The sequence below is a fragment of the Alligator mississippiensis genome, chromosome 2 (assembly GCF_030867095.1).
Source record: "Alligator mississippiensis isolate rAllMis1 chromosome 2, rAllMis1, whole genome shotgun sequence".
NCBI classification, from domain to species: Eukaryota; Metazoa; Chordata; order Crocodylia; family Alligatoridae; genus Alligator; species Alligator mississippiensis.
Genome location: NC_081825.1, coordinates 5,030,080 through 5,600,568, shown reverse-complemented (window position 1 = coordinate 5,600,568; position 570,489 = coordinate 5,030,080). Strand labels below are relative to the sequence as shown.

Here is a 570,489-nt window from a genome sequence, read left to right as displayed (position 1 = left end):
ACCACCCAGTTGCAGCAGAAACAAATCACGGGGAGAGAGAAGAGCAGAGAAAGCAAACGCAGAGGCTTAAATGTATTAGCCGAATCCCAGACAAGAAAGAGAACAGAGTTACAGGAGGCTGGGGAGCAAAGCCAGCGCGTTCAGAGAGCTGACATGGGCACCATCAGCATAACCAGAGGCTAGGCCAGAGATCGAGCACCATGAATAGCCTGCAGAGGATCATTCTCCATGGAGATCTGCAGTGCAGGTGTAGCACTGGGACCGCGTGCAACAGAAGGGAGTATAAATACAGCACCGCTTGCTCCAGTCTCCCGGTAGGAGCCACATGGAGATGTACCAGAGGAAAGCTGGAAGTGCATAAGATTGACAGCTACCTTCATCTTGCCCTTTCTCTCTCATTGCTAACCCTTGAAAAAGATCCGCCAGGCCAGCGACACAATCAGGGGAAGGAAGCAAAAGTAGAAGTCAGAGGAATACATAGAATCAGTGTAAAGGAGGAAATTGGCCCCTTAGCAAGGAATACCTGGAGTTGATGATTCAAGTGAATTTAGAAGTTGACTGTGAAACCCCAAGGGATATGAGAAACTCTCTACTGCAAGCACAGGACACCTGACATAGCAAACACCGCTGGATCATCTTAATATTAGGCAGAAGCCAGAACTAAAGACAAGGATCTTTCATTCTGGAAAGCTGACCCCCCAACCTGGCAACTCAGGCTCATCTATCAGCTTCCATCCTGCCGTTCACCTCTCGACATACAAGTTGGATCGAACAAGCTCTCAGACCAGGCTGTGCATGCATAACTTTGACTTTCCTTATGGTGTCCTCCACCCTGAGATCTCTAGGGCTTCACTCTTCATGGAAACAGCATCTCTGAGGCAACCTCTTAGAGAGGAGATGCTCACTGAATCCCATCTTGGTGTGACTAGATCTATCTTGTTTCTGTTCGCATGCAAACCAAAGATCATTCAGACTGGAAGATTATAGTTACTTTTTGTGCATGGACAAAACTAGGAGAAAACCTGCTTGCTAGGAGGGTGGTGAAGCACTGGAACAGGTTACCCAGAGAAGTTGTGGAGTCTCCATCCTTGGCGGTTTTCAAAACCCCGCTAGACGAGCCTTGGCTGGGATGATGTAGTTGGGGCTGGCCCTGCTTGGAGCAGGGGTTTGGACTAGACATGACCTCCTGAGCTCCCTCCAACCCTCATTGAGTACGATTCTAAAACATAACCGAAAGGTTTAACAATCCAGAATTGCGATATTTAATCTTCATCTACTCCAGAATCGCCTATCTGGAATCTAGTAGCAGAAGCCTTAGATGAAGGTTGCAAGGATCACTGCAGTGGACAATTCACTTTCTAAAAGGAAGTTATCTGCGTCTCCAGCACTAGGATTATTTCCTGAAGCAAAGATACTGTAGAGTGGAGTAAAAATTGGGATTTCCATCCCTGGGAAATTCCAGAGCTTCAAAGTGGAACAAAAAGGTGACATTCGTCTATTTTTCACGGAACAAAAATCCTCCTCCTAAAAGCAATTCAGTAATGTATAAGTGTGGCTATACTTTTGATCAACACAACATATTTCAATTTCCCTCAAATCACAGGGTCCTGTTCGCTAAGCTGAGATGAGCCCAAATGCTTTGTTTCAAGTCAGTTAAATATTGACTGCATTTTTCAATGAGGTCACATTGTTTTATGAGGATTGTCATTCAGGAGCCCCAGGCTCCCATTCTCCCCTATGGGTCAGGTGGTGTGCTTGGACTACATTACCCGTTATGCATCTAGTCTGATTCCCATGATGCAACAAGCAATTTGGCCAGAGGGAGCTCTGCATTGCATTACCAGAAGATGTGGTCCTCCTCTACGTGGTCCTGGCCCACGGGGAAAAAAATGCAGGCATTTATGTGCTGCTAGACTAGAGAGATGGCATGTAATGTTTTCTTGTACTTACTCAAATGAAAGATTTCAGGTCAGTTCATAAAATGGACTATTTCGATTTGAGTTAAACTTCTACTATTCAAATTTGAAGTGACAGAAACACTCTGGAGCTAGTCAGGAATTTTCCCTCGGAAAAAAAAAGAAACCATTCTGTTGGAAATTGATATTTCTACAGAACGATCAAGATTTTCCCCAGGAAAATATGATTTTTTTTTCTCCTGAAGATTATCTATTTTCCATAGCTATTTGAGACAGCTGAATGAAAACTGGCTTTTCTGCCCTGTGGGAAATCTCGGTGTTTCATCTCGATTTGGGATGAAAAATAGAAAAAGATTTTCACAAAACAAAACATCTCAAAAATCTGATTCAGTTTTGTCAAAACAAAACACTGAGCACATTTATACAAGCCTCAATGCTCAGTAGACTAACGGCATGAAAACCGCACTATTGCGCTAACACGCAGTCGAATTAGTCTACTGCACGTTGGTGCTGCTTAAAAGGCGCACGCCAGCACTACTGCACAGTAGCGGTGGTTCCTGCGCATTTAGTTAGTACCTGTTATTACAGGACCTACATTTAATGCGCAGTAACCACCGCGCATTCATGCACATGTAGACATGCCCACTGGAAACATCGGGGAGATGCACTCCAGCCATGAAACCTGGCCCTCGAGGGACAACGGAGGTATGGGGTACATATACCATAGCTCCCAACATGCACTGCAGCATTGTAGGCAAACACAGCATTAAGTCAAACTGACTTAAAACTGAGCAAGTCCAGGTCAACACACCATCCGGTTTGATTCAGATCAAACTGGCCCAAAGCAGAATATTTTATTTTAATTTGCCCGATAATAAATAATTTGCCTTAATTTACCTGATATTTTAGTTAATTGGCCTGATTAAATTTTATTTTAGTTAATTGGCCTGATATTTTATTTAGTTGGCCCTCTTAGGAAGCTGGATCTGTATCTTGCCAACCCCTGATCTAGTCCAACCTCCCGCTCAAGGCAGGACCATTCCCATCCAAAGCATCCCATCTTGTTTCACCCGTTCTGAAAACTATATAGACAACCCTCTCACACAACTACAAGGCACAATGACTCCAAACGCTAAGAGCAGCCTCACCTGTCATGGGAAAAGCAGGGGCACATTTTATTAAATTAAGGTATAATGTTATTAAGGTATGTAATTAAATATTATTAAGATATAGTTGATAGCATAGAATCATCAAATCACAGAGAAGTGGGGCTGGAAGGAACCTCCAAAGGTCATCTAGTCCAGCCCCTGCCTCAGGCAGAGTCATCCCTACCTTAATTTAATTAAACTAACATATTTAAACATCTTTTTTTCCCCTGGATGCCAAGGAGCTGGACAGGTAATCCAGAAACCCTTCTCATCAAATGAAATGTTCTGAAATCCCATGCATTTTAGACATTTGATGAAAAAGCAGAAGTATGACTATACTCGACTTTTATTAATATGAACGTAATATGAATTGCTGTCACCGATTACAACTAACATTTACTTTGTTATGGGTTCGCATCTGAATCCAGCTGATCCCAACTACAAGATCACAATCAGAAGGTGATAGATGCATTTGCTTTCTGCAGCAGCTAACAATGACAGCCTTTAAATTTCCTTGGGAGATTGAATTGATAGTGCCGAAAGCTGACGGTGGTGCTTGTATTTCTCCGAGAGGAGAGTTAATAAATGTTTATGCTCCTCGGATTAATGTCTCTGAAAGCTTCTCTCCAGAACCTTGGAAACGGTCCTGAAAAGGTCCTGGGGGCTGGTCAGGAAAGCACCTGATGCTTAGGCCTGGAAGTCTGTTGAGTCGATTAGTCTGAGACCCCCGCAGCAAGTACAAGTGCTTGGGCATGGAGAGGAAGGGCATTAACCTGTTTTTTTCCAGCCCTGTCATGCACTGGATCCAGATCTGCCTTGTAAGGCACCTCCGTTGATTTGATCCAAATAGACACAGCTAGGCACCTAGGATCTCACAGGGCGCTTGTACACGTTATGCGTTGCTTAGATGCACATCACAAAACGCCTCCAAAAATAAAAAAAAAAAAATCAAAAAAAAAAAAAATCGCCGTTTCGCTAGATTACTCGCATGTGAAAATATACCTTGATGCCTTTTTAGCCTGGTAGATTTTGATTTATCGTGGTAAATTAGACCACCTCCGATATGTTTTATTTTTAGCGGGGCCAATAGAGTCAGAGGAAAGAGTTAGTTGTCACCAGAAGCAATCCAACCTGAGAGCTAAGCAAGGAGCCGCCTAAAACTCACCAAGAAATACGCCGCACCAGGCTCTGTCCGGACTCCCATCACTCCTTGAGCACACGGTAGGCACTTCCATTAACCATGAGCTCAAAGCCCAGTGGTGAGGGCGCTCCCTTGAGAAATGGGACATGTGGGAGTGAATCCCCTTAGGCTGGAAAGAGCCTAAAAACAGATTTCCCACTTCTTGGGCATGTGCTGTAGCCACTACGCTGTTATGCCACAGAGGAGCCGTACCGCTGTCACCTTCCTGGACAAAAGTGGCTGTGGAGGCCTCAAGCTATACTGAACTGGATGCTTTCAGGGCTAGTCAAGCAGGGCTGCGTGGACTGAGGACGCAGGCAGACTTCGGGTTCCTCCCAGCTCCGAGCTGGATCGAGCACAGCTTGGGGAGGATCAGGCACTAGGCTGCCCAGACCCAATTGCTTCTGAGCATGCTCAGAAACATACACATCAATGCCTAGGGGGTCTTGGCGGGCCAAAACAGAGGTGCTAAATGAAGGGTTTTGCAGGAGTGGGTTTGATCTGGATCATTTGTCATGCTCTAAGCATCTTAATGCCACCTAAGTTCTATTCAGGATCTGGACCTTAGTCCCTCTGTGCCTTAGTTTTCCATCTGTGAAATGGGGATAACAGCATTCCCGCTCCCTCCCAGGGGATTAGGAGGATAAATCTTTTAAAGACAATGAAACCAAACTAAGGATTTACCCAAAGCCGCTTGAAAGATCCTCCTTCACCATCGTGGACAGTGATGCTGGCTCTAGACTTTTGGGACCATGCTCACCAGTCCTCTCAGGCTGCTTTGTGCCACCCTTCTCATCATCCAGTGCTGACAGGTTGGGCGAGGCGAGTGTATGGCTCCTGGGTCCTTCTAAAAAACTTGGACATCATTTTTAAAGGAGCAACATTTTTTTTCCCCCGCTGAAAAATCCATATCCAGATTGACAGAAACCACACGTAGATTTGTGCAGAACGCATCAAATCGGCTCACCCAGGAAGGGGAAAAAAGCCTCGACTGTGTCCAAAAGGCTCTCTTTCAACACTACCCAATGAAATGCTCTGAATGTCTGGTTGGAAATTGTGCTTTGCTTGGAAATTTACACCAATTATTATTATTATTATTATTATTAAAAAAAGGTTCAAACTGAAAATAAAAATGACTGTTTCCACGTGACATTTTTCCTTTTAAAAATGTTGCATGTCAGCCAACAACCCACCCCAAATCAGTTATTCACATAGCTCCCGTTACCACAGGGCACCGTCCTCTCCAGCCCTGGAAGTAGAATAGACTCTTACAAGCACAGTCTTTACAAGAAAATATGATTTCTTCAAAAAAGAGAAAAAAAGGAAAAGATAAACCTTTCAACTCGCTCCCTGGAGACTAGCTTCTCCTCCCTACTCATTAACAAAAACATGCCCCCATGCTGCCCACAAGAATTTCTTTAGTGGCTGGCAATTGTGTGCTGAAGTCTCTGCTGATAGCGGGCCTGCTAATTTTTTTTCTGCCTCTGCCCATTGGATGCAAAAAGTACATGCTAAAAATATTGAGAATAGAAGTGGTTATTAAGGAGAGAATAGAAATGCCATTTCTGTCCCCAGCCGGCTTCCTTAAGCACTTGCTAGTTTAGTGCTTTGCCTTTATTACTGATGTTGAGTTCCTTATCTGGGGGGGAAGGGGCAGAACAGAAACAGATTAATGATGAGGCTTGTTTCGAGTCGCTGGTTGGTCACATAAGCCAAAGTGGCACATTGGGCTTGGCAAGCTGGACTTCCAGTAGCTCCCAGACCGGGGTTTCCACTGGGCAGGCTCCACCGCGTAGCCGAAGTACCTGGGTTTGAGGGCTAGTGCTTTCCACTCTCTTCTGAACAGCATTGCACTAACCCCACCAACAAAATACACCGATTGCAAGGTCTGAAGGGACTGCTCTGATCCGTGTAAGGGGCAATGGGCAGGTGTATCCCACCCCAATACAGAGCAGTGTCTAGTGACATCGTGCAAAACGGGGAGTGTGGAATTCCCCCCGGTGACGGATGCACCACGCCACGGAGCGAATGAGAGCAGACCTTTCATGTAGTCACGTCTGATGCTTAAATCTGCTGACATCTCATGGGCCATTCTGGGCACCGGGTTTCGAGCTGGATCCTTGCACTTCAATGGGAGCTGGAGATGCATGGGGCAGGGGGCGGCATCTGGTTTTCCCCGTTCTCCTGTGTCGCTGTTCCCTGGAAGCAGAATTTGCTTTTGTGATGCTGACAATAGGTACATGCCAGCGAATGCTGAGCTGGTCACATGCCAGTTGCCATGGAAACTCATAGGATGTATATTCAAGGAGTCTTCCTGAAGGGAAAGAGAGAAGTCGGTTGTGGAGTCAGGGAGGTTAATTGGTGTAGAGATGAAGCCGGGCTCGCTTGGCGAGCGACCCATGGGGCTGCGCGTCGGCTCCGAAGGCTTTACCAGAGGTGGACTCATTAGCTAGCGCTCTGCCTAGGACTACCATGCAGCCACCCACTGCCCTTGCATCCCAGCCCCTTCCATGTGAAACCATTAGCAGAGTCCCTCGTGGACATCCTGGAGCGTCGTAGACCTTAGGGCTGGAAGGGATCTCACAAGATCATCAGGTCTGCCCCTCCTGACTCAATTCTGGCTGGGGATGGGACGAGACAGGCAGGGGAGAAAGGAGGGCACGTACCTGGTCCAGCTCCACCCCAGTTTGGCCATTCACTAGATGTTACGGTGGTCCCAAACCACAAGCCACTTAAGCTTTGAGCTCTTCTTCAGGGTCTCTAGGCACACTCAAGACTCAAGTGCAGAGCCTCTTTCCAGCACCCAGGCCAGAGAGCCGGGGTTTGCGGTCCAAGATACTGGCCCCCACAAGCCCCTTGATGCCCTCAGAGTTTCAGCACACCTCCCGGCACTCCAGCCCCATGGCCGTTCTGGATCACGGTTCAGCTCCTTGGGGGAGCACATGCAAGGCAGCATATACCCCACATCACAGAGTGATAGAAACAGAGATGTGAGGCTGGAAGGGACCTCCAGAGGTCTTGTCCAACCCCCTGCCTGAGGCAGGATCAGTCCTATGCAAACCATCCTATGTAATCCATAATCTAAACTCTGTTTAAGAGTACGGTCAACCCTGACTGACCCTGCCACAGGTAAAGCGGGGGAACCACGGCAGCTAACGTCCTGCTTCTATGACACGTTGTTAATATACCCTCAAGAGATCCAGGGTAGGGTGCCACATCCCCTGCTACAGAGAAAGGCAACCCCCCCCAATCCAGACCAATCTGACCATGGGGTAAAATTCATGGAGCAATCATGGGGCAGTGTTGTCTGAGGTCGAAGAACACCTTTGCTCCTAACTTAAACAGCCTGAGAAATGCACAGAGCTACTGAAGATGGATAATCCCTACATGCCCTTCCATGCTGAAGGTTTTTCTGCACTCCTTAGGTTGGCACTGAACCCTCTGGGATGGTCCAGGGTCTTCCTGGAAAGCTCATCGCTTGCTTCAAACCACTGAACCGTTCCAGCTCCACTTGCCTTTTCTGATCTTCACTGGTGTCATAACAAAGCAGGACACATCTGCTGCAAAACCCGTCCATCCCTTCCCTCCTGCCCAAGACTTCCCAGGTCCTGCCCTAGGCTTCTGTTTATGGATCTCCCTCCTGACAGCTTGGCTTTTTCACCCTATTTTCCACTGCTCCCACCCCTTCTCCACCCATGAGAAGCTGTGTCAGCGAAGATGACTACAGATTCACACAGAGATGCTCATGATACCGCAGTTTTCACAGCAACAGTTGCCTAATGATGTTACGTCAACCAGAATTCATTAGTTAGACATAGGTTCCCCGAACCATTGCAAGGAGAGGGGGAGGCTTGGATGTCGCACTGGCAGTGAGGACCTAAGCTTGCAGCTGGCACGGGGACCTGCCTGGTAGCCGGTGAAAGGACCTGAGCACATAGCTGATGTGCTCACAGGGTTGTGAGCCACAGAGAAAAAAGGCAGTTGCATCTGTACCAGCTGAACCCTGTACATCATCACGGCATTCAGCTCCAGGTTCAATGAAGGAGGGGAACCCAGCCGACAGTGGAAGAAGCCTGCACATGGCTTGTTTTATGCGAGAAGGCCATTGCACATTGGCAACCATATGGATCTCGGCAGAGAAGAAATCTGTGTCCAGTGGCAAGGAGATCTAAGACGACTGGGGTTATTCTTCCACTGCAGGTTTCATCCACTTTTGCAGCCGTTGAGAAGTATACCTTCCATATCTGCCTGCTCCAACATTGAGCTCTTTATGTCATGTTGGACTGCTGTCTATCCGATACCTCACCTTTGACCTTACCACCATGTGCGACTCTTCCAGGAGTACAAAACTCCCAGCAGTGTTGCTCTTAGGGTCATCAGTACATGCAAGCCGCTCTACCCTGTCAAGGTGGCAGTCCACAGAGAGGAATCCCACCCTTTGGGAGAGGAATTCAAGGACCACCACGGCCCAACCATCATACAGAAGGAACAACATTCCTTTGCAAGCTCCAGGAGAAAGAAGGCATATTTGGAAAGTGAATCTCCTTGGCCATCTAATCTCAGGACCCCAAGGCTTTGTTCTATAAGTGGGCTTGTGACCCATCAATAGAAGATGGAGATAATGCCTTGAGAAATTCATAGCATCATAGAAAATGAGGGTTGGGAGGAACCTCAGGAGGTCACATCTGGTCCAACCTCCTGCTTAAAGCAGGACCGGTCCCAACTACATCATCCCAGCCAAGGCTTTGGCAAGCTAGGCCTTAAAAACCTTGAAGCGTGGAGACTCCACCACCTCTCTGGAATGGGTTACCTAGTGCTTCACTATCCTCCTAGTGAGGAAGTTTTTCCTAATATCTGTTGCACTGGATTTATGACACAGATGCCTGGTTCCGGGCAGACCCAAAACCCTCACATGGACCACAACCTCCTCATTCAATAATAGGCAAATGTTATTGCTACACAGCAATAGCAGATAAGAATAATGCAAACAATTCTATATCTACCAGCCCTAGAGCTGTCAGAGTCAAGGTACATCTGGCCAGTACACAAGCTTCACTCTGAGATTTTCTCTTGTATGTCAGATGTCAGCAGCCTGGAGGTTGGAGGCCAAGGGCCCCGCCTCCCCTCCACAGTGGGGTGGGCGAGACAGGCTGGTGGTATGCCCTCCGTTCACGGTGGCCTCGGGTTCCCCTCTCAGGGACCCTTTGTAGCTCCAAAATCCCTTTCTTTTGTATTCTCTTCCCCTCTGATGACTCCTCAACTCTGGTCATTGCTGATTGGTCTCTCCGTGGTCATCATACTGTCCATGTTCTGTACAGTTAGCATATTCCTTTGTTTCACCAACCTATCACATGCACACATCCTAATTGGGGCTTTCCCGGTCTTTCTTCTAATTTGGTCTGTTCCATAAAACAAGAAATCTCAAGGGCTCTGCACTTCAGCACTGTGAGCTGGAGCCACCTTATCTCATGTTATGGAACAGAGTGGTACGTGTCTTTAATTTCCCAGGCTGTGTGTCTGCTGTTTTCAGACACAGTGAGCCTTGAGGAAAAACTGTCAGAAGCAGGCTTTTAGAAATCAATTAACCCTTGCTGTTGCCCTGGACCATTATTCTAATGCATATCTACTTTACCTATAAGCCAGTTCCCAAAGGCAAACCTCTAAATACCATTTTCTAGCCATCGATATCCAATCTAAACCTCCTTGCTGCAGCTTGACACCATTGCTCCTTGTTCTGTCATCTGTTACCACTGAGAACTTGAAGAACAAGGATTCTTCAAGCTGTCCCCTTCCTAGCCAGCATCACTTTGGTCTTGCTTAGGCTTGGCTTAAGCCACCTGCTCTTCCTCCCAGAACTGATTTCCAAATGACACGTTGAAGTTTCAGGAGGGGAGTTGTTGCCTAGGCTGAGGAGGAGATACATGGTGGAGGGTTAACAGCTTTCTTGTGGTGACCAAGCCCGATGGTCATAACTCAGTATTGGAGACAGTAGGAAAGGTAGGTAGCCCTTTGGAGAAGAGGAGCAGTAGTGTTGCTGCCATGCTGTGCTGTCTGCCCTGGATCTTGCAGCCTCTGCCATTATTGTTCTCTCTAGTTTGGGGCCTTTCCTGTCTTTGCAAATGGACATTTCTCCTTTGCCTGGTGGGAATGAACTGATTTAAATAACAGCCAAACTGTATTTTTTATGAAATGCAAGGGTGTCATTTAATCTAAAGACCTGGAGTCATAATATAGTCGAGGTGAGAGCAGTTTGGCCGAATTGTTCACAGCTTAATCCTCTGGGTTCGCAAGATCCAGGAAGTTAGGTCCTCACCTTTGTAAGGTAAAACTTATTATTATAAAATGCCCAATTCTTGTGCAGCACAAGGGTCACTTCTAGCTTCAGGCCCCCACAAGAGCCAGCAATGCAGTTGTTGATGAATTACATGAATCGGACAAGTTTTGACCTGATGTGTCTGGGATCAGTTTACCCTCAGGACCCCCCCCCCCCCCCCTTTCCTATGTGGTTTCTGAAGGATGGAGCACACCAGGAACTGGACAGACCCTTTATTGCCCCTAACCCTGTCTTGTTAGGGCTTCAGCAGACCTTTGCCCCAGTAAGACCTCAGCTTGAAGCAGGGCTTCCTTCCCCCTTGGCCCTCTTCTCCATAGTTTAAAGAGGTCTCAACTTCTAGCCAGATTCCCCCCCTTCCCTCTGCCTTCTCAGAAGGTAACCAAGCCTGGTTAGGCTGCCATAAATACATCAAGCACAGAGGCTTAAGGCCCTTATGGATCACACCTGGAAGATAAGTCAAGTGACTCGTCTTCCAGGAAGACAGGAAGGTGTAACAATGAGGAGACAAGAAATTGGAAGAGATACCAAAGTAATGAAATAGGGCTTACTTGCCTGGGGGTTTGTGTGATAACTGGTAGTCGGTTCTCTCATGTGATCGCTATAATCTGCTTGGTTTCTATAGTTATTCAATGTATAATGCAGGTATAATATAATACATGTGGCTGCTCCATGACATTTTGGATGTATAAAACTCTGTGCACTTCCCCTCTCCCAGCCAGTCTAATCAGCCAGCTGACAATGATTAATGTCTCTTTTGTTACACTCACTGCATTGTTTCTTTAAGCTCAATTAGCACTGCATGCAGTAAACTAGGGACGAAGCTGAACCGGCCAGACTGGGGCCTGGCCAGCCCAGCCACTCGCAATAGTCATTGCTTCTGCTCCCAGCTCATGGCAACCACTAATCTCTGCAGACCCCTGCAGACTGTTGGAGGGCATGGGGGTGTCCTTTTGCTCCTGTTTCCAGCCATCAAAGCAGAGCTGGTTCTAGATGAGATGAGTCCTCAGTAACATCTGGAGCATCAGCTGTTCTCTGCAGTGGCACCAGCTCTTGGGAATGTTCTTCTTGCCTCTTCCATTTCATTTCCCATGCCTTGGGTCAGTGACACTCACATCCCAGCCCTGCAGCGATTCCCCAAGTGGGGAAGCTTTGGACCCTTTCTGCCCATGGACGTTACTTCTCCATAGTCAGAAAAGTGCATGCTAATGGATGTGGGACCGTGTAGGAGCCCATGTAGCCAAGTGCACATGCAGAGCAGCTGTGCATTGATGATTCTTGCAGTACATGCACGTTGGCCTACTGCAAAGGACTGATGACTTCCATGAAAGCCAAGGCTGACAGCCAGGTCACCTTGATCTGTTCACAGCTCTGCCCTTAGCTTATACACTAAAAGTGCTCGTCTTTTGGGTCTGCATCTTATATCCGTGTCACGCTTGGAGAGCCAAGGATGAGAAGTGCTGCATCAGCAATAGTGCCCAACAGACCTTCAGTGTTGTAGTGATAGAAGTTATCATTTCGAGACCCTCCCTTACTTAGAAGATTACAGAAATTGGGAGATGGTCTCTCAGTAGGCTCATCAGTTTTAGAGAGACCAAGGGTTGCAGAGGTTGCCTGCTGCTCCTCCTCAAGCCAAGTCTTGGTTGTTAGTTCGTCTCTTCATTGTATATCTTTCATCCTTTTGCATGCTGAGGAAAGCCTCCAAATTGCAATGGATCTCTTCGGAGACCAAGCTTTGGGCCTCTCTCTCAACATCAGAAGACTAAAGTGCTTCATCAGCCTGCCCTGGGCCATGAATGTGACCCCCTCCCCAAATTACCAATCAGGGGAAAGACCCTGGAGGTAGCCGAGCACTTCCCCTTCCTCAGTAGCTATCTTTCTCAAATAGCAACCAAGGATAAGGAGATCCAGCACAGGATCCGGTTGCCAAGTGCCTCCTTTGGGCAATTGCTTTGGCATGCGATGAATAAAGACAATTTCTGGAAAGACAGTCTATAATGCAGTCATCATCCCCACTTTCCTCTACGGACGTGAAACATGGGTGACCTACTGTTGTCATCTCAAGATCCTGGAAAGGCACCACCAATGTCGTCTCCAGAAAATCCTCCATATCAAATCAAATGGTCACCACACAAACACCAGCATCCTTGCTGAAGTCAGTGTTACCAGCATGGAGTTGGTGATCCTCAAGCACCAAGCTTTGCTGGACCAGACATTGTGTGTGGATGCCTGGCTCTCAATTCCCAAAACATGTGCTCTACTCCCAGCTTAGTAACGACCCAAGATGATGGCCAGAGGAAGTGCTACAAGGACACGCTGAAGGCAGTCCTCAAGACAACGGATGCCAACATCAAGTGTTGGAAGGAGCTGGCTGCTGACTGACTCCAGTGGTGCCACAACCTCAACCAAGCAGCAGCCCATTTTGAGATAAAGCCTCTTGCCCTCAAAGCAGAGAAGAGGAGGGAAAGGGAGAGGAATCCCAACCTTCAACCTATGGAAAGACCTGAAACTGCTGTGGATGGCTCTGTAGCAAAATAATTGGACTCTTAAGTCATTTCAAGACCCATCAATGAGGCATGGGAGAGATCATTCTCACATCAAGGGATTGCCACTGTTGACAACATTCATGTCCATCTTCATTGAACCTGGTCCTCGCTACAAGTGTCTCCTGTCCACTCACTTTTAATATAATATTCCTCTTGCTGCCTGCAGTACCTTGCATCAAGATGTCCCAATGACCTGTAAGCATGAACAAGCTAAGAAAGGAATTGTGACTGCGGATAGTGATTGGAGATAAAGCATCAGAATAACCAGGAGAGACACGAATGACCCAGTAAGAACCGCACTCCCAAGACTGCCTAAGTTTTTCCTCCCACCCAAGTTTCCAGAACAAGAACAGGCTTGAACCATAGATGTGTCTGCTTGACTGTTCAGGCTGGGCAGATCTGAATAGATGTAGCCGGTTCCTTGTTCACCAGAGAGGCCCTTGGAGGATGAGTGTCACCCTTGAGGAGTCCTTTGGAAGAGTTTCCCCATCATTGCTGGTCTCTTTACGAAAGGGGTGTAATCACCAAGAGGAAAAACCAGGAGGTGAGCAGCTTCCATGCAGGGCACGCACACTACATTGCATTATACTGGAACCTGGGGTGTCACAGCAAAGGCTTGACTGTTAAGACGAACGTGGAAGAAAGTGCTTCCTGGGGATCTCAGCAAACCAGCCCAGAAGGGCATGATCCTGGAAGCCTGCAGAACAGCATTCAAGTCCCTTCTCTGCCGCTGCTCCTCTGTGTGGCCATAGTCACTTCCCTTCTCTGCTCCCAGCTGCATAGCGGCGATAATGATCTTGCTCTCCTTTGTGCAGTACTTTGGGCTCCACAGATGAGAAGGGCTCTGCAAGAGCTGAGCATTGCATAGATCCATGCCCAAGTACTCCAGAGTTAGCCAATGCACAGCCCAGCTCAGGAAGGGCAGGCCTGTTTCCCTGAGGACATGACGGTCCGCATGAGATGTGGTGCCACACTGCCACAGCAGTTTGTGGGTGCTCAGTGGAAGTTTTCCACCCATGCCTCCATGCACCCTAACCTGTCTGGGATAATCATTATACCCAGGGTCTAGCACTTAAACGTTGCATCCCTGTGACAGGGTCCTCCCCAGAGGTGCTCACAAAGCCCCTGGAGCCCCCTTAGCCCTTGTCATCTCCCCTTCAACTCATCCGCTGTGCCTTGCTGTAATTATACTTTTGGAAGAGGGAGGCTGCCCCCAGGGCTCCCCAAGCCAGATCTCATGCTCATGAGTACAGGTGTCCCTACTCATCACCTTAAGGGCTAATTACTTGGCCTCCTCCTCTCCCCTTTTAGCCATGCTCAAGTCTCACAGACGCTACCATGGCTTGCTATCCCATGGGCCCTGGCCCTACTCCCAAGCCAGTTGAGACCTCCCCTCCACCACCCCTACTGTCTCGATCCCTACACCACCGGTCTTGCTTACCCCCAGCTCGGCATCAGTCAGGAGCCTTGCTGCTCAGGAGCTCTTCCCTCCACAGCTGTCAGGGCTAGACTGCCTGCTCAGCCCCAGCCCGGGGCTTTTATCCCGCTAGCCCAGCCCCTCTAGGGCATGTGGCTCCTAGCTGCCCCCTTGCCACATCTTCAGGCTGCTTCTCATGCAGGCTGCCTGCTCTTAGCCCAGCCAAGCCTCCTGCTGGAGTCCCCATACCGCAAAGCCAGTTGCCACGTTGTGTTTCAGATCCAATGCCGACTGTTACCAAGTGAGTCACGAGGCACTTGCTTTCTGTCTTTCCCTCTGGAGGTGTTACAGGAGCTCATTATTTCCCTTCCTCTAGTACAAACGAGGTGGGGACCATGCAGCCACCTGGCTGTGAATGAAGGATCAGGCCCCCGACTGGAAACGGGACCCCTCAAGGTCGTTTTGAAGCCTGCTGCCCTTGACAGATGCATGCCCTATGCCTTTTTTTATTTCTTTTTTTTAGCTCTTATGCTAGGGGATAGCTGAATCTGCATGGCAATGAGAACCGGGCTGGTGCTGTGATTAAAGGAGGGAGCCAGAAGAGCAAGGATCTGCCACAGATTTACTGTGTGAGCTGGGAAGGAGCCAAGGCTTCATCCTACAGCTCTTTTGTTCCCAGTGAAACCCTGCTCTCCCTTGCCTGAGGGCTGGCGGGGGCTTCCTTCCCATCATCTCAGACCCCGGGTGCAAGGAAAAGCGGGGGCTGCCTTTTGAATGGTAGCCAGGTGTTTAGAGCACCTGCCTAGGAAGGTGAGAGGCCCTGGGTGCTTCCTCAGCCGGGGGGGTTCAAACCCAGATCATCCACTTTGACTGTGACCCCCTCAGCACAGTCAGGGTACAGGCAACCTCATCCTGCCATTGAAAAAGAGCCAGCGGGGAACATAGAAAGCAAGATGTATAGGGCCAGAAGGAAAGCAACACAAGGGACCCTGGCTCTGCAGCTGAGGGCACTGTTTGGGATTGGGGAGCCCTTGGTTTTGGTCCCTACCCCCAGAACTGGGGGTAAAATGCAAGGTAAGCCTGAGCCCTGAGACTGCTCCCTCCCAGCTAAATGTCTAACCGCTAGGCTGCAGCATCAGGCTCTCTCCTCCTGTCTCCTGAGGCTTTGCCCAGGGGTCTGGCTTCTCCAAAAGGAGTTTCCCAGCCTGTTGCACTGTCAGGGACCAGGGCATGGGTGGTCAAGGTAGGTCACCTGGGAGGTGAGACCAGGGTCCAGGCTGAGAGCTGCGTCAGGGCTGGAGAACCAAGAACCTGAATCAGGGTTGAGCGTGGAGCAATGAGGGACCGGGACCACAGCACGATGGCCTCTGCCCCACTGCTGCCTGCTCATGGGCTCATGAAGGTAGAGCCTCTTCCTACAGCTCGGGAGTCAGCTCAGCCAAGCACCATGGAGGAACAGGAGCCCAGACCCATCTGGCTCACTCTAGACACCTCCCTGCTCAGCCCCTGCACACACTGGATCACTGTGCAAAGGCAGCTAGCTCCACCAAGGGATCTACAAGGACCCTGTCCATGTGGGTCACCTCCTGGGGCAAGACCCCCAAGCTCTACCTATGACCAGACCTATGCAGAGGCGCCTACAAGAGGGATCTGGCCCTAAGTGATTTGCCCAAGGTCACACAGGGAGTCAGCGGCAGAGACAAGAAGTGAAGCCAGTTCTCTGGAGTCTCGTGAGCCTCAATGCATGAGTGTGGTGGGGGATGTGTGGGTACCCTGACGATGGAGTTTGGATAGATAGATAGATAGATAGATAGATAGATAGATAGATAGATAGATAGATAGATAGATAGATAGATAGATAGATAGATAGATAGATAGATGTGCGAATACACCTCAGCTGATTCTCCCTCAAGCCATTGCCAAAAATCTTACACACCAAGGAAATGAGCAACCCCCTTGGTCCCATCCATGTGGCCACTGATCATTGGTAACCAGTTTGCAGTTATGCCCCTTTATAAATTTGTGCATCCACACCTTGAATAATGTGTCCAGTCCGTCCCCACACCTCAAAAAGGATATAGGAAAAGTAGAGAAGGTGCAGAGAAGGGCAACAAGGATGATCAGTAGTATGGAGGGTCTTCCATATGAGGAAAGACTAAAGAGGTTAGGCCTATTATTTCAGTTCAGAAAAGAGTCACTTGAGGGGGGACATGATAAGGGTTTTCAAAATGCTAAATGGTGAAGAGAAAGTCAACAGGGATTTACTATTTACGGTCTCTCACAATACAAGAACCAGGGGTTACAACAGGAAACTAGTAGGTAGTCTGTTAAAACTAACAAAAAGAAGTTCTTTTTTTCCCACAGCATGGAAATAAAGTTGCCGCCAGATGTGGCACCAGATGTGGAAGCCGACAGCTTAGCCAGATTCAAAAAGGACTTGGACGTGTGCTTGGAGGAAAGGGGCCGCTACTGAGCAGGGTGTGAGGGGCACGGCTTCTGCATCAGAATATCCTGGACCTTAAATGCTGGAGGCTGCAAGTGAGAGAGGCACAGTGGGGAAAACCTTGCTCAGACCCGGTTCACCCTCCCTTTCTGCATCTACCCTCTGCCCCTGTGTGACACAGGACAGGGGCAAAATGGACCTATGGTCTGACCCGGTACATGGCAGTTCTTCTGTTCTTATGTAAAAATCCCAGTCTCCGAGCGGCTGCCCCCCGCAGCCACCCCGGCGGGTTGCTGGCGCTGCCGGCTGAACAGCTGGGCAGGTCTGCGGTAGCCAGGAACGAGCCGGACGGGTGAGCGCATTCTCCAGCATGACTTACCTTGGCAGGAGGCAGGGTGATTTTTGCAAGCTGATTCCAGAAAGCAGGTGGCTGGGAGCGCCGGCTATGGGCACTGCTACCGGGTGAGGATCGCAGCCACCACAGGTCCCAATCCTGAACCTCTCCTGCAGGCAAACACCCGCTTGACTCACAGCACCTTGTATCCCATGACCAGAGTTAAACATGAATCTGTTATCCCCCTTCCCACCACTGACTCAGCTGCTCTGGACACCAACCAGACCCAGAGCCCCACTTCCTCAGCCCGCACTGCTTGTCCAGCTGCGGATGGAAAATCCTTCTGGTTTCTGGGCACCTGGATTTAGGGTAGTCCCGGGAGAGGTCAAACACATGTGCATGGGGCAGACCTGTAGTGTGAATCCTAGCTGGCTTTGCACACTCAGTGTGGACTCTGGGACCTCTTGAGAGGGCACCGGGGCCTGGACACAGCAGTGATGGATGCATTAGCAAGTGCATGGAGCTGTACAGAAGGTTTTTCAGGCTGTCTGTGATTTAGGGGCCTTGAAAGGGAGCAAGCAGCATCCTTTTAAAAATATGTCTATTCGTTGTCCAAAGAGTCATCTCTCTTTTTAAGCTTTATGCCCTTTGGATTTACTAAAGAAGCCTGCAGCATCCTAAGACAGCTTTGGGCACACACACCCATGGGCAAAATCTCTGGCTCAGCAATTTCCCCAGGGTGGGAGAGGAGAGGTGGGGCTGAATCCATGCCTGAGTGTGGCTTTCCTCCCTTTCTGCTCAGGACACCGGGTTTTGCTAGTACAAGGATATCCCAGGCTACAGCAAGCCAAGCCACCATGCTGGGAACCCAGGCATCGTGCCACCAAGCCACACCGGAGCCTGGCTGTGATCAATAGGAAACTTCATGTCCACATTTCCCTCTAATGACCTCATCCGCATTGTTTCTAGTCTTCGTGAGAGCAGAACAGATCCCTGGTCCACCTGTGACAGATTTCGTGCCCTGCTGGGAGCACAGGTCATTGAATTCATCCTTGCCAAGCCCGTGGAGAGGGGAAGGGGTCAGGAGTCCTCAACTGAAGCAGATAGAAACACCCTGCACTGGGAGTTTTGCTCATTCAGTCCCTGAGCTATTGACTCCGTTAAAGGTATCAAATTAATAAAGCAATGGACACAAGGAGGGCTGTGCAGGCTGGAAACAGGGGTGTCTGCACCTTCTGTCATAGCATCCTAGAAAATGAGGGCTGGAAGGGACCTCAGGAGGTCACATCTAGTCCAAGCAGGACCAGCCCCAACTCCATCATCCCAGCCAAGGCTTCGTTGGGTCTTAAACACCTCCAAGAATGGAGACGCCACAGCGTCTCTCTGTCCTGAAGGATCCCAGCAGAATGAGGCAGCAAATCACTTAACTCATCACCTCCAGGGTGTGATGGAGCAGCTGTATAACAGCACAGTGCAGCACAAAGCCGCAGTTTGGGAGAGGGAGTGGGTGATACGAATGGCCAAACCTAGCCGTGAACCCAGCAGGGAGGATTAAAGAGCCCAAACGGTGACCTCGGGTCTGAGGGTCACCGAACAGAAGTGGCCGGAGGGGGCTGGACCTGCCCGATGCCCTCTGGAGAGGGGGTGCAGAGCGGGCCCGGACGGCGGCTGAACCATCGCTGGAACTTGGTGTTGCTTCGTAATCTTCTCGCGCCTCTTCGCCAGCGGTCTCAGTGCATTTTACAACCATGCTGATTAGCAGCCTACCTGCAATGTGGGGAGGCCGAGTCAGACACAGTCGGAAGTGACTTGCCCGAGGTAACGCAGTGAGTCACCGGGAGAGCCAAGAATAGTCCCCGAGATGCTGCCTTACCTCCCGTTGACCTTGCGGTAGCTTCCCCCCGCTGAGAGCGCGGAGACACGGCGGGCCCGGCACTGTGCATGATCCAGCCCAAACCCGCAGACATGCTCCTCACAGCGAGGGCTGCAGACATCACACACAAGTCTGGATTTCGCCACTCACAAAACCCACCTGACCACCGGCTTTGCCTCGACACGGTCAAGGCCCTTCAGCTCTCCGTGCCTCAGTTGCTCCATCTGTAAAATCAAAAAGCATCTTGCCGCCCATCTTGCTGGGGTCTTCTGATCCCAGCGGTCTTTCCTGCCCAAGTGCAGGGGGGCTGGACCCGATGATCTGTCAGGTCCCTTCCAGCCCCTAACAATTATGAAACTATGAAAATGGGAATAATGATAGTCCTCCCCCCTTCACAGCATCAGCATGCTGAGACTGACTGAAGACGGCTACTAGGCAAGATCTAGGTGCATCTTTCGTGCTCCCTATGTCATGTTAAGATCTGATCTTGTTCAAAATCCCACCAGAGCTTTTAAAATCAGTTCAAGGGGGTCCAAGGCCCACAGCCCCTGGGGCGAAATGCCCCTTCCCATCCTACGTTGAGGAGTTGGATCTGCAGGGTGAAGGTTTGCAGTCCAACACCCCAGCCCAGCTCTGGCATCACCCCTCCCAGCTCCAACCGAGTGAATTAAGGGCTCAAGTTTCAGGGTTCGTGTTTCCTGCTCCTGGCACGGCTCCATAAATTCTGCTTCCTCTTTAGTGAAGCATGGGATGGGAAGAGTCCACCTGGGTCATCAAGTTTATCCCCCTAGATTGGCATGCCCAGGTGAGCCTGGCAAGCAGAGCATGCCCCGCACTGCACAAAGGGATGAAAAACTCCAGTGCTCCCAGTTAGTCTGACTTACGGGGAACTCTGCCTCAGTCCTGGGGACAAAATCAGAGCCCCCCCCATCTCCCATCTCCCATCTCAAGCAGGGACTAACCTCTGCTGCTTCAGTGGAGCACCAAAAATAAAGATACAGGAGTGAAGTCATACATCAGAAGGGAAATATGTCTTCCTGTCCCAGCAGGTGACCGGCCCTGAAGCCAAGGATCAGTGCGCTAACTGCAGTCTCATGCCACAAGTCTTCTAAGCAATGCTAATTATTCAGGGGTAGGGGATGAACCTGCTCCAGGAAGGACCATCATTGCTCCCACCCCAATCGTCCCTACCTGCACACACGGCGCATCCAGTTCTCTACAGCCATGTCCTCGAAAAGGCATCAGGCTCACACAAGGATCCCAAGCGATGACAAGCAATCATCCTGCTGGTCAAAACCACTCTGACCTGCCCCTCTCCTTGGGGGCTGGGTCTCACCCTGAGACCCATTTCTCTGAACCAGTCCAAGAGCTCCCTGCCGCAGACACCTCCCTCATGCACTAGCAGCCACGCAGGGTGATCCCCTTCCTTCCATCCCCCCCCTTGGGGACACCACCTAAAATTCATCTCCAGGATTACGTTGACCCTGTTACATGCCCCCTCCCATGACTTTATCATACTCCATCTTGACACAAATATAAGCTCTTAGGCAAGTGACAAAATATCTAGCCAACTGGCACACTTAGCAGATTGGTGCATGGCATCAAGTTGGGTGGAGATGCAGACGCCCCAGAGGAAAGAGGATACAGAGTGCCCTGGATAGACTGGGAAAATGATGCACCATCAAATCAGATGAGATTCAACAAGTGCAAAGGCCTGTACTTAGGATGAAATAATTGCACGCACACATGCGGACTGGCTGGGCTGCCGGACTGCAGAGAAGGACGCAGGTGACGTCTGCAAGCTGAATATGAGCCACATGTGTGCTCTTGGTGCCAACAGCCGATTGTATCAACAGGAGTGCAATCCCCATCCTTAGAAGTTTTCAAGGACTCTCCATCACTGGAGCTGTTCAAGAAGAGGTGGGGAGATGATCTAGGCATGGCTGGGCCTGTGTTCTCCTATGGCTATTTCTATGGGCTTTGATGGTCACCCCTCTGCCCCCACTTTCTGCTACACATCAGGGTGTTTGCAAGCCTTTTTCCGAAGCATTGGGTGTTGGCTGCTGCCAAGGCTGGGGGCTTTGACAGCTCCTGTTGGGACCAAAGCCAGAGATTCCTAGCTAAAGGGTCAAACTGATGCCATATTTGGGGTCAAATTTTCCCCTGTGGTCAGACTGATATGGACTGGGGGGGAGGGGGGGGTTGCCTTCCTCTCTAGCAGGGGCATGGGATCTCTTGGGCAAATATTGACACGTCACAGAAGCAGGACGTAGGCTGCCCTGGTCCCTCCGCTTTCCCTGTGGCAGGTTCAGGTGGTGTCTTGCATCGCGTCAGGGTTGGCCATAGTCTTACATAGTATTTAGACGATGGATTATATAGGATGATTTGGACAGGGTTGATCCTGCCTCATGCAGCGGGGTTGGACTAGATGTGCCCCCCCTTGACATCCCTTCCAACCTGCACTTTCTACGACTTGCCGCTCCCTCCCAGCCTCGGTGGCATATCTAGCCCCAAACTGAGACGGAGCATGTCCAGCCCCATCCCAGCCAAGCATGTTGTTTTCCAAATGTTGGCATGCAGAAATCCCAGCAAACTCCAAGGGGTTTGGTTCCAACTGGGAATGAGATCCCCGTTTCTTTCGGGGTGGGGGTTTGCTTTGAGCTGGCAGGTGAAGCCAGAACTGCCCCTTCTCCCCTCTCTGGCCCCCAAAGCCCCCCTGGGGCAACCAGACAGGGCAGGGAGGAAAGGGGGGTGGGAGGGATGCTTTCAGGATCCCGGTGAGTCACTGCGGAGCCGGGCTATTTTTAAATGCTCCTCCTCGGAGCCTAGAGGCTGCCGGCGCCTGTGGATCCCTGACCTGAATAGGCACCAGGAGGGCTGGGGGGTGCCAGGCAGCGAGGGGAAGGGCTGGACCCGGGAGAAAAGCAGCGAGTGCAACCCCTGGCTGGCTCGGAGGAGAAAGCGGGGCAGGGAGCCGGGGCATGCAGCTCTGCAGCGGGTGCAAGAGGGGCTCCGGGTGGCGGCTCGGTGGGAGCCCATTGCCGGGCAGGCGGTGGGGGGAGCCCCGGGGGGCTGGGATGGGGCAGATCATGGGGAGGCCCGCGTGCGCGCACACGGGCGGGTCGCGGCGCGGCTCGGCTCGGCTCGGCTCGGCGGGATCCAGCTCGTGTCTCCTGAGCCGCGCGAGTATTTAAAGTCCCCCCCCCTCCCCGCGTGTGTGTGTGCATATGTGTGTGTGTGCGTGCATATACAGACACATACCCCCCGCATTCACATGCACACGCCTATGGATGTGCATGCACTTGCATAGGTGTGTGCGGGTGCAGGACCCTAGAGAAGCGGGGCTGGGACCTCCAGGGGTCACGTCTAGTCCAGCCCCGGCCCGGGGCAGGATCAGCCCGTCCGAACCAGCCCGGACAAACCCAGTGCTGACCTGGTAAGATATACCGCTCGTGGGGCGATAGTGCGCGTGCACACGCACACTCGCAATCGTCCCCCGTGCACCCTCTGCTCCTGTGACACGGGAGACCGGGCAGGACGGGCCCGGGTCTGACCCAGCACGTGGTAGGGCTCGTGTTCTGCTGTGTCCTGTATGCCAATGGGTTACACAACGATACCCCCCACCCCCAAATATGTACTACAGACAGACCCCCGTCTCCGTCTCTCCAAGCATCTCTCTCTGTATCTATGTATCCACCTCACCTTCTGTCCCTGCGTCTACCTATCTACCTGTATACTTATCCTCCATCCATCCATCCATCCATCCATCCATCCATCCATCCTTCTGTCCCTGCGTCTACCTATCTACCTGTATACTTATCATCCATCCATCCATCCATCCATCCTTCTGTCCCTGCGTCTACCTATCTACCTGTATACCTATCCTCCATCCATCCATCCATCCATCCATCCATCCATCCATCCTTCTGTCCCTGCGTCTACCTATCTACCTGTATACTTATCATCCATCCATCCATCCTTCTGTCCCTGCGTCTACCTATCTACCTGTATACTTATCATCCATCCATCCATCCATCCATCCATCCTTCTGTCCCTGCGTCTACCTATCTACCTGTATACTTATCATCCATCCATCCATCCATCCATCCTTCTGTCCCTGCGTCTACCTATCTACCTGTATACTTATCATCCATCCATCCATCCATCCATCCATCCATCCTTCTGTCCCTGCGTCTACCTATCTACCTGTATACTTATCATCCATCCATCCATCCATCCATCCATCCTTCTGTCCCTGCGTCTACCTATCTACCTGTATACCTATCCTCCATCCATCCATCCATCCATCCATCCATCCTTCTGTCCCTGCGTCTACCTATCTACCTGTATACCTATCCTCCATCCCTTTATCCATCCATCCTTCTGTCTCTGTGCCTATCTACATGTTTCTTTATCCCTATCCCTCTCTCTCTCTCTCTCTATCCATCCATCTACCCTTCTGTCCCTCTATCTATCTATCTATCTATCTATCTATCTATCTATCTATCTATCTATCTATCTATCTATCTATCTATCTATCTAAATGAAATACCACTAATATAGATAGATGGATAGGATATCTATCTCTCTACCTACCTACCCATCCACCCTTCTGCGTGTCTACCTACCTCCCTACCTGCCCCCCCCTGCCCATCCATGCCCATGGCCGTGCCCCAATGCCCATGGCCGTGGTCCGCAGCGCGGGCCGGCGGAGCGGAGCGGAGCGGAGCGGGAGCAGGAACAGGAGCAGGAGCAGGAGCGCGGCTGCCGGCCGGAGGCCGCTGACGCGAGAGGGGCGGGGCGGAGCGGACGCGTCACAATGAGAGATTTCCTTATTGGGGCTCCCCGCCCCACATCCTGAGTCCATGTTTGGGCATTTACGTCAGCGCCCGCCCCCTCGGGGACTCCAGAAATGGAGCGGCGCGGCGGGCGGAAGAGCCGCGCGGCGGCGGCGGCTATAAAGGCGGCGGCGCGGAGCAGGGGCTGCCTTCGCCCGCGGAGCTTGCACCGTGCCGGTGCCTGTCCCCGTCCCCGAGCTGCCGCCGGCCCGGCCCGGCCCGGGACATGTTGAGCCTGATGGATTTCTCCTGCCGCGACCCGCTCTTCGCCAAGCCCAAGGCGGGCGCTGCGGCGGGCAGCGAGCCCCCGGCGCCCGGCCAGGCGGACGCCTACCTGCCAGGTAAAGGAGCCCGGCCCGGATCCCTGCGGCGGGAGGGGTGCCAGGGGTCTCCGCCTCCCCTGGGCCAGTGCTGCACCCCAGGGGGCTCGGGCTCGGGCTCGGAGCCACCCGGGGTGCAGCCTCCCCCGGGAGCAGCTCTGCCAGGGTCCCCCTGCTTTGCCTGGGGCAGGTTTGGGCGGGCGCGCGCAGAGTTTGCGCCGGGATGGTCCTGCCCCCGGTCCCACTTCGCCGGGATGCCTGCCCCCATCCATGCCGACCACGTTTCCCCCTTCTCCCCTGCTCTCCAGGTGACTTCTCGGGCTCAGCCATGAGCGGCGACGCTGCCGATTACCTCTGCCTGGCCGGCCAGCCCTCCCCGTCCCTGAGCTACACCGGCAGCTTCTTCATCAAGACGGTGCCCGAGCATCCCCACGACCAGGAGTCCCTCTTCAACCTGATGTCGGGCATCCTGGGCCTCTCGCCGTTCCCCGTCTCCGAAGGCCACCAAAGACACCTGGACTCCCTCTACGCCGGCCCCGAGGCCGTTCCCAACCAGCTGGACCTTTACGGCAACTGCCAGCCCGAGCTGAACATCTCGGTGCAGCCGCCCTTCCCGGAGCAGGGCTACGCCGCCTTCGAGGCAGCCCACCAGGTGCAAAGGTCTCCCAGTTTGGGGGGCTCCTCCCAATGTCTCTTTGAGGCCAAGCTCATGGAGAACAAGCCGGATATCAAGATGCCCCCCAGCTCCCCTCCTCTGGACAAGTTCAAGGCCTGCTCGCAGTGGGAGCCCATGGCGCAGCACCAGGCCTACTTACCCGCCGGGTACCAGCCCTCGGAGGCCTTCCACCCCGGCGACGGCGGGCAGGCCATGTTCCCCCCGCTGGGGTCCAAGATCGAGAACGTGCTGGCGGTGAGCTGCCAGTCCGAGCTCAACAGCCTGTCGGAAGAGCCCTACGGCAGCAATTTGGGGTTTGGGTGTGAGCCGGGCTTCCCGCCTCTCGGCGCCGCCGGGCAGATCCCCCCGGACTTCGGCGACACGAAGCTGCACAACTTTCCTCCCCAGCTGATGCAGGAGTTCGAGTCCTCCTTGGCACAGGCAGAGGTCATCCCAGGCCTGATGAACCCCGGCGAGCTGCTGCATCCTTCCCCGTCCGTCCCTCCCACGGACTTTTTGCCCCACGCGTCCGCCTCGTCAGTCGCCGCGCTGCTCGCTGCCCACCCCGCCCTGCCGCCGCCGCCGGAGCCAAAGAAGAAGACGCGGCGGAGCAAATGCTCTTCCAAGTGCTTCTGCCCCAAGCCCCACGAGAAGGCCTTCGCCTGCCCGGTGGAGAACTGCGTGCGGAGCTTCGCCCGCTCCGACGAGCTCAACCGGCACCTCCGCATCCACACGGGCCACAAGCCCTTCCAGTGCCGCATCTGCCTGAGGAACTTCAGCCGCAGCGACCACCTCACCACCCACATCCGCACGCACACGGGCGAGAAGCCGTTCTCCTGCGACGTCTGCGGCCGCCGCTTCGCCCGCAGCGACGAGAAGAAGAGGCACAGCAAGGTCCACCTGAAGCAGAAAGCCCGGACCGAGGAGAAACTCAAGGGCTTGGGCTTCTACTCCGTGGGCCTGTCGTTTGGGACCCTCTGAAGCCCGGCACCGTATACCAGGTGACATTTTTTTTCTGGGCGCGAGCCCTCTTTGGCGCCTCGAGGAAACGCTCGGGTTGCAGAGTCCGCCCCTGCGGCAGTGGAAAATGCGTGGCCTGCCGGGTCCGTGGGTGCTACCAAGGAGAAGAGAAGAGGCTGTACATAAATGCACGTGTTGGCATGGGGTTGATTGCTCCCACGTGGGCGCTCCCCGCTGCACCGACACAGGCGGCCGAGATCTCATCGGGGCAGGAAAAAGCCGAGGGGAGAGAAACACGGCACGGAGGGGCCGGACGGTTCCTGCGGGCTGCACGGCTGGCGGGCGCAGAGCGCTGTACATACAGGATCCCACCCACTTTATAAACCCTTCCTGGAGGGGCTCCGGCTGCATTTTTGGCATCGGCCGGAGCCTGTTCCCTTTGCCAGGCACTTTAAAAAGGACTTCCAAGCAGATCCATTTTAAGACACCGTCTCTCGGGCCTTGTCCTGGAGCTGCCCTGGGAAGAAGAGCCGGGGACTATTTTACAAGCAAAATGGCTGGGCTCAGCACGATGAGCTGACATGTTAATAATTGAAGGCAACTGCCGTTGTGAGCTGGCAGAGGCTTTGCACAGCCCTGGATCTTGGGGAGGGGCGACTGTACGGTTACTATTATTTTTCTCTTTGTAAAAAAACGAAAAAGAAAAGAAAAAGGGAAAAGCCCAGAATCTCTGAGGAATCTTTCAAAGTGGGTTTATTTTTCCAATTAAAGGTTTGTTCTATTCTAGAAATCTCTGCTGTGGTTTCTTTCCCCCCCACCCCCTCCCTTCAGAGCCCATATAATGGAGCAGTGCCCGTAAGATTGATATAGCACTTCTGAACGCCGGCTCCCACACGCCTTCACAGCCGGGGCTAAATATTCTATGGAGAAGGTTGCTGACTCACAGAGGGACAGATTCTGATCACCTTAAGCCTCACGCATGAAGCTGCCCGACTTGAATGCAAAGGGCTCGGCGTAAGTCTATCAGAATTTGCCCCCCTGGGAAGTTAAGGGACTTGACAAAGGTCGCACGCCCCCATCAGTGGCAGGCAGGGGACTGACTCCTTGTCCTGCCACCATTCGTGCTGGCTCAGAAGCAAAGGCCTGACCGCTAGCCCAGCTGGCTGGTTTTCAAGGAGGTGGACGACGGTCCCATTTGAATCGTGATGAGGGGTCTGGGACGTGGAGGTTGTGATCCTGGTCAGACAGTGCAAAGCACGGGCACGGAAGGATTGCTCGGCCATTGCTCGCAGTGTTGCACGAGCAAAGGAGCATGCTCAGTTCCCTCCTACAGTCTGATCCTAAGAAGTCAAGTGTGGGGGGCTTTGCAAGGCCCTGGGCCCCTGCAAATCCTGCAGAGCTCTAGCATCTGCTGAAAGCAGCAGACATCTAGGGCTCCCCCCTCCTTCTCTCCCATGGCCAATGCTCAGAGAGGTGCTGGCACTATTAGCATTAGCAGGGCATCGTTGCTCTTGCCAGAGAGGAGGAACCAGAGCAAATGCACTGGAAAGGGGTGGGGAAGTAGCAGGGGATGCCCTGAGTCAATGCCCAGCCAGAGAAAAGGGGGCCACAGGCCTCCACAGACTCAAATTCCCCAGCTGGATAGAGGAGCTGGACTGAGCCCCCCCAAGCCCCACCACGGGTCCTCAGTGCACGAGCACCTCGGGGCCCTGGCGCTATGCATGCAGGTAGCACCTCGCCTGGGGAGGAGATGCAGAATGGGCTGGGCCCTGGTAGTGCCCCGATAGTTCCCAGTCCAGCTGTCTCATGGCTGCCAGGGGGCTTATAAAATAAGCCATGCCCTGCGAGGTAGGACAGAGCTCACACCCTCCCTCCATGTACAGAGGCAAACTGAGGCACCAAGAGGTTAAGTGACTCCCCCAGGGAGCCTGTGCTGGAGCAGGGCACAGCTAGAAAGGGTCCTTAGTCCCAAGCTGAGGTCCTGGCTCTGGAGCCGTGCTGCATCTCACTCCGTGTGGCCTCCACCTCGGGACTTGGTCCCAGTGACCAAATGGGCCTTGAGCCATGGCTGATGTCCAGCTTATGTTTCCCCGGGCCAGCCTGTTACTCCTTGGCCTGTCTCCCGTGGGCTCAGAGAACAAAGAGTCTGGTCCCTGCTCAGCTACAGAATCCCTGCATAGCCTTGGTCACATCACTTGGGGGCTGTCATGGAGGGAGGTGCATGCACAGCATGCTAGCTCCTCCACACTGATTCCCAGCCAGGACCCTCTCAGGGAGGGCAAGAGACAGGAAACATCCCCCTCTTCCATCACCTTCGCCCTTCCAGCTGTGGCCGGTCCATGTGCGCACCTGCAGGGAATACCCAGGGCACCACCAGTGCCCACCTGCACCTACTTCCCCATGGCCTATTCAAGCAGACAAACCTATTGCCCCCTGTGCTGAGCTCTGACAGGGTTACAGGAAAGCAGGGCTGGAAGGGACCCCAGGAGGTCACACCTAGTCCAGCCCTGACTAAACCAGCCCAGCCACGTGTCTGTTCACCCTGCTCTTGAAATCATCCAGGGATGAAGATTGCACAGCTTCCCTAGGTGACTTTTCCAAAGCTTGGTCACCCTCCAAGTCAGAAAGTTCCTCCTGATCTCAAACCTCAGTTTCCCTTCTGCCCAAAGGCTTGCAAAGAACAATTTTTCCAAGTATTTAGTTGGTGTAATAGAAGATATCACGTCTCCCCAAGGAGCCTGGTTTGCCACAGGGAGGACCGGTGCCTAGCCTCACACAGGCCAGAGCCTTGTACCTGAATCAGGGATGCGTTGCTAGGGGGATATTCACATCTCTATTCAGTACTACCGAGAATGGTAGGCACGTTGCTATAATTGCTGGGCCTCCTTTATCCGATCCTATCCTCCTTTATCCTCAACAGAGCACCCTGCAACCCAGGGGTGGAGAGAAGTCAGAGAGCCCACGAATGGCTCCACTCTCCTAGAAGGAGGATGCACCTGCATGCATTTCACTTCCACTTGTATTTCCACTTGGACAGCATAATAGGCCTCAGACGGGAGGTGTTGAAAAGACAGGGCTACTGCTGTTCCAACTGAGGGCTGTGTCAGGAGGAATTAGCATAAGCAAATGGTTTAAACCGATCATGGGATAGTAAAAAAACCCCAGAAAATCCAGTTTAGGTAGAGCCCAGCAACTTGGCCAACTCAATTAGTGAAGTACAGGTGGGATCTGAAAAAAAACCCTATTGAGCAGATCACTGTCAGGAGGAAACCACTGAGGCTTTGGTCTCCAAAGAGCCAAGACGTGGTCTTCAGTGAAGTGCTGGCTTTGCATTTTGCTAATAATCTGAATGCCGGAGCCCGGCACTGTGGAGTTTGGTGGGGTCGCGACGTGGGTTCAATACACGTTGGCCAGGGGTTAGCAAATCCCCTGTCAAAGCCTTGCCCAGAGGGTCCCTTGGCTGAGGACAGGCATTTTCTGAGGTCAAGTAACTTTTCTCCAGGTAAAAGAAACACCAGAGTTTGCAGAGAGAGAAGGGCCGATGCAACCAGATGTGGAGGAGTCCCAAGGATGGGTGCATAACCCTCGCCGCCAGGATGCGGCTTCTCAGCTTGTGTTTCAGTATTGCTCCCGGGGTCAGAGACTGGCGCTGCTTCTCAGACTCAACGGGGAAGAAACAACTTCCATCGTCCGGGAGGTAGCATATGAACACTGGGAAAGAGGCATTTTTGCCGAAACGCAGCTCGAAATTGCTGAGAACAGGGCACCCAAAAGGACACTGCAACACCTTCCCCTGCATGTGGGCTTTCTGCCAGCCCCCCTCACTGAAAATCCTCATCCCCAACAGAGCAGCCTGCGACCCCGGGGTGGGAAGAAGTCAGAGACCCCCCAAATGGCTCCACTATTGCCCATGTCTTGCAGCAGGCTCCCGTGAAGGACAGCAGCCCATCTGTGCCGGTCAGGCCATGTGCTCCATCGGTGCAGAACAGGACACGTGCGTGTGAGTGTGCATGCGCACACACAAGGAAGCAGGTTGTCCGTCGGGGGTGTGTGCAGAGCAATGGCGTTGCGGGCAGCGAGGTGTTTCTGAAAGGGTCACTGGGAGTCTGCACCTGTGGGAGCTGCCCTGGGTAATTCATTGCAAAGGGGAGGGAGCCCTTGATGCCCCGGCCCGGTCTTCCTGCCTCTCCCTCCACTGAGCCCCTTGGAGGATCTCCTTGCCAAACCCAGGCTCCCAAAAGTGCATCACCCCCAAACCTGCCAAGGGGCAAGCAGGGGGACCATGACAGCCCACAGTCCTGCTGCTGTAAAGGTTGCTAATATACACTCAAGAGACCCCAGGCAGAGGCCATGCCCCCCTTACAAAGGAAGACAAAAGCCCCTTCCAGTCCACACCAATCTGACTGTGGGGTAAAAGTCCTTCCTGACCCCAAATCTGGCAATTACTCTGACCCAAGAACCTCCGGGTTTAACTCCCAGCAAGAGCTTTGGCCCAGCCCAGTCAAAGTCCCCAGCCCGGGCTGCAGCCAACACCCGATACCGCTGAGAAAGGCTTAAAAAACCCCAAACCTTGATACACGTAGCAGTAATGGGGGTGGGAATTTCCACCCATCCTTCATGCATCGGACCAGTGCTCCAGCCACGCTCCCCGGGCCAAGTCAAAGCAGCCCAGCATCCAGCTGGGTCTGAGCCAGGCAGCACGGGCACTTCTCCTGTTGTCCCGGGACTGTGCAGACGTACAAGTCCATTGCCCCACTGTACGTCTCTGTGAAGCCCCTGGAATAAAATGTGCTAACACTTTTCCCCAGGACAATGCCACGTATGTCTGCACGTGGCTCATTCAAGTTCATTGTAGCGACAAGCCAGTCGGCTGTGGGCTCCCACTGGCTGCTTACTGGAGAGGAGAAGCGCCGCGCCTTGGAAGGACTATGCATGCACGTGGCTGAGCTACTCGTGGTTTTTATCTGGGTTATGACCCAGGACAAGCAGGCCTGCCTCAGATGAGACATCTGTTTGCAACCCTGGAGAGTGTCTTCAGTATTGGACTCGTTCTGATGGATAAAGAAGAGTTCATCCCTGATCTCAAACAGCAGTGGTTGCCTTGGCCTGGTTTGCTTCCTCCTGCTTTGTGGGGACGGAGCATGACACCAGCCAGTCATCTGGATATTTGGACTTATCAAGGGGCTAGTTTTGCAAAGCTTAAATGACTTCTGGCATAACTGACTGGAAACACAGACTGAGCATAGGAAGCATCTACAAAACCTGTGAGTTGTTCAAGAACATCCTGCTGGTAGCCCCACAGCCCCAGTTTCACAGACCTGAGAAAAGTTTTGCTGGGTCAGACACTGGACTCCTTTGGTTTCTTCAGCTCCTTCCACCCATCCTGGGTAAAAGGAGGGGCTGAATTGGTGAGAAAAGATAAAATATATATACATATACAGAATGAAAAAGTTGCAGAGGCAGATGGTGATGCATACAAGTTACAATGAATATATGCAAGCAATTGATAAGGGAAGCCAAAGGACTTGATGAAATACCAACAGCCGATAGAGCTGAAAAAGTATTAGGAACACGAAGATCCCTTAGAGCGAGCTTGTGAACAGGTTATTCCCACTAGTGAGCAGTAGTGTAATGACAGCGGTGTGACTGGTGCCCCAATGAGTGGAGGGTAAAAAGCAGGAGTTGCACTACCCACTGAACCAACGTCAGACTGGTGATTGCATATGGGATGGTGGGTGGAAGTAAAGGTCATGGGTCAAGAAGCAGATAAAGCACAAGGTTAAAAAACATCTCTTTATCAGCGCTAGCTCAGAAAGTCTGTACAAAACCCTAAACCCACTGATTTTAAAGTACTTTTTCCCATCTAGCTGCGGCTAATTACACAATTTCACCTAGTCTAAAATATAACAGTCGAGCTATAACAATATTCTAAGTTATAACATCTAGGCTAAGTACAGACAGTCAAAAAGCCCGAGGCTGAATCAATTCAGTCTTTGCAGGTTAGTTTAAGATGCAGATTAAAGTGAAACAGAAGTGAACAGACATTTTACCTTCGACTCAGGAAATGCAGCCACAGGCCTGCAGAGGCTCAGGCCAGAAGCCGGGGGGCGGGGACGCTAGAGCATGCTCTCTGGCTGCATATTCACTTCCTCTTCCTGCTGCCCCTGAGGCCTCTGGGATTTGCAGTCCAGAATCACAACAACAGGACTCTGCAGGGTTTCTCATCACTTTCCCTTCCTGCTTCCAGGTGGGATTTGTAGTCCACAGTCACAGGCGGCGGTAAGTTTGAACAGGGGGAAGGGGTGTTTAACGCCCCCTCCCTGGCCCCAGACCCTATCCAGGGTTTGCCTGGGCGGGGGCAGTCACGGATTGACATAGATTCACCGAAGTTTAGGGCTGGAAGGGATCTCGTGAGATCAGCGGGTCCAGCACCCTGCTCTGGGCAGGAAAGACTGCGGGAGTCAAATCACCCCAGCAAGGTGTGTGTCCAGTTTGCTTTCGAAGATCCCCAGGGTCGGTGCCCGCACCACCCCCTTCGCTCGGGGTCTATTCCGGAGTCTGGTCACACAAACCGTGAAGAAGTTTTTCCTTGTATCCAGTCTGAAACCTTCTTCTAGGAGTTTATGACTGTTGCTCCTGGTTTTCCCCTGAGGCGCTTGGGTGAATAGTTGTTCACCTCGCCCCAAATGCTCACCCCAATATATTTGTAAGCTGCCACCAAATCCCCTTGAAGTCTTCTCTTTTCTAGGCCAAACAGTGTCATATCCGTCAGCCTTTCCTCGCATGGCTTGCTCTTCAGGCCTCTAATCATACGAGCGGCTCTTCTCTGGACTCTCTCCAGCTTCTCCGCATCCTTCCTGAAGTGCGGCGCCCAGAGCTGGATGCAGCGCTCCAGTTGTGGTCTCACCAATGCCGAGTAGAGCGAGAGACTGACTTCCTTACTTTTGCTTGAGATGCATCAGTCGATGCACACCAGCATATTGTTTGCTCTGCTACAGTGGCATCACACTGGTGGCTCATATTCATTTTATGGACAATTATGACCCCCGCTTCCCTTTTGGATGTGGTGCTAGCTAGCGTAGCACCACCGAGCCTGGAAGTTTGTTGAGGGCTTTTCCTCCCCAGGTGGAGCGCTTGACACTTCTCAAGTGTATTGAACAGCATGCGGTTCTGGTCCTCCTATCTAACGAATCTGCGCAGGTCCGCCTGGATCGTTAGCATCCCCGATGCATGGCCGCACTTCCCCATAGTGTCATCGGTGACCTTTGCCAGTGTGACACTCACCTTTCTCCAACTCAGTCAGCTCGGTACCACGTGACATTGTAATTACAAAATTTGCATTAACCCAAATCAACCAGACCTGTCTTAGATGGACAAAAAATCAGTTCACAGTTTTGATTCAGAGTTTTTAAGGGGGAGACTTCAGTGAAGTGGGGGAGGTTGTTTCTAGCAGGACTCACTAGGGACTTGCTTTTGATCCAACACTATTTAATCTTCTTATAAATAAGCTACAAAACCCTTGTTGCTAAGGCTTGCAGATGACACAGAGATGGGCAAGTTTTGGATATGGAAGGATGTGAATCAGTTGGCTAAACGGCACAGCGAAAGGGGAGGTCGCACTTAGGAAACGATGAATACAGGTTACGCAAATACAAAAGGAGTTTGGAAAGCAGCAACTCAGAGAAGAGCCTTAAGATTGGACCCGGACACGTGCTCTCCGTGTGGTGCAGTGGCCGAAGGGGCTCGTGCGATCCTTGGAGGTTTAGGAAAGAAGGGGGAGATGGCTGTAGAAGTTGGGAAATGATCTTGCTTCCCTTTACAGCACTGGCGAACCTGCTGCTAGGAGACCGGGTCCATTTCTGGTGACTGTACATCAAGACAGATGTAGAGACGGGAAGGAGAGATTTAAGGAGGATCACAGAAATGTGCTGGAGCGGAGATGAAGCCTGATGCTTGGCAGCTCAAGCAACTTGCTTGCTTCACTGTAAGGTCCCTTCCAGCCCCGAACAACTATAAAACTAGGAAATGAGGAGACACGTGCCCCCGTGCCTAGGTGCGTAGACATGGAGACTGAGCGAGGCTGTTGGGACTCTACGGACAAGGACGTAGCGAGAGCCAGGCACTGGGAGATGAAGGCAGAAGCTAAAACAATACCTAGAAGATGAAACAGGAGAAATGCAACCCTCCTCCCCGATTAAGTTGTGCTCTCCTGGGCATGAGGAAACACTGGACCGGCTGGCCAAGGATGCGGGGCTGCACTTGGCATCCTCAAAGGGGCATCAGCTCTTCTCCTAAAGCAGATGCCCTGATCCAGCGTCTGGGAGACCCTTGCCAGCTTGGATGTGGGAGCAGGGATGGTTGTGGGACCCCTTTTCTAGCCTTGCTTAGTGGATCCAGGCCATCCCTTTCCTGTATGGGCCCGGTGCTGGCTAGACCGCTGGCAAGAGCACATCCCAACACGGTGACAAGACCTCTCACTCCATCATTTGCTCTGGTCCCTATGCACTCTTAGTGCCCCTCTCGCCAGCCACATGCCCTGCTCACCTGCCTGCCACGGCTGTAGTGCCATAACAATCAAACGCAGCTGGTTGTGCAGCAAATACAGCTCCCCAAGGCCTCTGGCACTGAAATAGCTTTCCAGAGAAGTCTTGTGCTCAAGCAAAGCAATGGGGGGCGGCTTTCAGCCATGTCTGCAACCCAGTTAAAACAGCCCCAGGGTGCACCTCGCGGTGCCATAATGTGAAGGGACATGCCCAAGGCCATGCAGTCGGTGGCAGAGGAGGAGCCTCTGATGACTCTGCTCTTGCCTGTTTCCTCTCAGAGACAGCACGGCCTATCTCCGTCCCCTCCAAAGGCATCACGCCGCACCTTCGGCTCAAGGAAGAGGGTCATGCCCCCTGCTACAGAGGAAAGCATACCAATCTGACCACAGGATCAAATTCCTTCCTGACCCCAAATCTGGCATCGGTCTGACCCTGAGTGAAGGGCAAGACCCTGTTGCCAGGGCCCTCCAGGTGTAAGTCCCAGCAGGAGCATCAGCATAGCCCAGTCAATCCCCAGCCTTGGCTGTGGCCAACACCCAGTGCTTCTGGGAAGGTGAAGAAGCCCCCCTGATGCATGACGGAGGAAAAACTTCCCTCCTGGCCCCATGGGGCAGACAGCAAAGCCCAGAAGCCCGGGAAGTCCCCATAGCACAGCACAGGCATCGCTACTCCGAGAGCATCCCTGACTCAGGCTTATCCGAGCTGTTCTCAAACGCCTCCAGGGACCGAGCTCCCACTCCTTCCCTGGGCCTCCATCTACTCCACTGCCTCACTTTTCTGGCAGTGAAGACATTTTTCCTCCTAGCCAATTTATATCTACTGTGCTGCAACCTCAAGCCATCCCAGGCTCCCTGTCGTGCCTACCAACACCCCCGAAAGCCAAAGGCTCCTGCCCGGGCTGCTTTACAGACCAATTTGATGCCTCCTCTATGAGGCCCCCAAGGTGGCCGATCCAGAGGTCCTGCCTGCTCTTCACTGCCCCGTGGGACGGGCGCATCTACATGTGCATTAACGTGCTTTAGTTAATGCACATTAAATCTAGTACCTCCATTGTGAGGTACTAGGGAAATGCGCATTAGCTTGTCTTAATGCACATTAACTAAATAGCACTTTTTCAAGGGATACTTTAATGGTGCAAGTCTCTCTCCCTGCACCAGTCTTATGGTAAGGCAAGGTCATACATGGGCCCTCCAGGGCTGTGCAAGGCTTTGTGCAACACGTGCCAATCCCAGGAAGAAGCCCCTCCACACCCTACAATCTCATTACAGATAGGATCAGGCCCCCTGAGCAGCCTCCCAAAGGTCTCCAAGGGCTGGAGACAGGCTAAACCCACCAAGGCTTAATCAGAGCTAGAGCTTCCTCCTCCTCCTGTGGCTTGGAAAGCAGAAAGTCCCCCCACTCAGCTCACCCCCAGCACCCCAAGAGGAGAGGGGTCTGCTTAGCCAGCTGGCAGAGGGAAACTGGGGTGCACATTGTATGCAAAGAGGTACGGTGTCTTTTTTGCCACAGCAGTAATGGCGGTAGGCTTGGATACAGCCCAACCTCTCAGAGGGTTGAAATCTTTGCTCACAGCCCTTCAGTATGTGCTCCAGGCTGCAGCCAAAGCCTGGCAGCGGGGTGGGATGCCTCCCTTCCTTACCACCCTTTGCTACATGGCAGGCATAATCCCAGGGTTACTCAGACACTGCTGGGCCGTTTGGGCCCCCGATCCATGCAGACACATGTAAGACTCCTTTGCAGGAGATGAGACAGGTCACAACTTCCTGGCAGCAAACCTCTCCACCTGCCTTGCTCTCATTGGAGCGGGCAGAGATGGGGCACGGAGCCGAGACCCTTTGCAGATGACCTCAAAAAGAAGCAGACTTGTAGGACATGCTCACCCACCCTATGTTCTTATCTTCAAACACAGTCCTGCCTGAGCTGCCTCCGAGGGGAGGAAGCCTGGCCCCGTTACCCAAGTTCCCATTGACTTCACTGACCCAGAGCCCAGGTCCTCCCACGTATATGAACCCGGAGGGCTTCACCTGCAGGCATAAGCAGAGCCAGAGCGGAGCAGCACGTGCCCTCGCTCCAAACTCAGCCAGGTTATGAACAATGGCTTGGCGAGCAAAGGATGGGCACAAATAAACCATGCCGCACCACCTGCACCATTATCTCAGAGCAGCGTTTAACTGAAAAGACAGGAAAATCAACCTATGCAAAAAAAATAAAGAATTGCATGATACCTTTTCTAAAAGAAGAGGGACAGAGGGCTTCGCTGCTGCTGTATTGCACCTGCACGTCCCCTTGCTTCGCTCTGCTGTGTGTGCACAAAACACGGGGAAATGAGGACAGAGGGAGGGTCTGATTTCAGTCATAGGATCATAGAAAATGAGGGGTGCAAGGGACCTCAGGAGGTCAATCCCTGAATCCCCTTAGTCTGCAATCCCTGGGTACGTGGAGGACAGAGATAGCCTGTTGTCTGTCGCTGCAGGGGACTGGACCAGAAGCAATGGTTTTAAATGGTAGTAGGGGAATTTAGGTTGAAGATTAGGAAGAATTTATCACTCAGAGGGCAGTTCAGCACCAGAACAGGCTGCCTAGAGAGGTTGTGGTATCTCTATGCCTGGAAGTTTTTGGAGATCAGAGAAGTTGGGGAATCTCCATCCCTGAAACCGCTCAAGAGCAGGTTGGATGGACACTTGGCTGGGATGATGTAGTTGGGGCTGGTCCTGCTTGGAGCAGGGGTTGGACTAGATGTGACCTCCTGAGGGCCCTTCCAGTCCAACTTTCCCATGTGTCTGTGATAAATAAAAAGATAACTGAATCAAGGCCGCTAATTTGATTTTAAATGATGATATCCCTCCTCGGCACCCCATGGTTTGGAAAGCCACTTAATCTTAAACAAACTCCAATGATTTCTTTCATCGACTCACACCTATGTCTTTAAATACTGGCTCACTGGATTGCATTATACCTTCGAATTTCAGCTGACCCAGATACCCATATCTTTGCTTGCCAGTTCCCCATGGCAGGCATCCATTTACTGATGAAGAGGTTTTTCTTTCTCTTTCTGCTGTATTCAAGGGCTTCACCAACTATCCTGAGACCGAGGGGGAGGAAAAAGTTTCCCACTGACTGGCTGGGGGAGAGGGACTGAAAGGGAACCCCGGGCTGCAAACTCAGGTGCCTGAATTAATAAGGTACAAGAGCAAATGCCTTATTTTTTGAGTGCATTTTTTTTATGAACTCCAGGCAGCTCCAGGCGGTAAAACATGCTGGAGGAGCGTCTCTGCAGGTTGCATTGTACATAGGAAGGGCTGCACGAATCAGCCATCGAAGCCAGGCTCTGATTCTGCTTCATTGTATGGTTCACTTGATCCAGGTGTGGGCTGAGGATCAAGCCCTCATGGGGGAAAGGGCTTCTCCAGGGACCCCTGGGGCGGTCCGAACACTGGAGTCATCCCCTTGCCTCTGAATCCGTTTCTCTCTTGTCTGGAGCTGCGTGGGCTGACCCCATTCATTGCAAGCAGTTGCAATGGTTGGAAGTCAAGGAAGCAGCATTGCATTGCAGTGAGACGGGAGATTGCTGGGGGTGGGACTGGGCAATGGAGCAAGGCCAGGGCAGTGGGAGGGAGCAGTATGCCCTGACCCCCAGGATGTCCCTGAGCTGGGCTCGGGGTGCCTGCAGCTATGGCCCCAGTTTTGGGGCAGGAGAGGGAATTCTCCACCCTCTTCTACACTGCAGCCACCTCTGGGGTGGAACATCACAGCTGTTTACTAGTAGGGCAGCCCTGAGCAACTTCTGGCTGGGAAACTGAGAGGGAAGGTGGATCCTGCTGGGATCATTCAGGAGATCCCCTGCCCCGCTACAGATCTCCGTGCACACTTAGAGTGCAAAGACCTCCGCTGCACTTCCAGCTTGGACTCTGCGTCTGGGACGTCTGTCTCTGCCTGAATGAATCACGATCCGGGAGTCTGGGCCGGTGCCAGGCTGGATAAGTGGCTAATGAGTTTGAGCAGATGCCAGTGGTCTAAACCTGCTCTATGAAGTGTCCAAGTCGACAGGATACATCATCATTATTCCACGCTTAACCGATTTGTGTGCAAGGGTTAGAAGGCGATTAGGTCTTAAAGGGGCCAATCCCATCTCCTACATCCTCGTCTTTATACGGCCACTGCCCTGCTGCTCTGCGGACGAGGGTAGCGTCATGCTAGGTGCTTACCTGGCATACTGACAGCCTCAGCCCCTGCCCCAGACCACTTGGTACAACCAAGGACACGCTGCTACAATCCATTATAGTGAAATCAAGTGAGACAATATCAGGCTTAGATGCATAAACCATCTACCGCCGGGCAAACGGGGACTTCCCACACAGCTGCTGCTCCGGGGCAACTCCCTGCGTGCCCACGCTGATCCCGTCCCTCTTGCATTGGGAACTAAGCTACTGCAGCTTCACTTCCAAGCCCTACAGGGTTGGCATGTGGGCACTTAGCACAAAGCACCTGGCATGTGGCAAAGCCTTGTCTCCTGTTATCCCGTGTTAAGTGGCTCGGTTGTCTTGGCTGCCTTGCTTTGTATCCGGGGGACATGTCTTATGTCTCCAGGGACAAGGTCATACACTGCTTTGCCTCCTGGACCCCTGCCCAGCATGCACCACACTCACTGAATAAGCAGCTGTTTAACACTGCGTTTTGGTCTGGTCCTCCTTGCAATATTGGAGTGCTCCACACCGCCGCAAATTCATTTTCACCTCAGCCCCGTTCGGTCAGGGCACCTATAACCCCCCTCCCCTGGGGAACAGGGGTGTTAAAATCAAACCTTTCCACTGGTTTGGGAGATCCTGCATGAGATACCTAGGACCTGAAACTCCCGGGCTCTTGGCGTCCTGCTGCGCAATGTATATCCAAGGCCCAGCTCCCAGGGACTCTGAAGCTGACAGTGCTCAGCCCATCTGCAAATCATAGACCCATAGAAAATGAGGGTTGGGACCTCAGGAGGTCACATCCCATCCACCCCCCCTGCTCCAAGCAGGACCAGCCCCAACTCCATCATCCCAGCCAAGGCTTTGTCTAGCTGGGTCTTAAACACCTCCAAGGATGGAGAGTCCACCGCCTCTCTGGGGAGCTTGTTCCAGCGCTTCACCACCCTCCTCGTGAGCAAGTTTTCCCTAATATCTACCCTCAATTTCCCTTGCTGCAGCTTGAGCCCATTGCTCCTTCTGTCATCTGCCCCCACTGAGGACAGCCCAGCTCCATCCTCTTTGCACCCCCCTGCAGGGAGGTGACGGCTGCTATTCAATCCCCCTCGGTCTTCTCTTCTCCAAACTAAATCAGCCCATTTCCCTCAGCCTCTCCTCACCAGTCCTATCCCCCAACCCCCAGCCATTTTCATTACCCTCCATTGGACTCTCTTCAATATGTCCACATCCTTTCTGTAGTGGGGGCCCACAGCTGGACACAGGACTCCAGATGTGGCCTCCCCAGTGCTGAATAGAGGGGAAGAATCACTGCCCTCGATCTGCCAGCAATGCTCCTGCCAATGCAGTCCAGGATGCCTTAACATATCCCACCCTGGGGTCTTATGTTGAGCACCAAGGCCTATTAATTGTATAGATGCAGTGGGCTTAGGCTTGACAGAAAACCACAAGCCTCCCTGAGCGGTGAAAGGGAGGCCACTATATATGTCTAACAGCTAAAAGCTTGAGACAAAGGATGAGACGACAGGACCAGGAGTGCAGGTCACAGGGTAACAGCAAAGGTTGCAAGGGGACACGAAGAGCAGAGACCACCAGCCAGCACCCACCACCCCTCAAATATATCTAAGGAGCCTGCATGTACCACCCAAGGAAACTCTTCCTGGAGACACGAATGGGCAAGGGAACAGAGGCAGGTCCAGAGATGCCCCAGTTGCCCCAGCCAGCGCCTCCTTCCTGGTCTGGTCAATGGACACTCAAGTCGGGCACCTCGGAAATGAAGAGCAGGTGTTGGGCACCACCGCCCAGCTGCACATTGAAGCCCTGCAGTGGTGGGGGAACTGATTCCCCAGGGAGATAGTTGACTGATTTCTCCAGGACACCTCCTTCCTCCCCTTGCCTCATCCACGCACCCTCCAACATCTTCCAGCAACACATCTGGATCCTATGAATGCAGCCTCCTCTGCTCCATCTCCAGGGCACACCTGTCCTGGACACCACGGGAGGCAGGGCTCCTGCGGGGACATAGCGTGGCACAACAGACAGTAAGGTCATGCACGGGTATGAGATGGGCAAATTAAAGACACACAGGCAGACTCGAGGATGGTATTGGTACCCCAGGGAGCTGCGAGGTGGGACAGGGAAGGATCTTCTCTGTGATGAGTTGTGTGTACCCAGAGGGACTAGTTGCATAGTTAAGTGTTTGTGCTGTCTGTTTTATACCCGCGTGGCTTGGGAGTGGCTAAGAGGTGGGAGGCCCGGGACCGGGATGTGCACCCTGTTACACGCGGGCATCCTTAGCTCTGGCATGGCCTCACTTGGGAGAACTTGACTCTGTCGCCTTAACGAGCTGGGGGCTTCGCATGGCATCCAATTGACACCCACCTGGGCCACCCGTGTGCCTGGAAACTTTGTCCCTTGCAAAGAAACCTGCCCCTTGAGCTGACTAGCTGCATGAGTAGGTTGTTATCCTTCCCATGCCCCTGAAGGGGAAGGAGACTGGTGCACTTCACACAGAAGCAGTGGGGCTCAGGCTCCTTTCCAGGATTTGGGGGGCCGTGGGCACAGACTTTCAGCCCCATCACTCCTCAAGCCCAATCTCCTCTGCCCCAAACCCTCCTCGCTGCCCCTACCCCGGTTCTGCCTGCCCCGGGCTCACTGTTCTTGGCCTGCCTAGTCCCACTTTCCGCCCTCCCGCTCTTGCACCATTGCACAGAGAAGCCTCTGCAGAAAACTTGTGCTGCTTGGTTCATCGTCTTTAGCTTTGCACAGAGTTTTGGATCTGCAAACACCAGCTAACTGGAAGCCCCAGCACCCTGCAGTGTCTCCCATTACACAGATGGGTAAACTGAGGCATGGGATAAGTTAACTTATCCACAGCCACACAGGTACAGAGCAGCTGGGCAGGGGCTCAGAAGCATTTGGACCCTCGTGCCAGACCCCTGGTGTTTCTCAGGCCCTTGATCCTTGTGTTTGAAGGAAAGCCCCCTCCTGTAACAGCAATGGAGCATCGTCTCGTCCTGCTACGGGAGTCACAGAGGGGCAGCATATAGCTCCAGGGCCTGTCCTCACCTGCAGCCTCCTGCGGACAGGGACGGCCCTGGGGAAGGCACCGAAGTGTGTCCCACTCATGTGGTGTCTGGCCGCCCCGATACCAGTGCCGTGCTGGGAGACCTCAGCTACAGAGCATTACCTTTTGATTGGACTTGTGCTGAGGAGTGAGATTAATTGATCACCGAAACCAGTCACAACTCGAAAGGTTTATTAGGATACGCAATAGCAAACACTCACTGGTACTAAACACGACAAGGCTTACGCAGCCTCGGATCCAGGAGGAACGGGTCTGCCGGCCAGGCCTCTCTGCCTTCCTGGCGACTCTTGCCGAGTTGGTTTTTCTCTGCTGTGCTTCGGGAAAGGTCCGATTTGTTGCTTGCCCCAGGCCCAGGCTTTATAGATAGTTGATCTGACACGTTAATAATTGATTCCTGATTGATTTTATTTAAATTTTTGTGTTTCAATGGAACCAGATTTTCGTGGCCCTGGAAAAGGGGTCAAGGGATCAACTTAGCTACAGTGTTTTTTATATTATTATTATTATTTTTAGGTCTGACCTTAATCTGTTAATCATCTGGCAATCTTGACTTTAATCATGTTAATCAGCTGAAATGTAGATTTTTGAGTGAGCAAAGAACAGATTTCTTGTCTTTATGGCTTGCCTTTTGGCTCCCGGTCAGTTCTTTACAAGGCTATTTTGCTCTTTCCACCCTCGAGTCTGCCTGTGTGTCTATAATTGTTTGAACACGTTAGCACAAATATATGTATTCTAGCAAAATAACTATTAATCCATTTTACCTTGCAAGGTAACTATTAATACACGGTTACCTTAGTTATCATTAATGTTTTAGGATGCGATGGTAATACAGAGTATCTAGGATACGGGCTTGCTGTTCAGGCATATTTCTGCAGTTTTGACTTCGGTGCCCTGACAATATCCAAACCTGACATCCACACCGTCCCTGCGGTTTGATTAATTATGCTTTGGATGGTATATGATTCAAGTTATAGTGCTGTTTGTCGCCCACAGGCCTGTGCATGGCTACAGAGAAACGCAGGCACAGAGAAGCTGCTGTGCTGTGAATTCACCCCACGGTCTCCCTAAGCACGCACATTTCGGACGCATGTTTCCCATTCAGCTCCTCCGCCGCTCTCCATGCAGGCTTGCTCACCTGTTTTTAGGCTGGCCCATACCTAGATGGGGAGGTCGGAGGTCAGCCTCACCTTGCCAGGGCCATGGTGCTGGCCGGCCTCCTCCAGAGCTGCCTCACGATGCCCAGCGGTGAACGGAGGAGCTCAGGAGACACCAGCCCTCTCGACAGAGGCTCTTCCATCTTTGCTTCGATGCAAAGGCCAGACTCCTCAGCGGTTCCCAGGGTGCACGGGTTTGTTTCTCAGGGCTGGTGAACCACAGGGCACGATTATTGCTGAGCACATCATTTTCCCAAATGCCCCCTTGCATACACAGAGACATGACCTAGCCTGGACCTAGACAGGACCTAGTCCCTGGGTGCGTAGCCCTAGACAAGCTGAGGATAGCCTACAGCACCGTGCAGGCGCTAGGCCAGCCTCCCCGGTGCCCTTCAGTCCCAACCCGCACCCCATGCCGCTCCAATCTCTGCAACATCCTCGCACCCTCCTTCAACACCGTCCAGTGTCTCCTCTCCCCACTGCTTGAAGCAGGGTGCTTGTACCCGAAAGCATGCAAAGAGTAATTTTTCCAACTGTTCAGTTGGTCTCATAAAAGGGATCAGATTTACCCAAAGAGTCTACCCAAGCCCTGGTAAAATCCTGGAGGAAATGATCAAATAAACCATTACAGACAGGCTAGCAGAAGGCAGTGTTTTGAAGGATAGCCAACACAGCTTTGTTACGGGCAGGTCATGCCAAACCAACCTCATTCCCTCTATGATCGGGTAACTCGCCACCTGGATAGGGAAAGTGAGGTTGCTGTCATATCCCTGGACTTCAAAAAGGCCTTGGACCTGGTCTCCCATGAAGTTCTTATGAAAAAATTGGGAAAATATGGCTTTGGCTACTTTATGGTCCGGTGCTAGGTAGGACCCAGAAAGCTAATTAAACGCTGGTGTGCATCTACCAAGGCATCTCATGCAAGGCTAAGGATGCCATCCTCCCGCTCTACTCGGCCTCGGCGAGCCCGCAGCTGGAGCACTGCGTCCAGTTCTGGGCGCCGCGCTGCAGGAAGGATGCGGAGAAGCTCGAGAGCGTCCGAAGGAAGCACGACAGCATCCAGAACTGAAGAGCGGCACTGCTCCCGGGCTCGATGCCGCCCGCCTCGCGCCCGCACAAGTAAACAAACTTGGCTCTTTCCCTGGGACGTCTTTCATGCATGATGCATGAGGCCTTATTAATACCCCTCAGAAAGCACATCCATTATTGATGCCCAGCCTGAAAGCGCCGCACGGCCCTGCTTCCTCCCTCTCGCATCACAGCCTTCCCCATCCCTTCAGAGCTGCCCTCGCCACGCGGAGAACGCAGCCATCTTCGCTGGACCATGTTGGACGGGAAGACCATGTTGACGCAGCATGGCGTTGTGACAGTTGTGTTCATGCTTTTCATCCTGCTGGCATGTAGCTGAAGGCAGACTTTGCTTCCATGTCCCGAGAGAGGCAGGAAATGCTTCACCCGCAGCTGAAATGCAGCTGCTTCTGGGGTGCACACGGTCCTGGGGAGCAGCGCACGGTCCTGGGGCTGTGCTCTAGGAGAGGAAGAAAATGCACATGCCTCCAGAGTGGGATTCGCTGGAGAAATCCCCTCTTTTAGCACTAAGACCTGGTCAGGCCTTGATCTCTCTTAAAAGTTAGTAACATCACCAGAAGTTCTCAAACTTTTTGGGTTCAAGGCACCCCATGTTAGGCTCCAAACATGTCAGCTCTTCACTTTCCCTGCTTTGTTACCTGTGGAAAAATAATAGGGGGGCTCTGGTGCAAAGAGCTTGGCCAGCCCACAACAGATCAGAACAGCTTTGCCGCTATTTGAAATCCCTGGGTCTCTCGCATGAATCATGTGTCCGTGTCTGCACATATCTCCCCCATCACCCTTAAAAGGATCTCACAGGGCTCCAGGGTCTCCCCGGTTGAGAATCACTGTTCTAGGCCAAAAACCCTCCCACAGCCTCAGTGCCATTCACCTGCCCTCCTCAAATCTCCAGCTGTTATGCATCGCTTCCGACTTGCACTACCTACCCCAGAAGTGGCTGCATTTTGGCCAAAGGATGCACACCCGCAGAGCAGCGTTTGCACCGGGAAGTCAGCACGGATGCATTGCACCCTGCATTGCTGTGATACTTGCAGCCGGGCGCTGCGTCCGCAGCAGGGGAACGAGAACAGGCTGCTTCTCACCCCTGCACCTGCCTGCATGATGCATGAACAAAAACAGCCAGGAAGGGCTGAAGTCATACGCACTGCACGGTGTCTGCCTGGATGATGTGTGTGTGTGTATGCAGGTCCGTAGCAGGGGAACGAGAACAGGCTGCATCTCACCCCAGCACCTGCCTGCATGATGCATGAACAAAAACAACCAGGAAGGGCTGAAGTCATACGCACTGCACGGTGTCTGCCTGGATGATGTGTGTGTGTGTATGCAGCCCTTCCTGGCCGTTTTTGCTCATGCATCATGCAGGCAGGTGCTGGGGTGAGATGCAGCCTGTTCTCGTTCCCCTGCTACGGACCTGCATACACACACACATCATCCAGGCAGACACCATGCAGTGCGTATGACTTCGGGGAACAGCCTGCATTTCACACATGCCATTAAAAGCAAGTTACATCTTGGGGTGACAAATGAACAAGGCAATCTAGGCTGGGGGAGAGAAGGGCACCCTTCATCTGTATGTTGGGCCTGCTCCATGCTGCTGTTTCCATGCTGGTTTTAAAGGGAATGAGCTTTTCCCGGCATCCTTTTGCACTCATCCAGGTGGATCTGGAGAGAGAGGGGAAACCAAAAGTCCACTTATGTGCAGACCAGACCCAGCACAGTTCAGAAAGGCCCTGCAAATATGCCATTGCTTGGTTGGAGAGGTCATCTAGTATTTGGGGCCAGGAGAGGTTCCTAGGCTGAGGAGAGAAAGAAGAGGGGGGCTCTCCTGAGGACCCCCACCATGCCCGGATGCCATCCGCCCACCCCCCAGCTCCAAGACACCTGTGGGACAGATAATAAAGGTCCCAGGAAGAAGCTGGAGCTGCCCAGAGGTCCTGAGATACAGAAAATCTCGGAGGCACCGAAAGGCAGGATGCACCCAGCAGCGGTGGCTTTAGGGTTGTTGGGCAAGAGAGTCATTTGGGGCCCCTTAGAGATACTCAGGAAATTATTAACCCACCACAGTTGTATCCTGGATCTTTGTAATATTCTTTGGGGGAATTAGATAAGAGTTGAGTGTTAAAACGCAAATAGAGCCACTTCCTTGCAAAAAGTTGCCCCCCCCCCCCCCCAAAAATTGTTGCAAAATTTTGGAGCCCCCTAAAGTGCGGGGCCCCGGTTTGCTCTTCCCTAAGGCCACTACTGCAAGCAGCACAGGGCAGGGAGACGAAAAGACACTGCTGTGGCGTGGAAAAGGGCAAGAGTCTCATGACATATGAAATGCCGAGGCCGGTTACGTGCCAGGGTTTGGATCCAGAATCTGCTCCTGCAGCTGCACGGGAATGTGTCCCCAGAGCCACGGCCTCAGGGTGCTGGGATGAGGGGGGACACCAGATCACACTTGCTATGGGGCATCTCCCGGGGGACTTTTCCTTTGCTCATGCCAGCCATGCTTTCCCTCCTTGCTGTCGCTGGGAAGCCCCAGTGAAAAATGTGCTAGACACTGTGCATATGCATTGCAAGGCACTGTCCCTGCCCCAAGATCTTCTAGACAAAGGCTGGGCGGGGAAACTGAGGCATGGAGAGGCATGCTAACTTGCCCAGAGTCCTCCAGCAACTAGCACCCATGGTTTCAGACTCCCAAGTCTGTGCCTGTCTATGAGACCCCACCGGACTTATGATCCCAGCTCTGATGCATTGATACAGCACATCCGTGTGTTGAAGGCAAAGGGAAGAGGATGGGGCCCGGCTCAGGAGAGCTCGTTATGCAGATCACGTCTGGCAGGGGGTGTTGGGAGAGCGTCAATTAGCGAGTGTTTGCACAGTCCGTTTGTAGATCAAAAGCGCTGGAAATAAATTAATGCCTGCAAAGTGCCTCGGCAATGGGGAGGGGGAGAGAAATGCCAGAGTCCGTCTCCCCACGGCAGCCATACGTGTGGGGGGAGGTTCTCTGCGAAGCTGTGTGTCCTAGCCCCCCACACTGCTAACATCAAGAGGGATTCTCCTTTCAGCTGGTGGCCAGCTAGTGGAGCTGAGCCCTTGCTGATGCAGTGCTGTGCATCATAGCAACAAGGGTAGCGTCCTCCCAACAGGAGACTCTCCATTCACCCTTAGCAGTGCGGGTGCTATGATACTACAAAGGCCTTCTGCTATCATAGAAGTGGGGCTGGAGGGGACCTCCAGAGGTCACGTCTAGTCCAACCCCTGCCTGAGGCAGGATCGGCCCTGTCCAAACCAGCCCAGACATATCTATTGTCTTAGCACAACTGCATCCTGCAGAGATGCATGGTTGGTTGCCTCCCTCCCCCCTTTCTGCTCGATTGCCAGCAGGGTTTGAAGCCTCCCTCAGAGGTGCTGGGTGCTGCTGGAGGTGGGTAGCTGTGCCAATGCTTAAACCAGAGGGTCCTGGCTAGAGGGTCATCATATTTGGGGTCAGATAGGAATTTTACCCCATGGTCAGACTGGTGTGGACTGGGGAGATTTTGCCTTCCTCTGTAGCAGGGTTGCAGCCTCTCCCTGGGGTCTCTTGAGCGTATATTGACCATTTGTCATAGAAGCAGGACGCTGGCTGTCGTGGTTCCCCAGCCACAGTTCGGGTGTGAGGTGTGTGTTGTGTCAGGGTTGATGGTCATCTTATGTAGAGCTCAGATTATAGGTTTGTGTGGGAAGGGATGGACAGGGCTGATCCTGCCTCAGGCAGGGGGTGGACTAGATGTGACTTCTGGAGGTCCGGTCCACCCCACTTCTCTGTAATGCTATGACAGGCACAGGCCACGCTTTAGCTTCTGCCTCCTGCCATCTCCAAGCAGCTGCTGACGTCTGGAGGTGGAGGCCTTGCATTATTGATCCCTTCATTATGGCATAAAACTCGCATCTCTGCTGGATGCAGGGGCAGGCACGCAGAATAATTACCCGGTGGCTACCCCAAGGGGCCCCAAAGCCTGCAAGTGGAGATGGGAGGGGAGCAGGGGACCCCAGGCAGGGGTGAGAAAGCAGCTGGGGCAGTGCCACCTCCCCTCCCAACCCTGGGGGGCCATGACCTTGGGAGGGCCCTGGAAATGATCGCTGGCAAGGGACACAGCTGGATGGTGGCAAGACACAGCTGGAGCGGGGGCACAGCTGGATGTGAGGGACACAGCTGAAGGGCTGGCACAGCTGGAAGTTGGGGGAAGCACAGGCAGATGTGGGGGGGGCAGCCGGGGTGTCACAGTTGGACATGGGGTCACAGGGAGATGAGGGCACAGCTGGATACAGGGAGCACAGCTGGATGTGAGGGGCATAGCTGGGATGGCACAGCTGGATGTGCGGGGCACAGGTGGTAGGCGGCATAGCTGGGGTGTCTCAGCTGGACGTGGAGGTCATGGGGACACACCTGGATGTGGGGACACAGCTGGAGGAGGGGGGCATAGCTGGGATGTCACAGCTAAATGTGAGGTCACTGGGAGATGGGGCATAGCTGGAGGAGGGGCATAGTGGGGGTGTCACAGCGGGATGTGGGCACGGGGAGATGGTGGCACACCTGGATGTGCGGGGCACAGGTAGTAGGCGGTATAGCTGGGGAGTCACAGCTGGATGTGGGGGTCATGGAAGATGGGGCACACCTGGATGTGGGGGGCAAAGCTGGGATGTCACAGCTGGATGTCGGGTGACAGGGAGATGGGGGCACAGCTGGATGTGGGGGTATTGGGGTCTAGGAGCACAGTTGGAGGGGTGTGGCTGGCGGAGCACAGCTGGATGTGGGGTGACAGGGAGATGGGGACACAGCTGAAGGAGGGGGGCCTAGCTGGGGTGTCACAGCTGGATGTAGGGGCACAGCTGGAGGAGGGGTGTGGCTGGCGGGGCACAGCTGGATGTGGGGTCACAGGGAGATGGGGGCACACGTGGATGGGGGGACACAGCTGAAGGAGGGGGGCCTAGCTGGGGTGTCACAGCTGGATGTAGGGGCACAGCTGGAGGAGGGGTGTGGCTGGCGGGGCACAGCTGGATGTGGGGTGACGGGGAGATGGGGGCACAGCTGAAGGAGGGGGGCCTAGCTGGGGTGTCACAGCTGGATGTAGGGGCACAGCTGGAGGAGGGGTGTGGCTGGCGGGGCACAGCTGGATGTGGGGTGACGGGGAGATGGGGGCACAGCTGAAGGAGGGGGGCCTAGCTGGGGTGGCTCAGTCATGGGGAGCTGGGGCACAGCTGGAGGAGGGGTGTGGCTGGCGGGGCACAGCTGGGTCGGGGGTGACGGGGAGCCGGGGCACAGCTGGCCGGGGCGGGGCGGGGCGGGGCGGGGCGGCTGCGGGCGCGGAGGAGGCGCTGCGGCTGCCGGCTCCCTCCTCCTCCTCCTCCTCCTCCTCCTCCTCCTGCTCCTGCTCGTCCCCTCCCCGCTCCGCTCCGCTCCGCGCCGCGCCGCTCCCGCCCCGCGCCGTGCCGTGCCGTGCCGCGCGGCCCCGCAGCTCGGGCCGGGCCGGGCCAGGTAAGCTGGATGCGCGGACGAGCCGCCGCTGCCGCGTCCTCCCTCCCTCCCTCCCTGCCTCCGTCCGTGTGTCCGTGTGTCCGTGCGTGCGCCTTGGCAGGGCCGGGAGATGCGCGGGCAGCGCCGGCCGGCCTGGGCTGGGGGACCCCCGGGAGCCCCCCACCCTCCGGGCCGCATCCGGCCCTGCGCCCCGGGCAGGGCAGAGGGGGTGCAGGCCCCGGCCCCGGCTCCATCCCGTCCCCGCCCCGCCCCGGCTCTCCCCAAGCCCGGCGCGAGGCCGGCGCGGCTGGCGGCTGCCCCAGCCCGGCAGCATCTCCCGGAGCCAGAAATCCTCCCAGCACAAAGGATGCCTTCTTTCCCGAGGGGTTTTTTGTGCGTGTCTGATTCCCACCCCGCATCGATCCGCCTTCCCAAGGGGCTCGCGCCCTCGCTGAGCCCCAGGGAGCCTGCTTTGTGCCACGCGGGGGGCTGCGAGGGGCTCAGACGCGACACGAAGGGGGGACCGGGGCCGGCTGGTTGTCGCAAGCGGCCGGCCTGGGGCCCCGACACCGTCCCGGGCACCGAGGGGCCCGCGAGGACGGGAGCGTGCCCACCGGCAAAGTGGGACGGCGCGGCGCGGACTTCTCCGGCAGTTGTTCTCAGGCAAGAGGGTCCCTGGCGGGGCAGGAGACGGCGGCTCCGACCAGCCACGGGGCGTTTCACTGCAAGGGTTTTATGGCGATTTAACGAGCTGAAATTCCCAAGGCATCTGTTGTTTAACTACGTGCCGCACCGATGGAGGCAGGGGCTTGCGGGGATGGCGCTGAAGCAAGGGGGACCTCGGGCGTTGATGGCAAGGGGTCAGATGCAGCGTGCAATGTGGTCTTTGTATCCAGCCTCGCGCCCCCGGGCTCCTAGGGTTGGGTGGGAAGTCCAGGATCATCTGGTCCAGCCCCGCGCGCGGATGCAGATGCCGTTGCAGCCCATCCCAGACGGACGCCCGCTCAGCTGCTTTGGAAGCGCCGCGACGCTCAGAAAGACGCGGCCCTTTCCCCCTGGCGCTTGCAATGGGTCGCCGTCGCTGTCCGGGCTCAGGGGGGCTTTCACAGCCCTCCGCCCCACAAAGGCCGCGCAGCTGGCACAGACACGGGAGGTGGCAGGGGCTGGATGGGAAGCCTGTTCTGGCTCGTGCAGCGAGTCGATTTGGTCTGGAGTTGCAGAGAGGGGAGAGCCAAAGCCGCTGGGGGCGTTTTCTCAGGGCGTCTTGGGTCGACCAGGCCTTTCCAAGCTCAGGCCAGAGGCATCGAAGGGCACTGAAGGCTGCCCAGCCTTGGCTATGCTCCCAAAGCCCTGGGGTCACCCTCACGGCCTTTGAGGCTCTGGAGCCAGGCTAGTGCGTGGACCGGAGCCTGGCGCGGGGCTACGATGATGCTCCCAGGGCTCCTGAGGAAACTGTGCAGCCGTAGGTTAGCCCTGAGGGTAGCTCTCGTGGCCACAGGCCCAGCCGGGCCTGAACAGGGCTTTGGGAGAGGGGAGATGCAGGTTATGCTCCACCAAGGAGGCATCGTGCAATCCTCGAGGGGCCCGATCCCAGCTCCTCGCATCCCTGTCCTGGGGGGGTCCCTTCCCCAGCCGCTGGGGCTGAGACTGTGCCTCACAGCTGCACAGAGAGGGTGGCCCATAGCGTGGCATGGCAGGCACTGGGTTAAGGCAGAGCTCCCAGGGGCCGGCGGGGAGGAGAGGCATCCGTGCAGGGACACCTGCATCAGGAGCTGGCTGCATGACCCATCCTCGGTGTCTTCCTTTCCCCTGGGATGAGGGCTGACGAAGGGATAGGTGCCTTGCTGGCTGCTGCTGGGACCTAGTCCTAGCTTGGCTCGTGCCCCTGTGCACCATGAACCTCTCCCGCTGCCAGGGCTCAGCTCCTGCGAATCCCCGAGGAGGGGTGGATCTGGAGGCTGAGCTCAGGCTGTCTCGTTGCTGGCAGGCGGGTGGGCTGCCCGGGCTGCATTGCTAATCCTGGAGCTGTCAGCTCGTGCGTGCTGCCTGGGCTGGAGTGGGCGTCTCCGGAGAGCGGCGCATCAGGCTTTCGGTGGCAAGTCGGGCGTGGGGTGAAGGCGCTGAGCCGGGGCCACGGGCTCTGCCTGGCTGGATCTGACCCAGGGTCCTGGCTGTCCCTCAACCCCCCATGGATATTCCTCGTGCCCCCTTTGGTTGTCTCCTTGCGAGCCCCAGGGAGTTGATCCCTCCTCGTCCTCCTGCAAGCTCTGCCAGAGCTTGGAGCAACCACCTACTCTCCCTCTGCATCTTCCCCCGCTCAGCAAACAGGGCAGCATCACTCCCCATCCCTGCCTGGATGATGGAGGGCAGGGACTGGGTCTGTCTGGTTGTCTGCAGCCTGGACAGGCCTCATTCCTCAGGATGAGCCATGCCACGAAGGGGTGGGAGGTACCACATCCCCTCCGGCTGCTCTGTGCATGCTAGGCTGGGTGGAAAATAAAGGCCTGTGTTGTGCAGTCTGGAGCGGAGCGCCAGGCTGAGGGCAGATGATGGAGGCGTCGGTGGTACCTGTGGCTGGGCTGAGGCAGCATGAGAGATGCTTGCCCTTCTCCTTGTTGCAGGGTTATGAGCTGGGTCTGCTCAGCGCCCCTTGCTTAGCAGCCCACATTATGGGCCTGCTGCTTGCCAGCTCAGCATTTTGCAATGGATGGCGCATGGGTCAAACGGCACCTTGTTTTCCCCCGAAAACTCAAATACGTTTCGTGGTGATGGGGCTTTGAGGCGTGCTTATTAACCAACTCCTTCCTTGTCACAGTGGTGGCCGGGTCTTGGCACCACCCTTATCTCTCCTGCTGTTACTGGTGGCTATGGGGTGTTCTTGGTGTTTTGGGTGTTGTGCTGTGGGCATGGGTGAGGCGTTGATGATGTTGGCAAATGATTGCCTAAGAACACAGCCCTGTGCTCCTGGGGCCTGCCATTTACCCCTCCTCGGAGCCATCCCAGCAGCAAAGGAGTCAGATCTGGCTGCACAATGCAGCAAATATTGCTGGGTTTTTTGCAAGTTAATTATGCAGCATGTCATTAAAGTGTGGAACTCATTGCTACAAGATGTGGTGCATGCCCATGGTTTAGCTAGATTCAAAAATGGACTGGACAGATTCTTGCAGGAAAGGGGCATCGGTAACTATTGATCCTGGGAGTGAGGGCTTCCTAGACCTTAAAGGCTGCAAAGTGGGAGAGGAAGAGGGGGAAAAAACCCTGGTCATCCCGAGTTCACTCTCCCTTGCGACCTCCGCTCTGTGCCGCTGCGTGATGCAGGAGACTCGGCACGGTGGGCCGACCCAGTAAATGGCAGTTCTCGTGTTTCCCCAACGAAGGATAGGGTTGTACATTTTTTATTCTCCAAGATATCTGGCCCATTGGACTCAAAGTCAAATAAAATCCCCTCCCCTGCTGGTTTTCAAGCGGAGAGCCCTTCATCGCTAGAGTTTCTGCCTGAACGTTCAAAGTTTTGGAGCGTTACAGGTCACCAAAACCCATGTCCAGGATAGCAGTGGGTGTGCCGGCTTCATCCCTGCCATGCCTGGCATGATTTACCTCTGGGACTTGGTGCTGCAGGGTGGCAGCAGGGGATGAATTGAGCTTTGCTGCATTTCCTCGCTGCCTGTATATCCCCTGCTCAAGGGGCTGGGATCATCTGTTCCAGGAAGAGAAAGCACAGGAGATGCACACAGATCTGTGCTGAGCAGCCATCGCTGCGAAATCCCTCAATTAAACAGGTCTGCGGAGCGGCCTGTGATCCAGCAACGATACACGAACAGCAAGCGAGGAGGGAGAGAAACTGGAAAGGATCCAGGGGAGAGGGACAAAGATGAGAGAGGGGCTGAAATGCAGCTGTGAGAGAGATCTGGGTGTGTTTTCGCGTGGAGAAAAGGAGATAAGAGGTGTGGGGGGGAGCAGGAGAGCAGCTTTGAAAGGCTGCTGCAAAGAAGAAAGCCAGAAGCAAGGGGGTTTTATGGGACCGGTTGTGGAGATGCGAGAGAAGCTTTCGGGAGCTAAATATCAGAACTAAAGGTGGGGCCCGTTTAATTTGGGTACAGCCCCAGCCACCAAAATCCCTTCCCCGGTGCGATGAGCAGACCTTTTCCCCAGCAGAGAGGTGGACCTCTTTCCTTCCTGCCCTCCCAGACTCCTGTGTGAGAGCTGTGATGTTCCACCCCAGATGCAGCTGCCTCGCGGAGGTGGGTGGAACGATCCTCGCTCCATTTGCAACGCGTTTCCGGCTCCGTCGACACAAAAGGCACTGGGGGGAACGCACGCTGGTGGTTAATTCCTCTTCTGAATAGGCTGGAGCTTGAAGGTGACTCCTCCCGATGGGCCCCGTGTCAGCAGTGAAAACGAAGTGCGATCAGATACTCCGGGTCGAGGTCTGATTGTGGCAGGGTTGTCAGGAGGGAATTGCATTGCACTGGGCCAACGGGGGGAAGTCAGGACGTGAGTGGGACCGGGGAGAAGGCAATCTGCAGCTCCAGTCACGTTTAAGCTCACGCACGGGGTTGCACTTCCAGGAAAAAGCATCAGACGGTTGAAACAAAACCGTTTGCAAAACAGGGTTGGTTCTGATTCGTCTCCTGACTCAGTCCCCGGAGGGAACGTCCCGGTTCGGTATTTCCTTATGAGTTTCTTGAGTCCAAATGACTCTTGATTTCAACATTTTGGGGAACAGAAAAGTGAAGGAAACGAGTTCCAGGGAAAAGGAAGGGTTTCAAATTGGACCTAACTGCATGCTTCGATAGACCCAAACCTTTCATTTTAGGTTTTCTGTTTGGGATTTTTTTCTGCTGGGTTTGGAGTTTTTCTCCCTTTTAGGGATGGGACAACTTGCAGACCCATGCGAATGAAAGTCTCTTCTCCTGCGCAGACCTGGGGCCTGATTTCATTTCACCGACTGCCGGCGTGTCAGTTGTAGCCGTGCTGGTCTAAAAGGTCCTTTGGGTTAATCTGGTATCTTTTATTAGACCAACTCAAACAGTAGGAACAATTCTTCTTTGCAAGCTTTTGGGTATAAATACCCCTCGTCGGGCTGAGGACGTACACACAGCTGCAGATGCTTCCTCAGCCTGGTGAAGGGTATTTATACCTGAAAGCTTGCAAAGAAGAATTGTTCCAACTATGTGAGTTGGTCTAATAAAAGATATCAGATCATTTACCCAACAATGACCGGACAATCAAGCCTGGAGCCCAGCCCTGCTTCCATGGGGTGCACTTGGGATACTGCTGCAATGGGGAATGGGTGCAAAATGAACCCTACAGCATGAAGGCCTTTGTTCAGGATTGAGACCCCAAGGAGATGTCCTGGGCCTGAAATGCCACCTGCATGTGTTACCTGTGAGCAGGGAAGGGTTGGCCCAGGGCTAGGGCTCTTGTGTGCAATGCTAGAGGCCCTGGGTTCAAGGGTAGGTCCAGCTGCAGCAGTGCATGTTGTTGGAGCTCAAATGGGAGTCACAGGCTGGGATTCAGAGTAGGGTTTGTGTCTTTGCCTTTTCCTCGTAGACCCCATGCAACCCCAAGGGGCGAAAGATGGTCAGAATCTGGCCCTGGTTGCACAGAGAGGGAAGCTGATGGCATGCTCGCACAGCTTCTGCATCCCTGCTTGTGCTCCCCGCCTGTCAACCTGGCCTCTCCTTCCCTGAGCTCCCCAGTCACTTGTGCGCTCGTTATTTTCTGCTCGTCAGGGCCATTTAACGCTTCCCCGGGACCTGCCGGGTTAGCACTGCCGGCTCCCATCAGCCTGCTGCTCCCGTGCCTCTCAGCCATTGCTGCCGATAACAAACCTGCCCACAGCCATTGACGTCCTAGTCTCGGGCTGGTCCCCACAGCCTGGGCTGGTGCAAGGAGGGTGGTGCATATGGGGGGATGCGTCTGAGTGCAGCTAAAAGGTCCCTAAGGAGAGCCTAGGTTCAAAACCACTGTGATGGACATAGGCAGGAGTTAAAACAGTCCCAAGAGGACAGGTGGTGCTTCTGGAGCTGAGATGAATGCAGGTTATGCATGGGGTACACATGTCCAGGGAGGTGAAGTGACCCCATCAGACCAGTAGCAGAGCGGGGAGCAGAACCCAGGAGCCCTGGCTTCCCTCCCCTGGACTCTGCCATTGATGCTGAGGACGATAAAAGAGATCATGAGGGTCCCCTGTTACCGCAGTCACTTAGTGCTTCATGCTCTTTAATGCTTGTAGTGTCACAGCCCCTGTATGGGCCAGGCATGGCTGTGGTCTCCCTGGCTTGGATGGGGCACCGAGACACACAGAGCAGGTCTACGCTGCAAGCTGGCTGCACCAGGCGGTGGTGAGCTCAAAGACACCATGCCTACCTTTGCACGCGGCCTCCTGCACTGGGAGGGGTGTAGCTGTGTTTACACGGTGCCGCCCGCCAGCTAATTAGCGCATCTGAGTGTCCGTGCTAGTTAGCCTGCCCATGTGCTAATTGCCCTGCCCGCTGCCCTCCTGCTGGCTAGGCACCCGCACGTGCAAAGCAGCCACGTGTGCTTGAGCCTGCAGCTGCCTGACACAGGAACTTGGTGTAATTCTGCCCCAGGGGCTTTAAAAGGTGCCATTTCTGGGGTGCTTCACACCAGGTATCTGAGAAGGGCACCCCTTAGCACGCCCCACTGCCTGCCTCCCTGAGATCATGTACGATGGGACTCAAAGGGGCATGCATTAGAGTTAGGCTAAGGGTATTCTAAGACAGGCCAGGCCCTGAGCCTCCCGTCGAGCTTTCCTGGGAGAGGATTGGACCCCAAGGAGGCTCTGCTGATGCTGCTGAGATTGTCCATCCTCTGCAAGCACTGTTTGGGTCGCTGCCTTTCCTGAAGAGCTTCTCCGTGGCCGACTCCAGCAAGGTTTGCCATTTGGGTCAGGTTGCACCGCTCGCACGGCCCCCTCAGCGTGCATTGGTATCCCACTCAGGTGCTGCTGGAGCCGAGTAAAACCTCAAGGGGAAGCATGTGCCGTGCCGGTCACCTGCCAGGTATTGCACGGTGTAAGGTGTTGGCCCACGGCCCTGTTGGAGTCAGCAAGGGGGCACAGCGCTGGGGCACAGGGCACCAAGGCCAAGTCCTTTTCACTCTTCCATGTGGTCGCACCATCTCAGACAGATTGGTGAGTGTGTGTGTCTGTGCATGCACACGTGTGTGTGTGTGTGTGTGTGTACCTCACTCCTAGCTGTGCCATACCACCTCAGGTTGCAGCATGTTGGTGAACGTGTGCGTGCATTTGTGCATGCGTGTACCTCTTCCTTTCCAAGATGTGTTCACACCACCTCAAGCACGTTGGCAAGTGCATGCGTGCATGTGTGTGTATGTACTTCTTCACTCCTAGGCATGTTCATCTGCCCTCAAGCTGAGGTGTGTTGTTGTGTGTTTCTGTGTGTGCACCTCCTCACACCTAGCTGTGTCCACTCTACCTCAAGCAGAGGCATGTTGGTGTGCATCTTTGTGTGTGCACCTTCTTGCTTCTAGCTGTGTTCACGTCCATTCCAGCTGAGGCATGTTGGTGAGTGTGTGCATGTATGCACACTTGTGCACGTGTGTACCTCTTCCTTCCGAGATGTGTTGACACCACCTCAAGCACGTTGGCAAGTGCATGCACATGTGTGCATATGTACTTTTTCACTCTTAGACCTGTTTGCATAACCTCCGGCTGAGACATATTGGTGTGTGTCTCTTTCTGTGTGTGCACCTCCTCACACCTAGGTGCATTCACACCACCTCAAGCGGAGGCATGTCGGTGTGGTTGCTTCTAGCTGTGTTCACATCACTTCCAGCTGAGGCATGTTGCTCAGCGTGTGTGTGTGTGTGTGTGTGTGTGTGTGTGTGTGTGCACCTCCTCACACCAAACTGTGTTCACACCACCTCAGGTTGAGACGTGCTGGTGCATATGTGTGTGTACACATGTATGTCTACATATGCATGTAGGGGGTTTCACTGTCCTTGCCTGTGCTGTATCATGAATGGAGCCCTCCAGCCTCTGCTTTCCTGGTCCTCAAGGACCTTTCAAGAGGTCGGCAGGTGGCTACAAGATACCCGGCTAGTCCATCCCAGTGCCCTGTTACTGCCCATGCATGTGTGCCAGCGGCCTCTTTGCCTGGCAGGTGGCTCTGGCAGGCAGGAAGAAACCGAGGAGCAGGTGCAGATCACAGGAGGCGACCCCCAAAGTGCGTCTCATAGAGGCACAGAGCAAAAGCCACAAACTCCCGTTTCACTTGTTGGTCGGGGCTTATGATGGACTGCAACGGAAACACTCTCCCAGGAGTTGCGGGGGCTTGTCTGCAGCTGGCGACAGCGCAGCACGATCCTTCCTGACCCCAGAGTCAGGCAGGCACACGGGCTCGCGTGGCCTGGCCCGGGCGCCGGAGAGGGTGCTCCAGCATGTAATTGCAGGAGACAGTTGCGCCGCAGGGTCTAGCGGGGCTGATCTAACGCATCCGCCCCGCCGTTTGTTTCCAAGGAAGTCATTAGGAGAGAAATCCCTCCGGTGCCCAGAGCAGGGAAAAACGGAGCTGCAAACAGCCCGTGTGTCCGGGGCGGGCACGTGATGGGCTCTGACTGGTTTCTACTGGGGGGATCTCCCTGGCGTTGGCTGGCAGGAGCGGAGGGGAGTCGGGCCACTTTCACACCTGATTACACTCCCTCCCCCGGGCTGGAAGGAAAGAGGCGTTTAGGCTGGTAAGGACCGTGTCTGCTGGCAGCACTCGCCTCGTTAGCCTTAGGAAATTGCGTGTCCCCCACACACACAACTGTTGCCAGTGACCTTCTTTCCTGACCCACTTCCAGCCCTGACAACCCCGCTCTGGGCTTCCCAAGCCCCTTCAGCCCATCCTTTCCAGCCATGCGCTCCTGCCCAGAGCATCTCTGCCAAAATACGTCTCAGCGCCCAGCCCCTGGGATAAGCTGTCATGCAGAGGGCCCCTGAGCCCAGCGCTTTTGGGGGAGGGCGGCATCCAAAACCTGTAGAGAGTCAAAATAAGGAAATAAAGACCCCTGGATGCCTGGTGGTTTCTTCTGGATGGCATGGGGACATTGGTGGGCTTCGGGGGGATGAGGGACCGTCCCGTCTCTCTCTGTTCCTGTATGGTCGTAGCATCGCCGCTGTGTTTCTATGCCGGGAAGCAGGCTGTGCCTATCGCAGGGGTCCTGTCTGCTCTGCTACCAGTCCACTCCACTGGAAACCAGTGCCCTGGGGAAGCCGCCTGGCTGCTGTTTGAGGGCGAGGGTGGTTTTGTAACACCTGGCATGTGCATCGGCCAGGCTGCATTTTCACGGGAAGAAGCAGGGGCTCAAAGTCCTTTTCCCTGGGTGCAATGATGCTGCAGATGGAGGCATCAGGAAGGGCGGGGAAGAGAGAAGGCAGGTTTTCAGGGGGTGAGGCAGGAGGGCAGAGGTAAGAGATGATGGGGCGGAGGGAGGAGTGGGGCAGGGGTGCCGGAGGGGGACTGCTGCCAACCTCACTGTCTCTTCCAGCACGTGGAGCCGCCCAATGCTGACCAGACCTCCCTCGGGCGGGAAGGAGGGTGTCGCCGGCTCGCCCCATCGTCCCGCCAGCCCCTGACCAGAGATGCGCCTGCAGAGCCAGCGCCCTGCCCCGCGGTGCCCGCTGCCCCCCAACGCCAGCCCCCCACCCCGCACCCCTTCCACCGCCCCCTGGCCTGCACCATGACAGGGGTCCTGCCGGTTTCCTGCGGAGGGGTGCGTGGCAGGCAAGGGGGCTTCAGCTGAGGAATGGCCTCGCTGGACCTGCCGTACCGCTGTCCGCGCTGCGGGGAACACAAGCGTTTCCGGAGCCTGTCCTCCCTGCGAGCCCACCTGGAGTACAACCACACCTATGAGACCCTCTACGTCCTGTCCAAAACCAACAGCATCTGCGATGCTGCCGTCTTCCCCCTGGCATCCGACACCACCCTGCTGACCCCGGCGGCGCGCCGGGACTACTTCGAGAGCACGTCCTTCCAGGGCAAGGAGCAGCGCTTCGCCTGCGACCTCATCCCGGCCGACGAGCTGGAGCCGGCCTCCTCACCGCGCTACGTGCACGAGATCGAGATCCCGCTGACCGAGATCTTCACCCGCAAGGCCATGAGCTCGGCCGGCACGCCCCCCGCCAGTGCCGCAGCCGCGGCCGCCGCGGTGGATGCCGTCTATGAGGAAGGCTTGACCCGCCTGAAGATCCGGGCTTTCGAGAAGCTGGAGGTGGACAAGCGGCTGGAGAAGCTGACGGAGGAGGTGGAGCAGAAGATCGCCTCCCAAGTGGGCCGGCTCCAGGTGGAGCTGGACCGGAAGAGCTCCGAGCTGGAGAAAGCCAAGCAGGAGAGCGTGAGGCTGAGCCGGGAGAAGCAGGAGCTGGAGGACCGGGCCACCGAGCTCTCCCGGCAGGTGGACGTCAGCGTGGAGATGCTGGCGTCTCTCAAGCAGGACTTGGTGCTGAAGGAGCAGGAGCTGACCCAGAAGCAACAGTGAGTCTCTCTGCGGGGAGGGCGGAGGGTGCATGCTCCCCGGCATGCTCCCCTCCTTGTCCCGTGCATGCATGGCCTTGCATCCGTGTCACTGTGCATGCGCGTCTGTGAACGTGCAGGTGCGAGTGTGTTTCCATAGATATGCGTGTGCCGCAGGATGCTGCCGGCGGGGAGAGTGGTAATTTAATCAGGGTCCAAAGGGGATTGGGCAAATTGACATAGGCCACGTATTAAACCGCCTAGTTTGGGCTGCAGTCTCCAAATGAGCACACTGAATACTGGAAGGTATCAGAGGAGAGCCACGGGTCAGTCTGGACAGGCCCTGAGTAAATCCCCTTCCCCTCGACCTCTGTGCCACCGACATGACAACGGGCTGGAGGGACCTGTGGTGTGACCCGGTGTGGCAGTGCCACGTGTACATGCATATGCATGTTGTGTAAGTGTGCAAGCTAGCCTCCAGAAACCCTGCTAAGGCCAGCATGCCATCATCATGGGCCAGCACCTTGGCTCAGTAGAAGTCGCCCTGTTGGCTGCACGCACAGTTTGTGGGAGCCCTTCTGCTGGCTTTAGTTGTTGGACGTTAGCTCCAATGCTGAAGCAGGAGATTGAATATCTCATGCAACTGTGGCTCTTTACTTGTCCATGCGAACGTCCAATCTTGCATGAGGACAGGGGTCCTGCTGAGGCCACTTTAATCTGAGCCGCAGACATTAGAGATGAGAACGGCCACCCCACCCACGTCTGATAGCCTAGTACTGGGCTGTTTCCCCCAGCAGCTTGTCCAGGGCTCTGCCCTTTCTCGTTTTAAAGTGCTCCAAATGAAGCAGTTTCCTCTCCTTCATTGCCATCCTCATCTCACCTGAAATCCCTTCCCCTCCTGGGAGTGAAGACCCTCCCACCGATCAGGGTATCTAAGTTTCCCACTCATCGCCTATCCAAACCGGAATGGTTTCATGATAAATTATCACTTGAGCTGGAAAAGGTAGAGGTCAGCCCAAGGGCTGCAAGGGGAGATGTTAGGGGCTGGTGTTGTACAGGGGAATATCACGTGAGAGGGAGGTTACTTATGGAGTGCATCAAGTATCAGCCCTTGGGACAACTGTGTTTAATATTTTGGTTAATGGTATCTGTGCGGCTCATTCCATGATATGATCTACTTCTCTGCTGGGGTGTCCGTGCCAGATAAAGGCATTTCTCAGGCTGGTAAGGTGGGTATCAGGAAGGTTGTATCAAAGGGCCTGACTATAGAGTACAGCTCTCTTGGTGTGTCTGGGGTGGTTGCTGGTTTTGTGGACACACGTGTGGCAGTCCATTGGTTTTCTGTATAGGGTGGTTTGTCGGGTGCCATCCCAGGTGTGCAACGTGGTAGTCAGAAAGTCGATGCTGGTGGAGGGGTATGCAAAGAGAGTTTGGCGGAAGGGCAGGAGTTGCTGAATCTGTGGCGGAAGTCAACAAGCAAGTCCAGGCGTTCGGTCCAAATGATGAAAAGATCATATATGCAGTGATACGTACTGGGATGATGTGGTTGGGGCTGGTCCTGCTGGTGTGGCAGCTGGACTTGGCTCCCCGGCAGCCCCTGCCGCCACTGTCTGGGGACAGGTGCGTGCCTCACTGCCACCATTGGACCCTGGCTCTGCTGCCCAGGCACCCCATACCCATCCACCCGGCATCTGCTGCTCCATAGAGACTGGCCCTGGACCCCCATGGGCAGAGCGCGCTCAGCCGGGTGGGTGGGATGGGGCCACGGGCAGGTGGGAAGCAATGTCTAGGAGCAGGATAGGCGGGCAGAGGCCAGGGCTGGGATCATGGGGCGGTGACTGTGCTCAGGGCAGAGCCGCAATCCACTCCCCCAGCTCTTCCCTGTGCTGGGCACCAGTTCCCTGCCCTGCACTTCCCTGGGGAACCAGCACCCCTTGCAGGGATGAGTGGGGAGCGGATAGCAGCTCTGGCCCAGGCCCCAGCCCCACGCTGTCACCACCCCACGGCCCCTTCCCATCCACCCGGCTGAGCATGCAGTGGGTGCCGGGTGGATGTGCCTGGGGATGGATAGGATACATTGGCATCTCACCACCATACCAAGGGGTGTAAACAGGCCAGCACCACTCACCCCTGACCCTCCGTCCCTCAAAAGCTCACTAAACCTCCCGAAGTGGCCCTGCAACCACTGTAATTGCCCACCCCTGCTATAACCTCTCCCAGATCTCAGCCCTCTTTGTCCTTGGCTCTAACTTCTCCCAGATCCCAGCTGGTGTAAATCAGCTTTACTTCCCGGGTGTCAGTGGCACAGCCCGGATTTCCATCCGCAAAGGAGCAACCCCTGACATCTCTCCGCGTTTTCTCTTTGGCCTCACTGCTGCTCGCGACGCCACCTGATTCAGGGTGATCTGCAGATTGAACAGATGCGACGTCTGCGCTGACTTCCACCTTGTTAATGAGGATGTTAAATAGGACCGGACATCAGCCCCGACCAAACCCGCCTGTCTCTCCCTCGCTTTGCTCCATTGCCACATAGCATTACCCTTTCTTTCTGGCCTCCCGGGCAGTTTTCAATCCACGCGACAGCGCTCCGATTTCCGCCGGCTTTCATTAGCTTCTGAGGAAGGATTTGCGAGTCGCGCGGCGCAGCGTTTTACCCCAGATCTGAATCTGTCGTGTTGGCCAGCTCCCTGTCATCCGCTGCATTTGTAGTGCCGTCGACCAGGTGATCAGGGCTGTCGGGCTGGATTTACACCTCAAACCTGTCAGCATTGCCTGCTCGCGCTGTGTCTGTATTACCCGGCTACTTGGGATTTTCTTTTCTCCTTGCTGTGGACTTGTCAGGGTCCATTGCTTTTCCCCGTCTTCCAGGCTGTTCCCCTTTGCTTGTGACTTCTCACCTGGACTTGCTGGTAGGGCAGCGGGTTGTACTGCTCCCCTCGGCCGTGGGGTTGGTGGACGTTCATGCTTTCTAGAGATTTCCTTCCCCTAATGTTCATCCTAATTGCTCCGGGTTTTCCATGGCATTGAGGAAAAGGGCCCAGCATCTCTGCCCATACCAAGTCATCCATCCCAGCACTCTCCCCGCTTACTGACAGCTCAGGTTTCCCCCAAGCGTCTCTGGATCCCGGCCACAGCTGCAAATGTTCTTCATGCTCCCTTTAATGCCTTGGGCTTGTCGTAACCTCTGCAGCTGTGGGTTTGGTTGTTTTTTTTTCCCTGGTATTCTTTTTTTCTACAAACTGAATAGACTCTTGTGTTTTCTCACCATGCTTTGCCCTTTTGCATTTGTACTCTGCCTGCATGTGTGGCAGAAATGCCACCGTCTGTGTCTCCCTCCAGAAATCTGTCCCAGTCGGCTTGGGACACTGGGGGCAAATTCCTGAGGGGGGAGGGATTTTCCTCCCTGCCTACGTGACAAAAGCCTGGTGCCGAGGGTGTGGTCCCTCTGGTCACCTGAGTGGGGGAGGGAAAAGCCCCTGTGCATCTGCCCAGGTAACCAGTGATGCTTTTTAAATTGGTTGGCTAGGAGGCCGCTTAGAAGAGACACATGGAGTCCGGAAGGTGGACAGGCGTAGTGAGGTGGGAGGTTAGTCGGGGGAGCTCCTGCGTTGAGCCTCCCACCTCCTTACGCCCGTCTGCCTTCCAGACTCCACGTGTCTCCCCAGGGGCGCCTAAGCCTTGGCAGACCCCCTTTCAAGCCCCACCACAGAGTCTGGGGGGTAATGTGTGCTGCCACCACCCCGAGAAGGGACTGTCTGGGTCCTGTGTCCTTGGGGAAACACAGGCCTAATAGTCCTATGGGTACTCAACCCAAAACAAGCACTTGGGGCACCTCCCCAAGTCAGGGGCCAAAAAGGATAGTCTCCCTTAGTCTGCAGACCTAAGGGGCCTCCTAGGCATAATTAAACCCACCCCTCAAGAAGTCTCCCGCACTAGGTACAAAGGAGAACTTTATTGGTTACAAAGGGTAGGGTTACAATAAGGTAAGAGGTAGAGCACTATCAAGGGATTACCATTGAGCAAAACAGACTGGCTGAGGTCGCCGTTTGATACACAAATGCATCACTGGGAGCTGCCTAGCCCTCTAGAAACACTTACAAGTATCATCCAGAAGATGGTAGAGATCTGGCTCAGAGATTTCCAGAGAGAGAGTGTTTCAGTTGGATCAGACTCTCTCCCTGTGTCCTGGTGTTTGGGCCATGCTGGTAAAATGGTTTCTCTCCTCCTTCTTCTTGGACCAGGCCCTTATACAGCCTTTCTGACCTCAGCAGCCCGGTCCAAGAGAAGCCAGCAGTGTTGGCAACTAGCCAACCAATTTTAAAAAGCATCACTGGTTACCTGGGCAGGTGAGATGGGGCCTTTCCCTCCCCCACTCAGGTGACCAGAGGGACCACCCCCCTCCCCTCGGCACCAGGCGTTTATCATGTAGGCAGGGAGGAAAATCCCCCCTCCCTCAGGAATTCAACCCCAGTGTCCCAAGCTGACCGGGACAGGTTTCTGGAGGGAGACACAGATGGTGGCATTTCTGCCACACGTGTACATGCAGATGTGTATGTGTGCATATGTTTGTGGACTGACTTGGGACTAACTTTAGTGCTAATGCGCTTTAATGCCTGCTTACTGCTCAGTAATGTACTGCGCAGTAAATTTAAGCCGGTGTAAATGCACGTATAGACACGCTATGTGGTGAGGAGCTTGTGAGGCAGATGGATGTTTCACAGTGATCTTTGCCCACCCAGAAGGCTTTGCTGGTTATGGAAACAAGCCCCAAGTTGAAGGCTGGATGTCTGTTTTTCTCTAAAATCTCCTTGTCAGCTCCAGGGATGGATGCAGATCGTCCTGTGCAGGTTGGACCCTGGGAAGGGCATCTGTAGGCAGTTTTAGCCACAGTGATGTTGAGAGGTGGTAGGGTCTTATTTGCTTCCACTGAGGCACTTCTATCCACTGGGGGCAGGAGTGTGTCCTCTCTTATACTGGTGTAAACCGGCTGTTAGCCCATTCTGCATCCTCCAAAGTGTCGGTGTTAGGCGGGGGCTGTGACCTGGCAATGTTTGCATCACAACTCTGGGCAAATCTGATGTCATCGGGTGCACGTTGTGACATGTGGGGGTGTGACATGATGTAGCCACTTAGGTCCCGGTGTAAGGAGGCTGGCATGGCATGGCATGGCAACAGTGATGGCGATTCATGTGTCAGCAGGGCGGTGGGTTTGCCCGTGTCTGAGGGCCCGATGCCGTTTGTGCTGCTGTAGGACAGGGATTCTCCACCTCATTGGACTCCAGGCCCCTCTTATAAAATGCCAGCTCTTCATTTCTCGACTACAGAAAAATACCCGAGCCTGTTGCGGAGAGCTCAGCCAGCACGCAGCAGGGCAGAGTGGCTTTGACGCTCTGGATTCCTACTTAAAATCCATGAGTTCATCTTGTGAATCACATGTAGGTGTTTGCACACCTATTGCACTACATCCAGCAGCACCCTTTAAAGGACGGCACAGTAACCCATAGGAGCATGGACTCCGTGGTTGAGAATCGCTGCTGTAGGGCATCAAGGTATCACGACCCCGGCACCTTGAGGGTGATGCCGGTCAAGCTCGGTGAAGTCAATGGCTGGATTTCATGGGACTTGCATGAGCTGTGTGTCAGGCCCATGGAAACAGGGCTCTGCTACATAGGGACAGCATTGCCACTTGAACACAAGCCAGGCTCCCAGCCCCCTGGGCTGGCAGCAGAGAGAAAGCGAGAGCGGCCACCCTGCCGAGTAGGAGGGTCCTTCCTGGCTGAGTCCCCAAGTCACCAGTCTCCCAAGCGATAATCCAGACATACCCAGCCTGGAGCCTTTCTGTGCCTGGGCTGCTCCAACCTGTCTCCCAGGCTGAGTGTGGAGGATTTGGATAGAAAACTGGCTGATTGTCAGGCTTAATGGGCAGTAATCAATGACTCAATGTCTAGTTGGCAGCTGGTATCAAGTGGAGTGCCCCAGGGGTCAGTTTGGGGGCCAGATTTGTTCAATATCTTCATCAATGACCTGGAAGACGGGATGCAGCGTGCCCTCAGCAAGTGTGCAGATGACACCAAGCTGTGGGGAGAAGCAGTAGATACTCTGGAGGGCAGGGGTGTGATTCAGAGCGACCTAGACAAATGGGAGGATTGGGCCAAAAGAAATCTCATGAGGTTCAACAAGGACAAGTACAAAGTCCTGCACTTAGGAGGGAGCAATCCCATGTACTAGGACAGGCTGGGGGTGACGGGCTGGGCAGAAAAGGACCTGGGGGTGACAGGGGACAATAAGATGGAGATGAGCCAGGAGTGTGCCTGTGTTGCCAAGAAGGCTACCAGCATTCAGGGCTGCATTGGTGGGAGCATTGCCAGTAGGTCAAGGGCAGTCATTCTTCCCCTCTGTTCAGCACTGGGGAGGCTACATCTGGAGTCCCGTGTCCAGCTGTGGGTCCTCACTACAGAAAGGATGTGGGCACATTGGAGACAGTCCAGTGGAGGGCAATGAAAATAGTTGTGGGACTGGGGGACAGGACTGGTGAGGAAAGGCTGAAGGAACGGAGCTGACTGAGTCTGCAGAAGAGAAGACCAAGGGGGATTGAATAGCAGCCTTCACCTCCCTGCAGGGGGGCTGCAAAGAGGATGGAGCTGGGCTGTTCTCAGTGGGGGCAGATGACAGGACAAGGAGCAATGGGCTCAGGCTGCAGCAAGGGAAGTTGAGGTTGGATATTAGGAAAAACTGTCTCACGGGGAGGGTGGTGAAGCACTGGAGCAGGCTCCCCAGAGAGGTGGTGCAGTCTCCATCCTTGGAGGTTTTGAAGACCCAGGCAGACAAAGCCTTGTCTGGGATGATGGAGTTGGGGCTGGTCCTGCTTGGAGCAGGGGGTTGCACTAGATGTGACCCCCTGAGCTCCCTTCCACCCTCCTGTCTGTGATTCTGCAATCCTCAGAGCATGCAGCGAGGGCTGCATGTGAACCCGGCTCATTTCAAAACAGCCTCTCGCCACCTTTAGTCCAAAGGGCCAGCTGCACAGAGCGGGACTCTCTCCCCTGGCTTCATAATCAATACACTCTGCAGCACCAGAGCCAGACGCTGTCTCAGGAGACCTGCGGCAGATCACAGTCCGGTGGAGGAGAGGAAGTGCCAGCGCTCCCTCCCCCAGCACAGCTGCTGCCAGGAAGGTGACCAAGAGGTTTAACCTCTGCACCCATCGCTGGAGCTGCTACCCTGGAAATGCAGCCAGCAGGGACTGGCCTAAGACTAGCACCGGTCTGAGTCCACCTACAGCGGTGAGGTCTTTTAGGCCCTGCTGATCCAGGCTGATCCTGAACTAGATGCCTAAATGGGAGAGGTGTCTGGGCTCGTCCCAGACTGCTGCGACAGCGTTCGGCACTACTAACCCTGAAGCCCTGCTTTGACGTAGGAAGGTGGGGCTGGATGCCCCAAGCTACTGAGTGCAGCCCCTGGCTCTCCATCACCTGGTCCTGTAATCCTTGCTTGATGCTTAGCGGCAGGCCTGGAGGTCGTTACAGCCACCTATTGCCGTTGCTCAATGGTGCATGTATAATTTAAAGGGCGATCTTGCGCTTTCCGAGCGGAAAGTTTTTCAAAGCCGCTGTCCTCTGCACAGTCCCGGCTGTTTTTCTCTTCCTAGACATGAAGTCCAGATTTTCTCGCAGGGGTGTCAGGGCTGACTCCCAAAGGGGCAGGATATCATCATCATTCATTGAAGCAACAAGCAGCCATGGTCCCTGGGCCTGGAGCATCCAGGGGTGCTGGAGGGGTGGGGGGCTTTCAGGGACTGATGTGCATAGGACTAACGAGCCATGGAGCAGCCTGCTTTCTAATAGGACACTGTTAAGTGAACCTCACTGCTCCTAGAGCACTGTCCTGAGTCAGGGAGAAGCAGCAGATCCTGTTTTCCACCTGCTCGGTGCCGGCAGGGGTCCTGTCCCGGGCAGGGTGAGGGAAAGCTGCCTTGTGTTGGCTTCTCCTCCCCCCCTGACAGATCTGGCCTGGCCCCAGAAGCCTCCTGGCTGTGTTTAAAGTGAGAAATCAGTGTGGTGATGGTGAGGGCTGGGCCTGGGCTGCAGCAAAGCGTGGTTGGTGATGTTTTCCCCTGCAGAACAGTGCCCCAAGGCGGGCAGTGCTGCCGGAGGGGTCAGACACGATGCCCTCCTTGCAAGAGGAGGAGCGTAGGCTGCTCCATGCCCAGGGCGGGATGTGCCCATTTGGACATCTGGACATGGCACTACTCTGGTTTTTTGTGCTGTCGAACCGCTGCTGTGTCCCACCCCAGACCCAGCTGCATTTCAGCAAAGTGATTTCTGCTTTCTGTAGAGCCTGGTTTGTCACTGCAGGCTCGAGTGAAGCCCCCTGCTCGCTGGCAAGGCCCCCTTCCCTTTGTGTTATGCTAGGCAGAGGCTGTGGGGTGGAATGAGTGTGTCCGGTCTCAGCCCAAGTCACAACTGGATCGGGTCCCCTTTCGGGAGGTTTCCTTAGGGGCACTGAGGATGACAGATCCCCTTACCCTGAATCAGCACCCCTCACACACAGCCCGTGGGGAAAGAGCACGATGAGGCGATGAAAGGTCTCACTTAGAGGTACGTCGATATATTGGATCAGCACCGATAAAATGGAAATTTTTATTATCGGCTATTGTTTTTTTGGGCTGATAATGTTCTCCAATAATTACCAGCATGCCTTCTGGCTGGGGCCCCTGGATGCCTGGGTTCCCTCTTGCCCATGGGGTTGGGGCCCCAGGTACACCCCTATCCCCTCACCAGCGGAGCAGCTGGCGCAGTGACCCGGGCACTGGCCTAGGAAGCCCTGGCACATCTTTGCGGGGAGTATTGCAACCCTCTCAGGACTCTTTGCCAGCCTGGTCTCTGCCTATCGGACTGCTGCTATGTTCCACCCCAGACCTGGCTGCATTTCAGCAAAGTGGAGTGAGGGGGGAGAGGCTCAAGGACTGGATGGGGCATCCTTTTGCCTCTCACCTCCTTGCCAGGGACCTCCCAAGCAGTTGGGTGGAGGAGGGAGGCTCGGGCGGTGGAGTGGAACAGGGTGACCTAGTAAAACCTGAATGCAGAAAAGGCCAGAGTTTGGGATTCACAGCCTGCAGGGCAGCACCAGCTCTCTGGGTACAGGTGGAGGAGGGATCCTGTGAAACTGGGCAGAAGTGATTGCAGCCAAGTTACCGAGCCAGGATCCCAGCCCTCAGCTTCATTGCAAACCCTGGGGTGACCTAGCAGCTATAATGCAGCTCTGGAAGCCAGCATTCGATTCTTCCACCTACCGGGGATGTCCTGGGCAGGTCATCTCCACCTCCCCCTCTCTAAAACAGAGGTGGCAACCACCACCTGCCTTCCTGGGGTGGGTCACTGGCTGCCAAGCTCACCGGGCTCTGGGGTGGAAGGCGCTAGCTGAGATATTAAGAGGTATTGCAATCATTGAATCATAGAAAATGAGGGATGAAGGGAGCTCAGGAGGTCACATCTAGTGCAACCCCCTGCTCCAAGCAGGACCAGCCCCAACTCCATCATGCCAACCAAGGCTTTGTCAAGCTGGGTCTTCAAAACCTCCAAGGATGGAGAGCTCACCACCTCCCTGGGGAGCCTCTTCCAGTGCTTTACTACCCTCCTAGTGAGGAAGCTTTTCCTAATATCTAACTTCAACTTCCCTTGTTGCAACTGGAGCCCATTGCTCCTTGTCCTGTCATCTGCCCCCATCCTCCATCCTCTTTGCAGCCCCCCTGCAGGGAGGTGAAGGCTGCTATTCAATCCCCCTCGGTCTTCTCTTCTGCAGACTCAATCAGCCCATTTCCCCCAGTCCTGGCTCAAGGTCAGGCTGTAGCAAAGCAGCAGGGCTTTGCATTAGATGCTGCACTGATGCACTGGTGTATAATGGCATTGTAGCTGCTGTAGAGTTAATGGGATGTAGCTCTTACTGGATGTTCAGCATCCAAAACCCCTAGCTGGGACTCCCCTCCCATTAGACCCCTCTCCCTTCTTGCTGCAATTGAAACAGGACCCTCTCCCCTAAGGCAAGGTGCTCCGGACCCCTTAGCCCTAGGTCATGACCCCCATGACCTCCCAGCGGAGAGCCTGTGTCCCAGTTGGCTCGGAAAATCTCAAGTGGAGATCCACGGTACCCCACATTACTGCCATGGCCAGCAGAGAAAGCCTGGCCCATGCCCATGCGCCCTATGAGCTGCCCAGGCCCTAGTGATGGATGGCCTTGAATGGAATTAGCCCCATTAAGGTGTCAGATTTAATAGATGAATTAGGCAGCAAAGAGGGATGTATTTCAGGAGAGACAGTGCCAGGTCTGCTCACCCCCGCTCAGCGCAGTCTCCTGAGCGCTTCGGCCGTGCGACTGTCTGGGGCCGAGTCCGCAGCCAGCCGGGGTTACTGGAGCGCAGAAGCTGCGTTCATTTAGGCTGAGACAGCCAGATCCCATCGATCAAGCGCTGAGCCAGGGAGAGCCCTGAGTTCCCCGCCTGCTTCGCATCCAGCAAACACAGGAGCTTAGAAAACACGGCTGGCAGAGCCCACGGGTCAGCTAGTCCAGCGCCCGCTCAAGGCAGGATCATCCCTATTAAATCCTATAGAGATCTGCTTCCTTATAGGATGCCCGTGCCTGTATCTGGACTCCTAGGACATTGGATTGGCCTTGTCTAGAGAAGCTCTGGAGGTGGGGACACTGGGAGGCAGCCAGTTTGGGGTCGGGATGGTGGGAGAGGTTGAGAATTTGGGGTGTGGGCTGTGAAGCCAGGCTACCGTGAGAGGGGGGATGATGACGAAGCAACCCCATGGACTGCTAGCATAAGTGGGTGATGATGCCTCAGGGACCACTCAAGGAGGCTGCTGCTGTGTTCACCTCTGCTTCTTCCCCCGCCAGGGAGGTCATCCAGATAGACCAGTTCCTGAAGGAGACGGCAGCCCGCGAGGCCAACGCCAAGGTGCGACTCCAGCAGTTCATCGAGGAGCTCCTGGACCGGGCCGACCGGGCGGAGAAGCAGCTCCAGATCATAAGCAGCAGCTGCAGTACCACCCCCAACGGCAGCCTGGGCAGGTGCAGCGCACCTGGCTCCAAGGGCCCCAGCCGACAGGTACGCCCCAAAGTTGTCCGTGGCTTGCCATGCCGGTGAGGAAAGCAGGGTCCGGCTGGGATACAAGGAGCGCGGTTGCTAGAGCAGGACCTCTCCCTTCCCGCTCCTGTGGGGTGTAAAGCCCGCATACATCAAAGCCAAGCAGCATTGCATGGATGAAAGGCCACCTATGAGCATGCCTGGCTGCTTGGGGTGGGTGGGAACTGTCAGATCAGTGGCGGACAGATATGAAGGCTCCCCTGGTGCTTTGAGCTGCTACCGCTCAGTCCAAAATTGCCAAATGGAGTAGCTACAATCAGGGTTGTAAAAGAAAAACCTTCTTTTGGCTCTTTGTTTAAGTTATTCCTTCACTGCCATGGACAGGGTTTCACTCTCTGGTCTTCTTTCCCTTCCTTCTTCCACAGCGGGACAGGCACCCCGGCTCGGGGGCAGCTGCGCACAGCTCCTACGTCGTTTCCAATCAGAGGTCCTCCTCCAGCACTGGGTAAGCTGTATGGGTACGCATTGGCCACAGCTGTCTCTCTAGTCCCCCTTCTCCCATGCAGAGGTGGGGGTGCTTCCTGGATGCTCGCAGGCTGGGACCATTCATTTTATGTGGGCATTTGAGTCCATGCACCTTGTGCATTGGGGTCTCTGGGCAATCCCAGAGCAGGGTGCGAATGACTCCAGCACAGGGCAGCATTGGCTCAGTGCATATTCCTGGTGGTGATTACAGAGCGGGAGAAGCCTGTGCTTTCTTTCCACTCCACTTCTCTCCATCATCAGTGGCTGTCTGCCATGCCCCACAGGGGCTGTCTTCCACGACACTCCTGAATTTCCATCTCCTTTGCGGGGGGAAGAGCTGTGCCTTGTGTGGGGCACGAAGAACACCCTGTATGGCTTCCGTCTTCTTGTTCTGGCTTCCACATTTGGTTGTGGGTCCTTACCTGCTCATCCCAAGGCCTCTAGCAGCATCGTGAGAGCCAGAGATCCCTGTAACCATCTCATCACCGTCTCTGTGCATTGCTGAGTTGTTGGCATGCTTTGAAGTCGAAGATCTGCAGGGACCCATCAAGAGGAGCGGTTTTTTCCCTGCCTTGTCTTGCCATGATGCAGCGAGAGATGCTGGGGCGCATGTCTAGGATGTCAGGAAACTTCACTTGCCAGGATGGGGATGTTTTGACACCTCCTTTCTTTTTATAGCATGTTTCCAAGCCGTCAAGGTGCTTCTGACCTAGATGGGAAGCTGGAGGTGCCTCTGAATGGTGCGGGTATCTCTATGGGGCTTAATTGGGTGACACACTAACACCTGGTCAGACCTGGGATCCCTTTGATACTAGTGCAACCCCCTGCTCCAAGCAGGACTAGCCCCAACTACATCATCCCAGCCAAAGCTTTGTCTAACTGGGTCTTCAAAACCTCCAAGGATGGAGACTTCACCACCTCTCTGGGTAACCTGTTCCAGTGCTTTCAGACCCTCCACGGGGTCATCTAGTCCAACCCCCTGCTCAAGGCAGGATTATCCCTATCCAAAGCATCCTATATAGTCGTGGTCTAACCTATTCCTAAAACTACACAGTCAACCCTGCTGCATAATCTGTTCCTAAACACAGACAGCAAGTTGAACAGCTACACGGCACATTGTCCAAAGACACCAAAAGCCCCTAACCTGTGCCAGGTAAAGCAGGGGGCAAGAGCTGCCACTGTCCTGGTGCTGCAAGGCTTGTTTAAATGCACTCAAGAGGTCCCAAAAAGAAAGCTGAATAGAGGGGCAAGACCCTGTAGCCAGGAGCAGGAGCATTTGCACAAACCAGTCACCATCCCCAGCCTTGTCTGCAGAAAAACATCCCTGATGTGTAGCAACAGGAGGGGAAAAACATCCTTCCTGGCTCTATGTGGCAGCCAGCCCTGCCTGGCTCAGATGAGCTGTCGCTAAATGACCTTTTTAGGCTATTGGCAAGGAAAGCAGAGACCTCTCTTCCTCCCTGAACTAAGTCATGGTAGGACCAAGGGACATTTTATCATTCTCCCAGCTGGACCGTTGCGTCTGGGGCGGGCAAGCGAGGGAGCCTGGCTGTAGGTCCAGGATGCTGTTTGTCTCATTGCCATGCGTTGTCCCCGTGTCCCCACCTCACTGCCACGTGTTGTCCCCATATCCCCACAGAGCCTCCAGCCGGGTGAAGGCCGTCTCCCAGAGCTCCGGCTGCTACGACAGCGACAGCGCCGAGCTGTACCCGACAGACGAGACCGCCGACGGGCACCACTACCAGGGCCGCGGTGTAGACGGCGGCTTCGAGCGGCCCGGGGTAGCCCGCAGCTCGGGGCTACGCAGACAGGCCATCCAGAACTGGCACCGGCGGCCCTACCGCAACAGCACCGAGGGCGAGGAGGGTGACATCTCCGACGTGGGCTCCCGCACGACCGAGTCGGAGGCGGAGGTGTGGGAGCAGGAACCCCGGCTCCCCACCGAGGCTCAGCAAGCCAATGCCTCGAGGCCCGTGAGCAGCTGCAGGCTGATGGGTGAGGCTGGATTTGGGGGGGCAAGAAGGGAACCCATTTCACCCCAAACAGCAGCTGCATTTGAGACCAATGAGCTCTCAGTCACCAGCAATGAGATGGGGAACTGGATCTGGGAAACTCAAACCACTCTGGTCTGAAGCCAATGCCCCAGTCTGGCAGACGCTGTGCATTTGGGTGAGATGTAATAGCAAGGTCCAGCATGATGCGTCTTGGGCTAATCAGTCTCAGCCACTTCTGCACTGGGGTTCCCAATTAACTGCATCGTGCAGGAAGGGAGACCTGGGTTTCACAGCGGGCAGCACCACTGGAGACTGCAGCTCAGCCTGTAGGTGAGACCGAAAATAGGTGAGCAAGCTGTTTGTCTGGAGGATTCGTGCAGAGCATTGACCGGCCTCATTAGGCCGGCTGTATGCTGGTCCCTTTGCAGAACTAGACAAAGGAGTAGCAAGGGAAGGGCTGTGAGAGTATCACGACTTGGGAAACCATGGCGTTGTCACCTCCAGGAGGAGATAAATAGCAGGGGAGGCGATGGCGAGTCTTCAGACTTCCCCGCGGGCTGATATAAGGGCATTTCTTCTCCCCGGCTCCCAACGCAAGAACAGCGGGACAGTAGGTGAGGCTGAAAGGCGCCAGGTTAAAATGGGTGGAAAGAACAGTTTTCACAGCAGCAATGGTCCAATGAAGAGCAATGAAAATGGTTGGCAGCTGCAGGACAGGACTGGTGAGGAGAGGCTGAAGGAAATGGGCTGATTGAGTCTGGAGAAGAGAAGACCGAGGGGGATTGAATAGCAGCCTTCACCACCCTGCAGGGGGGCTGCAAAGAGGATGGAGCTGGGCTGGTCTCAGTGGGGGCAGATGACAGAAGGAGCAATGGGCTCAAGCTGCAGCAAGGAAAGTTGAGGCTAGATATTAGGAAGAAAGTTTTCATGAGGAGGGTAACAAAACACTGGAACAGGCTTCCCAGAGAGGCAGTGGCATCTCCATCCTTGGAGGTGTTGAAGACTCGGGTAGACAAAGCCTTGGCTGGGATGATGTACTTGGGGCTGGTCCTGCTTTGAGTTGGGGGATGGACTAGATGTGACCTCCTGAGCTCCCTTCAACCCTCATTTTCTATGATTTAATGATTGCAATACCCTGGAGGTCTGGGATGATGCAGTTGGGGCTGGTCCTGCTTGGAGCAGGGGGTTGGACTAGATGTGACCTCCTGAGGGCCCTTCCAGCCCTCATTGTCTGTGATTTTATGTTGGAAGAGGGAGGGGGTTAGCCTGCACGCTTCAAGGGAGAGACAGACGCTACGCATCAGAAAGCAGGATGAGACCTCATGGGGAAGGACATCTCACCCCGTTGGGACTTCCATACTGCCTCCTATAGCACCACAGACGAGGGCCGGAGAGGACTCAGGGGGTCACATCCAGTCCAACCCCCTGCTCCAAGCAGGACTGGCCCCAACTCCATCATCCCAGCCAAGGCTTTGTCTACCCGGGTCTTCAACACCTCCAAGGATGTTGTGCCCAGGCCCAGAGACGGGAGCAGGAGTGACTGGACCTCTGGGTTGGTCCACAGTGGCTCCTAACCGCTTGTGGTGGTTGCCCTGCAGGGAAAGGACATTAATCCCAGCAGACCGGCACCATCTCAGCTGCAACTTTTGGGAGATCTAGTCATCGTCTTCCTCCCTTGTAGACCCGCCGGCTCCCGGAGAGCGCGGGCTGCCCTGGGCGGTAGTGACAAGTGTTTAAGTTGCTGCCTCCCTCCCTCCCCTCCGAAGTGGCTGCACATCAGTGACCCCTCGAGCACGGGGGGCTCTCGTTAGGAGTCGGAGCTTTGGCTTTCTTCTAACCTCGTTTTCCCATAGAGAGTGGGACTCGGTTGCCATGGCAATGGAGGCATATAAATCCCTGGGAAAACAAAAAAAGAGGGGAGGGAGGGAAGTGTCAGGGATGCTTTCTCTGGAGGAGAAGATCGGGGGAGTCACGGCAACAGCAGCACAAGCATGAGGCCAAATCCAGCATTGGGGGAAACAGGTGCTATTCCTGTGAATTTGCACCCGCTTACCCCAGAGGTCTGCATCGGACCCCTTGTTCTCGTGGCTCGGGGTCTGCAGTCTGTGGGGCGGGGGCGGGCTGCCCTGCTCCCTCCAGGCTGCAAGGTCTGCACTGAGCAGCCTCCCTTTGGGGGAGCAGGAGACCCCCGGGGCAAGGGGGGCACTCGGCCTCCCAGCCATGCACCGAACCAGCCGGAGCTGAGAGAGGAGGGGAGCGAGGTGGTGGGTATCCTTGGTGCCAGGAGTGCCGTGGAGCCATGTGTTATCTCCCACCACGGGGGGGACCTGGCAGATGCTCTGCTTTCTTCCCCCCGATGCTCCCGCTGAGCCGGGTGGGGTGAGGACCAGCTTGCCCAGCCCTGCTGGGTGCCTGGGCAAGTGGAGGTGGGCTCCCACGTGCCTTTTGGGGAGAGGCGGGGGGGTCTGGAGGATGGCATTCAGGACTCCTGGGCTCTGCATCAGAGGGGCAGGGGTGGGGGGCAGCATCCAGGACTCCTGGGTCCCCTTTCTGCAGGGGAGGAGACTAAGATTTCAGGATTTCCTTTCCTGGAGGGTTGGGGGTCTGTCCTGTTTTTTTGTGACCTCGGGTGAGTCACTTTGCTGCTCCGTGCCTCAGTTTCCCCCACTTTCACAGAGAGATAATGGTACCCCCCCGCCCCCCACCCCCACCAGAGACACCCCCACTCAGCAACCTTCCTGCCGCGTCCCCTGAATCCCCTCGCTCCAGCTCACTGTTTCTGCCTCACAGCCAGGTCCGAGGGGGGTGCCGGGAAGGCCGTCAGGCCCGAGAAGGGCAGCCCGTGCCGCTCCAATGAGGTGATCAGCCCCGAGATCCTCAAGATGCGGGCGGCGCTCTTCTGCATCTTCACGTACCTTGACACCAAAACCCTGCTGCGGGCCGCCGAGGTCTGCAAGGACTGGAAGTTCGTGGCGCGGCACCCGGCCGTGTGGACCCGCGTGCTGCTGGAGAACGCCAGGGTGTCCTCGAAGGTACAGGGCCCTGCAGCGCGGCACTATGCGGGGAGCCCCCAGGGAGCAGCGCCGGCCCAGAAACGGGGACTGCCCCAGCCAAGCCAGGGGAGACCCCAGCAGCGCGCCTGGGGCTACAGGGTTCAAGATGGACCCACCATAGCCTGGGGTCAAAGCCACGGCTGGGATGATCTGGGACGTGGGAACCAGGGGGTGTCGGTCAGCGCAGTTTTGTTGCTCCCCCCGCAGAGAAATACCCAGTTTGGGGGGGAGGGGTGTGTGTGTGTGTGTGTGCGCATACTCACATGCATAGATAGCTATGTTGATAAGTATGTTTTAATGTGTGCCCACATGCATGGTTGTGTGCATGAGCGTGTAAGTGTGCGTGTGTATTTATGTGTGGGTGTGCCCACATGCATAGTTGTGTTTATGAGTGTGTACATGTGTGTTCATGTGTGCGTGTGGTCCTCCAGGCCTGCTCACTCCAAGATCTTTGACGGCAGCAGCGTGCCCGAGCCTCTAGATCTATGTGTGTGCATATCTGTGTACACGTGTGTTTATCTACATGGGTGCCTGTGTGTATCACTGTGCGTATGCCTCTGTACATATGCACACTGTGTTTGCGAGCATCTGTTTGTGTACACCCTGAGCATCCTCATCTGTGCACATATGCATGTGTTTATGTATGCACGTGTCTGGGCGTGCGTATCTGTGCATGCACACTGATGTGTATCACTATGCATTTGTTGCTGTGCATATTCATCTACACTGGCATGTGTGTGTACGTGTGTCTCTGCACCTGTGCCTGTGTGTATTTCTGTGCATGTGTACATGCATGTGTGTGTATCTAGCCATGCCTTTGCATCTGTGTGTGGGTGGGTGGGTGGATGGGTGTGTGTCCTGCCCCTCTCCAAGCCGGGGTGAGAGCAGGCGCCGTGTCCCATGGTAGTATCCCACCTGCCCGCCTCTCCCCCTGACGAAGGTCTGCCCTCCCCTCCAGTTCCTGGGCATGCTGTCTCAGTGGTGCACCCAGACCCACTCCCTCACCCTCCAGAACCTCAAGCCGCGGCAGCGGGGCAAGAAGGAGAGCAAGGAGGAGTACATGAAAAGCACACGGTGAGCCCCGTCCCCACCCTCCCTCCCACCCCACCGCTGCCACCCTCCCTGTAATGCGGCAGAGCCACCCATCCCATACAGATCCCATCCCCACGACCCGGGGGCCAGCGCCTGTGGGTGCTGCTGGCTTCCCCGTGGGTGTGTGTTGTCAGGCAGAGACATGCGCCAGCGCTTGATTTTTCCCATTTAATGCTCCACCGAGAGCGTGCTAATTGGGTAGAGACCCAGCTCTTAACCCTTTGGCTCCTGCCACTGCAAACTCCCACTGCAACAGCTGGTCTCCATGCCCCCGTTACTGGGATCGGTACAGGTCCCATTTCCCTGGGAATCCCTTTCCAATTACAGAAGGCTTGGGGCTGCCTTGTCCCCCTGCCAGTTAAACCACCTGCCTCTGGCTTTGGACACATTCGGAAATGCAGTCTGGCCTCAGAAAATACTCAAGGAGCCCCGCTCCCATCAGTCCTCCAGCGCTGAGCAGTGCAGGTTGTGCAGCTGATGGCACTTAGGGGGTTTGCCATGCTAACGAGGCAGAGCCGACTGGGCACAGAGCCCCTTGCAAAGGGCCCGAGTGCGAGGGCAGGGAAGTGGCCCGGTGGTGGGATTTGGCAGGGCCGGGGGGAAGCCTAGGCTGAGAGCTGCGTTCAGCCCAGGGAGGGCATGGACAGGGCGTGAAATTATCTGTCTGCCGCTGGGATGAAGGTGCTACGATCTTGTCCTGGGAGCCTGAAGGGAGAAGGGGAGCAGGCACCATAACCTGGGGGGACCTGAAGAGAAGTGGCATGGAGTTAAGGCAGAGAGAAGAAGAAAGCTCGTCCTCCACCTTCACCCAAATTTCATCCGCAGGGGGTCAGGGACCCACTTGGAGCAAGCCAGGCCCCCTTCCACACAGCCCCCAGGCTTTGATCAAGGGTGGGATGGGTCCCTGGAGCACTTCCCCCTGTCCAGGTTGGGGTTCACACTACAGCCATTACCCCAATGGGCTAGCACCAGAGCCTGAACATACCCACCGGGATCCCAAAGAGTCCTAGGTTGGCAACGCTGGTGCCCACAAGACCCTTGCCCACAGCAGACAGGCTGCCAGTGAAAGGCTTCCTGGGCTCTGCCTCTTCCTGGGACTCCTGGTGCATGCTGCCCAGAGAGCAGGCCGTGCAAGGAGTGCTGCTGATGCATTTTATTTCCCCTCAGGGGCTGCCTTGAAGCCGGGCTGGAGTCCTTGCTGAAGGCCACGGGCAGCAACCTGCTAATCCTCCGCATCTCTCACTGCCCCAACATCCTGACGGACCGCTCCCTCTGGCTGGCCAGCTGCTACTGCCGGGCTCTCCAGGCCGTCACCTATCGGTACGTGCAAGATGGGGTCCTGCAAGACCCGGCGGTGATGCATGCATAGGTGAGAGGAGGGCTGCCGGCCTCCAAGACGCCTCTCAGAGCATCTTGCTCATGCACATGGAAAGGCACAGGTGCTTAGTGTGTTTGCCCTTCTGGTGCGGGGCTGAGGTAGCCAGGAGCTGGGGAGAGCTAAACCCCATAAATCTCACGAAACCACACCAGGGGGGCTGATGCATCCAGACTGGGACCCCACAGCCCTTTAAAAACACTGACCCAGAAACCCAGACCCTGACACATGACAGCAAAACTCCCTCTCCCGTGCCAGGCAGCTGGGTGAGGCTGCTGTGCCCTGGGGCAGCTGGCAGACAGCCCCTTTCCAGCCCTATTCCTCCAAGCTGGGCTGCCAGTTTGGGACTGGTTGGGGACCATATGCATCCGGTTGCTCTCAAGTGCTGGCTGCTTGCTGTTGCAACGGGGTGAGCCTCCGAAGAGGCTGTGCGGTGAGCTTTGCTGGATGCTTTCAGGAAGACCTGGTGCATCCTGGTATTACAGAGGTGTGGACAATGTACCCTGGGGTCTTTAGGCTGCTAAATACTATCTGGAGATGAACCAACAGCCCAGGACTCCCTTGGCTTTGCTTTATGTACAGAGTAGCTATGACATGGGCAGCCCCCCACTAGCCTGGAGATGGACCTGGCTGGGGGCAGGCCAGGCTCTGGGGGCTCTCCAGTCTCCAGCTGGTGGCTGGAAGTCATGATGTGAATGTGTTTTCACTGAGACCCAGTGCTCATGCCATGCTACAGCTGGAAAGGGTCCTTCAGTCGAACCTCCCTGGACAGGCTGGGATGTGGGATATAACTTCCAGCAGCCTGGGCAGATAGTAGAGCGACAAAGGGCACGGTCCCTTCTTTTAGGCACTTAGAAACATGCAGACAGGTACAGCCTGTGGCTCTGTTGATGGCATTTCTAATGGAGCTGCTGCCATTCAGCGTAGGGGATGATGCAGGTGGTAGTTGCACACCAGTGACTGGGACTTTAGGGCACGTGCTTCACATAGAGACCCTATGGTGCTGGGGATGGGCTCGGCACTGTGCGAAGGGTGCTGCATTGCCTTGTCCCCAGGATCTGCTGCACACAGAGCAGGGGCACGTGGATGCATTGTGTTTCATGAGTGCACACGCAAGTGTTGGGTAGATGCACACTTCCAGACGAGGAGGCTGACACAGCCGGCCTTGGTCTTGCCTGCTTCTGCCACTTCGTTATCAGAACGAAGCCAGGAAAAATAACCCGGTGGGAAGGGATGAGCCAGGGGCACAGCAACAGGGGAGCAAGCAGCACCTGTGTCTCTCATCAGTGTTGCATTAATTGATGATGGTGATTGCAGACAGGGTGTAGGGTGGGCTCTGGCAAAGCACACCGTGGGGGAGAAGGATGCTGAGGGAGCCATGGAGCTGGCGGGATACGGGCCTGGGGCAGTGATGAAGACCTGCCCTGTGTCTGAATTAAAACACCATGCTGTTGCCACCAGAAAGCCTCACAGCCGCACGAGACACAGAGGCCTTTCCCTTTCTCTCGCCGCCAGCGGCAGGCGTGACGGGTTAACAAAGGGGGCAGCTGCCCTGGCCTTCATCCTTGGCAGGGTCTCTGGGGCGACGCGGCTCTCCACGCTGAGCTATTTATGAGACCGGGCGATTGTCCCCGTGCCAGGGCGGCCGTGGTAAACTCCGTAATTACAGCCAGCCCCGCCAGCCGAGGTGACGGCCCCGGGGAGAGGGAGCGCGCGGGGGGAGCTGCATGCTGCTGGCTGGGTTCGTCGGTGGATGTTGGAGGCTGTCGTTCCTCAGTTCATCCTGAATGGAGAAGTCGGGAGCCCCAGCCCTTTGCAAAATCAGCGGGAGGCTGTCTGTGAAATGGGTGGCTGCATCTCCTTGCACTTGGCCAAAAGTGAGCAGAGATTGAGGTTTGGGCTCCTGTTGCCGAGGAGATCGTTCTGCTGCTTTTTTTCCCTGGGAAATGTTTAAACAGCAGCTGTCAAAAGGCAAACAAATGTAAGAGATGTTTAAGGAATCAGAACTCATGCTAGAGGAGATATCTTTTATTAGACCCACTAGATTTTTGCAAAAAAAATGCCTTTAATTGCAAGCTTTCAGGCACAAATACCCTGTTTCGGGCATAGGAGAAAAGATTGTAAAACTTCTCTTGGGTAGAAATGAAAGTTCATCATCATTATTATTATTATTAACAATAATCATAAAACTACCAATTACCATTATTATTGTTATTGTTAATATATATTGGTATTATTGTTATTATTATGGGATTCTTGTTGTTGTTATTATTATTATTATTAAGGGATTGTTGTGATTATTATGCTTATTATGGGATGATGATGATTATTGTTGTTGTTACTACTATTATTATGGGATTATTAAGGGAATTCTAAAAGCTGAAAGTATCGTGATCCCCTGTTATAAATCTGTGGTGCATTTGCACCTTGAATACTGTCCCCAGCTCAGTGCTCGGGCCAGTACTCTTCAACAGCTTCATTAATGATCTGGATTCGGGCATCAGAAGCAAACTGGCAATGTTCGCGGACGACACTGAACTACGGGGGAAGGCGGTCACGCTGGAAGACAGGTTGGGGATATAGGCTGACTTGGGCACGCTCGCAAGGTGGGCGGACCAAAACCTGATGGCATTTAATGCAGAGAAGTGCAGGGTGCTCCACCTGGGGAGGAGGAACCAGCATCATATTCTTACAGGCTCGGAGGTGCTACACTTGCTCGCACCACGACTGAAAGAGGCTTGGGGGTCTTCACTGACCACAGGATGAACACGAGCCCCCAATGCAATGCTGTAGCTGGCAAAGTGAACCAAATGCTGGCGTGCATCCACTGATGCATCTTGAGCAAAAGCAGGGACGTCATCCTCCCACTGTACTGGGCCTTAGTGAGACCGCAGCTGGAGTACTGTCTGGTATTGGGCCCCCAGTTCAGGAGGGATGTGGATAAGCTCGAGAGAGCCTGGAGGAGGCCAAGAGAGCAAGACATACAAGAAGAGGCTGAGGGACACGGGACTCTTTAGCCTGGAGAGCAGAAGGCTCAGGGGGGGACATGGTGGCTGCCTTTCAGTCCATAAGGGGGGCGCATCAGGATCTGGGAGAACTGGTGTTCACCAGGGCTCCCCAAGGGATAACAAGGTCTAACAAACTTGATATAAAGAAAAATGTCTTTACAGTCTGAGTGTTCGGGATCTGGACCAGACTCGCCCCAGAGGTGGTGCAAGCATCTACTCTGGACTCATTCGAAAAGTGTTTGGATGCCTATCTTGCTGGCATCATTTGACCCCAGCTGACTTCCTGCCCCTTGGGCATGGGGCTGGACCCGATGATCTCGTGAGGTCCCTTCCAGCCCTAATGTCTATGAAATCTATTTGCTGCACAGCTAAGGAGTCTACTGCACAGCAAACGTCTCGTGTAGATGTGCCCAGTAAATGGCAAGTCTTACGTCCTTAAATGTTCACGGCACATCTCGCCGTCGCCCTTGCCCTGCTGCCAGCGCTAGGCTGACGTGCACCACGCAGCTCCAGCTCTATCCTCAGCCACGGACCACCTCCACGCAGCGCTGTGGGCAGGCTAATGGGCACTGCCTGTTCCCTGTGCTAATTCACCCTCCCGTGCATGCAGCTCTGCTGCTTCCGGTTCGGGAGCTAGCGTGCACGGAGGCAGCGCAGCCTGTGCACCGAGGGGTGTGAATGGGTCGCTATAAAACCCGCAGCCTCACGCCTAGTCGGCAGCAGCCTATTTCCATTTCCACAAGCCTGTTTCTCCCCTGGCACGGTCCTTTCCAGGACTCTTCATTATTCCACGGTGCCTCTTCACCATATTGACTGAGTGCTTTCCAGGAGCGTATTCAAAGACGTGACTAACATCTGGCAAGCGCTGTTTGCTCTCTCTTCCTCTCCCCAAGGGCAGAAGCATGCTGCTGAGAGCCCTGGTTATTTGGGGTTTTGTCACTGTATATTTGCATTGGAAAAGCCAAGGTCGCAGATGCCCGCCTTGCCCCTGGAGCAGAGGGTGGCGAGGGTGGCTGCTGGAGGGGGTCAGTCGCAGTCTGGGTGTAACCTCTGTGGGGTTTTGTCTCCCACATGTGACCTTCATCCTGAGAGATGGGACCAGGGGAGTAGAAGTGTTTGCCGCAGCCTTCACCCTGGAGCTTTAGGTCCTTTTAAATACACTACCGAAGCCTTGAACTTGAAAGCCACTGTGGGAGCACAGGGTGGGCTTGGTGTGCTCATGCATAGCGCCTTGCCTTGATCCAGCCAAGAGGTGACAAAGGCATGAATAACGGAGGCTAGGGCATCATTTGCCTGGTTAAGTCGGAGGTTCCCGGGCGATGCTACGAAGCATCATTCACAGAAGTTGTTGTATCGGAGCTTAGCGAGACGTGCAAGAGCATCCGTGACTTGCAGACAGAGCTGTAATACCAAAGGTTTCATAGTTTCATAGATGTTAGGGTCTGGAAGGGACCTTACCAGCTTGGGTCCAGCCCCCCAAATTAACAACAGATGTCCAGCTTTTAAGATTTGCATGAAAATATCTCACTTTCTTTACAAAAGCAGCCCACAGGTTCTCATGGCCCTTAATATATTTAGTTCCCCAATCACCCAAGGAGGCAAGGAAGAGCCGTGATATAGAACAACATTAAGTGACTTGCCCAAGGTGATGCAGGGAGCCTCTGCAGAGCGGGACGAGCAACCAAACCACTCAACCGCCCATCTTCCTCTCCCTCTGGGTTTGTGCAGATTCCTTTGACGGGAAAAATCGTCCTTGTTGGGTGGTCTCTCAGATGGCAAAAGATCTGCTGGTGGAAGTGTGTGCTCCATGCAAGCTCTCAGGGTCTCTCATCTGTTAAGCGAGATGCTTGCAAAGGGGGGAGAGAGCAAATGCAGCTTCTTTTTCCACCGTCCAGTTCAGGTGGTGCCCTATTGCCCTCCTAGGACGCTGATTGTTTCTGTGCACTCCGGCAGCGCTTAGAGGTTGGTGCTCTTCGGTGCTCGACACCGCAATGACACACGGGTAGTATTAAACCACGGCGGACGCCGCATTTTACCGTCATGAGTGGAGGAAACTTTTTCAGCCAAAGCTTTTTTTCTGGTGAGACATGCCGACTCAGCAGCACCAGAACATTTTGCAAATTCATCTCTATTTGGGCCAACTGTGTGCAAAACCATTTCAGAAAAGCCAGCGTAGTTTGCACGAGCGGTTTGGGCTGTTTCAAAACCACCTGCCGTTCTATTAAATAAAAAATACCCCCAATTTTTTTCTTTTCAGATACTCCCTCTCCCCCAGAATTGCCAGCAAGCTGAAAACTGAGTTTTTCACCCAGCTGCGGTGATGTCTGACCCTTTTGGATAACGGGGAATACTACCACGGGGAGAAATCTTTCGATATCCCCTTCCAGCCCCACTGCTCCCGTTCTCCAAAAGAGCGAGACCTTGACTCCGAACTCGGGATCCCCAAAAAAGAAGGTGGGATCTGAGAGCACAACTTGTAGCTTAATATATCCGCCGTTTCACCCTTTCTTTCTTTTAATGGTTCAGCATCCCTGAATATTCATGTTCACCAGAGGCCATTGGCAGCTTGATAACCTGTCAACATGACTCACTTATTTTAATTAAGTGTGAGCCAGACTCGTAAGGGAATCTTGGCAGGCGGCTTCATTGGAGATGTATGAGTGCTCAAGATAACACAATTGACTTATTTTTAGGTTCACTTGAAGTTAAGAACTGGGTCGTTCAAAATTAGCAGCATGGGCTTAATCTTCAGAACCGCGCCATGCTCTGTGGGATGGGGTGGTCCTGGGGGACCAGTAGCACCAGTGGGGATGACTGGTTTGAGTTTGAGCGAGGCCGCTGGGGTAAGGAGCCATTTGTGTGCAGCACTGAGTCGATCGGTTCAGAGACGGGCGCCGTGGGTGCAATGCAGAGCAAGCTGGGCATGCATTAGCGTCCTGGTTGACAGACTCAAAGGGTTTGGGATTGCATGGTGGAGAGGGATGATTTCAGGGAAGGTTTTCCAAGTCCTGATGGCGTCCTCCAAGAGCTGGGTGCCCCTTTGCCCTGTGTGCCCTGGAAAATCTCCTCCCGACAAGTTTTCTCGCTCTCAGGAGTGGTTGGGACTGAAATACATTGTCAGGGCCTAGAGGAGAAGGTCACGTAGCAGCTGTCTAAGCCGTCACTATTTCCTGGCTGGATGTGGGATCACTGTCTCCGAAGCACTCAAGCTAGAAGTGAATTAATTTTCCTCCCTCTCTGTTGGTGTCACCTATGTGTGGGCTTAAGGCGTATATGACTTTGGCCATCCTGGAGTGTGTGCATGTGGGGGTGGAGGTTTCTCCTTCTCTCATTAGTGTATGCGTTTGTTCCTTCCAACAGCACGGAGGAGAAAATAGGGGTTTTTTTGGCTGGAGGACATGGAGTATTAATGCTCTGGTACCCTCCATGCTTAGATGCTATGGAAATGCCCCTACAAGCTTTGGGGACATGCATTGCAGCTGGTGAATCATAACACGAGGCTCTGTGTATCCTTCCAGGAGTTCGACAGACCCTGTGGGTCACGAAGTCATCTGGGCGTTGGGAGCCGGCTGCAGGGACATCATCTCCTTACAGGTGGCACCACTACACCCTTGGTAAGAGCAGTGCTGGGTTGCATGGGCATGTCTGCATCACCTCCCTGGGTCTCTTAGGGAGGAAACTCCTGCATAAACCTCAGCCACGGGCTTGTGCTCACGTGAGCCAAGCCCAGAAACGTGGCGGTGAAGCTCTCTGCGTAGGACCAGGCGCGGACTCAGACGCGTCCGGCTAGGAGAGCAAGACAGAGGCAGTGCAGACATCGGTGCCCGCTGAAGGGCCGATCTAGAGATGCATTTGAAGCCCCAACTGGACCCAAACACCCTGGACTCTGTAGAAATTGGGCTCCTGATCTGAACCAAATAGCTGGTTCCTGCCTGTCTAATGGTCTAAAACAGGGGTGCTCTGTTTTAGGGTTCAGGTTAGGGTTAGGGTACTCAAACTCCACCTCACCGGTCAGATCCATCCAGCCCCCAATGCAGTGCCATATTTAGGCTTAAGCTACAGCGTACGGCCTCTAAATAAGAAAAAAACCTGGACGTTTTTGTTCTAATATGTCAAAAAGATACATATCCAGAAAGAGAAATCCAGTCTCGTCTCTAGTAGCAGAGACTCAAAAAGCTTTAGGGATGCGTCAAGGAGAATGCTGCAAAGGATGCTGATCCCTCAGGGATGAAAGGGGAGTTTGATTGTGCCGCTAAGCAAACCTGCACATCAAACGGCTGTCAGATCCCTTCCCCGCTTATATAACAGCAGCCCCGGCACCCGGGTGTGCTTTTGTTTGCAAGGATGCTCAGTTTTGCTGTTTAAGACACGACTGTAATTTCTCTCACTTCCCAGGCGTGTGCTCTTTGGGCGTGAAGCTTTGGGAGGTTCCCCACTCCTCGGTGTCTGGGGGGGAAAAAAAGTCCCAAGGTGCTAATAAATGCATGACTTAGATAACAGCACACGTGGGATGAGCCCAAAAATCAGGTCAGGGTACTCAGCTCCCACACAGCCGAGGCTCCTCTCTTCCGGTGACCCTGGTTGACTTTCAGCAATACCCTGTCGCATCCAACTGTGCCTTATTAGTGGCTGAAGTGCGACACCCCCAGGGCAACGTTTTGGAGGGGGGATGGACTTGTAGTGTCGCATGCTTAATACACTGGTCCTTTTTTCAGGAAACATGTCCAGATGTGGGGGGTGTTGTGGCTTGCATGCGTGTGTGCGCACACGACTGCATGCACCTGTGTTGGAAAAATGGACGTGGGGGTGTGCAAAACTTGTTGTGCTCCTTCCTAGTCCTTGGAGACATACAAATGCTACAAGCCTGGATGCTCCCAGCTGTTAACAGCAGTTTTTCTTCAGCACAGGTGGTTGTAACCTCTGTTTTTAGAGCTCTCGTCCCCAGGCTGTCGTGACCCGACAGCGACTGGAATAATTTATCCCCTTGCTGTTTCCTTGTTCTTCTTCTCCAGCCAGCAGCCAACCCGTTTCAGCAACCGCTGCCTTCAGATGATCGGGCGATGCTGGCCGCACCTGCGCGCGCTGGGCGTGGGGGGCGCCGGCTGCGGCGTTCAGGGCCTGGCATCTTTAGGTAAATGCGGGTGGACTTTCTCATCGGAGCGCTCCCGTCGGGCAGCCGGGTCAGCTTTGTGGGGTGTTTTGGATTCTCTCCCAAGCAGGCGAAATCTCCAGGTAGCTCAGGGGCTCTCCCACATCTTTGTCGTGCAGATCCCAATGGGGAGGTCATTATGCATTATTGACCCCTGGTCCTCCCTGTCGGCCAGGGTGTAGACCCCCCTCCTTCCGTTTCCTATTGCACGGCTTTGTTTTCCGTCATTCGTCTCCACCTCCTAAACAAAGCTCACTGCACCTCCCGAGGCTGGTAAAGCCTTGCCTAGCACTACTTGTGGGTCCTGGGGGCCTGGCTGACTTGACCCTGTGTGTGTTTTTCGTCTCGCAAGCCCGGAACTGCATGCGGCTGCAGGTGCTGGAGCTCGACCACGTGACGGAAATTAACCAGGAGGTGGCGGCCGAGGTGTGTCGGGAGGGCCTGAAAGGCCTGGAGATGCTGGTGCTGACCTCCACGCCGGTCACCCCCAAAGCCCTGCTGCACTTCAACAGTGAGTAGCAGTTACAGGGAGCCGTGGAGATGACCGAAAGGCTCCTTGCACCTCACCTGCAGAACTGTGCTCCCGCATACTACAGCTAGAGAGGAAGATGCCTTGACATCCCAGTGCATCCCATTGGGATGCATTGACATCCCAGTGCATCCCATTGGGCGTCTCCACCCATCCCAATGCATCCCATTGAGATGTGCTGAGATCCCAATGCATCCCATTGGGATGCGTTGAAATCCCAGTGCATCCCACTGGGATGTGTTGACATCCCGATGCATCCCACTGAGATGCGCTGACATCCCGGTGCATCCCACTGGGATGCGCTGACATCCCGGTGCATCCCACTGGGATGCGCTGACATCCCGGTGCATCCCACTGGGATGCGCTGACATCCCGGTGCATCCCATCGGGATGCGCTGACATCCCGGTGCATCCCATCGGGATGCGCTGACATCCCGACGCATCCCATTGGGATGCGCTGACATCCCGACGCATCCCAATGATATCCCGGCCTTGGGCTCTTCTAGCTAATGACTGGATCCAGCCTCCAGTTACACCTTTAGGAGTCCAGAGTTCTTCTTTTGATGTCAATGGAGTTATCCCCGATTCATGTTGATGTAACTGAAGTCAGGATCTAGTTCCTTCCCTAGGCCATTTGCTTTAGGCATTGAGGCCCAGAGATAGTCCCTGGCTGTGTTAAGCAAATAGGATTTCTAAGTTTCCAGCCTCTGCCAGCTCAGTAGACTGGGGGTACATTGGAGGTGGCGTGAAATTGTGCATGGGCTCTCCAGAAACCTTTGCTCACGGTCTGCTAGGGGAAGGAACAGGAGCGCTGGAAACAGGATGGGACAGCGGGAGACAATTCTTCAGGCCCAGTGCTCCAGGTGAATGCCCAGAGGGAGGACAGGTAGGTCACACTGAGGCAGGAGGGGTTGAAAGGCACCTGGATTAGCTCAGAGCCCACATGCCACTGATTTTGAATAGGGTTTGTGCCCTTTTGATCACCCAGCCCCAAATCCAGCAGCTACCCCCGTGCCCGGTGGCTGTTCCTAGGCTGTTTCTCTGTCGCCCAAGGTGTCTGCCGGAACCTGAAGTCCATCGTGGTGCAGGTGGGCATCATGGATTACTTCAAGGAGCCAAACAGCCCTGAAGCCAGGAAGATGTTTGAGGAGATGGTGAACAAGCTCCAGGTAAAGGGAGGCAGGTGCAGGTCCCTTGGGTCCTTGGGTGAGTCACAGCCTGGGGACGTTGGGTCCCCGGAGGAAATCTCTCCCAGCCGCATCCAGGGGCAGCTTTAATTCATGAATGTCCTAAAACACCTGGAGAGCCTCCCTATTGAAGGGATACAATATTTGTCCTAGTCCTTATTGCAGAATATTTGTCCTATTTCCCGTTGCAGAATATTTGCCGAATATTTGTCCTGTCTCTTATTGCAGAAAATTTTCAGCCTATTTATCCTATTCCTTATTGCTTAGCTTCAGTTATGCAGGATTGCCAACACTCACATGCCTCGTGAGAGCTGGTGTCTCACTTAAAGCCCCAGCTCCGGGAATCCAGGGAGCCCATGAATCTCAATTGGGGTTTTTCTGTTTGTTTTCCTTAAAGTGCATTTTTAGCCCTCGTGGCTGTGGAAAAGAAAGAATTAGGACCTGAGTATGCCCCGATGGCTCAGAAATCACAAGTCCAAAAAAACAACCCCTGGTTTTGTTTTTTGGAGGGTATTTTTACTTAATCTTACAATTTTTCACTCAATCTCATTTGTTCTTTTGAGGCCCGGCGACTGCTTTTTCACACTTTGCAGAATTGGTTGGGCTCTACATAAGCTATTTCCACACAGGAAAGAGGTCTAGTCCATTCACTAAAAACATCAGCTCTGCACCTACCAGAAGACAAAACCAAAATGATGGGGATTACTAAGAAGGGACTTGTGAACAAAACTGAAAGTAGTGTGATGCCACTTTATAAACCCAGGGTGCATCCCTGCTTTGAATGCTGTGCAAGTGAGAGAGGAATGGTGTTAAAACCCAGTCCACTCTCCCCTTCAGCATTCGCCCTCTGCCACTATGTGACATAGGATATTAGGCAAGACGCACCTACGATCTGACCCAGGACGCGGCAGCTCTTCTGTTCTGGTTCTGCTTGGGACAGCCCTCTCAAACACTTCAGCAAGTTCAGTCCATTGGACAAAGGCCCAGCGTTTGCTTTGATTTGCATTTGTAAAGGCCTGGGACAGGGACTGCTTTATAAAACCCAACCCGAGCAGAAATATTATCCAGGTTTTTCCATTAACTTGAACGCAGGGAAGCAACGGTTTGGTTGTGCATCTGAACCAAATAAAATCAAACTGGAAATAAAACAGGAAATAAAACTGATTTACTTAATGTAATTGGCCAAGCGACAGGAATTGCAGCAAGGAAGCAAACGGTGCAAATGCTGCTCCGTGCTCAGCTCCTGCACAAGGACAAGAAGTGAGAAGTTAAGGCAGCTTGTGTTGGCACTGGATTTGTGACCCAGACACCTTGTCCTGGGCAGACCCAAACCCTCAGACCCACCGCGACCTGTCCATCAATAATAGGCACATTTTATTGATACACAGTGATAACAGGTAAGAATAATGGTCGGTCTGAGGGTTTGGGTCTGCCCGGAACAAGCTGTCTGGGTTACAGATCCAGCACCAACACTTTCAGTCCACGTTGAGCACCTCATATTCTTGGCCAGCACCCCAAAGCCACCCTAAATCATGCTCTGCTTCTAGGCCCAGCTCACTAGTCATACCCCCAGCTGAACAGGGGCAGAGCCAGCATGGAGCTCATTGCACAGTGAAATTTTCAGGGAGCCTTTTCTGCCCCCTTCGTGCCATCTGAGACACAGCAGAGTGATCAGCTTTTGCTTTTGCTTGAGCTGCCCCCAAGATGGAAATGCTAGCGAGAAGGGCAGACCGGGGGTCCTTTCTCTGTAACCCCCACTGCTCCAGCTACTCTTTGGGAAGATGATTCAGATGCAGCCCATAGCCCGAGAGTCCCTCATCTCTAAAGCCGCCGGCATTCGATTGCATTTTCCCTCGGATGACTTTTATGGAAGTGAAAGGTTTTTTTCTAGGACCATTGGGGACTTTCTTAACTCCGCTGTGTAAATCAATGCATTCCCAGCACTGGAAAATTGTTCTCTAGGGGGGTTTCTCTTTGCCCATGCCCTCTCCTTAGGGACTCTGCTTTCATCCTGTCCCTAAAAACCCCGCAAAAAAGCAACCTCTAGGGTTTAAGCAACCCCAGAGGTTGCTTTCGAGCATAGAGAGCAATACTAGCAAACAAAGGAGCGAGTCGAACATCACACAGGGGAGGTCAGCGGAGATGCAGTCGCGTGGTTATCCCTGAAAGGAGATCCTGGCTCCTCTGCTGTCATTGATACCCAAGGCCTTGGGCGGAATTGCAACAGGAAGGGCAGGTGTAAGCTGAGATGCCCTCAAGATGCCGAGGGGAAATAGAGGCTAAATGCACGTTCTTCCCATTGAGAGCAAATTTCCTTCTGAAATAGCATGAGGAGGGGACTCGGAAATGGGTGGCGGTTCATGGAGGGTGGAGTGGGGCTCAGCGGGACGGGGTCCGTCTAAGGAGTTGGGGGATTGGGTTTCTCTTCCCGGCCAGGAGACTTGATGGATGACCTCCCATTTGACATGGGAATAGCAGCCCTCTGCTTCCTCCTCTGCAGAGCTGTGCAAGCTACAGGGGCAGAGCCGCGCTCAGCAGATCCCCCGCCCGGTTGTTTGCTCCCCGTCTGCCGTGCACTGAACCCCCGTTCTCTTCCAGGCCCTGAGGAAAAGGCCCGGCTTCTCCAAGATCTTGCACGTCAAGGTGGAAGGAGGCTGCTAGCCTTGCAGGGGGAGACAACGTGCCTCCTCCTCCGACGCCGCGAGACCAAACCGTCCGTCCGCCGTTCGTCCCCAAACCCGGCGCCGTGGAGAAGCCAACCAGCGCACAAGACTTTCATGGGCCTTCGTGACTGGCAGCGTCGCGCTCCCTCGCTGGGGGTGGACGGAGAGTGTTGCGCGGGCGGGAAGGTGCTACAAAACGGGTTTCCTGGACAGGGCTACTCCCGACTTGGCTGAGGGAGCAAGGCTCGAAACCCCGCGGCAGCTTGCTGCCAAGGATCTTCCTTCTGGGGATGTTTCTTTCTTTGAACTCCATTTCTTTGTTTTCATGGGAGCCGGGAAGCTCCGGGACCCGGCCTGCGGGCTCTTGGCTGCGACTGTCCATCCAGGCGAGCGTCTCTCTCCTCTCCCGCGAAATGGAAATGGCTAATTTGAGGCCGGGCCTTGAGCTGGTGATTCTCGGTTGCACGCGTGGCTGCGCAAACGGAGGCTGGGTGGATTCCTGGGGACCATCCCGTCGTGGTTTTTAAGGCCGAAGGCGTCTCTGGCGACTCCCGCCCGCTTGCAGGAAGCAAGGCCTGGCATTGCTGTTTGTTTTACCCGTCTTCATTTTCATTTCAAGGAGGAAAACCAAACGTGGGGCATGTGCCCCCCCGGAAACCAGACCATCAGGCACCGCTGCAACCGCAGAGCACAGAGACCGTCCCTTTTCGTGGGCGGCGAGGAGCTGACGGAGCGGATGCTGGCTCCGCACAGAGATGCCTGCCCGGCCTCATGCCCTCTTCACCCAGCGAGGAGGCCAAATCCCCTTCCTGCCAAGGCAATAAACCATCTCTTCAAACACCCCACCCCAGGGCCTTTGCCTTGCAGCGACTCAGCTTGCACAAACATCCTGGGCCCGTCCTCAGGGAAGGGCGCTCCTCTTTCATCTGGTAGCTCCCTCCGGGCCAAACTGCCCAGCAGGGACAGAGAGGTGGACTGTGCATTAGAGGGGAGCCAACGTCACACCTCCTAATCCATCACATGTCCCTTCCTGACTAGCTTTAAGCAAGAACCACGTGGCCAAAACCTTGCTCTGTGATGCACCCATCCACCCTGAACAGAGATCGCCGTCCCCGGTTTGTCCTTTCTTTCCATCACAGGCCCCTTTTTTGCCGATCCTGCTTTTTTTTTGCAATAGTTAATCTTGTGGCAGGGATTTCCAAAAGAAAGGGCTCTTTTGAGAGTAGCCTGGCCAGCTTTGCCTCTCTTTATCCTCTGCCTCTAGAGGAAAAATGCCGACCGGTTCCCATGCCAAGGTTGGTACCGACTGGAGCAGCGCCATCGGTGCAGGGGGGAGCTCTGATCTTAATCCTTTGCAGCCTTGCTCCTGTATCGAGGACCCTGCTGTGTGGCCCCAAAGAGCGATAAAACCAGTCGTCGAAGCACCTCGCCGCGCTCCAGGAGCGGCGAAGGTAGTTGATGGGGAACGGGGACTCGTATTTCATACTGTATCCAGAAGCCGTCGGCCAGCCAGGGGTAGGGCATGAACCAACCTGGGGAAATGGGCTCGCAGACCGTGCCAAGAAACCGGCGGCTGGCCTTGGTTGTAGCTCTTCAGGTCTCCAAGCTGTCGGGCAGGATGTCCCCGGGGATGGTGTCTGGCGCTGCTGGAAGCTGGGTCTTTCTCAGGGCGAGGAGGCTGCAGAGGCCTTTCCAGACATCGGAAATCTCTGAACTTTCTTCTCCATCTACCTTTCTGCCAGGGACCCACGTGAAACAGGGGTGGGGGACCCCAGAGGTGCCTTTGTCCAGTTCCTGTCTACAAGAGAAGGTCAGATGAGGCCGGCCCCGTGCAATAGGCAATGCATGGCAACTTCGTCCACGCCGATGTCACGAAGAGGTCTCCATCTCGGAGACCCTCCAGGCTGGAGGATTTGCAAGAGAAGCAGGGAGCCGCTCATCTAGGATCTAATCAGAAACCAAACCAAATTGCCCCCAGTCCCAGGACCCCCAGTGCAAGCCCCTGGCGCTTTGGCATTCAGATTGCAAAGCCAGTTCCTTCCCTAACAATTGCAAATGCACCAAACCTGGACCCAGTCACCCCCTAATGATGGGTGTTTTGAAATCTGGGTCCGCTTTTCAGCGGCTAATTAAATTGTAGCAGTGTATGGCTGGAAGGGACCTTGTCCAGCCCCCGGCTCCGAGGCAGGGTCGGGTGTACATGGACCAATCTCAACAGGTGCTTGCACACCCTGTCTCTGAAAGCTGGGGCGAGGAGCCGTTCGTGGGGGGTGTTGGTTTTGCAACGTGTTATCCTAGATCAGGGACACCCAGATTTTCCTGTCTCCTCCATATGGAGGTTGTTCTTCACTGCATAAAATAGAGTGATCAAAACTAGAGAAGCATGTCCCAGCACTACACGTCCCAGCATGCAGTACTCTCCCTTGCCCTTTGCAGTGGCATCAAGTTGGAGCTGTGGCATGCTGGGATTTGTAGTCCATGTGGACCACACCTCCATAGGTTGTTGAGCTGCTCCAATTCGACCGCAGCCTGTGGTTGGGAAGGGCCGTGGGGCGAGAAGCGAGGATTGTCTTGCAGATGCAAGGTGCCGCAACCAGCAACAATGCAAAAAAAAAAAGAGAAAAGCTACAATATAAGGAAGAAGAAAACAGCACAGCCCCCCCCCCCCCGAAATGTCACATTTTGCTACCTTTGAAAACCAGACAGTCCCTTGGCGACAAATACTGTACTCTGAGAGGTCCCCTTTTGACACTGCACAGAGACTAAGAAATGACCTTAAAAGAAACAAAGTAAGTATTTATTTCTATAAAGAAGACAGAAAAAAAAAAAAGATTTTAAAGAAAAATATATATACTCCGCATGTTTATACACTATGCTTAAGGACTATTGTATTGGAGTTTAATGTCTGAAGACTGAACGTGTCTGTTCCCGGTTTGCTGCTAGCACGGTTATTTCTGCCCCCGTCGGCCATAGTATTTAAAGTCATTTTCAGGGGAAACCCGCTCATCCGACGTCAGACGTGTGTTAGGTATTTTCTTCGGCGAGATTGTTTCCCGGTCCAGGGGGAGTCGTTGGGGATGGGAGGGACAGCGAAGGAGCCGGACAGTCTTTTCAGACGTTATTTATTCGTGAGAAAGGTCGGACTCTTGTTGCTGGCAGTGTCTGCTTGTGCATCGCGGTCCTGGAGCTGTGGGTGTGTGATTTCGTGTGCGTGCGTGCGTGCGTGCGTGACACACCGCCCTTCCTCCTGCTGGGGTTTGGTCATTCGTGGTAGCCCGGCATTCATTCAGTGCGCCGTGTCCCATCCTCCCCCACGAAACACACCACGCTCAGGGCTCAAGTCTTGCCTCCGATGTTTGCTTTCCTGGGCAAAACAAGCCCATCTTCTGGGCTACGAGCCGCGAGGTTCCCGGTAGGGTGAAGGCTGAGCTTGGGTGATGGAAAGCCCTGCTCCCATGCGCTAAGCGTGGTTCTCCGTCGGATGCTGGGCTGCATGGTTGAGGTCCATTCAGCACCTCTTTTCGGTAGACAATCGGTTTGGTTAAGGTGGGGAACTCACTGCCGCAGGATGCAGGCGGTTGAGATGGAGTTCGGAGGGGACGGGAGCGCCGCCGCGCAAGGCGCTGCACATTCGCTGTTAGGGGCTGATGTTGGGATCCCGATTTGGAAGCGAAGTGCTGAGTTTGGGCCTGTCCCTGTGCATTATCAGTCCTCACGCTTCAGGTTTGTGTAGGGAAGACAGCAACACGGTTTCTCTTCAGCCTCAGCTCGCCATGCCCTGGAACAGCCAAAAATATTCTCACGTGGGCGCTAACGCTGGAGTTTGGCCCCATCCGGTAGAGTCTTACACACACCCTCAGGGGGTGAAGTCTGCAGAAGAGAAGACCGAGGGGGATTGAATAGCAGCCTTCACCTCCCTGCAGGGGGGTGCAAAGAGGATGGAGCTGGGCTGTTCTCAGTGGGGGCAGATGACCGGACAAGGAGCAATGGGCTCAAGCTGCAGCTAGGGAAGTTGAGGTTGGATATTAGGAAACACTTTCTCACGAGGAGGGTGGTGAAACACTGGAACAGGTTACCTAGAGAGGTGGTGGAGTCTCCATCCTGGAGGTTTTTAAGACAAAGCCTTGGCTGGGATGATGTAGTTGGGGCTGGTGCTGCTTTGAGCAGGGGGGATGGACTAGATGTGACCTCCTGAGGTCTCTTCAACCCTCATTTTCTATGATTGCAATACCCTGGAGGTCTGGGATGATGTATTGGGGCTGGTCCTGCTTGGCGCAGGGGGTTGGACTGGATGTGACCTCCTGAGACCCCTTCCAGCCCTCCTTGTCTGTGATTCTTTAATACTATGATTTTAAGTCTGTGCAGAATAGCAGCTTCTGACAAGGAAAGTGCCAAACAGCTCTAAGGTTAACTAGAGGATCCTCTTAGCTGAGGAATGTGTTTTTCTTTGCCTTTGATTTTCTCTCGCACTCATGCAATGGGCAGGATTATGCGCTAAATATATCCCAGCACTATCTACACCATGGTTTGCAATGCTGAGCATTGGGTGGCTGCACCCTTAGGGGATTTCACTGGCAAAGAGCTGCCTCGGGAAGTAAACCAGCTTCTTCCATGGGACCCGGATGGCATCTGCAATGGCCTAGCATTGGATATGTCTGGGAAGTCCTTCCCCATGTTGAAGCATTCAGCCTGGGCTTCAGTGTGGAGGGCTGGGTAAGCTGGATCTGGCAATGCCCGGGTTTGGCAACCTCCGTGGGGTGGAGGAAGGTCACAGCATACTCCTCATCTTCCTAGCGGTGCTGCATTGGCAGAGATGCTCATCTATGCCCTTACCTACATTTTTTGTTCCCCACCATGGATCTGAGGCCCCTTTTCTTCAGGCCAGACAGGCTCCTGCCTTTTCCCCTGGAAACTGGACCCAAGCAGGGATAGAGTCGGTCTCCGCAGCTAAATGAGGGTGTTATTTCAGCCCAGGCAGGCTTAGCTGGGCTGACCTTCCCCAGACTAGCTCAGGTGCCAACAGCAGCGAGGACCCAGCAGTGCCGGCTCTGACAGGGGTGCTGGGCATGCATTCAAGCTGCCAGCCCCTTCTGACATCCTTGGTATATCAGCACTGATACTGTTAGCCCAGCTAGCAAGATTAAAGCTAAGTAGGTACACCCTGGTGCATAGGTATGCTTGTCTCTATATATAGTTGCATGGACTACTGTGTATTCCCATGCTATAGCGCACCTGCATTTGACTGTAGGGATATTCTTGGGCATGGCACACCGCTGCCGTGCCAAAGCAATGATCAGATTGCTGCATTTTCTTGCATACAACGTGCCCTGGAATCAGAGAGACATTGTTTTGGAAGGGGGAAAAGAGACGGTGTAGTAATAACCGAGCAGCGGCAGCTCGGGAGCAAGCCTCCCCGCTCATCGCTCTGCTTTCTGTGACTCACGTACAGATTTGACCGCCACGTTTGCCCAGCAGAAACTGCCCATCCCTTATTTCTCACATATACCGTGCACTGCAATTTCCAGCAGCTGGTTTTGGGGGAGGGGGAGTGCATGTTATATCCAAGAAAATATGGGATTTCTCCCTGTTGAGGGGCGGTAGGCAGCTCCTCGCTATGAGGCAGCAATAAGCACCCGCCTGCCGATTCTCACGCAGGCTGTTGTTGGGCTGTTTGCGGGCCCAGCAACTTGCACTTGGGTTTAAGAGAGTGACAAGCTCTGAGCTGTGGTAGTATTAGTTCTCCAAGCATGTGGCAGTGCAGCCTGGTTCCCATGCAATCCCAGGGCTGGAAAGGACCTGGAGAGTCATCCAGTCCAACCCCCTGGCCAGATGCAAGAAGTGGGGAGTGAGGGCCCGTGCTCCTGCCATGAAATCAGGCATCCAGCACCACGGGGTCAGCAAGAACATAATGGAAATAGGGCTCCGGTGCGAGCTGCTCTCTGCACAGAGATGCACGAGCAGCGGTGGCATCTCTTCCATAGACCACCTTTCTGTGCGAGGCGGTGGGGAGGGAGGCTCACAGACACTCAAGATGCAGGGTAGCTTTAAATCCCTGGAGAGCAAATCATTCCTGAGCCTTCAGCCTGCCTACGCTAGGGAAGCAGAGGGCACCTCCTGCCAGGGGAAGCCTGGTCTTCGTTGGCCACGCGCTTCATTGCACAAAAAAAGGGTTCAGGTCTGTGGCTGCTTTTGGGCCTTTTTAGCCCAGCTGCTGTGGGGTCTGGCGGGAGAGCAAGGGCAGCTCTCTGCAGTGCCAGGCCCACCGGGTTTGTACGCTGGTGTGAGTGCCCGCAGGGGCCGAGGCAGGCGGACGGGGGGCTGCTCACAATAGGTGCCATTAAACCACTTCGGCAGACCAGGTTCTTTGCATAAATCTGATATCTTTTATTAGACCAACTCCAATAGTTGGAAAAACTCTTTGCAAGCTTGCAAATTCTTTTTTACAAGCTTGCAAAGAGTTTTTCCAACTACTGGAGTTGATCTAATAAAAGATATCAGATTTACCCAAAGAAACTTGTCTGCCTATGTCCTTAGACCAACACGGCTACAACCTATACCCCATTAAACGGCTTCAACACCAGGAGGCAGGAGAGTCCATCACAGCCTCCTGGCCGAGAGCAAACAGCTGCCCTGGGGATAAAAGCTGACACACGACACTTACACCGGTGTAATTTTACCCCCACTGTTTTCTGGGCGTCCGTTTATACTGGATCCAAGTTGGTTACACTGGTGACACGGATTAGGTTTGTTCCTTGCTTACCCCAGTGTAAAGGCAGGTGACCCCGGGGTCACTGTAGTGTGTCCAAGCAGCTCGCCCATGTGATTAGAGAAATAACATGATCCCTTGGGAAATCCAGGGCTGGGGATGAGACAATACCAGGCAACCTTGCCCTGCCACTGCCTCACTGTGTCACCTCAGGCAAGTCACTTAACTTGTCTGTGTCCCTATGTGTAAATGGGGGTAGGTATGCTTTGAGCCCAATAGATGATAAGAGCTATGTAGCTATGCAAACCCTAATCTTCCCACCCCACCCTTCCAGCTAGAAGCCCTCCCTTGCCCACCTTGCCTGCTCCCACAGCCCCAGCCATCCCCCTTTCCTAAAGGATTAACAATTCCCAGCCCTGCTGCCAGGCCCTGGCACTGCCTTCTCCGTTGCGTGCAGTGCCATTCACCAGAGACACGCACCTGCCCAGCTTTGTACTGAACAATCCCCGGGCGCAGCCCATCATTGCCTTGACGCACTAGGGAAGCAATCCTGTATCCTTCTGGATCCGCAAATAATCTTCCCGTGCATGGAAGGCTTACAGCGTACCGCAGCCTGCAAACCCAGGGGCTGCAGAAAGTCAGGTGCACAGGGTGCACTCTTCACTGGAGCAGAGATGGGAAGTAATGAGCTCCAACGGGTGGGAGTCAAATCCAGGCGAATCCCAGTTAGAACAAAGGTGAACGTTTGGTTTTTTTTCCCCGGGGAGGGTGATAAGCCAGGAGCACAAAGCACCAGTAAACGTGATGGGTTTCTCCATGTCCCAAAGTCTTAAAAGCAAAACTGGAAAAAAACACATTGCTGAGCTCAGCACAGGAGACACAGGTTGGCCATGCAGAGGTCAGAGGGGACCATGGCACCGTCTCTTCTGCCCTCTCCATGTGTGGAGCAGAGCAGCAGACCTGAAATGAGTAGTGAGTAATCAAGAGGCAATGCTTTCTGCACGCTTTGGAGCTGCTGTGATGGGAAGGAGCAAGGCAGGAGTAATCTCAAGGCATTTTACCAGACAGCATGCAGCACTCACATCCTGGCATCCATGGAGTATACACTAGCAAGCCAGCCTGCCTTTAATGTGGCATCGTATCAGCCTGGCATCCAATGCACAGCATGGAGTATACCCTAGTACACCAGCCTGCCTTTAATGTGGCATCGTATCAGCCTGGCATCTAATGGGCAGCATGGAGTATACCCTAGTACACCAGCCTGCCTTTAATGTGGCTTCATATCAGCCTGGCATCTAATGGGCAGCGTGGAGTATATCCTAGTACACCAGCCTGCCTTTAATGTGGCTTCATATCAGCCTGGCATCTAATGGGCAGCGTGGAGTATACCCTAGTACACCAGCCTGCCTTTAATGTGGCTTCATATCAGCCTGGCATCTAATGGGCAGCGTGGAGTATACCCTAGTACACCAGCCTGCCTTTAATGTGGCTTCATATCAGCCTGGCATCTAATGGGCAGCGTGGAGTATACCCTAGTACACCAGCCTGCCTTTAATGTGGCTTCATATCAGCCTGGCATCTAATGGGCAGCGTGGAGTATACCCTAGTACACCAGCCTGCCTTTAATGCGGCTTCATATCAGCCTGGCATCTAATGGGCAGCGTGGAGTATACCCTAGTACACCAGCCTGCCTTTAATGCGGCTTCATATCAGCCTGGCATCTAATGGGCAGCGTGGAGTATACCCTAGTACACCAGCCTGCCTTTAACGTGGCCTCGTATCAGAATCACAGACCAGCGCCTGGCTTGACGTGATGCTCACTTCACTCTTCAGCAAGAAATGCATCCCGTGTGGAGGCCCCGTTGTCAAAAGCTCAGCACACCGGTGCCATTCTGGAAAGCATTTGTTAAAACTGCACGACAGCAAGGAAAATGGTTATCCAGAAGGATGCTGGGTGTAATCACATATTCGCATTGGGAGAAATATCGGTGGCTTGTATTTGCTGAATCGTGGCTTGTATTTGATGGCTTGTATTTGCTAGAATATGTCTCAAAGAGAAGTTAGTGCCTGTTACACAGGAAGGTGAATCCTGTGGTCAGTAAATGAAATTCATGCCAAAACTAGGAAGAAATTGGGATGTGTTTAGGTCCCAACCTTGTTAGCACTGTGGGTGCACTGGATGCAGTGCTGCACTGTGTTGGTGTCCAACGTGGTAGTGCCACATTTGCTGGATGCTGCTGCATTGCAGTGCAGTGAATAAAGGTTTAGTGGTGCAGGGCATAGCCCTGGAGACTTATTTTTTCATGTATCCTTTTCAGGTGAAGGCAGCGTCCCTGCAGAGTGCCAAATAATAAGCTTTAGCAAGCAAGGTCCTGCCCAGAGCTTAGGCAGTGCATAGGCCATCACAGGGTGCTCTTCATCCCCATCACCCCACCCCAGGCCACAACCTCTTTCCTGGAGGGTCTGTGAGGTGTGTGTAGGGATGGGCTGGGAGAGCGGCGTGCCAAACAGTCCGCACACTGGACTGTAGTGACCTTTGCTACTGACCAACGAGGGCCGTGGCCGATGCCCAGTGCGGTCAGTGGGAGGACTTGCCTTGATTTCCATGGGCTGAGAAGCAAGCCCTTAGCGTGGCATTGCCCTGGGAGGAGCTATGCAGACTGTGGTGACCGCTGCCGGGTTTCTCCCTGCACATCCTACTCGTGACGGAGCTGCCATAGTGCAACGGAGCGTAAAGCTGCACTGGGTGCATTGGACACCACCATCAAAATACCAGCCCTTAAGAAGAGAGCAAGCCCTTCGTGATGTCCCACGGGGGTCGTTGTAGTGGGTCGGTGCCTTTGCCTGACATGCACCTGGGTTTGATTGCAGAGCTCCTTCCAAAGCTGGAAGCAGAGGGATTTGGATAGAGATGTCAGCTTACGCACACCCAATAACAGCCGCTCGACCTCTGAGACCGGTGAGGTTTTGTCTGCAGACCATCTCTCTGGTTTCTTCGCTGTGGCCTTTATTTGCTTGTGCTTTCCTTGGTCTTTGCTGTCCGAAAATCTAGAATAATGCTTTCTCCGTAGTTTGCAGCTAACCGTCGCCTGGCAGCTGGGTCGGACCCACCCCTGCTCCGTGCATTTGTTTTCCTGGGGTGGGTGGTTTTTGAGGCCAGGCCTGAGCGCTGGGGTTTTTCGTCCAGGGCCACGTGCTAAATGGAAGCAGAATCTGCTATTGAAACGCTTTCCATGTGTCCGACACCAGTGAGAGCACACCTTTTAGCGTAGCCTGGACACCAAATTGTTCTGCTGCAGTGGAAAGGCTCTGGGTGGAGGGGGGGAAGGCAGCAACCCCCCGTTTTCCTGCGACGGTCGGACGACTTCTTTTGCTCGACCGCTGTCTTCTGGGTCTGAATTGAACCCTAGCAAGGCAAATTCAGGCAGGATATCGCCAACTCCACTGAAGTTGGTTAGATTGCCCCGGGTCCAGATTTGCCCCAGGGTCTGTAACGTTTTGTCAGACCCTGGAAACACAAGAGGCCTCAAGAAGATTTGGATAGAGTTTGCAGGCTCCTGGTATAAGCAGGTTATGGCATGCAAACTTGCCTCCCATTGTGGTGTGATGGGGGCAGCAGAATAGCAGAGCAAGGACCGATCCTCGAGGTTATTAAGGCTGGTCCTTGTCCCTCCCCCTCATCTTTGGGGTGATCGGATTCTGCTTCTTGTCCCCCAGACGGCAATAAAGCAGCATCCAGGTTGCCAACAAAGCCTTTATCACGAGCTTGCACATGCAACTCCTTCCTCTCCAAGGATGGGCTGGCTGTTGGAGGAGCTGGGTTAGGCGGGCACGTAGCTGACAGAGGTTAAACACTAGAGACCTCCCCTCTTCCATCTCTGCGCGGGGTGGAACGAGTTGCACGGGACCGCGGAGGTGCTCCCGATGAGCGGGGAACAACCAGCCAGATGCCTTGTCCTTCACTGGCCACCCGCCGCGGTCTGAGCAGGTTGCAAACCATCCGGGTTTTGCTTTGGTAGCGACAAGGTACCCTCGTCCGTGCAGCCCACCCGCTTGCCGCCTGCCCTTTGGCTTGGATGGTAAAACTGGGCACGGCCCGTTTCCCGCCCCGTTCATGGCTGGCGTCACCCCACGCGGCTGTGTTCAGGTTTCTGCTCCAACAAGGAGCCGCTATAGGAGGGGTGTGAGATGCTACCCTGTGTTTAGTATCCAAACTCCCTTGTTCACGGACAAGCACCCCCTCACTTTCTCCCTAGGGTTTCCCTTGAGACCCGGGTAGACAAAGCTGGATGTAGTAGTTGGGGCTGGTCCTGCTTGGACTAGATGTGACCTCCTGAGCTCCCTTCCAACCCGCCTGGTCTATGAGTTTATGATTCAGGGCCTCCTTTGCTTGAGTTTCTCTGCTCTATAGAGCCCCGCCAATCCCAGGGTAGAGGTTGCATCTGTTGCAATGAGTTTACAGGGCCTCTGCATTGTCCTAACACGGCAGAGTTAGGACAGGGTTAGAGGAAGCTGAGCAGGACGCCACATTTAGTTGGTTTGGATGCAAATCTCTCGGATGGTGTATTTGACCCAAGCAGTCGTCCAAAGCTGGGGACTTTGTTTCATAGCAGTTGACGCCGGAGCCAGGCAGAGCCGATGCACTTCTGTTCACGAACAAAGCACAAAGTCCTGTTTCCCGCATTGCACATTCGCAGACCCTCTGCCTGCCTACACCTTGCACGCCTGCTTGGCGTTGGTGGGCAGGGGTGGAAACACGCACCACTATTTGGTGTCAAGGTTTTTATTTCCGCAGTCTGGTTCCATAAAGCCGCCTGCCTACTTATCCCCAGTGCAGGGTAGGAGCTGTACAAGGTATAACGGGATCTGTCGTGTTATTTTTTGCTGTGAATTCCAACTTCCCTGCCCCTTTCCACCGCGTTCGCCATTGAAATTTGGCAGCCTGGTGCCAAGGTCTGTGAACCATATGGCGATAGACTGAGCTGGGTTTGGTTGGTTGGGTTTATTTAACCCTAAGGAGCCTCAAAACTTTCTTGCAAACCATGATCTCGGGCACTTTCTGCCATATAAGCCCGGCCTGTTTGTAAATAGATTATTTGGATCCCATGGAAACGGTGCAAAAAAGGAAATTATAAAGAGGTTTCTTGATAGGTTTGAGCAAAGTTTATAAAAGATTTTATAAGACTTTTTTTTTTTAATTGCTTTATTTGATTGTTCAAGCCAACGTAGACATGACGTGGACAAAGCACCCTGGATGGTGCAGCATGGGGTTTGTTTGTATTTAATTTATACAGGGGTCCGTTGTGTTATTTATGTCGGTATGTATTTATTTATTTATCGCTCGTTAACCTCTGCAAGGTGACGTGCCAGCTGTTTACACGATGAGCCTGCGAGGAGCTAATCCGTTTGAACAATCATCCGGTCGAGACCCCCACAGAAACAATCTCTTGGTTTCTTTGGGCCAGAAACCAAAGCACCAAAGGGATCCCTTATTCCTTTGGCTGCTTGCGGCCGTCCTGTTGCAAGGCCCTGTGGCCTGGTGCTTCTCCTGTTCAATCAGTGGCGAGTCGGGGATTTAAATGCTGTAAAATCAGTCCCCTATCGGGGCTGTTGCTCCATAATTTCAGTCTGGTTTTCAGGCCAGAGATTCTGGTGGGAGCTGTGATGGGGAAGGGTCGGTTTGCCCTTGAGATGAGCGTGAGACCGTGACTCATTTTGGATGCCCGCTTTGTCCCCAGTTTCCCGTTTGAATAAAGTGCTGGGTCGGTGTGAGGCAAGGTCCTGATGAACCCACCTGCTTTTGTATGATTCCCCCTTAAAAGGGTCACCTGGGTCTCACCATCGCCACCAGGCGAGATCTTGGGGACCTTCTCGGGTCACCAGCCTGGGTACCACAGACAGGACCATCCCCAAAATGGGCAAGGGGCTTCATGAAAAAAGCTCCAGTTCATATATGCTTTTGCAAAGGCCGCTCAGCTTTCATTCCCTTCTTTGAAGAGACGCCGCCACGATGGTGTAAGACGGTGGGTCGCTGAGCCACCTCTAAGCACAATGCATCTCCTTCTCTAAGGCTGCTCTGCCTAGCCAGGCATCTTGCAAAGGCACGTACATCAAGCACAGTGATCCCACGGGGGGATTTCTAATGCATTGGTGGAGAACATGGGGCAGCAGCCTGCTTTCAGCTGCCCCGGGATCTGGGTATTAAAAAGACACAAGCCCATTTCAGCTTGGCAAGTGGCAGCTCATTTGGCTCAGGTGTGCTGCACAATCAGGTGCGACCTTGCAGGGAAACGCAGGTGGGTGGGAGACATACGGTTGCCTTGCCGGGAGGGAACCACACAAGACATGCCTGCATCAGCAAAGGTGGCATGGGGCAGACGGAGAAGGCCTAATCCACCTCATCTCTGCTCCGCATCTAGCCCCACTCTCTCCACATCTCTAATTCAGATGAAGCAGTGTAGAGAGCTCAGCTGCAACGTGTCCCAGCACTGGGGTCCTGCAGATACATCTATGAACTTCTTTAGCTGCAAAAACCACCTTCCCGGTTGGTGAAAGTAGATGGGCATTGTCCTGACTCTCTGTTGTCGCAGAGGGCAGGAAACCCCGGCAAACCCGGAGCAGCAGGCAGGCAGGCTGCTACCACTGGGCAGAGCATTTTCAGTTGAAAGAAAAAGCAGATTTGGGTTGACCAAACCTCGCGACCAATTTGTGCCAAACCTTTTGAATCCTAGTAGCCAAAAACCAACATGGGGTGGGGGGGGGGGAGAGTGCAGTGTTGGCATTTTCAAAATGAAATGATTTTTTTTAGGGCGGGAGGGTTGTAGTTGCATTTGCCTCTCTTTAATTTGAAATGTCATTCCAGATCGAATGCAATGTCTTTGTCAACTCCGAACAATTTCAGTGCGACTTGGGTGAGGAAACCAGGGAGAGCTGGTTTCAGGTCAACTCCAAATGAATGCTTTTTAGATTTTTTTTTTTCCCAATTGGGATAGTGAAATGCAAATATCAGTGATTCACCCAGCCCTCATTGCTGTCCCGGGCCAGTCTGAGAGCTGTTCTGTTACAACCGCGCCGAGCTGAATTAAAATGTTCCTGAAATGCAGCAGCCAGGAGGTGAAAGGGGTCTGGGACAGACGTTGCATGAACCGGCTGGACCCAGATCAGTTAAGTCTGATACTACATTCAACCAGGTTTATCTTAAAGCTGTTTCAGCTTTTTTTAAACTGGTTTAGGTGCACTGAGCGTCTGTTCTGTTCCAGGTTTAAACCAGTTTCTGATCACTTAAACCGGTTTATGTGTAATGTCTGTCCCTAGCCTGAAAGGGAAAGCTTGAACTTGTGCTGCACAGACAGAGCCCTTTGGTTTTCCCTGGGGGTTTGGGATGTGGGAAGTGTCCCTCAGCTGAGGAAGAGGGGAAAAAGCCTTCACAGGTACAAAGCCCAGCCCAGCCACCTGTGTCACCCCCCGGGCTCTGACCCAGACAACGACGACTACAGACGTGGCCCGTGCCTGGGGCTGGGTGAACCATTTGCAGCAGGGAGGGCTGACGCTGCCTGAGCTCCCACCCACCCTTTAATCACCTTGAACGAGCCCCACCATCCTCAGTTCCCACCGTGTTTGTGCCAGTCCTCTTGGAAATGCTGCAAATGCATCGGCCCAGGAGGAAAACACTGCAAAGGACCGAAAAGACGGGCATTGGGATAAGATAAAGGGCACTGTGAACCCAAGTCTAGGTTTCCTCCGAGTTTCAGGAGTATTTGGGTCCCGGGGCTTGGCATGACCTGTTACAAGGCTAAGGTTTGCATGGTTCACATCTGGATCCAGCGTTTCCTAGAGCTTCGATAGACTTTAGACATGAGGGCTGGAAGGGACCTCATGGGATCATCAGCTGAGGAGAGGGCATGGCCAAGGTTTTGACCAAGACCCAAACTCAAGCGAAGACCGTTTCACAGCGGATGCTGAGGGTATGGGCCTCAGATCTGAGACAAGCTGGGAACCACTGTTCAGCCAAGCCAGTTTGCATGGAAAATGGACAGCTGTTTGACCCAATCCAGAAACCAAGCACTTAGTAGCATGGGAGGTTTAACATCCACGTCCCGTTGGGCAAATAGTGGGGAAAAGAACGGTGGAGTTGCATTCAGAGACGCCGGTATGTCCATCAGCAAATGGTTTACCCAGCCCTAACCCAAAAGTGATGCCGTATCTAGGAATGGGGGGTGCTGCTGTGAGCATCCGCTGATAGAGAACAGCCTCCCCCATAAATGGATATATATACTATAATCATTTCTCTAAAGCACTTAATTCTTCCCAGTGTTTCCTCAATCAATCAATCCTTGTAAATGATTGAAACGATGTCCTGTACATTCCTGTGCCCCCTCCCAAAACGGTAGAAGTTCGACTTTTAAGCTATTTTTTTAACTATATAAATAGATGTATATTTTAGTCTTTAGCGGAGATGTGCCAGTGTTTGGAGAACCAAATGTCCCTTCCTCGTGTCTTGAAATGGATTCCCCCCAAAATACAAAAATCGGAGAGCACATGGTTGGGGGAGGGAAGAGAGGGGCTGGAGTGAACCGGTTTGGGAACGACTGCTGCGCGGTTCCCCAGCTGTTGTCCTTTAATGCTTTGCAGACGTCTTCAGGGGACAGGGAAGGACTTTCTTGTGGGCAGGTCTTCCCGGATCTGCCTGTTGTCTTCTTGCCTCTTCCTCTGAAGCAGCTGCTCCTGGACGTGGTTGGGGACAGGACACGGGGCTCGCTGAACCCTGGGTCTGGTCCCTGTGTTCATGCGAAGCGTTTTGGAGACCGAGCAGGGTTTGGAGTACAGGGTTAGGTCCGTGACAGGACCTCTGTTAGGAAGGTCAAGGCTGGAGAGCCACGGGGTTGGAGAGAAGAGACTCGGAAGGCAAGGAGGGGTCCGAAGAGAAACCCACCCAGAGCACACGGCCAGTAGGTCTTGGGTTTTCTTCCTCCAGCTCTGAGCCGGGGAACGGGAGATGCGCATTTCAGCCTGCTGAGAACATACCGTCTTTCTGTTCGCCCGGCCCCGGCCCCGGCCCCGGCCCCGGTCTCGGCACTGCCGGACACCTTCATTTTTAGCACTTTGGTCAGTACTATCACCTGTAGATGCACTTTGATGTTGTTGCTTTTAAACCTTTGCCGAATGTAAACAACGTGTATTTAAGAATAAAAACGTGTGGAAAAGAGCTATTTTATGATTTCGGTGTTGAATAAAGATTCTTGACATTGCTCCGCGGCTTTCTTCTCTGTTAGGTTTTTTTAATCTGTTGATGGCAATTCATTGCATGGCTAATTTATACGGCAGCTCTCAGCCCCCAAACCACTGGAAAAGTCATTTGCACTGCACGAGGATCCGTGCCTTTGCCCCTCCCGGGTCTTTGAGCCCAGTTGTTTGCTATGATGGCATCCCTTTCATAATCCATGCCTACAACTAGCTCCCCTCGCTCCTAGGCTACAGCCTCACTGCCCCCATGGTTAGAAGCTCCCTGCTAATGTCCAGCTTAGGGTTGCTCATGGCCAATTTAGGCCCATTGGATCCTGTGCAAACACTTTGTCTGACCAAGCTCTTTGCTTTGCTCAGTTGTCCAAGCCAAGATCCTTCAGGGCTTGTCTGCATGGCTATGCCAACCTCGTCCAGCCAGGACCTGTCTGAGCGCCCCCCAACCCTCAGTCCCCAACAGAGCAGCTGCTGGAGAAGAGCATGGAGTGGCTTTGGAGCATGGCTGAAGGAGGTAGGGGTAGGTTGTAGGTGGGTATAACTGGTTTGGTGTAACACCAAATGGTCTGGTGTTCAGTCCTAGTCTGCTTTCTCATGCAGTCTGTCCCGGGGATCTCCCTGATCTTTCCTGCCACGCCTCTGTTGCTATAAGTTGGGAGTCAGACCTCACCTCTGCCAGGATAGTACTCTGGTGCCTCGCTCTGCAGGGCTCATCGCTGAGATGTCTTAGGTACGTTACAGCCAAGATCGCGGTGCGCTAAACCACGCCGAGCAGCTGCTGGCTGGTTCCTCCAACCTACTGCTACCATCAGTCCATCAGGATCATCAGCTTTCCCCAGCTTGCTCCAAGTCCTCTATCATGACTCGGTTGTGCAAGGCCCTATGAGACCCATGGATCAGGCAGAAGCAATGTACTACAAATGGGGGCACCCACCCGAACAGTACCACCCTGCTAGCCTCTCCTCTCGGCCTACTCAGAATAATCCCTCCACCTCCCTCTCCAGGGATGGGTTGTGTTGTGCAGCCATTGCTGGGTTCAGTAAACACAGGCATATGTGAATGAGAAGAACTAAAAAATAAGTCTTTTTTATGGAGCAGTGGGCAAGCCTCTTCAGACCCTTTGTCTGTCTCACACTGACTGCCCTGGCTCAGGGACCATCTCCCAATTTCCTACCTGTAGTCATCTTAGTTAGGGAATATCTCTATATTATAACAGCTATTGCTACAGGTTGTATCAGGGCTTGCACCCTTAGTAAGTCTCGCAAGACCCACAAGAGACCTCACCCAAAAGAGAAACAGAAACACGAGCAAACCCCATATGAAAACAGTCCGGTTGATAGAGGTGCCTTTCCCTTGCTGCCTGGCCTGTGTCTGCTCCAGCCCTCCAGGGTTTACACATGCTGTTTGTCACTGGGCACGTCTACATGTTCATTCATGCGCAGTGCCTACTCATTAAATTTAGTACTTGTATAAGCAAGTACTAAATAAACACTGTTGTACTGTGCAGTAACGTGATCACGTGCTTTTTGTGTGATGCTTAATGCGCAGTAAACTACTACTACTGAGCATTCGCGTATTAGCATGGTTTTTTCCATGCAAGCTAATGCACAGAATTAGTCTACTGCACATTAACTGCCTCATGTAGACGCACCCATGGTGTAGCAGCTTATGTCCAGAGAGCTCCTTCTCCCTGCCCAGTGTGGGACACATGGCCGTGCTCTGGAGTATAGATATAGAGATATATATCTCTATCTCTCTATAGAGATAGAGAGATAGAGATAGAGAGAGATCTAGATATATATCCAGATGCTGCACCCATCCAGGCCATAGAAGTCTGGCTCTTCAAGTCTCCCTTTCCCCCAGCCTTTCTATAACAAGAGCCAGGGCTCCCTGTCACACCACGCGGGGCCTGGGTGGGGACAGACCCTCACACAAACAGGCTCCCTGTTCTGTTGATTGTCCTAGCAGCATTTCTCTGTACTTGCTTCACTTTGTATCAGTCTTTCCAGTCGTAGGTGACCCCCAAATGCAGAGTGTATTCAGCTGAGGACTTGCCAATGCCTTGTGCATGGTATCTTTCTCTCTCCTGAGAATACCTCAGCTAATGCAACCAGATCACACTGGCAGTTCGTAGTATTTCAAAGGGCAGATTAATACACCAAGGTCTTTCTCTTCCTTTGCCATTTCTGACTGCTGAATCGCCAGATTGCCGCAAAATGCCTTGTCCTCAGTCCCTAAGTGTCCAACCTCACACTTTGTTCCAATAAATCTCATCCTGTTTCTATCAGACAAGCCCTCAAGGCCAACTAATTATACCCTTATGAAGATTCAATAATCACAGACAAGGAGGGTTGGAAGGGACCTCAGGAGGTCACATCTAGTCCAACCCCCTGCTCGAAGTAGGACCAGCCTCAGCTACATCATCCCAGTCAAGGCTTTGTCTACTGGGTCTTCAAAACTTCCAAGGATGGAGACTGCACCACCTCTCTGAGTAGCTTGTTCCAGTGCTTCACCACCCTCCTAGTGAGAAGGATCTTCCTCATATATCCAACCTCAGCTTCCCTTGCTGCAACTTGAGCCCATTGCTCCTTGTTCTGCCATCTGCCCCCACTGAGACCAGCCCAGCTCCATCCTCTTTGCAGCCACCCTGCAGGGAGGTGAAGGCTGCTATCAACCCCCCTCGGTCTTCTCTTCTGCAGACTCAATCAGCCCAGTTCCCTCAGCCTTTCCTCTCCTACGCCTCCCATGGTTGCGTCATCCATTGATTCCATTAACGAAGTGCTACTTTTCACGCCAAAGTTGTTAATGAAAATGCTTGAGAAGATGGTCCAGCACCTGGTCCTCGAGGAACTCCACTGATGACTTCCCTCCACTCAATAACCCCACTTTCAGAGGACCCTGTTTCCCCTCCAGTCAGTTCCTTACCGATCTCACAAGTCTTGTACCAAGTCCCATCTTAACTAATAATTTCCCATGTGGCACCATATCAAGTGCTTCAGTGAAGTCCAGATAGAGCAGAGCTCTGGTCTCTCCTTCATCTAGCAAATCAGTGATCTGGGTACACCATGCTGCATGTTATGCCTTTTCCCATTGACCCCTGCATATCTTTGATTACTCTTCCCTTCATGTCTTGTTCTTCTGTCACACTCCTGGAGGCAGACTAGTGAGCTGCCATCACCTAGATCATTCCCTCCTTCCCCTTTACAAAGTGCAGGCATTATATTTGCTAATCTCCAAGTTGGACCCCACCAGTGATTTGACTGATTGATTGGAAAACCTTCTTACCATGCTTGTGATTGCTTGAGCTATTCCTTGCAAAATCCTGGGCTGGAGGTTATCCATGCTCCTTCCACGCATTGAGTTCCTGGAATTTTGTTTCCATCTAGGATGGGGCCATTTCCATTTCCATACCTCCGTCTTCATTAGCCAAGCTTGATGTGGTAGAGAGGGAGCATAAAGTCACGGTGGAAGAATGGCCTTGTTACAGGACTGGGAGGCTGTTTTCAGCACTCAGACAAACAGGGCAACCTTCACTCCTCCAAGTTGGCATTATTGGGCATGTCTACATGCACTTTTGATAATGCACATTAGATCTAGTACCTCCATTGTGAGGTACCAGGAAAATGCGCATTAGCCTGTCTTAATGTGCATTAACTAAATAGCACAGTTTTCTAGTAACACTTTAATGTGCATTAAGATAGGCTAATGTGCATTAAAGTGCATGTGTAGACATGCCATTGAGTTTGGGAAGGACCTCAAGGGTCATCTCGTACAACTCCCTGCAAGCTGCAGGATGTTCTCTTCTTAAACCAGGCCAGATAAACACCTCCTCCAGTGCAGGAGAATGAGCCTCCCCTGTCCTCCTGCTCTGACGGTACAGATGATGGTCCAATATCGAATCTAACAGTCTGCTTTGCTACAGTTCAAACGCCTCGCTGCATGCCCTGCCTTCTGTGGTAAGGGGAAATAGATGTTCTCTGTCTTCTTTATGGCAGCCTTTCCAGTGTTTGAAAACAGCTATCACATTCCTCACCTTTTCAGCCTCTTTTCTGCAGGCTAAGCTCCCCCAGGTCTCTCAGCCTTTGTCTCTCTGCACCATCTTGAGCACTCGCCTCCGAGTCCTATCCACATTCCCCACATCCTTCAGAAACCGCAGAGGCCAAAACTGCACACAATACCCGAGATGGGGCCCTGAGGAGAGTGGTGCTATCCTCTCCTGGGTCTTACTCATCCTCCTGTCAATGCTACCCAGAACTGCTGGTTTTTTCTGTGACTACATCACGTTATGGGCTCACACTGAGTTTGTGATCCACAAATCCCCCACAGATCCTTCTCTGCCTTGCTGCCACCCAGCCAGGTATCTCCCGTGCTATATGCATGCATTGGGGTCTTCTTCCCTGGGTGACTCTCCTTGCATTGTCTTTGCGGAGTTGGATTTTGTCATCTGTGACCCAGTTCTCCATTGTCCATAGCCCAGTGCTCCAGTTCATCGAGATCCTTTTGAGTTTATCTCCCATCCTCCAATGTGTTTGCAATTCCTCCCAGTTTTGTGCTTTTCTGGAAGCCCCCTATTCCAGCATCCAAACCCAGAACAGGCTCTTGGAAACCTTTCTTGAAACCTCCTGCCTTTCCGACATCGACCCATTTGCAGTTACTCTGGTTTTATTCCCACTCCGTCCGTAAGACAGGGATGTTGATAACCCAGAGCTCAGGAAGATCCTCAGATATTCCCTTAGTGTCTGAAGACTGTCAGATGGAAGATACTGCAGAAAAGCAAAGACTTATTATGCTGCCATAAGAAAAAGAGCACGGAAAGCTGCCCGCAAGACACGAGGCTGACCTGACAAGCGGAGATGTCTTGGATACGCCGTGGATTGCTGGCCGGAGGCAAGAGGCAGGAGCTGAGCAGAAGTCAACCTCGCCGCTAAGTGCCAATGAGACTAACGATGAAGACTTGAAATCGAGATGTAGGTCAGCAGTCGCATCTGCATAACTCACTGTTTCCAAGAGCAACCGGGGCCTCGAGACAAATGCAATCAAAGGAAATATTTCCAAAGCCTCGAATCCACTCTGCTTGAAACCCTCAAAACCCAAGGAAGACTATGGAGAATAAGGAATCTGGTTAAACAGCAAAAGAAGGGGGCTTAGGATAAGACTGACCATTTTAACTCTTCCTAGAGAGATGCCTGCAAGCACCAAGAGGACTAGAGCAGTAATTCTCAACCTTTCTAGACCCAAGACCCCCCACTGGGAAAATTGTTCCTGGTTTTCACTCATTTTTTAACTGACGAAAAAGAATAGAGAGTTTTTTTCCTATTGCAAAGTACTCAGCGAGACCACAGCAAGGCAGAATGGTTCGGATACTCTGGATTCCTATTTGAAAGCTGTGTTTGTGTTGTGAATCCTGTGTGCACACCTAACATTGCACACCACGACACCCCTGAAAGGATTTCAAGGCAGTCCAGGGTGCTGTGGTCCCCCGGTTGAGGATCACTGGGGTAGAGACAAGGGAAACAATGCGCTGGATATGGCTGCTGGGATGGAGCTGTTTACGTTTTCGAGGGACGGTGCCATACAGACAGTGTGAGAGAGAGGGAGGGAGGGAGGAAAGGTGGTTGTTGAGCAAATATTTGTATGACTAAATTACCACCTGGGGTTTGCTCCAATTTCTGGAGCACTTTTAACAGCCATGTTTGAATATTTGGGCAACTTCATCTCTCAAGGCCCAAACTTCTTGTGGATTTGAGTATATTATTCATCCCAATGCCCCCCCACCAGCTCAAAAACCCCTGACCACGGGCAGATGTAGGAGTTTGAAAGCAAACCTGTTCAACTAAAATAATGATTTAAAATAAACTAATGCTAAAATCTAGAACTCTTGGTTCAGAAATGATGCCTTTTGCTAGACCAATTAAGAAATCGCAAGTGTGTGTGTGTGTGTGTGTGTGTGTGTGTGTGTGTGTGTGTTTTCTGCAAGCTTTCATGCTCAAATGCCCTTCATCAGGCTCTGGGAAAATTAAAGACGGTAAAAAGTCCCCATAGGTAGGAAACAAACTTCATTTTCACACAGAGACAGCTGGAGATGGAAATCTGTCCTCTATTGTCTCGGACCCAAGAGTCCTACATTATTGCATTTCTTTTTGTCTCAGACCTACACGGCTCCCAAGTACATCCCTTAAAGTGAACTAGAAGCTTTACTAAGATGCCAGCGGCCTAGGGCTGTGCTATTCTGTCTGAAGACTGAAGCAAGAACAAATAGGAGTTCATTGGGAAGAGTTTAAAACAATCTGCAGGGCTGTGAGATAGGAGCTCGGTCTCAATGTGAACCCAGCGGCTTAACACGCCATGCGCCGTCTGAGCAGCTAGGAGGAAGGAGCCAGAGCGTCGCCTGACTCCAGCTCGTGGGCCCAAGATTGGCCTCCTGGAGAGGAATAAGGAGATGCTCCTTTTCAAGGGCATCTCTTCCAGGAGTTTTACCCCATGGCCTGATTGCTATGGACTCTGCGGGGTTTGGCCTTTCTCCGTAGCTGGGGCCGTGGACCTCTTCCTTGGATCTCTTGAGCGTATCTGAACAACCTTTGATAGAAGCAAGATGCCGTGGCTCCCCTGCTTTGTATGGGATGGTTTGGACAGGGCTGGTCCTGCTTTGAGCAGCGGGTTGGACTAGATGTGACCTCTGGAGGTCCCTTCCAGCCCCACTTCTCTATGCTTTTATGATTCACTGATGAGTGAATACCATGGAAATGCCAATGTGACAGTAGAGGAAGGACCTCTCAGAGGAGAAAGGAATTCAAGCCTCAAGCACATCCAGGTCTCAATCCCATTTACAATAAAATGTTTTGAATTTCTCTCACTGGAAAAAAATCAAAGAGGAAGCTCCTTGAAATGCTCACTTTCCCCTCAAAACCCACCCCTGATTTTTGATGGGGCAGAAGGGATGGGGCGGGGTGGACCAGTTCTGGAGATGCAGCATTTCAGCATTTCAGCCTCCAGCCAACGCCTTCCCTGAGGGTTGCCTTTGCTTAACCACGGCCAAGAGAAAGGACGTGGGAGAAGGAGATGTGCTGAGAAGCTGAGACAGCTCCTATGCCCAAATGGCTCAGGTTCCCCTAAGATTAGCTTGAACAGAGAGAAATCCCAGCTCCTGCATCTGCAGTCATCAGGGCCCGGCAGCAGGGCGCAGAACCAGCTTTCCACCCGGTGGGTCCCAACCTGACAGCTCAGCGGGGCCCCGACAGCCCAGGGCAGGCTTCTAGGAAAGTACCATATGCTTGTGTCTTGAACAGCTAACGACCTCGAGACACCGGGTCTCTGCAGAGCGCCGAGATGGCAGGCAGCCGTCTGGCCGGCGAGAGAGCTGGAGGAGATGCATGGCCTCTGCAATGACTCCATCCAACGCTCCTGTGCCAATGTGGGTGCTCCTTCCACGTCGGCTGCACTTCTCTCTCCCGTCCCCGGGGCAGCCAGGCCATAGGTTCAGGTTGCAAAAAGGCGCTGATCCGCCTCCCGCATCCTCCTACCCGTCCCCGAGACAGGTGACTGCTGGTCCAGAGGTTGGGGGGGTTTTGGCCCGGATGCCGGCAGAACATCCTAGCATGGAGCCTGGGGAAACGGCTCCAGTCCCGAGTGGTTTGCAAGGCCGGGGGCCTCAGGCTGCCCACCCATGCTACCATCCCTTCCTCTCTCTTCAGGGAGGAGCCGTTCGTGACTAGAGGCCAGGAGAGACCCCCCAGCAGCTCAGGCCTGGACCTGTCTGGGCTTGGGGCTGTGCACCCATGAGAAGGGCCTGGCAGTCTGCCCGCAGCCATGCGTGCTCCAGGCCAGCTGCTTTCCCGTCTCCTCTGCAGGCGTCAGGAGCCCGTATCCCCACTTTCCCAGCCGGCACCACGTGTCCTGGCACCCCACCTTTTTTCCTGCCAGCAATGATGTGCATGTGGTGGATCCCGCCTCTGACAAGGCTCTCCCTCCCTGCCATGCTCCCATGCGGCAAGGAGGCCCCGATGTGGAGCTTGTCGCTTGGTGCTGCAGTGACATTCGCCCTCGAGTGGGAGCTGAGCTGCTCTGCCTGACTCCCCCCTGCCGACCCCACTCTCTCCTGTGCCTCTCGCTGCTGCTGGCTGAACCTGGGTGCAGCCGTGTTGCACCCCAGAAGCAGCTGCATTTCTGCAGCAGGTGAAGCCAGTCTTCACTGGCAACCGCCTCTCAGCGCCTTCAGGATGGAAGGACGCCGGTGGGCTGAAAGATGCAAGCGATGAGATGATCATCAGTGTGCCAGGCCCCATCAGAACGGCATTACTTTGAACCAGTTCAGCTGAAACCACCCCTCCATCTACCTCTGATGAGGCGCGCCTGGATGCTGTGGCAGCCCGTAATAAGGCTTGATCGGCTCAGGCAGCCGGCGCAGGGAGGATGGATCCGCAGTCTGCTCTCTGTCACTCATCTCCAGGTCGCTGGCTGGCCCATTGTCCCTGCTAATGACTCCCTGTGGATTACATGCTTCTTCCTTCCAGGCTAATAGACCCAGGCCAGTGGATGGGGTTAATGGAAAAAGATCCTAATTAGCAGAGGCCTGGCGCCAAGGGCCTTTCTCGATGCTGGGACATGTGTCATTGCAGTCGGAGCTGAGGGCCCTGTGGGACTGACGTAGTGCAAGGTGATAAGCATAGAGAGTATAACCACTAGGCTCACCATCAGCTGGCGGGGATGGGTGAAGGTACCCGATGCCATCTGCCATAATTGCACAGCTCGTATACAGCCACGGGGTAGCTAACCCAGGCAGTCACACGGGTGCCTTCCTCTTCACTAACCCAGCAGAAGCCTAATTACGTGTCAAGCCTGTTCTCTCCCAGCTAGGTGTTATCCAGCCTGCGTTGGCTTTACTCCTGAAAGTGTAGTGGTTGCAGGTCTGATCCATTTTCTCACACCTTTCCCCCCAAAATCGAGGTGCATGTATTAAGTAGATTCATAGCTGTTAGGGCCAGAAGGGACCTCAATAGATCATCGAGTCCAACCCTCTGCATAGGCAAGAAAGAGTGCTGGGTCTAGATGACCCCAGCTAGATGCATATCCAACCTCCTCTTGAAGACCCCCAGGGTAGGGGAGAGCACCACCTCCCTTGGGAGCCCGTTCCAGACCTTGGCCACTCGAACTGTGAAGAAGTTCTTCCTAATGTCCAGTCTAAATCTGCTCTCTGCTAGCTTGTGGCCATTATTTCTTGTAACCCCCGGGGGCACCTTGGTGAATAAATACTCACCAATTCCCTTCTGTGCCCCCGTGATGAACTTATAGGCAGCCACAAGGTCGCCTCTCAACCTTCTCTTGCGGAGGCTGAAAAGGTCCAGTTTCTCTAGTCTCTCCTCGTAGGGCTTGGTCTGCAGGCCCTTGACCATACGAGTTGCCCTTCTCTGGACCCTCTCCAGGTTATCCACATCCCTCTTGAAGTGCGGCGCCCAGAATTGCACGCAGTACTCCAACTGCGGTCTGACCAGCGCCCGATAGAGGGGAAGTATCACCTCCTTGGACCTATTCGTCATGCATCTGCTGATGCACGATAAAGTGCCTCTGGCTTTTCTGATGGCTTCGTCACACTGCCGGCTCATGTTCATCTTGGAGTCCGCTAGGACTCCCAGATCCCTTTCCACTTCCGTGCCACCCAGCAGGTCATTCCCTAGGCTGTAGGTGTGCTGGACATTTTTCCTCCCTAGGTGCAGCACTTTGCATTTCTCCTTGTTGAACTGCATCCTGTTGTTTTCTGCCCACTTGTGCAACCTATCCAGGTCTGCCTGCAGCTGTTCCCTGCCCTCCGGCGTGTCCACTTCTCCCCATAGCTTTGTGTCATCTGCAAACTTGGACAGAGTACATTTCACTCCCTCGTCCAAGTCGCTGATGAAGACATTAAAGAGTATCGGTCCAAGGACCGAGCCCTGCGGGACCCCACTGCCCACACCCTTCCAGGTCGAGACCGACCCATCCACCACGACTCTCTGGGTGCGACCCTCTAGCCAATTCGCCACCCACCGGACTGTGCAGTCATCCACATCACAGCCTCTTAACTTGTTCACCAGTATGGGGTGGGATACCGTATCGAAGGCCTTCCTGAAGTCTAAGTATACGACATCCACCCCTCCTCCTGTGTCCAGGCGTTTCGTAACCTGGTCATACAAAGAGACTAGATTGGTCAGGCACGATCTGCCTGCCACGAACCCGTGCTGGTTTCCCCTCAGCATAATTTGCCCTGCCGGGCTCTCACAAATGTGAGCCTTGATAATTTTTTCAAAGACTTTGCCAAGGATGGAGGTGAGACTGACTGGCCTATAGTTGCCCGGGTCCTCCTTCCTCCCCTTCTTGAAAATGGGGACCACATTGGCCCTTTTCCAGTCCTCTGGGACTTGGCCCGTGTGCCACAAGTGTTCAAATATTCCCGCCAGGTTATGAATATAACCCATAGGTTATTATAGAAATATTCCCGTTACTGAATTTTTGTCTGAGTTAGAAGTGTCCTCATGGGTGCAACTCTGGTCTGGCTTTTCAGGTAGCTGACGGGGGAAATTAGCCATTGTTCTTCCCTTCGCATGTCTTAACCACCTCTACTTTTTAATGGTCATGCCATTATTCAAGCTAACCTTTCCTAGGGGAATTTTGCAGTCTGTTAGGGTTTCTGTCTCTGCTCCTATTGCACAGCTCTTCAGCTCGTCTCAAAACCATAGGTCCACTTATGGAGATGAGTCTTAGCCACAGCTAGGGTTTTAGTTCATCGGGAATGGAAGGATTGGTCAGATGAAGATTCGGCTCTCTTCCCGCTTGCTGAAAACACAACTTTGGGGGAAATTTCTTCATAGCGCCTTTCAAAACCAAGGTGTGCTATACTTGGAGGCATGTTATAGGTGAGAAAATATGGTCTTGTCATTGCTCCAGGTCTTCCTCTCTTCTGTATTACTTGCTGTATTACAGGCCTAACCCCTTCCAGCAGTGACCCCTGCAGCTCACAGAGCAGCTCTTTGAAGTTTTCCTGATTTAGCCCTATCCCAAGGCTGCCCAACAAGGCCGACAGGCTCCGTCTCTCCAGCCTGGACCCCACGTGTCAGTGAAAGTCACCCCCACACTCGTTGGCTGAAGGGTCTGAGGCAGCCTAGATGGGGTCCCCGCCGGAGGTCCATCAGGAGGAAGGCCCAGGGCTGGTTTGTCCTGCCCCTGCCTGCTTGCACAAACAGCCTTTAGATGCATGCATGAGATGTGTGCACAGGTCTGCAAATCCGTCTCATGCAAGTGATGACCAGCAGCAAAGCACCCAAGTCACATAAAGGGGGGCTGCCATTCACACCCCATCCCTCAGATCTGTGGGCTGGCCTCGGCCACAGCCTCCCTTCCTGCAATATCTTGGTTTTAGGCCCCTCGGGACTGTATACTAGGGCTGTGCAAACGTTTCCGACTCGTTTTGAGCTTGAAACGGTAAAATCGAAACGAAACAGAAAGCTTTGAAACAGCCTCGAAACGAAGTGAGGCAAGTCGAAACGTTTCGAAATTTTCAAAACATTTCCCAATTTTCAAAACGTGGCATGAGTTTTGCTTGTCCGCAGCTCGAGGTGGTTTCCCCCAAACCCCTGCACGGATCTCCTTGAAACTTGGCAGGATTCACGCCCTCAGAAGGGGCTACCGTTCCTGCACGTTTCATCCAAATCAGGCCAGAAATGTCAAAGTTATAGGCTACTTTGAGCTTCCCCACTACAGCCTATGGGTGAAACGTTGAAACAGCGAAACTGTCTTGACGAAACGAAACAGAGCAGTGGTTTTGAATCGAAACAGAATTCGAAATGAGATGCTGTTCCATCGAAACAAAACGATGCAGGTTTGCACAGCCCTACCATATACTCATGGGGATTTCATTTTCTGAGCAGGGATCCCCGTAGGCCCCAGGGGAGGCGCAGCCAGGCCCAGGGTCAGAGAGGATCTAGTCAGGAAACTTGTGGAGAGACTGGATGTGTTCAAATCAGCAGATCCTGACAACCTCCACCCCACAGTGCAGAGGGAATTAGCAGAGGTCATTGCGGGACCCCGGCACAGTTTTATGAGCACTCGTGGTGCTCTGGTGTGGTGCCAGAGGACTGGAAAAGGGCCAATGTGGGTCCCCATTTTAAAAAAAGGGAGGAAGGAAGACCCAGGAAACTATAGGCCAGTTTAGTCTTACCTCGGTCCTGGGGAAACTCTTTGAGATAATTATCCAGGAGCGCATCTGCGAGGGGCCAGCAGGGGAGATCATGCTTGGGGCAACCAACACGGGTTCATTAGAGGCAGGTCCTGTCAGACCAGCCTGGTGCCCTTTTACGACCAGGTCTCAAAATCCTTTAACGTAGACGCAGCGGACATAGTCCTTCTGGACTTTAAGAAGGCCTTCAGCACTGTCTCTCACCCCATTCTCATTAGAAAAACTAGGGGACTGTGGCGTCGACACCTAGTCAGATGGGTCGCTAACTGGCTGGGGGGCCGCACCCAGAGGGCGGTGGTGGACCTGGAGGGATGCAGGCAGTGGGGCCCCCAGGGCTCAGTCCTTGGACCCGCATTGTTCAACATCTTCATCAGCAACTTGGACGGGGGTGTAAAAAGCACCTTGTTCAAATTTGCAGACGACACTAAGATGTGGGTGGAAGTGGGCACGCTAGAAGGGAGGGACAGTCTGCAATCGAACCTAGACAGGTTTACAGGGGTGGGTGGATGAGAACAGGATGGGGTTCAACACTGACAAGTGCAAGGTGCTGCACCTGGGGAGGAAGAGCCAGCAGCAGACCTACAGGCTGGGGAACTCCCTTCTTGTCAGCACAGAGGCAGAAAAGGATCTGGGAGTCACTATTGATGCCAAATTGAACATGGGCCAACAGTGTGGGGACGCGGTCAGGAAGGCCAACTGTACCTTGTCATGTATCCACAGATGCATCTCGAGCAGGGCCAAGGAGGTGATCGATCCTCCCCCTCTATGCGACACTGGTCAGGCCGTAGCTGGAGTAGTGCGTCCAGGTCTGGGTGCTGCACTTCAGGAGGGATGTGGACAGCATGGAGAGGGGCCAGAGGAGGCCACCCGCATGGTCAGGGGGCAGCAGGGCAGGCCCTATGAAGAGAGGCTACGGGACCTGAACCTGTTCAGCCTCCACAAGAGAAGGCTGAGGGGGGATCTGGTGGCTGTTTACAAACTAGTCAGAGGGGACCAGCAGGCGTTGGGGGAGTCCCTGTTCCCCCCGAGCGCTACCAGGAGTGACTAGAAATAAGTCACAAGCTGGCAGAGGGTAGATTCAGACTAGACATCAGGAGGCGCTACTTCACTGTCAGGGCAGCTAGGACCTGGAACCAACTTCCAAGCAAAGGGGTGCTGGCTCCTACCCTGGGGGTCTTTGAGAGGAGGCTGGATGAACACCTCACCGGGATCGTTTGACCCCAGTACTCTTTCCTGCCACGGCAGGGGGTCGGACTTGATGATCTGCTCAGGTGCCTTCCGACCCTACCTACTATGAACAAACTGTTACACCAAACATCAGTAAACGCTTGCCTTGCCAGGTTTTTTTGCTTAGATCCTGAAATTGTTTTGCAAGGACAAAGCAGCAGTTCCCTGTTACTGGCATAACCACACCTGGAGGCAAATACATTCTGGAGAGGTTGTTAGCCGTGATAGTCTGAAGTTAAGGGGAAGGCAGGGTATATTTGCACCTTATAGAATTAACCAAAGTAGATAGACAGCACAAGCTGAACCTCACTTGAGTATCTGCAAGCTGAAACTCGTGCTATCCATCTACTATCAACCTACCTACTTTGGTTAGTCTGGAAGGTACAAATATATTCTAGGTTATACAAAGGACAGATGACCAGCTACATTCATGATGCCTTGTCGTTTTTTGTGCTTTATGGTCCACTCCAGGCAAAGCGGCGCAGCACGGCTCCAGCCCGCTGTTCCTTGCTCTTGTAAAGATGTGATGTGATGGGGTGACCGAGCATAGGCTCGCCCACTGCAATGAGATCTCCAAGGGACTGTGGCCAGACACCTACAGTGCCTCCAGCTCTCTTCTTGGGCCCTCTCAGCACCCATCGCTGTCTGACTGCAGGTGCAGCAGCTGATTGTGCTTCATGAGACAACAAAGCCCAGAAAAATCCCCACCTAATTTGAAAGCATGTGGGTCAGCTGACTTCCACATTTTCAAGAAACATGCTTTACCTGCCTAAGTGCCAGGACCAAAATAGGAAACAATCAGGTGTGCAAGCCTCACTCCCCCAGCATCTCCATACCCAGGACCCCCTGGAGAACCAGCAGTGGCCATTATCAGGCAGCTCTCAGACCAGAATGTAGACTCCATCCAGTGGTGAGGAGAAAGGCTTCCAGGACAGCACATTTTATCGGCCCTAACTGGTATCTGCTCTCCTGGTTAACCAGACCCAACTGACTCACTACACTCAAACAACAAAAAGTCATTAAGCCACTTAACGCCACTGTGCTCTGGGACAGGACGGGACAAAACCTGGGGAGGGCAGGAGCATCTCGGCAGCTGTGCACCACATCTTAGGATGCTGCCAACGAAAGCAAGTGACGCTGCAAACTCTCCAGCCACCTGGGCTGCGGAGTGTGATCACAGACACGATGCAGCCCGAAACTGGCCACAAAACACCTGGAACCATTTATTGCATGCGTGGGGGTGTCCGGGAGCTAGATTCCAACAGGAAAACCAATAAATACAATCAAGAACCAACCACTGGCAGGGAGGCAGGCCAATGAAAGAGCCTACAAGGACCAGTGCTGTACAGAAAATACGGGGCCAAAGCTAACATTACGCTGCTGCCGAATTGGGGATTTGCTGAGCTGGGTTGGTGCCTGTAACCCGCCCCTTAACCAGGTGGTAACTGGCTTGTTAATTAGAGCCAGGGAATCACTCTCTTTCAAATCTTGCATGTTTTGGAAGCCCCGTATCATGACCCTGCCAAGGAGATGTGTTCTCAGTGGTTGTGGGGCCTGCCTTGTCCTCTGCCCCGCATGGCAGAGGAGGCGTCTACTGTGGACCGGGGGTTCTTGATGGTCTCGTCGACAGACACAATGAGGCAGGCAGCCTCAGAGGCAGCGGTCAAGGCATTGATGCGCACGACGGCTGGCTCCCACACGAAGGCTTCGAAGTTGTCGGCGATGTCCTCATTGTTGATATCTACACCGTACCACATGCCTCCCTGGGAATAAGAGCGGGAAGTGTCAGCGACAGAGAAAGGGATGACACACGCAAAGCCAGGGAGGATGAAGACGGCCCCGAGGTGCCGGTGCACAGACAGGGAGGAGCAATGCAAATCTACTGACCCTGCCAGGAACCAGGGAGAGGCCTGAGTAAGTCCAACACCACCCCACATTAGAGACAGCTTAATAAGATGGCTCAGCTCCAGCTCACAGACAACGGAGCTAAACATCCCATTCATATACCCACTCCCGCTGCCCACAGGCCTCCCATTCCCGTGCTCACTGCACCTCTTCCCCGACGGGTTGAAAACTTAATCTAACATGGAAGAGAAGCTCTTCCCTCAGCGAGACCCTTCTGGCTAATGTTACTCAGATGCAGCAGCTACTGGGGTGGAACAGGGTAAATAGCACCCCAATGCTACACAGCAGCTTTGACATGACGTCTGGGAAACATGACTTACAAGAAAAGGCCCAAAGAACTGGGATAATTTAGTTTGGAGAAGAGAAGACTGAGGGGATTTAATAACAGCCTGCAAATACCTGAAGGGTGTTTAGAGCAAGGATGGCGAGAGATGATTCTCTGGGGCCACAGGAGACAGGACAAGGAGCAATGATCTTAAATTGCAACAAGGGAATTTTAAATTTGGGATGAGGAAGAACTTTCTTGCTCTGAGGGTGGGTCAGCATTGGAACAGGCCACTTTACAGAGGTTGTTGAACATCCGGCTTTGCAAACTGTCGTGAGCTGGCTGGACAGACCCTTGGCCAGGATGGTTTAGTCGAGGCTGATCCTGCCTTGAGTAGGAGGCTGAACTAGATGTGACCTCCTAAGGGCCCTGCCAGCCCGACTTTCCTATGTTTTCATGACCAACAAAGCAGCCGAATGAGAAGTCATGGGAGCTCTGAAGGGCAACATCTAACTGGCTGACTGGAATCTAGCTAGGACTGCATTAAAAACAAAAGGTCGCAGGATCTTAAATGATCACAAGCCACCAGGAGCTAGGGGTTTCCAGCTGACAAAGACGCAGGGGCTCTATTAGCTTTTATACACCACTCATGCTAAGCACCGATGTCAAGGCTTTTATCTCCAAATCACGTTAAGTGCCTGACAAATCAAGCACTTTAAAGGAGCAACTCAAACTCTCAGCAAGTTCGCTCAGCAGCTCTAGAAGAGTGACCCTATGGCAGTAATTAAAGAGAGAAGACACTCTCTCCATGAAGAGACCTGCAGCAGATCTCTATCAGGTCTGCAAACAAAACAGTCAGCAGTGACTACCAGGGCTCCAGCTAAATCCCTTCTGCTTTGCAAGCCCAGGTGATTCAGTGCTACCAGCTCTCCTAGCAGTGCCCATGTTCAGAGGAGTAGGGAGGGGAATGACCCACCTGGGCATGCTTGGCTCTCAGCTTGTTGAGGATGTTGGTGGCATCAAAGCCGGCATTGTCGCAGAGCTGCCGGGGAATGATCTCGAGGGCTTTTGCGTACGCGCCAATCAGCAGCTGCTGCTTGCCGGGAATGGTCCTGGAGTAGTCCCGCAGGTACTTGGAAAGCTCCATCTCAATGGCCCCTCCACCAGCCACTACAGAGTCGTTCTGCAACAGAGCAGGAGCAAAGGGACTGGGTCACTGCACGGACCTTCTTCCAAGGACAGGCAGCATCTTACATCCGAGTTAATAAAAGGCCAAAAGCTCTCATCTGCCTCAGAGGAGCCGCACCTTGGCCATGCCTCTCTAGTCAAAGTTTTGTGGGAGTCGGAAAATCTAGGTGTGTCTTAAATTCCAGGGCGACTTATGTTTGAAGAAATATGGTAGCCAGCAAATGGAGAAGACCAGGACACCAAAGCATCTCCTATTAGCTTGATGTTATCTCAGTGCCGGGGTGTCCACTTTACATAGGCACTGGCACCAGCTCAGCTTTGCTGGTAATTTCATTAAGCCAGTGCGTAATAGGCCTGGAGACTCGAGTACCCTCTGATAAGGGCTCCTCCAGCTGAGGGGGAGGTATGTTGGAAAGGAGCCTATGCCGCCCCGTGACACCTGGAAGGGGATGTGGGTGACCAGCCAAAATGTAGCCTGCCTGGCAGGGAGTCGTTTCCTCACTCAGACAGCAGCTCCAAGGAGCCACTGCTTGGGTGCCAATTTCCAATGCTATTTGCTTCAGGAACAGACTGCCCGTTTCTTCTAGGAGCAAAAGGTTCCTCCCGTGCCTGAGGCCGTAACCTACAGCAGAGCTCCTTGCAGCATACACAGTGGTTAGCACGTTTTGTGCGAGCCAGAAATGCCCCTGAGGTGCTAAACATGCCCCTCCCGCATGACAAGTAACACAGAAGACGACAACATGGACGTATGCACTTCTGGCTCTCCCAGGACCCAGAGCTGTAGATCCTATTAAGCTGGTTAAAGGCTACATTTGCCACGAGGAGGAATTTGAAGTGAAAGAGATCTCCGCCTTCCAGAAGTTCACAAAATCCCAGGGCTGAAAGGGACCTTGAGGATTAAGCCCCCTTCACATGCGCAGGCCACTCCAGAAGCCTGTCCACTCCACTTCTGAACCACTCCAGAAGCCTGTCCAGCCACATCTGCTTGAAAATCTCCAATGAATGAGATTCAAAGGTTTCCCTGGGCAGCTCGCTCGACCAGCTTAGAGTCAGGAAGTTACACTTGATATACGATCAAGGGGAAACGGAAAAAAAGAGGCACAAGGATAGGTAATAGCAAAGCTACCCAGTGCCTCAAAAGTGACCCTGTTAAGGCACCAAAGGATGAACCTAGGGGAATGGAAGAGCCACACAGCACCCTGATAGACCGCAACCTCCTCTCCTGCTGTCAGGAGGACCAGTGGGTTGAATGGACACATGCTCAGCAGGTCAGAGAGCAATTCCACCCAATAGCCACACTGGACGACAGGCTGAAGAGCTGAAAAGCAGTTAACTGTAAAGGAGCTGTGTTATTTTAGTTCATTTGAGTGCTGCCCCTTTAGTGGCCTTCCCTTCACTGTGCTCCGAGAACTACAGGGCAGCCTTGTCTAGTGACAAGATCATGCCCCACTCCCTTCAATCAAGAGCTCAAACGTTTGACAAATATGAAGAGTTGGGACAGCCTTACCTTAATGGCCCTCCTGACAATCATGATGGCATCATGCAGGGACCGCTCCGTCTCCTCCATGAACTGCTCGGCACCTCCACGCAGGAGTATGGTGCAAGTCTTGGCCTTGGGGCAGCCTCTGAAGAAGTTGTACCTGCCAAGGGCGGAGCACGGGTTAGAGCAGCCAGGGGACGTCCACCCAGACAGCTTTTGATGGATGAGAACGAGACAGATCACTCCTGGTACAGCAACCTCCAGCAGATCTCAAGCCCAAGAGGGCAGAGCCAGGCTAGGCCACAAATGGGAGGCAAGTTCTCCTAGGAAGGAAAACCCAGGGACCTTCTGTAACTTGCACCCTGTCCCAACCAACTATAAGGGGGAGAACTAAGGTATTGGGAGCTGAGCTTAATAGGAGACCTCTCAGGGTGAGCTACAGGAGCCAATGGACCACTGTACCACAGCACCTAACTCCACTTGCACTCACTATGAAATGTTGGAGGAGCTGACCCAGTCACGCCCAGAAGGGCCTGCCTTTGTGGTGGGGAAGAAGAGATGCTAGATGTCATTTGCATATCACCATGGGATGTTTTGGGATGAAAGTTGCTACACAAGCACGCAACACCATATGGATCCTATTATTTCAAGGTTCAGCCACCAGGCCACACAAGCAGCGAGATCCCTTTGCCTTGTTTCCACCTGAAGCCAGCTGTCAAACACGTTCAGGGAAACTCAAACATTTCAGCAGCTCAGTCCTAACACTGCAGCAGGCAACATCCCAAGACTCCCTTCAAGCACAATAGCACAAGGAACAGGTCATGGCTGAGACGCGCTTACCTCTCCCCTCCGATCTGAACCTCTTCAAAGAGTTCACACTGGCCCAGCACGTCGTCTGTTAGGGCATTAACGCTGGTCTGAATAGAACCGCCGCAGGCCTGCAGTGTGCAGGAGAGAGGGTGTTGCTTTAAGGAAACAGCTGACAAACCAGATCCATGCAGGCAGTAGGGTAGCACTCTCCATGACCACCTAGGCGCAAAGCCTCTGAACTGGCTGGTGGCAGGAAGCAATATGCTAGAGCATCCTACACCAGGGGATGAGTGCATTCTCCTCCCATCTTGAGGCCAGGGCATACCAAGGGCATCAAAAGACTTTCAAGGCAAAGCAGCCTGAAGAGGTGCTAACTGTGCTGCTGTGGCAGCAATACACAAGTCCTACTACAAGTCAGGGAGGGGCAGGGGCTGTAGGTCTGATGCCCACTTGGAGACAGTGAAAGACGGCCATCAAGAAAGAGAACACCCCCCCCACCCCGGGGTAGAACAATCCTTAGGAGCACCACTATGAAGGAAGGGGAACAGGACTACATGAAGGTACTGCCTAGGTGCATACCGCTATAGTTAAGAGCAGTAAAGGTGTTGGCACCAGTGGGGATGCAGTTATACTGGTATAAATTCCTGTGTGAGAAGGGAGTTATGTTTACTGGTATATAGCAGCTTGACCTGTGCCAGCTGGTCAGCTGACGGGAGACCCAAGACTGGGAAGTAGACCGGGTCCAACAGGTCACATTACAAAGACCCCATGAGCACGGCATGTCAATACTTGAGAAGTTGGTTAAACATCTTCCTCACTAACCGATGGATTCATTTCTCTACCTGCATCTCGGCTACCAGCCTGGGGACAAGCTGCTTGCCTCCCACTGACCTTCACTGGGGCTTGGGCACCTAACTCCAGCTGAACCCCTTGAAAATCATGGTCTTGCTGATTTGCTCAAAACACGAACTGTGTAGAGCACAGCCAACTGCAAGGCAAAGGAGAACTGCTCCAAGCGCTATGCCCTGCTCAGTCTGGCTTTCTATAATCCCCTCCCCACTTAAGCAAAGAATCAATTAATTTAAAGGCAACTTTAAACTAATCTTGGTACCCAGTGTTCCCCATGTTTGGTCACTCTAGGCAGTGGGAGGGACCTGGCCAACACACAGGCACCAAGAAGGCTTAATCACCAGCCTAAACCCTCTACTCAAACATTACCATCATCGTCCTTTTCAGATCTTCCTCCGGGACTCGGCCAGCACAAAACATGTCCCTGTCAGCAAAGTACTGCGTGGCCACGTCGCCAATGGGCAGCTTGGACAAGACCACCTTGGCTCCCGACTTGTGGATTTTGTCCAGCTTGTCATACAAAATGTTCCACTCGGCATCCACGATCGCCTGGTAATCCTAGAAAGGGAGCGGGGGGCATTAGAGAAGGGTTTGCAGGATAGTTTAATTACAAAGCAGCGCCAGTGCCATCCCCCGTCACCTGTGCAGGGAGATCTCATTTGAATCGAAGGCAGCAGCAGTACTGCTTTACAGACTGGGCAAAGCAATTTTAGGTTGCTCATTTTATAACAGGAAATGGAGTCCATTAAAAAGCCTTAAAGAAGCACAGCTCAATAGATCAAGGGCCGGGCTGAGTGGGCAGGAGGAGAGTCACAGCTCAGCACAGCTTGAAAACAGGTCAGAAACATTGCACCTATGGCTGCAGGGTGTTTAAACAGGGACAATTCGACTGTCACCCAGGCAGTACTGTCACTACAAGAGAAAAAAAAAAAATGTACTGCTTCATGGCTATCCAACTGCGTGGGCCACTTGGCCCATGGGCCAAGGGATACCACCCAGTCACTGTTGCCTGCATCATTCCTACTGCTATTCCCACTGGCATGTCTGGGTTCCCCATCCTTCCTCCAACTTCCACTTCCTGTGTCTGCTCTTGGGCACAAAGCGGCATGGCCCAAGGAGTCCAGAGCCCGAAGCCCCTGGGCACTTGCAAGTGGAACAGTCCTGTACTACCTGGTCTTTATCTGGTGCTTTTCCGCAGGGCTCAGGCTTTGTGAACCAGACATACAGGCGGTGAGGGGGAATACTCTAGCCGCTGATGCAAGCCACCGCTAGAAAAAGCTTTAAACAATAAAGGGACCTATTCATTGCAACTAGGTAGAGATTTAAGGGAAACAGGGCAATTTCTCAGGCTAAAACATGCCCAAGGAGCCAGCATTACACTCCTGTTAATATACAAAGCACCAAGGGATTTAAGTAACAGCACTGCTGTCAGAGCTAAATGTTAGGAACTCCTTCTTTCTGAGAATTTTTAATTGATCCCTAGCATTGTAACTGAAGAGTTTTGCCTTGAGCTTGTTCCAGGCAATGGGAATTGGAAGCATGCCCCGTTTTAAAGAGGTGTTTATCAAGTCCTGGAGGCTCTGTGGCTCAAAGCGCTGTCTGTTTTTGCATCGCCATGACACAATCCAGGGATTTCTCACATGCATGAGGAAATCGCACTGCTCGGTGCAGCATTTCCCCGAATCACTGTTCTTCTGGTCAAGGGAACCCACGTAGTGGGCTGGAGAAACACACAGCAGTAACTTTGTGACACCTAAAGAGCCCTGCTGTACATTAGAGGCATGGGTTTGGTCTGGCTGTAGCCCCCTTCACGCTCTCACCTCCACGGTGTTGACTCGGACTTCGGCATTGTCTTTCTCAGCTTTGAGTTCGAGCTCTACGTTCAGCAAAGCAATCTTGGGCAACTCGTACTTCTTTGGCTGCATCTCAAACCCAGCGTAAGAGAAAGTCTTCTTAAAGGCAACTCCAGCCACCAGCTGGGACTCCTGAAAGAAGGAAGGCTCAGGTTAGGGCTGGTCACACACAGCTCCTCTGGCAGGGTTAATGAGCTGCGGTCCAGGAGTCCCCCTTTACGCAACAAAGGGCCATTTACGTGATGCCATCCAGTGCTTTTGATTTCTCCCTGGAGAACACAAGCGACAGACACTTATTTCCTCTGCTCTGATCCCTCCCAGCACTAAAGACACCACAGCGCAAGGCATTATACAGCATCTGAAGATCAAGAGACAGACCTCTCCAGTCCCGCCAATGTCTTTTCCATTCGTACCCTTTGAAGGTGGCTTTCCTCGACTCAGCCACACATCTACGCTTGCACTGTTTTTGTCACGTTTCGTACTACAGCCCTAATGGATGTGGTTCGGTTTCTGCAAGGCTCTGGCTTGCTCAGCATTGCCCCCTACAGTGGGATCTTTGCTTTGGCCCGACGCTGCAGCAGGACAGCCCCTGTCCCTACCTCCTCCTGCACAACAGGTCACTGGTTCTCAACCTTTTTAGACTCAAGGCCCCCACATGAGACTCAAACCCTCCCTTGGAAAATGCCAGATCTTAGTTTCTACTCTTTTTGACTACAAAAACACAACACTAGAGCCATTCTTCTGTTGCAAAGAAGTCAGCAAACTGACAATAGGTCAGAATGGTTTTGATGCTCTGGACTCTTACGTGAAATTTCAGGGTTTATCTTGTGAATCATGTTCAAGCATTTAAACTTATACTAGCATGCATACTATATGGCCCCCTTAAAAGCATCTCATGGCACCCTGGTTGAAAAATCACTTCACTAGGTAAGCATCACATGGGTTTCCCCAGAGCAAGATCTTCAGAGCTAGCCACCGCAGACAAGGATGCAGTCTTGAGGCCTTAGGAACAGACCTTTCCTCTCAGGGCTCTGAGAAGATGCCAGCTTTCATCCTCCTGCCCCAGGGCTCAGCTCCAGCCATTGCATCATGACACCTCACTCTAAGCTCCCCACAGGTGCTAGCAGTGCCCATACTGCACATCCAGGACCCTGAGGGAGCAGCTGCATCTCCAATGACCATGAGAAAAGTACAACAGCAGAAACACCTTTTATAGGTGGTAGGCACAGAGCCCCAGAGGAATTTAAGACCTTTAATACGGCACAGCCCCAAAAAGAAAGACCTGCACTGTACTCGCACTCCCACCCCTGTTCTGTTAGACCCCTAAGAACAGCCCTGATATACTAACTCTCCATAAAACTGTTCCACGCTTTATATCAAGGCAGACTGTGCCTCTCAAAGCTGGATTCTGCTGTCTAAAAATCCTGCCAAGGAAGAGGTAAACTGCTTCCCTTTGAGAGAAAAAAAAAAAAAAAAAAAAATAGGTGAGGAGCACAGGATGATCCATCTCAGACTGGAGTGAGGGACAATCCCCTACAAATCCCCAAAACACTAACAGCTTCCAGCTGCAACCGGGTGCTCAAGCCACACTGAGTTAGTAAATTAGTTGTCTGGGTAAGATAATGGCATAATTATAACCTCTTCTCTCACTGGAGATGTTGTGTGGAGTGTTTACAGACAAGAACCTTCTCAGAATAATAATTCGCTCACTGGAGAATAGAGCAGGCGCTACTCTTCAGTAAAGAATTGCCAATCAGAATCCATGCAGGATTTGGGGAGGCAGGGGGCCTGGGAAAACATCAAACCACCGCTGCCATTGCCAAATATATCCACTTACTACTAGTAGTAATGGATACTCTGGTATCACATGAATGGACATCGTATAAGAACTACAGCAAGCCAACAGATGGATATGCTCCTCATAATCCATCCATCCTGGCCAGTACTAGACCAGTTACAACTTGGTTTCTAGGAGCTACATTGCTGTGGTTTTGGAAGCCACTAGGATCTATCACTCAGGCAGGCATTAAGGATCATCTCTCCTTTGGGCTGCATGTGTGCAAGTCGGAGGTTCCCAACCCCTGAGGCGCTGTGGCCCAGTACCGGGCTGTGAAGGCTTGCCTGCCGGTCTGCAAGGGGGTTGGCTGCCGGTCTGCAGTATGCCAGTCACTTCTGGGCTGCAGTATGCTGGTCTGCAGTCACTTCCAGTCCACCATCTAAAAAGGTTGGGAACCACTGGTGTGACTTTACCCCACAAGCCATGCAGTGTGGGTAAAATGCCCCAGAGGCCTCCACTTGCTTACTGTTCCCTCACTCAGCATTTTGTACATACTGCAGGACTGTGGAATATAGGGAGACTGCCTAATGCCTCATGGAAACAAGGAATTAAGAGGCAAGGCAAAGCCCCTTAAGGAACTGTCAGCCAGCTTTGCTGAAGCCAGGGCCACCACCAGGAGATTTAAGCAATCAATTTGGGCTCTTGGGGCCCTTCTGTGCTAACAGGAGACGCAGCCAAAACTTACTTCCAGGGCCCCACCCTGAACCTTCTTTATCCCAATCATTTTGAGCTGCAACAGGTCGTCAAGCAACATGACAGCATCCACCACCATCTTGGCAAAGAAATCTTTCTGCTGAGAGATCAACTTGGAGCTGAGGGCGGTGACTGCACATTTCTCCAGAAGGCTTCTCTGTTCTCTGCAAGAGAGGGGGGGCAGGGAATACAATTAAAATCGTGTTCACATACTGATGATTTTCACCAGACTGCCAAAGCATAATTTTATGCATGGATTTTAATTCTCAACCCACCAAGGAAGGGAGATGAGCATTAGCCCTATTTGACAAAGAGGGGAATGGAGAAAGATTAATCCGTTCATTTCCAAAAAAGGGCCCATGTCACTTTTTGACAACCGGAGCCTAAGCATTCATTCATAGTTCCCACTGGAGCCAAGGGAACTGCATAAGCACAGCCCCTCTGAAAATTAAGACCACATTAAAGGCCTTTTCTTTTACATTAGTATGTATGACATGAGCCAAGGGAAGGGAGGCAAGAGAGCAGGAACAGACATCGCCCCCCGCAAAGGGCTGGAGCCCAAACCTAAGCATAAGCCACTGAAACCACCGAAATGCATGCTAATCATTAGCGGAACTACAGTACATTGCATCCAACAGACAAGCCAGGGCTATCAGTCGCCTTGTGGAGAGAAAAATATCCATCTGTGAAGGACTGCCTGCTCATTACAGCACACCGGTTCATCACTATCAACTGCCCACTTGGGAGTACCTCCTTATGCACTTAAGTAAGCCTGTTTATTCTGAGAGATGCTGACCCTCTAGTACTTCGACTGATGTCAGCAGGTGCTGCAGATGCTCAGTAAAAAAGGCCGTTTAACACGGCAGCCACAGCTTTGGATACCAGAAAGGAGCCACTGTAACAGCTAGAGCAGTGGTTCTCAACCTTGACAGAATCAAGGCATCCCACCCCTTGGGTTCAAGACACCCCTTGGGAAGTGCTAGCTCTTAGTTTTCACTCATTTTTTGACTACAGAGAAATAGAGCAATTTTTCTGTTGTAAAGGACTCAAAAAAGCCATAACAGGGCAGGATGTTTTTAATGCTATGGATTCCTATTTGAAATCTCTGCGTTTCTCTCGTGAATCATGTTGGCACACCTAACTGCTAACCCAGGCTGAGAATCACTGGCCTTGAGAGTCTCCAATACAGAAAAAATCTAACCGTAACTACAACTGTTATCCACGGTGATTTTAGTCCCACATTTCTCAACCACGCCACAGGAAGTACAGAAAAAAACCCATCACACTGACCAGAATGCTGATCTACAACTAAGCCACCTTTCCAGGCATCCAAATGACAACTTACTCTTTATCCTCCTTCTTCACGGTAACAGCGATCTCTCTGATCTTGTCCACTGCCTGTCAAAAAAAAGCCAGAGCTGGGATTAGCAACTCAAGGTAAAGATTCTGATCAGCTTTCAAGTGTTTTTTTTTTTTTTTTAATTTATTTCTAATCTTATTCTTAGTTTCCCTGTAATTAAAATATTATGTATTAAAACTATTCAGCTGCTTCTGGCCCAAGTCAAGAAGCATCTGTCTGTCTTCTCTTATACATGGCTACTGGGCAACACACCGAAGAAAAGAATCTGTAATGTTACTGCAATTGCTCTGTACAAAGGCAAGAAGCCAGATCTACAAGCAAGCAGGATAAATGGAATAAGCATGCAAAGCCCAGGCATGCTTAAGTGCAATCATGGACACTATTACACAAACAAAAATTCTGTGCACCCCAAAGTACTTTTATTTCCCTTCCTGCTGGGAAAGTACCCCCAAATCATTACTCTGACAATGACTGACAGGCCTCTCAAAGAGGCTAGGGAAGTAAGGAAAGGTCTTCTCAACCAGACACTTCCATGTTTTCTCCAGCAGTTACTTTCAAGCTCAAACTTTTGGTTCTTCCCTTGAAGTTCTTACTGGTGCTAATGGCCAGGTCAGACACAGGTGACAGGTGCTAATATTAAAGGGGAAATATGGATGAGAACGACCTGCAGGCTTTTTCCCAGGAGAGGACAAAGAGCTTGACTGAGTAAAGCAGATAAAGGCACAAACATCTGCTATCAGGCACTGGGTCTTAAGGGAACCAGATGCTGTTCTGCAGCGGGACGTGACAAAGCTGCTACTGATCCTACCTCTTCTCTCCAGTCCCAAGTCCAAACCCAACCCCAGCCCACTGCAGAAGTGATTTCTAACTCCAAGCAGGAAACTACCACTTTCTTTCACAGCACTCCCTTACCAGCTGGGTGGCGGTGCGGAAGGCCCGGATGATGATCTGAGGATGCAGGCCCTCCTCCACGTATGGCTTCACTTGCTTCAAGAATTCTGCAGCCAGCAGAGTCACTGAGGTGGTGCCATCACCAACCTGCAACACAGGGGAGAGCGCGTCACTCGCATAGCCTAGAACCGCCAAGACAGCACTGGAACCAAAGGCAGAGATGTCCCAGGAAGACATCCCAGCCCAAGCACAAAACTTTCCAACCAGGAACACAAGCCTGGATTTAGACACAGATATACCATGGCTCTCCATGGACCCGGCAGCAAAACAAGGACCAAACTAACACCCTAGCATGTCACAGCAGGCTTCCTTTGCCCTTGTGGTATGCATCTCCCAAAACGTGACAGTGGTTCACACTCATACCTCTGCGTCCTGTGATTTGGCAATGTCCACTAACGTCTTAGCAGCAGGGTGGATGACATCAAGGAGCTTCAGGATTGTGGCGCCATCGTTAGAGATAGTTGCTTTGCCTACAGTTTAAAAAGGAAGTTCAATTCAGAGGGCTTGAGGGGAAGTACCCCTCAACCCCAAGCTAGAACCCAATTCCTGGGGGAGTTATTCAAGCCTCATGTTAAATGAATGTTTCTGATTAGTTTAACACCAGTAAGATTTACCACATTCACTCTATTTCCCTTTTCCCCCCAACTATTTCCCTTTGCCCTATTCCCCCCAACTACTGCTGGGACAGAAATGATTTCATGGACTTCTCCTGTATCCTGGGGAATTCTGCCACTGGCTTCAGCTCCAAATCCTCAACTACAGGAACTGCTCCTCAGACAGGACCATCTCTGCTGCATCTGGGATGTAATCATTGCTGCATTTTAGCACACTCCCATAATCTGGATGTGACCATCTAGTCAGCTGAGAAGGAAAGCACAGGCTTTCTACCAAGGAAGAAAGCTAAGAATAGCTGTTTCACAACCACTGCCCTGCAGATGATCTCGCTCCCTGCTGAAGAGACCTTTTCAGTCCGTTCGCAAGTAGGTTACGCTAAATGGCACAAAGGCATTTCAGGCAGGTTGACCTGCCTCTGTGCCACACAAAGAAGCACTGCTATGAAATGCATGTGCCCGCACACGCTAGCTCCAAAAGTACTGAATCTCAGGCAACAGGGCTGCCTAGGAGTGGCCCTGAGCACATTCAACGAAGCACGCCTGAGAACTGTGCTGGGCTTGAGGTGGGGTTCATAATGGTGCTCCCAGCCCAGAGCCAGCATAGGCATGCCCTCAGGAGGCCCTTAGCATCCTCCCAGGCTAGAAGAGCTACCAAGCAGTTGTATAAATTTAAAGCATATTTTGCAATAACAGCTTCCCGTATCAATAAACTATTCAGGATCACTTCACTGTCCATGAAGAGAGAAAAACAGTATAAAATGGTTAAAAACTAATTGTTTAATCTTAATTAAAACAGCAGGTTTTTTTTAAACTGTGAATTTTACACAGATCTGTTCCTTAAAACCGTGCTTATAGCAGGAATTCACTGGCTTGCACATTTTCAGTTTTCCTATGTACTTCTGACAGATCTAGCTGCCTTGATTTATAGAGCCTGGAGGATCAGTGTACTCATTTTTCTCAGCTGGAAACCCGAGCATAATTCCTGATTTGCATAACAAATAAAAATCAGTTCAGCAATGTTGGCCAGACCCCTGCTTGGGCAAAGCATGTGGCTAAAGAGCCAAACAGCTGGGCAGAGATCTCTGCCTGCAGGCCAGCCCAGCACCAGGAGAACAAAGATGTTTGTACCTCAAGCCTGATGTGCACTCTGAGAGGAAAACCTTGCACTTCACTGAGTCATAATTATGCCTAGATCTAGTCAGTCCCATAACCCTTCCTTTCATAAGAATTAAGGAGCTTTCTTAGCTCAAAAAAAAAAAAAAAAAAAAAAAAGCAAGCTACCTTATCTCAGTCTCATGGATGAACAACACATTAATGCAACAACTAGGGCTGTCACCAAAAGAACCTGATCTGGCTGAGGCTGGAGAGAAGGCTTTACATTTGTATGTGATCACAAGGAATTAGACCTACATCGAAAGAGCATTAAGGACTAGAAGCTGCTGCAAAGGACAGGGGAGGTGAGCAAGCATTGGATCAACTGCCAAGGTTTTTAACACTGGTGTTGTAGTAGCAATCTCAGCTCTAAGCTGGCTCGCTATACTTGCATTAGATTTTCTTTTCTACTCCAATACAACAACACAGCTCATCGTCCTAAAGCCATTTTCTAACACTTGTGTGTTAACTGGCAGCCCAGGGAAGTCTGTTGCTTCATGCTTACCTCTGTCATCAACAATAAGCTTGTCCATGCCCCGGGGACCCAGGGTAGTGCGAACAGCTTCTGCGATGACCTGGCAGGCATTGATGTTGCTCACAAGCTGGGGAACGCCCTGGGAGGTATCCGTGCCTTCCTTCAACAGGATAATTGGTGTTGGCTGGAATGACAACACACCACACAAGGGTTTACTGCAGTTAAAATACAATCTTGTAGTTGTGCCAAAAAATAACTGCCCATTGTCAATTATTTAACTTTCACGGCCTATCAAATTGGGAAGTCAGTTGACTGTTTTATGGAGTCCTTAGCTGCAATTCCATAATTAAGACTGAATCCCAAATTTACAAAGTTCATAAGCTCGCATGGCTTAGAAAAGGCCTGTGGCTCCAAATAAATCTTACATTTTAGGGATCTGGTCCTGCAAACACTCATGCTTTATTTCAGACTGCAGCTCTAATTATAAAGTCTTAGGTAGACAAAGAACTAAGGGAGAGCCAGAGGCTGAAGTCACTACATGGACAAAGCAAAAGCTGGCCCGCTGACTTGGAAGAGTACATTCCTGTTTTGAAGTGTTTGGCGGTTTAATCCCGACTGAATTCCCTGAGTTTCTACATCTTGTGGGTCTAATTACAGCACTCTTTTAAGGTATTTTTAAATCACTGACATTTACTGAGAAAGACTCACATCTTTAAAAGAAACATCTGCTCCTGCTCTTTAGGTGAGAATGTATTTGCAATAAAATAGTTACCAAACTCAAGTTAACAAGCAGCTCCAGCTAACACTAGTGACATTCCCTGGGACTGTTCTGCAATGGTCCTGAGAGGCTGGATGCAAAAGGAAATAAGCAGTATCCACACTAACGGCACAAACAGCAATGTGGCTGCAAAATTGGTGAACCACCAGCACAGAGACAGGGCTCAGATATTTCTAACACTGTAGCATACAAGTCACTTTAGAGATTTCCAAAAGACCCCAATAAAAATATCTAAGCACTGTCTACACTACCGCTCCCACCAGCAAAGCTGCACTCAGAAGAAGCTGCTGAACTGCAAAAATAGGATTTTTTTGTAACATAAAGCCAATAAAGGCTCACTCTGGTACCTTGCTGATGGGAAAAGGCACTGGCTGACTTCAGAGTATAGCCAAGAGAACATCTGATGGGTTTCAAAGACCGGGGTAGGTGACACCTCTTCAGCACACTCTCTGTAGGGGATTCACATCCAATCGCCCTTCAAAGCCTGCTAAGTTCAACTTCCCCCTGTGTAACTACTCAGAAAAATCAGAGCACGATGCCATCTCTTAGCCAGCCTAAGACAGCGGTTATTAATATTTTTAGAACTGAGGAACCCCTTGGAAAATGCCAGCTCTTAGTTTCAATTGGGTTTTTTTTTTGCTACACAAAAACAGAGCCATTTTTTTGTATCAAAGAATTCAGATAGATCACAAGTCAGGATGTTCTTAATACTATGGTTTCCTATTGACACCACTGAATTGCGTCTGCACACCCAACACACCTAACATTGCGTGGCACCCCGCAGCACACTTGGAAGGACCTCGCAGTGCCCTGCTTGAGCATCACTGGCCCATGACACATGGAGCGGTCATGTCTCTGTTCGCTGTGTGGTTGCAACATGGAGGATCAACCCAGTGGCAAGACAGCTTAACAGCATTCCCGTTTGAGTTTGGGACACTCGCTGCACTGCCTTTGGGGGCCTTCAGAGGGGAAAAAGGCAGGGAAAGAAAATGTCCTGCATTTACTCAAATCTAAGACGAGGTTATTCCCCCCACCAATCAGCATGGGGGAAGTGGGGAGTCTCTCGTCTTATATTCGCGTACAAAACAGAGGAGAGGGTGGGCAGGTGGCTGTTGCGGCTCTGACTCTGGCCTCCTGCCCACCCCTACTTTCCCTCTACAGCTTCTGCCCTTTGCTCTCACCCTTTACCTGCCTTTACTGTCAGGCACAGCTCAGCTCCAGCTGGGGACAGATTCCTTCTTGGGCACAGAGTACAGATCCACAGGAACAGAGACAGGCCTGGCCAGCCAGCCAGCAGTGCCAATGCTGCTGCATGGCCCAGCAGCCCCCGCTGTGCTTTCACATGCTGTGCTCCATGATCCAGGAGGGAACAGAGCCCAAGCAGTGCCTGACAGAAAGTAGGTGGGGGGGGAAAGAGACTATGGACAGAAGAGGACAAGGGGCAGAGACTGTGGGGAGCAGAGGGGGGCAGGGAGGGAAGAGGAAGGGACTGTGGCAAGCTGGGGGTGGGAGGGATTTCATAGCCATTAGGGCTGGAAGGGACCTCACAAGATCGTCGGGTCCAGCCCCTGTGCCCAAAGGGCAGGAAGTCAGCTGGGGTCAGCTCACCCCAGCAAGATAAGCATCCAGGCATTTCTTAAAGGTATCCAGAGTAGGTGCTTGCACCACTTCCGGAAGGGAGTCTATTCCAGACTCTGCAGACTCGGACGGTCAAGAAGTTTTTCCTTACGTCCAGTCTAAACCAGTCTTCCAGCAGTTTGTGACCATTAGACCTCATCTTCCCGTGGGGCGCCCTCGTGAACAGACGCTCTCCCAGATCCCGATGCACACCCTGATGTACTTATCGGCTGCCACCAAGTCACCCCTGAGCCTGCGCTCCTCCAGACTGAAGAGTCCCACGTCCCTCAGCCTCTCCTCGTAAGGCCTGCAAACAGGTGGGAGATTGTGGCAAGCCGGGGGTAGCAGAGATTGTGGGGAACTGAAGGGGTGCAGGTGGGAGGAAGGGGCAGAGGGTGGTCAGGGGGCTGCTTGACCCCCCCGATCACTTGACCTGCCCCCTCCTGCCGCCACTTCCCCTGCTGTAGGAAGAAAGGGGAGATGAATGCAAGACGAGCCTCTGATAATTAGATCAGACACCTGAAAAATGACAGCACGTTTATATGTTTTCCATATGCAGAATCTAACTGGGGGGGGGTCTTAGATTCGAGTAAACACAGTATATACAGAACATATCAGGAGACGCCTTGCCTTGGCTGGCCAGGACAGCCCCCAGCAGAAGAAGGGCAGCTTCCTAACACACAGCCACGGCTGCTCCTTTCTAGGACTACTATATTTATTTTGGTTTTTAATACGATTTCTAGCCGAGGCCAAGTCAGCCCAAAAACTACGCTGAAAACAATTTAATGGCACACAAGCTCCATTGTCCCTTTGCAATCCCAACCCCCTGCCCCATTTGGGGGCTGCCTCTGGGGGTGGTGGGGGCAAGGACAAATCAGGGGGGGCCTCCCCTGACTGACCCCTCCCCTGCCAGAGGGGTGCAGGGACTTCAGCTCCCAGCATGCACTGCTCTGCTTCGACCCTCACCAGGCCCCACGCCTTTCCCTGCCACGTGGACTACAAGTCCCAGTATGCAGCGCGCCCCCCCCTCACGCCCCACGAATGGGCCTGGCCGCGCAGTGCCTGCTGGGAGAGCTAGTCCTTCACTCCCCCCACCCCCACGCTAACCCCCGTGGCGGGGACCCGCTCCGCCACCCCCCCCCACAAATACCGGCCGGGTCTGGGGGGGCAGAGCCCGCGGGCGCCGGGGGAGCCGTTCCCGGGCGGAGGGGAGCGCCGATAGCGCCGATGGCGGCGGATGAACTCACCATCATCTTGGCGGAGCGTCTGCGGCAGCTCCTATGGTAGAAGTGGTGGCGGTTCCCACAATGCAGCGCGCGCCCAGAAACTTCCCGCGCCGGAAGTAGTGCTCCCTCGCCAACTCTATGACCGGAAACCAGAGCAGCCGTGCTGCTTGCCTGCCTTTGACCATAGAGAGGCGGGGGTGTGGCTCAGATTTTGGCAGGACAGGCTGCCTACGGGGTCGTAATAGCTCACTATTTGGCAAGCGGGCGGCGTGGCCGGAGCTGAGCGGAGTCCTTCCAGGGAGTGACTGCTGGCCTGTGAGCCCCACGCGCGACGACCCGCCCCCACCACGGGGGTTCTAGACGCGTGCAAGAAGAAACCACATTGTTTGGATCTAATGGATGGGGCCACCAGATTTCGCTTCCCCTCTCCGCCTATGAAGCGGTGCTTTTCGGCCTGCCTCAGGGGCGGAGAAGGGCAATAAACCGCTGTCACTGCAGCCTCCCGGGAAATTAACCGGCGTCATTCCGAATTGGAACCTTCTTTTGGTTTTTAGCCGCGCCTATAATAGAAACAGCGCGGTAGCTCAGAACCTCCTCTCCGCCCCCTCCCAGCCGGGGTTTGACGGCCCGGCGTGGCAGCCAATGGGCGGCGGGGCGGACGCGCCGCTGCACCAATAAGCGACGGGGGCGGGCGGCCGGGCGGCCCGGCCAGGGAGGCTGCAGCCGAGCCATGCTGCTGTGCGCTGTGCTCTACCTCTGCGCCGCGCCGCTGGCGCACGGTGAGTGGGGCGCGGGTTCGAGCCCCGCAGCCGGCGGCACGGCGCAGTGCCCTGCTTTTTGCCATCTAAAGCCCAAGCGCCTCTTGGCATGAAGGGGGAGGTGCAAAATACCCCCCTCCCTTCCCCAGGCATCCCGGGTACCCCAGATTTTAATTGCCCCGGGGGTCCCCCAAGCCTGGGGTGGGGGGATGCAGCTGATCTCCGTCCCGGGAGGTGCGGGGTGCTGGCAGCTATGAAGCCACGCGCTGGGATGTCCCGGGAGAGGCGGGGGAGGCGCCCCCTTGACCCATTTTAGAGTTGGGGAAACTGAGGCACGGTGCTAGGACAGCTCCTGGGCGGGGGGGATGCAGGCCTGGGGGCTTCTGCTTTGTGCTGCAGGTGGCAGGGGGTATTAAAGCCCTCCTTGGGGGCATTGGGTGCCGGCTGGGGGTGGGGATTGAGCTGTGCCAAGTCTGCTCGGGCTCAGGAAGGGATTTCACCCCATGAGCAGACATGTGCATTGCAAAGGGGGGTGGGGGGGGCTGCTTTTCTCTATCACAGGGTCGTGGACCTCTTGAGCATCCGTTGACCGTGTCCGAAAAGCAGGACGCTGGCTGCTGTGCCCCCCCCCCAGCTTTCCCTGTGCCAGGTCTTCCCATATTGCAGAAGGGAAGACTGAGGCTAGCACACTGAATGGGTGCCCCACATCCCCCTGGGGCACGGGAGAGCTGGGCTGACCCCCTCTGGCTGGCCCCGTGCGACATGGCTGGAGTGTGCGACACACTCGGGGTTGGACGGCGTGGGTGCGACAGACTCCTGCTGCTGCTCTCAGGGGGCCTCTGGGCTTTCTTGGGGCTTCAGAGCCACTCGCGTGAAACCTCCTTTCCGCCTGGAGGTAGAGGCCGTATCCTGATGTCTGAAAGACCCCTGCCCGGGCCGGGGCGGTGGGAGATTCCCACGAGCGGTGGGATCTCTCTGCCAGGCTCTGCACGGCTGCCAGCGCAGCCTGGAGCTTTCCACCCACCTCTCATCAACAGACCCCTCGCTGCCAGCGCGCCTGGCTCCCAAAATAGTCCTGGAGGCAGGGAACATGGAGATATTAATTAGAGCACTTCACTGGCGGCATGTCAGGAGCCTCGTGCTTGCAACGCAGCTGGTGCATTCATGCCTGACCTGCTTCTTCCCGTGCAGGGTGCTGGGTTGCTTTGCACGGCCAGACACCTGCTAGCGGCCTCGTGCGGTGCCCACGCCTGGCTCTTCACCTGCCTCCTCGCGGGGGCTATTTGTGACCGCGGCGTGACACCTCTTGGATGTTTGCTTGCATGGACTTGGCACCGTTCTGGACAGGGAACTCAATGGGGCTTATCATACCCCCCTGGCTCAGCATGGCACGGAGCTGGGCTTGCATGAGATCCTCAGATAGCCTTGAAAAGGAGCCAGGGATCGAGCTGTTTGCCCAGGTGTCCTGGTCAAATTCCACCTAGCGTCGTTTCTGTTGTGTCTCCTGGTTGCTTCGGTTGCACGCCGTGCCCTTCTCTGCCTGCTGCGCGTTAAACCTCTACCACGTTCCACCCCAGACCTGGCTGCATCTCAGCGGCAGGTGGACTTCACCCTGTAGATATACCATGTATGGCTCCTCCAGCATGTCACCTTGTATATATATGTCATGTAGATCTCCTCCGGCATGTCACCCTGTATATGTATGTCTCCTCTGGCATGTCACCCTGTATTTATATCGTGTGCGTCTCCTCCGGCATGTCACCCTGTATATGTGTGTCTCCTCCAGCATGTTGCCCTGTATTTATACCGTGTGTGTCTCCTCCGGCATGTCACCCTGTATATGTGTGTCTCCAGCATGTTGCCCTGTATTTATACCGTGTGTGTCTCCTCCGGCATGTCACCCTGTATATGTGTGTCTCCTCTGACATGTCACCCTGTATTTATACCGTGTGTGTCTCCTCCAGCATGTCGCCCTGTATATATACCATGTACTTCTTCTCCAGCATGTCACCCTTTATTTATACCTGTGTCTCCTCCTGCATGTCACCCTGTATATGTATGTCATGTGTGTCTCCTCTGGCACATCACCCTGTATTTATACCATGTGTGTCTCCTCCGGCATTTCAACTTGTATATATACCATATATGTCTTCTCCGGCATCCCACTGGGTGAAACGCGCTGTAGAAATGGAGGATTGTATCTTCCCCACTGTCGCTTCCCCAGCTCTGCTGGGAAGAGTTATTTTACAGACACACAACAACGGGTTTGAAATCTTCCTTCCCAAAGGTGCTTTTCCATCCTCCTCCCTTTTTTTTTATGACCCTGCAGGTTTACGCATCCACGAATACTTATATTTCCAAGTGCTGAGTCCTGGAGACATCCGCTACATTTTCACAGCCACTCCGGCCAAGGATTTTGGAGGCGTTTTTGTAAGTCTTAACGATCAGTTGGTTATTGCATCTCCTGTTTCTGGGTTTGCTTTCGCTAACAGCATCAGGGCATCTGAACCTCTGTCCTGTTGTAGGTGGAGATCGGGTCTCCTGCCTGCTTCCCTTAGGAGAAGGCTGTATTTTGGCTATGAGTGCAGCAGCCTTGGATGTCCAACGCTATTAGAGGGGTCAGAGACCGACTTGCATTGTGTATACAGGATGCAGTGAGGGATTTAGGTGCAGCTACTCCAGGATCTCTGTGACCTGCTTCCCAGGTCTCAGAGAAACCACCATTCACACCCAGTCTGAGATGCACCAAAACCCTGAACTTTGCTGCCTGCTCTTGGTGTGTGGTCCTAAAAGCAGATCACGGTGTAAGAAACAGGATGGGGTAGAGCAGGGCAGGGTGGGAGGAGTGGGCAATGAACTTATTTCCCATGCACTATCCCTTGGGAGAGCTTTGAGAGAGGAAGAGTCTGGCTTGGAGCTGGTGGCCTGTCTGTTTAGTGTCGCCTTGGCACAGAAGCGACGGGAAGGTCTTTGTGCAAGTGTCTCGCCTCTCTGGCATTGCTGATGGATTTGGCTGACTTATAGCAACCTCCAGAGAGCGGCTGTCAGTCCTTTCCACGTGCTGCTTGGCAGGTTCCCCACCAAATGCCTCGTAAACATTAAACGTACAAGCATCCCAACAGTCCTTGCAAGTATATTTGTCCCACTTGATGGAAAGGGGAAACTGAGGCAGACACGGGGACTTGCCTGGGTCCACGCAGCAAAGGCAGGGATAAAAAACTCCGGAGTTAATGGCCAATGTTTGCTTTGCTGGGTCCTGAGTTTCTGGCTGCCAGGCGAGGACTCAGCTGCTGCCCTGGGGTTTCTGGATCTCTGTCAAGAGCAGAACAATGGGATGCAGCCACCTGCTGCCAGTTCTCAACCACGAGCAGGACATCCTGGTTGGAATGGGAGAAAAGTGCTTCTTTCTAGGTTCAAGAACAGGTTAGATAGGGCTTAGGGCCTGTTCACAATTGCTTTGCACCTTCTGTGCTCCTTAGCACCAATGCGAAGCAAATTTGCACACACACACGCTTGCACTGCTGTGGAAAGGAGGTACCAACCTGTAGCCCTGCACTGGTGTGCTGAACTGGCACGCAGTCCAGACTTCCCCCAGGGACAATTGGGGCTAGAGCTACTCTGATATAAATTAACCCGGCTTAGCTGCTGTGTGTCTGCTTCAATCCCAGAATAGCGGCTTGCTCAGTGCAAGGAGGTTATTACTACTCTTGGCGCTGATGTAATGCATTGGCCTACAAAAGTGATCGAAGTCGCCCTAGTGCTAATGTGCGAATGCCCAGGGAGCAGGCGTATGCGTGAGCCTGGGCTTGCTTGCACAAACACCCCCTGCTTCAAAATGCCTGCAGCAAGAGGATGCAGCAGGGAGCCCCTGAGACTGTCCCCGGGCAGCCAGGAGATGGTATGAGAGCCCTGGCCTGGGAGCCCATCCCCTTCTCTGCTGATTGCCATGGGACTGCTCCTTGCCTCAGTTTCCCCATTCGGACACAATACCAGTTTCCTCCCAGCGTGCAAATCAGTGAGTGTGCGGCTGGCTGCAGGCTGCAGCCGGGGGAGCCAGGAGGGGCCCGTGAAACACCTATCATGACTGCAGGGACTTAATACAGATGCTGGAGACCTGTTAGCTATGCATCTCCCCGAGGCCAGCATGGGCCGCTCCCTGGTCATACACCAGGCTTTTTTGGGGGAGGAGCGGGGCATCTTCCAGCTGCAGCCGCCCCAGCAGAAACCCTCTACCTCTGCCCTCTCTCCTGGCACGGGGCATTTCCTCCCAGAACACGAGGTACGAGCAGATCCACCTGGTGCCGGCCGACCCCCCCGAAGCCTGCGGGGAGCTCAGCAATGGCGTCTTCATCCAGGACCAGATCGCCCTGGTGGAACGGGGGTAAGACCGGGCACGGGGGTATTTACGGTGTGATCGTGGCAGTAGTCCGGCGAGCGGGTTGCGCAAGGAAATGTGCTGCATCTCGGGGCTCTTGCGTGCAGAGACAGCTGGACACGGGCATCCTTGCCGTGCTCGGCCAGCCAAGGCTGGGTTGCAGGGAGCGCGCGGGTGGGTGTCACGGCGTGGGGAGGCCACGGTCAAAGCATGTGGACGCTGCTATTCTGGAAGGAGCGTGCTGGATCTGATAGCTTGGGGGCTGCAGCAGTAGGCGGCAAAGGCCGTGGCTCCAGAGAGGCATTGGAGCCTGCCCCTGGACTCGCGCTGAAAGCTGCCGTTGGTGAACTCGGTTGCACATGGCTGCCTCGCCGTCGTAGCGGCCGGGGGGGTAGCCTTTTGCCCTGCCAAGAAGTCAGGCTTGCCAGTCCCTCCCTGGTCCTGCCACCAAACCCCAGTTCTCAGAGCAGAGCCCTCCAGGGTGGGGGCAGGCTCCTAGCCCAGCTCTTGCAAGGTGAGGATGGGCCCTGGCATCACCGGGGTTGTGTGTGTGGGGTGGGGGTATTTCTCGTTGCAGGGGCTGCTCATTCCTGTCGAAGACACGGGTGGTCCAGGAGCACGGCGGGCGGGCGGTGATCATCGCCGACAACGCCTACGACAACGACAGCTTCTACGTTGAGATGATCCAGGACAGCACCCAGCGCACCGCCGACATCCCCGCTCTCTTCCTGCTCGGCAGGGATGGGTGGGTGCCCGCGTCTCCTTCCCTTCCTCGCAGCATGGGGAGAGGGCTGTGCCCCCCTGCAGCCAGTCTTGCCACTCCCCCACCCAGTAGATACCCCAGGCAATGGAGACAGGAGTCCTCTGTTTGTCTGCAGACCTGGTCATAGCAGAGATTACAGCCTATAGACCCCGGTCTGGGTCCTTGGAGGACTTAGCTAGAGCTGGGGAGCACACGTCAGCTGCCCTATGGTCAGCCCTTGCTGCCTGGATTCATTCAGTCGCTATGGCGGGTCTCCCAGTGGCCTTCTGCATTGCAGTCTGCCCCCTCCCAATGATGGGCCTAGCCCCAATTGCCAGGGAAGTCTCTCTAGGGAAGGGCTGAGTGATTTCCACCCTCTCAAGGGTCAAGAAAGCTGCTGGGCCCCTGCCCAGACCAGACCTCAGTGCGGTCCAGGGGTGGTTTGCTCTGGACCTGCTTCTTCTGGCCAGTCCCAGGGCACATCCAGCTCTGAGCCCCCCACTTTGCTGACTCCCACCGTTCGTGGGCATCTCCGTGACAGCTCTGTCTCCCTAGGTACATGATCCGGCGCTCCTTGGAGCAGCACGGCTTGCCCTGGGCCATCATCTCCATCCCCGTTAATGTCTCCAGCATCCCCACGTATGAAATGATGCAGCCGCCCTGGACCTTCTGGTAGCACGTTGTGATGGATCCTGAGGTCGTGGGTGCAGGGACCCCATCCCACCGCGAGCTCCCTGCGCATAGGGGGCTTCCTTGGGACTTATCAACCTGGTGCCTTCGGCTGCAGCTTGCATCCAACTAAATTCCAGCCCTTTGGAGGTGCAGCGGGACCTGGATCACCCACTGCCCCAATGCCAGATGCCTTTTGGGGGGTGTTTTCTCGGTTAGGGGGCGACTGGCCCAGACTGCGGCATCAGGGCTGCCAAAGCTCGCATCGCTGCTGCCATGAGCCATAGCATTGCAAATGGGTGCTGCAGACACCAAGCCCCATGACTCATGTCAGCATTGCCCCATGCTGCCAGGAGGCACCAGAAGGCCTGTGGTTTATCCTGGCCTGGAGGATCCAGCCGGCGAGCTGGGTCGATGCGGAGGGGCTGGGGCAGCGAGGACGCAGCCCTGCACGGGGTTTGTCCCCCGAGGGGAGAGCTCTCGCTGCAACCACGTCTTAGTGCAAAGTGCTCCCAGCAAGCTTAGGTGAGCGGCTTGCCCAGAACTGGACTTGCATCAAAGGACCAGGGCTCCTGCCGGTTGAGGTAAGACAGCACCAAGGGCCTGGGGAGGGTCACAGGGGCTAAATTTACCCCCTTTGCCAGCCCACTGATGCCATGGAAATGCCCCTGCTTACACCTAACCTCCATGAAGCTGGAAGAGATAGACACAGTGTGGTCCAGACCCCTCCAGGGTGCACAGAGGAGCATCGGACCACCCTGCAAGCTGCTTTGCATGCCCAGCCCTGCCCCCTCATGCCCTGCACCCACTGCTTCTGTCCTCTGGATCCTTTTCAGCCCAGGACTTGGCCTCCCCTCTGCAGCAGGCTGAGCTTTAGGCACGCTGCTCACTTCTGCACCAGCCCTGTCCCAGGGGCTCCCTGCATCCTGCAGGTCCAGGAGCTTCCAGCCTCCGTAGCTGCCGGCTCCATCACTCATTAAAGGAGCCCTGGCTTCATCTCCTTGGCAGGACACACCATCACTGCTGTGCCCTTGTCACAGTCCCGCTCCTCTCCTGCACCGTGGACATCCTCAGCTTGGTCTGTCCCCATCCGTGAGCCTCTGAATGGCTGTGACATTATCCGAAGCTGCACTGGATAATCCAAAGGGTCCCTTTCCCAGGGCTGAGCAGGGCTTTCCAGACCAGAAGCAGCCAAGCCAGCTCGTCTCCAACAGGAGCCTTCACCCTCCACCCTGTTTCTTGCATCCCACCTGGGTGAGATTTGCTGCTCGGCCATGGCTGGCGAGAGGGGTGGCACCTACACGGCACGCTCCCACCACCTCTGTCCAGGCACGCGGCCTCTGAGCTCTGGTGAGACTGCACAGCCGACCCTGCAATGGCCTCGCCGGACCCTGGCTCCTTGGTGTGGGCCGAGGTGATGGAGGGCAGGGAGCCCTTGGCATGTTTCGTCGAAGGGCCTGGTGCTCCCCGGTCCTTACGGCGGTTTGTGGGCTCCTGGCTCCCACTACCAGTTTCCATACCCGGGGAAGCATCTCTGGCTGTGGCTTGGCTGGACAGTGAATTTTGGAGCTGGGATGGGGGGGATTTTGATGCCTTTTGCTGCTGCCTCCCTGCTCCCATGTTGAGGTGGTTCTGATCCAGGGTCCTGGTTTGGGCCTAGCAATAATTTGAACCTCCAAGGCTGGAGGTTGCATGGAAAGGACTTTGCAGAGCACTGTGCCAGGCTGGGTGGGTGGGTGTGGGAAAGGATGGGAAGATCTGAGCCTATTCCCTGCCTACGGCCCCTTTTCCCTTCAGCTCCCAGACCCCAGTCTGGGGTGAGATACAAGGGGGATGATGCACCTTCTAGCATGGGGAGGCTGGAAGCAAGTATGGGGGAGAAAGGGGTCCTTGGTGCCCACCCCTCCTCTGCTGGGACCTGACCCAGGTATTGCACAGCTCCAGAGGCTGCTGCAAGGTCGTGCCGCCTGGACTTTGCACGCAGCATCCTGTCACCAGGCAGTGCGGGGTGGGGAAGGGGCCGAGAGCCTGACCTGCGCTCTGCAACTCCCAGAGCAGCATCAGGGCCAAGGGACCGCGATCTGGGGGAGCAGGAATTCCCCTCCGCAAGGACCAAGAGCCATCCCCAGGACGCCCCCCGCTCAGAGGTATCAGCGACCAACTAGCGTCGGCCTCTCGTGCCAAGCCGAGGTCGCCGGGGCATTTGTTCTGCATCGTTTGTACCAGAAACCTCTTTTCTAATGAATGTATTAAAGGTGTCAGCTGTGCAGTCTCACGTGCCTGGCATTTCCATCTCCTTGGCATATAACAGCGCTAGTGTGGGGGACTTGTGAGCTGGGAGGGGTCCCCACCTCCAGCCCCGTTAGGGTCCTCTCTGCTCCTGTGCACGAGCACGTATGGGTCAGGGAGCTCCAAGGAGCATCCGGGCAGGCTCTATGAGACTTCTCCCACAGAGCATCAGTGTCCTATAGGGGGAAAAAAGCCATCCCCCACTCAGCATCAGATTTGTGGGTGAAAAAACAAGGGAAACAGCATCCAGCTGGCTCAACCTCCCCTCTCAGAGCATATTTGTATGGTGAGCTCTAAAAATATCCCCCCCTCCATCCTTTCCTCTCATCCTGGGAGCAAACAGATGTAGGATACAATCTGAGGAGCAAGGGTTGGAGCCAGTGGAGTGAATTTAGTGCTGAGCCCAGCTCTTCACCCCTGAAGCTGGTCACTTGGGGGCATGGGGCACTAGAAGGGGAGGCAGTGGTGGTACCTGGTGTTTAGCCCCCGCCGACATCCTTGTGACCGGCCTGCAGGGCTGCTGAAATGACTCAGTCACTGGCAGCCTTGCACTGGGTTTGGACATGCCCTGGGAGAGACCAGGAGTCGAGTTGTAAACCCAGGCTGGCTCAGGGCCCCTCATTCCCTCCTGCCTGCACTGTTTTGGGCAGCAAAGAGAAAACCCCATCACCTTGAGCACTTCGTTACCTCTACTGCCACCTCTCCAGCCCACACACAGCCCCCCCCTCCTCCCAAGCTCCCTTCCTTACATTGCAACAAGGCAGCAGGCCCGGGGAGCCGTTCTTCATCTCGCTTTATTGAGGACAGATGGGCACCGCAGGAAGACAGGCAGGGTGGTGCTAGCACGCTGCTGGGCCATCTCACCGGAGTACGAGTGACATGGCCAGGGAGCACCCCACATCTTGCATGGCACAAACCAAGACAGATCAAACAACGCCACGGTGCCCAGGAGCTAATGAGAGCATACGTGGTGCAGCCCATCCACGGGCTTAGTCTGCTGCCAGTGCACAGCAAGTCTCTCTCTAATCATGCATCCTGGGTACATGGACACTACACAAAGGGACAACGCCGCAGACAGCAGCTTCACGACACGCATCACGGGGGCGGCACACAGGCCGGGGAGGGGTCTCGCTATGTGGGCATGTGTACAGAGCCGGTCCGTACAGCGAGGCACTGCCAGCCAGGGATGAGAGAGCAGAGTGGGGCGAGACGACTTACAGCCGCGTGGAGCACGCACAGGGGAGAATGATGGCACCGAAAGGAAAAGCCTTGGCAGCACTGGAAGCCACCGGCAGGGAGTAAGGCTGGAGGGTGGGGTCAGCGCTTTGCCCTTGCAAAACCACACTGCTCTGTCCCGACTGAGACCCCTTGAGCCGCCTGCTCCCAAGAGCTGGCCAGCAGTTGTGGGCTTGCACGTGGGAGGCTGGATCCACACGTATCCTGAATCCCTGCCCCGGCTGCTGCAGGACCAGGCAGCTAAAGGGGCATCGGCCCCCCCACAAAGCGAGACCTTCTCTCCCCTGCAGACCAAGGGCTCACGGGGAGTAATTGGAGAAGTGTAGCAGGGACAGGCAGCCAAGGGCACCTCCATAGCAGGCCAAAGTCCTGGTAACAAGATCCCCTTAGCAGGAGCCTGGTCTCAGGGCCTAAAAGGGAAGGAGCCCAGTCAGACATGGGGCTGCTCAAGTTGCAGAGATACCCATTGGCACAGGGCCGAGGCCTGAGCACCAGGAAGTGAAACTCAGTAACGTGGCTGGATGATGCATGCCGCAGCCTGGCCAAAGGAACAAACAGAGGGGGATCAGCTTAAGTGACCCATCTGAGCGGGATTTGCAAGCACATTATTCTCCAGCCAAGCCATCCCAGGGACACAGCGCCTTTGTCCCCATCGTGGCAGCTCCTCATTCTCAAAGAGCCTTTCCCAGAGCCCCCAGGGCTGGGATCTTGCTCTTTAGTTCCTCGCATCAGCTTGGTTCCTGGAAGACGACCGTGCTCAAGCCACATTTTGGAGCCCACACAAGCCACCCCAGTAACAGTCAGCTCAGGCTGCACCCCTGAGCCAGCCAGCACAGTGGGAATTAGCACCATTTCAAACAAAAGGTATTGCTGTATTGATTCAAGCAAGAGCAAAACGCTGCCTGGCACAGCTGGAAGCAGGTGGAGATCAAGCAAGCTCTGCTCTTGCTAGTGCCCACATCAGCTCAGAGTTGCTTCTGGGGAAGCTAGTCCAGATTCACACCCTGTGACGCAGAGCACAACCCGGCCCGAGATCTGCAGAGCATCAAGTACAGGGTCAGAGCAACAGGAGTTCAGAGCAAACGTCACCTCTGCACACCCAGGGAAGGCAGCAGAAAGAGCCCCAATGATCTGGATAGGGGCTGGCCCAGCCTGGGGCAGGGGAAAGCCAAAGTGCCCTAAAGCAACCGCACTTCCTCAAGGCCTGGTATAGCAGGAGCCCAGTGGGGGCCAGAAAAAGGTGGGTCTGGTTCTGTGCCGGTCAGCATCTATCTCAATGTAATGGGAGGGGGGGAGGTGAAGAGGCAGCTGGTCCCAATTTGCTAGTGCCAGCTGTATCAGAGCGGTGGAGCCAGCCGGCAGGTAGAGCAGCGGTGAGGCCAAGCATCCTATGCAGACAGGGAAGGACCAAGCTTGGCTCCTTAGTCCCTTGGGTCAGGGGAGAGGGGTGGAGGATACAGGAGGCACCCCGTGTCCTACCTCCATTGCTTGGGGTTGGATCAGGTCCAGCCAGGGGAGGTCTGTGCTTGCAAAACCGGGAGGCCAGGACTTAGCAGTGGGCTAGGCCCTGCCCTACACCCCAGCCCCAAGGGGCCCTGATTTTGATGGCAGACACCATCTGCAGCTTGTTTCCTACCCAAAAAGCCTAACCCCCGGGGACACCCGGAGAGCGGCTGAAGCCCTGCCGTGCCCAGCAACTCCCACAGGGGCTCTCACCCTGAGGTGGGGGTCACCAGCGTGAGCACAGAGCAGGAAGCAGGGGGATCAGAGCCCAGGAGCAGAGACATCCTTGCCCCCTGGCCTGCATCACCAAGCTACTTAACCTGTCCCTTGCCGGTGCCCCGACCATCAGCCCCCCGAGTGCTGCAGAGCTGGCGTGGCTGTGTACAGACTTTAGCAGCCTCACATCCTCCCGCCCCACCCAGCAAGGCAAGGGAAGCACCATCCTGCACCCATTGCACACAGAGATGGAGCTAATTGCCCATGCATGTGAGGGGAGGCCATGGCTGGTCCTAGCAGGCAGTCACCTCCACCGCTCTGCATACATCAGTCTCCACAAGGTTAAACCTCTTTCCCCACCCACCCCTGCCCAGACATTTGGTCCCTGCCTCCCTAGTTGTCAGATTATCATTGCATCTAATAGCAGCTGCTTCTCACTGGATGAGGCCATGTGCGAGGCCCTGCCCCAGTGTGTGGTGCTGTGTGTGCACCAGCGCAGGGGTCCCCCCGCCTGCCCCACACACGGCTGTGATGCTCACGAGAACGTGCCAGGCGCTGCAGCGATAGCTGCAGGACACTCGCTACCTGTCCAGTGCATCACGGAGCAGCGGGGCTGATGGACCAGAGGCATATGCACCCACAGCCCAGCCCTGCCTGACCATTCGTCCCTCCCACCCCGCCACGACACCAGCAATGGGCAGTGCCAAGGTGTGCTCCCCCCGCCATGCATTCCCGGCCTGCTGGGAGCCCAAGGAGCCCCATGCCCCCCAGGCCCAGGATCAAACATCCGTCATCTCATCCTCCAGCTCCGCGTCGTCCGTCTCGCCCTCCAGCTCCTCGTCCTCCTCCGATGTCACGTCAGGGTCTTCGGCTTGCGCCAGACACCTGGGGCACGAGCAGGTGAACAGGTAGTTTTCCCTGCATGGGGTGGGAGGAGAAAGGAAGCAATGTCACAGGCAGCACTAAGAGCTTCCAACTCAAGACAGGGGGCTCCTGCCTCTCCTAAGAGCCGAGAGGAGCCCAGAGAGCACGGCCAGCCCCGACTCCATGCAGCATGTGCATGCCCACACGTGCCCATCCTGCTTGAGCACTGTGTGCATGCCGCAGAGGGGTCATAGTGCATGCACATGTACCAGAGGGCTGCATGCGCATGAGCACACCCCCTGCACACTCATCCTCTTGCCCGTCAGGCTGACAGCAAAGGGATCACACACCACACCAACCATCCTCTCCCTGTCTGGACACAGCGCTGCTGCCACACTGCATCCCCACTGCTGGCACAGCTGTGGCAACAGCTGTCCTGCAACACAGACAGGCCTGGAGAGGTGACGGCAGCAGTGGGAAACTCTGCCCCCAGGACGGAGATGGCATGGAACAACTCCAGGTTGGTCTCAAATGGCTTTCCCCAGTGCCATGGCCAGCATGGCTGGGGGGGAAGAGGAATGTGTGCACATGTGTATATGCTAAAACCCACTCTGCTTGGCTGGACTGAAGGGCACATGGCTAGAAGATGCAGTTGCATATAAAAAAAGGGTGAGCTGGTGGACCGTGGAAGAGGCAAGGAAGCAGACAGGCATTGCAGGCCTTGCAGCCTGCAGGAATCCCCCCACCCCTCCCCATGGCTGCTTCTACCCCGGGGTTTTCTTCCCTGGCGGATGCCTGGCCCTACCGGAGTATCTTGTGTCGGCTGTGCCTGCTCCGATCCCGCTGGCAGCACTCCAAGTAGCTAATGCAGATTTCCTGTGAAAGCAAGGGAGAGGCAGCCCCAGCTGAGACATGTCCCATCAAATAAACCCCTGGTCCTGGAAAGAGAGGGTAAGGGGGCAGGAGGTTTTTTCCAGGACAAACCCAGCCATTCCCTCTGGACAAGGCACCGAGAGAAGACAGAGCCCAGCAGGGCTTTCTGTGAGGGGGCAGGACTGCAATCTGTGGGCCCTTGAGCCCTTGTTTTAGTGGGATCAGTCTTCCTGGGAGCCAGAGACAACCACCGCATCCAGCTAGGTCCAGCGACCCCAAGAAAGGGAGCGGCTGTATGTTTATCACGGCTACGAGCACGCTCCAGGCTGGAGGGCCTGAGTCAGATCTGCACTGCCTCAACATCCCGGGGCCTGACCCTGGAAATCTCCCCAAGCAGAGGCTGTGGAGAGGGAGGCTGGGCACGGTGAGTGGGCTGCATCAGGGGACCCTCGGGGTCTCTTCCAGGCCCAGCAGTGCCCAGAGAGTCAAAGAGAACTGCTGAACACCCTTGTTTCCTCAGCAAGGGTCCCCCCAGGCCAGCGACCCTGGATGCGGGCGCTGGGTGGGGACTCGAGAGACCAGGGAATCGGTCCTCAGCTCTGATGCTGACTCCCTGTTGGACCCTGGGCAAGTCACTTCAACTCTACCTCAGTTTCCCCACCTGAACAGAATGGGCATCACCTCAGGTGGGTCCCCTGGGAGGAGTGGCGCGGGGGTCGGCCCTCACCTCTCCCGCCTTGATGTCCTCCAGGGCTGTGAGGTGGAGGAGGAAGTTGTTGTCCGGGAAGGAGGTCTCGGCATTGGGGATGCAGCTGTGGTTACCTGCCGCAAGGAGGACACGGACACAGGAGGAGAAGAGTTAAGAGACAACTGAGGCAGGCACTGTAGGGGCAGTGCCAGGGGTGCCCCATACTGCCCCGTCCCCACAGCCCACATGCGCTGAGCCTGGGCACACAGGAGACGGCAAGTCCAAGCTCTTGGTCTGTGCCATCTGCCGAGCGTGCCCACACCACTGCCAAGCCCTACTGTGTGGGTGAGGGGGACGCTGCCTGCTAAGACCTGGGCCACCCCACCCTCCCTTGCACTCACAGAGCTACCAGATGGCCGGCAGGCAAGAAATGGCGTCCGTCCCTTCCACATGGATGCAAAGCTGGGGGCAAGAGGCCTTGGATGCTGAGAGCGTTGCTCTGAACCAGGGATACTTAGTCCATGGCTTCAGAGCTACATACGGCTCCAGCCGGCAGCCCCTGAGTCACCCGTGGGTGCTGCGGGTTTCTCTTTGGAGCTGGGGGTGTGCAGGTTGTAGGGGCACCCTGGTTACTGGAGACAGCTCACCCAGCTCCGGGAGGGTCTGAACCCTGCCTAGGCTCCCCACACAGAGCTGAATGGGATCAGAAAAGATGGGGAACACATTCCCCTCCTAAACCCCGGCTGCTTTCTCTACCACAACCCTCTCCACCCTCCTCGCTGCACCCCAGCCATGTTCACCCCCTTTTCCCCCAGAGACGGGATAATTTCTCCTGATTCCCTGAAGAGCCCGCTATGTGCTGCCCCCTCCAGAGCTCTGCAACCCCAGGTTGCCTTCTCACCAACACCGCACATCCTCCCTGGATGCATCCTGGGGCTATTCAATGCCATTTTTTCTCACACAAGCTGCCACAAGCCCGTCCCCAGCTTAGACCTAAAACAGCATCCTCAGCACATTACATCTGCCCCTTGGCTCTCTGGGTCCCAAGGGACGTCCTGTCCCCGAGGCACCTGGCATACATCAGGCCCCGAGAGAAAGACGACGCTTTGGAGCCCTCGTTAGCTTGAGGTCCCCGATTTGTCCCTGCGGGGTCATTTCTAAAGCACTAGGTCACGTGCGATGGGCAGCAGGTGAAAGGCTGCAAGACCCTACCCGGATCATGGATGGCAGCTCACAAACACTGAGGGTTGGTGTAGCAGGTTGTCAGTTCGTATAACAGTCTTTATTTCCCTGGGGAGCAAATTTGCCCCACATAACACAACTTGAACATCAATCAGCAACCAAACACAAACAATGAAGGGTTAACTCACACCCCGCCGTCTTTCCCAGATCCCAAAAGAGTATCCTAGCTCTCAATGCTGTAGTCTCTAGCCATGCAGCCTTCCCTCTCTCTAGCTTTCTTCCCCGGGAGCTTTTAACTTCCTCTGGGCCAGCCAATTATCCCGTTAGCTGGCCCAGTCCTCCTAGGCAGGCCTGTAATCACTATCTTATCCCCTGCAGCCGGGCTGCAGCCCCTGAGACCTGCAGCCTGTTGCAGGTAGTTTGTAGGGCTGGAAGTATCAGAGAGTTAGTTTGCAAACAGCAGCCTCTGAAGAACATCCCAGATACCAGCACAGGTACTTGGATATGAGGAGGCAGATCAGACTGAGGCCAGCCCAGCCAAAGGGCATCTCTAAAACACCCAAATACAGTCAGCTCTCGCTGATCCGAACCCCACGGGACTGCCCCCTACTCCTGTATGCAAACATCCACGCACATGAGCCTTTCGTATTATAAACTAGCACCGAGAAAGAGGAACAGAACAATGCAGACCCCTTCCAATAATAACTACATGACCAACCCAGCTGGCTGGTGTCTTTGCACGCACCTCCCCACTCACACACCTGCGGGCATGCACTTGTGTATGTTCCCGGTGACTAGGCTGGGCGTTTACATGGGCTTAGGAACAAAGTGCAGCCCAGCCAGGGTCTGCTATGGTTGAAAGCAATTAGCTCAGCCAGGGACATGGGCAGCACTGACCCCTCCCCTGTCCTGGTACTTACAGCAGCTCTGCAGCACGTACAGCCCTGATCCCTCGCAGTTCAGGAAGTCCCCGGTCTCTGCAGCAGAAAGGGGTTGTGATGGCACTGACAGCATCCCCCCAGGCAAAGCACGGGCACGGGGCTTCACCATGACACCTGGCACCACTGGGCTTGGAGACCAGAGAGCAGGCCCAGCACTTGGACCACCAGGTGGGATGACCCAGAGAACAACAGGCAACCCAGAAGGCTCCTGGCCCCCTCTGCACCCACAACATGGCATCCAGTGTAGCCCATCAACAGCGCTGGTCCATGCAGCTCATGGTGGGGACCTCACCCCTCAAGAGGTCCCCCCTGGGAAGGAGGCCAGGAACCCCAACCAGCAGCCACTACCTTTCTCGATGTCCTTATAGAGCTGGTCTATGAAGGCGTCCAGCTGCTTTCTCTCTTGTAGGGGCAGCTCCAGCGCATCACAGCCATGGACCCACTGACTCAGGGAGCTGGGGAAAACCGAACAAAGCATGGCTCTGCTTCCAGAGGTCTGTGCGTAGGAAGGCCACAAAGCCAAGAGCATGGCATGTGCCGTGAACACACGCATCCTTGACAGCACAGGAAGGGATCATGCCCAGCGGCCTGGATTTTAGCCTTCGCTCGCCTTCTTCAGCACAGACCCCACTCAAAGGCCAAGCACCTCCTGCTTCCAGGGCTCAAAGGATTAAACCTTCCACCAGTGCCAAGCCGCAAGCTTTGAGGCGGTTCTCACCTCCAGGAAGGGTTTGGATGCGAGCCCCAGCCCAGGTTACGGGATGAAGGGTCTTTCAAAGAACCCCAGAGACGCTGAGGGTCTCTTCCCCCTTTTCTATCGGACGTTGGGGCCCGGGATAATTTCTCCTGATTCCCTGAAGAGCCCTCTAAGTACTGCCCCCTCCAGAGCTCTGCAACCCCAGGTTGCCTTCTCACCAACACTGCACATCCTCCCCGGATGCAACAGGCCTGTCATGGCCTACCTGGTCCCGATGCCTTGGCCGTTGGTGCCTACCAGGGCAAAGAGTGACTGAAACCCTTTAGGAGTAAACCACTGTTGGAAAGAGAGACAGACACATGCACCAGGTGAGGCAAGCTGCAAGACCGCTGCCCCCTCGTATGCTACATGCGGTCACTGGCGTTCGGTGGGGGACTGAGGGAGGAGGCCTAGGAACCGTTCACCGATGCTGTTGGGGCCGTTAACAAGGGGTCTTGGCTCCTCTGGGACCTAGTTTCATCATCCTGCCATGGAGGCCTGGATACCACAGGGAGAAGGAAATCCCTGGGAGAGGACTTACCCTGGGGAAACTGAGGCATGGAGCATCACAGCCTCATTTCCAACAGGGTCTCCAGCAGCAAGAAAGGGTCTTTGGATGCCTAGCCAGCCTAGGTGTAAATTCCTCCAGCAATGAGAAGCTATTCCTCCGTCTCCTGGGGTCAGGAGAGCACTCATACTTGGCCTATATGTCTCCCCTTCTCCCTGCCCATTGCTCTCTGTCTGCCCCGCTGGCCTTCCCTAGACAAGTTCTCCCCATTTCCAGCATTTGCAACCGTCTGGGATCGACTGACTGGCTGGTGCCCACCCAGCCCTGGTCTCTCCAGGTCCCGTTGTCGCCAAGGCAGATGCCCATCTTGCTGCATTGCGGCAAGTTGCCTTTGCAACCACAGGGAGGGGGGGATGCCGAGTGTGTCCCACGTAGGGGCAGGGCAGGATGATACCTCTGTGACTCCTCCCCTGAATAATTTGTCCCTTTAGGGCTCTGGCCCCTGCCCTGATTGAGGCAAGGCAGCGATGGGCTCTCGGGGGGATTCTCCCTTCTCCTTGCAGCCGGGAAGGAGGGGAGCAGAGCATGGTGCTTGTGGAGCACAGGCTGGTGGGGGGCTGAGGGACAAGGGCAGTGAAGGGGCTGTCCCTGCTCTGGGACCCCAAGGGCTCTGCAAAGAGAAGCTCCCCACTCACCCTGCCGAGACGCTCCTCATACAGGGCTTCTGCAAAGAGCGGCCGCAGGAGCTCCAGCTGGCCCTGGGGGGGGGCAAAGCACGGTCAGGGCAGGGAGGAAGCCCAAAGGCTCTAAGGAAGGGTCCCTTGTCCCACTGCCCCTCCCCACCGGGCTGCCTGGTCTGAGCCCCCCACCCTAGGCCAAGAGCCATCCAAACCCACTTTTGCTGGGTAGGATGCTCTGAGGGTACCAGGCCATGGTGTTGTTGGGTACCAGACCATGCTTTTGCTGGCCAGCTGGCCCGCTCCCAGCTGTCCTGGTCTTCCCATAGCAGGTCAGCACAGGTGAAGCGTGGACCAGCCTCCTGCCACAGGGCGTATGTACTACCCAGCATAACAACCACAACAGCCTGCTATACCCCAAGCAGAACAGGTGTTTTCTCCTGGACATCTACTGCTAGAGGCTTGTGCTTCATTGGGGGGCTGCTGTCCCCCAGCACTGGCCTAATACCGAACCATGGTGTTGGTGCAGCATGCTTGCACACGTGAGATCTTTAATGGCAATGGGAGAGAAACTCTGGGATCCTCACAAGTTGCCCTCACGCAGCAGGGCTGGGAGGAGCCTCTTGCCGGCAAGTTTCTGGGTCCAGAGGTATTCAACCTCTATCCCATGGGTCAGATCTGGCTCACAGAGGTGTCATTTAGCCTGTGGGGCTCCCCACCGGTCCTGAAATGTAGCAGGGGTGGGGGTGGACTGACCCCACACAACAACCCTTGCACCTGTAAGGTCAGAAGTTTGGGCACAGTGCCCTCATCCATGCTCCTGCCCGGGGCAGGGAGTGATGCTGCGTGACCTCCTGAGGTCTCCCACTCCCACAGCCCCATTTATCTAGGATCCCATTCCCCTGAAGGCCCCAAGCACTGAGGGAAAGCACAGCCCTGACCTTAAATTTGTCCCCCAAGAGTTTGTGGATGATCTCCTCCTCTTCGTTGGCCGTTTTGCTGCAGAACTGGGAAAAAAGCTTTATCCACCAGTCCTTGTCCTTGGCCTGAAAGCAAATGGCAGAGATTCACAGTCCAGCCCTTCCCTTGCTGGGGGTATGGGGGTGTTAGGATGGGTTGGGAGAGGTGGGATGGAAGTGATCCAGGGAGCAGGAGATGCAGATCTGTGGGCAACCCTGACCCGAATGCTGCCATTTCTACAGGGATGTTTTACTCCGGGATTAAGAGAGCACGTGCAAGAGAAAGAAGGGGAGGAAGGATGGTGTGGAGATCCAGGTTCAAGTGCCACTGTCCCCATGTGACCCTGGGCAAGCCACTGTGTGCCTCAGTTTCTCCACCTACAGAACAAGGACTTTTGAGGGGTGCTGCGAGGAGATCTGGGCCAGACATTCAATCCACAGCAACGGGACTATTCAAGAAACTGGGCAAAGGCAGCTGGAGGAAGGGAAGTCAAGAGGGTACAATAACACTAGCTCATTGCAACGCCAGGACAACAGCTTCGGTTCTGGGCAAATTTGGCCACCCTTTGCAAGGCAGAGGGGAGCCACCAACAAGGCAGCACTTTGCCCCTCTATGCTTCTGCAACACAAGGGAGTTCAAACTCATGGATGCCAGCATTGGATAGTTCAGAGGCTGCTGAGCACAGCCTGGCACCTCTGGAAAGATGCCCTGAGCGTGAAGGACACGTCTCATGAAAGCCATCAGAAAGATGCATCCACCCCAGAAAAGTCTTGGACTGTCAGCTCAGGGAACTTGCAGGCATGAAGGAGATCGGGGTTCAAATCCTAAGTCGAAACCATGAAGAGCAGGGACCTGAACCAGGGTCTTGCTCAACCCGGGTGCACGTCCACAGCAACAGGCTGCTCTACAGCGAGTCTCATCCCAACCAGAGCTCTGTCCAGACTAATCTACCCCCACAGCAGCTTCAGCATTTTCAGTGAACCAGCATTTTCTGACGCCAAGCTCTTTCATCGAAAATATCTCCAACCAACCAGGCCCTTGTCTGCCGCCCGTTTTCTCTGCACATAACAGTTGTGGAGATATAATGCAAGCATTGCACCTCATTAACAAGAACGACCTGTCATTCCTGCCCCGGTTGGCAAGCCGCATTGTTAACAGAGAAAAGAGAAAGGAGATATAAAAGTGCACCTCGGCGCACAAGCAGAGGAACGCACCTGTTTGACTGTAGCCACCATCCTTGCCATCAGCATGATGCTTGAAGTCTCTGGAGGATAATGGATGTTTCTGTAGGGGAAGGGAGAGATGGAGAGACAGATGAGCCGAGATGTCCTGGTGCCGAAAGGAAAAGCTTGATCTCCAGAAGGAGACAAAGGACCCCCACACCCCCCACCCATTTGTGCTCATGCATTACAGTGACCCAGCCATCCCAAAGATGGGCTGAACCTAATTCAGATATAACAGGTTTAGCAGGAGAACATGCCGAGTCCCTTCCCCTCCTATCCCGTCTCTGTCTTGTCTATTTAGTCTGTAACATCTTTATTTTCTGCCACACGTCCACGCAGCACCCAGAGTCCAGTTCTGACAGGAGACTGGGAGCAACAAAGGGCAACAGAGAAGGCCGTTGTCTGCGGTGCTTCAGAGAGGGCTGATCCTGTCTGGAGCAGGCGCTGGACTAGCTGTGACCTCCCAAGGGCCCTGCATTTCTAACAAATTTGGCAAGTCCTTGTTGGCTGATGGTAAAGGATGTGACTGGAGTGCAAGACATGGGGTTAGGTGCCACCTTTCCCTCCGCCCTGTGCCTCAATTCTTTTGCTTGGAGTCGGGCAATCCTCCACCCTCTGCCTCACAGGGCCGACATGACGCTCACCGTGGAAGCCCATGCACGGCCGTAGAGAGCTGCTGTGTCTAACAGATGCCCTACGGCTCCCCGTGGAGGGGATCAGGCCTCCTCCACCCTATGTGTCAGCCTCTGTAGACCTGACAAGGACTCTCCTTCAGCTCCAGCAGTACAGGCTTGGGGATATGGGGAGCAGAGTTGTCCCACGGCCACCATGAGGCAGGACAGTGACACTAAGGAGAGCAGAGGTGGCCAGGGGCGTCTTACATCATTACTGCATCGACCGTGGTGGTTGTGGCCCAGCTGTATCCAAGCACCCCTCTCCAAACCCTCCTAGCCCCACTCTTCCCAGGGCAGCCCTGCTCTCTGCTCCATAGTTGTGCCCCTACCTCCAGGCCTCCTGCAGCTTGTTGAGGGGATGCATGGGGTCCTCCCTGGATGGCCCAAGGCACAGGACCTGGTGGTACTGCTCCAAGGCAGACTGCCTGCACGCAGCGCTGCAGTACGTCACCTGAGGAGCAACGGAGATAATGACCCACGGTCCCCAGCAGAAGAGGGTCACGGGCTGTTCTTAAAGGCCAGCTATTTCTGGGGAGGTAGCTGTGGCAGGAAGGAGGGGTGTAAGGAGGGGATCCCTAGGAACAGCTGTGCCTCAGGCCTGTCCAGCTCCCCTTCATGCAGTGATTCTCAATCGGGGTGCCAGGACACTCCGGGGTGCTTTGAGATCCTTGCAAGGAGGGAGTCACACACACCATGTTAGCACTGTTAGGTGCACAAACATGATTCACAAGGTCAACCCAGAGACTTCATCTAGGAATCCAGTGTTCAAAAACCACGGTGCCCTGTTGTGGTCTTCCCAACTTCTTTGAACCAAAAATGGGATGGGCAAAATATGGCCTGCAGGTTGGATCCAGCCTGCCAAGGGATCTATCCAGCTCATGGCAAGTCCCTTGGACCTGTCCAGCTTTGGCATGGGGGGCAGCCCGGGCCACGGTGCTTGTGCCTGGTCCCACTACCCACAGGTGCATGGTGGGGCAGTGGCCAGACTCGGCTTCCCGACAGCCCCCGTGGCAGCAGCTCACTGCCTGGCTGCCACTGCCTGTCTCCATCTCCGCTGCCAGCCCCACTGCCTGGGCACCCTGACCCATCCACCGTGCTGGGGGTGCTGGATGGAGCAGGTGGGCAGGCAGGGTTTCCCGGGCATCATCCGGGCAGATGCAATGGGGCCTCAGGCAAGCGGGGAGGGACATCCAGGAGCAGGATGAGCGGGTCGGGGCCAGGATTGCAAGGGGGTGACAGTGCAGGACTAGGGCCATGATCCACTCCTTGCACACCCCTGCAATGGGCACCGGGCCAGGTCAGCACCCCCTACTCCCCGGCCTACAACAGCTCACCAAAACTCCTGAAGTGGCCCTCCAGCCCAAATCATTGCCCGTCCCTGCTCCAGGATTTTTCGCTAGTCAAAAAATGAGTGAAAACCAAGAGCCGGCATTTTCCAAGGGGGCCTCGAGTCTATCCAAGGGGATCTTGAGGCTAAAAAGGTTGAAAACCACTGCTCTAGTGCAAAGCATCAAGCCTGGAAGAGCAGGGGCAGCAAAAGCACCAAGGGGAATCCTCCCTCGGACAGAAGCTGAAGGCTGCTACGCTGCAGAGGGGGAAGTATCCCTAGGCTAAATGACCCAGCAGGGTCCTGTCCAGCCAGCTGCTCTCTCCATCAGGAACTTAATGCGCCCCCCTGAGAAAGCCTGTGAGGTTTCCAGTGCTTTACCTGGCACTGCGGGCACTGCTGATGCAAGTCTTTCCGGATGCCGCACTGGTCCGGGTGAGGCAGCACCTGGTAGCTCTTCCCCAGCAGCCTCTGCGCGTTCTCCTCTGCCGTCTCCAGGGCCCGCAGGCAGTGATCGCAGGCTGGGGGAGAGAGGACAGACCCAGCGGGTCTAGAAAGGAGAGTCCACGAGACCCCCAGCTGGTACAAACCAGCCTGGCTCCAGTAACTGCAGCGGAGACATCCTGATTGACAATAGCTTGGAGTCTGGTCTGCGAACCCACTGGGCACAAAACATCCCAGCCCTTCCTGCCCCACGCCTCATCCGACCCTCCAGGTCACCCGGCTCCTGGCTGCATCCGTGTCGTGGCCCTAATACCGATGTGTTCAGAAATATCCCCGCACACAGAGCCCCGGCTCTCCCAGGCTGCCGACTTCTCTGCCCACCTTCTTGGTACTTTCTTTTCACTGCAGATCTGAGCTGGAAACCCTTTTTGCCCCAGTGGAAAGCCCCAGCTGTCTCTTCTCATCCGCTCTCACTGTTGTTTAACCTTGCAAAGCATTCAGGGGCTGCTGGGACAAAAGGCGCCTTGCACAGCCACACCGTGCACCACAACAGGGTTCACTAACAGCAGCACCCAGACCAGTGAGGGGTCAACCTTTTTGGTAGGCATGCCATCACTTAGCCACACACCCTCTGCAAGTGCCACTCCGATCCTCTGCCCCTGCCTCATCTGCTGATTTTTCTGCTCCCTGCCCTATCTGCTGCTCTGCTTTCTGCTCCCCACCCCAGTCTGCCACATGCCATGCACTGAGGCCACCTGTGCCACACGCTGGCCACCCCGACCCAGATGGACCAAAGCAACGCTGACTCCCAGCTTCTTTGAGCAGTGATTTAATCCAGCTTTCAAATCACATCTGGGTTCCTGGGATCAGCATTTTCTCTCTTCTGGTCAGCGGTCCAAGGCCAGAGCTTGGAAACGCTCCCTACTCTGGAAAGCACTTGCATGGGTCCGGCTGGGGTGGAGGCAAAGGAAGGCCAGGAGAGATCAAATCTCAACGTCACGTCTTCCTAGCAATCACCTTGCTCTTTCCATCCCTCCCTTGATTTCCAAAATGATTTGGAGGAGACGTATCATAACCCGCAATAGCTACGGAGAGAGGGTTTACACCCCCTCGAAGCTCGGGTGTACGAATGGCATAAAAGCAATTATTTTCAGCATGGACATCCGTCTTTACTGCACGAATCCTGCCCTGAGCAGGAAGGTGGACTTGCTGAATGCCTGAGGTCCCTTCCAGCCCTACCATTGCTCTTTTAAACTACCAGCACCTTGCTTAATCTGGACCCAAGGCTGAACACGGCCATGTGCAGCCTTCTAGCCCTGACGTGGCCTGTAGGCCAACAGGAAAATATACTTAAGGCTAAATATAAGCAAGAGGACTTTCGCCCACAGGCAAGACTAAGGCACAGTCATATCTGGGTCCCTGCTTCCTTCCCTGGCTGCATCACCCCGCTCAGCAAATGGTCCTGGGGGGGGTTCAAGTCCAGGAGCATCCTCACCTTTGTAGTTGTACCACGCGTTCCAGAGGAACTGGGAAGACACCACGGGCTTCTCCATGAAGATCGTTTCCCCTTTATGGATGTTCCTGGTGGCAAATAAGCCCTTGCCCTTTGGATGGAGACACAAGAGGCAGAAGATATCACTTTGTGGGAGTGCCCAGGGCAGCTGTCCCATTGCTCCGGCTTTCTCCAGGCCCCAGGGACCCTACTGCCATAGGTCCCCATGCCCGCAGCACCGAGGTCTGGTACCCTCAGAGCATCCTACCCACTGCAACCAGCCCCACTATCATCTCGCTCTAAGGCCAGTGCCTGCCCTGAGCTAAACCCCCCGATCCCAAACCTGCGGGGCTTAAAATCCGGCCCCAAATGTGGCTCCAATCCCTGAACAACTCGACCCCGAAGTCCACATCAAACATCCTGCTGACCCCAGGAAGGCCAGGCTCTGCCCTCCCTGGTGCCAGATGGGCTCTTTCACCCACAAAGACCACAATGTATTTTGCAAGTGAATTATAAAGGCTTGTTCGGTGCACCCCTAGGATGCAGGGACCTGCAGGATGGGATACGGCACTGGGCAGACGAGGCCCCTCCACCAATATTTCAATACATAGAGGATGAAACTTGGGGAACCGCACACCCCAGTGTGCAAACTCCTCCCAGATTTTCCCTCTGTCTGCAAAAAAGGTCTAGGATTATCGTCACTGCAAGGGGTTTGTTCTTTTCTTTCATGTTATCGATGGGGATGCTCCAAGCCGAGGTTCCCTCCTACGCCCAGCAGGAATTCAGCTCGCAGGACCTTCCACCCCACCCAGACAGGGTGTAAAACGGGGTTGATGCTCCCCTTCCCTGGTGCAAAGCCATGCACAGGTACTTATGCAGCACAGCGCGGATGCAAAGGATCGGACCCCCCACAGCTTCCCAGCTCTTGCAATGTTTGCTGGCCCCTGGGCTGAGAGCAGCAACCCAAATTCATCTCTGACCCGGTATCAGAGCCCACAACCCCCCTGCCAACACGCTTTGCTATTGCACCGCAGCCCTGACCCCCCCTGCGTCCACATCTGGGCTTCATCCTCCCCGCAAATACATGCACAGCTGCAGGAGCGGGACCCCCAGCTCTGCCGAGCTCCAGCGAGGGTGCGGGGAAGGGGGGGAGAAGGGCAAAGGAGGCACCCCAAGCCCTGGGGAGATGCGGGCTGTGGTTGCACCCACCAGGAAAGCTCCCAGCTCCCCGTTAGGGAGATGCCAGGGGCAGGGAAAGCGGGGCGCGCCGCATGGGAAGCAGGGAGGGGGTTGCAAGAGCAGGAGTGAGACCGGCAGCCTGCAGCCAGCGCAGGGGTGGGGAGGCCGGGCTCACCTTGACATTGTTAATGAACCGCACTTCCACCACGGCCCGGGCTCGACCGGCTGGATCCACACAAAAGGAGAACATGTCACCCATGGACGCAGCCATCTTGAGCCTGCAACCTCCCAACTCTGACCTGCTGGGGAAGCAGGAAATCCTACCCCCTTCCTCCTCCTCCTCTTCCTCCTCCTCTTCCTCCCTCTGAGCCCCAGGCAATGCAAGCTGGGATGCATGGAGGGCCAGGGTGCTCCCTCCCCTGCAAGGACTGACTGCAGGCAGCTGCAAGGAGGGCCTGGCCCTGGCACGACATGCAGGAGAAGTGGAGAGGGGGGGTTGCAGCCCCAGCTGCTGCGGGCTGCAGGCCAGCAGCCCGGGGCACCTTCCTCTGCAGCCCCCGGGCGAGCACCTGCGGGTTGTTTGACACCTGCATTAACGGGAGCCGGGTTTAAAGGGGAATCAGTGAGGTGCACTAGACCCCAGCTCTTGCTTAGCATTTGCTCACTCACTCTTTATATCTATCTATCTATCTATCTATCTATCTATCTATCTATCTATCGATCTATGTACATGGATATTATAGATAGATAGATATAGATATACAGATATATAAAGCATATATATAACATATATAAAACTATTATATTTGCATAGATCATTATTATATGTGCGTATATATAAGTATATATTATATAAGTTATTGATGTGCTTTAAATATATATACAGGGGTGTAGGTTGTCGCCAGGTTGGTCTAAGGACATAGGCAGACATAGGCAGGTTCATAGGGTGAATCTGATCTCTTTTATTAGACCAATTTAAATAGCTGGAAAATAATTATTAAGCAAGCTTTCGGGTTAAAAAAGCCTTCGTCAGGCTGAGGAAGTTTCAGCAGTTTATTCTTTATTTATTGATATTATTGATATTCTTAAATATATATATATACACATATACACGTGTGTGTATATATATCTGTATGTATGTATGTATGTGTGTGTGCAAGTGTGTATATGTGCGCACATGTACATGTGTGTATATGTGTGTGTATGTGTGTGTGCAAGTGTGTATATGTGCGCACATGTACATGTGTGTATATGTGTGTGTGTATGTGTGTGTGCAAGTGTGTATATGTGCGCACATGTACATGTGTGTATATGTGTGTGTGTATGTGTGTGTGCAAGTGTGTATATGTGCGCACATGTACATGTGTGTATATGTGTGTGTATGTGTGTGTGCAAGTGTGTATATGTGCGCACATGTACATGTGTGTGTATGTGTGTGTGCAAGTGTGTATATGTGCGCACATGTACATGTGTGTATATGTGTGTGTATGTGTGTGTGCAAGTGTGTATATGTGCGCACATGTACATGTGTGTGTATGTGTGTGCAAGTGTGTATATGTGCGCACATGTACATGTGTGTGTATGTGTGTGTGCAAGTGTGTATATGTGCGCACATGTACATGTGTGTGTATGTGTGTGTGCAAGTGTGTATATGTGCGCACATGTACATGTGTGTGTATGTGTGTGTGCAAGTGTGTATATGTGCGCACATGTACATGTGTGTGTATGTGTGTGTGCAAGTGTGTATATGTGCGCACATGTACATGTGTGTGTATGCGTGTGTGTATATATGCATGCGCATGTGCATGTATGTGTGTGTATGCATGTGTATACGTGTGTGCATGTGTATGTGTATGTGTGCAAATGTGCATGCATGTGTGCATGTGTGTAGACGTGTATGTGTTTGTATGTGTATGTGTGTATATGTGCATGTATGTGTATGTGCGTGTGTGCATACGCACGTGTGTATATGTGCATGTATGTGTATGTGTGCATGTGTATGTGTGTGTGTGTGCATATGTGCGCGCGTGTGTGTGTATGCATGTGTGTGTGTGTAGGTATTATAGAGCTATATAATATGAATGAAGGTGGCCTTAATTTGGATTAGTTTTCTTTCAGCTGGGAGGGGGGAGAAGAAAAGGAGATCTAGATCTAGATACCAAGGACGCACAACATGCATGTCGTTTCCCCAAAATACAGTGCAGAGCACACAGGTATTTTGACTAGTAGACTACATTCAGCCTAGCTTATTTGACTGCCAAAAGGTGGTTTCCTTCCTTTTCTTCTCTCTTCCCCCCAACCCCCAAAGCAAACTAAACCAAATTAAGGCCACCTTCATTCTCAATCAAGCATGCCCCTGGGAGACTTTTAATACCATTTATCTCATTGTCTTTACAAGTTCATTCAGGTTCATTGCCCTGCCTGCCTCTGTGTGGACAAGCTCCTCCTGGGGAGGCAGAGCCGGGGTGGGGGTAGCTGGTCTGTATTGGCTATCGCAGGTGTTTCCTGTGTAGACGGGCCCTTACAGGGCTCACCTGCTCTTTCCAAGCACCTGCTCCAAAATGCAGGTTGCTCTGACCCGGGCTGCTCTGCAACATGCAAGCAAAAGCAATACCACCAAGGGGTTACACTGCTGCTAGCTGTGACACCCCTGTCTGCCTCAGTTTCCTCTGCTATAAAATGGGTTTAATGCCTGTTAATTAGGCATTAACAAGCCATCCAGTCCTCCCACTAAGAGAAAGAGACTGCCTTAGCTCTGCAGAGCATGCAGCTTCAGGCTCCCGACTTTGCAAGGGCTCGTGTGCACGTTTGCTCCACCCTACGTGCTAGTCCAACTGAGTGTTCATCACATGCAAGAGACCTGGCAGGGCTGGGGCCTCGCCTCCAAGTGTGCATGTGGATTCAGGTCTCCATCTGGTTTGACAGGCCAGCATGGCACAAAACAAAGGCTTGCTTGCCATTTCCTCCTCTGTCTCATGGGAAACCTCATCCTGAGACAGCGAGGAGTTTAAAAAGCAAAAATGCTGGGAGATGCTAAAGTATCCCGGTGTCCTGGGACTACATCCCCATGAGCTGTGGGCAGGGATGGATGCAGCAATCCATGCTGCCCTTCTCCGCTCTCACAGGCCCAGGCCACCCCTGACACTCATTTGGGTCCCTCCCCTGGAAGGCCCTGGAGCCCTTCTCCTCTATTCAGTGTCCAAACCCCAGGCTTCCCAATGCACGAGATTCATTTTAAAACGATGCGATTAAAAAAATAATCTGTTTGTTGTCTCGCTTTGGACCCTGTAGGGTTCCTGTAGTGTCAGCCGTAGGCACTGAAAATCTATGAGTCAACTCCCCCCCTCCATGTACACCCCCCTAAAATCACCACAGGAACTTCAAACCCAGCGGATTGCAATAAATTAATTCTTTTGATCCATGTCGTCTGGTTCCCGGTCCTTCCCACGTTGTATTTCAAGCTTTCGAAGACTAGAAGTTTAGTCTTTTTTTTGTTAAGGACAAGGGAGATTGCCACGCCATCATGTGACTCCAGGAGCTGGAACTTTAAGGGGAAAAAGCCCCAAATCTTCGAGACTCAGTACGTCCATTACTGTGCAGCTGGATGTTTTATCTGTACATGGTGTCCTATGAGGCACTGCCTGGAAAAGGCAGCGATCATCCCTGCGCTGGGTCTCTGCGGAGCTGTCAAGGGCTAGAACCGCTGGAGCACCCGGCCCATGTTGGCAGACGAGCATGGCTTGGACCCAGTCTGTAGGCACGTCCTTTGGGGTCTGCAGAAATGCATCGCTGGGGGGGACATCTCTTATTTGTGATGGATTTTTTTTCTGATGAAAACTTGGCGGGGGACGTAGGATATAATCACCCAACCTGGACTTCATCCAAGGGGCAAGAACTAGTCCCCTCACTCTTTGGAAAGAGGCCAGGGGCTTGTGTGCAGACATAAGGATGTGTCTCCCTACGGTGCCAATCCCTGCACGCCCAAAAATCACTTGGATGCCAGCCAGTTCCCATGCAGTTAATTCAGAGAAGCACTTGCAGACAATGAATTCCTTGCAAATGCTAATTGAAGCATAACTTTCTGCACTGCGCACAGGCTGCATTCGACCTGCGAACACAAGTGTCCTCGTGGCGCGCTTTTAAAAGACCTGATTTTTGGATCCTCCCTCTAAGCTGGCTCTGAGCCTAGCAGCCGTTTCTCCTGCCCTCTGATATCCGCCGTAAAGAGGTAGTTAGCATGAATGCTCTCTGGCCACTAGATGCTGCTACAGGCTTTTTTGTTGGGCATAAATGCAGGAAAAAGTCCTGTTATATTATGGCACAACACCAGCAGACTCTCCCTATGCCTGAATAAGGGTGTTTGTGCCCGAAAGCTTGCAAAGAACATTTTGGTTGGTCTAATAAAAGAAATCACATCTACCCAAAGAATCTCATCTGCCTATGTCCTTATGTCCAAGGCTACAACCAACAACCCTGTTATATTAGGTGTGATATAGTAGGTCCTATCAGGCCTCAGTTGTGCAAGGGTTTGAGCCCATTGGGCTTTCTTCACACTTGGCTCATTTTATATTTGCCTTCCTATTGATATTACATTCCAGTTTATGTTGCTCTTGAGTTCCTACCGCGTGCATATTGGGTCATCGAGGGGGGGAGCAGGATCGTCTAGTGAAAAGGGGCTCAGATGGCTAGGTGAAATTCTTGGCTCTGCCACTGCTTTGCTGTGTGGCCTTGGTCATGTCTCTTCTCTCCTTGGGCAGAACGCAGTGGTTCTCCGCTTTTTCGAGACTTGAGGCCCCCTCTCGGAAAGTGCCAGCTTCACTCTTTTTTGACCATAGAAATATATTATAGCAATTCTTCTGCTGCAAAGAAGTCAGACACAACACAGCAGTGTTTTTGACTCTAAATATGTGAAACTGTGAAATCTCTGGGTTGATCTTGTGAATCATGTCACGGTGCTAAAATGATGTGGCACCATGGGGCACCCTTGAAAGGATCTCAAAGCACCCTGGGCACCCCTGGCCAAGAATCACTGGCCTCAAGGCTCACTTGCACGGTCAAGCCTCTGCCACTATAGCGGTGTAGGCAGTACACCCAGTGGGAAAAGAGCACTATGCAGCACAGGTTTTATTTCCAGTTTGACCATACCTTGAACCCACAGAAAGCAAGCTCAGCTGTCAAAAGCTCTAACAACAGAGTGGCAAAATACAGAATTTTGGAAACCTGGGTTCAAGTCGCCGCTCCTTCAGACACCTGCCCCTTACTGACGTAAAAAAGAGGAAGATTTGGTCCTTAATCTGTGACTCGGGTCCCTATCGCACTGCCTTTACCCTCGCCAGTGTGCTACAAGGATAAATGCACAGAGGACGGTGTCAGGTATCCAGGTTGTAGCTGTACTGCTCTAGGGGGAAAAGCAATCAGGCTTGTGACAGAGGTGATATCTTTTTAGACCAAGATTTTTGCCAAAAAAATTCTTTAATTGCAAGCTTTCGGGTGCAAACACCCTTCATCAGGCATCGGAGAAATGAAGGGTGTTTGTGCCCGAAAGCTTGCAATTAAAGAAATTTTGCAAAAATCCAGTTGGTCTAATAAAAAACATCACCTCTACCACGAGCCCTAGAAGACGGTGTGGTGTCCAGAAACCACATGGCGATTTTCACCCTTGTTTCAATGTGGCGCTAACTTGGTGCAATAATTGCCCCAGAGGGAAACAGCTCCGTTTGGAGACAGAAATGTATATAAAAAGCCCATAAAATGGACAGTCGCTCTTTCAATCTATAGCTGAGTGTTAAAAGTTCCTCTAAAACTCTTCCAAAAGGAGTTATATAAAAAATTAATTCTTTTCCAGCTAGACTTGGAGGGGGACAATGTTTTTCAAAAGTGAAATTTCAATTTTAAACCAAACTATTTTAAAATCCTGGGGGGAAGGAGGGTTCCTCCTACTTTCCAATGCTTTGTTACTGGATTCTGACTGACAAATACCAGGGAAAATAGTCAAAAGTGGGGAAGAAACCTATTTTTCATACACGTGTAGGCCAGCAGAAGAGTAAAATGTGGGAGAAATGTGGGCATTGTCCTACCTTATCTGCACATCAAAGACCAACTCCCAAAGACACTCTCATGGACCCAGAAGAACAGTCATCCACCTTCAGCTTCCTTTGTGCAAAAATGAAGTTTATTTTCTACCTATAGAGATTTTTTTACCATCTTTCATTTTCCCCGAGTCTGAGGAAGGGCGTGTGCGCCTGCAAACTTGCAGAAAAAAAATTAGTTTTTTGCAATTTCTTAGATGATTTAATAAAAGGCATCATCTCTGAACCAAGCGTCCTAGAGTTTGACCTTCCTTTCTGAGAAATGTGGGAGCCTTTTTCTCAAGCCCGTTCCTCATTAAAAGTGGTGGCTTTGGAACACAATCAAAAGGACTGAAAGCAGAGTTTATCTTTTTGCCAAATATTTGCCCTCACCAACATCTTCTAGTAGGGCAAAAATGGGGAGAGGGGGCAAGTCAGAAGTGGGAAAAGGGGAGAAATGAAAATTTAAAAAAATTATAGTTGTGTCCATCATCCGTCCCACCCCCTCGCCACCCCCGGCCAAATGTCCCACGAGGAGAAAAAAAATCCTGCTTTTCAACGAGAGTTTATTTGTAGTGACAGTCTCTTAAAATGCAACGTAGCCCATTTTTCAGGCAATAAGCACATCTACCATGAGACGACTGCCTTCTTCTGGCTGCACCCTGAACTTCTTGGCAGCGTGTCATAGGTCCTCTACTGCTAGCGCTTAATGGAGAGTCTCCTTTAGCCTGAGAGCTTCAGAAGCAAATGCATCTGTAGGCATATGGTGCAAAATGAGGTGAGCAAAGGTGGGGCAGGACAGCTGGCTATGCTTCTTGCACCCAGAAAGGAGGCATCTCTTAGCACATTGGGGTGTCTGCTTACTGTCTGGGTCATCTATGGCTGGGACGGGCACCCTGGATCACCAAGCAATCCCATGCTGTGTTGCTTGACCTTCTTGCAGTGCTGCAACCTTTGAGCACATGATCTTTCCTTCTGGATCATCCCAGGATCCTAGGGCTGCTGTGACAGCAGGAAATCTCTGCCTCGGACGTGGGGAAAGCAGCATACAGAATACCTGAGCCTTCTGCAAGGGCCGTGCAGGGCCTCCAGCCTCCATCCAACCTGCCCTGAACCACCCCAAAATGCCCACACGCTTGTAAAGAAAAAACCATCTCCATCCACGTCCTCCAAGACACTCCCATCTTATTGTCTCTCCTTTAAAATAGACTAGACTTTATTCTGATACAAAACAAATAAATAAATTACTGTTTCCCCAAATCGGGCTATTCCTAGGATATAAATAACACCAAGTGGTGGACAGGGTTCTGGTCCAAAATGAGGCACAATAAGTTATCCTGAGACATGGGGGCAGCCTGCTCACCACCCACCTGGGAGAGAGCAGGTCCGACTTGGACAGATACAGGAGCCTGACACGGTGAGCACGTCCAGGCAATGATGAGCGAGAGGATTGGGGAGCCTGTGTTACTGCTGGGATCCAGTTTTCACTGCATTGTTAGGGGAGCAGACCTGAAACTCCCCTGGAATAGCTCGGTGCAGCCCAGTGACCGAACATCATATCCAAGGTGGAAGCCATCACGTTGTATGCACAGACATACAGAGTTTTCTGATCTGGGTTTTGCAAGCAAAGCATGCATGCATGCAAGCATGCATCCCTCAGGCTCCTAAGCCGGCGGCTCTCAGGCTTTTTAGGCTCCAGGCACCACTTGATAGACTCGAGGCACCTCCTGGAAAATGCCAGCTCTTCATTTTAACTTGTTTTTTTGCCTACAGGAAAATAATAGAGCAAGTCTTCTCTTGCAAGGAACCCAGAAAAACCACAGCCGTTCAGGGTGTCTTTAACAGTAAGGATTCCTGGTTGAAACCTCTGGGTTTGTACATTATGTTTGAAATGCAACAATCTAGGGCTCTTGGTTCAGAGATGATTCCTTTTATTTGACGAACTGAGAAATGGCAACAAAAAAATGATCTTTTTCTGTAATTTTTTTGCAATTTCTCAGTTGATCTAATAAAAGGGATCATCTCTGAACCAAGAGCTCTAGATTTTTGCATTTCTTTTGGTCGCAGAACAACACAGCTACCAAATACATCCCTAAACCATGTTTGCCCACTCAACAGTGGCACCCTTGAAAGGATCTCAAGGCGCCCTGGTTGAGAACCACTGCTCTAAGCCCGAGGCACTTGTGGCTTTCTGAGAAAATTACTCAAGGCACTAAAAATGCCCTCATTTAGGGCCCGATCCTGCAGTCTCCGAGTGATGGGCCTGATCACAGAAAACTCCTCGGAGGCTGGTGAAGGTACAAGGTCAGGATTGGGTCCGGCACAAAAGAGCAGCAGGATTGGGCCTGCGGGAAAGCTCCTGCTAAAGCAATCAGGGCCCTGGATTTTGGCCTGCTGCTCATTCTGCCCGAGCTCTGTCACAGCCCACTTATTTTATTGCAAATTCAGCAAAGCCCTTTTTTTGGTTTTTTGGGGGGGTTTTTTAGACCTGAACATCACACGTAGAAACAAAATCAGCCAGGGGAAAAGACCATGCTGGATTCTTACCGTCCCCCACCCCCTGCTTCCAGGGCTTTGCTCTCTAGCAGCTCAGCAGGACCTTGGCATTGATACAACACAGTGGCTTTGCATGCACGGGTGTGCAGATGGGGATTTGAACTCTCCAAGGGGCAGACCCGTTCTCGAGACGTTCTGCGCTTTCCTGTAGTTCAGCTGAAAAGAAGACTCACTCATGAGTTAGCCAAACTTATCCCCCACGGCCTTGTCATGGGAGCTGGCAATGCCATGGGGCGAGCTCCAGGGATGGCAGCGTGAGGCTGCCGGGCAATGGGTGTTGCGCACCATGGACTCATCCCGAACGTAACCCTGTATCTCCAGAAATCAGCCCAGCCATTCAGTGACCCAGAGGAGCACCGAGGCCAGCACGCCCCAGTAGCTTCCTCCATCCATCTGCTCCCTGGACGTGGGCATCAACTTCCTACCACACCACAGCAGGAAGCTTTTGAGTCATTTAAAGCTCAATGTCCACCGCATCCTCCTCGGTGTCCTTGGTGTCTGTCAAGTCAGAGGAGACAGGCGGCGGCGCTCCGAACTGGGACAGCTTCGCTTTCTTCTGCTCCAGGCTTTGCTTTCTCCATTTGATCCTCCGGTTCTGGAACCAGACTTTCACCTAGGAGGGAACAGGGACGAGAGGCGGTGAAAACCCCTCATTTTGCACCCGTCTCTGTGATCTGGGACCGGGAGTCTCTTGGCAATGGGGACCATGGAGACACTTTGTAATAACAGCTGGAAGTGAAGGGGCAGTTGCTTTTTTGGGGGGGAGGATCTCTTTACAAACATTGATGTAAGCCTGCACATCCCCAGGGAGGGAAACTGAGTCACACAACGGTCATGTGGCTTATATTCAGCCAGTGTGAAATGGCAAACCAGGCCTCCAGCATCCAGCTCCCTGTCCCTGGCTCTAACCACCAAACAACTGCTTCCCCCCAGACCCCATCCTGCTTGTCCTCTGGTTAAATCTTAGGCTTCAGCACTGAATGAGTGACATCCTTGTCTCATTAAGAGCATTGGCTAACTCCCGCCCGCTGGCACTTCACTCAATGGGACTCAAACTCATCTGGAAGATAAGTAAATAGGCAGCATTGCTGCCCTAGCTGAGGCATCTGGATGCCAAACCTCAGCACCATGGGGATTTCTTGAGCAGCCGTGGAACAAGCAGATACCTCCAAGGACAGGCCTGAGGATACGCTTGATCTGAGCCAAACGGTGGAGTAGGACACTGCTGTTACATGGTGGGGGAGTGACTGGATCCTCACTGAACCCAACTGGGGTTTTGCCCTGGCTTCAGTGGGGGCAGGATTAAGGCCTGGGACTGGGGCTCGTACAGCTTGCTTTCACCCCTCTCCCTTTTAGTGGCTTTATCCTTTGCCTATGGACCCTTTTCAGCTTCACCACATCAGAGGATCACAGACAATGAGGGTTGAAGGGAGCTCAGGAGGTCACATCTAGTGCAACCCCCTGCTCCAAGCAGGACCAGCCCCAACTACATCCTCCCAGACAAGGCTTTGTCTAGCCGAAGCTTCAAAACCTCCAAGGATGGAGATGCCACCATCTCTCTGGGCAGCCTGTTCCAGTGCTTCACCACCTTCCTAGTGAGAGAGTTTTTCCTGATATCCAACCTCAACTTTTCTTGCTGCAACTTGAGCCCATTGCTCCTTGTTCTGTCACATCCTTCCTAAATGTGGTGCATGGAGCTGGGCACAGTACTCCAGGTAACCAACACTGGGTAGAGCTGTACTATCCCCTCTCGTGTCTTGCATACAATTCTGTTAAGGCAGCAGAGCGTTGCAATGGCTTTTTATCCTGCCTTTTGGATGCTCTTCTTGTCCACAGACATTTCTTACCCTGTTTGCAGCCCACCAAGCTCATAGCCTCTCTGGGATCTTGTACAGATAGCTCCACAGGTTGGTGACTATAGGGGCCACGGTCTAGTCCACCGATTAGCAGGGATCCTGGTTTCATCCGATTGACAACAATCCCCAATTTTCAGTTAAAAAAAAAAGTAATCCCAAATCCACATTTTTCCGTGATTTAAATGAAACACCACTATATATACATACACGCACACACACACACATACATACTCACACATACACACACATATATATACATACACACATGCACACACATATACATGCACACACATATATATACCTACACACATACACACACACATATATATACATGCACACACACACATATATACACACACACATATATATACACACACACATACACCCACATATATACATACACATACGCACACACATATACACACACATATACACATACACACACATACACACCCACATACATATACATACACACACATACACACACATATATACACACACATACACACACACACATACACACATATATATATACATACACACACACATTAGTGGTGTTTCATTTAAATCACAGAAAAATGTGGATTTGGAGTTACTTTTTTTTTTTAATTAAAAATTGGGGACTAATCTAAATCAGAAAAACCAGGATCCTTGATGATTAGGCGTCTACGGATTTAAATGCCTTAGCGTGATTAAGTGACCCATTCAAGTCCCTGAATATCCATTAGTGCAGCATTTCTCAACCTGTGGGCTGCAACCCAAAAGTGGGTCGCAAGAATATATGAAAGAGTTGTGAACAATCTCTAAAAATGGACTCGCCTTTAAAGGAGAAACATGTGGGAAGCCGTGGGCTTTCCCTTGCAGACTGGCAGAGCTCCAGCCTGCACGGGGCTGCTTGGGGGCCCCCTGCCCCACAGACTGGGGAGCTGGGGTCTGGGGGCAGTGGGTCGGGACTGGCCATTGATGTTTATAAATGGGTCCTGGTAGAAAAAAGGTTGAGATCCACGGTATTTGTGCATCTACTTTTGCAATACGGCGTCCTCTGCCTCTTCAGACGGAGTCACAGAAAGCAGTGAGGTTGGATCCTGTTTTTCAGCGACTTGCATAAGATGAAATGGCATTGCACGTAGGCACCTAAATCCACTCGTGCAGCTAACTGGGGGAATGTGATGGGATCTCCTTAGGGAGCTGAACCCTCCCTGTTCCTAGGTAGAATAAGCTACTTTCATCTGCAAAGGAAACTAGTAAGACTCCTCAGACTACAACATAGAGGAGGACTGAGACCATCTAGCTTGCCTCTCCCTCCCATGGTCCTGCCCAGTGTGGGCAACACAAAAACATCTCTGCAGGAGGTCTGGGACCCCGGCCACATCCCAGCTGGATGCCCATTTGCTACCTGAGTCTCTGTGAGGTGCAGGGTGGCTGCCAGGTCCACGCGTTCTGTGCCCACCATGTACTGCTGCTTGAGAAACTCCTGCTCCAGCCTCTCCAGCTGCTCCGGCTTGAAGACGGTGCGGATCCTCTTCATCTTACAGGGCCCCCCTGACCTCCAAGGAACAGGAGGGCCCAGGGAGCCAGTGCCTACACAGCGAGACAGCTCCAGACCTGTGAGCAAGGGGCAGGTGTCAATAAAGGGGTGGCAGAAGCAACCAGACCCAAAACGCTCGCTCCTTGTCCATGCACAGGACAGCACCCTTATTGCACAGCTTGCTGACTCTGCTGTTTCCCCACCTCCACTGAGCCATCAGGCCTTGAGACCACCTGGCACAGCTGGTCTCCAAGCACAGCCATCCCAGGGATGGAGAGGAAGCAGACAGCCACTGCCAGCTGACACGACTAGGAAAGGCCTTCAAGACAAAAGGCGGGATCTTGGATGTGTAGCCAGCTCCAGAGTATACGAGTGACTAAGTCAGCAGGATCTGGCCTATTCCTAAACCACTCATCCCCAAACTGTGGTTGAGGGGCAACACCTTGCAAACACAGCTATGGGAGATGCTGCTTTCCAAGCTGGCAGGGAGAGCAAAGTCTAAGGGTGCCTGCAGCATGCGACTTGCTCGAGACTGTTGCTGCCGGGCCAGCAAAACTCGGAGACCTGCACCATAACATCTTGCTTAGGCCCTGATCCGGCAATGACCTGATGTTGCTGGAACTCCTTGTGTGTGTAACATGAATTGCATGTGCTAACACCGTGATAGGCCTGGGGACACGGACCATACATTGTCCAAAGCCAAGGGGTGCTGGTGCCTAGATCTCACGCAACCCCAGGCTATTGCTGGCCTCACATTATCATCTAATGAATAATGCAATAAAATCTCATCAGAGCAGGGGCAACCTTCCCAAGAGCAGACGTGACACCTAAGGCTTGATGCTGCCATCACAAACACGCACAGAATTAACTTTACTCATGTAAATAACTCCATCCACCCAAAAGGGACGGCTCGTGTATTAGAAGTGATGCCTGCATTTCTTTGCAGAGGAAGTGGGGAATGGACCTTAAAAAAAATGCAGGTCTTGGTCTAACCAGCCTTGCTCACACAAGCAAGCCTTATTCACAAGGATCGGTCAACGAGTTCAGGGATCCTGCTGTCTAGAAAAACGGCAGAGCCAAGGCCTCCGCTGCATAGAAAAATGCAAAGTTAAATGAATAAAAAAGGAGGGTTTTAAACTAACAATTAGGAGAACACCAAAGGCCTGGGTGCGCCTGGATCCAAGGTGTTGATCGTGCCTAGGGATGAAGACGGAGCTCAATTTTTTGGGTAGATTTGGATCTGGCAAGGTTCAACGCGCTGGGAGCTCAGGGCTTCCAAGCAGGTTCATCCACCAGAAAGTATGGCCCCACATCGTCCTGATCCTGCCTGGCTCCAGACACATTAGCCTCTTGCTCCTGCTCACGGCCCCACGGATTTCAGAGGGACCCTGCACAAATACAGCCACCGTCTTCATGGACCAGACTTCTGGATCTCACAAGGATGTGATCACGATTGCTCCTGGTTGAACATGTATGTGTGCACACATGGGTGTACACACATGCACAAAATCAGGGCCATCGTTTAACAGCGTTTAGGTGACAATGCCTGGCCATGAGGTGTTTGGGGCATAAATATATGCATTGCCCAAGTCAGCTAAAGGTCCACCGGAGCCATTGAGTAAGGCATGCTGGTGTCTCCGGCCCACAAAAGAGCAGTGGGGAGTGGAAAACGCATATTGCCACCTTTAACCCTCCCTTTGACTCTCAAGCCAAATGACCAAGGACAGCAGGGCTGGCTGGAGAAGACCTGCTCAGATCCAGGCAGGGCTCAGACTCAGGCCTCTGGAGCTGAATCAACCAACCTGCCTGTGCATTTTACACATATATATGGCCTGGCACATGTACCATACGTTATACATGCACACGCATCCACACACACACCCACACCTGCAATAAAACTATGTAAAACCTAACATAGCTATAAAACGATGCAGGGCAAGAATAAATTCCTGATAAAAACAGTAATCAAATAAGGCGTGGTACCCATTTAAAATATTTGAGCTTAGGATGTGTGCAAATTGTGTGGCCGGTGTTTCAGCTGCTAAACCCACACGGTTTGTTTACCCTAATGGCAGGCTGCTGATTTATACTAGGGGAAACACATTTGTTCAACAGCAAAGTGCACTGAAGTGACTTCGGTGCAGTTAGTCCGGTCCCCAATGTTACGCCTTCGTGTCAGGATTTGCCAGATCATGGCTTTTCATTAACGTTAAATTATAGCCATTTATCATTTCATGTTATTTTTATCACTAGAAACATTTTCACATCAATGATTTCAAGCTCCCAGTGTTTTAGTAACTATATTTTGACACTTCAATTGTAATAGGTATGATTCAGAATGCAAAATACTGCCTTACCATCAGTTTGTACGTTGTCCCCCATATCACCAAGTCACATCGTATCATATACCATATATTTTGTATCTCCTACCAGAGATCCTGCCATGTCCAGTTACATGACATGACATGATGTTTCTATAAATATTTAGGCACATAAGCGTCATGTATAGTACTCTGCTCTTAATTATAATTGACTATGGAATCCAGTCAGATAGCAAATTAAATCATGCAAATTAAATGGCTACACCAACTAGTCACAGGAGGGGTTTGCAGTGCAGCAGATACGTTTCAGACCGACTCTTTCGGGCACGTGGATCAAATCTGACTTTCTGACACAGGCAAAAAAAGTCCTCAGTGCAGAGGGTGACTTTTGCTAGAGACACGTCTAAGCGATGGGACACGTCAGCCAGCTTCCAGAGGCTAACGCCTGCATTTTAAGCAAGGCTCTTCCTTGAGCTCAATGGGTGAAACCAGAGGAGCTGAGCTATGTAAAAAGAAGCAAGGATTTCTTAGGGGGATCTCTTTTCTTGGGGGATCTCTGTCCTTTCTTTCTTAGGGAGGTTTCTTAGGGGAATCTCTTTTCTTAGGAGGATCTCTTTCCTTTTTTCTTGGGGGAATTTCTTAGGGCCATCTCTTTTCTTAGAGAGATCTCTTTCCATTTTTTCTTAGGGGGATTTCTTAGGGGCATCTCTTTTCTTTGGGGATCTCTGTCCTTTCTTTCCTAGGGAGGTTTCTTAGGGGCATCTCTTTTCTTTGGGGATCTCTTTCCTTTCTTTCCTAGGGAGATTTCTTAGGGGCATCGCTTTTCTTTGGGGATCTCTGTCCTTTCTTTCCTAGGGGGGTTTCTTAGGGGCATCACTTTTCTTAGAGGGATCTCTTTCCTTTCTTTCCTAGGGAGGTTTCTTAGGGGCATCTCTTTTCTTTGGGGATCTCTATCCTTTCTTTCCTAGGGAGATTCCTTAGGGGCATCGCTTTTCTTTGGGGATCTCTGTCCTTTCTTTCCTAGGGAGATTTCTTAGGGGCATCGCTTTTCTTTGGGGATCTCTGTCCTTTCTTTCCTAGGGAGGTTTCTTAGGGGCATCGCTTTTCTTTGGGGATCTCTGTCCTTTCTTTCCTAGGGAGATTTCTTAGGGGCATCGCTTTTCTTTGGGGATCTCTGTCCTTTCTTTCTTAGGGAGGTTTCTTAGGGGCATCTCTTTTCTTAGAGGGATCTCTGTCCTTTCTTTCTTAGGGAGGTTTCTTAGGGGCATCTCTTTTCTTAGAGGGATCTCTGTCCTTTCTTTCCTAGGGAGATTTCTTAGGGGCATCGCTTTTCTTTGGGGATCTCTGTCCTTTCTTTCTTAGGGAGGTTTCTTAGGGGCATCGCTTTTCTTAGAGGGATCTCTTTCCTTTCTTTCCTAGGGAGATTTCTTAGGGGCATCGCTTTTCTTAGAGGGATCTCTTTCCTTTCTTTCCTAGGGAGGTTTCTTAGGGGCATTTCTTTTCTTTGGGGATCTCTGTCCTTTCTTTCCTAGGGGGGTTTCTTAGGGGCATCTCTTTTCTTAGAGGGATCTCTGTCCTTTCTTTCCTAGGGAGATTTCTTAGGGGCATCGCTTTTCTTTGGGGATCTCTTTCCTTTCTTTCCTAGGGGGGTTTCTTAAGGGAATCTCTTGTCTTTGGGGGATCTCTTTCCTTTCTTTCTTAGGGGGGTTTCCTAGTGGGGGGGGATCTCTTTTCTTCCAGGGATCTCTTTCCTTGGCGACACTTTTGACCGCAAGCCGTCCCTCTCCGGGTCACAGCGGTGCCGTGCCTAGCTTCCCATCATCGGAGCCCTGAGGACAAACAGTCTCACTCCCCTTCACCCAACTCCAAAAAGAAAGCGCAATATTGCTGGAGAGACACGGCTTAACTGGAAGCCAGCGAGGTTCGCTGGGTGGCCGCACTGCACTACCTTTGATTTGAGGGAGGAAAGTCGTTCTTGGCAAACGTTGGGGTACAAGCGCCCTTCTGCGGACGGGGCGGGCGGGGGGGAGAGGGAGTCACGAAGAAAGTTGTTTGCAGCCAAAAAAACCAATTTTTTCCAGCGATTTTCCCGAAGAGCCGGGTGTGCCCGTCCCCCCCTCGCCCGCCCCCGGAGCGGCACTGACCTGTGGGCTGGGCGCAGGGCCCGGGGCAGAGGTAGAGCGCGGGGCAGGGCAGGACGCAGGCGAGGGGCAGCGCGGCCGGGGGCGCCCAGCGGGGCCAGGCGGGCGGCGGCGCGCGGGGCTCGGGCTCGGGCTCGGGCTCGGGCTCGGGCGCGGCGGACAGCAGCGCCGCGATGCTGAAGGGCGGCGGCGGCGGCGGCACATCTGGAACAGCTGGCGCCGCAGCTGGCGCCGCCGGCCCCCGGCTCAGCATGTCCGAGCGGGCGCGGCGGGCGGCGCCGGGCTTTATAGCGCGGGGCAAGGGGGCGGGCGGGGGGCACTCGGTGCGCGCGCACGGGACGGGGGGCCAACGCGCGCGGGGGGGCGCGCACACGCGGGTGCACACCTACCCGCGTACACACACGCACATGCCTACACACCTATACAGACACACACGCGTTCACACGTAGACACACACGTAGAGACACATGCCTACACACATAGACACACAAAGACGCACCTACAAGCATATACACTCACCCGTATACACCTGTAGACACACACGCCTACACCCATATGCACACACACATACACACACACATAGACACACATGCCTACACATATACACACGCATACACACAGACACACATAGTCACACATACAAGCATATAAACTCACTCATATATACACGTAGACACATGGCTACACCCATATACACATATACACACATAGACACACATGCACACACACACACATAGAGACACATGCCTACGCCCATATACACACGCATACACACATACATGCACACACATACAAGCATATAAACTCACTCATATATACACGTAGACACATGCCTACACCCATATACACACACGCATACACATATACACACATAAACACACATGCATACACACACACATAGAGACACATGCCTACGCCCATATACACACGCATACACACATACATGCACACACATACAAGCATATAAACTCACACATATACACATGTAGACACACATGCCTACACATATGCACACACACATACACATATACACATGTAGACGCACGTGCCTACACACACGCGTGCACATACACACACATATACACACGTAGGCACACATGCATACACACATACACACATAGATAGGAAAGTGCCCCCCCAGGCAGATGCTACACACATGCACACACTTAGGAAAGTGCCCTCCCCCCAGGCCAAGGCTCACACCATGTGGCAGGGAAATGCATGCACAAATGTGCACAGATAGATACACACACACACGTGCATGCGCAAAGACAGGAAGGTGCACACATAGGCAGACACACACAGAGAAAGGAAAGTATCCCCCTCCCCCAGGCACAGACTTGCACCCTGCAGATAGGGAAATGTACACACAAATGTGCACATAGATGCACATGCGCAAGCATGCAAAGACAGGAAGGAGCACACATACGTGTACACCTGCACACACATACACAAAGACAAGAAAATGCCCCCCCCCGAGACTTGCAGCTTGCAAATAAGGAAATATACACACAAATGTGCACAGATGCACACACAAACACACACAAAGGCAGGGAGGTGCACACACACACACAGAGTGGGAAGTGCATGTATGCACACCCCCCCACAAAAAGAGGGAAGTGCACACATGCTCCCCCCACCCCTCCCCCCGCCGCCCAAAGGCAGGAAAGTGTACACATAGATACACACACAAGCACACGGAGATAGGAAGATGCAGCCCCCCCACCCAGTGACAGGAAAGTACACACACATAAGTACAACCACTTCCACACCAGAGAAAGGACCCCCCCCCCCCGATTCCTACCAGCAAACACACCCCTGTGCCTGCAAACACTGCAGGCACACAAAATACACTGACACACACAGGCCCACATATATGTAGCGTCTTACACGGGCATACGGGCACCTCACCATGCTCAAGTCCTTCTGCAAGATGGATTCATCCCCTGGAGTGCAGATGGAACAAAGACTCAAGATTTAAGTCGTAATGTCACTCTGTGCGTGCGTGTGTATTTGTGAGTGTCTCTCCTCTGTTCACATCCAAGATCTGATTTCTATCCCTCTCTGCCTGTCTGTCCACACATAAAACGGGGCGCAATAGAGTACGACACAAATAATCCCTTGGACGCTGGATGTTTTCAGTCATTTCAAGTATCTTATCCCTTTTCCCCGCTTTTCTTTTCCTTCAGTCACTCAGAAGTAAACACATCTTCTGTTGCTGGTGCCCAGATCACCAGTCTTGATAAAGTCTGAGCCTGTAAAAGTCTCATTTTGTTTTGTCCAGATATAAAATCGCAGAAAAACTTATGAAATTTTTGGCTTTCATTTAAAACTAAAAATGAGCTCCCAGTGCAAGCGAGCATGTGTGTGTGTGTGTGCGCACGCACGCGTATGCACATGTGTAGAGGTATGTATGTGTGCATAGCAACAAGCCTTCTTAAAGTGACCATACATTTCATTTACACCCATTTTAAAAATCTTTTTGCCTTGGGCCTTTATTGTAAAAGAGAATCCAGTTTCGTGTGCTTTTATAGCTTTATTATTTCAGGGCAAATAAATACCATGAAAATGCACTGGAATAATATTTATCATCTCATTAGGAAGTATCATGTTGCTGGATGCCCGGACTTGAGCCAAGAGAAAGAGAGAGGCAAAGAAACCCAGGTAAAACAAAAGAGCTGGTCAGATTTTTTTTTCTTGAAAGCATTTTATTCTCTCTGGGAGCATCCTGTCTTCTTTGACAACGTGGTAATAAATAAGTAAATAAATACAGCTGGGATTTATTGCTCCTTACGCAAATACAAGCCCCTAGTCTTGCAATCTTATACATACGTGTTTAATTGAAGTCACATGCTTGCGCTAGGTGTGTTCATAAGTATCTTGCTAAATCAGTCTCTGGCCATAAAAAATATACTCCCAAACTTATCAGAGCTTGATGTTTTCCAGCACGGGTTCTTCTTTGATGTTTTGTAGAGGTCAAAACTGCTATTCTCTTGCCCAACTCCTATATGCCATATACTGGAGTGCGTTCTATTTAGTATGCATTATATTTTATATTTAATACTAGTTAGCAACTACAGGTGTAATTTATGTGCCGTGTGTCATTACAAGAGAAGCATATAGCTTGCCCTAATTCCTTGCTTTATTATTGTTAAGTATTTTTGCAGTGTGCAAAATATGCATTATAACAATATAACAATATATGCAAATAACCAAATGCATTGAACTCTCTGCAAGAAAAAATACAAAATTTGAAGGAATAAAGGAGAAGTCTGCCTTTTACAACCTTCAGAGAGGTCTTGGTTATTTCTTTGCATATGTCCATGATTCTATAAATTCATCGTTGTGATGCTATTATTATACTCATGATTAGATCCATAAAATACACATTATATTTTGCTATCTATTGCCACATGATTATAACGGTTATTCATTATCAATGCTATAAACGGCAGTTAATTAATTATAGAAGATATCATCCCATTGGCTTTTCACCAGGCCTCCCCATTCATTTCTAACTGAGGATACGTCCACTAAGTGAAGATGGAGAGGGGTAGGTGGGGATGGGTTGAGAGACGGGAAAAGATCTATAATAGCTTCTTCACGCACGGTGTCAGACAGGTTCTGCGATAGGAACAGAAATACAGTATGTTGTGTGCGGTATTACACTGGTATCTCGTACCAGCAAGATGCTGCTAAGGGATATATCAGGCGACGCTCCCAGCAAGCTGTGGACTGTACCGTTGTAGAAAAACCATGCACGCGCGCACACGCACACCCCCAAAAATGAAACAAGCTACTTTGGTAAAGTGCGGTTTTACTGGAAAACTCAATCTAATTCAATTAGTTTGAGTACCGAGCTTGGGCTGGATTAACCCTTTAGTGGGCCCTAGGCAAACGAGCTTGTGGACCTCTACTTAATACTGTATATTTATATTTCTTGTATTCACTCAATAATTATAATATGTAAAATAAGCAGAACTGAGCCCCTTCTTCACTTAGGGCCCTAGGCATGGGGCTAGTTTGCCTAGGCGTTAATCCGGCCCTGGGTCTGGGCCCATGACCCTGCTAGGAGCAGTCTGCAGCCAAGCGAAGGCAGAGAAGGAGACAACGGCAAACTAAGCGTTGAGCGGCTGCAGGCGTGGACTTGGTGCCATTGCAGTCCGATGCTGAAAACGAGCCACAGAGTCGACTAGGGACAGGATCAGACCCAACCCAGGGCAGGGGATCGCGTGCAAGTCTCAGATTCCCGGACAGCAGAGGGGAGCTCCCAGGGGCCGGGGAAGGGCGTTTGCACCCGAAAGCTTGCAAAGAGGACTGTTTTCCAACTATTTAGTAAAAGATCTCACATTTACACAAAGAATCTTGTCTGCCTATGTGCTTAGACCAACACGGCGCCCACCAGCACCCCAAAGGAAGGAAGGAGGACCCTGGAAACCCCACGCAGGCCTGTGCCCCTGCCAGGGCTGTCGGTCCCAAGGTCAGAGCCGGATGCAAGAAAAGGCTGCGGCGATGGATGCGCAGGCAACTGGACAGCGCTGGGCAGCGGTGGCCACCCCACCTCCTGCCCCTGCCGGCCTGTAGAGTCAGCTGGCTAATGAGGCATTTTGTCTCCCATTAGCACTGTGTGCTCTGCTAATGCATTTCTCTGCAGAAGCTGGAAATTTTCACTCGGCGGTAACGACTTGGGAAATGTAGCACCCACCAGCAAGCAAAACAGGGGGCTTCCCCCCACCCCTCCCCTGCCCCGCAGGCACCTGCCGAGCTCCCCACGGCGCTGCCCTGACTCCTGACACACGGCTGCAAGGTTGCACGCTGGACGGGGGTCTGCTTCCGAACCCCTCCGCTCCCAGGCCAGGCGGCTTTCTGGCAGGGAGCTGGGGAGAGGGGGGGAAGATGAAAGCCTGCTGCTGATCCTCTCTCTTTTTCTTGTTGTTGTCCTGTTTTGTTTTGGGGGGCTGGAAGGGGGAGTTCCTTAGCACATTAAAAAAAAAAGACCCTTTGTAAACATCCCCCCTGAGCAAAGAGAAGAGGGGTGAAAAGCATTTCCTGATAACTCCATTAAAGAATGAGGCCGCATTAACATTCCAAGCACCTTGTCAAGAGATGAAAGTGGGGAACTTGAGCCCGGCCTCTCCTTGCTCCAGATGTTATTATGGGCTCCCTGAAAGGGGTCCTTTTTTTATTTTTTTTCCCCTTCCTTCTTTTTTTTGCAAAGAGACAAAGATGCTGCCCACTTCAAACGGGTCTAATTGATGCTAATGACTATTAGATAGAGTGGGAGCCCTTGTTTCTGCCTTGAAAGAGGGAAAGAGAGAGTGCATTTTACAATCCCCCTGGTACAAAGCTGCCCGCCCCTCCGAAGGGGGCTGCTGCCTGCAGAATTTTTGTCTCTTTCTGGCTGTTGATTTTCCCCCCTCCCCATCCCTCCCTTTTTTCCCCCCCTTCTTCTAGACACCCTGCCGCTTTCACTTGTTTGTCCATGAGAAATTTCACACCTAGCCTCCTCTGCTGGGAGGGCCCAGCTACATTTCCATCCGCCCTCCCTACGGGCAAAAATGCAGTCCGCTCCCCCCCAAATGTGATCTGGGCATCTTCAGCTTTTCATCCAAGGCTTAGATTGGCAAAAATGTTCCCTGATCTAGCAGATGTTCTCGCACGGCATCTCCAGCCCCGTAGTACATCAGACCGAACAGCGCTGATAACCGACGAGGTGTTGCCAACAGCCCCGTTTGTCCCCAAATGGAAAGATTTCCTTAGAAATCATGATTCCAAGATTGCCTTGGAAAGCATGAGATTTAAAAAGCAAGACCGCTTTCAAAGGTCTGGTAAACTGCTTCCTGTGAACCCAGGTTTCACTCCGGTCCCCATGCCAGGCTTTCCCCTCATCGCAACAAGGACTAGAAACCTCCCGTTTTTGCAAATGGCAGTTGAGTTGCTCACGTCATCACACGCCTCCAGTTGTGGGCTCCACCACGCAGTCTTTTCTCGAGCAAAACGCCCATCTAAATCATCCAGAAGAGTCAAAATAAGCTGTATTTTCATGGTCAGAAAAAAAAATATGCATCTTTCTCCAAGAATCATTAAGAGGTTGGATCCACCCTGCCATAAAGCCGTAATGAAGACAAGGTACTGGCACCTTACCACGATTATCATCGTTATGATCATTGCTATTTGCATTCCCAAAGCACCTCAGTTTTGAACCAAGATCCTTATGGTACACAGATGGAAAAAGGGGCGCTTGCCCCCTACGGTTTACAAACTAAGACTAAGCCAAGGTGGATGCGTGGAAACAGTGTCGGTCAACACCTCTCCAGCAGCCCTGGCAGGGTCCACGGGCAGGGTCCGGTGTTGTCTGAGCTTGGCTCCCGCATGGAAACAACTGTGGATGGGCTTTCTCCCTGCAGTGGTACAAATCAGGAGCAAATGGGCATGAGGGTGCAGCCCTGCTGGGGAGAGGAGATCTGTTTCCAGGCCGGTTTTGCAGGCACGGGGCACAGGGTTTTCCCACATAACTAACCCAGCGAAACGGCGATTTTTGGTGCCCTTTCATGACGAGTGTCTAAGCAACGTGAAACATGTACAAGCGCCCAGAGATTGCAGGAGAAAGCAAAGACAAGACAAGAATCCCAGTGACTTCCAGGAGAGGCAGGGAGGGAAATCTGGCAGGCACTGAAGTTGTCAGGAGTTGCGCCCTTGCCCTCGGTACGGACAGGATCACAGCTATGGAAAGACAACGGCATCATTTGAATTGCACCCAATGGTAAAGCTGAGCAAGTGCTGCCCTGCTGTGCTGACTGCGCCGGGGCTTTGGCAGTGCTCGAAGTTCGGTAGGGGATTGAGGGGCTCTTCTAAGGACACCGGGTCTGCTTCCTGCTGATGATTTTTACCTGCTTCCCGTGAAAACACAGAGCCCTAATGACCTTGATTGCAGCTGCCATGACACACAGGATAGACGCAGCCATGTGCTCACCTCCTTGAGACCCCCCCAATAAAGCTCCAGGGGAGGGGGAGAACAAGGAGGAGGTAGGTTTGGGGGAAAGCGGTGGATAAGGAGGCAGGTCTATAAGCCGATACAGCAGTTCCAGGAAGCGTCTATAGTTTGAGCAAGTTTTGAGGACCAGTCTGCGGCCCGTGGAAGGTATATGTAGACCCTCCCATCCCCTATAGAGGGGACCAGTAACTTCTGCCACCCACACTTTTCCTGACGGGACCAGCTGAGGGTATAGAGCATAGACTCATAGACAAGAAGGGCTGGAAGGGACCCCAGGAGGTCACAAGCCAAAGAGATACTGCTAGATCATTTGGAAAGGAAGATTTCACGGGACATCTTTGGTGCACGGTCTGATCCCGTAATGCAAGAACGGGGCATAAGGATCCATAATGAGTCACATCCGTTGTACAGAGACCCAAGCCGGACACAGGAAATCAGAGCTCAGCGACTACAATGGCTAGGCCATGTTGAAAGACGGGAACTGATCCAGACACCAAAGCAAGTGCTCCATTAGGGGACCAGGGGGGAGAAGGCTACCTGGACGATGAAGATGAAGACGGCTAGGTGATGTCATGTCAGACCTTTGGAAATTAAATGTGGATGACTGGAGGACGAAGGCCCACAACAGATGGGAGTGGATGAAGACAGTAGAGGCAGACAAAAGCCTCTATGGCCTATAGTGTTAAATTATTATGATTATTTTTGTCATTTTAGGCTCTGATGCCCCTGGGAGATTTAGTTTGCCCCATACGCAGCCTTTGCCAGTTTGCTCATACTCATCACGTTGTTGAGCACTCACAGGTGGGCATCGATGTGAGACCTTGTCGTCCCCGTGGGTTGGGTCATGTCTGGGTGGGAAACTGAGGCACAAATAAGTGATGTGACTTGCTCAGGGTGACCTGGGAAACCAGAGCCCAAGGGGCTGGCCTAGATGACCGTGTGAAATCCCTTCCAGCCCTACTTTCCTATGATCACCGCAGATTTATTCGCTGCATCACAACAACTCAGTGAGTTTTAACCCATAAAATGTTGCCATCTATCAATTCTGTTGTGTGTCTTAGTGAATTTAGGACATTTCTGAACATCGCAGCTCCTGGGGTCTCAGCCTTCAAAAAAAAAAAAGAAATGAAGTCAATCTCTGGCCCTCCGAGCTGCAGAGAAAAGCCTGAAAATATCACCCAAGGGCAACCTAATAGCTCCAAAACCTAAAAACCATTCAGAAGACCCACTCTATTTGCTCCCTTTTAGATGTCATATGATTTTAGAGGTAGTCTTATGCCTTTGGGGGCCTGGCTCATGCTGTTTGGATGTGTGTGGTTGGTGATTCTGGGTGGTGGGTGGCACAATATAGCTCAGTCCTATTCTCCATCCCACTTTCTATACTTCCCCCCACCCCCAAAATCCGGGTTGGACATCCCAGGGTTGACAGGAGATTTATAGGTGCAGCAAGCCTTGATTTTCCACAGGGTCTGACTGCTGCCTCCCACAGGCTGTTTGGAAAGTATCCGCCTCCATGGATAAGAATCCGCTCCAAATCATCGTCACCCTGTGTTGCAAAATCATCACCTGTTAGTCATGGCTGGAAGCTGCTAATGGTTGCAAGATTATCCCCAAATTACTCATCGCTCCTTAGTGGCTGTGTCTACATGAGCATCCTTTATTGCATAGTAGACTGATCTACTTCTCAGTAAAGTATCGCCATCTACACATGCAGTAAATTGGTCTACTGCACAGTAAATTTACTGTACGGTGGGCACGTCTACATGAGATGTTTTGTCTCAGTAGCAATGAATTAGTGCATCGTAGCTTATTGCTACAAGGACATAGCATCACTCGGCAAGAACCGTGATGGTAATGCTACTTCACGATAGCAATGAGCTTGAGCAAATACTAAATGACTGCATGGTAACAAGTGCACAGTCGGCCACATGTGTAGATGCATCCAGTAAAGCCCAATAGCATTAATTGCATGTGTAGATGTGCACAATGTCAAATAGGCATAGTTAAGCATGAGAAAAGCTGCTGATTATTAGAGTGATATTCAGCCTTTTGGCCCAGGGCTTTTTTAGTGAATAAGCAGCTTCTCCTTGTAGTTCAAGTGTCTTTTAGCCTGATGCCTGGGCATAATCTCTGCTACTTGGCATGTATTTCACAAAATGAATGACTTGCCCTTTCATCTAGGAGCAGAAAGATGGTCATGAACTCACACTGAGGGCATAAATGCAGAAGGATGTCCGCTCCATACTAAAAACAGACACTGGGTTTCTCTTGGGTCTGATTGTCCCTTGCATCACAACAGACTGGGACAATTGTATTTGCACACCATGCAGCTTGAATGGCAATTAGTTCAACTTAGCTGCTATTGTCCCCGAGAAAAAGTGTTATCTCGGATACTTCATGGGTACTTCAAGTGGGACAATGGGATTGTACATCTGTCTGTAGGATCCAAGGATAAAAAAGCTTTGTCCAGAGAAAAGTCTGATATCTGCTTTTACCCTAATAAGTGTGATCCTATTCCATGCTGCTCAAGTCCATGGAAAAATGCAAGCACAACTACTTCAGTGACATACTATAGTGCCAGCTTTAAAATGAAGCCACAAGAAGCAAAAAAGGAGGAGGACCCATCCATCCTTTGCATTAACTTTCTTTCCAGGACTCAAGCAGAGTGGAATAGACTCACATTTAGGGGTCTAGCTCCACCAACGCACACCTAACCAGTGGAATAAGAAGTGTCTCAAAGAGTTTCAGGTAAAAAAAGGCCATGGTGATGATCTAGTCTTGCCTTCTGCATAACCCAGGCCATAGGAGGTCACCAAGAATCAAGCCTGTGACCTTGGGTTGAGCCAAAGCAGCTCCTAATCATAAAGTAGTAGGGCTGGAAGGGACCTCCATAGGTCATCTAGTCTAACCCCAAATCTTCTAGCAAGGCATTCCCTCAAATCCAGACATTGTCTGGCTAAAAATAGGCCGCTGGTTTAATCTGGAGTGGATTAGTTTGAGATTTGACTCCTATCAAACCAGGCTCCGGACAGTCATTCACACCCTAGGCATAAGTGACAATTAACTCAAATTAGCCACATTAGATTGCTCAGAGGCAAAATGTTAATTCGGAAACTTCGCAGGTAATTAATGCAGGACAATGGGTTTGTCCTCTGTAGATGTGGGATTTGCTGGGAGAGCAGGAATCAAACCCTTCATCTGTTTTTAGCCTAAATTTACAGCCTACCTGAATCCGAATTCATGCTCTAGTGTAGATAGCCCCTAACTCTGCTTTCCAACCCTCCTGTTGGGCAAGGATCGGGTCATAGGCAACCCACGATCTGGGGAAAGTACCAAGTTCCCTCTGAGATGCTGGGCAAAGTGCTCTCTCTCTCTGCCCCAGTTCCCCTCTGTCAAATGGGGACGCGGCTGCTTCCTTTCCCCTTCCCTTCATCTCCGTGGAGCGCAGTCCTCTGCACGGACCGTTTCTCCCTGTGCACCTGGATACAGCCAAGCAGAGTATGGCCATGACCTCAGTGGCAGTTCCTCTATATTCAGCGCCAATCTGCTTTGCATGGCCTGGAGATTACAGCTCAGCGGAGTGCATCCTTTTACTTCCATATTTTTTCTATGCTGGAAGTCACAACCCAAGGGAGACCTCCAACTCCCGGCTTGCAGCCAAAGGCCTGTCACTTGCAAAATGCCCAAAGTTATTTTTTCATCGCATTTTGGGGCACAATCCTGAGCTCAGGGATGGACAGACTCCCATTGCCTCCTGCAGCCTTTGGATGAGGCCCCAGAACCGGTGATGATGCTTGGAGACCCAGCATGTGCCAGCTGTGCAGATCAGGGCAGCCGGTCCTGCAAGGAAGGCAACACGCTTGATTTCAGGCCCTGGGGGTTGAGCTCCCTTCTCTTTCAAAGTGGACTAATTAAACTCCATCCCCCGGCTGTGTGGCCACTCTCATTCAGCATTCAAGTGGCTTTAATTTGATGTCTCTTAGTTCAGTTTGGCAGGAAATTAAGCTAATTGGGGAACGAAGGCCAACTCTCAGTCCAGATCAGTGTCTGCATAGGGGTTTAATTGCTGTCTAACTATTCTGCTTGGAAAGGGGACTCTGAATCTCTGCTGAGTGGGGCCATGTAGACAAGCCCTGTGAAGACAGAGGGTCCACTCCCAGCCTGTATAGCTCTGCTTGGGTCCAAGGCTTGGCAGGATCTGGACCTCATTACACCATAGCACTTGCTATTCAGCAAGTCCCATGCAAGGCAGTTCTCTTGCAGATGCAGTTCCTACGCTGTCACCAGACCCAATCCTGCTCAGTGCTGAGCACTCCTGCCCCCCACCCCCTCAGGCTGCTGGAGCCTTGTGTTTAGGGGATTTTCTAACACTATTTCAGATGCACGTCCCAGTTTGGATGAGCTGCTGGTGTTTTTAGCACGGCTCTACTGAGACCCAGTGTTCATCAGGCAATGCAGCTGGTGTTCATGGTAGCACCCATGGAGCTGAATCAGCACCAGCTGAGAAAGACCCCTGGTGTAGACAGGATCTGGGAGCAGAGGGAGACCCCGCTCCATAATCCCTCCTCATCCAGATGGTGCTGTCTGCCGTGGTCTTCACCTTGCACACCTGAATGCATCTCATTGCAAGACTGGGCCCTTTTCTGTAGCTCTTCTCTTTGCTGGAAGTCAACAGCTGAGCACTGGGAAAGGCAGCAGGCAGCCAGGCTGGCAAAGGCTCCAGGGTCACCCTTCTCTGCCTGCCAGCCCCAGACAGGCAATCCACAAACCAGGCCCAGTTTCAGACACTCCAGGCTCAAGGTGCATTGTCAGGTTAATGCGAGCTAAATGCCCTGGAAAGCCACTTAGCCCCCTGGGGCTCTCATTAGCACTCGATAATGCGGAGCATCCTGTAGCTCTCCCTGGACTCCAGCCACCCTTGGGCAATGCACCCTTGTAGCGGCTGTAAAGACCAGGTTACAACAGGTTGTTATTCTGCAGCCCAGGGTGACCTTGCAAGGTGAGCCTTGGCTGTTCGAGGGAACGGATCCAGGAGGCCCTACCCTGTGAGGTCTACGCTGGAAACAGCCCAGCCACCCTGGCATGAACCAACCAAAAAGGGCTTTTCCCAGCACCACTGAGGTCAGTCTCCCAAGGAGAGACTCGATGATTGGGGGCCGGACTCGATGATCTATTGAGGTCCCTTCTGACCCTAACATCTATGAATCTATGAATCTATGAAGGAAAATAAGAGGTACTGAGCGGTGCAGGTTGGTAGTGGCAGAGCATTTGGTAGAGCTGCATCTCCACGGCTCCAGCTGGCATAGGAATATCATTAAAAATAACCACCCTAATTGGCATTGCTGTTTCTGGTGTAGGCTGGAATTTAGTCTGCCATCTGAATACAGACCTTGGACCAAATCCTGCCCTCATTATACCCAGGAAAACTGAAGTGACTCAGGTAAAGGCAACTGGTGGACATGTCTGGACTTGAGGCCTTTGTAATGGTATTTGTATCTTGTCTCCTTTCTTCTCTCCTCTATCCCCAGTGACTACAGGACAGCTCACCTGATGTGATTTAGCATCTCTCGGGTGCAGTTCATTCTCTCTCTTGCCCCCTCCCACCCGATGAACGCCGAGCTGTGTGCGCCATAGGCCATCCCAGTTCAGTGGGGCCTCAGTTTCCTTTTCCCAAGTGTCCTCCACATTTCTGGCGAAAGAGCGGGTTGCAGAAGTTGGCCTCATGTGGCGAGCAGCGAGGCAGATTAACTGATGCCGTATCAACTCGAAAAGCATTTCACTGGTCTAACTCAAGGTGCGATTTCCCACCAGTGCAGCTATCCCAGTATAGCGGGCCACGGGGATGCTCTTATTGGGGTATAAACCAAGCTTATTTAAGTGTAGATTAAGTTATCTGGGAATTATGCTGAGCTAACCTAGGTTAAACTGCTGTTAAATTGAAATAAGTGCGTCCACATGGGGGTCAGGTATGCAGGTTGTAGCTGTATTGGTCTAGAGCAGGAACGGGCAATTATTTTGAGCAGAGGGCCACTTACTGAGTTTTGGCAAGCCATCGAGGGCCTCTTGACAGGCAGCTAGGGGCAGATAAATATGAATTTTCTAAATATTTTAGGGGCCCCATGGGCCAGATAGAATGGCCTGGCAGGCGGCATCCAGCCCCTGGGCCGCATTTTGCCCACCCCTGGTGCAGAGAAAAAAGCAATCAGGGCTCATGGTAGAGGTGATGTCTTTAGTAGACCAACAGGATTTTTGCAAAAAAAAAAAATGTAATTACAAGCTTTTGGGCATAAACGCCCTTCATCAGACATCAGAGAAAAGATTGTAAAAAGTTCTCCTGGGTAGAAATGAAAGTTCATATTTCATAGGATTTCACAGAGGATGGACAACTCCTCTGGGCAGGCAGTTCTTGTGCCTGAAAACTTGCAATTATTATTTTTTTTTTTTTTTGCAAAAATCCTGTTGGTCTAATAAAAGATATCACCACTCCCATGAGCCCAAATTGCTTCCACACAGGGGTCTGCACCCCTTAAACTAAATGGGTTTAAAAAACAGGTGATGTTGAGCTAGCGTATCTCAAGTCATGAAAACAAGACCCTATGAAGGGTGCAGCTTTTGGGCACAGGCCAGGTCTGCCTGGATCAAAGCCAAGGTGATGCAAAAGCCAAGGAGAGTGGGGAATGAGTGGGGAAAGCTCATGGGTTTGCCAGGCAGGACTCTTCCTCTGTGATATTGGGGATGTATTTCAAGACAGCTCAGGCCCGCTGGGTGCCCGTACGGTGCAGAATTTCCCCTGCTCCATAGTCCTGGCACCTGGTGCAAACCCCACAGGCCAGTCCCTAGGTCTTTTCCCTCCACCATCACCTCCTGGTCGAGCTGGCCAGGTTGGCTTAGCAGTGGAGCCAGTAACCAATGTCCCCTGCAGGACAAGGCCCAAGAATCCAGCTCATGGCAAGGGTCAGTGGGAACTTCACCCTGCACAGAGGCTGGTCTTTAATGTCTTCCCAGCGGCTGCTAATCACATTCAGGCCCTGAATAGAGCCGCACTGTATATGAACCTTTCAGCAGACTCTAATAGAGGGTATTAGAGGCGGCAGATAACTTTAAATTTAAAATTAATTGGGAATGATAAACAAAATAACCATTCACGTAGCATTAGTACAGTCATGAGTGAGCCACAATCCCAGGGCTGCCTTCCATTCTCTCTCCTCCTACGCATTGTTCCCTCCTCATCGGGATGCTAATGACCACAGGATAGTGGCTAAGTGGTTCCCAGACTCTCCTTGCCTAAGGGAAACAGCCCTCCACAATAGGATCACAAATTGTGGGGAGAAGCTGCAGGCTGATCGCATCAGAAACGGTGGAGGGATTTATCTCGCTGCCGGAACAATGCCGGTACGGTCTGAATCCCCGCTCCAAAGGGACACGTAGCAGGGGACCTGTTGGGCTGCATCATTAAAAGCTGGCAGCATCTCTGCTGGGGACTCCGCTTTGTTCATCTTTCATTATCTGAACGCTCCTGCTCCCTTTCTTCCTTTCCCTCTTATTAAATCAATAGATACTGCTGCGGGGAGTGTGGGGCCCAGCCCAGGCCAGATCCTGAAGCTGCCTCCTCATGCGAGAGCCGTCGGTGGAAGACACTGGGCCCTGCAGCTGTCTATCTATCTATCTATCTATCTATCTATCTATCTATCTATCTATCTATCTATCTATCTATCTATCTATCTATCTATCCCTTACCTCATCCCCCATCTATCTATCTATCTATCTATCTATCTATCTATCTATCTATCTATCTATATTAGTGGCATTTCATTTTAATCATGAACCACTATATCCATATCTATGTATTTGGATATAACACCACTATATCTATCTATCTATCTATCTATCTATCTATCTATCTATCTATCTATCTATCTATCTATCTATCTATCCCCTACCTCATCCCCCATCTATCTATCTATCTATCTATCTATCTATCTATCTATCTATCTATCTATCTATCTATCTATCTATATTAGTGGCATTTCATTTTAATCATGGACCACTATATTCATATCTACGTGTTTGGATATAACACCACTGTATCTATCTATCTATAGATATAGATCTATATATATTTATATATATAGCTATATAGATATAGCTATATAGAGAGAGAGAGAGAGAGAGAGAGAACTGCACCCAGTGACTGCTGCCTTGTCTTGGCATAACGGAGAGGGTGGGTTCAGGCCTTGTGGGGGCATCCGGGCAAGCGATGGGATGGGGCGGTCGTCACACCTGGCTTCAAACTGGAGACACGTTGCTTGTCGGGTTATTGTTCAGGTTATGGTAGCATTATTGTTCAGGACTGAGTCAGGAATGACTCTGAGCTAAGCCTGCACCAACAGCATAGCCCAGATCTGAGGTGGTCTGCTCAGCAATAGCAAAGCCTGGCATTGCTTGACTGCTGGGGGGGGGGGTCACCCCAACCAAGGGCTTGGTCCCCTGACCACAGTGGAGCCTCATCAGGTCACCCCAGCTGAGGCATTTTCCCCATCATCAGCATGAATCCTAATCTTTGATTAGGGCCATCATCCCCATTTCACAGATGGGGAAACTGAGGCACAGGCAAACTAAATGACTCACCCATGGTCACACCAGGCCAGGACCAGATCCCAGATCTCCTGCCTACTGATTCTGCCCCTTGCAAAAGCACCTCCCCCCACTTTCCTTCCCTAATGACATTACTCACTATTTGCCGTCATTAGCCCTATGAGTGATACCATCATCAGTGAGTGCCCAGCCTGGGAGCCTGGCATGCAGATGGACCCCAGCCTAATGGACCAGCATTGCTGATTAAAGTGTCTCCAGGCTGATGCCAGAGCCCTGGGGTCAGGGAGGCAGTGGTGTCCAGCACTGGGAGCTTTGGGGGCTGCAGCACTGAGGAGGGGAAATCTTGCGGGGTAGATCCAATCCTAATTGACCCTCGTACAGAAGTCACCGCATAACCGTCCTGATTCTGTGAGCGACGGGATGTTATGCTGGTTTGTTAATCACATTATTGCAATTCCTACCAGTTCAGGCCTGCAGTTTTTGTGCCTGGATAATGCGTCTGGTCAGGAGTGTGACTTCCTCAACTAATTCTACAGAACAACCCTCAGTGCAGACGCACTTTTTCCAGGGTAAGGTTGTCACTAACTGGGGTGACTATAGCATTGTGATACCATTGCTCCTATACGTGGGGGAAGGAGGAGGTGGCTGTTGCTGTTTTTTGGTCTGGCATTGTTGAAGGGGAACAACTTTTGTGTGTAGATGAGGCCCATCAGTCAATGGCAAAAGGAAAAGAAGAAGGCGGCAAGGCAGATTTGCACTTTATAGATTAGGGAAGATAAAGGACATTCAGTTACAGGGATTATTGCCTTTGCTGGTAAGCAAATACCCTCCCAGCTGGTAAGGTGATCTCTTATGTAGTTTTAAAGTGCATGGGGTTGGTTTTTTTCCCTTTTTTAAATTACAATCAAGTCCCAGCGGACACAGTTCTTGTGCCAGTGGAAGTTTGTGTTTTCGGAGGACAGCGCTGGACTGCATTTAGGAGATCAGAGGTCAGAAAGAATTGGGATTGCTGCCTGATCCAGGACAGCAGAGCCTGCTCATTTGTAAGGGACTCTAGGCGATGGCTTTTATTCCCTATAACTCTTTTTCCTCTCCCCTCGCCCCCCGAGCTCAGGCCAGCTCAAATGAAGAGATCAAATCCTCCTGAGCAGTGTTACAATCAGGAATTAAGGAAAAGAGCTGCCTCACCCTTTAACAAGATTACACGACAAGGAGGAGGCTGGGAACAGGGACGGCTGACCCCTTAACCTTTGCTACACGGATCAAGACAAGCCCCTTATTTGAACCTTGTCCCCCCCTCTTCAGCAGCCTGTCACCAGCGTTGGGCTGAATTTACAGGCCTCTGAAAGGGCTAATCCCATTTAGAGAAACGGAGCAAGAGGAAACCAGCCAAGGAAAGTAAGGCTGGGAACACAACCAGCCAGCGGCAGCTCTGATCTCAGATTAGGCAGAAAGCTGCCAACAGACAGCAGGAAAGGACGTGGCGGGGGGGTGTAAAAATGAAGATGCAAACTTCACGCATGGGCTCAGACCCCGTCCCCGTGACAGCCCCGATGTCCGAGCAGCGGGGATCCTTGTTCAGGGCAAGGAGGTGACACTCATCGCTGTACAAAGCGGGTTGGGGTCCGATCTCAGCAGCATCAATGGGTTTCCTCCAGATTGACACCCTGGAGGGCAGAGGTCCTGAGTCTGCACCCTCAAGGTCCAGGGCAAGGGCAGAGTGCGGCCCACTGGGCAGGTGCATTAGGTGTGGGGACCCGATCCTGACAGGCTCTGCGGGGCAACTTGATGTCTCAGGACGTCCAGGGCAAGAGAAGAGTCCCAGGTGCAGGACTGGACCCCTCCAAATAGAAACTTGCAGGATTGAAAAGAGGCAGGAGCTCACCGGCATTATTGGCTATTGCCAGTGGGCAGTGTAGATGGGGGGCAGGGGCTAAATAGGGTCCTTCGCCCCCACAGTTGTTCTTGCTCTGGTGCTTGGTGATGGGATTAGCTGGTGGAAAGGTCTGGGAATGCAGAACCAGCTCCCCAGCCTGCCCCAGCACCCAGCACCCAGCACCCGCAGGGGATTTGGATGCAATCAGAGGGTGGAGAGCAAGCCTTGTCTGCAGAGGTTCAAACAAATTACAGGCAGGGGAGGGAGGGGGCTTCCTCTCTCAACCCCCCCGCTCCAGGGCATCCCCCGACGCATTGTCCCAGCTCTTGGCTGGGGGCCCTGTGCCACCCCCGATATCAATGCAGCCTCTCACCCCTTGTTAATGAAATAGCCTGGGCCAGACCAGGGGCTCCTTACACACCCCGAGCCAGACTTGTGCTGCCTGTCACGGTGTTGTGGTGCTTGGGCCCAGATGTCTGGACCTGAACATCACCGCACCACGCAGCCTTCAGAGCAGGGCTGACCCCGGCTCCCCACACCTCCAGCTGGCCCCCGAAGGAAGGAAATCACATCCCGACATTGCAGCCCCTTTGGGCACGTGGATAATGCGCATCTACCCCTGGAAGGAGCTGGCTCCAGAGCTCAGGATGGACCAGGCCTGGAGGACGTAACATTTCAGCTGGGGCTTTCATTTAGAGGCACTATCCTTACTCGCCCAAGTAGGAATGGGTCCAGGAAATAAATCCTTGGAGTTTCTTTCCCATGGGATTACTTAAATCAAGTCATTTGATCTAGCAGTAACTTTCCTCCCAGTCTTTTGCAATCCTTGTACAATCAGTCATTTTTAATCCTGTCCAATCTTTGATGTTGGTGGTCCAGCTTGTCCTAGGTCATCTTCCTCTTCTTCATCCACCCACAGCAGCCTGCAGAATGGTGTTAGCAAGGGTGCCGGGCCTTCTTACACGTCCAAACCACTATGTCTTTCTTCTTCTTATGATTTTGAGTAAGGGTTTGTATTTGCCAAATAGCTTAGGGGAGCAGAGGTGGGCATGACTGTACCTTAGTGTGCTCTATCTAGCTGTCTGTCTGTCTAGATGCACACGGTTTGATCTATCTATCTATCTATCTATCTATCTATCTATCTATCTATCTATCTATCTATCTATCTATCAAGACATATATGCTGTCAAGATAGATAGATAGATAGACAAATCTATCTATCTATCTATCTATCTATCTATCTATCTATCTATCTATCTATCTATCTATCTATCTATCTATCTATCTATCTATCACATCAAAAGAGTCCTTTTCTCCCCAGGTGCTTTGTTTCCATGCTTGTCTGCAAAGAAGCCACTTGCTTCCAGGGGTACATATCATAAATAGAGAGATGTATGGGAATTAATAATCTAATTAAGATTAATAATCTAATTAAGATTTGCCTGCAGGCTGCTGACCCCAAAGAGGTAGCACAGATGCTGACGAATGATTTATTGATGCCAGAAGGAAGGAAGAAAGACAGGCAAAGAGAAAGAAAGAAGAAATGTGGTAGATCAAAATAATAGCACAGATAGATAGATAGATATGCTTGACAGCATATATGTCTTGATAGATAGATAGATAGATAGATAGATAGATAGATAGATAGATAGATAGATAGATAGATAGATGCAGAAGACAGAGAAAGCAAAGCTCTGTAGGTAAAATTTATTTCTTCAAGCTCTTTCCAAACAGTGGTTTTAGCCCAGCTAAGCGCCATACCTAAGCCAACACTGATACTGTTAACTACATGAAAAACAATTGGGGACACTCCCCCCCACGAAGTTTTCAAGGAGTCACCAAATTAGTCCCACTTCATGGTGCAGCTGGCACTCAGCACATCTAGGGGCCACCCCTGAGAGCTGGGGTCTACGCCCTTCTACATTGACTCCCATTGACTCTTGATGTCCCAGCCTTGCTCTCCTTATGCCTGTCTGTGCCCCGTGGCAAGCTGCCCCCAGGGCCTCGGAGGCTGCTGGAAGTCACGTTCTTCTGTTTCACGCCCCGCAGGCCCTGTGTGCAGAGAGGGGAAACGTGTGCGCTGTAAAATACATGTGCAAATTCCTCCATTCCCAGCATTTTTATAGCATCCAAAGGGAACCTTAAATGTTATTCCCCTGGGCAGCCGGGAAGTTCATTTTGTGGCAGACACCAGTACAAATGCCTATAATTAGCAGCAGAGAGAGCAAAGGGGACGGAGGTATTGCATATTGCGGGGCATGAACTGGCACCGTGCCATCAGTCCCCAATTTCTCCACCTATGCCAACAGACCCAGTGCAGGATTGGGCCTTATATATAGCCCAGGCCCTCCGCTGCTCTTCTGACTTCCATGAAAACCCTCTTGATTTCCATGGGGCTCTGCATAAGACCAGGAGTGTGTTACCCTTGTGAGTAAGGGACACTTTGCCTGAGTGAGGACTGCAAAGCAAGCAAGAGCCTCCTAGGAGGAGTCCCCCAAGCATGGGCATTTCTAAGCAGAGAGATAGTTCATAGTCCAGCCGGGTTAATGTGCAGGGGTCCCCTCCTGTCCATCCAGCAGCCAAATCGCTGCCCACCAGTCTGTCCAGCAGCCGGCGATGTACCAGGCAAGGCGTCAGGGTGCTTCCTCCACCTCCGGCCCCTCGGGCACAGTGACTGTGGCAAGACTCGACTCATTCAAAGCCTCCCGCTGCCTTGGGAGGAAGGATTCGTGCAGCACAGCTGGGAGAGGTTTGCAAGCGGGCAGGGCGAGCCCCTGCAAACACTTACCCCCCTTTGAGAATCAAAGTCACAGAGAAGGGGAGCTGGAAGGGACCTCCAGAGGTCACATCTAGTCCAACCTCCTGTCTGCGACAGGATCAGCCCTAGCCAAACCATCCCATATAAGTCCTGGTCTAACTTACTGGTAAAATGACAGTCAGCCCTGACACAACTGCAAGACAAAACACCCATACCTGCCACAGGTAAAGCAGAGGGACCGTGGTGGCCAACGTCCTGCTGCTGCAAAAGTTGTTAAAACATCCTCAAAAGACCCAAGGAAGAGGGCTGTGCCCCCCTCTACAGAAGAAGGCAAACCTCCCAGTCCGTACCAGTCTGACCATGGGGTCCAATTTCTTCTTCACCCCAAACATGGTGATTAGAGCAGAGGGGCATTTGGAAACTGCTGTCATGTCCACACTTACACGCCTTTTCTGCACGCTGAATATGCCCAGCTCCTCAACCTCTCCTCGTGTGACTTGCTTTCCAAGCCCTTCATCGTTTTTGTTGCCCACTTCTGGACTAACTCCTCCATGGTCCTTTGAAAATGTGGAGCCCAAAACTGCATACAATACTCTAGCTGAGGCCTAACCAGTTCCAAGCAGAGAGGCACAATCACCTCCCGTGTCTTGCACCTAATGCATCTATCGATGCATCCCAAAACTGCATTCACCTTTGGTGCATCACACTGCAGATTCATATGGAGTTTGGGACCCACCAAGACTCCCTGATCCTTCTCCGTCGTGCTGCCATCCACCCAGGTGTCACCCGTTTGTAGCTGTGGTTTTTCATTATTCTTCCTGAGGTCTAGCACCTTGCATCTGTCAGCCTTCCTCCTTGTGAGCTCCAGCCCCGCTTTTCAATCTGTCAGGGTCTTTCTGAATTATGCTCCTGTCCGCCAGCGTGTTCCAGTTCTTCCTAGTTTCTTTGCATTGACATATTCTGACTGTTGTCAGCATGGGGTAGACATACCCGGGCAGACGTGGGCATGCCAGACATGGGCATGGGGTAGACATACCAGGGCAAATCTGAAGCAGCATCGCTGAAATCAGGGTATCGTGAAATCTGTCCCATTGATTCCTGGATCAGGCCCTCGAGTGTCTTCAGACTATTATAACAGCCCTTGCAGGCCACAGTTGAGGTATAGGCCTGAGGTACGTGACTGAGAAACAATCCCTTCATCCCTGCAGAGGCCACAAGCAGGGGCTTGGAAAGGTGAAGTGACTTGCCCAGGGTCGCCTGGATGCTCGGTGGCAGAGCTCAGGTGTGCAGAGCCTGAGCTGCTGGAAGATGCCTGCAGCAAGCCCAGCCAAGCAGATGCACACGTTTAATCAGTACATTTAAAAGAAACCACCCCTTTCTGCCCCAGAGGAAGCTGATCAGACCAAACACTTCGGGAAAGATGAACACGTTTTGGGCTTGAGTTTAAAAATGGGGCCAAGAGCAGAGACTCGCTCTCTGCTCGAATGTCTCATTGAGGCGTGTGTACTAAGGGCAAGCGCCGAGCAGGGACAGCAGGGCTGAGCTAGTCAGACCCCCGGGAAACCCTTCCTGAGGGTGGGATGGGAAGGGAACCACAGGATCAGGCCCCTCGTGGCAGCCTGATGCTACCGAGGGGCGCAGATACCAGCAAAGCCTCCCAGGCCCAATCTGGGCTGAAACGGAGCATCTGCCATGAGAACAACCCTCCTAATCCAAGTGGACTTGGAGCACGTGGCTCACTCGGCCCCGGGGCTCCCGCCGGGTATGTGCCCTTCTCCCCTGCCAGCCTTCTGCTGCCTGCCCCTGTTGCCCCCTGCCAGGCTCGCTAGGCATGTCTCATGGGGTGCTCAGCCCCCCAAAGTCAGTAAGTAGCATTTTTCTAGTGTGGACCAGGCCCTGGCATTGTCTGAAGGGGCATTGCGTCCGGAGAGGGGGGCATCTTGACTGCATGGCTCAGGTCGCAGACGTCTGCTTCAGTTTTGGCCTTTCTCCCTGCAGGTGCGAGGTGCAGATGAGACAGACCCACTCTCCCAGCTCTCTCCGTGAGCCAGTCTTTTGCCCTGATCCTGCCAGCAGGAATGCCCACTGTGTAACTGTGGGTTAAATTCACAAGGACCTGAATCCAAATTGTTTCCCCTGTGTAAGCACTGGGTGCATCCTTACGCTGGGTGCATCCAGTTGCAGGACCGGCCCCAGGTCCAGAGGTGCTGGGTTCTCACAGTCACTGCTGAGGAGTGCTCTTATCTCCAAAGGACCTGGGTGTGACAGGGGACAATAAGCTGAATATGAGCCAACAATGTGCCCTTGTTGGGTTTTTTGGTTGGGGTGGGGAGGGGATTTTCTGTCCCAAGCCCAATCAGCCAAATCAATTGCAAATCTATGAGTCAGAACCATAAGTGGCCCTCCTACCAACAAATATCCTCCACCCTACCTGGGGCTTCAGCTGTTTCCATATCATTTGGAGGGCATCCTGCGTGCAGGCCCAAGCCCAGAGGCTTAGGGTTCGGATGCCCCTGAGTTTCACTTGCCTCAGCCGCATGGCCGCAGGAGCAAGGTATATGTGCCTTTGTTGCCAAGAAAGCAAACGGCATCCTGGGCTGCACACGTACATAGGCGACGCGTAGCAGGTGCACGTGCATCCCCTGAGATTGGCCGTGCACCCCCTGGAAGTGCCAGCCGCAACACCAGAAGTGGCTTGGTGATTGACTGCTGGGGGACCCCCTCCCATCAGCAACCTGGTGCCCTGCCAGATTTGGGAGGCACCAGTCGCCCATGCATTGGTAGGAGCGCTGCCAGCAGATGGAGGGCAGTGATTCATCCCCTCTATTCAGCATTGGGGAGACCACATCTGGAGTCCTGTGTCCAGCTGTGGGCCCCCACTACAGAAAGGAAGTGGACATGTTGGAGAGAGTCCAGTGGAGGGCAACAAAAATAGTTTGGAGGCCGGGGGACATGACTGATGAGGAGAGGCTGAGGGAAATGGGTTGATTTAGTCTGCAGAAGAGAAGACCGAGGGGGATTGAATAGCAGCCTTCACCTCCCTGCAGGGGGGCTGCAAAGAGGATGGAGCTGGGCTGGTCTCAGTGGGGGCAGATGACAGAAGGAGCAATGGGCTCAAGCTGCAGCAAGGGAAGTTGAGGTTGGATATTAGGAAAAACTCTCTCACTAGGAGAGAGAAGATTGTGAAATATCCATCCTTGGGGGTGTTTAAGACCCAGCTAGGCAAAGCCCTGACTGGGATGATGTAGTTGGGGCTGGTCCTGCTTGGAGCAGGGGTTGGACTAGATGTGACCTCCCGAGGTCCCTCCACCCTCCTGTCTGTGATTCTGTCATGGAGAAGGAGCTGAGGAGGCAGGACCTAGGTGCTACATGCTTGAAGCTACCATGGAAGACACCGAATTCAACTGTTTGAAATGGAAACTTTTCCAACTATTTGAGTTGGTTTAATAAAAGAGATCAGATTCACCCAAAGTACCTTGTCTGCCTACATCCTTACAACAGCACGGCTACAACCTACACCCCTGAAGCTACCAGGGATTTCAGCAGGAGCCGAGCTAGAGCCAGTCTGGGGGCTGAGACGGCTGCCTGCTGGTTTCGGGGAGATGCGTCTAAGTTCCCAGGGGATCCAGAGCCCCATGGCTTAAATGGGGCACGTAAGACATTTCCAGGCCCTTTTGACACTCTTGGCAGGAAGCTGTGGAGCATGGCACTGCCTCTGAAGCAACAGCATCTGGCTCCCAATACATCAGTCTTCACTACTCCAGCTCCAAACCAATCCAAGTGACGACCTGCTCCCTGCTCGCTGGGGGCATTCACCCCCTCAGCCACCCCAGAGCCGCCCTGCCCTCCTGTCCAGCTTGTCTGGATGTCTGCCACTGCATATCGACCATGCATGTGGTGCTCAGAAGCCAGCACTGCTCCGGACTGCATTGCAGGGCTGGGCTCCTTGCCCACACTGCAGAATGCAATGCCCACTCAAGGTGCTGTGCACGAAGTAAGGGTCCTCATCCTCACTTCAGGGATCCTTTGACTCCCTGCCTCCGGGGAAGTCAGGATCTGCAGGTGCTAGTCGCAGCTCTGACTTGCTGCACAAGCTTTGCAAAGTCCTTTCTCTCCTCTTCCAACTTCGTGGACTTTGGGTTTTAGACCCCAGGCAGCCTTAGGTACAGGGACCAGATGACTTTGCATTCCTATCTAGCCTAATGAGGCGCTGATCGCAATACCAATGAGACCAGCTCTGGGAAATGCATAGAGAAATGGGTCTGGGAATAGTCTGTTTTAATGAGCCGGTCAAGGGACATTGCACTGGCTGAGGTCCTTCCCCGCTGCAGTGGGAAGCCTGGGGCGAGGCTAGCTGTGACTGGGGTCACTGGGTGACATGATGTCAGTCGCACCCAATCAGCCAAAATGCTCCCAATTGTCAGAGGAAGACTAGAAGGAACCTAATCCCTCTGAGCCACCTGATAGGATTGTTTAAGTGGAGGGTTACAAGGGAACCCACTAACACCTTGGTGTGTTGACCGCAATCTCATTACCTTCCTAGCCTTGGGCTGTTCTCCCCTGCATGGTCCCGCTCACCAGCATCCACCAAGGAGTGAGGAAATAGCTATTTGGTCTACTTGATTCACTACAGAACCGGGGATATGAGAGTCATCTGAGAAGCAGCCAGAGACAAAGCAAAAATAGAGAGAGGGGTTGGGGACGGAGGCCATTCAATAAATAAATGCAAAAGGGGACAGCAAAGCTAGTGTTTCCCCTGGCGCCCAGATAGCAGGGCCTGGCAGGATTGCAGAGGAGCGGGGTTTTATTTCAGACAGTGTTCAGACAGGGCCTTCCCCACTGCAGGCTTTCTACGAGACAGTGGGCAACTCATTTCTTTGCCTCCATTCCCCACCTGTGAACTAAGGATAAATGCCCCCCTCTGCCTGCCTTTCGGCTGGAAGCTCTGGTCTCTGCGCCCCAACTGAAACCCACATGGTATTGAAAATTATCTTCTCTGCTACAGGAAGTCTTGGGACAACCTGTTCTCCTTTGTCACACGCCGCCAGCTGCTGCAGGACCTTCCTCCCCAGCCAACTACTGCAAGGGCCCCGGTTTCTGCAGGCTTTGGTGTAGCCCTAGGAAAGGGAGAATCCAGCCCCCAAAACTCAGTGTTGACCTAAAGGGCCCAGCAGATGTGTCCTCCACCCATGCACCGCCAGGATCACAAGGACCCACAACTCCCCTAACTTTACAGCCAGTGGCTCCCAGCCCCAGCGCAGCGTGGCTGGAGTTGTGGACCCCCAGTCAGCTCCCCATCCAGCCTGGGTCAGCGCCCAGAGATGCAGCGTCCAGCTTCTTCCTCCACAGGAGGCTCTGGTTAGAAGTGATCTCCAGGATGCTCTCTGGGGCCCTGACCCAGGCGCACATAAGAGCACAGGAATTGCCCTTTCTTGGGTCAGACCCTAGACCCGTCTTGCCCAGTGCCACACAGGAGCAGAGTTGCCCAGGCCGAGGGCAGGTCCCCCTGCTTGCCTGGCTCGAGTGCCAGAGACTGCCCTGCACCCCGCTGGGAGCAGGGAGGGGAAGGTCCTGGGGATCACAGTACCTCCCCCTTCTCCAAATACACCCCTCACCCCTGACATGGGCTTGTCACCCATCTCTTTGCATGGAGGTTATCTGCTTTTGGGCTGTGCCCCTCATGGCCTGCTTAATAGCTACTGTTGCCCCTTTCCTCCAAGAATTTGCCCTTTTTGAACCTGCCTAAAAACCCCTTGTGAGGGACGGCAATGCTGTTATCCCAGGCTACAGAGAAAGGGAAACTGAGGCAGAGGAGGGCAAAGAGACTTGCCCAAGGTCACAGGGGGGAGTCAGTGGCAGAGCCAGGCATCCAAGCTGCTTGTCCTGGGCTGGCCGCCTCCCCTCACGCCTCCAGCCTTGGTGGCTGCTGCTACCTGCGCCTCGCGGCAGGCTCGGCTGATGGGATTCAGATGGTCATTAGGGTTTGAAATTCTTAAAATTGTACACCTTTTCCTAATGAGCTGGGAAAAGTCACACCTCGGGCCCTGGCCCCCGCGGGGGAGCCAGCCCCAGTCAAAAGCCTCCGACGCGGCTTTCTTTTTATGGGGGAAGGAAATGGGGCTGGAGGGAGAAAGCGAGCCAGGGCCCAGAACATCTGCGGAGCGTTTCCCCACGCAAGGCGGGGAGAAAGACCCCGATGGGTTCCCCTGGCGTCCCCCCTCCTGCCCCCCAGCTTGGGTTTCACTAGGTCCCAGGGCCCCAAGTGCGGAGGAGAGAGCCCTGCCACGAAGGCCAGGCTGAGAAAGTCATTAAGGGGCTCGGCGGAGGCTGCGCCTCCTCTGCTCTGCTTTGCTGCTGACACCTGGGGGGAAGTGTCCTCTTCTGCAGCTGTGCGGGGAATGGGAAACACACACACACACCTACACACACACATGGATGGCAGGCAGGCGTGACAATTTTGGGGAGGGATCCGGGTTTGCTGCAACCCTCTGGCTCTTGCAGAAATGCTCAGGATTTCCCCCGTCAGAGGTTATAGGGCCAGCGGCTCAATTTGGGGGCATGCAAGGAGCCCAGGTCGGACCCTAAGCCCAGAGCCCTGCATTTTGCATTGCAGAAGTCAAATGAAACTCCCCCTCCCCGGCCATCCCCACCCTGGGCTCTTTGCACCCCGAGCAGGTGGAGCTGCTCACAGCTCAGCATCACCACCCTGGCTGCATTGACCCCGTTGGGCTGGCCAGCCCTGGAAGTCCCTGCTAATTGATGCCAGCGAGAAGGGCAAGCCCAGACAGACAGAGCCAGGCCTGCAGCTGCCCGGTGTAGCCGTACATATGTTATTCTGCAAGACGGCAGCACGGCTGAGACCCGCGGTGGAGCTCGATGGCATGGGAGATAGAATTGGCCAGGATCAAAAAGGGATTCGACAGATTCGTGGAGGGCAGATGTTGAATAGAGCAGCCCGGGGCGGGATGTCTCCTCTGAGCCCATGGTGATGGATCCCGGGGAAGGGCTGGACCGCTCTAGAGGCACCTTGTTCAGACTCCCTCTAAATTTTTCAGCAGGTGTAGCATGCATTAGCCCTGCACCCTCCCTGACTGTCTCTCTGATCTTCTCCGGCCTGATCCGCTGCTCAGCTTTCTGCTCCCTGCCCTATCTGCCATTGTGCTGCCCTGATCTGCCACGTGCTACACACAGGGTCTGCCTGTACCACACAACACCCATACCAGAGGTTGGCCATGCCTGCCCAATCTGCCACTGCCAGAGACAGGCACTGCGCTGGAGGGACCACGGGTCTGAGCTAGGATGGCACTGCTCCTGTTTTTATCACTTGTTTTTCACTTAGCAAAATGGGTCAGGGCACAACCTGGCTCATACAGCCGCACCTGGCACAGTCTATCCCTGCTCCTCCACCAGTCAAACGATCCAAGTCTGGATGTGAGCGTGGTGGATGGAGACGGGGACAGCCGCTATTAAACCGGAGCATGGGTGGCACCATCCTACCCCTAGCATATGCTCCCAGGCAGTCATTAATGTCTCAAGGCTGCAGTTGCTGAAGCCATAAACGTTCAGGGTCCCTCCTCCCTCCTGGGGGGTTTCACGTTGTCTTGCATTTTATCGCCGGGGACGCGCTGTACATCTGCCGGGGGCCGGCGCAGACACAGGTGGTTGCAAGGGAGATGAAAGGGCAGCCTGGCAGAGCAGTTTTGCCATGATTAGTTCTTAATGACGGCCCTGAAAGGCCAGAGATAAAAAGGAGCATGGCCTGTTTAAAGGGAGAAGTGGGCCTGCTGGACCCATGCCATTAGGAAGGACTTTCCCTTTTTTCTAAAGAGTCATTCAAGACAGCTCAGCAAGCCCCTCTCCCCTGGAGCCTGTGTTAAACCTGTTCAAACCTTGCTGAGAGCAGAGACTCCCGCTGACCCCCGCCTCCACCCAACATCCTCTTGCAGAAGAAAAGGGCAAACACAGCCGTGTTTGAGCAGGGTGGGAAGGTGGGGGTGAAGGATGAAGGGAAGCCGCATGCAGCCTCATCTGCTTTATTTACAAGAGATGCATCCCTCTGTGCCCTTCTCCCCCTCTGCAGAGCTCTGGCACGGCTGGCTCCCGCCTGCCCTTACAAAATGCCCATCTCGCCCATCCCACTTGGGCTTCTCCTCCTGGGTGTAATCAGAGAGCTGGCACGTGGGCATGAGTCCTCTTGGGTTTAGTCTTTGGTCACATATCACCATTTATCTGAGGCTAGACCCGACCCCCAGACAGCTCCCTGTGCGCCGCTCCACTTCCCAGTCCTATATTGTTCGGATCCGCTACGATACATGTTTCTGTCTGTCTCACGCTGGCTTAGCAGCCTCATCCTCTAAATGCTTATAGTTCCCCTTGCCTTTCCCCAGCCCCTGCGGCAGCTTGGCATGAGGAATAGAAACTCCCTTTATCCCCCTTGCCCTCGTGGACACTGCACCAGCCTGCAACAATTTGGGACCTGGGACGTGGTGTTTCTGATCTCTCTCATCTACTTTCCCGCGCACGTGCAGGCTCACACGCGCAGGCCTCCTGGTCTTGTCACACCTCGCACCCCGGCGAGGTGGCATGACATCCCCCCCTTGGTAATAAACTGCAAAGACATCTGTCTGCTGGCCTGCCCTGCAGAGCAGGACAACTTCCCTGCCTGCCAACCCATTCAGCTGCCTTTTATTGCTGGTTACAGCAAACAAATACAAACCAGGAGAACCGAGGGAAGCACAAAGCTACAAGCAGGGGACATCGATAGACAGAATCCAGGGCTGGGTGGTGCAACTAGATAGGAGACCTAGAAATGGTGTTTTGCTGACTCTCCCCCTTCTTTGAGTCTGCCCCGATCCCGTGTTTGCAGCCTCCTGGGTACGTTTGTTATACAGACGGCTTTGGAGTGCCTTGGCTTCGTCTGAATAAGATAGACCATGCTTTAGCTATGCCACTGGACCTCGCTGCAGGGAACAGGGGGTGGGGAACAGGATAGAAGCAATGGTCCCATGGCATGGCAGGGGTAGAAGTGGGAGCAAAACCCACATTTTCTGAGTCTTAGCCCAATGCATCACACCAGCTAGCAGGCTGCAGCTCATTTGCTCAGGACTTCCACATTTTGCAGACAAGACCAGTTCCTTGTGCCTCTGGTGACCCTGCTAGCAATCCTCTGGCCGCTCTGGCCCACATACAGGGGACCTGTATCACCTCTGGTGCCTGGGGCTCTTGTAGCCCATTACTTCATAGACTTTCATAGGTATTAGAGCTGGAAGGGACCTCGGAAGATCATCGAGTCCAGCCCCGAAAGCTGGACAACTCCACAGCTGTGTCAGAGGCCGGCAACCAGCAACCCTTGTGCTGAGCCTGAGCTTTCGGATTGATTAATGGGCAAATCACAGAGATGCCTCAGGTAGCAATTTCCTAAGGGAATTAGGAGCCTAAGCACTGTTTCCAAACATGACCTGGGCATTAAGGAGCCCGTTGCAAGTGAGGGGGTCCCAAATATGTTTGAGCAAATGAGCGATAGGCCCCATGAGTCCCTGAAATGCTTCTGAAATTTCTCTCCCCTGTGCCTCGGTTTCCCTCTAAGCCTGGAAGAACTCCCCTTCCCCTCCAGATTTCCAGCTTCAGCTTCCTCTGTGCAAAAATTAAGTTTATTTCCTACATCTGGGGACTTTTTTTTACCATCTTGAACTTTCCCTGAGCCTGATGAAGGGCATGTGAGCCTGAAAGCTTGCAGAAAAATATAACTTGGGGTTTTTTGTTTTTTGTTTTTCTGCAATGTCTCAGTTGGTCTAATAAAAGGTATTATTATTTATTTGTATTATTTATTTATATTTAATTAATTTATATTTTATTAACAATTATAACTCTGAACAAAGAGTTCTAGATTTTTGTATTTCTTTTTGCTCAGACCAACACGGCTCCCAAATACTTCCTCTCCTTGAACTGCAGGGCTCAGTATGAACTCTCCCTGCAAGGGCCTGATTTCAGGACTTCCACAGCAATTACAATATTACACATGAGCAATTAATAGCAACTCCCCCCTTCACACCTGATCCCAAGTGCAGCTGATGTACAAGAAAGCTTGGCCTGATCTTAACACATGGGACCCACAATGCTGATACTTACCTCTGTGGATGGGAGTTTGAGGGGGAAGGAAGGGGGCTGCTCACCTCTGGCACTGGCATTGAGAGGGTTAAAGGGCAGAGGTACCCCCAGGTAATGAAGGGAAGTAGATGGACCTCCATTGTTCCCCTTAACAGGTCGGCAATGGCTGGTTTATTTGCCCAGCAATGCAGATCACCTATCAAAGGTGTGGCCGGAGCTGTTTGAATGCAGGAGCTGATACCAGGATCAATAGGCCAATTCATTTTATTCAGATGGGGGAGCTTGTCAAAAGCTGCCCCTTCAATAGAAGCTGTCTGGGAGCTTGGCATTTCCCTGCTGTTTGTGTATTAACTGTCTGCTTGGGGCCTGGGAGATGCCCTGACCCTGCCAGGCTTTGTATCTGGCTCCTGGAGGCAGGATTAGACCCGCAGGTTTTGCACGCACTAGAAAGCTCAGGGACTATCCTACAGCAAGAGTGCAGCTGGCCCTGCCTGCACCCCTTTGCAAGGACACTAGGACTGAATCCCCTAGGAGTGGTAAGGGGAAGGGATGGTGTTGCCTAGAGCATGGGACTCTGGGGATCTAGGGACCTCTGACACTGATTTCTTGTGTGGCCCTGGTCATGTCCCCCTCCTCCTTCCCTGCAAAAGGTGATCCTTTGCAATCTAGAGAGATGAGAGTGAGATGTCAGCATCCTTCCACGCTGCAGGAGTGGTTCAGACAGCACTGGTAAGAGATGGGTCAAAGGTTTTCCCCAGCCACTGACCTCAGCCCTCAATAAAACAAGGCATCTCTAGAAGCCAGAGCCTCAGTTAGTTTTGCAAAGACTGGGACACAGGAGAGCAGGCGCTGTGGTCACTGAAAGGCAGCCAGGTCTGGAGGGTCAAACCCGCACAGAGACTGAGTCTGCTTGCTTTTCCTAGCTTTGTCCTTAGAAACAGCTGCTCCCTGCCTCAGTTTCCTTATCTTTCCCTGGAGCAGCATACCCTCCCAGGGGGGTGCCCTGAAGATAAATGAATGGATGTTGTTGAATAAGCCAAAAAAAAGTGCAAAGTATCATGATTTGACACCGAGCCTCACATGCCAGCAGCTCGGCTGTGCATTGAGCTCTGGCCATTCAGCTCCTCAGCTGTGGCCTTCCTAATTGTCAGCTGCTGGAGCACTTCCATAATAATCATCATCTCATGACTGAGGCCCCCTCTCTCAGCCAGGGGCTCCCTGCAGACAGCAGCACCTTGGCTCAGCTCCACCCCAAACAGGAGCCTTCATTAGTTAACAATTAAGAGTGCAATGGGGCTCAATGGGGCTAATGGGCCCAGCCTGCTCCTAAGGTGGGGATGGGAGATGAGCTTAATAACAAGGGTGGGTATTAGCAAGCCAATGGCCTTGGGAACATGCCTCAGAAAGGCCCAGGTGAGATGCTGGTTGCTTTGTGGATTGCCAGTCCAGCTGGGTTTTGCAGGGGCATCCTTTGCTAGGGGGTGAGGAAGGTGAGATGGAGGACTCGGGTCCCTGGGTTGGGGTTTTTTAGGTTTTTCAGTCCGGTGTCCTCTTGAACCAGAGCTGTGGTAGCTACCCTAGCAGCCACCGATGTATTGCCCTTGGCACCGCTCCCTGCAGCTGCTCCATACACCCCACCGCTGTATACATCTATTGCAGCTCACCCTCCTGCACCCACCACTGCTGCCTGCAGCCACCCACCCACTCAGTGCCCACCCAGGTCAATCCCAGAGCTTCCTCCCTAATAGCGACCTTCGGACCCACTAAGCATTGGGGTTATCTTTCAGTAACTGATTATTAAAGAGATCCAGGCCCAGCCCAAAACCAAATCTCCCGACCCTATCGGCAGGCTGAATATGCAAATAATTCTACCCCAGGAAAGGGGCTGGTCTTCTCCCATGGATCGCAGTGCTGAAGGGTCTGGTTTTATAAAGCAAGAGAGTTAAATCCATGCGGATCTCACAAATGTGGGATGTGGTGCTCATTGGACAATGGATCAGGGTGGAAAAAAGGGAGAAAAGCACATGCAAGAATCTGCAGCGAGTTTGCCTGTTCATCCATCATGCAATGGGTTCAACGTTATTCTCTCCATGGCTCTAGGGTGAGCCAAGCAAGCCTTTCTTCCATTCCCATGATCTTTGTTTTTAAAGGGAAAAATCCATTAAAAATTTAGTTCAGTGGTTTTCAGCCTCTTTAGACTCGAGATGCCCCTCCTCCAGCTGGAGACACCCCTTGCCCAACTTGAGCCTTTCCCCCCTGGAAAATGTCAACTCTTGGTTTTTTTCCACCCACTTTTTGAAGTAGAAAAAAAGAATAGAGTAGCTTTTTTGCTGCAAAAGCTCAGAAAGACCACAGCAGGCCAGAATGGTTGTAACACTGGGGATCCCTAGGAGAAACCTCCGGGTTTATCTTGCGAGTCATGTTTGCACCCCTCACAGTGCGAACATTTCATGGCGCCCTATGACACCTTTGAAAGGATCTCAGGGTGCTGCAGCACCCTGGCTTCATACACCACAGGTTGCTGCCACCCTGGCTCCAGCGGTGATTTCTCCCACGGTCCCTAGTGTAGACACCGCTCTGCTGCAGAAGGAGTTTTTCTTCCTCCACCTTCCCTGAATGCCTTGGCTGCTTCATTTACAGGGCATGTGCTTTCCACCCCCAGTCCCACCAAGCAAGGGCAGCACAACTCTGCAAGGTAGACAAGACCCGATAAGGTAAAATGCCCAGCTTGCCTCATCCTGGGGGTTGCCTGAGGGTGCCTACTCCTGTCCTCACTCAGTGGGGTTGAGCCACAGGGAGTTTGGTTTAAACCAGGAGGCTCTGCTCCTGTAACTTTGGTGGCTGCATCCTCTTGAAGCCTTACAAAGTGATGATGATAGGGCCTCTCAACCCCAGCGGCGAGCATTTATTCTCAGGAATCATCCCATTGAAGTCAATGGTCTCTGCACCCTCGAGGACCTAGGAGAAATTTCCTTGGGGTTAATAGGATGTAGCCTGAGCAGAGATGAGCATCAGGAAGAGCGTGATCAGAGGATGCCACTGCCCTGGAGTTATCCAGGCTGCTATGAAGTCTTCAGGCTGGAAGAGACCTTAAACTTAAGGGGTCATCTAGTCCAGCAGCCAAGCAGAGACAGGAGCAAAGATACCAAGAACATCCCAGCAGACACGTGTCCAAGCTGTCCTTACAACCCTCCAACATAAGAGATCCCAATGCATTTACCACCCCAGCACCAAAAGAGGTCTTTTGAACCCCGACCCCACTGTTCCCCTCGGCCCCAAATTAGGTGCGAGGGTCAGACGGGACCTCAAAGCATCATCGAGCCCGCCCTCCTGCCCGTGGCAGGAAAAAGTGCTGGGATCATGTAACCCCAGCCAGGTGCTTGTGCAGTCTCCTCTTGAAGACCCCCAGGATAGGGGAGAGCACCACCTCCCTTGGAGCCCGTGCCGAATTCTGGCGACCCTAACCCTGGAGAGGTTCTTCCTGATGTCCAACCTCAATCTCCTTTCCATCAGCTTGTGGCCATTGTTTCTGGTTATTTCAAGGGGTGCCCTGGCAAACAGAGCATCTCCTATTCCCTGCTGCCCTCCCCTGATGAAGTTGTATACTGCCACAAGATCCCCCCTCGGCCTTCTCTTGCAGAGGCTGAAAAGGGCCAGGTCCCTCCACCTTTCCTCATAGGGCTTTGCCTGCAGGCCTCTGGCCATATGAGTGGTCTCCTCTGGACCCTCTCCATGTTGTCCACATCCCTCCTGAAGTGCGGTGCCCAGAACTGGACACACTACTCCACCTGCGGCCTGACCAGTGTCGCATAGAGGGGGAGCATCACCTCCCTGCACCTGTTCGTCATGCACCAACTAATGCAAGACAAAGTGCGGTTAGCTCTGCTAATTACTTCATCACATTGACGACTCATGTCCATCTTGGAGTGACAACGACTCTGAGATAGATCTCTTTCCGGCGCTGTGCTGCTGAGAAGGTCCTCCCCTAGCCTATGGGCGTGCTGGTGACTCCCTCTCCCTAGGTGCAGCACCTTGCACTTGTCCTTGTTGAACTGCATCCTATTATTTCCTGCCCACTGCTTGAACCTGTCCAGGTCTGCCTGGATTCAGTTTCTTCCCATCAGTGTGTTTGCTTCGCCCCATAGTTTGGTGTCATCTGCAAATCTGGACAGAGTGCTTTCCACCCCCTCATCCACGTTGCTGATGAAGATGTTGAACAGCACCAGTCCAAGGACCGAGTCTTGGGGGACCCCACTGCCCACATCCCTCCAGGTCAATACCAACCCATCCACCACTACTCTCTGAGTACGACCCTTAAGCCAATTTGCACCCCCCTTGACTGTGCAGTCGTCTATAGCACAGCCGTTCAATTTGTTTATAAGAATCAGATGGGATACTACGTCGAAGGCCTTCTTCACGTCCAAGTAGATGACATCTACCTCGGCTCCAGCATCTAAGCATTTGGTGACCTTTCTAAGTCATAGAAAGAAACAAGGTTAGTCAGGTAGGATCGACCTACTATGAACCCCATGCTGGTTGCATAATATTACCCCCTGGACTCCCACAAATGTGATCCTTAATGATTTTTTCCAGACTTTTCACAAGGATGGAGGTGAGACTAAATGACCTATAGTTTCCCAGATCCTCCTTCCTCCCTGTCTTGAAAATAGGGACCACATTGGCCCTTTTCCAGTCCTCTGGGATCTCACCGGATCACCACGAGTGCTCAAACAGCCTATGGCACTGGCTAATTCTTGCAGCACCCGTGGATGGAGCATATGTGGTCCCGCTGATTTGAACACATCCAGCCCCTCCGAGTGTCTCTTTACTAGGTGGGCGCTGACACTAGGTGGGCTGGTGTTTCTCCTGCTTCTGTCAGTAATGCATTCGGGAGATCTGTCTAGATCCGAGTTCACGAATACAGAGGCAAAACACTCATTGAAGAGCTCTGTTTTGTCCCTCCTACCTGTCACCAGCTGCCCTTGTCTATCCTGTGGGGTCCTATGCTGCCCTGCACCTTCCTTTTGCTCCTTATATACCTAAAGAAGGACTTTTCGTTGTCTTTAATTTGTCGTCAGCCTCAGATCTTATCCTGCTTTGGCCTTTCTGACTGATTCCCTGCGAGTGCGCTCCAGGGAGGTGTACTCCTCCTTGGAAGCTACCCCTGTTTCCGCAGCCTGTATCCATCTTTCTTTGCCCTTAGGCTTTCCTGGATTTCCCTGTTTAGCCAGGAGGGTTTTTTGGCCCCTTCTGCACACTGGGATTGCTTCCTTCTGCGCCCGGAGCATCACTCCCTTAAGGAACAACCACCCTTCCTGGACCCCCATTTCACCAATGCTCTTGAGCTTTAACACCCCACTAACTAATCTCCTTCAGCCTTTCTGAAGTTTAGCACTTCAGCCCTGCTGGGTATTTTTCCCACCCTTCACCGGATACTGAATTCAATCAATCGATGGTCGCTATCCCCTGGGTCCCCTTGTACCTGCAGATCCCCCACCAGGTCGTCCCCCATAGCTAACGCCAGGTCCAGCAAGGCGTTCCTCCTCGTGGGACCATATCCCTCCTGCATTGGGTGACGGTCCTGTGTGCAAGTTAAGGACCTACGTGAGCGGTTCGATTCGGCTGACCGCTCCTCCCAGCAGATGTCCGGGTAGTTTAAGTCACCCATGACAGCCGTATCTCTCAACCATATGGCCTCTGATTGCTGCCAGGAGAACTGTAGGTCTAGCTCATCCCCCTGGGGTGGCGGTCCATAGTAGACTCCCACTACCAAGTCCCTTTCCCTGTGACCCCCTTGTATCCTGACCCACAGTACCTCAGTTTGGCCCTCCTTTGATCCCATCTTGATTATAGAAGATATATATTGCTCCTTAACATAGAAAGCAACATCCCCCACCTTTTTTTCCCTACTCTATCCCACCTGTGCAACCTATAACCCTCAATGCCTACTTCCCAATCGTGAGTAGGGTCCCACCAGGTTTTAGTTAGCCCAACCAGGCCAAAGTTGCTGCCTGCAAGCAGGAGTGCAAGTTCCTCCTGCTTGTTCCCATGCTCCTAGCATCAGTGTAGAGACATTTAAGCCCCCTGATGGGTGTCCTTTGTACCCCCCTGTCCTGATGACCTGAGCTGATCCATCACGTGGCTTGTGGCTCTCTGAACCTAGGTTGTCCACTGCATCCCTGTCCCCCAACAAACCTAGTTTAAAGCCCTAATTAAGAAGGGTCCAGGGCTTTGCTGTGCCTCATCTGCTCTGCCTCAACATCCCCCATGCTCCCAGTTCCCCTGCAGTACTTAAAAGCTATACTGGGACAACTGGGTGTAAATTGCCCCAGGTTACCTCTGACTGCAGGGTTAGAGGGGCCACACAGACAGCAGCCATGGAGCAACCCACCTTCCCTGACTTGCAAGCACACGAGCTGCAGTAATAGTGCACATGGGCTCACTTGAAAGTACCTGCTGGAAGCAGGGTTATGAGGACCAGCAAATATCTGGGGACTACTGTCCACCCCACTCAGCCCTCCCCAGCAGACCTGACTTTGCCTGGTTTATACAGGCTGACGAGTTTGGAGCCTGGCCACAGCTGCAGCAGACTCATTACCAAGGCTCGTTAACAGTTTACAGCTTCATCCTGAGACACCTGAGCTGGGGTGAGCTAGAGAGGCTGCGCAGCCTGGGCTGGAGCCGTGTCGCCGGTGCATCTGGGGAGATCCGTCCTGGCCACCGGTGCGGTCTGGGACGGCAGCAGCAGGAGTCAGCGAGCCATTTCAGCTGGTCAGGACCCACCTTGGCACTGGAAAAGCCGAGCCTCTAAGGGTGCTTAGCCCTGCTTGAAGTACAGGCCTCTCCCACGGGCAGCGGCCCGCTGCAAACCACCGAGACCACACTGCGTGTGTCACACGGGGGAAACAAACACTGCTCAGCTCAGGTGCGGGTGACACTTGTGTCATACACGGAAACAGATGCAGTGTATGCGACGGGTGGAACACAACATCTGTGCACACCTGTGCATGCAGGGAAGTGTTTCTCTGGTTGTGGTGCAGATGGATGTGTGTGTGTGTGATTGCAGTCAGTGTGGCAGAGGTGATATCTTTTATTAGACCTACTAGATCATTGCAAAACAAATTCTTGATTTGCAAGCTTTCGGGCTCACGCACCCTTCTTCAGGCAAAGGAGAATGCAAAGATTGTAAAATTTCTCCCAGGTAGAAATGTGGCAGGGCACAGTGTCCTAGGGCAAAGAGACACGTCACACTCAGCCCATACTAAATCTGTGGCATGTTAAGCCATGTTAAAGTTAGCACGTGCTCTGAGCAGTTGCACGTTAAGGGTTAATACCATATTTTGCCTGCTCAGGTCTGACTTGCTGGTGAACAGGGGCATGTCTAGCAGCCAGGATACCTGAGCTCTATCCCTGCTCTGGGAGCAGTGCATCCTGGGACACTGGAGGACTACAAATTGTTTTATCTCTGTGGAGCCGACTGAAGTTACCCTAACATGAGCTAGGTAGCACGGCCCAGAGTTAACTCTCACCTGAAGTGGCATACATTTTGAGATGCTTAGAGGGCACATAGCATGATTTAACAGCTTTAACATGAAGATGTCTGTGTTTTGAGCACCCTTGGTATGGTCTAAGTGAGAAGGAAGGAGCACAATCTTTGAACAAGGGTGCAAAGGGCTATGTCAGCTGGGAGAGAGGAGTTATTTAGGGGGGTCCCTAGGCGTTGACTCTACTGGCATCATTGTGCAGGAAGAGGGGCGGTCAGGTTGGTAGACCCAGTGCTAGTGTTGATTTTGTTGCTCAACCTGAGCTGTTGCAGCCATTGCCTGTTTGAAAGCAAGAGCTGGCATGAGGTCTCCAGGGAACAGATGGCTTAGCTGGAGCTGCAGGCTCCAAGAGCAAGGATCCCCTTGGTTAGACGTGGCTGGGGATGTGTGAGGAGGTCAGATCAGGGGTGCACATCACTGGGGGTGCTGCTTCCTGCCAGGGGAAGGGTCCCCGTGGCTCAGGATCCTTCAGGCCAGAGGGAGGGCAGATGCTGCAGGAGCAACCCTATTTTCCAGGGGTCTGGGGCTGCTGCCACTTCTCATAGGATAGGAAGAAGTGGGATCCACCCCTTGTCCCAGCATACCTGGCTGCCTGAGCAATGGTTATGGTGGGAGGGGGTGGGTTTCCTGCTCCGTCCCCCCCCGGCTTTCCATCACTCGCGGATCTGAAACGTGACGTACCGGCTCACCCCTGTTTCACCCTCCCAGCTTCCCCTGCACTCAGTCACACGCTGACCTGGCCCCAGCCTCTCCCGGGGTCCAGTCCTGCAGGAGCAAAGCTGGGCTGAGGCCTTGCAGGGTTTCTCCAGAGCAGCCCCCCGCCCCTCCTCGCCCCAGGCAGCGTGTTCCCATCCTATAAACACCTCCTCCAGCGCCGCGCTACGAAGTCCTCCGGCGCTTCACACAAGTGCTCCTAATTACCTGGCCGGGGGGACAGGACCCGTGCAACCCACGTCAGCTAATGACTTTGCCCTGAGGTTCAGATCTGGATGAGGAGTAGGAACGTGGCGGGGTGGGGGAACAATTCCCCAACAGCTGGGATTTGCAAATGGTATTTAAAGTAAGGAAAGCTCATGGTCATGGTTAAGGTCAACCCCCTCCCCACACACACACACACACACACACACGCACACATACACACACGTATATACACATACAACCCCCAAGGCACAGCCAGCATCAACACTTCAAGCTGTCACACCTGGAGCAAGGCCATTACAGGGTCTGTCTCAGGGCTGAGTGTACACCCCATCTGTTGTGGATGCACAAAATCGACACTGGGGTGGGTTGTATTTCTGGTGGTAGCCTGCTCCGCGCACCGAACTCTTCAGTTCTGCTGTCAAGTGGTAGATGGGGACCGCTTTAAGTAGATGGGGACCTGGGTACCATTGCAAAGTATAGCTTTTTCCCTACAGGAAGGGGAAACAAGAGTGCGATGTGATGAGCAGGCCCATTCAGGCACAGCGGGGTCGGTCATAGTACAACTGTTCTGGTGGAAAAATCATCCCTCTAAAGTCCAAGCGATACGTGCTAATGACGTGGCTCAAGACAGCCTGGCCAAGATTCCCCAAAGTTGCAAGGACCGAGTCAGCATGGAGACATGCATGGGTCATGGGGGGATGTCTGTGCAGCAGAATGGCTCCCAGGGCCCCCAGCCCATGGCTTGTCCCCGTATCACACCAGCTCTTTGCAGACTGTGGGCATTTGTACACGTGTTTGCACTGCAGCACTGGGCGCTTTGGCGCATGCATTTGTATAAACGGCGAAATGCATGAGAAAATGGCAGCAGCGCACTTTTGAACTACAACTCACCAGCTCACATGCGGAGCAGACTCGACTAACCGAGTCTGCTCCAACGCGCCGAATCTCCAGCACATCGGAGCAGACGAATGCATGCATATGTGTATACTGTATGTGTGTAAATGCCAATCAAGCTTGCAATTAAAGATTTTTTTTTTGCAATTTGCAATTTTTTTTTTGCAAAAATCTTGTTGTTCTAATAAAAGATATCATTTCTCCTACAAGTCCTGATTGCCTGTGTTGTCAGAGCAGTTAGTTTATGGATGCACTGGGACCAGAGGTAGATCCAGGGGGGCAGCAGCAGTGCCATTGCACCATACTTTGACTCCTGCTCCACCCAAAGTTTAAAACCAACTGCCTGGCAGTGGCAGCAGCATTTCTATTCAGGCAGCAGTGAAGGAGGCAGCTGACTTCATGGCTCACCATAATCGACCTGATACGGTTCTTAAATGACTCACGGATTTGGAATTGATTTGGCTTAGAACAAAAAAATGTTCCTTAAAAATAATTTAAAAAAAAAAATTAAATCTACCTGATTCCTTCTAAACTCTTCACTCTACAGGGGTTAAAACCCCCTCTCCTTTTTAATAGTCTTGCTGTTCCACCAACCAAGCCCTCGTTTATTCTGCAATTCTGCTGCCCGTGAGCTGCTCCTCTGACCGTAGCTCCTATTTCACATCCCCGAAGACTATTTTTAACTTTAGCGAAATATATTAGTTCAGGTACAGAAACATTAACTCAGGCGAAGATCCATTCAGGTGGGAAAATACCTTTCAGGGAAGCATTGGGCGCACTGTCATGATGCTTGAGAAGGCTATATGAATCTGAAAGACGTTCGTTTAATTCAAATGACAGCAGGACTAAAGAAACAACATCGTTAATCATTTGTTGCCTAGTTTGTTGTGTTTCCATAATAACGTGTGTGGGACAACTAATGAATGCACAATCCAATGAAGTTACATATTGTTTTGGTTTCATCTTAAATTGAATAATATAGTCCTAGGGCCCTGGTGTATTAATAAAGCTTCTAGTTTCTTTTTACCTGGAGGAAAGTTTGTGATGTGTTATATGTGATGATGCACCATCCCATCTACTCTCCCTGTTTCAAAATCCTATATCTGCCCATGAGTGGGCCTGTCTCTCCTTCCCTCTGGGATAATGCAGTGCAGACACGGTCACTCCTTCCACAAGACCTGTGGGTTGCAGGGTTTTTCTTTTGAGCAAGGGGTTTGCCGCCGTTCAATCAGGACGTGCCTGTTGTGGAGGCTCTGGTGAGCTCCTGACTACTCCCCCGGCCCCTAAGCATGGCAGGATGCAGGGTCACCCACATAGTTTCATAGAAGTAGGGTCAGAGGGGACCTGAGCAGATCATCTAGTCTATCCCCCTGCCCTGGGGGTTTTCAACCCCCATGCCCTGTGCCATGCTATGTTACTCCTTGTGACCTTCCTTTGTACAGTGCCTTGCCACGCGGGGTTTCGGTCTGTGACTGGGCTCCTGGGTGCTTCTGTCAGGCCAGTTGCAAATAAAGATTATTCATAAAAAGGGAGAGTTTAAAGCCCGGGTCAGACTGACGCGGCCTCTTTGCTCCAGAGCCGGGGCTTGGTCCTCTTCGATGCTCATCTGAGCGTATGCCAGCATAAGAAGTGTGGCAGCGAGGGCAATGGTGGTGCCCTCGTCTCCCCGCTCATCATGGGGATAGGGTATTTTTCCTAGGGTGCTTTATGGCCGTGGCCTTGGAGAGGCACCGGTGTCGACTTTTTTTTGTGGGCTCCTGGACTTGATGGCTTGGGAGACCCTTTCTTGTGCTCTGCCCAAATTCCCAGCAGCTCACAGCCTTCCTTGTCTGGAGAGGGGGCAGACCCAGTGAGACCCCCAATGCAGCCCACAAGGTCTCAAGCTGGGTCCATCTTCATCCAGACCCCCTGTGCTCCAGGGAGGGACCGTCTAAAGCACTAAAGAAATCCAGCAGACCATAAGAGGCTACACCAAGGAGTCCACTCCTGTCGTTCACAGGCCATCTTTAGACCGAGGGTCCACAGGTGCTTCTAGCCCCACCGGCAGCCTCTCCATACAACCAACCAGCCCACAGCATGCAATGGGCAAGGAGCAGAGGCAAAGGCTTTGCCACTTTCCAGGCAGGGAATGCAAAGTTAAAGTAGGTTCAGATGGTCCTCGGAAGAGGGCCGTGCCCCTGATGCCCTGGGAAGCAAAACCCATGCTCCCATCAGCGGTCACTGCCAGTCTGACATGGGAGGGCCGGTTCCTTCCTGACCCCGGCTGGAAAGGGATGCAGAGGGCGATGGATGCCAGAGCCTTTTTATCAGGACTTGTTCCTAAAACCACGGGGTGGGGAGGACTCCCAGGGTCATCCACTCCAGCCTCTGCCTAGACACAGCATGCACCGCTCTACCCCATCCCAGACAGATGCCTGTCCAGTCTCACCTGCAGCCCCTTTCCTGCCCAACAACCCCCTAGAAAATCACAGCAATGGGGCTGGAGGCCCAGAAAGCTGTGTCATGGGGATGGAAGCTGGTGATATGTTCACTAACCTACCAACACGTGTTGCCCTCACTTTATCACAAAAGGCTGGTGACCGATGGTAGGGATTGCCATGATGCCAGGAGACAAGGGGTCTTCTGCCCTGGAGGAGGGCTGCCTGGGGTGAGAGGGCATTGCCCAACATAGGAAAGTAGGGCTGGAAGTGACCTTACCTAGTCCAGCTTCTTGCTCAAGGCAGGCTCATCCCTGTCTAACCCATCCCAGCAAAGTGTCTGTTCAACCTGCTTTAGAAAGTTTCCAAAGATGGAGATTTCACAGCGTCTCTAGGCATGCCGGACCACCCTCAGAGTCAGAAACTTCCTCCTTGTCTCCAACCTCAGTTTCCCTGCTGCAATTTGAGGCTGTTGCTCCTAGTGCCGACCCCTATGACCACAGAGAAGAACCTACTCCATCCTCTTTATATTCACGCTTCAAGTATTTGAAGACTGTTATCAAATCCTCCCCCTTCAGTCTTCTCTTTTCCAGGCTAAATAGCCCTAGTTCTTTCATAAGCCTCATCATCTCTCAGGTCCCTCATCAATCATTTTTGTTGCCCCGTGCTGGACTCTTTGCAAACTGTCCACATCCGTCTCCAAGTGTAGCTGTGCAGGGCCCAAAACTGGACACAGGACTCCAGATGTGGCCTCACCAGTGCTGAATAGAGGGGAAGAATCACTTCCTTTGCCCATCTCTCTTGGGACATTATCCATTTCCCTCCTTGCCCTAATGAGCTTGGACAAGCCCATGCCAAGGGACCCTGCTTCCTTCCCTGCAGGACTCCCACAGCCTCCCCTGGCCCTTGAGCAAAGCTCAGAGGTCTGTGCCCGGGGCTGGATTTGGGCATGGGGGTGCAGCCAGCCTGAAGAGGGGGCAGGGACTGGGGCGTCCTGCTTGGCACGTCAGGCCAGGGGCATGGGGAAGGGTCAGGTCCTCCTCTCCCTGCTCCGTCCAGGAGGAGCCACCACCTTGGCGGTGTGCAGGGCGAAGGGGAAAGCCCAGATGGCGAGTGGCGGGAGGAGCAGGATGAATTGGAGGAAGGCGATGACAATGGCCACATCTCCATGGAGACGGGGGACACAGAGGAAACCACACATCCACCTCAAAGGGACCCTCCAAACCCTTGGCTGCAGCGAGCCTATTCAGCCTGAAATGTCTCATTAGCAGGCTATGGCCTTTCATGGCCGGCTATAGACCTTGGAGAGCTGTTGAGAAAGGCTGAATTAGTGGGACTAAGTGTGTTACAAGCTTGTCATATTACCGTGGAGGGCAGGGCAGTGGAGACCACACAGCTAGCCCCAAGCTACAGGCCTTTTTGGAGACATTGAGCTGGGGGAGGAGGGTTGTGCTGAAGGAGACGCTTGTTAGCGCCCACGGTACACGAGCAGCATCTGCAATGAGAGCTGGGGCGGTGGGCATTTGCTTGCTTTTCTCTTCCCATCGCGAGTCTGCTGGCGCGATGATCTGTTTTGGGGCCGAGGGAAACTGAGGCAGAAAGAGGCAAAGTGACTTGGCCAAGGTCACCACTGCAGTAGCGCAACAAAGAATAGGACCCCCTGGTAGCTCTGTTCCCAAGGGGGTGTTGTTGTCACCCCGGGACCCTTGGAGGCAAGGATGATGGTGGTCCCCATCCACGCAGAAGAGGAATCGCACTTGCTGCCTCGTGGCCTTTCGGTGTAGAGGGAGTCTGCCTCCCTCCTTGCGCCGAGAGGCTGGCGAAGGCCAGGATGGCTTTGCAGATAGGAGAGTTGGGTACGGGCAGGATGCTTCCCAGGGAGGGGGATTCACAAACAACTACCAGTTCGTTCCCACCTCTGCTCAGGGAAGGCTGGACATAGGTCAGCGGGAGCGACCCTTGTTGGCAGGCATGACCCACACTGGCCCCCCGCACCCTCCCCAAGTCCTTTCCCAATCTGCTGCTCTGCTTTCCTCTCCCTACCCAAATTGCTGCTCTGCTTTCTGTTCCCAACCCAATCTGCTCCTATAATTTCTGTTCCCGACCCAGTCTGCTGCTCTGCTTCCTGCTCCTACCCTACCTGCCACCACACTGCCTGTCCCCTCCCTGATCTGCCCTGTCCCCTGTTTGTGCCACTTTTGTCACTCCTGCAGTAGGTCGACCACTCCTGCCCTGGCTGGTATGATGACCTTGGCTTTCTTTGAGTTTATGGCAGCCTGAAGCCAGAGCTGAAGGAAGAGGCAGCAAGATGGTTCACCCCGGTGGCAGGGCGTCCTTCGAGCATGCCACCGACACGCTGCTCTCAGCAACGTGAGCTCCTGACTGCAAGCCCTGCTCACAGCCAAGGGGCTGGCGTGTCTCCGTGGTATGGGGGCATCTTTCAACTGGTCACTGGTTGCCCTGTCCACACTCAACCCTGACTCTCCTCTGCTGTGGGTGTTCATAATGGCCGGACCTTTAAGGTCCCGGGGGACCAGTCTCTTGTTCCACCTCTGCAGAAGACCCGAGGTCAGTGCTTGGTTTCCAAGAGCTCCCCAGGGATCCCTGCCTGCCTTGCCTTGATGTCAAAGCCAGTCCGTGCACCTTCCCTTGATATAGGACCGTCTTTTCCAGCCAGAACGTCTGGACCTGTGACTCTGAGTGGGGACAGGGTCCTGTGGGAGATCGACAGCTGGTGGAAAAGCCCAAGAGGAATTAACAGGAAATGATATCTTTTGTTCCAAAATGTTTTTAAACACTTCAATTGACAAAAAATGAGATTTTCCCCCTCCTGGACTTCTACAGGCTGGTTAAAATACAATTAGAGGAGCTAGAAGGGACCAGCCATGTCATCTAGTCTAGGCCTCTGCAATTGTAGGCAACCAGGTAATAAACTTTTGTCTAACCGGCCTCCAAGGACCCCCGACCCGCACCCTTCCCACTCATTATGACCACCAAGTGCCCCATAATGAGGATCCTGTGTACAAAGAAACCCTCACCATGTGCTGCAGCGAGACAGCTGGAGAGACAAGGGCACAGCTGCTGGTTTGGCCGCGGCGATGGCAGGGAGTTTGTTTGGTGCAATGCACTCAGATGCTGAGCAAGGGGACCATGCCTCATGCTGCAGACAAAGGCAAGAATATCCTTCAGGTGTCTGGGGGACAATTCCTTCCTGACCCCAAGCCTGGTGATGGGGTTGACACTGCGTGCAAGCCAGGCACCTGGGTGGGGGGGGTCTCAGTACCACCAGTATAGCCCAGCCAGTGTCCCACCCCCAGCTGGGTCTAACATTTGATGGAGGGAAGAGAAACCCAAGACCTAAGTCATGCATTTAGGGGAGCGGGGGGATCCTTCCCGGTCTCTACAGGAATCTGTTTTTTAAGAGAATTCCTACAAAACACTCCTGACTCTCCTCCCCAGACCCATCCTCCGTCAGAGGTGGAGCATGAAAATCCCAGGCATCAATTCCCAGATCTTCAAGTAAGCTAGGTGCCTAATTCCCTTAGGAGCGTGAATACTTTTGGGGATCTGGGCCAGTTTGATACTGGACCAGTTGCAGACTCCAGCTGGGCACATCAGAGTCAGAGGATTCAGTTCCATGCTTTGGCCACCAGGGGGCAATGCTTGACCACTAATAAGGAAGGGGGGGGGGAAGGGACCTGGGCTCCCTAATGATCCATAAAAATCCCTTCCTTGGAAGCCAGGATGCATCCCTCTCTCACGGCTCTGCTATGTGGGACCTGAGCTCCCTCTCCCGCTCTGCCAGGGGCTATGTGTCACACAATGCCCCATGCCTCAGTTTCCCCAGAGGGAAAAGTTTTCAACTAACAATAATCGCACCTCGGTTGGGCTAGGATACCGCCATCGCAAGCGGCCCAATCCTGCACAGTGCAGGAAGATGGGGAAGAGGGAACAGGCTTATCGCCCCTACTACCAGTCAGACCACACCACGGTGATGCATCTCTGCTGCGATACGGCTCCATCTCAACCCTCCCTCACCGTAGCAGCCTGGAAAGCTGTGCAATGTGTCCTTTATGTTGTAGCCAGGACCAGAAGTGCTCCGGGCTGTCCCCAGCCTGAGAAAACCTGATCTTGGCACCCCTTCCCTGGAGGTGAGGCATCTCAGGGCATGGCCAAACCCTCCTCTCCCCCAGCCAGAGGGGTGGGCTCTGCTCTCAGGGTCCCTGGCAGGGTCTCTGCTGTGCGGACACCCCTCTGCTAATGATGCCAAGGCCCCCCAGCATGGCAGCTTGCACCGGATTAACCATCTCCTTCCATTTCCTGGATTAGACCCCTGGCACCCCACCAAGCAGGGGAGGGGATTTTGGCCTGGGGCATCCCATAGCGACCACTCTGGAATGAAAGTCCCTTGCCTGGGTTTAAAATCAGGATTGTCGAGACCTTGGAGCAAGCAGGCCTCTCTGCTCTTTGAGCTAGGGAAGGAGCCTCCATTGGCTGTATCCCCTAATTAATCCTCTTTGCCCGGTGTCTCTCCCAGCACTGCCCCCCGCTTGTACCTTCATATTCAAATCACTCTCCATTTGATCCACCGGTCTGTTCACATCCCTTCACAGCACCTGAGCTCACAAACTCTACATCTCTCTCATTCAGTTAGTTTATAAGGTGCACATCTGCCCTACCTTATCTTCTAACCTAATGCACCAACCTGGAGAGGAAAGGTGCGGTGCGGCATTGCCCAGGGGGCTGCAATTGCAGCTGGAAGCTGTCCGAGGTCTCTTCCAGGTGCTGGGGAGCTCCGTGAAACCCAGTCACCCTGGCCTGCAAGTGGAAGGGGGATCACTCCTTCTGGGGAGCGATCCCAGTGAGTGAAGCACGGTTATAGGAGCTGCTCGGGGGTCCATCTCCTGCCCAGCTTTCTCCCTGCCAAGGGTCACCGTGCCTTCCCCGCTCCCTCCTTGCAGCCTGCAGCGGAGGGACGCCTGGAGCTATGATGGGCAGCCCGCTCTGCTTTGCGCTGGACGGCAGCACCTGCGCGGCAGCAAGCGCCCCGAGATGTTTGCAGGGCACCTGCTGCGCCGAGACCCGGGGCTCAGGGGAGATCCTGGAGCAGGGGCCTGAGCGTCCCTGCTTCCTGTGCATGCACGGCAGGGTGATCGCCACCAGACATCCCGGACAGGGGTTCATCCATCACCACACATCCTTCTCCCTACAGAAGAGAAGCTGCTGCTGATTCGCCTACCCAGGAGATCTTCACAAGCAGACTGGACGCACACCTTGCCGGGGGTTTTGGACCCCCGCAGCCTTTCCTGCCCAGAGCAGGGGGCTGGACCCGATGATCTCATGAGGTCCCTTCCAGCCCTAAATGTCTGTGAATCTCCCCAGTCTGAGCACTTCCCCACCCTGCCTGGCATGCAGCAGCTGGCCCCTGACCCCCCTTTTCCTCCTCCTGATTTACCACCCAGAGGGGTGGCTGCAGCATTTTCCACTCTGCTGTCCCTAGGAGATTTCCTCCTTCCCTACAGGACCCAGGGATCGCTTTGTTCCTTTCTTCTCTCGGGCCAGGGGCTGCCATCTGGGCCAGGCGAACACCCCCGCAAGGAGACGGGGGGCAGGCCCAGCAGCCCCTCCATCTGTCCTGCCCCGCGTGTCAGCAGCAGAGTCATTGCCAAATGCAGAAGCACCTGCTGAATTGATGGCAGAGGATTTCTGAGTTTATTTGTCAACAAGGAGGCTTCCCGCCCCCCTTCCTCAGCCCCGAAAGCCCCGTTAATCTCGGCTACAATTGCAGTTTGCTGTGCAAACAGACTTCGGCGCGGCGCGGCGCCTGCATCCGAAATGGGTCATTTAGGAGCGCGCCGGTGGAATGCTGGGTAATCTAGCAAGTGAATCATAGCATCACTAACGCGGGATTGAGGCGATTTGGAAGCAATTGCCCTTCAATAACCCTAATCCTTGGCCGCGAATGGGGTTTTTAACTCCGGACATTATTGTCTATTGATTGACTTTTAGACAGGGGGATAGTGTAAATAGTATTATGTGCTGGAGGATTTTCTGGCCTGATTGCCTTGCTCCAAAGCACTGCCGCCGCTATTGGTGTCCTTCCCCCAACCTTGTATCCTCCTCCGTCCCCCAAGCCAGCTGCAGGGGAAGTCCCAGGGCCTTACTCCGCGGGGTCAGGAGGGAGACATGGGCCCAAACACAAGCAAAGGAAGGAAGTGGTGCAAGGAAGATGAAGGGCGCAGGGAAATGGTATATCTCAGCTGGAGATGAGCAATGCTGGGAGGGAAGCTGTGTGGCAGCGAAGGGTGAAGAGCAGATCCGTCCTGTGTGGGGCTGGGATCTCACTGAGGCTCACGGGAGAGATGTGTGTCTTGTGTCTGCCTTCATGGGAGCCGTGGACGGGCAGGTTATGGGCAATGATGCTCCACATCGTCAGCATGCATTGCAAATGCATGACCATCAACTCGGTACTCGTGAGCTGTTATTAATGACTCATCTTTGCACCCTTTCCCCTGCTCCCAGTGAGCTGGGCCCTACTGGGAAAGGACATTGTGCCAGGCTGTCCGTCACGTGCTTGTGACTGGCAAGGGACCATGTGCATCATATGGTCTTGCCCTGTATCCGCTACTCCAGATATTTTACAGGTCTTGTATTATACAGCTATTATATCAGCTACTCCAGCTATTACACAAGTCTTGTACAGGGTCTTCATAAAGTCCTTGTGCACAACCTAAGTTATTAAAGTTTACATGAGGACTTTATGAAGACCTTGTATATTAACTATAATATCAGCTACTATACAGGTCTTGTATTATACAGCTATTGTATCAGCTACTCCAGCTGTTATACAGGTCTTGTATAATAGCTCTTATATCAGAAACTATACAGGTCTTGTATTATACAGCTATTGTATCAGCTACTCCAGCTATTATACAGGTCTTGTATAATAGCTATTATATCAGAAACTATACAGGTCTTGTATTATACAGCTATTGTATCAGCTACTCCAGCTATTATACAGGTCTTATATAATAACTATTATATCAACTACTATACAGGTCTTGTATTATACAGCTATTATATCAGCTACTCCAGCTATTATACAGGTCTTGTATAATAGCTCTTATATCAGAAACTATACAGGTCTTGTATTATACAGCTATTATATCAGCTACTCCAGACATTATACAGGTCTTGTTCAGGGTCTTCATAAAGTCCTTGTGCACTTTTAAACTTTCATAACTTAGGTTGTGCACAAGGACTTTATGAAGACCCTGTATATTAACTATTATATCAGTTCCTATACAGGTCTTCTATTATAAAGCTATTATATCAGCTACTCCAGCTATCATACAGGTCTTTCCCTGTATCAGCTACTCCATTGTAACCACATCACTGAGGGCTAACCTGCTGTCTGTTGGCTTAAACTTACCCCGGGGCAGCAATGGGCACACAGGCAGCTACCACTGAGCTGCCAATGCTTGGTAAGTCCCTACTCTCTTTTGGTTCTCTGTTATTGGCCCATGTGTCCTTTAACTCTCCCTGTGTCTCAGGTTTCCATCTACAGACCGGGGATAGTGGGGTTACAAGCTTGTAAGGTGCTCAGAGGCTACATTAAAGGGGTCCATATAGATGCCCGAGGTAGCTAGACCACTGTCTCCGCTGGCTGCAGGCTCGGGGGTGGCCCACAACCAGCTGGCTTTGTGTCCTGCTAGCTCCAGCTTCTCCTCGTAGCCCCAGTGTCATTGAATCTTAGAAAAACGGGGACCGCAGGAGGTCACATCTAGTCTGAGGCAGGGACCTCCCTATCCAAACCACCCCATACAAGTCTTGGTCTAATCCATCCATAAAAGTACGCAGACAACTCTGTTGCACAACAGTAAGTCACTATAGCCCGAAGACACCAAAAGTACCCTAACCGGACACAGGGAAAGCAAGGAGATGAGGGCACTCTCAATGCCCCACCACCGTAAGGGTTGTTAAACACAATCAAGGTCCAAGGAAGAGGGGCCATGCCCCCCGCTGCAGAGGAAGGTAACCCCCCACAACCAGCACCAATCTGACCATGGGGTAAAATTGCTTCCTGACCCCAAATGTGGGGATGAGTCTGACCCTGAGCAGAAGGGCAAGACCGTCTAGCCAGGGACCTCTGGGTTTTAGTTCCCAGCCCTAGGAGAGAGCTGCAGCATCGTTCCCGCTGCCTAACACATGGCCAGAAGGAAGTGCAAGAGGTGAAAGGCTCTTGGTGCAAGGTCCGTGAAGGAGCCAGTGTAGGGGCTTGCCTGGAGTGGAGTAAGGGGCCTCACAGGTCCCTAATCTCTGTCCAGGGGATGGCAACAATTGCTCTTTGTCTCCCAGTTTCTGCCCAGTCCCCCCCAGTTTGCTGCTCTCTCCTGCATTGCTTCTGATCACGTGCTCCTCCCCACGGGCCCTCAGCACCTTCCAGCCATGGGATTAACCAGCGTGGGACCCCTCCTCTCCAAAGCCCCCAACCTCCTGCTGCAAGATACATCGCTCTTCCCACCAAGCCCTCCCAATGACAGAGTAGAAATGAGTACAACCTAAAACCCCAAATGCAAACCCCAACCTTTTTTACCCTCAAAAGGGGAAAAGCAAACACGGGCGTCGATGTTACGTGGACGACCATCAGCTAACGATGGAGAAGGACAGCCACGGCAGATAAATCCCCTCTCATCATATTTCCCCCGTTATATTTGAACGGTCTGCCGCGCTCGGCACTAATCTATCAGCCCGAGTCAAGGAAACGGTGGGATCTCTTTAAAGGTCAAAAGCAGCCAGTGCCGGAGCAGAGGGGGGAGGAAGACAAGGTTAAGGAGAGGATTTTTTTTCTTTCCCTCTTTCTGTAAAATAATAATAATAAAAGAAAAAATTCTCCTATTTCCTTTCCCGAGATTAATGATAAATGGTCCATCCCCTAAAAGAAACCGATAACACCTCTAATTTTACTGCGAGGCCCAGAAATGCCATTTCTACGCAAAGCAGGGCCCCAATAAGACGAATAGCGGCTCTTTTCGCAGGCGCGGCTTTGATAGAAATTTTTCTCCCCCTCCCTTTTTGGTTTTAGACTGGAAATGCCCCCTGGAGCTACAAACAATGCACAATAAAGCAAAATAATATTTTAGTCAAAATAGGCAGACACCGCTCGCAGCCAACTTTCAAATTAGCATTTTGAGGGCAAATATGCAGACAATTTGAGATAATGAGGCCTGATTATTCAATCCAATGAATGTTAAATAGGGAGTGAGGGCTCCCGCGCCTTATCTCCCCGGCTTTCGATTTATTTTATTTTATTTTATTTTTAATCGGTTCACATTTGAACTCTTTATTTGTTTCAGCTCCCGCGCCCCCGCCCCGCCGCGTCCTTTCCCGCCTGGGCTTTCTGTGAGCACCGGCAGGAGGTGAGCAGCAAAGTGGAGGGGCGGAAAGGGGGGGCGAGGTGTCAGCATTTTGCATAGGGAAATTGCTAGGGACGGGGCCCTCCGGCCATGGGATAAAGCAGCTCCTCACCCTGGCTGGCGATGGCGGTGGGTAGATAGCGTCCCTCCCAAATGAACTGACATGAGCAGACAGCGGGGACGTCTGAAAACCACCCCCCTGCGCTCGTCCCCCTGGCTGCTTTCCTCCGCTTGGGGGAAAATAAACTTCACACCAACTCTGTGCCCCTCTTCCCAGCCCAGACGGCTCCTGGGGTTCAAAGACCCCCATGTGTTGGGGTATTGGGAGTGGGGTTTGGGGGTCTTCAGCCCCCGCCAAGGGAGGAAGAACAGCCCCACCAGGCACTGACCGAACGTTTGCAAGGATGGCTTCAAAAGGGGCCAAAATAATGTTAATAGTTATCTGTGCAGATGATATGGGGGTCGCTAGGGCATGGGGGAGCTCTTCGAGAGGAAACAGCTTCTTCCTGCCATCCCCTTCCTCCGTCCCCCTGGCTCCGGCGCCCTTCCTGACACCCCGCTTCAGTCCAAAGAGTGATGGGGAGACACACAGCTCATGAAGTCCCACCATCCATACCTCCCCCTGGCTCGTAGGGAAATCTCAAGCCAGATCCCAGGTACCCGTAGGGGTACCCAGGAGCGGTGCACGCTCAGGATGGAGCCCCCTCCTCCCCGCGTCTCTTGCCAGCCTACGAAGCACGCAGGGAAGGCGAGCGAGACTGTGCCTTCGAGTGAGTGGCACCGTTCAGCTGGCGCCGTCTCCCCGACATGTTTACTTGCAAGCTGTCAGGGAAGTGAGAATCCTCTTCAAAGTATGTTTCACCCAATTAGATAATTAACACCGGGTGTCGCTTTGCATTTGCAACCCGAGACTTCATCCCCCGCTCCCGGCCCGCGTCTTCCCCACCTGCAGACCTCCTCCGTGGCCACCCCTCTTGCCCGGTGCGGGGATCCGTGTCTCTCACCACCTGCTTCTGCTCTTGGAGCCTCGTGAGAGCCTTTGGGGGCCTGCAGGTAAACTAACCAGCAGGGCTGAAGTGCCAGACATCAGCAAGGCTAACTTCGGTTTGCTCAGAAGATTAGTTAGTGCGGTGTTCAAGCTCCAGAGCATTGCCGAAACGGGGGTCCAGGAAGGGTGGTCACCAATGAGGTCCCTGTTTTCAAGATGGGGAGGAAGGAGGATCTGGGAAACTATAGGTCCATTAGTGTCACCTCCATCCTTGGGAACACTCTGGAAAAAGTCATTAAGGATCACATGTGTGGGAGCCCAGCAGGAGAAATAATGCTGAAAGGAAGTCAGCACGGGTTCATTGCAGGGAGATCCTGCCCGACTAACCTTGTTTCTTTTTATGACCAGGTCACAAAATGCTTAGACGCAGGAGTCGAGGTGGATGTCGTCTACCTAGACTTTAAGAAGGCCTTCGATACGGTATTGCATCCTATTCCCGTAAATAAACCGACACACTGTGACGTAGATGACAACACGGTGCGGTGGGTGGCAAATTGGCTTAGTGGTCTCACCCAGAGAGTGGTGGTGGATGGGTCGGTATTGACTTGGAAAGATGTGGGCAGTGGGGTCCTGCAAGGCTCGGCCCTGGGACCAGTGCTGTTCAATGTCTTCATCGGTGACTTCCAGACGAGGGTGTCCAAGTTTGCAGATGATACCAAATTATGGGGCAAAGTTAACACAGCAGAGGGTAGGGAACAGATCCAGGTGGATCTGGACAGGTTGGAAAAATGGGCAGACCAGAATAGGATGCAATAAGTTCAACAAGGACAAGTGCAAGGTGCTGCACCTGGGGAGAAGGAATCACCAACACACTTCCAGGCGGGGGGTGACCTTCTCAGCAGCACAGCAGCGGAAAGGGATCTCGGAGTCACAGTTGACTCCAAGATGAACGTGAGTCGTCAGTGTGACAAAGTGATCAACAAGACTCACCGCACTTTATCATGTATTGGCAGATGCATGATGAACAGGTGCAGGGAGGTGATGCTTCCCCTCTATGCGGCACTGGTCAAGCCACCGTTGCACTACTGTGTCTAGTTTTGGGCGCCGCACGTCAAGAGGGATGTGGACAACATGGAGAGGGTCCAGAGGAGGATGTCCATAGGCAAGGCCCCATGAGGAGAGACTGAGCGACCTGGATCTCTTCAGTCTTTGCAAGAGAAGGCTGAGAGGGGATCTTGGGGTTGCTATAAATTCATCAGGGGAGGGCAGCAGGGAATAGGAGATGCTGTATTTGCTAGGGCACCCCTGGAGCAACTAGGAGCAATGGCCACAAATTGACGGAGAGCAGATTCAGATTGCACAGCAGGAAGAACTTCTTCACGGTGAGGGTTGCCAGGATCTGGAACGGGCTCCAAGGGAGGTGGTGCTCTCCCCTACCTTGGGGGTCTTCAAGAGGAGACTGGACAAGCACCTTGCTGGGGTAGTCTGACCCCAGCGCTCTTCCTTGCCCAGGGCAGGGGGTCGGACTCAATGACCAACTGAGGTCCCTTCCAACCCTAACATCTATGCATCTATGGGGGGCTCCAAGTATCAGTGAAACTTAGCCTTTTACCCTTCTTCCTCCCCAACCTCGGAGTGCTTTGCTAAAGGTGCTTGACAAACTTTACAATTCATCTTTGTCAGGCTGGAGAAACTAAGGCACAGGCTCCCTTGGGTGCTACCAAATGAGAATATTTCAATTGCCAGACTGGAGCAGGCCGGGTCCATCTACCCCAGGGGTCTGTCTCTGACCAGCTACAAGCCTGGGAGAAGATAGCAATGCCTGCAGGGAGCACTCCTTGCAAACTCTGCAAGAGCTGGTTCAGACTCTGAACCAGAAAAGCTTTTATCCCTTTCCAATTCTTCTGTACCTTGCAATGGCAAACTAAGCACCCAACTGCTGCCTGAAAGTTTTCCCTTTAATATCTGCAATGGTAAGAACTGCTCTAGATGCAGCACTTGCATGGTTTTAGCTGTCTTGGCTGAAACCAGCTTAATTAAAGTGACACAGTCCTTGCATGGGGATGGGCTGATATAGTTTCATAGTTGTTAGCGGCTGGAAGGGACCATACAGACCATCGGGTCCAGCCCCCTTGCACTTGGGTCTTAGGATCAGATGCCAGGTCCCCAAGTCTGTGCCTCTAACTGGAGACTCCCCCTTAGCAGTAGAAGGTCAATGACACACAGCTGAGCACTGCAGGATGATGTAGTGATTACAGGGGGAGATTCAGTGAGTACCCAGCAGCCTGGGGTGTATTTGTCCCAAAAGGAGGGGAGTGGGAGATATGCAACAGGTGTGCAGGTATCATTGAGCATCTTGGGTGATGCAGTGAGTTCAAGCCTCAGTTTCCCCCACCCCAGTCATGGGACATCGCTCTGCCGCTCCGAGGTTGGGACCTTTGCCGAAGAGCAAGAAGTGCCTTGGTTGTGGTCTCTGTCCACTGAAGCAAGCCTTTGCCTGTGGGGCCGGTGTACAACACAGCCCTTGTTCCCCTTCAAAGATACAGTGTCCCTTTGATGTGTTAATTGGGCAGGGGTAGCCTTGTAAGTAAGGGGCTTGGTTGGAGCTGTGTAATTTGAGCAGCTGCTCCTGCCTTTGCCACTCAGCTGCAACATCTGTCTGTTTGCTGTGGTTGCTCCTGAAATCAAAGGAAGCCCCGTTCCTGCAGCCTGCTCCGAGCCTAGCTTAATGTTTAACTGTACAAATAAATAAAACAGCTTTGCAGCTTGCCCTGGGCAAAGAAAAACCCCAGTGGAAGGGAATAGATCAGCTCCCCCTGCCTTCCCACAGCCTGCCCCTTGGAAAGTGTAATTTAATCAGCATGAGAAAATTAAAAAAGCATAATGAATTCATTAGGGCCAGCTTGCCCTCTGAGTCTCCATTGTTAGAGAGGTGCCTGGGTGTGCCTGTCCCGTTGCAATGCTTTGGAGACCGCAGGGCCACCTGCTGAATAACTCCCCGTATGCTGGGTTTGGGTGGGACTTCTCTGCTGTCCCTGGGAAGCTTTTGGGGATCCTTCATGGCTGCAGGTTGGGGCAAAGCAGAGAGGCTCTCTGGGGACATGGGTGAGAGCGGGTGGCTTTTCTACTAGGGACACTTGCTCGCCTGGAATCAGGGACCCATATCCCCCCAAAAACTTCACTTGGCTGTAGGCACCAAAGCAAACGGCTGTGTCCTTTGAAGAAGTAGGCCACTTATTTTAGATGGAAAATGGCCTTTAAAATATTTGCCTGGCATGGAGGATACGGAGCACTTGGGAATCTGGCCTCACCGGTGCATCTCCCAGTCGTACGCTGGCTTGGGCTTCTGGGAACAGATCACCTGCAGGTTCGCCCTGCTATTCCCATGCATCGCTGCATTGCTGTAAGGAGAGCGAGCACCTGTCCTGCAGAGCCGACAGTCCAAAGAGACAAGATCGTGCAAGGGGTAGGGGTGACTTGGCCAAGGCCGCACAGAAGGTCAGTGGCAGAGGAGGAGTCTTGCTGTAACAGAGCTGTGCAGCTGCCCATCCACCATGGTGCTGTGCAAGGGCACGATGCAACCAAGCCATCCCCGCTTGCTGACCCCAGTGGTTAGTGTCTGTGGCCCGAGGCATCGGATGGTCAGACTCCTTCCTCATGGACAGCCATACAGATCCACTCTTGGCACAACTTTGTGCTGAGGACCTGGGCTGCCTTTGCCAGCTACCCCAGGTAGGACAATGTGTGGCCCATTGGGGATACCCAAGCCAGCCCGTCCTCTAGCAATGACTATTCAAGCAGCAGTGTGCAAGTGGGCGTCTTTCCCAATTAGCGCCGAAAGGCACGCTCTTCCCTTTGGCTTTCCAAGGTGGAGGCACTGCTCTTCTCATCTGGTTTTTTTACAGGCTGGCTGGTGGGTGGGTTAGGAGGGACCGCAAGGGTCATCTTATCCAAACCCCAGATCCTGATCCTACAGAACAAAGTTCCCATTGATGCTCGTAAAACCAAAAGTTTGCCTTTTGGTGATTCTGGGTGTTTCCAAGGCTTGGCCAGATTGGCGTGAAATCACGGACTCGAGCCCTTAAAGCCAGATATTTCCAGCAATGGTTGTGGCCACGGGAGCCGGTTGGCCTTGCCCCAAAGCTGGGGCGGCTATGAAGGTCATAGAAAGAGGGGCCGGAGCGAGTTCTGCCCCCTCCATGAGACTCGTGTCCGCAGAGCTGTTTAATTGCAAGTCCCGAGGCTGTTTGCTCAGTCAATCCCGCAGCTGCTGCCTCTGGGGCTCTCCGAGGTGCAGGATCCAGGGGTGCTGTGGCCGTCCCCCCTCCTCCTGCCCGCATTAGACGTGCAGAGCTAATCCGGGCGACGCTGTCTTCGGCAGAGAGCTTATCCCACCCGCTCAGGCCAGCACAAGGGCAGGCAGAAGGGGATAAAGCCAGTTCAAAGAGCAGGCAACAAACCAGCAGCTAATCGGAGGGCTTGCGACCTCTACCTTGATGCTGACCCTGACACTGAGCCCGTGGCCCCAGGGACGGGCATTAATGGAGTGGTATAATGCACTCTCGGGGGTAACCAAGGAAACAACCATCGGCTTTACGCGTATCCCTTCCTCTCATGCTCTTTGCAAATATAATGAGATTGATTTGCAACGCGGGAAGGAGACAAATCATCGCCTTCATTTAGGAGTTGCAGAACTTGGCTGCCTGTTGCGCAGTGCAAGGATTAGCTGTGCTGGACGGTGCTGCAAGGGCTGTGCGGTCACGGTGGGAGGTGTGACGGCCAGTTCGTCGTGGAGCCAAGGCCTCTGGGCAGTTTTACCTGTCCTGCTAGTTTACTAGACACTGGGAGAGAGCAACGGTCCATCTAGATCGCTTGTCTCTGACCGTAGGGGAAAGCACAGGGGGCACGTCTAGTTCATGGACTTGCAGACAGGCCAAAATGCTGTACTCGCCAGGCAGCTATGCTGCTTTGAACCCTGGGGATCCAGTGTCCTTTGCTGCTTTGCTGTGGTCTGTGGGGCCGTGGACATGAAGGAAAACCATGCACCCCCAGGGTAACCTCCAGGCTGGAGTCTGAAGGATGTGCTCGGTGTCTCTGTGCATCGAGCCTTGAGAGAAGCAGCGACATCCCGGTGGAAAACACTTGCCCTATGAATTGCAACCACCTGGTGGGAGAATCCAGGCCGTGAGCACAAACTCAAGACATCCTCTGTTGAACTAAGTGACTCCAGCACTTAGCCAGCTGAAGTGGCCACCGTCTTCTTGCCCCCAGAAAACCACTGGACTTGTCACCTGAGCAGACAAGGGGTTTCAGGCTGGAAGATGTGCCTGTGTGTGTTTGCCCAGGTGTGTGTTCGACTTCCACCAGCACCTCTTTGTTGGTACAGATCGGTCCCTACATCCATCCGCTGCCAGTTCAGCAACGTCACACACAAAGAGCAGCTGAGAACTGGAAGGACAGCCCAAGCCATGTGATACAGCCCACCAGGAATGGCCCTGCCTGTATGATATGCCTCCTAGTAGTTGCGTGAAGGAGTGGTGAGACCCCACCAGGCAAACTTTCTTGAGGGACCAAGGATGCTTGCAGCTGGGAGCTTTGCAATGGCATCCCCTGCCCACTGCAGCAAGCACAGCTCACATTGTAAATGCAGATGCATCAGGAACACAAGTGACAATCCGGAAGCGAGACCATCTCCGAACCCCCCAACAACGAGCGGATTCACACAACCACCCGCCATATGGCGTAAACAAAGGGAAGAAAAGAAAATGATCCAATTAGCACATGCAATTGCCAACTTTCAGACTACTAATCAGCAAAGCAACTGCCCTAGGTGAGAACCTATAATCAAGGAAGTAGCAAGATCACAACAATATAGAGACGTGCCCGCCTAGACAAGGGCAGATTGCATAAACAGAGGCTGGGATGGGGATTTTTTCCCCCCTCTGCTCTTTTAACCTCCCGGTACCTTTTTATGCAGCAAAGTGATTCAGCCTTTGACTATTGCAAGAAAAGCTCATTTAGAGAAGGGTTACACGCATACAATGGTGGAGGGTGGCATATGAGTATTTCAGGGATGCACGAGATGCCTTTGCTATAGGCAGGAGGTGCGAGAAGAGCAGGTTGTGCTGGCCGAGTGGAGGGATGTGTCTTGAGGAAGTAATAAAAGTGCCTCACTGGGCCTATGGAAACTGTTTTCTGGTGCTGAAAGGGACCTGGCTCCAGAGCCACCAATGACCTCCCCACCCAATACAGGCACCCTGGGCAGTGCTGTGTATCATATGGTGCATAAATAGCTAGCTAAGATAAGACACCGGAGGCTGAATTCAATTGACCCACCTGTTGTAATGGTGTGCCCATGGCCTTGACCCAGAGAACAGGCAAGAAGTGTATGTATCTTGTGGATATTGAGAGTCAAGTCAGTTCTCAATGGGTTTAGCTGTGGCATAGTCCCATGTGAGCAGGCAAGAATGGGAAGGGGTGTCGCAGTGAACCCAGCCCACCTCCCCTCTGCAAATGCTTTCTCCCCCTGTGCAGGGCTTTGGTGGAGAGAGAGGAGAGCTGGTGCATGTGTGTGAGAGCGAGACGACGATGGACAATAACTTCCTCAAGATCAAACTTGCAAAATCAGCTACCTGGGAAGTGCCGTGGGTGGCAGCAGGCACCGCACTTAACCTATTTGTGTGCATGAGGTGTCTCTTCAATCAGCAGCTTCAGAGTGCCACTGTTTTCATCCTGGTCCATCCAAATGAAGCCTGTCCACTCATTTGGTATTTGCCAGCTGTTTAATCGCATCACCTGAGCCTATGCTGCAGTACCTGGAGCTCCTTAGCGGTCCCCCATCCAAGAGCCGGCCGGACCTGGGCTTGCTAAGCTTTCAAATTCAAGCATGTTCAGTCCAGCAGAGTTGTCTGCTCAGTTTGCTGTTGCCCCAACATTTATCACTCGCTCTCCAAAGTCCCCATTTTTCTCAGGTTGTCTGCAACGTCCTTGTGTGCCTGAGGCCGAGGGACATGGAAAAGGTCATATGGAGGTGGGAGTATTGCAGGTTACAGCTAGGGATGTCCTCTTTGCTCTCAGTTGTCAGTTTATTCATTTCTAGCAGATTTCTCTTCGAGCTTTGCTTGTTAAAAAAACAACAGGTTTGGTTTTTGGGTTGTTTTTTTTCCAAGTGGCCACGCATTTCAGGAACAAACCCTGTTTATTCCCAAACCCTTTAATGCAAAGGTGAATAAATGCAAGTGAGAAAACAAGGAAGGGAGGAAATACTTAAAAGCAAAATGTGGAGAGATGCTAAAAGGAAAGAAATACAATTACTGGGACAATAACAGAAGGCGACAAAGAAAAGAAGATACAGAAAGAGAAAAGATAATCAGAAGAAAAGGAGAGGGGAAAACAATCAAAGGAAGGAAAAATCAAAGGGAGATCATGCATAAAGATAGGCAAGGCAGGCGGGGCTGCACTGGGAACCGGAACTGCATGTATAATTGGATTTTGGTGCGTGCGTGCTGTGATAAGAGATTTCATGTGCTGGGATATTTTTTTTACAATCTCTCCATTTCATGGCAAGATCTGAATACGGCTGGGCACAAGAGCATCGGGCTGGAAATACCTTGGGACCTGATCTCACATCTGCTAAGGACTGCAGCAAAACGTCCCTTGGCTCCAGAGGGACAAGACAGGGTCTCACCAAAGTTGTCTGCTCATCTCTAGAAAACCAGTGCTTCCAGCACAGCCCAGCAGTGGTGGTGACTAAACACTGGTCATCCAGCGCTCTTTGGGGTTGTATGGCGGGTGGTCTCGGCAAAGCCCCCCCCCATGCTTCATGGCTCCAGCTGTCAGCAAAGATTCAGCTTTCGGACTAAACCGTGGAGTCACTGAACTGGTATCTTGCTCCCTACGAGCATTTGGGGGCTTTAGGGGCTGTCTGCAGCCAGTCTACCACTGCCGTCCTCTCCTTGCATTCACTCATGCAACGGAGTTTGTATCTGAGCCAAGACGGTGGTCTGAGCTGATTTCTCAGTAATTGGTGCAGCCATGAAGGAAACCCCAGGGCAGCTGCAGGCTTGCAGGCCTCCCGGGGACAGAGTAAGGCAGCCAGGGCTTGGGGTCAATGGTGGAAGACTTGGGGTCAATGGTTGAAGAGGATACGATCTGCTTGGAGGCCCTTGAAGCACGGGCTGTGGTGTGATGGCTTTGCCCAAACTCTGCTCATCATTAGGTGACAGGGAGGCACCTACTGCCTTCTTCCTGCTTCCAGTCCCTGGCTCTTGCTGGTTGTTGTCCTAGCACATAGGAGACCCAGGAGACAGCTACTGCGGCGTACGTGGGAGGGACTTGCTGCTCTGTTCTCGCTGCTTCCTATTTCTGCTCCCATCCTGCAATATGTGAAGCCAAGCCACAATGATTTATCCTCGAATGAAGCCTCTGAAGAGGCTGCCTGGCTCCTGCATGGAGATAGATGCTGCCCCCCTACTCACCCGTACACCCTGATGCCCTCAACTGCACCATGCAGAGAGTCCCTAAGGAGGTTCTGTCTCCTAACCACATAAGCCATATGTGTGGAAATAGTATTCATGGGCTGCGGGGTGAGGTTGTCAGCCATGCTCTCCATCCTGGTGTTTCACAGTGGGGTTTGCATACTCTGGGCCCTGGCTTGAGGCCTTGAACTTGAGTTAAAGTTTCCTAGGAAGACAAAATAGGGAGCAGAGCATGGTTTTGTTAGGAGCCCACGTGGCGGAGGACACCCTATAGCATCCTTCACCAGATGATGGTTCCTGAGCACCAACAGCGTCATACCCATGTCTGCGGCATTGCCCTGGTCCATCCAGGAGCCGACAAAGGGGCAAATAAGTAAGGCCAAGTCATCATCTGGGGAAAGACGCCCGGGTGGTGCTATGAAGTGTCACTCTCAGGTGCTGCTTTGGAGGAACCAAGCCTGGGGGAGTATCCAAGCGTGCTGTGATGCTGCTGCCCAAACGGACCAGCAGCGAGTGGGCATCTTCCTACAAAGAAGACTGCAGTGGGTGGCAAAGTCTTTGATAGGCAGCAAGTCTGCCGCACACCCACAGCTAGTGCTTTTTATGCCCAAGCTGACCTCTGTCAGGGACCAGGCCTTGCAGTTGTAAGGACATGCACGGGTGTACGTGGAGAAGGGGAGGTGGAAGAGCACGTTGCCTTCCTGAGCAGTTCAATCTGACCATTTCACCCAGCCTGGGTCTTCACCGAGGAGAGAAGTGCTCTTCCTGGGACACAAGAAGTGAGGGGTGGGCTGCTGTCAGGATATACGTGTCCTTGTTCACCGGTGGAAGAAAAACATGAACAAAGGAGACTACGTTGAAAAATGCTGGGGCGTCCAGTGATGGCACACACATTTTCCTGTGCAAATGTAGTGTGTTTTCCAATAATATTTCACCGAGGAAAATACGCAGGAGGCTGAACCTCCTACTTCCCCTCCTGGCAGTGGAAGGACATGGACAGTGCCCTCGTCCCCCCCTGCTTTGCCTGTGATGGGTTAGGCTGGTTTGGATGCTTTGGGCATTGCGCCTGGTCATTGTACCAGGAAGTTGTTCCCAAAGTTTTTAAGAACAGGCAAACACTTGTCTCAGATGGTCCAGAGAGAGGTAATCAGCCACATTAGTGTGAAGGCAGGCAGAAGACAGCGTGGGTTTGCCCCTTATAGACTCATTAAATCAGAGATGTATAACAAGCTTTCACGAGCTTCATCGGACAGGGCTGATTCTGCTTTGTGCATGGGGCTGGGCTAGACCCGACCTCCTGAGGGCCCTGCTAGCCCTACTTGCAATACTGATCTCTCTTTTTTTTAAAACACTTTGAGATCAGATGCTGAAAACACTGCATTAAAGAGCAGGGTGTCTTCATGACTGGTGTTGGTAAGATGGTTTGGGATCCTTAAAAGACAGAAGCTGTAGAAAGGAGAAATATTCCAGGCAAGTAAATACAATACGTCATACGCAGAATTCACCAAGACTCCCTGCTACTGATTTCCCTTCCTTGCAGGAAGCTCACCTGTGCTGGCCCAGGCCATGGGATAGTAATACTCCTTTTTTCCCTCCCGCTCCTAGGAGAAGCATGGAGAGGCAGAGGTAGCCGGGCTTTTCCTTGCAGGGGCACCCTAGGGCTGACTTCACGGGGGGTTTGCACTGCGTGATTTTTGCTTTCCTCCTTCTCTGTTTAAGTTCCTCGCCTGGGAGTCCAAGCCTCCCTCCGCTTGGGGCTGTCCCCTGCCTTGTTCAAACATCCTGCATCTCCAGATTGCAGCGAGCTGTTAGCCGGGGGCTTCCTCCCACTCATTAGACTCCCACCCTCGTCTAATTTGTAGCTCCCTTGTTAACTCGGTGGAGGCCTGAAACCACCCAGCAAGACCAGCCATCAAAGCATCAGGTGGCTCTGCCTGGGGGTCTTTGAACAGGAGGTGTCAGGTCATTATCGCCCTGCTCGTTAGCATGGAAATGAGTGTGGGGCTGGCAGGGCTTCCTAAATTACAAGGGATACTGCTGCCCCCTTCCATGAAAGGCAGAGCCCGTCTGGCTTGGAGGACAATGGCTGAATTACCCACAGCTTTTACTGGCCTGGTGCTTCCAACCCTGCTTGGCCCCAGTCCCTCCCAGGCAGGGATCCGTGCCGGTCCAGAGCGGTTCTCATTGATGTCCAATTGGAAAACTCTTCTTGGCACCACTTGGAGCGAGATCTTTCCATTTTGAGGGGTCTGAAAGTCAGCAAAGCAGCCCAGCCCAGCCCCATGCACCCACCATGCCCTGTGCAGCACCGACTCGGGGGATGAGCATCCTCGGGCCATTCCCTACAGCATCCCAATGACCCTACCGTCTCCATTCGGGTGCCAGCAAGACCCAAACCTACCTGCTGTCACTCCCAGGGTCCCAGAGCTGAAGCCCAGAGCTGACCCAGGACTAGAAAGGCATTTATAAAAACTCGCTGTTCCCTCCATATGGAGCGTAGGCTAGTTTTTGGGGATGGGGATGCTCACACCCCCAACTCCATTTTTGATGAGCCTGTGAACTCTGATTCAAAGATGATACTAGCAATGCTAATGTGCAGTATATAGGAATAAGACGGCATCCCTTTCAATAGAGCATGAGCCCTCGGAGGGTGCTTCACGTCGTAGGAGACAGGAGAGTTGGAGCCGCGGTAGGTATGCAGCCAGGCCTCACCTGTTTGCAAGCCTGGCGAGTCAGGAGGTGGCCGTGCCCCTGTGGAGGTGCATGATGTTTGGTTTTGTCAAGAGCAAAGGATGCTGCAGTGGAAGAAGACAGGACCCCCGTGCCGTGCAGGGCAATGGGACAGGGACGGCTAAAAGGAAACTGCAGGCTGGGGAATGTGAGCAAAGGATTTTGGGGATAGTGTGGGGCTAGCAGGGCTTTCTAAATTACAAGGCCCCTGGAGCTGCTCCATTGCTCCTGCCTCCCTCCTGTCACCTGCCCCATCCGGGGCTGGCTCAGCCTGCACATTTCCCCCGCCAGCCTCTGCCCTCCTGCTTGGACAGCTAGGTAATCCCAGCACGTGTGATAAGGAAACAGGTATAATGAGCAGGGATGAAAACTAGGTGGATATGGACCCTCCCATGCCTATCTCAGTGCCTCCAACATGCAACTGGTGCAGGAGCTGCTCCCTAGAGTACAGCAGTAACCCATCTATCGACTCCTGTACCAAACCTGAGCCGGCTGCTTTGGAGGAAACCTGGCAGTCTCGGTCACCCAGTGATCTGCCCTGCCCTGTCTCTTGTCGGGCAGGGGGATGCCTCTCTGGACAAATGGGTCCAAGGTATTAATCCAGCTCTGTCACTGCATGGCAGTAGCCAGGTAAACAGCGTTTGGGGATTGAATGCGAGGTGGCTGCTGGCTGAGTCCAAAGGCAAACAGTGAACGAGTGGGTCTGTTCCACCTTTCATCAAAACCTGCAGGAAAAGGATGAAATGCAAAATACTGAACTAGAGTAAAATAATTTCCCGTTCCCTTTAGCAGCAGGGTCTATTTCTAAGGGGGAAAATATCTTCTTTTTTTTTTTAATGGGAATTTTTTTCATGTCCCCAGTCAAATCAGCCAAATCGATTCCAAATCTGCATGCATCATTCGAGAACCAGACATGGCCCTGCTACCGGCAAGCATCCTCCAATCCCACCCGGGGCTTCAGATACTTCCAAATCCTTTGGCGGGCATCCTGCGTGCAGGTCCAAGCCCGGAGACTTGGGGTTTGGATGCCCCCGAGTTTCGCCCTTAGCCCTATGGCCGCAGGAACAAGCTAGGGAGGAGTCTCCCATTTCCATAAAGTCGGCGTGTAGCCGAGATCCTCCCACTGGAAGTCAAAGTGGGAGGATAACGATGAGGCTTTTATAAGCTCTCACAAGCAGACAAGGGTGCAACCCTCCACTGCACAGTGCCATTTTAATTGCATTACCTTGGTCAGGGTACTGCCCCATACCACACTCGTGGTTTCCCCCTGCCAGTAGGAAAACCACCTTGTTGGTCACGGTATTTCCCTGGGGGAAATGCATGAAGACGAGAACATTTTAGATGATTTTAAAGATGGGTGTAATTGGCCCTTTGTGGGGGAAAGGGACCAGTGTTCATTGCAGTGGGGTGGGACTGGGGTGGCTGGTCTTATTGTTAGCATCTGATCCAACTTCCTTGAAGGCAAAAAGCTGCAAGAGAGAGAGAGCAGCACGGCGCAAGTAGGAAATGCAGCACCGTTGCAAAAGGGAGTGTCTTAGCTGGCTAAGCCCAACTCTTTTGAAGTAGAGCCTGGAAGAGAAGAAATATGGTAGGGAAGGAGCAAGATACATGGCAGTCGGCCTCGATGTGCTGAACTGTCTGAATTATCCATGGAACAGGATGATCTGGTCTCTGTAACCCAGAGCAAAGGCATTTACACGGCACCTGAAATAGTTTGCTGGAGCTGAACTTGCCTCCTGCCTGATCCAGAGGCAGTGGTGCGCTGCTTCCGTTACTGAGCTCAACAGCTGCATAAGGGGATGGCTAAACAGTGGCACTATATCACTGGATAGTTCCACCCCAGAAGCAGCTGCATTTCCTTGGTGAGCGATTACTTTGCATTAAGAGGCTCGAGAATGAAAAGGGGCAGCAGGATTCTTATGCGCACCTTCCTCCTCCTCCCTGACATATGATTGTGGGCCCTTGGTCCATCCTCCTTGAGATCACTGGCAGGAGGAGGCAGTGTGAATCCAAGCAGAGGCACCAAGTCGGTTGGGCTTCCTCTGCATTTAATTTCTCTCTGATAACTATCCCTGGCCTTAAAAAGTTGCGAGTGAAAGAACGCTCCTGGCTCTTCACTGCTTCCCTTTGACTCAGATTTGGTTGAGTCTGGTGCTGATTTTTTTTTTAATGAATTTTGGAGGCTGTGTGTGCTCTGATTTGGCTCCCAGACTGTAGCCACTGCAACACGGAGCTCAGCTCGGGCTTACCAGCCTATGTATTCACCCATCTTTGCAACCCATCCTAGGTGCCACCGCCACACCTCTAGCAATGCCCACTTTAGCATGCATCAAGCTCGATAAGGTACGACTACAGTGTCTGCAGCATGGACCTGCCCCGAGACTCCTGGGAGATGTTGGGAGGGGGTTTCTGCTGCAGATATGAGAGGCAGGGAAATGAGGTGGGTGTGAGGTCTGGTGCTTGGAGCAGGGAAGCCTGGTCCCAGGACTCCTGGGTTTCTTACCTACTGGGCGACGTCACACCCGACACAGATTATACTCATTCTGCGCACGTTAAATGATGTTGAAGTTAGAACATGTTGCGTGCAGGTTCTTGTCTGCACAACTCTGATTGGCCACTAGAGGGCAGGTGAGCAGGGGCGTGGCTAGAAGCCAAAACACCTGGCATCTATCCCTGCACTGGGGAGGGCTGGGGGACTGGGAGCAGTGCATCCTGGGATGCTAGAGGACTGCAGATTGCTTATCTGATCTCTGCAGAGCTGACTGAAGTTACCCTAACAGGAGCTTGGTAGCGCAGCCCAGAATTAACCCTTGCTTGAAGTGGTGTAGCTTTGAGAGGGCGCTTGGCGAGTTTTAACATGTGGATGCCCACATTTTAAGTGCTTTTAGAGTGGTGTAATTGCTTGCTCTTGGGGCCTTATGGATGAGGGCAAACAAAACTCAGGGGCATCCAAACCCCAAGCCTCTGGGCTTGGGCCTGCATATAGGATGCCTGCCAAAGGTTTTGGAAACATCTCAAGCCCCAGGTGTGAGTGGAGGATGTTTGCCGGCTTGCCACTTGTGGTTCTGAATTTGGCATTAATTTTAGCTAATTTGGCCGTGGATACAATTAAAAAAAAAAAAAAAAAGTGTGTAACATAGGGAGACAAGGTTCGTTGGGTAGATGTGATAGCTTTTAGTTTTAGACCAACTAGATAGTTGGAAAAAAATGTTCCTTGCAAGCTTTCAGGCACAAAGCTTGCAAAGAAGGATTTTTTCCAGCTACTGAGTTGCTCCAATAAAAGATCTCGCATCTACCCAAGGAACCTTACCTGCCTACCTCCTTAAACCAACACGGCTACACCCAGCAGCTAAGTGTAACACGAGTCTTCCTACTCGTTCCTGCGACCAACATGAGTATAACATGAGTCTTTCTACTCATTCTTCTTCCCTGTAGAAACAGCGCTGGTCTGGCCTGAGACACCTGTGGCACCTTGACTTGGCTCTGCCCTCCTTTTTTCCGTGGCAGGTAAGCAGTGCTGTGCTGCTCACGGGGCATAATCCAAGGAGGCTAACAGCCCCCTGGAGCTCTTCCTCGTAGGAAAGCTTTGCCCAACAGAGTCCTTGGCTAAAACAGCCTCGTGCATTGTGCTTCACAGCCAGGGCTGCCTGGCCTCCATCCCAGCGGCGGTCGCCTTGCATTGGTGATGTTAGATCACCAGCCAAGTGCTCTGTGTCCAAACACGGGGGCCAAAGGCAGTGGGATGGGATGCATTTCTGCTGCATTTGTCACATTTATTTTTTTCTTTTTAAGGCGCTCTCAGAGGCATTGGGTGTTGGCAGCAGCCAAGGCTGGGGATTGACTGATCTGTGCCAAGGCTCCTGCTGGAGTTTAAAACTGGAGGGTCCTGGCTAGCTCCTCCGCTCAGGGTCAGGCCGATGCCCGATCGGTAGGCCTGCACCATGCGGGAGGTCAGAGCAGGTGCTCTGCTGCAGTCTTCTGGCCTTGGAGGCTGTGAAACCAAAGAAACAAGGACATCATGGCCACAAGCTAGCAGAGAGCAGATTTAGACTGGACATTAGGAAGAACTTCTTCACAGTTCGAGTGGCCAAGGTCTGGAACGGGCTCCCAAGGGAGGTGGTGCTCTCCCCTACCCTGGGGGTCTTCAAGAGGAGGTTAGACGAGCATCTAGCTGGGGCCATCTAGACCCAGCACTCTTTCCTGCCTATGCAGGGGGTCGGACTCGATGATCTATTGAGGTCCCTTCTGACCCTAACATCTATGAATCTATGAATCTATGAATCATAACAACTAGCCGCAGGACAGCTCTACCTGCCAGGTCCCTGCTGCTGCTTTATCCTGAGCCAAAGCCCAGGGCCAGGTTCAGAGCTGTAAGCAAGGCCCCTTTCTAGTGCAAGCATGCATTACTTCAGGGCAGCCCCGTAAGCTGGCGTACCACTCAGCACGGGCTAGATGATCAGAACAGACCTGCTGGCTTTAACCCATGAATGTGATCCCGTTCCTAGCCTCCAGCCCCGGTGAGCTCCTCCCTGCCCAGCCAGGCCTGGTCCACTTCAAGCTGCATCAGTTTAGCTGGAAGTGGTGTGCGAGCTAGTGCCAAAGCCAGTGTGCGCTCTGCTTTGGGGCTCAGACCGGATATTTTTGGTTCCTGAAGAATACAGCAGAAACTGGAATAATTCTGGTTTAAACCTAAGCCAGGGCCCAAGTCACCTGGTTCAGCGTCCAGGTGCAGCTTCCAGGTATGGACGAGCCAAAACACCTGGGATCTCTCCCTGCACTGGGGAGGGCAGGGGGGCTGGGAGCAGTGCATCCTGGGATGCTGGAGGACTGCAGATGGCTTGTTTGATCTCTGCAGAGCCGACTGAAGTTACCCTAACATGAGCTTGGTAGCACTGAGTTGTCCTCTTAGCCACGCAACAGACTCGGATTAGGAGGAGGAACGATTTGCTTGAGGTCGCCCAGCAGTGCTGGGACAGAGTCAGGACTGGCGCCCAAATGCAGCGAGTCCCAGCCCTCTGTAGCCAAGGGTCTGAGCCCTTAGCCTGGCCGGCACAGCCCTGCGCTCGGCTGGGTTGGGCCACAGAGCTGAGGATCCTGGTAGCTTTGTGGCACGCTCGGTGCATTGCCCCGTGCAAGCATGGTGCACGGGGACAAGGGCAGGAGCAAGACCTCAGCGGAAACGGAAGCCCCTCGGGGGCGGCAGCCAGGGGCCTGGTGCTGAGCACACGGAAAGGCCCCACGTGGCCTTTCATCGTAACTCGGTCTCCCCCTCCCCTCTCATTGTTTCCCTCCGTCCGGGGCCGGCCAGGCAGGAATCCACCGTGAAATCCTCCCACGGGCCCCCCGCGGAGCGACATTCCTCTCCGCTCCGCGGCTTCATCCTCTCCCCGGGGAAGCTGCTCTCGGGAAATTAGCCCCGGATTTGGCTAAGTATCTCCTGGGGCTCCATTCGTCTCTGCTGTGTCTCATCAGCTCCTATCCCCACCCCGCTTCCCAATCCCAGCTTGTGGGCTGGGGGCCGACCTGGGAAAGAAACCAAGAAGAAAAAAAGTTTCTTTCATTTCCCCGTAGCTTGAAGATGCCCAATCTTTCCACGCCTTGTCGGACCCCACCTTCCCCTCTTCTTCCTCCCCTGGTCCTTGGCCTCTGCTCTGGTGACACCAGCGGGGAGACAGGACCTGAATTTCCTGGACACCCTAGACCAGTGGTTTCTTTGGTTTCACAGACCCCTGGGCGTGCATGCGTGTGTGTGCACGCATATGTGTGTGTGTGGAGATGGTGAGAGAACACTGTTCATTGTGTCATATATAGTTGTAGGTGCAATATTTGTAGGGGCAGCGTTTCTAACCACTGGCAGGTGAAGTCTTCAAGTTCCCACATGCGTGGTAACAGGTAAACTGAGTCACCCAGCCAGAGTGGGAGCCTGCGCTGGTGCTACACACACGCTGGTTGCTTGGAGGGAAACTGCTCTGGCAGGGAAATGCCTTGGGATGAACTGGCTGGCAGGCCAGGATGGCATCAGGATGGCTTCACCACGTGTCATGGGCAGACCTGCGGAGACCCACCCACAGCTCACGGGGCGAGGACTATGCTTTCAGGGCAGGTGGATCCAGGGCCAGCAGCCAGGACTGCAGCACTCAAGCTAGCTGAGGAAGAAGCCCAGGTCGATGCATCTTTGCTGCTCCTGAAACCCGGAGGGGCTGCGGCAGGCGTGCGGCCGCCGCGCCTCCCTTCTGCAGCGTAGGTACAACCTTGGTGCAAATCCGTCACGTCTGCCAGCACAATCCACCCACGGGGCCGAGCCAGACAAAGCCCGCGGCGTGTGTGTACTGACGCGTGTGCGGTGATGCCCTCTCACACTCCTGCATACCCAGGCACGGAGTAACACAGCGCAAAAGCATGCAGGAAGTGTCTGTCTGCGCACAGCTGGGCAAGGCCCACGGCTACCTCTCTATCTGATCGGCAGGCAATTTCCTTGCTCGTTACAGTGGGTGAGATGGGTATTTCCTAGGGGCGAGGTGGGGGGGCCTGGCCAGGATGGGGTGATGGCGAGGGCTGTTGCTCAAGGGTGGAAATCAGTGATCTGCGCTCGTTAGGCAGCACGTTACCAGTGAGTTCAGCTCTTAGGCTGAGACCACGAGCACAGTGCTACCAGGCGGCCCATCCAGGACAGGTTTCAGGGTGTTTCTGAGTTTATAGTGGGTGAAGAGAACAATATCCTGGCCAAAGAGCTGCTCCTTAGCTTCAACCTGTCTGGGGAATAAACATCCAAGGGGAGAATTGGGGAAGCCCCCCAGAGGGGCACATTTAAAACTAGACTGGGCTAAACCTTGGTATACAATACAAGTCTGGCAGGACAGTAAGACCATGGAGGGAGAACATGATAGAGGGCTATCAAATCCTGAATGGCATGGAAAAAGTAGCTAGGGATTTACTACATACCAGGCATGTCTACATGTGTATTTACACCCCACTAAACTTAACGTACCTTTGCTTAAGGCACATGAAGTTAATTTAGGTGCACGGCTACACATGGACACACTAATGCGCATTAAGGTGCATTACATTTAGGGGTGAGCAGTTAAGTCGCATTAGTGCATGTGCAGATGCACAGTGTGTGTCAATGGATGCACACCGTGTTAATGTGCATTAGCATGTCTACACGTGTGCTAATGCAGCGTAGCTATTTGCTCCTAAATTTGACACCTGCTTTATGCAGGTGTCAAATTTAGGCTCATGTAGCCTTAATTCGCCATTTTGAAGGTGCATTAAGGGCACGCACGTGTAGACCTGCTCCTTTAATGCGCCTTAAAAATGGCGATTTGAGGCTAAGCTTGCTTAAAAGAGGCATGTGCACCCACTGTCTCCCACCACATGAGAAATATAGAATAATGGAAAATTAGGGTCAGAAGGGACCTTAGGAGGTCGTATCTAGTCCAGCCCCCATAATAGGAGACACACAAGGCAATTATTAGGAAGCAAGTTTCAAGCAAACACAAAGAGGCTTTTTTTCGTGCAACCTGTGGTTAACTTGTGGAGCTCCTGGCCACAGGATGTGGTGGAGGATGATAATTTAACCAGGTTCAACAGAGGATTGGGCACGTTGATGTAGTCCATCAGTGGGTGTTAAATACAAAAGTAAAGCTGCAACCTCTACAGAAGATCTCTGAAAGCTGGAAGCTGTAGGGCACTGATTCTCTGCTAGGTTGCCATAAGATCCTTTTAAGGATGATGTGGCATATTAACACTGTTAGGTGTGCAAACACCCACATACAAGTCACAAGATGAACCCAGAGGTTTCCAATAGGAATCCACAGTGTCAAGCTATTCTGCCCTGCTGGGGCCTCGCCGAGCCCTTTGCAACAGAGGAATTGTCCTAATATTTTTTTTCTGCAGTCCAGAAAAGGGAGGAAGGGAAGAACTGGCATGTTTGGAGGGCAGGCTCGAGTCTGCCGAGGGGGACCTTGAGTCTAAACAAGTTAGACTGCTGAAAGGGGAGCGGAGAGGACATACATCTATGAATATCCATTTGGACAGGCTTTGTGTAAAAACTCCATCCCTTACCATCTGCTCTGTACCACTGTGAGATGCAGGAGGACACTGCATGGGCCGACCCTTTGTGGCAGCTCTTAGGTCCTTATTCCTCTCTCTGCCATAACCTTTTAAGGCACAGAAGTCACCTCTCCTGTCTGCACCTCATTCTCCTCTTCCCCCATGCATCCCATGGGAATAACAGCACTTCTCTACATGATGGAAACGTAAGGATGAATGCAATGGCAAGGGACTCAGGGATGAATGCATTGTGGCTGGCAAGGGTCACAGGGATGAATGCAATGGCAAGGGACTCAGGGATGAATGCAATGGCAGGGGACTCATGGATGAATGCATTGTGGCTGGCAAGGGACACAGGGATGAATGTATTGTGGCTGGCAAGGGACATAGGGATGAATGCATTGCAGCTGGCAAGGGACTCAGGGATGAATGCATTGTGGCTGGCAAGGGACTCAGGGATGAATGCATTGCGGCTGGCAAGGGACACAGGGATGAATGCATTGTGGCTGGCAAGGGACTCAGGGATGAATGCATTGCAGCTGGCAAGGGACACAGGGATGAATGCATTGTGGCTGGCAAGGGACACAGGGATGAATGCATTGCGGCTGGCAAGGGACACAGGGATGAATGCATTGTGGCTGGCAAGGGACTCAGGGATGAATGCATTGCAGCTAGCAAGGGACACAGGGATGAATGCATTGTGGCTGGCAAGGGACACAGGGATGAATGCATTGCAGCTAGCAAGGGACACAGGGATGAATGCATTGTGGCTGGCAAGGGACTCAGGGATGAATGCATTGCAGCTAGCAAGGGACACAGGGATGAATGCATTGTGGCTGGCAAGGGACACAGGGATGAATGCATTGCAGCTAGCAAGGGACACAGGGATGAATGCATTGTGGCATCATATGAGTTACCTTCTTGTTCCCAGATGAAGATAACTATAGAATTGCACGGGAACCCAACAGGGCGATTGCAGGCTGTTATCAGCCCTACCTGATGGAAGGGGAGACCCAGGTGAGGGTGGATGAAGTGAGGAAGCCCAGGGGAGCAGGGAGAGGACCCCAGGAGGCCTGCAGATGCAGCTGTGGGTGACAAGTGACAGAAAGGAATCACGTAAAGCAAATGCGAGGCCGGACGGGGAGCTGACGGCTCCTGCCAGGAGGCCACTGGGTGGCAGGCTGAGCACACACAACGCCCTCGCAGCGCCTGGGGAGACTGCACTGTGCCAAAGCAAAACCCCCCTGAAGGTCCCAGCACCAGGGCCTATCCACACCCCCCCAAATCAGCGGGGATCCCTCCCCCTTTGGCTGGTCCCAGATGGTTAGCGGCTGTCTGGATGTATTCAAAAGTGTTTCAGGTCTTCCATTTGCTGAATACTTAGCAAACCCAGAGGGTCCTGGCTGGTTTTGCTGTGGTGAAATAGGGCTGCAAGGACCCTCCAGAGGTCCAATCCAGTCCGACCCCCTGCTTGAGGCAGGATCACCCCTATCCAAACCACTGTCAAATCTCGTAGTAAAATGACCCAGTCACCCCGATACAGCTCAAGACATAACATTTGTTGTCTCCCTGCAAACACAGGGGTCTGGATTCAAGCATGGTCCTGAGCTCCTATGGAAAGATGGCAGAGTTTGTGGGACAAACCAGCAAATTTACAGGGAATTTATGGGGCCCTACTGCACAGCAGCTGTTCGGTGTTAAGTATTTGTGTGTCCACTCTTACCCAGCGGTAAGGGAAAGCTGGGCTGCAGTAAACCTAGGTTTTGTCCACCCTGACCCAGTTCAGATGGCAGGAGCACAGAAGACCACCGCCACCTTGCAACTTGTGGCAGCTCCCCACGGCTCTGCCACGGCAGCTGGGTGGGTGGGTCGACATGCACCTTCTTCTGGCTGGAAACTACGAAGCTGCTGTGCAATACGCTCACGCTTTGCCCACTCCTAGGGCCCACTGCCCCAACGTGCAAGGCGCTGTGCAAACATAGTACAGAGACACCCATTACCCGAGAGCTTCCCCACAATGCACAGGTGCCTCCGTGCCTGGGCACCACTTCCCCCAGCCACCAACCCTCTGCACATGCGTTTGTGCCAGCACCTGTCTTGTGCTGTGCCTTGGAAACACCGTGGGGGCACACCAGTGTGCATCGTCCCACCGGGTCATGTCACGGGTAATCACGGATGACGCATCCCGATGGTACAGGCAGAAGGAGCAAAGCGTACCCATGTCCCTCTGACAACAGCAGGCAGCTAACTTCCCCGCCAGTCTCCAGATAGTTATTTCAGGGCTCCCAAGTGGAACAAACCCTCCTGGCCCTGGAGGGAGAAGGAAAGAACAGGAGGAGGCATTAGACGGAAAATGACCCTGTTTCTATTCCAGTGGGTGAGCCGGGCGAGATGGAGCAGATAAAGCACAGTGTCCCAGCCCCGTCCCATTAGGCAGAGCCAGGCAAACAGCTCCTAAACACCCCTCTATCTCGTTTGAATCAGGCCATTTTCAAAGCAGCAGGTGCCTTTTTTCCAGGGGGTAGAGATCCCCGCACGATAAGCCGGCCGTGTGGGGGCTGAACATTAGCAAGCAAAATGCCCTATAATGAGCAAAGCCAACGAAGACCTTATTGGGAGAGCCCCAGGATCGGGCCTGAGACGGGGCACGGTTTATACCCAGCGGTGGCCGCGTGCTGGGAATTTTCCTCTGCTGGGGCCGCAGAGGTTTCAGCTTGACCTTGTTCGGGGGAGGTAGGCAGGGGGATTGCATCTGGACGTGCGAACGCCGCGCTATCAAGGATTTCATTATTTTCATGATGAGGCTCATTGGAGACTTTTTAAATTCCTTAATAAGAACGTCCCGGCTGCGCTCGGCTGGCTGCCTTATCGGAGCCGTCACGCTTGCTTTCCCCCTCCTGTTTGATCTCGAACGGGAAATGCCTCCCGACGTGGAATTTAAAGTGTGGCCGCGCAGGGGGAATTAGACTTGGGCTTTATTATTCTGACGGGCTGGGCTGGATTGGTGGCGGGGGGAGACAGGGGTTAGCCTTCCTTCCCCTTCTGCCCCTGTGGGCTTTTGCAAATGAAAATGTCACCGATGCACTGGACAGGCTGAGCTGCGTGCGAGATGCAGCCTTCGTGGCCTTTGTAGATCTGCTTGGGGGGGTTGAGTTGCAATTCTTCTGCCTTCCTCCACAGGCCACGTACCACCACGGTGCCCAGCCCGGGAGAAGGCACGTCCAGAGCAATGATGGAGACAGTCCTCAGCTGCTTTTGCCAGTAGGGTTCCCCAGTCAGGGAGGGTTCAATTGGCCCCCAAGGACAAGGTTAAACTGGATGAAGCCAAGCCTGGGAGGAAATCCTGGAGGGTGTCTGCATCTCTGCAGGGCTCAGGCAAGGAAGGCTGGATGCAGGCAATCGAGGGGAAACTTTTCCCTCCTGCAGGCCCCAAAAGGGAGGTGTCCCGGGGTGGAGATACCCATGCTGCCCCCGGACACTGGGCCGCGTGTGCATGTGGGAATGCTGCGTGCTGCGAGACCTAGGCTTCCTCTGGGCAAAGGGCGAGCGGAGAGGCCGGGAGGGGCAGCGTGGAAGCACTCATCCAGGATCAGGGCCCCTGTGTGTCACACGACACCTCTGTGCAGCAGCACCCTGCTGTTACCACAGATGGAGAGAAAGTGCCTTGCCCAAGGTCACATAGGGAGTCTGTGGCAGAGGATGAGCTTGAGCCTGCGTCTCCCAGCGTGCCCCAAATCAGTGCATTAATCACTGCACCATTGCACGGAGCACCAAAGCTGCCTCCGAAACACAGTGCATCTCCACGCACACTTTTTTTTTTTTGATTAAAACAATGAAGCATTTCTTTCTTTCAGTCACAGGAAAGTGGACCCCAAAATGCTGAGCTGCAGCCATGAGAAACCAAAGGCTAAAACATGGCTGAAAACACAAGAAAAGCAAGAGACATTTTCCACCACGTGAATGAGGCAGCGTGTTGGAGGAAATGGGATGCTTTCTTGGAAAATGGTCATTCCCTGGAAAACTCAGCTTGGTGCTGGGGAAGGCAGAAGGCCTCGCTGGGTAAATCCTGGTGCTATTCAGTGGTATATTCCTCCACGGTGGGTGCATACAGCCCCCATATACACCGGGGGCCTTGCCCTTGCTTCCCATCCTCCTGCCCCTTCCCCATTTTGATTCCTGGGATTATGGCTCTCGGCTGGATTGTTAGTCCCTGGAAGGGACTGACACAGCAACGCCGTTAGCATGAAGGGGCCGTTCCTGCCATCCGCGCTGGCCAGCGAAGTGCAAAGGTCCCCCATGGGTCTGCATCTGCTAGGACTGAACCCGCGGTCCAAGGAGAGGTGTCCTGCCAGAGCAATTGGAGGTGGTTCAGAGCCAGAGGCCGTGGCTAAATGCAAGCAGCTGGTTTGGGAGGAAAGATTAACGAGCCCTGGCCCTGCTGTACCCATCCCTGTACAGACCGAGCAAGGGATCCCTGCCCCACAGAACCCAGGAGCAGGGACTAACTCCTTGCCAGCTAGGCAGGGGCAATGCCCTCACAATCTGAGTTTTAAGCCCCCAAGGCAATCCTAAATGCACCCGGGGGACTATTACAGGGGCAATCCAGGTGTTACCTGCACAGGCATGGTCAGGATTGAGACATGCAAGGAAAGACAAGACACAGACCTTGCTAAGCGGATGTTTTGTCCCAGAGAGTGTTGATCGGAGAGTCGTTAGGGTGCACGGGACAGCACGTCACCCCAACAGTCTTCAAGGCACGCTCGACCGCTTTCTTTACACCCTTCCCTTTTATTAACTCGCTTACCTCGATGCATCAGCACGCTTCATGAAAATCCCCATACACCTGCTGACTTCAACCTTTACCTGGGCACTTTCTAGGTTTCTTCCATGCCCTTACAAAGCAATGCTTGTCACACATTTCCCCTCCCCAAATAGGAGTGCATGGTTTAGTCATCACAAGGTTTTGCAACTTGCTGATGAGCTCAGCCTTTGCTAATTTTTGTTGTGAGACAAGAAGTGCAATGAAATGTTGAGTGCCAGTGGAAGGGCTCCTCTCTCCCCTGCCGCAGGGGAGGGAAGCGGTCAGGGGCTGGCAGTGCCCAGATGCTGGCAGCAGCGAGCGGTCCCAGGAGAGGCTGGGGCAGGCAGACAACAGCTGGCCACGAGCCCGTTTGCAAAGGGCCGGCTATGAGCAAAGCCCTCGGCTCCAGCCTCACTCAGCGCAGGGCTGGGGGGCGCGCTTTCCCCTCTGCTCCGGAGAGCGGGGTGTCATCATGCCATTTTGATGCACTAAAAGCTGGGCCAGGCTGTCATGAAGATACCAGCCGATCTTAAAAGGCTGCTCACACGGCCCAACCGTATGACTCCCACCAGGACCAATTATCTCTGGACCTTGCTAAAAAGGCCTGCTGTCTACCAGTGAGCGTGATGGGGGCTGCATAACCGCACAGGGCTGGATTAGACCCAGCTCAGTGATGCCGCTCCTGGCAGCCAATGCAGCAAGGTGCGGAGGGCAGGGGAGACATGATGATGATGGTTTTACTGACTGAGCAGAGGAGATCCCCTTCTCCTCAGCCTTGCATGGGTCGGTGTAGTGGGGACTGAAGTCCTGTCCCTTGCATTGCAGGCAGGTTGACCCCTGCGAGAGTCCACTAAAGCCTCCAGAGGGAAGGAGCATAACGGGCAGGTGCCGTGTGCGCGCTCAGCTATGGCAGGGTCCAAACGCTGGTTGTGGCAAGCCGACGGGTCGGCACAGCAGCTGTGGCACGGCTTGTGCCGTCTCCTGGGGAAGTGGCTCATTCCCCTGGACATAAAAGAAGTGAAGGGGAAAGACAGGACAGTGTCCGATGATGGAGGATCTGGGATGTTGGGCTGAGAGCGCTGGAGGGAGGACACAATAACCCCCCCTTCCAGCATGGCCCAGTTCAGACATTCCCCAGTTGAGTCCAGCTCCCCAAAATCATGAGCACTTTAACAATAGAGCACGTGTGGGTGTGAGGGGGGTGGGGGGGGGGTTTCTTCTGGCCTCTCCATCCTTGTCAAGTGCTGAGACCTCTTCTTCAGTGGGGCTGAGACATCTGCATCTTAAAAATGAAGCCCCGGAGTCTCCTGTCATCCCAGGAGTCCAGGCGCTGGGTCCTGGAGGCCGACTCCAAATGCAGAGATGAATGAATGGCAACGCCATGCTGCAGACAGCAAGGAGGAAAGGTCAAGCTTGGTCCTGGGAAGGGATGGGAGACCACAGAAACACTTTTGAAGTGGTCTCTGCCTGCCTCTGTGTTTCCCGGTACACGTGGTGGGTAGGAGAGGAGAGCCCAGAGTTGTGAGCTGGGATTAGGACAAGGGTTGCTTCCCCTCATGCCACTCGAGATGGCCAGCAGTGACATGCCAGTGAAAGCTATGGCTCAGACCAGCACCAAGCCCATCTCCTTCTCCAGAGCAATAGCAGCGGTGACCCACCCCAGGGTGCACCTCTCGCTCCAGCCCCTGCTACCAGCTCATCCCTCTCCAGGGCAGTTTGGGCACTGAGTGTCACCCCAAAAACCTTGCTGGCTTTCATAGAGTCACAGAAAATGAGGGCTGGAAGGGACCTGAGGAGGTCCAAGCAGGACCAGCCCCAACTACATCATCCCGGCCGAGGCTTTGTCTACCCGGGTCTTCGACACCTCCACAGAATCACAGAAAATTAGGGTGACCCTTTGACTGACAAGCCAACTGCCTGGTGCCTGGATAACCAGGGATTTTCCCCTAATTAAAAACAAGCAGTGACCTCGTTAGCAGTTGCTCCTTCGGTGATTTCACCTCTATTAACCTTTCTCCTGCAAATTAATTGGGTGATGTAACTGAAGCTGGAGGGTGGTGGAGGGCCGGGGAGTAGGTGCCTATTACAGTAACCCCGTCCACGGTTAGAGCCGGGGGACCAGGGATGAGCCCGCGGCAGCGTGGAGAGAGGAGCCTGGTTCGCCCTAATCCACCTGGATTTTCGGCACTGCTGCTTAATTAACTCTCCTCTCCGGGCTCCAAGCAGGGAGGCCTCCTGCATGAGGCTGCTGCTTCAGAGAGAGCTGGTCCTCTATTGCCTGACGCCCGTCTCCCGGAGGGATCAGGGCAGCCAGTCTATGAACCAACTGCTGCTCAACAATTGGGCCCATTGATGGCTCGTGTTGCCCGGAGGACGGGGTGGACGGAGCTGTGCACCAAGCCGGGGGGGTGCGAGGACGAGACTCCAAGGACTTGCTGCCTGTCTTGCTGGGGAGTGGTGTTTCCTGCCCAAGTGCAGGGGGCTGGACCTGATGATCTGTAAGGTCCCTTCCAGCCCCTAAAAAACTATGACTAGTCCTACCCAGACTCAGTCGATGAAGCACAAGATGCCTCTGTGGGTAGGAGCAGGGAAGCAAGGGCGACTGAGGAAGGGCTGCTGGGGTAGAAACCTTCTGTAATACTATAGCCTTGAAAGCCCTCGCTCAGCTTGCATCTCCATCATGCAGCCCCCAGGCAAACCCCAGGGGAGCTGGGCCCTGCCTCAAGGCACTCAGAACCTAACTAGACACAGGGGGTGCATTTCAGCCCAGACAGGCCTAGAGATCAAGGGACGTGACCAAGGTGCTACCAGGAGTCAGTGGCAGAGTGAGGAACTAGACTCAAGCCTATGTTCTCAGAGTGGGGAATAAGACACCAAGATACCTCTGAAGACACCTTGAAGCCTCCCTTAGAAGTTAACCTTCCCTGGCTTTTGCCCTTCCAGATGCAGGGAGCAGCCCCACGCCGGCATGCCCCCTACACCCTGCTCCCCCCATCCCGCTAGTCTGTGCTCCAGCTCTTCAGCAGCTCACGGCTCTTCCCAGTGCCCCGTCCCCAGGGTCAGAGCGTCGTCTTCCCCCCAGGCTGGCAGGGCGGCGTTGGCTGGGGATTTGGACAGGAGCTGTGCCGAAAGAGCTGGGATCTCTCGAGTGCATATTAACAACCATTTATAGAAGCAGCACGCTGCCCGCGTGGTCCCCCTGCTTTCCCCACGGCAGGTCCGGGTGAGACGTCTTGCATTGTGCAAGGACTGACGGTCGTTTTACGAAGATTTTAGCATATGGATTGGTCTGGGATGGTCGGGATAGGACTGATCCTGCCTCAGGCAGGGGTTGGACCAGATGTGACCTCTGCAGGTCCCTGCCAGCTCCCCTTCCCTATGTTTCCCTATGACACTGGGATGAGTCTGCTTGGCTGGGTTGCAGCCCGAGGAGGTATGCTTTGGGGTCTGACCCCACTCGGGAGCCCAGCGCCCTCCAGAATGAAGGCACACGGGGTGTCCGTTCGGTGCCAGGGTACGATGTGGGTTTCAGGGACTCAGAAAGCAACATCCCCAATACCCAGCAGGACAGAAGGCCACAGAAGTCCAAGCTGGGACCAGATGGAGATGCTGGCCCTGTCCCTTAACCTCTGCATGCCTCAGTTTCTCTGCGCCTGGGTGGGGATGGTGGCACTGAGCTCCTCCAGGGTCAAGAGCTGTGAGCACTTCTAGCAAAAGCACCGTGCTGCCGGGCGATGCATGAACCCGCTTGCATTCGTACATCAGCTTCCTGCCCCCGGCCATGCTGAGGGCTTGTATGCAACCAGAGCAGACCCCACTAGCCGCCGCACTCCTGCAAGTGGCCTTTGGTAGTGTTTCACCCATGCCGTGCTGCTCCGGGCTGGAGGGAGAGGAGCAGACACGCCAAAGAAACCTGGCCTTTCCATGCACTTGCTGGTTCCAGATTGGTCATGCGGCAGCCCCGAGCCACAGGTAGTGTCTGATCAATGGGAGCAATGGGTGAGATTCACTCCATTTTACACCTGCATCTAAAAAATGAAGCCCCAGAGTGGGTGAGAGTAACTCCATTTTACAGATGGGAAAACTGAGGGACAAGCTTGGATTTAAGCATGACTTTGGGCATCTCATTTGTCTCTCTGCATTTCCACCAGCCTAAGGGGGGTTGATTTTTTTCAGGTCATCCCAGAGGAATCAGCCACTGCCTGACTTCCCCAAGGTCACATAGTGAGTTTGTGTTGGGAGAAGAGTGCCTGCACCCCACCTCCGTTCCCCCCCGGGGCCGGTACTGCAGGACCCTCAGCTCATCCGGATGTCGTTCGTCATCAGATGAAGTGGCCACAAGTTGTCTGTACTTGCACAAGTTGTCAGGCACTTTTGTCTGTACAGTGCCTAGCGCGGCTGGGCCCTCGTTCTCACTATGAGCACGCGTGAAAGCTCCTGGAGATGCAGCTGCAGTCCCGGGAAGGCAGAGGTCTTTGCTCACCGGCCGCATACTTGCACAGACCTTTCTGCTCTGACAACTTGACAGCTGCCCCCTCCATTAGATGCAAGACGCTGCAATGCCTCCGGCTGCTGGGACAGGAAGATCAGCCGCGTAGGCTGGGGGGGAAGACAGCCTGCTGCCTGCGATGGAGAGGGTATGGTCAAACCAGGGCCAGGAGAGGGTGCTGTTGGCCTTCGCAGGCTAACTCTGCTCCCAGAAAGCTCCCGTGAAAAGATCTGGGAAAATCCAGGCTGAGCGGAAATAGCGTCACCAGATCAAGCTGGTGTGCGAGCCGCCACCAAGCTGGGCCCAGAGCATCCTTGCAAACGGGACGTGGAGAACAGCTCGTTCTTCTTCAATGGCAGCAGATATGCCTTGGCTACAGGTGGGCCCATCTCTGCTGCCATCTGAGAGCGGTTCATATCATCAGTGCAGTCTGCTCCTGCAGCGCGGATAAGGGCATAACCCGCTGCCAGTGAGATTGGGCAAGGTGGACCTATGGTCTAACCCGGTCAAAAGCTATTCTTATCTTCTTATGTACGCCTGTACATCTATGTATGAACTCCCCTGCATCTATGGGAAAATCTAGGGTTTTGAAAAGGAGGCAGAAATAGTGTGGCTCATCATCACATATGCCACAACACCTATTTCTCTCCAATTAAAGAGAAACTAGAAGCTTTGCAAACATGCTAGGGGACTGGTGTGATGCTATTCAGTTTAAGATCAAAGCAAAAAGAAATCTAACTCTTGCAATGTGCCCTCATTTCCAAAATCCTGTATAAACTTTAGAAACACAGCAAACTAGGTCAAAAATACTTAAAAGAGTCAAAAGATGTTGCGTCATTAGTCCTGTGTTCCTTCTAGTTAAGCGAATGTCTCTTATTCAGATTCATAAAACAAAATCTAGGCTTCTTGAGCCTCTTGACAGCGTCTCCAATACTTCACTGTCAGTCATTTCTACACCTGAGTCGATATGACCACACCGGAGTTAAGGGTTTTTAGCTAGGGTTAAAAGGCTGGTGGGCTGTGAAATAGAAAAGAGACATTCCCAGGAAGGGCTGACAGACAGCAACCCTGCAGAAGAAAGGCTAGCTTGACTAGTGGAGCATCAAGACCATGAGAAAGGAGAGAGGGTTGTTAACGCCTGCGGAGTGGAAAGAGATTAGCAGGAATCAGAGAGGTGATAAGGAGTCATGAAGTCAACTGACTCTTTCAGCACCGCCTGAAGAGAAATGCAGCTGTCCCTCCAAGGCAGCTGGCTTTAAAGTTTGGGGAAAGTGGGGGACAAAGGCAGGTGCAACTGCACCCCCCGCCTGCATCACACAACCCTAGCTCCTCTGCGCTGCCTAGTCCCGCGCAGTGGCAGACATCAGTTTTCTGTACATGGATGAGAGGTGCCTGGGCTGGGCCTTCCAGCCAAGGGTGGCACAAAGCACCTGGAGATCCCCCAGCAAGAAGCACTGTATGGACGGGCCAAGGCTGGAGGTCCGACCTCGCAAACACTTACTGCCAGCACCTGACTTTTCCAGCACAGCCACTGACTGACTGGGCATGTTACTGGCAGGGAGTTTGCAAGAGCCAGCCCTGTTAGTTGGTATTTCCACTTCAAAGCAACACTAGCTTTGTACGTTTTTTGCCCTTAAGGGCAAAAGGAAAATACCGGGGCACTGAATGGGCAAATACAGCTCTGTTGGGGAAGCAGCACCGCTGGGAAAAGAGAATCATAGAAAATTAGGGTTGGAGGGGACCTGAGGAGGTCGCATCTAGTCCAACCCTCTGCTCCAAGCAGGACCAGCCCCAACTACATCATCCCAGCCAAGGCTTTGTCTACCCGGGTCTTCAACACCTCCGAGGATGGAGATGCTACAACCTCTCTAGGTAACCTGTTCCAGTGCTTTAGTGTCCTCCTAGCAAGCAAATTCTTCCTAATGTCCAACCTCAACTTTCCTTGCTGCAGCTTGAGCCCATTGCTCCTTCTCCCGTCACCTGCCCCCACTGAGAACAGCCCAGCTCCATCCTCTTTGCAGCCCCTGCAGGGAGGTGAAGGCTGTTATTCAATCCCCCTCGGTCTTCTCTTCTGCAGACTCAATCAGCCCATTTCCCTCAGCCTCTCCCCACAACTCATGTGCCCTGCAGGGGTGGTTTTGTTTTAATGCTGCACCTCAGCAGTGTGTCTAAGGTAAAATCACATACTGAAGGACCGGCCTGAGAGAGACATGAGTGGGGCCCAGAGCATCCCCCAGCTGGGTGGGAAGCCCCTGGTTTAGGGCAGGCCTTTCCCTTTCCCCTCCTGCCTCCGATTATCATTTTCACTATCATCACAGCAGCCGGAGGGCTCAGCGGAGCCAGGCCTGTTGTGCTGGCCGCTGTGGCACCAACCCCGCCTGGACACTGCTTACAACCTAAATAGGCAGGACAGCCAAAGCAGGTGGAAACAGGAGGAGTTATGTCCATTTTACAGCCAGGAAATGGATACCCAGGTTCCCAAGGGGCCTCACAGCATCCCTGGCAAGGCCAGAAAATAAACGCTGCTCACTGAAGCCCTGTGCACAAGACGCTTTTCCCTTCTTTGCTGGAACAAGGGATAAACACGCCTGGAATAAAGGGGCTTGGACAGGGCTGCATCGTTAGCTCATGCCCCAGCAGCCTACTTTGAACCTAGGACCATGGCTGGAGGCGGTCTGGTCCCACCTTCCCTCACCCAGGCCACCTCCAAGGGGACACACTGTGCACCTGGACAGCCAAGGGTTAGACAACCCCACGTGCACGAGTGAATGAGTGGAGGACTCCACATGTGGCCTCCCCAGTGCTGAATAGAGGGAAGAATCGCTGCCCCCCATGTGCTGGCAACGCTACCACCAATGCAGCCCAAGACGCCGATAGCCTTCTCGGCAACAAGGGCACACTGCTGGCTCCTATCCATCTTATTGCCCCTTGCTGGCTCACTTTGAGTGCTTGGACCTATGCGCTCTCAGAGGCTGTGGTCTGCAAGCTGCCTCCTAGAGCCCAGGTGTGGAGCAGAAAGGAGGAGGCAGAGTCTGGTTTCAGCAGCAAAAATGCTGAGAGGTTTATTGTCCCTTGGACAGTGCCTCAGCGGGCTGGTTTAACAATCACCCACCGGGACAGGTAGTAACACAGGGCATCAATCAGTCACAGAATCACAGAAAGTGAGGGTTAAAGGGACCTCAGGAGGTCACATCTAGTGCAACCCCCTGCTCCAAGCAGGACCAGCCCCAACTCCATCATCCCAAACAGGGCTTTGTCTACCACCTCCAAAGATGGGGAAAAATAAGTTTCCTTTTGCACCTGGATGGGACGTGGGATGCAAGAGGTAAAAATAAAACTGATTATTCTGCTTCAGCCAGCACAAAACAAATGTGACCACGCAGGAACTTAAACCCACAGTCGTTTGATATGAAATCAGGTGCCTTATGCATTAAGCAGGCAAAGGTCTTTGGGTAAATGTGATATCTTTTATTAGACCGACTAAATTTAGTTGGTCTAATAAAAGATATCACATTTACCCAAAGAACCTTGTCTGCTGTGCCTATGGCCTTAGGCCAGCACGGCTACAACCAACTCCCCCTTATCCATTAAGCACATGGTCCCAATGACGTGCCCTGAGGTTGCTACACAGTCTGGCAACACCTGTATTTATGCCAGCTGTGCCCGGATCGCCTGCCAGGGTTTATCGATGTTTCTGTCAACACCTCCATTTCTACTGCTGTCTTTTGCCAAGTTCACACACCTGCATCTTTTGTTCCCAGGGGCGGATGCAGGGGGTGCACTGGTGTACTTGCACCCCTTTGGATGTACTTGCACCGGTGTACTTGCACCCCTTGGATGTACTTGCACTGGTGTACTTGCAACCCCTTTGATATACTTGCACTGGTGTACTTGCACCCCCTTGGATGTACTTGCACCGGTATACTTGCACCCCTTTGGATGTACTTGCACTGGTGTATTTGCACCCCCTTTGATATACTTGCACTAGTGTACTTGCACCCCCTTGGATGTACTTGCACTGGTGTACTTGCACCCCCTTTGATATACTTGCACTGGTGTACTTGCACCCCTTGGATGTACTTGCACTGGTGTACTTGCACCCCCTTTGATATACTTGCACTGGTGTACTTGCACCCCCTTGGATGTACTTGCACCGGTGTACTTGCACCCCTTTGGATGTACTTGCACTGGTGTATTTGCACCCCCTTTGATATACTTGCACTAGTGTACTTGCACCCCCTTGGATGTACTTGCACTGGTGTACTTGCACCCCCTTTGATATACTTGCACTGGAGTACTTGCACCCCCTTTGATATACTTGCACTGGTGTACTTGCACCCCTTTGGATGTACTTGCACTGGTGTACTTGCACCCCCTTTGATTCTTGCACCACCTACAGCTTAAAACCGACTGCCTGGCAGCGGTAGCAGCATCTCTGGTCAGGCAGCAGTGAGGGAGTCAATTCAGGCTTATTATAATCCACCTGATCCTTTCTATACTCTTCATTCCTCAGGTGTGAACAACCCTCTCTCCTTTGTAATGGTCTGGATGATCCCCGAGTCGAGCCAACCTTTGTTCTGCAGTTCTGCTGTCTGTGGGCTGCTCCTGGTCACCAAGCTCCTATTTCACAGCCCGGCTGATGGTTTATAACTCATTCCAGTGAAGCTCTGTTTCTTTTTGCTTCAGTCTGAAACTGTGCACTCCAGCCCTTGGGTACTTGTAAAGCTTGTCGTTTATTTTTAACAAGAGAAAAATAGGTGTCGTTTTATACGTGATGATGCCCCTCACTGCCTGCATCATCCATATTGGTTCCCTGTCTCTGCCTCGTTAATAGGTTCTTGCACTCTAGTTTCCTCCTGGAGTCCTCCAGCGACCGCTTCTTTGCGTCGGATCCTTTGCACACTTTTATTTTTCAAATAAATAAATTAAAAGGTCTGTTTTTATTTTTTACCTTTCTTATCAGGTCAGTCAGCTGTCAGGGAGGCTAGCTCTTCCCCATCTCCTTCTCCAAGCCTTATCTTATCTCTAGCTCAGCTTAACCAGCAATCCCACGCGGACCTCATGGGGGGGAGGCAGATACAGCACAAAGGGTCACACGTTTCCCACACGGGTGGAAACTTGATGCAACTTGGACACTCAGAATTGCACCCGTGTGACTGAGGCAGAATCTGGCCTTCGGGGCACTTCAAGGTCAGCTTATTTATAGCAAAGGGGTGTCTCTCTCTCTTTTCCAACACCCCTGGGTATCCCTTGTTCTGCTTTCCCTGCGCTCTCTTGGCTGCAGTTGCCTCACTGCCAGCTGCTGCCTTCCTACAGCCCTGGATGTATGTGGAGGCTCCCAGCTGCAGCAGCTCTAGCTTCCCCTAGCAATGGCTGGGATCTTCCCCAGTGCCACGTAGAGACTTTGAGGGGAGACGCAGCACCTAGGAGCATCCATCTGACAATGTCCCAATGGTCCGGGTGGACGGGGAGGGCACCGCTCCCTCACATGGGGGACAGCTGACCCTGTCCCAGGTGGCATGTGGCTCGGCAGTCGTGCCAGGCTATACATGGAGCTGGGGTGGATTTGGCTGCTGGACACTCATTGACTTTGAAGCCCGTGGGCCCAAATCTACGAGTAATAAATCAGAGTCGATGTGCAACAAGTCACCCTCCTTTCAGTGCTCTGACCCAGTTAGTCTCTAAGGTGCAACCCTGTCCTGCCGTCAGCATCGGGTGTGTAGTGAAGCAGGTGCACTGTCGGTGCAATCCCTGCCTTCCTCTGCGGGGAGAGATGAACCCTGAACTGGCAGGGAAAATGCTTGGAGCTCTGCCTCCGCAAACCCTTAGGGCCCCTCCAGACACGAAGTTCAATGGGATCTCACGTGCGATCCACCCATATTTTGTAGAACAGCTTTGTCACTTATTCCTCTTTTTACTGAATCTTTCATTGAATGGATGTGTGACTGGGTTACCATGTGAGGCGTGATTAATGGGTTAATCACACCATAAGTGAAATGTGTAGATGGTATCCAGGTTGTAGCCGTATTGGTCTAGAGGAAAAAACAGTCAGGACTCATAGTAGAGGTGATATCTTTTGTGAGACCAACTAGATTTTGCAAAAAAAAAAATCTTTAATTGCAAGCTTTCGGGCACAAGCACCCTTCATCAGGCACTGGAGAAAAGATTGGAAAAGTTCTCCTGGGTAGAAATGAAAGTTCATATTTCATAGGAGATTTGAAGGTGGTAAAATCTCCATTTTATATGAACTTTGCCAGGGAGCTGCATATAAAACAAACTTTTCCAAACAGGAGATTTATAAACTTTCATTTCTACCCAGGAGAACTTTTTCCATCTTTTCTCCAATGCCTGATGAAGGGTGTTTGCGCCCAAAAGTTTGCAATTAAAGAATATTTTTTGCAAAAATCTAGTTGGTCTAATAAAAGATATCACTTCTACCACGAATCCTGAATGTGTAGATGGGACTTACGAGGCTGGTTCTCAGAGAGGCTCCCCAGGTAGCATCCCCTGCTCTGCACTTTCCCGGATGGGGTGGTCAGACCCGTGGAGCGTGCCCCCCTTGGCAGCACCCCCCAGTCTTACCGCTAACGACTCACAGCAGCTGTGCCAAGTGGCCTGTCATGTTTCAGTGCAGGGGTGTCAAATTTGTCAGGCCCCAAGGTCTGGATAAATGGCATGGGGCCAGTCCAAGGGTCGGATGAGTAGGGTGAAACCGATTCTGCAGGCTGGATCAGACCTGATGACTGGCCCTAGGTGCTGGATTCAGCAAGCATCTTGGACCAGCCCACTCCCGCTCCAGTGCATCCCATCCTCGCCCCCTCCCCAAATGAACAGTAAAACGATGGGGTCACAAGCAGCAGCCGGTGTGTCCTCAGGTTGCAAAGGGGTGTCAGGCTGGTCTCAGCCACTCGCTCGTGCCCTTCCCTGCTATCCCCTATGCCTCCCTGTCTAGGTGCTGCACTGGGAAGAGAGGGGTCAAGGACTTGCCATCCCCTGCCCAGCTAATGCAGCCCTCTGCCTTGTGCCAAGCAGCTCCCGGGGCCCTGCGGTTGCCGGCACACTGCCAGGACAAGCTCATGGAGGTCTGGTCTTGGCCACCAAGATGGAGATCATTAGCAGGAGTCATTGGTGGGGCTTCTTACGATGCTTAGGGGCCTGGCCCGTCATGTCCTTGCGTGTGCACACCCCCTTGCCTTGCATGCGGCTGTGAGTGGTTCAGGGCAGGGATGCTCTGTCTGTACGGTGCCTGGTCCGGGACTGGGACTTCTAGGCCCTAAGTCTCTAATCAGTGCAAAGGCTGGAAATGGGCCTCTTGAGAAACCCAGTCCCTCCTTGTGCAGCTGTTGGCAATCAAGACACAGAAGTCCCTCCACCCATCCTTGTGAGAAACACAGGCCTCGTCTCACTGCCAGCCCTGAAGCCGCGGGAGCTCGCCCTTCCCTTTGCCAATGAAGAGTCCAGGCAGGGGTTCTGGCATACAGCGGCACTCGAACTCAGGGCCAGGGGAACAGGCTCTGCTCACCCTCTCCCACTCAGCAAGGAGGAGAGGAGGACCAGCCTGGGGGTCCCTGGGCCAGCTGGAGCCCATGCCCTGATCAGGATGCTTGCTGGTCCTCCCTGCTAGGGCTGCCATGCATGGAGCAGGAGCAAGTGGACAGGGCTTTTCTCCTTCGCTCAGGTCTGCATGCCACCTTGCTGCCTGCCCTCTAGCCCAAACCCCCATCCTGTGTGCCCACCCCCACATCAAAGCATCAGCCGCCCCACAGAGCTTTACATTACCCACTTCTCCCCCCACGGTGACCCAGGCTGGGCTGGTCCAGGATTTGGGGCAGCTCAGTGGCTCAGGAGATGGGCAGCGGTGGAAGAGCACCAAGGCTGGACATGGAGCCACTTGGGGATGATTGCTACTGCGAGGGGAAGTCAGGCAGCAAGAGCAAAAGCCCCGAAAGTAGGACAACGCCCCAGCTCCACCGCTGAAGGACACCCCAGGCAGCATAGCCAAGGCAGGCAGGAGCAGAGGCTTGGCTGTGGGTTATTACCATATTTCTTTGCATACCACGTGCCCCCAGCACAATACGTACCTTGTTTTTGGAAAGCCTTGCTTCTGCAACAAGGTGGAAGGAACTTCTCCCAGCCAAAGCATGAGGTTGCCCCAGAGAAAAGGGCCGTGAATGACCCTCTCACCCCTTGAGACCTGCTCAGCTGCACCCAAGGTCCGGCCACCGGCCACTAACAGGAAGAGGTTTGGGGTTGGAAATGAGTGTGTCCCCGCAGTCTGGCTTCCTGCCCTGCCTTCCTCCTGCAGCTGCTGCTCCAGCCCCGTGCTCAGCCAGTCCGTGGCAGGAACTAGCCAGACAATGTTTTTTGGGTAGATGTGATAACTTTTATTAGTTGGGAAAAGGGTCTTTGCAAGCTTTGGGGCACAAACACCCTTCTTCAGGCATTGGGAGACTCTTGGACCACACAGGGCAAGAGCCAGGGAGTTTTCTGGCCAGCAGCACCCACGCCAGGTAGCTGAGCTGTGCTGTTCTGGGTTCAGCCTCTCCCTTTGCTTGCATTTGTGCTCTACCCGCTATGCCCTCCAGGTACCTATGCACTCCCCTGACCGATGCATTGTGCTGGATTTTGGCAGGGGAGTGGGGGTAGGTAAAACTCCTATCACTCAGAGGGAAATGCCCGTAAATCCCTAGGCACGGGTTCCCATCCCAAGCCCCTATAGAGGTCTCTGCCCATCTTTCCATCATTGGGTGAATGCAGGCAAGTGATGTGCCCAGCATCTCACATCACAAGCTGTGGTCGAGGCCCGGCTTCTCCTCCCTTTGCAGTGCCAGCCAACACAGGGACTATTTCTCCCAGGGCAGGTGGGATCGACGCCTGATGGGTGATGGTCTGGAAGCATGGAGCGAGAGGCCAGCTGTCTGTACCTGGGATGGGGGCTGGTTCTTAGCTTGCTGCCGAGACATCTGTGCTGCCATGTGCATCACACATGGACACACCAGCATTGGAGACTGCTGGAAAGGGCTTTTTCCCCCCCAAAGATATTCTTCCTGAAGCTCAGGCAGGGCACGGCATGGTCTCCACCCTCTGTAGGGACAGTGCCTGACAGCGGCAACACGTCCATGCCCTGGTGGCATGTTGCTCCTTAGCTGCTGTTGCTGCTACAGGGTGTTTTATCTGAGTACAGGGTGTGGGGAGGGTCCCAGGGAAGAGGTTGTTGCTCTTAGCAGGTGTTGCTGCAAGCAGGCTTCCACCCTGGAGCCAACCTCCTTAGGGTGCTCATGGCACTGGATGCACCAGCCTCTTCTGTAGGAGCAAAGCCAAGATAGCCAGACACAGCAGCAAACTCTTCTACAGTCCAGTCGTTGTGTCCTGAACCGGGCTGGGGTTATACAGCCTGCTGAGAGCCCTGTGCTCTTGGCGTCCCAGAGAGGCTCATGGCTGCTTGGTGCCCCTCACAGCCAAAGGGGAGAAGATGCTGTGCTGAGGACGGAAGGCATCATAGCATCAGGGCTGGAGGGGGCCATTGCAAATCATCACTTAGTCCAGCCTCCTGCCCTAAGTCAGGATCAGCCTCTACCTAAATATTTGTCTAACCTGCTCTTAAAAATCTCCAACGTGGGAGACCCCGCAGCCTTCCTAGATAACTTAGTCCAGTGCACGACCATCCTTATAGACAGTCAGGTTGCCTAATGTCTAACTTGGCTGCACTTTAAGCCCATGACGGCCTCTTTTATTCCCAGGGAACACAGAGATGCATTTATGCCCGTCTTCTTTACAGCAACTTCTTTATTATCTTGGCTTCTCTAGGCTAAGCAAACCTAATGCTTTCAATATTTCCTCATGCCTTGTGCTTTCTAGCCCCCTGGCCACGCTATCCTCCGGTCAGGATAGAGTCCAGCCCTTCCCTGAGTTGAGCTGGGGGGACGGACGCAATACGTGTCCTCCACGTGACACTCCTGTTCACACAGCCCGACGGGGTGACTGCCTTTGTTTCTGCAACGGGGCATGGATGACTTATTTTCACTCTTCGGTCCGCTCCAACCCTGAGATCCTTCCCCACAGCCAGTCCCTTCCTCATGTGATGATTCCCACCCAAGTACCACTTCACACCTGTCCTCGCTCAGCAGCATCCTCTTGATTTCAGGCCAGTTCTCCCACTTGCCAAGATCATTTTGAGTTCAAATCCAGTCCTCTGAAGTGCTTGGAAATGCTTTGTGGGGTGATTTCATCTGCAGGCCTACTATTTCTTCATCCAGGTCATTCAGGAAAACTTGGCTGATGCCAAATCAGATGAGAGAGCTGGCAGACCCCATCTGAATATATCCTTCCAGCCTGACAGCGAGCCATTGATAACTCCCTTATTTCTCACAAATCATGATCCCCCAAAAAGTAGCAATTGGGGGAAGGGCGCCTTAAAAAAGGAAAATGATTCTGAATGGTTTGGTTAAAGGGAGATATCTTCATCTTCATCCTGCCTTCCCACAACAAGACCAACTGGGCCATGCGTGGTCACTTAATGAGTTATCATAGGGAGGCTGAGGTCACACCATGAATTCATTGCAGTCCAAGTCATCAGGCTGAGGATTGAAGCAGTATCATAATCAGATGGGAGATCCATCCAGGATCCTGTACCCGGGATCGCTTGATCATATATTGACAATATTCCATAGAAACAGGATGGTGGCTGCTGTGGGTCCCCTGCTTTGCCTGGGCAGGTTTGGGTGTGAGGTCTGTGTTGTGTAAGGGTTAATGGCTGTCTTATGTAGGGTTTAGATGAGGTTTGGGTATTTGACCGGTCAAATCATGTTCTGTAAAATATTGGTCAAAAATGGAAAAAAATTGCCAAACAATACACCGAAAAAGCACAAATTTTCCATTAAGAAATGTGTATTTCTGCCAAGACAACTCCAAACAAAGAAAATGTAGTTTTTTTGTAAAATGGCTATAATCTTTGAGGGGTCAAAAATGATGCATTCAATTGACCAGTCACTTGACAGATGAGCTGACTGGTTTGCTATCCATATGGTTTGCACGGGATAGATTGGCTAGGGCTGATGCTGCTGGCTTGGCTGTTCTGCGTTCGAATCCAGCGGTTCCAGCACCTGGCTGAGTTGGAGGTGTGTGCTTTGCAAATAAATACAGTGCTCTTTGAGGGTATTTATTCAACCAGTTGTCTACCCACCTCACATTAGTCTCATCTAGACCATATTTCCCGAGCTTGCTTAAGAGGACGTCATGTGGGACGGTGTCAGAGCCTTGCTAGAGTCAGGACACGTCACATCCGCCCCCACTCCACGAGCCGCAAGGCCTGTGGCTCTGTTAGGGAAGTGAATTAGGAAACGATCTGCATTGGCCCAAAAGAAAAGCTGCTATCTCAGCCTGCGTAGTTGGCCTCACCAAGATTAGGTGCCTGTCGTGCAAGGTGCTGCACATTCCTGGTGAAAGATGGCGCCAGCTCTGAAAATCTCCCACTCCAAGAAGACAAGACAAAGGGAAGCTCGGGGGTATAGAAGGGAAGCAGGGGGAGGAAAAGGAGGAGAGCTGAGAGCAGAGCTCCTGCATGGGGTCTACCCACTGCGCCACCCTGCCCTTATATCTCTGCGTAGCCTTTTCTGCCTGCTGGAGACCTTTTCTACAAGTTGTTCTCTTGTTCCCTTTCACCCCCTGCCTCCAATTATCATTTTCATTATCATCACAGCAGCCGGAGGGCTCAGCAGAGCCAGGCCTGTTGTGCTGGCTGCTGTGGCCTGGACCCTGCCTGGACACTGCTTACAACCTAAATAGGCAGGACAGCCAAAGCAGGCGGAAACAGGAGGAGTTATGTCCATTTTACAGCCAGGACATGGATACCCATGTTCCCAAGGGGCCTCACAGCATCCCTGGCAAGGCCAGAAAGTAAACGTCATAAGTAGGTTTCCAAGCAGTTTACAATAAGGTCATCATTGTTATCTCCATTTTACAGACAGAGGAACTGAGGCACAGAAAGGGAAGTAATTTGTTCACAGTCAGCCAGCATGGGTTAGTGGCAGAACCAGACATTGGTTACAAAGAGGATGGAGCTGGACTGGTGTTAGTGGGGGCAGACGACAGGACAAGGAAAAATGGGCTCAAGGGAAGTTGAGGTTAGACATTGGAAAAAACTTTCTCACGAGGTGGGAAGCAAGGCGCTGGAACAGGCTCCACAGAGAGGTGGTGGCTCCTACATCCTTGGAGATTTTTAAGACCCGGGTAGCCTCATCTGGGATGATGTAGTTGGGGCTGGTCCTGATGGAGCAGGGGGTTGCACTAGAAGTGACCTCGTGAGGTCCCTTCCACCCTCATTTTCTATCGAATCAATGCAGCCTGGGATGCCGGTAGGATTACTTGAGGACCTGATCCATGATTTTTCCAGGGACTGCAGTGAAGCTGTCTGGCCTGTCTTTCCCCCAATCCTCCTTTTTCCCCTTCTTAAATATGGGCACTCTGTTTGCCCTTTCCCAATCATACAGGACCTCTCCTGATTGCCATGAGTTTTCAAAGATGATGGCCACTGGCTCTGCAGCCTCATTCTCCAGCTCCATCAGCACCCTTGAGTGCATCCTATCCGGCCCCATGGTCTTGTACACGTCCAGCTTTTCTAAATAGTCCCTAAGCTGTTTTTTCACCACTGTTGGCTGCTGACCTCCTCCCCAAATGGTGCGGTAGTCTGGGAGCTGACCCTTCTTGTTCCCCTTCACATCCCTTAGAGCTGCAACTCCAATTGCACTTTGGCTTTCCTGACTTCATCCCTGCATGCCCGAGCAATGCTCTTATACTTCTCCCTAGTTAGTTGTCCAAGTGAATCTATGAACCCAGGGGTCCTGTATTCCAGTCCAGTGTCCTAGCCACTATCCTGTGTACTTACACATATACATACACAACTCTTACCTGTCAACTCACCTCCTTTGACAACAATGTCCAGAGTAAAGATGCCCCCTTTTACCATGGCTGCCCAACTTCAAGCACAAACCATCATGTGCCTTCCAATGTTGGTTATGCTGCAACAAGCTCCAGCAGGCAGCATGTCCAGAAAGCCACGGAGGTTCATAGATTCATAGATTCACAGATGTTAGGGTCGGAAGGGACCTCAATATATCATCAAGTCCGACCCCCTGCATAGGCAGGAAAGAGTGCTGGGTCTAGATGATCCCAGCTAGATGCTCATCTAACCTCCTCTTGAAGACCCCCAGGGCAGGGGAGAGCACCACCTCCCTTGGGAGCCCGTTCCAGACCTTGGCCACTCGAACTGTGAAGAAGTTCTTCCTAATGTCCAGTATAAATCTGCTCTCTGCTAGCTTGTGGCCATTGTTTCTTGTAACCCCCGGGGGCGCCTTGGTGAATAAAACCTCACCAATTCCCTTCTGTGCCCCCGTGATGAACTTATAGGCAGCCACAAGGTCGCCTCTCAACCTTCTCTTGCGGAGGCTGAAAAGGTCCAGTTTCTCTAGTCTCTCCTCGTAGGGCTTGGTCTGCAGGCCCTTGACCATACGAGTGGCCCTTCTCTGGACCCTCTCCAGGTTATCCGCATCCCTCTTGAAGTGCGGCGCCCAGAATTGCACGCAGTACTCCAACTGCGGTCTGACCAGCGCCCGATACAGGGGAAGTATCACCTCCCTGGACCTATTCGTCATGCATCTGCTGATGCACGATAAAGTGCCATTGGCTTTTCTGATGGCTTCGTCACACTGCCGGCTCATGTTCATCTTGGAGTCCACTAGGACTCCAAGATCCCTTTCCACCTCTGTGCCACCCAGCAGGTCATTCCCTAGGCTGTAGGTGTGCTGGACATTTTTCCTCCCTAGGTGCAGCACTTTGCATTTCTCCTTGTTGAACTGCATCCTGTTGTTTTCTGCCCACTTGTCCAACCTGTCCAGGTCTGCTTGCAGCTGTTCCCTGCCCTCCGGCGTGTCCACTTCTCCCCATAGCTTTGTGTCATCTGCAAACTTGGACAGAGTACATTTGACTCCCTCGTCCAAGTCGCTGATGAAGACATTAAAGAGTATCGGTCCAAGGACCGAGCCCTGCGGGACCCCACTGCCCACACCCTTCCAGGTCGAGACCGACCCATCCACCACGACTCTCTGGGTGCGACCCTCTAGCCAATTCGCCACCCACCGGACTGTGCAGTCATCCACATCACAGCCTCTTAACTTGTTCACCAGTATGGGGTGGGATACCGTATCGAAGGCCTTCCTGAAGTCTAAGTATACGACATCCACCCCTCCTCCTGTGTCCAGGCGTTTCGTAACCTGGTCATACAAAGAGACTAGGTTGGTCAGCACGATCTGCCCACCACGAACCCGTGCTGGTTTCCCCTCAGCATAATTTGTCCTGCCGGGCTCTCGCAAATGTGAGCCTTGATCATTTTTTCAAATACTTTACTAAGGATGGAGGTGAGACTGACTGGCCTATAGTTTCCCGGGTCCTCCTTCCTCCCCTTCTTGAAAATGGGGACCACGTTAGCCCTTTTCCAGTCTTCTGGGACTTGGCCCGTGCGCCACGAGTGTTCAAATCTTCCCGCCAGTGGCTCTGCAATGATGTCGGCCAGTGCCTTCAGCACCCTCGGATGGAGCCCATCCGGGCCTGCCGACTGAAAGGCATCCAGTTCTTCCAAGTGACTCTGCACCATCTCAGGGTCTACGCATGGCAGTCTGGCGCCTTGCTGCTGCCTCTCTACAATCCCAGTGAGAGCCTTGTCGTGCCCCTCGCTTAGGGACACTGAGGCAAAGAACTCGTTGAGGAGTTCAGCCTTGTCCCCCCGTCCGTCACCAATTGTTTCTGCCCATTTAGCAGGGGTCCTATTCCTCCCTGGGCCTTCCTTTTACTCCCTATATATCTAAAAAACAATTTCTTGTTGTCCTTTACTTGGGATGCCATCCTCAGCTCCATGGTAGCTTTGGCCCATCTAACTGCCTCCCTACAAGCACGAGCAGAGGAGGTATATTCATCTTTGGTGATCTCTCCCTGTTTCCACTTTTTATGTGCCCCCCTTTTAGTCTGCAGGCTGCCCTGGATTTCTCTGGTCAGCCATGGAAGCCTCCTGGCCCCTTTCCCTCTTTTGCCTCGCTCAGGGATCGTCTTGCTTTGTGCCCGAAGGATCGTTTCCTTTAGGCACAGCCACCCTTCCTGGGCTCCCATCCCTTCAAAACTCCTACTCTGCAGTGCATCCTTGATTAATCGCCTGAGTGCAATGAGATCAGCTTTCCTAAAGTCTAGCACTTTCACCCTACTAGTTACCTTACCCACTCGACGTCTTATGGTGAATTCTATTATTAGGTGATCACTGTCCCCCAGATGGCTACCGATCTGGAGGTCCCCTACCATGTCATCCCCTGTTGCCAATACCAGATCCAGTATGGCATTCCCCCAAGTGGGACCGTGTACCTCCCGTGTCAGGTGGAGGTCCTGTACACAGGTTAGAAACCTGCGTGAGCGGTGGGACCTTGCTGTCTGCGTCTCCCAGCAGATGTCCGGGTAGTTTAGGTCCCCCATGACTACCACCTCCTTAGTTTTTATGGTCTCCGAGAGCTGCCTCAGGAGCCCCGCATCTATTTCTTCCCCTTGATGTGGGGGTCTGTAGCAGACCCCTACCACCAAATCCCTTTCTCCTTGCCCCCCATGTAGCCTAACCCACAATCCTTCTACTTTCTCCTCCTTGGATTCTGTCTTGATGAGGGTCGATGTATATTGCTCACTGACATAGAGCGCAAACCCTCCCCCTTTTTTCCCCACCCTGTCCTTTCTATACAATCTATAGCCCTCAATATGTACCGCCCAGTCATGGGACGAATCCCACCAGGTTTCTGTTAGCCCTGCTAAGTCGTAGGTGTTTTCTACAAGCAGGAGTGCTAGTTCATCCTGCTTGCTCCCCATGCTCCTAGCATTAGTATATAGGCACTTGAGCCCTGTGACTGGTGCCTTTTTTGCCCCCCAGCTCCAAATCCCAAAGGGCCCCTTATTGCTTACCTGCTTATTGCTTACCTGTGCTGTATTGCTGGCCGCCCCATGGATTGCAGGTTCCCGATGTTCTCCTTCTTCAGGCTGGGCTGTCCTTGTGGGTGCCACATGGTTTGGTGGTCCACGGCGTCCCTCGCCCTCATCTTCCCCTCCCACCCACGAACCTAGTTTAAAGCCCGCCGGAGGAGATCCGCCAACCTAGAAGAGAACAGAAGGTTGCTTGTGTGCCGTATGTTAACTAATAAAACCCATGCACACCGTTGTCCTTCCAGCCTTGCTTTTACTTCCCAGAGGAGAAGCTGTTAGAATAAGGCAGTAAATGAATCCCGTTGATGGAGTTAGCCCTCAGTCACCCACCCAGGGAAAGAAACACAGGAGGTCAGGGCTCTGCAAATGGTGCTGTAGTGGTGCTGAAGGTTTCAGGCCGAATCATGGGTTTTGCTTTTCTTAGACACCTGAACCCATTGCAGGATTAATGCTCCATTAGGGGAAAGTTTATTGGTTCCTTAATGACCTCCTAGTTTCAAGGGGACACAGGCACTCAGAGGCTCTGCTGAGGAGGGACAGAACTATCTACATTGGCGGTGTTCAACCTATGGTCTGAGGGCTGGATTTAGCCTGCAAAACCATGTCATCCAGCCAGCGGGGATCCTCAAGGGTCTAGAAGAGTGCCTAAGTCACTGGGAAGCAATCAGGACAAGCCAGACTGTGAACAGGAGGGTACTGGACTACAGCAGTCACAAACTGGGTGTAGAAAATTGGGAGATATCATGCATGGGAAGTGTGCAGAGAGGAAGGAGGATGTGCCTCCTTGACGCTGGAGAGATGGGATGCTTGTACACATCATGGGGCTTAATCCTTATTAAATTAAATAGGTTTATAAAATTTAAACTTGTTTATTTTGGCACATTGCATCAGCATTTGCACGTGCTAGGTTTTCCAACAAATTAAGCTTTGGAGTGTCGCATCAGTGTTTGCACGCACTCAGTTTTCAAACGAGTTAAGTCTGGTCCCCAGCTGCCACTGCAGAACAGTGGGATGGTCCCACACTGCAAACAGTCATGCCATTGCAGCGCAAGAAAGGGCAAAAAATGCGGTGTGTAGAAATGCCCATGGGAACCAAGAGGCCATGAGTGCGAGAGCAATGCTGGAAGAAATTGCCATCAAAGGGCAAGGAGCTCCCTACCAGTGTGATTGAGAGTGGTTTGCATGCCATGGTTCTCCCCATAGGACCCCAGCCCCTCCCAGCAGCGTGGTAAGTGATGGGGATAACATCTGTCACACGGTGTTTGGTGTTTCTGCCTTGCCCCCGTGAACATGCTTTGGTTTTTATGCTTGTTTTCAATATGCAGCTTGTAGCTATGTATTTATGCTAGAGAAGAACAAGGTAGAGGAGGGAACGCAGCTAGCCAGCAGAGCAGAAGACCACATGGGTTGTGTGACAGACCTTGGTTGCACTGTCCAGAACCACCTCTAAGTCAGTCCTGCCCAGGGGAGATGGAGCTGTGTACTAAGGCAATGTTGTCCACCCTACAGTCCCAGGTCTGAGGTCCTAGAATACTTCAAGAGAAGGGCTGAGACCTTGGCAATCGAAGGAAAGGCAGTTTTAGAGCCAGGAGCAGGTTTGGACTCCCTGTGTAGTCCAGTTGCTGGAACTGGACAGAGTTATATGATGTGAGCGAAGGTTACACAGAGAACTGGCAAGGCCTCAGAGCCCAGCCCTGTGCCCTGTTTATTATAGATGTGGGTTCAGGTTGTCTAGCTCTTCCTCTTATAAAGCCTTGCTTTCATTTGCCTATAACTCTGCCAACTTCTAAAGTTTTAAGTTGAAACTGTCCATGCTAAACGTCTACCCCATCAGGCTGCGGTGGAGGGCGGCGGGTGCTTAAATGTTGGAAAAGATCATTTCTCAGCCGTTTCCCAGAATGAAGCCAGGTTTAAAAAACATATTTGTTCTTTGAGGTAAAAAAGGAGCATGACTGCTTCCCTAAGAAGCTCTGTGCTTCAGGGCAGGAAATTGCAGGTTCATGAATCACAGATGGAAGGAGGCCACGCCGGCATCAGGGATGTGCCTTGTGCTATGCAGGTGGAAACCGCACCCTGGTTTGGTGCAGTCTGAAACACCTCTGTTTGCAGAGACTGGTTGGAGTTTGCCAAATTCTGCTGTTTTCATTTGCACGGAGCAGGCCAGCCCCGTGGCCAGTGGGTCTGAGGCTGGGCTGCCCCTCGCCAAGCCCCTCCACCGCAGGGCTGCAGGGTCTAAGCTAGATTTCCTTCCCTGCCTCTGACCGTCGGCTCTTCTCGCTATCCGATAAGTTATTCATGAGGCCTTTTTGGTGCTGCCCATCTCCTACTGGGGACTCCTCAAGACTTGGCAGGCCATCTTGGCCTCAGTACCACCAGTGCCCCAGAGCAGCTCTTCACCCCCCCGAGCAGCTGGTCCAAGTCCACACCGCATCTCACAAGCACCTCTAAGCATCCCTACTGCATGCATCCCTCGTCTTCCTTCCTGTCTTGCACCCTGGCACAAAACAGAGGGCAGTCCTGCCCCATGGAGAGTTTGGAGGACCCATGTAGGTTGGTCCTACGTGCCACGGCCCCTGGGGGCCAGAAGCTGGCAGCTTGTTCACAGAGGTGTGAGCATGGCTGGGTTGGTATCTGGATACCTGCCGCGACAGCGGTGAGCAGGGGCCCGGCTGTGTGTCCAGGGCTGTGGGCTCTGCTAGGGCTTCCCCCTCACAGCCTCTGGTTGGGGTGATGCCCTCTGCCCCATGCATCCTTACAACCACACGCCCCGTCAGGCACTTCCAGAGCCTCAGGGCCTCTTTCATAGATTCATATATTCATAGATGTTAGGGTAGGAAGGGACCTCAATAGATCATCAAGTCTGACCCCCTGCATAAGCAGGAAAGAGTGCTGGGTCTAGATGACCCCAGCTAGATACTCATCTAACCTCCTCTTGAAGACCCCCAGGGTAGGGGAGAGCACCACCTCCCTTGGGAGCCCGTTCCAGACCTTGGCCACTCGAACTGTGAAGAAGTTCTTCCTAATGTCCAGTCTAAATCTGCTCTCTGCTAGCTTGTGGCCATTGTTTCTTGTAACCCCCAGGGGCGCCTTGGTGAGTAAATACTCACCAATTCCCTTCTGTGCCCCCTGTGATGAACTTATAGGCAGCCACAAGGTCGCCTCTCAACCTTCTCTTGCGGAGGCTGAAAAGGTCCAGGTTCTCTAGTCTCTCCTCGTAGGGCTTGGTCTGCAGGCCCTTGACCATACGAGTGGCCCTTCTCTGGACCCTCTCCAGGTTATCCGCATCCTTCTTGAAGTGTGGCGCCCAGAATTGCATGCAGTACTCCAACTGCGGTCTGACCAGCGCCCGATAGAGGGGAAGTATCACCTCCCTGGACCTATTCGTCATGCATCTGCTGATGCACGATAAAGTGCCATTGGCTTTTCTGATGGCTTCGTCACACTGCCGGCTCATGTTCATCTTGGAGTCCACTAGGACTCCAAGATCCCTTTCCACCTCTGTGCCACCCAGCAGGTCATTCCCTAGGCTGTAGGTGTGCTGGACATTTGTCCTCCCTAGGTGCAGCACTTTGCATTTCTCCTTGTTGAACTGCATCCTGTTGTTTTCTGCCCACTTGTCCAACCTGTCCAGGTCTGCCTGCAGCTGTTCCCTGCCCTCCGGCGTGTCCACTTCTCCCCATAGCTTTGTGTCATCTGCAAACTTGGACAGAGTACATTTCACTCCCTCGTCCAAGACGCTGATGAAGACATTAAAGAGTATCGGTCCAAGGACCGAGCCCTGCGGGACCCCACTGCCCACACCCTTCCAGGTCGAGACCGACCCATCCACCACGACTCTCTGGGTGCGACCCTCCAGCCAATTCGCCACCCACCGGACTGTGTAGTCATCCACATCACAGCCTCTTAACTTGTTCACCAGTATGGGGTGGGATACCGTATCGAAGGCCTTCCTGAAGTCCAGGTATACGACATCCACCCCTCCTCCTGTGTCCAGGCGTTTCGTAACCTGGTCATAGAAAGAGACTAGGTTGGTCAGGCACGATCTGCCCGCCACAAACCCGTGCTGGTTTCCCCTCAGCATAATTTGCCCTGCCGGGCTCTCACAAATGTGAGCCTTGATAATTTTTTCAAAGACTTTACCAAGGATGGAGGTGAGACTGACTGGCCTATAGTTGCCCGGTTCCTCCTTCCTCCCCTTCTTGAAAATGGGGACCACATTGGCCCTTTTCCAGTCCTCTGGGACTTGGCCCGTGCGCCACGAGCATTCGAATATTCCCACCAGTGGCTCTGCAATGATGTCGGCCAGTGCCTTCAGCACCCTCGGGTGGAGCCCATCCGGGCCTGCCGACTTAAAGGCATCCAGTTCTTCCAAGTGACTCTGCACCACCTCAGGGTCTACGCATGGCAGTCTGGCGCCTTGCTGCTGCCTCTCTACAACCCCAGTGAGAGACTTGTCGTGCCCCTCACTTAGGGACACTGAGGCAAAGAACTCGTTGAGGAGTTCAGCCTTGTCCCCCCTGTCTGTCACCAATTGTTTCTGCCCATTTAGCAGGGGTCCTATTCCTCCCTGGGCCTTCCTTTTACTCCCTATATATCTAAAAAACAATTTCTTGTTGTCCTTTACTTGGGTTGCCATCCTCAGCTCCATGGTAGCTTTGGCCCGCCTAACTGCCTCCCTACAAGCATGAGCAGAGGAGGTATATTCGTCTTTGGTGATCTTTCCCTGTTTCCACTTTTTATGTGCTCCCCTTTTGGCCCTTAGGCTGCCCTGGATTTCTCTGGTCAGCCAGGGAAGCCTCCTGGCCCCTTTCCCTCTTTTTCCTCGCTCGGGGATCGTCTTGCTTTGTGCCCGAAGGATCGTTTCCTGAAGGCACAGCCACCCTTCTTGGGCTCCCATCCCATCAAACTCCTACTCTGCAGTGCGTCCTTGACTAATCGCCTGAGTGCATTGAGATCAGCTTTCCTAAAGTCTAGCACTTTCACCCTACTAGTTAGCTTACCCACTCGATGTCTTATGATGTATTCTATTATTAGGTGATCACTGTCCCCCAGGGTTAGGGTTAGGGTTAGGTTTGCCATCTCTCTCCAGCAGGATGGTCACCGCTTGGGTGGGGGACCTGGATAGTGGGTGCTCTGCGGCAGGGGCCAAGCGGGGTTTACTTCTTGGGTGTTATCCTCTCCGCACTCCTGGCACAGCTCTCCTGCACGGTGCACCCCGGCTGTGGGGAATCTGCTGGGGGCCTCTGCTCCAGCTGGGATGGGGGCATGGCGCGGGGAGCTGGGTACAAATGACCCCTGATCTCTGAACATTTCGGGGGCAGGGGCCTGGGTCATGCCCGCTGGCCCCTTGCTGGGCACAGCTTCAACACTGGGGGGATTATTATTATAGCCATTATTATTAATCATTATTATTGTTATCATTAATGTATTATTGCTATTGCTGCTGTTATTATTATAAGAATACTAATTATCACTTACTGTTGCTTTATCAGTAATGATCTTTAACTTAGTGTTATTATTATTATTACTATTGTCACTGCCATGACTATTACGATAAGAATACTAATGATCATTCATTTGTTGCTATTATGATGATCCTGGTTATGATTATGATTAATAATACTTATTATCATTGTGTTTGCATTAATGTAATTGACTACTATGCATTAAACACATTCATTACAATGTATGCATTAGTGAAACATACTATGTAATAATACTATATAATATAATGTAATTCATGTATTAATGTGTAATATATATTCATTAATATATACATTAGTGCATTATATAACATCATATAACATATAGTGCATTTTATAACATTATATAACATATTATAAATCATACATTAATGAATATGTAATATATAGTATATATAGTATATATTATATATCATAAATATATAGTATATATAATTCATTGATGTACAGTAATGAGTATATATTAGAGTATATCTATATCATATGCATACATATATACATTGTATAGTAATGAGTATACATTAGAGAATAATATATATATTATATATTAGAGAAAGAACAATGTTTCCAACTATTTAGCTGGTCTAATAAAAGAGATCACATCTATCCAAAGAATCTTTGTCTGCCTATGTCCTTAGACCAACACGGCTACAACCAACAACCCTGTATTATATATTACCTATTAATACATATATTATGTTATAGTAATACACATACACACCTATTAGAGTATGTATAATATATATGTAGTTTGTATAACATATTTACATGTATAATATATGTAAATACATATGTTAGATTATAATATTAGATTACCTATCATATTACAGTATAATACACAGGGTGATAGCTGTGGGGCACGGAAGGAGCCATCTGCCGTCCAGACCCCCTTGCACGAGAGGGCTGTTGCCTTCCAGGAGCGAGGATCAGAGATGTTGCAGCAAGACTCCCTAAGTCGGTCCGATCCGCCCCACTGACCATTACCCCACGCTCCTTGTCCACGTGGGCACCAACGACATAGGAAGAAGCAGCCCCGGGAGGATCACGAGGGACTACGAGAACATGGGGGCGAAGCTCACGGGCCTAGGAGCGCAGGTAGACTTCTCCTCAATCCTCTCGGGCAGAGGCCACGGGAGTAATGCATTGAGGAGGTGAACCGAAGGCTTCGGAGATGGTGTTTCCAGGTGGGCTTTGGGGACCTCGATCGTGGTGCGCAGTACTGCAACGGGGACGGTTCACATGCCAGGGATGGCATTCATCTCACAAGCAGACAGTAAAAGCTCTTTGCTACGAGGGTAGCTGACTGGTTGAGGACAGCTTCCAACTAGGCAAGTCCAGGACATGACATGAAACCACTACCCACCACAACACACGGGGGGTGTTCAAAAAATGGACAGCCAAATTGGTAATGGCATCTCGCGACACCAGGGGCACGTCAGAAAACCTGAGGGGTTTTTAGGAGAGTTTTCGTGTCTTTATGGGAATGCCAGAGGCATGGGAAACAAGCAGGAAGAACGGGCACTCCTCCTGCTCGAAGAGGATTTTGATGTGGTTGGGTTAACAGAGACACGGTGGGATGACACACGTCTGGGCAGTGAATATTAAGGGCTATAAGCTTTACAGGCAGGATCGGGCTGGGAAGAAGGGAGGCGGTGCAGTCCTCTACATCTTTGGCGACGCGTAGGGGGTGCACACGCACCCCATGGAAATGCCATTCACAAAACTGGAAGTGTGCTTCTGGTTTCACCGCTGGTTCAGCAATTGGCTGCTGGGGGACCCCCCCAGTTGGCGATTGCCTGCTGGGGGACCCCCCCGGTCACACGTTTGGCTCCCCCAGACTCGAGGGGCACCAGTCACCCATGCTCGAGACCCTCTCAAGGGTCAGGATGCAAGGGAGATCAGGAGACGGAGACCTGATGGTGGGAGTTTACTACAGGCCTCCCTCCCAAGAAGAGGAGTGTGATCAGCAGGGATGCTAGTTAAAAATTGCAAATTCTCTGATAAAAAACCCAAAATACCCAAGGCAGCAGTGCCTTGGGACTAAGAGCCTCAGGCCCCGCTCTTCCCCCTGCCCCTGCCCCTCCGGGACAGGCCCTCTGCAATCAGCCACCGGACGACTTGGGAGTGCAAGAACAGAGGGGCAATTCTCACGGCTCAAAAACAGGCCATCCCCATGCGGGCAAAAAAGGGGAAAGGAGCCAACAGACCAACGTGGCTCAACAGGAATATTAGAGAGCTTCTAAAAAAGAAAAAAAGAAGCATAGAAACAGTGGAAGAAGGACTTAGGAGCCGGAGAGGAATGCACCTGCATCGCCAGGGCCTGCCGATACAAGATAAGGAAAGCCAAGGCAGGCTTGGAGATCAAACTGGCAACCGGAATAAAAGACAATGCAAAGTCCTTGTACAGATACACAGGGAGTAAGAAAAAATCAGGCTCTACCGGGGGACCCTTACTAAATGCTTAAGGGCAGCCCACAGCTGATGCCCGCTGAGCTCCTAAATGAATATTTCACGTCGGTATTCCTGAAATCAAATGTGGGCTCGCCTGATCAGAGGCCCAGGGAGCATAGGGAAGACAACAAACTACACAAAATCAGTCCCGAATAGGTGAGGGATCTCCTGCAACACTTGGACGTCAAGTCCGTGGAGCCCAACGACCTGCACCCAAGAGTCCTGAAAGAACTGGCCGAGCTAATAGCAGCGCCCCAGCCAAGCGGTTTGAAGAGTCGTGGAACTTGGAGCGGTCCTGGATGACAGGAAGAGGGCCAACGCGGTGCCCATTTTCAGGAATGGGAAGAGGGACGACCCTGCAAACTACAGGCCTCAGTCCTGGGTAAAATTTTTGAAAACCTTATTAAGGAGGCCATCGTTTACAAGCTGGAAACGGATGAGATGTTCAGAAGCAATCAGCACGGCTTTGTCGAGGGTAGATCGTGCTTGAGAAACCCAGTGTCCTTCTATGACCGGGTAACTAGCCACTTGGATGAGGGGCACGTGGTGGACTTGACTTCAGCAAAGCCTTCCCACGGGATTGTCTTAAACAAACTTGGGTGCTGGACTTGACCAGTCCTCAGCGAGGTGGCGGGACAGTTGGGTTAGAGGCCGCTCCCAGCGGGTGGTAATTAATGGGCTGGCCTCGGCCTGGAAGGCCGTCTCCAGGGGGTCCCCCAGGGATCGGTGCTCGGACCCATGCTCTTTAATATCTTCATCAGTGATCTGGATGAAGGGGTGGAGAGCTCAATTATTAAGTGTGGATAATACCAAGCTGTGGGGACACGCAGGCACGCTGGAGGATAGGGCCGGGAGCCAGGAAGGTCTCGGCAGGCTGGACACTTGGGCGAAGCAGCATCAGATGAGATTTCATGTGAATAAGTGCAAAGTCCTTCACCTGGGTGGGAAGAGCCCTCATCACAACTCCACGATGCGTGGCACAGCATCCCAGCGAGACCGGGGGGTTACGATGCACACGAGCCGCCAGTGCAACAGGGTCGCTAGCAAAGCAAACCGATCTGCGGCGTGCATCAGCCGCCGCGTGTCCAGTAGGTCCAGGGAGGTGCCACTTCCAAGAGGGACCTGGATAAACTCCAGCGGGCGCACAGAAGGACCACCCACCCCATCAAGTGCCTAGGAGCAGAGACTCAGGAGGCCGGCCCTGAGTCGGAGACGGCATCTGGGGGAGCAAGGGCACCTCCGGGGAGGACGTGCAAATTCAAGCTGCACACGGGGAAGAGTGCAAGGGTCTCCAGCATCTCCCGGCAGAGGGGATGCAGGTCAAGCTGGGCACTGGCTGAGCCCAAGGCCTTGGGGTCCAGCCTAGGCGTGCCCGGGCAGCACCCTCCCATCGCACGGCTGTGCAGCAAGGACACGCCTCGGCTGCGGGCAGCGCGCCAGGGGGCCGCGCTCGGGCTCGCCCTTGCTGACGCTCCGGCGGGCGGGCGGGGAGCGGGGCTGTGCAATGCGGGAGGAGCCTGGCTGCGGGGGCGGGGCGGGGCGGGGCGCTGCGCTGCTGCACCGGGAGGAAAGTTCCCGCGGGGCAGCGGGGCGGCTGCGGCGGACCTGCCCGGGGCTCTGCAGCTCGTCGGAGCGCGGCGGGCGGAGCCGGGGCCGGGCTGTGCTGTGCTTTGCACCGCATTGCACTGCTTGGCGGTGTGCATGACACTGCATTACAGCGCCTGGCACTGCATTGACCCGCCTTTTGCATTGCTTGGCACTGCATTGCACTGCACCGCACCGCTTCGCCTGGCACTGCACGGGCACGACGCTGCGTAGACCCACTGGGCACTGCCTCGCCTCGCCATGTCCCTGCTGCGGGCGTCGGAGCTGCTCCCGGACTCGCCGCGCTGGTTGCCCACGCACGTCCAGGTCACCGTGCTGCAGGCGCGGGGCTTGCGGAGCAAGGCGGGCGCCGGCCCCATCTATGCCGTGCTGCAGCTGGGCCGCGAGAAGTACAGCACGTGTGCCGCGGAGGGCAGCGCTGGACAGGCGCGCTGGGCCACGGAGGAGTGCGCCTTCGAGCTGGAGCCACCGGACTGGGGCGGGGGCAGCTGCGAGCTGGTGCTCACGGTCATGCACCGCGCCCTGCTGGGCATGGACAAGTTCCTGGGCCGCGCCACCCTGCCCCTGGAGCCTGCGCTGCAGGCCGGACGCACCCACCGGGACCAGTGAGTATGGGGGCGAGGGGGGCAGCACTGCAAGGGGTGTCTGGGGTGCTGCCTGGGGCCTGGGCTGCTGGGGGAGGCGGCGGCGGCATCCTGCTTGCTGCCAAGTTGGCCAACTGGCCCCTGGACTGGCCCCTGCCTGCCTGGTTTATTCCCCCTTGTGCATCCCCGGGGCTGGCGGAGCAGCGCGGGCACCGGCAACATCTGCGCCAGGGGTTTCCAGCCTCCTTTTCATTTGCAGACCCCTAAATTTGGAAGGGAGGCACAGCACCCTTTGAATTGTATGGGTGGGTGCTTTCCTGGACGTAGTCTGCAGACGCCCAGGAGTTGGAAACCACTGGTCCGCGCCTGCCTGCAGCTGGGCCACGAGATGCAAGGGTGGCAAATGAGCCTGCCCCCATTGCCAACCCCGTAGCGCCCTTGGGGCTTGGCTTGAGGCACCGGGTAACGTCTGCATGTCTGATGAAGTGAGCTCCTGCTGCTCAAGAGGCTGAATCTGGTTCAGTGTTTCTGGTGTGTCTGATAAGTCCAGCCTGGTCTGGGCTCCTTATTCAGGGCAATGTGCTTGATATGTGATGTGATGCAATGTCTTTATTAGCCCGTATACCTTTCTGATGGCATTCTCACTCTGCAGCACGTCTAATTTCTTGCTAGCAGCTTTTCGTCGTGGAAAGATTAGCTTTCACCAAGGAACCGAGAACCAGGAACTGGGACTAAGGAATGAAGTTCAGCCTCGTATTGTACGCATCTTAATCTGTCGAGGCGCATCTGCCCCCTGCCTTCATGCAGCCGGGAGCCCCTCCACTGTGCCGGGCACGAGCACTTTAGCATGGGGCAGGGGTGGAAGGAAGCCTGGGGCTTGATGGTAGACACAGATGCAGCCTGGCCTTGCTGAAGGGGTCAGGAAATGTCACTGTGGGCCCTGTGACATGGTCAAATGAAAGCTGGTTAGAAACTAGCTCTAGAGTAGTGTTCTGCATTCTCAGTTTTTACTGGATTTTTTTATTGAAGTTATTCTGTTTTTACTGATTTACACCCATTTTTCAGTGTAAATCAGTAAAAAACGAGTGGGGGTGGCAGCAGCCGCACATGGAGCAGGGGGCAAGGGGAGGGACGGTGGCCACGCGGAGGCCGGAGGAGGGTGGCTGGAGCACAGGGCTCCTGGCTCTGACCCCAGGAGGGGTCAGGGGAATCATTCCTGGGCCAGGCAGGTTCCAGCTGCACCTGGCGGCTCCAGTTGTGACCCTGTCCTGAGCGCTGGGAGGCGGGCAGGACAGCCCAGCCCACTCCCACTCCCTGAGGTGGGTGCTGCACCTGGTTGCTCTGCACGGGCCCGCGGGGCTGGAGCCACTGCCCAGGGGCGTGGGGCTCCTGGCTCCGAACCCGGGCACAGTGAGAGGGGCTGGAGCTGAGGTCAGGGTTGGGTTCCCCCCCCCCCCCCCCAGCGTCCAGCCGCATGCCACCCCCCACTTCCCCAAGCGCCAGGGCAGCCCGGCAGCAGGCTGCTGCAGCAGGAGAGAGGGGCACAGCGCTGTGCATTGGCCACTCCTGGGGCTGCAGCAGGGAGCAAAGCAGGGGGAGCTGTCAGTGGGTACAGGGCATAGCTCTTGCTGCTACATGCCCCCCGGGAGGGTTGCAGGCTGGGGAGTTGCGTCAGGCATTTCCCGGGGGCTGTGTGCCTCCAGATCTGCGCACGGGACTAGAGTAGGCTGCTGGTGCTGCCTGGGGTCGGCGGTGGCACCGGGCTGTTCCTGGTGCTTGGGGTAGACGGCAGCCTGCTCTTGTCCTGCGTGCAGATCTGGGGGCACGCGTTCCCCGGGAAGAGCCTGACAGCTCCGCAGCCCTCCTGGGGGGCGCGTAGCAGCAAGAGCTGTGGCCTGCCCCACGCACCCACTGCTCCCCACGTTTCGTTCCCCGCTGCAGCCCTGGGAGTGGCCAATGGGTGGAATGGAACGTATTATTATTTTCCCCGATATAAACCGATTTCTTTTCTCTTCTTCCTTTTATCTGCATTTCAACCCGGTTTTTACGTTTGGAAGATAAACCCAGAAAAATTCCCGGGATTTTTTTTTTTTTAATAAAAACTGGAAAATGCAGAGCACCACTCTAGAGCTACTGCACCTTTTCAAGCACTGTCTTTTATAGCTGGTTGGCTCTTTGTAGCTGGATAGCCATTTTTATGGTGCGCTCATTCCTTTGCAGCATGGCTGGTCTCACTTTGTTGTGCAGTTGGCTGGTAAATCGCGTGATAGTTGCTTTGCATGTGCGACGATAGTTGTGTTGTGCGATTAACTATTTAATTGTGTGATATATATAATGTAGTGTGACTCCAGCCAGTTCCTGTTTGTCACGGCTCAGCTGGCCATTGTGGACTTTTTGCTGGCCTAATGTGGGCAGCCCTGGAGGAAGACATGGGGATGCTTAAAAAAAGGGAAGAAGGGTGGGTTCCTCTGGTCTTGCTTGTGGGCGGTGTTGGGAGGAGAGAGGAGCTCAAAAGAGACCTCATTAAGGGGCTTACTGCCTAATTCAAGCTTAAGTGCATGGCTAACGTCTTGCCCAAGTGGAGGCCAGCTGGAAGGGGGGATGAAGCCTTAAGGCTGAGCTGTTTTGGGGTGCATTTTTTTGCACATTTGCAGCGCCATTCATCCTGATTTGGAGGTCTCGAGGTGCTGCTGTCAGTGAGAGCGTGCTTCCCCAGCTTTCGACAGCGGATGGAGTTTCCTTCTGGCTCCGCTCCCTGCCTTGGACGGAAGCTGCCATCGATGTGCTACCTGATGGCACCGGCAGTGCCAAGCTGGCATTGATGGTGTCACAGGGATATTTCGGCACCGCAGTCTTCGCACTGTTGGTGTCTGACTCGGTTGTGTTTCGTGGGCGGCGTGGAGAGATGTTGGCGTTTTGACCGAGTTCACATTGTGGCACCGAGTGAATGTAAATGCAGCTGACCGAAGCTGGGTCCCCCTCAAAACCCACCTGAATTAAATTCCTGCGTAGCTGAGCATTTATCTTTCACTGGTTTTCCTGTTTATTATCATGAATAATAATATTATCATTATTAGTATGATCTTATTAGTATTAATATTTTTTTTTATGATTAAAAATAGTATTATCATCATCTATTTTCTTCTGTTTTATAAGAGAAACCTAGGTCTCTGAATGGCACGGGACAGAAGCAGTTATGTTTTTGGGCCTCTCAGCTGGGGCTGCCCCAAGCTGCACGCACGGCTTTGGGAGGTTTCACACCCGTGGGTTATCGCGTGTAGACGCCTATACCAGAAAGCATGGGAGAGTCTCCAGTGGTTGTGAGCAGGATGTGGTCTATGACGCATCTCCAAGCCCCTGTTTGCCCTTCTTCTGCTTGCTGTGCCAGAATTGTCCACGTGGCCCTTGGGAGCCAGGGGGTTGGTATGAAATGGTGCAAAGTAATAAAAGTCTGGCGGGGGGTTAGTGGTTCACCAGGGTCCCCTGCAGAGCAGCTGAAATGGCTTTCGAGGTTTTGGAGATGGGTCACACCCCAGCTTCGTCTTTGCGGATAACTGTGGGAGGTGATCTCCTCGTCCGAGGTACGTACCAGGCCTCTCTCAGACCCGTGCATGGATCTCCTGCTGTTTGCCTTCGGGGCTATAGACTTGCAGAAAATGGGGCCGGAAGGGACTGTGAGAGGTCCTCTGCTCCATCCCCTGCCCCAGGCAGGACCACCTCTAGCAGGTCATTCCTGACTATGTCCAGCCTGCTCCAAAAACTCCCGGCGATGCAGATATTCACGGTCTCTGCTGATGACTTGTCCCAGGATTTAACTTCTCAGCGAAACTTGGGTCCGGTCCCCTCTCTGCTCCCACTCCCTTTTGGTGCATCCATGGGACTCCGGTTAAGGTGCTGCAACCCCTGCATCCCTCCTGAGTCGGTGCTTTCCTGGGTACCGGCCCCCAGGCTGCACGGACCTCGTTCCTGGATGCAGAAACATGGCTGTTGGCCGTGTTTAACAGGATGCTTGAATGGGTCTTGCTTACTATTTGTCTTATAAGCCCTGTCCTGATGTCGCTGAAGACAGCGGGGATCAGCATCCTCCCTGCGTACCCTGCCTTTTAGAAGCCCGGGGATTCCCCACTGACATTCATAATCCATGTAACACGTGCTTCGCCGACACGGAGCAAAGCTTTTCCTTGTCACTGGCAGGGATTGTGATACCAAGGGAAAGGCCTTACCAGGGCCGTTGCATCTGCACGGTTCATCAGCTGCATTTGTAATCCCCGAGAATGAAATCTGGTTGAAACCTATTTTCTGTAGTCCTGGGTTGAAGGGTGTTCATAGCTGCATGCTCTCCGTCAGTCGACTCGCCTGTTTAGCCCAGGATTGCTATCGACTTACCTCGTTTGGAACGGCCTGGCTCGTTATGCATGTGCTTTTTAAACAGCAATGCACTTCTCGCCCTCCTCCTGCCTTCTGGAGTCTCCCAGGATTTATGAAACACTAAAACCAACCGTGCAACCGAGATCTCCTCCGCCAATTATATAAGGATTCTTGGTTGTAGATGTATGTGGGTCTTCTGATTTTTTTTTTTTAAACATCTTATCCCTAGGAGAGACTGGTCATCCTCTTTAATTATGGACCACAAAAAGCACTTACTTTGGGTTTATGCGATGCAAGTGCGTCATCCTAGTCTTTCCTGATGTGCAGTGGAAATAGTCATTGAGCCTTTTGTGTCTCATTAGCCTTTTTACCCTCTCCATCTAGTAATGCTAGGATTGTCTCCTTCCAAGTATATTTAATCACCCTCCCTTTTGCTCTTCAGGCCACAGACTTTCTGTTCCTGGGTCCCTTCCCTTATCAATTCTCTGCCCAAGCCCTAGATCTATCGCAGTTTCCATCGTCCCATTTTCTCTATTGCCTTTGCATTTCTAATTGCTGCCTTCATTTTGCTGCGGACGGGCTGCTGGCTAAAGTGGTCCTTGTATTGATCGAGGAGCCGTGGCTTTTTGGCCGGGTATCAAACTCTTCCTTCAGAGTTCCCAGTCGTGTTATTTCTGTCTGAATTTTACCTTGCATCTCCCTGTGCTTTGAGAAACCAACTCCGTTGAAGCTGGTGGTCAGGGGGTGTTGCTGAGGACCGGTTGGGGCGCTTATATTGAATATCGTTCGGTCATAATGGCTTGTCTCTAGCAGCAGGTCCCTGGCCAGCGACTAGATTGTAAAGAGCCCCGTACCCTATTGGGTTCAAGACCTTTTTGTGTCAGAAAATGCGAACCTATAATGCCTAAAAATTTCCAGCTGGAGCCAGTGTCCCTGCTGGACGTGCTTGTCTTCCTGAGCTATCCCTCCAGTCTGTAGGGGGGTCGCTTCCTAGACTGGGGGGGCTGCCCTGCACGGCTGCGGGGCTGGCGTGGTCCCCTCGCAGCCGTGGTGTGCGTGCAGCATCCCCGTGGAAAAGGCAGGGAGTTTGCAGCGTGCATCTGGCGCAGAAGCTGCTGCAGGGACGTGGCTCCTCCGTGAGCATTGCTGTGCTGGGACCCGGCCCTAAGGAGGGAAGGTGATGAAGCCAGGCGTGCTGGGGGAGCGGAGGGCTCCTCTCCAGAAGCCCACCCGGTCCTCACATGTGCGGTTGAGGTGGCGAGAAGTAAGCCCCTCCTTGAGATTGCAACGGCGCTGCCAGCTGAGGTTTCTGCAGGGTTCGTGCACCCCGCCGTGTTGCATTCAAAGGCCCCAAGAGAGCCTGGTTGTTCGGAGATGTTTCAGCAACGGGACATTTTGCTAGGAGCCCTTGAGCACAAGGGCCTGCCTGCCATGCTCCACCCCAGAGCTGGCTGCATTTCAGGTTTCAGCGAATCAATCGACTGGTGTTTTGAAGCGCATCGGGCTCTCCAGTACCCCCAGTTTCAGGCGGTCAGTGGTTGAGTTTGGTCTGGGTTGCCGGGAGGGAGTGAGTGGCTTGGAAGAATTTTTCCTCCCAACCTTAAAGTTTTTGTAGGGGCTGTTTCTTTAACCCTTTAGATGTCAGGATCTCAAGCTTTTCTTCCCGGCTGTTAGGGCGGGGGATTATAACGGCTCACGAGCCAACTAGGCGTCACCCATGCCATGTTAAAAAAAAAAAAAAGTCATGCTGGGGTATAATAATATATAATGGTATACAAGTCACAGGAAGGGAGTTTTTCACTCTGTTCAGCCTCACCGGTGCGTCCAGTTTTGGCTATTGCACTGCAAGAAAGGCCCAGGCAAATTGGAAAGAGTCCAGCGGAGAATGACAGAAGTGATTTAGAGGCCTGGAAGATGAGTCTCGCAAGAAAGATTGGAAGTGTTGGGGTGGTTGAGTTTGCAGAAGAGGAGACTGGGGGGGATTTGATGGATGTCCTGATGCAAAGAGGACAGCGATGAACACAGGAGACAGGATGATTCCCTGCCATCACGTGACTCCAGGAGGTGGGTCTTGCAAGCCTTTCAATCCCACTGTGGGAGCTGGGCTAGCGTGGGATCCTCAGGGTTAAGAAGGGCTAAGGGGCCCCCATTTCTGCACAGCTCCTTCCTCCTGCTTGGTGCCCATCGACAAGTGGGGCAACAACCGCTTCCTGCAGCCTGCGGTCGAGCAGCCTTCAGTCTCTCTGCAGCCGAGAGCCCGCGGTTAAATAACCCAGCGGGTTTCTCGGGATGGGGCAGAGCAGCTCTGCTGGCTCCGTGCACGTTTCCCTGCCATTGAAAAGGGAGGGAGAAAAACCAAAGTGGCTGGAGAGGGAAGGCAGGAACAGGTCCAGCATTGGGACCAGCTAGATTTTTGCAAAAATATTCTTTAATTGCAAACTTTCAGGCACAAACACCCTTCATCAGGCATCAGAGAAAAGATTGACAAAGTTCTCCTGGGTAGAAATGAAAGTTCATATTTCATAGGAGATTTGAAGGTGGTAAAATCTCCTGTTTGGAAAAGTTCATTTTATATGCGGATTAGGCTCCCTGGCAAGGTTCATATAAACCAACTTTCTTTCCCAAGTTTTTGGATCGGTGCTTGGTTAATTTAGAAAAGGCTGGGCATCAAAGCAGCCTGGGGTTGAAAAACTCACCAAAAAATGGTGGAGAAAAGCACCCAAAAAGTCCCCCCGATTGCAACCACTCGGAGCTCCATTGCTTGATCCGGGCCTGGTAATGGGCTGAGGTTTGTCTCCCAAACCTGCCGTCGGGGCAGGTTATTCCAGCGTGGTGGGAGGCAGCGTGCGAGAGGGACTCGTGCCCGGCTGTTGCGGGGAGGAGAGACGTAGCTGGATCAGGACCGCACGCCTCTTGCACGGGGGCTCGTGCAGGCTCCGATTCCAGCCCGGCGCAGCGCTGGCCACGAGTGCACGTGGCCCGTTTGGTTACAAGTGGGGTTGCACGAGCTGTCTCCATCTTCAAGCCCCTTCCCGGAGGAATTGCCAGCAGCCAGGTTGGCTCCGGTCCCTCCTGTCAGACAGCTCTGCCCTTCTTCCCCATGCAGGTCCCACCAGCCAGGGTCTCGTGTCCACCCCAGCCGCCTGCCCCCCTCGCTGGAGGAAGATCTCAGCTCATCCTCGGCCTTTGTAGCTCCTTCCTATGGGCAGTTCTAGCTTGTTTTCTCTCCTCGGGCCGCTCCTGCCTCCGTGGTGCTTTTGGTGTCCCTCTTTTATTTTTCCCTGCACAAAATGCAACCTCTGACCCCTTTCAGTGGCCAGGCTTAGGAGGAATCGCCCAGCTCGGCACGTGGGGTTTCTAGGAATAAGATTCCTCAGCACCGGGGACTCTTCAGAGCATCCCACCCCCCCTTGCTACCGACCCCCCAGCACGATTGCAGGGTGCGTGGCCCGTGGCTGGAGTGGCAACATGCACGTGAGACCTGCCACGGGCAGGGGAAAGCAGGATCACTTCGCCTGGTATAGCCTCCAGGTGAGCCAGCTTATCCTCGTGGCCTCGGTTTCCTCCGCTCTGGATAGTGGGGAGCACGTGGCTGGAGGGAAGCACCATAGTCTTTGCAGGGCAGGCTGGGGCCGGCGGGGTGGCAAGCAAACTTTCCAAACCCATCTCCCACTCAACCAGCGCGCTGGCACGGCCCCGGGGGGCTGGTCTTCCCGGGAACCAGACCTAGCTCTGCTCCCCTGCCGGTGCTGACGGCTTGCGGCTTCCCCCACCCCGGCGCAGCTCCGCGCTTGGGAAACCGGCCGTTGCCGCTCCCTATTCTGCATCCCGTTTGCTTCACTCCCAGCCTGGGCGGTGCCGAAGCCTCTGCCTCGAAGGCACCGGAGGGGGTTATTTTTCATGGGGGCTTGCCCAAGCCAGGAAGCGTCTGGCTGTGTCGAAACCCCTGATTAGCCAGCCGGCCCCACGGGTGGAGGTGGGGCTGGCGCAGGGCTTCTCGGTCCCATCTCGTTCTCGCGTCCGAGACGAGCCCGTGCTTTCTGCAGCCGGGCCGTGGGGGCTTTGCAAAGCCCCGTAAAGGGTGCCTTTTTGCCGGTCCCAGCCTGGACTGAAACCCGCCACGTCATCGCTGCTGTTAGCCAGGAATCTGTCGGGGTTGAACGACTTCCCCACTTGGCATCCCCTGCCCGTCCTCCTCCCACCCCGAGCCGCCCCCTTGTCCCGTGGCAGGGTGAGCACCCATCTCCCCACTGCACGTGGGCAAAACCGGTCCCTCCTGCTGCCCCAGTGCCCCCGTTCCCTGCTCCCGAAGCTGGGCCGGCTCTAATCAGGCATTCAGCCTTGCTCGCTGCCTGCGGTGACCTTGCTTTGTTCCCGTCTGGCCTGCCTGGTCGTTTTTCAGCCCTGCTTTCCTCTCCCATCGCCCGGCTGGAACGTGACCGGGGCGCGGGCTCAGCTGCCAGATGCTGCAAACCCCGTGACCTTGGGACGGCGTGAAACGCGGCAGGTGCTGCAGGAAACAGCCTTGCGTTGTCCTGCTCGCTCGGGCGCTTCGGTACCGGTCACCTGGGAAGGGTTTCTCCTTGGTGCACGGATGGGGAGAGCGCAGGCCCAGTGCAGGGCTGCCATGCTCCCACGGGGGATCAGCATTGAACGCCCCTGGATCTGACACCGTCTTAAAAGGCGGTCGTGGCTTCTTCCATCCTGCGGTGAATAGACCGGCAAATCGGCACGCATCGGGGCATGGCGAGGGCTGTGCTTGCTTGGAAAACAGGGAGGGATCCTTAGCTAGAGGTGCTGGGCTGGTTGCTGCAGGGCTGGGGACCTTGTCCTGCCTGTCAGGTGGCAGTGCCCTAAACACCCTGCAATGTTGCATGTGGGGATGGTATCATTGTACGGTCTGGGGCGGAGGCCAGGGCACGGCCTCGCTTCCTCCCTGCGCCACCGCAGCTTCTGCTTCCTCTCCCTGCGGGCAGTCCCTCCCCGGTGCCTCGGGCAGCGCTGATGCAGGGCAGAAGCCGTGCTGCCCCTGCACCAGCCCTTCTAGCAGCATGGGCATCACCGGGCAGGGACCCATATGGCTTCAGGGCGGTGCAGCCTGCGTGCCTCTACATACAGTGCCTGCACCTTGCATTCATTTGCTTGCAGCCTGGATCATTGACCCTGCATCAGGCTGAGCCGGCAGCTGGGGGAAGGGTGGAAATCCTGCCTTATCCCTGCACTGCGGTGCATGGTGCAGTACAGAATTGGAAGTACAGTGCAGTACAAAATTGGAAGTATAGCCTCTTCGGAGGCTGCTGCCCAGAGAGGGAATCACGTTGTCCTTGACTTTGAATGAGAGGGGGCCCCTAGAGTCGGTATGTTTAATTCGGAGCCAGGCATCGTTTGCACGTGGCGATCTTAAAACTATCTTGTCTTCTGCTCCCATCATTGCAGTGCACAGACCTCTTGGCCCAGCTCCCTCTCCCTGGATGGTGGGCATCCTTGTGTGCAACTATATGCTCAATTAAAGCTGGATAGAAACCAGCTACAGACTTGTTACACATTTTCAAGCACTGCCTTTGTAGCTAGTTGGCTCTTTTTATAGTTCGATAGTCATTTTTATGGGCTGCACTTCAGGCCACTCTCCTTTTTTTTTGCACGGTTACCCGGTTAACTGCGTGACGGTTACTTTGCTCTTGAGGCTGCTCTAAAGGTATTGCACGATTTACCAGGTCATTGCGCCGTACAGGTAATGTGCAGCAGGGGCCTGAAAGTCAGACCCTCTTCTGGGGCAGGGTAGCTGTGCTGTCAGGTCCCCTTAGGGCTGTGTTTGCATTTTTTCATTCCCCTCTAAATTGCTCCTCAGACCTTACTGAACCCTCCCCTGAGCAGCCGCAGATAAACTGCAGATGCCCGTGGCCCTTTAAAGCCTGCGTGGCAAGCCCCTCGGACCATGAGCGACTTCAGTGCCGTGCCCCGTCGATGCCGAAGCCCCTTCTGCAGCTGGGGGCCCGCGGGTGCATCCTTTGCCTAGGGTCGGCCCCCTCCGGCCCTGGGGATTTGCAGGCGCATTGCCATTTGTGTGTCCTGCTGCCCTGGCTCCGGCATGTGGCTGGGAGTTAGGAAACCCAAGTTTCTGTTTCAGACCTACGGCATGCAGCCTTGAACAAGACGTGTGATTACCCCCTGCCTCAGTTTCCCCCCCTGGAATAGAGGGTGATGCTTCTGGGTCTCGTCCCGAGGCATCGATCCTGCTTGGCAGCGGGGACCGAGGGCCGACTGGGCCGTCTGAGCGATTGTGCACATCAGAGGCACTAAGCAAACAGTTGTGGGAGGTTCTTTGATCTTCTTTTCGCACGACTCTGGCCGCTGCTTGCATCAGGGGAGGCAGGGATCTCTGACAGAATTGGGGCTCTTCATCTGCGTTTCATTTTGGGCTCTCCGAAGACCCCTCAGGAGCGGGTTTTGCTTGCACGCCTGTCGCTGGGCTCCCACCATGCTGCGGGGATCCTCTGCCCGGCTGCAGGCTCTAGGCAGAGACTTGCTGCGTTATCTTTGCAAAGCGCGTCCATGCCAAGAGCCCGGCCTGCACGGAGCTGACGGTCTGTCTGGGCTGGAAAAGCACGGACTGGTCTGTGGGCGTGCAATGCAGTGCTTGTGTCGGCTGTGGGCCTTGTCCAGCTGGCTCAGCTAATTCCCAGGTGCGCTCTCCTTGCACACCTATCCGATCCATGCACTTTTCTGCATAAAGGGGCGCCCGTCCCAATTGAGTGTTTATCAGTGAAAACATGGGGGGCCGAGCTTTTCGGCAGGCATGCCACAAACTAAGCCCCCCGGCCTCCCCGAGTGCCACTCCAGTCCCTCTCCCCTGCTTGTGCTGCTCTGCTCCCTGCTCTCTTTCCCCTGCCTGCTCTGCTTTCTGCTCCCTGCTCTATGCCCGCAGCCTGGTCTGCTCCCTGCATTATCCGCTGCCGTGCTGCCTGCCCCCTCCCCAGTCTGCCTGTGCCATCGCTGGCTTTAAATGCCACCCGCATCGGTTCTCTGCATCTCGGTTACGGGGATAAACTGCTTAAGCGCGCTGCGTGTTTCAGCCCGACCGTCTGCTTCGAGACTCGCCTTCTGGGCAGCCGCGTGGTAAGGGACTGGATCTGCGTGCTCTGGGCCGAAGTGAACTCCCTTTTGATTGCAGCTGTCAGAGGGCTGCTGTTAGCAGCCAGGAAACCATCTAGCTCCTGCTGTTTTCAAGAGCTGCTATAAGAAGCCTTGAGAAATGAGCAGAGCTAGTTGGGTGCGGGGCTGCTCGTACCACGGCGCTGGCAGCGGTGGGTGCTGATTCACGGTACCCCGGGCTGGGTGCATGCTTTGGGGATGGACATAGTCCTCTCCTCATCCGTTGAAGGGGGCACTTTGGATTTGGTAAGCTCTGTGTGAGCAAGAGGCAGGCAGACAATGCGAAGGCTGTTCCAGGCTTAATTGCACGCTCCGGCTCTCAGCATGTCGGGGCCGTTCCCTTGATCTCCGGTCCCTGGCCTTTCCAATGCACTATTTAATGATCATTGTCTGTTGTGACACGGCTTGCTGGAAGGGGCTCTCCTGCTCTGTCCCTTCATCTGAGCCTTGGGCACATCTTCAGGGCTGCTAAAGCAAACAGGAGGCGTCTGGCCCCTGGAAAGAGGACCATTTAGACCTGGGAGCTGGCTAGGAACAGCCCCGTGCTACCTGGGGAAGAAGGGGCAAGGCAGGGATGCATTGGTCCCACAAACTTTGAGAGCGGCAGGAGGCTAGATGAGGAGAAATGCCTACGACGGGATTGGGGAGGATTCATTCAGCTGTCCTGCTTCATAGCCAGAGATCAGGGGTCACTGCCATCGCATCCCTCTGCCAGCCGGGGTTGACCCACCCCGGAGCCCTTGCTCTAGATGCCTCCAAAAGAGTCATCCCAAGGGACCAGTGCTCCTACAGAGCAGGAGGTATATCACCCCATGGTGTCCTTGGCCTGGGAGAGACACTTGGACGAGGCCCCAGTACCCCTCCGATGCTGTGTGTGCGAACAGAAATGCTCCATACTCTATATGTATACTCCTTAAAGCATACTGTATGTATATACTCCTTAAAGCATCACCTCTGATCCTCGGGCTGGAACAGACCTCACAGAGCGTCCGGTCCAGGCCCCGCTGCAGGCCAAATCATCCTCGACTCAGCCATCCCCCTGCGTGTAACCTGCTCTTGAAACGTTAAGGGATGGAGACTCTCGGCAGCCTGTTCAATGTTTTAAACAGCTCTCGAAGTGAGAGAGGTTCTTCCTCATCTCCAACCTCCATTTCCTCAGCTGCAGGTTGAGGCTGATGGTCCAGTCCTGTCCCCTCCGGCCACAGGGAAAAGTCCATCTCCATCCTCTCTATCATTGACCTTCAGGTGGTAAGAGGCGGTTTCAAATCACAGGATCCTAAAAAAGGAGGGTTGGGAGGGAGCTCAGGGGGTCACATCTAGTGCAACCCCCTGCTCCAAGCAGGACCAGCCCCAACTCCATCATCCCAGCCAGGGCTTTGTCTACCCGGTCTTCAACACCTCCAAGGATAGAGATGCCCATCCTAGATAAATTGTTCCAGTGCTTCACTACCCTCCTCGGGAGAAAGTTTTCCTTAATATCCAACCTCAACTTCCCTTGCTGCAGCTTGAGCCCATTGCTCCTTCTGTCACCTGCCCCCACTGAGAACAGCCCAGCTCCATCCTCTTTGCAACACCCTGCGTGGAGTCAAAGGCTGCTATTCAATCCCCCTCGGTCTTCTCATCCGACACAAGTCCCCACGGGTGTGGCAGGCCTGTGTAGGAGTGTTTAGCGCCAGGACGTGGCGTTGAACCCGTGCTCGGTCTCCTCTACGATAGCAGAGATCCCATGTGTCAGTAGAGGGGACTGTATTAAAGCCCTTGCGGGGGGCAAGGGAGGGGGGGTCTCCCGTTTGGAGACATGCCGGTGCAGCGTGGTGGCTCTGGTGCTGAGCTGATGGGATGCCTCGGGGCTGGCAACTGTACCTTGTCATCTGAGCCGTGTTGGTTTGCTGCCCGTGATGGCCGGAGAGCCCTGGCAGTGGCTGTTTATCGAGGAGCGGGGCTTTGCTCATCCCGGTGGCATCCGGCTCCTTCTCCTGCCAAGGACAATCCAATCCACTGACCTACATCTTTGCAGGGCCTGGATGCCTCTGCTGACAAACGCCCGCGTCCTGCCGACGGCCTCTGGATGAAAGCTGTGCCCCTTGCAGTAGCAGGCGTGAAGCCGGGAGAGGGAAGCTGTGGGTACACCCAGGGGTCTTTCCCCCCTTGCTGATCTGTAGCAGCAGCAGGGAAAGCACCCAGCCCTAGCACAGGGCTGGCGGGGTTCGGGAGCACGCCTTCATGGCAGTAGTTCCCTTTGCAGTATTAGTTTGACAGTGAGCAGGGTGTTTAATGGGAGAAACACTGGTGGCGAGATGAGTTGGAGGCAGCAGGGGAAAGTGTGTGGAAGCCTTGGAGGGGAATCCCAGGGGGAATGGGGCCATGCAGCCCCATAGGCTCAGCCCTAGGTAAGCCGTCTCAGACCGAGCATTTGTCCAGCCTGCGCTAAAGACCTTTCTTCTGTCTGCTATCGGCATGACGTTCATGGGCCCGTACCCACGGGGGCAACCCTCTGGGGCTGGGGCACCTTGCATGCAATCCCGATTAGCTTGTGAAGTGGGGCTGGCTGCACCTTATGGTTTGGGAAACTGAGGCAGCATCCCTGCAGCTGCGTGTCCTGCCTGGCAGAGCCCAGCACATCTCTCGGTCCCTCTGCTCCCCAGCGTCCGTCTCGCACGGTGCTGTGCATTAGCTCTCTCCTTCTCACCTGGGACGCAGGTATTTTCTTGCATAAAACATGCACCCAAATAAAACACCTGCTTTATTTTTGGAAGGCAGACCATAGGAGGAAAAGGTTATTGCAGTCGTGGCTGGCTGTGACGTGGCCACGCTCCACCCAGCCCGGGGTAGGGGGTGATGCCAGGTTCTCCCCATTTCCCGTGCTGGGCGCTGGCATGGAGAGCAGACAGGGGACAGGGTCTCCTGAGCCCTCTGGTTGTGCCAAGGCAGCCCAGAGGAAGAGCTGTCCGATTTGGATTCGGAAGGGACAAATATAGGACCAAGGGAAGGGATGGCAGTGGGACGAAGAGGCTGAGCTGCCTGGACCAGGAGGCTGGGGGTGAAATGGGGCATGGAGAGCAGAGGTGTGTGGCAGAGACCTGGGGTTCGAGGGCAGGGAAACTGGAGAAGTGAGGAGTGGAGGAGGCTGCTACTGGAGAGAAAGTGCTGGGGAGGGGAGGGGAGGGGAGGGGAGGGACGGGTTGGGTGATGGGCTGGGAGAAGGGTCTGCGGTGCCAGAGGGCTGCGACTAGACATGTTCCTTTCCAGAGTCCCCTTCTCCTTACAAGAGGCCCGAGGAAACAGCCAGGATGGGGAAGAAGGTGCCAGGTTTGGTAGCCTGGGAGGACAAGCTGACCTCTGCCGGCTAGAGCCCCCTCCCTCCAGAGCCCGAAGGGAGCCGAGATCTCCAGTTTGAATCATAGACGAGGATGGTCGGAGGGGAGCTCTAGTCCAAGCAGGACCAGCCCCAACTACATCATCCCAGCCGAGGCTTTGTCTAGCTGGGTCTTCAACACCTCCAAGGATGGAGACTGCACCACCTCTCTGGGGAGCCTGTCCCAGTGCTTCACTGCCCTCCTTGTGAGAGAGTTTTTCCTAGTATCCAACCTCAACTTCCCTTGCTGCAGCCTGAGCCCATTGCTCCTTGTCCTGCCATCTGCCCCCACTGAGAACAGTCCAGCTCCATCCTCTTTGCAGCCCCCCTGCAGGGAGCTGAAGGCTGCTATTCAATCCCCCTCGGTCTTCTCTTCCGCAGACTCAATAAGCCCATTTCCCTCAGCACCCCAACCATTTCTATTGCCCTCCGCTCGACTGTCCGCCGTTTGTGCACACATCCTTGCCGCTCCTTGGCTTTCTGCAGGAAACCAGCTGGAGGTGTGTGCATGTGTAAGATCTCTGCCTGCTGCTGTTCATTTTTATAGAGGATGACAACCTACTGCTGCTGTCGGCTACTCCCTTGACTGAGCTGGCAGAGGTTCTTGGGGGAGATATAATGTTTGGGGCCATGCTTGGCAACCCCGTGGTGATGCCACAGCGGATTTCTTTCTTAAGCTTTCTCTCTTACAAGTGGGCTGAGAAGACGCCCCTTAACCCCAGCCCTGGAAAGCTGGGAACAGCGTCAGCTCAGTCTCCAGTGAAGACAGGCTCATGGGTCCTTTTCAGAAGGGCCCTGCCTTGTCCGGCGTGTTTGAACCAGCCCCGGGGATGGGGTAGAGCAGTGGAGCAAAGGACACGGTTCTCTCTCTTTGCAAAAACTCATGTCTGTGAAGCACCTGGGTGCCAGGCCAAAATCCTGACGGCGTATCGGTCTGCCGGGTTCATCCTGTGCACTGAATGAGGCAGAGTTCTTGTGGGGAGGGGGACATAGCTTGGTTGGTAATTATAAGTTATCTCCTATGGGAGAGGGCTGTTGAGGATGCAGGGGTCTCCTTCGTTCCAGCTCATCCAGGTTCCCTGCATGCAAGACTTCTGCGTCCCGTCTAGGGTGCGAACGTGAAGGAGCAGCGAACCGGGGCGCGCCACCCAGAATCCTCTCTGCGACGTGCAGGGAGTCTGCGCCCAGCTGACGTCAGCTTTGGCCGAGTGCCGTCGGGCTCTGCACAGCGCTGTCATCCGTCAGGCTCGTTATTGCTGCGTGCCAGCTTCTTGCAAGCAGCCCACGTCTCACGTAGAAACTCTCCTGCTTTCAGGAACCATTCTCCTGGCGGGCAGGAGCCATCTGCGTGTGGCCGTCTGTGCTGGATGTGTCTGCTCGGCAGCAAAATTACCTTGGTTTTCCAAAAGCAGCCGGTTCCCGAGAGCAGCTTAAACATGCCCCCTTCCTGCCTGACGCGTCTGAGCTCGTCTCTCCAATGGGTCAGACAGTGACTTGTCCATGAGTGACACGAGTTTCCCACCCTCTGTGTGGGTTGAACTCCAGCTGCCTTGCTGAGAAATGGGTAATCCCTGCCAGCTGAGGGTCCTGCCTTGGTGTCTAATACTTGATGCTTTAGAGGGGTGGGGAAAGTTTCCTGGCCTCTTGTGCTGGTCACTCTTCCCCCTGGTAAACTCTAATGTAGACAGGTTTCTGGCGAATGCTGAATTCAGACTCGTTAGCCTTCCTGCAGAGGCAGGGACTTCCACGGGACACCTTATCTTCGACTAAAATAAAAATGCGCTGTCGGCTCTAGTGTCTTGCTGCTGCTTTCGAGTTAATGTGCACAGACCGGCAGGAACAAGAACGGCAATTTCTGCCCCGTTTGAGTCCATCTGCCACCCGTCTTCTTTGCAGGCTGCATTCCCGGTACGATGCTGGGTTGCTTCTAGCCCTCAGCTCTCCTGTTGAGGGGCAGGAGGGAAGATGTCGGCAATGCTGAGCGTGGCAACTTATGGACGGCTGGTACTTATTTTGTGGAGGGCTTTGTGGCAGGTTTAACTGGTTTTCAAACTAGCTTTTGCCATTGCACCAACAGGGAGATGGACACTGCGCTGGGCAGGTTTGTTCCTTGGCTTTGGATCGGGACCTAAATTGTCTTCTTTTCGGAGGATGAGCTTGCAAGGCATTGCTCTCCCTGCGTGCATCTCCTCTGAGGCCTTTGGACTGGCCCCATTGGTCCGAGAGAGAGGAACGGCATGCGTGCGGCCGATCCCGTTTTAGCTGGAAAGGCAGCCAAAGGGAGGCGTTCATGAAAGGGAATAATTAAGGCATTTCCTCCCGGGCTGCAGGCCACGGCCCTGCTCCGCAGCTGTTGCTAGCTCCGACCTGCGCGCCGGTCAGCTGGTCTCGGTCAGGTGGCCGTGGCGTGCCGCGTGCGTGATTTATGGCCCGGAGCTGGTTACAGTATGTGCTGGTGGGATGAATGAACAATGGGGCACACGCCTACGCCCGTGGACTGCTTCCTAACCGAGCAGTGTAACCAGAAAGCGGCGTGTCATATGGTCTTGTCGACACTCAGCTAAAAAACGACTCCACTTTGCTTGTCTGCATAAGCACCGCTGTCCTGTGCGGGCCGCAGGATTCGTGCTCGGCTGGTATCTGAGCAGCCAGCGCTCCCCTCCTAGATGCCTTCCCTCCTTGCAGTCATTAAGGTCCGAATGCTTCGCATGCTTTGCATGCTTGTGCGGTGTGGTGCTTTGAACGCTAATCTCTTCTTCCCCTTCATTGTGTAAGGCTGCTGCTGCAGACTGTACACGGCTCCCATGCCTTCCTGCGGCGCTGCTGCAGCGGTCTGGCCGCCTGCTCCGGGTTTGAGCTAAAAACAGACTTGGGATGTTGCTCTGGGGACAGAGCTTTTCTTCTGAGATCCTACAGAGGTTCAAGCCCGTTTTCCCACTTCTAAGTGTCCGAGATGACACTTCATTGCCTGGGACAGTCGGGGCTAATTTGATTTAATTGCCATTCAAGCTGCTGTGCTGCTGAGCTGCAGCCTGGGGCAAATGGGATAAACCCAAGTCTGGTTTTTTCCCCCCTTGGAGTGCACAGAGAGGCAGGACCCTTGGCTCAGCTGGCTGGGAAACCTGCTGCAGGGGGAACGGTATTGAGAAAGGCCAGACATTTACCCCTCCATGGGGTGGATGATCGGGCTCCGTATTCCCTGCAAGGCTCAGATGCATGTCGGAGCTACTAAGCAAAACTCCTTGCTCGGGAATAGGGGACTCTGGGCCGTCGCATGCATGTTCAGAGGCAGCCGCTGGCACGCAGATCCCGACATCGCTGCTCCAGATGTGCAGCTGCAAGGCAGAGCCCCAAATACCAGCCACGTTCTGCGCCGCGCCACGGGCAAGCGGTGGAGGCTAAAGCTCTGCTTATGTCCTTCCATTGCAACAGCTGGAAACACTTAATCTGGTCCTTCCCTATATCGGCAGCAGCCAGAAAAGCTGGCAACCCCCCCTGCTTATTCAGTGCATTGTTTTTTACAATGGGTTGGAAGTGTTGGGGCTTTTTTTGGTCTCTTCCATTCTCTGCTGTTGTCCGGCAGCGATGCCTGGCGCGGGACTGATAAGGACCAGATGAGCATTGGGCAAGCCAGGATCTCGCCCTGCCTGCTGTGTGTCCCAGCACCTGCTCTCCCATTACAATTGGGTTAATTAAGTATCGCCTCCCAGATAAAAACTGCACTCAGGGATTCCTCTTAACAAAGGCTCCTTTCCATGTTGTGCCGATCTAAGTGTCTTGCACGGCAGCTGGGCACGGTGCCTCCTATCACACTGGCTCAGGGGACGTGCAAAATGCCAGTAGCCTGGCCTTTCCTGGGGTGGCAGGAGCCCTGCGGTCTCTTCTGCAGCTCAGGGAGCAGGTAGGTGTCTACCATAAGTTTAGGGGATGTGGATCGGTAAGTCATTCCTCCTTCATCCTGACCTTCCCACCCCTTTGCATGCAGGGCTTGGCGCTGTGGGTGTAGGGTGGAGGAAAACTGCTGTGGCAGCCACGGGAGCTTCTGCTGACGCTGGTCCAAAGCTGCAAACGGCAGGGATTTTCACCCACGGTGTAAGCTGCTCCGCATGCTGCAGGAAGACATCCAGTCCGGGGGGCTGCTCGTTGTACCCCCTCTGTTACCTCCTTACACTCAGCCCCATGGAAAAGCCCCAGTGAAATCTTTCCTGGTCGCCCCCTTCTTGTGCAACTCCCCAGCACTGGATGCATCCACACCTGCCCCCAGTCACTGGTTAGTAGGCACGGTCTGATCCAGCGTACTCTGCCCGGGTCCGGTGGCACCAGCTGTCCCTGCTAGCAGGGCATCGCCTGCTGCAGTTCAGAGTCCCTTGCTGCAAATGTGTCCCTCGAGGGGAGCAAAATGTTAACTCACTTTGTATTTTTGGCCCAAAACGGACCTTTTTGCCCAGTTCCTTCCCATACAGAATAATCCCACTTCCCCGGCTACTTCTGCTCTGGCGGGGACACGCGGGGATAACCCCCGGCCTCGTCAGCAGGGCAGTAGCTTTCTAAGGCAAATGGAGGAAGTGGTGTTGCTTGAGCCAAAGATGTGGTTGCATGACGAGCGCACAATGAAGATTTGGGTCTCGAGGCCTGGAGGACCGCTGACCCTACCCAGCCTCTGCTTCCCCTCCCCGAGTGGGGATTTTGCATCTCTGTTGTAGAAGACCATAACTGGATAGCTCTGGAGCTGGACCGTCCTTGTCTATTGGCAGCTGCTACCCCCAGCAGCGTCCCTCGGGATGGGTGCCGCTTCCTTAATTTGTGGCTGGTTCTCAAGTAAAAGAAGGGGCAGTGCCTTGTTCTGCTTCCTCCCGCTGATGGCTTTCGCCTGCCCGGGGCAGCAGCGTCCTGGTGGTAAAGGGACTGATATCCAGATGTGCTTCTGTCCGAGGGGCCCAGGCCCAGTCATAGCCCCGTACAGCTCATGCATTGCCCAACCTATAGGTTAGATGCTCCGGTCCCTCGGCACCTGGGCACAGGTGGAGCCAGTGCACCGCGGGTGTTTCCCGGTGGGTTTTTTGGGTGCTGGGGAAATAGCTGCATGCACAGAAGTTGTGGCACGTCCCCTTCTGGGCCTGAAAGCCCCTGACCTGAGCCATTCTGCAGAGCGTTGGCCCCGGCTGGCGTAGCTCTGCAGCATTTGCTCAGCCGTGCTGTAGGGAGGTCAGCATCCTGCACGGGATGCCTGGCCCTGCCACAGTCTGGCCCTTCAGATGCAGGAGACAAAACCCCCATCTGGGGTTTGGGTGTAGGACTGGGGCAGTGCAAGGAGCCCCAGATTCGGCTCTGGAAGTGGGAGTGTGAACGCCCCCAAACCTGCAGCCCTGGGCTGGCTGCTGGGAGCGCGGGTCTCTTGCCCTTGTTCGCTTGCAAAACAAAAGGTGAGCCTTAACCTCAAAACCCACAGTCCTGGCTGGGCGGGATGGGGAGAGCCTCTTCTGCTAGCTCTCACCCAGTTTGTTTCCCCAGAGTACAGCAGCACTTCCATCGCGGCCCCTTGCAACGGAGGGTCCGGCTGCCGTGTCCGTCGCTTCGCCGTCCTGCGGCCTCAGCCGGCCCCTGGCGCTGCGTGCCGTTCGGGAGCAAAGAGCCGCGGGGCATTCGGAGAGCTGCATCCGGGCCGTCGGATCGGAGCATGTCTGAATCCATCTAACGCCCTCAGAAATGATCCTGTGTAAGCCGTTCTCAAAGGACCGGTCAGGGAGGAAAACCACTTTCCGCCTGGCGTTATCTCCATTATTCTCCTATCTGCCGGGAGCAGGCTGTGCTGTGAGGCCGCCTCTACTTATATTCCTCCCAGGCTCTCGGGAGCACAAGGAGCTTGGCTTACAACACGTGGGCTTTTAAACCGAAATGAAATAAACCCGCAAGCTGGAAAAACTTGCCCACGTTGGAATAGCATTGCCTGAAACCAGCCCGTAAAATAAGTAACTTGCTGAGGTGGTTTTTCCATCCCATGCTTTTTAAATTTTTTTTTCCCCCTCTGAACAAGTCTGGCTGGTCTGCTCCTGGTTGCTCCTGTAAGAGGCACGTTGCACGAGTTGCCTTTGAACCAGTCCCTCGATGCTCCCCAGAAATCGGGCATCATTAGGTGGTGGGGAACCGGCTCCCTTCCTCTCCGCATTGTCTTTTGCGGGCTCCTGTTGCAGTCTTGCAGGAGATCTGGTTGGTTTTCCTTCCCTTGCAGTTGCAGTGCCAGGTGGCAATGTAAAAAACGGTTTCCAAATGGGTCTCTGGCACGTGTGTATTTTTTTGGAAGGGGCTTAGGTGCAGAAGAGTTAATAGCACTTACAGAAATTAAGCTTAAAGTCATGTTTTTGGGGTGTTGTTTTTTTTTTACCCTCAAAATCATTAGGCCCTAGTAGGTGAGAGAAAGCCCAGAAGCTTTGATCTTGTAATTAAGGATGCTAAGAAGATAGCAGGGGGAAATGTGTGTGCATGCATGAGACTTTGTTTTTAAGTTTATAACATAGGTTTAAAAAGTGAAAGAGCAAGTGTGTGGAGGCACGGACAATACTCGAGGCAGCCTCAGTTTCTCCATCTGCGCTGGACAAAGCCCCCACCGCTCCCCTGCCCGGCGCTTGCTGTGCATAAGAAAGATGCCTGCAGCTGACACCTGGGAGCCCCCCTCCTCAGAAATGTCCCCCCCAGAGCAATGAGAAGAGCAATCTCTGTGCAAGCACCAGCTGCCTCGTGAGCCTGCTATTCTGGGCCGGCGAGGGCCCTGCCAGCTGCACGGTAAAAACAGCTGAGGGTGGTGACTCGCACGGGGATTTTCCATCGCTGGGAGGCTCCAGCCCGTCTCTAGCAGCTCTGTGCAAGCGTCACGTGTTGCAGACAAAGTGGCTTGCGGGCCCGAGAAGCAAGAGCTGGAGGCCAGCATGCGGCTGCCGAGGGCAGAGCTGGAGCAGATGGGGAGGGTGCTGCAGGGCCCTGGCAGCAGCCGGGTGAGCAGCCCCGGCTGGGGGTCCCGCGGGACCCTACAAACTTTTTTAGGGCTGCCTCTGTCGTGGCTAGTGGTCCGGAGACGAAGGGCAGACTTGTCCCACGGCAGATGCCAGGAGGCTGTGCCCTGATGTCCCTGGGGGTGGAAGGGGCCGTGCCGTCTTTCTCCTTTGTCAGAGCATCTTATTCCCCGTCCGTGCTGGATGTAGCTCGGCCGGGCACGGGGAGGGCGTGTGGCACCCGACTGTGATAACACTGATGGGGTGCAAATATTTCCTAAGATCGTGGGTTTGGGGATGTTGCCTCTCAGGCAGCTTCTAGGTGCCTTCGAAGAGTCTTCTTAGAAACAGGGTTTGAGCTGTTTTACCTATGTCTTCTCTCTTCCCCTGCAGTAGCTATTCCAGGGGTAGAATGGGGATATAGATACCTATACCTATACATAGATGGAGATATAGCAATATACCTATATCCCAATACATTTTCCCTCTGTGTGTATGCACCCCTGCCCCAGGGGTACGTAGTCTGGGCTGGTTTGAGAGAGGATATACTGAGTCTTGAGCAGACTTTCTCCTTCTCCAGGAACCGATTAGACCTGGGACGACTTGGGTGTTAAGTGACCCAAAAGTGCGTGTGTGTGCATCTCTATTTTTTTTTTTCTTCAGACTCATTTACTTTGCTCTGATGCTTGCCCTTCTCTTGCTGGGGATGCCTGGCTCAGCCGAGATCTGAATTCCTCAGTCTGAGAAACTTGCCCAAACTTCATCATCGGTTAATGAGGAGAGTGAAGGCGGGTGTTCAATGCCTTTCTTCTTTCTTTTCCTCGTTGTAAGAGCCCTTTTGCACGGGGGGCTGGATGCACACTGCAGCAGCATTAGGGATGCTGAGAAGGGAGCCGTGAGGCTGAGTTCCTGGGGCGAGGAATGGTGACAACCCTCAAAGGACGGTGTCGGGAGCAGCACACATGGTTTGTGGCTTCTGTGAGCCAGCAGCTCCCCCATAAAGACAGTCAAGGGGGTGCACCTGGAGATGAGGGGGTGCACCGCCTTGCAGCTTCCCATGGAGGGCTTTTACGTCCCATCCCTTGGTTTCTACATACTGTGACGAAGGGTCTGAGATGCAGGTGCTCAGCCCCTAAAATCAGACCTTCAGTGTGTTGGTGTCTAAATATTCATCCAGAGCTTTCCAGGATCTTGCGGGTCACCCGAGTCCTCTCCTTACTCCAGTGAGATTGATGGAGCCCTTGTTTTGTAGCTGGGGGAAACTGAGGCACAGAGGGAAGTGGTTGGCCCCAATTCACCCATGAGGTCAGGAAAGGGGCCCGCTTGTCCGGCTTCGCCGTTCCATCCGGCTGTTGACGGGGTCCGTCGTTCCCTGGAAGGTATCGCAGGACCGCGATTTGGCGTCCTGGGTGTCAGCCGACGGCCTGGCTGCAAGGGGAAAGCATTGATCTGCAGGCGTCACGCTCCCAGCGTGATGATGAGCCTCGTGCTCCTTTCTCTGGCCTTCTTTATCTAGGTCATTCGTGCGCCTCCAAGGTGGCAGAGAGCCAGGCGCTGACCTGGAGGGAAAACTGGTCCCTCAGCATCCTCCCGCAGCCTCGGTTCCTGGACTCGACAGCTTCAGCGCACTTGTTCTGGTGCCAGGTGTTTTCCTTAGTCGGACGCTCGACTCTGCTTCCAGTAACTGCCTGCAAGCACCGCGTGATATCAGAGCAACTGCAACGGGGCTAGGACAAGAGCTTTGATAAGTCATCAAATACCTGATGGGTGATTATAGAGGGGCTGGAGCCGGGCTGTTCTCTGCGGCAATAGCTCAAGCTGCAGCAGGTTGGAAATACGGAGGTGCTTCCTATGGTTCCCCAGCCCTCTTCCTGCCACCACCTGCTCCCTTGCCCCCCACGCCATGCATTGCAAGCAAAATCTGCAAGGGAAATCATTGGAGGCAGAGCATTTGTTTCTCCAAACCCCCTTTGCTTAGGGGATGGTGGTGGGAACCCTGCAGGCAGCCAACACAGGGACCTGCAGGTTACCCCTGCCAAAGAGGCCAGTCCCTCCAGCGAGCACGCTCAGGCCAGCGTTTGCTGGCACAGGTAGACCGTCGCATCGAAGAGGCTGCATGGGCGATGCTCGTGGCTGTGACCCTGGCTGCTTGGCCAGGCTCCAGGGTTGCACTTTCTGCATGCCTTGGTCCCTCCCTGTGCAGGGCCATGGGACCGGCCAGCCCCTGTGTCAGGGCAGCGACGGGCCTTTGAAGTGGCTTTAACAAGTTTCTGAGCTGCAAAGCTCCTATGGGAGCCAGGTTTTCACAGGGCTGTGTTTTTGCAGTCCCACGCTAGCAAGGACTGGGGAGCAAATGCCAGCAGCGTCCCCCACGGCAGACCCTGCTGCAGGAGGGGGTCTGGGTCAGGCCCACAAGCGTAGACACAGGCTGTTGTGGAGCGAGGTTGATCCTAAACTCCCATTCCCCGGTGCTGTAGGCAGCGCTTTGCCCTTGGAAAGTTTGCAGGCGGTTTTTGGGGGAAGGAGGGCACAGCGGACGATGCTGCCTTCCAGGCCGTAGCAGGGAGCTCTAGACTGCGAGGGATAAACCTTTCCTCTTCGTCGTGGGCTCTGTGCTTTCCTCCCCATCCTCTTCCCCACGGACCCCCACGGTTGCATCTTTGCTGTCAACTTGCATTGCCGCATGGGCCAGGTCTGGGGAGGAGGCAGGAGGTCACCGTCCGGCCTGTTCGGTTTCTCGCTGCCAGCCTGGGTGATGCTGGTGGGGCTGAGCCCTGTCTACAAGCACTGGCCTGGGTGGAGCGGTCGTGCTAAGACCCCACCTAAGAGCTTGGGTAGAGAAGGGATGATTTAGCTTCCCCTTCGGTCCGTGCACAGCCCTGCATCCCCTACCAGGCGGGTACCAATAACTCGGAGTCTCCCCTGTGTATACGCACAGCACCATGTGTGCACGGTGCTGCACATACCTCCGAGGACTTCTAATCCGAGCCCAAAAAACCCAGCCCTGGGCAGAGCGAGGGAGGATGGGATGTGGAGCACAGCGTGAATGGAGACCTGGCCTCTCTCGGTTCTGGGACGCTGTGATGTTGGGGATCGCTGGGTAAGATGAGGGACGGGAGGGGCAGGTTGGAAGTGATCGGGGTACTTGGAGACATCCTGGGTTGCTTCGTGCACTGGGAGGGGAGCCTGCTGGAAGGGACAGGGGGAAGACATAGGAGGAAGATGACCACGGGTGCGTGGTGGCAGGTGGCGGGACTGGCAGAAGATAACCCACGAGTGGGGCACATCTGCAGTTGCATGAAAGTGGGGATCATGGGAGAAAAGGATGTAAGGTGTGGGAGGGAAGGAGGAAGGACAGGGTAATAGGAAGAGGATTGCCCCTGTCATGGTAGGTCCTGCACTCAGTCTTTTTGCAGGGTCTCGAGCCTGTGAGATTCCCCGGCTCTGTCCGGGACTAAACGCTGCTTGGGAGCGCTTGCTCTGGAGCTGCTCCCACTGGGGCGCTTTCCAGAAAGGGGTGGAAACCCTCCCACACAGTCATGCGGTGCCCTAAATTTGCAGAGCTCTTGTAAACACAGGGGGAGGCCTGATCCAATGGGCGTGAGACTAGCCACCACTGTGCAGCGTGCTGCCAAGGCTCCTCGCCGAAGCAGGCGCTTGTGTTCCTCTTCGATGCTGTTCCTTTCAAACTGAGCCCGACGTTTGGGCTGTGTTTGTCTTTGCGCTTCCCCTTTTAAATGCAGCTGGTAGACGTGTTATGTTGTAAGCCAGCCTTGGCTTCTGAAACTGCCGGCTTGCTTTCTTATCTCGTATTGCTGGAAATAGTTCTTAGAATGACCTGCACGTATTATATTAGCAACATGCCCCTGCTTTTGCGGTGGCCAGAGAACTCTTTGGTGCTAGGAGGAAATTTTCTGTTGGCTAAAACCTGCACCTGGCGTCTAAAACCGCTGGAATTACAAAAAAACCCTGCATTAACTTAACGCAGCCGAAGACCGCTGTTGCTATCTGGTTATCAAGGCAGTAGATTAAGAGGCAGTCGTGTCTTTTTCTCTCCTAAGACCAGTGATTCTCAACCAGGGTGCCATTATATCCTTCTCGATCCCAATGTTAGCACTGTGAGGTGTGCAAACGCCGACGAGATAAACCCAGGGATTTCAAATAGGAATCCAGCATGTCCAAACACTCTGCCCTGCGACGGACTTTCTCAGGTCTTTACAGCAGAAGAATTGCACTTTTTTTGTGCGTAGTCCAAGAGTGCCAGGAGCCTAGCGAGGGGTGTTTTGAGTGTGAACTGGTTGAGAACCGCGGTATTAGAGCGCAGCGCTCTCCTTCCAGATCGGCATACCCTGTCTCTCTATTACATGGAGATGTTTGCACTTAAAAAAAGACTGACTTGCACGTCCCCTTGCGCAGCGAATCGGACCGCAAGCTGATTGCCTTCCTCTCGCAGTTTGCCACATCCTTTCCATGAGGCTGAGCTCTTTCCAGCTCCTGTTGCAAACTGAGCAACACGCTCATAAAATCCTATTTTCTTTGGCCGCTGTTTCCTCCAAACCATGTTTCCATCCTGCTGTCCACGGAAAGATTTGGCCTGACTCACCTGCTGCTGTTTTCCTAACGGCTTCTTGGCGCCCGCCGCCTGTTTCTGCCCAGGGGCTCTGCAGAGGGCCGATCTTTCTCATTCTCTTTCTCTATGCTTTTCCTCACCCCTGTTTTTTACTAGCTCACATGTGCTAGGTGAGATGCTGCTCAAATGTGGTGTCCAGAGACATTTTTTAGGCTGTAGAGCACATGGAGAGCACGGGGTGCCATTGGGGAGCTTGCATCCATTGGGGATGGGCATTGTATTGGAGGGAGCCGAGGGGGTGAAGAACAAACAGGCGCCATCCTGCACCGATTCATGAAGTGATCCTGCATCACGAAGCATGGAGGGGCTGGAGACCAGGCGCTCCTGGGGACCTGGCAGGAGGCAGCGTGCACACGAGCATCTCCCAGAGGTGCTGGGGGAGCTGTGGAGCAAAGCTAGCACACGTGTGAAGTGTTGTCCACCCGGGAGCCACGGCCTGGTATGGGTCCCTGTGCCGATGCCTCTGTTGGAAGATCCTGATGAGACCAAACCTCCAGGCTACCCGTGAACTTGAGTATCGTAGCGCTTGACTCCAGTGGTAGACACGCAGGGCGGGGAGGGCCCTCGGGAGGCAACTAGTGCCGTCCCTGGCTCCAGGCAGGGCATCCTGCGTGAAACCCAGGGTACTGCTCTGCCCGTCTCCGGGTGGCGGAGGTGAAGTAACTTCCCAAAGGTCACACAGTTACTCAGTGGCAGAGCTAGGAAAAGAGCATCCCAGGCAGACTCCTGCCGCCGCTGGGTTAACTCAGTCCATGTTTTTGCCATTGCCATGGTGCTGTTCCCTTTCCCCTGGGGCGGGCACCCATTTGGGCCGTGGGAAGGCTGCAGGAGCTTCATTTGTTCCTACCCTGCCGGAAAGGGTGTCGTCCTCTTTGGAAAACTCCCTTAGCTCTTTCCTACTGATAGTACTTTTGCAATCTCTTGCTCTGTTTCCTGCTGCTGTGGGCTGCCTGGCACCAACACACATGGCTGCTGCTCTCCAGCTCCTCCTGACTTGTATCAGGTGAACGAGACTCCTAAAGCCGATGCCGTCCGTGCTGGAGAACGATGCACCTGATGCATCTCCCAGGGCTGGTTCGGGGCTGTTTCCTTAGGGACTTTATTCTAGGCCGTGTTTGCCCCTGACACAACCCTTGTTGAGCTGGTTCACAAGCAAACTTCAGTCGGAAAGCTGACTTTCCTGAGGTCATAGAGTTGGAAACTGGGCTCAGCTTAGAAGCAAAACGGACTTCATGCTCGCCTCCCGTAGCAGCTGGGAAGCGGTGGGCTCCAGCTGCGCTTCATTCCTGTTACCCCCCAGTCCTGCTCGTTTGGAAGGGATCAGCGGACAGCGAAGCGTGTAAGCTGGGGTCTTTCCAACCTGACTTTTCTTTCCGCCAGAGCGAGGAACAGCATTGCGAACGCCCCAGAGACAGCAGTAGCCATCCTGGAAGGTGCGCGGGAATTGCTCCTATGTTTTTCCCGGGGTCCGTAGACGTACTGGCTTGCAGGAGGCCTTAAACGACTAATATTACCTTGGAATGTGCGAGCAGCGATTGTTCACCAAAATAAAACCTCCCGTGGGGTTAGGCTATTTACTCAGAAAAGGTCCTAGTTAATCCTGCCCTCCTCCTCTCCCTCTATTTAAAAGGACCATCTGCTGTCGGAAAAGCACCCCCAGACCGCAGTGCAAGCCTTTGATTGTGACGGGATCCCACGGCCTCCGTGGCAGCTTGTGGGAGTGCTGAAGCATCCTCAGAGCGCCAGAGCGCTTCCTAGCATCCCCCCCGCCATCCTTGGGCAACACCGCTCTTCTGACCATCACATCGGAGTCGTTCTTTTGTGGCTCCGATGCATTTCTTGGCTGACGTTTAATTGCTGACAGGTTTGGTGATTGCTCTTGCACATGAAGCCAGCAGATATTTGGGGGGAGGAAGGCAGCAAGGCCCAGGGAGGTCAGCAGAACTGCAAAAATGACCTCCCTGACCTGCTAAGCTGCAATCTGTTTGTGAGCCCGGTGGGTCTGTGAACTATTGACAAGCTCAAACACAACCACATGTGGCTTTTGACCTGCCCTGGACTTTGGGGAGCCTTAGACACACAAACCGCACGCTGGCTTTCCTGTTGACGTCCTTTCGGGCTCCGAGCGCAGCCAGGGGAAGAAGGTTTGGAGCCGGGACGGATTTACCCGTGGCCGGGGTCTGTCCTATGAGCCAGGCTGGGGATGGGCGAGCTGGCTCTGCAGCGTCTCCAGACCAGCACGTTGCCACCGACTGACCTCTGCTCCTTGCTGGTAAGCTTGCCCAGGACGTGGGTGGGACACCCCAGGCAGCCTCCTGGCTCTGCTTTTAGCCCTGTCCTATATGGACTGAATGCTCACATCTCCTATGGGCAAACACAGCAGCACCTTGAGGCAGGGATTGCGCTGAATCCTCTGTGGTTGGTGATTTAAAGAGCATTAAAAAGCTTCGAGCATCCATGCTGGACCTGTGACACCTTTCCTGCCACACCAGATTGTGCATTTCTGCCACGAGGCCTGGTTTCAAAACAGGGCTGGCGCAGCCAGAGCCCCATCCAGCCCAATGTGGAGGCATCAGGCTTCAGCTACACCATCCCTACGCAGCTGGATGGGGCCCCAGCTGTGCTGGCCTTGCATGGAGGAATCCAGCCCCAGCTGGGCTAGTACCGCATGCAGGATTGGGCCCGTCGACCAGATCCAGACTGGGGAGTGCTGTGTGCTGCCAGTTATAGTCCAGAAAAAAGTGTGTGGGAGGTATCAAAAGTTTGGGAAACCTGGGCTCAGCAGGAGTCGGATGCGTCCAAGTGTCTGCGTTCCTAGCCGGGCGGGTGGGCTTGCCGTGGAGTCTGCAGTCGTGGTCCTTGGTCAGGTTGTGCAGACTTCCTTGCTCTGGGGGCTGGTCTTTGGGCCAGGCAGGCTCCTTGCGATGGATCCAGTGTGAAGGGCTGGTTTGGTGCAAGCACTGCGTGAGGTGTTGTGACCTGCGTGCACTGCTTGTGGCACGTGGACTGGTTTGGGGCACGCCACGTGTCTAACCCAGGGGTAGGCAATTAGTTCAGCTGGAGGGCCACTTAGGGAGTTTTGGTGAACTGTTGCAGGCCCCAGTCCCGCTGCATGTCTGGGGGCAGTGGGACCGGCTGCACCGTGCGGCCACGCAAGGCCAAGAGACCTGCCATGGACTGGTGAGGATCCCTGATCCGGCCCATGGGCCGTATTTTGCCCACCCCTGGTCTAACCAGAGACCCACGGGCAGCTCTGCAGGATGGATGTTAGGGCTCCATGGGCTCATGGACCATGTCTTCGACAGCTATTTTAAATCAGTAACACCATGCCTTAGGAGAGCTGGTCGGGGCACTGCCCTTGCGAGGGAGCAGAATTGCAGGTGCTTGACCCGCTGGGATAATTGCAAAGCATTGTAAGAAGGGGCTGCAGCCCTCCTTTCCCCTCCCTCCCAGGTGTTTGGTTGGGGGGGCTCCTGCCCTAGGAAGGGGATGGTTAGAGACTGGATCCCCAAGTGACAGGATTATAAGGGGGCTGCCAATGGGTCAGAGGTCACTGCCCCCAGAAATATGACATCCTTGACTTGCTAGGGAGTAACACCGTTGTATGCGTGACCCCCTCCGTATGCAGTCTGGGGCCTTTTGTGAGATACCCTTCTCAGACAGATGCAGCCTGGGCAGTGCTGCCAGCATCGGGGAAAGCACTGGCACATCCGGACTGCCGGTGCCCGTATGGGAAAGTGCATTGTAAGCAGGTGGAGGGCTGTGAACGGGGCATGACTTCTCAGCACGCTGGCCCTCGTGACTTCTCTCTGCGGACTTGCTTAATTGTACATTCAGCATAACTGAGCTCGAACCTGCTGACCTACCCACTCAGGCAAAGCAGAGCATTTTTGGATTGGGAGAGGAGCCTTAGAAGAAACATCCTGAAGCTACAGTGCATTGTCCACCGAGGTGCCTGGCAAATCCAGTACGCTGGCCCGGAGGGAGGCTAGTGTCGGGCACCGTGCATTTTCCCCCTAGACAAGCCGAGAGGCAGGGACTTCTTGCTTTGTGGTGCCAACCCAACCGTGCATCCTCTGCCGTCTCCTCCTCCTCAGCAGCGTCCCTGGTTGCTGGAATGCAGCGCTTGTACTTTGAGCTTGTCAGCTTGGCTCTCTGGCTCATTGAAATTGCAATGCAGCTCTGTTCGACTTTCTCTGCAAAGAGAAGTTTAAATTCTGCACGTTCACATATTCCAACTCCTTAAGAAGTAGGCCTGGGGTTGGGATCTCTGCCTACCTCACACCCACCGTCCCTCTGAGGGGCAGAGGGGAGTTGCAGCACCGCTGAAATGCAGCTGTTGCTTGGGCAGAATGTGCCAACGTGGCAAGAAGAGGCGAATGCTGCCACCCCCCCCCCTGCCAAACCGTGAGAGGGATGGAGCGTGGAGGCATCAGCAGGGCTGGGAGACTGACCAGGGAGCAACACTCATCACCATCACTTGGGTGATCTCAGTGCACTTCTCTCTCCTGAAAGGCAGGGGCTGGCTGGGCAGTACCCTGCTGAAACGCCGCAGGCACTGGCCAATGCAGAGGGAAGATTGCAGGCTGCTTAGTTAGCACTAGTTCCATCCAGAATTGCCCTATTCAGAGCCTATGAGGCCTGATCCCATGTCACCCGTGCTGCTAATGCAGCGGAGAAATACGAATGCCATGGAAGAGCTCACCCCCTGGGCAAGCGGTGCAGGTGCACACGCCTTAAAAAGAAGTGCTTTAGCTGCCTGGGTGCAGATGGTAGCACCAGGCGCAGGGCAGAGATTGCATTCTCTGTTCCTCACATCCTCATCCAGCCCTGGGAGACCCTGGGAAGCTTTGCATTCACTGGCAGGTGCTGCTCAGTGCCTACTGCACATGCTGTTGCCAGCAACCTCCCTTCAAATTGGCAAAGTTGGGGGTTTGGAGCCGTTCTCTTCCCTCCCATGCTGCCGGGACTGTCGCACGGTGCCTGGCAGGACCTGTGTCGCGGGCCCTGCCAGTGCTGTCTGGCCCTGCTGGCTTGTTCGTTTTCCTGTTTAGCTCTTACCTGCACATGAAGCCACAGAGCAGGCAGAGCTGCGGGGAAAGGCGTAGCTGGCTGCAAAGCTGATGAGGAGTGAGGGGGAAATTAGGCTCTGGGGAGACCTGTCCGCTTTTGCCCAGCTGGCTAGGTCTGCGTCACGTCCTCCCCGTCTCCATCACGCTGGTGGTACACGGAGAGGGAGCCTGATCGGGAGTAGGGGCATCCTCGAGCTGGAGGTGAGGATCCCGGGCCCTTCTCCAGGCGGTGTTACTTGCTCCATGTCCCCCACCTGACTCCCGTGTGTGCCTGAACGTGGTCCGTGCCACGGCCTGGATGCGAGCTGCTGCGGAGACATCTCAGGCCTTGAATCCCCAGAGCACACGGCTCTGCCCGTTTCCCATGCACGCCAGAGCTGGAGGCAGCTTCGGGGTGGCCTTGTACCACGGATCTCCAAACACGGACCTTGAGAGCAGCATGCTGCATTTCTGGCGTGGGCCGTGCATGCTCTTTGGTGGGAGCCTGGCTTGGAGCAGCAAGGGTGTCAGCAAGGTGCGTCCCTGCAGAGCCGTTGTGCTTGGAGCTCTCCCAGGAGCCGGCTGCCAAGAGCAAGGCCCCTGCTGTAGGATGCCTTGTTTGGCGTGGCTGGGCCGAGGGCACGCGGGGCCTGCTGCCATTGAGCTCAGTGGGATTTGGCAGGGCTCAGGCCGTCTTGGGATCAGGGCCAGGCATTCCTCTCCCTCCTCCCAGGGAGGGATGCAGCCCTGCAGAGCCGCGTGCTGTGCCGCTGGGCTGGGCACCGGTCCCTCCCCAAGCAGGCCGTGCCGAGCCGGCCTCGTGAGCTGGAAAAACGAGGGGTTGGGGTCAGTCCCCAAGGGACTTTGTACTGGGGTGGCAGAGGCAGTATTAAGCCTCTTCAAATGAAGCCTTACTTCGGGGTTTCCAAGCCCTTCATTTTCTCCGATGAGCTTTTGCTGGTCTGTTCAGGGATGCTGATTTTTTTTTTTCCCCCCCTTTGCAATTAATGTATTATATAACTAGAAGTCGTGTTATATTTTCCCCATTAGAGTAACGAAGCCCTAATCAGGAAGGATCCTTTGTGAGTCTTAGATAGTCAATCAGATGCACAAAGTGTGATTTTAAAACCACATCTTGCCCAGCCCTTGTTTAAGATGTGCCCGGCCGGAGGCTCTCTCACAGCTCCTGTTGCTTCGTTACCGAACGGACCCGGAGGTGGGTTGAGAGCTAAAACCCAGGAAATAACCCTTCAAATGCAGTTCGGGGCCGGTTGGGAAATGGTGTCAGCACGCACGGCTCTGAATCTCCCCAGGCGGTTACTACAAGGTGGGTTTTACGAGGCAGAGGGGTCTGCAACAGGTTTCTTGCTATGTGTAAATTGGACCGAATGTCTGTGGGATGCCTCAGACACGCGTGGTGTTTCCCATGCCATCGGGAGCCCCCTGTCCACGCTCAGCCACTGTCGGTCCTTGTTTCGCCTGCATCTGGTGGCTCTTGTCTGCTGCTCTTTCGAATCGAAGCTCTTTCAAATCCGAGTTGCCCCCTGCCCGCAGGGGCCGGCTCCTGGCCGGAGGGTCTTCTCTTCTGCTCAGGTGAGATGGCTTCCAGCCCTGTGGTCCTGTGCGTCTGGGGCTGGGTTTCCCAGAGCGTCTCCCTGGAACGAGGAACCTCTGCCCTTAATGAGCAACATCTGGGTTTCCCTAGAACATCTGGACTATTCAATGTATAGCCAATTAGCAACCCATTAACACGCTGCCTTGCTTAGCAGCTAGGCAGGAGAGAATCCCAAGAGCTTTGTAATCAAATCAAGCTCTAGAAATTGGACTTCTCTTTTTTCGTTTCCCATCCTGATCAGCAAAAGAAATCAGGGCAGCGGTGGCTGGGACTGGAGGAGGTGAAGGCACGGGGTGGGGGAATGGGACTATCTAAGGCAGGTTCGTGAGCAAGGGTGGAAACAAAGGTACTGTAAGCTGGTTGCGCACAGCATCCTGGTGCAAGGAGAAGCCGTGATATGGATGTGGGGTGGGACATCTCTTGTGAGGAAGCAAGGGTTTCCTCCTCTCCAGCGACTAGGGATGGCGCCTTGTTCTCAAAGCGTAGGAGACCGGGTCAGCCAACAAGTTGCTATAGGACTTTGGGGTAGTGTCTTCCTCTTCGGGTCTTTGTCCATACAGGGAATGGGGGTGGATAAAAGTTGTCTCCCTGGCCAGGGGCTGAGAGGGACGATTTGCTTGTCCAAACCCAAGACGGTTGGACTGGTGGTGCCACAGAAGTGCAAGCCTAGCACTATGCTTATTCAGTTTAAGACTGGTGCAAAAACAAATATAACTATTTATGTTATAAATATATAATATATATGTATGAAAATACTACATAGATGCATTAATATATAGATTTTTCATAGACATTTAATAGACGTTAGGGCTGGAAGGGACCTTGGAAAATCATTGACTCCAGCCCCCTGCCCCATAATGCATATATTATGCATATATTATATATATTAATATATATGCATTAATCGAGTCTAGCCCCCTGCCCCATAATGCATATATTATATTATATATCTTGATATATATATTAATTGAATCCAGCCCCCTGCCCCATAATGCATATATTATATTATATATTTTGACATATATATATTAATCGAGTCCTGCCCCTGCCCCATAATGCATATATTATATTATATATCTTGATATATATATATATATTAATTGAATCCAGCCCCCTGCCCCATAATGCATATATTATATTATATATTTTGATATATATATTAATCGAGTCCTGCCCCCGCCCCATAATGCATATATTATATTATATATCTTGATATATATAAATTGAATCCAGCCCTCTGCCTCATAATGCATATATTATATTATATATCTTAATATATTAATCGAGGCCAGCCTCCTGCCCCATAATGCATATGTTATATTATATATTGAGATATATATATGAATCGAGTCCAGCCCCCTGCCCCATAATTCCTATATTATGCATAAATTATGCATATATTATATTCATGCACACATTATGCATTAGTATATTACGTAATAAACCATTATGCTATATATTGATATGTTATATAAATATAATATATTAATATATATGTATATAAATGTATATAAAACTATAGTGCACTCATTTGCTAGAGTATGTATAAATTTAAAAAAAACAACAAACTGGGCAAAAAATAGTTGAAAGATATTGTCTCATTTGTCCGGTAGTCATTATAGTTAAATGTGCATTGATGTCAGGAGCTGGAAGGGACCTTACAAGATCTTCGGGTCCAGCGCCCCTGCACTTGGACAGGAAATACTCTTAGTCGTATTTATAAAACAGACTCTAGCCTTCTTGAGTGTCTTGACAATGCTTCACTGACCATCATTTTTACATCTGGGTTAATATTACCCCACCTGGGTTAAGGTTTTTAGGTCAAGCTAAAAACCATATGTGGGGCTGTGAAATAGAAGACAGACGGTCCCAGGAAGGGCTATTGCAGCAGAGTCGCCGAAGGAAGGATAGTTTGAATAGTGGACTATGAAGACCATTATAAAGGAGAGCGGGTTGTTAGCACTTGTGGAGTGGGGAGAGATTAGCAGGAAACAGGGAGATGCTAATAAGCCACAAAGTTAACTGCCTGTCTCTGCACTGCCTGAATAGAAATGCCGCTTCTCCCCCAGGCGCTTGGTTTTACATTTTGGGTGGATCAGGGACCAAAGGGGGTGCCCCGTACTGGATCTGTCCGTGCTCCTATAGTCCTTGGCCGTGTGGACGAGCCTGGGTCTTAGCACTTGCTCACTCAGTCGTGGTTCTCGGAAATAACAAACTTTTTTCTCTCCTCTCAAACTCCAGGTGGTACAAGCTGCACTCCAAGGCCGGGAAGAAGGAGAAGGAGCGAGGAGAGATCCAGGTCACGATCCAGTTCACCCGTAACAACATGACGGCCAGCATGTTCGACCTGTCCATGAAGGACAAGCCGCGGTCACCCTTCGGCAAGCTGAAGGACAAGATGAAGGGGAAGAAGAAATACGACCTGGAGTCTGCCTCCGCCATCATCCCCAGCAGCATGGGAGCCCTCAACGTGGAGGACTATGACCTCGGGGGCAAGAAATCCAAAACCAAGGGGTTTTTCTTGAAGAACAAGCTCCGCAAATCGTCCCTCACTCAGTCCAACACCTCCCTGGGCTCCGACAGCACCATCTCCTCTGCTAGCAGCAGCTTGGCAAACAACTTCGGCATAAGCATTAATGCTCCCGAGGTAACCAAATCCCCCAGCAGGCACAGCAGTCTGTCCACAGAGTGCTCTGGTAAGAGGATACAGCTTTTTGGTCACTTTTATTAAAATTTAAAAAAAAGGGGGGGGGGAGGGGCATTAGGACCTATTAGCTAAACAGCTTGCTACAGAGAGCGTGTCCTGCATCACGCCTTTTCCCCCGAGGGGCATGCAGGCACGAAGGATGGGTGCTAGGCTGGGCATGGAGGTACCCCAGGAGCAGGGAAATCCATGCTGCCCATTTAAAGCAGATCTCAAGCCTGTGATTACTTCCCGGCCTTGAACAGAGCAGGCCCGTACCATGGAGCCTGCAGGTGCTGAGCTCTCAGGCTGTCCCCTCTGTTTCGGGGTGCTCTTGGCCCATGGGAGGGGGCATGAGCAAAGCAATGGCTGTTGCGGTGTGTTAGCTTCCCGTGATGGCCTACAGCCGAACGATCGAGTTAGCCACAAATGGTTAAGTTGGCTGGGCACTGGCAATTTGGATATTCCCGTGCTAGGTCAGTACCCAGATGCACAAAGCCCCATGGCTGAACAGCGGTGACTCTTCTGGCATGGGGTTCCTGCATCGTTTTATTGTTTTTACCTGGGATAAGGATGAGTGTGACAGCAGCTTTGATCCCCGCGTGCGGCGTATGCCCCTCAGCGGGGAGATCTGTGAATCCCCATTGAACGGGGAGATCGCTCTGATGTGCCCCATTTCACGCCATGCCATTCTCCTTTCTGGATTTTCTAATGATAGAAACCTGCTGGGTGTATTCAGCTGCTGCATGACCTGGAAATAGGAACAAATGCACGGAAAAGTGCCGTCACATTTCCCCATCCTGTGTGGCAGCCTCCTAAAAACCATCACCATTCTCCGCACCGCAGCGGTGTAATGTATTGTGTGGGTCCTAGAGGAACATTTCCTCCCTAATACATATAACCCACACCTTAGCACAGATCCACTTATGATCCTTTTGGAGAGTTTCTCGCCTCTCTTACTGGGGTTTTATCCTCTTATACAATCTGCCCAGTTGAGGAAATGATGTCACTTGTTTGGCAATGTGCTCATGCCCCAATTGCCGTCATTGTCATAGAAATCATAGAGAGATCGGGACCTCCAGAGGTCATCCAGTCCAGCCCCCTGCCTAAAGCAGGATCATGCACAGCTTATGGTGACTTCATTACGATCCGGAGAAGACAGGACTAGAAAGAGGCTCCTTAGCCTTTGAGCACAGTCTCTAGCATTCGTAGGCAACCATTTCTCCAACAAGTCCTAAAAATGATGCCCTCCGGCCCCTTGTACGTTAGAGCCGCCGAAAAGAAACCCATGTAGCAGGTAAAAAGCGGGAGATGAAGGCAGTGCCAGTGATCTCCCACTGCAACAGCAGACAGCGAAGCTGCTCGGTTAATGCAAGCTCAGAGGATCCTAGGAAGAGGACGATACCTCTGTGCACACACACACAGAGCCAGCCCAGCCAGGCATCTGACGCTGGTAGGAGAACAACCCTGTACCTTAGTCAAAGCTTTGTCTAGCTGTGTCCAGCATCCAGTTCTTCAGAGGAAAATGCAAAAACCCTCCGTCAGGCAACACGGTGTCCGTAGGGGGGGAAAAGTTCCTGCCTGGCCTGGTGATGTTGCTTTTTGACCCTGGTTCTTCCAGGCAAATAGTCTCATGTGTGCCCCTTTTTCTCTTCCAGTGAAAGACTATCTGCCATCTCCAAAACTGACCCACAAGCGAGCGTTCAGCGATGAAGTCTCCCAGGTCAGCACGGTACCCGAGTCGAAATCCATCCAAAGCCTGAAGCCAAAGAACGAGCCGGTCTCCAGGTCCTCTCTTTGCATCAATGGAAGCCACGTTTACAGTGACGAACCCACACCAAAGAGCCCCATGTCTGCCCAGCGAAGCTCCTTGCCTCTGTCCGTGCCTCTACAAAATGTTGCCAAAAGGCCCGAGGAGGGCTTCAGCCCCATCCCCTTCCCTCCTGACTCCCAAGAGCCATCGTGGAGAGGCAGCAGCTTCGAGAAGACGCAGCCGAAGGAAGAGCCTAGATTCATTCCCTCTCCTCCTAGCTTGGTATTGCAAGAGGAGCTCAAGGTCTCAACCAAAGCCGTCACCCTCAGCAACCACCTCGGCCGAGCCCGGATGGAAGAAGGTGGGCGCGTAGAGAGCAAGCCTGTGCAGATCGCCACACCGATGGTCTTCTCTGCAGAGCCTGCAAAAGACAAACCTCTTGAGGAAGGCAGGAAGGAAGACAAGAAGGCAAAAGGTGGCCTCTTCCACCACAGAGGCAAGGCGGATACAGGGGAGAAGAGCTTGGGGGAGAAGCAGGGAACCACCCAGGCGTCTCAGGTGATGGCTGGAGAAGAGAAGAGCAAGTCCAGCTGGTTTAGCTCGAAGGACACCAAAGAGCCTTCTCAGAAACCCAGGTCAGTAGCACTGGGAGTGTGGACCGCACAAGCTGCCCTTATAGTCCCACTCCAGGGACCGCAGTAGATCTGCGAACAAGCTGTGTCCCCAACTTAGACATACTTCCAGTCTTGGCTCAGATGAAGTGTGGGGTAGGGGCGAAGGGGGAACAGCAGTCCTGTGGCTAAAGCCCAGGACGGGGAGCCCAGTCTGTGGGTCTGGTCTTGCTTGTGCCACAAACCAACTTACGTGGGTCTGGTAAGTCTGTTCCCCCTTCTGGGATTGTGTGTCCCGACTCTTTAATGACACTTGCTGTTGTCACTGGGGTGTAGAGGTATAACTCGGTAGCGATTGTGAAAAGTATGCAGGGAGGTGCTTTGCTGCCCCTGGGTATGGGATTTTGGAGCGCATCGATATTTCTGAAGTGTCTCACCCCAGCCTCCCTCCCTGCCCCCTCCCAGTTGTGAATGTCTAATTGCTCTAACTCGTTTGTGACGATCCCTCCCTTCAAACCTGCTACGCTCCTAGCCAAGCACGTGGCACAGTGTCATGGTTGAGCCTCTGATTGTGTTGTGGGTGTGCAAATCCTGTTCCCCACTTCCTCACACTTTTTAAATGATCCCTGCCCACATCTGCATGTCTCTTCTGCTCCATTCGGCTGGCAGGTGTGGACGCCGGGGTCTCCTAATGCATTTGGTTGGTGCTTTGAGTGTGCTGCGGTTAGCCAAATGTGTCTGTTCATTGTGACCTTACCCTTGCTCAGTCTTTTGGGAGCTTCTTGTTCACTTGTCCTCACTCAGCCATTCCTAATCCATTCCAGGGAACCTCTCTTTCCTGCGTGCAGAGCCTCACCCAGGAGCACGTTCCTTTCTGATCAATGCATCTTTAGAAAAATAGACTGATCAGAGAGAAAAAAAGGTCCGAGGGCAGCAGTAAAAATGACTGAGAGCTTGGGGAGACCTGTGCAGGAGGAGAGAGTTATGGCTTCTGTCAGAGATTAGACACTGGATTGGTTTTAACTGCATCTGTTTTGAAAGCAGATTTGGTTAAATCTCAGCAGACTTCTTACGGGGACTTCCTGAGGGGTTTAACAAACCTCATTTCTCTTAAATAAATTCCTTATCGGTATCAGCTATGGCACTGGAAGTCACTTTGTAAGGTACGGTCCAGCTATGGCACCGGAAGGCAGGGGTGGCGCACCTGGAAGCATAGTGGCAGATAGGGCAGGGAGCAGGAAGCAGAGCAGCAGACCTGAAAAGGGATGAGGGTGGTACCTGGGGAGGCTGCGGGATAATTCATAGCATGCCTTGGACCCGTAGCTGTAAGGCACTTTGCAAACTCAATGCAGGCTTGATGTCTGCCAGGTTCACAGAACAGCCCATTGAGCCATCCCAGGAGGGAGGGCTGGTTGCTTTGGACCCTAGCCTGAGGGATCAGGGACCAAGAGCTGGGTTGACTGTAGGCATGCTTTGGCACAGGTGGAGCAAGGTGCCATAACAGCCCGGCCCTGCCTCTGGCCCTGGCACAGTCGCTTCAACAAACCCATGGCCTGTAGCTAAGGAAATGTTTTCAGTGCATCATAAAATACAGGGGTGTGAACATTTCTTACTCATGGGAGCGGTGACGTGGAGCCACGAGGGCAACAGGTGGGTCAGCTGCTGCATTGAATGAACAGGATAGAGGGGGTTATCACTGAACTCCCTTCCTTGCCCCCGTTGCATAGCGTCTGCAAGAACAGGGCTGGCCAAGCGGTGGCCCCTGGACTAAATGGTTAAGTTACGGCCTGCAGCGCTCGTCCGTGTGGCTGTTGGAGCCCAGGGGGTGAAGCTCACTCCCCTGCCTGCCACCAAATGCAGGGCCTTCATTTGCCTTTGGCAACTAAAATCGACAGCAGGATAAACGGGGCTGTGAGCACATCTGGCAGCTGTGCTGGCAAGCTACCGGCTTGCCACCAGAGGTGGCTCGTGCATCCCATGGGGCGCAGTGAGTTGCATCCCCCCGAGCTACTGTCTGCCGATGCCTCCCTGTTGCTTTTCACCATCCACAAGTGGCCTGGAGCGGTTACGTCTGCTCGGGAGCGCCCCACCTGCCAGACACGCGGACTGGTAAAAAACCAGCTCCTCCATCATGAGCTCCGCTGCATGGCCTGGAGGTTTCCTGGGGGTCTCCCCTTCGAGAAGAAAGCCGGTCAGGTTGTGCCGCAAGAACCACTGACATCCCAGACAAGGGCAATGAAACGCCAGGGCCCCAGAGAACTTGAGGACTTTATTTTTGGATGAAGCATGCCGGAGGTCCCTCTCTGTAGGAGGCGGAGGGGGACTTCCTTCCACTCACTCGTTGCTTGGGCTGCCGGAGCCGGGGGTGTGATTAGCTGCAACAGCTGCTGTGGATCCAGGTCAGGATCCAGGCCTTTGGATGCAGAGTGAGACTTGAAATGAAATCCTTTGTTGGCGCCTCTGGTTCTCACGTAAGCCCTGCTCATATGGGGGCCATAGACGAGTGCAGGGCAGCAGGCTGGGCTGGGTATTCGGGATCTGTTTCTAAGCCACAGGTCAGGAAGGCCGGTGCATTTGAACTTTAATTTTCCATGCAGTGGGGTTTCTAGTTTTATCCTAACAAAGCCACTGCCTGAGTGTTCCCCAGGATAAGTCACCATAAATACAAATCCTGTGTATACCTGCTGGGTTTTTGGCTGTTGGCGTGTCGGTCTAAGGACACAGGCATGCCAGGTTCTTTGGCTAGAGGTGATATCTTTTATTAGACCGACTGAGTCGTTGGAAAAAAGTTCTTAGCAAACTTTTGGGTGCACTTTTTTCCAACTAATAAAAGATATCACCTCTACTCAAACAACCTTGCCTGCCTATGTATACCTGAGCTTTCATGGGTAGAGGTAAGCAGGAAAAGCCTGTGGTGCCTGAGTCCAGGTAAAGTGGGCATGGTATCTCCCTGAGCAGTGCGGGTCGACGGGGCAAATAATCACAGCTACGCTCCTTTATTTGGGAAAAGAAGTATGTGCTCTGGTCAGAAAGGGCCTCATCCACCTCCCACAGGAGTCTGTCCTTTGGGGTTGCTGGATAAAGGGGCAGCTTTTCATCCAACCGATGTTCTTACCCAAGAGGAAACATGGCCTTGAATAGTCAGGCTGTGTCTGCACTGCAGTTACCCTGGGCTCGTAATCAGGGTTTGCCAACCCTTTCCCCACCCAAATCCGCTTGCCTGGGTTTAGCAGTGCCTTCAGCCTAGGCTAGCAAGCTTGATAAGAGGTAGAGCCTGGTCTGCTCTCGCTTAGCTTGGTAACCCACCCATGGGGCTGTGAGGATCCACTAAACCACATGTGTGGATAGTCCTCCCAGGCCTTCCCAAAATGCTGCTCTGCGTGCCTAGGAAGGCAGATACATTCTCCTATAGTTCAGTGGGGAGGCATCATAAAGTGGCTCGTCTTATGGCAGCTCAAAGGATCACTGGATATGCTGCCTGGCATCTTGGTGAGATTACTGTAAGGGGGATCGCAGTGTAGTTGCTCACGCGTTGAGGTAGGGCAGGCTGAGCGCTGAGGCATGGGTGCAACACACTCAGATCTGCATATCTAGTGGAAACCTCGAGAGACTTGGTTTGTAGCAGTCCCAGTTTCAAACCAGGAGGTCCATTAGAGCTGAGCATCTTGCTCTTCTCCCATGTAACGCCCACAGTCGATGACCTTCTACGTTAGTTTTACTTTCAAGCTTAACCAAGAAAAAAGGAGGTCAGCGAGCACAGATTTGCGGTGATATGGTGGCAGGCACTGATCTCAACTCTGCTGGGCAGACTGGCAAAATGCTGGGGGGAAATTAAAACAGATATAGTCAAGGTTGAACCTCCCTTGTGTAGGTCGAGGTGGCCAGCGGCTGGGCCAGCTTTGGAGAAGGGGGGTCTTGTACTGAAGTGGACAGGATTACTTATAGGTAGTCCTGACACCCCTCTTGCGTGCTGTGTGGACTACTAAAGGGAGATTAGATGAGCCCTGGAGAACCACGGCCAGAGATTTAAATGGCATTGCGTCTCCCTGCACGTTTCTGTCTCGCAAACCTGGAAGTAGGTGATTTGCAGATGTCCGGAGAGCTGCAGTGTATTGACCTTTAGCAATTCCCTTTCACCCGTGGCTTCGGATGCCACTCACCTGGCATCAGAACGAATGAGCAGCTTTGAACATGCTCCATCACATCTCCTCACAGATCATTTCTCAGCCGTGTTCTTCTGACAATGCACAGAACTGGAGGAGAAAATTAATGGGAGCCTCTTAACCAGAGATTCATAAACACATGTGATGATATAGTTGGGGCTGGTCCTGCTCGGAGCAGATGTGACCCCCTGAAGTCCCTTCCAACCCTCATTTTCTATGATTCTTTGTGCTGCCAAAACAGCCTTAACTCTGCCCCTTTGGTGACATCCACCTGCAGCCTTCAGTTTTGTGTTCCTTACCTAGAGCTCTGGTGTGAATCAAAAAAACCCACTTAATTACTGCATGTTTCCTCTACTTTCCTATTTAATTAAAATCAAACCCTTGCTTTACATCTTCTCCAGAGCTTTATGCACCTCCTCCGCACTGGATCGTGTCCCAGGGGTCATGCCGCAGAGGTGAGATCAGGGCTATGGTAGAGTCGATAAGCTTTGCCTACACCTGCATTAGTTTCACTGAACAGCTACAGAATCAGCACATGGTCTGCTGCTGTCTATGTCTTAATGGCAAAAAGCACCTTGCTTTTAAGGCTTGGGATGTGAATGAAAGCAGCGGTGATCATGTGCAGCGGTAACACGCACAGCAATGGCCATTGCAGTTTTCACTCGGGATCTGAAGTGCGGGTAACCTTTGGTCTGCAGAAGAGAAGAGCCCGTGTCGTGTCCCGCGGGCTCTGCTTCACCGAGTCAGGTAGTTACTTCTTGCCCTCTTGGACCCCACTGTCGAGGAGGTTTGGGTCTGGTCCTGGAAGGTCTTGCTCCATTCTCTGCAATAAGTAACTACTGGAATCATATTCCCCTGCCTAGCACCATCTCACTTAGCTGCAGGTCAACGTGTCCTGTCTACATGGCATCATAGGAACACAGGAGTGGGGCAGGACCTCCAATCCCCTGCATTCAGGATTCCCCAAAATCACCACTTCAAACCCTCATGCCCAGTTACAAGGCACAGAGCCAGGGACACCAAGACCCACCCTGCGCCCTGCTCCAGGTAACAGCAGGGAAGATGAGGGCACTGCTGGGCTCAGTAGCCATCCCTGCCAGGTTCCCTGGATTAACCTTTCATGGGTTGAAGGCCTGTAATTAGAAAAGGGTTTTAGTTAAGGATTAATGAGCATGCAGCTGAGCTGGGGTTGGGAGGGATTTGCTTTACTCACCTTTCCTTTCTTCAGGCCACATGGGGAGTTTGCAAAAAGGCTTACCCCCATGGGGCTTTGGTTTCAAGAGTCTAGGGCAGGGGTGGGCTGGAGGGCTGCTTAAGGAGTTTAATGATGTCAGGAGCAAGGGTAGCTCTGCCCCTTGACAAGTGGCTGCCATTTTGGGACCTTTCCGAATGGAAATCCATGCCCACCCCCTCCCCCCAGAAGTACCCCTTCTGGGAGTGGGGAGGAGGGAGAGGATTGCCATCTTAGAACTGGAAAGAAAACTTAAATCATATGTTAAAAATCAAACATCTACTTTTATTTGAATTTTTTTCAAAAGTTATTTTTGCCCTGATTTACATACGTTTGTATAGCATATATAGAGGGGATCGCCTAATAGCTCAAGATAAAGTCTTACTCACTATTATATATTGTGTTGGGAGGTAGGGACATGTGTGGTTGGGGAGTATGTGTGTATGTGTGGTGGGGTGTGGGTGGGTGTGTATAGGGGTGGGAGTGTGTGTGGGGTATAGGTATGGTGGAGGCTGGGGTTTATGGGGGGTGTGGGTATGGTGAATGGGGTATGTATAGGGGAGTGTGGGGTGTGGGTATGGTGGGGTGTGTGGGTAGGTCTGTGTATGGGGAGTTGGGGGTATGTGGGTGGGGGTGTGTGTATAAGGAATGGGGGTGTGGGTATGGTTGGGGTGGGGTTTGTGGGTGGGTGTGTATAGGGGGTGGGGGGATGTGGGGGTGGCTATGGTGGAGCCTAGGTTATGTGGATGGGGGTGTGGGTGTGGTGGGGGCATGTGGGGAGAGGTGGGGGGTGGTCCCTGGAGCCACATGTGGCTGCAGCATGCAGAGCCAGCTCAGCCTGGCCCCATAGCATGCAGCTCCCATGCTCTGCCCCACATGGCAGCAGTGCAGGGCTGGCCCAGCCCCATAGCGTGTGGCTCCCTGCACTCCCACCTGAGTCCCCAGCCTCATGTAGCGGCATTGTGCCAGCCAGCCCAGCCTGTCCCCATAACACACGGCTCTGAGCCCCCTTTCCCCAAACTGGGAGTCCCTGGCCCCCAGCCCTATGGGGCCCTTACCTGAATTTCTACTATGGCAGGGAGGGAGGGCTGGGAAATAGCCACCGAGTGAGTCTCCAGGCAGAAGCTTCTGGTCTCCATTGCCCCCTCCCGTGGGGGTGGGGTGGGTCAGGCCGGGGTGGGGTGGACCCGGAGCTGCTGCTGCAGCAGGTGCTGGCTCCTCCTGTACCGAGGCACCGGTTTTCAGAGGGGCAGCCAAGGACCGGGACCGATGATAATTATCTTATGGCTTTCGGAGGGGGTCTGCAGGCCAGATGGGATCACCTGGCTGGCTCCGCACCCCGTGTTTTTCCTGCTCCTGGTCTGTGGTCTGCCGCGTGCTCTGCTCACTCCCCTACGGCATTGTAATCCCAACAGAAAAGCATGGGCCAATGGACTGAGCATAGGGCTGGGAGCCAGGATCCACGTCTTGCTCCCATGCTACTGACTGATTTCAAATGGATCATGAGGGCATGTCCGGTGGCTTTAGCTGGTGCTACCAGAGGCAAACCCATCCGCATTTGTGTTAGCTGATTGTATCATTAAAGGGAGCTGTATTTTTGTGCTAATTGGTTCCATATACCTGCCGTGATAACCTGATCTCAGTAGTTTTCAACCTTTTTAGATTTGGAAAATGCCAGCTCTTCTTCTTTTTCGCTCATTTTTTGACTACAGAAAAGCACTAGAGCAGTTTTTCTTTTGCAGAGAACTCGGGAAGGCCACGATAGGTCAGCATGTTTTTAACACTCGGGATTCCTCTTTGAAATCTCTGGGTTTATCTTCTGAATCGTGTTTGCTCATGTAACAGTGCCAGCATTGTGTGGCACCCCTGTAAAATATCTCCAGGCACCCTTGGGTGCTGCAGCACCCTGCTTGAGAATCATTGCCTTGTTAAGGAAAATGTCTCCGTCAGTTGTGTCGTACTGCATCCCCAGCTCTAAATGCATCCTGCGCCCTAATTACGTATGTAGTGGTTTAGGTTTGCAGAGTGGGATTGAATGGAAACTGGAGGAAGAGGTTGTTTATTTGCTCTCTGCAGACTTAAAAATGAGGATGTTTTGGGAAGAGCCGTGGCCCACGGGATCGGGGTGGTGTGTGAGCGAGAAGCTGGGTCTGGTTTACTTGAGGTACTGAAACAATTGGTTTGAATACCAAAAAAAACTTTCCGACAATGTTATCTAGTAACAGCACATTATGCTTCCTGTGCATGGATCTGCCTGATAAAGTCTGGTCCGCTTCTAGGCTGGTTTTTAAGGGCAGGAGGGGGTGAGAAAGAAAAAATCCAAATATCTCTTTCCTTTAAGCCTTGGTAGAAAATGGTGTCCTGTCTTCAGTCACAGGGAACCACAGCAAATGGTATGGGAGCGAAATACAAACCCTTTCCAAAAGTAGCCTTTACTTAAGACTGTTTTTACTGCCTTCAGTGACCCGGTTAGCAGCTCCAGCTGCTGTCCCGGGACCTGCTGTTCAGTATATCCCTCAGGCTCAGTGCAAGGTTAGTTTTTGCTCCCCATTTGTAGTGGATAAAACTTCCCAAAAGTGCCCAAGTGCTGTAGGATCCCACCTCCTACTCAGTCCGTGGGACCTGGGCTCCCAAATCCTGTTTTGAAGGTGGTCCTCAAATCTAGGTCTCACTTCTTTTGTATGTTTAGCGAATAAAACCCAACTGATTGGTGCCTAGTTGATTTTTTTTATACTTCCAGCTTCTCCATTGCTGCAAACTCGTGAATAAGGTCAGGTTAGAAGTGAAAAGCGGGCTCCAACCGTCCAAGGAGGGACGTTTTGGAGCTGCCTTCACCCATGAGCTTGGTTGTATCAAGGGGGTGCCTGCAAAACCGGGGCTGGGACTTGAGCACAGGAGTCCCTCCCAGCCCTGTGTGTCTGGTTCGAGGCCGGCTCCCCATAGCACTGTGTGAACCTAATTTCAGCATCCATTTGAGATCCCGGGGTGGGGCAGGTGCAGGGACTGGCCCAGGGCTGTGCAGGCAGTCAGTGGCAGACCCTTTCTGCTTCACTTCTAGTTTAGTTTTCTGGTGCTGGAAGCGACGGTGTTCCTCCGTTCAGAAACCCACAGGCAGCAAAGGGTCAAGACATATAAATATCTTGCCACAAGGTAAAAAGGCAAAGGGGCTTTATTGCACGCCAGGCACTTCACAATAGCTGCCTGCATGCTGGCTCTTGCCCTGCAGTAGCTTTTGTGGCGGGGTTTACCCCAGATTAGCTCCCACTTACCATGGGGTTAGACTAGCGCGTGCACATGGGCAGTTAATGTGGAGCAACGATAAGTGGTCAGATCCCACCCCCTTTCCCCAGTGGTAAGTCGTTTTTGTGTCTGTACTCTAAGACGGTTGGATTTGTGCTCCTTGAGGGATAGACCCCCCCCTCCACCCCACACATGCGGGTCTTCTTCCGGAGAGGTTGGCTGGCTATCCTTTCCACATTAACCTTCAATAGTTGGCAGAGAAACAGAGCTTCTTCGCATCGTTATTTTTAACAAGATTAGAGGCATCATGCATGGATCCTGTTACAAGCAACTGTCACATAGCTGTCCCAAAAACAGGCCTTGCTAGTTGAAGACTGGGTATTTCTCTGGCTTACTTCATGGGATGCACCTGAAACATGGTGTAGCAAATGGATTTCAGGGCTGGAGCTGGGGAGCCGAGCTCCTGCAGCATTGCAGCAATCTTGTGCCAGCTGCAGGCAGACACTCGGGCTTTATTGAATTCAATCAGAAAATTAAATCGCTGCAGGAGCTTCTCGGCTCTGTTTTCAATACAAGACTCGAGTTCCTTTACGTTAGCCCTGTACTTTCAATTGACAAATGATTCTTGGCTCAGAGAAGGGCTGTCAGGGGTCAAGCTGGAAGTCTCTGCTTGCGTGGGAGTTGTTAGGGGCATTTTGGAGCTGGGAACCTGGATGGGGCAGCTGTGGGGGGAATACAACAGCTGGAACAGGGTTCTGGTTTTTGGGGGGGGTTTGTATTTAACAATAAAACTCCCATTCACGGATCCTGGTAAAATTGTCTTGACAACTTACCAGCCCAGCTGTGAAATCCATTCCCCTCCTCTTTGCTTTGATTGTGGCAGGCTATAAGGAGGAAGGAAGTGCATGTTATTCACTGTCAGCTAGTAGAGTTTTGAAGTGCCATTAAGATGGGATTAAGGGGTAAATCACAGCTACAGAAACACCCTCATTAGCCTTAAAATGAAGTTGTCTTACAGACACGGCAGTCTACATCCTTGGAGCACCGTGAACTACAGAGCAGAATCAGTTTGCAAAAGGTCTGGAGGGAGATAGTTGTTGAATAGCCTGGGGTGCAATATATTGTGGGCTCTGCCGGACTCATCAAGGTGTTTAGCCTTTCCCCCGCTAATCCCAGCTGTGCAGAGTGGATGTAAAGGGGGAATGCTTCCTTGCTGGCATGTTAAATCTGCCTTGCTTTCTTTTACGGGGGGGACAAAATGGTGATACCCAGGGGGTAGGAGAATTAGGCCTCGCTGTTTTTTCTGGGCCACTGACCCTTATGTATGGCCAATAAAACCCAGTGCCATGTCCTTGAAACAAGATTCCTCAGAGCGCAGGGGGTGGCTCCATGTCCGAGAGCTGAAGCTGGGTGGGGACTAAGTTTCCCATCCCCTGGAAATGAAATAAGTGGGGTATGTCTCCCCCTTTTCAGCTGGGGAAACTGCAGCAAAGAGATCCTGGCCAGTTCTTCAACACCAGCCACTGAGCACAGGCACCCCTGTTTTTTCGGTGCAACTTGAGGCATCTTTTTCAGCCTTTCCCATCTCTGGGGCTACCCTTGTCTTGCTGGACTGGCTGCACCGAGCACCTTCCCGGCTGAAGGTGAGCGAGTGCCGCTGGGAGCCTGACTTGCCCCAGGACCATCCGTCCAGGGGGAGAAGGCAGTGAGGATGTTGGGATGTAGCAGGGGCAGAAAAAGGGGGGAAGCTGCTTTCTTTGCATTGGGGTGCGTGGGAGGGGGAAACGCGCCATGCCCTGTTCCTGGGGTGCCAGTGTGATAGTGGGGTTTGGGGGTGCAAAATGCAGCGCCAGAAGCACCCTGTTCCCCAGGGGCACTGAGCATGCAGCAGCCGGTGCATGCCACTTTGCTGGCAGCTCCCCAAAGCCCCCGTGCAACACGGGGGTCTCATGCTGGGCATTGCATGAGGAATTGGGGAGATATGGGCTCTGTCTGCAAAGAGGTGGCAGCTTGAGAGCTGGGCTGAGGCAGGCCTAGGTATGGAGTTGTCCTGACTCGCAGCTCCCATGCGGCACCTCCCTTCACACCCATCCCTGCCCCTTAGCAAAGTGATTTCTGTCCTCTCTCTTGGTTTCTTGTCTTGTCCCTTCTCTGTGGGGCTTTCTCCTCTGCTTTAAAAAAACTCCCATGGACATAGCACCTGGGGGACACTTGCTTTTCTCTAGCAAGGCTGCGCCGAAATGCCAGCAATGCCAGGGGCAGCGGGTGCCTGGACAGCCAAGGAGCCGCCAAGGCCCGGGTGTTTGCTCCGTCACCCAGGCTCTTTCCATCCTCACTGTGCCCCACATAATGATGCTCATGGATTCGGGGGCTGGTCCTCTCCATGTCTCTGCATGCATGTGCTTGTGGCTGTCTCTATCTCCTTCCATGCAGGTGCTGTGCTCCTGGGGTGACAGCCGCTCTACGGGGGGGCTGCAGTCATCCTGCAGCGCAGCAAGGAGTAGGGGAAATTGGACCATCGTTATCCGCCGGCTTCGCTGTTCAGACCTTCCCGCAGAGGGTCTTCAACCTCTTTATTTTTTTTTTTTTGGCTCTTGTGAAGCCGAAATAGGATCTGAAACGATGCCAAAGAAGCAGGGCAGAGAGGGACCCGCTGCTTGCTTTGGCTGACGGACCTGTGCCTCCCGTTAAGGGAGCGGGGTCTGAGTCAGCATCTTCAAAGCGGTGCAAAACGGCGGCTACGTGTGGCCCCCAGGCGTAGCGTGTTAAGCTATGATCTGAGCGTGTGAAGGACAAATGTCTCTCATGTGCTAGGGAGAACGGGGTTGCGTGCTTTGGACCTTTTTGCATGAGAACAGACGTGTGCGTGGGATTACTAAGCGGGGCTCAGCAAGGGGAATCCAGGCCCTCGTGCCCAAAGTGGATGGCTACAGGGGAAGCTGTTTGCAGAGCACTGACTGGTGCTGGGTGCTTTGCAGGGGGAGTTTGGAGTCCCCTAAAAACAAGGGTAACAGCTCATGCACAGAGAAACATGGCAATAGTGAAGGGGCAAAGCAAGCGGGGGATGGACTGAGTTCAAAGTGGTTTTTTTTAATAAAAGAAGAGGCAGTTTGGAGGAAGGCGATAGTGCTGCTGAACAGCTGCAGAGGAGAGGCAGACGAGAGTCGATGCCCTTTGCTCGGCTACCGAGGCCTTGAGCAAGTCTTGCGTGCCCCAGCTTCCTGGCCTGGAAACAGAAGCTAAAAGATAATGCTCCTTCCCCTCGGCTGGGAGGAGCTCTCGATAAAGCTCCAAGCGCTGCCGTTGCTTCTCGAGTTTGTGCTAGGATCGTGGTATTTAAGAGAAGAAATGCCCTGTGGGTGGTTGGGGCTGTTTCTGATTTCTGCTAGGGCAGGGTGGCGTCGGGATATGGGACTTTCCCCAAGAGCCTGGGGCCGGAGATAAAGCCATTTGACTGGATGCCTGCCAGTTTATGCCGGACTTGCTAATGACCGCCCCGTGGGAGCACAGCGAGTCTCATTGATTTGCACTGCGGTGGTGCCCGGAGGCCTGGGGGAGATCAGGCCCTGCTGTGCTAGCTGGCTGTGCACTCTTAATAAAGAGTGTTTTTAGCACTCTTAATAAAGTGACTTAGCAAGCAGGCCTGGCGGATGGCTGGCCGGCAGCAAGGAGGGGGGCATGGCGGGATGCAGGGTGTGGGGATGGAGATGTTAGCATACAGCACTTGGTGGCCAGGCCTGGCTGGCATCTTCTCCATCTAGGCGTGAGGCTTCGTGTCGGCGTCCTACATGTTCAGCATCTCAAGCTGGCGGTGGCTAGAGATTTACCAAGTCCTTGTGTCCATGCGGTGCCTTCTAGGAAAGGGGTTGGACAGAGCATGCCACGCCACGTTGGGGTTTGTTCCTGCAGACAGGCACGTGCCTAGGTCAGGGCGTTCAGCCTCGGTCGATAGAGTGCTTCATGCCTCGGTTTCCCCATCTGTGGAATGGGGATCATGCGACTGACGTCCCTTGAGGAGAGCTCTGAGATGTGCTGATGAGACGTGGGCTGGCCTGATCCTGGGGTAAGTGCAGGACTGTGGCAGAGGCTGCCATGAGAGAGGCCCATGGCAAATTTCAAGAAGATGCTTGGAGGCAGGGGTGGATCCAGTTGCAACCCCCCACCTTTCAGACAACGCCACCGGAGTCGCAGTCAGGACTTCTTATTAGTCCCCAAAGCAGGTAAGAGCTCTCCTCCCTTCCCACCGGCTCTGCACCCCTTTCCTGCCCTCTGTGTCCAGCAGCATCTCCCCTCCTGGCTGACCCAGGGGCAGGGGGAGATCTGGAGCCACTCCTGCCCCCTCCACCTGAGCCGGGGACAGCAGCGTGTGGCAGCAATGGTCAGACTCCTCCCTGCCTGGTCTCTGGTGCTCCCTGCCAGCTCTGGAGCAGGGCAGGGAGGGAGACCTGGTTGCCGCTGTCCGTGGCCAAGCCCAGCTCCCTATGTGGTCAGGTGGAGAGGGGCAGGGACAGTGGCGGCGGGCTGGTGTCCTGCACTAAGAGGCGTAAGTAGAGAGACCAGTGAAGGGGAAGGGGTCCTTACCTGCTTTGGGGACTTTAAAAAGGCCCCCAGCTCCTGCTCCTGCAGCATGGGGTGCAGCCACCGCTGCAGCACTGGTCATGGCTCCCAAACCCCTCTTTGCAACCTCCTGGACCTGCCTCTGCTTGGAGGAGATATTGCATTTTTTTTTTTTCTTCCCCGAGCAAAAGTCCTGGACTAATGCCCTGTGGGGTTGGCCTCAGATAAACACCGGGGCTTCTCGGGTGCTCTGAGCAGACCTCCAAGTGGAGGTCTAGGAAGCCAGCGTCTCCACCTCGTCGACCACAGCGCTGAGCCAGCCTGAATGGATAGGACTTGGCTGCTGGCTCCTCCGTTAGGAGGATAAACAGAATATTTCAAAGCGATTGGAGGCAAGACGGCCCGACCTGAGCTGTCAGGGAGCCAGCGGGTTGCAGCTCAGGCCCCATTGTGAAAGTCTCCGCTTCAGGAGGGGCGAAAGCTTTGGCGTGCTGCAGGTAATGCTCTGATGGGCGCTGTGCGGTCAGGTCATCCAGGGACCTGCTCCTACCACTGCCACTGATTTGGTTACAGGCACCCAGCAGCTGGTTTTTGCCTGTAAATTAGCTTGATGAGTGAGTTGGGTTTATAAGGCCTTTAAATGTTGGGACTGAAAACACCATGTTGTTTGCTGCTCTTACCAGCTGCACGGGACAATCTCGGGCATAACGTGGCCCCTTTTCCTGCCGGTCCCCATGAAAGGGGTTGTAGCTCTGAGCAGCCTTTAATGCACATTTCCTTCCTCCTCTGAGTGCTGAGAGAGCAGCATAGAGAGGAAGGACCTTGAGGGAAATGGGGGAAGGAAAGTTTCCTCCCCAGGACAGAAGGCGACTGAAGTTGCTGGTTTTAATTTAGGCGAGAGTGAAAAATAGCAGGGTGTGTTCTCCCCTCCCATCGATGCTGCAGGAGGGGTTGCAGCTTGCTGGCTTTTCAGCTTTGAGGCTGATGTTGCCAGGAATATTCATAGCATCGGTTCTGTATTCGCTGTGGGGTGGGGGGAAGATATTAGCAGCATTTCTCACTGGCTTCGGCTTTTGCTCCGTCACGTCTAAAGACACGACTAAGAATAGCATGTAGCTGTCAGGACTCCTGGGTTCTCTTCCTCGCTCTCGTGCTGATTTGATTCATTTAGCTGGTGGGTGAACCTCGCTCTCTATCCCCACCTGTTATAATGCTTTTCAGTCCTGAGATTCAAGGTCGTTAATGATCTCTTGAGTTGGGGGCTTTGAAAATCCCCTGCCCTCGGCAGAGAGCAGCTTGCCCCGGCAGCGGGGTGGACTCGCGGTCAGCTGCCTCGGCATCTTTTCTTCGAGCTCAGTCCTTCGGGTTGTGACGAAACCTTCGCAGTGCGAGCTGAGTGAGTGTGAATTTGGTGGGGAGGGAGAGGGGGCACTGGTTCCCTGCGTCTGCAAATGGCCTTTTGCTGCAAAAGCAAAGCTGACAGCACTCTGCTTCCTTTCACTTCTGCCCTGTAGGACCCTAGGAGGCAGAGGTGATGCTTCCCCACCTGTCTTTCTGTAGGTGATTGCTCAGAGGACAGCAGCATACCCCATCTGCCTGATCCCATCCCACGGATACCCCAGTGTGGCCACTTTGGGGTCACCCCCCTGGCTGCACTTGGGCTTGCTGGAGACACAGGGTTTGAGAGCAGCCCCCGAGGGACATCACAGGCAGCCTCGCTGCTGCATTTCCACGTTTGGGGCATGTGGGTGGGAAAGGCTTGGCACTGCCCCTTATGGGAAACCGCCCTGCCGTGACATGCCCTTGCTTGCCGGCACAGCAGGCCTGGAGGAAGTAGTATCCCCCTGTTACAGGTAGGGCACAGAGGAGGCCGTTGTTGCAGCCAGCTTTGCAACCCGGGTCTCCTGGCTCCCAGGTCAGTGCTCAGACCCTGCGACTCCAGAGCATGTCAGTCTTCGCGGGAGATGCTCTGTTTCGACATGGGAGGGAAGCAGGGGCCAGATGCCCACGGGAGAGATGAAATGGGCCTGGGGGAGGCAAGGAACCTTGTGGACTCCAAAGGACCAGGCAGATGTGAAGGCTCTGGGGGAGCTGGAAATCATCATTATTCATGGAGGAGCAATGGGCTTTCCTCAGCCAGTGGGAGGGTAGCTCATGCATGGGGGCTCACTGATCTGTTCCCAGAAATAGGGGAGAAGTTCTGGGGGTTTTGAATGGAGACGGTTTTCCAGTGCGGCCGTGCAGAGCACACGCTCCCTCTCGTGTCCGACTCGGCGAATGCAGCGGAGGAAAGTTCAGCAGGAAATCTGCTTCCTGAGGGGTCCTGGAGAGCAGCCGTTTCCAAAGAGCTCGTTCCTTAGGCTGGAGAGAGCCCAGCCCAGGTGCAAGGGGTCCCTGGAGCCCAAGGAGCCTGCCTATCCCGGCTGTGGAGACGGGTCTAAAGGTACCGTCTCTCCAGGCTGGTGTGTGAGCCCTTGCAGTGCCAGACCTCCGCGTGTCCGAGTCTGGCAGAAATGTAAATTGTCATCACTCCTCTCTCTGTTGGCTTTGCACATTGGAAAACATCTTACGTGGCAACGTTTAGAAATGGATCCTTTCATATCTCTGCCACAAAGATGCCGGAGGGGCTAGCGGCCGTTCACGGGCTGGCTTGTAGAGAGTGAAGGTCTGCACTCTAGCTCCGGAGGCAACTTAATCCTGTCCATTTTCTAGGCAGGGAGGCTGCAGTTAGCGGCCTGCAGCCCCTCCACCTGCCCGTGCGCGTCAATCGGCTTCCATGAGCTCCCGCTTTTCCAGAAGAAACGTGATGCTGAGTGATTTCGGGGAGAAGCTCGCAGGGTTTTGGAGGAGTCCGTACTTCAGGGCCATGCGTTTGCTCACCAGGATCAGAGCCGTTTGCAGTGCAGAGCTGGCTGGGGAGCGAGGGGTCTGGCTCTGCATGCACAAGCCAGGTGCCATCTCTGTCCCTGCTGCCGTGCTTCTAGGAAGCAGCAGGGGGTGCCGGCGAGCTTCCTTGTCCCGCAGCACCAAATTACTAGCCATGCGCCTGATTTTTAGGTGGAAATCAGGCTTTTCTGGCTTTCTGATTTTTTTTTTTTTCTCCCACGTCGATCGAGTTCTGCCCCTTGCTGATTGGGAACAACACCACCCACTTTTGCGGCCAGAGAAATGCCATGGTGATGCCAACCCACAAGCAGAACCAGCGAGCCAGATTCAGCCCCGGCGTAGCAAGCAAAATCCCCCTTACGCCGTGAAGAACCTGGCTCCATGTGCTCAGCTCTGAAGGGCGATGGAGCTGGGGTGAGATGATGCTTTATAGCAGTTTTGGGGACCTCCTGGGCTGGGGGTAGACGTGGCCTTGCTGCAGGCTGGTAGAGCTGCCGCTCCGTTTAAGTGCAGAAGAGGGGCTCAGCTGGTGCTAAGGCCCCAAAGTGTGGGAGGTCTGGGTTTTCTTGCCCCTTTTTGCAGGCTCCGTGCAGATGTAGTCGGGTCTCTCCCTGCTTGTCCCGGTCCATACAGCGCGGGCAGCAGGTCTGGTTCTCTGCTCCTCCCACATGCTGTGCATGAAAGTGATGCTGATGCCAGTGATGAGGTAGATCACCCATGCCTGAATTTTCCCATTAGGAAAGTAGAGATAACGGCAGCAGGCATAAGAGAGGCTCTTACTGTTGAAAAGGATGTCAAGGGCCAGCTAGTGCAGCCCCCTGCACAGATGCAGGCAAGCTGAAGTTACCTTGAGAGCAGACTGGCCCTTGAGATGCCTCCAGGCAGGAGTCGCTCTTGTACCCATGCCAGTAAGTGGTGCAAAAAATTACTATCCAAATCGACCCAGGTGGGACTTGAACCCACAATCCCCAGCTCCGGAGGCTGATGCCTTATCCATTAGGCCACTGGGCCTGCAGTGGGAGAGCATGCAGTGATAACTGTGCTGCAGTACAGTGTGATACGACTGTACTAGCTGCATTGGGCATTTGCAGTCTGCACTGGGGACACCTTTACAGCAGTGTAATCCATGGTGTTTTTGGACACAGATATAAATTATATTAAGGATCCAAAGTAGACAGACGATGAGAAGCTACTAGGTAGTGAGCTACTGCTGTTCTTGGCCACTAAGCAAGGGAGCAAGCAATGGCTTACTTGCATAGAGCATTTGGCTGCCCCAAAACAGGAACAGACACTGTGCATCTATCCCAGGGGAATTGCACGCTGCTGTAGCTTTACCCCTGATCCTTCCCAGTGTAATTCTCTGCTGGAATAGAGTAGGTTACACCCGGGTAGGGGTTCTGTCCTCTGTCGGGTCCTTCAAACTCGGTGTGGGTTTGTGAACAACACAGGGACTGTATGCATCCACGAGATGCTGGTAGCTGGAAACCCAAATTGTGTCTAAAGAAACCTCCCTGGTTCTCAGCCTTGCCCCTCTCCTGCAGTCCTCACCTCTTTTGGGGTTTTTTGTTTAAAAAAAAAAGGCATTTCTCTCTTCTTCTTTTCCTGGCACTTTGTGAGAAATGCACGTGGGACAGGCTGTCCTGAGGGCTTCTGCGAGCGCAGAGCTAATCCCGCGGGAAATGCATTCAATGCATTTCCTTCCTCTGAGTTTCATCCCGTGCACGGAGCGGGTCTTGATGGTTCCTGTGGCCCGTTGGGGCTCTGTCTCCCTCTTTGTGGGGCATAAAACTAGGCTCCGTGTAATACACTTTGTCTGGACAACACGGGTATCTGATTCTCCCTGGCATAAGCTTTGATGTGCCCAACTGGCTCCATGCAGAAGGCTGTTTTGCATGGAGGCCCCAGCGATGCTGGGCTGTTCTGTGGAATCAGTGTCCGGATCGTTTCCATCTTTAATTGGGCAGGAATTGCTCGTTGGTGTAAATAGCTGCAAGCCCCAATGCCAGCGGCAGTGCTCCTGTGTGCCCATCACTCCCTGGTTTCCCAGCCTGGTTCTGGAGTAGGGAATGAGCGACCTCCTGGGAAATGCACCTTCTCTCCTGTCCCCCAGCTCTGCCATCGCCCTCCTGGCTCGGCACTGTTGCGGCGCCGTATCTGAGGCCTGGTGCTGGTCCCACGTGGGTTGCAGACCTCTCTGCGCACAGAAGCAGCGGGTGCTGCTGTATGGGCATGCCAGGACCTGCTGGCACGATGCTCTCAGGGAATTCAGGATGTCACATCCCCACGTAGCATCCCAGCCAGAAAGGCTTGGCCCTGGCTCCTCTACCACGCTGCAAGCCACCTCAAAGTAGTGTTTGACTGCTTGATTAGTTATTCCCCCAGCCAGCTGAGCTGTGAGCGGGTCCTGGTAGGGGCGGTGATGTGCTGACATCCCCGGGACCTGGGGGCAGTGAAAGTGCCTGGTACCTCCATGGCTGTGGGGTGTGTTAGGCTGTTGGGGTGCACGGTCTCAGGCTCTGCATGAGCTATGGAGAGAAGGGACCTCAGGCCCTCACCCTGGTGCCTCTAGCAGTTGGCTGTTGGGTCTTGGCTGGTAAGTAGAGGAAGAAGCAGGCTGCAGTAAAGAAAGCTCTTCTTGTGCCTGATGCAGGGGACCCTGAGTAGCACCGGAGACTCCAGTGACAGTGTGCCAAGTCTCTGCTCATCCTTGTGCCTCAGTTTCCCCTTCTGTAATGCACCCAGTGCTGCTGACCTGTGGCACTTGGGACTCTGAGGCCACGCTCGGGAGTATGGGAAGTTGGTATTTAGGTGGAAGGCTCCATAAAGGGGCAGAACGGCCCTTGCCCTTTGGCAAAGCAAGGGGTGAAACCTCGTCTCTATGAGCAGAGAGCTGCAGAGAGAGACCGGATTTGCTGAGGATCTTGCAGTCTACTTGTACTCCTGTGGGATTTGGGAGTGCTCAGCCTCCCTGAGCCATAGACCAGAACTGTCTTGGCCACGGTGGCACGGGGAGCCAGTGACAGAGCCAGGGCTTGAACCCAAAGCGCCAGTCCTGTGCTCTAGCTAGTTGCCCTCCCGTAATAGCAGCCTACGATTCGTTATCACGGGTCGTTTCCTGACCAGGGAGGAGGGAAGGGAGGGGAAGGGAAGGGAGTGTGCTGAGAGCATTTGCACTGCTTTTCCAATGTGAAGCAAAGCGAGTGGTCAGACCCCAGACTCTATCACTAAAGGCTTGCACTGTCACCCCTTACTAACCTGAGTAAGCCAGGAGCCGTGCTGAACAGAGTGGGACAATTCCCAGGCTCAGCAAGGTGTAACCTGCCTCCGATTGCAGACGAGCGAGCGGAGAGTTTGGGCCACAGTAGACGGAGCAAGGGATTTGGGTTCTCGATGCTGCCCTGGGTGTCAGAGCCGTATGTCGTAAAGAGACAAGCCAAGGGGAGGTCCTAAATCTACCGTGAAACGAGGGCTGCCATTCCTGCGATGTTGGTGCATGCACTACCCATGCATTGATTTCATAGCCATTGCTCTGCTTGACAGGAAGGAAACGGTACATTTGCTCGTTGCCAGACTGCATAGCTTGTAACATGCGTGTTTGTACTGTGTGTGGTGTCACGTAGAGCACTGTCATAGCATTAACCAGGAGGACTATTTTGTCTTCCCTCCACAGCCTGGAAGTGTCTCCTAAGGCAGAAACCAGCTCAGACGCTCCTTCTCATTTACCTCCTTGCTTCCCTGTCCGGTTCCCTTGTGCCGCTGTAGTCCATCCTGCCCGCATGCTAAGCACTAACCTTTTTGCAGCTAATGAAGAAAATCAGTTTGGATGCTTGTCCCCCACCAATCCATTCCTCAACTCCCTGCAGAGCAACCCTTTCTTTGAGGACCTCCTCGCTGAGCAGGTACTAAACTCTCCCTCACCTACTCACTTTTTCTCTAGTTTCCCGCCTGGGCTGCAAGCTACCGCAGAGGTCGCTGAGAGCCTTTGTTCGTCTGCGGATTCTGGTCCCGCTGCCTCCATAAGACCTAAAGACCCACAAAAGGAGTCTCGCATCCCAGTTCCAGAAACTGCTCCCACACTGCCAAGATCCTTTCCTCTTCCAGAAGAGGATCCCACTGCTCCTCCAGCCCTCTCCGAGTGGGATGACACCTTCGATGCCTTTGCAACAAGTAGACTCAAGCCAGAAGTTAAGGAGGAAAGCCTTTTTAGGTCTCTAGCTATGGAGGGCATGGCCTACATCGATGACCTGGATGGGGCAAGCCCTACAGATCGTTGCACTGAACTTGTTCAGGAAAACCAGACTGAGATAACAAGTATGGCTGAACCGCAAACTGATGATGAAGTGGCTGTAGGCCCAGAGACCTGGGGAAATGTCACCGTCGTAAAAGGCTCAGAGGTGGGCTTAGCGAGTGCAGGTCAGGAAGCCACGCTGACGGAAGAGGTCACGTTGAGTCGTTTGCCTCCAGACACATTGGTGGAGAGTGGGAAAAACAGCACCTCTCAAGTTTGGTTCTCTAGGTTTGCACTGGAAATACCAAGGGAAGAGCATGCTTCTTCCCCAGAGGAATGGGACAGAGAAGATGTGCATGGGGAAAAGCCAACTGAGACGTACGAGGAGGAACCCACTAGTCCAAGGGAAGATAAAGGGACATCTGTAGGACAAGAGCCATTTCAGTGGCTCTCCGAAAGCGACCAGGACTTAGCTGAAAGTAGACAAAAGGATCAGGAGAATGAATGCAGACAACGTATGGGGTCAGATGAAGAGGAGAGCAGCTCTCTGAGTGCATCACGCATACTGACCAAAAGCGGCTTTGATTTGGAGAAACCTGGTGAGGTGCTTTCTGGAAACAATGCTGCTGCCGTGCTGCCGCTGGGGTGGCCTGAAGATGCAGTGGAGCCGTCACTGACTGCAAGGGATCACGGCTCTAATAGTAAAGTGGTAATGGTGGGTACAGTGCCGCCGGCCTGCGGGCTCCCAGCCAGCACACAAGAGGAGACAGAGGAAAGCAATGTGCAACTACGTCCTGACTCTCCTGAGACACAAGAAGGCTCCTCTCCATGGACTGAGCCCCAGGAGATTGAGACGGAGAGCTACAGGGCATCTGGTTTGGAGCTGCACGTGGGGACGCCACCTCCTAAACCTCCAAGGCGGTTCGCATCCTTGGACTTTAGCCAGGAAGATGACCAGGCCCATTTGGACCTGCAGAGGAGCCAGCGAGGGCTCAGAGGTGACAGTGAAAATGGGGAAAGCCCAGTGAGGGAAATGCATCAGCAAAACATTGCAAGCAGAGAGAACATGGGCCTGGCAGCACGCAGCCCCCCTGCACTGAGACCAGCAGTAATTGAAGCCAAAGCCAGGAGCATCCCTTTAATGGCTGAGGATGCTAAATCTGCCACCGAGGACCAGGCAGCTAATTTGGAGGCAAAAAATAATGAGTTGACGAAGTGGGACGCCTCTTCTGGGGAAAGCCTGTTAGAGATAAATGAGGAGGCGACGGCCGAGCAGTTCGAGACTTGCCCTTCGAAACTCTCCCTAGACGAATTAGGTGCCAAAGACGACTCAGACAAATTGGGAGCCGCAAATCCCGACTTCCCTGCCCATCTAATTGGGGCTGCCCCGTCACAACAGATCACCCAGCTATGCTCCACCGGGCAGGCGGACGGCGCTGGCGGGGGCTCGTCAGAAGCGACACCTGCAGTCCCAGAACTGAAAGAAATCCCCCCTGCAAAGCCACAAGCTCCAGGGGACCCTGACGTCTGCCAGCCTGCGCTGTTTTGGACGGCTCTGGAGGAGCAGCCCTCGGCCAGCCACAGCCAGGCTGACCAGCCAGAAAGGTTAGGTCTTAGCAAGTTTCCACCTGAGCTAGCATCTAAATCAGCACAGGGAGATAGCGAGGAGCCTCTTGGGCATGAGGAAGACCCAGGCCAAAGCCAGAAGAATAAAGCAGAAGCCCAGGTGTCCCGAAGCGTGGAAGGGTTGGCAGGCTCTCTATGGGAGCCGGAGCAGGGTAGCTGTTCAGCTAGGGAGGCCAAGCCATTGCTGGGTCAGTGGCCTGCCCACTCAGTAGCTCCAGTGATTGACTTCAAAAAGGCTGACTTCTGGAAGCAAGAGGGAGCAGAGGAGAGCAGTAGGCGGGATGACACCTGTACTTTGGGTAATCCCTTCACTCCCCTAGCCAGCCCTCCTGCCCCAACCAACCCCTTTGTGGGAAAGCCACCCAGCACCTCCCCGGCTCCAACCATGTCCCCCGAAATGCCTGGCCAGGGAGCTCTCCACTTCAGAGACCCTCACGAGGAGGCTGCTTCTCCAGGCTTCCAGCCCGCTAACTTCCCCGTGGACCGGCTAGCCGAGCATCCTTTCCTGCATGGCAAGCAACCCTTGGCCTTCTCCACACCTTTCCTTGTGGCTGCAACTAACTCTGAACAGTTTGATTTCCCTTCCCCGATCGTGCGCGCTACAACTGGTGGGGTCCCCGCAGTGACCAGCCAGGCAGCAGCCCAGCCCTACCCCTTGCCGCAGCCCGGTGGCCCGAAAGCCTCAACGCTCGTGGTTTTGCCCAAGGAGACACAGCCAGCTGAGAAGGCCTTTTTCCAGCCGACAACCAGGTGAGCACTCTGGGGAAGGCTGTGTGTGTGGTGATAGAGGTAAAACTTCCCTCCCTTCTGCTTCTGGGCCTCTATGTGGACCCTGCAGATAACGTATCAGTTGGCCAAAGTTGTCCGATAACTCGTGCGGCAAAGGATGTGGCTCCGGCCGTATGAGACCAGCCGCTACCCTCCTGTGTTTGCTCTGAACTAGAGCAAGGATTGCCCTTCCTGAATGCTCTGCCTAGGCAGAACTGCAAAGGCGAATGGTACTCAATTGGTTATGCTAATGTCAGTGTCCCACTCTCCTCTCCTTCCCCTCTCCATGCTGCTCTTTCAAAATAGGTCCCTTTTTATACGTGCCCCTTGTGTGGCACTCCCCAGTCTTCCATCCATTAATGCTTTCGTGAAAGCTTCATAACATGTTTGCAGCTGTTTCTTCCTACATTTAATTCAGCTTTGGTTCCTTTTTTTAATTACCATCAAGTACTAAAATTCTCTTCTTCCCATAGCTAAAAAATGGCTCCATTCTGCTTGCTTGAGTCCTCCAGGGAATCCTGTTCGAGAACAAATCGGATTTGGCTCTGAATACGCAGGGAGTGGGGAGGGAGGTGTTAGAGCTGGGTTAAACGAAGGAAGATCCAGGACGGAGCTTGGACAGAGCGGGACAGGCTAGTAATCATGGTGGGTTTCACAGTTATTCCAGTTTTCCTGGAACAAGGAAAAGTCATGGGGATCCGTCCATTCAAGGACCAAATTCTGCTCCTGGTTCAGAATGAGTGATGGAAACTATGAACGCCCATGTGAAGGCTGGCTGAGACCCTGATCTGATCTGCCTTACTTCTGCTATGGATGCAAAAAAGGAGTGTCTGGGAGACAGTTCAGTGATTTGGATATTCCTACCAGCCTGAGGGGGTAATGCCTTTTCTGCTTGTGAAGAGGTTCAGTAGATGTCTTCCTTTTAGGTCTTGTACTAAGGTGTTTTTTTCCCAAGTGCAAAGCTCTCCTGAGTCAGGAGCTCTGCATTCAGATTGTTTCCAGGATTGGTCTCTCTCTCAGGGGGATTCTTTGTCCATTCAGTGCTTCCATCATGGCTAGATCCTTGGATCATTTCTAATGGGATTATTCTTCCTCTAACAGGTAATTTTGCTCAAAAACTGTTAAAAAATACTTCTCAGATGATTCCTGATGTGCTTTATGGAAAGAAATGTGTCCTGGGAAAAGGATGTGTTCTGCTTATTTAAGAAGGCTGATGCCAGGCAAAAGGAAATCACTGTATGTACAGCACACACTCATGGTTAATGGCATATCCAGGTTTCAGACTGGGCCCATCACTCTAGGCTTTAGTTTCTTCTCTGTACAATGCAGATATTTGCGAGAAAGCCATGACTTTCTAGTAGAGTTTGTTGAGGTTACCAGCTGAGAGATGGGGTAGAAGGGTATGTGCTGCATGATACTGTGGTAAACTAGCAACCTCCTTTTTTCTGTTGGGCACCCAACACGTTGTGTTTGACAAACTGTCACAGGGCTTTGCAGAGTTCAGGGGCAGAAGGGATGGCCTCTTGTTTTAGATGGCACGGAGTCTCTAGCTATCCATTGGGGCAATGGTAGGATGATGTTTGGCAGATAAAGAAGAGTAGGATGATGGTAGATGGTGGTAGGATTGATGGGTAAGATAATGGTTGGCAGATAAAGAAGAGTAGGATGATGGTAGATGATGGTAGGTTTGATGGGTAGGATGATGGTTGGCAGATAAAGAAGAGTAGGATGATGGTAGGATTGATGGGTAAGATAATGGCTGGCAGATAAAGAAGAATAGGATGATGGTAGATGATGGTAGAATGATGGTTGGCAGATAAAGAAGAGTAGGATGATGGTAGGATTGATGGGTAGGATGATGGCTGGCAGATAAAGAAGTGTAGGCAAACTGAGAGAGAGGATGGCCTTCAAGCCTAGAGTAGGAGCTAAGTAGACTTAACTACCATCCGCTGAGTAGAGGAACATGGAGCCTGGTGCCTGCGGGAGTTATCACAGGACCTTCAGCTGTGGGTTGGGAGGTGGTGCGCACCCATCCATGAGAAGGTCTGCTCCAGCAGAAGTGCAATAGCCTTTTTTGTCAGCGTGGCTGCTGGACAGAAGGAGCAACTTTCAGCCAGTCACAGCTATAGAGGTGGTTGTTTGAAACAGCAGAATTATGTACCGCTGGATGTCTGGCACTGCAGACTAAGCCACTCCTCAGGCCATTTCCGTCTACGTAGTAGCGGCAAGGGTATTTAGAAGATAGCTACTCTAGCAGTGAAGATGGAGCTACAACCACAGAGCAGACTAATGCAACATGGCCTGGGTAGAAATGTATTTCTTCTCTCTCCAACATTGCTCTGGAGACACTCGTGGTTGTAAGCAGTGAACAGAAGGAAAGCGGGATGGAGTGAGGAGTCGGTATTGTTAGCACTTAACCCTGGAAAAATCAAGATACCTTCAGCTGCAGACGTCCTGCATGTCGAGTTGTTTTGGCTCTTCCTGGTGATTGCAGTGGAGACTATGATTTCTTTGGGTCCTTGGGTCTTTGTTCCAGTTAGGTTGAGACTTATGAAGTCCAGAAGAGAAGCTTTTCACTTAGCTTTCAACTCCCACATAACACAAACCAGAAAGCTGCAGGCCGTCAATCTTGCCTGTAGACTGCCTTATGAGTGAGCAAGAGGCCATGAGAGGAATAGCCTCCTTATTAATTTTTTGACAAGAGTCCTGCTGTGCATTTAATTCTCTACAGCAGCTTCAAGCAGTTTTTTCCACCTCCGTTACTGATTTGTTTTCCTGGAAATATTGAAGCATCGGTGAACTTTCCTGAAAGCTTGTTTCTTGCATGGCAAATCTTCATTTTCCTGTCGATAGGGCAAGTTCAGCAATAGGTTTTCTTTCATTGAAAAGTAAACGGCACCCACTCTTCAAAAGTAGGAAGAGGAGCGTTTCTCACATCATCTTCTGTCTGCCTGCCCTTTGGAGATGTCCTGGAAATGGGCATCACCTGCCTGAAGGACAACTCTTGCCTTGCTTCCACAGCCTGGGACATGTCCGGAGCATGTTGCAAACATGAGGTTTGCACGTGAAATTTATTAGGATCAAGAAATTCCTCCTTCTCTTGTGGTTTTGGGAACGTGCCATGTTCTGATGTCTTTAACACAAAGCCAGCGTGCTTTTTGTTAAAGCTTCTGAGTTTTCAGGTCCTTCCCTGGAAAAGTTTGGACTGGTTTTCTTCCTTGTGCTTCGGAGAGGCCTTGCTGAGCCCTGAGAGCTGCTGCTAGAGTGCAGATTGAGAATTTTGCTCTTGGGTTGATATTCATTTTAAACCACTGTTGGGTAACAAGCCCACAGATACTAGAAGGGGCATTACGGCAAGTGTGACAGCTTCTGGACTCTCCTCCGTTCAGATTCCTAGCAGCCCTTCCAAGGTCTCAAGGTATTAGGAGGAATACAGCATCCTGCTTCCTGAAGTTTTTGTCTGCCGATGTCCTTAGACCAACACGGCTACAACCTACACCCTTGTGCACAAGGAAATGTTGTTTGCCACAACACAAGTCATTGCTTTTACTTAAGTCTTTTATTTCTAAAAGGAAGACATCTTTTTAGAATGACACTGAAGAATGAAAGCAAACTGTCTTGATCTGAGCACTGCTTCCTTTCACACACTTCTCGCTCACTGCTTTTATCTTCGAAGAACGCCTGCGTGCCTTATCAACAGCAGTCAGGACTTCACGGTACCTGTGCGATGGGGGTGGTGAACCCAGTTGTAGTTGAGGAAACTGAGATGCGGAAACTTTTAGAGATGTGCCCAAAGTCTCATGACCATCAGCACACTGGCCTGAGCTTAGACCTGGGAACGTCTGACTTGTGCTCTTTTGGCTGGGCTGTACTCCTTGTTGATAGTAGGAAAAAAATGCCAGTTACCAGAAACACTATAGCTGCCACCTTGAAAGGATTTGCAGGAATCTTTTTAGAGGCGGAAGAAATCCCAACAATGATCCTGTCTGCTTGCCCAAGAAAACAGAGAACGCCGTGGCGTGCTTTCTGCTCTCAGAAATGTTTTTGTTTTGAGCAGCATCTAATGCTTGAATTTCAAAGCTACAAATGGTATCATGAGGGAAATTATTCCAGTGGTTTGTTACCTTCAGGGCTGAGTCTGAAAGCTCAGCTGTTTCAAATACCAGTTTGTCTTATCCATAGGTCCAGCGCTTCTGATGTGGGTCAGCTGTGCCAACCAAAACAGGGGCAACTTCCTAACAACTCCATTGAGAGGTTGGAGATGCTTGCAAGAGGCTGTTTTCTTCCTGATAGTTGGTCTCTTATGCACAGCGTGGTGACGTGAAAGTGCCTGATGGCTTGGCGACTCATGCAGGAATGCCCCTTACTTTTTTGGGTCTTGCTAAGCAAGGAGCCAGGTGCTCGGGTAACTTGAAAGGGTGCTTACAGCCACAGCTAAAATTCTTCACCAGCAAGTCTGGGAGCTGAGGAAAGATACTGGACAGGGTCAGGGTCCTGCTCAACACTTCAGCCAGCTCTGTTAATCTCCCCCTGAATGCTTCGGTAGGGCCGTGCTCCAATGCCTGGGCCAGGGGGAATCAACTGGAGAAAGCCTGAGCTGTGGGAAGACAAACTGTTTCCCCACATCCCAAAACATCTGGGTGAAGCCCTTGATCCATCTCAGAGAGGTCTCTGCTTGCATCTGGAGGCTTCTGCAGTCTCCTCCCTCCTTGCACGGCTTTAACAACAGGCCAGAGAAGAATAATGGTTGGGGAAGGGGTTGTGCCCGCTGGTGTGACTCTGCAAGGATCTCTCGTCATGGCATCTGCCCCATTTCTTTATCATCCACCCTGGTTTCTTGCTCTTTTGCCAACTGGGGAGAGTGTCATCCATTGGTAGGTGATCGCTGGGAAGTCTCTGACCAGGCTGAGCCTTCACTGAGGACACTAAGTGTTTTGGGGCTGCTCATAGTCCTCACTGGCCAGACAGTGAAGCATATCGTCTGTCGTGTCTCGCTGTCCAGGCCAGAAGTCCTGCTCAGGGTGGAGCTGTGGTGTGTAAGACAAAACCCTAGCACCCTAACCTTAACTAGCTGCTGTGGAGTTGGGGTAGGAGCATATCCCCGAAGCTCTGGGTTTAGAGCCGTGGGCCTGAGCAGCCCCAGCCATAGCCCAGGATGGCCCAGTCCTAGGTATACGGCTGTTCTCTCGTGCAGCCTGGTCCAACGTCTAGCAGGTTGAGCTACGAAGGCTGAGTGCCAGCTCTCCATTACAGTCACCCTGTCACCTGGAAGGGCATCAGTGGACTCACTTGGGATGCTAAAAGGATCTCCCTCTCTTTCCCTTTGCCACCTGAAGTCTGGGTAGCCTGGTGTTTGCAGGGTCCTGGCAGGATGTGTTAATGCATTAGCTTTGTAATGTTAGGGGCAGCTGGCATTGTCTCATGAAAGCTCCTGGGACCAACCTGGCCAAACTAGCCTGGACTGTGGATGTAGATTGACTTGGCCAACACCGTCCTGGAAGGAAGAGGGTCTCTGAAAATTTCTCCGTGGTGCATAGGGAGACCTGCCAGTTACAACATGTCTCCTCCAGTGCTAAGTAGGACTCAGATCACCAATTTTGGCTTCTAAGCTAGCGATCTCTGCTTATCTGGCTCCAAGCAGTGGCTATAGCATCACCAGACTCTACCCTGAGCAGGTGTGCACTCACAGGAACTGAAATACAAGTAACAAGGAGCCAACTCTGAACCACAGGACCAGTCTTGGAGGCCTAAGAAAAGGGACACCTTTCTCCTCTGCCCTGAGTTTTGAACCTGGGTCCCAATGCCTCTCTGAGATGGCTGGCTGGTCTTTCAAAGGGCGTGCAGCTCTCATGGCTGATGGCTGTGAGTCTGATCCCTGATCTAGAGTGCAAATGTCCATCCCCAAAGCACGTGCAAACTGGAAGGCTCCTTTCTGGGGAATGCTGCCATGTGCAAGATGGATCTGTGTTGGGATTTGAATGATCTGTACTGCTCTGAAAAGGTCACATTTCTCTTCCCACTCCATTTCTGTTATCATAGCATCCCTGGCAGCATTGCTTCAGCTGAAGTTCTGGTAGGTTTTGCAGTTCTTTTTTATTGCTAGGGGTAACTCAGTTTGGCTACTAGAAGCAACTTGGGGGCCTTTTGGAGGAGTGCTTTTCAAATCTGGGATCCCCTGTGCTCTGTTGTCTTTCTCCAGTTTTCACAACCTTGAAGCTAGATTACAGGCCTGGAGATTAGGAGGAAGGGGTTCCTGTTCCTGGCTCTGCCAGAAACTTTGTGTACATGTTACTTCCCCTGGATGAGTGTCAGTTATACCATCTCCAAATGGGAAACATCCTCACTTGCATCACTGGACTGGGTCTTTGAACAGATGAATCCTTGTGAGCACTGGAGCTCCTCTGAGCTGTCAGTAGTACATGCACATATGTCAGTTGTAGTCATGACTCTTCGTAGCATAGCTGCTGCACTTGCAGTGTAAGTATGCTCCATGGCTTTTTTATCCTGGCTTTCCTTTCCTGGTTTTGATGTCTGACCTGGATAGTTATTGCACCAGCCCCGCTCTGCTCCACTAGAAGCTTGCAGCACAGCTTGCCACAGGACACTTCTCTTCCCGTTAGTTTGGAGGGGGGTCCAGACTACAGCTAGAAGGCCAAACACGTGCTGACCAAGCCCTGAAATGCAGCCTGTATCCACTTCCAGTAACTGCAGAAGGGGCGGGCTTGCTAGCTAAAACAGAGCAATTCTTTCTCATCTGCCAAAGAGTGCAAAGAGGCAATGCTGCTGTGTCCCTATGGCTTGACTGGGGTGTTTTGGTACAGATGCTGTAGTGCCCTTGAGTTATGTTGTAGCCAAAAGCACTGGAAGGAAAAAGCCAGGGACCGTTGTTAGTGAAACTCGAATACCATATTTTCTCACATACAACATGCTCCTTTCCCTGAAATTGGGATGCGTCTTAAGCAGGGAGCTGACTTTCTGCCAGGGGTTGGAAATACCCTGGTTTGATTCCTGCGTCAGAGTACAGCAGCTGTGGTATTACTATTCAGGCAGCTGAGGGAGTCAGTTGACTTAATAGCTCATTGTTCTTCACTCTGCAAGTGTTAATGAATCATCTCCCCTTTTTAATGGTCATGACGTTGTATTAATCAATCTAACTTTTGCTATCAGCTAGCTGCTCCTGGTTTCTCTCTTGCACAGCCTCTTAGCTCTTTTCAGAATCATAAATCCACCCATGGAGACCAGTTTTCTGCAGCAGCTAGGGAATCAGCTTTAGTTCTGCAGAAACGGAGAGTGAGTTTAGGCTCTGTCCCTGCTCTGTGCAGCCCTAACTGTGGACAAATCTTTATTTCTTCATTCAGCCATTCAAAAACAAGATGCATATTATATTTGGGCAGGTGTTGTATGTGAGAAAATATGGTATTTAGCGAGGTTTCTTAGTGAAACTAGAGTAGTCTCACAGCTGTGGAAAATGTGCAATAGGCAACTTGCAGATTGAAGCTTGTAATAATAACATAGCGCAGTGTCTTCTCACTTAAGCAAACCCGTGCAAGGCACAGGACAAAAAGCTGTTTGGATAAGAGAAACGGTGGCAATTTGTGATATCATGTGTAAAACCAGACCGCCCTGACCCATGCAGACCTTTGCAGCAAAGCTGGAAGGAGAACAGGTGGTTGTACCATACCAGCAGGTGCAACATAGTTTAAAAAAAAAAGAAAAGAATTGCTGTTTGGGTAATTGAGGGTTTGGATAACCAAAGCTGTCCTGTAATTAATGGAGGCAGTTAATTAGGCTGTCCCAGGGGCACCCAGACTCTGCCACAAAGTCCTTAGCTGTACACGCAGCCAGGAGCCCCCCATTTTTGCACCTAACTTGCACGAAATCTCCCATTGCTTCAGTGACCCCCAGACCATGGCTTCCAGCACACAATGCTGCCAGGTTGAGCAGCCTGCAGAGACCATGAGTTCCAACGTGCCGGGGCTTGATTTCCTTGCATTAAGATTCAGCGTTGTGTCCTGGAGTCTGCAGTTTCCACGAGTCCTGTTTTCATCTTGGAGGTCACAAGCTGCATTGGAGAGCGCTGTGGGCTGTCTGCCGGTGGGCTGCACTTTGGTCACCCCTGCCCTAGGAGCCAGGATCGTTCAGTGTGGTTCATTATGGGACGTCTTGCTGTGTGACTTTAATGGCAGCTATGCAGCCTCCTCCCCAATCTAGGGCAGATAAAAGTGCTTTCCTCCCCTCAGCCATGTGTGCCATTAACTGTCTGTCTTTCTTGCTTTCCCTAGTCCTCATCCAGTGAAGCCCATAAGTGCTGCAGTGTCAGAGGCCTCCAGTGAGAAAAAGCAGCACAGGTCCAGCTTGACCTCCGCCCTGAGCAGTGGCCTGGAGAAGCTGAAGACCGTCACAACAGGCAGCATCCAGCCAGTGGCCCCGTCCACGCAACTAGAGAAGGCGGAGCACAAGAAATTAAAGGTAGGTGCATCACCACTGTCCTCTGACTCTCATTCTCCTTAGCCACTGGTTTGCTTCCATCATATTAGTACTTAGAGGTGCTTGAAATGGAAGCCGTAGCTATCCCCGAAGTAGGGGACGCTTGTCTGCGTGATGCTGTTAGATGGCTGAATCAGCGGAGCTTCGGCTATTACCCAGTAGTCCTGCCTCCAGTCTTGATGCTAAGTGCACAGCAGGATCCTAGCCTGGACGGAGTGAGCATGCACTCTTTTTCCTTCTGCTTCATGATCAGGCCTCTGATTTCATTGCCTCCTGCTAAGCCGTGACTTACAGTTCACAAGACAAGCTGGATGGCTTTAGTAGCGATTCTCAACCAGGCTGCCTTGGCAGGTTGGGTGCCACAAGTTCCTTCGAAGGGTGTCCTGAGGTGTGAGATAAGCACAGGCTCAGGCTTGTCCCTACCTGGCTGACCCTCTACCCGTATTGCCTGCCCCTCTGCAAGGAGGTAAACTCTGTGCGACTCAGTTCACAAAAGTTATGGAGGGATGCCTCGAGGCCCGTGAGGGATGCCTTGAACCCCCCAAAATTGAACTAGGGTCATGTCTACACAGTATGCAAACCATGCCATACAGCAAGGTCTTCATGTACCACATGTGGCTCCACAGGCACCGCCTCCTAAACTGGGAGCATTGGAGCTCTGTGTGGGCTAATTAGCACGGGGGCTAGCTGATTGGTGCCGCCACTCGCCGAGGCTGATTACCTAATCTGGAGAAGGCGCTACATCTTATTCCACGTAGAGAGCTGCCCAAGTGGAGCAGTCGGTGTATTTGAGGGGGTTGCTGCCAAACACAGCAGTTCTCCCATCTATTCAGAGCTGAATGCTTTGCAGAGAGGAAGACGTCAGTGATGTGTCGAGTTCACTGTGAATGAAAATCCAAAGGGCTCTGTCTCTTGACAGATGCTTCCTGAAATGTTGCATGTGCCTTAGTTCTTCATAGTGCAGGGCCTGCGAAAAGTTGGTGTGGAGATGGGCACATCAAAAGCCCTTTTGCTGTATTGTGGATATGCACAAATACATGGTCCCAATGGGATGCCTGAATTTCCTCTCCCCCAGGCTATTGCATTCCCTGCCCCAGGTGTCCTGAGACCTGCTGTGTGTACAGTGTTGCTTGCTGCTCTATTTCACAGGACTACAGCCACTTCAGATGCTGTGCTCAAACACCCCTAGCAATGCTCCCTGTATTTCTGGGGGTCTGGCTTACAACCATATCTTCCATCCTTGGCTCTCAGGTGTTGTATGATTCTGCTCCCCTGCATCCAGCTAGCTGTAACTTCCTCTCTCTCCCTTCTCATGATCTCCCCACTGTGGCTGGAAGAGTCACTGCCATCTGGGACAAGCTCCTGGTTCTTCCCTATGCTCCGTGTCTGCTCTGCACAGTCTCTTGCACTGCTATTAACCATCCATACAATGGAAGAGTAAAACAATGAAAAAACACCAGTGCAGAAAAGGAACTATTTAGGCTATTAGACATTATTAGCACAAGAATAGATACATACACACTGGATAATAATACATTTAGGATGGGAATTAGAAGGCTTCTAACCATCAGAGAAGGGAGATTATGGAGCAGCTTTCCAGTAGGAGTAGCGGGGGCAAACATTCTGCCTAAACCTAAAAGAGAGTATGATCAATTTTTTAATAGGATTATAATGTAGCTGCCTGTAAGAGCAGGAGACCAGACTCAGTGTTCGGGTGGTCCCTTCCGATCCAGTGTGACTGTAAAGTGCTGTAGGATGCTACTACCGTAATGGCCATATGCTGTACCTTGCAGCACACATAGTCTGTGTTGGCTGCAGTTGTGTTTTGCTAGTCACCTTTCACATCTCACTGGCTTCTCCTGTTTGCTCTTGCCTTAGGATCCTGCTCTGCCAGACCAGTCTGCCAAGTATTATCACCTGACCCATGACGAACTCATCCAGCTGCTGCTGCAGAGGGAGAAAGAACTGAGCAAGAAGGAGGAGCACATCCAGGAGCTGGAAAACTACATTGACCGGCTGCTGGTGCGCATTATGGAACAGTCTCCCACCCTCCTTCAGATCCCCCTAGAGGAAACCAAGACCAGCAAGTAGCCTCGCTCCTTGGAGATCTCGTCAGCATCACTTGCCTACAGCACTTCTGGAATAAACACGCTACACCCCCCCCCGACCCTTGCACTTACACCTCCTTTTGCAGGTAAAACACGAGAGAACTGTGGTGGCCTTGGCAAGTTTACAAGAAATTGAGGTTTACAAGAAATTGAGCAGGAAAGATGATCTGCATCTCCAGAGAAATGCGCTCCACCTCTTGTTCCTGTCAGGCACAGAACCCAGTATTATAATACAGTCAGCAATATCCTCCCAAAAAAATAGGCTTCTCCCCAGGGGCCCAGCAACAGCATGGAGAGGCATCTTTTTGGGCAGAGTACCGGAGCCTTACATCACCCATGGGACTGAGAGCGTGGGCAGTGGAAATGTGCCACCTTGCCCTTGTTTTTCAGGCTGCTCCTTCTTCAGCCCCAAACACCTCCATCCTGTCTAAAACAGCATGTAGTTGCTTATGGAAAGCATTGTGAGCTGTTTCTCCTGCAGTCTCTGAGAAACCTTACCCATGACACTTAAGAGCTCAATGAGGATCTACCCTGTCTTGTTGCTCTTTCAACTGTGCAAGTAAGTGAAGTAAGGGACAGCTGTTTTCAGCTCTCTCATATTATCTGATGGTTCCCTAAAGCAAAGGGTTTCCTTGCCATACAAGACATTCCTGCAAGCCCCGAGTACCCAGACAGATGGCTGATGGGGGCAGGAAACAACTCACAATGATGAAACTGGATAAGCCTGAAGGACAACACGTGCATTAGGTGGCATGTCACGTACTGCGCTTAGATCTGCACTGTGTCCGGCCAGGTTTTCTGCTGTGATGTGACTGTCTCCATTACTCAGCTTGACACAAAACTTCACCCTGTATCCTACAGTCCCTGTGAAGAGACATGGTGAAGTTTGTGCAGCCCCTGAAACTTCCTTTATGCAAATCTCCCCAACCCATTCCCAGTGGAAATGGCACTAATACATGCTATGGACACTTGTTTCCATAGATCACTGCTATGTCCTTTTCCATGCAGTATTATCATACCAGATTCCTCTTTCTAGTATTTACAGGGAGTGCTTTGAAACCACCATAGCCAGCTGTCTGCCCCTTTGACACAATCTACTTATTTCTTTGTGTTTTGTGTCTCTTTTTTTTTTTTTAAATGAGATGGAAAAATGCCGTAAGAAACAAAAATGTGTATGCAAATGAATAGATGACTGCCAACCCACCTCTGTGTGCTTGGCAACCTAGTTGATCAGATGCCTGATGGACACCTTCAGTTGATCTTTGTAGTAGGCTATCAGTTCGTTAGTACACACCGACCATTATCAGCAGTACGACTGCAGCTTGATCACATCTATATAAGTATCCAGCCTTCGACACCCTTGGCCAGTCCCTAGATGTTTCTCTGGACCAGCTCTCTGGGGTTGAACACTTTCAGCACTACTTGTTGAGGAGGGGGTTGTTCTCTTAACAAGCTCCTGATCTGCTTGGGTTAATAGCTAGTGAGTCTGGGGCTTGATTGTGAGTGATCCGTCCACCTGCAGCAGGAAGTGTGCAGCAGTTGACTCTGGTGTGCAGTAGTGGTGGGGATGTGGGGAGAAATTAGTGCCACATCTGTTCTTTGGTGTTTATCTCTGGGCTTCTTTTTCTCACTCCATCAAGGCACTGGGTGGATGGTTTTCCTACCTGTCCTATCCCAACAAGAAGCTAACAAAAGAGCTTAACACCTGGGACTTCCCCTGCCTTGACATGCCCAAGGTGCATTGTTCCTACCTGTCCCTGGAGCGTGTGGCTTTTCCTTCTAAAGTCTTCCTTTCCTTTTACTGTGACCTGCCTCTGTGCACACATGGATTTTACAAGTTGTGCCTTTTGCAACAGAACAAGGCAGTTTCCTTGCTAAAAGGATTCTTTAAACTTAGCTTTCAGTCTATGCCTTGCCCAACTAGGCAAAGTTTTCCTTGCTGGCTAGGCTGTGGCTTCCTTAAAGTCTTTGTGTTTTGTTTAAAGCCAAAAACAAGACCTGTCCTATTAAAAAAGTGGGCAAGTTACTGTTGGCTGGAACACTTTGCATTAGTCTGATGTAAATGATGTTGAGATTAATCTACAGATAGTAACAGAGAAGAGTGTACGCCAAGGTAGACTGCGGCTGGTAGACCTGCTGGAAGGATACATCAGTAAAAGTTCAGTGGACCTGCTGGTACAATAATGAAGAGTTTGGTGTCCCGATCTAGCCCGTGTTGTATGAGAAGGAGGCTTTGCTGGAAATACTGGCTGTGAGCTCTTACTTGCCTTTGGTTGCAATAGGAAATGGATCCAATCTGAGGTTTTGCACTTACCTGCCTACTCTGCTGTATTTGTGCATCTCGGGGAACATGGGGCTATGTTTATATTGTAAGATTTAGGACTTTAAGAGAGGAATCCTGCTTTTTTTTTTTTTTTTTTAATTTCTGTATATGAGTTTGAGTACCAACAATTCCTCTTCGCATGTACAATCAAAAAATTCCTCCAGGGAGAGCTGTGATCTCCCTCTGGTTGCATGCCTCTTGGAAAAGGACTTTCTGTTATCTGAATGGTGTGTGTGCGCGTGCTGGGAAGAAGTTGCTTCCAATACGAAGCAAATAAGCAAAACTCTGTGTACAAATAAAATGGGTAAGCAAGAAGAGGTAGAAAGGAGAGGCTGATCAAAGTCAGATGTACTGGACTACAGAGACCTGTGTCAAATGGGGACTATAAAGGAGGGAAGTCTAGTATTTTATATCTGTGAGCATGAATGTGTCTACATTGGGTCTTAACCAACATGTGCATAAAAGATAGTTTCCGCCTTCTGTCTGTCCCTTCTTGCTTAGGACCAGAACTGCTCCCGGATGGGAGAAGCCATCTGTTTGCTATTCCTCTCGCAAACACTGCAAAATACAAGAGACCAAATAAGACTGGGCCTAAACTGTTCCTCCCGGTTGGCTTGGTCCCTCTGCGGCCTCTTGGCTATTCCTGTAGGATTGTGTGTGTATGTGTGTGTGTGTGTTCTCCTCCTGAGGACTCCCACACTGTAGGTGCTTTCCACACACTGCACATATACTTGTGCATCTGCACACACACAAGTGCCAGTGTTTTTAAACTTAAGCTTCTCTCCTCCTCTTCCATGATAGTTAAATCACATCTCTAAATCGCTGCCTGCCTTAGTCAGTTCTCTGCCTTTTTTTCCCCAAAGCTTGAATGTTTTGTGCATTCATATATTCACATCCTCTCAAAGCAGAGCTGCATTGCATAGGACTGCACAGGGCTATGCCATGTTTAATAGTATGAGTTTTCTCTCTGACCTTGTCTTCCCTCTCTGTGCATGGTCTAACTCTGTACCTAGAAGACTCTACTCCATGAGAAACTCTCCATTTATGCTGGCCATGCCTTAAGAGGATAAAGTAGACGGCATGAAAATGATGATGCCCAAGGAAACATTCAGGATTTGGCAGAAAGAGCTGGTTGGGCAACCCAACGTCTGAACTGAAAGTTGGTTCATGAGAGGGGGAAGAAGGAATAAGGACAGCAATTGTGGCTGCAAGGGGTGTGCTGCTGCCCTTCCCTGTGCGGACGTTGGTGTCACGGACTACTGGGGCATTCAAAAGTCAGAGGGGAGGGAAAGACCCTCCTTGCGGATAATTCCTTTTCAATCGGCCTGTTTACTTGTGTTACAGTCAGCTTGTTGTTTTGTCCTCCATTGCTCCACTCCACTGCCCCACAAATCTTCTTCCCCGTGTGATTCTCCCCTGCATAATAGAGCCAGGAATGTTAAACATGCCGTAAGTATCTGGAGACAAATGTTTAAGACCAGCCTGATGATTGAATTAACCTCACTGGTACTAGGAACAAAAATTATTGGATGAACCGACGAGAAGATAGAAGCGTCAGTGTTTAAAAAAGGAAGGTGGGGAGGGAAGGGAGAAGAGTAAACAAATGTATTTGTCCTTAAAACTACTGATGCTCTTGTCCTGAATCCATATTGAGAGATTATTTTGTGGAAACAAGGCGTTGAAAGGATATCACCATGCTAATGCTGAAGTCTAAACCAGGAGTCCTCTGGGTGATGGCTGGTCCCTGCAGAAAGGATGATTTGAGTGCATATGTATCACTCATTACCAACAGCAGTGGTTTTGTTTGCTTGGTTTTCAATAAGTCTATTCCCATAACTTATTTTTCTCTGTCTGCTATAATCTGACCCTCCCGCACACAAATGCTTCACAAGTTTCTCTGCAGACATGCAGCGGGCCATATCTGTGCAGCATTTTGTTGTCAGCTCACCAGGTCAATAGGTTTTATTTTTATATATATTTTTAAAGGAACTCTGTCAAGCAATTTGATTCTTCTTTATTTGCTCTTCTGGCCTCAGGGGTTACAGGGTGTGTATATGTGTGTGGTAGGGGGGGCTGCCACGAGAGATGCCAAGTGAAGTCCTTATAACTGGAACGAACACGAAGGGCCGCGGCTATCGAACAATGCCACGTGAACCCACTCGAGTTGATCTTGTCTGTAAAGGAGCAGTATGTTCTGTGTTACAAATGTGCACCCGAAAACAGAGGGTTAGTGTGTTCAAATGCGGGGAGTTGTTGGATTCCCTGTACTTTGTGTATGTGGGAAGCAGGTCCTGCATATGTTTCTTTGTTTTAATAGTTGCAACTAATGTTTATAAAAGAGCTTGTTATTTACATTTTAAGCACTTTAAAGAAATAAAAATTGTTCAAGCTGTTCCTAGATGCTTTTGATTTTTATTGCGGGGCTGTGTCAGTTGGCACTTGGGGAGCGTGGGACTCTGAGCCGGTAACTTTTAGTTGGTAAAACAGGGCTAGTGTTCATTGATTCCTTCCTTTAGGAGCCTGGTCTGTTTGTTTCTGTTTCATTGAAGCCAAGGGTCCTGCTGTGGAAGCAAGGTGTTTGTACCGGTAACATTATAAAGGTGCGGGTTGCAAAAGGAAGCAGCATCGATAACACCAGGTGTATGGGGGAGAGCGCAGATCATCGAGTGACCCGGTCGAGTTTGCTTGGTGGTTCTGGCAGAGCTTAACATGGGACCAAGATGTCCCGGCTCCTTGGCCTTGTTTCCTGTTCTTGGCTCGCCTCTTTCCCACTGCACAAGAGAGAAGCAGGCAAAGCCCCAGCCAACCCTTAATGCTTTCTCGTAGCCAAAATGCATTGGAATATGAAGGATAACTAAAACAACTGAGTTGCCCAGCTGAAACCTCCTGCTGCCATCCTTCGTATGGCTTGGCTGCGTCTTCACTTAGAACCAGTTCTGGCTCTAACCTAAACGCTGCCACACTCCACCCCGCTGACCTGCATTTCGTGCTGCTTTAGCCAGAGGAAGGTGACCTGGCTGAGGTTACGGCTTAGTGCTCAGATGCAGCTTTCATTCAGGCTACCCGCTTTGTCATGAGGGCACAGTTTAAATCACTGGAGTGCCACTAGCTTTCCATTGTCTTCCTATAATTCCTCCCGTATGCACTGAAGAGCAGACGAGTCCTCCCACAGATCAAGGGGAACGAATTATGGTGCAGCTCAGCTTACAATGAGTGATGCCATCAGAGGTGCGAAACACCCCGATGTGTGTTGCCAAGACCAACCAAGACATTAGTGCAGGTGCACTAATTAGTGCAGGTCAACTCAGGTGCTGATCAGCGGGGTTAACCACAGAAAAGACCCATCCTTGGAGATGAATGGTGGCTGGACATTCAGAGCCAAGGGATAATGACAAACCTTTGTGCTTGTTTTCAAGCGTACTAACAATTTTGCTGCCTGCTATTTCAGACCATGTCCACTTCTAATAGGACGGGGTGTCCATACTCGGGGAAATCCCTCCTACGAACCACCAACCTTAGCTCTATATCTTGTTAAAGTGATTTGAATCCCTCTCGTGCCCTTGCTGAGGAACAGGAGGTGGCTTTAGATCAGATTCTCCATGCTGTAGTTTGCTAACAAGCCACTTATCACCTCGAGTCTGTTCAGAGGTGGATTAAAGCAAAATGGGAGCTGGAGCCACTTGCACCACAGAAACCTTAGCTTAAGAGTAGGTTGCCCTTGTGGTCCCTTATTGGCCCTATGGAGCAGCATTTATTATGCTCAAATGAAGCAAGCTCCTTGGAGGTGCCTGTGAGGCACCTAGAGACCTGGAGGTGCCTGTCTAGACCCCGGTAGAGACCTGGTTGCTCTGCCCCTGATCCCACAGCCTCTGCTTTCATAGTAGAAAGTTGAGAGAGCACAGAAAACATTAGCAAAGCAACTATTTTTAGAGGAGAGGTTTTTTGACAGAGTGAGAGTTTAATTAAGAACTGCAGGAATGCTATAAAGGGCACTGGCAAGGTCAACGGGTCTTCAATAGGATGCACGCAGCCCAGCACTTGAGACGGTTTATCCCTACGGGAAGAAATCTTTCTTTAGTAGGAGGACAGGATCATTTTTAGTAAGGAAGCTGGCTTGCTTAAAAGCTTCCTGTGGGTTACAGAACCCATGCTTCAAATACAGTGTTAAACTGGGGTTGCGATGTGACGAAGTTGGAAGTAGAACAACCTCCATCAATACGTGAATGTTTAAATGCTTTTTCTGTCTCTGCAGTGTGTAGCCCACGCACTCAATAGCATATTACAGGGCAGGTGATGTACAAGGGCTAGCTGAGGAATGCCAAAAAAGTTATGATGCGGAAGATGTCCGTACTGAATATGAAGGGCTGTGCAGCTGGGGGTCCTGACATTTGCTCATTAAAGACTTGGTAAGTGGAAGTTTTCAGAAGAAAGGGGTAGTGTCCTTCCATTTCTAGCCAAACTTAATGAAGACTTTCTACTCTCCCAAGACCATACTGTGTTGCTGTGTTAATATGGCTCTTAGGAGAAGACAACCTTGTCTGCTCCTTATTTACAAGGCCATGTGCAACCAAGGCAGAGGGGTGATATTTTTAAACCCTAGGTAGCTGGTAAAATCTGCCTTTTTACAGCTGCTGCCCCAAGCTAAACAGACTGGGTCTTCAGAAATCAAGAGAACAGTTCATCAAAAGGGCTAGTAATAATTCGTCATAATGGAGGCATGCTATATGTCAGGAGCAAGAGCGAGGCACTGAAGCCCCCAGCTTTATGTCCTGGGGAGGGAACAACGGGCCTTTGTGTTTCCCTATGTGTTTGGGGCAGGCTGGAGGATGCTACTTAGGGCGAGTCTTCCTCGAAGGGGAGGAAAAGGAACTGGTGACGGAACCAAAAGCCCTTTGGGAAAACAGGGTCGAATACTCTCTCCTGGCCCTCATTATCAGTAGTAAGTCTGTGTTTGAGCCGGGGTCAGGGTTCAGGGTAAACAGGGATCACAGGACACCTGTGAAAACAGAGGAAGGCTGCAGCCGGGGAAGAGACTGTCCCTGCGAGGCAGCAACATTTACCAAACAAAGAGGGCATTAGAGCAGGGTCCTGCACTGCTTTCAGAGTGACACCCGAGTGTTTGGGATAAAGCCCGCATGCCATTATTGCAGTCAAAGGCTGAGCTTGCACCAGGTCTCTGCTTTGTCCAGGGCATTTCCCCTGCTGAGCCTTTTCCTACAAGCTTCTCACTTCTAATCTCGCCCACCTGTTAGGTTATCAATCATCTGTTTTTCTTGCCCAGGCCCAGATTTGTATTCCTCACTTTCCTCATCTCTTTGCTCTTTAAAACTAGCCTCCTGTTAAGTAAAGGGCTCCGCTGCCTACACCGAGGTGTTTAGCCCTAATCCTAGCGCAATGATCCAGCGGGATCGTTTTCTGTTTTCTAGCTTGGCACCTGTTTTGATGCATTACATTAGGGCTGCTCAGAGGTCGGTTCAGGAGGAAACATGTTGCACGTGATTGTTTAGAGTCAAGAGCAGCAGAACTGACCCCCTTTTATCCCCTCTCTCCCCCTTTTCAATGAGCGATTAAAAGACCGGCTTAGCTTTCACCTGCCGCAGGGTAAGAGCATGCACGTAGACAGTTAGTACAGAGCAGCTGAGGCATGGGAAGTCCTCATCTCCTCTGCAATCGCTGTAATTTGTTTGATGCCGTAATCTCTTTCAGTGGCAAACCCGCTTGGGGTCTGAGCTTGTCTGCTATTCTTGAATTCCTGTGAAGCTCATGACCTCACGCATTAAATGTCATAACTCCTTTTGGGGTCACGGGCCCTGATTTGGGAACCGCTGCCTTACTTTCAGACCACCTGAAAATACTGGGTAAATCTTGATCTCCCTTTCACCAGGTACAAGATATGCCAGGGGTCATCATACCGGTGGATAAAAGAGTTTATGGCTGAGAAAACTTTTCCATATAAAGCTTCAGAGCCTGGATCTTATAGTCCTTGCTGAACTGAGGAATCCTTCCTTACCTGGCCAATCCTATTGATATTGCTGAGATCACAGTGAGTAAGTAGGTATTGTTGGCTCTTTAGCATGCCTAAAATACCTCTCTTTAATAATCTCAAGTGCTACTTATAGTAGTGGTGATATTTAAAATGCACCATTAGTGTGTGAGGCCCTGGGAAAGTGCCAGACTCTTCCCAGAAGAAAGCACAACTCAGCCCTTACCCCCGGAGTAGCACGTGATCTAAATGAGATCAACTCAGCAATCAGGGGAAGATAAGAGGAAGGACAGGGCTGAGAAGCATATGACAGAGATTACAAACAGACATTGCTAAATTAATTCCTCTTCCGGGGAGTTCAAGGAGCGAGCAGGATCAGGCCGCTGAAACTCCAGGATTGTCTGCCCTGGGGTAGCTTGAGAGTACAAGCAGCTCTGGGCTACCCATGCTCTCCTGCCTTAATACAAATGGATGTCCGTTGCAAAATAGTGGCATAAATTAATACTGTTTCTTGTTGTGGACACGGATTTGGGCTTTTGTGGCGTGACAAAGGGCATGGAAGTCTGTTTGCTTCCACTTTTTTCCTGCCATAAAAAGTTTTATTTCCTCTGCAACCAAAGTTCCTTCTTGAAAGATCTGTTCATAAAATAATAGGGCTGGAAGGAGACCTCAGGCAGCAACCTGCTTCTCAAGGCAGAATTGGCCTGTCTAAATCACACTAGACATCTAGCTTATTTTTAGGCAGACAAGGTTCTTTGGGTAAATGTGATATCTTTTATTAGTCCAACTAAATAGGTGGGAAAATTGTTCTTTGCAAACTTTTGGGGACAAACACCCTTCTTCCGGCAGTGCTTTGCTGCTGGTGTTTTGTGTGCTCTCCTGGGTGGAATAGAAGCCAATACACAAAACGCAGGTCTGAAAATGCAGATGCAGATGTGTGGCAGTGCAGATCCGTAACCTATTCTTAAACACTTCGTGAACAACCCACTTGCAAAATGACCATGCAAAATGCTGAAAATGTCAAATGTTATAGGTAAATTGGGGGGACGAGGGTACTGTCAGTGTCCTGCCATTGCAAAGGAGGAAGCAGATGTTAAATATGTCTGAGTGATTCGGGGAAGAGGACCGTGCCTGCTGCTGCAGAGAAAGGCAAAGCCCCCCCCTGCCAGTCTGACTGGGGGTAAAATATTAGATGTGCTCAGCTTTTCTTTGATTTTCCAAAGTGTTATGGGAAGGCTGCCTATAAAGCTAGCAGCAGCATGGAAGAAGTAGGAATAAAGAAAGAGCTAAGATCCAAAATGAGGGAGAAGGATGATGGGGGCTACTATAATGAATCTATAGATGAGGTTACGATTAGTAGAACAGAAGTGAGGGGGAAATGGAGTAAGGACAATGCAAGTGTTACCTTGACCTTTTCCCTTTAACTGAACTGCAAGAGAATGAGTTAATTGTGCTTTTTTCTTGTTCCACCCAAATGCCATCCCCTCCTTTCCCCTGTCTCACCCACAGCAGGATATTGAGTAACACGCTTGACATTATCAGCACTAGCTCTCCCTAGCTGCACTGTGGGCAGGGGTGTTCATGGGAGCTGTGGCCACCAACACTTTGACCCATGATATAACTCTAATAAAAGAATCATCCCCCCCACCCCCCCAAAAAAAATGACCCCCAGCTCTTAAAAACTAGGAGGTGTCAGTAGACAATGCAGAGTTGTTTCATGTGCTTTGTGGGCTTGAAGTGTTTAGGGCTGACATTTTTCAAGATTTTATTTGCAACCATAAGGCTTAGGAACATGCTCATTTTTGGAAGCTGAGACTCTCACAAAATCACTTGACTGTAGGATAAAAAAAACTTCTCCGTGAAGGTGCATCTGTGCAACCCTCACTGTCCTCCAAATCACGTACGGTATCCTGCTCCAAAGTGCATTATAAAGTAGGATGCTCTTCGAAATCTACTTCACAGTGACCATTATAAAGGCTGAGTGGGAAAAGGTTTGGGCTGTTTCCTCTTGTGCTTCTTCGTGAAAGTTTGAAGAGTTTGCTTGTGTTTTTAATCTTCTTTTTGCTTGTGTTGCGCACTTGTTCTTTTTCTACCCTGAAAGTCTATGAAAGCCAGGAGAACTAGTAGAGTTATGATATCCTTTCCCCCTCCAAGTGCTTTGTAGGTTTTGTAGTTAAACCAGCATAAAAAAAAAGATTAGATTTGTAAATAATTCGCTTGAAAAATCCCTTTCTCTGCCGGTGACTTGGCTTTCAATCAGAAGTGATGTCATAATTCCTAAACCAGGGGCTTTTGCTCTCCCCACTTTTCATGTCCCCAGCTGTAAAATAAGGTAATGATCGTTCGCCTCCCTTTTTACTTGAGAAATAATGGTAAAGAAGTATTGGTGTCTAAGTGCTAAGTGGAATTGCTGTTCTGTTGCCAGATTTTGTCAGACCTCGCCTCGTTGTCGTAGGCTTGTGAGAGTCCAGCTTGCTTCTGTCCCGAAGTCTGTCGTGCTCGCACATGCAGCATACGAGTTGTTAGACCAAGTGTTTATAACTTTGCATTAAAATGCAAATTTATATTTGAGCTGTAATATTTTAGCCCTGCCTTGCCTGAATGACAATACTTCTTCCAAAGAGAGATGACTGCTGGGACCCTGTCGATGGATGGATGCCTTTTGCACTGTCTGGACAGTGGATGATTTTAACATGAGACGCCCAATTCTGCAAAAGTCAATGGCTGCTTTTTTTGTGAAATTGCTTGGGGTTTTCCTGCAATTTTTATTTTTTTTTTGGGACCAACAACAAAAATGTGAAACACATGGCTGAAATTGGAAAAGTTTCTATTCATCTCTCCTTCCACCGGGACATACAGGAGCTGTAATGTGGCTCCCCCACACCTGTCTCCGCTCCCCAGCTGGGTCTTCCCTGACTCGGCCATGGCCATGGCTCCTTCACATCGCGGTTGTCCCACCGCTGTGAAATGAGACCTCAGTTCGTCACGGGAAATAGAAATATAATCCCTGCCCAGAAATCATATAGCCCCTGAACTACAGCTCCCAGGAGGCATCATTGCAGCGTTTAGCAACTGATTTCCGTTCTTCTCCTTTTTCAAAATAGGGGGAACTGGACAAAACCTATGCCATTTTTTAAATATATATTTTTTGTAATCACAGAAAAGCCCATTTTCTGACCCGTTCGATTTTCTTAGCACGGCCCTCTGAACCCCGCGGCTCCCAAAACGTGGGTTGCCACCCCAAATCGGGGTCGCAGCATCAGCGGGTAGGGTCACGGGGTGGGAAACTGTGGGTTGGGAGTGAGGGGGCCATGATGAGGAAATGGGGTCATGGGGAGGAAATGGGGCCACAAATGGGGTCATGTGGAGGAAAAGGGGTCATAAATGGAGCCATGCTGAGGAAATGGGGTCATAAATGAAGTCATACTGAGGAAATGGGGTCATGTTGAGGAAATAGGGCCACAAATGGGGTCATGGGGAGGAAATAGGGTCACAAATGGGGTCATGTGGAGGAAAAGGGGTCATAAATGGAGCCATGCTGAGGAAATGGGTTCATAAATGGGGTCATACTGAGGAAATGGGGTCATGTTGAGGAAATAGGGCCACAAATGGGGTCATGGGGAGGAAATAGGGTCACAAATGGGGTCATGTGGAGGAAAAGGGGTCATAAATGGAGCCATGCTGAGGAAATGGGGTCATAAATGGGGTCATACTGAGGAAATGGGGTCATGTTGAGGAAATAGGGCCACAAATGGGGTCATGTGGAGGAAATGGAGCCATAAGTGGGGTCATACTGTGGAAATGGGACCATAAATGGGATCATGTTGAGGAAATGGAGTCATAAATGGGGTCATACTGTAGAAATGGGGCCACAAATGGGGTCATGTGGAGGAAATGGAGTCATAAATGGAGCCATGCTGAGGGAATTGGGTCATGTTGAGGAAATAGGGCCACAAAAGGGGTCATGTGGAGGAAATGGAGCCATAAGTGGGGTCATACTGAGGAAATGGGACCATAAATGGGGTCATGTTGAGGAAATGGGGCCATGCTGAGGGAACCGGGCCATGAATCTGGTCTTGCTGAGGAAATGGGGCTATAAATGGGGTCATACTGAAGAAAAGGGGATGTAAATAGGGCCATGTTGAGGAAATGGGGTCACAACTGGGGTCATGTTGAGGAAATGGGAACATAAATGGGGCCATGATGAGGAAACGTTTGGGAAGCACTGCCCTGGCCACCTACTCAGCCTGAGGAGAGAAACTACAACCCCCAGAATACCCTCGGCGTCTCTGCCTACATGTCCCACAATGCATCACTCCCCCCATAGGCGCCTCCCGCCCCCGGGACTCCATTTCCCAGCATGCCTTTTCCCAGGTTCCATTCCTCCCTCCCCCCCTTGCCCCGCCACAGGCGGGGGAACTACACGTCCCATGATGCCTCGCTGGACGGCGGCGCTAGGACTCCATCCCCCAGCATGCTCCGCCGCGGCTGCGGTTGGCCGCGGCCAATAGGAGCGTCGCACGGTGAGGGGCGGGGCGAGGGCGGGGCCGGACCGGGCGGCGGGGGTGGCCGTTTAAAGTGGCGCTCGCGGCGCGAGGGGGATGGCGGAGCTGTCGGACTACCCGCCCTTCCAGCTGGGGAAGCCCCGCTTCGAGCAGGTAGCGCGGCCGGGGGGGAGGAGGGACAGCTGTCCGGGGCCGCCCCCCACCTCCGCTCTGGGGGGACGTGGTGTCGCCCCCATTGAGGGGAGCCCCCCCGCCCCGATTGGTGGGATTCGCCCGCGCTCATTGGCTCCCCGCGGTGTCAATCATTGCGGTTGCTCTGGAGGCGGCTGGGGATTGGTGCTGCGCCCCCCTAGGGGCGGGCGCGTGCGGGCAGCGGGCATCTCTCCAAGCCCTAAGGGTGGGTGGCTGGAGGAGCCCTGGGGGATCAGCCTCCACTTGCCTCCCGGGGTCTGGGAAATGGGCGCAACCTTGTTTCACATGCACTTTGCACCTTGCTCCATAGGACAAAGCAGCCTTTACTCAGCCCCATTCCCACGGTTGAGCAGCGTGGCAGCGGGGTGGGGGTGCGCTCCCCGTCCTGTTCTGAGTCCCCCAGTACATGGGTAGGAGCGCTGGCAGCACATGGAGGGAAGTGGTTCTTCCCCTCTATTCAACCCTGGGGAGCACATATCCGGAGTCCTGCGTCCGCTCCCAAAAGGACGTGGACACACTGGAGAATTTGCAATGAAAATGGTTGCGGGGCTGGGGGACATGACTTGTGGTGGAGGCTGGGGGAAATGGGCTGATTGAGTCTGCAGAAGAGAAGACCGAGGGGGGTTGAATAGCAGCCTTCACCTCCCTGCATTGGGGTTCAAAGAGGATGGAGCTGGGCTGGTCTCAGTGGGGGCAGATGACAGGACAAGGAGCAATGGGCTCAAGCTGCAGCTAGGGAAGTTGAGGTTGGATAGTAGGAAAAACTTTCTCACCAGGAGGGTGGTGAAGCACCGGAGAGGCGGTGGACTCTCCGTCCTTGGAGGTGTTGAAGACCCAGTTAGACAAAGCCTTGTCTGGGATGATGTAGTTGGGGCTGGTCCTGCTTGGAGCAGGGGGTTGCACTCGATGTGACCTCCTCAGGTCCCTTCCCACCCTCGTGGTCTCATCCTCTGCTCTTTGTTGGATGCAGTCCTCTCTCCGCTGCTTGTACTTTTGTGATCAAGACGGCTTGGTAAATCGCAGAGAGAACAAGTTTGAGATGCACGTGACTTTTCCGTCCCACTTTCCATTCGGAAACAGACTTCAGATGATTTTATTTCTTTTTTTTGTAAAGCAAAAAAGCGGGAGATACTTATTTTGTTGCAGAAGAAACACTTCCAGAAGGAGCAAATGTGGGGCACGAGATTCTTTTAAGCCCAAACCCAAATATAAGTCTTAAGGTGTTTTTACCCTACGGTCGGATCGGCGCAGATTGGGGAGGGGGTTGCCTTCCCCTGCAGTGTGGGGCATGGTCTTCCACCCAGGACCTCTTGAGCGTATATTAATAAGATTTCGTAGAAGCAGGACGGTGGCTGCTGTGGTTCCTCTGTTTTACCTGTGGCGGGTTCGGGTGTGAGGTCTGTGTTGTGCCGGGGTTGATTTTTTTTTTTTATGTAGAGTTTAGATGATGGATTTGTATGGGATGGTTTGCACAGGGCTGAGCCTGCCTCGGGCAGGGTTGGACTAGACGTAACCCCCTGGACATCCCTTCCAGCCCCCACGTCTCCATGCTTCTATGCTGATTTTACTAGAACAGAGCTGAGTTAGTTTTCTTCCCTTTGACTTTGCAACAAACGAGCGTGTTTTTCCACCGAACGCTTGGGCAGCCTTGTACAGTTCTGTTTGTTTGTTCTCTTTTTAAAATGGCTTTGGGTTGAAGTTCAGCACAAAGGTGCAGTTGGCTGTGTAGGTGTCTGGTTTGGAAATTTCTAGGGAATACACCTGCCGTGATGCTTAAGAACAGCCAGGCTGGACCAGAGCAAAAGCTGATCTTGCTCTGTCCTGTTTCTGACCTTGGCAAGTCAGAGATGCTTTAGAGGACAAGTATAAGGAAATACAGTAGAAAGACCTGCCTGTGAGACCCTTAATAAATCCTATTTCTAAGTTTAATAGCCCCCAGTAGCCCTATTCTCCATATATTTGTGTAATCCCTTTTTTTTGAGCCTGGTTATGATTTTGGCCTCCAAAACCATCCTGTGGCAGTGAGTTCCACCTGTTCACTATGCACTGTGTAAGACACTGATGGCTGTAGCAGGCAGGAACTAGTGTAAATAGGGGGTCCCCCCCCCATATGTCGCCTAGTCCAGAGCAGGGCTAGGAAGCCCTGTGATAAAAGATACCAACAGTCTGACCCCAGCCCAGGAGCTTTTTCAGTGCAAGAGCAGGGAGGTTTCTGTGGGAGACTGAGGAGGACCAGCCCCTGGTCTGGTGAAAGCTGGATGATTTTTCTTTTCCAGGCTGGGTGGGGAGGATTTTTACCCTCGCCCGCCCATCGTAAAAACCTGTAACTGCTTTGAGGGGGCTGTTCTGGTTCACCGCCTGAAATGGCCACTTAACTATCTAATTGCTTGTTTGCACGATCTCTGTTCTGCCTTGTCAGGTAAAGGATTTACATCTATAAAAGCTCTGTTGATAACCATATGTTGGCTATCCTGATAGTGCTTCAGCACGAACGTGGGAGAGGGACATGCGGAGCATTCGGGAGTTTGCAGAAGCATATTACACGTTGCAGTGCAGGCAGCAGGCCCCTCCATTTCAAATTTTCCCTTCTGATGGGTGCTAGGTAGGTAGGAAAGTCTGATGCTGACAGAGACAGTGGCCTACGTGAAGTATGGAGGCAAAGAAAGCCAATGTTAGTTTTGGAGCAGGAAGAGTTGGGTTGCATTCACAGCCCTGCTGTTTTGCTCCTGCAGAGAGACGGGTGGATTTTGTTCTTTGGGGTCTCCTCCAGCTCCTGGTTAATATTTGGCCTACAAAAACTTTCTTAAGTCTCATACAAATCCAAGTAAAGATCACCTGCAAGATTTTTCTTCCCTCCTAGACCATCACAGCAACATCCCCTCAATTGCTGTACCATAGACACTTCTTCTTTGGTAACTGTACCCTAAATGTTTTATTCTTTGGAGCAGTTGGGATCTTGTGGTACAGGTGATTATCCTTTATTATTTGGAGCATGCTTCAGCAATTGCTAGTTTTGTTTTAACAAGCCAACCAAGAGTTAATGACAAGTCTTGCCTATTCCTTTGACTTCTCTGTCTCTGCTCCCCTCTCCTCCCAGCATTGGGAACTTGTCACTAAGGCCATAAGGCTTCCAGAGACTTTTTTTTGCTGTCCCATTTTTAATCTGGACAGGATCGCAGTGTGACAGCAAAGTTGCCAACCAGTTGTCTTGCTAATTGCAGATCTCAGCTGCCCTGCACTGGGTTTTGGTTTTGGGTAGTTCGTGATATCATGCAAAGTTCAGTTGTTTGATGACCACCTGCTGCCAGAATCTGAGAAGCAAACTTACCTTGCTGCTTCCCTGCTTTGTTTCCCAAAGGAAGGGCAGGATGAACCCAGGATGGGGAGGCAGGGGACCTGGGGAGCTACAGCAAGAACTCATGTGCAGCAAACGGCGTTTCTGCTGTGCCAAGAACCTGCTTGTCTGAATAAACAGCGGGGTGTTCAGGCTGACCAGAAAGGCTCTTTAATACGGGGAAAAGGATGAGACGCTCCCCAGTCTCCCTCATAGGCACCACAGATGATACCAGGCACACTTGGCAGGCCGTCAGGCACAGAACCAGGCGCATTCTGCTCATTAAGGAGTGATTGTCATTTGCAGCGATGTTTAGCAAAGGATTCAGAAGTGGGTATGGCAGGATGTTAACGATCACGTACGCACTTTAGCAGAGCTGTCCTCGCCTCCTCGGGGCCTGCTGTGAAAGGAGCTGGGTGGGGTTCAGCCACGTGCCAGTGGACGCGTTCCCACGCCAGCAAAAGCTCCCTTGCTTCAGGGCCCTAGGTTGGCAGAAACCGGGCTTGCATTGGGAGTAGAGACGAACCTCCACCATCCTCCCCTTTCAACCCCTTTCCAAAGTGACTTGATTCTTGTGATCCCTGGTACATCTGCTAACCAGTGGCATGTGCCTAAGGGGAGGGCACTTGGGTGTGGTAGGGTGCCCGAGACTGGATGGGCAGAGGGTGTGCTCACGCTCCAGCAGAGCTGGGGGCTTGGTGGAGACAGACCCTCTGCATGTGAGCGTGGATAATACACCAATGCTTTACCCGCTGTGTCAGGTAGCCCTGCAGATCTAGATGAGACGGTGGTTAAAAATCCTAGTGAGAGCATCCACTTACCAACAGCGAGAAATGCTGTTCTTTAAATCCCCTCTCGGTTCCCTGGACCTACCCAAAAGGGTGGTCTTGTGCTATATTTGATGTGGGTTAAGAGTTCCTTGGTGGAGGGGCCTGCTTGTGAAGGGACGTACATAAAGCAATAGAGATCATTATGGTCATATAATATTGCCTGAGATCTGCACTAAAAACCTACTTCTTTCTGGTGACATTGTTCTGTCTCTTCATGGAGATGCTGGCTAGCAACAAACTTGTGGCCCTTTTAAGTGGAAATCTGAATAAAGCTAGAGATACAGTTGAGCTATATTAAGAATCTGTGTCCTTGAGGCAAAACCCAAGGAAAGACTGCCTGCTAGGAACAAAACCCTTCAAGTGACGATCTTGCATTTACCGGGAAGTGGTTCATGGGAGATGAGCTGGTTTTGTGCTCCCTGTTCGTTCTCGGAGCTCGGGGAAGGTTGTTAGACACAATTTAGCATTGCTGACTGCAGCCCGCCAGGCCCATCTGTACCACTGCAAGTGATGAAGCATCCCCCTCTTTCTCCCCACTTGCTTTTCCAATTCACCTGCTTTCCTGGGATCGTGAACCATTCTCTGCCAAGTTTCCTTGCTGGGATTTGTTCGCTGCCTTCAGATCTAGGTTACGTGGCCTCTTGGGCAAAAGTGGCCTGCTTCTGAGGTAAGTGAAGCCAGAAGGAAGTTAATCATCAGAAGAAGCAACTCTACAGGATATAGTAAAATCTCCCAGCAGTTACAGACCCTCAGTGAATGGAAGTCCTCTTGAAAGCCCCATCTGGGGGACAAGAGCCAGGGGGAGAGGGTGAATCCATCTCCCCCAAATGTCCGAAAGCTTGCAGAAAAGAATTTTTTCCAACTATTTGAGTTGGTCTAAGGACATAGGCAGACAAGGTTCCTTGGGTAAATCTGATATCTTTTATTAGACCAACTCAAATAGTTGGAAAAAATTCTTCTTTGCAAGCTTCTGGGCATTTGGGGGAGATGCATTCACCCTCTCCCCTGGCCCTTCTCCTTCAGGAGTGCTGAAGCACAGTGGCTGTAGTACTCAAGGGGATAGGCAGGAGGGCTGCTCGGCATTTGCAAAGCTAAAGCTCTCCCCACTTAGGGAGAGATTGAGAAGAAGCTGATTTTTTAGACAGCCCTCTCCCTGTCCAAAGCTGGTGGTAGTGTTGGGAGGAGCGGGCTGCACCTGAATGCTTGGGACAACAAATGAGACAACGGGAGGGCTGCACATCAAAGGTTTCCAGCTTGGGATCGGAGGGGGACCCTGAACACAGGACCTCGATAGCACCCACAGGAAGTGCTGGACCTGCCTCATTGGGAGCAGACAAGCTTCTCGTTCATGCGGTTTCCCAATCTTTACTCCTTGCAAAGGCAGCTCATTGCCTGTATCTGAAGACATGCAATATGTGCAGCTAGGCTCTAGATCGGGCGCAAACTGTTTGCCAGCCAGGAGCACTTTGCCCCATAAAATACTTCATTAAATTTTAAAGCCAGTGTGAAAGTCCAATTCTCACTCAAGGCCTCCAAGATTAAAGCTTTGTCTGTAAATGTATGCGGCAAATAAGGCTCCTCCTCTTCCACAGGCATTATGGGGCCAATGGGGAGAAGATCCTTCTTGCACTGTTTTGTTTTGTTTTGTTTTTTTAAAGCCTATGCCACAAATTATATGTGGCTTCTGAATTGCTTTGCTTTATATATGCACCTGAGTTTCTATCTTAAAACCATCTTCAAATGTACTTCAACCCCGAGTGTAGCAAAAGTGCCTGGCTGCTGTGTGCGCCCATGACCAAAGGGCATTAACCTAGTATCTAAAAGCTGTTTAAGGTGAGGCTGGCAGGAGGGCAACAGGCTTTTGCTACTGTCACGTCCAAATGTGGCTCTGAACAAACGCAGAAGACAAGACCTGTGTCTAACCTGGCTCTGTGCTGCTCATGAATTGCTGCTAAAATAAGACTTGTTTGCCTGCTCTCCCTGCTCCAGACCTAGGACTGAGGATGTTGCATGGGTGTAGGGGATGCCCTTGGAGAAGGGGTGGGCAAAGTACAGCCCATGGGCTGGATCCAGTAGGGTCTCCATGGAGAGAGTCTCCCTGCTAGATCAGCCCACATGATTGCCCACCCCTGCCTTGGAAGGTCCTTGCTGCTGTATTTCGGGTCTGAAGCGTATTGACTAGAGCAGAGTGGGTACGGTTTATTTTCTGGCAGCTACTTGAAGAGCGTCACAGAGCCTGATTCACCCTGACCTTGTTGGACTTCACTTTACTAGCTTAGTTTTGTGTAGCCAGCCCAGCAGATATTGGATGGTGACACCTTTTTATTGCTACCAGCTAGGGCTGGATTTAAACTAGAGAACTACAGATCTCAGTCTCCTTGGCAGTAGCTCCTAGATGAGGGGTCTTGGCCAACCTGAATTCGTGAATCGCACAGAAATTCAAGGCTAGCCGGTGTAAGCCAGCGTAGAGTCACTGGAAGGGGCTGGGAAACACTGTTCTGTGATCTTGTCTTGTACCAGTTTAGTTAAATCAGTGTGAGCCCGTGTATGAATTCTTATCTGAGGTTGGAAGTGGCTTATTTTGTTTAGCTCAAGCCTCTTCAGATTTAAACTTCTCTGAAAGAGGTCTGCTTTAAATTAAAGCCTGTCTTGTCTACTCAGCCTTCTGCACTGGCTTAATGAATGAAATTGGCTTTAAATAACACCTTCACTCAGGCTGGTAGGACTGCATGTAGGCAAGCTCTGTCTCCTGTTGCTTTTCAGCCAAACTATTTGGTTCCCCCTGACTCTGCTTACCTACCGAGTCCCAAACCGGCAGCCCACCTTTTGTTGGTGAGCAGGTGATTGACTAAAGAGGGTGATAACCAAGTGTTGCAACTACTCATTTATCCGTTTTCCTCCTCCTTCCCCCCTAAATTTCCAGAGCCTGCAAGAAGTGTTTTCCTTCTTGTGCTACTTATCTTGAAGCCAGCTGGATCGCGCGTGGCCTATAGCACAGTGATTTAATTGAATCGGAGCTGTAATGCACCCCCTCGCTCTCTATGAACCACTGTGCCACGCAGAGGAATTAATATTCCTAGCCACTTTTCAGACCTAAACTCTGCTTGTGGGCTGGTGAGAACGGATACTAAAATAGCCTCAATTAATCACAGCAAAATTGTGTTGTTCAGGTTGTTTTTTCTTTCAGTGAACTGTTTACTACGACAGCTGCTAAAAGAATAAGATGGGAACCAGACACCATGCCTTTTCTTTTGGTACCTGACGAGCACTGAAGGTCAAGCAAATCTATTAGCATTGTGGTTTTTAAACTGCTCCTTGCATAGAGATAAAATTGTGGGCAATTATTTCCTTACTGGAATCTGCAGCAGGCAGAACTTCAGGCCGCTGGAAACGATGTTCGTCAAAGAAGCGTTAGTTAACGACAGTCTGCGGCTGATTGAAACACGGCACAAGTGTGCGTGGGAGAGCGATTGGAAATGAGAATACAGCAAGCTCCTGGCACTCTGCGGTGGACAGCTCCACAAGACAAAATCGCTACCACTGCGTTGGCTTTCTCTCCCACCAAATTGGTAGCCAAATTCTGATGGAGGATCCTGCAGGGCAGCTTCAGACCTTGGCTCCTGCAGGTAGCCAAGGCAGCAAGAGCAAAGCAAAACAGCCCAGGATTGTCCACTTGGGTTTTGCTGTGCTGCGGGGAAGAGCTATCTCTGTTCTGCTGTGTGCAAGTGGTGCTATTTACCGCACCCCGGTTGCGCTTCAGGATTTGCTGGGAGAAAGCAAAAGGCAAAGGGTAGTTCCCTATGTGGTCTTTCATCAGCACCTTAGCATTCAGGCCTGGATCAGTGCTGTAAGTTGCTGAGTTATTAGCTACTGAAATGATTGTAGTAGATAGCGGAATTACTGTACTAACACTTAGGCTTTTGGATGGAATAAAAGACCCTTGCATTCCTCTTCCTAGCTGACAGCAGGCTTCTGTGCCTGACTCTGGAGAGAGGCCAGAGAAGGACTCTCCAATTAAAGGGGGCAGAGTGAGAGAGAAACTTGCACAGTCTAGCAGCGGAAGGGCAAAGAAGGAACCGGACAAACTGTCTGGAAGAGATTTCCGTAGGTCATCTAGTCTAACCCCCAGCCTGAGGCAAGATCATCCCTATCCAGACCATCCCAGACAAATCCATCATCTAACCTCTTAGCAAAACGATGTTGTCAGCCCAGACTGTTTGCCACTAGGGCTTCTTACCATTGCAAGGGTTTTACAGTGAAGATACTGAAGTACCAGTGAGTGCATTGGGATAGCTGATCAATCAGTGTTTCTCTTTTGTTATATTAATTCGCCGAGTTCTCAGAGGACTAGTCTGCATCTACTAGTGCAACTGCAGTGCATCATCTTTATTCATTCACACCCAAGGCGCATTTGCAGCCACCAATCTCTCCTTTTACAGCATCAGTTACACCACCTCTGCTGAGCTGGGCCAGACTTGGCAGAGGCTGGTGAGGTGTCCCACACCTGTTGGGTGCCACGATACCTTCAGCACCTGTAACCTTCCAAGGGAGTGCTTTGCCTTCTGGGGGCAGAGCTGCTGTATGGATGTCCACAGCCACCAGCAGCATGTAGGTATGCGCACGCTCTGGGGCAGGGTTTGGCAACCTCTTGCTGGCGTGGGCTGCCCTTTGCAACCTAACTGCTGGAGGTTGCTGACCCCTCCTCTAGGGCCTTGGGCATAGTGCCTGTCTTCCCCCAGGCAGTCTGGGAGCAGAACCAGAGAAGCGGAGGCACGTCCTCACTGTTTAAAAGTGGCATCGGAGCTGGGATGACCAATGCCAAATAGCATTAGTTGCGAGGTGGAGGGTAGGAGAAGAATAAGGGAAAACTTGTTGAAAACCTCTTCTGATTCATTTAGTCTCAACTGGAGTCAACTGTCTTGTCTTATCCATGGCAAAACCTTTCGCAGAGATCGAGTCTGATTGGGTGTTTTTGGGACCTAATGCACGGCCCATACAATGAAAAAAATCCTTTTTTTGCAATTTCTCAGTTGGTCTAATAAAAGGTATCCTCTCTAAACCAAGAGTTCTAGACTCTTGCTTTTTCTTTTTTTGGGGGGTCCATACAGTCGCACACCCTGTCATGCCACACACACATGGCATGAGATGCAATTGTGGGATTGTGCATTAGATCCCGTTACACCTTATTTGTGATGCAGGGAGCCTGGGGTCCCCCTGCACTGGTTCCTGTGGCTATGAGCCCCACAGCTGACTGGGCTCCTAGCGGTAGCATCCTCCTCCCTACTGCCAGCCCTGCAGCTGATGGGACTCCCTGCCACAGGGGAGCACCTGGCCACGCATTCAATTAATGGTGTGATAAGAACAAGCTACCAAGTTACTACACACTTCTTGTTTTATCACACCATTAATTGTTTGAACGTTTAGCTGTGTCGCAACTTAAGGCATGATTAACTGGTTAATCACGCCTTAAGTATAGCTTATAGTCAGGGCCTACGAGATGCAATGCCTTGTTCAATCGTGGCTGAAAACGGTGGCAGAGCGGATCCTTCAGTGAACGCAGCAAGTCGCCGGTCCTAAATGCCAGCGTATAATTTGGACTAAATCCTTGTAACCTTACTGACGACTTACCCCTTGCTTTTCACGCAGAAGTTCTGCACTGTGCTTGAAGACGGCTTAGACCAGATACATAATGTCGGTATGTGTTTGTTATGAGCGGTGGGGCTGTATTTATGGCTGAATAGGCACGCTGATTAAAAGTAGAGATGCTAGGGTGGGGAAGCAAAATTTAGATCCAAGTTGGAGCTGCCCCAGTAGCTGAAGGTCAGGATCTGGTGTTTGATGTGGGCATATCTGTGTAAGCACCCACCCTGGTTTGCTTTCACACAACTTCTTTGCCCAAGAGGCTAAATGGGTGGCATTGGAGCCAGGGGCTGTGCCACCCTTGGAAGGATCTTGCAGGACCCCAATGGAGAATCACTGGTCTGCAGCCTGTAAGACAGTGCTGCTCTCTATTCACATTTGGAAGGTTCCCTTTGGCCTTGGAGTATTAGAAATGTAACTTTACGTTTACATGAAAGTTTGCTTTTTGCCCAAACTGAAGACTTTTTACCCCTTGATCTGGCAGGGAAAGCATCCCAGTCACTGGATGCAAAAAGAAGAATTTTCAAGCTTTTATTAATTTTATTTTGGTTTGTTTTTTGGGTTTTTTTTTTTTTTTTCTTCCTGATCACTAACTCTCATGTAAGATGCTCCTGGTTCAGTAGTGCTTTCTGTCCATGTGAGTTTTTCCAGCATTAAGAAGTTAAGTTTTGCAACAAGCCTGTGTAATAGAGACGGGATTCCTTGTACTGAAACTGAGACAAAGGAACGAAGCGACTTTCTCTGAAACTCAGGACTTCTAACACCCATGCCTATCCTCTAATGATCTAACCTGACTGCAACGAGGCTGCTTCTCTGCCTGGAGCTACATTTTATTTGATTGAGAAAAGCTTGTTTTGGTTACTTCAGAGGGAGCCAAGTTTGTGTGTATGAGGGGGAAGTGTTTTTCACCAATTACGACTTCTTCAGATGCTTGATTAACAAAGCTGCTCTTTAAAATCTTGGCCTGGACGTGGGAGTGACTGAAGCTGAATGCTATTGCTTTGAAGAAACTTTAGTTTAGAGGCAGCAGGTGTTTGAATAGCTCGCCCTGTACAGGCAGTACGGTACTAGCCTGAGTCTTAACGCAGCATGGAAGTGGGTCATTCGCATTGACATGTCAGCATGCAAACCCAGCCTGTGCCATTCGTCCGTCAGGAAAACCTCCTTTCCACAAAGCAGCAGTTGATCCTGTTTGTTGGAGTCCATGATGAGAGGAGGGACGTTCATAAGAACTGGTCTCTGCATTGAGCCTCTGCCCAGAAAAGCAGCATGTTTGCCTTGCCTTTGGCCAGCAAAGACTGGGCAGGATTCCCACCTCCAAAGGTGTTGGAAGAGAGTGCAATGGTTAGCGTGAAAAATACATGGTCTTAAAGCAACATCATCCATCACTCCCCATGAAAGTGTCTTTATGAACTTGGGGGGCAGATTCTCCACAGCATTGTCCCCTGGCAGGCCCGTGAGGAAATGCCTGCTGGACTTGGCGCTGTTTGTCATGAGAGTTCATCTCCCTGCATCCTGGCCCGTACTTTCAGGGGCATGGATTTATGTTGCTGGGGGGCAAGAGTAGTTCAGCTCCATGGGCTCACCCAGAGCAGTGAACTTTTCTGATGGTTCTTGAGCTCCCTGGCCAGAGGGCTATACCTCCTCTATGCGAAAGTCCATCTTCAGAGTCAGATTTCTGCTGAATTCTGGCTTGCCGCCTCGTTGTGCATGTGGCCCCTTTTTATACGCTAGCATGTAGTGAGTGCAGTAGAAGGACTTGTCTGCAGCTCTGTGGGATTTACGGGAGCTATTTCCATGCCAGAGGTCATGACTCCAAGTGGGGTCCCAGTGCTCAACATTTGCATGCAAAATGACGTTGTGAGCCTGCAAGGATTGGAAACTGGTTGGATTAAGATTTGTTGGGGTTGGTGTAGACATGCTTCTTCCAGAAACAGGCTCGTGGGACAGCTCTACCTGCCCCACACCAGTTCCCGGGAGATGCTATGCAGGGTCAGGCCAGGAAGGGCTGTAGCATAAGCCATCTTTCCTGCCTGCTTTAGGGTTATTGAAGAACCCTAATGAGACATGAGAGCATGCATGTGCTGCAGCCCTTCCCAGCATAACTGTGCATAATGTGTTTGGGGCAGACTTACTTGCGAGCACCCGGTTGAGAACCATTTAGATAAGCTAAAATGGCACAACAGTGGTTCTCAAGTGGGAATGCTGCCACATTTAAAGCTGGGAAGGGGTGCCTCAAATATAAAAAGGTTGAGAACCGCTAGCATAGGGGTAACATGGAAAGGGGTAGCAGAAGGGGTAACTTGGGTGGGCTGGTTTCAGAGTGAAGGGAACAAATCGGCTGGAGAGGACTCTATGCTCCCTCTAAAAACAAAATTTGATTTCCTTGTAATTTCTTTGTAGCATTTACAGTTATTGGAATGACAGCATGTATTGTTTGATATCCACGTTTTGTTTGATATCCACATTTAACATGCAGAGGAGGGCTGAATTATCCCTTGCCTTGCACCGTATTGTTTATACCTTCACAACGTGGACATACAGTACTGCTGTTCAGTCCTCTAGCATTTGCACAGACATAAGATGACTCAGGCTCTGGAGAGATCGTGGCCTGGTACTTGTAAAAAATCCCCCCACCATTATCTTGTTTAAATCATGCACATTTACATTTTGTCTGAATGGCTTCCCTGATTTTTAAAGCTTTGCTTAACCAACCCAGAAGGAAGAGCAGTGGGAGAAACCTGACAGCAAAATGGTACACGCAAATGAGAGGAAAAAAGTGACATGACTAATTTCTGTTACATGCAGTTCATTAATGAACAGCTGGGAAGTGTTCAGGTTCTGCGGTGATGAGTGCAGTACAAGAACAACACGTTAAAAATACACTACAATCAAATTAAGTTGTGGAGAGAGGGTTGTTTTGTCTTTTCTTTTTTGTTTTAATCGCCTAATAGAAAGCTTTGATTTTTATTTTTTAATTATCAGTTTCAGTCAACTTTCCTGGTGGTACTTTCCTGGTTTTCTTTTTAAGGAAAGATTTGTGTTCCCACTGATTTGATATAACCCTTCAAAATGCATAGATTTATACCTAAACAGTGCTCTTCCACTAGATTTGGTTCATGTTTTTGTGACCTTGGAGAGCGTGCTATGACCATGTAACTTGCTTAAGGAGTCCTAAGGTGGCATGTTTTCAGGCTCTTACTAAGTTTATACTTCTAGTACGATATTGGTTATGTGCCAGATCATTTTTTTTGCTCATAGTTTGCAGAAAGTGTTAGCATGTTAAGTGGGATTTATACACACAGCAGCCGCATATAAAACTATATTTTATTAAACAAAACAAACTTAAATATTTACTGCATTTAAAACATCTCTGATCAAAATATATTTCTTATTTACAATTAAACAACTTATAGAATAGTGGGGTTAATTGTAGTCAGTGAATTAAATGGATTATTTCAGGTTGGCCTGGGAAAACTTTCAAATATGCCAACGAGAAAGGGATGGGATCTTAAATTCCCACTTATTTAAAGACCTCAAAAAAGTTCCCACCTCCTAGGTTACCTAAGCCATTCTTTATACTTTTACAACTAGTTGATCTCATCCTCACCCTTGTTTTTATTCAGGCTGAATTTCTGAATCTCATATTTAGCAAAATGTATGTAAACATTTAAGAAGTTTAAAATAAATATAGGCCTGAGCATAATTTCTTAAATTCAGATTCTTTAAAAAAAAATCTTGTCCTAAAACAAAAACAAAAAATTAAAATTAAAGATCTTAACTTTTCTAAAAAAATAGTTGGATTATTTTTTAAATTGTGTATGGTGAGATTTTTGTGTTTGTTTAAATCAGCCTTGCAAAATGAAAGGTCTCAAAGGAAGTGCCAATTTAATGTTGCCTCTGGAGCCTTACTTTGCCTCCCTTGAGTATGTATAGATTGCGATAATCCATTGAATTTCCAGTCCTTCATGAAAAGTATGGAGGGATTAGACTGTTGCTCATTGAAATGGCTATCTGCATTTTCGTAGCAGGGGTTAATTACCTAGTTTTTCCCCGTTTTCCTTCTGTAAAACCCTGAACCTTACAGGCTGAAACAAAAAAGAAAATTCTGCCTGAAGTGAACGCTTGGTGTGGGATGCTTCAGCCCAAGTGGCTAAAATTTGGCAAAGTTTTATAGGCAATTGAAAACAGTGTCCTATAATGGAAACTTGGGTGACCTTAACTATAGGCAGTGACAACAGCCCTGACTTTAGCAGATGAAAACCAAGCTCAGGAAGAATTAGAGCAGTGGTTCTCAACTGGTTCGGAGTCAGGGCACCCCTCCACAACTCCTTTGAATTTGGCAGTACCCATGGTCCAGTGCCACTGTTGTGCTTCCTCCATCTATCTCCGTGCTTCTCAGCTAGGCTGCTCTAAGTGTCCAGGCACTGTAAAGGGCTGCTGCAGGGTCCCATCTGACCCGTCCGGGTGGACAGCAAGAAGGCCAGAGCACAGCCTTTCCTGGTCTTGATGTCGCGCACTCCTGCTGGGAACAGAGGGGTACAGGACAGTCCCCCTTGCTCAATGCACCTGTTTCCATTTGGGGTCGGACCGAGAGAGGCTGTAGGAAGAGTGCAGGCTGCATGCATGACATTTCAGCCTGGCCAATACAGGACTCATGCTGTGGCACCCCTGGATGGGGCTCGCGGCACCCTGTTGAGAACCACAGGGCTAGAGCAAATGCTGCTTTTTCCCCTCTTGGATTCCCCCGGTGGGAGGGGGGAAAGGGAATGGTTGTTGGTGAGTTCCCCTGTAAAAGCTTTAGCCCTCTGGCTTTTTGCAGCTGTCTGCACTTCGAGCTGAACAAATAGGCAGCCTGTCTGTGCTGGAGGTGCACTTTGGCCTGGATTCGACTAAGTCCTTTAAAGCACTGATGTTGGGACTGCTGCTGAATCGTTCAGCACACGCCATGCCCTGGTGTTCAAGCACTTCCCAGAGTGCGGCTGACCAGGAACCGGCGTTCAAAGTCCATCCGGCTCAATAAACCCTGTGTTTGGGACTGGTGTCCTCTGTATAGGAGAGCAGAGTCAGTAGGTGTCCACCTAATTTGGGAGCTGGGAGAAAGGGTGCGACAATATGCATAACAAAATCATGCCAGCTTTTCACTGTATTTCTTTCTGGGAATGTTTTTTTGTCTTCATTCCCTACCTTTGCTTTTCTGTTTGTCTTTGTATTACACGCTCTCCAGAGATTTGTCGGCCTGTATGTCTAGCACCCCTCATGGGGCCCTGATCCCTGCTGGGGTATCTGAGTTCACTAATAGAAACATTTCCTGCTAACGATTCCAAGCCTACTGCTTATTGAGGAGACCTACTGCTCAGTTTAAGTCTTCCTTGCTTTTAAAACCAGCCATTGGCTCACACAAGTATTTTGAGAGTGTATATATGAATAGCTACATTGAATCTCACGCTATGGTTTTGCATCATGAGATGTTTGCTGGGGGCTCTGCTAGCCACTGGAGTGTAGGAGTTATTGAATCCGGACATTAAAGAGCAAAAAAAAAATGCTGAACATAATTTTAAGGGCAGCTTGTTCATTTGACAGCAGGAGAACTTATCATAATTATCGCACTGATGTTGTGAGAAGCTTTTCTAATCTCAGCGTTTTCATCTCTGCAGGTGTTCATGTCATAGTCCCTGTGAGACCGTGTCTTGCCCTGCTTGTGCCATGTTTGGGCTTTGAGTAGGTGGCCAGCATGCATTTTTATTGGATGTCCCATTCAAGAGCCTAAGGACAAATATGAACAAACCATCCAATTCCACCCACCTTTTTCACACACATTAAGACTGCTTAATTCCTGTTCTTCCTACTGCTCATGTTGGCTAGCACAGTGGGACCCTGTTTTTGTTGGTCTCTTGGAAGTCCTGTAATACACACAAAAATACAGGAGCATCTTCCTTCCAACACATGTACTGTTCTCTTCCCTACCTTTCACATCAATTAGGAAACATTTTGCTTTTATTAATGTGTTCAGATCTTAGTGTTTGGTATGGAGATGTGCCCTAGATGCTACAGGTTTCCATGTAGAAAATGGCTGGATAACTATCTCCCAACCGAGCACTGCATTTTCAAGACTTGTAGTCTCCAAAAAGAATGGTGCCACATGCACCGTTACGATTTTTGATTTCTAGCCATGTGCCAAAATGGTACTTGGTTAAGTAGTTTTGTGCACCCTGACCAGCATTAGTGAAACCTGCAGCCCTGTAAAACCTTTTTAGTACTTTCTGTATTTACTTGCCTACCACATGCACCGTTTCCCCAAAAGTCAGCCCTCCAAAACTGGAGTGCATGCCTGAAGTGGAAAGGCTGATCTCTTTCTTTGCTGGAATAGAAAAGCATGGAGACACTGCTCTCTAATGGCTTTCGGCATGCCTGCTGCTTTGTTCCTGGTGCTTGCTGGGCCAGACAGCAGTCTAGTGTTAAGCTGCTAAGGATTTGGCAGTAACTTTTTTTATCACGGTCACCTGAGAGAACTTTAAAAATGAGAGAACTTTAATTAACTTCACCTGTAGCGTGCACTTTGCTCGGTGTGGTCAAGACTGGGCGCATCTACGCGTTCATTAATGCTCCGTACTTATAGCGCATTAAGTTTAGTACCTGTAGTAGCAGGTACTAAATGCGCCATAATCATCACCACTGCTCATTAGCACAGATGAATGCTTTTTTTGTGTGATGCTTAACGTCCATTGGGCTAATCTACTGCGCATTAGCATGGTTTTTGCCAGCCACGCTAATGTGCAGTAGAATTAATCCAATGGGCATTGCGTGTCTCTTGTGGACACGCCCTCTGTCTTGTTTCCTGGCTCTAGTATGTCAACATAACGCTAGTCTTTAAGTCCCGATCCTGCAAGTCCCTTGCAGATTGGTGCCTTCTAGTCTCAAGCTCTTTAGGGGACAAGTTAGAGAAAAATAAATCTGAGGAGAGATCTGCCTTACGTTTGGAAAAAACCCGTACATTTTGACTTCCTGTTAGTGACATAGATGCCAGATTCAAGGCATGCTTTGCTGGGTGACCCGCTCATGCTCATCCCTTTACAGCCTTCCATAATGCCCTGGAGTACCCTTTTCCAACCATGTCTTTCTCTCCCTGTTCTCCAGACTTCGTTTTATGGACGATTCCGGCATTTCTTGGATATCATTGACCCACGCACTCTCTTCGTGTCTGAGGTAATGAATATACATGTCTTAATCTCTGAAAGTACCATTTCTTAGATGGGAACATAGGACCTGGGGGCCATTGTGTCCTTTCAGTTTGGTTTAAAAGAAAATGATTTTGACTCTTGCATTTAAGCATCAGTGGTGTTCCCTTAATAAGGGCCCAGTTGTATCAAGTGCTAAGGATGTCATTGGGTGCTTAGCACAATTCAGGATTGTTCCACAATGGCACAAAAGCCAGGAAATTGAATCCAGTTCTTCCTGTCCAGCCAGCTGAAGTAAAAATACTTGTTACAAACCTCACCTAGCTATTTAAGGTTCTCCAGCAATGAGGGAAGAGCTGATGTGACATTCCTGGTGGTTTTAAGGTTAAAAAAAATGTAGAAAGCTGCTTCAAGACATCTTGCAAGAGGAGCACAAATCCACCTTGACAAAATCTGTTACAGTTATTTGGGAGAAATGCCTGTACAAAATTAATTGTAGTGATCCTTGTTGATCATTTGAGACTCCAGATCCAATTAAATTTGCTTTGAGAGAGAGAAAAAAGCTGTGCTTGCTTTGTCAGTCCCACAGATTCAGCCAGGGATCTGCAACTCAAATGAGGTCTCTGCTGGGTCGTGCATCATTGCCTGAAATAAATGTTCTGCAACTGGAGCTTAGTTAACAGTGCTGCTGATGCTGTGTGAGTCAGAACAGAAAGTAGATCACACCCCTAGTAAAAAAGGTATTTTTTGCCATTCAAGTTAACAGATGTAGCTATGAAGATGCACAGGATCAAATCTTTTTTTGAGTATGAAACTGGCACTTCTACACAGTAATTATCCTGGTTAACTTTTCTGGCTCATGTGTATTTAATTTTATATTGACATGGACTTTTTTGCATATAACATTTCATAAATGTTAATATATTTTTTTTCATAAGAAATGTTTCTAATTGGTTTACCTTAAGCAGTGCCGTATGCCACTGTTCAAAGGATGAGACGATAAAAAATGCATACTTTTTTTTTTTTTTCAGTGACAACTACTTTGCTATCCAATACAAGATGTAGATATAGGTATATATTTAATTTTCAGTGCCTTGTACAGAGCTACATTGTACATTAGCAGCTAAACTATCCATTAGTGTCCATGGCGTGTCTTAATTGTTTGTCTTTTTTTCATACCCTGATGAAAACATACCTGGTAGGCTTTTAAATGTTCTTCTAGAATTGATCGGCTTTCTTCAAAAACATGAGGCTAAGATATATTGGAAAGTTCCTCTCCTTTGGATGTTTGCCCAAGAACACCACAGAGAATAATACTGCAGCTCTTGTGCTATAAAATTGAAGATTATAGCTTCACTTATACAAACACAAGTCCAAATGAAATATGAAATCAATTTTCAAAAGTCGATGTTCTCTGTGTGGAACGCTGTCCATGGAAATAACCTGCTAGAAAGAGAGAGTTGCAGCTTGCATGGAGGTTTCTGCAAGCCATTAAACTAGCAAGATAAAATGGACTGGAAGAGAGGATGGCTTGAAAATTCAGTGAAACTTGAGTTGTTGTTTAATGGGAATGTAAGCAGTGGATAAAACCCCCTTCAAATGATGGGCCTGATCCTGTGGCTGTTTTGCACCAAAGTTTGTGTTAATAGATGCAAAGTAATGCATACTTCAAGGATTCCTTTTCCCATGTGTATTTGGGGATGAGTTGGGAATTGTGTGCAAGTTTTGAATTCCAGTTTGACTGTGAACGCCCCACATGTGATGGTCTCCACAAGCAAAATGGAGTTTGCAAAGAAAGCACCTTTTCTGCTCCCTTTTTACCTCTCCCTATGATGAAATGCTGAGCGGTGGTATCACAGGGCTAAGCAGTCTGCCCAAATAGGTGGGTAGCTGATGGGGACATCCATCACCTGGACTGAAGAGGTCATCTGATCAAGGGGACTGGACATTTATAAAGAAGAGACTTTCCCATTGGCTGTTTTCTTATAGAGAAGGAGACCAGAAGCAGAAGGCATTGTGATCCTTAAGGTCAGCAGAGAGCATCCTCCTGCCTGTACCATCTGTGCACCAAGTTCACGTGGCCAGAGTACATGTGAGGTTGTTCCTAGTACTTGCTCCTCAGCTTTGGAACTTCTTCCTCCTTAAAGCCCACCCGAGCCCAAACCTAGACTTTTTTCATAGGCAGTGTAAGATGTGGCTTGGGCAGTATTGTTTGGGAAACTGTTTTATCTGTTTTTATGACTTAGCTTGTTTTTATTACCCCTGAGCCTTTTCTGGGGATGGTAGCATAGGAATCAAATAAATAAAGGATGTGCAGAAAGAGAAGCTATGAGGGAGATGCGGACTTCAACACCCAAGAGGACTTTATTCAAATCCCAGAGAGTGCTCAAGTGCTAAGGAGAATGAGTCAGGGGTGTTATGTAGGTGTGTGATCGTCTTGTCTAGACTTGTATCTTATCTCTCCTGTTCTCTCAAGTAGACCTTGGCAGAGTCTGTGTGCTTCAACTGGCATGTCCCTGGAGTAGTCAGCTGTAGACCAGAGTGCTCATGAGGGTATTGCTGTAGGAAATGACATGCATAAGGAACCAAACTGAGGGAGTATTGGGGGAATCAGCTCTGACTGGGGGGGCTAGCCAGAGGCAGAGGGACCATGAGGTCCCATTTGTGTCCTGGGGTAATGGTGCCCAAAACTAGCGTTAGACAGGCCAAAGAAAAAGACTGTATAAGAAGTGGAACAGCACATGGCTTCAGTGTCCTGGGACTCAGACACAGCAGCTTGGTCCATGCCCAGCTTTGGAAACTTTTGTCAAGTCTGGTCTGAGACCTATGGTGCTGCATGTGCTTTGGGAAACTCACACTGGGAAGGATTTGGATGAACTAAAAAGACATGTGGCTCCTTATTTACTTGTCTAAGTAAGATCAGAAATGGACCCAAGAGATCCAACTCCTTCCACCCCTCAAACCATTAAAAAAAAATCCAAAACCTCTCTCTATATTGTGTGTGTATATAGTATATAGAGAGAGAGAGTTTATATATCTGAACATGCACATAAAAGGAAATTGAATTAAGCTCCTAACTTTTAGAAATAAATCCCTGGCAGGAATTATTTCCTTTTACTAGTTGTAGCAAGGTCTCCTAATTCCTGCTGTTTAGAGACTAGGAGGGCAGCCTTGGAGAGCTGCAGTGCAGAATAGGCTGCTAAGGTAGGGTCATCTGCAGAGAAAGAAGAGTCAGAGCAGATGCGGAGAAGAGCTTCAGGCAGTTATCTGCAGCAAGATGCCCTTCAGTATGTTACAAAGGCTGTGCTTTGACAAACGGGTAAGCTAAGCAGCAAATGGATGACAGCTGGGCAGGCTGCAGGAGGAGTAATGGGCTAAACAGAAACCCCTGGATCAGTCTGAGGTCAGGTGCCCAGAAAGGGGTGGAGGCCAGCATGCTTCAAGCCTAGGTCCAGGGCCAGATGGTCAGTCTGGCCCTGAGCTGAGGAGAGGAAAGCACTCCTGAGAGTTGCTGAGAAGGCAGGGGACCTAGTTAGCCCAGGGATCCAGGGAAGCTGGAGGGAGACTGGGACCTGGAGCTTCAGGAGACCAGAGGTTTGGGTGCACCCGATAGGTGTGGAGACCACGAGTGGGGTGCCTGGTGGGGCTTTCCATGTCGTAAAGGTCAAAAGCCCAGATAGAGCCCTGCCAGGGTCCTGCATAAGCTAGTGTTGAGATGGGGCCAGGGGTCCTGCGCGTGGGTCCTGTGTGATGGGGCTGATGCCCAGATGGAGTCCTACAAGGATCTGGGACCTAGTGAGATGTGTGTGCTAGAGCCAAGATGGGGCCAGGGGCCCAGTGCATAAGGAGAGAAGGGGCTGAAGCAAAGACACAGCCTTGCTTGGGTCTGGGACCCAGCAGACTGTGGGCCAAAGTCAAGCAGTTCATCGGCTGAGGGTAATAGCCCAGAAAGTAAGGGACTTGACGGCTGAGACCAGGCTAGGGCCAGAGGGGCTGGGATAGGCAATTATTTGGGTTGAAGGGCCACTTAAGGAGTTTTGGTGAGCTGTTGCAGGCTGACAGAGTGCTGACCCAGCCCAGGATGGGGGTGGATAATTGATTCTGTCTGGCCCCGATCCTGTCTGCCCCACACCCACTGTTTGTGGGCTGTCGGGCAGGGTTTGCATGAAGACTACCCCAGGACCCCTGCATGCAGGCTGCATTTGGGCAGGTGGATGGGATGCACCCAGAAGCAGGAGCAAAGCTGGGTCTGGGAACGGGGTCTGGGAACGGGATGGGTGGGTGGGGGTTGGGATCAAGTTGTGGCAACAGTGCAGAGCCAGGTCCTGGGGCAGGGCTGTGATATGCTCCTCTTACATCCCTGCCTGCAGAACTGGTGCCCATTGCAATCTGCCCCCCACACATCCCTGCAAGTCTGCCCTGGGCCCCAGCCCCATGCGGTCACCACTCCGTAATCCCAGCCCTGGCCCCTGCCCACCTGTCCCACTCCTGGATGCTGCTCCCCATCTGCTTGCCTGCTCCATATGGCTGCCTTGGCAGTGGATGCAGGGTAGACAGGCCAGGGTGCCCAGGCAGTGGGGTCAGGTCGGGTGGTGGCAGCAGAGCTGACAGTGGCACCTGAGGGATCTGCTGCAGGCTGGATCCAGTCCATGGGCCATATTTTGCCCACCTCTCACATAAGGTAATATATGCAAGGCATGGAGTGGCTTTTTAGCGAGGTGGGGGCAGGTGGCCACATTTATAGCTGTTAAGACAGTTAAGGCCAGGACAGCCATGACTGGGGCAAGTAAACTGGTACAGCTATGTTCCAGAAGAGGCCAGAGTCATCTTTAAATCAACCCCCCTTTAACATCTCTTGCTGTCCGAAGAGATATCCCATCCCTCTTTGAGTCTCTTGAAGTTTGGCCTGCAGACTGGACTGATTTAAATCAATCAGATCTAAATCATTGACTTAATGTGGTGATTTAAAAGCCTGATTAAATATATTCATTTTTTTTTTATCAGCTTTTCCTTTGTATTTTTTCTTCTTTTAAGGAAAGGTGTATTTTTCATTGATTGCAACAATTAAAACGTGTCGATTTACAACCAGGTAGTCTTTTACAGTAGATTTGTTATATACATTTCCTGGGTACACACAAATATTTGGATTTTCAGAAATCCTACATTTTTAATATGCTATAAAATGGTGAAGTATATGTGTGTTCACCAGATGATTAACTTTTTTTTGCTCGTATTTGTGTCAAGCTGCAATAAATTGGCAACTTGAATTTAATTAAACACACACAACCAACAGTTTGAGTTTATTGAACAAAACTTTCATTTGGACATAGAAACTTTAAAAAAAAAAATCAAAACAGAGTGCATGTTTGCAACTAAGTAATCTATTAAACACTAGTATTAACTGTTATAGAATTAGAAGTGTTAACTGTGGTTAGCGGATTTAAGCCAGTTACTCAGGTTACCCTGGGGAAAATTTTCTAGAAACCTTCCCTGCTCACAATTGATTCCTGCTGGTATAACCCCTTGGCCTTGTGTGTTGCAGTACTTTAATTTAGAGACACTTATACCCAGATGTAAACATTAACTTTATATGCAAAGGGACCAAGAAAGGCCATTTAAGTGAATTGGCCAGAATCATTCAGAAGCAGGGGGTTGGTAGTTACTGAGCAGATGGTTGTTTTTCCCTGAGCTGGAGAATAAGTCTCCATTATGGGTACAGAATCATAAACATTCATAATTTTAGAGCTAAGCTAGTCAGAGCTCAGGCTGAGAGAATAAAACAGGAATTTGATACTATTCAGGTTGGCTTAGTGGATAATCTTGATAAAGGAGTACACATGATGGTGTCCAGCGACTGTGATGACTTCACTGGATGCAGAGGATCAGCCAATATAGACCTTGCAGGGTCAAGCCCCTAATGCATGAATATTGCACCATATTTTTAAAGCTTGACCTCAAATTAAGGCCCTCCCCCATTCTTGTATAGAAGAAAATCAGCCTTTAACTCCAGAGTTTTTAAGTAGAGGCTCATTGATTCAACATGGTATAACCTATTAAAAAAATAATACATTTATGCTTTAGTCTATGCTGTATTAAATTTTGTTTTAAGATGGCTTATTTTAAAATAAGCCAAAACAATTATAATTTAAATAAAAATAAATTTAAAAATCTGATTTTTAAATGAAGAAAAAAATCCCTCTTTTAAAAAAAAAAAAAAAATCATCATTAAAAATGATCATCATGGGTTTTAATCCACCCTGATGGCTTGTCTGAAGGCTGTGGAACTCGTTGCCACAGGACACAATACTTCCTGCCTATCAGCTTTTAGTTCATAATATTTTGGTCTTGTTGCATGCCCCTGGTTCTTGAGACGGAGCAAAAACTTCTGATGTACCTTCTCCAGCCCATTTAGTTATGCTTTGGCATCTTTTTGTGATTAGAAGACTTCCTCTTCGTATGGAACCTTGTCCATGTCTCTTAATACCCATCTCTTTTTTATTTGTACTCCCCTTTTTAAATCTGTGGTCTCTTATTTGAAGGTGGGGTGCCAAGCACTGCACTCCAAATGAGAGCAAATTGTTGATTCCTTTATATTTAAAAAAACAAAACAAAACAAAAAACCACAAACTTTCTTATATTAATTTCCAGTCCATTCCTTTGTGATCCTAACATTTATTACTTTTTCACTGTGGTATATGTTGAGCTATCCGTGGTATGACCAGGTTTCTTCCTAGACTTAATACAGCTGATTTAGAAATACAGGGCTCCTGGCGTGCCTTGTTTTCAAGGTGCAGTGGGATATGATCCCCAGTCCCACACGTGCATGGCAGCAGGGGGATCAGAAATAAGATCCCAGTTGTGCCCTTTCTACTTGCCCGTGCAGGGGGGATCCTGGGATCACAATTCCAAGCTCCCCTTTCACTGGACATTTTAAGACGGATATCCAGAGGTTTGGAGCCAGAGCTGTAATCAGCTGATTTGTTGGCCCTGGTCCAGGACCTTCAGGGGGCCCTGCTACATGGCATCTTAAATTGAACATTTAGCTAGCCGTAAAAAATATTCTACATTATACATAGAACCTATATATGGTAGAAGACACAGGAACAGCCATTTCCTCCCACTTCCACATCCCCCAGTGCATTACTCTGAAATTCAGCACTGATAAATACATCTGCTCTCCAGTCCCCGAGCTTAGATGGAGTCCATCCAAAGTGTCTCAGTCTTCTGTGTGCTAACTATAAACTTTCTACATTACTGTTTGTCCTCATCCTCAGGTTGGTAATATGTTGAGTAGGGTTGGACCCAGAACCAAACCTTGAAACATTCAGTTTTTAACCTTTTTTTTTTTGTTTTTTTTTCCCCCATGATACAAATTGGTAGTTTAGCTTCTTCTCTTTCTGCTTTTGTTGCAAGTTTTTGATTGACAATACTTGACCCTCTCACCCTCTGGAGTCCTCATCGAACACCTTTTGAAAGGTAAAATAAATTATGCAAATTGACTGACATTCAAAGAAGTCTCATGAATTAGTAAGATGTGATTTCCCTCCGAGGAAGCATGCTGACCAGACCCTATCATATCCCAGCCTTGCAGGGATTCCTTGGCAGGTTCCCAGAAAAGAAATGCTTTGACCCTTCCTTTTAATGTTTTTGGATTAAATTAGATTGAGGCTTTGAGCCGCTGGGAGTGCATCAAGAAGCCAACACTAATGCTTTTCTCACCCGAGAATCCATCCTGGGAAAACACCTATTAATATCATGGATCAGATGAAGTGCTCCTATATGCACAAAACCTGCTTTGTTGGTCTGCCTAGTCACTGCCCTTTATGTGTCGGTTATGCTGCTTTGAAATACTCTGAGTGCAGCTAGGGAAAAGACATTCAGTTCTGTGTTATAGTGTAAGTTGCGTAGGAAATCTAGAAAATAAAAGTTAATGAAGATACCATATATGGAAAGCTCTTCCTATTGACAGATGGCTGCATCTAGGGCTTGGGGTTCTTCCCAGGTTGCCAGTGGATTGCTGTGTCTTGGAGAAGCCCGCTCTGAGGGAGAAAATAATCAAAGCTCATTTGTCCACTATTACATTTTCCTAGTGATTTCAGTCAGCACTCTTTTCCCCTCCCCTTCCCCATTTTCTGGACTGTTGAGCAAGTACCACCTGTCAGGCCAGGCCCTGCTTGGTCTGCTATCTGGTACCATGTAAACCAGTACAGCCTGGTCCATGGTTGGGTTGTCAGCAACTAAACCAGCACCCCCACCTGGGCTTGCCTGGGTGAGGAGGGTGTGTGGACACCCAGCAGGACTAAAAACAAGGCCTGCCGAAGGGCGGATGAGCTCCTTGCAAGCCAATGGCCATCCATACCTGGAGAGGAGGTGGGCACCACCAGGTCACTCTGCCCGAAGAAACACCAGTGATACCCAGCAACTCAACTGGGGGTGCTGCAGCATCTAAGGTGCCCTGACAGTTGCAGTGGCCTTGGGACTGACTTGACTTGAGCAACTACCCTGCCATGCTTCTAGATGCAACAGCGCTGACCCACAGTTTTGTCCAGCCCACTGATAATTTTTTTCAAGGAGAAAGTGACTATGCAGCCACCAAAACTGCAAGAACATTACACTTCCAGATCACAGCATTGTTGGAATAAATCTGGGCTTCTGAGGATGCAGGTTCTTAATGCTTATTTAGGGTCTTGCTTCTTCAAGGCTTTCAAATAGTTATCTTCCCTGTGAGGCAGGCAATGAGCATTATATGATATTATAACTGCGCTTTTTAAAGTGGTGAAATAACAAGACAGTACCTAGCCTTTGCACAAGAAATGGCACAGAAGACTTGAGGTTTCTGTTCTCCAATTCTAGACTATGCTGATCTTTAAGTTCAAAACCCACGTCGGTTCATTAAAAACATGAGAAACTATCTAGTGGAGATCTAGGTGTCAGCATTAGTTAATGTTGCAGGTAAGCCTTAAAGAGAATCCCTATGTGATAATTTATTTAATGATTGATATATATTTATATCCCCCCCCCCCCCCCGATTAAACTTTTCTTGGCAGCAATACATTTCAAACTTTTCCGATAAGCAGAAAATGTGCTATCGCTGAGACTTGAGCCTGGCTAGTTTTGTCTTCTAGGCCATGAGAAACCCCTTGGTGGGTGCAATGCCTATTTTCTGAAAAGTGTGAGGTTAAAATGATTGGAATAATACTTTTAATTGCTGTGTAATTAAGCTCCATCAGGGGAAGCAGTGGGGATCAGCAAGTATTTTTATAAAGCTAACTTACTCCATGTGACATTAACCTGGACAGACTGTTAACACGCTGCAGGAAGCTCTTTCATTTGGAGAACGCCGTGGGTCTTATAACTCGAAGCAGAAATGAAATGAGAAGTTAAGTTGCATTTGCAGCAGCTGTTTTTAAAGTTGTCTTCTCCTGAAGAAGAAAAAATCTCTCTCTGGACTAGTAGTCTTTTTAAAGGACCTAATCCTGCACGGTCCAGGGTGGAATTGGGATCAGAGCTATGTAATTGATATGAACAATCCTTTCTTACTCAGCAGATTGCCTGGCTATGCTTATTCAGCATCACATCTGCTGGCTTTACTTAACAAAAAAGTTTCTGGCTCTATTGCTGTGGATCCGATACAATAGAGCCAGATGGATGCAAGTCTGTCTTGTGTCTCATCGTGAAAATTGGGACCGTCAGCAATTTCTGATTTTCCCAGAGCACAGCTGGACTTCCAGGTCCCTGGCTGACTGAGAGGTGCTGGCAACTAGGAGCAGCACTTTCCTGCTTGTACCCAAGCCACTCAGAGCTGAAGCTCATCCCTGGAGAATGCCAGCACAGGGCACAAGCATCACGTAAGCTGGGCTTAAACTCAGGGCTTGTTTTGCCAAGTGAAACCAAAGTGGTCCATGCCTTAGGGTGATGTTCACCGTGCGAGTGGAGCCAGAATTAGCAACAAGTACAAAACTTGCCATTTTCCTACCTGTAAAGTTCCTCTCTTCCTATTGACTCTTATAACAGTAACATTGGAGGGTTCTCTCTTTGTGTTGGCTGTAACTGCAGTTCAGGTGTACCTGTGTGGCTTTTCAGCGTGGTGCGGGTAGCGCTGTACAAGAAGAGCCTTCTTTCCAGGAGCTGTAAAATGGATGCTTCAGACACCCCAGGGTGAATTCTCCCGTTAGCATCACCAGTATACATCTGAAATGCTTTCCTTGAAACAGGCATACACTCCTCCCCTTCCCCCAGGGGTATCTCACCAGGACACTTCAAAAATAAACCTTGGTCATGGATGGTCCATCACTGCCTTGGGATAGGAGACAGGGACAGGTCCTGGTCTTATGGAAGTCATAGATTTGCAGAAGTTTAGGGCTGGATGGGACTGTCTCTAGTGGGTTATGGAATAGAGAAAATCCCACACAATTTACTGATTCGTTTTGATGCACTGGCTGGGGGAGTAGTTAGTTGATTGCACGATTTCACAATGATTACACACTTAATTCATACAACACAATTTTATTTTAAAACTCTTTGCTACGTATATAACACTGCTTAGCTTAGAAATACCACAAACATTAAGAACACAATAATTACATATATCAGAAACAATGCTCCGAATGCACTTCCTTCCCAAACAGTGCTATAAGAATTAGTATTACAAAAACAACTACAATTACAATTAAAAGTTAAATTTGAATCAATACTATTATTTTTCATAATATACTTACAATCCTAGAATTCCAAGAAGCCAAACACCTAAATACGGTTTCATTCCTCAGTAGTACAATTTAATGGGTTGGCCTCAGTAGTACGGTTCAATGGGCTCGCCTCAGCAATATGATTAAATGGTCTGGCCTCAATACTGATAGCTCTAAGTCCCCTTCTTTCAGTCCCTTTTGGGCGCTTTGCAGCTTCAGCGTGAACTAAGAGATTCGTGTTCACGGAGAGGGTGGTTCAGGTGATCAGTCTGATCCAGCCTACACTTGCGATTCTTCCTTCGTTGTTCTGCAAGTATAGTCACCTCCAATTTGGGAGAGTAAGTTACAGTTTTTATTGAGTGAGCTGCCGTCTTGGGCCACTCCTACTCAAACCTGTCATTACCCCCAAATTTGGGCTCGGATCTTACTCAACAGATTCTTTTGCTTAGTAATTAGTTTCTTTTGTTGATCATTTTAATTACTTTGGGGAACTTCCATACCACTGCAAGTGACCTTTTCTTACCAATCTGGTCAAAAGGCCCTAGGGTTTGATCTCTCGGAACTCAGGATATTTGCTTAAGGGTCAATTTTCAGGTTCTCTTTGTAAAAGACTTCTAAAGATAACATTCAAGAGTTAAAACTTTAAGCAAAGTCTGGATTTTCCACACGTAGTCCAAAACCATGACCTAGATAAGGAGATAAATCTTATCTTCTTCCTGAAACTGGCTAATGGGCAACCATTACAAACATTCAAACTATTTCATTCAATATGACAGGGACCTTGTGAGATCATCAGGTCCAGCCCCCCTTGCTCTGGGCAGGAAAGACTGCTGGGGTCAAATAACCATTGCAAAGCTCTCTTTAGTGGGCATTAGTGGATCTGGATAGTCTGTGTAATAGTACTCCATACAATGCAAAGCTTGAAGGGCTGTTTAGAGAGATCTCCAAGAGAGCTTCCCAGTGGACACTTATGGCTGCTGGATCTAAAGCACATTGGAGGCTTGGGCTTCCTAGGCTGTGTCTACGTAGTGCTTTGGCATATGTCTAGGCTACAGATGGTCTTTCCAGCATACCTTTTGAAGTCCTGAAACCTGCAGTCCGAATGCATAGACCTTGGCTGGTGACTCCTCAGTAGCTTAAGCACATGCTTTCTCTGAGATCCAACCTGGTGAGTGGGCACTGCCTTAAAGTTTACTTACAGGGCACTCCAATTGCACATATTGCTCAGAGGCCATAAGACATGCCAGTCCATTCATAGCCTGCTGCTTAGGATATAACAGACCTAACTTAACTGCTTATTAGATAAGTGCATGGCACCTTTCAGCCTAGTTGTCTCTCTGTACTTTGTTTAACTCCGTAATAACTGACTCCAGAAAAGTTGAAGGGGAAGTGTCTGTCGAAGGGCTGCTGTTGGAAGCTTTGATCATCGCCAAAGCCAACCTTACATGTAAATGGATTATTCTGTACTTACTAAGCATCACAACTGCTGTTAGCTGTGATACTAGCTGCCTACAACCAGAACGGCTTTCATCATTTTCGATGCTTCTCATAGCAATTGTGAAACAGGCTGTTAGAAGTCTTGAATAACAAAAGCTGGTCAATTTGTGGGCAGCTAATACCACAGCAGTGACAGCAGTTGTGATGGGTTGTTCTGTGCTTAACGAGCGTTGCTTGTATTTTAAGTTTGTGTAAATGCCTAAGCATTTTTTTTCACTCCCAAGACTGTACACTTAAAGGGTGTGCACTGAATGCGTGGTGTTGAAACACCTAACACAGAGACTTGCATTATCAGATGGAATAAAATGTTCACATCTGCACAACAGTAAGTATTTTGCGTGAATCTTTGGTTTCTCCAGTACTCTTGAGTGGTGTTTTTTTGACAGGAATGAAAGGGTCGAGCTGAGTCCACAATCCTTCCTCACCTGTGCATGGCTTCTGCTCCAAATGCCAGCTGAGTCTGTGCTTCTTTTTCTTGCACATTTTAAAATGGCCAGTGGGGAACCCTTTCTTTTATAACCCCTCTTTGTTTGATGGCTCCCCGATCAGCATAAATAGGTAATTAGTTGTTGGCAAGTGCTTGCTAAGCAACAAGGAATTGGACTGAGGCAGAGGCATCCTTTTATCAGATGTTCAAAGCTTTTGGTCACTGCTGTCATATATAGTGAATCTGGGAGACTTGGTATGCCTTACTCATTCCCGACCCATCCAGTCCCCTGTGAGTGAGTGGAGCTGTAGCTTGAGCCTAGCTTATTGTTTCATAGCTAATTTTAAGTGTTCTAGCATCCATCTGGCTATTCACGTGGTCTTAAATGGCTGTACCTTCTGAGCATGTATGATCGCAAGTGGTCCAAATGTTGAGACCGTTCAAGTAGGAGATGCCCTAGATCAGGGGTGGGCAAAATGCAGCCTGCGGGCCAGATGTTGCCTGCCAGGCCATTCTATCCGGCCCGTGGGGCCCCTAAAAAATTTAGAAAAGTAATATGTCATGCAGCCCTCGATGGCTTGCCAAAACTCAATAAGTGGACCTCCACCCAAAATAATTGCCCGCCCCTGCCCTAGATGCAGCCCTCTTCTCCCCCTCCCTCCCCATGGTATAACAGCATTATCTTCAGCATTGTTTTAACATATTCGTAAGTTATCTAGATAAGGGGGTGAGTAGTGAAATGGCCAAATTTGCGGATGACAGAATTATTCCAAGTGGTCAAGACCAGAGCAGGGTGCGAGGAACTACAGAAGGATTTGGCACTATTGAGCAAATGGGCAACTAAATAGCAGATGAAATTCAATGTTGATGAGCAAAAATAACCCAAACTATACCTATGACAGCTTTACATTTTTGCTGTTTCCGCACAGAAAAGAGACCTGGGCGTCATTGTGGGCTGTTCACTAAAAATACCAGCTCAGTGCTCAGCAGCCATCCAAAAGGCAAACAAAATGATAGGGATTATGACTTGGAAACAAAACTGAAAGTATCATGATGCCCCTTTATAAATCCATGGTGCATCCAACCTTGAATACTGTGCTCAGTTTTGGTCCCAATATCTCAGAAAGAATATACAGAAATTTAGAGATGGTGTATATAGAAGAGCAATAAGGATAATTTAGTGGTATGGAGGGGCTTGCATACGAGGAGAGACTAAAGAGGTTGAACCAGTTCAGAAAAGAGATGCTTGAGGGCGAATATGATAAGGGTTTACAAATGCTGAATGGCGAAGAGGAAGTAAATATTATTTACTGTCTTGCTCAATACAAGAGCTAGGGATTACAAAATGAATCTAGTAGGTCGTGAGTTTAAAACGAACAAAAGGAAGTTCTTTTTCACACAATATGTCCTTAAAACGTGGAACTCGTTGCCACCAGATGCTGTGGGAGCTGACCGTTTACTCCAGAGCAAAAAGGGATTGGACAAATTCTCGGAGGAAAGAAGCATTAGTCGCTATTGAACGTGGGGGTGAGGGACCCGGCCTTTGAATGGGGACTTCCCAGACCCTAAATGCTGGAGGCTGCAAGTGGGAGAGGAACAGCGGAGATAACCTGATCGGAAGCAATTCACTCCCCCTTTCTGCATCAGGATATTGGCCGAGATGGACTTAAGGTCTGACGCAAGATGTGGCAGCTCTTATGCTGTTCTTATGATTTATTTGTGTGAGCTCCTATGACTCAAACGATGCCTTTAATTTCTCTGCCCGCGATGCTGCCTCCTAGAATTGACCTCAGTGAGCGTTCACTTCCCAGAAGCAATATTCAAACTTATTCAGTGTAAAAATTGGCTTTATAGGGTGGCTGAAGCCTGTCTCGCAAGCCAGAGAAAATAGCTTACCTGTATGCTGTAGGCCTGAGGCTCGATCACGAGGCAGAAGTCAGCTTGTCGTGAGAGTTAAGTGGCTGGTCCCAGTGATGCATCACGGCTGATGCACCCAAGTGGCGCATGCATAGGGGTATGTGCGTCCTTCTTCGCAGCTTTCTGTGGACGTGCTTGTCACTGCCCTCTACCTGCCTCGTGCAGGGGCTTGTTCTGAGGCAGAATTTCTGGTTATTTCAGAGCATGCTTAAATCTAAGTGCAGACTCGGATTCGGGAGTATCGTGAAGGAAAATAGCAGCGATTTGAAGGGAAGATGAGATTCCAGTAAATAGTGGCATTAGGAGGGTAATGTTGGGTGGCTCGTGCTGATTTCCTGAACAACAGGCCTGAGCGTGATCAAAGCAAAGCCAGCAGCTGGCACTGTCCTCACCCTTAGCCTGATCAAATGTGTTGCATTAAGTCCTGGGGTATTTTAGCTAGTTCTACCCCATCGTTGCAAATGTGTTGCATCAAAAAACACTGAGACTAGGGAGAGCTGTTCTAAGGACTGCTCTGAGGTCAGCAGTAAAACAATAACCTGTAGAAAAAGAAACCAAGGGCATACAGAAATAAGTGACTTCAGCCACAAGTGTGGGGTACGAATGCTGCCTGGCTGGCATGCATGGCATATACTGTGAAGATAAGGTAAAGCTGTGCATTAATTGCCATTGGCAGATTCAACAACAAAAAGTAACTGTAGATCCTTATGTGCATATTCAGTACACGTGTATATCTCGCACTCGGCAAGTAAATGTAACCCAAGGTGTATCTGGGAAAGCTGGCACCCTTGGGTGCTACAATGGAGGTAGAGGAGTTGAGGTTTTGGCCACGGGGAATGGGATGGGAGCAGGATGTTGCAACAGCCAGATGAACAGTCCCCTGGCCACGTGGACCGCAGATTTATACGCTGAGCAACGATGCAAAGCCCTTAATTCAGCGGTGGCTGCAGGACCAGGAAGGGTTAACCTGGCTGTCGGTGGGGAAGTCGAGCAGGGACAGGCATGAGACTTTTTCATCCTGGTTGCAATAAAAATCCTGGGGTAGTTTAGCTATTACCACCCCATCATCGCAGCGCTTGGGAGCTGGGGTGATGTGGGTGCCAAGGCGTATGGTTGACAGCCCAGAGGCTGAAGTTTGAGGCTATAGCAGATGGGCTTACAGGGCGGCCCTGTCAGATCCAACGAATCTGCTAAATACCTTGTCACAAGAACACAAAAAAGGAAGGATCGCAATACTTTGCGGCTTTAGGGCTGGGATAGAAGTGCGAGTTAGCATGATTGGGGTGATGCATAGCTTACCTCTACTAGCAACATCCTCCTCTGTCTTTTAGGTGCCTAAATGTGATCCTCTTCCATCCGGACAACCCATTAACACAAGGTGGTGGGCCCTCCTCCTCCTCACTGCTTTCTTGTGATTTAGTCTTACTGCTAAGATGAGGGCATGTCGCATCTACTTCTGCGTTAATGGGATTTCTCAGGGACTCGAGCATGGTGGAACAAGCTTGTACTTGCGTGCCTAATAGGCAGAATGGGATTTGGCCCTACGTGTCCTGGTTTTCAGAGAGATGAATAATGGCTGCTCTCGACATTGAGAAGGGCACGATCCTTAACCCTGCACGAGCAACATTTTTGGGGCAGTGGATATTTTATTAATACAGTCTGAACAGCTCTAAAGCCAAATGACTTATGTTTTTTGCTTGTTACATGATGCTCTTCAGTTCTCTTCTGCCTTCTGCAGTCTTTAAAAATGTTTGGCAGTTTTGTCCTGGAACGCTTTCCTTTAAAGAGGGCCTTTTTCCCTGCTAAGACTGAATTTTTTTAAAGCAAAAATTGGGCTTTTTTGTTTCTGTTTTGTTACCGTACTAAACAAGATGGGATCTGGCCAGGGTTGTTATAGTAACTACTAAGATTTCCTCAAGAGAAGAGGAAAAAATAGAACACAGGCCCATTCATTTATTACTTTAGGATTTCATTCAAAGTTGCATGCTGTTCTGTGTAGATAATTTGCAAGGCGCACAGTGTAGGTAACTTCCAGCGACAAAAACACATACGAATAATGAATCTGAATGGCTTTCCACAATGTTGAGTTTGCAATATGATAGCTTGAGAGGAAACGCTGGTTTTTGTTCAGTTGTCTTTGGTTTTTCACTTTTGGAGCTTGGGTTGCCATGTCATTCTCCTGACATCTTCCTCCTTTATACCCATCATAAATTAGTTGTCTTGGGAAGGAGCGAATTGCAGAAGCCAGCTCCTGTAATGGTAAAAACACAAAAGCCGCAACCTTTTTAACAATGTCTCTGAGCCCCTTTTTCTCAAAAGCTGCTGCCAGTATTTTTGCATGCACCAAACTGCCCTTTTATTAAAAAAAAAAAAAAAAAAAAAAGCAACAACCAAAAAACAAATTAATTCTCGTAAGAGAAAATCGGTAACATGAACAGAATATTCATTAAAATTCTCATATTTTATCTTGTTAGAATGCGGCATAAATTCCTATATTATGTGGTTTTAATACCTGTCATTTTTAAAGACTTTAAAGGAAAACTCTACAGAACTTTCCACATAGATTCACAGCCCATACTTCTCTGGTGATGGGACTCACCAGCATAGTTTCATTAAATAAATAAATAAATTAATTAATTAATTAATAAATAATCTCTTTAAGATTATAATCAGAACCATAATGTCTAGAGCAAAAGCAACAAACCTTTCTGCACATTCCTCTTATGTAGGTAACGTTTTTGAGATCTTTGACAAATGACAACTTTTATACATGAGCATTTGAGGGGTCTCTCATCTTAGTATTTAATTGCTGTTATGTGCATTTTTTTTTTTTTTTTAAAGAAATCTGTTCCTTCCAGGGAAAAAAAAATTTCCAGGAAAAGACTCTTGGCCCCTCACTTGTGATTTAGACGATTGTCTATGACGGGCTGACCCTTTGGTTAATGGCAAGAGGAGCATTTTAAAATATGGGTCTCATCTGTTCCTGCTACACCGCAAGTGGTGCACAGCCTGGCTACGGGGGCAGTCCATAGCCTTTGGGACAGGACATGGTGTGTCCCTCTCCTGTTCCCGATGCCCGCTGTACACCTTGCTCCCATGCAATGTAATCATCAGACACACTTGTTGTCATGGTGACTTCAGATGATTGCACTAAAATACGCTTCAGCATGCAACCCAGACTAAAATCATAAGATCTCTAGGATGCTTCTGATTGATCCTGGAGAAAGTGGGCAGGCACCAGAGAGATTTTACATCGGACTCTTGTTGTCTGGAAAGAGACCAAGGCTGACCAGATGGCACGCCTTGAAAACCATACATTAAATAAATAGTTTCATAATTTCCTAGTAGCTAGGGTCAGGAGGGACCTGAACAGATCATCTAGCCTGAGCCCCTGCCACAGGCAGGAATGGATGCCGGGTTCACAAGACCCCAGACAGGTGATCATCCAAACTCCTCTTGAATGTGCCCAAGGTAGGGGCGAGGACCACTTCCCTGGGAAGTTGGTTCCCGATTTTGGCCACCCTAACTGTAAAATATTGCCTTCTGATCTCTAACCTAAACCTGGTCTCCATCAGCTTATGACCATTGTTCCTTGTCACCCCAGGTGGTGCTGGGGAGAAAAGGGCTCTGCCTATTTGCTGATGATCCCCACTGATGAGCTTGTAGGCAGCCACCAGGTCCCCCCTCAGCCTCCTCTTGCTGAGGCTGAACAGGTTCAGGTCCCTCAGTCTCTCCTCGTAGGGCCTGTCCTGCTGCCCTCTCACCAAGTGGGTGGCCTCCTCTGAGCCCTCTCCATGCTGGCCACATCCCTCCTGAAGTGCGGCGCCCAGAACGGGACGCAGTACTCCAACTGCGGCCTGACCACAGTCACAGAGAGGGGGAGGATCACCTCTCTGGACTGGCTTGAGATGCACCTTTGGATGCATGACAAGGTCTGGCTGGCTTTGCTGGCTGCGGTCTGGCATTGGCGGCTCATGTCCATCTTGGAGTCCATAATGACTCCGAGATCCCTTTCCACCTCTGTGCTTTCAAGAGGGGAGCTCCCCAGCCTGTATGTGTGCTGTGGATCCCTTCTCCCCAGGTGCAGCACCCTGCATTTGTCTGCGTTGAACCCCATCCTATTCTCGTCTGCCCACTTTTGTAGTCTGTCTAAATCTAGTTGCAGCCTCTCTCTCCCTGCAAGTGTGTCCACCTCGCCCCACACCTTAGTGTCATCAGCAAACTTGGACAGCGTGCTTTCCATCCCCTCGTTCAAGTCGCTGATGAAGATGTTAAACAGTGCGGGCCCGAGGACCAAGCCCTGGGGGACCCCACTGCTCACATCTCGCCAGGTTGAGTACAACCCGTCCACCACTACTCTCTGGGTGCGCCCCATCAGCCAGTTTTTTACCCATCCTACTGTGCAGGCATCAATGCTGCAGTCATTTAATTTATTGATGAGTATGGGGCGAGAGACAGTGTCAAAGGCCTTCTTAAAGTCTAGAAAGACTATGTCCACAGCGACACCATCATCCAAGGATTTAGTTACTTGGTCATAAAAGGCAATCAGTTTGGTGAGGCAGGACCTGCCTTTGATGAACCCATGCTGATTGCCCCTGATTCAAATATATATTGATTAACTTGAATATCACCTGCAGGCTGCTCAGCTTATTTATTAATATTTAAGTAAGCCAAAAGGGGCTGCTAGTAAAAATTAGGTAAAAAGTGGCTGGAGAAAAGATGTCTCTGAGACAAGTACCTAAAGCCATAGAGAGAGCAGTGACTAGACTGCTAGTAGGATGTCTCCAGTAATGTTAACAGGCTTATTTTGCAAGGTAGGACACCTTAATACTGACAGAAGCTACAGGAGACATCTTACCTGTTTATAGAGAGGGCCTGGATCACTTGCCAGAAGCTGATGAGGAACAAGCCCAGACCGAGAGAGGTTGTTTGAATGGGACTATGAAGTGGTTGAGCTGGCCCGGTAGCATTAGGAGGAGAGATGAAGATCTAGGTATTTAAACCTACGTGTAGACACGTTTTTAAAACCCTCGTGCACACGTACTACACAGTGTTTGTACTGTGAAGAAAAGAATTGCACCTTGTTTTGGAAAGACTGTTTATCCCTTGTACTTCCCAGGCAGCAAAACTCTAGCCCTGTTGGATCTGCTCAAGGCTGGCACAGGGCTCTACGTCCCTGATCATAGCAACATAGAAAACGAGGGTTGGAAGGGGCCTCAGGAGATCACATCTAGTCCACCCCCTGCTCCAAGCAGGACCAGCCCCAACTACATCATCCCAGCCAAGGCTTTGTCTACCCGGGTCTTAAACACCTCCAAGGATGGAAATGCCACCACATCTCTGGGTAACCTGTTCCAGTGCTTCGTCACCCTCCTTGGGAGAAAGTTTTTCCTAATATCCAACCTCAACTACCCTTGCTGCAGCTTGAGCCCATTGCTCCTTGTCCTGTCATCTGTCCCCACTGAGACCAGTCCAGCTCCATCCTCTTTGCAGCCCCCCTGCAGGGAGGTGAAGGCTGCTATTCAATCCCCCTCGGTCTTCCCTCCTGCAGACTTAATCAGCCCATTTCCCTCAGCCTCTCACAAGTCATGTCCCCCAGTCCCCCAACCATTTTTGTTGCCCTCTGCTGGACTCTCTCCAATTTGTCTAGGTCCTTTGTGTAGTGGGGGACCCCAAACTGGATTTGTAGATCATGGTCTACACGTTGGAGAATTGTGTGGTTCTGCCCCAGGAGTGGAAAGCCGTAGGGGTTTGCTCAGTGCAGCTAGCCTGGGGACAGCAAACCCCCTCGCAGAGCATGCGTAAAGAGAAGGTGGCTCCAACGGTCACGTTTCTTTAAGGTTGTTGAAACGTTTCCTGGATTCTTTCTTTCTTCATGTCTTCTGAAATTAAGCCTCATTAGGTTACTTTGCAAAGACTGCCCACTTTTGCGCTTGCTTATTAGCAGCTATTCAACAAGAGCTAGTGAGGTATGTAATACATGTTCACATATTTTTCTCCCCTGGTATAAAATTAGCTTAGCGTATGCAAAAATGGGCAGGAATCCAACCACAACACATTTGCTCTGTAGAGTGGTTGGACTGCCACTTCTTCAAGTGCTTTGTGTACGGCATGTTTTAAAGGCACTAGTCATTCACTTATTGCCAATTGCAGGTTGGCGTAACTGCTGGTATTTCCAAGAAAACAACAACGTATTCTTTGATGTTTGCAATGAAAAGGAGGAAAAATAATCTCCTTGCAATTAGTCTAACCCACAGAAGTCCAAGCTAGGCTGTAATGATACTTGCCTAATTTGCAGGGTTGTTGTGAGTAACAAGCTCATTAACGGTTGTGAGGTGCTCTGGCACAATGGTGATAAGAGCCCTAAGTACCTACATAGTTTATAATCAGATTTCATAATATCCAGCAAAAATGTTCTGCATTTTCAAGCATTCCCAAGCAGTCAACATAACTGCTCCAACAGCACAGGGCTGTTTATAGGTTACTTAAGGGATTTTAATCTATCAGCTTTGAATTTCTGGCATGGGCATCCTTCCTGCAGCTAGGCAGTCTCACTGATGTGCCTGTTTTTAAATAATTGAGAAGCACTTCCCATGTCCTGTGACATTTTCTGCAGCCTTGCTCCAACTCTGTTTGGATTCTCTGGCCAAGCACTTAGCCACTTAAATCAGCACACGCAGCTTGACTCGTTCTTGGGCAGGTTGGACTAATTAAGAGATTTTTTTTCCTCACCACCCTCCCCTTTTCATTGCCAAGATCAAAAGAATCGGCCTCTGTATGTCTCATTCCAGAGCTTGAACGGTGAGATTATTCTTCCCTTTTTAATTTAGCTATATATTCTGAAAATGAATGGATCTCTCTGCTGGTCCGTCAGCAATGTGCAGCTGCCCAGCTGTGCTAATTTGAATGCATGAGGTCCCGTGAAAGCTGCCTTTTTAGGGCAATCTGAGGAAGTTCCTATTCCACTACGTGCATGTTATAGTGGGTGGGCTTTTCAAAAGTGCTCGGTCTAATTCTGCTCTCATTAATTTGCTGATGAAGCTCTCCTTGACTTTGGTGGAAGCAGAATTATGTTAAGAATGTGATTTTTGAGAATCCCACCCAGGTGCATGTATAATAGTCATCATTTAAAATTTTATCATTTGCCAACTGTTCTTCAAAGTGGTTCCTGAAATCCAGTTGGCAATATATGAAAATACTTTGGTATCTTGGATATATTGGGTCTTGCTCTGACTCCTTCACATCAGCATTAAGCAGGGTCACTGCATTAGCGTCAGTGCATTTGATGGCAGAAACTACACTGACTAAACTACACTGCCTTATGCGGATGTTGCTGGGACCAGACTCAGACTCCGTACGGTATTCGTAATAGTTAATAGCTGATTTTGATTTCTCAGCAGTGACTGTGCATGTGTGTTTTTGGTGGGGTGCAGGTTTTTTTTTCCCCAAGGATCTAAATGATGTCTATTAGCCAGGGGCTCTTACTATACTTTTTGAAGGCCTCATCTTTCAATCCTGTAGTCCTTATGGAAGAAAGCTCCCTCCAGTTGGGGTTTGATAGTTTCTGGAGATCATGTTTGCACGGCATGACCAGATTTCTTGCAAGTACTTCACCATTTGTACTGTGGCTCTGTCTCCTGGGGAAGACAAATCAGGTTCATCACACTAAGTATGAAGTCTTCAGGTAGACACGTGTTTGGTGCTGCTAGTCATGGCAACTCCATTTGGGTTCAATTTTTTACATGTACACCGTGTTCTGGTGGAAGATGATGTGATCCATTTCCAGAGGAGTTTTTAGTACAAATACAGATACATGCATTTATATAAAGGCACGACCATCCTCGGGGCTATGTAAGAAGAATGTTTTAAAGAGTGTCTGCAATCCTGTTCCCTGGATTCGCAGCCTTAGATGTGTGTGTGCACTGCAGGCTCCGATTTCTCTGATCGTGTCTTTCTTTTGTTTGTAGAGCCGTCTCAAAGAAGCAGTGCAGTTGCTGGAGGATTATAAACATGGGACCTTACCCCCAGGAGTCACCAACAAAGAGGTAATATAAGATCCATTGCTAAATGGGTTCCCATTAACTGGATTTCCACTTAGGCCTGGGCACCTGCTTTACCAAAGTGAGATACATTTTCAAAGGTGTGATCATAACTGATCACTGGTTTATGACTTTCCTGGATTTGGATTGCCATGTATTAGCATCTGGTACCACGTCTGTTGAATCAAGATTTATTTTTTGTGAAGCCTTAACTAATGGTGTCTTAGCTATGGCATATACCTGGTCTTGCATTAGTTAGCATCAATGTATTTCAACCACTGGACTTCCCTCCCCTAAATTAACTATTCAAATGACTTTGGGTATTGGGTCTTCTGATTTGGAGTATGTCACGATCAAACTGAAACTTTTAACGAGAGTAAGAGGTGATTTAACCAGACTCCACAAAAATGCAGAGAGGCAAAGAAAGGGAGAATGACTACTCCAGGGGAAGGGGAGTTGAACAAAGGGATGTATTCTGGGTTCCAGCCCCTGCCCAAGGGCTGTTTGTGATTTTTTTTTCTTATTGAATGATTGTTTTTCACATAAAATGCATATACAGTCCAGGTGAGTGTCCTGACTGCTCTTTCTCCCTCTTGCTCCCTCTGGCACAATGAATTGTGAATTCTTTGTGCAAAGGAGCACTGGGCATATACTAGGAGGTGTTAAGCATCTACTCACTCCAGGCTAGTCTGTGACCTAGCGCATGTGGGTTTGAAACCCCTTTGGCAGAGGGAGGGATCAGGCTTGGGTGAGCGCCCTAACCAGAAACTGAAGAGAACAAGTGGCAGCCCTCTCAGTATCGCCGTCTCCAACCACATTTAAGAGATTAACAGTATACATTTAAAAGTACTACACTTATGGAAGGAAAGGTTGTAGGTTTAGCACTCTGGGTCTAAAACAGACCGTCTCCTCCCTGCCATTCTGCATAAAGTGCTTAAACCCTAGAGATGGGTATGATCTAGGCACATTGCTGTTCCTAGCATTTCCATATTGCCTTCTCACTCTGTACTGGCTTTGGAGCCCACTGATGCTCCTTAAATACTACGTGGCAAACCTAGAGCCTAGATCTGGGATCTGGATTCCAGGCTGGGGGATCCAGACACCTAAAAGCTAAGTGCTGCAATGCTGAGTTCTGCAGTACAGAGACCCACTTTTGGATCTAGCTTTTTAGATCCACCCTGGACTAGTGCACCTTGGCTTGACACTCCCGACCATGTCTTGCATATCTGCTCCTGTGCGCACACCCCATACTTTCAAATATGCCAGCAAGGCCACTTGGAGCTTGCAAGGCAATTACAACCTCACTGTTGAAGACTGAGCTGAAGCAGTCATGGAGCAGTGCCCTGGGCTGTTTTCACCAGCAAATTTCTGGATTTGGCTCGTGCTTGTGGGAGCAGGTGGATGGGGTATCCTTGGGAACGGATGGCTTGGACATGCCACCCCCATACTATAGCTATGCCTGTTGTGTCCTAGGTCCCCCTTTTGACATTAGGGTAACAGCACCTACCCTGGGCACTCATGAGGATTGCACACTAGTTGCATGCTGTGATGATAGATGCTATATAAATAGCCAAGCTCAATAGAAAAAGATTGGAAGGGCCTCATTGGATGGGTCTGTATATACAGGGGCTTATTTGGCCTGCAGCAATCATATTGGCATATATCCCAAGAATATAACAACAGAAATAGCAATGCCATTTTCACTCTTCCCGGCATGTACACCAAGTATGTTTTTAAATGATTTGTCTCATGCATTGCACCTGAAGAATGTATAGCAGGAAGGCTGGGCTGGCAGTAAGTTTTAATTTAGTTTAGAACGTGGCTCGTTCTGTAGTCATTCTTCACTGTGTTGGGAGTAAGTACATCATGCAGTTTCACAGAAGGCAGATCTGTCCGCTCTGGTTGCGAGCCTCTCCCTAGTGGCAAAATGCCCCTCTAACACCACAAGTGTTTGTTCTGAACACTTCTTGCTTTCCAGGTTCTTTGATCCTGTTATTGTCTTGGTTTTCTTTCAGATAGCTTGAGTGGAAGGCTGAGTATGAGGAAATGAGAAGAGGTGAGAGCTGCACAGTAGGGAACATGACCTTAGCCTGCACCACATATCTGAGTCCGTTCCCACGCTAAGACCCTCTGTAGTGGCAGGAACCCCCTGCTCTGCTGGCAGAGTTACAGTGCCTCTACCAAGTGGAGTGAGGCTCCTGTCATTAACCAGCAATCAGCTACAGGTGCATAAAGGTTCTCCTATGCCTTCAGGTGATTTCCGCAGTCTAATATGCATCTAGTGCCATCCCAGGCTGCCCTTGCACCAAGGCTGTAGGGGAGCTGCCAAATGGGCACACATTCTGGTGGCTTGGTGGTTGTACCTCTTGCTATCTGCTGCCAGATATTCTGGTGGCTGCACGTGGACGCAGCTATGACTCTCCACCCCCAGTGTGAAACTGAACCAGAGGATAGTCAGTGTATTGGGCCACTCGGACACTGGCCTAAATTTTTCATTCTGCACAATGAAAGGCTGACGCTGCACACAGAATTAATTGCAAGCTGCATAAACCCATTCCTTCTTTGTTCTCTCTTGCATGTATCCTTCCAGTCACGGCACTACAAGTGTGATGTGAATTTTTACTAAACAAGTCAGAAGAATTCAGGTGTCAAATAAATGTATGGGCACAGAGCAGGGTGGGAAGGGAGGCTGAAAATATATTGAAATGAAAAAATTAACACATGGATGTAAAAATAACTTTTTTGTAGTAAAACTGTGCAACAGGCTGACAGTGTTGGCCTGGATGCTCCACCCCGTTATCAGGTGTTGATAACGCTGGGGAATGAGAAATGGGTTCTGCTGATGCACTAGGGCAGGTGGCTTGTTACCCATCTGGGTAGGGAAGAAAGACCTGGCTCTCTGGAGGAGGGATCTAGACTGAGATGAGCAGTCTTGGAGGAGGAAACTGAGAAGCAGCCACTGAGCCCGGGGAGAAGGTGTGACCTGAACCTGTTACTGAACATAACTGTTAATTTTTGTCATCATAAAGTTTGGGCTTTACACAGTGTCTGAATTATCTTGGGGAAAGGTTCTTGCCTTCATAGTTGTTTCCAGATCTGGCCAAAACCTCTTTGTCTTTGGGCTGGAAAAAAGTATGACCCTTGTAACTTGAGATGGAAATGAGGCTGCTGAAAGTAGATTGGGCTTAAAACTTTGGCTTTTCATGGCACAAGATTTGCCATTAGACTCACTCCATCTGTGCATCAGTTTTGGATGATCTCTTCAATAAAAGTTGAGGGGGAGGTTTGCCCGGATGGAAAGCTTGCCCTTCCTAAATCCAACATGAGTGTGCCAGATATACACAGCTGTAAGCATATCATTAATTCCTGATCCATTTGCAGAGCATACAATGTGCCAATCGCTTTATTCAATGGAGAAGGGTTTTGAGGGTGTAGACTGCTTGCACTCAGAGTTTCCCTACTGTTGAAACAAGAAAGTCAAAAGAAGATATTCCCCCAACCTGGTGTCTAATTTGTGCGTGTCCTGACTGCTGCTCTTGTCTGGACGGAACTAGGTTTATCAGAAATTATTTGCTTGCACTTTCACCTTCTATAGTGACTAGTTTAGAAAGAGGACATTGCCACATTTTGTGGAGATGTTCCTTTCATTCAAGTGGTGATGACATTTTGCTAACTTGGAGTAAAAGATTGTAAAAGATCACATTGTCTTTCTGATAGCCATGTAGTCGGCCATAGACTAGACAGTCTATAGGTTGGTACACATCACTACAATTATGCATCAAAAAGGCTGGGGCAGGTACTCAGCGTTCAGCTGCATTTTCTTTGTCTGGGCTCGTGTTGGGAGGATTCAGCTGCAGGTCTGCCATAAAGAACTAAGTGTCTTAATTAAGGAGGCTTTGATGAGAAGTGAAGAAGGACGTTTTACAGTGTTTACAACGTTATTAATAATTGTCATGTATTTTGTGTCAGACTTGAGAGAGCCTGCATGAGCTTCTGGTCTTCCTAATTGGAGTAAAACCTGGTAATCCTTCTATAGCAAATAGAAGTGTTACAAGGTAAGGGATTTGCAAAAGTTTTAAGTGATCAGTTGTTTGAACAGGCCACAGGGGGAAAATAATGAGGTTCAAGATCAGAGAATAGCTTTTTTTAGTTAAACACCATATTCAAATCTTTGGCTTGGCTATTTTGATGGAGTGTTCAGCTTTATGTTAATCTAAACCCTAAAGTGTCCAAAAATACTTTTTCCCCCCCATTTAATGGCCATCACCAGACATGCCTGGGCTATAGCTGAAAGCATAACCATGGCTAAGCTTAATTTGTTTTTGTTACTTGTTAAAATAAACTCACTAGATGAAAAATGAAAGTATAAAAGTTGAACCAAAATTCTGTAATGTTAAATATTTTCTCAATAGTTTTATCTCCTTGGCAGAGCTTTTAAAGAGGAATTTCTCCTTCACAGTGTTCTGAAGTGGAGCAGCCCTGGATCTTTCCACACAGGATGATTTTCTTTAGCCTTACCCGCACTCTGCTTCTGTTTCGCCTGACCATCCGTCCTTGTGAGGTAGCTTCTGGAGGAAACGCTTCTTGTTACTGTCTGTGGGAAGGTTCACAGGTTGGCTGCCTGTGACTGAATGAACAAATGATGCAAAATGCTCCATCTAACAAGATTAATACAGATGCAAAGCGAAATGCTCAAGACTGGGAAATGTCAAAGTTGCAGCCAGCATCCAACTTTAACTGCCCTCTTGGCATGTGCATCAGGACAGATCTCGTTACAAGATTCTTCCAGCCAGTTTGCTCCCACTTGCATTAGTTGAATGTCTGCCACCTCCATATGGTGCTCTCGCTTCGCCAGGCTGTATAGACGCTTACTTTTGTTCTCCTGACTCCTCTCATGGGGTGGTCGTCCTTCCCCGACCCCTTTTCTTCTGCTCGCTGTCTTCCCCACTCCCTGTCTTTCCCTAGTTGCTCCCTCTTTCCTTTTCTTCCCATTGCCATGTCTTGACTTTGTGCTGCTAGTGATGTGTGACTCGATGTCCATTGAGACCCTTCCCGTTTCCTATATCCTTCCCTATGACCACCTTCAGCCCTTTTTTTTCATATCTTACTTTCATCTTCCTGTGCCTTTATGTTCCCTTGAAGACCACTTGCTAGATTCTTGTTACATCAAAGATCGCTGCAGTTCATGGCTTTTTTTCTTGGACTTTTAGAAACTTCGGGTCCTCTTTGCACCCTGTTTCTTTAGTGAGGTTCTCCTATGGCAACCTCTTACATGTATTCGCCATTGGGGTAGCCCACAGAGAAAGAAGGATAAAGGACGTTGAATTTCTGGTGCTCCCAGCCCTTGTTTTCTTCCCTCTGCCTTTTCTCTCCACTCCCCTTCCATGGAGATGTTCCCTTTTGGAGCTGATTAGAAATCTTCTGGCAAAAAGCATTGTGTAGGGAAAAGTTGGGTTTGTTTTTTTGGGGGGGGGTATTATTTTTTTTAATTCAAAAACTATGTGCACATGTTTTGTCCCAGTGTCAACAAGGGTGGAATTTCTTGTTTGAAAGAAAAAGCCTATCTGAACCCACAACAGCCCATGGATTAGTGGTCCGGATACTTGTGTCAGGTTGGGGGAGAATGAGGTTTGAATCTCTTCTCTCACCTTGGCTGGGAGCTGCAACATGTGCAAAGAGTGTCCCCGTCGCAGCTGTTGCCTGCTCTGAAACGGAAAGGCTCCCTGGTATGGGTGTGGGGTTTTTTTCTTTTTAAATGGAAAAAAAAACATTCAAGGGTTCTTGGGCTTGTTTCAAGGTCAAGTGGGGGAAAAATGGCGGTCTCAAACTTCTGAGTAATGGGACAAGCTTTTGCCACCCAGCTCAGCTCCTCCCTATCTGCTGTCCTCTCCAGCTTTTGACTCCTCTGCTCTCCATGGCAGCCCTGTTCCCCAGCCAGTTCCTAGTGCCAGGTTTACTTGTTCTTTATCCTATGCATTTTCATTAGACTCTCCTGGAAGCAGGAATTAGAGCCTAGGACCACCACCTCCCGCTGCTGCCTTCACTGGACTTGCTGAATCAGACCACATTTTGTCTCCTCTCTTTTTATTTTTGGCCCCATGAGTCTTGCCCTTTTTTGGCTGCACGGTCTCCACAGGAGAAACAGAAGATGTCCCTATCCAGCCTAATCTGTAGATAGTTAGGATGCTCTCCTAGGAGGTGGGAGATGGGAGGTGTGGGTTTGAATCCCCACAGGTTGAGGACAACTAGAATCCGGTCTTCCACTTCCAGGCCAAGTGCTCTACCTGGTAGGCTTTTATGCATAAGAGGGGTGGCAAAACCACCAGCGCCTGCCAGATAGGTGCCTTGCACTCTTGGGAGGAGTGGATGCTATGGGAATAAATGCAAGCACTTGACTCCGGGTTGCAAGCTTTGAGGAGGCAGTGGGTGTTCAGACGCAGCCTTGTGCTTAGTGTTTATTCTCTTGATTATCCCTAGGTTCCTCTCTGCTCGGTGTGTAGGTTCTCTGCAACGCTCTCTGCAGACCCCTGCATTTGCTGTGCAGGCAGGGGTCGATGCTGAGGATCCCTATTCCAATAAGACAAGGCAAGGCATCATTTTACTAGGCATGTTGAGGTCTAAAATGGAAGAGGCTGTGAAGTTGACCACTTGTCTTATTCAGTGCTCAAAGTACGTTCAATAAACCCCCAGCAGAGCTGTCCAGCTTGTTTTGGGAGTAACGTTTGCTAGTCATGGCTGTTCGGATAAATATGAATAGCCAGTTTCATTCAATTTAATAAAACCCTGGAAGAAAGTGTCCTCCGTGGTGCAAAGAAACTCACCATTTGGTCTGGTATTAACCTGTCAATGGGTCTGTTTGGATTTCTGCGTTGGGTGAGACGTGGTTTTGTCTGGGGCTCCCGAGTCACTGAAGTAGAAGAGCGAACCTGGCTGATGTGGAAATGTCTTGCTCGCAAGAGGTTTAGGACTGAAAACTTTATTCTGAAAAGTTAAAATGGAACTGATGAGATCTCAAGCTTCCTGTCATGCCTCGTCGTCCTGTTAAAGATTAATAAGAAAGCTGCAGAACTGTCTCGTAGCCTGGAGTGCCCCTTGACACCTGTCAGCTTTCCACCTGCTCCTGGCTCATGTGAGCTCCCGTTTCTCGAGTATCGCAAAGTCTTTTTTTTATTTGCATTCATTATAGTCTGCTAGGCCATGAGAGAGCGGTAACAAGTCGCACATAAATGGCCCATTCCTGCAAGACCTTTCTGTGAACGCTCCCACTGACTCTCACAGGCTAGCAGAATTGGGCCCTTCGCTTGAGACCGGTGGCTGGTGATATTTGAGAGTGGGTAGGTGAAAATGATACACACAAGTGTGCTTGGAGCCAATTTGCAGCAGAAGGTATAGACTGTAACATATCCAATGTGAAACAGGGCAGCCAATTCCCAAACTGCCTCCTGTGGGGAGCCTTCACCAGAACAAAATGAGTTTTTGCGCGAGGGAATACTGCTGTATAAGGATAGCAGCTGCAGTATCCGTGGGCTGAAAAACACGAATCAAAGTGGCATGCTTCTTAAAAAGTGGGCATTTTCTGTACATGAGGACTGGCGGATGCATCTGTGCTCCAGTGCTCGAAAGGCTGCACCAACTGCAGACGTACCACTGTGGCTTTCGTCCTTTATCCCCAGGCTTCTTTGCCTCGTTTGGCTAATTTGTACAACTGCATCTGTGTCCTCTATGTGCAAGAGTCCCTTTTCCAACCTGTCCAACAGACCAGCACAGATTGGAAGAACAGATTGATGCTGGCATGTCAGCCGCGGTAAAAGTTAAGAGAAGCAGCAGTCGGTGGCTACCAGCGACATGGGAGAGATTTAAAGAAGCCCTGTTTTACAGCACAGCTGCTTTGGTGTGGGGGTTATTGTGCCCAGTGCTGCACACGTAGGCTTTACAGGGAAAATGGGTCCCCCTTGCAAAGAGCATGCCAGACAGGCATGACTTAAGTAAGGCCTAGTAATGTCAGTCTGCTATTTAAAGGACTGCATTAAGGAATCAGCGCTGTTTCCTCAAGACACATTTTAAGGACTGCAATATCCCTGCTTCCCACCTCCCTGGAGTGCTAGATGTTTTGTCGTCTTCAATCTTTTTGCTTTCTCTGCAAAGACCAATCCCACAATAACAGCCTCCAGTGCAATAGCTTCCCCGTCCCCCACAAACGCTGTACCTAGTATGTCCAGCAAAACGCATTTTCCCCTTTGTACCTTCTGTGTCCTGACTTCCTTTTGAGCAAATTAGCATGTAAATGGCTCCTTACTCTCGCATCGGTAAGGGAACTAAATGATTATTCTGTCATATGTGCATTATGGTACCATGCAGAGGCCCCAGCCTGGGCCTGGCTTTAGCCAGATCTTGTGGTAGGAATTGGCACCTACATGTAAGCCTATTCCATCCTGCCCAGATTTAGACTCTTACAACATGAGGGCTGGAAGGAACCGCAAGAGGTCGCATCTAGTCCAACCCTCTGCTCCAAGCAGGACCAACCCCAACTACATCATCCCAGCCAAGGCTTTGTCTAACCGGGTCTTCAAAACCTCCAAGGATGGAGACTGCACCACCTCTCTGGGTGACCTCTTCCAGTGCTTCACCACCCTCCTAGTGAGAGAGTTTTTCCTAATATCCAACCTCAACTTCCTTTGCTGCAGCCCGAGCCCATTGCTCCTTCTGCCATCTGCCCCCACTGAGACCAGTCCAGCTCCATCCTCTTTGCAACCCCCTGCAGTATGTTAAAGGATACTAAAGGCTATTAAATCCCCCTTCCCTGCAGTCTTTTCTCTTCTGCAGACTAAATCAGCCTAGTTCCCTCAGCCTCTCTTTACAAGTCCTGTCCCCCAGCCACACAACCATTTTCGTTGCCCTCCGCTGGACTCTCTCCAAGTTATCCACATCTTTTCTGCAGTAGGGAGCCTGAAAAAAACATTAACTTTTCTACTTGTGTAACAAGCTGTCATCCTCGTCTTGACTAAGTTGCAAGAAAGTGCTGAGGAGGAGAGGAACATAGCTGCTTTTTCGTGTTAATTGCTTTCCAGGGTCTGGAGCAAGGTGGAACAGGACCTCATTTAGGCACTTAACTCCACATCGAAACCCGGTAAGTGGAACAGGATGGTGGTCTTGTGGTCTAGGTTGAAGAGACATGCGCATAATTTCCTGCTTGATTATCTACAGTGATATTACTTGGACCATCTCTCTTACTCTAGACCATTGGTTTCTTAACCTTCCAGCCTGCGGCTGGATCCAGCATGGGTTCGGTCTGTGAGTGCAATCCAGCGTGCTCGCCCAGCCCCACGGTCTGGATGACACAGTCCAATGCACTGGGCAAGAAGTTGAGCACCACTGCTTTAGACCTCTGTGGAGCTGCCCATGCTTTTATCTGCGACTTAGCCATCAGAGAGGGGCAGAGAACCGCTGCATGGCACTGCCAAGGCAGCTGTGGAGCAGGAGGACTTGGCTCACTGTGCATTGGATGACGACTTGCAAGGTTAAAAGCTAAACACACCTCAATTTTGCATGCTGTTTTCTCTGCCATGCGAACCAGATCTGTTTAAAAGGTGAAAAACAGCCATAGGGTCTCACAAGAAGTTCATGGAAATTCAGGTTTCCCAGGTCCTAAGTAAAAACCCTACACGCTAGATTCTCCTCTCTCTCTAGTTAAGTGCATATAGTTCTGTGGGATCAGTTCTGTGGTGCTGTTCCTGTATGCCTGTAGCACACAAGTTCATTTGGGCTGCCATAAATCCCATAATGTAAAGGAAACATTTACATGTTCTTAATACACCTATCACATTAGCGTTGTGGCGCCTGGGTAGAAACCACCACCACCTTTTTCTTCTTTTGTAAAATATATGTTCTTTCAGTTCATCACCTTTTGGAGCACCTGAGCTGAAATCTCAACCTCCTGTCCCCACCCTCCACCTTAACACAAAAGCATCAAGGAAAGAAATGGGATGATCCACAGCCAGAGCAATGCGAGATTTCAAAACGCGTGCTCCCCTCCTCCAGAGCCAGACGCTCTCCCCCTCTCCCTCCTGGGCACGTTGGCTGAGCATGCACTGTGGTGTGTCAGTTGTGACTTTTTTTTTCACTCCCATCCTTTCCAAATGCAGTTTTGGCAACTTGCTGTTTTGAAACTGTTTCATTTCTTCCCTATTAGTATCAGTGAAGTGAAAAGAGACTCACCAGCTTAATGGGCATATATTTATTACTGTGTTCTTCCTTCAATCATGTTAGCAGCGGGAAGAGCCACTCCTGCTGTCCCAGACACAGCAGAGAACAATGAATCTATTGGAGTCTAAACAGCATCCCTTTTGGTGAATAATAGCTTTTTCTTAACACTGTTGATGAAGAGCGAAGAGGTCCATTTGCAGTAAACTGTACTTTTCTTCCTTTTTTGCCTCCAGTCTCTTGCCTACGTTTTATCAGAATGCTCTATATCTGTTGTCCTGCTGATCCCTTTCCTTTCCAAAGATAGCAGTGGTACCTATTTCTTCCTTTTTTTTGATTCCTGGCTGTAGCATCAGGGCTGTTCGCATGCCGGGGTAAGCACAGCCTGGAAACCGGGCCTGAAGTGTGTTCTGCAAGCACTAGCGGGACTTGGGACTCGTTTGCAAGGGAAAATCAAGGAAGTTAAAATGTCCCAAGAAGAGATGTGCTTTCATCCCATGCAAACTAAAGCTCGGTTACATCCTTGCACAGCTGCTTGTTCCAAAGCCATACGACTTGAATTCACGTGGGACACATGCACGCTGCAGAGGCTGACCACCACGCCACGCTGCTCTGCGTGCACTGGACCGTAAGCAGTGCAGCCATAGTTGTGCAGTGTTGAGATTGGGCTGATTTAGTACTGCTGAGGGGCAGTAAGCAGAGAAGCTGGGTGAAGATGGAGAAGGGGGAGGCTGGAGGTGACATCTCGTTCTGCCCTTTCCTTCCAAATAGGAAGGACCACGCTACCCACAGCAGCACCGACCCTCAAAACTTTGGCAGTACCCAAAGACAGTGTAGGAGGTCCAGCCATGTGGATCAGCATGGCTCCAGTAAACATGATGCCAAAACTACTCCTGGTGCGAAAGCCTCTAAAGAAAGGGAATCATGCTGGGGAGGATACATCCCTGCTTCTCTTAAAGAAGAGGATAGGAAGTCTGTAGCCTTGTCACCCAAGCTCTAGATTTTGAGACTCCAGCAAGCTCAGAGTGGCAGCACAGCAGAAGAGACAGTCTTCTAATTAGGGAGAGGAAGTAGCAAGGTGCTATATTAAAGCACCCTATCTTCCTAGGTAGGCAGATAAATAGGAAAGCATGGTGTGGCCCTTGCTGGCAGTGACCACTCTGTGCTGGAAACCAGCAGTCTTCTCATCATGTATTTTTAGTGGCGTCTGCGTTCTTCTGACTCTGGACCAAATAACCTTTTTTATTTGTTTTTTCCTCTTCTTCTATAAAATGCTTCCTGTAGGGACACTGCGTGGATTATTTAGCTAATGTTTATCAAATCCTGTGAAGCTGTAAAGTGTTATCTAAGTGCTATGAATTTTTTTTCATCTTATCATTTAGGACTTAATTCTGCTGCCCTCAGCACTCATTTTACGCCAGCGTCAAGCTGCAGATTTCGGCGCTGTGACTCTTGGTTTACACCGGTGTAATTCAGGGGGGAGTCAGGCGCTTAATTTGCAGTAATGCGGTATAAGCAGGCACCGTGTCAGTGTTCCCACATGGCTCTGCCAACACCACCTCAGCTATTGAAATCCTCAGGTCTCTCAAATGAGCACAGGCTCCTAAATATGCAGAGTTGCTTGGCAGCTTTGTGATTCTGACAAATGGCCAGCACGTCGATGCCACCGTGCCTTCACAATACTGAAGATGGGAAGGATGGGCAATTTCCACTGGGGTAACTGGTACAGTGCCAAGGTCTCACTGCAGAGCATTCTTGCTGATTCACCTGGGCATCAGATGCAGGATTGCGTACACCGATGTCGAGCTATTCCTGCTGACTTTGCTCGGACTTCATGGATCATATGAGCTCCAAGGTAAAAGGCATTAGGCACAGGGGCATAAAGTCCTACAGGGACCATCTGAGCTAGATGAAGAGAAAGTTTATAGGCTGTGGGTTTGTGTGGCCTTCTTGTTCAAGTTAGCAGTGAAGGCAATCCCTGGGAGAGAGTTGATTAGAAATCTTTCCCCTATATATATCAACTATACTGGGAAGAGTGTGACTGCACCACCCAGCTCTAGCAGCCTATGCACAGTTTCACAGAAGGGCCAAAAGGCAAAGACGTTCAACATGTTAAAAGATCATAGACATTTTGTAAAGGGTTGCAGACACATTTGACTTTGGTGACCAGAGCCAGCGGAGCTCATTCACCTCAGCTAATCAAATCGTATTTTTCCATAAGCCATTTCTTGTTAATATAAGCATGCATCTTTGACACATATGGTTCGGTAGGATGTTAAGTTTTATCAGTCAGGTTGTAGCTGACTTTGATGTTTTGAGCCCCAAACGCCATGTTAGGAAACAGTGCTCTGTTGACTTCATGCCTAGTCCAGGCAGCTGGTCAGTCTTACCCTCGTAGACACTGAGGGTTAGGAGGGACCTCAGCTAGTCCAACCCCTGCTCCAAACAGGACCAGCCCCCACTACATCATCCCAGCAAGACTTTATCTAGCTGTGTCTTAAAAACCTCCAAGGATGGAGGAGACTGCACCACCTCTCTGGATAACCTGTTTCAGTGCTTTACTACCCTCCTTGTAGAAAGTTTTCCCTCGTATCCAACCCCAATTTCCCTTGCTGCAGCTTGAGCCCATTGCTCCTTGTCCTGTCATCTGCCCCCACTGAGAACAGCCCAGCTCCATCCTCATTGCAACCACCCTTCAGGTAGCCAAAGGTTGCAACTAAATCCCCCCCTCAGTCTTCTCTGCTGCAGACTAAATAAGCCCAGTTCCTTCAGCTGGTCTTACTTAGTCTGGAGAAGAGAAGACTGAGAGGAGATGTAATAGGAGCCTCCATCTCTATCTCTTTCTTAAAAAAAAGAAAAAAATTGTTGAAGGCACTGAAAACAGTCTAAGAACACTGTGAACCAAGGGCAAGGTGGTGGCACCTCTAATATTGCTTCTCAAATTGAAGTCTGTCCTTAACATGTGCTGGATGTCACAGAGCTATGCACTGACAGCAACTATCTTTGACTTCCCATATCACCTTCCAGTTGAAGACATATGGTGCCTTTATAAGCCATTAATTAAACCTGTTGCCACCTCCAGAGACTGAGCAATAGTATCACCATCTTTTACATAGACACATACAAGAACAAGGAGTTTAAGGATCACATTTTTAATGTTGGGTGCCTAAAGTTGGGCTGGAATTTTCAAAGACACCTTAAAAGTAAGCAAGCGTCCAACTTCCACAACATTTCCATTGGCATTCAAGGGGCACTAGGCACTTGCATGTCAGACTGAAGACAATGGAAGCTCAACACCTCTGGGTAATAAGTCCCAGGTGTTGTAAGCGAGCACCCAAAATTTAAAGTCAGTTTGGAAAGTTGATTCATAGTTCAGTGGCAGATGTGGGACATCACCTGTCTCTTAGCATCTTATTTTAACTATTTGGCAATACACATCTCCATTAGTTAATGCCGTGATTCCCAAACAGTGCTCTGTGTACTGCAGTGGTCTGTAGCTAGCTTGTGGATTGCATTAGATACCAGCCTTTCTAGTGATTTTTTTGGTAGCAAGTTTGAAGGTATGCGGTGATCTCTGAGAAATGTTGAGGTTAACAGTGTGGGAGGCATTGGGTTAATGTACATAGAGAGAACTTTAATTTAGTGCGGCTGTTTTTAATATTTATTGTTAAGCTCATAGCACCTCTTCTGCAAGGCCTTGCAGTCTATTTGAAATGTTTCTCAGTGTACTTTCCAGGCACAGTAACTTATGCCTTTGATATGGAAACTTGGTTGATTGCACCGTTAAGCTGTCTTCTACTTTCTAAGGGGATTGTTCTTTCTTTTGTTCTGTGACTTTCTCTGAAAGGTGATGTACATGATGGCACCTGGCTCTTGTATGCAAACCAAATCATAGAAAATTCAGGTTGGGAGGGACCTCAGGAGGTCACATCTAGTCCAACCCCCTGCTCCAAGCAGGACTGGCCGCAATTAGATCATCCCAGCCAAGGCTTTGTCTACCCGGGTCTTAAAAACCTCCAAGGATGGAGACTCCACCACCTCTCTGGGCAGCCTGTTCCAGTGCTTTACTACCCTTCTAGTGAGGAAATTCTGCCTAATATCCAACCTCAACTTCCCTTGCTACAACTGGAGCTCATTGCTCCTTGTCCTGTCATCTGCCGCCACTGAGAACAGTCCAGCTCCATCCTCTTTGGAGCCCTCCTTCAAGTAGTTGAATGCTGCTATTAAATCCCCCCCCCCCCGTCCCCCCCCGTCTTCTATTCTCCAGACTAAATATACCCAGAGAAGAAGAGACTGGGGGGAGATTTAATAGCAGCCTTCAACTCCCTGCAGGGTGTTTCCAACGAGGATGGAGCTGGACTGTTCTCAGTGGCGGCAGATGACAGGACAGAAGAAGGAGCGAGGGAAGTTTAGGTTTAGGTCCTGACGTATAATACATTGCAGACGCTTTGCTGAAATGTTTGGGATTCAGCATGGGATAGATAATCCAGGCTTTGTTCTAATAAATCTTTTACAGCTTCCAGAGTGAAATACAACCGGCACTTTCTGACTGGGTGCAAACTCAAGACTGCTATCTTGTTAAAGTTGAGACTTCATAGGAGCAGGTGGGATCTTGTGAAAGGGTGAGAGAAGGGGACTAACAGGTTCCAAATGGAACTGTAATTTCGTTGTCCAGAGAAGCAGAGATGATTAAAAATGATTCACTCCTTCCTCCTTCCCCCATCACCAAAGATGTGCTTCAAAGCCTTGTCTATACTAGGGGAAATTGTTCCCGTTAGTTGAGCCAATTCTACTGTAGGTTGGCTGCTCGCTTCCTACGTTCTGGGCACGTCTACACGAGCCGCTTACTGTGCAGTAGCCTAATAATACTGCGCAATAACGTGGCAGTTAAAACCTGTGCTAATAGCCTACTGCACAGTGTTATTAGGCTAATACGCAGTACGTGTCACTAAAAAACGTGTGCCAGCACTCTTGTGCAGTAACTCTAGTTACTGCTCATTCAGTTAGTACTTTTATATTAAGGAAGTACTAAACTGAAAGTGCCATATGTAAGGCGCGTTAATGAATGTGTAGACGCTCCCTCTAAGTACTCTGGGTTCTCTTACCCTACTGGGAACAGATTTTCAGGCTTGTCCATACATGGTTTTATTCCTCATTACTGTTTCTGAATAATCAAGTGCTCTTCTTGTTTTCTTAACCCATCGTTGTGGATGAACAAGGAACACATATTTTGGAGCAAGACAAAGCAAAATGCAGTGGCACCTTAGAGACTAACTGGCTCAGAGAGGCATAAGCTTTCATAGGCAATAGCTTACTGTGGAGTAAGAGTGTTTACATGTGGACTTTAATCCGGATTAAATCAGAGGCGAGCAAGGCTTCACTGGCAGTGCTTACTTGGGGTGGAGCGAGTGGCTCTAGGTCTCTAGTGTTGCAAACACCGGTGGGCGAAGCAATGGGAAAGTTTTGCCAAACGTTCCTGGCATAGACCAAGTGAACAGAAAACAGTCCTGTCTCCAGGATGCTAAATATTAATGCAGTTAACAAAAAGGAGATTACTCCTTTTTAATTATGTAAATGAGACTTGCAATTTTTACAATTCAAAATCTTAACGGATAGATTTGCGGTTGACACATCTTTGTATGTATGAAGTGGAGAGCTACTTTCAAGTGTTCCTTACGATTCATTAGAGTCCCTCCTAACTAAACCCATTAAATCAGCAGCTTGGACCCCAAGGGTTTCTCAGGCCTGTATCTCAGCTGTGCTCTGGGTCTTCCAAGCCTCAGCTTGCCTGACACAAACGCCCAGCCTGCAGGAAGCCAGGGGGTTGGACCACCGCTTTGTTGCACCTGGGGCTCTTGGAGCCTCGTGTGACTGCGGTGGCTGGTTGGGAGGAGGCTGCAAATGCTCTATTCCCGACTTGAAGCCCCCTTCCCAACCTACGCAGACTCCCAGTTATCTGATGGCTTGAGGTATCTCCCCAGGCCTTGCGAGTAACCATTGGAGAGATTTCTGTTAACAAGCTTTCATGTTTCATCCTATGGAGCAGTCTGGTAGGTTAATAATAAAGTAGCAAGGATCCTTGACTCTCAGAAGAGAGGAATAGTTTTGGAAATGATGGGTAGAAACTTTATTATCTGGTTGAGTTGCTCTGAAACCGTTCCTTGAGGCTCTGGCAGATGAATCTTGGAATTAGCTCCTTCACAGACATGTTTATATCTGGGGAGGGCAATCGTTTGGGCCGGAGGGCCGTTTAGGGAGTTTTGGTGAGCTGTCGTGGGTAGGTCAGCACTCGTCCCTCCAACAGCTCACCCGAACTCCCTAAGTGGCTCCGCTGTACGCTGGGCTAGATGGCTAGGATGGGGCTGCGGGCAGGTGGGGAGCAGCATCTGGAAGTGGGGGGGGCCAGAGCTGGGATCTTGGGGCCATGACAGCATGGGGCCAGGACCAGGACAGAGCCACAGTCTGCGTCCCTCATGCCTTTGCAATGAGTGCCTGTTCTGCAGGCAAAGGCATGCAGGGAGCGGGTCACGACTCTGCCCTGGGCCCTGGCTATATGCTGTCGCCTCCCCGCAATCCCAGGGTCTCCATGGAGAGGGGCCAGGACCCACATGGGCAGGGCATGTGGCCAGGCGGATGGGATGGGGCTGTGGGCAGGTGAGAAGCTGCCTCCGAGAGCGGGTCCAAGGCCCAGGGCAGAGCCGTGATGTGCTCCCCATACTCCCCCGCCTGCAAAACCAGTGCCCGTTGCAGGGACATATGGGGAGCAGATCACAGTTCTGCCCCAGGCCCTGACCCCGCACTACCACTGGCGCATGATCCTGACCCTGCCCAGATGCCACTCCCTGCTTGACAACAGCCCCATCCCATCTGCCAGGCTGTGCACCCTTCCTGCACAGGTCCTGCCTCCAGTGGTGGGTGCAGGGTCAGGGTGCCTGGGCAGCAATAGCCGAAAGGAGCTGCTGCCACAGGGCCTGCCAGGAAGTGAGTCCAGCTGTGCTGCCACGACCCCTCTGTGCACCCAGGGATGGCAGGACTGGCTGCACATGCCATGGGCTGAGCTGCCCCTTGTGCTTGGACTGAGGGACCCACTGCAAGCTGGACAAAATCCCTTGGAGGCCCAAATTTGGCCCAGGGGCTGGATTTTGCCCACCTCTGGTCTATATTGTCATGAAATGGGCAGATCTGCAACTTTCTAGGATGACAGCGGCCAGGCAGAGGTGGGTTGCCACACAGAATATAAAGTCTAGCAACAAGGGTCTCTCTGTTCTTCTTCTAATGGTTCGTTGGTACAAATCCAAGTAGGAACAAACTTGTTACTTGCACCAAAATTGGAAGGTATCAAGCCCTCAGAGAGGGCACAAACTGCAGAGTGACTAATGTATAAATTGTTAATGAATGTATGAATTATTAAGGTACACTAGAGCCTACGGAGAAAATGATTGCCCGTTGTAGAAGACCAGCCTCAAGTAGTCTGCAAGAGGTCTGTTTCTGAAATCATCGTCAGTGTAAGGTAGCGCCATTAAATCTGGAGTGAGCTTACTAATGTACAGTAGCATAAATGAGATCAGAGTTTGGCTGAATCTCTGAGGCTGAAAACAGACATCTTTGGAGCATTACCAGCTGTGCTGCGATTATGTCATAGCACAGCTGATCTGCTTCACAGGCATCTAACAGACATCGCTGGAGCTGTCATCACACAGGGCCTGTCCCTTGCCCCTCCCAGGGCTTCAGGGGGCCAATTCTGGGGGGAGAAAAGGGCCATGGGTGCCCCATCTTGACTTGAGGTATGTGTCTTCAAACAGAGAAACCCCTGCTTGCAGATGCGCCCCCATATCGGTGCATTGGGATCTCCCAGCAGGGGATTTAAGTACAGAGTGGGGAACTCTGCTAAGGATACCCTCTTCTGCTTGCATGCGGTGCCCTGACCTGTGCGTGCCAGTGAGAAAAGCATGCTGTGTGCCAAGGGTTTGGGTTGTAGCCGTGTTGGTCTAAGGACATAGGCAGACAAGGTTCCTTGCTGTGTGCCAGCGCACTTATGCTGCCAACCCTGGGTTGGGGCCATGTGAAAGTAGAGGGGGAATTCCTAGGGGAGCTCCCTCCTCTGCTTTTGCAAACCCATGCCAAGGGAACGATTTTCCCACCAGGGTGCAGACACATGCCTGGGATATCCCCAGCTGGGGGATTCTCCTGTGCCCCAGCACGAGTTCATCCGTAAGTGGGGGTTTCCTTGACTAAACGCACACCCCAAATCAGGTTAGGGCACCCAGGGCCCTTTCCCTCGCAGAATCAGTTCCATGAGGTTGGGGGAGTTTCTGCCTGGAGCGACAGGTGGGTCAGGGTTACCCCAGGCAACAAAGGGCTATGATGTCTGTTCACTCAGCTCTTGTGCCACCATAAAAGTTTTTATGGCGGCACAAAGTCAACGTCTGTTTGCAGCCTAAGATGACCAAGGTCGGACTCGATGATCTATTGAGGTCCCTTCCGACCCTAACATCTATGAAAGAGAGCCCAAATGGAGTCCCTACCTTCAATTGAGATTTGCTGTTGGGAACAAGCCACTGATGGGCAAAAGCAGCTACTGGGCTTGCTGAAGCCATTGAAGAAAGATGGTGGTGATGAATTAGACCTAACAAAATGTGAAAAATGAGCTGACAGAATCTTTTGGTGACTCATCGGGTGCCGCTTGTAATGTCTCTTTCTGGGAAGTGACAGCAATCCAGCGCTCTGACAGTATCTGTACTGCAGCAGGAAAGCGCACTAATATTGGGATAAATTGACATCATCGTTTACCTGGACCAAAATACTCAGCCTGTTTGTGTGGAAACTACCTTTTTCTTCTGGACTTTTGCCCGTTGCATCTGACATGTCAGCCGAAAGGGGAGCTTAAAGCCTGCCACCCCCGCCTTGGACCACGGCAGCTAGGGTAAAAACAGATATTGGATTTCTCTCAAGTCAAAGCCTTTTCTCCTGGGATCCTACAGATGCACAAATCCTTTGCCCCACTTTGAGTACCTGTGAAGTATCTATGAGAAAACTTCGCACCCAGGCCATTTGTGACTAATTTAATTGCCATTTAAGCTGGTGTGTAAACGATTGTCCTGAACCTGTTTTGATGCAAATCGAAGGTTGGGACACTGAGACCTGAAATAAATCCAATATCTGGTTTTTGGGTTTTTTAATCTTAATTGTGCTTTGCTGTATAACATGTTTAGCTCTGGTAGAAATACCTGATGAGATTTCTGTTTGAATGCAGGTGACTTTTGTCTAATATTTTGAAGATCAGCTCTTTTTCCCTTTAAGTATCTGTGAAGCATCCGATGCAGACAGTGTAGAATGGTATAAACGTGGGGCCAGGTTCTGCTACCCTTCCTTCTCCGGAGTTGGTACCTTACTCCCCGTGACCGTTTGTGCAAGAGCAGGACCAAGTTCAATGTGAAGGAATGCGGCAGATACCTGGTTTAGAAAACCTAAACCTTAAGCCACCAAACCACCAACTTGCACCCAGAGCTTGGAGAAGATAATCGTCTGAATGTGAACCAAAAAGGCTAATGGTATGTTTGGCCTAATAAACATAAGACCAGCCAGGTTTTGTCATCACTGTCTTGGCATTGGAAAGGTGCTCTTGGGATGCCTTTGTCCAGCTCAGGAAAAATGTTGGACAACTGGAACTGGTTTAGAGAAATGCTACAAGAACGGTTAAAAACCTGGAAAATATGCTTCATGCGGATGCATAGAGCTGGCTCCGTTAAACATAGCGGGGGGGTAACATTAAAGGGTAACTTGATTCCCATCTCTATAAGGACCTACATGGGGCAATGGAAAGCTGCTCAGCATAGCAGCGATTGGCCCCAAGACAAATTCAGACTCTGACTATATTTTGAACAGTGAGGGCAATTCATGATTAAAGCAAGAGTTGTGATGGATTCTCCATCCGTGGAAACTTGCATTAAAGCATGGATGTTTTTCTAAGACGTACTCACGCTAAAGCAAGAATTACATGGGGGAAGTCTTTTGGCCATGCCATGCAGGTTGGGTTACATCCGTGGGGGCCAAGCCTTTTTGGGAGGCACGTCAAAAATTAGCCCCAAGCCCTCCCTGAGTGCCACGCTGATGCCCTTCCCTTACCCAGTCTGCTGCTCAGCTTCCTGCCTGATCTGATGCTCTGCTTTCTGCTTCCTGCCCTATCTGCTACTACGCTGCTGTACCATCCCTACATGCCACAGACACAGACTATGCTTGCCGACTTGAGGCACCCATGCCACAGGTTGGCCAGCCCTGGGGTACATGGTCTCAATGTTCCCTTCTGGCCTTGGAAGTGATGGCTTGCCATCTGTCACATCCCATCTTCCTTCCCCTTCCTCTTCCTTTCCTCTTTCTTAGTAACACTTACTTGTTGCATCTTTTATTTAATGTAAATCATGAGCTGTTTGAAGCCTGGACCGTGTATGTATGTTCTGTATGTTTGGCTGAACAGGGCCCCCACTTGAGGTCTTCCAGCATGACTATTACAAAAAATAATAAATGTGGGTGTGAATTTTCGTGATACTTTCCTTCTCCATAACTGTTCTCCAATGGTGATTGGTTCTGTTGTACCAGTGTTTGTGGGAAGCAGCCACTGGGTTGCTCACGTTGTTGAAGCTAGCGTAGCCCTTCTGCCGGCCATCAGTCGGCAGCAAAAAGGGCCGGGTTCACACTTCGGGGTACCCCAGAAATTATACCAGTGGCTTGAGCCCCCACCCAGAAAAATGGGGAACACTAAATTTGCTGGGGTGTCCCGTATAAACAAACCCCTCCTTGCAAGCAGTGTAAACGCAAACACTCGCTTTATTACAGAAAATGAAACAAAAGAAAACATGAAATATCATTTTAAAACACTGTTAAGCACAAAGCAAAATCTATAGGTGGCATCCTCTTGGGGAGGCTTTACCCATGTCCAGGTAGGCTGGGACCCCCATCATATTATTCCACCCAAGGCTTGTGCGGCCAAAACTGCCAGGACTCCCTTCCTGATCACTTTGCTTCAGGGATCAATACCCCAACTCTAGGAAAAAAAGGGGAGGGGGAAGAGGGAGGAAATAGGAGTCTCAAACTCCAAGACAGACTTTCTTTCTCTCTACTCAAGGCTTTCCCGTGACACAGCTTTTGCTTGCCCCTCCAGTGAAGCGGGGCATGACCTGCCCCCATGGGGAGCAGGTTTTCTAGCTCCCAACTCATCTGTGCAGCTCTCAGCCACCCCAGGAGAAAGAGAGAGAAACCATAGTTGAGTTGTTCTTGTACCCCTGGTGTGGCATCACCTAAGCCGTGTCCAATTAAGGAGTGCCAGGCTCCAGCCTCTCTCTCATTCAATTTGCCTGGAGGATCTTTTGCTTTCTCCAGCTAGTGAGGCAAGCAGCAGATTAACTGCTGAGTAATGACTGCGCAGTACAGCACGTGTAAATGGTTGACCAGTTTGCTCCCAGTCAGCCAGGTAGCCAGGGGCAGGAGATTGCTCCTTGCTCCTGGGATCTGCCTGCTGCCAGTGTGGGCCTTGCCCCTGGAGCCCAGGTGGGGACAGTGTCCCTCTGCCCCGGCAGCAGGGTGCTCCCAGCCCACACTCTGCAATCGCGGAGAAGAAAGAACAGGACAGTCCCCAGCCACTTCCAGGCTGCACAGCCTGGAGCTTGCTGGGCGGGAGCTTTCCTGGTCAGAGGCAGGTCCCAGCCCTGCATATTTTTCCTAGTCCTGTGCCCCAATCAGGCAATCAAGGCATGCGGCTCGGAAAGGTCTCAACCCCCAGCCCTGATCTGCCGGTGGGGCAAGGGGCTGGGACCTGCCCCTCCCCTGCAGTTCTTTCGAAACCCCCTGCCCCTGGTCAAGGAGCCGGGACCGGGAGCTCCCTGCTGTTGGGGCAGGGAGACATTGTCCCCACCTGGGCTGTGCCACCGGGCAGCAGCAGGCAGCTCCCTGCGTCAGGGAGCAATCTCCCAGTCCCTGCGCTTTGTGTCAGCTCCTGGGCTAGTGCCCAGGGGGAGACTAGAGCTCCCCTTGGCTGCTGTAGGGGGCTGGTGCAGGGCCAGAAGGGGTGGGAGCAGACTGCAGCCAGGAGCAGCAAATCTACTCCTGAATTCCTGCACGTGTAAGCACCTGCCCACGGTGGGTTTACTCTAGAGTAAGGCCACTCCGCAGCATTTGCACGTGTAGACGCGCCCAGTATGGATGAAAATGGAAGAATAGGTCACTACGTCTTAGATACCTCTAAGAAGTGTAGAGAAGTAGCTTTTTTTGTGGAGCAATTCTCCTTTCTTTATTGTAATAGGTCAGAGATCTGATGTTTCTGATTTTGTATGAACCTTTGGTTCTCGGATCATGTGGCCACTGTGCTGACGTCTTTAATGTTCTCTCTTATTTTTTCTAGCTGTGGGGAGCTCAAAAAATAAAGCAGGTAATGTGATTTTAAATATTTTATTTCTCTTAAATGTCACTGTTTCCTTTCTGTTTTCTATAAATGGGGAAAAAATGTGTTGCTCTTCTCTCCACTGCAGGTTTTTCAGCTGCTCTACTGCCTTGCCAGAGAAAATGCATATGCTAACAACGTGTTTCTGCCCAAGATTCTTAATTTTATTTTAGTGTTTATGTTTTTGTGTTGTCTTTTTCTTCCACCTATCTAGCCAAGAGACTTTTGGTCTCCACTTTCTCACTGAGTAGTTTAATCATTCTTCAGGAATGATAAATTCTGCCATATTTTCACTGGGAACATCCTGAATTTCTGCCTGATTCTCATCACATGTACCCCAGTTTTCTATGCTGGTGTAGCCTCACCAGCTTGGATCCAAGTGTAGCTTAAGCTAAGTGAGTTATGGATGGCTGGGTCACGAGTAGAACAAGTGAGTAGACTCTCTCCAGGTCTTGATGTCCACAGTGTAAAATAAAAAAATTAAAAACCTCCAAGAAACAGAACAACAAACCAAAATAAATCCCTCCAGTTGTCTCCTAGGCTTGGGAGTCTCAGCAGAGAAGCCAAGGCCTGTTAGCATGAACACTGAACTGGTCTCATACCCTTAGAAGAAATGTTATGAGCCTATATTAGAACCAAGAGGATTTTTTGAAGACTTTTTGTCATCAGCACCGGTTGACTATGCCATTGCAATTTTAGTCCACCTCTGCTGGATTTTTTTAGCAAAATTCCCAGCTGTCCCTAGTCCTGGCAGTCAAACTGCTGTACATAGGAGTAGGCAAAATCTTCCATTATTGTTGTGAGATATGGGTACTGTGTTCGCCCTCCCTTCCAGAAAACATGTATAGCTAGATGTAGAGGGAGATGGGCCATCATGTTTAAAGTAAGGAAGAGTTAAATAAAATCCGTCATTTCAGAACGTGTGCTTTTACTTTTATAATTGCAAGAACTTCTGAACAGCTGCATTTACTCGGGGAACCCAAAGGAACTTTTTGGAATAATATTTAAATCTGTCCTGAGCAGTTGCTTAGAACTGATTGCTTTTTTTTTTTCTTCAAAAACTTCCCTATGTCAAGACCAGAAATGTATGCATGGAAGAGGCAAGCTGCCTGGCCACTAATTCAGCTGCTAGCTGTTGTATAGTCCATTTGCCAGGAGATGGGAATAACTCTCTGGTAAAGGCTTGACTGGAATGAAATTAGTTTAGTCTTGAGGCATGGGCACCTGACACATTTACACCAGTTGAAAAAAAGTAGCAGACAGATAATGAAAACCTCTAAAGTTGGGTAACTTCATCCAAACCTGGTCTAGACTTACCCCTGCACGGATTGGCTATAAACTCTGCTGCTGTAAGTTACACTGGTTTAAATTTCTTCTGCCCACATCCATCCTAGGGTCAGTAGGCCAGTACCTGTTTCCCTGTTGCCTATTGGTAAGGTGCACAAATAGGCACCGGCTGTGTGCACTTGCAGGATTGTTGCATGTCTGTCTGTTCCTGATCTGCGTCTAACTTGCATTGGTATGCAGAGCTCATATAAATGACCCCGGGGCATGTGATTGTCTGTCCATTCCCTTCACACCCAGATTAAACAGCCCACCATCAAAACTGGCCTTTTTCGCAGATACAGTAGCACCACCAAGTAACGAATGGGATATAGTGACTGAATGCTTTTGTCCTAATTAATGGGTTGTTTCTAGTTAAGGCGGTTTGCATAGTCTTTATGGACCTAACTACTGTCCATAATAATCCATCCTTCAGTCTTTCCAGCATTTCCAGTCTGTCACTTTTCATCAATCTTAGATTATGTAAAGGCCTTTTAAAAAAGGGCAGGAAAGCTAAGTCAGGGTTGGCTTTCCAACAGACTTTACTGAAAATGTTGAGCCCCATGCAGCATGCTGTCTGTTCTTGTGTAGACATGGGTACCCGTGCACCCCTGCCCTCTGGTTAAACATACTCGACAGAAGGGGCAGCAGGAAAAGGGCCAGTCTCGCTCCCGTTTGCCAGCCATCTCCATGCCTTCACTCTTTCTATTTGCTGTTTGTTTTCTAGGCCATCATACATCCTGATACAAATGAGACTATCTTCATGCCTTTCAGAATGTCAGGTATGGTGTATCCTCTAACCAAGGCATTGATCTGTCTGATTAATCTGACCCAAAATAATGCACTAGGCTTTGTTCTGTTTTTGCCCATGTCTGTCTCTCTTCTCAGCCTCACCGAAGCATCTGCATGTAGACTCTAGCTTGACTAATCCTTAAAGTGCACGTGATCTTAGTATTTAGGCCTCCTTTACTCAAATGTCAGCATTCATTTTAACCTTGGGGCCTGAAGAGAAACCTACTGCCTAAAAACCTCAGTGCTTTCTTCTCCGAGGGGTGGGTCACGCACTTGGGGTGATGTGTAGGGACCCACCGAAATTGTGGTTTCACAGAAACCACGAAAAACAATGTTGTCTTCGATTGCCGTGATTGCTGGGAAGTCAAGCATTGGCTGTGATTTCCCACAAAATCAACCAAATAAAAAAGGGGTAGTGGCATAGACTGAGTGAAGGTGCCCTTCACCAATCAACGGTGAGGGGTGGGACCACCACAAAATGCCTGCCAAAGCAGCTCCGCAGGGGCCACGAAAAACCCTTTGTCTCACCGTGACTTAGGCAGGTCCCTAGTGATGAGCATAGTGCGAGAACCAAAGTAGAGCAGTAATGGAGCCAGGATTCCTGCCAGGCACCAGCCAGGCCAGGCCAGGGGTGAGCTGCAGCCGTCCTCATCCTCCTCCTCCAGAGTCTGTCTGCACCACTTTTATGATGTGCCCTAAGCGAGCTGCACAGGGCTAAGGGAATTGCTGCTGCATTATTATTAAATCAGCTTCACCTCTTTCCCCCCCTTCCTGGTGTTCCCTCTTTCAGTACAGGAGATGGCCTGATGGAGCAGTGGCTCCTGATGGCAGGGCTCCTTGGGCAGTCCCTGAGGACAGCGCCTCTTAGATGAGACCTTCCTTCCTCTTGTTTCAGAAGTGCTGAGCTGGGGCATGTGATGCAAGGATCTGTGCATGTGATCGAAGCAGCACGATTGATGCCTTCATCCTCCAAACCTTTTTGGAGAGGAAGGGCAACTGTCTGGGATAACTGGGTCCTAGTCCTAGCTCTTCCACTGAACTGCTGTATAATTTTTGATTAACTGATCCAGCTCCCTGAGCTTTGGTTTCCCTGTCCATAAACTGCGTTTGTGAGCATTTGCTCCAAGTCCCTTGCTGGAAGATGCCCCTGAAATGACAAGGACTGTGAAGATCAGAATCTGTAGCAGAGGGCAGTATATGGAGCATCTGATGACTGGGGCTCACTGTGGTTTGGGATAAAGACTTGTCTCTAGGAGAAAGTTTTGCTACTCTAACTGTACTGGAATAGCTAAAGCAGCAAGCAGTCTGCACCCTACACCCAGTGTACTAGATTAGCTTAAAAGTGCTTTTATTAGTAAAATTTACTCAGATTTAGGAAGAGAATTAAGCTGTGCCAGTATAAGGCACCTGCACACCAGTACAACTCCATTTGTACTAGGGTTTATGCCAGTATAATTATATTAATTTAAAAAAAAATCACCCCTCTAGTTGACATAGTTATATGGAAACAGCTTTTGTAATGTAGATCGTGACTCAAATCCTAGGGAAACTCTTAAAACACATGAGGAATACAGAGGATGGGGCAGACACCTGGTAAAAACAGTAGGACCACAGTATCAGTTTTCCCCCTGGATCAGGAGCAGCTCCCCTGGGGTTAAATTGGCCTGAAACTAGTGTAAGCAGTGTGCCCAGTGTCTCGCATCCTGCCATGGTAGCAGTGTTAGCTCTTTCAGGTGTGATTATCCCCTGAAACTCTGTGTATTAAAATGCATATATCTTCTCTTTTTTGTTTTTCTTAATAGGTTACATTCCTTTTGGAACACCCATCGTAAGTATTTTAGCATCTCTCCCCACTTTGCCTGAGTGTAACAGGAAATGCATTTTTTAGCACTCGCATAGAATTCTCCAAATTCCACATTACTTGGCTGTGACAAATTCACAAAATGTTCACACCTTTCCCATCACGCCTTAGCAAGGGTTTCATTGTGCAAAATGTGCCCTGATGGATCGAGATTGTCATGTTTAAGGTTGTTTGCCTGTTACATATTATTCACCCCACAACCCCCCACTCCACACACGCACTCCTGCTATTTTTGTATTTTGTCTCTGCTTTTTGTTTCACCCTCCATCTGACTCCTGCTCCAAAGAAGAGGCCAAGGTGCGGTGAACACCCGTGAAGCATAACCTTTGCAGCTCTTGCTTAGGTCCTTTCTCCTCTTGTTGAGCCCGCAGCCTCTTCTGAAGGGCAAGATCAGTAAGGGCCCTATAAACCCGAGAGCCACAGCTTCCTCCCTCTCCTCTATACGTGTTTCTTTCTCTCAGTGAAAATTAAAATCCTTTCTTACTATAGCTAATGATCCTTCACTGCCCATTAGTTAGTTTCTGCTACATCTGCCTCTCGTTCACTTTTCAGTTTGAATATATCATTTGTTTTGAATAATGATCTGCTTGACTGTATTTCCCTTACTGAAGCAGCAGTTAAGCCATATGCTCTCTGTCTGAAGTGGCTAAGTGTTGAACCCATTTTACAGATGGAGAAACTGAGGCAAAGGGGATGGTCACAAAACTAGTTGTTGTCAGAGCCATGTTTTAAAAAAATCTGAGTCTGATCTGGCCTCCACGCTTGCTCAGTCCACTAGCTTGTGCCACTACAGTGGTTTACAAGTGGCCTGAGGCCCACGGCCCATGCTTCGAGGGCGGCAGGCTTTCTCAAGGAAGAAGTTAACGTGGCCGCACAAGCTACAGGTGAACGCAGCTACTGGTGTTTGTTGTGGTTGCGTGTGCCGTTTTGGTGGTAATTTGCGTGGGGCATTCTAGAAGAAAAGGTTAAACAAAAACGAGTGAGCAATGAAGTTGACAGTGAAATCGGCCCAAATCCAGAGCTGTCAGAGGAGCTGCGAGCTGTCAGATGAGCCCAATTTCACTTGCTGCAAAGGATAAACTGGAACCTCTTGTCATTTAAGGAGGGGGAAAAACCATTTTCAAATGTTAAAATTAAAATGTAGCATTTATGCCAATCGATCTGTGAAATTTAGTGACAAAATTGGCAGCCTGCTCTAGCATAAAAACTGTTTGAGCCTTGCATTGAGCAAAGGGGGATGGGATTTCCTCAAGTGAAAAGGCTGTGGGGCTGTCTACGCTGTACCATTTAGGCATGCAGATAAACCGGAGCTACCTCAAGCAGGTAAAGCTCAGGTACTGGGAACAGGCCAGCTACGTTAGCACGGGGCTCTGCCAAGCTGCCTCCTCCTGCTTCCCTAGGCAAATTAAAATGCGCTGTCTAGTGCAGTGCAGGCATAGCCAGTGGGGCAATTTGCTAGTTAGCTGAGAAGAAGGCATCGAGTCAGGAGGTGGCTTACTCTCATTTACTTAATCGTGATGAATGACCTGACACTGTGCTAGGAGGCCAGAGGTTTCATTCCTGGCTGTGTCACAGACCCGCGGGATATCCTGGGCAAATCACTCCTGCAATCCTGCCCCATTTGTAAAAGGGTGGAAGGCACTTGCTTCCCCTTGTGAAGCACCTGGGTAGTAATGCACGACAGGCAAGTACCATCAGACTGTGGTGGCTTGGCCTGTTCCCTAAAGCCTGAGCTCCTGAGGCCATCTGATTACGGGGGAATCTGATCTGTGGCTGTGCCGAGAGGCTGGGGAGCTGGACACAAGAGGCTCAAATGCAAAGGAGAAAATAATAAATTTTAAAAAATGCATGCTTAAGTGATACCGTGGATGGCAGGGACCAGAGAGAGGCGGGTGGGTGGCAGCTCACTCTCCATTTCTGAACACTGAAGTTGACAATACTGCAGCAGATAAAAGCTGAGTTTTCTTGTTCACATGGAATCACAGATAAATCCACTTTCTCTACCCACCAGGCAAGGACTGGGGGTTTGCAAACACAAAGAACCCGCTCGCAGACTCCTCCCATTGTACCTCTTTTCCAAATCAACAGCTCTTTAGGGGAAAATCTCTCTCCCCTGGCTGCGAGGCCTCTGACAACCATTTGTACCTGCCAGCCAATTAAAATTGGTGGTTGATACATTTCTGGTGTTTAGGGGCTTTTTTTTAAATTTTGTTTTCCTTTTTAGATCCTTTTTAAAAAAAATTCTGACAGTAATTAAAAGTGAAGCTGTATGTTCCTTGACAGACTCTTGCACATATGGAGAGTTTGCATTAAACGTGCCTCTTTCAGTCATGCAGATTTTTGGGTGTTCTTTATTTATTTCCTATTCTCCCCCTCCCTCCTTCTCCCTCTTTCTTTTTTTATTTTTTATTTTTCTGAGCTTCAGAAGATTAAACTATTAACCTGGCAAGGGGCCTCTTCCTCAAACTCTCTTTAACCCAGTTGCCCCCAGGGCTAAATTCAAACTTGGTGCAAAGAGGCGCAACTGTGGCAGAAATATCAAAGCTAAATTCAGTGGGAATGGATACTATGGCATGTGTCTTTTGGGGTGTGAAGAGTCAATTGATGTGAGGTTCCCTGGTTTGGGGTTCAGCAGGTGAGGCAGAGGTTAGGAGGAAAAACAGCTAATAGGAGGGCTCAGACTAAACCAGCCCAACCTTTCTCATGCCCTTTTTCAGGGTCTTTCTCTCCTGTGCAACTTCTATAGCTTACAGCTTATCTCCCCTCCCTGTGACTAGGGTTTTTTGTTGGAGGGTGGAAGGGGGTGCTGTTACAGAGACTTTTACTTTTCTTGGCTTGTGCAGGAATAAAGTCAGAGAGGAATCCAATGGCCTGGTCCAAAGTGAATGAGAGAGTCTACAGCATCGTAGCCCAGAGGGGAAAGTGCTACCAAAAGTAGCATCCCACCGTTGATCAGTCAGACTGGGATCCTCTCTTAAGTAGGTCATTCGCACCCATGCAGGAAAAGCACCTGGCTTTCCATTTGGCCATGTTCAAAATAGATCATCTTCACATTATGGAAACACTCTTGCCTGTCTGCAGAATTACCAAAGAACTAGGGAGCTCGAAGGAAAGAGAAGACAGCTTTGCAAAGGAGTGATGCTTCAGACCTGCCTCTTAGCTGGAGGTTCATTTCCCAGGGAAACGTTTTGAATGGGTTGGCTTAGGTCCTTCCTCCCTATATGCTCCCATCTCCTTTCTTAGTCCCTCGCGCTGCAGCAGTCTTTTCTCCTGGAGCCTTTCCATTGTACTTTGTGCATCCTCCAGTGGAGAGTGGGGTCTTTAAAGAGTTGTAGGTTTCTCCTCTTTTTCTACCCCATGAAACGGACTTCTAACATGAGGACATCCAGAGTGCTTGCAGCTCTGGGCAGAACGTATCCTCTGCTTCCAGAGGGCAAGCCTCTGCTCTCAAAGAGTAAAATCTGATTTCTTTCACATTAAGCCCCAGGCTCTCCTCAAAGGCCACGCCAACCCCCCACCCCATGCCCAGTCTGCTCCTCTGCTTTCTGCTCCCTGTACCACTCGCTGGTGTGCTGCCTGCCCTTTCCTGATCTGCTGCATGCCACGCAGGCCGCCTGCACCACTCGTGGCACTCGTACCTGCAGGCTGGCCACCCCTGATTTTGAGAGAGATTCCACGAGGAATTTCTATCAATAGTTGTTCATTGTGTAACCTCTGGCACTAAGTTGTATAAACTGTGTAACCTCTGACCGTGAGCTACTCTTCAAAATGACAACACTACTTGTACCTCACCTTTCTTGAACAAGTTCCATCTGAGGCTCTCAAAGCATATTACAAAGTCACTGAGGCCCATGAAACCTTATGATCTGAATAGTTACCCCCATTTTACAGATGGGAGGATTGAAATGAAGAGCAAATAAGTGGGGTTTAGTGAATGACAGAGACAGACAGCGAGAACCCTGCTTTGTAAATGCCTATTGATTATTTTCTTTTAACCGTGCTCAGGTTCTGGCATGGGGTAGTTCATAAATACTGAAAGATCAGATAGATTTTCCATTTTCTTACTCCTTGTTAATACTCTGGCCACCCATGGTGGAATAAACACACAAATTAAAGAAAGCATGAAAAGATGATAGAAGAAAACTCATTGTTTTAATGGATAGAAAGCACAAGGAGGAAACTGGTGTATTTGTGCTGCTACTTTTTTTTTCCATCTTTTCCAGGTTGTTGGTCTTCTCTTGCCAAACCAGACGCTGGCATCCACTGTTTTTTGGCAGGTAACAATCTTCTGCCGCAGCATTGAGTCTACGGACTACGTAACAAAAAGAAAAGCGTCGTTGAATTGCATCTGCAGCATGGCCCCCCAAAATCAAGACCATTTGTCTAAGGCACATTCCTGATTACCCTTCTGCATCAAGAGCGTCCTAGTTAATAAGAAGAGGATATGGCTGGATGTAATTGGAAACTTTGGGGTAGGAGGAAAGTATGCTGCAAATAAAACCCCTGGGGCCTGGCCTGGCCTGCCACTTGTGTCATCATTTACACCTTTGCGAAGGACGTGTCAAATGGAACTAAATGCGAAGGGCCGCGTTTTACCTGTGCTTCACCCAGGTGAAAATGATGACACCAGGTGCAATATCCATTGAGGATTAGACCCTGGTTGCTACCACCTCTGCTGTTCTGGGAGATGTTCTGGCAGGTAGATCAGGCTCCAGGTTTTATACACTGTGGACAAAACTCATCTACAGGGCTGGGGGGTCCTAAGAGGTCTCTGATACAGTGGGTCTTCAGAGGTGACTCTGGCCCATACATGTCAGGGACTCCAGAGCTGAGTTCCTCGCCAGTCCTGCCTGCTTAGTACAGTACGGGAGACAGGTGGGGTCTTGGCTAATATTTTGCAGTAAGTTTTTCATTTAGTTTTTCTGTGCGTGTGGCGGGGGGAGAGCGTTTTGGCCATAGTAGATATCCCAGTTTAGGGGCCATTGATGTTTCTTATCTTCCTCTGTGACATACGGCATGTCACGGTGTGATCCCTTTCTTAGGATCAACTGAGAATATTTTCCCCTAATGTTCTCTGCCAGTGCCGTGGTAAAGGCATTGGCAGTGCCCTTGTCTCTCTTGTCCTTAACATGTAACGTGCCATAGGTCTTCGGATGGGTGCTTTGTGTCTGCGTTGTGAGGTGGCGGCTGACTTAGAGGCTCTTGTAGCTCCTGTTGGACAAACTAATGCCTGCGAAAGCAAGGGCTGGCCTTAATGGCTTGGGAGGCCTGTTGCCGTCTCCTGTTCCTTTGAAACAGTGAATACATCCAGTCAGAAGCTGTTTTTTCATGGTTAAAATTTTTTATTTATTGAAGTAAGGCATGGCATTAAGTGTCACGGCATTGAGGTCTAGTCTGAATATATGAGCAATACTAGGATTTTGTAGGTTTTAATTTGAGCACAGTAAATTATGACCACATGGTTTCAACAGCTAAAGCTGGGTCTTGTACGGTGTGCGACTTTAATAGCACTATGGCTAGAGACGTGTATATTTGTTTGCATCTCCTACTGCTGGTACCCCCGAGGACTTGCTGTTTAGTCCAATGCCTCCTGAAGGCAACTGCAAAACAACCATTGATTTTCAGTGAAGCAGTGATACTCTTACTTACAGGAGTAGTCCTTAATCATATTCTTATGTGAGCACATTCCCATTGATATCAATCCCCACCCCCTCCCTCCCCTGCAAGTCCCTTTGCAGAGTCAAGGGAAAATCTTGTATTTCTTGGGAACACAAAAGGTTCGTTTCTTAACCAGGGCTCTGATTGGGAGCACAGGACCTATTTAATTGAGAATCTCATAAAAGGCCAGTTTTTCTTGCCCACAGCAATGTACTGCACAGTAAGTCTCGGGGAAATCGGTGGCAGTCCTCAGTGCAGCTACTCGATGGCAGGAAGGATGGCACAATCCTTATCTGGAACTGAAAAGAGTATTTAAAAAAAAAATCAGCAGTCTACAGGATCATGACAGGCCAATTTATAGAGCCACACCGACTTCATTGGTGATTACATGTGCTTACACAGCAGCAGAGTTTGGCATGTGAAATGTAGGATTCTAGCTGTGTGACAGACTGTCAGATTTTGTGTCTGGTTCCTCAGATGTGACCAGATGCAGAGCTGGCCAACGACAGAGGGAAGGGCTGTAGCCGGCAACTCCGACAGCCTGGATCACACTTAGGGAGTTGCAGTTCTCTCAGTGGTTCTCAAACTTGCTAGTCGTGATGACCTGCTGGACCCGCCGTCAAACCGCGCGGCCTCAAGTCACAGCATTCGCATCCGAGGTTCATTTTGGGAGTCCTCGCATTGAATTTCAGGTGCCCTCTCTGTTTTATAGAACAAAAAGCATGAGGGATACCAGACTTCCCAAAGAGAGAACTTATTTTTCCCTTCCAGTGGTGTTTTCTCCCTCTGCTCCCCCCATCCCCTGCATTTTTTTTTCTTCCTCTGCCCTGCCTCACCATCAGCTTTTTGATTCTCTGTTTTGGCCCCTTTCTGTTCCCTTTTTCTGACTCCTTTCTGTTTCTTTCCCCTTTTCTCTCTTTTCTTCGGTCTTGTTTCCCAGGTTCTGACCAGCAGCTGGAGGAGAGCAGCCCCATGCACCTGAATTGACAATACTTTAACCACAGCACCTTGAATGTGCACGTTGCAGTCCAGGGCATATCAGGCCCCAGACTGAAGTAAGCAGTCATCGGAGCAGCAACAATGGGACCCACTGAAGCCTTTTTGAGTCCCACTCTTGCTGAAGGAAGGGGATGCTCACAGTGCCCTCCCCCCAGTAGCTCTTCCCCAGAAGTAGGGCCTGGGCCTGACTGCCTGACCCTCTGGCAACTGCAAATGGGGGAGCAGCCATCCAGGTGCCCCCTGAAGAGCCCAGAAGGGCATTAGTCAGCCTTCTCCAGAGACAGCGGAGCCAGGGAGTGGAGTGCAGAGCTATCCCCCTTCTAAAGACTGCTTAAGGTAGGAAGAGGATGAGGCAAAACTTGGACCTGTTTTATGTATTTGAGCTGATTGGTAGATGTCATAGAGCTTTTGCACTGTGACTGCTCCAGGGCTTTGCCTTGGGTTCTTGAAACTCAGTTCCCACTGTTTGCAGGGTTTCTTACAGAGCTCCCACTACCTCTGCTCTCTGGACCTCTCCTACAGTGTCCGATAAGTAGAGACCGGCAAAGATGCTTGTGGACACCAGAGCAGAGTCCCAGTTTCTACTGGCAAAAAGTATCCTATATATTTACATATTTTTAAACAAACGGGATGAATTCTAGTATCCCACGGGTTCCTTGACGTGAAAAGTTTGCTAGTAGTGCTTTCAGGTCACCAGTATTGCTTTGCCCAATATGGCCTTTCTCTGTCAATGTCTGCCCTCATGTAACTGCTTTTCAAGCCTTTCTCTCCTTTTAGGTCCTGGCCATTAGCTGGAGAAGAGCCAGTGGTATCATACTCTTCAACTGAAGCTTATTATTTGTGATTCCTGCTATGTGAAAAGAACTCAAGTTCTTTTCATTCACAACTTCTGCTGTGGATAAAGCACTTCAATTCAGGAACATGGCACTACTTTCCTGTGGTTGCAGGCAGTGAAGATGAGGATGGAAATATCAGTTAGACCAGCCTGAAATACCAAATAGAGCCCTTTGTGATCCCTGAACAAACCTCCACACAGTTTGAGAACCACTGAGTTTAACGGATGATTAAAGGACTGGCTGCCTGTTGTCCTATCCTGCCATTTCCAGAACAGAGCAGGAAGAACAGTCTAAAGTCACTACACAGCATTGATGCTAAATGCATAAAAAGAAAGGGAGTTTTAAAGAAGATTTTGATCTTTCCAGCGCTAGATTACTTTTTATCATAGCATTTAAATATTAGGTGGGTCTGTTTTCTTGTGCGTGCAGATTTAGTGCTTGTGACAAGGGAAAGGCCAAAGATGGTATCAACTGCGGAATAGAGGGCATAATGTCAGGAGTGGGCATCAGATAGTTAATAGGGGCAAGTGGGACGCTGGTCAATGGTCCACAGAGAAATTTATTCCATTCAGGGCTCCATCCAGAAGACATGAGTTTCCATCCCTCAAGAAAAAGATAGCTGTGGACATGTCTCACTACCTGTATGTACAGTGCTTAGCACAGTGGGACTCTGGAGTCTGTTAGATCCTCTTGGCTTTACTGCAAGAACAGCAGTAAATAATTGCACAAAGCCATTATTTTACCCTTGCTTCAATGGGAAGTTGAACTCAAGCTTACTGGGTTTCTTTGGTATTTTAAGTGTAGCAGGAATGCTCCTGTGAGTAGGAAACTTTGTAAACCTTTAATAAAAGCTTCACTTCTCCATCTAAACTATCTGACAATGTCCCTCTTAACCTGTGCCATAATTAGCGCCTGATCTGTTGTCGATTTGTAATCAGTTGAAAGACTCCCCTTGACTTGAAAGAACATCAGGTCAGACCCCAAATAGGCACAACACCTTAAAAACACGTCAGTGAGGGAGGAGTGTGTGCACGCGTGTGTGGAGGGAGAATAATGCACATTTCTGCAATTAATTTTCCTCTCTTCACCATCACAGGTGTATAACTGAATTCTCTGGCTTGGGTAACAAAATATATCCCTGCCCCAGTAGGGGGTATAATTGGATAAGGTAGAATTTCCTGTCTGCATGTGTATCGTTTGGGTTTTTTGCAGCAGTGGTAGGGATGGTGGTGCATTCATTTTTCCCTTTTGTAAACAGTTGTTTTATTTCTCCATCTCCTTTTGTTTCCTTTTCAGTGGTTGAACCAGAGCCACAACGCATGTGTCAACTATGCAAACCGAAATGCAACAAAGGTGAGCAGTCTCTCCACGTGCAGTTTGCAGTGGGTTTGATCTGTTGTAATGATAAAAGCATAAATCTGGAACTTCAGGGTAGGTGCTCATAGGGATTTATAAATTGCCCTTTCTCTTATAATGACACGTTAAAGTTATAGAGTCTATCTGATAAGTAAAACGAGTATTGTGTTTTCAGTCTAGTCCTTGGTTTTGCCTCGTTCCAGTCTACAAAGCATCCTAAATATTAGCGCAGAGAAATTTGAATTAGAATAGCAGGGGTGGCTGAATTCAGGTGATACAGGCAGGAGTAAGCTCTGCTGTGCTCTGAATAGGAGCTCAGTGGGAAAGTAGTTAAAGCAGGTTTGTAACCTATGGCCCACAGGGTATTATCAGTAGCTTGGCAAGTTGGCTGCCTGGTGACTCAGCCAGACTGTGCAGCCTCCTAGGCTGCCCTCCACTGGAAAAATGTAACATGTAAGGGACCTTGATAAAGTCTGAGTTGGGTACCAGTTGGGTTAAAGTGCCTCACCGTGCCTCTGGACTCATGAGTCCTTTCCCCAGTTGATCCACCTATAAATGGGTGCCAGGTGATGCAAGCAACATGCTAGCCTCATTGCTTCGTGGTGTGGTTTTGGCTGTGGAAGTACACATCTTAACAACACTAGCCCAGTGAGCTGCTAGGCTTGGATGGACTCTTGCAATGTGCATAGCTTTCCTCTTCCAGACCTCGCAGGTCCTAACTTATCTCCTTCAGGGGTTTGACATTATGCTTAACTCAAGTAATATAACAATCTTCCTCCAGATTTGGAGACCTTGGTTCCAGACCCTGGTTGCCTCTGCTCAGAGATACTTGAATCAGTCTTGTTAACCCAGCCAGCAAACAAGAACCACCTCCTAGGATGAGCCAGTGGTAGTTCATCTGTTCCTTCACACAGGTTTCGAGCATGTGGCAGTAGGATGACTATCCCTGGGAAGTCCTTAAAGGCTCCTTAGTTTGCCTGTCCCTTTTCCTAGAGGAAAATTTTCTAGCCAAAGTTTTCAGGCAAACTGTGTTGGTATCTCCTGACCATATTCTCAGTTACAAATGCTCTTTTTTGAAGAATGTTTAAAAGCGGGGTGGCTGGGCTTCTTGCAGATGGCACACCTCTCTTCTCCAATATGTATCCTAGTCATCAGTTTGTGCGGATGAGTCATTGGGTTGTTTTTTTAAAGATCTTGTTCTTCTGCAGGGCAGACCAATGTCCTGTCTCAACTGCTCTTTGCCATTGGATTGAGCCAGTAGAGAAGTCATTTCTTGCCAACCAGGCCTAGCTTAGCCTCTAGTAAAGAAAAAAATCCCATAACTTGGATTGTTGTTGGGAAGAAAAGACCACATAATTGCACATGTGACCCTTGAGTAGGACTTGGGGGATAAGTACTTTCCTCAGCTTACCGTGCTAGAGAGGTCCCTGTCAACTGCTTCAGAACTAGCTCCTGGTTCTTCCTCTCACGCAACTTTATATGGTGTTGCATCAATTTTCACAATGTCATAAGATATGAAGCTGTATTAGAAGCCGTCTGATCTGCGTATGAAATGTTGATGTTGAAAAGAGTTTTCAAGTCAAGATAACCGACAGAGGACTAATAGTTCAGTCAAATGGCTTTGTTGTAATCATGTTAGCATCTCTTCCATTTAGCAATACACTTACAGATAACGTTCCTAGGACAAGAAGTGAACAAGTTTCTCGTGTTAGGTGTTTTTCCAAGCCCTTTAACTTATTTCATTAGGTGGCAAATCCTCTTGTTTTTGCCTTCCTACTAGCTAATGGAGCCACATGTGATGTAGCAGGTGTGGCAGAATGAAACTAACTGTTTTGTTTTAATTGAGAAATGTCATATTTATTTAAATAACCCAAACTCTGTGTTGAAACTATGTTTTTTTCTTTTTTCCAAAGCCTTCTCCGACATCCAAGTTCATCCAGGGCTACTTGGGAGCTGTCATAAGTGCTGTCTCAATAGCCGTGGGTAACGCTTTAAATACATATTTATACATCTTTCTTAAAATAGTAACTTCCCCCAAGTATTAACGCTGTAATGTTTTTTGGGAACGCTTTGTTTGAAATGGCAAATGTGTTTCATGTAATAGATTTGATTTAGGATGAATGTGAAGAAAAGTTTCAGCTGTCAGGGCTTTCTGCCCATGGATGACCAGCTTTGCAACAGCGCAGGTCTTCTTCCAATGGATAAAAATAGTTTTTAGTACTTGCTTTCTGAATTACACACTACTTGTATCTCTGCCAAATTAACTCAAGTTTACCTATGCTTGAGTCAGCTCCTGTCAAGTTAACCAGCTTCAAGTAAGAGTTGACCATACTGGAAAATAATATGGGCTTCAAGAAGTAATTGTGTTATCTTCTGTGCTAACTCAACCTCTGCTCCACTAACAGACTAGCTGACCCGGGTTAGGAAGCACCATGACATGACCAAAGGGTTTTGCATATGGACAGAATTTGAGCGAAGTGCAGTGCGTCAGTTATAATTGGCGTTAAGGCTGCAATAAAGACAAAACCTTAAGAACGCATGCCCCAATATCAGGGTTTAACCACTGGATTTATCATTTTTAGTCTCCCAAGATGCACAAGTTCAAATCCCCAAGTCCTTACCTCAGATCAAGTAAGAACATTTTCAGAAAGAATTCCACCATTTTGCTTTTCGTGGTGGACTTTCAAGTAAACCCTAAAACACCCAAGATCTCCCCCCACCCCACCACTTAAACAGTAGAGATGACATAGCACCTCTTGTAAGGAAAAGTTATTTCCCTTGTCCCAGCTGAAACATCTCCCCACTTCTTGCTCTTAGGCCAGCAGGCCTCCACCCTTCCCATAAAAATGGCTTTTTTCTAAAGTACTGCATAAAAATCCTGCGTTCAGACTTTGGTATCAAGTCTCACCTGAGTAAGGGCATCAATCAGGATGGGATGTAGAGTTGATAAAGGCCTTTGGAGTTGTTGGGACTGGAAGGCAGAATCTACTGTGTTAAACTTCCAAATAACTCTTCTTTACCATGTATCTCTTCACTAGACAATTAACCTATGTCTGAGCACCTCGGTTAATCTAGGATGCTGTTACTCCACCAGGTCACCATGTCTGCTTTGGTGCTGCACTATGATGCGTGAAGTGCTAGGACTTCCTCTTGGTGCTTCACTAAGCGGCGATGCCCTCTGAATTATTTTGCACTAGATATGGGAGAAGTTGTCTGACCTTCCTAGGCTGCACTGGAGAAGTGTTCTTAGCCTGCCAGCTCAGTACACTACAGTGATTCTGGCTTGGCACTCTGCATTGCTGTTTGTGGCCTTTCCCTCTCAGGATAACAGGTTGTTCCTTTGTGCTGGCATTAATGCAACTCGCATCTTGGCAACAGGGGACAGATAGAGAGAACGAGGCATGGTAGAAGGCATTTTGGCAGCAGCTTCGCCACCTTGAGGAACTGGCAGGCTTTGCTGAGGTCACTGGCTGCAGGCAGAAGTGGTAAGAGTTGAGACAGCTGATGTGGATTTTAAGAGAAGTGAATCTCCCTACCCTGACCGGCAGTGCTGAAGCAAGACCACAAGAGCGGAGAGGTGGTGGGACTAAACTTGGGATAACTAGCACTGGCTTCAGAACTTCTGCAGGCAATCTCCGCAGAGCTGTGCAAGGAGCTTGCTGTGGTCCTGGCGTGCCAGGATGCACCGATGAAGGAAAGCATACGAGTCCAGGAGTGGCTTGCTGCCACTAGCTCAAAGTGCTACCAACCAGTGTCTTACCAGTTGGGCATTGGCAAGGTTGTTGCTGGTGTTGTGTGACTCAGTTGTGAGTAAACCACAAAAACAACTTGATGAAGATTGCTAAACCCCACCTCTAAGAGTTGATTTTGAGCAAATGGGATTTCCAAACTGTGCTGGGGCTCCTAGTGGTGCACATGGCTGCCTGATGTCTGCCCTCATAAAGAGTAAATGAATTTTTACAGTAGGAGATTCGGCTTGCTCATTATGCTGATCTTGGCTGGCCACAAAGAGGGAGAGACCATTGGTACTGGGCAGGGAATGTGCTAGAAGAGTTTGTAACACCATGTTGTTCTCAACGTCTGGCATTGGCTTTTGTGGGGTTACATTTTTGGGGGAAAGGCCGAGGACCTTTCAATAGAGATAGCATAATATTACTTTAGGCAGTTACTTTAACTTGCTTCAGAGCCTCAGATAGAAGAAGAAAAATACTTCCAGGCCTCCGTTCATCTAAGGTATGGAAGTCATTGTCTGGTGGGTGATGAGCAAGTTTGCCTGAGGAAGAAGCAGGGGAAGACTGAGAGTTTTCTCCTTCCTCTTACTAAGAGGCATCAAAGGAAGGAAGAGAACAAAGAGGATTTCATGGATTGGGCCATGTTTGTGTTTCTCCCTGAAGGCAAAGATGACTTTATTATACCAAGTGCAAACTCAGGATTATATCTGAGGGAAAAGGGTAAGGACTGGAGGCATAACTATCCTGGGCACTGTGGGAGAGAATAAAGACTTCCTGCACAGGAGTCATGAGAGGATGGTGCAGAACAAGATGAAGAACAAGGAAGACAAGGGGCATCATGTGATCCATGGAAGAAGCATTACCAGATCTTGGGAGACACGGAAAGGGGTAGCAACTGCTTTCAGCCTCTGTGAATTGGAAATACTAGTGAAACTGGCTAAGAAGAAATAATGGGTGGTAGGGACCAGAATCATACCCCACAAACCAGAAGGCTGGAATATTATAAAGCTAAGGAGAGGGGCTTCATGCTCACCACACCAAAAGACAGGGCAGTCTGTCCTGAGGGGGAGAGGGAACCCATCTGATGCCCAGACCTGGAGTCTGGTGAGGTGTGCTGCTTGCCTGGAGCTTGAATTCAGGACCTGAAGAAAAGATTGCCGGACCTCCTCCAGCCATCCCTCACCTTACCCTTCCATGCTTGTCTTCATGGGGACCAGTGATACTGCCAGAAATTACCTTGAATGGATCAAAGGAAACCACAGGGTTTGAGGTAGGGAGATAAAGGAGTTTGAGACACAGCGGGTGTTCTCATCCGTTTTCCCCGTTAAAAGGAAAGGCCCAGGAAGGGACAAATGCATTCTGGAAGTCATCAGTGGGAATGCTTTGGATCCTTTGATAACAGCTGACATTCTGGGAAAGCTGTCAAAGGATGGGCTTGATCTGAAAATTGGGAAGAGCATCTATAGGCATCATATGGCCAACCTGTTGAAGAGGGCTTTAAACTAGGTCTCATAGGGGTGGGATGAAAACCCACTGGCACCTTGTCTTCAGTGTCAAGAGCCAAGGACCAAGAGAAAAAGCCTAATTCTCAAGATGAGTTAGTACAGCAAAAAGATGCAGGAGGAAAATGGGCAAGGCAGACTGCAAGGTATCTTTGATGCATATATGCAAATGCAAGAGGTATGAGGAACAAGCAGAAAAATCTGGAAGTCCTAGTATGTAAAGAAACAATGACTTGTTGCTACAGAAACTGCCCTATGATTGGAATATTAACATTAAGGGGTATACATTGTTTCAGGATAAGTTTTGCAGAAAAATGAGGTGGTATTGCACTGTCACCCATGTCGTATTCCTTGAAAAATAACATGCATTGCTTAGAATTAAATATTTCTTCCAACAATGTCCTGCATCTTAAATTTGAGTTTAAAAAGGGAAAAAGGCAAAAAAAGGTTTTAAAAAACCTTCTTATGCCCCAAAGAGGTTGCATTCTTGTACATATGTCTTTAATTGCTGTTTTATTTTTTTACTTAAATTGAGATTCAGAAAATTTGGGTGCATCTTAAATTCAAGGCATATGATAGATACTTGATATGATATATATACTTGCATTCAAAGGCATATGATATATACTTGATTTGGCTGAGGAATCAAGTGGCTGAGAGGGATCTTGGAGTCATAGTTGACTCCAAGATGAACATGAGCTGGCAGTGTGACGCGGCAATCAACAAGGCCAGTCACACCTTGGCGTGCGTTAGCAGATGCATGACCAACAATTCGAGGGAGGTGATGCTCCCCCTCTACGCGGCGTTGGAAAGGCTGCAGTTGGAGTACTGTGTCCAGTTCTGGGCGCCGCACTTCAAGAGGGACACGGAGGATATGGAGAGGGTTCAGAGGAAGGCCACTCACATGATTAGTGGCCTCTGTGAAAGACCCTATGAGGGGAGGTTGAGGGATCTGGATCTCTTCAGCCTTCACAAGAGATGACTGAGGGGAGACCTTGTAGCCGCCTACAAGTTTATCAAGGGAGGGCAACAGAGAATTGGAAATGCACTACTTTCCAGAGTGAGGTGTAACTAGGACTAATGGGTGCAAACTACTGGACAGTAGATTCAGGTTAGACATCAGAAAGAAATTTTTCACAGTAAGGGTGGCCAGGATCTGGAATGGGCTTCCAAGAGAGGTGGTGCTATCACCTAACTTGGAGGTCTTCAAGAGGAGGCTTGATAGTCACCTGGCTGGGGTCGTCTGACCTCGGTCCTCCTTCCTGCCGGGGCAGGGGGTCGGACACGATGATCCTCTGTGGTTCCTTCCAACTCTACAATCTATGAATCCAGGTGAAGCAGGTAACAAGGCTATTTAAAACTTATGAGAAAGTACCATTGTAGAGATTTAAATTCCCTCATATCTGTTGGAACTTAATACAGCAGAAATGTCCATTAAGTTCTTAACATGCATGGACAACAACTTTAGGTTTCAGAAAGCTGAGGCTACAACTAGGAGGTTATCGGTCTCGGATGTCGTTCTGACAAATAAGATAAAACAGGTTGCGAACATGAAGGTGACGTGAAATTTGAGAAGAAATGAACACAGTAAGATAGAATTCATGGTTCTAAGAAAGGAAAAGTATGAGAGTGTCAAAGTAAGGATGCTGGACTTCAAAAGAGCAGATAACCCATTCAGCGAAATAATACATTAGACAGATCTCATGAGTAGAGAGACTGAAGGATGAAGGGGTCCAGGGGGGAAGACAGTTTCTAAAGGGTGTAGTATTGGAGGCTCAGCAAGAAGCTATTCAAACAATGGAAAGATCAGAACTGCAGAAGACTAATGTGAATACGTACATTGCTTCTTAATTACCTGAAAATCAGAAGAAAAAACATGTAGTCAGTCCAAGGAAGGGGAAGTCACTAAGGGCATATACCAAGGCATAGCAAGAACTTGCAGGGGCAAAAGCAGGAAAGGAAAGGCAGAAAATGAGATACAAGTGGCAAGGGATGCTAAAGAAAACAAGAAGGAGGTCCTATAAGGATTTCAGAAAAGAAATGCCAAAGAAATGTGGCCCATGCTCAATAGGGAAGGTGAGGTATTAATGGGTGGCTCAAGTCTGAGCTGCTCAATGACTAGGTTAGCCTCAGTCATCACAAAAAGAAAGAAATAAATACTTGAAGGAAGTGAGCTGAGGAAGCGCACGTGATGCCAGAAAGCTTGTCCAGTAGTTCTCCCAACTATACGTTGATTCGTTAAAAGATCTCACTAAAAACCTTGCCTCTCCTACATTTCTTGGACTGTCCCAGCGACAGCAGCTCTCCAGACCTACTAAATAAGTAAGCTGCAACCAGACAGCTAACAAAATGAATATGGGCAAAGAAGGAGAAGGGTCGCAGATCAGAATAAGGAAAGCAGAGGTCAGAGAGCTGTTGACAAATCTGAATGATTTCAGTTGACAGGGCCTGATGAGATTCACCCCAGGGTGCTGGCTGAAGAAATCTCAGAACTGCCGGCAATAGTATTGACAGAATCGTGGATGACAGACAGCTTACCCAGATTGGTGCCTGTCTTTAAAACAGGGAAGAAGGAAGACCTGGGGGATTATTGACTGGTCAGCCTGACTTCAATACCTGGGAAGTTTTCATGGAACAAATTATAAAACCATCAATTTGTAAGCACCTGGAGGCAGAAGAGGTGATCAGTAACTGCCAACATGCGTTTGCTGAAAACAAATTATTGCAAACCAGCTAGATCTCCTCCTCTGGGGGGACGGAGATTGCCGAGTTAGTCTGAAGTTGGGCAGAAGATAGGGCATGGTGGCACCTCAGAGACTAACTGGTTCAGAGAAGCATGAACTTTTGTGGGCAACAGCCTACTTCATCTGACAAAGTAGGTTGTTGCTTGCAAAGTTCGTGTCTCTCCAAACCAGTTAGTCTCTGAGGTGCCACCCTGCCCTACCCTCTTTGCTGGGGTAATTCATTTGAATGAGGAGAGTGGAGTATGATTTACCTGAACTGTGATTAGGCTGTGATGCAGTCTCACCTGACACTTGCACAAGTAAAACTGAAGAAGTGGGCTCGACACATAATTGGCACCATTAGGCAAGAGGCATAATTGGTTGAATCACAACAGACGAAGTATAACTGCAAATGGAGCCATGTCAGAACGGCGGTAGGTTTTAAGCGGGGTTCTGCAAGGTCTGTTCTGGGTTTGGTGCATTTTAACTTTTTTATTGGTGACTCGGATGCAGCAATAAAGAGTTTGCTGATCAAGTTTACAGATGACAAAACTGGGAAGGCTTGCAAACACTTTGGAGCACAGGATTTGCATTCAAAAGGGTCTTTATAAGTTGGAGTATTGGGCTCTAGGCAACGCATTGAATTTGGCAGGGCCAGGATCACGGGGCGGGATTGTGGGGTCAGGGCCTGAGGCAGAGACGCAATCTGATGCCCACACGTCCCTGCAATCGGCAGCAGTTCTGCAGGCAGGGGTATGCTGGGTGCAGATCACAGCTCTGTCCTGGGCCTGCATTATCACCACCCCAAAATCCTGGTCCCAGTCCTGGTACTGCCCACCCATCCTGCTCCCAGATGCTGCTCCCTGCCTGCCCACAGCCCCATCCCATCCACCCAGCTGAGCACGCCATGCCTGTGTGCAGACCCCGGGATTGCTGGGTGGTGACAACATGAGATCGGGGCTTGATACAGAGCTGTGATCTGTTCCCTGCAGAACCAGCGCTCCTTGCAGGGACATGCAAGGAACAGATCACGGGTCTGCCTCAGGCCGCAGCCTCGTACTCTCATGGCCCCGCAATCCCGACCCCAGCCCCGGCCCCGCTTGCCCGTGGCCCATCTGGCCGAGCGCGAGCCACTTAGGGAGTTTTGGTGAGTTGTTGGGGTGCTGACCAGAGGAGGCAGCGCTGACCCAGCCCACAACAGCACACCAAAACTCCCTGTGACCCTCCAGCCCAAATAATTGCCCACCCCTGCCCTTGTGCATACCCTGCCCACCTCATGCTGCAGGCACAGCCCAGACCCAGCGCTATACCAGCTCATCCCCAGTGCCCATTCTCAAATCCACCACACAACAGGTGCAGAGGAGCCTCTGCCGTGAGCCTGCCTGCCGGGAACTCAGGTGAGTGAGGCATGGTTAGGGCATGCTCAAGCCCTGTGGCTCCAGGACATACCAGACAAGCTGTTCAGGGCCATCTACATCTCACTAAAATGAATCCCAGTGAACTAAGTGCGAGTTTAAAGTGGATTAGTTAAACTGCATTGAACTCCTGTGAAAAAAGTGAATTAAGATAAGCTACGTTAAGGTCACTGCCTAAAAACAGGCAACCGGCTTGATTCAAATTTGAGCATTTTATTCGCAACAAACCCCAGGCTTTGCAGACTGACAAGTCCATTGTCCCATGTTAAGTACCTGTGAATTATCCGAATTAACACTTTGGGCTAATTGGAGTTAATCGCCATGTAGGCCTCATGTAAGCTATGATGCAAGTCATACCCTGGACTGATCAGCACCACATTAAATGGGACTGATCAGTGCCGCATTAAACTGCTTGTCTGTTTTTTTAATTCTCAGGGTAAAAACAGACGATGCGTTTCTTCAAGGAAAAAGCGTCTTATGCAGGGATCCTACAGACTACAAGCCCATTGTCTCACTTTAAACACCTGTGAAGGATGCAAGATAAAATTTGCTGACACTTTTCAGGACAGTTTTATATAGTCACAAGCTAATTGCATTGTGGGGCAGCACATCTGAAATGGGCTATCCTGCTCCTCTTTTTTCCCCCAGGTTTTGATTCGGGTTAATCAGGGTATAAACAAGATATGCCTGTTATGCTCATGTAAAAGAGAGAAATTCATCTCATGGTCTACATTGAGTATCCAAAATAAAAAATTCAATGTGCAGCAACTAGCATGCTATAAACTCACCCTAGCTCGCTGCCTGCTAATATGACTATGAAGACAGGTCGTTAGTGTTATTGAGCAATAACTGTCCTCCCAGGGTGCTTGTATAAAGTAGCACTTACACTGTACATTCACACCCACACTTGCTGCACACCAGCTTCCTTCTTGTAGGCAAGCTCTGAGAAACTTTTACTGAGCAAGGGTAGGATGCTTTATAGATGCAGCAATTTAACATGATAAATATCTGTGCTAACAACCAAAGTAAACTTTCTGAAATAAGTATCCTACATCTTTTTATTTAAACAAAAAATAATTTAGAAGGAACTTTAATTTTTTGTTCCCTGGGATTCTGAGGCGTTAGCCCTCATTAACTGATCTCTGCTGTCAATTAATAGCAAATCACCTCCCAGTGTGTGCCTATTAGGACTAGATGACCTGAAAACAAGTGCCATTACCTCCAGTGGTCTGCAGAGACCTTGTATTAATTAAAGCAAGTCCCTTCCATGCTTGCAGTCGGCAAGTGACAGAAGGGAGAGAGAACTGGTGAAAAGGTCAGGAGACATCAGTTGATTTGAGGTTGGTTTTCCGTCATTTAAAATACTACTTGTATTAAAGTAATAGCAGTGTTTATCTGAGCCCAGTGGCCGGGTAAATCTGGTTGCACCGATGTACCTGAAGACAATTTGGCTCCAACTTTTTAGTAATTAAAAAGCTTTGTAACACTCATTAATCTTGTCTCCGTTAATTCATATTGTCCCCATCACAAAACAGCATTTTTTGGTCTGAGCTGTCCTTTTCGGTTCTCACAGATCCAGTTCTGTTCTTGGCCCCTTGACACTTGTGTAACATCCACTGCTACACATGGCAACTTTATATTTGAATTTGGCTTTTACGGGTCTAGTTTCCAAGGGCAACAGGGATGAGATTTTCCATCTTAAAATTTTATTCTGGTCTCATTGCTATGTATTTCTTAGGATGAGGTCTTTTCTGTGGAATCTATTTAAATACACACGGGTGTTTCAGAAACTAACAGCAATTTCAAAATAGAGCCAGTTTGTGTGCAGCCATCATTTCCTGGACCACATCTTCTCTGTATAATTGTAAGCAATAGTTGCATTTGACAGCGTGACCATTAGTATTCCCCGCTGCCGTGTAGTTTCCCACTTTGTTGCAGACACGCAGCGTGGGAAGACGTTTTGCTGTTAGTCTCTGAAACGCCCTCAGAAAAAATGTTGTGCTCTAGCTTATAATATTGCACTTGAGTGGTGTCAGTGGAGTTACTTTACAGTAAGGGAAGTGTAAGGAGAATTGGGACCAATATTTTCATTTATCCTTGGTGAGCAGGTTCTACTGAAAATAAGCAAGGCCATCGATGGAAGGAGTATTGTCTCACGGCATGTGTTTGAGCTTGGGAAGGATGGCATTGTAGTTGGAGAGCTGACGTGGGACTCTGTCTGTTTAGTTCCTTCTAGCACAGGCTTCCCCTAGGATCTTGGGACCCTCACGGGGCCGGGCTGTGCTTGGGAGCACTGCTGTGAAGTGCACCCTGCCCGCTCCAGTGAGTGCATGTGTAGAGCTGAGCTGCCTGCTTCAAAGACATCTAAATCAACGAAGCACATTGTGCAGCTTCCAAGAGCATGGTCCTGAGGAGATGAAGGACATGGCTGACGTTCAATTACTACAGCTCTGAGCAGTGCTGTATTTGCAGCACACAAGAGGCTTAGCGTGTTGGCACCCATGCCATGCCACGCTAATGCGACTACAACACATCTGAAAGCTTTAGGATGTTTCCATCAGTGATTGTCTTCATGAAATCCACCATCTTAGTTGGAAGGACAGAAGAACAAATGCCAACATTGTGGCTCAAGCAAATACCAGCAGCATTGAAGGCATATTTATACATCACCAGCTCCGTTAGACAAGGCGTGTCATAAGGATGCAGGGCAACCAGATCCCAAAGCAGATCCTGTATTCCCAACTCACTGATAGTCACCACTTCAGAGGTGGGCACAAGAAGAGATTCAAGGACACCGTGAAGGCCAGTGTCTGGTATTGACATCAATAGCTGGGAGACTCAAGCACCGAATCATCCCCAGTGGCGCTGCAGTGTGCGACAAGGCATCGATCGTTTTGAGCAAACTCTCCTCCCTCTGGAGCTGGATAGATGAGAGAGGCAGAGGTAAAGAGCTGTGACCTGACATCACCAGGATCTACGCCTTCCTCCTGGAACTACTTGCCATGTCTGAGTCAAACACACAGATCTCGGATCAGCCTTCCCTGTCATCCACGGACTCACTGATGACTTTCCTGTTTTACTGGACGACTGTCAGAAGGAAAGCTAGATATGCCCCTTTATAGACTAACTAAATGAGGGGGAGAAAACATGCACAAGTATTCATGAACCCCAGTTCACTTCATCAGATGCTGTGAAAGGACTTGCAGAAAGCAGTGCATAATGAGAGAGAAATAGGAATATGAAAGAGAAGGAGGGAAGGGGGAGCAGGGAGAGAAGGGGTGCAATGCTAGAAGGGAGAAGCAAGCTGTGAGTAAACCCATAGAAAAAAAGGGGTCACAAAAGCTAATCCAGATAATGAGATAAGGATCCATAGTCCCTATTTAAACCATGCTTAACACAGTCCAGTTTGTGGATGATTTCTTGTTTGGCAACTTCTCACTCAAACTAGTTTTTAAATGTATTTGGCCCAACAACAGTAATCCTGAGGTCAGCAATGGAGCGTTCAGGGAGATTGAAGTGTTTTGCCACAAGCTTTTGTGTCTTTCTGCAGTTGATGTCAGATCGGCGTCCATTCTTTCTTTATGCATAGAGATCACCCTGTCTGTCTGATGTAGATAGCAGGGGGGCATTGTAAGCAGGTGATGGTGTATATGACATTGGTAGACTTGCAGGTGAATGAACCTTGGACATGGTACTCCTTGTAATGACGTCCAGTAACAATGTGGTCTATACTGATGTGGGAACACAGAAGGCTTTGGGTGCTTTGCAAGGCCTGGTGCTTCAGTGAGGATGGGAGTTCGTTAGTCTGTTGTTTGAGAGAGACTGTTTGAGGCTAGGGGGCTCTCTGTAAGCCAGGACAGGTTTGTCCCCGAAAGCTACCTTGAGATGGTCATCCTTTTCCAGCTGGGGTTGGAGGTCATTAATGATGGATCTTAGGTGTTCAAGCTGGGGGCTTCAGGTGGCAACCAGAGGGATTCTGTTATCCTTACACTAGAAGACTATCATCCTTGTATTGAGGGACTGCGTTCGCTGCTAAGTTCGCTGCATAACGGGCGCAGAGGAAGCATGGTACAGTAGAACCTGCGTCATTTCTTCTGGGGTGGTTCCCAGCCTGTTAAGTCATGGCAGGTTGCTAAATTAAGGATGAGCTACTCAGCTATTTGCTGCAGTCTTCACTTCAAAGAGTGCACTTCCTCACATAGCTGGAGTTCATCAGTGGTCCCATGCCACTGGTTGGAGAAGCTGTACCTTTGAAATAAAAGCCTCGGCAAACAGCTGGAGCTCTCCTTGTGCAGCTCTTGGCTGCAGCTCTGTATAGCCCTGGTAGTTCACAAAACCCTCATCTAGGCGGAGGCGCTAGGAACTGAACACTGCAAAGTATCTAGGCTCTAGCGTATGTCTCTTTATGTCACTGTCTGCTGCTATAATTGAGGGGTATAGACATGCCCAGTGCGTTTGGAGGCTTCTGATTTACTGGTAACTAGTTTTTTTGTTCCCCCATCTGGGGGGTTAGATTATTTTTATTATGTTCTCCAGACGCTTGCCAAAGCAATCCTTCTCTCAGCCTTTTATTTTGATTGCTTTATAAGCTTAACTGCTCTTCTGAACACTTAACCAATAATTGTTCTTTTTCACCAATCAATTGGAGCCTTGTTTATTAGAGCTTATTTTCTGATATCTGGCTGCTGTTCATGATGGTGATGTGTGAAGTGCAGTTAATACCAGCTGGTTTTCCTAAACAAGACAGACAAAGCCAGGGGATATCAACAGGATTTGAAAGAAACCAGGCATATTTTTAAATGAGGGTTTTTTTCAGATATTCTGAGTCCAAAAACTGTAATAAATCAGAGGGGTTGACGATGATTTGAAAACCCTTCCCTGAAAATATAAACCCACATCGGTAATTTGTCCAGCTGTTGAAAGGTAACAATGTTCTGTAAGCAAACAGAGTTTGTTAATAAAAATAAATAAATAGCAGCATGTTCACAATGATTAAAATATCATCATTAAAAATGGTTATTAAGCGCTAGAGCCAAGCTTTCCACAAGTTTTGGGGAGGGACATTGTATGCAAGGTTTGGTCTGAACCTGTTGCTAATCCCAATATTAAACTGTGGACTCTCACTCCAGATTAAGCCAATCATGTGGTGATAGGCCAAGAGCGGGCAAAATACAGCCCATGGGCCAGATCTGGCCCACCAGGCCATTCTGTCCAGGCCGCAGGGTCCCTCTAAAATTTAGACAATTATTACCTGCCGGTAGCTGGCTGTCCGAAAACTGTCCAGGCGCCAGCGGCACGAGGTACCAACAGCACGAGCCACTGGCTGCAGCAACAAGCAGCTTGGGCTCTGGTTACAACACAACTAACCCAACCCCAACCTGATCTGCCCCGCTGCACTCCCACCCCCCAGAAGCTTCTGGCTAGGAGAGGTTTCTACCCTGGTGACCCTGTGGCTGTTTCCCAGCCCTTCCTTGTCCAAGCGTTGAAATCCAGATAAGACTTGGTGGTGGGGAGGGACCGCCAGCGGTGTGTGTGGGGTTAGGGTAGGGGGTGTGGGACTCTGTGTGGGAGCTATGGGTGGGTGTGCTCAGGGGCATGGTGCAGGGTGGGGTATGTGGGAGGGTGTCAGTGTGTATGCGTGGATATGGTGGGGGAGTATAGAAGTGTGTGTGGGTATGTGGGGGGTGGGAGTGTGTGTGGGGACTGTGGGAGGGTATGGGTGTGTGTTGAGTGTATGGTGGGAGGTGGGGAGCCAGCTCTGTCTGTTCCATCTTGGCTGCAACATGCAGTTCCCGGCTGCAAGGCTGGGACCCATATGGTGCAGCATGAGGCCAGCTTGGCCCAGCCTGGCACAATGCAGTTCCGGCTGCAAGGCACGACACGGAGCCAGCCTGGCCCGGCCCAGGCCAGCTGTGGCACATGGTTACCAGCTGCAGAGCCAGGACTCATGCAGCCAGGCACGGAACCAGCCTGACCTGGCCCGGCCCATCCCCTCCCCTCCATGCCGGGACCCGCACAGCACAGCACAGAGCCAGCCTAGCCTGGCCTGACTTGTCCTGGCTGCGGCACATGGTTTCCCACTGCAAGGCTGGGACCCACGTGGCACAGCACAGAGGGGATAGGCCAGGCAGGGCTGGCTCCATGCCGCACTGCGTGGGTCCTGGCCTTGTAGCTGGGAATCGCATGCCACAGTTGGGACAGGCCAGGCTGTCTCCATGCCACACCATGCAGTCTCTAGCCTTGCAGCCAGAACTGCGTTGTGCTGGGGCAGACTGGGCCGGGCTGGCCCCTTGCCACGCCATATGGGTCCCAGCCTTGCAGCCGGGAGCTGCGCACTGCAGCCAGACAGGATGAGTGGAGCTGGCTCCCCACCTCCCACCATACCCCCAACAATCACCCACACCCTCCCACAACTCCCCCGCAAACTCCTACACCCTTCACCATATCAGCACACACACCAACACCCTCCCACATGCTCTACCCCCCACTATACCCCTGAATACACTCGCACCCTTCTAGAGCCCCCACACACACTTCCACCCTCCCACCCCTACCATACCCACACCCACATTCTTCCACACACCCCTACCCCAACCACATACCCCACGCTCCTCCACATGCCCACACCCCACATACGCACCCCCACACTCCTCCACACCCTCACACCTGCTCCTCAACTGCACAGCCCCCACATACACCCCCTGACCCCCCACTCCCGCACAATATACAAGGGTAAGTGTGTATTTTGAGCTATTATGCACTTGCCTCTAGATACACTATGCAAACACATGTAAATCAAGACAATTTTTTTTTTTTAATAAAAATTAAAGTAAGTTTTAATAGATGTTTGTTTGGGGTTTTTTTAGTATATCATTTGGGTTTTTTTCCAGTTTCAAGATGGCAATCCTCTTTCCCCCAAGGAGTACTTCTGGGGCAAGGGGAGGGACTTCTGATGGCAAAGGTCAGGGGTTAGGAACAAAACATGGGGGGGCAACTGTCACAGGCGGGGCTACCCATGCTGCCCTTGATGGCTCACCAAAACTCCTTAAGCGGCCCTCCAGTCAAAATAATTGCCGGACCTTATGATAAGCTCACTTTATGGGTTTAAAATGGCTTTTCCAAGTGCACTAATCTTTGACATTAAAACAGGCTGGAGGGCCCAACTTGCTAGGAATAACTAAAAGCTAAATATGAATAACTTGTCTAAGGACTGACAAGAAGAGGGGCCAGGGGTGGGTGGGTACAAAGACAAAAACACCTGGTATGATTTTAAGGGGAACGGGAATTATTTTTTGTGGAATATGGGGGACTTATTCAGTTAGAGTTATTCAGAGTGATGGGTTGAAATTAAGAAAGGGGAGCTTTAGGCTTAACATTAGAAAAAACTTCCTGCCAACGAGACATCTCGGGCTACAGGATGCTTTCCCCTGAGAAGCAGTGCAAACCTAACTCTGACTGGGCACGCGTTTATTTAAAGCAGTTTGAAAAACGGACCTGAAGACGCATGCTTTACACTCAGATTTTCCTCTCTCAGTCTGTCCCAACCATGCCCACAAAAAGCCGCACGTGCCTCTCATATTTCCTGAACTAACCTATTTTTGATTTTTCAAGTAGGTATTTCAGAGAACTAGAAAATGACCCTGGAATGAAGTTAAGTGTAGTTTAAAAAAAAAATAATCCAAAAATAATGGCTGGAAGATGGAGAAAACCCGAGCACAATACAAGCAAGACCTGGTGCCACTAAATAGTTTTCTGCGGGTTGACGAGATGTGCGGCAGGTGAATGGTGTTTTTGCGCCAAGCTGTCTTCCCCTTTCTGGGCCTGCCTCTCTGCTCCCTTACCCTACGATAGCTCCACTGGCTTCAGGGTTTTTACTCCCCACTTGAACCAGTGCTAGCCAGTGGAAGATCAGGCCCTATCTCTCTCTCCCTCTTTCCAACTTCTCCGGTCAGTGATTTCCAAACTGGCAGCTCTGCTCCCTGCAGTGTCTACTATGCCCAGCTGCTCAGCCCAAGTTGTTGCCTGGGCAGGGGTCTGCATTGGCTCAGCAAGCCACAGAAAAGCAATTAGTAGGTGAGAAGATTTGTTTTTCTGTGGTTTGGCTTCCCAGTATGGACAATGGGGTTGGTTAGCAGTAGCAGCCCAGGCAGGCGAATGGGAGATTAACAGCAGTGAACAGAATAGACTAAATGGGAGGAAAACGGTGGGGGAAAAGCTGGTGAGCCTGAGAAGAGGAGGGAAGGGAATGAGGGGCTCCCTTGTGAGATAAGGTGCTTCAGGCTTGCCAGAAATTGTTGGCGTGCAGCACTCTTGGTGACAGTATTTCAACTGAAGGCTCCAGAAGGTGGATTTAGTCATTTCTGAGTAGTGAAGGTGTGCCCGGGACTGTAGAAGGGCTCCCATCCAAGGAGTTGGCTCTTTGCAGTCACCGTGACTCTGACTGAATAGACTTGGAGTCGGTTCAGGTAGAGGAGGCTTGCAGAGGCCTTCGTGACCAGGAGGCAGGAAGAGTTTTCAGCCACAGTGTTGAGTCAGACTCGCTTTTAACTAGTTGCAGGAGCTCTTGAAGACGAGTGCTTTGCGACTCCTTCACTTTGAGGATGGAGAGGGAATGGGACTTGGTCCAACACCAGTGGGTCTTCAAGGCCCTTGCAGAGTTCAGGGAGGTTCAAGGGGTTTCCTTGGGCAGAAGCTGAAGAAATGCATTTCTGGATGAAGATGACAAGAAGCCGAGACATGTGAAAGTCCAGCGTTCAGGTTTCCCCTGTCCCCTTTTGTAAAACAGGGTAGGTGATTGCCTGTGAAATCCCTCACCCTCTAGGTCAGTGCTTTCCAACCTTTTCCTCAGCATGACCCCATTTATGATCCTGTTTCCTCAGCATGGCTCCTCACTCCCAACCTGCAGCCTCCCCCCCAGGTGATACTCCCGACCCACAGCACCCTGTTCCCTCTCCCCCAAGCCCTGCCAGAGGGTGCCCCCATTTGCCAGGGCTATGGGACCAGGACCAGGGCTAGGGCCCACAGCCCCCCATCATCCCCCACTAGTGCCTGGCTGCTGCCTGTGGGAGATGGCAGCTGCTGTGGCCAGAGCGGACCACAGAGCCTGACCACCCTCTTCCTCCATGGGCAGCACAGCCAGAGCGGAGCTTGTGGGGGACAGATGTGGGCTCGGGGCTCCCTGCCCTGCTGCCCTCCCCCTAGGGGCTTCTGTGGCCCAGAGGGTAGGACCCACATGCAGGAGGTCAGGGAGGCTTTGTGCCACTGCTGGGAGCCCCACGCCAGCTGTGCCACCATGGTGAGGTACCCCCTGTTTGCCCAGCAGCAATGGTGCAGAGTGGTGCTTCTGCCAGGTGGGCAGGGGGCACCTTGCCATGGAGGGGCAGCCATCGTGGGGCTCCCAGCAGTGGCACCAAGCCTCCCTGCCCTGCTCTGCCGTGAGGGAAGGCAGTAGGGCAGGGATCCCCAAGCCCACAGCGGGCAGCCCGCATCCATCCCTGTCCCATACACAAATCTGGGGGGCATGTGACCTCCCATGTCTCCCTCCCCGGGAATGCATGCAGTGCCAGGGAACCAGTCCCTCCCTCACCTGCCGGATGAGCCGCCCATCCTGCTCCCCCAGCTGGGCTCTGCATTCCAGCCCCAGGCCCCGTGCACTGACCCAGCTGGGCTTCATCCCCAGCTCCAGCCCTGCACCACCTCCTCCATCCATCCCTCCCCAGGGGGGGCCTCAATCTGCCCTCACTCTCATAGACTTACCTGTAGGGAGCTGTAGGAGGGAGTGGCCTGGTGGCCATGTGCATGTGTGCATGCAAAGATATACGTGGCACCCTCTCCGCCTGATCGCCCTCCTCCCACTCCCTCCAGCCCCTTGCAGGCTGGAGCGCTGCCAGCCTGCAAGGGGAACCCTTTCTTTCCCACTTTTTTTTTCTCTCCTTTAAAGGAGAAAATCTGTGTTTTTTCCTCAGTGAACAGAAAACCCAGATCCTTATATAATCGGTCAACACTGTCAGGTGTCTTTGTGACCCCCTCCTTTTTATCGTTGAAACCTTAAGGTTGGGAACCACTGCTGTAGGTGGAGACAACTGCTGTTGACATCTCTGGATCTGTGCGGTTTATACCAGCCAAGGGTCCAAGCTCCCGATCTTCAAAACAGCAGGAAGTCAGTAGAGAAGACAGCGGGATAAAATAGCCAGGAGAAGTTCCTGCAAGAGATGGACTTTACCAAAGTGATGCTTAATTCTCTGCCCTTCTCTGAGCAGGAGAGGAGCTTGGTGCCTGGATTTCCTCTGGAAGGAAGAAGAAATGCTAGCGAGCAAGGCATCAAATGACTGGTTGAGAGAGGGGGAGAGCGGAGGCGGGAAAGCCAACCTGGATTCAGCCCAGAACTCCAAAATAGGTTGGAAGGAGAGAGAGGCAGTTTTCTAGGAGATGCCTTTGCAAAAACTCACTGAAAATTGTGAAAAGATCCAGGAAACTGGACGCTATAAACACTCCTGCAGCAAAAGCGAGAGCCCCTTTCCCCTTTTTGACAGCGTTCTGAGATCAAGCAAGTGGGAGCCTGTTTCTGTAGCCACGTAGGTAGAAGATTCGCCCAGCAAAGGGAGACCTGGATCCCAGACCTTGGGCACCTAGAATCCCCCCTTGCTGAGGGATTATCCTTGTCTCTGAAATACGAAATCTGGCTCTCTCTTACTTGCTGTCCTGGCCCCACAAGTCTTGCACTCCTGCCTGCTCGCTGGGCCAACATCAGCAGGAGTGCGCTCAATAACTTGATGGTGAGGGTGCTCTCTTACGAGGAGAGAGTTTGAATCCCTTCCCACTGAGGATGGCCCACACCTCAGTCTCTCAGTTCCTATGTCCATTAGGTGATTGAACAATTAGGCTCTGTGCAATAGTCTGTTGGGCAAAAGATGGGTGGCATCACCCTCATCCTAGGATATTTGGATGCAAATGAACAGAGAGGCTTACTGAGCAGCTCAGAGTCTCTAGAGCGGGGTTGGTATTTGAGACACCTACTTGTGTGTAGTATTCCCACTTGGCTAGCACGCGGCCTTCTGAGTCATCCTTCAGAGGTGTGTGCCTCTCCATTGACTTTAGGGAGCCTAGGCTTGGACTGTTGTCAGGATTGTTAGTTTAAGGCAGGTAAAAGAAAGTCCATGCAGAGCAGTGTATAGGAAGGACCTTTGAACCAGCATTAACACACAAAGGCCCTGTCTACTTCCTGCAGTGAGAAGTATCATGTGAGGTTTTTCACTTCTCCTATTGTTCTTTGGCAGAATTTCTTAGGTCTCCCAACTGTGAAACATATGGTTAAGCTTGTTCAACTGGTTTGTCACTGTCATCATTTGTTCACTTCCTGTGCTCTGCCGCCACACACAAAGTTGGCATCATTCTGATCTCACAACAGGGTGACCAGTAATTTGCACCAGGTTCACACCTGTATAAATGCAAGCAGAGTGAAGCCCTGCAAGCATGTCTGTCTGTCTGTCTGTCTGTGTGTAGCCTCACACGGGAGCCATCAGTAGCAGCTCTTTAGGTCACTTTGGGCACAGGTCTACACGTGTGTTTATGCCAGTTTAAATTTACTGCACAGTAAATTACTGCGCAGTAAGTGGAAATAGGCCAGCCTCTACAAGTATCGGTATTAAAATGTATTAATGCTGTGTGTGGACTGACTTGAGACTAATGTTAGTCCACGCACACTGTTACTGCGCAGTAAGGCATCTACCTGCGTGATGCAGGTATCAAAGTTACACTCAAGTCAGATTAAGTCACCATATTTACTGTGGAGTAAAGGCATGCATGTGTAGACGCATGCCCTTACTGTGCAGTAATTTTGGCCACTTCACAGTAAATGTGCACTCATAGACTTGCCCTGGAGCCCTTTAAATCCCTTCTTGGTGAAAGTAAAATCACGTGTGTTAAATTTGATGTCAAACACAGCTCTTTGTGGGGTAAATAGTGAATTTCCAGGCAAGCTGGAAGTAAATCCACTCCATTGTTAGGAGTTATGCGACTGAGCATATGTTTGTGAGAGCACGCTGACCTGTGCTGACTGCAGGTTGCTTGCAGCTTTCCCCAACTTCAAAAAGAAAAAATCCTGACAAGAAATGTTCAATATGCTTTTGTTTGTACTATATGAGAATAATGTGCATCTTCGTTATGTGGGAAGCATAAGGTCTGTCTGTTCATTTATATGTTTTTAAGTGCTCGGGTTTTGTAAACAAAGTGACAGATAAGTACATTGTTATCACTTAGCAACCTTAAATGGATTCTGAAACAAAAGTGATTTTTGTTTTGGTGTATAACAACCAGAATTGCGTGCAAAACCGGTCCGGGCATTTTCCATGTGGTTTGACCACACACAGCTTCAAGTTTGCTACAGTCTTTGAGAGCAGGGGCGTTCTAGCTGTGGGTGGAAGGAGTCATGCTTTTGCATCCAGGTTCAATCCCTGATGTGACGACTTACCCAGGCATGCCGTTCTACAGAAACGTTCCCGTTTCTATACACTTGGAGACATTTGAGCATCTCTTCCCAGGCAGCTGTGAATGCCCTTTTGTTCAGTGAACGCGCCATAGTTTTGTGGAGGTGTCGTTGCTGCCTTTTCCCCTGCGGCCCCAGATCCTCGCTTCCAGCATGTACCCAGGTGCTGGCTGGGTGACTCCGCTAATTTTTTGTGCTCCTGTTTTGTATTAGTGTCTGGTGACCACCCTGGCAGTTTAAGAAGCAGTGAAACTAGGCAGAATGGAGGGAAAATAATGAAGAATTTATGCTTGAATGCTAGTGTGAAACAACCTGGACAAACTGTAAGAGAGAAGCATAGTCTTTTTTTTCAAAATTACCTCCTGTAGTTGGCTGAGGCATTGAGTGGAATATGCTTTCTTGTTTTCTTGTGGAGGAAATGTAATAAAAGGATCACTGCCCGTGCTGGGATGTGCTGCTGAGACTAGAGCCCTTGGCATTGCTCGCCTGCACTTGCACAGACACTAAGGACTCCACTAAGGACTCTGCCTCTAACAGGCAATCATTCAGAGGCGTTTTTCCAGGTTTTTGCACATCATTTAGCCAAAGAACCATGTGTGTCAGGCAGCCTGTGAATGTTAGGTCCAGGATGGCTGGGTCACCTGGGCTGGACTTCACTGTATGGAGAGAAGTTTTCAGGAGACATTCAGCCAGGTCCTTTAGTATATGAATCAATCCCACTAAAGTTAAATCAATGTTTGATTGGGTGAAAAGCATTGCCCTGGTGCAATGTGAGGTGTGGATTTAAATAGATGCTGTCAAACTGGTGCAAAAGGCTGTCCGCCCAGCTGTTGTGGTATAAAAATATCTTGCACCAGTTAGAGAGTCAGGAGCTTACTCTTGAGCCAAAGTATGCAGGTCCTCAAACCGTTTTGCACCAGTTTAAATGTGTCTGCCTTAGGTTGTCATATACTTCCCATCACTGTCGTATCTTGAACACCTCCCAGTGTTTGCACTTCCCCTCACAACAGCCTGAGGTCATTTTACATCTGAGAAATTGAGGTGGAGAGATGGTAAAAGATTTGTCCAGGATCGTGGGGGAAGTCTGTGGCAGAGCAGGGACTTGAAGCCAGGTGTCCCAGTCCCTGAGGTGGTGTCTTAATTACTGGGGAAATCTTCTCTCCTCTCTCCTCCAGTTATCCCAGTGCAGCTTTCCTATGTAAGGGATTAGAGAGCAGTATGCAGCAGAGCATTTGGACAGTTGCACCATAGCTTCCTTTTGAGCGCCGCGTCTCACCGGAGCGTAGAGTGAGCGAAAGCCCATGCCGGTCTTGGTGCTTGCTATACTTTGTGAAGCCTACAGAGTTCAATTCCTTAAGCCAGATTTGCCTGGAGGTCCTTTATGGCAGTGGTTCTCAACCTTTTTTGTACCAGGACCGACCCATTTGGAAACATCGATGCCAGTCCCAACCCAGTGCCCCTCGGTCCTGACCCACCGCCCCCCATCGCCAGGCGCCAGCCTCTCAATGTGTGGGGCAGGGGGGTGTGGGACATGGGGGCCCCAAGCAGCCCCTTGCAGGCTGGAACTCTTCCAGGCTGCAAGGGAAAAGCCACAATTTCCCATGTTTTTCTCTAAAGGAGAATTCATTTTTAAAGTTTGTTGATACATTTTTTAAATTTGTTCGTGACCCTTTCATATATTCTTGCAACCCACTTTTGGGTCATGACCCACGCTGCTATATGGTATGCTGTTCAGGGAATGGGTATCACTGAAGTCGTTTTAGTAACTACCTTAAGAGGGTGCTTTTAGAAAGCATGGCCGGCTCTTGCAGCAAGAGGAAGGCAATATTTATTTCTTTTATTTGGCACTTGGCTAATACGAGCTAAGCCTTTGATTCTGGCCCATATTAGCTGCTTGCTCATATCTGTTAGATGCTAGAGTCTACCTTTTAAAAGGGAAGAGAATGGAAGGCATCAACATCACTTGAACGGGGATGATCTGGCACGTCATTAAGAAATGGGGATGATCTGGCACGTTGCTGCAGTAGGTTCAGCTTCTCCTAGCTACCCGTACATAACACCCTCACAGCCTTCCTGTGCAATCCAATCTCGCGCTCTCCACCTGTAGTGCCACCGTGTTGCCCTGTTTGTCTACTTCTTAAATAAAAGTCCAAACTTCCTTCCCTCTAGTAACTTCCTTCCCTCCTGATCCATTGCATCCAGCCATGTCTTTTTCTTCATTCAGATCACTCCAAGCACTCGCTTCTTCCCTGATGCTCACAAGCAGAAAGTCCACAATAAAACTACAGCGCTGAATAGGAGGAAATAGCTATCCTGGTGATTCCCTTTCTGGACATCCAAGGTCATTGTGGCCACTCTGGGCGCATCTATACACGTGCTTTAATGCACAGAAGACTATTTGACTGTGTATTAAAGCGTTACATTTAAAAGTGACGTTGTGCTAATGCTCAATAAAATAGCTTACTGCACATCAGCTGTCACTAAAACATAAAAATGCACTACTGTGCATTTGTACTGCCTAATGCACATTAATTTAGTACTTCACACTGGAGGTACTAAATTTAATATGCATTAGAAACATTGCATTAGTGCACGTGTAGACATGGCATCTGAGCCTGACTTCTTGGGATTAAGTTCTTCAGGTTAGAGACTGTTAGTACACTTTTCTCAAACCCTAAAGCAGAGCTATTGTTAGCTACCTGTCTTCACTGTATCTCTTATTAATGTAGCCGATTGCAAGGTATTCCTCTCTCCTGGCCTCCTTCCCCACCCCAGCTCCCGTCACACACTCGCTCACACACACAGACACCATTTTTCACTCTCCTGTCTAGGCGAAGGCGCCCCTGCGGATTTTTCTAATCCCAGCTCCCTCTTCCTGATAATTGTTTGTGAGCAGTGTGGAGTGGCTACATTGACAGGCTGTGAATTTGGTGCGATAGCCCGTAATCAGTTTGTGAGACCGCGCGGGAGGCCACCCACTGCCCTCTGGACTATCTGCCACTTAGTGCAGTAAAGAAACATTTAGAACTGGGAGGAAGTCACTGCAAAGTAGGGCGAGGGAAGGGGGGAGAACGGTCCCTTGTCTCCTCAGATTAGCAGTAACATAGACCCAAGAGTGGGAGGGAAAGTGCCGAGTGACTGAATCCAAGAGCAGGCAATTAAACTTCCTTTGTCTGCTTAACTTGTATGTGGCAGGACATGGCTTCGAATCCCAGATCTCGGCCTTGAGCACATCCCACCCTCCACGAGCTCCCTTCTTTCCTAATAGTTTGTAGATTTTTTTTTTTAAGTTTGTAGAATTTTTTCTGATTGCTGTGCAATCCTGCATAGCATAGGCTAGCAAACTTAACTTCAGCCTCAAGCTCACCGCTTCTGTTTTGAGCTACCAGGTCTATGAGAGAGCCACTGGTTGTCTTGTCTCAGGACTCATCAACAATCGGACGTTGAACTGACTTCAGATTTCACGATGTGGTGCAGTTGGGGCAAACTGTTTCCAGAGCTTGTGCCGATGCAAATTCTTATTCCCTTCCTGGTAGGGGATACCCTACAGTGATGCCTGCTTCCATAATGCCTGCAAGCAGAAAGTCCAAACCGCCAACTCTGCTGGGCATTGGCACAAGAAGAAGTGAGCGTTTGGGGGTGATCTGAATAAAGAAAGGGACGTGGCTGGCTGGAACAGATCAGGAGGGGGTTCCTTTCACAAGAGGGAAGCTTGCACATCACACTAATTGTTCCACGTAGCTGCTTTTCTTTCTGTTTCGGTCTGTGTACGCAGCACACGTGCATGGAACAGGGTATCCCTGTCTTGAGACCCTCCACTACCTGTCTGAGCCACCAAATCAAGTCTCAGTTTTCATTGCCCCATATCTCTATCCTGCTTTCGCACAGCATCCCACCTGAGCTCTCTCCCCACTTCTTTCCTGCTCATGATCTCACCATTGTCTTCAGCAGAGAAAGGTCCGTCTAATAGTATCTCTTCGACCTGCCCCCTTATTTGCTTTCTTTAGTGTCAGCTCAGATTCCAACTTCCTCTTGTTTCCCCTGGACTAATTCCTCCAACCCTCACTCCACCCTTTACCTTTCATCCTTGTCTTGCTGTCTTCTCCTGAACCTCTCCCCACATGCCACTGCTCCCCTTCTCAACTCAGGTGTGTGCTCTGCATCCTCATTCTCTTTTCATTTGCTCTTCCCTGTGCCACAGGTTCTGTCTTGCACCCTTTGAGGCTTTGTGCTTTCTGAAATATGCTTGCAACTCAGAGGTGGAAAGCGAGGTTTGAATCTCCTTGCCAGGACAATGGCAGGCATTTAGGTTAAACATCAAGAGTAAGTTCCACCTTAACATTGTTGGAATTGGCGGACTGGGCTGAATTCAGTTCAGTGCCCCGGCTCCAGCAGCAACCCATACCACATGCTACATAAGCAGCCCTGCAGTAGGCTGATGTGGGCTAATCTGTGTCCTTCTGTTGTGCTCCTAAACCCTAGGGACTGGCTTTTGAGAGGAGACCAGGTGCTCTAGATCAGGAGAGCTCAACCTTTCTGCCCCGTGGGCTGGATGGGCAGTTCCCAATCTGTCCGCAGGCTGGATCTGGCCATTGAGCCCCATCCAGCACATGGCATGGGTGAAGCTGGGTTCATTCTGGCCATGTTGGGGCAAGTGGGGCAACCCAGTCCTTGATCCTGATCCCGATCCAGCTGCGCGGTGGGGAAGGGGGCATGCCCCAGCCCTGATCTGGCCATATGCGGGGAGGGGGAAGGAAGAGGGGCATGGCTCAGTCCCAGTCCAGCTGCGTGTGACTTGGAAATTTCCCCCACTGCCAAATTTCTTGACCTGTGGGGAGCCCCGTGGACTGGCTGCCATGTCTCCGTGGGCCGGATTTGGCCTGTGGGCTTGGAAGCTGAGCACCCCTGCTTTAGATCCTTAATATCTTTTTCTTATATAAGACCCACCTCCAAAAATGAAATAATCCCTTCTTTCAAGGTGAACCCAGATACTTTTTCTCTACCACTTCAGAAATAGTCACCCCGGGGAGCTTAGACGGAGGTACTTGGTGCGTGTGTGTTGCTGTTGATTTGCAAGGAAACAAATAAGTGACTTATTGAGAACACCTGGTGTGCCCAACCTTGGGCAATGTTATTTAGATTTTTTTTTTTTTAAAGGCCCTAAAATTTTTTCTTTGTAACTTTGGGGGCTAAAATTCCTTTTTTCCGATGAAAGTGTCAATGATTATTACATAATCACTTGACTCCAGGAGCTGGAGCTTTAAGAAAGCCTTCGCATTTCATAACACTTCATGATAAAACGGAGAGCATCGATGAGACTTAACTGTTCCTGGCACCTGGGTGACAACCATTGGCAAGGAAAAGGGTTAAAAACCTCTCGTTAAACAGTTTGCAGGGGGTGGGGACCTTTTACCTGAAGTAAGACATAGACCCAAGAGAAAGCAGCGTTGCGTTTAAGCCGCTAAATAAACAGTGTAAGCCCTTTTGCGGTGGGGGCAGAGACTGGCTCTGGCTATAAACAGACATTGTTCTTGGACCAGGATCGGCTGCGCCGGGATGTGTCCCTGCACAACTGACCCTCCTCATTGGCAACACAGATGTCTCTTGCTGTCCCTCAGGGTCAGGCCCTGTCACTCCCAGGCCTTCTGGGGCCTGATCATGTCGGACAACTGCAGAAGGAGGAACTGATTCAGGGCATGCCTCTGCAAATGGAGCACAGGTTGAAGCATGATAGCACAATACACACCCCCAAGGAATCCCCTGCCAGCGGATCTGCAGGGTGTGCCTCTGCAAGCAGGGAACCCAGGAGGGCACTCCCAGGGCTTCAGGGACCTGATCCTTAGGCACCTTGGGAATATCCGTGCATGGGATCGGGCTCCTGAAGCCCTAGGTGTGCCTGTCCAGGGCAGCTGGAGAGCATGGGCAGCTCTGGGCTGGCCATACCCTCCTGCCATAGAGCAAACAGACATCCACTGCAAACAAGCAGCACACATTTTAACTACGTATTATTACAGCCACGATTTTATGCATTTGTAGCGCAACAAGGGGCATGGACATCTGTTTGCTTGGGCTTCATGCCACCATAAGAATTTTTATGGTGGCACAGAGATGATATCTGTTTTCAGCTTTTGTTAGGTATTTGTATATTCTAACGTGGTGGGGGCCTGATCTGCGACTGGTGTCTTAGACACGGTTTATTGTTAGGCACAGGTTATTAGACATTGCATTAATATAAAAAAAGAAATATACTTTCTGCCATGAGACTCTGGGATTGTCTACATGTGCATTTATGCTGGCTTAAATAAATTACTGCACAGTAAGTGGGAGTAGGCCAACGTCCATATGTGCAGGCGTTAAAATGCATTAACACTGTGTGGGCGTCACAGGCGGAGGAGTGAGTGCTTCCAGCAGTGACTCCCAGGCCCAGTGGGAGCTTTTCTGCTGCTCTTCCACATTTGCCTTTGAAGTCTTCACTACAAGGAGATAACCAAGCAAAGCACAATATCTCTGCAGATTCAGCAAACTGATATATATATAACTTCTGCCTTATTGCTTGGGCAGTAGCAGCAGCCAAATGATCAGAACTTTTCCTCCTCACCCCCCTAATTTTCAGTGGCTGGCAGCTTTCTAAAACTTTCATATTAGGGGTTTAAATTTGGCAGGACTTGGAATATCTGAGCAAACACCACTCAGCTGAGGATGAGAAGAAAAGAGATGCTTTTTTCCATTATAACCACAAAAAATATTATGCCTTCTGCACACTGCTAGAGCCAAGGTAGCAGGTGAAAATGGAACGGGTCCATTTGGCAGGTGTATGCCCATTAGGGTACGGAGGTGCCCTGGCAGCATCCTGGTGAAGACCTGCTTGGATCTGGCAAAGTCCTAAGGGTTTGACAGTTATTATTGCGCTTGTACTTGTTCAAATAGCCAAAGGTGCTTTTCAGCCTCTCCCAGTAATCTCAAAGAAAACGATATGCACTGTGCCTTCATGTGAAAATAAGAACAGGTTGGAAAATGTTTCCTCATCCTTATAAAACTTAGATATTTTCGCATAAGAGGGAAAAAAATGAAATCCCCCAAATGAAAATTTCTTGGTAGTTTTTGGGGGAAATTTCCATTTTTTTTTTTTTTTTTTTTACCTCTTTTGGCTAAACACAGGATAGGAAATACAGGAAATGTCTGTTTTCAGCCCCAAATTTCCTATTTTGATGGGTTTTGGTCTCCAAATGAAAAATCAAACACTGGAGGAAGGTAGATACTTCTTACAAATGTATTTGAGTTGGGAACCCAGTTTTCTACTGAAATGAGTTTGGATGGTAAATTTTTGGCCAGCTCATCTTGTAACCCACATTTGTCCCCCTGCTATTGGCTGGACAGAGACCCTGACAGAAGCCTTGTGGTTACAAATGTAAAGCTAATTTCACCTCTTAGTTAAAATGCTACAAGTAAAATGTTAAAGTTGATTAATTTACTGCTTGCAACAGTTTAAAGTGTTACAAATAGTAAAATGCAGAGAGCTCAGTGTCATTAAATCACTAGAGGATGCTGCAAAAATTGCGTAGTTATTATAAGCTGTCTGTCTGTTCACTGTATAGCTGAGATGTAAAGCAGTGAAACCTCTGTATCCACTAGAGAGAAGAGATGCAGATATCAGAGCAAATCTGAGAAAATTCCTTTGAACTGGGTAAAAGAGAAACCATCTAGAAGAGTTGAGTGCAATAGATTCAACCTTTCCTTTGGTGGAAGCGAGGGAAGGGAACGCTGGCTAGGTTACCTTGCTTGACTGAGCTTTGGAATGATTTCAGGAGCAAAAGGCCTCTCTCGTCTCCGTTAATCGGTGTGAAGAGGACCTCTTGGTCCCTTCAGGTCTTGGAACTTGTTCCACCCCTTGTAACTAAATGCTTCCATCTTTCTGTTTGATTTCTCTGCCTATAGGTGGGCCTTAATGTTCTGGTTCAGAGAGCGAACAAGTTTACCCCAGCCACCCGTCTCTTGATCCAGAGGTTTGTGCCATTCCCTGCTGTAGGTAAGACCATACATTTTCTCTCTACTTTGTGTGTCTGTGATACTTATCTAACTATGGATTCATGCTCTTCCACCTATGCAGGTAGTTTCTGTCTTTGTGACTTGCACTGCCATTAGAATGCCAAGCAAACCACATTGCCAAATTATACAATGAGTGGTTGGGATTACGTTTTCCTAACCAAGGAATTTACTGTTACAGGCGGACCTTGATGTTGGTTGGTAAAGAGCGGTCTATTTGGGTCACTCATGCCATCGAGAGAAGATTGGGCTCTTCTCAACTCTACCTTTGGTGATTGTATAGCCCTGTCTTGGAGCAAACAAACTCTAACGCCTGCTGTTTATGGATCATGGTTTGGTTAATAGAAAGCACTTGCAAGGTGTTACCAGGCTGACATGTTTTGGTTTGTATCTTTGAAATATCATTTAGGTCAGGGGTTGGCAAACTACAGCCAGGTTTGGATCTAGCCCATGAGGGTCTGATTCTGTGTTGGAGGGACACATTGGGCATGTCTACACATGTAATTACACGCACCTAAACTTAATGCATTCTTGTTTAAGGTGCATTAAGGTGATTTAGGCGTGCATCTACCCATAGACACACTAATGCACATTAAGGTGCATTAAATTTAGGCTGGCATAGCTAAGCCGCATTAGCCCACGTGTAGCTGTGCTAATGCACATTAATGCAGAGTGCATCGATTAACACGCGCTGCGTTAATGCATATTAAGGATGTACATGTGGGCTTCTGTGACTTAGCTATGCTACTGTAAATTTGGTTTTTGCTTTAAGCAGGTATCAAATGTAGGCAGGATTAGCTTAAAATCATGATTTTTAAGGTGTATTAAGGGTGTGTGTCCACACACGTGCGCCCTTAACGCATCTTAAAAATGGCAATTTTAGGCTAATCCCCCTAAAGGGGCCAGGTGTAGACAAGCCCACTGACGCAGCAATTTAAAGCTTTTTGATCTGTGCCCTCACCACCAAATTTGTCCTTCCCTATTAGCATTCTCCATAGCTTTCAGTGGAAAGGGGCACAGAGCAGGGCGGGATTGGAATAGCTGGGGAGGAGGATCAGCAGTCCATCGTGGTAGCTGGGTCACACGTGTCTAGCCCGCTGCTCAGAAAGGTTGCCAGCCCCTGACTTGGGTGAAGAAGGCTGCCTTTTTAAGTGCAAGAAGGTTTGGAGCTGTCTTTAAAGTATTCCAGAGCAATGAGAAAATATTACAGAAAGAACATTTTTTAGTAACACGTAACGAGTTTCGAGGGCTGAGGTCAGAATGCAGGGATCTGTACATGGTGCGGTTATTTAAGGGGTTGCTGTCCAGTGCCGTCTACTCTTCCAGGCAGGGACCATCCCATTTCCTTGTAAAGAGGGAGGAGCTCTTGAGCCCCTTCCCCTCCCCGCCCATTAGACACCCACATTCATTTTGAATAGCAGTAGTGAGAGCTAGGTGTTAATGCAGTAGCCAGCTGCTTCTGGAGCTGCGCCTTCAAACTTACTTACAGGTTCCAAGTGAGGCAATTATTCCTGGTATTAATCTCTCCTTGGTGTTTAGAAAGCACAACACAATTCGCAGTAGAAGCACTGATTCCCAGTGAGATCTGGCGCAAATCACAACCAGATTTGTAAATGGCCTTATATTGGGGCGTCTTATTTTTTAAATGCTCAGGTTAAGCATGCTCTTTAGAGACACTGAGCATCTGCAGCTCCCACCAAGTCTGGCTGGAGGAGAGGATGAGCTGGCCTTTTAACAACTAGGCCCAGAGATTCTTAATTTGGTTGCACAGAAGTGTACACTCCCCAAGTGTACACGCTCATCAGGATCTGGGGGAACATCTGTTCACCAGAGCACCCCAAGGGATGACAAGATCGAACGGTCACAAACTCCGCCGCGACCAATTCAGGCTGGACATAAGGAAGAACTTCTTTACTGTCCGAGCCCCCAAGGTTTGGAATAGACTGCTGCCGGAGGCAGTTCAAGCACCCACTTTGAATGCCTTCAAGGCACATTTGGATGCTTATCTTGCTGGGATCCTATGATCCCTGCTGACTTCCTGCCCCTGGGGCAGGGGCTGGACTTGATGATCCTCCGGGGTCCCTGCCAGCCCAAATGTCTATGAAGTCTGTGGCTACTGTTAGAAGTATTGGCCTTGACCTTTTTGTGCCTTTTATGTTTTCTGGTCTCCAACAGCCATACCACAAACAGACAGACTCTGGATATCTGTTCTGTGAAGCTCTTAGGACATTCGGCAAACACAAATAATGATAATGCTTGTCTGCCTATAAGACCTGTTGTGTGGATTGCTTGTGGTGCACTTTAAACCTGAACTTTTCCCTAGGCTTTTGCAAAGCAGTTCTCCCTTATTCAGGAAAAGTGTGACTCCTTCCAGGACTTCAGTAGGCAACAACAGTTGTAAATGGTATCTTTTTATGCCGGGTAGAATGTACGTGGTGTTGGTTTAGGATCATAATCAAGTAAGAGTGAAAGGGACTGCACAAGGTCATGTAGTCCAGCCCCTGCTCAAGGCAGGATCATCCCTGACTAAACAATCCCAGCCAAGCACCTGTCCAGCTTCCTCAGTTCCCAAGCTTGTGGGTTCAAGGTGCCTATACCCGAGCAAATACACCTAATCTCATCTGAACATGGAAGCTAAGCAGTCCTGGGCTGGGTTCATAGTTGGATAGGAGGCTCCCGTGCATCTCCAACACCTGGGAGTACAAATGAAGGAGCTGTGGGTGAATGCTGTGGCTCAGATCCTGCTCCATCTCTAATATGTTTAAGGCTAGGAACATACATAACTTTGAACCACTTTACAACGGGAGGGAGAATTGCTGCTTAGGTACAGGCATGAGCTGCTCTGATGTCACTGTTACAGCTGCCTACTCTCATAGCAGCGCAAGTAAACTAAATCTCTGTAAATATAACTCTGTGCAAAACAGGGGTAAGGCCACAACCATTTTGCTGCAGCACAGGAGCATGCAGAGGTAATGGTTACATCAGAACAACACATAGCAGTGTCATTTCATAACCATGCTATTGTAATGTCTGGCTGTGTATGCCCTAGGTAGCACTTAGATGGTTTTTTGTTATCTAAGCCTCTAAGGCTGATCTTTTTCCACCTTGCTCAAGTCTCGGAAAATGCTTAACCCATCTGCTTTTGTAATGCATTGGTCTATTTTTCCAATCACTATTTCACACAAAATGCACAAATAACATTGGGAGCCGGGGCCAACACCCAGACCTCCCTCCCTGGGGAGTGTCGTCTCCTCTGGGCTACAGAATCAGGCTCTCTCTTCCCTTCTGTCCTAGTCTATGATATTTGCATTCCTTTTTCTCCAATAATCCAGTTTCAACACAGGGCATGGAGGAAGTCCTCTGCTCTGCCAGCATATAGCCTGGTGTTTAGGGCACTGTTGTGGGAGATGTGGGTTTGAATCCACACCAGTTGGCTACCTGAAGGGAAAGCTGTCATTTCACCAGCTTCCTCTTGACCAAGCTTGGCATCAGCTAACTCAAGATCAACCCCTGGTATAGGCAGATCTCCTTGAGGGATCAACAGGAGATCATGAGATTAGAGAGTGCAGCCATCCTTCAAACTGATTGGACTAGTTCTGTGATGTAAGTTGAAGAACAAGACTGCGACATGTTATTTAAATATCCAGGTAGTAGCCAAGTAAAGAATTAGTCCTGTGAGGTGCTGAGGGTCCACACCTGCATTTTGGAAATGAATTGGGAATTCAGGATAGCTAGCACTTTGCTGCACAATATAAAGGGATCTTAGTGTGAGTTAGAATCAGGCCCTCTGGGATTCAGTACGGACTTAAATGGTACCTAAGCCTAGCACAGACTCTGCACAGAGGTAAATCTAACCTTTAGAGCTAAGCAAATTATCCACGATTGTTGATATTCATTGGATGATTTTTTTGTGTTGTTGAAATGATTGTATGTATTCATCACTCAGCGCTCTTATTTCTCCAGCATGTGGCTCTCAATCAGCAGACCATTCAGGAATTGCACACTTCTAAAGGAAATATGCAGTTCAGACTTAGCTACCAGCAGCTATTTGATCAGTCAGTCCCGACACTCACAATCAAGAATGCCTGTACTGCTGAAGATTGATGTTCGTGGCAAGTAAGCACAGAGGGTCAGGAATACAGCTGGCTGAATAGTCGTACTTGGCCTTTCCCACTATTCATTCAATTTGACTTGAAGCCGGTAAGAGTTCTCGTACATCACAGATTGCCATTAAAGTCACGCTCCTCCTGCACTGGCGAAAGAGAAGAATAGAGTTCCCTCTAGTGCACTGTGGCTGTAGGAGGATGTTGTACCAAGAGGGCGATGTGTCTTTCGAATTGCTGAAGATTGCAGCAAACAGCCTTGTAGCAAAGGAACTGTTCAAAGCTGTGGCAGAAGTTGTGTCAAAAGCAGGAAGCTTATTTCTCAAAGTTCAGTTTCCATCCCCAGCCAATTGAAATAATAGTAAATATTGACTGACCATGGAAAATGACAACCCTAAAGCACTTTGCATTCAAGATGCATAGTACTGCTGTGGGTTGAATGGGAGATGGAATCAAGGTCCTAAATCAATGATAGACTTCATCCTTATGATAGCAAAAATGGATGCAATGCTTTTGCTGAGGGAACGCCAACTTTTCGGAGCTGCCTATAGAAAAGGGCAGAACAGTGAGAATAGTGGGCATCCCTCTGCCCCTAGCTCTTCAGAAGTACAAAATGAAACCATGCTGCAGTTTTGTCATTTTAATAGTTTGCTCCAGGCGGGGAGAACTACCTTGGAACAAAGGTGCTGCCTGTGGTGCAGTGGTGTTCAGCCTTCTGGCCCCGTAGGCCAGATGAGTGGTGCAAAGCTACTCTGTGGGCCATTTTGGGCCCTGGGACCCAGCACACTCCCCTACACACCAGATTTGCAGCCTGTGGGCTTAGCACCATCCCTTCCCAGCCCACAACACTGGGTTTGGGCCCTGGAGTCTGACACCGCTCCTTCCCACACCTTGGATTGGAACCAGGTATCTCTACGCTGCCCCTGCCCAGTCCTGCATGCTGGGATCCAGCACCTGACCCAACATGCAGGGCCTGGAGATCCCCCAGGTCTGGAAATTTGGCAGCAGGGGTGGAGCTACCACTCCCTCACTACTAAATTTCTGGACCCGTATGACACTGGCCCACAGACCAGATCTGGCCCGCAAGATGGAGGTTAAGCCCCCCTGCTGTAGAATAGTGTTGTCCTTCTGTTGACCAGTTTCAGGGGGTTGTGGACTGTTGCCATTTGGAGGAGAAAAACCAACGCCATCTCAGATGTCTCTGACGCACTCCTGCTTGCTTGCAAAGGATGTATGAAGTCCTGTTTCCTGGACACAGCAGGAAGCAACCAAGTGGCTGCTCCTCTGCTTACAATTCCAACCCCCTTTTTTCCAGTCAGCACCTGGCCCCAAATCTTTCCTTTGTGCTTTTCTCAGGGTTGCATTCCTGCTGGTTCCCAAGGAGTGTGCCCTTGGCTTCTTTCTTGCTGTCTTCACTGTCTCCATTTAACAGACTTATGTAAAAAGGATGAGGGCAAAAGACCCCAGGGACAGAGGCATTGCCATGTAGCAGCAGCTCCATTGCAACTACCCATGCACATGCATGTGCCCCACGGTAGTAGAAGCTAAGCTACAGTAACTTACCCTGATTTCATTGAGGGTCTGAGCTACTGTGGTTAAACTTCTTACTGTGGATAACAGCATGTGCATGCTGACTTTACAATGGAGCAGGGCCTGTGCAGCAAGCCTCTGCTCCCTTTACCATGCAGTGCACAACATGTCCATATGCTCCTCCTTTGCCACAGACCATCACAGAACAATAGCTAGGGATCCTCCACTGCTCACCTGTACCAGTGTTGTGGGTGGTGACATGTGCCTTAGTTTGAGTGGAGCCTGGCACTGTTTCAGCTTCTTACACCCATTATGGAACCAGCTTTCTTACAAGTCTTTTAGATGAAGGGCTGTAGCTAAGCCCAGCATTTCTTCCCAAGGAAACTTGTGCAACCACATTTTCTAGCTCTCTTGGAATAAAAAATAGAAAAAATAAAAAAAGAATTATTGGAATAAAAAAAGAAAAAAGAGAAGATATCTGAGTATCTTAAAAGACTAATCACCAGTCAGGAGCCATTGCTGACCTGGATAATGATTATTGCAGTGATTCCACACATTTAATGAAGCTTTTTCTATTTCTGTAGCAGGCCATTAAAGTGAGAACTCTTTAGGGCTTGGTTCAGTTTTAAAGCTTCACCCAAGTTGGTTCTTCTGCTGACTCTGCATCAGACAATTTTCATCCCCGATTTAGACTGCTGCTCAGCGACAGGTGAAATTCTCCAGCCTCTGCTAGATAGCAGAAGACAAAGAAGCATACATCTAAAGGTCTGCAGCCCAGCCTTCAATTGTGCCAGCAGGCTGGCGGTACACAGGTTACCTGCACACACAGCTTTCACACCTTTTGTGCCTGATCACTTGTACATGCAAAAAATACGCCGTTTGTATGCAAGGCGCAGAGCAGAATTGTCAGCCCACATAAAGCGTGAAGCTGTGATCCGAGCATTCACCTGCAAAGGGAATTGCTGCTTTTGCCGGATCGTTTGCTGTTTCCAGATGGGCCTTTGGGGTCAGTTGAGGAAAAGCAGTAGGCTTGCCCTGCCTGCCCTCAACCCTGTCCTTCTGTCTTCACTGCTTTCAGTCATCTGTTTCCACTTACTAAGTGTTGCTCTATGCTGAAAAGTAAGTAGGTATGGTCAGTAGTCCCTGTCCCGCATTCGTTTTTGTTCTGTTTGTGATTACATAGGTGTAAATATCATTTATTTTCATGGTGTTTCAAACCTTTTCTTGGTATCAGCCAAACAGCCTTTTAATTGCTTTCACTTGATCCCTGTGTGCTTGTTGCTGTTGTGATTATTTTCCTGTCTTCCTTTCCCTGCTTTACCCTCCTGTATGTCTGGCTTCTGCATGTAACTGGCCAAATCATCATGCTGTGTTTCCCCTGCCTACACACTACAATTTTATCCACACTTGACTCTACCTCTTCCCTTCCTAACCATCAGCATAGTGCAATAGGGGCACGATTTCCTGGAGCTGGTGCTGCAACATACATATATATAATGTACAAAATATACTAATAGTATGTAAGGAATGGCAGCACTAGTGACACACATGAACGGGGGTTCATGTTACAAGTCAGTCAGCTGTTAGCATCAACGCTATTGCCTCACAAGCCAACTTAGTTTGTACCTTCTTCCACAGACCTGTCAGGCTCATTGTTCCTACCTCTGGCACGTGCACTGTCTGTGTTTGCAATGTAGCTATCAAAGAGTGACAAAGTGATTATGCCTGACACGCAGTAAAACATATCTATGAGTGTGTAAGGTCAGTGCCATCCTCTGAACCCCCTCTTGAACATAAGCACATGCCCCTGGAGAAAAGCAGTAACCTCCAAGCCTTTGACACTCTTCTAACCTGGCACATTTGTGGAAAACGGTATTTCCTGAAACCATAACTTCTAGAACTGATCACAGAAGGTATGGGGCAAGGCAAAGGAAAAGGGATATTCTTCGGTGGCATCAAGCATCAATGCAATCCCCAGTGCTGTGGTGTCAGGATCTAGTGGACGCCGAGGCCAGCTAGTATGTAACATTTGATGTGGCCGTCTAAATAGCCATCTCATATTAAAAACCACATCATTCACTCCCGTTTGCTGTCTGGTGTTCTTCCAGCACCTTTGCTGAAGACTCTTGAGATTATATTTCACAAAAATAAGCTTGATAATTATTTACAACTGGGGCAACTGAGGTATGTGGCATGGTTAAAATAACATACCTAACATCCCACAGTGGGCCAGTGGTGGAGCTTAGTCTCCTGACTTCACAGTACCCTACTCTCAAAAGTAGACCATACTCATTTCCTCTCTTGATATAATTTGATCCATCCAAATATGTGTGTGTGCATATATGTGCACTTGTAATCTTCCTGCAAAAAACCCAGCATGGAAATGCTACCAAGAGTTGTCAAGTAAATCTCTGGAAGCGAGTGCTTATTCAGTGTGCTGGCTTGGGGTGGAGCGAGAGATTGATATTCACCTATTGATATTCACTATTTGATATTCACCTGCTATGCTTACGCTGCAATCTGTTCCCCTTTCCCTTATCCACTGCACACAGTTCAGCTGTACCGAATGAATAACTCCAGCGCAGGACCCACACGAAGAATGAGGCACGGGGTCCTGCTGAAACAAAAGGCTTAATCGTGTAATTACAGACATCATACAGCACACACCAAAAGGGCGTAAGAGTAAATTTATCTGGTTCATCATGGTTAAGATGACCATTTCCTGAATTAGAGTGAAGTTGCACAGCGCACATACCTTGGAGAAGTTTATCCCAGATTAACACCGTAGTACACTTTTGGAGTAAATCAGGCATAGTAAACCTGAATGGATACACAGCCGCTCTCTCAAAACTAGTTTTCGTAGGATTGAAGTGATGTAGCTGTGACAGTTCATGAAATATATCCGTTTTCATATCTGTAATACACTAGTGCAGTGGTGCTCAACCTTCCAGCCCCTTGGACCAGACAAGTGGCACAGGACCAATGCATAGGCCGAATCCTGCAGGCATCCCACACAGGGCTGGAGGTATGACCCTACAAACCAGCCCAGCCATGTGCACTGGGCTGCCCTCACCCATGGGATCTGGCCTGCCCTCTAAATCTGGCCGTGGAACATCCTGCACATTGCCACAATCTGGCTTGTGGGGCCGTGTCTTCCAGCATGCAGGGCTCCCCATGGGTCTAGAAATTTGGCTGTAGGGGAGCAATGGCAGTGGTAATTCCTGTGGCTCTGGACAGCCAAGTACCCCTGTATGCAATATAAATATAGTAGTTTTCATCAGTAAATGCCATTACAGTGCCTGCCAGTAGGTTGCAGGGGGGCTGGCTGGCATTGAGCAAAGGTGGCAGGATGGCAGACACACGGCTGGTACGCTGGTGTAATGTATACTGGTGTGCAGTTATTCCTTACTTCCTGTGGGATAACTTTACTGTGGGCTTTCTGTGATCAGAGACCCGACAAAGAATGCCTTGCATTTGAAAGCTTGTCTAACCTTATCGCAGCTGCATAGTTGGTCCAATAAAAGAGATCATCCTAAGAAATCCTTGCCTCTCACATCATTTCTGGACCATCATGGCTACAGAATCACTCTTACTCTACCTGGGTGCATCTACCTGAGACGTTTACTGCCCTGTTAGGGCTCAGGAAACTCATTAACTCTGCTCTAGGTTAGTACGTTGTAAATACAAGTGCTATCCTGTGATGGCTTTCTTTCATGCACAGCAGTGCATGTGTAGACACTGATGGGGCTGGTTGGGGCATGAGGGTGCTTCAGTGTGAAGGCTGCCTGCTGGCTAGCCACACACTGAAGCACTTCCGTGCCCTAGCCAGGCCCTCTGAAGCACATCGAGCTAGGTTGGAGCAACCCTGGGGTGGCAGGCTGACACCGGGACCCCCTGCTATTTGGGGCTGCGCTGACAGGGCTCCACGTGCTGTTCATGAGCAAACTCCAGAGCTGATTGCTCCGGAGTGAATTGCTCCCAGGCACATGTTCAAACCACATGCTTAGAAGCAAAAAACTCTAGAGTAGTAAACTCTGGAGTTTATTCATGTGCACTAATTGCACATGTAGATGTGCCCCCTGTGACTTATACTCACATTAGGCTGTGTAGCATGTGTCCAATCCGCTTTTACTAGAAAGTAAAGCACCTTTGGAGTGCTTTATTCTTTAATGCCTCTACTATCAGCTTTGCAGAGCAACCTCAGTTATGACCCAAAGGTGTATGGCAAGCAATAACGAAATGTCCTGGTCTGCATAATCTTTGCAAACAGAGCAGGATTCAACGCCTGGTGAAGTCCATTAGAACTTTTTCCGTTAACTTCAGTGGCTTCCTGAGGTTGTGGGCTAGTCCCTGAACAAAAAAGAGGCCTGCAGAGCTTTGCCTTATTCATCATGCAGATAAAGAGATACTATTATCATCTCCTTCCCTGCTTGCGATGGCTCACATGATCAGAGCCTGCAGATTGCCGGGAGACTACGCAGCACCTGATAATTTCCCCTCAGATGCATGATGCTGATGGGAACTTGGGAGGAATGGTGTTTAAAACACCTGTTGTCCAACATTGATGCCCTAAGTCAATGGGGGCCAACTTTTATGGCAGACGTGCCACAAATTAGCCCAGTACCTTCTCTGAGTGTCACTCTGATGCCCGTCCCCTGCCTGACCTGCTGCTCTGCTTTCTGCTTCCCACCCTGTCTGCTTCTGTGCCATCCCTGACCCGCTGCTTGCAACACACCAAGGCTGCCCATGCCACAGCTGGCCACCTCTGCCCTGGGTAATTTCGGGCAGATCACTTCTCTTTTCTATGTCTCAGTTTCATCAGGAGCAAAATAGGAGTGATGACAACCTCCCTTTTGAAAGGCACCATGGATGGAAAGCACTAGGAGTCATTATGTTCTTATTATTAAATCCCTAGTGCTGTGGTCACATAGCTCTTCCTGTTCCAGATCTATTTTCAGTGGGAAATTTTATTTAACTATTTTTTTTTTTGTTCGTCATCGAGATGGTGTTAACAGAGGGCAGACCACTTGAAAGCCAGATCTTAGACCAGGCTCCGATCAGCAACATAGGCAGAAAATCTCTGCCACCAGGTTGTTCTATTTTTACACAGAGGTGTTAGGAGAAGAAGGTTAAGCTGGTGTCAGAATTGATTGGGGACCCATAATTAATTTATTTAGCCCTTAATTAATTCTCCAGTTCTTACTTTATTTGTGTACTGTCATGCTTAATTTGTATGCCAGGACGTCAGGGTTCCTCCTTCTAATTGCTGCTGCGTTGTTTTGAGAGCTGTAAGTTATTGGTTTGAAGACCCGGGCAAATTGTTTAATTAGAGATGTGCTTTTAGATTAGCTTTAAACTACCAGCCTCCAGAAAGGAGCTAGATTTAACCTTTTAAAGAGAGGAGGCCAGTAGCTCAGCTGATGTAAGCCCCTATAGCTCCACAAGGATTAGAAAGGTTTAAACCCCGCTAGGGATCTGGGCTCTGGACTGCCATGCTGATTCTCATCGGCTTCTGATCTGGTTGGTCCTTTGTACGCGCCACCAAATTGGCCTTTAAAGTGGTTTAACTGCCCTTTTGCACCACTTAATGGCATTGCTGCTTGCACGCTCAGCGGCATATTCGGCTTTAATGACATCGCTGTTTGCACGCTCGGCGGCATGTTCTGCTTTAAATGACTTTGTTATGTAGCAAGATAAAACACCTTCGAGGCGTTTTAGTTTGCTACCTAACAAAGTGCAGCAGTGCATGGGGCGCTGGAGCAGATGTGCTCAGGGCTTGGCGGGCTTCCAGCGCCCCGTGCACCCTCCCTGCTGCCTTCTCCCACCAGCGGGGATGGTGCAAGGGTGCTGGAGCTTGTAGGGAGCAGGGGGAGCAGGGGGAAACCGAGCTGCCACTGGGTCATGTAACCCCCTGAGCTGCAGGGGACCCCAGGGTGGTGAAGAGCTTGATCTTTTCTTTTTCTCCTGGAGCCTGCCTGCCTGCCTGAGCTGCACGGGGTCCCGGTGCTTCCCTCTGTGGCTGCGGAGTCCCCGGGGCTGCCCGGGCCAGGTGCCACCGGGGGGAACTGCCATGGAGGGAAGCACCAGGCCCACTAACAACTTGCCCCCCACCCCCCACTGCTGGAGAGGCAGGTAAGGATCGGGTCCCCACCGTTGTGTACATGCCACAGGAGTTTAGTTTGGTTTAATTCTCCCTAAATTGAACTAAACCGAATTAACCCCCTGTGGTGTGTACAAGCAGCCATTGTGGTTCAGAAGCTATTATCTTTTATCCCAAACAAACGATGGAGCCCCAATGAAATGCATGAGCCTCCAGGTTGAAAGGCTCCTATTGTCCTGCACATCACAGTATGGTTCATAACCCAAGGCTGCAGAGGTGACCAAATCTGACCACCTGTGTATTGCAACCTGGTGCAGCCAGCCTGGGGGGTAAATGCGCATGTTGCTAGTTTGCACTTGAGTCGCACCAATGTGGCTGCATGCACATTAGTGATGCACTAAGATGTGTTTGGTGCTAGGATTCCCTGGGGGGAGGGCAGGGAGGAGCAGGTCATCACCTTCCCATTTTCCTTAGCACCGCAGGGGGCTGTACCAGTCTACAACTTGTTTCTCACTGCACTGTAGGAGACCTTGTCTGTCTTTTTGGGCTCCTGTACAGAAGTCTTCTGAGCCTGCCAGTCCAGCAAACTAAAGATCACCTGGATAAGACTCGGTTCCACACTGCTGGTCTTGGCCTTCATCAAATGGTTAGCAAGGGAGGGACTCACCTGAGACTCGTTCCAGCTGTTGGCATTCATCCAGTTCTTCTTTGGGGAACAGCAGGCAGTTGCAGAGTATGACATGCACTGAGGGGCATTTCAGCAGCAGCTTTTCACCCTGAGAAATCAGCAGCAAGTGTTGCTGAGACCATGCAGCACGATGGATGATCTAGGTGTCGGTGGATCTCCCCATGCTGGCTGTCTGGAGCCAAACCACATCATCAGGCAAACCTGCAGTGACCAACACTGGCTGCAGAACTTCTGCAAGAGGAATGATACCGTCATAGACCTGGACAAGGAGGGGGTCTCAACTTGACACCGGGTAGAGGGAGGCTATGGTTGCTTTTGCCATCTGAGAGCTGGCTACATCGGCTAGCTACAGGTCAGTGCCATTTGGCCTGGCATTGTCAGGTCAACTCTTGGCAGTGTTGCACTGCAGGTGTGAGATTCAGGTTGTTGCTGCGGTGAACTCGCAGGTGGTGAGGATTACTAATGCCCCGTAAGTGATAGCTTGCTCTAAGGAATGGTGCCCCCCAACTGTTTGGGGGGCCATCATTGATGCACACCTGCCTGCCATTTGCCTCCACAAAGTGTACATGAATATTTCAACCTGAGAAGAAAACGCATGCTTGTCACGCCGGAATTGTTGGAACACAAGAAGTAATCGTGTATAATAATGATGGATGTACCGGTAGGATGTGTGCTACCATGATATTCTTAGTATCTCACATATTCAGATTTGGCCAAGAATAGACATCATTTTCTTCCAAGATATGGATTTCACCAGGTTGTCTCTCTGTGCCCACTGTTATCTGGGGAGATCCCAGCTAGCCTCTCCTCCCTTGGCATGTGAAGCCCTGCCCACATGGGAGAGAACCTCGTCAAAGAGGATTCATTACACGTCAGGCTGTTGCAAGATGTGGACTGTGCGTGTACCCAGCTCAAGGCAAGATGGCTCTTCCTACAAACCGATCTTGCACCCAGTCTTCCCAGGGGCACTCGTGTCCTTGTAGTCCACTGCACGCCATATACGAGGATAACGGAGAATTTTCACCAGGACTACATCGAAGACTGCTCTGCTTTCCAGGCCTACTGCAAGCAACTGGAAAGTGTGCCTCTAATAATTGGCCTCTGCCCAGAAGAGAGGCAGAGAAGTCAGAGTTACCTTGTCTGCTCACATCCTCGCTTTGCAGAGGGAGAGGCTGATGGAGGTGCTTTGAAATCAAGATAACTAAGGTGTCAGGACATAGAAGCTAAATCTTGAGCTAATGGACGTCTCCACTGCTAAGAGTCATTCTTTGTAGTAATGTCCTCAGTGGATTTGGAGCATTGTTTTGCAGCGTGGCTGCTCTCACCTGCATGAGATCAACTCTTGCAGGAGTTGACTCCAGTACTGACAACTGGGGTTACTTCAACAGTGAAGTCTCAGCAGAAGTAGACTGATGAGAGATTGCAGGCTGGACCACTGTAACGATGATCATACGTTAGCTTTGCTCTCTCCTGTATCCTCTTTTGAGCCCAAAAGCGCTTTACAGTATTTCATTGTGCCTATTTTACAGGTGGGGAAACCGAGTCACAGAAGAGTTATGTGAGTTGCCAAGCTCAGGCAGTGACTCCACAGCATCACTCCAGCCTTCTTTCTACCTGCAGCTGCTGCCCTGTGCTGGAGCATTGCCAGTTTAATGCACATTTGTGGAATTACATTTTGCATCAGTAAAATCAGCACCGAACCAATGAGAAACCCCTGTTGCCTTCCAAGCAGGAGCCTATTGTTTGGTCCCAAAGGGATCTGCTGCCCTCAGGGATTTCTCAGGCTGGGAAAAAATGATCTCTGGCTCCTCTTGAAAACTGCCGATTATATAATGAATGTGCCCAATGTCAATTAAAGAAAAATAGCTCCTAGAGCAGGGGTCAACAACCTTTTGGTGCTACCTGCCACCACTGCTCGTGACCTGAAATCCTACCAGGGGTGCAAATGTCTTACACCTGCACTTACCCTCGCCACTGACTCAAGTGGCAGGTGGCGATGGAACGAGTTAAATTTGGTAGCCCATAAGAGCAGAGCATGGAGGGCTGGAGTGTCAGCAGATGCTGGATAGGGGAAAAATGGAAAGAGCAGGTCGTAGGACCCTAGGGATGCTGCCCCTGCTGCTTAGGCTGCTGTCTGTGCCACAGTGTGGATCTACCCTGTGGTTCATTGGTTGCCAACCCCTGTCTTATAGATTCATAGATGTTTGGGTCAGAAGGGACCTTAGCAGATCATCGAGTCCAACCTCTGCCCTGGGCAGGAAAGAGTGCCGGGGTCAGACGACCCCAGCCAGGTGTATGTCTAGCCTCCTCTTAAAGACCCCCAGGGTAGGGGAGCTCTTAGTGCAGGTGATCAGTGGAGCTCCTCAGTGGTACACATCACAGCAGGCATTTGTGTCCCTCAGAGGCATCGCTCTGACCTCCTCTTTAGAGAACATTTAGTATATAGTTCGATCTGAAAGAGGCCATTCGTGATTCCATTACGGTGTGCTTGTATGAATTCTGTTGGCCTAAGCTCTTGGTTAAACTCTGCTTTAAAAGCCATATTTTATGCATATGACATATAAAGAAGTGGAGAGACCAAGAAATAAGATGACTTTCCAGCTCTTAAAATAGACAAAAGTGGTAGTTACTAGCACTGAAAGACTAAACTTAAGAGGAAGGTTTTATTTTTCAGATTATTTGAAGCCATCGAATGTCTTTGTTTGCATCTGGATCCATACCTCATCAGTCTATATTTACAATACTTGGCCATTCTTCTTAGTGTCTCTCGTTAGATTTTCAGTAGATTTCTCATTCATGAGCCTAATGCTGACTTCACTGCCATTGAGCTGTTATAAGAGCAGGAGCGGGCTTTGTATCTCATTTGTAGGCTCGTTCTGCACTTCTTTGTATACCGGAGTTGATGGCTATTGTTTGTAATCTTTCATGTAGGTGCTGATGTTTCAAAGGCAGGCAGGAAGATGGGAACTTCTTTTACAAAACCAGCACAAAGTTTGCTCACCTTGGCCTTGTCCCGGTGTACCTTACAACCCCAAACCTTTGGATTTTAACTTCTTAACTAAATATATCTTCAGGCATCTTTAATGCTGGGGAAAATGTGCTGAGTTTGCTGCGCCCCTCTCCCCCCCCCCCCCCCCCCCCCACTTGGTACCTTCAGCTGCTTTAAAGGGCTTTGTAAAGATGTGAAAGTGTGGCTACCCTTATTTCACAATGCCGTCTCTCCCTATCCTTGCTATTTAAGCTCCTTTCTATTTAGAAGCATTGTGAGCAAGATCTCCTGCGTAGAGAAACCTCGCTCCTTTCCTTCCCTTTCTGACTGGCCTCTGTAGCCCCAGAAGCACGGAGGGCTGCCCCCATCCCTACGATGCTGCTTCCTTCATCTCTCAGCTGTAGACCAAGCTAAGTAGCATTGATTGCAAATGGCACTGCAAATCCTGATGCATACATGCCGAGCAGAGAGGGATCAAACTCATTCCCTGTCGGTCAAGTCTTGGAGCATTTAAGTTAAAGTACAGACAGTCAAAAAGCCCGAGGCTGAATTGATTCAGTCTTTGCAGGTTGGCCTAAATTGTATAGATTAAACTGATAAGCAAATGAATAGACCTTCACTTTTGATTCCAAAAATGCAGCCACATGCCTTTAGTGGCCTAGGCCAGAAGCCGAGGGGTGCTAGAGCACGCCTCCCTGCTCGGCTGGAGTAGACAGCTTGGGCCCGTGCACCCTGCAAAGCTTCCTGCGGTGAAACTGTGAGTTAACTTGAATCTAGAGAGGATCTGGGACAAGTTCAATAAAGCAATTTTAACCTAAATCAGTTAAGCCTGATACTACATCCACCCAGATTTATCTTAAACCAGTTTCTGCCATTTTGAAAGCAGTTTATGCGCACTGAACTTCCGTCATGTTACAAATTTGAGCCAGTTTCCGATTGCTTAATGCGGGTTTATGTGTAATTTCTGTCCCTAGCCTTAGAGCTTGTGAGTATCTGGTGTCAAGCATGTGGAAGGAGGGACCAGGTGTTGAAACTCCCTGATGCCTTCGCCAGGTTGTCTTGAGTGATGTCTTCTTGGTGCCATTGCATCACCATCGCAACCAGTCCTCTAGCTCCTTAGTCCTGGGTGTGTGCGTGTGGTGTACATGTGCTGTATCCGCCTGTATGGCTTCCTCCTGTTCAGTGTAAGCAGTATGTATTGCCACCAATCAGCTCTCATTACAGAGAGCCGCATTGCCATGGGGCTCACCCACCCACCATCCCCCCAAAACTCAACGTTTGTTATGTGCCATTTAACCACATTAACCCAGTGAGTGCTGCAGGCAACACGTTTTTGGAAGGGGCTTATACGTGCCTGGTGTTGATCATCGAAACAGGCGTTCACTGGGAAGTAGGAACTTTTTGCACCCACATACCAGTTTTGAGGAACCTTTTGTCAGGAAGGTTTTTCAGGCCTGGAGCTGAATTTCTAAGGCTTTCACTATTGCTCCTCCTTAGTAAGTTTTTATCCAGGTCCTCTGGCTCTTCACTTACATCTGGACTTCCGTCTCCATCCCCTGGTGAACCCAGCATGGACACGTACTGCAAAACACTTTAATGTATCTTTGTCTTTGGCCAGCGAGGGAGAGGTCATGCGAGTCTAGCTAATTGCCATGGGATTGTCAATGGGTTAATTGGATCACCCTCTTTCCGTGCGAGTACCCTTGCCACCACGCTATTTAGCTTTTTATTGGTGAATTAGCATAACACAGTGGGTGCATCTACACATTGCCCTACAGCCATGTAGCAACGCACTAAGTTCCCATACAGCATGCTGCGGCACCACAGCGATCATGTGGATCTACACATGATTGCTAGCTATGTCGTTGTAGTGACACACTCCCCGCTTGTAGTGTGCTGCTAGAGAAATCTTTGCGTGCACCACCCATACGGCGCAGTGCGGGCGGTTACTGCACTACACCAAAAAGAAGTCCTAAAACACAGCACAGTAACGTTGCCATACAGCAACGTGTAGGTGCGCCCAATATATTGTTCATTGGGTCAAAGAGAGATGGGGAGGTATAACTTTCTGGTCATGGAAGGTCTAACCTACAAGGCAAGAGAGGAGAAGTGAATTTTGAAAGAAGTCCAGCATGCAGATCTCATCTGAGCTGAGGGCTGGGGACCTGCTCCGAGTCTTTTATTACCCATGCACAATGGAGCTGCTCCATCAGGAGAGGCTGGGCGCGCCCTGTGCCAAAACCAGGAAGAGCCCAGTGGGCAAGACACACCTGTGGGGTATGGGGGAATGCCAGAGCTCTTGGTGATTGGAGCTGCTTTTCATGGAAAGCTCCTCAATGTTTTGCTTCCATGTCAGGTGTTCAAAATCTTTAGAAGTTTTGCAGCGTGTTTTGTCCTAGTGAGCTGGTGACCTTAGTCTGTGATGGATACAAGGGGCAGATACGTCAAGGGGGGCTGATGGGAGCATAGGAATATGAGCATCACCTTGTGCGATAATCAGTAGTCTCTGCCGTCTACTCGCTGTCTGGCAGCAGGGGTGTAGGCTGCACGGCAGAGGCGAGTTTAGGAGAGGGTTGGAAGTGGGGAGACTTTTCTTTTACATGGAGGTAGGAAGCAGCACGAGGCAAAGTCACTAGCTAAGATAATGTGGCTGGTCTGCAGGGCTGAGCTCTGTTATGATGGCCCTAGGCTAGGGACAGACATTACACATAAACCGGTTTAAGTGATCAGAAACTGGTTTAAACCTGGGACAGAACAGACGTTCAGTGGACATAAACCAGTTTCAAAATGGCCAAAAACCTTTTGAGATTAACCTGATTGAATGTAGTATGAGACTTTACTGATTTGGCCCAAACCGGTTTATGCAATGTCTGTCCCAGACCTTAAAGTACAAGTGAGAAGCTTCTGTTCAATGCATCAGCAAAGGACTCAACCAAAGGGAGATGTTGTCCAAACACAGCTCAGGAAGATGAGCCTAAGAGCAGCATTTTGAATGGTGCGGAGAAAACTGCAGGGACACATAGTTAAGGCCAGAGAGGCGAATTCAAGGCTGGTGACCTAATTAGCCGTAAATCTCAGCAGAGGACTGCTCTCCCAGGTTTGGTGCGAGTACAAGGGGAGTGGATTATTACTAAGGCTAGCTGTCGATTGAAAATCAAGATATTACGCGCTGGGGGTTTGGAGAATACCTAATTTGGGTATCAGGCAAGTTGCTGTCTTAAATTAAGAAAAATAAACCAAATCTAAGCATCTGGTTTTCATTTAAGGCTATCAACTCATGGTGGCAGTTCAACAGGAACCAGGTTAACTAGGTGTACGTAAACGTGAAGTAAACCTATTTTACTTAGCTGCCCCCAAACTTTGCGTGTGTGCATCAGAGCAGATCTAAATTCATAGAGCGATCACCTAAATTTCATACCTGCACTTCAATGAAATTGTTTCCAACAGGTTTCTATCACGCCGAATTATTTTGTCAGTTAAAGTACATGCTTTCAGTGCATTCTCCTCCTCTCAGTAACCAGGTGTAATGCTAATTACAGGTGTGAACCCCTCCACCTTCAGAAACCCCACTGTGGAGGTCAGAGTGCACACCTGGACAGCCCTGCTGACCAAATGGATGTTCCTGCGAGCAGGCACTGGTCCTCTGATTTTTCAACTGGAGTGTCAGGGTGGACGAGTGTCCCCTGGATCCTTATGGAGGCAGTACTGACCCTTTTTGTGCTTTTTTGCTCTCAGCTAGTGCCAATATCTGCAACGTAGTCCTGATGAGGCACACAGAGCTGGAAGAGGGGATTGATGTCCTGGACAATAATGGAAACATCGTTGGATCTTCCAGAATTGCTGCCAAACACGTATGTACCTATCGTGCTCCACGTAGCCGCAAGCACATGTATGCACAGGGCTGGCTTTTTAGGTTTCATGAAACCCTTGGCTGTAGGAACCCTGCTTGGATGCTTTCTAAAGCAGAAGAAGCATCTCAGCTTCTTTAAAAAAAAAAATATCTGGAATTCCAAGGTCTTATCCATCACCCAGGATGTGTACAGACAAACACAACAGGGTATTCCCATATCCAGGGACTTTGAGGTACACCAACCTAGACGTAAAAAATGAGGTGCCTAGAAGTGACTTTGGAGCATTTGAATCAGACCACTTGATGGGGCTGAGCAAGGGTGCGAGTGAAAAGGGTCAGTCTAAATAGCAGCCACAGTTCTGATTGTTGTCTGACCAGCAGAGCAGAAAAAGGTGTAAGGGGGTGCAGAAGCTAAAAGTGAAACTCGACAGCTTCAGATTCAGAATAAGGTTTGAGCTTTTAGTAGTGAGCATGTGGGGGGATGTGGGCACGCTAGAAGGGAGGAATAGGCTGCAGCTGGACCTAGACAAGTTACAGGGTGGGCGGATGAGAACAGGATGGGGTTCAACACTGACAAGTGCAAGGTGCTGCACCTGGGGGGGAAGAACCAGCAGCAGACCTCCAGGCTGGGGAACTCCCTTCTCGTCAGCGAAAAGGCAGAAAAGGATCTTGGAGTCATTATTGATGCCAAAATGAACATGGGCCGACAGTGTGGGGACGTGGTCAGGAAGGCCACAACTGTACCTTGTCGTGCATCCACAGATGCATCTTGAGCAGGTCCAAGGAGGTGATCCTCCCGCTCTACGCGACACTGGTCAGGCCGCAGGTGGAGTAGTGCGTCCAGTTCTGGGCGCCGCACTTCAGGAGGGATGCGGACAGCATGCAGAGGGTCCAGAGGAGGTCACCCGCATGATCAGGGGGAAGCAGGGCAGACCCTACAAAGAGAGGCTACGGGACCTGAACCTGTTCAGCCTCCACAAGAGAAGGCTGAGGGGATCTAGTGGCCATTTACAAACTAGTCAGAGGGGACCAGCAGGCATTGGGGGAGTCCCTGTTCCCCCGAGCACTACCAGGAGTGACTAGAAATACCAGTCACATGCTGGCAGAGGGTAGATTCAGACTAGAAATCAGGAGGCGCTACTTCACAGTCAGAGTGGCTAGGATCTGGAACCAACTTCCAAGCAAAGGGGTGCTGGCTCCTACCCTGGGGGTCTTTGAGAGGAGGCTGGATGAACACCTGGCCGGGGTCATGGATTCATAGATAGATTCATAGATGTTAGGGTCAGAAGGGACCTCAATAGATCATCGAGTCCGACCCCCTGCATAGGCAGGAAAGAGTTCTGGGTCTAGATGACCCCAGCTAGATGCCTATCCAATCTCCTCTTGAAGACCCCCAGGGTAGGGGAGAGCACCACCTCCCTCGGGAGCCCGTTCCAGACCTTGGCCACTCGAACTGTGAAGAAGTTCTTCCTAATGTCCAGTCTAAATCTGCTCTCTGCTAGCTTGTGGCCGTTATTTCTTGTAACCCCCAGGGGTGCTTTGGTGAATAAATCCTCACCAATTCCCTTCTGTGCCCCCGTCATGAACTTATAGGCAGCCACAAGGTCGCCTCTCAACCTTCTCTTGCGGAGGCTGAAAAGGTCCAGTTTCTCTAGTCTCTCCTCGTAGGGCTTGGCCTGCAAGCCCTTAACCATACGAGTGGCCCTTCTCTGGACCCTCTCCAGGTTATCCGCATCCCTCTTGAAGTGCGGCGCCCAGAATTGCACGCAGTACTCCAACTGCGGTCTGACCAGCACCCGATAGAGGGGAAGTATCACCTCCCTGGACCTGTTCGTCGTGCATCTGCTGATGCACGATAAAGTGCCATTGGCTTTTCTGATGGCTTCGTCACACTGCCGGCTCATGTTCATCTTGGAGTCCACTAGGACTCCAAGATCCCTTTCCGCTTCCGTGCCACCCAGCAGGTCATTCCCTCAGCTGTAGGGGTTTGGTAGTACTGTAGGGTTGTTTGACCCCAGTACTCTTTCCTGCTATGGCAGGGGGTTGGACTTGATAATCTGTCAAGGTCCCTTCTGACCCTACCAACTATGAAACTATGATTTAATACTGGATCGGTTTCCTTCAGAACATGGTAGACTGGCCTTTTCTTGAAGTCTTTACATTGGTGGTTCTCAGGCTCCCCTTGGAAAATGCCAGCTCTTAGCTTTCATTTGTTTTTCGCCTACGGAAAAATAATAGAGCAATTCTCTTGTTGCAAAGAATTCAGCAAGCCCACAACAGGGCAGAATGGTTCTGAAACTGTTTGAAATCGCTTGGTATATCTTGTGATTATCCTGTGAAAAGTGTAGGTGTTTGCGCACCTACCAATGCTAACATTGCACATCACCCTTAAAAGGATCTCACATCACCCTGGTTGAGAAGTACTGCTTTACACCAGCCAGGAGATCTGGGCTTGTGTTATGCAAGGATTAGATTAGAGGATCATAAAGATTAGATAATCCTCTCTGGCCTTGAAGTTGCTGAATTCTTCTAAGTGAGATCCGATTATTCCTTCCTGCCTGAGGATTTCTATGTGGAGGTGCCCAGAAGCTGGTGTTGAATAGGAAGCAGAGAAATAACTTACACCTTTTTACAAATGAGGAAAGGTGGTTTTCTAGCTGAATCGTGGTTTAACCCTTGCCGTGCCAAACTGTATTAACCACTATCAACCAAGCCTTTAGGAGGAGACCCCAGCTGTTTTTATTCATTTGCTCACACCTGGCTTACTCCCCCCTGGCACCTTCTAAACTATGCCATCTGCTCGTGACTGCTTTGTGACTTTTATTCTCCTGTTCTGATGTAGCTTTGTCTCTGAGCTTCCTCTGACTGTCAAACTGAAACATGTTGTTTCCAAATGGATTTTAATCTGAAGTGTAAAGCATGGAGGTGTACCCCCCCCCCCCCACATGCAGAGTTAATAATGTAATATGTGGGGCTCAATTGCATTGGTATAACTGAACACAGATCCAGGCCCATAATTTGCAGTAAAAGGGCAAAAATCTAATATATGCAAGTAACTGGTATAAAGGTTGGAAAGTATATTTCAACCGGTATGCATACCATGGAAATGTCAGGGATGCTATTTCTTTCCCTCTGGGTAGACTGCTCAATGGAGGCAAATACTGGGACATTTCTAAGTGGTTTTTTTTATACATACAAACACATTTTTCTTCTTAACTTTCAGGCACTGTTAGAGACAGCCTTGACTAGAGTGGTCCTGCCAATGCCTATACTGGTTCTACCTCCAATTATTATGTCCATCCTGGAAAAGTAAGTATTGGGGGATGGGGAGTGAAATGTAGAGGGAAAGGGGTTGGGGGAAATGGACTAAGATGTGCAATTTAATGTGATATAAGAGGAAATATTCTTACCAAGCTGGGCAAGGACAAAGATATATTAAAGTGTTTTGCAGTACGTGTCCATGCTAGGTTCACCAGGGGATGGAGACAAAAGTCCAGAGGTAAGTAAAGAGCCAGAGGACCTGGATAAAACCTTACTAAGGAGAAGCAACAGTGAAAGCCTTAGCAGTGTTCTCGAGGAGAAGATAGGACCATCAGCTAGATACCTGAAGTGTTTATAAAGTAATGTGAAGAGCATGGGGAATAAACAGGAAGAATTGGAGGTCCTAGTACAAGCACAAAATTATAATGTAATTGTGATTATGAAGACACAGTGGAAAAGTTCACGTGACTGGATTATGGTCATAGATGGGTATAGTTTGTTCAGAAAGAACAGGCAGGGGAAAAATGTGGATGTGTTGCCCGATATATAAAGGCTATGTATTTGTGTTCAGAGGTGCAGTATAAAGTGGAAGGCAGGCATGGTGAAAGCCTCTGGGCAAAGGAGAGTGTTGAAAGCCTCTGGGAGAGAAGCAATGGGGATGTCATGGTGGGTATCTGCTACAAGCCACCAAACCCAGGGGGAGGAAGTGGATGAGGCCTTCTTTAAATATTGACAGAAGCTGCCAAATCATAGGGCTTGGTTCTCGTGAGGGACTTATTATCGGGGCATCTGCTGGTAGGAAAACACAGCAGCACACAAGCAGTCCAGCAAATTCTTGGAGTGTGTTGGCGATAGCTTTTTCACGCAGATGGTAGAGAGGCCAACTAGGGGGGAAGCTCTTCTCAACTTTCTGCTCACAAACAGGGAGGAATTGATTGAGACCGTGAAAGGGAAGGCAGCTTGTGTGACAGTGGGTGCATCTGCACATGGAATTCATTCAAAGCAATAAGCTCTGGAGCTGTTTGCGCTGGAGTAAACTACTCCTGGGTGCAGCATCTACATGTGTACTGGGGACAGCAGCAATTCGAGCCAGGGTGGAGAAGTTTACACCAGGGCTGCTCACAGGGTGTAAGCAGGGTGGCAGCGGCAGGTGACGGAGGGGCTGGCTGTGGCACAAGGGTGCTCAAAGTGCAGAGCTGTGCGACTAGGAGTTTGGCCCCTGCTGGCAGGGCTGACTGGGCACAATTTATGCCTGTGGTCAGCATCTACATGTGCATTTAATCTCAGTAAATTACCCTAGCGTAAGATAGTACTGTCCCTAACAGTACTATGTTACTACAGCATTAATTAGTTTACGGTGGCCTAATATTGTCACACATGTAGATGGTGATGCTTTACTCCACAGTTAATTAGTCTACTCTGCAGTTAAGTGCGTGTGTAGATGTGCCCAGTGACCACAAAATGATAACAGTTCAAGATCCCAAGGGGAGGAAGGACAGAGAACAGCAGGATAAGGACACTCAACTTCAGAAAAGCAGACCTTAGCAGAGTCGGGGAACTGGTGAATAAGATCCCCTGCTGAGCAAGTCTGAGAGGTGAAGAAGTCCAAGAGAGCTGGCTCTACTTTAAGAAGGTCCTTTTAAGAGCTGAGGACCAAGCTATCCCAATATGACAGAAAAATGGGAAGTGCAGGAGATGCTCAGCCTGGCTTGACAGTGATCTCTTCAACAAGTTGAAACTCCAAAAGGAATCCTACAAAAAGTGGAAACCTAGTCATAGTTCTAGTGAAGAGTATAAGACATGCACATGCAAGGAGAAAATTAGGAAAGCCGGGGAACAATTTGCAATGCAGCTGGGAAAACACCTGAAAAACAATAAAAATGGATTCTACAAGCATGTCACAAGTAAGAGGAAGACTGTAGCAGGGAGCTTAAGGGAAGGCAGGCTGCAGGAGAAGCAGGTGGAGACCAATGAAGGGAGCCACATGACCCAAAAGAGGCCAAGCTTGGAGGATATAAGCCCAGGGCCTGAGCTGGACAGGCAGTCTGACCTGGAAGCCATGGAGAGAAGAGCTCTTGGGCAGAAGGGCTGCAGCAAAGCTCCTGACTAACACCTGAGCTGAGGTAGGCAACACCAGTGCTTTAGGGATTGAGATTGTAGGGGTAGTAAAGGCTTCAATTGGCCCAGGAGCGGGACCAAGGCCTGAGGAATAGGGGCCAAGGCCAAGGAGCAGAGCCACACCTGCAGAATGATTAAAGCAAGCAAGGTCAGGGCCCCATGGCCCATGAGGGGTGAGATCTAGGGTCAGGCACCCATTGCCTGGAAGGGGTGAGAACAAGTAAGGCCAAGGGCCTGTAGCCCAGGACGGGTGGAATCCACTAAGGCGACAGAGGCCTGAGCCCTGGTGGGGTGGAGAATTCAGGCTGCAACCAAGAGGGAGGTAGAGAGGCCCAAGCCCCGGGAGGGGTGGGGACAGTTAAAAGCACTAGGGCTGGATGCCCCAACAGTGGCAGAGGCTGTTCTGGGTTTAAAGGTCCACATTGACTGGAGTTGACACTGGGGCTGAAGACCTGTAATGAGGGGGACTGGAGGCCCATGGATAAGAGAGTGACTGGATTGGAAAATGGAGCTTAATGCCCAATGATTGGTAATATCTGCAAGGCATGGGCATGGCTAGAAGGGGAGATGAAGCCATGTATTTAGCCTTTAAGATGATGAGCAGTGATAGGTGTGTATGAGATCTTGCTTGGGGAGCCCTGGGTCAGTCTCCCTTTTTCTAAAAGCATAATTACATCAAGGCATGGCAGCAGAATTGAAGGGGAGATTGCCCAAAAATAGTAAAGGTGACAGGGACTGTGGGGGCTCCCTGGGGTGGGACCCTGTTACAAAGACCGAAGAAACCATAGGTCCCTTAGGGAGTATAGAAGACTATCTAGTTATGGATGATGCAGAAAAAGCTAAAGTATTTAATGCTTTTTTTACTTCAGCCTTCACAAACAGAGGCAGCTATCAGATGACAAGCACGTTTGGCGGTGAAGATAGGGATGGAGACAAACAGCCTAGAGGAATGGCAGAACAAGTTAGGGATTACTTAAAGCTAGATGTTTTCAAGTTGCCAAAGCTAGAAATTGGTTGAGGTAATTTCAGAGCCATTAACAGAGTCTTTGAGAACTCGTGGAGGTTGGGTGAGGTCCCTTAGAAAAGGGCAAATCTAGTGTCCAACTGTAAGAGAGGGAAGAAGGACGATCTGGGGACTTACAGGCCAGTCAGCCTGCCCTTGATACCTGGGAAGATCATGGAGCAGGTTCTCAAGGAATCTATCGTGAAGCACCACAAGATGATCGGGAACAGCCAGGATCGATTCACCAAGAGCAAATCTTGCCTGACCAACCTGATTTCCGTCTATGATAGGATGACAGACTGTGTGGATGGGAGAGAGCAGTGAATGAGATTTAGACCTTGATTTTAGCAAGCCTTCGACACTGCCTCCCACAGCATTCTCATGAACAAGCTAAGGAAATACGAGTAGAGAAAGTGCTGTAAGGTGGATACATAACTTGTTGGATTATTGTGCTCCATAAGTAGTCATCAATAGTTCAGAGTCTAGTTGGGAGGGGAGGTATCAAGTGAGGCTCCCCAGGGGTCTGTCCTGGGCCTGGTACTGTTCAACATGTTCATCAATGATTTGGAAGATATGATTAAGTCTGCACTTGGCAAATTTGAGGATGACACTAAGGTAGCGGAGTTGCAGACCCTCTAAAGAGCGGGGCGAGGATCCAGAATGACCTGGACAGACTGGAGAAATGTTCTGCCATCAATAGATGAGATTCAGCAAGGACGAGTATGCCATCCTACATTTGGGATGGAATAATTGAATGCACAGATGCAGACTGGGGAATGACTAGCTGGGCTGCAGTACTGCAGAGAAGGACCTGAGGATTACAGTAGACCATAACCTGAGTATAAGCCAAGGGTGTGCTTTGGTTGCAAAAAAAAGCCAACGGTCTATTGAGTTGTATCAACAGGGTTGTCACTTGCAAATTGGGGGAAGTAATTTTTGTGCTGTATTCGGCACTGGCAAGGCCTTACCTGGAGTACGGCATCCAGTTTTGGGCCCCACACTTCAAGAAGGATGTGGATAGATTGGAGAGAGTCCAGCACAGAGCAACAAATAAGTTTAGGAGTTTAGGAAGGAAGATTTATGAGGACAGGCTGAAAGAACTAGTATTATTTAGTTTGGAGAAGAGAAGACTGAAGCGGGATTTGGTAACAGTCTTTAAATACCTGAAGGGTGAATATAGAAAAGTTGGAGATGGGCTTTTCTCTGTGGCCATAGGGGCAGGACCTGGAGCAATGGTCTCCAGCTGCAGTAGGGGAAATTCAAGATGGGGATTAGATGGGACTTTCTGACTATGATTCAAGCCCTGGACCAGGCTACCTAGAGAAACTGCAATCTCCATTCTTAGAAGTTTTCAAGAGCGGGTTGGATAGACAGGTGGCTGGGATGGTTTAGTCACTGATGGTCCTGCCCTAAGCAGGGGGCTGGACTAGTTGACCTTGTGAGGTCCCTTCCAGCCCTACTTTCTTATGATCCTCACTATTGTCATCTCACTTTTTGGGCCATTGCTACAGGATAATGTACTAGTATTGTTATTATTAGTAATACTTTATTTTAAAAAAGGAAAGGAAGCCACAGTTGCTTTTAAATCTTTAGTCATAAGGGGCTTTACCCGAAGTTCACTAAACTCAATGGAAAGAATCTCATGGATTTCAGTGAGTTTGGGATCAGGCCTAATTGTCAGCCACTACATGGAGGCCTGGGTAGACTGGTAACCTCACGTGTCCTGCCGAACGTTATGTCCTGGAGTCCGTGCAAGATTCTGCTGTGACGTGCGTCTCCAGGGTTTTCCAGTGCTCTTTTGAGAAATGCTAGATTTTTGGTAGACAAGGTTCTTTGGGTAAATGATATCTTTTATTAGACCAACTAAATAGTTGGAAAATTGTTCTTTGCAAGCTTTCAGGCACAAACACCCTTCTTCAGTCATAGGGAGAGTCTGCTGGTGTTTGCGTGTTCTTTGGTAGCACTTCACGGTTAGGCAGTGGAACAGCCTGCCTAGGAAGGTTGTTGAATCTCTATCACTGGAGGCGTTCAGGAAGAGATTGCATAAGCATTGCTCGGGGATGCTGTAAGAGTAGCTATGCCTAAGCTAAGCTACGGGTACTTTCCATGCTTCTGGGCTTTGCTGGTTGCCCCCTGGGGCCAGGAAGGAATATATTCCTCTCTGTTGCAATATGGCAGGGGTTGGGGGGGGGGGGGGGGGTCCACCTTCCTTAGAAGCATTGGGTGTTGTCTGCAACCAAGGCTGGGGATTTAGACTGGGGTGCGCTGGTGTTTCTGCTGAGACTAAATCCAGAGGTTCCTGGCTAGAGGTTCTTGCTTCTCAGTTTAAGGTCAGCCTGATCACCACATTAGGGTCCAGAAGGGGTTTTACCCCATGGTCAGATTGGTATGTATGGACTGTGGGGGGGTTCATCTTCTTCTGTAGGAGGGGGCATGGTCCTCATCCTTGGATCCCTCAAGTGTACTTTAACAACCCTTGCAGCAGCAGGGCAGTGAGCACCTTTGTCTCCTTGCTTTACCTGTGTCAGATTAAATTGTGTGATAGGCTCGACCCTGTAATTTTATGACTAGGTTAGATAAGGATTTGTATGGAATAATTTAGATAGGGATAATCCCGTCTCAGGGTGGGCGTTAGACTAGATGACCTCCAGAGCTCCCTTCCAGCCCTACTTTACTGTGCTTCTATGATGGTGGAGGGGCAAGGTAGCATTTTCATTTGCTGTTTAATTATTCTGCATTAGTCTGAAGTCAGGCAGAAGGCAGGGTAGATTTGCACTTAGAGACTAAATCTGAGATGCATAAGCTCCCTGTGGTCCCTTCGTAGCATCTGATGAAGTAAACCGCTGCTTACAAAAGCTCATGCATCTCTGATTTAGTCTATAAGGTGCAAATCTACTCTGCTTTCTGCCTGATTATCCCATGTTACAGCATTTTAACAATGAAAGATCTGCTGTGGGTCATTAACTAGCCACATGGAAAGTACCCACAGGATTTGTCACCCCTGTGGTCCAGCATTTCTGCTTGCTCCTTTGCTAAGGTGGGCAGGCTGTGACTCTGTTTGGGTAACAGATGGTTTCTCTTTGCTGGCTTCTGAAGAAATCTTTCTCCACTAGAGAAGAGGCTGTACACTACCATCCCAGCTGTACCTCTCATTTGGTCTTGGTGGTCTCCAAAGGGGTGGATGCCACCTGCGAACCTTCTTGACATGGATTAAGAGTGTCTCTAAAAATCCAGCTACCTTTGTTCAGACAGCTAAGCTGGGAACACTTTTTAAGCAAATGTTAACGATGGCATCTCTAAAATACGCCACTGACAAAGTAAACAATAATTAGCAGGCCTTGGAACTGAACTGCAGGTTTGGTGAGCTGGAGCTTTGTTCCTGCTGTGTAAATGCTGCTTGGCCGTGTGAAATTCTCTCTCCTTGTTAATAGGGGCCAAGGATTTTCCTATAAACTTTGGTGCTTGATCTGTCTGGTGGGGGGGTGGGGCTCTATATTGAAAGAAAGGAAGAAAATGAAAAGCTCTGTTTATATTACTGTAGCAGAACTTACCAAGACCGGGAACCTGGTGGGCTTAGGTGCTGTGTGGGTGTTCAAAACGCGGTCAGTCCTCAACTGCGCCACTCGGCATTTCGTTCTTAATACATGCATGCAATTTTTCTTTGTATAAGGAGGCCAGGGGAGTAACTTGAAAGCCTCCAGGGGTGAGCTGGTCCCCGAGGAGCAGCTAGCCCACTGCCCTTTTCTCTCTGGACATCCTTTGTATGGAACTATTGTCTTGCACAGAACAAAATTAATCTAAATATTGCCCCCCCCCCCCCCCAGAAAACCCAGAAAAACCTTGAATATGACTAAAATAAGCAGTTCAGCCTGTGTTGTCTGATGAGCTGTAAAACCAGTAAGCTGTGTGGCACATATAGAGGGAGTGTGAACATCTTGTGGAACTTCTGATTCCCATTTACTCAAAGATTAGTTTGTGAACCCAAGTGTCTTGGCCAAATCCCACCTTGGGTCATGCTGGCCCAACCTTGAAATGCCCTCTGCTATTTGAGTGGCAGTCACCTTCAACCCCTTCTCTCCATGACTTTGCTGTATCACATCTTGCTCTGGGGTCATCTCCTTCTTTTCTCTCCAACGCCGATGTGCACATACACATGGGACACACAGAGAAGCAAAGCGCCAGGGGGAACACATTGCATCATGACAGCTGCACACACACATACCCCTAGGCTGTGCATTGAACAGCAGGCATTTGGCAGCGTGAGAGAATTGTCTGTGTGTTGTCCAGGGGTAAATTTGCTGCTGCTGGGCCAAGGCTGCATGCAGGGGCAGGACCATGTGTTGGCAACTTTGGGTTGGGACATCTTGACTTGCCACAGAGTCACCTATTCATATATGCATGGGCTCAGTGCCTCTTGCTGCAGCTTGCACTTGCTGAGCTGTAGTGATCTTGTCCCATGACCAGGGTCTGCTCTCCATGCTCATCCTTTCTCTGGCTCTTTCCTGCTGCATGGACTTCACTACGGCTGGTCTCTCCAGGGACTCTTGCTCAATGGTTTGTCTAAGGCCATTTTACATTGTAAGAGGCTTGCTTTTCAAATAAACTCAGAATTGAGAGAGTGTCTATGGAGAGTTTTCTCAGATGCAGAGAAGAAAAGGCTCTGACAGGCCAGAACAGGCTTCATAATGTGAGCTGTTTCACGCTCCAGTTCTCAGGTCTTTAATCAAAGGAGCCATCCCACTTCTCAGCCTGGCCAAGGAGCTATTTTCTCAGCTGCTGTGACCTCTGTTTCTTCCTCTGAGCTGCAATGCAGGTTTTAAGGACAAGCAGTTTGGCACATCCTACAGAGGAACTATAACCATATTCTTCCATCCCCTTTTTTGGCAAGTGTGTTGTACTTTCCCTAGCAGCCAGGGTAGCCATAGGCCAACATGGGTGAGCTATCCGCTTGGCATGTGAAGTACCCTCCCCTCACAACAGAAATGCACAATCCACATGCTGATGGACAACATTTCTGCTATGCACTACATCAAAAGATGGGAAGAAGCAAAGTCAAAATGAGCAGGATTTGGTGCATTTTTCATCAGATTATGCTGTTGGGTGTAATGGTGAATGGTTAAGGCATCTCGCTCAGGATCCGGAGACATTAGTCTGGACATCACTATGAACTAGTGCTGAAGCCCACTTCTGCTTGCCGTAGCTGTCCATGGATGGCTGCTCATTTAGGCTGGGGACTCCAAGACAGCTAGATGCAGTGGTGGTCGCATTATTCCTTGTGTGCACTGGCTACAGAAGCTGGTGCACTTTAACTGCGCTAACCCATTGGGCCGCCTACCCTCACAACCTGCCCTCCTCCAGGCATTCTGTATTGATGAAGGGCCTGCGGTGTCCTTAATGGCCTTGGTGGTGATAAGAGACTGAGGGCAGCTATAGTGTGGATGAGGCCATCAGAAGAGTCTGGTCTCTTGCAGTGGGATCCATTTGGACCACACATCTCAAACTCGGTTACTGTAAGGTCAGTGTCTGTTTGACTTCGAGTCAACTCTGCATCATTCAGCCACATCTTGCTATAGTGCCTCATGACCTTTGTAAATGTAGTTAGTATGCCTTGTGCTGTGTTCTGTCCTTTCTGTTGGGATTCCTTGCTAAACTACAGTTTCCAGGATGCACCAAGCAATTTAGTCAGGTGGGAGACTGCATTGCACTGTGGGAGATGTAGGTAGGCCAAGGAACCTGGCCCCCAGCAGAGAATGAAGACTTGACATGCTTGAACTGCAATTCCTGAGAGGCAGTGCAGCAGTATAAGGAGATGCAGATTCTTCTTCAGCAATCCCTTTCAGTCAAGGATGATTGTCTTCCATGATTAATTTATTGGTGGGTCCAAACATGGCTGATAATCCAGGATTGACAAACCCTGTTGCAACTTGGGCATGTGTGTCTTTGCAGGGTGGGTGGCTCCAGCTTCTTGATTCGGCCCTCGACACGCTGTTCCTACCACTCCCACTTTTCCACCTCCTCTTGTTAAAGGTTTCAGTGTACTGAGATCCTTGCAGCAGTCTCTTCCTCCATTTGGGGCATTCCTGAGCAATAGACTCCCACAAGCTGATGTCGATGTTGCATTTTTTTCAAGTTGTCCTTGAGGATGTCCGTGAAACGCTTTCTCTGCCTTCCTCTTGAATGTGCGTCTTGACTAATCTGGGAGAATAAACCTTGCTTCAGGAGTCTGGAGTCAGACATTTGGATGATGTGGCTGGCTTAGTGAAGCTGGTGTTGGATGAGCCTTGTTACTCATGGTGTTTGCTTGTGAGAGGATGCTAATGATAGAATCACAGAAATTAAGGGCCAGAAGGGACCTTGAAAGATCATCGAGTCCAACCGCCCTGCTCTGGGCAGGAATACTGCTGAGATCAAATGATCCTAGCAAGGGGTCTGACCAGTCTCCTCTTAAAGACTTCCAAGGTTGAGGACTGCATCACCTCCTTGGGAAGTCTAGTCCAGATTCTGGTCTCTCTTACCATAAAGAAGTTCTTCCTTGCATCCAACCTGAAACCATCCTCTGACAGTTTATGGCCATTGCTCCTTATCCTGCCCTGGGGTGCCCTAGGGAACAGTTTTTCTCACAGTTCCCTATATTCACCCCTGACATACTTCTGGACGGCCACCAAGTCCCCCCCTCAGTCTTTTCTTCCCCAGGCTGTACAGTCCTTGATCCCTTAGACTTTTTTCATAAAGTTTGCCCTCATTCTTGTGGCCCTTCTCTGGACCCTTTCAAGATTCTCATCTGTTTTGAAGTGCGGCACCCAGAACTGGACGCAATCCTCCAGCTGGGGTCTCACCAGCACCAAGGAGAGAAGAAGGATCACTTCCTTAGTCCTGCTTGCAACGCATCAGCTAATGCATCCCAGTATGCTGTTAGCTCTGTTGACTACAGCGTCACATTGGTGGCTCATGTTCATGCTGTGATCGACCATAACTCCAAGGTCCCTTTCAGCCATTGTGCTGACCAGGACATCTCCTCCTAACCTATATTCATGTCATTGGTTACTTCACCCAAGATGAAGCCCTCTGCATTTATCCTTATTGAACTGCATCTGGTTCCACTCCAGCCACCTTTCCAGCTTGTCCAGGGGCACTTGGATCTGCATCCCATCCCCGAGCACGACCACTTTTTCCCATAACCTAGTGTCATCTGCAAACTTGGCCACTGTGCTTTCCACATGCTCTTCCAAATCATCGATAAAGATGTGGAACAGCCCTGGGCCAAGAACTGAACCCTGCAGGACACCATGGGACACCTCCTGCCAAGACGATACAGACACGTCCACTAACAGTCTTTGGGTTTTACCCTTAGCCAGTTCCCAACCCACATGACTGTGGACTCTGCCAGCCCACAATCCCCCAGTTTTTTTTATAAGAGCATCATGGGAGACCATATTGAAGACCTTTTCAAAATCCAAGTATATGACATCAACCATGCCTCCCATATCTAAGTGGTTCGTTACTTGATCATAGAAGATGAGGTTGGGCAGACACGGCCTGCCCACAGTGAAACCATGTTGGCTGTCCTTCAGCATCATGCCTTCTGCCAGTCTCTCACAAATGGACTTCTTGCTAATTTATTTCCAAAATTTTACCCAGTATCAAGGACAAACTGACTGGCCTATGGTTTCCTGGATCCTCCCTCCTCCCCTTCTTAAAGATTGGCACCACATTGGCCCTTTTACAGTCTTCTGGGACCTCTCCCGAGCACCACGAGTCTTCAAATACCTTGGCCAATGGTCCCATAATGACCCCAGGCAATTCCCTCAACACTCGGGTGTAGTCCATCTGGTCCTGCTGACCTGAAGACATTCAGCTGCTCTAAGTGCTCCCTCACCAATTTGATGCTGACCATTGGTTGGCAATCACTACTCCCACATCTGTCCAGTATCCAACCAGGCGGGTGACTGCCATTTGCATGCAGGAGCACCGATGCAAAGTATTCATTAAAGAGTTCAGCTTTCTCCTGACTGTCTGTTCTTAGCTGTCCCATCCCATTCTGCAAGGACCCCACATTTCCCTTGGTCTTCCTTCTGGTCCCTATATACCTAAAGAAGGACTTCTTGTTGTCCTTGATTTCAGTTGCCAACCTGATCTTGGTCACGGCCCTTGCCTGCCTTATCCTCTCCCTACAAATACGGGCTATACTTGTGTATTCCTCCATTTTGACTACCTCTTGTTTTCATGGTCTGTAAGCCTCCTTTTTCTTTTTTAAGCACTCCTTGACTCCTCGAGTAAACCAAGAGGGCTTTCCAGTCCATTTACCACCTTTCCTGCATACAGGAACGGACCTTTTCTGCACTCTGAGGATTGCTCCTTTGAGGAACAACCACTCTTCCTGAACTCCGTTTCCCTCCAGTTCCTCTCCCCAAAGTTTTTTCCCACTATTTTCCTAAACTCACTGAAGTCAGCCTTCCTGAAGTCAAGCACCTCTGCCATACTGACTGACTTCCCTGCCCTACGACGGATAGTGAATTCTATCATCTCACTATCTCCTAGATTACCCTCAATCCTGGGATCTCCCGCCAGGTTGTCCCCTTGGCTAGAACCATATCCAACAAAGTCTTCCCTCTGGTCAGCCTGTTCACCTCCTGTACTAAATAAGGTTCTTCTACGCAGGTCAAAAACCTACATGACTGGTCAGATCTGGCTGAGTGCTCCTCCCAACAGATGTCAGGGTAATTGAGGTCACCTGTGACAACCATGTCCCTTGAACATCCTCCATCAGCCTCCATCTCCATTACCCAGAGAGCCTCCATCAGCTCTCTGGGTAATTCCAGATCCAGCTCCTCCTCCTGGTGTGGTGGTCTGTAGTAGACACCTACCGTCAAGGTCCCTTTTCCCCGTCCCCGCCCCGTATCTTGACCCACAGGGTGTCATGTCGCTGTTCTCTCAAACCAGTTTAGGTCCCCGAGGAGGCATACCACTCCTTTACATAGAGAGTTACACCTCCTCCCTTCTTCCCACCCAATCCCTTCTGTACCCAGCCTGTAGCCCCCTATGCATACAGCCCAGTCATGCCTGGCGTCCCACCAGGTCTCAGTTCTTCTGACAAGATCATATTCCCTATTTGCTAGCAGGAGAGCCAGTTCCTCTTGCTTATTCCCCATACTCATAGCGTTTGTGTATAGACACTTAAGTTCCCCAGTGGTAAACCCCAGTTCCCCGCTGGCCCTCCGTCGGTCCAGTCTCCCAACACCATCCTCACCCCCCTCTCTACGTCCTTCCTGCTTGACTGTCACCCACCTTGCATTCCCGTCTGAACACCCATCCCTGGGATGCACCTAATTTAAATCCCTCTCCAGCAAGTCAACCATCCCGGAAGAAAACAGTTTTTTGCCCTTTGGCGTGATGTGGATGCCATCTCTTCCCAACAAGCGTCTATCCCGGAACAGTGATCTATGATCATAAAATCAGAAACCCCCACTGTGACATCATCTCCTGAGCCTCCAGTTGACTTCCTCAGTAAAACTTTCCCTTCAGGGGCCCTGACCCCTGACTAGGAGGAAGGAAGAGAAAACCACCTGGACCCCCAACCTCTTGAGCCCAGCCCCCAGAGCCCTGTAGTCACTCATGATCCACCCAGGGTTGTTCCTGGCCATGTCATTCGTGCCCACATGGATGAGCAGCACGGGGTAGTAGTCGGAGGCCTGGATGCATTTTATTATCCTCTCCGTCACATCCCAGATATGGGCCCCTGGAGGGAGTCCACTACCACCACCCTACATCTCCTATTCTGGACAGGAGCTTGCCTCCTTTCCTCCTCTGGAGCAAGTGCCTTCAGTCCTTCTTTCATCAGTGGTGCAAGGGTCTCATACCTGTTGCACAGCTGAACTGAGAAATTGGTGCATCTATCTTCCCACAGGATTTAAAGGATCTTCAGCAGTATTGTGGTACTTCTCCAATGACTTGAGGTATCTTCTATACGTTGTCCACGTCTCAGCTCCATTCAGTAAGGTGGGAATCATGACTTCTTGATAAACCATGAGCTTGGTTTCAAGTCTAATGTCACAATCTTTGAGCACCCATTTCCTCAGGCATCCTGAGGCTGCAGTCGCACATTTGAGGTGGTGTTGAGTTTCTTCATCCATGTCAGTCTTCTGTGAGAGATGGTTTCTGAGGTGTGGGAAATTCTCAGTGTTCTCCAGAGTCTCACTATGAATCTGAATTACCAGAGCTAGAAACTGCTTATTAAGAGCTTGTTGATGGAGGACCTTAGTCTTCTGAATGTTAAGTGTCAGTCCCATTTTCTTGTATGCCTCAGTAAAGACATTGATGATTGCCTGAAGGTCTGCTTCTGAGTAAGCACGTACTACAGCATCATCAATGTAATGGAGCTCAGTGATTGAGGTTGGAGTGATTTTGGTTTTGGCTCAGAGTCAGCTGAGATTTAAACAGTTTACCATCCATTCAGTAGTTTAGCTCCACTCTGACTGGAAGCTTGTTAGTGGTCAGATGTAGCTCTTCCTTCTTCCGCAATCCTTTGCAGTAGAAGATGACCGTCTTCCATGATTGTCTTATCTGTGCATCCAAAGATGGCTGATGCAGCCTATCCAGGATCGACAGACTTTACTGCAACTCAGACATGTATTTCCATGTAGGGTGGGTGGCCTTGGATTCTTGATTTGATCTGCGGCACGTTGTTTCTGCTGCTCCCACTTTTCCATCTCCTGTTGTTGTGAGGTTTCGAAGTATTGAGATCCCTGCAGCAGACTCTTCCTCCATTTGGCGTGGTTCTGGGCAATAGTCTCGCATAAGTTGACATCAATGCTGCATTTTTTAAAGTTGGCCTTGAGGACATCCCTGAAGTGCTTTCTCTGCCCTCCTCTTGAGTGTATGCCTTGGCTGAACTGGGAGAATAAAACTTGCTTCAGGAGTCTGGAGTCAGACATCCAGATGACATGACTGGTCCAACAAAATTGATGTTGGATGATCATCACCTCTATACTCATGAAGTTTGCTTGCAAGAGGATGCTAACTTTGGTGTATCCGTCTTCTCAGTGGATTTGAAGGATCTTCCGTAGACAGCATTGATGGAACTTCTTCAACAACTTAGATGTCTCCTGTACGTTGTCCATGCCTTAAGGACAAGGTGGGGATCACAACTGCTTGATAAACCATGAGCTTGGTTTCAGATCTGATGTCACGATCTTTGAATACTTACTTCTTCAGGCATCCAAAAGCTGCACTTAAATGTTTGAGGCGATGTTGGATTTCTTCATTGATGTCAGCCTTCTGGAAGAGATGGCTTCCGAGGTACGGGAAATACACTCTACAGAGTCTCACTGTGGATCTGGATTACTGGAGCTGGGGACTGTTCATTAGGAGCTTATTGGTGGAGAACCTTAGTCTTCTGAATGTTAAGCATCCGTCTAATTTTCTTGTATGCTTTGATAAAGACATCGACAATTGCCTGAAGGTCGCTTGCGAGTGAACACACACTATAGCATCATCAGTGTACTGGAGCTCGATGATGGAGGTCGTCAGGGTGGTCTTGGTTTTGGCTCAGGGTCAGCTGAGGTTAAACAGTTTACCATCCATTTGGTAGTTTAGCTCCACTCCAGCTGGAAGTTTGTTGGTGGTCAGATGTAGCATCACAGCAAGAATATGGAGAAGAGTGCTCGAATGGTGACTCAACCTTGCTTAACTCCTGTCTTAATCTCAAAAGGATCTATGGTAGATCCATTACTGATAACTACTGCTCACATACTATTATGGAGCAGGCAGAGAATGGTGACAAATTTTGGTGAGCATCCATACTTCAGAAGGATCCCCTACAACACTTATCAGCTGACAAAGTTGAAAGCTTTCATGAGGTCGAAGAAGGGCAGCTTATGTTGTTTCTGGCACTTCTCTTGCAGCTGGCATGCTGTGACGGTCATGTAAATTGTGCCTTTCTCTTGATGGCCTAAACTCACACTGAGGTTCCAGGAAGAGCTCTTCAGCAAGTGGAAGGGGACGGTTCAGGAGAGTTTGCTCAATAATCTTTCCTGTGGAGGACAGCAAGGCAATCCCTCTGTAGTTTCCACAGTCGGACTGGTCTCCTTTCTTGAAGATTGTCACAATCATGGCATCCCTGAGGTCATCTGGGATTTCCTCATCATTCCAGATCCTTAAGATGAGGGGATGGAGCTGTGATGTCAGCTCTAGGTGCCTTGTTGGTCTTCATGTGCTGGATGGCTTTCCTCACCTCATCAAGGGTTGGAGGGAGTCCAAAATCATTTCTGACTGGGTGTTACGGGACGGAGTTGAAAACACTCTCATAAACAACCGAGTCTCAATTGAGAAGGTCTTCAAAGTGCTCTTTTCAACGGGCATTGATGGCTCCCCTTTCCTTGATCAGGTCCCCTCTGTCCTTAAGGCTCAAGGAAGTTGATCCCCGAGCGCTCAGAGCATAGATGGCTTTGGTGGCACTAAAGAAACTGTGCATATTGTGGTTGTCAGCAAGATGTTGAATCTCCTTCGCCTTGTCTTTCCACCATCTGTTCTTCGTATCGCGGGTCCTCCTTTGGACCTCTGCCTTGGCTTGTTGGAGATTCATTTTCTTTTGCTTGAAGTTGATGTTGTTCTGCCAAGCACAAAAGGCCTTGCACTGGCAGTCGATCAACTCTTGGATCTCCTGGTCATTCTCATCAAACCAGTCTTGATGTTTCCTGAAAGAGAATCCAAGTGTCTCTTCACAGGCACTGGTAACAGTGTACTTGAAGGCACCCCAAGTGCTATCAACAGTCTCCCATTATTATTGATTGGAAATCATCAGTTTTTCATTGAGACGACAGTGAGTTGATTGGGTCCTTGAGTCCTTTGATGTTGATCTTCTGTTAGCATTGCTTCTGCTGCAGCCATGATTTGGGAGCCAGTTAGAGTGACATTACCAAGCTGATGAGTTGGTGGTCTGCCTGGCAATCATCATCTCCAGATTAATATTGAACTGATTGGAAGCAAAAACAGTTCAGGTCAGTTCAACAAATCAAAATAAGTTTAACCAAGTCTCATCAGCTTGAAGCAAAATATTTCAACTTGGTTTTCCCAACAAAACCTTCAGCAAAATTGACATTTCCCTGTTGGGATTTTCCTTTCAGCAGAAACTGTTCTCCATGAAAATCAATTTTGATGAAAGCTTACCAACCCTTTCCTCTATGAGTCTGTTGATCTGTCTGCCTGCCCACTGTCATTCTGGCTATAGTGGAAAGCTTTATGCCAGTCACAGCAAGAGGTATGTTATGAATATAGTTTGATTTGTAAAACCACTTGTTTAAAAACGAGGAGGAAGATGACTTAATCCTTTGATTGATAAGGGAGACCTGAACTGAACCCAGGTCTGAACTTAATAGTTTCTCCCTAAATTTCTGATGGATTTTAAAAAGCAGTGACTTTCAAATGTCAACCTGAACCTCATATAGAGGAGCATGTGTATATTGGTGCTACCTTGTTGACTTCAGTGGAGCTGTTTGGACTCATAACAGTCAAGGATCTATCTGTAGATGTTTTTTCAAATTAAAACAAAACCAATACAGCATTTTTTTTGTCTCCGTATTGGAAAAGCTTATTTTAGTGGACGGTTTCTGGTCGGCGTCTTCCCACTTGGATCCGGGTCTTTCATTTCTCCCAGCCATCTCTCCATCTGCATGTTTTAGCTCCCCCAGCTGCCTCTCGCAAATCTTGTGCCATTTTTTTTTCAGCTCTCTTGGCGTCTCTCGTCTCTTTGCCTGCTGTGTATTTTAACTCCCAGGGCCTTTGTTCTTTGCTCTCTAGGCAACTCAGTGTTACCTCCCACTGCTGAGCTCCCCAGTGTTTCGTTCTTTCACCATGTCTCATATGTCTCCTGCTGCTTGGATGCCGTGTTCAAGCATCCAACATATAGAATTGCTGTTTATTTTGAGACTGCATATGCTGTGCGGGGAACACAATGTCAGCTTTTTTTTGCACAGATGTAGTCTCATTTTAAGTTGTATAAATAATACCTATATTGACAGCTTTAATACGGAGAAATAATGTTTCAGCGGCATCCATGAAAGCAAGAAAATTCCAAGTATGGGACGTAGATCTAGAGCAGAAGATGGGATGGAAACTCATTGCGAGTTTCTGTCGCTTTGGAGTCACTGGAGCAGATGCACGGCCAGGTAACTCTGACTGCTGTGACGTCCCACAAGGAAGGAATTCATTCCTCTCATTCAGTCCTCTCACATGTAGTCTCTAAGGGCACCTATAGACGTGTAGTGAGGCTCCTCCAGCATGCTGTTATGCAGCACGTTGGAGCAGACTTGATTAATCGAGTCTGCTGGAGTGTGGTAATTACCGCGCTCCAGAAGACTCCAGTGTCACACGTATCAGCATCCCCACTCTGAAAAATGGCGGCGGGGGTGCTTTAACTAAAGCTCGTTTGATGAGCTTTAGTTAAGGGACCCCCGCCACCATTTTTCAGCATGGGGACACTGATACGCGTGACATTGCAGGCACTTTAATTAGAGTGGCTCTCAGAGCCGCTCTAATTAAAGCACCCTCCCCCCTACCCCACTCCTGGAGCACGTCTATAAACGCCCTAAGAAAGCACCACCTGCCGTACCCATGTTCCACCCGTTTTCCCCATCCAGCTCCTCATTTCTCTCACTGAAGCAACGACTTAAAACCCATTTGCGTTATGGATTATAATCCTGTTTTCAAACACAGTTGCAGCCAAACACGGTAGATGTAACACAGCTACAAGCTAAAGACCTGCTTGAAGTTCTCAACAACTTAATTGGCACTAGGTTTGGCCCTCATGTTCAGAGAGACTTCATGTTCACAGGCCTGGGAGAGACCATTGTGTTCATCTCTGTGATCGCCTGTGTATCAAAGGCCATGGGACTGTTCTGAATTAATTTGTGTTTGCTCTAGAAGAGCTCAGTTCAGAAGCAGTGATTGTAGACTACCTACCAAACCATGGACTAACACCAGGCCTAAAATCCCCCGTCTGCATTAGACTAAGTAGCCAGCATAGCAGCGTCTATTCTGGAAAAGCAGAATAGTTATTGCAAGTACGATTCAAGCCATATTGTAAATAGGGGCTTATACTGTAGGTCACAGGGCTGTTTTCAGCTATCGAGGTAACTAAAGTATTGGAAGTTAATGCCCACTAAGAAAGTTAGTTTGGTGTAAAATAAATCTCTGGGGAAATACATAGGTGTCTACTTAGAATTTCATTTGTATCATTGCACGGGTCCATGCAGAGCAGAACAATAGGTTGTATTGTCATTATTTGGGTATGAGCACAGTCGGTCTGCATGCTGCTTGTAAAGACATGGGGCTAAGTACTCTGTTGGAGTACATTGCTATGATCACTGTAAAATCAGCAAACTGTGCCTACTTATACCTTTGGAGATCCTGGCCTATGGCCCTTGCCCAACCAGCTCATAGACCAAATCAGTGGTGTTTAACATACAACCCATGTGCCAGACGCAGCCTGCCAGGTGTATTTGTGTATCCTGCATCATGTAATGGGATTGTGAAGAATAGCACTTGCCTTTAAAGAAAAAGTGAATATTTGGGCTTTTGTTGCTGTAAAAAACCCTCTTCCAAACACAGAGGGCAACCAGTGCTGCAGTGTGTTATGGAGGTAACTCCTCTGCCCTCTACAATCGAATTGGCGTGGCAGTCCTAAAGCCCTGATGATGTGCTAGAGTGAACATTAACGATTTCATTGATCGTCATGAACGGCTGGTTTCCAAGCATAGGAGGAAACGTGAAAGAAGAGATGAGGAGGATGGGGGAGGACAAGGGAGAGCTGTGGAAGGGCACCTAGGCAGAAGACAGGGTGCGGGAGTTTGAAGTGAGAGCAGATAAGGGTCTAAGGTTTGTAAGGGTCTCAGAGCTGTGCAGACCCTTGAAGACGAGGCTTGAACACAATGCAGAAGGGGAGTTGAGGGGTTTGAAGATGGCAGTGGCATGGCAGGAAAAGAAAATGTTCTGGGTCGCTACATTTTATATCAGAGGTTAGCAATGTACAGCCTATGGGCTGGATCCAGATTATCAGGCCATTAGATCCGGTGCATGGAGCCGGTGCTTCAGTGGCAGGGGTTTTGCCTGGTGGCTGAGTAGTTGGGTGGCAAGGAGCTTCCCCATGTCACACCGCAGCTGGGTGGCAGTGAGAAGCAGCAGTAGCCGGGTCGTAGCACCAGGCCACCTGGAGCTGGGCCATCCCAGCCCATTCCATCTGGGCAGAGTGAAGAGGAGCTGGGAGCATGAAACTGCAGCGTGCATTTTGGTGCTTTCCGCTATTTGCTTAACTTCTTTTAAAAGCAGGATTTGTTTGGCATAGTTTGGTGCGACCATCATGGCTACAGCCGTACAACACTGTGAAATTCTGTTAGCATCGTGGCAGTCCGTTCCCCACAAGACAAGTCTTCTCACTGCAAAACCCACCCCAGTTGCTATGCCCTGGTACCCGATGGGCCATCTCAGAGAAATGTATACAGCTTCTGAAGCTCAGCTGTCTCCTTTGGGCCTGGTGAGGGAAATTAATGGAATGGCATTGCTGCCTGCTGAGTTCATAAAATCATAGACAATGAGGGTTGGGAGGGACCTCGGGAGGTCACATCTAGTGCAACCCCCTGCTCAAAGCAGGACCAGCCCCAACTACAGCATCCCAGCCAAGGCTTTGTCGAGCTGGTACTTAAACTCCTCCAAGGATGGAGATGCCACCACCTCTCTGGGTAACCTGTTCCAGTGCTTTACTATCCCCCTCATGAGAACATTTTTCCTAATCTCCAACTTCAACTTCCCTTGCTGCAGCTTGAGCCCATTGCTCCTTGTCCTGTCATCTGCCCCCACTGAGAACAGCCCAGCTCCGTCCTCTTTGCAGCCCCCCTGCAGGGAGGTGAAGGCTGCTATTCAATCCCCCTCGGTCTTCTCTTCTGCAGACTAAATCAGCCCATTACCCTCAGCCTCTCCTCTCCTCACCAGTCATGTCCCCCCAGCTATTTTCGTTCCCAACTCTCCAATGTGTCCACACCTTTCTGTAGCGGGGGGCCCACAGCTGGACACAGGACTCCAGATGTGGTCTCCCCAGTGATGAATAGAGGGAAGAATCACTGCCCTCCATCTTCTGGTAGCGCTTCTACCAATGCAGCCCAGGATGCCATTAGCCTTCTCTGCAACAAAGGCACACTGCTGGATCCTATCCAGCTTATTGTCCACTGTCATCCCAGGTCCTTTTTTGCAGAGCTGTTGCTTAGCCAGTTGGTCCCCAGCCTGCACCGGTGCAGGGGATTGCTCCGTCCTAAGCACAGGACCTGGGACTTTTCCTTATTGAACCTCATGAGATTTCTTCTGGTCCAGTCTTAGTTCCTTAGACTCCAACAGATCTCCAGCCCCTGGGGCATCTCTCACCACCACCAAATTCCCTTTCCGACATCTGGGATCTCAGAAAGCTGCAGTCAATCTGATGCTTTCCTTCTAGGCAGCAAAATATCTTTCCATCCCATCCCAGACATACAGATTCACCTTTCTGCATGTGGAGGAACACAAAGTTTCTCCATGTTTTTAACGAGGATTTCCCATGATGGTTTCTTCTCTCTCTGTGATAAACCTAGTGTCTTGGAGGGGAAGGGCCAGTGAAGCAATGGAGTGTTTCCTTCCAGTTATATGGAAAGGCTCTCTCCTAAATCAGAGCCAAGAAGAAAGCAATGCCTTGTGGCAAACAGACTTCAGCTGGAGACCTTTCCTTGAAATCTTTATAACATGTGGGTAGTTTAGGGCCATAAGCTTGGTTGGTTCTTGGGGAGGTTCTTCTAGTATTCTGTTTTTTCTGGGTCCTTACAATGGAGCCACTGCCGTGGGATCTGGGTGTCTTCCAGCAGTGCATTAAGCAACACAGCCAACGCCTGGCACATGCTTGTTCTCTGATCCTTTCCTCAGGAGGAGAGGTGTGCAGAGCGGGGCATCTTGTTTTTTAGAAATATATTTGTAATAAGTATGCACGTTGCTCTACGTTTTAGTCCATTCCTAGCATCTGACCAATAGACCAAAACTATTATGCCTTCCTAAACAAGTTAGTCTCTACGGTGCCACCCTGCCCTGACTTCAGCGATTTGTGTTAGAGAAAGGACGGGAAGATCAAAACAATGCACCTTGCATTGCCCTTTAGCTCTTAGGAGTGTCCGTTGCCATCTCGGTCCGACCCTCGAAGTTCCTTCGTGCTGAGGGACAGTTGTTGACTATGGTCTTCACCCCAGAGCTTTAGTTGTTCTTTTAGCTATCCTGCCCCATGGAGCCTGCAGTCAAAGGCCGGATGGGGGAGAGGGAACAACAGGAGGCAGTTCATGTGAAAGCAGTTCGGTTCACTGAAGGTTGCACCGCATTTAGAGCAATGGTTCACAATCTTCTTAGACTCGAGGCACCCCTCATGAAACTCAGAGTATCCCTGGGGAGTTTCAGGGCCCTCCTCCAAAAATATCAGCTCCTAGATTTCACTTGATTTTGGACTACAGAAAAATAGTAGAGCAATTCTTCTGTTGCAAGGAACTCAAAAAAGACCACAGCAGGTCAGAATGATTTTAATACAGGGGTGGGCAATAATTTGGGCTGCAGGGCCACTTAAGGAGTTTTGGTGAGCTGTTGTGGGCCGGGGGGTGGGTGTTAACCCAGCCCTATGCATTTGGAGGGGGAGCAATTGGTCCTATCTGGCCCCAAGCCGTCCAGCCCGCACCTACCACTGGTGAGACCAGATGGAGCGAGTGGGCACAGTCTTCATAGAGACTGGCCCAGGACACCCACAGGCAGGGCATGCTGGGCCAGCAGATGGGATGGGGCTGCGGTCGGGTGGGGTACTGGCAGCCAGGACCAGGACAGGCAAGCGGGGCCAGGGCAGGGGCTGGGATTGTGGAGCAGTGACAGCGCAGGCCCTGGCCCTGCGGATGTGTAGGGAGCAAACCGCAGCTCTGCCCCATCCCCATACTGTCACCACTTCAAGATCCTGGCCTTGGCCCATGTCCACCCGTACCACTCCCGAACACCGCTCCCCACCTGCCCACGGCCCTGTCCTATTCACTGTGCCGAGCACGTCCTGCTCCCTGGGGTCTTGGGCCAGTGTCCCTGGAGATGCCACCCACCCACCCTCTCTGTCCAGTGCCCCCAGTGGTGGATGCAGGGCAGACTGGCAGCAGTGGCCGGGCAAACAGTCCGGCCGCCACGTTGTCCCCATCCTGCTGCATGTCTGGGGGTGGCGGGACTCGTCGCACACACTGCAGCCTGGGGCGTGCAGAGCCAAGGGACGCACCATGAGCCAGATAAAATCCCTTAGTGGGCTGGATTCAGCCTGTAGGCCATATTTTGCCCACCCCTGTTTTAATACTATAGTTTCCTTTTTCAAATATCTGGGTTTATCTTGTGAATCATGTTTGCAAACCGAACAGTGCTAACATTGTGTGGTACCTTGTGGCATCCTTTTAAGGTTCTCAAGGCACCCCAAGGTGCTGTGGCACCCTGGTTTGAGAATCACTGATTTAGGGAAATGTAAATACAGGCAAAGTAGGGGGGACTCGGAAAAAACGCCATGAACAGCAGGCCATGGGGAAGAAGGCATAGACGTGAATGGGAAAGGAAGAGACCAGTGGTCAGACAAGGCTGGGAAGATTAGCAGAGGCAAGGGCTGTGGGATAAGCAAAGAGGGGCACAGTTATATCTCCCAAAGGATGAGACTTCCTTCTGTCTCTCAGCCTCCAGAGTCTGACATAGCAGGTGTCCAGGTTTGTAAGTGAAAAGAGCTGAGCTGTTAATGTGATGCCCATACCCCTTGCCGTGCCTGAGTCCCACATGCCAGAAGTCAGGACAGATCTTGTTTTCAGTTTGCTTTTGGGTTTGAGGAAGGGCAGGTTGTTTTGTGGATTTGAGGACTTTTTTGTTTGATTTTCTTTTTTATGGAATGTGGAAAATCGTGCAATTGCTTGCTCTCGTGGCACCTGAAGCAGACAAACAGCGAGACCTCTAGCAACACAGGGCATCCACTGAGCACCCCAAAATGGACAAGGAAGGCTTGTTGGGCACCTGTGGAAGCCTCCCTGGGAACTTGTTTGGAAAATAGTGGCTATGCAGCAGCAAAAAGCAAAGACATGAGTGATTGCCTGTGCCAGAGATGATTTAGTGGGTAGGGAGAATCACCCCAAGCCTTCCTTCATTTTGGAGGTGCAGGTTTAACAAGAGCTCCTAGGTAATCCCTTCTGGCCTCGGTGGTGTGTTGGGATACCCAGGACTAACCCCCAAGAAACTAGCATAATGTCTCTACCCCATTGTAATTCTCTGTCTCTCCTAATGTATGTATTAGCTATGATCCTGTTTATACAAAACACAACAAAACCCACTGAATCTGTCAGCTGGGAGATTTCGGCTAACTCCTGTCATATTTAGTTTAGCATCTGACACCTTCTTCTAGGCAAATACAGCTCTGGTTCAGTGAACCCGATAACTCCTTTTTAGTACAGCGAGTGACTTCCATATGGAATAAATTACAGTACCTCTTGAAAAATGCCAGAGGCAGCTGCCAAATTATGCAAAATTTAAACCACTAATGAACAATGTGATGAAAGTTGAATGAAGGTGTATTTACAAGATCTACAACACACTGTCTCCGTGGAGCAGATGTACTGTCTGCACAAGCATGTATGCGTGCGCACGCGTGTGTGTATGTACACCCACACACACACATATACATAAGTATATAAAAATGGATTCTTTAAGGTCTTCCTTTTATAACTGCATGGATCTCAACCATAATTTGTACATGAGATCAGTAAGCCAGAAATTCCCTGTGATGTCACGAGTTTGTTCCTATGCACTGTGTATCAGCAGCCAGTTGCAAAAAGAGCAGGCACCAGGGACTTTAGAGGAGAAAATGGACAGATCTGAGGGAGGGAGGGAGAAAATTTTGCACACACACAGCATCTTCCAAGGACCAATTTACACACATTAATTGTTCTTCACTGTCACGGCTGAGGCAGTGCTGCTGTATATGCTCCAGAATCGGAGTACATAAATAGTACAACACACTGCAGCAGCTCAGAGTCTGAAGCCCACATTTCTTGAAAGTGGCTTCTAATTCCAGGTGATTCATTTTTTAGGTGCCCAGGGTGAGGTACCTCTAGACACATTTGCCCATTGCCCTGCCCTCTATATGGTGCAAAATGGGTATGAAGCATTGCCATTGTGATTTTGGGCATGCTTTGCGCTCGCTTTGCTTGCACCAAGCTATCCGTGACAAGATTCAGGGAATTACATTGAGCCCAGTGGGTCTAAAGCCTGGCATCCAAAAGCTGGAGCAGCTCACAGTTAGAAGCCACTGAGATCTATGCAGAGGCAGGTTGCTTTGGATTGCAAAGGGTGTGATGGGGGTATCTGTATCCTTAGTGACACGCAGTAATGTCAGATGCCCCCGGTAGCTTCGGTGGAAGTAGTGATAGTGTAAGGTGCTATGCCCCAGGGCCCAAAGGGTTAGTAGGGCTTAGAAACCCTGATTTCCAGTTCTATGCTGTAACCTCTGAGCAAGGCCCAGACCTTATTCCTGGCAAAATAAAGGAGCTCTCTATTCAATAAACAGAGAATTGGTTTTATATCGGCTACGTAATGACTTTGCAAACAAGAGGTTGTAAAACATCCACCCATTGAAATGTGGTGTGGGGTATGTGTGTCTGCTGGCAGGATACTTGGGGTATTAAACAGTTTTTCAGGTGACTCTCTGCAAAATGCTGTAGATCAGCAGTTCCCAAACTTTTTCTTATTGCATACACCCTTCCAGATTTACCAGCTGCCCATGTACCCTTACCAGCATACATTTTATATTTTAACTCCCTAACTTCCAATTAGTATTATAATGAAAATTAAATCCGCCATTACACAATTTCTCCTGTGTATCCCCCAGAGATACCTGACATACTCCCAGGGGTACGCGTACCACAGTTTGGGAACCCCCGCTGTAGATAATATGGTGCTGAATTTTATTTTTAAAAGTGGTTTGAGAGCAAGGATTCCAGGGGCAGAAGAAAAGTGACCCTTCTGACTAATTGTGAGTCATTTATACTGAACTTCACAAATTTTAAAATCCGAGTCCCAATTAAGACATTACACTTCATGTGTTAATTAGTTCCCCCCCCCTTCCTTTAAATCAAGCTATAACTCTTCTTAATTAGGAGGTTATAGCTATTGTAATTTGAACTGGCCTGAGTTTAAAACACTCCTGGAAATCACACCTGGGAGCTGTACCAGTGATCATTTTAAATTGGTGTAGTTTTTACTTGGGTGATTATAAGGACCCCAACAGGGCAGTAATTAAAAAGGGTGCAGCTTCTAAATAAGAGTGCCAGAGCGGCGTAAGCAATGATGCCTCTGCTCTAAACTGTACTCCGGGGAGGCCAGGAGGAGCCTCTCAGCAAGGGCTCTAATGGATTACAACATTTCAAGCCCAGGCCGAATGCACCGGTTCCAGCCGTCTCTTCTCTCCAGCACAGAGGGGATTAGTTATCCCCTTTGCATGGCTTGCGGTCCTTGGTGGCTCGGTTTGCAGTAGGATGGTCTCAGAACTGAATTATATTTTAATGCAAGGCCCAATCTTCAACTTCTCACTGAAACAGCTCCTCTTGACTGAATTGCTTCCTACGCTACTGGGCAGATAGCAGAGGCCTAGTGCGTGTGCAGGAAGCAGTGCCACCTTCTTGTTCGTGAGGAGTTAGGACTGAGCCAGTTTATGTCAGTTCAGGGTCTGGTTCTCTTCTTCTCCCTCCAAGCTCTTCTCAAAGGACATAGAAAAATGCAGCTCTTGGTCATCACCATCAGTAGGGAGCGGAGGGTCTCAGTTTCTACTTGGGCCATGGCTAGCTGTGAAAAGCTACATCACTTGCTGCCATTAGAAGCATCATAAAAGCATCTTGTGCACGCTCGACTAAGCAGGGAAACTAATTTTCCTTCAAGTTTTATTGAAAAGTTTGAAATGATGATTAACACGAAGGGTAGGAAGGGTGGTGCAGTTGGGTATCTGGGGCTGTGATCTTGGGAGAATAACGAGCTGTTCCCAGCTCAGCCACTCACCTGTTCCAGGACCTTGAGCAGGTAGTTTTGCTTCTCCACAACTTTGTGTTCCCTCCCACCCTTTTTCTGATGTCTTGGATTGTCCTCTGATCATGGCAGGGGCTGTCCCTTACGCATGGCTTCTCTGTAGAGCAGATGCAGGCAGCTACCTAAACCTTGCCCCTAACGTCTCTCCCATCCACACACACAGCCCAGTCTTGGGGATGCTTTGAACTCGGGGCCTGGTCTGATTGGAGGGGTATGAATTAGACTTGTGTTGCTTCTTTTGCTCAAGCACCCAACCATTTGCATTGCTATAAGGACTTGGGCCAAACCACCCAAGGGCTGACACTCCTTGAAGACCTTCCCTCAATTCCCCTTCTGTTCCCAGAAGGACAGACAAGTTCTCCCCTAATTCACTGGAAGCGAATCAAAATAATTTGCTTTTGTGTAGCCCAAAGAACAAGGGAATTTGCCCGCAGAAGCCGGTGGAGCACACAAGGGTGATTGCAATACCAGTGAGGACACAGTAATTGGCTACAGTTTTACAGTGTGGCTGCTCACACCCAGACTAGACTAACCCACGTGCTCAGACCCACCCCACACCATTCAGGTAAACCCTGCAATGAAGGTATACCCAATGGGATGGATCTCCACCTGTTAAACATCTGCATTAATCCTGTTCCAGCTCACTTGAGTCTCTAAAAAACCATGAGCACAAAAGCCTCCTCACTGCCTGTTGTGACTTGGTCTCCAGGCAGAAGTGAAGACATGTTACAAAAGCAGGTGTATTAACAGAGTCCAGCGGGGTGGAATAGACTCCTGCTTAGAGATTCAGATACCTGAATAGGGTGAATAGGACAGGATCTGGCCTTAAGTGTCTGTGCAGCTCCTAGCACTGTGGGCCTCTGATTTTGGTGGTGGTTTCCAAGTGCTGCTGTAATACAAATCATTGATAATAGCTGAAGGGTATGGACAGCTACTTCATTGGGCCCACAGAGCCAGAGTCAGTGTAGGTTGGGCCCACAGAGCCAGAGTCGGTGTAGGTTGCCCAAAGAATAGTAGGAGAGCAACCAACAAAAAGTCACATATTAAAATAATTCCACCCTTCGTTAATGTGTCCACCTGCTTCATGCCAAAGTGATACATCCAGGTGAGCGCAAGTCTGAAATGATACGGAGGGAGAATCCGGCCAAAGGACAGTTCCTGGCCCTCTGTGGGGGTTGTTCATTTTTTTGCTCATCGTCCCAATATCTGATTCCCATGTTTCTCACAGACCCTCTTGTGCATCATCTCATTTCCCGTAGAGTCCTATAGCTGGCCAGGGAAGGATCCCTTCATCAGACAGCTTTAAGGCCCTGGTATCGAAGGTGCACCAGGTTGGGATTGGAAGGGGCATGTTAGCACTAGAGCTGCAGCAGATGGCATTTTATCCCTTCCAAGCCACTCCAGGTTAAGGAGTTCATAGACAGCCACAACTTAGAGCCTGGAACCTACTAAAATTGCAGTTTCACGGTTTTTGTGGAAACAGTGGGAAACGGTGGTCTTCGCCATTGCCACAAAAAATGGCATTGGCTGAGATTTCCCAGGAAATCAAACCAAAAAAACCCAACTTAACAATAAGATGTTGGTTCCCCAGTGGGAGCCAGCGGTCCTCATTGCCTCTGAGGCCTGGCCTTGCGGCCCACCCGGAAGGGGAAGGCACTGGCTAGTAGGTCGGCATGAAGGGCAGCCATCAAGATTGCAGCTGTCCCCTCATGCTAATCAGCACCAAGGGGCAGGACAGCGCCGGGGCAGTCAGCAGTCAAGATGGCAGGCGGCCCCTCGTCCCTCCTCCCTACTAATTGGCGCCAAGGGCTGGGGCCGCCACAAAATGACTGCGAAATCTTTCTCTAGGCTGTAGCCAAGCTTCGAAAATTGCTTTCTCTTGCCACGAGTTAGGTAGCCCCTACTTATAGCAACTCCCTAGGTTATGCCAGGGGCACAGCAGCTCCCAACTACACCAGCGTGCTGGGCTGTACCTGTATGTGCTGTGCTTCTGGACAGCTTGGCATGAAGTCATATCCAAGGTGTCCAGTTTACATCAGCCTACATGCATCTCTCCTGAGTCTGGCCCATTCGCTGTAATAATCAGGGCTGCAGGATGAGTCCCTTCCCTCGGCTGATATTTGCATCGCTGCAAGGTGGGTACCCCTCTCTCTGCTTTGGGAGTGCTGTATGCCTGTTTTGCATGTGACAGCATATGGCAGCTCAAGGTGCAGAGCGGCAGTGCATAAGTCTTTGTGGGCCAGACTGTGATCCCCTCACTCCTCTGGGAGCGATTCCTGTTGATCTCATTCAGTCTGCTCCTGGAGCAGGTTCCCACTGATATGAGAAGGGGCAAGAAAACTTCATCCTTTCTCATGAGTGATTTGGTAGAAAGAGTTTTTGGAGCCCTGAGCCAGGACAGACGTCCCATCCTGAGGTCTGAGTGGGCTGAGGTGAGTTGAGGAAGGAGTCAGCCAAGGGGGAGTATCTGTTCCACCCTCCCCTAGATGGTTGTAGCAGGGCACCCATGTTTGTATGGACAGCAGCGCTTGGTACTACTAATGCAACCTCTCTTCTCTTTGCAGGACGTCTCTCCTGCGATCCCGTCCCCGGATGATCCTCCCAGTGCAAAGCCTTGTGTGCCTCGCTGCCTTTGGCCTGGCTCTCCCCTTGGCCATCAGTCTCTTTCCACAGATGTCTGAGGTCAGTATATCTCTGGTTCATGTCATGCTGAATAGCATGGGGCGGAGGCACATCACATCCCTGCACATCAACGTGCCCTCTGGGCTAATTTTTATCAGGTGATCAGAGATCCATCCTGGCCAGCAACAGGGACTAAAACCATAAATCTGAGCTTTTTAGAGCAATCCCACAGCATATCAATGTTGACTCCATCAAATGTTGTATGCCTGCTGCACCTTCCTGTCTGGACAAACTCAGTTCCTTTCTCTTTGACTTGAATATGGTTGATTTTGCTAGACATACGATTTCCGGTGTGCTCAGCACGTGGCAGTGCTTATATTGTCAGGAGCAATGGCTGGGAAATGGGGCATGGAGATGGATGCATTTTTTATTGTCATATGAGTTTCTGTGTCCCTTAGCCAGTGAATGGATCATGCAATAATGTTTGCCCCAAGTGATAAAAACAAGGGGAATTTTGATTTTATCGTTTTGGTTACAAAGGATTTGCAAGGCTTTGGATCAAAGGAACTATGATCTCAAAATAGCCCTTAAGAGAGCTGAGCAAAAGGCCTCGTGGTCCACTTCAACATCCTTTTGAGCGCAAATACATGGCAACACATTATATACTGCCTCCCCTCCCCGACTTCTGTTCTCCCATAGCAACTGCCTGGTTCATCATTCTCCAGTACTTAAGCTTAAGCTTAGGCTACACAGCAGTCAGTTTTAACACCTATTAATTGCAGGGAGGAGTGAGACACAAAATGCTTGAAAGAAGTACTGAAATATGATGCCTGGAAACCCTCCTCTCTGCACGTTCTTAAAGGGTAGCTCTCATCAGACAAGGAACTCTTTAAAATGACGTTCTTCCTTGATCCGTAGTTCTCCATATTTATTCTTTTCCCATGTCAAATGTGCTCCATTTACAAGTCCAGCAGCATTTGTATTTCTATATGATGGCCGTGAACAGCCCACCCTGGGCTCTAAGAGTCAGCCTGGGTTTTTTCTGTCTCCCTTACCAGCATCTGCAGTCAGAACTGAGCTTCCTATTTTGTTTCTGATCCATCAAGAATCAAGTCCGACTCATTCTGCTGTGCCTCGTTGTCTGTGGGGGGAAACTTGTCTTAGCCAGTTAAGCAAGCAACCATAAGGAGTAGACCCACAAACACCCTTTCTTGAGATTTCCTTGAGCATTTCTCAGTTTGATCTTTTAGACTGACTCTTTAGGGCAGGGAGTGTCTTGGCTTTATGCATTGTACCACACTGTGCCCACTGTCGGTGCTTGTTGATAATGTTATGTTAAGTGAGAAGGATTTGTTTCATAAAAAGCTACATTTCAATGCCACTTATTCTGTATCTCATAGGCCCACCAGCATGCAGGCAAAAATGGAAACTACTAAAGTAAAACCAAAACAAGGGTATAGCCAAAACTGCCATTGATGTCACGTAGGCCTAATTTTGTTGGGTAAGGTACAGGTACTCATTTTTCAAAAATGTCAGCTACTCTTAGATGACTTGTAATTTATGAAACGAGAAGGCACAGTTATATTTCAATGTCCTGTATAACATAGGGCATAGAACTAACTTGAAATGTCTGTCTCCATCCTCTGTATAATCATTCCTTAGGGGTTTGAAGATTGTTATCAAATCCCCCCCAGTCTTCTCTTCTTCAGACTAAATAATCCTAGTTCTCCCAGCCTTTCCTTATAAGTCTTGCTTCCCAAGCCCCAAAACATATTTGTTGCTCTGTGCTGGACTCTCTCCAATCTATCCACATCCTTCTTGAAGTGGGGGGGCCCAAAACTGGATGCAGTACTCCAGGTGAGGCCTTGCCAGTGCTGGATAAAGCAAAAGAATCACTTCCCGTGATTTGCAAGCGACTCTCCTGCTGATACAGCCCAATAGTCTGTTGGCTTTTTTTGCAACCAGAGCACACTCTTGGCTCATATTCAGTTTATGGTCTACTGCAGTCCCCAGGTGCTTCTCTGCAGTGCTGCAACCCAGCCAGTCATTCCCCAGTCTGCATTTGTGCATGCAGTTATTCCATCCCAAGCGCAGGACGGTGGACTTGTCCTTATTGAATCTCATCTGATTGATTGCAGACCATTTCTCCAGTCTGTCCAGGTCATTCTGGATCCTCACCCTGCCCTCCAGAGGGTCCACAACTCTGGCTACCTAAGTGTCAACCTCAAATTTGCCAAGCGCACACTTAATTTTATCTTCCAAATCAGTGATGAAGATGTTGAACAGTACAAGACAGAACAGGCCCCTGGGGAGCCCCACGTGATACCTCCTCCCAACTGGACATGGAGCCATTGAGCGCAGTGGCTCCTCATTAAGCCCAGTGATCCAACCAGTTATGTGTCCACCTTACAATACACCTCTACTTCCTTAGCTTGTTCATGAGAGACAGTGTCAAAAGCTTTGCTGAAGCCAAGGTCTGTCAGAGCCACTGGTCTCCCCCAGGCCACATGAGCCAATCCACAGCCTTGTCATAGAGGGAACTTGTTTTTGGTGAATCGATCCTAGCTGTTCACGATCACCCTGTTCTTCTGTAGGTGCTTCACACTAGATTCCTTGAGGACCTACTTCATGCTTTTCCCAGGTATCAAGGTCAGGCTGACTCGTCTGTTATTCCCCGGAGTCTCCTTCTTGCCTTTCTTATTAGGTGGGCACTATATTTGCCCTTTTCCAGTTTCATCAGTGCCAATGGCATCTTCTTCTCCCTTTGTTGACTAGACTGAAAGAACCATTAGGGTTTGGTTTTGTTACCTATTTAAGTCACCCTTTAATCTTTTCTTCTGTTTTTTTTTTCTGAAAAGTTTAAATAGGTTGAGCTTCTGTATCTCTCGCTTCAGTCATTCATGCGAGTCTCTTCTGAATGTTTTCCAATTTATCACTATCTTCTTTGAATTGTGGACACCAAAACTGAGCATCATATTCCTGTCATGGTTCCAGTAGAGGAAACACAACTTCCCTAATCCTACTCAAGAATCCTGCTGATGTGTCTAAAGATCATGTTCCCCTTACAGCTCCATTGCTGAAAAGTAGGTAAATGTAGGAACATAGGACTAAAGGGGCTTCCAGAGCCATGAAGTCCAGTCCCCTTGATTTGTGGTCAACCACTAAATGAAGGAATCCCCATAATTACTGCTTCAAACCCTCACCCACAGCCACAAGAACCAATATCCCAAACCCCAAGAATACCCTTCAACACGCCATAAATAAAAGCAGGGAAGATGCTGGCACCACCGATGCCCTGGCACTGCAGTGACAGGGAAGTAGCTAACAGGCACTCAGAAAAGTGCTAGATCTCTGGAAAGTATTGTTTGTGATGTTTTCACTTGATGGGTTACATTGATGCTAGCAGCCGTGTCTTATAAATCATAAGAAAAAGTAGCGTCTGCCTTCAAAAAGAAAAGTAAAATTGCATACAATGGGGAATTTTGCAAACATAAAAATTACTTGAGAGTGACCTTCTAAAAGCAACTGAAATGTTATCTACAGGGTAAACATGACTCATTGCTGATTAGCAGATAAAACAGAATGATGTGCTCTGCCCACGCATGGTGTCAGTGAAGGGAAGCCACTGCAGCCAGTGGTATTGCTCATTACCATGTGAGTTCTCCGCTCTGCGCAGCCAGGGTCCTCCTGTCTCAAGAGAAGAAGAAAAATGAACTGAGGACTTAATTTTTGGAGCATTCCAGTCCTGTCAGACCCCCAGTCTTGAAACGATGTGTGCATTTATTGAAGGAGTTGTGGGTGGGTGTAAATCCCCAGTTATGAAAAATGTAATTCAGCTCTGCTTAATGGTTGCTGAGGTTTAGAACTGTTCCACGTCAGGTCCTCTCTCCAAACCCAAAGTCTTTGCAGAGCCAGTTCCTTACAGTCTTGAATCATTCTCCTGCCCAGCCCATCAGTCCTGTTTCTCCATTTGGGAGGCATCCCTAAATGGTCTGAGCAAGTGACGTGTTTGGTTTTATGAGCACGCACCAACATTTGGCAGATTATTTCCTCTGCTGCATATTTCAACATGACCTTTGTCTCATGACCTTGTTTTTTATGGCTGTGGTAGGTGTAAGGCAGCCATAGACTAAGCACTACATAGGCAGTGAGCAACTCTACCCACCAAGCACCACAAAAGTGAGTGCATCTGAATCTTGTTTGGGGCTCGCGCCTGGTTAAAAGCAGGCCCTTCATGTTCCAGATTCTGCAGATGCAGAATCCACTTCTCTCTACAGACTTGCACCCTAGGATTGCAGGGGGAAGGGTTGTACTCTCAGTGCTTCTAGCCTTTATGTTTGGGAAGACAACCACAAAAACAGAAGCCAAATGTAAAAGAATGCAGTGATGTCTTCCTGGGTCGTCAGGAAACCTAAATCAATAGCTCTTGCTTTTAGTTACTATCCCGTTCATCTCAAAATAGAGGGTTAACTCTGAAATCTAAATACAGCTATCTATGGCTCATCGGTAAATAGCTCGCTTGCGGTGATTGTAGCAGAAACATCCAACTAATATGCTTATCCCCAAATTCCAAACACCCTCCCTCTACCCAACTGTGCTACCCTACAGCCTCCATACATGGCCATCCTCAGCACAGATATGATCGCCGGTACAAATGCCGGTGCCACATCGAAACCTAAAAATGGGTATTGTGTAAATTAAATTAGGTTCAATATCAGAATAAACATCCCACAGGTTGCCTTACAGATTTCCTTGTCCACTTTCATATTTAATTCACGTAGTGCCATCACTTTCAATTTTAAAGAAGGTGCTACAAAGAGAGCTACAAAGTTCAAGAGCCTTGCTGCAGAACCTAGGCCCAGCAGGCTGTGTAAGCTGATTATAAGGGCAAGCCCTGATGGAAAAACAGTACTGAAGCATCTGGACAAGGAGCCAGTGACAGAAAGACCCTTCTACCCACGCTCTGAACACCCATGCCCCACCACCACTAAAGATCAAAAGCCTCTGTTAGCTGGGTAGATGGAAGACGAGCCATCCCCAAGAAAGCAACTGAATGGAACTGAAATTCTGCTCTTAAAAATAATCTTCCTTTCAGATCTCCAGGACAAGGGGAAAAATAACTAAAATTCAAGGCTGAGCTATTGTTTTCCAATCTGTTTTAGCCTTCATCTTGTTGGCAGGCTGCATTAGAAAAGCAAAAGGTTAATGAGCCAATGTGCAGTGGGATTATTGCAGTAAAGATGACAGTGAACCAGTAATTACTAATTAGATGCAGTTTAACAGGAGGAACAAGTGAAATCTCCTCTTCACCAACTGTCAATAATTAGCAGATTTGGTGAGGTTGAAATGTGTCCACAGTTAAAAGGCTGATTTTTTAATGAAATGGCACTTGACAAAAGAGCTGTGTGTAGGTCACAGCCATAGCCCTCGAGAAGCTTCCCTAGACCATACTTAGGAGGGAAATCAGATGCAAGGCAGCAGGGGGTCCCCAAGAAACCATCTCTCCCTTGGTGTTGCATTGAGGGAGGGAGAGGTCCTCCACACCAATTCGTCCCAGCTGGATGAGGAGTCAGGAAGAGAATTTGCCAGTTGCTAAGGGAAAAAATGCCTAAGTGATGACAAATACTGTGGTTCCTCTCTGCCTCCAGGCCTGAGGGGCATATTCTTGAGATGCTGATAGTCTTAATTAGTTTCAAAGATTTTTGTCCAAAGCCTTTGCTTATGGTCAAGGTTGGCCTTGAAAACAGCTCTTCCTCTGGAAAATGCCATGTGGTTTTTAATGACTCACTGTTGTCCAAAATGTTGGATGCACATGCTGTCCAAAAGACTAGGCTGCATGTGCCAACAGCTGGCGTCGTTCTGGGACAGGGGTTTGGTTCGGGCTCCCAAGAAAGAGTTCTACCTACAGGGCACGTCTACATGGGACGCTTAATGCGCAGTAGCCTATTTCTCCTCTGCAGAGTAACAGGCTACTGCGCAGTAGTATTAGGCTACTGTGAAGTGAGCATCACAAAAAAACCATGCGCCGCCACTACTGCGCAATAGCACAAGTTACTGCACGTTTAGTTAGTACTTCGTTAAGCAAGTACTAAATTACTGCACATTAATGAACGTGTAAACACGCCCATATAAACTTAAGCGCTGCTTCCTCCAACATTCAAACGTTGTCTGGAGATCTCCTTCTCTGGTCTGACGCAGCCAGCTAATGAAGTCTACAGGGACTTCACTCCAAGGTGGTAAGAGTACAATCCAGCTCAGTGACTTACATACCAAAATAGCTTTATTTTGTTATATCAATTCAAGATTACAGTTGTAGTTCATGAGCTGACTTAAATTATAATTTGAAAGTCCCCCAGTGATGAATAGAGCCCTGCATCTTGGCTGGTCCTGCCACTGATATGATCTGTGCTGGGCTGAGATAAAAGCTCTGGGATTTGGAAGTGCATTGAAACCCATTTTGGGTTGCGAATGGGGGATGATTGGTGACAAGGTTCATTTCGAAAGCAGTTAGCTCGAGGTGGCCTAACTCTCGTCTGAGGCTGGAGGATAAATGAGCGGTCCTTGTGAAGGGCAGCAGCCTGATCCTCCACCTGAAGTGGAGAAATGAAGGGAAGGGGAGTGATGTAGCTTCTGGTTTTGCCATAAAAGAATGTCGTCCCACTGCAACAAGGCTGGAAATCAGCATATCGGACTCACGTGTAGGGTGCCTGCTTATCCTGGACCATAGGTGGGGAATGGAGATCTAAGGAAAGTGCAGTAGGAGAATACTGGAATATTGGTTTTCACGGGGAAGTTGTGAAGCTTGTCTTTTGGTCTCAGATACGTGACTATGGCTTTATCTGGCTTGTGACTCATGGGTTTCATCTGAGCTGAGATTTGATGTGGAGGGGCTGGCAGCACAGTCTGCTGTATAGTGACAGAGGGGCAACATTGGGACAGTGACTTATCTGGGTGATGGAGAGATCTTGTCCTTCGAGTTGGGCCAGTCTATACTTTTAATTAGGCATTTAACACAGTCTAATATAGATGGAAGGATAAATCAGCTCCACCAGTGCTTTTGATGCAGTCTACACCAGTAGCCTCTAGGAGGGGTCGTGGTGTAGTAGTAAAATAGTTGGGACAACAGGAGACTGGTGTTTTCTTCCCTGGTCAATCCCTGACTGTGTGACCCTGAGCAGGTCACTTCACACTTGCTGTGATTCACCTTCCCCGTCTGTCAAATGGGCATAACTTGCAGGCTTAACAGAGCAGCTCCAGGTCCTCGACAAAGTGCTCCTCATCCTCAGCGTTGAATTCCTCCACGTTTTCGGTCCTCTGCTCAGTCGCTAGTTCGTATTAAGAGGGGCTGTAAGAGGCATGTTGCAAAGTCAGACATGCGAGAAAGGCTGCAAAGAAGGAACTGCAGCCTGGTGGGGCGGAGGGAGTTGCACCAATGCCCGAGGCTGCGGCGCGTGTCAGGAAAACAGGGCCCCCAGAGCAGCACAGCCCCCTGGTCAGGAAGGTTTTGATGAGCTGTGATTTAGAGCAGGAGTGTTTTTGGCTGCTCATGTCTCTGACATCTCAGTTCCCCCCCTTCCATCCCTCCCGCTGACTTTCCCCCTAAATATGAAGGTAAAACAGAAGCAAAAACCAGGCGAGTTCTTCATGCAGACGCTCTCCCTTCTCTCCCCAGCTCCGCCGCTCCTTGTTCTCATCTGCACCAGCTGTTCCTCTGTCAAGGGCAGGCTTCACAGGCCTAGCATGCATTTCCCAAGGAGCCAGACTTGGCATGCTGCTTTTCCTTTGTCCTTGCCCTTTGGCCTTCCCTTTACACCTTCGCTCCTCGACAGCCTGGCATCTGCAGAACACCTTTGCTGCAAAACCAGCCAGGGCAAAAAAAATCACAGTAGCTCGCTTCCTGTCGAGCAGATTCCTCCAACCAGCGCAGCCTCTAATTCCCTCTAATTGAGATGCTCTGGAAGGCGGCTGTCTGGGAGATCATTGGCAAAGCAAGGTGCTCTGAATGCTCACGGCAGTCAGAAATCCCCAGAGCATTTGGCTGCACCCATGTGTGCACTGGTATCACAAGCTGTGATAGGCATGCTTTTTCAATTCTCCCAGGAGTTAAGATGCTCTGTTGCCCATAAGAATCAGGAAAACTTTTCAGTGCCCATTCTGGTGCTGCCCATACCCAGTTACTCCAAACTGGTCCCATCCCCTTCAGCTTCTCCTATGTGAGGTCTCCATCCCCTCTAGTCCTCTCTCCCCTCCTGAGCTTCCCCAGCAGAAGGGACCCTGAGCTGCTGCCGTGCTCTGAGCTGAGCACCTGCTGCCTCTGCATGTGGCTTTCTTGTCCATCCTGCCTCCAGCCTGCACGTGCTGCATCCTGCACCAGAGGTGGCTGCATTTCAGTGGCGGATTGGCCTGCAGGAATTGTCTAGGGAGCTGTTCCCAAATCTTACCGGTGTTATCGCCTCCGTTATCTGGCAGTACCATGTGATGTTATTTTAAACTGGGTTTCCAAGAATGTAGCTGGGGTGCGAGAGGGGGAACACAGCAGTGACGCGTTGCATTGCCTTATCACACCAGTCCCCTCCTCCTCCTCCTCTTCTCAGTTGGATGGCATCCCAGCTGCCAACCTGTGGGCATTCGCATCCCAGAAACAGCACCTGCCTCCACAGAAGAAACCCCTCCTGGGAGTCTTTCTCGTGGGCAGGCAGTGGACTCTCTCTTTGGAGCCTGGTTAGCACTAGTGGAAACCTAGGGAGCCCAGACTTCCTGCTGAAATCTGTGCGGTACTCTTCTGATTCCTGTTGCAACTGAAATGAAGCCCTCGTTGTAGGATCACACCTCTGAGGAAACCTTGGAAAGAAACTCTATTAGCATTTATGGATCATGAGGACTAGGGATCCTGCTGTCTCTGGGCTCTGTCTGTATGTCTGTCTCTGGGTTTTATACTACAGTATATAGGATCTGGGCATGTTCCTGTGTAAATCAGTAGCAAAGGCAAAAGGGGTATACTGTCTCCCTTTTGGGGAATGAATGATAAGCACTAGTTTAAATCCAACCCAGATTAATAGCAGCCTGAAGATATTTTCTGATGGCAGCTTGGCAGGCTGTGTAGCATGAGGGTATCGGTCCAGATCCCAGCGAACAGGTGTCTGCATCCCAGAACCAACCCCACATCTGGCACCAATATAGTCCTCAGCTCCATCAGGATACTCAGGGATGGGATTTGCTGGAAGCTGAGCTGCCACCCTCTTCCTCGGTGTCCAGCGTGTGGGAAGCGTGTCCGTGCTGTGCCTGTATTACAGAAAAGGAGGAGGGATTTTGTCATCGCAGATGTCTCTTCCAACATCAGTTGTTCTTTGAAAGTTACTGGGAACGTGGCAGCCACCGAACAAGGAGGTTGGATTTACAAACGCTTCTTGCACCCTGCCATGCAGTTATTAGGCACACTGACATTTCTCCTCCCGAGAACATGACAAGTGAGCAATGTTCAGATTGATTCAGAGACCAGATTTTTGTGCCGCGTCCCCCAGAACGACTTTGATCTGTGAGTGGGCTGCTCTGCCTTGCCGAAGCCTGTTTACAAGAGTGGGCTTTTGTTTTGAGACCCAATCTGCAGGTATAGTTAGCGAGAATGAGAAGTGCTGAGCCCCGTACAGAATTGGGGCCTATAACCTATAACCTTGACCCATGGACCAAAAGTTAGTCTGAAGAACTGTTATTTGAAGTGTCATTTCAAGCCCCTTTGTGCTGCGCAGAAGGCTTCAATAGCAGTGTGGGAAAGGGATCTGGTTTCATGTTTATACCTCCGTCCCTGGGATACAGGTTCAAGTATGTAAACTATCCCTCCTGCAAGCACAGGCTTCTGCAGGTGTGTGGATGCTAGTGGGCATAAAAAACATTCCTGACACCATCTCTTTTGAGGAGTCTTCACCTCCTGACGGCTCTAAGCCATTAGGAGTCAAAAGAAAGAGCTGACATCCGACATCTCAAGATAAACAGCTAAACATTAACCCTTAAAGAGGCTTGGAAAACATACTTAAAAAGCACTTCAGGGAAAGAAGCCATTTTTCCAGGGCCTGCTAATTGCCTTATTGCTCCAGGACACCTCTCAGCAGTCCCTACCTCAAAGAGCCGGCTCTTGCAGTGTATCAGGAGTGGCTGGAGCACCGTCTGCAGGTGCAATGGCCCTGCCCCCTCCCAGTGAAGAATTAAGGCTGCAAATCAGGCTAGGGAAAGGGGGAAGCCCAGCTGTTCTGAACCTGCCTGCCCTTGGACTACTTGGTTAAGGTGGAAAGCTTCCAGATCATAAAATCCAGTTTCCCAAGCCTGAGCTGTTGTCCTGCCGTCAGCAGTAGGCAGTGTAGGTCATCATCCCCATTTGCTTTTCGGACACTGTGACTTTGCGATACATTCCTGCTATTCCCTCTTTGCCGTATCCAAGCAGAAGTAACACCGCAAAGGCTCAGACCCTCCTTTAAATCCTATAGCATCTGTCCTGCTTCCCTTGGCCTTCCCTCCTTGTACACCAGGCAGGGATTTCCCATTCCCGCTGAACGGCAGTAAGGATGTTCCCCCTCCATGTAGCCTGTGTTTGGCCTTCTCATTAGGGTGGACGTAAACTGGTTGTATTACTTCTTTTCAACCAAAGGGAAACATTGCCGCTGTCAGAACCACGTGCTGCTGATGCTGCAGATGGAGAGAGAAAAGGAAGTTGTTATCGGCTCTTCCATCCCTCAGCACTTCAGGAGATAATGGCACTTTCTTGAAACACTGTTATTTCATTTGTCTTTGGGGAAAGCTTCCATTGTATCGTGTTATGTCTGACTCATGAATCATATTAAAATAGCATTTTCAAGTATATAACCTGCGCTATCCCATGGGACTCACATACCCTGTCTTTGAAATGCACCCACCTTTGGAGTGTAATGTGACCCCTGTTTTACCAACGTTACACACCAGTTTAGGACCAGAAGTGAAGTGTGCTTTCCAGCTGAACGCAATGGGAGCAAAGGAGTTAGATTAGCCGGCTGCAAGCGTGCAACTGGAACTTGATAATTGTCCACATTGGTTCAACTGGGATTCAGAGGAGGAAGCACCACTAATTGAACCATCAGTGCCACTTCCTGTACAATATTGCCTGTCCCTTTGTGGTTTCCCGTGTACCAATCTCATGGTTTTTGGATGCTGTGGGATTGGCAATCCCAGGGTGATGCTGCACATTTGGAAAAGATTCGGAGGGGCTGTTTTTATAAAGGGGGGCGTTGTACCATTTTTCTAAGAGTCTTGAGAATATTCCTGTTCCTGATATACATGCCCCGATGTCAGCCCCGGTGCTGCCTACATCTCGCACTTCATGCTCTGATACAAGCAGTGACGTTTTCTAGGTATTGCACAGAAGAGTCAGCAGATGTGACAGAGCATAAATAAGCATGTGGCACCGGCGTGTCACCGCGGCGCTTTCCACCGAACAGATGTCACCAGTGGGGTTACGCAGGTTGCCCACGTTAAAACCCTTCCCTGCCTAAAGCTTCTGCTTTCTTCTGTCTGACCCAGCATTGAAGCCAGCATCATCTCCTCCAAACAGATGGAGATGAATGCTGGTGGCCAAAAGCATCAGACGTGGGTACCAGGCACAGAACAAGCTTCTGAAATCTTGAGAGCTCAAATGTCCCAGAGATTCAGCTTTTGCTGCTTCTACTTTGTTTCAGTAGCATTTATTTTTTAGGAGTAACACTTCTGTAAGCCAGTCCTAAATAAGGGTGCATCCGTACTACAGTCACACAGACAGACCTGAGCTATCTTTAAGCTACATACTACTAAGCATTATGACCATAGCAGGGTGGAGTTCAGTGCAAGCTATACAGCTCATGTGAGTACTTACCCAACTTCTCAGGGCCTACAGCTTCACTGAGCCCCTCACTGCCCCAGCTATGAGGTTACCAGGACCCACAGTACCTAGCTACACAGGCTGCCATCATACCATTGCCTTTGGTGTATTTATACCCTAAGCATCTGTGGCCAAAATGATACATCCTTGCACATAACGACTCTGGATGGAAGCCAAGCCCTAAATTTAGTGACACTTGCGCAAAGCTGCTTCAAATATTTCTCCTAAGGGCATAGATGGTCAGACTAACAGTCCAACCAGGACAGGATCCTGTCTCCAACAGTGGCAGCAATAGATACTTTAGAGCAGGGGTGTTCAATCCCCAGCACGTGGGCCAGGTCCGGCCCACTGTGTCATCTGACCAGTACCAGCAAGCAGGGTATGATCCAGGCCATGCACCAGCCCCAGGGCCAAAAGGCTGAGTTGTGCCTGCTTTACGGGGAGAGTAATGAAGAGGTAGTGTCTAGAGTGATCTGTCTCCTGTCAAAGTCTCCCTGACACCAACGGTCATTGGCTCCAGGCTGATAGAGGATGCATCCCTGATTGCTCGAGTTACTAACTATTGGTGGACCTTTCCTCCATGAATTTGTTGGATCCCTTTCTGAACCTGTTGGCTCCTGAGACATCGAGTTGCACAAGGTAACTACACAACACGCCATCAACTTCTTCTCCGTTGCTCCTGCTTCCCACTAAGTTGTGTGAACTTCACAAGTAACCTGAGATTTAAAGGATGTTCCTCCTCTCTTAGTAGACATACATCATTGTGCAAACGAGATCTGCAGTGAAACGTTGCCCCTTTGCAACACCAAACTGGAACAGCCAATAGCACATGCTGCCCATACGCCATGGATTATAGAAAGAAACAATTCCCAGGCCACCAAGGTCTTGTGAGGCAGGGTGCCATAAATCGCACACGTTCCTTACAGTATTTAGGTGTTGTCTGAGTGCCAGCTTTACCAGCGCATGGCTGTCTCTGACGTCAAAGCACATGAACAATGCAGAAGGCTGTACTGTACACCCAGAGTACTGTTGTCTGCTGACTGCCTCAAAACCAGGCAAGATTTGATTCTGGGTTTTGATCATGGATTTCACTATAGCCCATTGAATATGCCAGGGCAGTTGTAGCACATCTGTCCCAGAAATCCAGCGTTGCCTGTGACTGGTGCTAGGACCCTGGTACAGAAATATGCGGCAGCATTTTTAATTCTTGCTTGTATGGGGAATTGGGAGGGAAGGTGACAATTAGACTCTGCCAAGGACAGTAGAAAGGATGAATCTTTCAGTGCTTCCTGGCTGCATGCTGAGTTGGAAATAGCTTCCACTAGATCGGCCTCCCATCCTCTCTGCACCTTGGCTTCCTTCCGAGCCCACCTCTTCCACAAAGCCTCCATGGATGTCCAAACCTGGTCTCTACTGATGTGCTGCTTCACAGCTTTCGCAGAGCATCAACTCACCAAGGTATAGGGCTTGGTTCTGTGCACAGCTTGCAAAGTGCTTTGTACCCTTAAGGGACTGAATCCGGACGAAGATCAGGCGGGTGGGCATTGCAGGTACCAGCTCTGAAAAGCCAAATAGAGCCCAGTGGGTCCAGGAGAGGGCTCGAGTCAGCCTCAGCTCCCAGCTGGGCTTGTGCATGCAAACTCATCGCTCACGCACACAAAGGACTGACAGCTACGGTGGAGACAGGCAAGGTCTGTGCTGAACGATTCCCGTCCTAGCTCTGTGCCAGTGATGCTCATACTCTACCTGGAAGTAGCGATTCCCACTGTCCCAAACTCACCCCTGCTGCATCCGAGAGACTCTGCCTATCAGCTCCTCCACTGTGGTGAGGCCATGATTTCGGAGCCCTTCACAGCTTCCACCCCTGCCGCTATCTCTGACCCTGCAGTGTCTGCCCTGCAGTCAGCTTGATTGCACTGCCAGGCACGCCTCCCCTCGCCCCTCCTGTAGTCCCTGCCAGGCACTCAATGAGCTCGCTGTGCCTCTGCCTGCACCAGTTTGGGTCTAGCCAGCTTGAGTACCAGCACCAGTTAAGATGCAGCATTCGAGGGTTCAGGGCTTCAAGCCCCGGAGTATCCACAGCCCTGGACAGGCCTGTCCAAGCCGTGCTGAAATCTGTGCTGCTGCAGCTGTACTGCTCCTACGATCAGAGGTAGCTAGACAAAGCTAGCTCCTGCACATGTTGCCATCACATCATCCAGTTACAGGTCCCAGTGCCCTGTTCTTCATCCCCTCTCAATCCTGTGCATCTTCCCACAGTACACATGCACCCCCATTCCCGTCCAGATCACCAAGCCCTCTCCTTGCTTCTCTGTTCCCCACATCCACCACGAGGGTCACAAGGGTGTACTTGGTAGCCATGTTGGTCTGAGACAAAAAGACATACAAAACATTAGAACTCTTGGTTCCAAAATGATACCTTTTATTAGACCAACTGGAAAATGGCAAGAAATTTGTCCTTTTCTGCAAGCCTTCGGGAATCAAACTCCCTTCGTCAGGCTCTGGGAAAAGTGTAGATGGTACAAGATGGTAAAAAGTCCCCATAGGTTGGAAATAAACTTCATTTTTGCACAGAGGGAGCTGAAGATGGAAGTCTGTCCCTCTGGGTCCATGAGAGTGTCTTTGTGAGCTGCGTTGAGCAGCTCTTTGATGTGTTGATCAGGTTGAATTCCTTCCCTGAAGGTGTCAGATGGTAGGTAGGGAGGCAAAAAAACTTCCTTGTTGTTCTGCAATGAAGTTTAAAATCCAAACTTGGCTGAAATTCGGCATCTCCCAGGTTTCAGGGAAACGAGGGTCACAATACGTCCACAGCAGAAATAATCAGGGCGCCATTGTAAATGCAGATCATCCCCATCTTGAACCTCCAGCACACCCTGGTTTTCTGGGGCAGGGACTCTTATTTCTGTATATTGCCCGTGTTGCCAGCACTAGCCTCATGGGCACGTTGTGTGATGACTTTGATGCCAAATGAGGTGTTTTCACCGAAACCCCCCATGTAACAGGCTCTTTCTTCAGCCCTTGCAGAGCCCTTGAGCTCTCTCTTTCAACCACTGAACCTGGGGGCTAGTTTCTAGCCATCAATGGCAAAGGAGGAAAGAAAGCATCTCAGTGATTTCTTGCAACCTCAGAAGTCTCTTCACTTTCCCTCCATCACCACAGAGTATTGAAAGCTCTTAGGGAATGTCACTCCTCTGTTTAAAATTCCATACTTTAAAGTGTCAAGCCAAGGGGAATGATCAAAGCCACGTTGGAAAGAAATGAGTCACTAAAACCCTCCATAGTGCGAGTAATCACTGCCTAAATGCCTCAGCACCCGGCAGGTGTGCAGCTACCTTTGATCCCTGCATTTCTCGGAGGTCCAGTCTCACTTCGTGCAGTGACCCAGGAGCACGTAGCTGGTTGCGCTTTTGTTTGGGAAGGAAACGGCAGCAAATCCATGGTACCCTTCCCTATGGTACAGCCGCGCACTTGTTACTATCCTGCATGCCACAGTCCATCAAAACCTCACCGCGACAGCAGGGGTAAAATCCAGATCTGCCCTGACGACCTTGATTTGTGCACAGTCTCTGTTCAGTGTGAGCTGTCTGAGGCCCATGATACACGTGGAAGTGACCTGACATCCGTCTGGTCGAGGGCACTAGACTATCTCTACATTGGCCCGTTTATTACAGCCTCTTCCATGATTTATTTAAAGAAGAAGCCACACTGCACAAGGAAAATTGACTGTGCAAATACATTAGCATCTTCTCCAGGTTTTCACTCTACGCGTAACGTGGATCTGAGGTCAACACGTGAGACTTTGCACAAAGATCCAGCTGATCCACGGAGGTCAGGGCAAGTAGCTGATTTAGCAGTGTGAGATGTCATCCGGACTTTGTGTGCATATAGCCCGGGAATGAAGACATTGTTTGACCTCCTGTCTCTCGCCTGTGGTGGAGAGGGCCAGTCTGCGTGGGTTAGTGCCTGTTCCTATATATTCTTCCCCTGCGGGGATTACTGCTGGTTCTGGCACGTTGAGTCTGCAGGAATTTTGCATCTCTCAGGCCAGAAGATTTAGCTGTGCAGTAGAAACGGTCTGAAATGTTTAAGCCGGCCTTTTCAAAGCAACCGTGGGTTTAGGAATATCTCCAAGTTTGCGTCTGCCTTGAAAACTTGACTCGAAAACTAATAACCCGTTGGGGGTCCCAGTTCTGTTGTGTCTTCATGCCATGTATTGGATTTGCTCGGTTTAATGAGTTAAAAATCTGTTTCTTTCTAACAGCTAATCCAACAAACATCCTCATTTCATGTTCTCATGATCAGCAATAAAGACTCAGCAGGAGCAGGTCCCGTCCGTTGTCGCTAGACCTGGGCAAGCAACTTTTTTTTCTGCTTTGTGGGCAGTTACAAACAATTTTTAAAAGCGTTTTATTCTGTGTCGATCTGAAACCAACTTTTCATTTGCCAAATATTAAAAAAAAAAAAAAGTTGGAAAAAAATAAAGGTTTCTGGTCAAATGTTTCATTTGATCCCAAGTAAAATATTTCATTTTGATTTTTAAGCAGGTTTTTAAAACTTCTTAATACAATCGAAAGATATTTGTCAATGAAAAGTCGTTTCAAATAAAAACCGGAATGTTTCAGTTTGGAAATGCCAAAAAAAGAAATGTTTTGACTTTTTTGAGATTTTTAGCATGCAAAAAATCAGCAATGTTAAAAACAGATTTGTGAAATATTGCTGCTGCCGCATCTTTCACTGAAAAAGTTTGGCCAGAAAATGTTTCCCAGCTGTGAATGCTACATTTCTGCAATCCCAATATCTTCTTCATATTTTGCTTTTTGGCCTTGCATAAATGTCACTGCAGGCAAAATGTGGCACTGCCCATTGGAGTTTAGTTAACAATTCCAATCAGGATGTATTTAACATTTCCTCTCTGAATGAGGTAGTCTCTAAGGCAGTGGGTCTCAGCCTTTTAGGATTCAAGGTACCTCTTGATAGCTTCAAGGCACCCCTACCTGGCTGGACGGCACCCCTTGGAAAGTGTCAGCTCCTAGTTTTCACTTGATTTTTGACTGCGCAAAAGTGATAAAGTCGTTCTTCGGTTGCACAGAACTCAGAAAGAGCAGCGCAGAGCTAAATGTTTGCAACACCAGATTACTTTTGTAAATCTTTGGGTTTATTTTGCAAATCGTGTTCGTGAGGATTGCGTCAGCACAAGGTAGCAAAAGCTTATTTTGTCAGCAGAGCTGACTGTCTGGGGAGAGGTGACATTTATATAGTCTCACTACCAGGGCAGGATAATACCATTCATTAAACAATGCAGGAAACGCTGTCTCTGAAGAGGACTTGGGGGGGATTGTGCATAACCTGATGAACAGGAGCTCCTGAGGTCAGGTCACGTCAGAAAAAATGTCTGGATGTCCAAAAAGGAAATACCGAGGAGAAGAATGGAGATGTGGCTCCTAGAGGCGGGTGATTTTTTTTTTTTTAAACCAAAATCACAGTTGACCTGAAATTATGATTATTTTTTTTAACCAAAATCATAGTTTCATATCACCTGAAACTACGAGTGAAGTCAGGTCACATTTGGCAAGTAATCGAAGCCAGGTGCAAAACTGGAAAAAATATTTTGTAAAAATTGAACATTTCCAAAAGGGAATGGGGTTTTGGGGGGTTTTTTTGTCAGCTTGTTTTGCAGTGATATTTTTTTATCTGAAAAATGTCAAATTTTTTTTTAAAGGAAGTTTAAAACCGCTTAAGGAAAGACCTGAAAACAAAATGAAATGTTTAATTTTGGGTCAATAAAACAGTAAAGTCAAGATAAAATGTTTTTATAATTATTTTGTGGGAAAATCAAAGAGTTAACTTGAAACAAATTTTTTCCACAGGTTTTTTTCCTCCTTTTTTTTACAATTTTCCAGTTTTCAGTTGTTGATGAAAAATTCAGTTTTTGTCCAGCTCTAGTTAATAGCACTGAATATAGCAGCACTGAAACTGGTTCAGGATTATCATCTCCAGGGTTCAGAAAAAAGCTATCATGAATGATTATGGGGTGTTGGTTGTCTCCGTGTTGGTCTAAGGACACAGGCAGACACGGTTCTTGGGTAAATGTGAGATCTTTTATTAGACCAACTCAATAGTTGGAAAAATTGTTCTTTGCAAGCTTTGTGCCCCAACTTTTGAACACTTTTGCTGAGTGAACATTTGGGAAGGAGAAGACTTTTTTTCATAGACTGAAAAAACAGCACCAGCTCAAGATCAAATGGGTACAAGCTGGCCGTGGATATATTTAGATTGGGAAGTAGAAGATATTTTTTTAATTATCAGAGGAGTGAAGTGTTGGGATGGGCTTTGAGCTAAGTACCGGGGGCAAAGAACCTGAATTGCTTTGAAACTGAAGTAGATTAGTCCAGGAAGGGAGGGCAGGGAGCTCTTGGGTCGACAGTCAGCGTGTACGACGTGTAGCATTGAGTATTTGCAATCCCCGTGTCGGGGCATAGAGGTAACCCAGCATGGGAGGTGTCTGTCAGGCTCAGCGTTGGTCACCTGTAGGGATTATGAAGGATTTTTTTATTCCCCTTCTACCCTCCAAAGGCTTTATTTTCTCCCCCTTCCACTGAACCATTGGTATACTGGCCACAGCTAAGACTGGAGCCTTTTGACTGTGGTGCACTTGTGCTCCTGCAAGTACTTAGAAAATGCAGCGGGACCTGAAACAAGAGGGTCTTGCTCTTCTGCTCACAGTCAGGCCCATTGCCATGTTTGAAGCTAGCAGGATTTTTTTCCATGAGTCAGATTGTCATGGCCCGTGGGGGGCTTTGCCTTCCTCTGCAGTGTAGGGCTCCTAGCCTCCTCTGAGCACATCGATGAAGTGGCAGAGTATCCTGGCTTCCCCTGCTGTTGCCTGTTGACGGGTGATGACAGAGAGGATGGAGATGGGCTTTTCTCTGTGGCTGTAGAGGACAGAACTAGGAGCAGCGGCCGCAAGGTGCAGCAGCGGGGTTTGGGTTGGAGATTAGGAGACATGTTCGGACCGAGAGAGCGGTCAAGCATTGGAACAGGCACCTGGGAAGCTGTGCAATTTCCACCCTTGGAAGTTTTTAAGAGCAAGTTAGACAGACGTTTGAGTGGGATGGTTTAGTCAGGGATGACTAGAGCTGGACTAGATGACCGTGAGAGGTTCTCACTAGCGCTACTTTCCTGTGATCCTATGCCATTGCTGTAGGGTGTTTTTGGGGTTCTGGGTTTCTGTGGCTTGTGACTGTGTGTGAGGTTCGAAGTGGTGATTCGGGGGGATCTTTGGACATTGGCTGCCTTTGTTCCTCGTGTTTATTGAGATGTTCTTGGTATTTTCGGTAGCACCTGGAGGCCTTGACTAGGGCAGAGCCCCACTGTGCTAAGCACACAGGGAGATGAGGAGGGAACTGGGCTGATTGAGTCTGCGGAAGAGAAGACTGAGGGGGATTGAATAGCAGCCTTCACCTCCCTGCAGGGGGGCTGCAAAGAGGATGGAGCTGGGCTGCTCTCAGTGGGGGCAGATGACAGGACAAGGAGCAGTGGGCTCAAGCTGCAGCAAGGCAAGTTGAGGTTGGATACTAGGAAAAACTCTCTCACTAGGTATGTGGTGAAGCACTGGAACAGGTTACCTAGAGAGGTGGTGGCATCTCCATCCTTGGAAGTTTTGAAGACCCAGTAGACAGCCTTGTCTGGGATGATGTAGCTGGGGCTGGTCCTGCTTGGAGCAGCGGTTGGACTAGATGTGACCTCCTGAGGTCCCTTCCAGCCCTTGTTGTCTGTGATACTACGATGAGGAACAGACGGGAATGAAAATGTCATCTTCATCCTTCCCTCCCCATCCAGACAAAACCTCCTCAAACATCCTTGAGAGCTTTGTCTGGGGGCAGGCTCAGGCCTTCTGCATACTCTCAGATCCTGCTTGACATCCGTTGACTTGCAAATTCGCCGCAATGAGAACAGTAGTGTCATGTCAGGGCAGCCTCTTCAAGGGCTCTCGCTTGAGCCCGTCCCTATTCCCTTTCCCCGGGTGATTCCTAACAAGAGGAGCAACGTTTAGTGTCATCAGGGCCCCAACTGGAAATGCTTTTTGATCCGAAGTTTCAGTTTTGTCCCTATTTGCCACGTGCTTTCATTTCTTGTCAATTAGAAGAAAAAGATCGGATACAAACAGGGAGAACTTGAGAAAAGTCCCAGTGTAAATAGACCATCTCACCAGAGAGGATAATAGCCTACTAGATTTCTTTGCCATCGGTATGGCAAGATAAACTCTGTTCGTGTTCAGCATGCCCACAGTGCCACCCTTGCTTAAACGAGTATGGTTGGAGCGTTCGAGCTACGATCGTCCAGGAACTGTGCGAGAAGCAAGGGTTTTTTCGTGATATCTTTTTCTGGACCTGCTGTATAGTTTGGAGAGATGCTTATATTAGATAGCGAGCTCTTTGTGCAGCACCTGGCACTATGAATGCCCGGTCCTGTTTTGTACCTACTGGCACTACTGCAATAAATAGAGCACTAGGGATCATCGTAGGCTGCGACTAGACTCGACTCTGGCCCGGTTTGCTCAAAGTGAGGTTTTGCAGGTGCACTGTCCTCCTCCCCGGCGAGTGTGCGTCCAGAAGGGACCATTGCAATCTTCTCACCTGGCCTCCCAGCGGACCCAGGCCCCGTCTTTTCACCCCCGTGTTTCTGCAGCAAGCCCAGAGCTTAGGTTTCAATTGGATCATCGGCGTCTCCCTCTTCCCCATCCTGGCTAATCCTCGTAAGAGGAGATGACCAAACTCCTTACTCCCTTCCCCACCTCCTCATGAGGCATCATCAGTATGTGGTGACCCTCCCCCTTCCAAAATTGGCTGCTTTTTTTTTTTTTCCTCCTTTTTTTTTTTTTTTTTGTTGGCTGAGTGATTAGCTGTTCGCCAAATCCATCTGCTCCTGTCTCCCCTAGCTGCCTTCCATATCATTACAGGCTCCCTGGCAGAAAGCCTAGACCTGTCTCCCTCCCTACCCCCTTAGGAGCACATTCCTTTCTACACCTTTTCCCGAGCCGGGATAGAAATGAGTATCAACCCCAAACAAAAAGCATCTGCTTTCTGCCTGCTTCTGCTTCACCGGCCGCGCCTGTACGTTACACCCGTGTCAGCAGCAAATGCAAAACACACACAACCCCCCACCTCGCAGCCCCGCACACAACATGGGCTGATGAAACTTTCAGCGCTGGGAGCCTGCCTCGCACTCTCTCTTTCCCCGTCTCCACAGTGCCAGCTGTGACCACCGCACCATTTGTTCCTCCAGCCCACGCCAGCACTCGGAGCCAGTTCTTTATCACCCCAATTAGCCTTGTCTGTACTGATTAGCGGAGAGAGGCTTCCACGGCAGGGGAGAGATGGGGGGGATAGGACTGGCTTGCAGCGGGCACCGGCGAGAGGCATTCCCTTTCAAGCATCTTTGTTCCCCTCGAGGGATAGGTTTCACTGGGTCAGGAGCACGACCCGGGAAGCAGGTCTGTCATGCTGCCTTCGTTACCTAGGTTAGGCTGATTGATCAACAGATGCTTGAATAGAGACGCGGGGCATTTTTTAAACGCACCTGGTTGTTGCAGAGAGCACGCGGCTCTGTGGAATTGCATCAAACCTCGGTACCTACGAGAAGCAATGAGTGCAACAGGAGCGAGAATTGTACTGCCCGTTCCTTGATGTGTTTGGAGATGCCCTTTCTCCTCTTGGATGTGCTGTTTCTCAGAGCAGATCCTGCTCCCCTGGGGGGAGTGGGGGTGGGAAAGCTTCAGCAGGACCAAGGTCAGGTTTCGCCCCTTCTCCTTCTTTTGTGTCCACCTTGGTGTTTGCATTTCAAGTCACCACAGGAAGAAGGGTTCTTGTCATTTTGCCGCCTTGGGCCATGTTCCCTTCCTGGCCACACAGTCCTTGGTCAGTCTTGTTTCAGCTCTCTCGACACGGGGAAGCTGCTGTCTCTTTGCAAGGATTCTCGAGCTTTTATTCCACCCCGACCCGGCTCGCTGTCACTGCCCAAGTTGAAGTCCCTAGGCACCCAAGCAGCTGTCATCCAGCATTTCGCACAGGGGGACAAAGGACATTCTCCTGCCCAAAGATCTGGCCTCCCATGTGGAAGAAGGTAGAAAGCAGCACGACACCCTGGACTCAAACAGGGCCTTCTGTCGAGGAGGCACCGAGACTTGGGTGGGACCCAGAAGACTTGCCTCTAACCACTTGCTAGGACTGGATTGTGTGTCCCTTTGCAGCAGGCATATCCTCGCCCATGAAGGGGATTCTTGGGATGGCTGTGATCAAGGAAAGGCCTGGTAATAGAGGGAAGCTGTGGTCATGCCAGGGTCCAGAGCAGCTGTAGAAGTTTGCAGTTGGAAGATCTCCGCACCAGTGATCCCACTCTTCTGCAGACCCACTCGCATTTAGGACTGGGTCCTGGAGGGGCAGACCCCACCCTCCTTACCACGGCAATGTAGGAGCTTCTCCAAGAGGATATCCACTTGGAGAGTTCCCTCTGAGCTGCACTCACGGGTTGGCAAAGCAGCCCTCAAGTCTCCACGTCCAGTTCGCGGCTCAGGATTCAATGGGGAGCCAGTCTGAAGGGTACAGCAGGGGGCTGGGGGGTGTTATTGGCTTTCTAACTTACTGAGCAGATGGGCTGCTTCATTTGCACCAGTTGGAGCATTTTCAGCACACGGGGCTTCATTCCTGTATATAATGAGCTGCAGGAGCCAAGCCCAGAGGTCATGCACGAGTCGCTGTGGCCAGGCCCGTGCCTGGGTGGTGGGACTGCTGCTTTCTGTCCACACACAGTGGGAGGTCAGTGCTATTCTCCCACCGTGACTGTATGTTATTTGTGACTCCAAAAAGACGTCACATCCATGGGCGGATTCAATAGGCACACCGATGTCCTGGATGTAGAGAAATCCAGTTCTTGTGGAGCATTTCACTTTTCCCAAGGGTCCCACCTCAGTCTTACCTTATCCCCCCATAGCCAGCTGCTCTTCATTCATAAACTAATCTTGACTAGTGCCAAGGGAGCTGCAAGAACATGCTGGTTGCTTTCGATAGGAAGGAGGTGTAGGACTGGGTATTTTCTCTGTATCAATGACATTTCAGCATGTTGTCCCACCCGCATTGCCAGTGGCTTCATGTAGGTGTCTGGCCATATAAAGAAGAGGGTTGATCTTTGTGGGGCTTCAGAGGTGGATGCACTGGTGTCCATCAGAGCCCTTTAGAGTTTCTCCATCGTGAAAGACCAGAACTATCTAAAGGTATCTCGCTTCACCCCCCACACCTTCTTGGAGGCTGGACACAAGTATTTGGGGTTGCCAAATACTCTGCATCACAGCAGGAGGAGTGTGGATGGACTGCCCCTTTCTATCACCCCTGGAGCATGAGTCTCAGCTGTGCCATGACCTGAAGTCCAGGGGAACAGGAGCCCGGACTGGCAGTCGATACAGCAGCAAGCACCAAACAATGGCAAACAACACATTCAACAAGAAAGCAGGGATAAGAGTGTCCTGTGCATCAGAAACTAAACTGCAGCAAAGGGAGTGAGGGTGCAAAACCCTTTGCTATTATATTTGTTACTGACTTGTAGCTCCACTGCCTTAATTCTGTTTCACCCTAGTTTTTAATGTCTGATCTCCTACCAAAGGGAACAACCTCTCTCCCTGACATCTTTCTGATAAATACATCTCCAGTGTCTTAGTGAAGTATATTATTCATTTACCTGCCTCAGTATTAGATCTGTACTTCTGGGAAAGTCTAGGTGCCTGAGACTGGGGGACAGTGTTTACAGAGTCCCTCCTTACGCCTTTCTGAAGTCAACCAGGAGTGCATTTTTGCCTACAAGGTGAAGCCTTGGGATGACCATCCCCTGTCGGTCAAGAAAGAAATGACTCCTGAGATCCTCCAGGCATTTGTTTAAGATTTCTTGGGCTTCATGGGGATATGAGTGGGCCCAGCAATGAACTAGAATAAAATATACACAGCACCGCCCCAGCTATTTGGCGCTCCCTTTATCACCTGCATGGGCAGCAACACCGGTGAGGCCTCACCTGGAGTACTATGTCTAGTTTTTGGCACCGCATTTAAAGAAAGGCATGGACACACTGGGAAGAGTCCAGCAGAGAGCAACAAAAATGATTAAAGGCCTGGGAAACATGACTCATAAGAAGTTGAAGAACTAGGATTGTGTTTTCCGGAGAACTGAAAACTGAGAAAGGACTTGATAATAGTCTTCATAAACATGAAGGGTGGTTATAAAGAGGAAGGTGATAGACTGTTTTCTGGGGCTGCAGGGGATGGGACAAGAAGTAATGCTTTTATATTATAAGAGGGAAGCCTTACATTGGATATTAAGAGCTTCCTCACTATGAAGTTGGTCAGCGCTAGTAAAGCTAGAGAGGCTGTGCAGTCTTCATCCTTGGAAGTTTTTAAGAGCGGTTTTTAAGACAAACAGTGAGATGAGGTGGTTTGGACAAAGATGATCCTGCCTTCAGTGGGAGGCTGGACTAGATGTGACCTCCTGAGGGCCCCGCCAGGCTCCTTTTCCATGATTTGGTCTTCTTGGGGGGGAGCGGTGAACAACCAGACTTTCCTGTTCTGTGGATTCATTTTCTCATCCTTCTGCTCTGCATTCATCCTGGTCAAAGACCCTTACTTCTCCACTCTCTGCTTGACTCTAGCACCAGCCACTTTGACTTAGCCACCATCTTTAATCCCCTTCTGAAGTCCTCCCTGTCCCAGCCTCATGTCCACACCCCTCTCGGTGCAATATCCTGCAATGCAGGAGTGCTTCAGCTGTGCAAGGGAAAGTGGGCAGGGTGATGTGCTGTACTTCTCAGAGGTGCCAGAAATGACTGTCTGTGCAGCCAAGGAGGCCTAGGGCCTTTGAGGATGTCTACATTGGGCTGTGCGGTCCCAGGGCACTGACGGTCTGTTATTGAGGGTGTTGTGCAAAGCACCCAGCAGGGATATGGACTCACCCCCCAAGCTGAAACGCAGGCTCTCCGCAGCCCGCCGCTGCATCCTCCAGGCTGCTGCCGTGTGGAGGTCTCAGGCCATCAGGTCTGTAGAGGCCAGTATATTCACTCTATTTTCACCCATGCCAGCCTGAATCGGCTGCAGCACGTTGTACCAAACCGCGCTCCCCTGCATCGTCACCGTGCGATAAAAGTGGTGCCTACAGCTTTCCTCTCCATCCGTGCAGCTGCCCAAGGAGCCGTGCCTTCGAGGCAGGGTGCATTTCCACTCCTCTACGGTGCTGATCTCCCTGCATACCTGTGCTACCAGGGCAGAGGATGAGGCCATGGAGGTTAGTTCAAGGTGACCACAGAAATATTTGCTTCTCTTTTACCTGGGTCATTAGTGAGGTCATTCTCAGGCATGTCCCAGCAGGGCATGTTTAATACTGACCAGTGAAACCAGGTGATGTGCGCGTGCAAGCTGTTTCCTTTCCACACCTGGAAGGAAGAGAACGGAAAGAGAAGCTTTAACGGAGCCGGGCAGATGAGAGTTAATCGTCATCTCAAAATGGCGACTGTCCTCCAGTGCTGTTAGAGTCGCCTTCTCTTTACCTTTGTGGGCAGCTTCCTCCTATGATAATGCTCCTCTCTGTGTTTCAGTAAGAGAAGAAATGGTGAAGTTGCTAATAATGGCACTAAAAAGAAAATATGCTACATCTGTTATGGATAGCAGTACAAAATTAGCTGATCACACCTCTGACACCCAAGATGTCTTCACTTAAAATACTCATTGGCTTACTTTACATAATTTGCTGATTATATTTAAAAGAAATACAATTTTGCAATTACTGTTCTTTCTGGTGCGCTATCTATGCATCATTTTCTTTTTATGTTTATATATTTCTCCTTCATTAGTGCAGTCTGAAGGGTGATTAGATCCCTTCAAACATTTTACAGAGGTTAAACGTTGATTAAGATTTAATTATTACTGTAAATAGCTTGGAATGACATATGGTGCAAAAACCTGACATATGTGCATTTGAATAAATGAAGTGCTATTTCCCATGATGCCTCAGTAGCTGTTTAACAGCTTTGCTGAAGGGTTATGTTGCACCTCATGTTAAGATTGCTTTGATGTTATATTTTGTTGGGTTTTTGCAGCTGAAAGCTAAGAACAGTTTTTCCAGTTTTTAAAAACATTGAATATTTTAAATACCTAAATTGTTTTGCACAAATTTTTGCTAATTTGTCTAACTAGGTTAAACATTTTCAAAAGCATTTAGATTTTAACGTGGGTTCTTAGCATTGTGTCAGCTACAGCACTCATTAAACGTATAGGATTTTTAAAAATATGATACTGGGAGGTGGCCTGTCCTGTGTTCTGGGTGGGATCCTGGCCTAGATCGGACAACAAGAATGCCCCCATCTTTTCCTCCTGATGCAGCGGGTCATACTATTTTTAGATCCCAGGAAAGCTTTCATCTAAGTCTGACTGGAGCAGCATAAAGGAGAGAAGACAGAACACCGCTGCCTCTGCAAAGCACCACACAGAGGATCCACGGATGCATTTTGCAAAGACTTTTTAAGACATATTATTTCATCTGTTAGAGCACATGACTGGACTTGGTACTGCCATAGATGTGCATGGTGCTTTGCAAAGAGAAGAACAACTTGGGGTAAAATTGTGGTCTCAATGAAACCATCAACCCTTTGCCACTAAGGCCAGGATTTCACCCATGGTGCTACCCTGAGAATTTAGGGCCCTGATCCTGGCATTAGACCTGCATAGGCAACTTCTTGTTCCTGGAAGAAGCCCCGAGGACCTCACTGGGTCTCGGCAACGCTAGTTGTAGGGTCAAGGACTAGGTAGGGAGGTGGCGTTAATCAAGGCTTAATCAGAGCAACGCCCTCTGAGATCAGGGGATAGGCATTGCTGGGTGCAGCGTACCGTTAGTACTGTTCATTATTGCAGGGCCAAGTAGGTCTGTTGGGCCTGATCCTGATCACAGGCCATTTTACATTGACCTCTGTATGGGTTACACCTGATTAACAGTCAAAGATGAGATCAAAGTTAGGCTCATATACTTCCCTATAGTTACCCCAGATGAATACCAGTGTCATTGAGATCAGAATAAAGTCAATGAAGTGTACGTTCTTAGCCACTTACGACTTCTGTATATGTATTTTATCACTTTACCTCTTCCTATATCAACCTCCCAGCAGTTCTAACCGGGGCTTCTCTTTTATTTGGCAGATTGAGACATCACGACTCGAGCCAGAAATCGCAATGGCCACTACCAGTAAGACTGTTGTCTACAATAAAGGATTGTAAGTGGCAGTGGATCCTCTCTGCATGGAAGATTTGGGGAGGGGAAGGGAAAAACTCGCAATTACTATTGGGGAGGGGAAAAAAGAAAAAAACAAACAGCAAACAATAGAACTCAGAGATAGTAACATATTACCACCCTCGAGAACGGGGAGTACATTAACACTTTCAGAGAACTGACACCTCGCATCGGTCGAAAAGATTAATATTAAAAGTTTTAAATTAGCAGCAGGAACAAAAAAAAAAAAATGACATTCAAACACATTAGAGAACTAGCTGACAAATAACGTTCTGAATTTACAGCGCTGCGTGGAAGGAAGTTTAATGATACATGTGTGCGGTTATGCCTAACTCTGCGTGAAGGTAGACTACACAAGGCAGTTTTGGTTTTAATAAGAATTAAATCTCCACACTGTTGGATGCTGCACAGACATAATTCCATAGAAATCGATCGGTGCATGAATTAGTGCTAGATAGGGTGTCTGATGAGGGTACGGTATTGATTAAATGTCAGTCTTGCACCAAGAATCATAAAGAACGGGGAAAAAAACAATTCTCCACGTTTAGATTGTAACACTTGGATTTTAATCAAATAGTGCAATGAAGGTCAGAGCCTGTGTCCCCTCCCTCCCTCCCCTGCAAACAACTAGAGTGATTTTTTTGCCATTTCATAGACTTGCAAGAAATTCTGTGTGAGCCGAAGACATTGGTACAGTCACAGTGTCTTCCCCAAGATAGAAAGATAAGGGACAATTGCCCAGTTGCAAAGCACCGGGCAGGAAAGAAATCCTCTAGTGTAAAGAAAACAGATCCATTCTTTTAACTTTGCACAGATCTATAATTAACCAACTTCTGTTCTCATTTACATTGACAAACACCAAGAGTAACTTTCTGTTGGCTGCAGTGAAGTCATGCTGTTAGAAGAACTGAGAGCAGAATACAACCTCGTAATGAAGGGCCCGATCTGGTATAAACGGTCAGAGCCCCGTTGGTTTTATTGGAATTCTGCTGATTTACATTGTCTGAGGGTCTGAGTCATAAAGTCAACCCCATCCTAATCCCTTTTATACCAGAGTAACTGCAGCCAAAGGATGCAGATTTCTGAATGAGGTTATGTCGATTAGAATTTGTCTTGCTTTTGCATTTTATCACTGCAGAAGATGAAAATTAAAAAGATCTTGATCAGAAGCCAGATGCGATGGCGAGGGGCACAATCCAAGTGCATGTATTATACTAATCTGTTGGGATTTGGGGTTCTTTGGGGGGTGGTGGTGGGTTGTGCAAGGGAAATCCAATTGCCACTGATGTAGAATGTATATAAATGGCAATATATGAAAGTGAGAGACCTAAATCATCAGTGTGTTACTTCCATTTTGTTGTTTGTCTAACTCCTCTCTGGAGTCACATCAGTGTGCAATGGGAGTTACTCAGTCGTGGGTCAAACCCCAGGGGCTGATCCTGCTCCCGTGCTGGGGGTAAAATCAGGGGTAACCACACTGGAATCAGTGGAGTTACACAAAATAAAAACCACTCACAGTGGGAAGAGACTCTGTCTCACAGCATTTTGTCCATCCCTAGGGTGGTGAGTATGCGAGGTCATGCTCTCTGTTGTGCTAGTGTAAATCCAGAATCATTTCACTCCAATTGATGAAATCATCCTGGACGTACAGCCTGGTAACAGCAGAATGAGACGGCCTCAGTTTCTTCTAATGCACTAGATGATATGAATGTACACCTCACACCAAGTGAGGTAGCCCACGTCTGCTGAGTAACAACCAGGTATAAGTCATTTAGGGAGAAGAGAGACTGGAAGAGTTGTGTTCTGCCAAAGCAGAGGTTTACAATGAATAGTGAGGATAGGCGTACAGTGGTGCTAAGAATGGTTGGTGGAGCCGACGTGATGAAGCACATTCCTCCAGGGCACGGGTTTCAAATGGACACATCGGGCCTGTTTCTCCACTTACACTGTTGTATGTGCCATTGTGACTGTCCTGATAAACCTGGGAGAGAAGCAGCTAGAGCCCAGCGCTGTGACGGTGGTGTGCACCTCGTGTGAGTGCATGCAGAAGCATCCCACTGAATTATACACAAGACACGCTGGGCTCGGTCTTCAGCTGGGGCACGGTGGTGTAGTGCTCTTGGATCTCTGCTGATTTAGCCCCTCTGCTTTAGCCCGATTTGTGCACTCTCACACTTTGTGTCATCATTCACACCAGCGCCCATGCAGGTCAGTCAGAGACTTTCTATTGACTTCTTCAGGCTTAGAGTCAGACCTAAGGCAAGTGCCCAGTTCCTACCAGTTTGGCTTGCTTGCCGTCAACACCCACACTGGTCCGGCATCTAAGATGACACGGGATGATGCAGCCCAGAATCAAGCCCACTGATCCCGACCAGCGTGTAACTGGATCACAGCGGCAATGAAAGAGAATATAGCCAGGCTTGCCTCTCTAGCTGAACGAGACAGAGAGAGGGCCAGTTTCTGTTAACTGATCGGGTGCCGAAGTGTGATTGTGTTCCACCTCGTTCAAGTCCTGAACATCCATTCATGCATCTACTTTTGGAACACGCTGTCATCTGGCACTTAAGATTCATTCACAAAAAAGCAGTGCGGAGGAGGAGGAGGGCGCACCCAGCTTTTGTGTTAACTGTACTCAAGCAGGATGGAAGAGTCACAGTTAAGTGCCTAAGTACTTTACATAGCTAACAGGTGGAATAGAGTCCGGCCCAGGATGTGCAAAGAGGGGAACACAAAAACCCAAGTTGCTGGTGAGCGATGCAAACAGAGCTTTGCACTGATGCAGATCACCGCATTAGCACAGCAGAAAATGGGACTTTTCATTGCTGTATTGATCAGACTCGAGACAAACCCGGTTCCCAGGACTGGCGGACACTAGTGCGTGCGTGCGTGCGCAAATCGTGGAGAAAAACCATGTGCCGAATAAACGAAACAGCTAAACTGAGCCTCAAGTTAATCTGAATTTCCTGATGATCCTAAGGAATGTGAAGCCATGTTGCGTCTTACTGTAGAGAGGGCAACCTGCCTTCTTCATTGTTCTGAACTGAAGTGAAAGTCGTGGAAAAAATCAGCCTCTCGTGTTAGCAGTGAGAACTGTCCTGGTTGTGTTTTCTGTCAGCGCTGATCATTTTCTGTGCCACAGGGTTTTGTCACCGTTTGAACCATTCTGCTGAAATCCTGCCAAGATCGCTTGTAGGAGGGGTTAACTGAGTCATCTGAGGCTGGGGAGGGGATGGAAACGAATACCTCTCTTTGCAGTGATACTGCTGGGGGGAGGTGGGGATGATTTGTTTTTACATCATAATTACTGATCAAAGATTCCAGTAGTTGTGAACTCGAGCTACCTGCGGGGCTGCAGATGGCGTGAGTAATGCTCAACATGCACAGCTAATTGCAATGCACGGTAGAAAAATATTCAAGGATTTGCTCACTGCATTTTTTGTAGGGAGAGATACCTGAGGAAAGAAAGACGAAAACCCAGCAAGTGTTGCATATGTTAAAAGTCAAACTTTGTTTATGTTTCATGAAGGAGGCAGCAGGCTTCAGTTCAGTGCTTCACAGGTACTTAATAGAGGCATTGCTGAGGATTGCAATGTTTTAAAGGAAAATAGAACTGGACCTTCATCCTACATTTCAACCAGAGGGCCAATGCTGGTTTCCCACTAGTGTAAGGAATAGATCTGTTGATGTCAAAGGAGTTACGCTGCCTGTCTGGCATGAAGGGGGATCAAAATCCAGTGCCAAGCCAGAAGAGTGACAGCAGAAGGGTCAAGAGGGATGTTCCAGATTGATTTTCCTCCACTGAATCAGAGCAGGGGGTTGGACTCGACGATCTAATAGGTCCCTTCCAACCCTAGAAATCTATGAAATCTATGAATCCCTATCAAATGTGCTCAGTTTGCGTGTAAGAAAGTGGGGTCCACACCGGTGCCAGCGAGGCCGTGCTGATTTACGGCCACGGGAGAGATGACTTGCCCTTGTTCTACCCCTGATTTCTGCAAATGCAGCTTAGGGTCTAAAAGGCCAACCTGTTCTTCTCTGCCACAGGTTACGTCACTGCAGTGAGTCAGGACCTGCTGAATTCTTGTCAGCGAGATGTGCCAAGCTTATTCTCCCTTAATTACAGTGCTAACAGGAGTAATCAGGCAGACAGCGGGCATGTCTACACAAGGCGCTGACCGTGGAGTTATCTAATTAGCTGTGCAGTAAACATCTCAGCGTCTACATGTGCAGCCCTATTAGGCAGCAGTAAACTAATACCGCCGTAGGATAGTGCTTGTAAATAAGTCCTAGTGCGCAGCAACACGTGTAGACGCTGATGGGGCTGGCTGGGGCATGAGGATGCTTCAGTGTGGGGGCTAGCCCTGCACCGGAGCATCCTTGTGCCCCAACCAGTTCCTCTGCAGCACACTGAGCCAGGTCTGGGCAGCCCCGGGGCGGCAGGCTGACCCCCCAGACCTCCTGCCGGTCAAGGCTGCTGCGACCCAGCTCAACGTGCTGCGGTTCTGGGCACAGGTTCAAACAGCTGCCTGGGAGCAGTAAATTCCAGCGCGATATGCACTGGAGTTTCTTGCTTCAAATTAAATGCACGTGTAGACGCACCCAGTGACCCTTTAACGCCGATTAAGTACTAGCAATGATCTCTCTTTCCTAAACCTTATTAAAATAAAACGCAGACATTTCTTATGTTGTGCTTAACTCAGGAACTTAAACCAGAGAGGAACTGAGCATCTGCTACTCACTCCTATGATTTCTGCTAGAAGTTACAGATCCCACCACCTCTGGATTTGGCCTACGGTGGATATATTTGATTTCAGAAGAAGGAGATAACAATTAGCCTGATCTAAACTTCTCTGATATATCACGTTCCCATTATGTTATACATAGCCACAAAACTATTACGACTGTTTTCTGGAATGGTCCGGGTCCACTCAGTTATTTAGAGTTCGTCTCCCACTGTAATAGTTACAGCTTAAACGGGAGCTAGGATCTGAACCCCACCTATATGCCTGGCTGCCAGCTATCAAACCCTCCGTTTTGGGCAGCAGAGGATGCAGCATGTGAGACATGAAACACACACCGTGCTCTCTCGGAGAGGATTTACTTCTCTTCATCCTTCCTTAGTTGTCTGAGATCCTGCTGTCATTACGAGAGTCCTACTGTGTCTTTTTTCTCCAAGGAACACCCTGCCTCGTTCGACGTGAGTGGCAATTATTGTCTGTGAAGGGGAAGTAAACAAGGAAAGAAGAAGAGCAAAGGGCCTGGAGGAAGGCAGCATGCGCATGTCCTCTGTAATGCACTGCATGTACTCTGCGGCAGAATGCAGAGCAGGCAGACGCCGTAGAAATGCAAAGGTGTGACATCTAGGAAACAATCGTAATAGGGGCACCATTACATATTTTACAGGTTTCCTTCAGTTGGACCAAACCAAACCCCTGGATCTCAATACTTTCAGTGGTGAAATATTTATGAAGCCAAAGCTGAACGTGAATTTTGGAACAGAAAGCCATCTCTAGTAGCAGCCTTCCTCAGACTGCAACCAATGTGTGTTATTAGACTTCGAGGTTACCCTCTTGGCTTAGTGCTCAGGTGACCTGGAGTAGCTGCAGAAGCAACTCGACTCAGTCCTACCCAGGAGCCCTCCTCTTTTCTTCCCCTTAAGTTAGCTGGGGGAACAAAGAGTGCTTGATGCCAGGATCCAAACCATCAAGTGATGGATTTAAATGACAGCACGGCCATAGAGAATCACAGGGGCAGTCTCTCACGGAGTTGCGGAGGGGCAGTGCGAGGAGGAGTTCCTCTTAACCCTTGGCAGTAAAAGTTTCCGTGGCTGCTCTCCACGCTTCTAGATTCATGCTCCCATCTTCCTAGCAAAAGTGTTAGCAGCACTGGGCTCTTCCTGAGCAGGTGATAGAAGCAGGTGCTTCTGGAAATCCCACTAAGCGAATGGAAATCATCCAGCTACACAGACAGCACCTGCCAATGTACCTTTTATGCAACAGATTTTCCACTTCCCAGGGATGAAAAGCCAGGTTCACTGCTTCCCTCCCTCCTCCAGGGGTTTTTCATCACCAGAAATACCCGAAGCCACTCAGCACATCTGGTCTGCACTGTTCCAGGTTTTATTTGTCCCTGGATGTTGCATTTGTAGCCCTCACCAACAGGCAGGCATGGGGATCTGACTCAGTGTTGAGTAAGGCAGTTATTATCCAACTGTTCTCTGTAATACCCCCTGCTAGACATTATGGCTAATGAGGGTACTCCTCCCAGCTTGGTAACGAGGAATAGCTCCATTTAGGAGCTAATGGTTTAGCATTTAGGTCTAATGCCTCTGTGGTGACTGGGCTGAACGAGGCACAACATCTGGTCCGTGATGTGGAGACATCTTTAGCAGAGCACTTGGGTCAGCCTCCATCAGCAAAGGCCCAGTATATTCCTTAACATCTATTGCAGAAGTGCCTGGAAGACACCAGCCATCAGATTGGGTCCTCTGCAGGGTGGACAGCAGCACGAGGGGGGAGATTTGGGGCCATCCAAGGAAAAACCCATGCAACCAGCCTGAGGATGTTGGAGATGGATTTGCCCTGTTCTTTTCACCATTGCTGCTCCCAGAGATTCACATCAGGCCCTGGTCACATCCTGATGAGTGGGAGCAGTCACTAGGAAGCCACCAAGACCTCTGAGGGCAGAACTTGGAGCTGTGCCCTTCCAACTCCCACGGCAGCTTCTGCACGCTGTGGTCTGCCCCGGGTACACATCTTCCGCTCTTCTTCTTCTTCTTCTCATGTCTTTGTCATAAACTAGATGTTTTCCAGAATCATGCACAAGCGATGGCTCTTTCCATTGCTGCAGCGAGGTCCTTCTTCATACGGGTCTCACCAAGGAGTCAGCAAATGAGCATGTGCTCCATAGGCAGCATTTCACCGCACTCGCATATATTTGTGTCCTTAGAGTACTCTCATTTGATCATGTTTGTTTTTGCTCTGAGCATTTGCGTGCAGAGGTGATTCAGGTATCACTGTGTTGGCCAGTCTAGATCTACCCCTCTTGGCAGGTCCTTCTGGGGTTCCGGGTCCATTTTGCAGCACCTGGTTGCACGTAGTTTTTCCTTCCATAACCTCAGTCGCACCCTGTCAGCCGTTGTGTCCAATGGCACAACACTGGTCACAAAACTCGTTCATGTTTTAAGCCATGTAGTCACTTATTTGTCATCACAGAGTGGATGTCTGGGGTCTTCCATCTGCCGTGATCTTTCTCTTTGGGTCGCTAGCTTTCCTCTGATATCAGGTAGTGCAGTGCAGTGCCAGCCAGTAGGTACAGGCTGTCTTTTGGAGTTGGCTTTAGACATCCTGTTATTTCACGACAGCTGTCATTGAGAGCTGGGTCTGTTTTCTTGGCATGAACTGATCGTTCCCAGACTGGACATGCATACTTTGGAGTGGAGTAACACAAGGCAGTAGCAGTGGTTTGTAACGGAGCTAGGTTCGCTCCCCACTTTGAGGTGACCAGCTTTTACAGTAAGGTGTTGCGGGCGCTGACTTTCCCTTTCATCTTCTCTGCACGTGCTTTGAATGGAAGTGTTCAGTCCAGTGTAACTCCCAAGTACACAGCGTTTGGGTGATTAGTCAGCGGTATTCCAGCCCAGGGGATGTTTAATTTCTGCTTGGCTTCTCTGTGGCATAGGTGAAAAGCTGTGACCTGTGTCTTGGTTGGGTTGGCACGAAGCTGGCTCTTACTGTAGTCATCCAAGAGTTGCTCAGTGCAGATGTCAGTGGCAAAGTCCTTCTCTTGTGACGTGATGCATAGATCATCAGCATTTATTGAGCTCCTCGTATTACTGTATGGGTTGGTCATTGGTATATACGTTAAAAAGGATCAGTGCTAGCATGCTACCCTATGGAAGGCCGTTTCATTGTCATCTCCAGCATCTCCGTTCCTTGCACACTTCTACTTAAATATGTCTATTCTCCAAAGGAGATGGGTTGAGCTGCACTAGGTGGTAGCTGTGAGTCATACTGTAGACTTGGCAAGTGGGTTTTGTTGGTTGACTGTGTCATATGCTGCCGATAGGTCTACAAATACAGCACCTGTTATCATCCCTTTCGTGAATCTTGCTTCTATATGCTGGGTGATGTTTAATATTTGGCTAGGTCAGGACTTGCCTGGTCCAAATCTAGTTTGTTCTGGTGTTAGATGCTGTTCAATGTGAGTGAAAGGTGATGGAGAATAGAGGTGTTGGTTGTAGCTGTGTTGGTCTAAGGACATAAGCAGAAAAGGTTCTGTGGGTAAATCTGATATCTTTTATTAGACCAACTAAATAGTTGAAAATTGTTTGATTGAGAATAGGGCATTTGTAAAGCAGATACAGATGCCACAGAAGTGACACTGGCCTATAGTTGTCTTGGCCGGAAGCATCCTTCCCTGGTTTGGAAGAGGTATCACATGGACTTGTCACCGTAACACAGGTATTCTGAATAATTGTTAAAGAGGCATAATACCCATAACTTGGTTGCAGGACCAACGTGTTTGATCTGCTCCATGCACATGTCATCGAGACCAGCTGCTCTGCCGTTCGTCGAGTGACTTATTCCAGCATCAAGTTCATCCATCACGAATATTTACCACTCTGAAGTCAGTTGGTAAAGAGAGTAAATATACAGGACAGGAGGCAACCTCTCCCTGCAGCAGAGTGGAGGAATGGGCTCGCTGCAGCAGGAGGCACCCTTGCCGTTTGGCTTCATCTTCAGTATCTGTCGTGGCGTGGACTCCCCGTAGACCTGTGCCCACCAGACACCGATGCACGTCCCTCCTCTGATCTTGCTGGATTGACTAGCAATCCTCCCACCGATCGTTAGGAGATGGGCAACGTTATACACAGTGAATCCCCAGCCTTCTTGCCTCCTCTTTTTGGGCATTCTCTAACTCATTTTAAAGCAGGTTTCCCATTTGAAATCAATGGTGAGAGCCCCTCAGAAATGGAAAACCTGACTCCCTTTCTACTTAAGTTGGTGTAAACCAGGAGTAGAGCCACTGGAATCGATATTGTGAGACAGCCTTGCTGTTTTGCCTCTGGGATTTTACGCTGTTCAGAGTAGAAACTGTCTATAAGGTACCAAGTACATAGTAATAGTGATTTGTGTTGCAACAACGCCGTACAGCCCCAGTACGGAGCAGGAAACCATTGTGTCAGGAGCTGTACAAACAGAGCAATGAGAATGGTCCCATGTCACTCTCACCTTATTCCAGATTTATCTTCACTGCAGTCAGTGCAGCTAACCCGGGATAAGCACGGAGAGGTGGCATGTTGCGTTGGGTCAGATCTATTCTTAAATCTATTCCCCAACTCGTTTGATGAGGTTTGGATGGCAAGGAAAGCAGCAGAATGGTTCAGCAGAGACAAACCCAAAATGAATGCTCATGTATTCGATTGCCTAAGAAACAAAGAGTCTTAAAAGACCAGTTTTGCTTGCTGTTGACTTGTAGACAACTTCTGTACTCTTCGTAGACTACCTGAATCTTGTACCGCAGACATGCTGCCCATGCGTAGAAGGTGGCAGAGCCTCGCGTTGCTGTTTTTGCACTGTATATTCCCTGTGATGTTCCCTGGGCTCCGAGCGGGCCTGGTATCGATTGTCAGGAACCGTGAATCTCCTAGTTTATTATGTTCGGGTGTTGTTTACAAAGTGGTGTGACACGATAATGTGAGAAACAGGATCGGCTCCAGAAGGAGTCGGGAAGGGTCGAATGCACTGGACTGTTTTGCAAAGCACCGTGTGTACTCAGAGTGTCTAAAAGGGCAGTGATTTTGCACACCTGAGATGTCAATCGTAAAATCATAGAGAAGGAAAGGACCTCCAGAGGTCATATAGTCCAACCCCCTGTCTCAGGCAGGATCATCCATGTCCAAGCCATCCTACACAATCCATGATCTAACCTCTTCGCAACACAAGACATATCACCATAAAATGCCACCCATAAAGCAGGGGAGCCACAGCAGGGAGGGGCCCGAAGGCAGGTACTCAGCAGCTCCTCAGTGCTGGGCCCCTTTAACGCATCTCAAGTTTGGTCTCCAAACACTGAAGCAGGATCACCAGTCGCACTTGTTTTTCAAACAGTGCTGGGCCTCTGTTTAGGTGATAAAACCCACATAAAGACCAATCCAACCTCTGCCCTCAAGGTCTTGTAAATCCAGAGACGCTCCCCTGACTCCAGAGGACTTCTCTGCACCTGAGATCAGAATCTGGCTCAAGTCAAACCGCAGCAGGATCAAGATCGTACATGCTCAGCAAATGCATAGACTTTGCTCTTTGTACAGTAGTAGAAATTAAAAGCATGGCACCAGGAGACTGATAGCGCATTAGTACTGTTTATTAGGACAGCAAATTGTGCCAAAAAGAATACACACAACAGCTAATGATAACATTATGCACATTCATTTAATAGCTAATTAATCTCTCTGACTTTCCTAATATACAAAAGGAACCTGGAATCTGTGAGAATGACACAGCCATTTGCATTTATTATTTCCTATAATTGGGGAAGTGGGAGAAATGGGAAAAAAAAACACATCAAGTTGTTCACCTCTGCAGATAATAATAATGAGATGATCATCTCCTGTAGTTTTTAATTAGAAATGTGGCAGTTAATTGATTTCTTGGGCATGTTAATTAAGAAATAATGAGGACCAGGTTGCAGCAAAAGAAGTCAGTGAGAAGTTTGATTCCCTGGTGGAAGAGGTGTTTGTGTCGCGTGCTCCTCCAGCCGGCTGGTTGTCACCTGGAGCTCGGGAGGGCTATGGGGGTACGAGCGTGTCCTGGACCCTGACGTACTGACTCAGAATATCTTTTCCAGTGGAGAAGCAGCAGGAGGGAGAATGAGGGCAGAAGATTTCCGTAGAGCTGCTCTTGGCCACTGTCCTGAATGAGCAGTTTCCAGCTCCTTAGGGGCCCAAGCAGGCGCAAGCCTCGGTGTTGGCTCCGGGGGCGTCTGCAAGGCAAGTCCGCCGGTCTAGACAGAGGCCTGGACACCCAGAGCAAACCTTCTCCTTAGCCACAGGGTCTTCCCGTCTTCCTATCCCGCTTTCCTCCGCCGGCCGCAGCCGGAGGTCATGAGCCCACCTTGAGGCCGGTGACAAATTCATGTCGCCTATCACATACACATCCAGCCAGATCCCCAGCGGGTGAAAATCAGGACGGCTCCACGAGCCCCAGCGGGACTTTGCGTGTGTGCAGCAGCTGAGACGCTGGCCCGCAGAGTTCCCGTTACAGCTACATCGGGACTCGCAAGCAATAACGCCAGTCGGTCACGTGGCGACAAAATCTCGCGGCTAAGAGAGCACGCTGCAAAGTGCTAACCTGCTGCATGCTTCATCCAGCCCGGGCACAAAATCGGCTTGCCTGGCATGGGAGCTGGGCAGTCCAAGGCTAGGTAAGAGGTTGCTGCTAGTCAGCCTCGCACCTGCTGCCTGTCACAGCTTCTGGCCTCTAGTTCCCCACGCTTCCTCCCTCCAGCGAAACAACCTCGCTGGGTTCTTGTCCATCGCAATAGAGATGTAGCTTCTTTGTGCTCAATTTGAGCCGTGTCTTTGGGGACCAGGCCAGGATCCTCGAGCTTCTCCGGCCGTCTCTTCTATTTCTGGGCTCGTCTCCTATTCGTAGGGCGTCTCATTAACTAGAGCCCAGTCCCACAACTCAGGCAAAACTCCGGTTACTCAGTGGTTACTTGTCGCTTCTTGCCTGCACTTAAGAGCACGAGCGCTACAGAGCAGGGCCAGGTCCCCCCAGGATGTAAATTAACCTCGCTCTGTTGACTGCATCAGAGCAATGCCACCCACTGAGGATTTGGTCCTGTGCTTGTCTCCCCTTTTCTGCAAAGCACGACGCACGCTTACGGTGCTAAGTGAATAATGATCACCATGCCGGTGAAGCCCGTGGGAGTTCTGCCTCAGCAAGGACTGTAGGAAGTCACTTCCAGCCCCCTCCGTCTTCCTGATCTACTGAACCCACTTTTCCAACACAGCGTAGAAAGATTTTAAATAACCCAGAGCAGGTAGGGGGCACGCCCCGTTTCTGGTTTTATGTCCGCAACACAGAAGATAACTACACCACGGACACAACTGTACAAAACCGACCTTGTAGAGCACTGTAGATCTCAGGGTAACATCGATACCACACACCAAGGTAGACGTAGCTGTCTCTTTCTTTACCCCTTTCTTTTAAAAGCTTGTGACCAAGAACTCAAGTTCTGTGACGTGCCACTCGCAGGCATTCGGGGAGTTTCTGGGTGCTGTCGGGCATATTACAGGGAGAGCTTCCCCGCAGTGACGCTGAGAACAGATCTCGTTAAACTACCACAAAACTATTGCTAAGGGGGCAGCTGTGCCAAGGAACTAGCCTGATTGGGAATCACTTACTGGTGTCGTGGGTGCACAAGAAGTGATTTCCCACGAGTCCTGACAGTGCTGGTTATTTACAGACCCTGAATTCTCTCTGGTTTCCTTTCAGAAATGCCTTTTTTTTTTTTCTTCATGTTTTGTAAATGGTGTCCTCATGTAACCTTAACCTGTCTGACAAAATCGCTCTCCAGCTCCCCAGCCACTCCAGTCTGAATGCACCTTATAATTGTATTGAATGGCAAACTGTAAACCATAAGAAACACAGGGGTATTACCTTTCCAAAATGTCACTTGTCTTCCAGCCGTTATTACGATGTAACTTTACAAGCACATATACCTCTGTCAACTTCGATCGACTTTGAAATGCGCACAGTGTCTTTTTAACCTTCTCAATAGATTTATCGATCACAACACTTTATGTAACACTTCTAAATGTCTGGAATAAAAGCGAATGCATTTAAAGGATTAGGCTGCAGCTCGGTTATTATTTGTGTGATTATGCGTATGAGAGATGCAGGGGCTTAGTGGAGCAAAGATACACGCTTGGCTTGTTACTGTAGATGCTAGTAGCCACGTGCCATTCGGAAGTGTACTCTGTGTGTGTGCGCATGTGTGCGTATGCGTGTGAGTGCATGGTCTCATGTGCGTGTGTATTCCCTACTGCCTCTCCTGGGTGAAAGCAGAGGGGTGTGTGTGTGTGTGTGTGTGTGTGTGTGTGTGTGTTCCCTGCTACCTCTTTTGGGTGAAAGCGGGAGTGCGGGGTGTATTTGAGTGCATGGTCTCATATGTGCACGTGTGTTCTCTACTGCCTTTCCTGGGTGGAAACAGGGTGGGGGGGACACACGCGC

The 570,489-nt window shown here is 50.9% G+C and overlaps 8 protein-coding genes, 2 long non-coding RNA genes and 1 other non-coding gene across 17 annotated transcripts; 6 read left to right on the top strand and 5 right to left on the bottom strand.

Moving 5' to 3' along the window:
* Nucleotides 1-24,068: 24,068 nt before the first annotated feature.
* Nucleotides 24,069-26,751, top strand: EGR4 (early growth response 4). Its single transcript, XM_006273994.4, has 2 exons — nucleotides 24,069-24,367; nucleotides 24,655-26,751. The coding sequence occupies exons 1-2, from the start codon at nucleotides 24,253-24,255 to the stop codon at nucleotides 25,980-25,982; spliced, it is 1,443 nt and encodes a 480-aa protein (XP_006274056.1). The 5' UTR covers nucleotides 24,069-24,252; the 3' UTR covers nucleotides 25,983-26,751.
* A 32,266-nt stretch (nucleotides 26,752-59,017) lies between these two features.
* On the top strand, nucleotides 59,018-94,571 carry FBXO41 (F-box protein 41). Of its 2 annotated transcripts, XR_009459660.1 has the most exons (13): nucleotides 59,018-59,997; nucleotides 70,873-71,083; nucleotides 71,488-71,567; nucleotides 73,227-73,582; nucleotides 76,372-76,613; nucleotides 77,593-77,708; nucleotides 78,894-79,046; nucleotides 85,628-85,723; nucleotides 87,122-87,240; nucleotides 87,611-87,769; nucleotides 88,841-88,956; nucleotides 91,573-93,088; nucleotides 93,380-94,571. XR_009459660.1 is itself a non-coding variant. In XM_014597105.3 (12 exons), the coding sequence occupies exons 1-12, from the start codon at nucleotides 59,270-59,272 to the stop codon at nucleotides 91,633-91,635; spliced, it is 2,439 nt and encodes an 812-aa protein (XP_014452591.1). In that variant the 5' UTR covers nucleotides 59,018-59,269; the 3' UTR covers nucleotides 91,636-94,571. The 2 variants fall into 2 exon arrangements, 1 of the variants encoding a protein (XP_014452591.1); XM_014597105.3 differs by having other exon boundaries at nucleotides 91,573-94,571.
* A 27,637-nt stretch (nucleotides 94,572-122,208) lies between these two features.
* On the bottom strand, nucleotides 122,209-140,177 carry CCT7 (chaperonin containing TCP1 subunit 7). Its single transcript, XM_006278244.4, has 12 exons — nucleotides 140,084-140,177; nucleotides 136,472-136,625; nucleotides 134,564-134,670; nucleotides 134,162-134,287; nucleotides 133,235-133,287; nucleotides 131,882-132,053; nucleotides 129,327-129,491; nucleotides 127,876-128,064; nucleotides 126,688-126,785; nucleotides 125,875-126,007; nucleotides 124,156-124,362; nucleotides 122,209-122,772 (listed from the first exon to the last, which is right to left on the bottom strand). The coding sequence occupies exons 1-12, from the start codon at nucleotides 140,087-140,089 to the stop codon at nucleotides 122,548-122,550; spliced, it is 1,635 nt and encodes a 544-aa protein (XP_006278306.2). The 5' UTR covers nucleotides 140,090-140,177; the 3' UTR covers nucleotides 122,209-122,547.
* A 263-nt stretch (nucleotides 140,178-140,440) lies between these two features.
* PRADC1 (protease associated domain containing 1) lies at nucleotides 140,441-148,881 on the top strand. The gene is made up of 5 exons (XM_006278246.4): nucleotides 140,441-140,841; nucleotides 143,150-143,250; nucleotides 145,092-145,201; nucleotides 145,773-145,940; nucleotides 146,493-148,881. Exons 1-5 carry the CDS (start codon nucleotides 140,793-140,795, stop codon nucleotides 146,611-146,613), a joined length of 549 nt encoding a protein of 182 aa, XP_006278308.1. The 5' UTR covers nucleotides 140,441-140,792; the 3' UTR covers nucleotides 146,614-148,881.
* A 790-nt stretch (nucleotides 148,882-149,671) lies between these two features.
* Nucleotides 149,672-165,938, bottom strand: SMYD5 (SMYD family member 5). Its single transcript, XM_006278243.4, has 13 exons — nucleotides 165,794-165,938; nucleotides 164,443-164,551; nucleotides 162,885-163,024; nucleotides 161,506-161,627; nucleotides 160,494-160,563; nucleotides 159,261-159,365; nucleotides 158,338-158,400; nucleotides 157,361-157,431; nucleotides 156,747-156,853; nucleotides 156,378-156,434; nucleotides 154,315-154,409; nucleotides 153,520-153,590; nucleotides 149,672-152,768 (listed from the first exon to the last, which is right to left on the bottom strand). Exons 1-13 carry the CDS (start codon nucleotides 165,887-165,889, stop codon nucleotides 152,630-152,632), a joined length of 1,245 nt encoding a protein of 414 aa, XP_006278305.1. The 5' UTR covers nucleotides 165,890-165,938; the 3' UTR covers nucleotides 149,672-152,629.
* Nucleotides 165,939-172,235: 6,297 nt separating this feature from the next.
* Nucleotides 172,236-182,360, bottom strand: LOC102567346 (homeobox protein not2). The gene is made up of 3 exons (XM_059721421.1): nucleotides 182,092-182,360; nucleotides 177,495-177,703; nucleotides 172,236-174,855 (listed from the first exon to the last, which is right to left on the bottom strand). The coding sequence occupies exons 1-3, from the start codon at nucleotides 182,339-182,341 to the stop codon at nucleotides 174,697-174,699; spliced, it is 618 nt and encodes a 205-aa protein (XP_059577404.1). The 5' UTR covers nucleotides 182,342-182,360; the 3' UTR covers nucleotides 172,236-174,696.
* A 66,879-nt stretch (nucleotides 182,361-249,239) lies between these two features.
* On the top strand, nucleotides 249,240-257,818 carry LOC109285143 (uncharacterized). The gene is made up of 2 exons (XR_002092807.2): nucleotides 249,240-249,312; nucleotides 257,712-257,818. It is a non-coding gene; the product is annotated as an uncharacterized LOC109285143 (long non-coding RNA).
* A 30,820-nt stretch (nucleotides 257,819-288,638) lies between these two features.
* On the top strand, nucleotides 288,639-365,486 carry RAB11FIP5 (RAB11 family interacting protein 5). Of its 4 annotated transcripts, none has more exons than XM_019495653.2 (6): nucleotides 288,639-289,293; nucleotides 324,671-325,125; nucleotides 326,771-327,500; nucleotides 347,224-350,157; nucleotides 358,458-358,644; nucleotides 360,541-365,486. In XM_019495653.2, exons 1-6 carry the CDS (start codon nucleotides 288,929-288,931, stop codon nucleotides 360,751-360,753), a joined length of 4,884 nt encoding a protein of 1,627 aa, XP_019351198.1. In that variant the 5' UTR covers nucleotides 288,639-288,928; the 3' UTR covers nucleotides 360,754-365,486. The 4 variants fall into 4 exon arrangements, with proteins under 4 accessions (XP_019351198.1, XP_019351199.1, XP_059577403.1 ...); XM_019495654.2 differs by having other exon boundaries at nucleotides 288,640-289,293; nucleotides 347,491-350,157; XM_014597096.3 differs by lacking the exon at nucleotides 347,224-350,157 and having other exon boundaries at nucleotides 288,646-289,293.
* On the bottom strand, nucleotides 331,214-332,755 carry LOC109285152 (uncharacterized). The gene is made up of 3 exons (XR_002092812.2): nucleotides 332,670-332,755; nucleotides 331,637-331,729; nucleotides 331,214-331,296 (listed from the first exon to the last, which is right to left on the bottom strand). It is a non-coding gene; the product is annotated as an uncharacterized LOC109285152 (long non-coding RNA).
* On the bottom strand, nucleotides 344,492-344,564 carry TRNAR-CCG (transfer RNA arginine (anticodon CCG)). The gene has a single exon. It is a non-coding gene; the product is annotated as a tRNA-Arg (tRNA).
* An 8,142-nt stretch (nucleotides 365,487-373,628) lies between the features above and the next one.
* SFXN5 (sideroflexin 5) lies at nucleotides 373,629-570,106 on the top strand. 3 transcript variants are annotated; one of them, XM_006261298.4, is made up of 14 exons: nucleotides 373,629-373,734; nucleotides 390,715-390,783; nucleotides 413,252-413,329; nucleotides 435,918-435,944; nucleotides 438,007-438,061; nucleotides 439,874-439,899; nucleotides 444,156-444,209; nucleotides 448,722-448,778; nucleotides 450,695-450,760; nucleotides 478,572-478,662; nucleotides 497,825-497,940; nucleotides 501,163-501,248; nucleotides 530,004-530,121; nucleotides 557,161-570,106. In XM_006261298.4, the coding sequence occupies exons 1-14, from the start codon at nucleotides 373,678-373,680 to the stop codon at nucleotides 557,236-557,238; spliced, it is 978 nt and encodes a 325-aa protein (XP_006261360.3). In that variant the 5' UTR covers nucleotides 373,629-373,677; the 3' UTR covers nucleotides 557,239-570,106. The 3 variants fall into 3 exon arrangements, with proteins under 3 accessions (XP_006261360.3, XP_014452586.1, XP_059577401.1); XM_014597100.3 differs by lacking the exon at nucleotides 557,161-570,106 and adding an exon at nucleotides 540,701-540,940; XM_059721418.1 differs by lacking the exons at nucleotides 373,629-373,734; nucleotides 390,715-390,783 and adding an exon at nucleotides 415,339-415,379.
* The last annotated feature ends 383 nt before the right edge of the window (nucleotides 570,107-570,489 follow it).

Coding starts and splice junctions, on each gene's coding strand:
- RAB11FIP5 (XM_019495653.2), top strand. CDS start 288,929: ATGTCCCTGCTGCGGGCGTCGGAGCTGCTCCCGGACTCGCCGCGCTGG. Junction 325,126..326,770: donor TCTGTCCACAGAGTGCTCTG/GTAAGAGGATAC, acceptor TTTCTCTTCCAG/TGAAAGACTATCTGCCATCT. Junction 358,645..360,540: donor CGGAGCACAAGAAATTAAAG/GTAGGTGCATCA, acceptor CTCTTGCCTTAG/GATCCTGCTCTGCCAGACCA.
- FBXO41 (XM_014597105.3), top strand. CDS start 59,270: ATGGCCTCGCTGGACCTGCCGTACCGCTGTCCGCGCTGCGGGGAACAC. Junction 87,241..87,610: donor TCAGGGCCTGGCATCTTTAG/GTAAATGCGGGT, acceptor TCGTCTCGCAAG/CCCGGAACTGCATGCGGCTG. Junction 87,770..88,840: donor AGCCCTGCTGCACTTCAACA/GTGAGTAGCAGT, acceptor CTGTCGCCCAAG/GTGTCTGCCGGAACCTGAAG.
- LOC102567346 (XM_059721421.1), bottom strand. CDS start 182,341: ATGCTGAGCCGGGGGCCGGCGGCGCCAGCTGCGGCGCCAGCTGTTCCA. Junction 177,704..182,091: donor GCCCTGCGCCCAGCCCACAG/GTCAGTGCCGCT, acceptor CCTTGCTCACAG/GTCTGGAGCTGTCTCGCTGT. Junction 174,856..177,494: donor TGCACCTCACAGAGACTCAG/GTAGCAAATGGG, acceptor GTTCCCTCCTAG/GTGAAAGTCTGGTTCCAGAA.
- EGR4 (XM_006273994.4), top strand. CDS start 24,253: ATGTTGAGCCTGATGGATTTCTCCTGCCGCGACCCGCTCTTCGCCAAG. Junction 24,368..24,654: donor GGCGGACGCCTACCTGCCAG/GTAAAGGAGCCC, acceptor CCTGCTCTCCAG/GTGACTTCTCGGGCTCAGCC.
- PRADC1 (XM_006278246.4), top strand. CDS start 140,793: ATGCTGCTGTGCGCTGTGCTCTACCTCTGCGCCGCGCCGCTGGCGCAC. Junction 140,842..143,149: donor CGCCGCGCCGCTGGCGCACG/GTGAGTGGGGCG, acceptor ATGACCCTGCAG/GTTTACGCATCCACGAATAC. Junction 145,941..146,492: donor TTCCTGCTCGGCAGGGATGG/GTGGGTGCCCGC, acceptor CTGTCTCCCTAG/GTACATGATCCGGCGCTCCT.
- CCT7 (XM_006278244.4), bottom strand. Junction 134,288..134,563: donor CCAAATCACAGGACGCAGAG/GTATGAGTGTGA, acceptor CCTGTGTTGCAG/GTTGGTGATGGCACCACCTC. Junction 129,492..131,881: donor TTCAGGGTGGGGCCCTGGAA/GTAAGTTTTGGC, acceptor TCCTTCTTTCAG/GAGTCCCAGCTGGTGGCTGG.
- SMYD5 (XM_006278243.4), bottom strand. CDS start 165,889: ATGGCTGCGTCCATGGGTGACATGTTCTCCTTTTGTGTGGATCCAGCC. Junction 164,552..165,793: donor GGTTCATTAACAATGTCAAG/GTGAGCCCGGCC, acceptor CTCCATCCAAAG/GGCAAGGGCTTATTTGCCAC. Junction 161,628..162,884: donor AGCAGTGCCCGCAGTGCCAG/GTAAAGCACTGG, acceptor GTTGCTCCTCAG/GTGACGTACTGCAGCGCTGC.
- SFXN5 (XM_006261298.4), top strand. CDS start 373,678: ATGGCGGAGCTGTCGGACTACCCGCCCTTCCAGCTGGGGAAGCCCCGC. Junction 390,784..413,251: donor GCACTCTCTTCGTGTCTGAG/GTAATGAATATA, acceptor TTTTGTTTGTAG/AGCCGTCTCAAAGAAGCAGT. Junction 448,779..450,694: donor CAAACCGAAATGCAACAAAG/GTGAGCAGTCTC, acceptor TTTTTTCCAAAG/CCTTCTCCGACATCCAAGTT.